A 576,716-nucleotide genomic window follows, 5' to 3' on the forward strand; every position below is an offset into this window, starting at 1 on the left:
AAAGGTTTTTGAACACTGACTCAAAGTGACAAATATTAAATCATGCTACAAAGCTGCTGTTTCACCATGCTGTTTACTACAAAGTGCCACAGAAAATATGCAAATAAGATGCTTGCATATCATGATGTTATAAAAAATATGTACAGCTTTCCTAATTTAAAATAAAATTTCTTTTAAAGTTATTTGCAGTCAGCCTACAATAAAAAAATATATTCTTTCTATATGAATACCTCTCATAACATAAAGTAATCTACGTTAAAAAAAAATTAAAATATTTGAAACAGATAAACTGAAGTTCTAAAATACTTTAATACTCTGCTAAAAATTACAGTATGAAACAATTATACAAATTTATAATATGGAATTTTAAATTCGCTGTTAATCTTGTGAAAACTATTTTTTTTTAAATAAGCATCCACAGTATGCTCATTATTATTCACAATGAAGTTCATATTCTTTAGACTAGCTGCTCACTGTTGTTGAACCATGAAGGGAGAATAAGAAGAATCATCCAACTAAAAAACATATAAATTAATTCAGTAAGTTTCTAACATTATAAGAAACATAAAATACAACTTAAGTAAGGCACTTAATTTATTTCCCCCCACAGAAATCAGTGAATCATTCATAGTTCCAAAATATAATTTTCATTTGTGAAACTGAAAAACACTAAATGGTAGTAAGTGGCAACAGATAATTTAAAGGCTTGAATATCTTAAGTGAGAAAAGCCAGAAGTGATGAACATGAGTAGATTTCATGTCTACTAATGTTACAGTAGAAGCAAAAACTTGTACAAATCATGATGCCATGTGCAAATGGCAACCCTGACTTTCGAAATACTATAAAAGTTGGTGAAGAGTCACAAGTTTATGGACAGGATCATTAGCTTCTTGACGTGAAGGCTATGATTACTCTCAAATGACCCGAGAATGAGTCATCTTTTCTACTCATTGTTTCGACTTAACCATTTTTATAATTAATTAAGAGGTGTAAGTACTTTCTTGTTATATGTTAATTTTATCAATATATTACGTTACAAATAAATGCCTAATCATTGCTCTGTGCCAATTTGTAAAACCAGTTATGTTAGAAAACTCTATGTTATTGCTTGCCAGTTTCCAAAAGATGACACAAAAGAGAACTTGTAATGTGAAATAAATTGAATCTATGAAATCTGCCTATATACAACATTTTAGAGAGTGAAACAAAAACTTCTAAGCAGAAATGAGTTCACAGATAGTAAGTAAAATTCCCAATTAAATGCTGCTTGATAAGTTAATATGTAAAACAAATTTAGCAACTTAGTAAGATATTCAAAGTAATATAAATATATCAATAAATGAAGAGTAAGTTTTAATACACATAGAGAGCTGATGTTGTTATACTGGTCAAAACTTCTATGCATACTGTCATGAAACTACTGAACATATTTGCGAATATTTGCTTAAACAATCGTACAGAAGTTTACGGAATAAGTTTTCTATTTCATGTCATTGCATAAAGGATTAGGTATTTTTATTCTACTAAATAAAATTGCAGTCTTATTATTTTTCTTACAGTATCACTCATTCCAAACACTGCACAAGTTGTGTCTGTAAAAAATTACTACTATTATTAGGTAAGTATTATCTATTATTTAGCATTATTTATAATTATTAGATCATTATTATGAATATTAATGTTTGCATTGAAGTTTCTTATAACAGTAATACCCGAAAGTAATGAATGTGCTGGTTAGGACTGACAAAAAGTGTGTAAACTATAATCTAACTTTACACAGATATATATATGAATTTTAGTTATATAGGACTAAATACTAAAAACACTTTAATTTAGAAGAAAAATAGTACAAAATATTTTCACACTTATCAATACAAAACAGTATTAAAATAAATGTGTTACATATTTTGATGCTTAGAGCTTCATAACATTTAACAAGTTTCTCTGTTACCTCAATGCTATCAAGTAATGTTTATCAAGTTCAAGATGGCATATGATACCACCATCAAATTTTTGCCCAATATTTAGAAAAAATTTAACTTTGCAAAAGTATTAAATTAAAATTTATTAAGCTCACACAAAACTTGTATTTAAATGCTAAAGTTTCACTTAAGTACTATCGAAATTTTTATGAACTCCGCAACATATTTACATAAAAATATATCAGATTTTTTATAGAATGTGCATATTATATTTTGGGAAAAAAAAAAAAAAAAAAAAGAAGAAGAAGAAATACTTACAACTCTTTATTTCCTTTTACGTTTTTTACTTAATCTTTCTCCAGAAATATACATGTGCAGATCCTTTCTAAAAATATAAATAAAAACACTAAGTGGTAGATAAATAACTCTTACTCCATATATGAATTCAGAAAATAAATTTAAAAAATAATTTATTTTATATTATATAATTTAAACTTACTTGCATATATGTTTCACTTCTACTTTCATTCCTCTTTAAATTTGATGGCTGAAATAGAAAGGTGAGAGGTGATGTCTTAGCTGGAATCAAGAAAGAGCAGGAATGTAATGCATTCAAAAAGAAAGTTTTGAGAAGCAAAAAAAGTTACGATTCCCAAAATGGTTTTGTTTTCTTTCATGTTGATTGGCTAAAGCATTTATATCAGAATTTGCATCAGCAGTGATATGTAAAATCTTATGACATGGATTACTTTAGTGTGATGCAGTTTAAGAAAGTTTATAGGTTTATTATAAGCAGTTACTATTTTTAGGACAAAAAGGGGAAATAATTAAATTAATAATATAGGACTATTGCAATTAAATCTACTATTTTGTTATCTCACACAAATGGCACAAAGTCCCAGATCCGAAATCGTCAGGATTTAGTCGATTCTGGATTTGGAATTTTTAAAGATAGTTCATAAATTTAACACTAGTACGATGACATATAGAAATTTCAAAATTAAAAACATTTATTTATGAGATAAAGCAGATCTTTCGAGTATTTAAAAAAAAACTCAATATTTATTAGTTTGCTTTTCTTCGAGTTCTGTAATTGCCATGTTGAGAATTCCCACTAAATTGTCACTTGGAATTTTTTCACCCTCAACAACCTCTCTGTCACTTTCTTCACAAATGATAGGAATACTTTCTGGATTTAGAACCATACTACAGATTTTGCCGTCTGTTAGTTGATTGATGATTGGGACATAATTATCACAATATAAACCTTCTGCTTATAATCATCTTTATATATTACCATGCCTCCCCAATTCTTGAAAAATTCCCTTAATTGGAAAATTTCACTTTTTGTTTGCAATATCTGAACACCTTCAAATTCTTGGCTATCATCAGAAAGTTTAGCTAGAGTTCACTACACACTATTGAAGACGTATCATGAGATTGACGACTAAAGACATGTTGTTCCACTAAATTTTGTCTTGTATCTATCACCTGATGAATTAACAGCTCTAGGCAATGGCCCTGGACTAATCTGAATAATAAATCAGTTATTCTGAATTCAAAAAGTACTAAATGTAATTTTTGGCCTATACGTGTCAGTATTTACAAAATCTATTTTTTGCATGTGGAAAGAAATATCTGTTGAATTTCCCCCTGTCAATACACTCAATACTTTGAAGCAGAGTTAGCTAAATGTCTGTAATCATTGCCAAGCATGTCAACATATATAAATGGTTCCAATACTCTGTATTCAATGACTAACATTAAAAAAAAAAAATGCTTAGACATCCTGAGTCATTTTTTAAGCTGCAGTGTGTTGAAAGTCATGGAGGGATGAAAGCAAAAATGATTCACCAGGTTGGCATCAGTCATTAAGTGAAATTAAGAGTTAGGATTCTTCATATTTTGTTACGAAAAAGTATTAAATGTGCAAGCATACAGCATTAAAAAAGAAGTGTTGGTAATATTAACACTGGATGTCTGGATTTGAAACTTTGTACTGCATATACATGTGTATATACAAGGTGAATCTGGACAAGGGAGCAAAATTTTGCACTGTGACAGAATGCAGCTATGCAAGCAATGTCTGGGCAGAACGCAAATGGCGAGCTGCTAGGTGGCATTGTAATTGGTATGAAAAGAGTCGGTCCCCACACCCAACGGCATTTTCTACCATAGATTGCCAAAATGATGGCTGGTTATACAAACCATGAAATTTCCAGGACAAGGGATTGGTCGAGGTGGTCCCATAGCTTGGCCACCAAGATCACCGGATCTCTCGTGTTTGGATGTTTTCCTGTGGGACCACATGAAAAGCCTAATCTGTGAATGCTCTGTTGAAAACGAATTTGGATCTAATCATCGAATTTGCAGTTGTTGCCAGCGATACTTGGAAAATGCCTGGTGTCTTCACAAATGTGCGTCAGTTTCATATTATACCTACATTGCAACTCGCGAAAAGACTTTTGAGCAATTTTTTTGAACATGTGCATTAACTACATTCCTGCTAATAAAATGTTTTCTGAAGTACTTCCTCTCATTCTTGTTGTTGATTCTTTAAATGTTTCAATGAAAAATACCTTTTAACTTCTCACCGTTTGCATTCCGACCATACATCCTATGACAAATATTGCTCATATAGCTGCATTCTATCACCCCATAAAGTTTCACTCCCTTGTTCAGATTCATCTTGTATACATACCTATGTATGTATGTAGTTTACTTTATTATCTGTAATTAAACTTTAATTTCATAGAAAATTCGACTAACCCAAATTAACGGTGTATTTTACACATAATTTTAAGAGATTTTCAAATGAAACAGTATGCATTGTTAAGATTTATTTTTTATACATTTTCTTCAGTAAAATAAAAACAATAAATATTCACAAATTCAGATAAAGAATTATATTTTACAGAAATTATTTCTACACAAGTAAATACAAATTTAAATAAAGGACAGACTTACTTGTATTGGTGAAAACCTGAACTTCAGGTGTCAGATTTAATTTTATTTTCTCGGTTTGGGAGAACTGCAAGCCCATGAACCAGGCAGATGAGTAACTGCTTCTGAAATAATATTTTTTAAAATTGTAAATGCCAGACAAAATAAAATATTTGAAATATATGACAATCTAGCTGACAAAATGAGAAATATATAACAACATCTACATTTCCTCTCTTTTTATTTTTAGTTGAAAGAAGCAACTCAGAAGCATTTAAAAATTTTTTTTAATTTATAAGCTAAACAGAACTGCCACATTCATAATGAATTCTATAAAGTACCTTAACTGAAATTCATCTCGCTTAAAATCTAATTGGCTTAAACTCAACTTACCAGTTTGATATCATAATTCTTGCTTGAGTAAAAGATGAAATACCTTCACATTTATTAATTATTGTTAATTGATCGGAGTGTTGGCTTGTTCCCTTTGAAAAGTCAACCAATTTCCGATCAATGACGATAATTACTTGGTTTGTTGATTAATTTTCATTTTTAAAAGTTTCCAATTATAATGTTTTCATGATTCCTATTTGATGTACCTTCTAAAAAATTTTTCACGATTCATTTTTAAATGCTTCCACGTTACTTCCTTCAACTACAATTCTAACTTTCTCAAAGGAGATAATTTACTCAAGAATCCACTACTAAATAAATTATATATATAAAAGTACATATACATATATATACTTTTTGGGAACATTTATATGGGGGTAATAGTGTGTCTAATCGTCGAAGAAATACAGTAAGCTAAAGTATATCTCTAACGAAAATTTATTTTTAAAACTATCATGCTTTTTATATATATAAATCCTGTTTAGAATTAAAAACTTTTGTACCACTACATGCACACATAAGAAGAAACTTAGAGTAAAAGTAATAAAATAAAAATAGTACAGTTCACAGAAATGTAATGTTTTTAAAACCACAGAATGAATGATTTCTCAAAAATTATTTTTAAGTCATAAAACATTTTTATTAATATCCAAATACACATATCATATATTAACCTAAAAAGCTGCTTATATTAGTTAGGATACTGTCACATGCATTCAAATTTAACCTTTAGTTAACCAGAGGAAACAATTTTAGGCTTAACTGAATGCAACATTGCTTTTCAGCAGCCAGTGGCACTATGTCCAGATGGGCTTTACCTGTACTATTAAATAATGAAGAATTTGTATGTATGTACAGTCCTTGCATGGTGGAAAACCTGTGACACCTTTAGAGTCACCAAATTTTGAACATACAGTCTTCACCTAGACATGTGAACTTCGAAGTTCGAATTTTGGATTTGCATTTTATTTATTTCATATTTTGTGAACATACATGGAACTTCAGATTAAAAAACCTAGCAATATAAAAGTCACTCTGGGAAGCTTTAAGATTTTTAGGTTTCACATTTTATCAGAAAACTTGCGTTGCCATTACCCACATTAAAATATTTTTATCTTCCATTACCCTATCGGTAAGCTATATTTCTTTTCAAATTTTTCTGTTACTAATAAAGTAAGCAAATTAAATGCAGATGTAGTTCAGTTAAATTACATTAAATTAGTTGAATTCATTAAAATTATTATACATATATAATTAAAATTATAGGGGAATAGTCCTATTAAAATTCTTATATTTAACTATTTGAAGCCTAAATAAATTACAAATTCGTAATTTTTAAGTAATATTAATTTTTTTTAATTTAAAAAGTTTAAATTTTTTTTTATGAATAGTAAAATTCAAATTGGCATGGAAAAATTTCTTTACTAGCAATGGCCAATCGTAGTGGATATGCATAAATTGTAACAAAATTTGTTAATGATAATTAAAGCCATATAAAGAAAATTATTTAAAATTGAACAAAAGATAATGAAATAACACCGACTCTTTAGGGAGAATTTATATATGTATTCTATTAACTATTCAGGTAGCTGGATGCATCAGCAGCTAATGTATCTAAATAACTGAATATTAACTAACTATACTCTAAAAAGCGGATATAGATGTAATATTATTTTTAACAAATATATTACATGACATTATGAAATATTTTTGAGGTGTTAAAGAAATAAAAAAATAATAGCCACACACACACATATATATATATGCTGCTATTGAAACAGTTCAATTGGGAAAATTTTATAATAAAAATGAAAGATTTTAATTTATTAAATTTTGTTTAAAATACTAACAATATAAAAAGAATTCTCCTCAACACAAAATAATAATAAAAAACCCTATCATAAGAATTGACATTTATAGTAAATTAGAAACTAAATATCATCTATGTAACATATGCAACACCTGTTGTTAAAAAAGTTTTAAAGAATTGAGAATTCCAAGAGAGAACAGAAACATGCAACTGTAAAACTTAAAAATTAGGCAAAACAGCACCTTATGAACCTTATGTTTGGCGTAGATTTTAATCAAAACCATATTGACTGAATCAGCAAAGTTTTGATTAAAATTTATCATAAACATAATTCTGCTATTACGGCTAGTTTTCAAGTTATAATTGTGTCACACTTTATATGTCATATGCTGGTTTAAAATTTGATCTGTAACTGAAAGTACAACGACCATAAAACTTAAGTAAAAATTATGAAACACTCAGCACTTTGATGATTTTTCCCCTTCCTTTAGGATAACATAAGAGAAAACTTTTTATTTTTGAAACATTTTAACTTTTGAAAAACATAAATATAAGTACATTTAAGTGCTAAGTATTACGGGGAAATATTTACTCCTAAATTCTACTCATTAAATTCCTTTAATCAGCCTTTTAAATATTCCATGATAAATGCTATGTTATACATAAGAAAAACTGTACTTACGGTTCCGCTTTGAAATTCGTAAATGTTTCTGGATTCACATGAACAAAATTTACGTATGGTTGTCTCTCTACCTGAGATATCAAAATTCTTATCTTTGACTCTACTAATCCACTCCTGAAGGAAAGAAAAATGTAATCAATAATTGTTCATGCTATCTTTACATTAAGAAGATACAAATATAAGAGTAGCATTACATGTTAAGCTAAATTAACAATTCAACATACATTAAAATACATGAACATAGACGAAAATTTTACTTACCATATCAAATAGTCTTCTTTGGTGCAGGCAGAGGCTGTTACCATTATAAAATGCCTGTAACACAAAACCATGATATTTCAAAGAAATATATACTTTTGACAAATGATTTTATTTTTCTGAATAATTAATGTATCAATAAAACTAACAACCAGACTTTTCTAAATCATTATATGGTTTTCCCCATGTGTAACGTGTATACGAGCCAGTTTCCCTTACAAAGTCCTCCACGAAGGCATCCCTCCCCTTAGGCAGATAGCCCTCGAGGCTTTGCCATAATCACACACACTCCTTAATCATTATAACATATTTTATCTTTAGCTTCTCATCAAAAATTTACACAATGGTTAAATATAATAAAGTATTTAACAGAAAGAAATGTTTTCCTATTTACAATGATAACATATCTAGCCTTGATAATCCTAAAGTGAAAAGTTTTGGTATGTTTTCATTGTCCGAACACCCATGACAATTTGTCAAGTCAATGGTGATTTTACAGACTGGTGAAAAATACTTGTTTGATTAATTTTAAGGTTTATGAGTGCCATTCATAAAAAAAAACAATAAAAGAAGTATTTTAAAAGAAATTTATGATAAAAATATATTTCCTTGTTACACTGATAATTACATTCTTATTGCTTGTGAATACTGTTTAGCCATATAATGATTACATACAAAGAATGTAAATCCAAATGATTCAAATACATGTATGGTATGCACACGACTAGGTTAACATTTGTTGCATGTATAGTCAAAAATATGCCAAAAACAAGGTAAAGTACCAATTTTTTCCCCCCAAAATATATTCATTTGTCATATAGTTAATTTTTTTTTAATATTAACTGTCCTTCTGAAGTTCTAATAAATATATGTATTTAATCGATTACATAAAATATACGAATGATTTTAATGCATCTAACTTCTTTGCCGTGTGATTTTTTGAAAATTATTACAAATTACTGAAATATAGTAACAGTGAAAACCATATAAATTTCAACAGAATAAGAAGAATATCATCTGGCTGTCTTGTAGCTTCAAAACACATAAATCTAACTCTTTGTGGTCGGATTAAATTTGGAGATGGGTATCGTATTGGTCGGAATTAATTTCCGTCGATAGAAGAGAGATACATAACATGCAAGTTTACGATGCATAAGCAAGATTTAGCAATTCTTTTGTGAACTTTAGATATATCTTTATTCAATACACAAATCTAGTGATATTTTTTTGTATAAAAATTAAGTTTTATAATTCTCCTTCGTGTGATATTTTTCAAAACACTCTCCAACATGCAGGCCAGGTTTTCGAGTGCATGTATCACAAAAATAATTGGTTGGGTGCCTTCCACCTTTAATCTTTCTGTTTGAACATACATTACAATCTTTACTTTTTACATTTTCACAATTCTGCAATATATGCAGTTTTCCATCAAGTCTTTCTTCGTTATCGGAGGTCGATGGTCTTCCCGGTTTTGAATCTGCTCCGTCGCGAAAATCACCTGGTAGTTGTGCCACCAATTTTCGGATAAACATAAAACGTGGCATAGGTGTCCTGTTCCCTCTTCTAGCTGAATTTTGGGGAATTATTTTGGAATATTTTAAGAAGACAGAATGTCTAATTTCTGTTAAATACAATATATAAAATATTCTTTGGAATTCTACAAGGTATTGTCAAACGTTGTCGATTTCATTACGTTCAAAAGACAACCAACTTGCCACTGAGTCTTGCATGGCGAGCGCTGGGTCATAACTTTTGTTTAGATTAGATTACGTTAAGTCCAATCGATGGAGCACCGTATTGGTTCATGAATAGGTTCTTTAGGCACTGAGGTTCGTATAGGAAAAGTGTAAACTGATACACGAATACATGCAGTATACGATTCGTATAGTTCCTTGCTGTCGTGGCTGAGAGCAGACATACGACCGGAACGGTAAAAAAGGATTTGGTGGCTGAGAGTGGACATACGATCGCAAAGGGTTAAATATTTTCCTTTCTACTCTATTATATGTAGTTTTGAGCTACTTACTTAGGTTGTTTATTTATTATCCAAGACATTCTGGGTCTACCCTCTAGGCAAACTGAAGAATCAGCCTATACCTTATCTTAGAATCCTCCCCTACCTTTAAAAAAAATTGACACTGAAATAAATTACACTTACTTATAATCTGAAAAGAAATCTCTAGATTTAAATAACTCATCCCATTTACAATTTCCAGATATTATATTCTTGGCAACAGATGAACCTAGAATAAAATAAATTCAAATAATACTGATTCATAGTTTAAAAGTAAAATTTAACCCTACTGAATTATACGAAATGAAATATGACAAAGAAACATATACTAAAATACAACAAAAAAATTTAATATTAAATAAACAATAGAATTATTTCGCCAAAGTTAAAATAATATATTAAAACTAATTGTAAAAAAAAGTAAACATTTTTTAAAGGCCACAAAAATTTATTCTAATATGCATACCATGCTTGAAACTATTCTCCAAGATAGTTCGCGTTGAAAATGTTACATTGAAAGCGGAGTTCTGATGAGGATATGCTGGAGTAATAATAGGCATCAGATGATATCTGTCACCCACATTTATCTGAAAAGAATGGCAAAATATAATCAAATTTTGAATTACAGATTTGATATTTTGCATTAAAGAATAAGGATTTCAATTGAGTTAAAAATTTTTGGTTTCATATTTTTGAATGAAGAGAAACATTAAATCATGATATAAAAACTGAAAAACTGAGATACATTGCCAAGCATTTCAATCATAAAATATTTATGCAGTCAGATTTAAAAAAAATCTTGCCTACAAGAAATAGCCAAATTTAAGTGAAAATTGATATAAGAAAAAAAATTAATGAATTTCAATAAAATTACTTATATGGCATCGTTTTCAATCTCCAGGAAAAGTTACTCGTTACTCATATCGAGTTTAGTAAAGGTGCTGCACTTAGCATATAATCACTGATGGTATTTACTGGTTATATCTGTTCATATTTTTTTGGCAATAATTTTTTGTGATGAAATTCCCAGTAATTTTTTGGTAATCCTTATCAGAGAGATTTTTCTTCTGATATTTCATTGCATCAGTTTTCCTCATTACTTTTTTTTTTTTTTTTCCAGTTCAGCAGCTAAGCATTTAATAATAATAAGTACAGCTGTCAAAATTTGCCATGGATGGAATTTTAAGCAGTAGCTACCTTTCCAGAATTTGGTAGAGCTATCTGAAATTTCAATGGAAATATTTTGCTCGCCCTCAACAAAATTGTCAAGAAAATGTGGGCTGGAATAGTCAATATGTATTTGTCTGATGTTTTATTGTGTTAAAATATAAAATTACATGATATTTCAACATACTTTTTTTCCCTTTCTAAAAAAAACCTAATGGTAATAAAATTTTCTGCTACACAGAAAGAATGTATTTCAACAGTGCTATTACTATTAATTATTCCAGGGTAGCAGCAATAAATTAAGTCTATATATACAAAAGTGCAAAACTTAAGACCGATAAAATTCAAATAATTTTTCCAAGGAATCAGGGGAATTTTCTTACCTGCAAAAATACACAATTATATATACATATAAAAAAGGGGAATTAATGTAAGACTTTAAAATATACTTAATTAATACCTGAAAGTGTCAATATAAATAGTTCAACAATATTTACATGAATTATTATTATTATCATCATCATCATCATTTTGATCTTTTAATATCCAAATAAAATTCCAACCAATTTTTGCACAACTTCTAACAAAAGTATGCTTCAAAGTTCGAATTCCGAATCACCAATCAAAAAGTAAATTAATAAAATAATATCATAAACAAAACTATCCTTCCACAGCATGAAATCTAGGAATGGTGAATATAGTACTTAACAAGAGGAAGCAAGTATGCTGTAAATGCAGTTTTTCTCCAGACTAAGAGATTCCAGCATTAATTTTCAAACACCTGCTGGCCAGAAAGACACACACATACCATTTATTAATACAGTCAAAAGTCATTAATTCGGACACCCATAATCCGGAATAATCTATAATCCGGACCTCAAAGCTACAAACTTTTTGCACATGCGTCGCGTTGACACATGCGCATAGGAGTTTAAGCATGCGTGTAACACCTTTACAGTTGCGAATATGCGTGTGCGCATGCGCATAATATGTTTACGCAAGCGTGTTTAATATATAACGGATAGTATAAGCTAAGCTAAAATTATCTAATTCAGTTAATGTTGCAGATTGCGTTGTTCCTTAATCTTCGAATTGGATCCGGCTTATTATTTTTTGCAGACTGTTAGAGCAATTTTATAAAAGTAAGCTTGAACTTTCGATTATGTCAAATAGAATTTCCGATATATATTTAGCGAAAGCATGTTTCGAAGTCCATTAAACAGAAAGTGGAATTGCTGCAAAAATGGATAAAGGCATATCCTTTGATTATCTAATCATTCCGAAATATGTTTATCAATTTCACGCTGCTCTGCGGGGGGAGGGAAACGACGCAGCGCACAATGAATTGGAAGTTGATCCATACTTGCCAACCTATGACACTCAAAAATCAGGAGATTTTTTTAAGAAATCAGGAGATTTTTCACAATGTTAAAAAGACTTTTTAAATGATAAAAATATAGTTTTTAATAATGAATGAACTTTAAGTAGTAACTAATTCTTAAATGCAAGCAACACAAAATACCTTACACATAAAAAAATTTTTACTACACGCATCGTTTAAGGGAAAAAAAAAAAAAAAAAAAAAAAAAGACTCTTTAATCAGTTTTCGTACAAATGTTATAAACAGTGGCAGATTTTGCTTTCTTTAAGAAAGAAACTTTATCATTGTGTTCACAATTGCCACGTAGGCCTGCTTTCGCTGATAAAAGTTTTTCTAATGTGCCATCTCTAATATTAGATCTAAATTTAGTCCTCATTTTCGCAACAACACTGAGAATCCTCTCATACTCTGCATTACTATAGGGAACTGTCAAGATGACCAACACAATTCTAGACAGTTCACTATATTTTAAAATTCCATCAGCATCTTTCAGTTTTGCAATTAAACTCCACTGGGTGTCAATCGTAGCTGATTTTATAACTTCATCCAAGTTTTCTAATTGTAAACTGCTGTTATGCAGCTGTTGGAACTGTTTTAATTTTTCCTTCCTTTTAGAACTCCTTTCAAGATAATAATAAATATCAACAATGTGTTCATCCACATTTATTGGTAAAGAAGTTGCCCCTTTTTCAGCTGCTAAATTTAAGAGGTGACAGGTGCACCTCATAATCTGAATTTTCCTTTCTTAAGATGCCTCCAACACCAGCCTTCCAAGCCTACCAATACTGGTGCATTATCGGCACCAAGTGCTAAGCAATTATCCAGAGTGCCTGCAGTTTTCTTTTAAAGTTTTAATAATTAGCTGTGCTATATTAAAGCCTGTCAAATGTCCTTATAAAGTGGGAACATAAAGTAAACTGCACTTAATTTCTGAAGACTCTGGATCAAAAAAAGAAACAACAATTGGATACAGTTTTGAATCGGTATTATTGCTTCCATCAGTAGAGAGGCAGACCGGAGCTGTTTTAATGCAATCAATAACTGAAGATTTATTTTTCAAACCCATTTCTTTAACAATTGCATCTGTTTTGATTCTTGCACCTTGAGTATTTCTTGGCGATTTCACTATCGGGAAACATTTTTCTAAATAAAGCTGCAGCGTGATCCGATGCATTCAGTAGCAGGTTGTGCTCCAGTAAAAAGGCAGAGAACAGACATTCTGCATTAATAACTTTTTGGTCCTTTGTTTCCGAAGAAAAATTTAATTTTTCGTTTTTTTCAAAACAACTCATGTTATCCTTGTGTTTTTGTGTACGCACATGTTTGAGAACATCCGCCCTTCCAACATACGAAATCGAAAAATCGCAAAGACAGGCGGTACACATCGCAAATTTATTACATTTCCTTGAGGAAATAATGGAAGGAAAGTCAACTGTGTACGATTTTTGAAACGTACACGAGTATTTCACCTTTCTCGCAGACGTAACAAAAGATGATAATTTCTAAAACTATTTCCCTAAGCCACGCGTACTCACACAACTCAGGACAAAATGAACGAAATAACTAAAAAGAACGTCCAAATAACAACTTGCTTTGTCCTCATTGGCTAATATATGCCAGCTGACACGCAGTGGAGCTCGAAGCCTATTGGAGAACTGGAGAATGACGTTTCTGGATACATATAATGCTCTCACTCACAAAGCAGAAGCTATCTGATTCGCAAGGTTTTGTTTTAGATATAATGTAGAGAAAATTCAATTGCTTTCAGACGTCCAAAAGCACTTTTTTTATTCATATAACAAAGTATTAAGCCAAGTTGCATAAAAATCGTGAGAAATATTAAGAATAAGAAAAAGTCGGGAGAAATATGTTGTAAATCGGGTTGGCGGGAGAGCGGTCGAAAATCGGGAGTCTCCCGCCTAAATCGGGAGAGTTGGCAACTCTGTTGATCTGTTAGCACTATCCTTATCTTCAGAGCAGATGTTTTTATTTTATTTGGCTTATAATTCCTTACTAAATGTAGTATTTCATCTAGATGTACTCCATCTTTGATATGATTTAAATCAAGTTCCTCGTCATTATAATTCGCTTCCGATAGTGAAGAAAGTGAAACAGAGGTTATTGAAAATGAAAAAATTTCGATTGACAAATTAGTCGGTATTCTCGACACAGCAATTATAGGACTTGAACAGCGGAACTTTGTTACTAAACAAGAAATTATGTCTGTTTAATAGAATTAAAGAGAAAGTATTATCACATGAAACGAAGCAACTTAAGCAACTTACATTAAAAGAAATGTTTAATAAAGTAAACAAATAAATATTAAGCTTTTTCTTTTTGTAAATTTTGATACCCTTTAGATCATAATTGTTCTTTATTTCATAAATTACGGTTTCATATTTTTAATTTTGTAATTTCTGCATGCCATCTTACCAGATTTAAACTGATGATCTATAATCCGGAAAAATCGATAATCCGGAATCGGCGAAGTTTCGACGCGTCCAGATTAACGACTTTTGACTGTATATTAATTCATATTATATTGATACTGGAATGCATATCACATCTGCTCCTTGAGTGGTTGTGTGTGTGTGGGGGGGCAGGCTTAGCAATATATAATTCGCCTCTTGGTGGAATCTAAAAACGAGGGTCTAAATTCTGTTGCCTGGTAGCTCCCTAAATTCAAAATGGGTACTTTTCCGTTTTGCCGGATTTTTTTACAACTGATGCCAAACGGAATATCCTTGCTGGTAACCTTTTACACCTTATTTTCAAAACAAGTTGCAGCCATTTCTTATCAGATTGATTGTTTCTTTCAACACTGGCATAAAATTACATAGAATTTTTACCAGATAGTTTAGTTTTATGCCCTAAAGCAAATCTAATGAGAATGCACTAGTGAAATAAAGCATTGCGGTTTTACATAATTTCTGAGTAAGCTATTCGTATGAATTGAAATAATTCTTGCATTTAAACTTGTATTCCAAATTAAGATTTAACTTGAAATTAATGTAGATAATTACTGAGAGAATTAGATTTTTGTAGCGTAGTTTACGTGAGATGAGATCCCTTGGGGTCACGTGAATCAGGATGTTGTACCATGAAAGCATAGTAAATTCTTACATTAATGACTTTTTATAAATTTATTGTCTTTACTTATTGGCTTTTTATCAAATTTAAACGATATTAAAATTTTCATGCCCTCAAAATAAAAATTCTTAGAACCAACATTTGTTCACATTTTATATGTGTATGATCTGTGTTGTCGCCAATAAAGTCTGCTTCGCGAGATTTGCGCTGGCAAAATGGAAAAGTACCTCAAAATGTTTTACTGTCCCTAAATTCTACTACCCATTGCCTCTCCTAAATTCTAAAAATTTTGTATTTTTAACTTGTTGTTTCTTCTCTAAATTAAAAAATTTTTGCCTGTGCACTAAGTAGTAATAGTTTTAGTATCGACATTTCTTACATTTATTCTGGGAGGAAGGTTAATGTTGCCATGACTACATGCCATTTCACTTAATTTAAAATGATGATCTGAAATCTGGAAATTTCAAAAATCTCAATTTGGTGATTCCAGATCTCAGATTTTGTTTAGTATTGTAATTTTATTCATGGCATTCACCATTAAACCTACTTCTGGCCTAAAATGCTTTTATGTGTATTTGTGTAAACACATGTTTAGGAATTTCAACCCTTTTTACAATGTGAAATAAAAAAATCATGACAACAAAATGCACATACTGCAAATTGTTGATCTTCGCTCAACAAAACAATGCAATGAAAGTCATCTGCAATGATTTTCAAAAAGTAGAATTTCAATTCACAATAAAAAGCTTGCAAAATTTAAAACATTTAAAATTTAGTGATAAATCACAAATAATTTTTACATCAAATTTAGTGATGAAATAATGCAAAGAACAATGCTCTCTAACTTTGCACTCACTAACTAATACACATTGCGTGGCAAGCAGCAGCACCTAATGCTCATAACAAAACTGGAATATGATATCATGCTTAATGCTAGCAAGAAATTGTAGTTCACTGATAAAACACACTTACTTTTCATGGATTCTACAGGACGGAAAAAGTGATTTCAAATGATAGAAATATCATTTCTGGGTGCGAATAATTTAATAATAAACCATCTCCATACAGACATGACAAATTTGGCCAGCAAGACAACATGTGGATGAGCATTATCATGCAGCAGAATAACTTTATCATGTCTGAAGTAATAGTGGGCACATATTTGAGTGCTCGGCTGACTCTCATCAGCTGTGTCTGGTAGATAGCACCAGTAATCATTTTCTTTGGTTTAAGCAATTCATAATACATGACACTAAGTTGATACCACCATGTACACAACATGACATTTTTCCCATGAACATTCAGCTTGACTGTCAATGTTGATTCATGGCCAGGTGGTCCCCATGATTTCTTCTTTGGGGTACCATAGTGGATTCATTTTTCATCACTAGTGACTATACGGTGTAAAAAACACCTTTCATTTAATCTGGCAAACAGCAATTCACATGTAAAAAATTAGCATTCAATGTTCTCATCTTCAGTTCATACGGAACCCAATTTCCTTGCTTTTGAATCATTCCCAATTATTTTAAATGATGTGACATTGCTTGCTGAGTCACTCCGAATGTAAGTGCAAGTTCTTCTTGCATTTGGCATGAATTTTCTTCCAATAATGCTTCTAATTCCGGGTTTTCATACATTTTCATCCTTCTACTCTGCTCTTTGTTTTTGACATCAAATTCACCATTCTTAAACATTTGAAACCTCTCACGACAACTTCTGTCACTTAAAGCAGCCTCATCATATGCTTCTATAAGCAATCAATGCGCCTCAGCTATTAATTTCTTCAATTAGAGAAATAAATCAAAGGTTCCTGTGAATGATGCTCAGGCTCAAACATCAAAATTTTGGCACAAATATATATATATATATATCAAGCTGATATAAAATCGCTAATATTTCAGGGTTATATTATATGATGTTTTAAATCCGACAATTTTAACAAAAACTTATTGGTGGTGCCATTCTTTCTCAAATGGTGAAGACTTATTTGTACTCCCAACAAAATCAAAATTAAAAATACTTACTCTAGGATCCCACACATTGAAACCAAGTTTGTTTATGTCTGGCTGCTTCAGGAGTACAGGACATGGCCATTTCCTGTAAAATAAATTCACATGGGTTAACATAAAAGAAATTAGTAACTTATCAAATATTTTAATAGCTCAAAGTTCTCAAGAATTTCACAGATATATAGCTTAATGCATCATATTTTACAAAACATTATACACGATGGCGATCAATATTCTGTCACTAATTTCGAAGAAAGCAGTTTTAAACCAGACAGCAAGCCTAACATCTCTTCAGCTCAATATATGCAAATCCATTTAATTTCAAAAATTCCATGTGTTGGAAATAACACTGATGAAATTACGTCAACAGACTAATTTTTAATCTTTGTTATGCCTGTGTTTCATTTAAATGTCTTGTGATTTCCCATTTTGCCCCCAATAGCCAACATTCATTGATTTATAGGTTTGTTATGGATAGGATAACACAGTCAACTGTTTAGTTTAATCAGGGTTCATAGCCACATTTTAGTTAAAAAAAATAAGCACCTATAAGCACTTTTCAAGCACATTTTAAGAAAAAAAAAAAAAATAAGCACCTGTCTAATTACATTATAAACAACTGCATAGCCTTAAAAATTAGACTCGTAATTTAAAATATACGAAATGCAGTATTTATTAAGAGAGAATAAGCATTACCTCAACCATGGAAAATAATTAGTTTTTAAACAACAGTTCAATTTACAGAACTAGTTTACAATGAGAGGGAAAAAAAAAAAAACTAAACTATATTACAAGATTTAATGATGAAATTTCAGTTCAAAATAGAGGAAATAAATAATAATAAGGCATATTTATTCTATTCACTTGGAACTTAATAATAAATACAATTTATTTTTCCACTCATATTGAAATTTAACTAATTTAAATCTAAATTCTAAACATTTTCTAAATGTTCATCGTACATCAGTAATTTCCCTTAACACATATTGCAAGCAAAGCAGTTTAAGTAAAAAAGAGGAACATTTCTGAAATCAGAAGACAGAAATTTGCTTCACATGGTCATCCTTTAACAGTAAAAGCTTAACTACCCGCATACGTGAAAATTGGCAAATATTTGGACAGTCGAGCGTAACTTGAGAAAGAGGAGCGAACGGGGGGATAGACTGTAGCCGTTCTTTAGATTTTCCCGCTAAATAAATGCTTTTGACATTTCGATACGTGCATCATATAAAAACAAGCCAATGGAACAGAAAAATATTCTGCTTTGCAAGCACAGTAAAACTCTTTTAAGTGTTCATAAACAAATCTCGGACCGAACATCAAAATTAATTATCTCTGCAAAATATCGCAAACGTTATTGTGCAGTACGTGCGCCGTAATTTATTTCCTGCATGATATTATGCAATCGGATTCAACAGCTGCCGGTATTGGGAGAATAAAGGAAAAGAAAGAGACTTACTAATCTGGGGTGTTTTTCATTCTAATTTTCAACAGACTGCGTTAAATTTCCAGAATAGAATCATTCTTCGCTTGGGTTGGTAGACCACAGAACTTTTAGTCCTATTCAATCTAGATTGTGCTTGTTTTGCAGCAAACTGTAACAGTTTCAATATTCGAGATTTTGCGGAGAAAGGGAAGAACCTCCCAACCTTCGTACTGTATAATGTATTGGCCAAAAAAAAAAAAATGAAATTATTTTGACTATTCGATTACTTTCCCTTTATTTAAGCCATTCCGAATATTATTATTTAGACAGCTAATCTGTGTTAAAACACAACCATTTTTGGAAGTTTACTATACTTCAGCAGTTACTGCAACTATGTTATTATAAACAGTCATACATATGCTCAAAATATAAGCATAACGATCATAATAAACACAGATATGAACTGACCAAGCGGAACAAGAATGCAAATTATTAAGATCTTGATAGAAATTCAAATGTATGTAGTATTTGGATGGGAGGAAAAGAATGCTAAATGTACTGGAATTTTCTACTGCTTTCGCAATTCTTTGACCAACAAAACGACGGACACCTGTCTGTACTCTCTGTGCACACCAAAAATCATGTTTATGCAGAGAAAGGGGGAAAAGCTATTTCCGGGAATACTATTCACCATCTGACATTTCATATTAGGAAGAAAAGTTGTTTATTAGCTTTGGTATGGGGAAAAATTGAACGTTCATAAAAAAAAAAAAAAAAAAAAAAAAAAAAAAACTAAAAACTAAAAGCAAAAAATAAGCACTAAAAACAAAAAATAAGGGCTTTAAAGAAAAAGTAAGCACCTATAAGGGCCTTTATATTTTATTTTCAAATATAAGGACTTATAAGGACCGCAACAAACCCTGTTAATGCCTTCTGACGCATCTGTAATCCAGCAAAAAAAAAAAAAAAAAAAAAAAAAAAAAAACTTAAATTGTAAGTATTTGATTATACTCTTTTACAAAATTTTGTGAGAGAATAAGTAATGTGCAGATCCTTGTAATTTGTTTACCAATCATAAAAACTGGTAGATTTTTTAAGAAAGTGGGAGAAATTTTTCAGTGACAAAAATAACTCTTAAGTATAATACATCAATAAAATTGTACTCAAATATACTGAAACAAACATTTAAGAAAAAACCATCTACATGTTTAAGAACATAGGCGATTCCAGTAAAAAATTTAAAAGATTCATATTCAAAGACAAAAGATTCATATTAGAAAGGCATTTGATTTCTTTGATGCACTAACAGAAGAAATGTTATTTTGCAATAATTTAAGTTAACTTGATTTTTTCTGCAAGCATATCTAAGACAGAAGCTCGCGAATTCATAAACGGTTTATTGAAGTACACGAAATTCACATCATTGACAGGAGAGAAATACAACAGACTGCCTCAGTCTTGCTTTGTATTCTTTGGTAACATTCATCAGATGAATCGTGGTTACTGGAGAATAGGATCGCCCCATTTTGGGACATCTTTGCTCACCTACAAATAATATGGCATAACTTTTCATCGATAAAACTATCTTAATTTCTATTCAAAGGTAGTCAGTCTAGTGAAAGATTTAAGTCACTTTGGAGTCAAAAATTATTATATTATACGAATGTTATGCCAAGCTAATAAGAATCATTACAAATTTTAGGAATAAAAGAAGGATCAAAGAAACAACCTGTAAATCAGTTTGGCGAGAGGTCAAACAAAAATCAGAAGTTTCATGCCTAACAGTTCATAGAGTTGGCAGCTCTGTATAAGAATGTGTCACAATACTATGCTTAACACATGGTATCCACTTGAGTTTAAATAGACATAAGCACTTTAAATTCCATTTTCTATCACTATACTTCCAGCTACCATACTCGATTTGATTTCTAGCTAATTGTAATCAAAAACCGGGGCTTGTTGAATAAAACAAAAATGTAAGCAGAGACATTAGTATTTTTTAATTTAGTCAATACATCTGCTGCTATGTACTTTTTCCATTCAGTTTTTCTTCAATTTAATATATTATTACTTCTTTTAATGAACATAAAAAAAATGTTAATCACATATTTTTTGGACAAAATTTTGTTCCCCTTTAGACTTGAAGAGTGTTGTACCAAATACTAATACTTTCTCCACACACATAACAACAGAAGTTTCAAAACAACACTTTAAAATATTGTTCGAAATGTGCATTACTAATCCCAGTGAAGTTGAATGTCATCAACAGAATATATGTATCCTAAAAAACATATTCGTCAGTTGATTAATCTAGAGCTTAACGGACAATTAAAGTAATCTTAGACTTATAAGAACCTAGGAAACAGATATAATAAGGCACAATTTTTCCAATACAAATGAAAAAAATCAAAGTTCTTTTACAGAAGCTTCACATCAAAAGATTATTTCTCATGCCCCAAAGTTCAATGAATGGTTAGGTTAGGTTATTTAATTATGGCAAAGCCTCGAGAGCTATCTAAAGGGAAGATCTCGAGAGCCTTCCTAATGGGATGCCTAAGGGGAAGGACTTTCGAAGGCAAACTGGCTCATATACATGTTACACATGAGGAAAAACACAAAAACACCCATGCAGCCATCCCGTTCACATGATTGAAACCTCGGACCGAAATAACACTCAGACCTAACTGAACACTGGTACAGCAACTTTACCGCTCGGCTGCTGGTGAGCGTAAGTTCAATGAATGCTCTTTAAAAGAATAACAGACAAGGTAATGGGAGTTTCTCTCACCATCAGACGTTTGTGGAGAGAAAGCTTCTTCATTTCAAAGTCTTTTGTTTTCAGGGATAAATTTTTTTTTTTTTTGTCAGAAATTTATAAATATTAAATTTTATTATTTACTATATCAATTAACCAATTAAATATACCACAGGAGATATTCGGCATCACTTTCTTAAATGAATAAGGAAATTCTACAACAAAGTCAAGAAGAATTATGCTTTAATAATGTTACTATTTGAGAATCTCATGAACTTGAGAAATAAAATGATTATTTAACACATTAAGTACCATTTGGATCCAAATCTGCACAATATATGCTAGCGTAAGAGTCCACTTTTATTAGTTTGGGTACTATGATAAGCTTTTAAATTTGTTTGCATTCTAAAAAAAACAAATTCTACATAAAATTGTAAATAAAATTTTTGTGAACAAAATTAAATTTTTATACACATAGACTGTATGCATGCTATAGAATGTAAATTAATTATCATCTAAAAACAAAGTATAATTATAATATTATCGTTTATTAATATATTACTGGATGTTAGGGAATATTAACAACAAAGCTCTTTTTTTATGTGGAGGTACTCGGTGTTTTAAACATATCTTTATTCTATTATATCACAAAAGAAATACACTCAAGTATAAATTAAATGAATACAGTGAAATAGATAGCTTACCACATGGAATACACGAAAAAGAACTTGTAAACTAAAGTAGCAGCAGTGGCATTTGGGTACAACTGGCATATTCTGGCAACCAATATTGCCCAAGATACTCCTCCTAAATAACCCAAAACATTAGAATATAATCCATTCTCTGGAAAAGAAAAATAATTTTTATTATTTATGCAATCTGAAATCAGCAAAATTGTAAACACGTATGTATATTTATCAAAACATTACTTACTTTTCGCCCAAAATTTTATGCAAACTAGTGTTAGTTTAAAACTTTCCGGGTTGGGCCTTAGACGATAAATCTCATCAGTTACACGATAACCTATATTAAAAAAATATGTAAGTCAAAGAGAAAAAAGAATTTCTGTACATATTTTTTAAAAAGCACTGTTCACACACCCCCACATAAAGATAAAACATGTAAAATTTAAAAGATAGCTTACTTTGTCATCGTGGTAGGCATCTTGATACCAGTTTGGCATACAGAAGAAAATTTTCCTGGAATATAGAGGATATATAAAGGGTTTCTTGACTGATGCCCATCAGTAACTGAGTAATTAGACCACTGAATGAGTTGAACCGTGACGAACTTCTTATGTCCAGTGGTCTTATTTACTCAGCCAATGTTGGGCCAATCAATTCCTACACAACCCTCTTTATGCAGAATGCGTGAGTAAAACTGGCATCAGTTCACACAGGAAAACTGCAGAATAATGATCCTGCCTGATCTGTATTTTTTGTTCCAGATTCTAAGCCATCTGTCAGACTAGAGAAAATGTAGACCTCAAACAAACTACATGATTATAACTGGCTCAATAGAAGAGAAGGAATTCAATAATATGCTCTCGTTGCACCATGATCATTAATAACATAAAAAGTTGAATTTTCGTTCAAAAGGATAATTCAGTGAATTAGGAAGCAGTTAATGGAATTGGGTTTGATTTGGGGGCCTAGCAGCAAGAGAGACACAAGATTCCACCAAATATAAGGTAAGCAGTATATGTCTCACTTCAGAGAGAATGAAGTCTAACAATGAACCAAAACATTCTGGCTATCAGAATTCAAACTCTAGATTTATGAAGTTTATAAATGATCATGCAAGACCCTATACCAGCAAGCTGATTGGAAGATTTAGAAACGCCTCAAGGATAACTTTTTTGACCATGTTACCCCCTATATGTGGTCTACATCTACACCTGACTGCAAAGCACAGATAAATGACTATTATGTATAAGATGCATTTAAAAGGATCACTAGTTACATAAATTAATGCAAAAATGTGAGCTGAGGAAGAAAATATGCAGAGCATTACTAGATTTGTCATTTGAGGTTATAAAATGCACTTGTTCGCATTTCCAAGGTTATTTGAAGCCTGTCACTCATGCTGTAGGTGGTTACAATGAATAATATATTCAACTATGGAGTACTAACTTAATTATTTCTGGAATTTTCGAAATATTTACAATTAAAAATTTTGAAAATGTTTTCCCTTTATGTGTTTTCAGGCCAGTTTTGCTCTGGACCACAGATATAATTAAAAAATAAATACATAAAATTAAAAAAAATAATAAATATAAACTCTAAAAAAACAAAATCTGAAAGCTTTCAGATTTTACATTATGCCCAAAGGATTTTTGTTTTAACGTTTTCTGTGTTAATTTTACTTATTAAATGCCATATTCTTCGCACTTAAACTATAAAATTCAATTCAACAGCAATATAAAATCACAAAATAATTTTTAAATGAGCATATCTTTAGAATTTCCAATACACAGTTTTGCTTACTGGAGATAAAAATGTTCCCCCTCCCCCATACAGTGTTGCTATTGCTCACATTGAAATCGTTGAGTTTCTTAATCAAAAACTCATAAATGCTTTACAAAATATGAAATAGATAAAAAATCAAATTCCAAATTTGAACTTTCGGATGCAAATATTCGGAGGAGGATTACGTTATTCAAAATTTCATGGCTCTAGGTACTGTTGTTTTATTACAATGTGAGAAACATACATACATTTATGCAAATTTTTCATTATTTAATTTATTTAAATAATTTACACAGAGCGATAATATTTGGTGGCAACAGTTTAATAAGTGAATCCACGCAAAATGCCGAAACGAAATTAATTGTAATTCTAAACTAACGCTCCTTTGGGCTAATAAATAAATAAATAAAAACAGTTTACAACATCATAAAAACAACTAAAATGCAATCACATAAACACAATATTAACAACAGTATTATAATTAGGTTACTTACCATTTAAACTCCTCACACATTTAAGGTCTAGATGTTTCAAAATATTTACATTGCTAAGATCCTGGTCTTCTGCTACACTTTCCACAGCCAAACGTGCAAACACCATGTCAAGCTAAATAAAGTATGATTTAAATAAATCAAAACCCCATTCTATCCACAAATTATAATCATATCTGATTATTCATGCTAGAAAATGCATATAATGAAAAGCAAATCTTTACTCAAGAATTAAATTTAAAATATATAGATAAAAATTTCAATGTCAAATGAATTTATGTAACAGATTTCATTATACTGAAACCTGGGATTCAAATTCCTTTTGAAATGAAAACAACTTAAACAGAATAATGGTTCAGAAATATGAGAGAAGCAAATTTTGGATGGGATTACATAGTTTATTAACCTTTTACATGCCAAACTATGATGCAAAAGTAAAATAAATGTTTTGTTATGAAAAATCAATTTAAAACTCAAATATAAGAATTATGAAAAAAGGAAAAAAAAATTTTAATTTATAACATGTTCCATAAACGGAACATTGGCGGAAAACAGTTTTTTTACATAATTTTTGTAAAACATGATTACTGACATTCTAATTCGAAGCTTAATTTTTGTCTGCACTTTTTCAGCATTAGCGAGTGAATTTGTCAACGTTATTCGGAAGTAATATAGATTCAGCAGAAACATAGGGAGCCTACACCTTTATAACCACAAAGCAACTCCACCAAAATTTCTTAGGAGAAGATGTGAAGCTTCCATAGAAAAAAGCTTTTGTAATAAATTAAAACAAAAATTACATAGTTGATAAGCAAGAATTTATAAAAGAATTTTACATTAATTGTTAGCAGTTTATACTGAAACAAGGAAAAGAGTTGTAAAAATAAATAACAAATAATCTTGTCCGTTACTTTGGCAATCGAAATTTCCTCTTTGCCATTTTGTAGCTTCTTTTGGAGATCTGAGAGGGCATCTTCCAGTCTGAAAATCCTGAATTGTGCCAGTTGCATTAAAGTTCTTTTCAGATAAATCTGTGAACAGTTTATAGGATGGAAAAAAGTTATCAAAAAAAGTTTCGTGCTTACTTGGGTTTTCAACACTTGATAAAAGTTCCCACACAACTCTAGATCCCAGACAGAAGTTTTCTGTTACTGAACTCTTCCCGCTATAGATTTTCATTGCGTATGGATAGCCATTATTGGAGCACAACATCCATATTTTATAACCAAACTGAATTGGTTTACCGTTTACCTCGGATGAACATTTTAGCCGAATGATGACCATAAAAGGGGACCATCGATTCATCTATACTCAATTTAGAATGGAAGATGCCGAACTGTTGAAAGTTTTTTCCCAGTTCTTCATAAAAAGGAGAAACTTTTCCTGTTTTATCTCCTAATGCCAACTTGGTATTATCTATAATATGAAAATATTTTTTTCAGTTTTCGAAATCTATTTCTTTGCATTACAGGAGAAACTACTGGGACAGATAAATCTTCTTGAGTGCTCCAGTATAAATCTTCGCTGGGTACTCGATGATACCCGCTAAACAACAGTAATCCAAAAAAACTCTCCAATATCGTTTTCATCTACAACTAAAACTTCTCCTTTCTGCATTGCGTAAAGACCTGTCATATTGCTAAATGCTGCAAATATTCTCTAGTTAGGAACTTGTGAAAAATCTCAACTGGAGATAAAGTAACTAGTTCAGGAAACACTTCGCAAATATTTTCAATGCTGCCAGTTTTTAGAATTTTGTTAAAATTTAAATTTTTCCTCCACCGATTTTCAATGTTTTTCTCTTTCACATTTAGTTTTCGCTTCAAATTCTTCCCTCCCTTTGAAGATGAAGGTTCTTGAGGATCGAATGAAATTTCTCGAGATATTTCACCATCATCTATTTTATTAGAAATTTCGATTTTTCCACATACATCCACTGGCAGAACAGGCTCAAAAGTATTTTCATTTACATCTTCCTCATCTGTCAAACATCCAGTTTCTTCTGGAGGCAGTTGACAATTATCAATACATTATTCATCATCTGATAATGTACAAAAATATTCCAATGGTTCTTCAGTAGTCTGAAATGGTTTTGAATAAGCCATCTTATCAGCGTAGCGTATCTACACAAACTGAAAAAAAATGCAAACAATGGGAAAATAATGAAATCCATACTCCAAAATATATGCCTTTTCACTGAGTCATAAGCAACCTCTAGCATCTAGCCTATCAAGAAACGCCACGTGCTTTTCTCTAACAGCTGTGAGTAACTCACTTCAAACCCTTATGGGACTGTGTGAAAGGAGAGGAGGGAGATATACAAAAGACGAAAACAGAGTAACACTCATAAACATCCGTTTTCTACACTTATTGGAACTTTTCACATTTGGAAAATCTTTCTCCGCGCCTCTATTCACGACAATCAAAGTAATTCCATCATGTTAAAAAATATACCTTTACACGTCAATGTTCCCTTTCTGGAACATCCACATTTCTTACCTCATTGTAAAAAATAATAATCATCTGTCTATGATAACTTACTGTCTATGCATAAAATGATCCTTTTTAAATATCCTCATTGAGTTTTAGAAACATTTGTTGAATTTTTAATTTCATACGAATTTCTGAATTTTGCTCTTAGAAAAGAAGGAAAAAAGGTGAAATAATGAATATTTTTATCAAGATAATTTTTCTTTTAGAAGAATTATATTTCTTCTAAAACATCAATCTATATTTTCTCTCCATGTAATAATTTATACAAAGCAATATTAATAAAATTGTGTTTTTTATGAAATTTTAAATTCGATGTTCCATTTATGGAACATTGGCGTGTAAAAGGTTAAAACATCTTAGCACATGCTTTAAATAACACTTTGTGGAGCATACTACTACCATTATTATTCGTAGTAGTAGTTGTATATTTATTATCCTACGTTCAGGAATGCATAAAAGAAAACTAATAAAGAAAAGAGTAACCATTACAAGATTTCTTAGAAATATGATTACATTTAAAAATTTATATATAAAAAATATTATGAATTCTTTGGGTCTAATAAGCACCACTCTGTGTTTATATTATCCTGATGTAATCTAGATGGCCATATGGAATACATACAAAAAGCAAAACACGAGATAATACCCATTTGAAAATAAAAAATGAACAAAGAAGTCAGATAAAAAATTTGTTCTCCCTTTCTTCTTTTCAAATACATTATTGGTTAGAGTACACCTTAACGTACCCGTTATATTACGGCGAAGTTTGTTGTTTCATTTATGGTAGCCCGAGTAGTTGAATGTTATGGAAAAAATATTGTGACATAATCGGGTGCATGATTCTGGGAAATTTTGAATCATGGGATGTTTTGTAAGCGTTTTTGTGGTGGGTGTTGGTTTTATTGTTTAGATGGTAGAATGGCTGAATGTAGTAAGATTAATTTCAAGTTTCTGTACGATTTGGAACGAAAGGGAAAAAGAGCGTTAATTGACTGGTGTGTAAATGAAGGTTTACTTAGCCATTATAAGTGTCCTGTATGTAGGAAGGATATGCATCTAGTCCAACGAATGTAAAAACCGTTTAGATGGATTTGAATAGCTTTGTAGGGAGAAAGGTTCAGATGGTCACTATGTGAAGCATTCGATCAGAAAGTGTACCTGGTTTGAAAAAAGTCATTTGAGTATGATTTTTACGTGGCTCTGGGTGTATGAAGCGAACTCGAAAACCATCAAGACGGAATAGAACATAAACAATAATAAGCCGGTAATGAGTGGATATTTCAGTCAGAAAAGAAAAATGAAAGGTGAAAAGATTGGGGGTGTGAGACTTGTTGTTGAAATAGATGAAAGTAAATTTGGGAAGCGGAAGTATAATAGAGGTAAACAAGTGGTGGGAAAGTAGGTGTTTGGTGGAATAGAATGAGGGACCGGAAGGTGTTTTTTTGAAGTGGTTGAGGATAGAAACTTTATTGGATGTAATCAAACGAAATATTTTGCCAGGCACAACTAATATCTGACTGTTTGGAAGTCCTATAATTGTCTTTCTGATCACGAGTTTGTTTACCTTTCTGTAAATCATGCACTCACGTTTAAAGATCTAGAAATGGGAACTCGTATAAATAATATTGAAGGCATGTGGAGTGTAGTGAAGAGAGATTTTCGGAAAAAGTGTCATCGACAGTCGGGTACTAAGCAGGATATTTTTTACTCTTATTTTTGTGAATTTATGTGGTGATGCTGATATATGGATTCGAGTTCAGATAATTTTAGGATGTTTTTGGATGCTGTTAAGGAATTTTGTGTGCCACAAACTAAAGACGAAGGAACTTCTAAATAGGATAAGTGAATATTTGCTTTTTGTAGTGCTTAAATGTATAACATGTTTTTCCTTTTTTATGTATACATTTTATTGTTTGGTTTAAAATATTTATTGAGATTATATATTTTTTGTTTACTTGTATTGTAGAATTGGGTGCTCCTTTGACTTTTTAAGTGAAAATATATCGATGTGTACATGGACAAAGCGAAGGGAGTGCACAATGCAAGTTTGTGCAATTCTGGGATTTTTTTTAAGTGAAAATAGGTAGACGGGTACATGGATAAAATCAAGGGATCTGTACATGGATACCCAGTTTCTGCAATTGTTTGTCTTGTTATTTTGGCTTTGTGTACTAGCGATTTTAGGCGCAAAAATCGCCGCTTCGCAAGCCAAAATAACGAGTCAAAGAATTGCACAAACTTGATATCCATGTACCGCCAAAAATCGCCAAGGGGTACCCTAAACTTTACTTTTACCACATTATTTGACCTCCTTTTTCAACGCAGACACTTACAAGAAAGGGAAGCTAAGCCAGATAATATAAAGAATACACTTAAACCATATTAAAAATTCAGCTCATGCACAAGTATTAGCAAAATAAAGAAAAGATCCATTTTAGTTGAAATGATAAGGGATTAAAAAAAAGTCATAAAAAGCATTTAAAAATATACCTCAATTCCATTAAAATTCAGTTTAATGACAGGAACAAATGCATCTTCTATAGTCTACAAAAACAGATAAAATATATTAGAAATCAGTCATAAACCATTAAAATACTACACAATACCGTTCTTTAATTTACATTACATTTCAGGGAGAAAAAAACATGCCTATAATGTTTCAATCACGTTTTAAACACATTTATTCTTGGCTTTAATTATAACAAATTTAATTATAACTTTATATGAAAAACTAATAACTGAACCCTCCTTTCATTTACATGATCTAAAACAGTACTAATCATTGTTTAACAATTTAGCCAATCACTGCAAATGGCGTTCATAATATTAAACAGGTTTTAAGTACAATTACTTGGGTCTTAATTTAGCACAAATAACTTTTCATGTGCAGTTTTCAGCAACATGTGCTAAGAAGCTTTCATGTATAAAATCCGAAAAAATTATTTAAAGCTTCACAACTTGACATCATAAAATATTCAATAAAATGCATGAATTAATTTCAATTACATACACAATAGACATCATAAGTTCCCACATAATGCTTTTATAGCATCATCCCTTCTATACCTACTAATTCTATATTCACATGATTGCCATAAGCACATTCACCAATGCTAATGACCTTAGCAGACCTAATAGCATGAAATATAAAAAGAAACCTATTCCAAGAAATATGTTATTCCCAGAATTAGTTTGAACAGCATGTTTCTACCTTAGGAGAAAATATTTGGGTTCAGCAATATTTTTTGAATAAGTATCCATAATATTTCATGACAATGAGGAAAAAAATTGCATGGAAACTCTTGTTTTATTTATATCAACCAATCAGAAGATTCTGCTTCTGTACTGTATACTTCTCTGCCTTCTTCTTTTATATTCATATTTTTGGAAACAATGAATTTTGCCCGAAACCAGCCTTCTTGCAGATAGTAGACAGAGGTGCTTGCTCTTAGTTAGGCACAAACACTTTATCTGCTCACTTCTGTCGATCCAACAGAAAGCATAAACAATGAAACCATTTGTTACTTCTATTTATACACAGCAGATTGGAATAATTAAATAAGCAAAGTCTGTCCACATGATTAGATAAACTGCCTAAAGAGTAATAAACCAAATTTTATAATCGAATTGAAAAAAAAAAATACACTCTTCTAAGTATAAACAGCTAAACTGTCATCATGTTCTGCAGGAACAAATGTTCCATAGCCGCAGAAAGATTAGTTATCTTCTTTATATATCTAAAGATTATTTTTATCTATACTATATGCATTCGAAGGTTATCTTCCTATATGAAGTTAAGTTTTCATGGAGGGCTTTTTAAGGTAATGTACCTTTATTCATGTTACACAAATTATCAGTCTGCAAAATCTGCACAGCAGAGATAAACATATCAAGGTTTCAGAATCTCAAAGTATGTATAGCAGTTTATGTCCTCATTTTCAGTTTAAAATACATTTTTCCCCCCACCAGAGTAAATTAATAAATTCTGTTCTTATTAAAAACCAATGCAAGTCTATAATGAATTATTAGTCTAGAGTTACTACTATTCATTGTATTTCTGATATAATGTGTAAAATATAAAAAATTATAATACATTAAACGATCATTTTATTATGTACTTCACACTTACAACTCTCAGAAAAATAAAAATTTAGAGCGGGAATAAAATCTGGAAATTTATATAAATTTGAACTAATTATTAACAAACAAATAAGTATAATAAATATTTTTTGACTTACCCGTAGGCCTTTTACTTCACACTGTTCTTTCAATAAATCAACAAAAGATGTAAAAAAATCTGCTCGATCAATTTGGCTTGGTGCAACACAAAGTGTGTCCATGTCAGCACCTATAATAAGAAAAATATTTATTTCCATATTTAAAGAGTTCTCAGTTCCAAAATTCTACATCTTAGTTGTATACATTTTCAGAAAAATAAGTTACAAGTCTTCATCCAAAAGTCAAGTGGTAAAGTTAGTGGCACACATTCGAGAAGTCCAGGTTCTAGTGCCGGCGAGGGCATTGCTCATTTTTCAAGTCCCCCATATCAAAATAACCTAATGTCTCTACAGGACCACACAGTCACACTTGCAAAAGTGTCTAGAGAAGTGGAATTCCATCTCGACGAATGCTGTGTGCATACCTGGGTTGCCACATAAATATTTTTTGATGACACTGTGGCTTACCATGTAATGTACTTTTGGAGACATTATGTTTCCCTCATATTTTTTTCGTGGTTTTTTGTGTGGCTGTGGATAATCAGAAAGCACCACGACTTTTTACCACAAACTACTATATTTTTGAAATATAATTATATACAAAAATAATAACATTAGTACCTTTTGTGAGTAGGTGTGCAACATCTGTAAACTATTCTTGTACCTACAAATTATTTACCTAAAACCACCCACCAAAATGTATGGCAGGCATATGATGGAAAAGTACCAAAAGCAAAATTTTGAGATGTCCACACTGCTAGTTTTAAACAGGCAAAGTCAGCAGATGCTATATAGTAACTCCCCCTATGAGGATTGTGTGGGCAAGGGATAACTCAAAGGAATGACCTAGCTCTGTTCGCTTACACGTCAAAATAAATTATTATGCTACCAGCGTATCATGGACTCTAACAGACTACTAAAAATATTCTAAAGTATTGATTTATTAACTTGAGTAAAACATCACTCATGAAAATAATATGTCATTCTTCTTTAATAAGCCTAACTTAACTACAAAAATATATTTTCCTAATTCTATAAATTGTTTTTTTGCCACTTCTAAGAATACAATAATTATTAGTAGCCAAACAAACATTAAATAAAAAATTAAAGGAAAGAAAGTAAAGTTAAATTGAAGCACATAATAAAATAAAAACTATGTTCACTTGAAATTCAACGAGCTCTTCCAGGGTTCGTAGCCACATTTCAGTTAAAAAAATAAGCACTTTACAAGCACATTTTAAGAAAAAAAAAAAAAAGAGGGGCTGTCTAATTACCTAAATTAAGACTTGTAACTTAAAATATGTGAAATTCAGCATTTATTAAGAGAGATTACTCAAACATGGAAAACAATTACCTTTTTTTTTTTTTTTTTTTTTTTTTTTTTTAAATTTCAAATAAAAGTTCTACTTACAGAACTAGTTTACAATGAGAGGGGAAAAAACTATGCAGAACTAAATTATATTACAAGATTTAATGATGAAATTTTAGGTTCAAAATAGAAAAAATAAATAATAATAAGCCCTATTTATTATATTCGCTTGGCACCTAAAAATAAATATAATTAATTTTTTCACTCATATTATTATTTAAATAATTTAACTTAAATCAAAATTCCGAACATTTTCTAAATTTTCATTGTGTAACAGTTTTCCCTTAACAGATACTGCAAGTAATTCAAGTAAAAATAAGTAAAAAAAGAAACTTTTCTGAAATCAGAAGATGGGAAATTGCTTCATACAGTCATCCTTTAACAATACAAGCTTAACTAACTGGCATACTCCGAAATTGCCAAATATCGGAAAATTCCAGATAGTCGAGCACAACTGGTAAAAGTGGAAGGGGTAGCCATCCTTTATATTTTTCAGCTAAATAAAGCTTTTGACATTTCGATATGTACAACATATAAAAATAGCCCAATGGAACTGAAAAATAATGTGCTTTAGCAAGTACAGTAAAACTCTTTTTATCTCTGCGAAATACTGCAAATGTTATTGCGCAATACCTGCGCCTTCATTCTTCGACATGTGATATTATGCAATTGGAATCAACAGCTGCCGGTATTTTGAGAATAAATAAAGGAAAATGCTCTTTTGCTTCATCCGGTTTTCACCGTCATGCGCCCATTTGCCATATTTCTTATTGAGCAGGACACGTCACGCACCGCACGATATCCCTGTCTTACTCATATTGATTAATTAAGAGATTTACCAACCTGGGGTGTTTTTCATTTTAATTTTGAACAAATTGCGTTAAATTTCTAGAATAGAATCATTCTTCGCTTAGGTTGGTAGACTGCAGAATGTTTAGTCCTATTTAATCCAAACTGGAAAGTGACCAAAAAAAAAAGTTCGTTGCTCACTTTGCTGCGAACTGTAACGGTTTCAATAGTCGAGATTTTGCAGAGAAAGGGGAGAGCCCCCAACTTCCATACTATATAATGCATTGAAAAAAAAATTTTTTTTTGACTATTTGATTACTTTCACTTTATTTATGCCCTTCCGAATATTATTCCTTAGAAAACTAATCTGTGTTAAAACACATTTACCCATTTTTAAAGTTTAATCTATACTTCAGTCACTGCAAATATATTATAAATATTCATACATATGCTTATAATATAAGCATACCGATCATAATAAACACGAACTGACCACGCAGAACGAGAATGTAAATTATTAAAATCTTGATAGAAATTCAAACGTGTGTAGTATTGTATGGAAGCAAAAGAATACAGAATGTACCGGAAATTGAAATTTTCTATCGCTTTTGAAATTCTTTGACCAATAGAACGACGTGCACCTGTCTGCACTCGCGTGCACCAAAGGTTATGTTAATGCACAGAAAGGGACGAAAAGCTATTTCTGGGAGTATAATTCACCATCTGACATTCCATATAAGGAAGAAAAGTTGTTTATTTAATTTCGGCTTTGGTGCGGGGATAAAAAATGTGCCTTTGTAGAAAAAAAAAGGTCACTAAAAGCAAAACATAAGCACTAAAAACAAAAAAATAAGTGCTTTAGAGAAAACATAAGCACCTATAAGGGCTTTTATATTTTATTTTCAAATATAAAGACTTACAAGTACTTGTAAGGACCGCTACAAACCCTGTGCAGGCATGAAAGATACTAAATAATCTCAAATATATGATTAAATCTATTTATCAAAATATGATATGATACAATGTATTTGTATTAAAATATTTATTTTCATACATATCCAAGAAAAAGCAGATAATGCATTGAAAATAAATAATAATAAATTTTAAAATAATGATAAATTTACTATATAGAGCTCTATAAAGATATATATTTTGTTTGAATTCAAAATTGAATGTGGATTGCTTAATAATAGCCATTAGAAAAACAATCCTGAAATTCCTAATGAGTTTATACTTTTCCTTTGATAAGCGCAGGGAATAAAGCTCCACAGCAGTTAACCCACACAAAAAAATATTTGCATATTATAGTTCACAAAACACTCATAATGACCACATTTACTACTTTTAAATATAATCAATATATAAATAAAAATTACAGCATAAAAGAACTCTATAAGCAACAACATACATTTTCCTGCCTGTTCTCTTTTCAAAATGAGCAAAATGTTAATTCATATACAGTACAAAGTCCGAACTCGTCGGGACTTTGAGGATTCCGGATTTGGGATTTTTTCAGATAATAGATCATCAGTTTAAATCTAGTAAGATGATATGTAGAAATTATAAAATTAAAAATATGAAATCGTGATTTATGAAATAATGAAGTATTTATGATCTAAAGGGTATCGAAATTTACAAAAAAAAAAAAAATAAATAAATAAAAAAAAAGCTTAATATTTATATGTTTACCTTGATTAAACATTTATTTCAATGCAAGTTGTTTAAATTGCTTTGTTTTTTGTGATTATACTTTCTCTTTGATTCTGTAGCAAGACATAATCTCTTGTTTAGTTACATTGTTAAAGTTCTGTGACTGCTGTTTCGAGAATTCCGACTAACTTGTCAATCAAAATTTTCTCATTTACAGTAACTTCTCTGTCACTTTCTTCGCTATTGGTAGTGGTATTTTCTGGATCTAGAATCATACTACAGATTTCACCATTCATTAATTGATTGATGATTGAGAAGCATTGTTATCACAATGAAAAACTTCTTTTATATCATCTTCATTTATTACCATTTCTCCACATTTCTTTACAAAATCTTTTAATTCGAAAATTTCAATTTTGTTTGGTGATATCCGAAAACCTTTAAAATTAGCGTTTATCATCATCAAATTTAGCTATCCCTCACTATACATATTTGGCTGTGCATCATGAGCTTGGGAATTAATGACAAGTTGTTCTGTTACATTTTATCTTGCTTCTATCGCACACAGAGACAATTAAGCCTGAATTGTATTTGTTATTTATTACACTTACTTATGTCTATTTCTTGCACATGCTTATCAGAGTTCTGAATAAATAAATTCTCACACATACTTAAACCTTATTGAGGGCAAGCCCTAGATATCTGATGCAGTTTCTATGGGTCCTAAATTTTGCGACTTGGTGCGACCATACGACCCCTGGCGCTGGTTCTGGCTTTATGTGAATAACAAATCAGTTATTTTTAATTCAAATAGCCCTAAATGTAATCTTTGGGTCTATGAGTATCATCAACAAAATCTATTCTCAGCATATGGAAGGAAATTTTTCCCTGTCAACATTTTTACCACATTTAACTTAAATCTGTAATCAGCGCCAAGCGTAATGTCAACATAAAAGGTTACCATATTCCTTTATTATTCAATTACTAACATGAAAAAATTGTTTAGGCATCGCTACTTGAGTCATTACTCAAGTTATCATGTTTTGATAAACATGCGGTGATGAAAGGAAAGTATAATAAATAATGATTCGCCAGGTTGGCATCAGATCAACGATTTATCTATGCGGAATGTTTCAGTTTGAGATATGTGGCAAGGAAATACGCAGCAACACAGCCAAATTACCGATAGTACAAATTTATGCTAAAACGATTGTTTCTTCAATAAGAAGGTATTTTGTTTCCTGTCGAAGAGAAATTAAAAATCGGGACTTTCTAGATGTTTTATCATGTGCAGAGGGTAGGAATCAAATACAAATGCGCAAATCCCACGAGAAAAACGTAGTTAGTGGTTTTGAGGTCTGGATTTTAGATCATTCCGGATAATAGATGTCCAGATTTTCAACTTTGTACTGTATATCATATGATACCTGTATTAAAATAGTAATTATGGTACACTTTAAGCTTTTATATTTTCAGCTTGAAGAATGAAAATTTAAAAACATACCTTTGGTATGAACACCTAACCTGTACGAACCAAATGTGTATAGCTTCCCATTGGCTGTTTCAGCTACATCTGTAGGTATATTCTGAAAATAAATTAACATCACTTTATTTACAATATTCTCTTCTAGAAATAATAAAAGAAATATTTTTAATTGCTTCACCTACCTTTTGTAAACATGTGGCTTGAATCCATTGTCTCACTAAGTTGTTCAACTTACTTAAAACTTCCAATCTATAAAAAATTTCAAAATAACAAAACTTATTTCTAGATAAAATTATGTAAACTAAGGAAAATTTAATTATGGTCTTGATATCAAGCACAAAAATTTGAATAAACTGCATTATACATTACATTACCTGCAAGCAAATTCTTCATGTGATTCAAAAAGATCATACTCTTTCAGTACTTCCTCTAATTCTTTTGTTTTTTGGATGTCTTTTGCAGTAGGCATGTCTATATTAATAGGGGAGCTGACACCCAGGACTTTAGTCAAAGCCATAGTTATTTCTTGAAGAAATGCACTATAACAAAATTAAGAAAACATACTTAACTAAGTTTTTGTATTACCAAAAGAATTCTTTTGACATAACAACACAAATGGTTCCGTGATAAAAGTTCATAGAAGAAACTTCACACAACAAATATGCACACTTATGAAAATGCATATGAACATGAAAAAATAACCAACTATTTTATGCTAATTTGTTGAACAAAACATATGGCAAAATTTGAAACAGAAAAAAAATCATATTTGATAACTTCACATAATAATAATTGCATTTGGCTTTTAATAATATGATAATTTCTAAGAAGATGAAAAAACTTATTCCCTCTTTTTAGTACATTTGACAATGATAATCAGTTTGTTTCTTTTTGTGGGGGGGCAATTAATGTCAATTAATACTCTTTTTGTGAGATAATTCCCCTTTTCTTATGGGATCGATACTGGAAACCATCTGATATATTGAACCAAACTTCTGATCCCTTTAAATTTGGTACAGTGGAATTGCATTGTACAGCAAAAAGCTAATTCAAAAAACGAATAAAAGTAACTACCCACTGAACAAATAATGCATATTTCAGTATAAAGTTCGAGATCCAGTCTTCTTGGAACTTTGGCAATTCCAGATTTAAATCATCAGTTTAAATCTAGTACGATGACACGTAGATATTATAAAATTGAAAATATGAAAAAGTTTATTATGAAATAATGAATCATTTATAATTGTAATGGAATCAAAATTATTGAATAATTTATTTTAAATAAAACAAAAAACTCAATATTTATTTGTTTCCTTTATCAGGTACTTATTTCAATGTATGTTGTTTAAGATGCTTCTTATCTTTAACTTTATATGTACACATAATTTTTTGTTCAGGTATAAAGTTCCATTGTTCGGGTTCTGTTTCTATTGCTTCTGTAATAATTCTGTATTTCTGTAATGATGAGGAAAAGGGAGAGCAAGAAATGCAGAAAATACAAAGAAAATACAAAGAAGAGTGGAAAGAAGAGAGAAATTTTTGATGAAAAATTGCAGACTTTCATATGATGTGACAAGAAATGTTCATCTATATCCATACAGTGTGTTATGAAACTTTATTTGATGCTCAGCGAATTTTTAAAACTATGATAATCCATGAGTTTAAAATGCTGCTTAAAGTTTGTTTTTCTGACATAAAAATCAAGGGTATGTGCTTTAATTTTAAATAATTTATATTTTTATTGATTTTACATATTTAATACGGAAAAATAGATCACAAATATGACCAACAGACTTCACAATTAGTATTGTTAAATATTGTACAGCATATAAAATAATGAAATACATGTTATAAAAACTTAAATTTCATTAGATTTTAATCCATCTTCAAAGTATGAATATTGGATAAATAAATATATTCAAACATTGCATAAGGCTTACAAACAACTGTATTGGCAAATCATAACTCTGTTTATGTACAGTCTGGGCTGGTACAGAATTTAGAAGCCCTAGTCCTTGTTTTATTATGCATAATCAGTTGCTCAGCTATTATTATGCAGTTAAACTTGATTATGCATAATCGATTAATCATTATGTATACATAGTATCATTATGTACACATAAAACTCAATGTTTATCTTAGTGCTGATAAAAATGAAGTCTGATAAATGATGTTGATAGTTATCAAGTTTCATATTTGACGGTTACATAGATTACTACAGATAATATATACCAGTGTAAAAAAAATTAATTTAGACAGAAGTTTTTCTACCTCAAAGCAAAATACACAGCATTTAACTCAATTACACGACTAAATAATTCTAGAAGTACTCTGCCCCTTTTCTCCACTGCCCCTTTCTGTTCGTATTATTTAAATAAACCAATTTTCTGAAACTTTGTTTATGGAACCAGCAAACTGAAAATGCCCTCTAAATAACAGCTCTTGTAACTGAAAGATCGATTTAAAATGTTACTGCATTATTATGGCACTTTTTAAAAAATTTTACTGATATTTCTATTTATATTTCATGTGCATCAAAGCTGGGTAAAATAAATAGAGGAAAAAATTGTGTTTCCAACATAAAATATACATTTAAAAAAAACTTTTACAAAACACTAGTCACTTTTCTTCTTTTATGAGGAAAATAATTCCTTTCTAACTGACAAAAAAATTAAAACTAACAGTTAAAAAATTCAACGACTTTTGTAGAATTAATTATATATTTGGCAATTAATGTCAAAAGAGGATGATACAACTACATTACAAGATACGGATCAGGGCTATTTATGGTAATCAAATTTTTACATTCCACTAGATGGCACTGTGATTGCATGTGCCCCATAAATCAGAGACGTTTATAGCAATCTCAGTTTCTGTTTAAAGGTCTAAATTAACATCTTTCACATGAAATTTTTCTCCTTTATTTTAAGAAATATATTCATTTAATTTTATGGTTCCTTTAAATGTCCTACAGAAGTGTTTTATTTTTAAATATTTTTTGCTTGCATATATTATAAAAATTCTATACTTTTTAATGTTCATCTTCAGATTGATTCATGCTAGTTTAATAATTCTGATAATGATAATTTTCCTTTCATAAAGAAAAGTAAATTCAACTTTCAAAATAGCAACATCTATAAATTAACAAAGAAATAAAAATTGCAGAAGCTGGTAATTAGATTTTTATGACCTTTTTCAAGTTAGCCATTTCATAAAAATTATATTAAATATTTCTAATTTAAAATTTTAATTTCAGCTTAAATAAATTTATTGGCAAAATGGTGCACCTATTATTAAAAATTCCATGAATATATCCCTAACACTTTTTTGAAGTAATAAACATTAAATTTCTCCTGTTAAGAAATATTTGATATATAAATTCTTCATCAAGTTCCAGGATCTTATATTAATATTTGCTCTGGTACCTGCACTATATAATACTCTACATTCTGTCCCTTATCAAATAACATAGCAAATGACTTCACATAAAGCAATAGACTCACACCTTCATTTAAAGCTACTTACATTAATTTTTTTTTATTAGCTAAGCTGCTATTTTCCCCTTACTTTAATTTTGCATGCTTCTATTAGTTAATTATGACATATATTTATCTGCTCTTGAATGTCAGCATGTCAATTTTTCCCAACCATGGGGTGTATCAAAATAAAGTATTTAGAAATGCATTTAAGTAAGATGTTTCGCAAGAGATTCATAAGTGTTTTCACAAAAATATAAATGATAAGAGTATTAGAAGTTTATAACTTTAAAATTTGTACCTACAAATGTTTGATATGTGCATATTTTATTGCACAATACCTATCCCCATACTGCCTGACAGAATGCTTTAGTTGATCTACTTTTGTAATAACTACAAAACAGTGGACAACTATGACACAAATAATTTGTACTTCAGTTAACATTTTATGGGGATCAACAGATGTGTGTATATATATCATAATGTATTTTCATTGTTACACTACCAATATAATTATACTAAGAAATGTAAAGAAACCACACGCAAGAACATCCATGCAAATGATGTGCACACTTAAAAATGTTTTTTCAGTTATTCTGTAAGTTTTGACTAAAAAGCTGCTTGTTCGTTCAAAATGGTGAGATTTCTTTAGGATTATGTCTTTTATGATAACCACTTTGCATTTTATTCATGTTTTAATGACTTTCTTGAAGTTTTAAATCTTGTTTTCTAGGATTTATCCTCTTAAAGCTCTGTTTAATACTCTCATACACTTCTAATTTTTCTGCTAGCTCATGTGGAGTTTTAAATTTCATCCATTGGTCCAGAAAATGATCCTTTACTTCCATGGGAACTCTATATTTAATTTGCTCGGTAACTATTACATCTTTCAGATTCTCAAATGTCTTAATTTCTAAATCCCCAATCCACTCTAAAAAATAACTATAATGTTCATGAGCATAATTTCTCCAAGAGTCTTTTGATGTGGATAAAAGCATTGTTTCAGCTTTTCACTGTTAAGTTTACATCTTCTTAAGATTAGATTTTTCACATATTTGTACTTAGTCGCATCTTCAGATGGTTCTCTGACTAACATATTGGAGATTTCAGTGGGTAAAACACTCAAAAGATAAGCCATCCAATCTTTCTTAAGAACCTAAGCCATTTCAGCTTTTCTCTTAAAATTTATCAAATATAGTCGCATTTTATCCCTTTTTTCGTCGAACTTTGGAGTAATTTGTGACAACTGGATTTTGTTGCTTAATTCTACTATATTCGCTGTTGATTCTCTAGCTTGTATTACCTGATTTTCAATTTCAAGCTGCTTTATTTCTAATTCATATGCCCTTGCTTCTCGAGCCAGATTTCTTCTCTCGCTTCCTGAGCCAGCTCTCGCTTCTTCAGCCAGACATTCAGCAATTATTCGGTTTAGAATTAATTTAACTTCTTCCTCACGGTAAAACTGACGTTCAGTGATTATTTTTTAATTTCTGGAACATTACTAGTTAGCGGCACTTCCTCACCTAATTCTTCAGCTACTTCTATAAAATCTTGTTTTTTACCCTTGGCAAGAAATGACATGTTTATAAATAAAAAACACTCTTCAACAGCGTTTCAAAATTAATCTTAAAAAGCTTTTAGTCAATATTAAAAAATTCAAATCAACTTGCTCAATATAGCCTTTTTTTTAATTAGAAATTCAAGTATGAGACATTTTTTTTTTTTTTTTCCTTTCTAAAACACTTAATGCAATAAAATGTATGTGCTTTCCAATAAACAAAAATCTGCAACGCTTGCTCTTAATAAATTATACTAGAGTAAATACAAAAGAATTCAAGCCTCTAGCCAAGAGCTCAAATTTAGGAATAAGAATATTATAATATTAGCGTAATAAATTTGACATTCTAATACAAGAGTTCAAATTTTAGAATTGAAATATTCTAATATTAACGTACTAAATTTGCGACAAGAGCTCAAATTTCAAACGAACATTAAATATTTTGATGCTTTAATCCAAAAGTTTAAAATCAGAATATTGTTCTTTAACTTAAATTCAATAATAGGATGAAACATTTTCTTAAAAAATGGCACCACATTCATAAAAATTTATACTCGCAAGTACTGTATTTCTTTTGTTTTTAAATGCTTTTCTCGTCTGCACGGATATTCCTGGAGGTGGTTTCTTTACATTTCTTAGTGGAATCATGTTGGTAGTGTAACAAAGCAAATACATTACAATATGTATGTATGTGTGTGTATACTCGCAAGTACTGTATTTTTTTTGTTTTTAAATGCACTGGTTTCACCTTTCTATCCCAGAGACTACCACCAGATATTTATTGTTTTATATGTCTGTAATAAAGTTTTAAAGAAATCTCACCATTTTTGAATGAACAACCAACTTTTTAGTCAAAACTTACAGAATAACTGAAAAAACATTTTCAATTGTGCGCATCGTCTGCACGGATATTTTTGGAGGTGGTTTCTTTACATTTCTTAGTGTTTCTTAGTGGAATCATGTTGGTAGTGTAGCAAAGTAAATACATTACAATATGTATGTACGTATGTGTGTGTGTATACATACACACATGCATAACATATACATTTCTGAATCCAGTCCCGATGCTTAAAAATTAATAATGCTGTATGCTTGTGCGAATGTAAAAATGAAGCTTCCACAGTATATCTAGATGTCATTACATGAATTAATGAATTTATCCGTATCACAACCTGTACTGTACCTTCTAAATTCCTGTACAGTACAAAGTCCGAAATCCGGACTCGTCGGGACTTCGGAGATTCCGGATATTGAATCATCAGTTTAAATCTAGTAAGATGGCATGTAGAAATTATAAAATTAAAAATATGAAATCGTGATTTGTGATCTAAAGTGTATAAAATTTACAAAAAAAAAAAAAAAAAAAAGCTTAATATTTATTTACCTTATTAAACATTTCTTTCAATGCAAGTTGTTTAAATTGCTTCGTTTTTTGTGCTATTCTTCAATTCTCTTCAATTTTAGACAAACATAATCTCTTGTTCAGTTACATTGTTGAAGTGCTGTAACTGCTATGTGTAGAGAATTCTGACTACTTGTCAATCAAAATTTTTTCGTTTTAAGTAACTTCGCTGTCACTTTCTTCACTATCGGTAGAGGTATTTTCTGGATATAGAATAATACTACAGATTTCGCCATTCGTTAATTGACTGATGATTGGAAGCATTTTCATCACAATGAAGAACTTCTTTTATAGTATCTTCATTTATTACAGTCAAGAATCGGGACTCTCCTGATGTTTTATTATGCACGAAGGGGGGAATCAATTGCGCATGCGTAAAGTCTATGAGGAAAACGTTGTTGGCGGTTTTGACAAAGAATAGGTCCGGATTTTAGTTCATTCTGAATATTGGGCGTCCGGATTTCGGACTTTGTACTGTACACCTCTTATATTTCATTTTGAAAAAAAATTAGGCCATTGATTACTTCATTTCTAAACAACTGAAATGCTATTTCCATTCATATCTTTTCAAAGTTATTGGGAAAAAGATGCTTTTTATTAATGTGTGACACTGCTTTTAAAGTTACACCATCAAAATCTTTCTTCCATGCATAAATTGTTTTCTAGCCGCACTTCTCCAAATGGTGTACAAAACCCATGTTTCAAAAAGGCATTTCGTACGCATTTTATTAAATGTGGAAAGCTAGATATAAAATTTGATTTACGTGTTTCACCACATGGATGATTTATCTGATATTCAACTGTATCAGTTTTATTCAATTTATTACATATGCCAACAGAGGTAGGAAGTAAGATGGAGTGGCTGTAACCCGTTTCACTCCATACACTGCTTTGAAGCACTGGCAATCTCTTCGTGGTGATGAATACACTGGATGATTTATCATTAAGATCAATGGGTTTTGACACGATCGAATGTAAATATTTTGTAATTGCATCATAAATATACATATTGTGTATATTTTCTTTTTCTACAATATTTTAGAGTCCTAAATATATGAAAGAAATACATCTTTAAACATCAATTCATTCTGAACGGAATCAAATGCTATACTTTTCACAGAACAATTTAATTTGAATGAAATATTTTCACAAGTCTCGTTAATTACATTAGAAAAATTTTTGTAAGGTAATTTGATTTCATTCGGTTAAGGCTTAGAAAAATTAAGATCAAAGTTTATTGTATTATTAATATTAAAATTATGCATTATTTCTTTTCTCTTTATTGAGCTCCTTCCGAAAATACTTTCTCAAATATGACATTATTTTTTAGCTTCTGAGGCCTCTTCTAAATGGAAAAAATGTAAGTTAATTTATAGTCAATGCTCTAGACAATATGATACAATACTCTCTATACAATTTGGTCCATTTCAAATTAGAGCACTTTTTATTTTAATAGTGGAATATGTTAAATAGTACTTAACTTTCTCTGAATATTTCTGGAAGGGAGTAAAAAAAAAAAATTTTTAAAACATTATTTAAAATTTGCAATCGACCTCATTTTTGCCCAGTTTTACTTTTGGTCTATGCAGGAGCATTGCTATGTGACTTCTTGTCTGCTTATAATCTTCTATTACTTGAAATCCCAGTGTTTTTTAGAAATGAGAGTCAGGCTCGATGCCCAGTAGGTGGTTTCTTCGTTGATAGCAAAATTATCTGTGTATTTATTGCAGCAACGTTCAACATGGAATAAAAAATAGCCGTAGGCCCACAACTTGTTTTTTAAAGCCGTTGAATACGTTGCAGCCATTTCATCCACGATATCCACAAATTTTATTTTTAGCAGAAATTCTAACATATCCATGGGATTTTATTTTACTTCATCTTGTTATATTGTTTATTCCCAGAAAATAATCGCTTTCATTTGAATCAGAAATATCACCCTCAATCCATACGAGAAATATCCATACATTTATGCAGATTTTTTATTATTTCATTTCTTTAAATATAATGCAAGACATTTGGTGGCAACAGTTTGAAAAGTGAAACAGACATTTATGGTGATTCAACATGAAATCGCAAAACGAAAACAATAGTCCTTCAGTAACAAAGCCTCTTTGGACTAAAAATCCATTGAAATTGTTCAATGGTTAATTCTCAATACAGAAAAGCAAGGATTTTTGTGGAAGAGGGATTTCAGTTAATTTCACTCTTCCTCCTCCAGCCGAACTGGCATTGAAGTTGACAGAATTCCTTTCCTATTTTGTTTATTTTCTTTAAATTTCATTGATTTTTCTAAATTGGCGTATTGCTTGTTTGAAGAATTTTAGTTTTAACATTTATTAAATTCTTTCATGCATTTATAGGATTATTTGAAATTGATTACTTATGAATTTCACATTTTGGTCTTTGTGAAAAAGTGGTTTCAAATTTCTTAGTTTATGTGTTTACTAGTAATGTTTCAGCAGCTTAATGCGCGAAATATATATACACACAAAAACTTTAAAAATCTAAAATCTTAATTTGGTCAAAATAACAAAACAAAATCTAGAATCCATAGTTGATTGAATTTACAAGAAATGTACGTTTTATTATATACTTTATTAAGTTTGAAAATTCAGATATTTAAAATAAATATTTTATTAATTAAATATTTTATTAGGCGGAAACATGTGTTATAAGTTAGAAGCATATTACCCGTGTTTCTGTACCGTATATTTTTTTTAAAGTTTCAACGCCTAGGCTCATTAAATAGGTCTAGGATAGAACATTAAAAATTAAAGGGAACAGCTTGAGTATAGGACCCCATTCGCGATTTTTTGGCTTACCAGAAATGTCGCCAAGCCACGGAAAAGCCGTTAAAATTGAAAACACAAGTTAGAGAAAGCCCGTTTTAACCAGAAAAAAATTTTAGAATATATGTTTAAACAGCAAATTTGAAGGTACATAAGTAAGTACGGGCATATTTTAAGTAGTAATATTGAAAATATAAGCCTTGTAAAAGCAGTAAAATTGAAAATAGATGTTAGAATGCACATTTTCACAAGAAAAATTTTAAATACAAATTTAGAATGTATATTTAAACAGTGAAACTGAAAATTAATAAATAATTGGACGTATATTTTTAGCAGTCATACTGAAAATACAAATTACAGGCTGTAAAATTGAAAATACGAGCTCAGAATACATGTTTAAATTAAAAATATGAAAATAAGAGTTAATGCATGTTTAAATTAAAAGTAAAGAAAAGTTTGAAAATGCACAAGTACATGGAGGGATATTTTAAGCAGCAATATTAAAAATGCAAGTTTTAAGTTATGAAATTGAAAACAGGAGTCCAGAATACATGTTTAAATTAAAAATAAAAGAAATGCTGGAAATTTAGTAAAGTTTACAAAATTATGATAAATTTACAAGGAAATCCTATACTCTGCCCAATTTATGTCCCTTACAATTTCTAGAAATTTGTCGAATACATCAATATTTTGCTCCTTTGAAGAAAATGACACTTTCCAGTTTAAAACACGCGGGAATGCGACAGGGTTGCCGATGTCGAGTATTCTAGATTTTACTGGGTTACCAGAAAAACAACCGTCCAAAAAGTGCGACAAGCCAAAAATCGCCAATGGGGTCCTATACTCAAGCTGTACCAAATAAAGTAAGCATGTCATTATTCAAATTTTCGTTCATTACTGACAGATAGACAAAGTAGACAGATGTCTTTTGTTGCACCCGCTAAGTCTTTCTGCACCGATGGACGAAAAATCAAGCATAGGTGCGAAGGAAAGGTATATAGAAACGGGGGCAATTTCATATTTCAGAGGAGAGTAAAAAGGAACTTCGTATATTTTATACGAGTTCGAAAGGCCAGGAAGAAAAGATGGGACAAAATAAAGTAAAAAATAAATGGCCCAAAAGTAATGAAGAGGGAAAAAAATTATATTTATAATTAAAAATGGGGGGGCTATAGAAAGAAAAGGAAAGGAAGTAAGAGAATTTTGTTAAAAAAAAAACACGATTGTGTCCATGAGTGTAGTCAAAGGAAGTTGTTGTCATTGACGTTAAATAGAGTCTTCCAGGTGTGTGTAATGAGTGTGTTTTGTAAAGCTGAATAGATGTAAAGATGGGGGAAAATTAATAATAAAATATAAATATTGGGGGTCCAGTCACATAACAGTATAAGTCTAGTTTAGAAGTTAACTTTTGCTATAACACGGAAACTAAAATTTAAAAATTTTTAAATTAAACTTTTATTTTTTAACATGGGAAACAATACGTTAGCCTCTACCTTGAGACACAGTAACAGAAGACACATAAGATCAAGATACATATAATATCATGCAAAATTATACATTAACTTAAGTAACATCATCTATTGAAGTTTCCAACATATTCATATACTCAGAACACACCATCAGATAAAATCATAAATTTAAAACAAGGCGAGAACACATAAGCAAAAATATATAAGTAAATAAATTACAGAGTTTTTTAAATATTAATTAATTTTTTTTAAAAATAAGCATTTTGAAATCGTTAAAATATTTAAACAATTACAGTTACAGTTTGAAAGTATAAATTGCAACGGGACTCTGAGGAAGCTAGCTATTTGAGAGATTAAATGAAGGATAACTGGATAATAGATCTTAAATAGAGTATAACCATGTGCCTTGGCACCATTTGCCAAGCTGGCAAAGATGATAAATGTCCTAACAGCGCAAAACGAAGCTGCAAAATAATAATAATAATAATAATAATAAAAAGGCTTAAAATATTTTTAAGACCTAAACTTATGAGAGTTAAAGAAATGAAAAGGAAATATTATGCTTTAAGGAAAATTCATTTCTGAAGTTTAATGCAGTAAACTACCCTCACCCTCCCAAATAAATAAGTAAATAACAACCTGGGTCGGAAGATCGCGGTTATCCAAATATAAAATTCAAGGAAGAAAATAAACGCACTTACCACGGGAATAAATGCCTGAAAAATGTTTAGATCAATCGTCGTTCACACAAAAACTGCAGACGGTTCCAAACTTCACCGAACCCTGCTATATAGAGTTCTGATAATGTATCCGAAAAACAGCTAAATTTATATTCCGTTGCAGATTGAGGAATGAATAAAGGTGGCCCCGAGGCCTTTGTGATTTCACAAAGGTAAGCAACTTCCTTGCTTACAAGACTATCAACAAAGAGGCCTTTTAGAGAATATAATTTTGTTTACACTTAAATGTTGAATGCACTTAGATCCAAAGAATTTAAATTAGAACGTCCCCATTTCTTCACGTTATTTGCTTAGAAATGGAAGGGGTGTTTAGCACCCGAGGGTTGGGACTCAAGGTCAAACCTCCATTGAAACTGAGTGATTGTTAAGAAATATTGCAGATTCTGAATCATTTTTGGTGATAAGGAGTTACTTGAGAATTAAATGAAAGAGAGCTTAAGTTGCGCCTTAGACCAGCTCCGGTACTTCTTAGTTTTGGGGATAAATCATAATTTAAGTCGGAATGTACCTGAGCCTTAAAAAAAAGGCTCCGGCACTTCTTTTGTGTAACTGAACAACAATTTCAGTAGAAATTTTGAACTCGAAAATTTTATTTTTAGTAATAAAATTATATTAAAGATCGTTAATTAAATTTTAATTTATCTCTTTGTATTTCATTAAATTTTAATTACTTTAATAATTAATAGTAGCCCAAAGGAGCGTTATCCCCGAAAAGCTATTTCTCACAAAATGGTATTTTGCGTATTATATTATTGCCTATATTATATTTAAAGAAATTAAATAACAAAGAATTTGCATGAATGTATGCATGTTTTTTGCATTGTGAGAAAACGACGTTATTGTGCATTTTATAAAACTTTTTCAAATGAATTTTTAATTAACAAACTCAATGATTTGAAAGCGAGCAATGGCAACACTGTACGGGAAGAAACATTTTTATCTCCAGCGGCGAGACCGTCTATGGGAAATTCTAAAGATATGCTGTTTTTAAATATTTTTAGCCTAAAGGAACATGAATCCAAATGCTCTCGAAACGTGTATAGGTATGTCAATAAAGAAAAAAACCCCTTTGGCGTAATATAAAATCCTTTAAAAAATTTTTTTAATATTTTTTTTTAAATTTCAAATTGAAATTTAAAAAAAATTATTATGCTATTTTAGTCATTTTATTTACCTATTTATTTATTCTTGTTCCTCTTTCCTGACGATCTTCCTTAAGGCTCCGGCACTTTTAATTTTAGAAATTAAGCTCTCTCTCTCTATATATATATAGATAGATAGATAGATAGAAAGAAATGTAATGGGTTCTTTCTTGGCCTTTATTTTCACAATCATTTGTCATAGTCGTCAAATTAAAAAGGAGGGGGGGAAAGAACTTTCGACAAATAACGAAATCTAACTTTTAATGCGATCTCCCGTTTCTTGTATTTATATTTGGATACTTATATTTGCAAGTACTTATATTTTATATACTTATATATGGAAAAATTTTATACGCTTTATGAAAAAATAAAATGATAAGAAGCGTGTCTAACAAACGACAAAAATTGACCAGAATATTTAGTTTCGAAATTTGCGTCTTTTTATAGCATTTTCAACTTGTCTCGAGGGATCGATTAATGAATTTACAATAATTCAAGGAAATAAGTTTAAATAAAGTGCGGCAAAAAAATGTGTATGGTTTAGTAGGCCGTACAAGGAAGTAATATGGTGCCCACATTTTTTTTTTTTTTTTTTTTTTATTAATTCTGTGACTGAATACTGCTGAAACACAAATTCGAAAAGAAAATTAATCGATACTAAATTTCTTTTGAGTACCCCCAACTTTCCCCCTTTATATTTTGCCAAATTTCCGTAACAAAGCGGATTTTATCGCTTAGATGAAACAACTGAAAAACAATTCAACTGCAATTTAATATCATCTTATATAGGCTAAATTTGAGGGCTGCTTATCTCGTAGCCGCTCCAATGGCTGTTACCAGACCATCCTATTCAATAAAATTAGAAAATCCTGTACGAAAGGCATCATTTAAACAAATAGCACTCGTGCGCTTTCCATATTCAACTAACCAATCTAACCAACTTGTTCAGAAGTGCTAATGCTATAAAAAATGGTAAAGCACAAACAAAGAACGTCTATGTTCTTTAACATATTCTTTGGCACAAATATGTCACTTAAAAAGAAAAAAAATCATTAACAAAAGTCATTACAAAGTAAAGAGGAAAAAAAAAAAAAAAAAACTGAATGGTTTCAGATATTAACGGTTGCCCAAAAGGGTTTGCTAAGGTTATTTATGTTTTCTCTGAGCTGGAAGCCTACCAGTCTGCTGTTGAATTCATTCCTGTTTTGTCATTTAGATTTATTATTAAGCATAATTTTCTTCGCACTTATGCCTAATGCAATTCAACAACAAAATTATAAGAATTTTAAAAGCAGCAAAGCGACATGTTCAGTTTTCTTGGTAACATGCCTTGCAAAACCTTTGCCTTTTTTTTTGTCTTTTTATTATTAACGTTTTGTGCGTTAGCTTTATTTATTATATATCGCGTTCTTCGCACTTAAGCTACAGTAAATTCAATTCAGCGGGAAAATTAAAAAATATTTAAAAACGGCATATCTTTAGAATTTCCGACAGACAGTCTCGCACGCTGGAGATAGAAATATTTTATTCCATGCACTGTTGCCACTGTTCAATTTCGAATCGTCGAGTTTGTTAAGCAAAAAAATCATTAATTTTACAAAATATGAAATAGATTATAAAGTAAATACAAAATTTAAAATTCGGGTTTCCAGGTTCAGGTGGAGGAGTACGTTATTCAGAATTGGATGGCTGTAGGCACCGTCGTTTTTTCACAGTGCGCGAAACATGCATACATTTATGCAGATTCTTCATTATTTAATTTCTTTAAAAAGAATGCAGGGCAGTAATGTTTGCTAGCAATGGTTTGAAAAAGCGATATCCCGTGTAAACCTCAAAACGCAAAACCCCGTTTTGGGAGCAGAAGTCCGTTTGGGCTAACGCCTCCTTTATGCTAATAAATCACCTAAAGATAAAGAAATAAACGATCAGACAAATGAGATGACATATGAAGTGACAAATGAGATCATATGAGATGTCACTTGAAATGGAGAGGCCAGTCCTGGTAAAGATTAATGTACTAAGAATGTACGAAGTTTTAAACAGGATATATGAAGCAGATGATGCAGCTTTGAGCTTAAAATTAATATATATATATTTAAAAAATATGTATATAAAGTATATAATCTAAAAATATATATAAAAACACATAGAAATATAAATAGAAAGTATATAAAAGTTGAAACTATCTTTGAACACTCAGATATGCATTTTGAGTTCATAAAACATAACGAAGTGTGATAATTACTTGGTGTAAATGCATGATTTTAAAAGTCTTGCTGAAGTCTGTTGCTTAAGGCAATATCAGTTTTTTCAAGCACAACTTTGGCAATTTTAAACTGAGTCAAGTAAATTTTCGGTTTCGGAGCGGTTCTTGTAAACATCAGAGTGAATGATTCATCTTTCTGACTGCCCACCAGCGGCTGAGCGGTAAAGTCGCTGAACACTGGTAGTTCGGTCCGAGGTTCGAATCCCGCGAACGGGCTGGCTGCATGGGCGTTTTCGTGGTTTTCCCCATGTGTAACGTGTATACGAGCCAGTTTCCCTTAAAAAGTCCTCCACGAAGGCATCCCTCCCCTTAGGCAGATAGCCCTCGAGGCTTTGCCATAATCACACACACATCTTTGTGACTATTAGGTTTTGAATTGTTCTCCCAAGCAGTAACCTGGATGTTGTTGTTATTATTATTTATGTGTTGCGCCCTAAGATACTACACGGAAGGGAGTGACGTCTTCGTGGAGGACTTTCTAGAAGAAACTGGCTCTATTAACACGTTACGCATGGGGAAAACCACGAAAACGCCCATGCTGCCAACCCGTCCGCGGGATTCGAATATCCTGGATGTTGGTTGGCCAAATGCTGTTTGTTTAAAATGTCAGAAAATTTTCCTTACTAAGAGGTCTTTTAGTTTTGAACTGTTTAATCTTTTTGAAAAAAGTGATCTATGAATGTACTCACACAGGAATACAAGAAATATACTACTAATAATTACACTAGAAACATATGACAGTTAAAGAAATTTGATGTTAATATTGTTCGTATAGATCAGGGCTTCTTAAACTTTTTTTCAATTGCGACTTCTTTTTATAACTGAGACTTTTTCGCGACTCCAGGACCCATAATATTTACGAAAATTTTGTGAGACCCCCTATCAACATTGCGCAAATCCGACATATGCGTAAGTGAAACTGTTAATTTTGTCACTTGTACAGGAATATACTATTGCAGTTTAAGGTCATTAACTTTAATTTCTAATTTTAAGACATAGAACGATGTGAAAATTTTAAATAAGTAGCAGACGAAATGACAACGTCGAGTGGAAAGCAAGTAAAATGAACGTTTATATTATAAAAAGAATGCGTCAAAACAGTTTCGTTTTTTTTTTTTTTCCTTCTTTGTCTGTATTGTCTTACTTTATCTATTTTCAGATACGCCGTGTAAAAATAATTGGTAATTGTAAAATTATTATAATGAATTACAGAAAGATCAAAACTGCTAAAATTTTTGGCGACCCCCTGCTGCTGGTCGCGACCCACAGTTTAATTAATTCTGGTATAGATAAACAGTTAAAAATTTTAAAAAATAAACTAATTTGGCGATATAGCCCTCTTTGGCGAACTTGCAAAATGCAGGTTCCGAAAATTTGGAAAGTCGCCAAATTGATATATTCATGCAACGGAAATGTAAAAATAATGAAAGAAGAGCTAACGAACACAAGTAAAGATATTTTGGCCGTCAATGGACACAAATTTAAAATAGAAGGTTTTAACAGAACTGCTGGAAATTTAATCTTTGAAAAATGAAGTCAGAATACAAGAAATTCTATAAAAAATTTTTCTGTGGACCAGGGCTTAATTTCTAAGATTAGAAGTGCCGCAGCCCTATGGAAGACCGTCAGCAGAGAGGAACAAGAGTGAATAAATAAATAAAATGACTATTAAACTCTAATAATTTTTAAATTAAATAGTTAATTATTATCAAATTAATTAATAGCTATTTAATTAATGTTTATAAATAGTTATTTAATCAATAATTATTTATTGAAATAATTAAAGATTGAAGTGATTAACTAATTAAAATTAAATAAAATGTAAAGAGATAAATTGAAATTTAATACGCGATTTAATATAATTTTATTGTTAAAATAAAATTTTCGAAATAAAATTTCTACTGGAATTGTTATTCAACTACATAAAAGAAGTGCCGCAGTCTTTTTATTCAGGGCTCCGGTGCGTTCCGACTAGAATTATGATTTATTACAAAAACTAAGAAGCACCGGAGCCGAGATACGGTGGGTTCTGGCCCAATTTAAGTTCTGATCGTAGGGGGAGGGGGAGTTTTTTTATCATCACAAAAATTAAAGATACTTAAAGTACAGCTGATGAAAATTCCAAGCCGAAACAGAATGAGGGTATGAGTGTGTGGAAAGAAAAAATGAGGGGAATCTTGGTGAGAGAGAACGTTCTCTTTGACCGCAGCTCTCTGTTGATATAATTATAGCCATCTTTATTTATTATTTTTCATAAGATTCTAGCATTATACAACAGTTGGTAATAGTAGCAGGTCATGTGGTTCTTTTCTTCGTAACTATCCCGTAGAGACGCCACATTCCTTATCAGTAGTCTGTTCTTATCAGCAACTCACACCCTTCGGATGCCCCCCCCTTTTCGTGCTTAGGAATTTCTTGAGAGGGAAAAATGGGAATCTCTTGACCACCGATGAGTATAGATTGTGATTTTTGTAACTAAGATACCCGACTTTTTTTTTCACGTCTCATACTTAGAATTATGAGCAAATAAAAATACAGTGTGACGGAATTTGTTAAACTTGTATTATAATAAATTAAAACGGTTAAATTAATAAATTAATTTTATATTTAAATAATATTTAAGAAAAATAAACTGTATAATTTATTTTTTGCTGAAATGCTCTCACACTGTGTATGGATTTACGATTTTGTCAATTGCTGTTTTTCTGAAATATACATGAATTTTTTGGGAACAGTAATATTTAATGTTACTTTAGTTAAAATATTATGTACATCTCTGTGATGATATATGTCTTTTCTAGTTAGGTCTCAAGATAAGGGCATACACTTTACCACGTAGGAATTCATTCATTCATTTATTTTTTTTTTTTTTAAACTTAGCTAAAGTTTGCTTCTTAAAGACACTAATTTTTGCAGATGAACGCCTTAACTACACTCATGGACACAATCGTATTTTAGGATATTTTCTACTTCTTTTCCTTTTCTTTCTATAGGCCCTTTTTTTTCCTCCTCTATTATTTTTGGGCCATTTATTTTAAATTTTATTTTTGTCCCATCTTTTCTTTCTGGCCTTTTGAACTCGTAAAAAATGTACGAAGTTCCTTTTTACTCTCCTCAAATACGAAATTGCCCCCCTTTCTATATACCTTTCCTTCGCACCAATGCTTGATTTTTCGCCCATCGGTGCAGAAAGACTTAGCTGGTGCAAAGCAAGATATCTGTTTACTTTGTCTGTCTGTCTGTCGAGCAGATGGCTGTCAGGGGTAAATGAGTCCTCAATCGGACTCCTAAATGTAAAGTTGCTGGTTACGCTCCCCCCCCCAAATTAGTGGATACTGTGGGATGACGATGTATAGGACGTGCTTGAGCAGTTTATCTCAGTATTTCACTCTTATTGTACTCGTTGTCACTTAACGCACATTTAAGAACACAAATTTTCCTTCCTGCGAGGATAACTAACTGTAAGCATCGGTAACAATACACTAGATACGATGGCATGGCGAGAAATTTAGACATTCCTAAACAAACTCCCCCAAATTTATTGCATTGCGGAAAGGTTTCCGCATGTGAGTGAGCGGACTTTATTTGAACGTCTCACGTTCTCCTGAGCTCGTTTTTCTAGGGAAATAAGAATATTGCATAGTGTGCTTATTGTTAAACTAAAACGTTAGGAATTCTAAATTTTGTTCCCTTTAAATTGTGGTTCAGTTTTATAAGAAGAAGTACCGGAGCTCATCTTATTTAGGGCTGCGGTGCGCTCTGGCTAAAGTTGTAATTTATCTTAAAATTCTAGAAGCACTGCTGTGGACAGATGTGTCATATTTTTGTCATTTTAGTGCAATACAAATACTACTGCTTTACGTAATAATAAGTATGTAGTGGATTACTTACTGAAGGTATAAAGCGAACAGAATGCAAAAAATGTGAACAAATAATTATCCGATTTACGCAATTATAATCAACGAATGGAATCAAATTCCAAAAGTTTAAAAATTTCTAGGTCATCAGTGGTCGAGTGCTTTTCCTGATGACTAATGATAAATTTTAGGGATAAAATATGATAACATTTTCCCTTCGAATTTGAAGGGACTACTTCACATTTAAATCTGCCACCTGATTCCTTTTTAGAGCCTATCTCATCAGCTGATGAGACGATAATTTCTTCTATTACTTCCTCAACCGTAATCTCCACTGAACTTTCATATTCTTTCGAAATCTCAGGTCAGATTTTTCAGTTAAATATCCTCTTCGCTAAAAGCTGTTAATTTCAAAAGTCTAATGTATAATCTTGAAACAATATCCAGATTACACTCTAGCCCACCAGGGGCCGAGCGGTAAAGTCGCCGAACACTGGAAGTTCGGTCCGAGGTTCGAATCCAGCAAACGGGCTCGCTGCATGGGCGTTTTCATCGTTTTTCCTATCTGTAATGTGTATTCGAGCCAGTCCCTTAGCAAATCCTCCACGAAGGCATTCATGGATGAGTTTCAGTGCATTTTGTGACGAAAACTTTTTCTTTTTAGCTCGAAAGGGCTACTTTTCTTGAACAGAGAAGGACAAAACCTCTGTTTTCTGGGATCGAATCAGAGCCGTTCTCTCTCTGAAATGGTTACAGCCGAAAACATCGCGGACGAAAACGTCGTGGAGAAAACAACGCAAGGCGAAAACGTCGTGCTACAAAACATCATGAGAGAAAACATCACAAAGAGAAAACAGCGCAATTCTAAAATATCGTGGTACAAAACATCGTCGTCGGAAATATCGCGGTAAAAAATAAAGTATCTACAAATCATCGCATGACGATAACATCGGAGACATGCTTTTTTTCAGGCTTTCATAACTGTAAATGGATATTCCCATAATGATTTGTGAGCGCAAGATGGAAGGAAGGATAACTTTTACTTTCATATTTTTTATTAACTAATAAATTTTTGCGGAGAAAAAAGAAGGAAACTTAAGCATAGAAAATAAAACGCAACTTATAGCACTTAATAGAATTTTAAACCGACATAGTTAACTAACAAAGGCCATTAATATATCATTTTTTATAAAGGTTTTACTGGTAATTTTTCACGAAAAGTATAATCTATAAGTTGCGTTTAATTTTCTATGCTTAAGTTTCCTTCTTACTTTTTCAGCAAAAATTTATTAGTTAATAAAAAAATGTGAAAGTAAAAATTATCCTTCTTTACATCTTGCGCTCACAAAACATTATGGGAATATCCATTTACAGTTATTAAAACCTGAAAAAAGCATGTCTGCAATGATTTGTAGATATTTTATTTTTTACCACGATATTTTCGACGACGATGTTTTTAAACTGCGAAGTTTTTTAACCGCTTTATTTTCGACGACGATGTTTTGTACCACGTTGTTTTAAAACTGCAATGTTTTTTCCCACAATGTTTTGTGTAGCACGACGTTTTCGCCTTGCGTTGTTTTGCCCACGACGTTTTCGTCTGCAATGTTTTTACCGCTACGTTATCGACGGACACCACAAAACTATATATTCCTAACACTATTCCAACTAGAGCTCTCCGTGAACTGTAAAAGAGTTACATTTTCTAGAATCGGAATTAAATTCGCAAAGTAAAGTAAATTGGTCCATTGAATCCGTTCCGGAGCGGATCAATCAATCCTAGCCTTGAACCTCAATTTTTCATCGAATCACTTTCGATGTCCGTATTACTTTTCAAATAAAAAGATGTTACAACATCGGTTAACCAAAAGAGAAAAAGCTTTTATCACATGAAAAACGACTGAAAAAGTTATGTGTAAGAACAAACAAAATTTAAATAACGAAGCATATTGGTCTAGAAACTAAATGTCTTATAAAATAAAAAATTCGAGCAAATCATTAAAATGCCCGGTGTTCACTGTAAACAAAATGATAAACATTGATTTAAACCTTAAGAAAGCGAAAAAGTGCAATGTGCATCATCTTCTTCCAAAGCATATCGCTCAACGCAGGACACGCTGCAGAATTCTATATGAGAAACACTTATCCAAAGAAAAATGGAAAACATTTGTCACAATAGATGAAGCATGAGTGTATTTAAATGATTGTAACAAAAAAAAAAAAAAAAAAAAAAAAAAAAAAAAAAAAAAAGAGCCATTTATTATCATAAAAGGGGAGAAAAAAATTTAAGTACATGGTTCAAAGAATCGAAAGAAAGTTTTTCTAAGGGATTCATGATTGTTGCTGGTTTTTCTTATAATGGCAATACCATTGCGATATATTTTAACAGATTTGGTGCAACTTCTTTAGGTTTTGTCTTTCCAGATAACTGATCCATGGTTGAATTTACCTATATAAATAGGCAATAAATTAAATCTAAAATTACACGTTAAGTGTAAATGAAATACAAGAAACTGGAAATGGTAGTAACAAACAAAAGCACCTGAAAAGAATTAAATGCTGCTAGGTAAAGAAAAATTAAATCTGGAAAGAATAAATAGAAATATTTACCAACAGGAGTGTCAATTATTATAAGTAATACAATCTAGGTTACTACTCGAAAACAGGTAGAAGGTAGGAAAATGCAAAAACTTAACTTAAAAAATTAAGCAAAAGAAACCTCATATAAGAAAAATACTCTATTTGGCTCGCGTATTTTCCCAACTAGGTATTTTAGCGCTAGGTTCTGAAAGTTTTAAAAATATTCGCATAATTTTCTCCTTCCTTTATTGTAATTGCTAAACTATATTTCTTTGGTTATTTTTTCACTCTATTCAAGTTCGTATCTGCATTTTTGTAACAGCATTTTACCCATTTTATTTTCCCTTACATTTATTATTTGAAACTTTTTTTTTTTTTTCCTGTAGATTCTTGTTAAGCTAACCGGACGTCGCAATTGTTCTCACACTTAGGAAACTTTCCAAACATGCGATTTCACCTTACAACTGTTATTTTATGCTCCAACTCATTGTAGCCTTATCTACTGCTCATGTGTTGGAGCTTTCGAAATCCTGGCCCCCCTTTTTCTTTGCTCCTTCGATGTCCCTCCTGGGAAATGCCATCAAGATTCATGATTGTGAGGTGTCCCTCAGGCTTCTTTATATGGTAAATGAGCCGGATTCATGGCGCTCTGTGCAACGTGTTCGACTCAATTACTATCGCATATTGTTATTTTAATATCACTATGTACAGAGGCTGATCGCACATTTTTTAGACGATTTTGGTAAGCGGTAATAAAAAATTGTTTGCTGCGAAGGAAGTAATTGCAATTGCACTATGTTTTTAAAAGTCAAAATTATCGTCTGTGGGTTGAAAGTTTTGTTTTTATTCAAAATGGCGAATTTAACAAAACAGTGGTTCGAAGGCTACATTGACGCTCTTTCCGAAGAGAAATATGCATACTCCGTTATCCAAAAATGATGTGAGAGTCATTGTTTTGTGATATCTAAAGCGTCGATAGGTAATATCATCAACAAGCAAGGAAAAAAGCGTCAAATTGGAGCCTCAAGTGGGACAAAAATTCCAAACAAATACCCAAGGAAAAAACGGACATCTTCGACTATTGCATAGGTACGTTGTTTAATGTTAAAAGAAAATCCCCCTAGTCAAAGGACAGTTTCAAAATCATTAAAATGCCCGGTGTCCACTGTAAACAAAATTATAAACATTGATTTAAACCTTAAGAAAGCGAAAAAACGCAATGTGCATCGTCTTCTTCCAAAGCATATTGCTCAACGCGCTGCAGAATTCTATATGAGAAACACGGTTTCCAGACAAAAGCCCACCGGACGAAAGTGCACGAGACAAAAGCCCACAAAAAAAAGCTTACTATGATAATTGCCCACGCAACAAATACCCACAGCGATGAAAGCGCACATTGATGAAAGCCCACACTGATAAAAGCCCACATAGATATAAACCCACGCTGATAAAAGCGCACATAATCAAAAGAGACTTATTACTAAACCGTGTATTTATTATTTTAATTATAATAAATGGAGTATTCAGATTTGAATTTTAATGTCTCAAACATGTCTGTTTGTATATTTTATCACTACTTTGTTTAATTTATTAAGTTGAAAGCAAACTTTCTACTCTCTGATTAAGTGATTAGCTATAACGTTTCGATGATAAATCTGAAATTGCATTGTATTATTTATTTACTTATTTAACTTTGGTATGTGCATTTGAAAATGAAAAATATCATTGTGGAGTTTCTCACATGCTATTTAAGGTAATATGGCTGAGGTTAAATATAATTAATGTTTCATTATTAAAACTATTAACTTTTTAATTAAAAACACTTTATTTTATTAAAAACACTTGATTTTAACTTTAATTTAATTTTATTTCTTTTTAGTTTTTCCTTTAGTTCCTTGTTAGTTTAAGAATATTAAAACAGTTAAGCACAATGAAAACTTGGCTAAGAGATATTTTATTCCGTACTTTAGACTGAGCTTATTATCAAAGTTTAAACATATTTCTCACATAACGCTGTTCTGAATGTAACAATTATAACTTGGTGATTTTCTAGACATTTTTTCTTTTAAATTTCTTAATAAATTAAAACTGTCAGCTGACACCCTGTCAGAAAATGAATTTCAAATGTAACCTTTTAATCTTTCAACTACAGCAATTTAGAATAGTGTTTTTAATTTTCATTTTATTTATTTATTTATTTGGAGGGGAGGATGGAACAACTGTTAGAAGTCAACATATCTACAAATTTAAGTACACCTCCAACTATAGTAATAAATACGTAGCATTTTATTAGAGATTGTGAAGATTATAAAGAACTATGCATATAATAACATCTAATAAAATTTTGTAACTACATAAATATATATTTATAGAGTCATCAGATTCAAAGTTCATCGTTTTTAGATTCTAAGTATACATATTATATAAATTCATCATTCATTAATAGTATTCTGTATAGTAATAGAAAATTAGTATTAATGTTTCAAATTGTAATTTTCTATTAATTTGTCTGGCATTTGCTGTATATTTGTTCAAGACGTATGGATATCAGTTATATAACATGAAAAATACACAGAAAGCAGCTAATCTTATATAACAGCTAATTGTGAAAGAAAAATTACAGTGCTCTTCTTTACGGTTATAGTGCTTTTAAATCTCCCTATTGTAAATAGCCGTTTTCTAATTGACATTAGATTAAATTAATTCCATTATCCATTAGAAAATAATTATAGTGAATTATATCTATTGACGACATTTCTAAGAGGTCGCCTTTTGAAAGAGACCTGTATTTTTGGTGAACATAAACAAGCATTGCCAGCGAATATCACATTTCTAAGACCACCATATCTACAACCAAAATCCTTTAAAACCGTGAACGGTTGCGTTTATAGATAAAACCATTCACGGTGTTAAAGGATTACTCACTATATTTTTAATAAAACATGTACATCTTCGTTATACACTTGCTACATTTTGATTTTCTGTCAAAGCTGAGGAACAGCGGTTCTATTTCTTTAGAAGTATGTGAAATTAAAAAAAATGGACACTATATGACAAAAATGGAATTAGATTCAAAAACACACCTCTTGAACATGTCTGAAATTCATTATTCCACTCGGAATAAATTTATCTAAAGAAAATGTTCAATAAATATTAGAACTTAAAGGCTAAGTCAGGTCAAAGTAGTAAAGGTCATTTCTTCTGAATATATCTTTTCTTAATCATAAAGTGACTTTTCGAATAGTAAATGAAACGGGAAAGACAGAATAACTGCGAACGGCAGTTGACAAACGAGACTATTTCGGCATAAAAAGAGGACGGACGAAATGGTACTAAGCCAAGGTAAGGCATGCCTTCGTGAAGGACGTCTTAAAGGAAACTCGCTCGTATACATGTTACACAAGGGAGGGAAACTACGAAAGTGCCCATGATGTCAGCCTTTCCATCGGAATTTGAACTACGGACCGAGCTACCAGTGTTCAGCGTTTTTACCGCTTGGCCGCTGGTGAGCTTTGCGCCTACATGAGAAGCTTAAGAATTGGATGACTGACGCTTTCTTAATGTACAGCTTTTATTCCATTTTTTATTAATTTTTATTCATATAACTAATTATTTATTTTTTCCGATATTTGAACTTTTTCTCAGATTTATTTTCAAAGGAATAATGTCTAGAAAGTTTTGCGAATCGAAAATGAATGATTAAGTCTTAAATGAGATACGTTCTACCAATCAAAAAAATGCTTTCCCGTTTAGAATGTAATATATATAAGTTGTTATGCATACTGCTTATCTCAACTATGCTTATCTCAACAAATGCTCAAAATTTTTTCCTCTTTTGAAATCAATAGAAATTTTTTTAAGAAAATAACCGCAGTAAAACGTAGAATTTTAGTTACGTTTATGCTTGAATGTTAGCTTCAAGAATGGAGCTAACAAACAAGTTATAAGGTCTAATCGTTCACGGGAGCATGCAAATTGTCAATGACCTTCTGTAATATTGCTAGTGACTTCTCACTAGTCAACAGAGTCCGCCGAGCGGTAAAGTCGTGGAACACTGGTAGTTCAGTTCGAGTTTCGAATCGCGCGGACGGGTTGGCTGCATGGGCGTTTTCGTAGTTTTCCCCATGTGTAATTTGTATACTAGCCAGTTTCTCTTAGAAAGTCTTCCCCGAAGACAACGGTTAGCACACCCAGTGCGTATTCGAGAGGTTCAAGTTAGAGTCCCGGCGAGCGCATTGCTCATTTTTCATGTCTCCAGCATGACGCCTGAACTAAAAAAAGGTGGTGGATGATGATTCTTCTCCACCAAGATTTGACGACTAAGTCCCCTAATACCCAGTCGCCTTTAAAAGTCTTCTTTGTTCTTGAGTTCAGAAACCTTCCTTATTAAAATTATTCGAATAGTTTAACTTGTATATGGTTTCATATTTTTCATTTTAACTTTCATATGGTTGAAAACGCAACCATATGAAAGTTAAAATGAAAAATATTATACATAAATTTTAATGTATGTAATAATTTAAATTTTTTAGAAATAGTTCAGCAGTTTTAAACAATGGCTTTGCTTCGATATAACAGACATGTTGAATTAGTTCATTAAAAAATTTTTAGAGACACAATCGAATCAGGAACTAGCATATTTTTCCACTCTGCAGTTTTACTGCAAAAACAGTGAATTATCCCTTTAGAAATGGTTAAGAAATAGTTAATTCCTTTCGTTTTCCAGTTATTGAAATTTTTAAAATAATTGAAATTCTAACTAAATCCTTAGATAAAAAGTTATTCAAGAACTAGACTAAAGAAATGCAAGAAAGAGGTTAACTTAGTTACAAGCAGAATTTCAGATATTGTCATTTTCTAGTAACTAACAAAAATACATTTAAAATCCTCTTTAATTTATTCCTGATCAACCTTTAATTTCTCTCCTACCACCCCCTCCCTTCTGAGGCCATTCTTTGGCACTCCAGGTTCGATAGGGGATAAAGCAATGAAGCAAGGCTCTCTTCTCTTTAACTGCTTTTTCACACAGCTGGGGGCAAAAGAAAAGGAATGCAATGGTTTCCCGCCTGAATAGCCAGCGGCCAGTTATAAAACTGCATAACAAAAGCCCACAAGACGAATGCCCACTTAAAAACAGCACACATTTTCAGGAAATCCAAAACAGCTATGTCTTCCTGAAAAATTTTACAAGTAATAATTATTATGATTAAAAATGAAATTTCAAGTGGGAATGAAATTAATTTATGTAAAATTCAAGTTGTCAAAATTTAACTAGATTATTTGAAACCGTGCTTTTAATTCACCATTAAAACAGTGTTTGTGTTAGCGCACACAAATGCTTTCTTAATCATAATATAATATGGTACTTTTATTTTTTTTTTTTTTTTTTCCCCGTTGAAATGAAAGTTCGGCTTTAATTCTTAATATTAAATTCATATCATGCAAAATTTTCTGCAGCGTTAAATTATTCTCTGTATATGATGAAAATTTACATACATTTTATACTCCTTATAATTTTGTAGAATTAAAAGAAGCAGTGTTGCCAGTATTCCCTTTCACCTCCCTTTGTCGGACTTAAACGAGGGCACTTCCATTTGTCACGTAAATACGAGGGCTATCCAGAAAGTAGATTACGTTTTGGAATAAAAAAATAAACAAAGTATAGGAAACAAATTTTATTATATACAGATGAAAGCCACACTCAAATACTACTTTTCTACATAGTCACCATACAAATTAAGGCATTTATCGTAGCGATGTACGAGCTTGGAAATTCCTTCGTCGAAAAATTCGGCCGCCTGCGCCTTCAACCACTTCGTTACCTCTTCTTGCAGCTGTGCGTCGTCATCAAAACGCTGCATAGCCAGCCACTTCTTCATTGCTGGGAATAGGTGGAAGTCGCTCGGTGCCAGGTCGGGACTGTACGGCGGATGAGGAAACAACTCCCACTTAAAAGATTCAAGAACTTTACGAGTGACATTTGCCGTGGGGGGCCGGGCGTTGTCGTGAATCAACAAGATCTTAGAGCTCAACATTCCTCTGCGCTTGTTTTGAATTGCTCTTCTGAGTTTTTGGAGAGTTTGGCAATACCTTTGAGAGTTTATTGTAGTGCCTCTTTCCAGGAAGTCCACCAAGACAAACAAGCGCAGACCTTTTCTGTCCCAAAAAACAGTCGCCATCATCTTCCTTGCCGACATTGTTTGCATGCATTTCTTGGGTTTTTGGGGAGAACTTGTGTGCCCCCACTGCATTGATTGCAATTTCGTTTCACAGTTCACATGTTTCACCCATGTTTCGTCACCAGTAACGATGCGATCGAGTAAAGAGTCACCATCCTTATGGTAAGCGTCCAAAAAGTTCAACGCTGCAGCCATTCGCTGATTTTTGTGTCCTCTGTCAAGATTTTTGGAATCCATCTTGCACAAAACTTGTGGTAACCAAGCTTTTCGCTGATGATTTCGTGCAACAAACTTCGCGAAATTTGTGGAAAACTCAAAGAAAGTTCCGTTATTGTGAAATTTCGATTTTCACGGACTTTAGCATCGACTTTTTCGAGAAGTTCGGCGGTCACTATGCTGGGTCTCCCACTTTGATCTTCGTTGTGAACATTGGTTCGGCCATTTTGAAATCTTATGACCCACTGACGCACTCCACCTTCAGTGATAATGTTGTCCCCATACACTTCACGAAGCTGCCGATAGATTTCTATCGGTTTACAGTTTTTTGCAGTCAGAAACCTTATTACTGAGCGCACCTCGCAGCTCGCGGGATTTTCAATTAACGCAGACATTTCAAACCGTCACAGTATCTGAACGGAGCACAGCACGAACCTCTCACTAGCACGGCTAGATGCAGACTGAGCTGCGCAACACTCTGACCCCAAGATGGCCGCGCTAGCCCCGCCCCTAGCGGACACAGACGAAAATGTAATCTACTTCCTGGATGGCCCTCGTATAAAAGAAAAGTTACACATACATGTATAGGTTTTTAATTATATTATTTTGATTGACTCTCTATTCTATACATATAGGATTTTAATTCAGTCGGAGCCCAAAATTAAATGTGTTCCGCTACTTAAATTTATTGTTCAATTATTTGTTATTGATTTAATTTACTTTTTATTTTATCTTTATTCATGAATCTGCTTTGTGCAGCTGAGGAAAAAAGGAAAAAAAATATTAATTTGAATGTAGCATATATATCGGTGTGAGTTTTTGTCACTGTGGGCTTTTATCAGCGTGCGCTTATATCTATGTGGGCTTTTATCAGTGTGAGCTTTTATCTGTATGGGCTTTTATCAATGTGCGCTTTCATCCAGTGGGCTTTTGTCTGGTCACAGAGAAATACTTATCCAAAGAAAAATGGAAAACATTTGTCACAATAGATGAAGCATGGGTGTATTTAAATGAATATAACAAAAAAAAAAAGAGCCATTTATTATCATAAAAGGGGAGAAAAAAATTTAAGTACATGGTTCAAAGAACCGAAAGAAAGTTTTTCTAAGGGATTCATGATTGTTGCTGGTTTTTCTTATAATGGCAAGTTAAAAATAAAGAGAGTGCAAAACAAATGTCAAGATTAACTCCAAATACTATCAGGAACATATTTTATCGCCAATTTTTCTGAATAAAATACCATCGCTTTACCCACAGTACAGTGCCATCAATGTGTGAGACTCCATCAGGACAAAGATAGCAGTTACACATCAAAATCCACTGTAAATTTCCTAAAAGAAATGGAACAAAAAACTGGTATCAAGGCCATTATATCAAGGCCATACCCTTAGCTGAGATCCCTACTAAATATCCCAATGTGTCCCCTTAGTTTTGTGAATACAATATACATCGTCTAAAAAATGTGTGAACAGCCTCTGTATTCTTACTGTAATGTAGGTTTACAAAATAATAACGTTCTGATAGTAGCCAATAGTTTATGCATGACTACTTTTCATTTACTATAATCGTGCTCTAACCATATCCTTCGGAAATTAAATTTCTGGCACAATTTTCCTTTTCGAACGATAAAACTTGTTAAAATTTTGTTCGGAGCTTCCCTGACTTCTTTTCCTCAGAATGTGGTAACATCAATCTATGTTGTATTAAAAATGATGAGAATATTGATGAAAAAAAAATCAAATATCTGCTTAAAATAAGAAAAATGTTAATATATGTTTAAAAGCGAATTTTAGAAACAACTTGAAGCAAATTCAGATTAAAAAGAAATAAAGTAACACATGGTGCACGTCCTCAAGAGTAACTATCTAATAATTGTACGTATGCGTGTATTGCACCGTTTCCTACAAAATCAATCACATACATTTGTATATCTATAGTTGCTTATATGCGTACAAAGTTATTTCAGATATCAATCGGTTGTTGTCAGTGGATTGAGATTCTGACTTCTTTTAACAAAACTGTTCATAATAATGAGCCCCAAATGGACTTTTGTCCCTAATGGGATGTCTCGAAATGGATTTTGCGTTGACTCACAATAATTTACTTTTCAAATTGTTGTCACCAAATATTATCGCTTTAGAGAAATCAATAATGGAGAATCTGCACGAAGGTATGAATGTATTGTGGCTTGAACTTATACAGAAATTTACCTAACAAAGTCCAAACTATTGTTAATTACAAACTTCCAACAACCGTTCATGAACTCAGAACGTTCTGAGGTCTTATTAATTTTTATCGACGATATTTAAAAGAATGCATCAAAAAAAAAAAAAAAAAAACCAATCTCTCCTACACGACTACCTTCAAGGAGTACGAAAAATTCAGTGGAAACAGCAGCAATTTCAGAGATGCAAAGATGATTTAGTCAATACAACACTCTTATCATTTCCGAATCATGAACTACCTCTGTCATTATATACAGACTCGGCGAATTGGAGCGGTTCTTCAACAGTTTAAAGATAACGGATGGAAACCTATTGCATTTTATTCCAAAAAATTAAACGAAGCGCAAAAGCATTACAGTACTTACAATAGAGAGTTACTAGGTATTTCCCTCTCCATCGACCACTTAAAATTTTTACTGGAAGAAAGAACATTTAAAATATTCACAGACCATAAACCCATAATCTTTGCATTTAAACAGAGGCCAAAAAAAGCATCACCTCGTCAACATAGACATTTACAATACATATCTCAATTTTCAACTGATATACAACACATAGAAGGTCGAGACAACATCGTTGCAGATACTTTATCTAGAATTGAAGAAATTTCTTTGACCGAATATGATAAAATTGTAGATGAACAAAATATGAATAAAGAATTGCAAAATTTGAAGACATCAGCAATTTCCCTGAACTTCAAGCAATATCCGCTACCTTCTGGGAAGTCTTTGTGGTGTGAAACTTCAACGAATCATATCAGACCATATATCCCACATATCCAAGAAAATATTTCATCAAATGCATAACGCAGACCATCCTGGCATTCAGTCATCTGTCTCTCTTTTCGTCTAATTTGTAAGAGTAAAACTCTTCTCGTCTAATTTGAAGAACGTGAAAATTGTGCAATGCCCTCCTTGGGATTCGAACTCAAAATACGTCGAGTCGAACCCAAAATGCGTCCAATTACACCAGGAAGGCATGTGCAGTGGAGGGAGAAAATACCTTATAACGCACATATGCATATTTTTAAATACATTCTTTTTGTGTTTGTAATATTTAAAATTGAATGTATTTTCGAAGTCCTTTTTTTGAAAATGTGCCTTTTCTGAAATAAGAAATGACATAAAATTTTTTTTAAAAAAGATCAAAATCTGAAAGGCTTCAGATTTAAAATTACGTCCAAAGGGGCGTTTTTTTAATATTTTGTCTGTTACCTGAATTTATTAAATATCACGATCTTCGCACTTAAACCATACAATTCAGTTCAAGAGCAATATCGTGAAATAGTATTAAATTCAGCATACCTTTAGAATTTCCTATGCACTGTCTCACGCGCTGGAGACAAAAATATGTTTTCTGTACAATGTTGCCATTGCTCGCTTTGAAATCCTTGAGTTTGTTAATAAAAAAAATCGTTAAAGATTTACAAAATATCAAATCGATAATAAAACAAATTCCAAATTTGAAATTTTGGCTTCCACATGCCCATATTTGTAGCAGGATTACGTAATTCAAAATTAGATTCTTTGTACCTTTGTTTTATCACAATGCAAGAAATATCCATACATTTATGCAGATTTTTCATTATTTAATTTCTTCAAATGTAATGCAGGGCTCTAACATTTGGTGGCAACAGTTTAAAAAGCGAAACAGACATTTATAGTAAACCAATGCAAAATCGGAAAACGAAAAAAATAATCCTCCAGGGAGAAAGCCCCTTTGGACTAATAATTATTTACGGAATACTGCCAGCTGTAGTTATAGCACTTTAAAGATAAAAATAGCCATAACGCTATGTTTCAAGCACCTATTAAATATATACTTTGGAGCCTTCAGTTTTCATGAGAAACAGTATATTTCTAACGGTACATTTTGAACTAGATATCTGTGTTTAGAAAAGAAAATGCAGTCAAATAATTTATAAATTGCCAAAAGACTACCAAAAATTTTAGTTCAGTTAGGAGGGTTATAGATGATTCATCGTAAATCAATTTAGAAAACTGATATACAGGGTAATAAATATTAAAGTGTGTTTTTTAATTGTTTGTTAGAAATTATTTAGCACTTTTACTATACTTTTTTTGTACCCACTTAAAAAATATTACTTTAGCATATTATTTAATTTGGTCACAAAAATATGTTAACTAATTCTTGAATCTAAGTGGAAACAGGTATGGAAAAATAGAAAGAAATCAGCATTTTTGTTTTACTTATTCTTGAAGCGATTTTGCTTTGTTTCACTTATTTCTCAAGTCTGTTTCCATTTGGAAAGTTGCAGGATATTTATTTTTGGAATTTAATATGTCTGTTATTGATGAAGAAACTTAACTATTTAAAAGCAACAGATGCAGTCCTTAAGACAGTGCTCTTTTTTTTTTTTTTTCCGATAATAAAACAAATTCCAAATAAGATACAGACAGACAGGTGCAAACAGAAGCTATATAACGTTTCCATGTTAGTTTAAATGCATATTCATCTAATATCCAATAAAATGTCTCACTGTTTCACCTGGCCTCTACTATATCGATAATCTCTAGTAATAAAATGTATTAAACTTTAAAAGAGACTTTTGGACGACGTTAACCCTTTCAGATTTTTACCATTATTATAAGGGGGCGCAGCAATTATGTAGTATTTTTTTGTTGTATCCACATAAGAAATATTGCTTTTACCATATTATTTAATTTGGTCTCAAAATTTAGCAGCGAGCTCTTGAATTTAAGTGAGAACAATTTAAGTCATATATAATTTAAATTTTACATTAATAAATTTATTTATTAATGTAAGTCCTAAATAAGAAGGCTCCGGCACTTCTTTTATGTAACTGAACAGTTATTTCAGCAAAAATTTGATCTCGAAAATCTTATTTTTTAGCAATAAAATTATATTAAAAATCGCATATTCAATTTTAATCATCTAATGAGTTTAATTTTAAATTATTTTTAATACATAATAATAAATTAATTATGAATTAATTAAATAAAAATTAATCGATATTAATTAATTAAATAATTATTAATTTGACACTCATTAACTATATAATTTAAAAATTACTAATGATTTTTAATAGTAATTTTATTTATTTATTTAACTCTTGTTCCTCATTCCTGACGGTATTCTGCTAGGGCTCCGGCACTTCTACTTTTAGAAATTAAGCCATGCTTATATAGGAAGAGAAGACTATATTGGTTTCTCACATACTACTGGGGAAAAAAAAAGCACACTGACCCTGAGCGAGTTCAATATACACAGGTGAGAGGAGTAGAAAGGAAAGTTCCGGAATGGTTTCCAATGGAAATAATTAGATCGTGGAATGGCTTTCAGTGGGTACTAGGGAAAAAAGGGATATACTCGCTGATTTATTCCCGAACCGTGGAAGGAATGCTTATTTAAAATTTGCTTAAAGTCATAACGTTTTGGCGAAATTACATAATTTTGTTTATGAGCGTCATGGCTGACCGTCGTTGGCTGTGACGTCAACAAACATTAGCTTCGGCTAGAGCTACTCGTCAGCGATTTTGAAGCTAAGCCAACGTAGTTTCTTGCATTGCTTGGAAATAAGTGAAAATATTTAGTTTTGAATTGTGGTTAAAAATTGGGTATAAAATTCATTTTAATTAGTTTAACACTATTTGATTTTAATTAAACGGTAAACTCCTAACTAAACAGTACGGCCATGCGGCTGCAAACGAAAGATGACATCCATGGCAAACTGAAAAATCAAGGTTAACCCAAAAAATCAATCTATATTTTAAACTTTCGAGTAAGTTCGTTTAGTTACGTAAAATAGATTAGCATTAAAAGAATCTAAATAACAGAACAAAAAAATAACATAGCAAATGAAAAAATAAGTTATAAATGGGTATTAAAGAAGAATGTTTATAAGCGAATTTTAACAATAACTTTAAGAGCTTTTTGAAATTTCCCTTTTTCCCTCCTGCGGTCACTTTTCTACCCTAAAGAAACTAATTTTTTTTCTTTCAATATCAGAGCCGGAATAATTCACAAACCGCTGCCTGTTAGTGAGTGGGTGTTATTAAAAGAATTTTTTTAAAATCAATTAATGGAACATATTTAAACGCAACCGCTGCAAAGATTATTTTTTAATGTAATACAAAGAAGCATACATCATAATATGAAATAATAATTAACTTACCAGGATAAACTTCCTTTTTCTATATTAACACTCTCACGTCCGAGCATGAAGATGGTCGCACTAGTACGAAAGTCTTGACAATACATATTCTTTGTTCAAAGAATGTTTTGACCATTTCCATTACGGTCTGCTCTCATTGGATGAAACGTCTGCTTGGGGGTCATATGTGGAATGACGAGTTTTCGCCTTGTAGTAGCAGGGCTAAAGAAAGAGAAGGGCTGGGTAATCCCTTTGAGAAGAACGATGCCGACACGAACCCCTCTTGGGAAGCATACCGGATAATATGTGACGTCACTGGGTTCGTCCCGTCGTCACTTCACTGGATCTGATTATGAGGATGATATGAGAAATAGGGTGCTAGGATTACCGACAAAAAATATACTAACTGCTTGTATTCCTGACTTGGTTATTTATCAAAATACACCAAGGCAGCAAAGGCAACAAAAAAGACAAAATTTACAAAGTGCATTTGAAAGAATTCAGAATTTATTTAAGTCCTAAAAAGGCATGTCTGGAACTTCAAAACGATAACAATTATAGCTATGAGGAGCTCACTGAAAATAATATTACTCAGCAATGCTGTAAGAGGTTTGCAGATATATGCGACGACAAACGCTGAGAGTTTACGGAAGTTAGCGGGTCTCATGCGACCGATGGCAACACTAAGAGGTTACTGTAATTTGCACCAAAATTGAAAAATGATGCCAAATGTAATTTTTGGAAGTAAGCAATACTGGTTTTCGCCATTTTGCTTGCACGTACTACTGTGGTAGCGAGGTACGTTGTATTAGCGCTGATATTTTGTGGGGTTTTCATCCGCAGAGAACCCGTTGGCGCTTCGGGAAAGAACCCGTTGGCGCCGTTGCATTTTTACTCGACAAGCTCGCGGTTCATCGACTATGAGCCGAGCCGTAAACGTGATTTTTAGTGCATGTAAATTCAAGTTAGCAGACAAAACAATATATTAAGCATAAAGTAGTAAATATTCACAGATAGAAGCATGTAGATGTAAAACTAACCGGTTAAACGTGATATACGAAAATAAATTTGTATTAAATTCAAGTTAACACAGAAAACAATATATAAGCATTTATAACGGAAATAAAAAATATAAATTAGTATTAATGTACTGAAATTACTCGCTTAAACGTGATAAATGAAAACAATTTGTCTTAAATTCCAGTTGGTGAAAATGTGCTTTAGGCCCTGCTTGGCGATTTTCAGCAGCGCCGATTTTTTGAAAATTGCCAGTAAAATATCAGAATACGTTGCATAAACAAAGTTGCGAAGGCGGAGCTATGTGACGTTCATAAATGTGTGGGACTAAGATTGTGACGTCACAATGTATTCTCTACAGATGTAGAAATAAGTATACTAAATTTTTTGTATTTCAAACTACTATAATACGGTAAGTGAATTGTAACAATTATTAAACCTGTAAACAACGTCGCAGTCTCTCATACAGGGTGAATATTTTTAAGCTTTAGTATTTATACAAATAAAAACAGATTTTTTTAAATTTTAATTTCATATTGCGAAACATTTTAACTTATCATCTTTACAAAATTACCTTATTGCTACGTAACGACATCATCTCTTACATACTAGTAAGTAAACAATCTTCATTACTTTCTAAAAATTTTTAAGCTTTACATTAATAAAATAGAAAAATATTTATGATTGAATATCAACATCATACACAGCTTTCATTTCCCTGTTTCTTAAGTTCCTAAACCACGTTTTATACCCTCGTATTAGAATTCTACACATTAATACATTTAAAAAATCTAATTTCTCACAGTGAAAGAAAATAAGAAAAATAAGCAATTTAAGAAAAAAAAAAAAAAAAAAAATTTCACTTACCCTTTTCAGGAAAATAAAAAGTCTTTTTGAGGTTTTTTTTTTTTTTTTTTAATTTTTTATTTATGTCGGGGGAAAACCTCCCTAAACCCCGTCTTTAAGAAAATCTACTCAGTTTTATCGGCCGTTTCCAGCGAATAAATCTTTATGATTGCCGCTAAAAAGGCACGGTAATGTTCATCACTTAGTGAGTGATTGTGCCATTTTCGCCACATGTATTCCGCTAAATATGAATCAAATTCGCCATCTACGTGGTTTGTATTTCGACGTAAATGACGTTTGATTCCAGACCAGGTACCTTCTATGGAATTAGTGTTCGCACCCGACTCGGGATCACGGAAGTACAGACTGTGGTTGACAGTCAAATGGCTATAACCTAAATTTTTTAGTCCACCATATGCCTTCCAGCAGTCTGAAACCACAGTTGATCCCGGCAACACCCATTCAACTATCACTCTCTCCAAACTCTCCTTTGATCTATTCTCAACCTCTCTAAAAAAACATCTGTTCGTTCCTCTCTCTATACCACCAATTACCCAATGACCGTCCACAGGCTTTCCTCTTCCATACTTCATTTTCCCGAATTTGCTCTCACCCACTCCAACTATTACTCCTTCAGCACCAATTGGAACACTATCATTTATCACAGTCGTCATACACACTTCTCTGCAAAACATAAACCAATCAACAACAGCATGTTCATGCACTTTCACTTCTTGAATCACAGATTCATTTCCCATTTTCAAAAACCAACACCTTGTAATTCTCAAAATATCACATATACTGAAATGGCTATGACTAAACCATGAACCTTTCCTTATACTCCTACAAACATCATGCGCATTCACTTTTCCTTGCTTTCTACATCGCCATTCAAATCCATCTATACTTCCCTTTCTCTCACAAAAACGCATATTTTCACCACATTTCGAACAAACAAAAAAAGTAGCAATCAAACCAACTTTCATACACCATTCAATGATGGCACGTTTCCCTTGCACTTCCAATAAAGTAATAAATTTACATGTACAATCACTCACCTCTCTCAGCATCACAGATAAATCCATAGCGACTGTTATTTAACGAAATATATGCAGAAAAATGTTTAAAACACACAGATAAAACCACTCGATTGATAACTACCAAATAACATTCAAACGGCAACTGAATTAACTACCCAAATTACGAAGTAAAAATTCCAAGAGAAATCGTCTGCTTGGAAATTCTTTTTAACTGCAAGTATATATTTTTGAAAACATAAATTATCGTCTGCTACTTGACAATTTGTCTTCGGACATTTGTGCTCTATGCGACGAAATTTATTCGTATCTAGTTATTAAAAAATGCTGTGAAAGCCATGGCTTTTCGATATCTAAAGCTACGATAAGTAATATTGTCAACGATAGGAAATTAAAAAAAGACAACAAATATAATGAAATTAAAAAAACAAAATAAAATCTGAAATTTTAAGTTTAAAACACAAAATACCATTAGTTTCGCTTAAACACTACGTGTAATTCACAACAAATGCGAGAGGTTTAAACCTCGTAGAAATTTACAACATTTTCATTCAAACATGGAAGTTTAGTTCTCGCAAAATGCATGATTCATGCGAAGGATTCGTGTGTTAAAATTTATTTGCGTGCATACATATTTTCTTAAAGAGATGTCAGTCACTATGCATACCAGAAACAGTGTATAGAAAAGCCTGCTATACAATTTGAAGTCAATTAAATAAGATTAAAAAATTCAGATAATTACACAAACTTGGCATTGCGCACTGCCTTGGCTTTGTCCATGTGCAAGTCGATCTATTTTTACTTAGAAAACATTAGAGAATTGCACAAACTCGGCATTGCGCAATACATTGGCTTTTCCCATATACACATCGATCTATTTTCACTTAAAAAAACATCCCAGAATTGCACAAACTCGGCATCGCGCACAACGTCGGCATTGCGCACCACATTGGCTTTGGCCATGCGCACATCGATCTATTTTCACTTAAAAAAACATCCCAGAATTGCACAAACTCGCACATCGCGCACCACATTGGCTTTGCCCATGTGCACATCGATCTATTTTCACTTAAAAAAACATCCCAGAATTGCACAAACTCGGCATCGCGCACCACATTGGCTTTGCCCATGTGCACATCGATCTATTTTCACTTCAAAAAAACATCCCAGAATTGCACATACTCGGCATCGCGCACAACGTCGGCATTGCGCACTGCATTGGCTTTGCCCATGTACATATCGATCTATTTTCATTAAAAAAAACATCAGAGAATAGCACAACGTCAGCTTTTCCAATCTTCTAGGATTGAGCCAAAAAGAAATACAAAATATTAAAAATAAGCAACTTTAAAACGAACCATACAAGAAAAATTTTTTCACTTACCCTTTTCAAGAAAAATGTAAAGTCTTTTAGAGGGGTTTTATATATGAATTTATCTCAGCGGGAAACCCTTTTGGATCCCTCCTCATCTTTAAATAAATTTACTAATGTTTTATAGGCCGTTTCCGTAATATATGCAGAAAAAAAGGCTAAAACCCACAGGGGGGAAAACACTCGATTAAAAAAAAACCATGCATAAGAATATTCAAACCGCAACAGAATTAACAAGTAAAAATAAAAATAAATAAATAAATAAATTTTAAAAAATGAAAGCTTTTAGATTTTACATTACGCCCAAAGGGGCGTTTTTTTTAACGTTTTGTGTGTTACCTTTCTTTATCAAATATAATGTTCTTTACACTTAAACCATAAAATTCAGTTCAACAGCAATATCGCAACATAATTTTAAAATGAGCATATCTTTAGAATTTCCGATACACAGTTTTGCACTCTGCGCATAAAAATGTTTTTTTTCTTGCACTGTGTTGCCGTTGCTCGCTTTGAAATCTTTGAGTTTGCTAATCAAAAATTCGTTCAAGTTTTACAAAATATCAATCAGATAATAAAAAAAATTTCAAGTTTGGGCTTCCAGATACCCATATTAGCTTGGAAACGTATGTTATTCAAAATTTGATGGGTCTAGGTACCGTTGTTTTATCACAATGCGAGAAACATTTATGCAGATTTTTCAATATTTAATTTTCTTTGAATATAACTCAGGGCGATAGCATTTAGTGGCAACAGAATAACAACACAGCTTCAAAACATCGGGTTAGCCATGTTGGCGCGTTTATTGCCCATTGAAAAACAATCGCCAAGCAGTGGACTAAACAGCATTTTAACCTTCCAGTTAATACAAAAAACAATATATTCCTTACACCAGCAGTGGTTTGCTAATTTTGATGACCATGGTTATGCATCAAACTATTCTGTCATCTTAGATAATCAATCATATTTTTTATTTCAATTTAATCATCTATTTATGTCACACCTGCCATCCTCTGAAAGGTTATTGTTAGAAAAGCATTAACAATATATTATCTTGTTAAAATTTTACGCCATAAAAATTGATTTATTCTCATAATTTTAGATGACAATAACCAATAATAAAAATAAAAGCATTACTTAAAATGCACACGTATATTTTTGAGACCTACGAAAACAAATTATTTTAGGGGTTTCCCAGTTTAATGTCATAAATTATAGTTAATCCGATGCTAGTCTTTCATTAATTTTTGCTTGTTTTCACCTTTTTCAAAACTTAATTATTTTGTTTTTTATATGTTGAAGAATCTTCCATTTTTGCAGTCAAGTTCTGGCAAAGATTTTCAGTCAGTAGATGGATAATTAATCAAAATAGATACAATATTAATTTCCTGTCACACTAAAAGATGTTTAAAAATTGCTATAGCCTATTCAACTTGAGGACCAATTTAATGAAAAATCTGTTACTAAAACAGGTGAAACAATTTCTGATAGAACACCTGTGTTCAAGGGCACTTCCAAATTCCACTCTATGCAGTGACCTTGGTCCTGTTTGCTCACCACAAGAAATCTATGTTCCCCTCTAGTAGTAACAAAGGACTTCCAATGGGAACTGAACTGTGTAACTTCCCACAACTGGTGAGAAGAATCAGAGCCAACAATAAGGACTATTATAGTTACTGTTGGCCTTGGGTGAGGCCTATTCTCTAGAGGAATTCTTAGAACAATATGATGGATACAACAGTGGGGGAGAGGGAATGTAAGCAAGGTTGTTTGAAAGAAAGGTGTGTAAATGTAAATCTGTTCACAATTTAGAAGTTATCAGCAGGGTTTCTGGAGGCCTCTCCCTGCTTTATATGTCACTTAAATTTTCTGAAATTAAGAATTTTCCAGTTAGTTGATAGTCCAGCTTTTACTGTATTTTAACATTTAAATGTCATGGATATATAATACTGCTGTATTTAATAATTATTTAAGTAAATTATATTCATAAGTGTGTCACTGGCTGCTATCCACATAGGTATTTGTTGCAGGGGCAATTATCACAATGGGATTTGTCCAGTGGGCTTTTATCCGGGAACCTATTTTAACTTGTTCTGGGATTTTCAAATATATTTTAGGAAATGACTGAAAAGAATTAAGCACGATTTCCTGCTTTTTATATGAAAACCAGATTTCTATTTTTCGGTAACTTATTGGGAATTTCTTCTTGTATGACTGGTTTCATAAAGGCTGATTACATACAAAATATACAGATGATTAATGAAGCTTTTAATTTGGTTTCATAAAGGCTGATTACATACAAAATATACAGATGATTGATGAATTAGATATTAATGAAGTTCTTAATGTAACAGGATATTTAATCTTGATTGTGCTGTTATTAAGGATCTAAATTTTGTGTAACATTAAAAGTGAAATTATAAATTTAAGTTTTATTGTCTTTGTGTAACATTTTTTTTATGCTTTAAAACACTTTTTTTGTTGAAATTTTTTTTTTTTTTAGTTGCATGGTAGTTGAATGATCTTTTATATGGATGGATGCCATGCCAGTATAAGAAGAGATTTATTAAGTCCCAATGGCAATTGTTTTTGTGATTGACTGTGCAATATATTTGTAAAGCTTTCAGAAAATAATTGCTTTTAGGACATATAAAAATATGTTCCCCATATAGAATTTAAAGAACATCTGATAAAGTTACATTTGAATTCTTGTTAATTTTTATAAAAAAGCAGATTGTATATTTCACAGAAGATGGATGATATGTTTCACTTGTTTTTATTCCAGATTTCTGTTATTTTCAAATATTGCAACTAAATATTCCTCAGATTTAAGAAATGTGGCCAGCAAATCTCTAACGATTTTGAGACGTGGAATTTACAGAATAGTAACGAGCTTTAAGTGAACTATCAGCATCTAGTTGATCATTTATAAATGAAATCTAATTAATTTGTTAACTTTATGGCTCAGTCTTAATTATAAACACTAGTCATTTTTTAGTATTCATTCCTCCCATCAAATATAAAAAAAAAAAATAATGATACATGAAGTCATCCTGTGGTCATATACGGCTTCGGATTCACAAATCAATGACTTAATCATATATTTTTTTAAATCTTTAGAATTCTCAATATAGTGTTAACTATGTTAGTCCATTTCTTTGTATAGTTGCTAAATTGTATCCTTAAAAATAACACATAACAGTAACATTTGGTGGCAGCATTCTTTTATTGGAAAAGTGAAATAAATATGAAATTATGGACTAAGGCTAATACATTTAATTGCTTCATAATGAATTTATTCTCATAGCATTTAGCACAATTCCAAAATACATTTAATGCTTATAAATATAATATGTTGTTCTCAATCACGTACCTATTTTAAATCCAAATTTCAGAAGTTTCTCTTGTCTTTTTACAAAAGCCTGTTCCAAGTGTTAAAAGTATCACTTCCAGTGTATTAATATTAAGAAAAATCTAGTTGTTCCCATTGATCCCAAAACTGGAAAGTAAGAAGATGCAGATTTGATATAGTATGGAGAAAAACTGTAAAATTAAAAAAGATATGAATGGGTGCATTAAATACAAAGTAATGCTTTTTGCTTATTTTTTTTATACTAAGTTCCACTACAGCTTGCAAAAGAATTTTCTTCTATTAAAAGAAAAAAAGATAAGACCGGATTTTTACCATATTTAGGCATGAAACTCTTGAAGCAGTTCTAATTGAAAAGTTAAATATACAGGGAAAAGAAACTTTATTAAAAAAATTCCATAATTCAGAGCTTAAACTTACTAAACATGCTACCTATAAATATTTATATTCATTATTTGTAAAGAAATTATAAGTAATTTTATGATCATTATATGTACTATTCTTCTGTATCTAAAATTAAATTTTTTTTTAATTTTATTTTCCTGTAGAAATCAGAATTCAGAAACCTAAATATATATGATTTATGGATTCTAATTTTCTCTATGATTATTTGTGATTTAAAATATTTGCATTAATAATGTTTTAGTAAATTTTGATATTTCTGCTTTAATAAAAGGAAAATTTCTAATAAAATTCTAATAAAAAAAGATTTTTACATATTCAATTTTATATATAAAGAGATTTTAAGCTAATCTAATTAAATGGATTACAATTAATGATTTAATTAAAAATTAATAAATAGGTAATAAAAATATGCTTTATATGCACATTTTCAAATTTGTAAAAATGTCATTCACACATTGACTGCTAACAAGTTAACGTTAAAAAAGAACGTTAAAAAATGCTCATATAGGCGTAATATAAAATCTGAAAGCTTTCAGACTTTTTAAAATTTTCTTTAAAATTTATTTCTTAAAGCTTAACATCAGATGTTGTATTATTATTAGATTATTGATATTATAAAGTATTCCTCCCGCCTTCTTAATGAGAATTCGTGGTGTCTGCACACTCAGCGCCTAATAGACAGGTCCATGGTTCGATCCCTGGTGAAGGCGTTGCTAATTTTTCATCTCTCTGGCTTTTCCGATTAATCTAATGTCTCTACAGTGGTGCCCGAATTAAAAGGGTGCTGGATGATGATTCTCCTCACCCAGGATTTGGCGATCGGGTCCCCTAAAAACCTCAGTCGCCCTTTAAAAGGGAGAGTATATAAGGTATTTCTCCCGGCTTCTTGGTGTAGTGGTCTGCACGCTCAGCACATAATTGAGAGGTCCATGGTTCGATTATCGGCAAAGGCATTGCATATTTTTCATCTTTGCGGCATCGAAATATACATAATGTCTCTACAGTATTATTATTTATATCATTTTATAGACAGTTTCAGTTTATTCTTTTTAATTTTTACTTTTCATATATCCACTATACAGAAAATTTGCTTCTGATAAACTGAGATTTTGTACCTTTCATGGCATTTAAATCTATCAAACCTGTGCAACTATGTGTAGATACTTATCGTCTGATAAATGTAAATATTATCACACAGAATTAGAAAATTTTCAAAATTCCTGCTAACTTGCGGTTGAGAAGGGAAGTATTTAAGTCATATATAATTTAAATTTTACATTAATAAATTTATTTCGTATTATACAGTTATATTCAAAACATCAGAGATGTTAAATAATAAAAATTGTTTCTACTTATTTATTAATTAATCCTTAAATTACAAAAGAAATATCTTAAAATTATTATGACATGACTTTTAACAAAATTAAGCAAACATTATTCTGAAACATACAAAATTTAAAGTAGCAGAAAAGCAAAACAAAAAATCATACTGCGTGTCACATTAAGATACAGGACAAATAGTTTGATACTTAACACCGTAAATCTTTAATAGAAATCTCCAGGTGTTTAAAACAAAACCGTTTAGGAAGAAAGATCGGAAGATATGGGAACCTATTCAAATAAAGGCATGGTAAGGGGCACCCTCACTGGAGAAGACACTGGACGGAAATTTATGATGTAGGCGGGCCCCGTTGCTTGGTACAACAGCTGCATTGAAATGCGGAATGATCCCTTCACTATTATTTCTGAAGCACTTTTAATTGGCTGAACAGTAGTAGAGTAAACTACTTTCGCTGACAACCTCTTCTGTTCATTTTACTTGCACTTACTTCAGCACATTTCTCTCGAGATATATAACGTATGTGAAGCGGATTTTTAGAAATTCTTGTTATTGAAAATTATAAAATAATGTCCAAACGTAAAATAAATGGTTATTTTAAATGTAGTCGAAAGGCCAGAGTAGGTAATATTATTAATGCGAATTTAGATATTGCAAATGATGATTATGATATGAAGATGACTAGTGATGCAGAAGGTGATAAAGATTATAGTTCTTCCACGTTTCCAAAATCAGAACTAAGTCTAGGAGAAAGCAGTTTTGCTGAAATGTTGCCAAGCTGCTGGTCAATTCAACAAGGTATAGAATTTTCGCAAAAAAAGACTTTTTAATTTTCTAGGATAAAAAATTAGGATGTCGATGGTGTCAATTAGTGTCACACTTGGGTTCTATGAGATCCCAAGGTTTGAACTCTCCAGTCGATAACATTATTATTAGACCAAATGGCGATTCGAAATTTAAACAGCAGAAATCACTAAGGAAAAAAAAATGTGAACATAAAGCATCTAAGACCCATAAATTAACATAAAAAGTAAAAAATAACAAAGAAATAGATGAAATCGGCACAGTTGTCTCAGCTATGAGAAAAGATGAACAGATAATCACAGAACGTATTTTTAGAACAGCGTATCATTTGGCAAAACAAAACAAACCTTTCTATGAATTTCATAAGGAAATTGATGTACAGATATTGAATGGATTAAATATGAGAAGGATTTTGCATTCAAACGTGTCAGCTATGAATATAGTTATTCATATTTCCGAAAAATGCAAAAGTCCTTAGCTTAGAAAATTGTAGAAGAGGATCAGAAATTTTCTTTAATTTTAGATGAATCTACAACGCTTAGCAAGGGTGCCTGTCTCATCATATACATATGCACGCAACTTTTTAGTATGGAAAATCCAGTTAACATATTTTTAAGTTTAAAGTGTTTAGATAACTCTACAGCAAATGGTATTTTGAACTGTTTGTTAAGTGAATTAAATCGATATAAAATAGACGACAATATTCTTTGAAAAAATTTGGTGGCTGTTACTTGCAATGGAGCATCCGTAATGCTGGGGGAAAAATCTGGTCTATGCAAGTTATTACTCGACAAATTTCCAGATATTATTATATGGCATTGTTTCAACCATAGACTCGAACTTAGTGTTGGAGATGCTGCTAATATTGTTAGCGGAATAAGCTATTTAAAAATATTTTTGGATAAGTTAAGGAATATTTATCATAATTCACCAAAAAATAAAAGAGAACCAAATGAATATGTTGCGCATACAGAGCAAATGCTCCTTAAAATTGGCCGCATTCTAGATACTCGCTGGGTAGCTTCGAGTTTTCGCTTTGTGAAAGCAGTGTGGCATGATTATTTAGCATATGAACATTTTTCTAGTTCTTCAAAAGACGTAAAATGATATTCAAAAGAAAGATCTAAATTTTCAGGCTTAGCAAAAATTTTAGAAACAGATACATTTGTTTTAAATCTTGGACTTATGTATGATGTTCTTCAAGAATTAACGGAGTTGCAAAATCCGATAATTCATGCATTATCTTTGGAGTTGCAAAACAGGAGCACAACTATTATTCACGCTCATCGTCTGATCTGTCTACAAATACAATTATTTGAATCAAGATCTTCGAAACCTGGAAAGTACGCGTCCGAAGCAGTACAGTCCGTTGAAAATAGGAAGTTCAAAGGTGTAAGCCTTAGCAAAAGCGGGAAATCTATTCCCAAAATTCAGTATTGTCAACTATACAGTTGTCTTGCTGGTTCAATGAAAAGTAGAATACAGTCTGTTCGTACTCGAAACATCGACACTGAATATGAAGAAATTATAAAAGACATAAAAGTACTCAACTCGAAATTTTGGCCTCATTCATCCCCTGACATAACATATGAAGAAGAAATGGGAAATTTGTGCAAAAGGTTTCACCTAAATTGACGAGAAACTTTAAGGGAATTCAGAGTTTTTATAGACACTAACGAAAAGGAAATAAATTCTGCATTGCAAAAAATTTTATCATCAATAAACTGTATACCTGTTTCCAGTGCAGAGTGTGAGAGAGGATTTTCGACAATGAACTTAATATGCAATCCGCAACGCGCATTTCTTCATGTCAAAACTCTTTCTAATTTAATGTTTATTAGACTCGTCGGCCCTTCACTAGAAAACTTTCAGCCAACAACTTATGTACGTTCCTGGCTAGCAACATGTCATAATAGCACAGTGGACAGTCAGTTAAAAGAAAGAAAAGAAGAAATAGAACATCGGGATTTGACTGCCTTATGTAAAATATTTCAATGACCTTCTTCATAAAAGATTAGTACGTAAGTGATTGATTATCAGTACTAGAAAAATTTAACCTAAACAATTTGAAACTTATTAATGACTCAGTTAAAAAAAACATCAGACTAATTTATTTAAAAATCAGAATTCTGTCTGCATTAAAAATTTGTTTTTAATAATATTATCCATTGTTAGCTGATATAAAATAGCTCTAGGTTTAATCCTAGTATCCGGTGCACACGGGATTTGGCTACTTTTGGCGACTTTATGATGAGCAGTAAAAACGGGACATTGTGATGAGTAGTTAACGGGTTATTCAAAGAAAATATATAGTTAAACATAGTATATACTATGTATATAGTATATACACACATAGTATATAGTGTAGCATATATATATAGTAGACGTTCTTTGGATCATTTTTGGTGTTGGCGATAATTTTCAAAGTCGCGCCAAGGCTGCACTGTATACTAGGATTTTACCATAGCTCTGCTTCCATATTATGTTTATATTTCATATTTCTAGCACTTATTATTAACAGCTCAGGAAAAAATTGCTTAATTTGTAATGTGTGTGGAAAAAATACACTACATTAATATAAATATTCACATAACGTATATAAATGTTTATTACCTTTTGTATTTCTGTGATCTAATTAGTATTATTTCTCTAAAATATAAAGCTAAAAATGTCATTTATGTTAATTTATTTCAATAGTTACGCATAGTTATATCATTTAACCTTCCTTTGATTTATGTGCTAGAAAGAGATCAGTTTAACCAATTTTCCCATATCGCGAAATGTAAGAATTGTTTTGATAAAGATATGTATAAAATCAAAACTCGAGTTGCTTTTCTGGAAGAAGTGTTTCTGTATGACACATTTTCTAACAAATGATGCAAGTGTTAAAATTTCAAATTATTTTTTACTTTAGAAATAAGTACCATTGAAAAGTAAATTTATTGATGAAATTGAACTTCAGTAATTTACAACTTATTAACAATTCAGTTTATCAAAGTTGAAATTAGCAGGAAACGCCAAAATTTTATATTTTTTAAAATTTGCGATATATGCATCTTTATGCGTGTTCTCATTATTAAATTATGCGAAAAATCAGCCTCGAACAATTTCTTTTCCGATAAATGAAAAATTTGCTTAGGACATATTTATGTTAAATATATTAGTTTAAATGTCATCAAAACAGAGCTGAAATTGCATCGGCGCCTAACTCCGGTGACTTCTTAGTTTCTGAGACGCATTCTAATTCTAGCCGGAGCGCACCGGAGTCCTAAATAAGAAGGCTCCGGCACTTCTTTTATGTAACTGAAAAATTATTTCAGCAAAAATTTGATCTCGAAAATCTTATTTTTAGCAATAAAATTATATTAAAAATCACATATTCAATTTTAATCATCTAATGAGTTTAATTTTAAATTATTTTTAATACATAATAATAAATTAATTAATTATTAATATCAATTAAATATTTATTAATTTGATACTCATCAACTATATAATTTAAAAATTACTAATGATTTTTAACAGTAATTTTATTTATTTATTTAATTCTTGTTCCTCATTCCTGACGCACTTCTACCTCTAGAAATAAAGCTCTGCTTATAGGAAGAAAAGACTATATTGGTTTCTCATATACTACTGGGAAAAAGAAAGCACGCTGACTCAACATCTATTAGACCGTCAATCTCAGAATGCCTGCTATTGTTAGCTGGGCGAGTTCAATATACGCAGGTGAGAGGAATAGAAAGGAAAGTTCCGGAATGGTTTCCAATGGAAATAATTAGATCATGAAATAGCTTTCAGTGGGTACTAGGGAAAAAATTGATATACTCGCTGATTTATTTCCGAACCGTGGAAGAAGTTTCACTGCTTACTTTTATGCTCCATGTTTTATTGAACATTTTGTTTAAGGACAGATTAATTTTTATTAATTTATGAAACAACAAAAAAAAAAATTTCGTAGAGAAATACGTGTTTGCAATGTAAAATTGTATGCTTATTTAAAATTTGCTTAAAGGCATAACGTTTTGGCGAAATTACATAATTTTGTTTATGAGCGTCTATTAGATCATTTTGGCTGACTGCCGTTGCTTGTGACGTCACCAAACGTTAGCTTCGGCTAGAACTACCGTCACCACCGGAAAAACAAGGCCTCGACACTGCGATCGTGACATCATTAGTAGCGGGTAAAGGAACAAATGGGCTAGCAGCTTCTAGGCAATGCGAATTTTCTTCAAAAATTAGAAGTTCTATTGTTTATTCCCCAAAATAAAAAATAATGTAAGTAAATAAAATACGTAAAAAGCCAATAAATTCCTTTTGGTTTTACTGTAAGAACAACAATATGTATATTATTTTCACCTTGAATGCTAAGAACATCTACTTTTAACTTTGTATTAGCGTCGTAATGAAGTTCGTTTGCTGTATATTTAAAATATGTGGTTATATCTAAATCTAAACATGCATGACATAATCATGCATGACAAGAAAAAACTGCAAGCAACAGATCATCTAAAGGAAGTGTTACATTATGGTGATGATGACATGGAAAGCTCAGATATTTAATCAGCTATATTTTGACTGACTAAAATTTACCCATTTTTCTTATATGAAATATTATACAGAATAACAAAAATATATTTTATCGATTTAATTATAAAATTTTTCTTAAATATTAAAACATATTCAAAATGATGCTATAATCAAAATTAGAAGCTGTATAAAATTTAATAAATGTAAGTTTTGATATATATTTACACTTACTTAATATTTTATTGACATTGCTATATAGAATAACTAAAGCAACAAGTTTTTAAGCAGTAACATGTGAAATTTACGTAAAAATAAGTTAGCAATATAATAGAAAGTGATGCATTGTGAATAATGTTTGTGTATAGTATTTCATACTTTTGAAAGCAATTAAACAAAAACTGATTTTAGCAAAAGTAGTGGTATATTATAATTCATGAGGATATCCTAAATTATTTTCTAGCATATAAGTGTAAATTACATTGACATTAACAATATTTGAAAAATGATAGGAGGTGGTGTATCTTGTATTATGTTTATTTACATAGCATACCATATAAAATTAATTATATTGAATTCAGAAAGAACTTATAAATAGAATAATAATGTGAAAGCATTTATAAGTTATTGTCTAACATATGAAATGTAAGTAAAGTTAGGTTAGCAGTATATGAAATTTAATGGTAAGTGACATTCATGCACTATATTTGTCTACAGAATGTGACACAACATATAAAATGAATTCCGTTGAAACCAATTGTGTAAAAACAACAGAACCTAGGAAAAGCTAGTGAATATGTAATGATATATTACAATATAAAAGCATTTATAAGTCAGTTTTCAAGTAATGCAACTAGGAGAAATTCTTTATATTCAGTTTCCATGCATTTATGATCTTCGAAAATTTTGGGTATTTAAAACGTTCCTTGCATTTTAATTTTTATCAAATTGTTTCCACATTAAATTTATAAGATTCTAATACTGTTCATAAGAGATTTGTCAATGCATTTTATCACTGATAAACATTTACGGGAATTATTAGGCTTTTCATAAAATAATTTAAAATGGTGAGTAAAATTTTCTGCATTGCTCATGTGTACAGAACATAACATATAAACTGATTTTACTGAAAGCAGTAAAATTCATTGTTTTGAAACCAGCTGAACAGAAATTGAACTGAGAAAAAGCTAATAAATGTATTAATTATATATTTCAATGTAAAAATATTTTAAAGCTATTTTTTATGCATTTGAGATTTTTGAAAGTCCTAGGTATTTAAAATGTCTTCGCATTTTAATTTTTATCAGATTGTTTTCACACTAAATTTATATGATTATGATACTATTTAAGAAGTTTTTTCTGATGAATTACTATCAATTTACTTTTAAATTTTAAGTTGCTTCTGAATTATTTGCAGTATTTGTTGGAATACATGGCCTTGATAAGCAAATTAATAGCATAGAAAATATATATTCAAAACATTGCAGGTTTTCAGCATAATAATTAGTAACTAGACATAAGTATAATATAAATAATGCAGTTTTGAACTTTGAATATTAGACTCAAGATTAGTTCATAAGTAAGTCAAGCAAAAAAATTACAAAATTACTTTCAAAATTATTGTTTCAGAATAATATATAAAATACCTTTAATTTATAATCTGCATAGCTTGATATTAAAAAAAAATACACTAAATTTTCTTTAAAAATATTTTATTTAATGCACTGCAGCTTTCCAGAGCAATGAATAATAATTACACTTTATATATATGAAATACAGTTTCCCACAATCATTATTCCTCATACTTTATATGCAAAAAATAATGGCATAAAAATCTTTCATTTATAAAATGTATAATCTGCATAGCTTGATACTTAAATATTTTAAAAGCAATGCATATAATTTCCTTTAATCATTAATGATACAAAATGATATAAATTTTCAGCAAATTGAACAGGAATTTTCTTATGGGATGAAATTTGTGGATTCAGTAATAATACCACTCCTATTTCTCACCAAACAATAATCATACCATACCTTAGAATGTTTTGATGAGGTGAAATTCTGCCGGTATATAGTATGTAACCATTTTCTGCACAACAAATCCGATTTGGGGGGGAAAAAAACTGTATTTTTTCAGTATTTGGATAATATCTTCTGCAGTTAGGAACACAACGAGTATAAACCATTCTTAACAGTTTATTAGCAAATGAAATATTAAAAAATCTTTTATGCAATATACAAATCTCCCGCTAAAACTACAAGCCTGCTTGCACGTTACCATCGAAACAAGCCGTGACGGTTTGTTATGACTAGCGGCTCAAAACAGGGATGGCTGTGAGCGGCTCCTTACGGAAGGCCTGTTATGCGCATGCTCACGGACATGGTGAAATGTATTTATTTTCAAATGATCATTGGGCTACTACATTTGGCTATTATGCGCCACTTGGCGTTGTTTCTATCAATTATCGGAAAATTCGAATATGAGAGTGGTTCCTTTTTCACTTTATATATAAATAATATTTTTCACACATATGATAACTGTTTTAAATGCTGAAAATGAAAGATCTGCTATTTAGACAGAGTTCATTACGAACAATGAAAACTGAACAGTTAAATATTAAAATTCTTTCCGTGAAAACAATCACGTTCAGCTTCCGAGCCATCACTTGGCAGAAGAGACATTTTTCGAATATTTTGATAGTGCTTCTGAGAACAAAATAAGAGAAATTCCTGTCATAAAAATAAATATTTTGGATGCTAGTTTCCCTAAGAAAGGTCCTCCATGGAAGCATCCCTTCCCTTAGGCAGATAGTCCATATGAAGTTAACCTAACCTGAAAATAATAATTTTATTATGGATTGATTTGAAGACATCCTTAACAACAACAACAAAAAAAAAAAAAAAAAAAAAAACCTACAAATTTCAGAATTTTTTCTCTAATAACCATAATCATATTTATTTAGTTTTGGAATAATTATTTGAGTATTTTCCATTCATATATAACTTTAATGCTCATGTAGATTACAAAAAAATATTTTCCTAAATTTTAAAATGTTCTATGGGAATCAAAGCTATTACATTTAAAGAGGTTTGCTAGTTTAATTGAGAATGATGAAATGTGTGCTAGCTACCTAACAGAAGGAATATCTTCACTGAAAACTAAGGGATTAGGATTATTTGGATTATGTAAAAGTATTTTACAGATATCTGCCTTAAGGAGAAATGCCTCACGACCAACAATAGAAACTTCCACAGAAGCTCTAGGGTTATATCAGAATCTCCTTCTAAACAAACCTTCCAACTTCATGATTGAAATTCATCGTTGCATAATATAGTAAAATTAACTTTCTTGCATCAGATTTCAACCGCTTTACATACCTATTATGCAGTCATTTTATTTCTATCGTTATATTATTTATGCCCCATTTTAGAGAATTTTAAAAATGCAAATTAAAAAAAAAATAATAATGAAATAATGGCAATACATGTTTACTGACTTTCGTAAATGTTTCTCTTATGTAGTGTGATTAATTGAGTATGACGTACTTCTTCATTTATGCTTTCATCACCTATAAATTTAGATTTTAGAAGTATTAAATGTTTAAACATTATTTGTAATAAAATGTTCTTAAACGAGTTTTGTAGTTCTTAAACAAGTTTTGTGATTTCATAAAGTAAGAAAATTGCACAAATCAAAAATAAATTTTTATTTTACTAAAAAATCATATAGTATATCATATAGTAATCATCTATAAAAATTTCATATAGTATTTTAACACTTGAAAAATAAGGAAATGTAAGAACTCAATAACAAGTTTTAAAGTACATAATAAATTACAAAAAGGGAAAAAAGAAAATTATCTTGCAGTTTCGGATACAAAAATTTTATCATAAAATGTTTTTACTTGATTTTCAGCTACACTGCATACTAATAATACAGTCAAAAGTCGTTAATCCGGACTCTTCGGGACTTCGGCGATTCGGGATTATCGATTTTTCCGGATTATAGATCATCAGTTTAAATCTGGTAAGATGACATGCAGAAATTACAAAATTAAAAATATGAAACCGTAATTTATGAAATAAAGAACAATTATGATCTATAGGGTATCAAAATTTACAAAAAAAAAAAGCTTAATATTTATTTGTTTACTTTATTAAACATTTCTTTCAATGTAAGTTGTTTAAGTTGCTTCCTTTCATGTGATAATACTTTCTCATTAATTCTATTAAACAGACATAATTTCTTGTTTAGTTACAAAGTTCCGCTGTTCAAGTCCTATAATTGCTTTAAATCATATCAAAGACGGAGTACATCGACATGAAATACTACATTTAGTAAAGAATCATAAGCCAAATAAAATAAAAACATCTGCCGTGAAGATAAGGATAGTGCTGACAGATCAACTTCCAATTCATTACGCTTCACGGCGTCCCCCCCCCGCCGCAGAGCAGCGTGAAATTGATAAACAGATTTCGGATTTCGAAACATACTTTCGCTTTGTAAATCCTTTACATATTAGTAAATATATATCGGAAATTCTATTTGACGTAATCAAAAGTTCAAGCTTACTTTTATAAAATTGTTCTAACAATCTGCAAAAAATAATAAGCCGGATCCAATTCGAAGATTAAGGAACAACGCAATCTGCAACATTAACTGAATTAGACAATTTTAGCTTACCTTTTACCGTCCGTTATACATTAAACGCGCATGCGCACACATATATTTGCAGCCGTAAAGGTCTTACGCGCACGGGTAAACGCCTCTGCGCGTGCGTCAAAGCGACGCATGCGCAGAAAGTTTGTAGCTTTGAGGTCCGGATTATAGATCATTCCGGATTATGGGTGTCCGAATTAACGACTTTTGACTGTAGTAACTTTTTTAACAGGAGGCAGTGCAGCTGCAGCAGACAGGGGAAAATAAAAAATCCAATGCAGTAGCAAGTAATAAATTTCTTCAGTTTCATTTTCAAATAAACTGACTTAAATCAAACATCTGAATATTAGACACATAATTTGAAAAGATTCTCTTTTTTTTTTTTTTTTTTTTTTTTTTGGGCATATAACCTAACTTGATTTTTAATGCTGAGAACAAGCATAAAAGATCTAAATTATATATCCTAACTTGTTATACGATTACACTTAGATAAAGCAAACTTTGTAATACTAAAGACATAGTTTTTAAGGTTTGAAATAATTTGCAAAGCAAAAACTTCAAACATCCAACTTCTAACACAAATGCGAAACACTTTATATTAGCTCTACATACAATAGTAATAAATAATTACCTAGGTTTGAAATATTTTTTCATGAATATAAATAAACAGGTATTTAATGTTCTGATGTCACTTTCAGGAACAACATGCATGAATAGATTCACATAAACTCTACATTAAATAATAGCTACATTATTTGAAAGAGTATTAATGCTATTAGTCAATATCCAAAACACTTTCTTCAAAATTAGAAAAACTCCATATATTAGAATCAAACTTGTGATTAAATTCACATCAATTATGCATTTGGACATGGCAGATACAATCTGAAAAGGGCCTAATTGATTTAAGTGAATAACCGCAGCCTTGTGTCAAATGATATAAAAACCCTTTACATTCAAATTTTGTCAGAATCATACAACATTTTTTATAATAATTCTATTTACATCAGAGTTCCATTATTACCTACATTTGAAATTACCAACATATTTATAAATAAGGAGGATAACAGTTTTCTGATTTTATTCTCAGAAACATAATGTGCATGAATAGATTCATATACGCCAAATCTTGAACACACTAATTTAAAGAACCTTAATGCCATTAACTAATTTCCAAAAAATTTTCTTCAATACAGCAAAAAATCATGAAACACTCAGATCAAAGCAGAATCAAATTTGTGATTGAATTCACATAAATCATGCATTTGAACATGGCACATACAATTTGACAAGAAACGACATTGTTTTGACTGCTATAAAGGCCCTTATATCCAGATTTTACTCGAATCATGAAACATTTTTCAAAAGTTATTATTACTTGTATTAGAAATATACCTTCATGAATATAAATAAGCAAGCAATCATTTTTTTTTTTTTTACTTCACTCTAAGAAACATCATGTAAATAAATAAATTTTTATTAACAAACATTTTAAAATATAAATATACTACTTTGAGGGATTTTTAATTCTATAAAGTTATAACAAAAACACTCTTTTTCAGTAGCGAAAAGCATTTTAAACACCACGATTTTACAATAATTATATATATGATTAAGTTGACATTAACTAATTATTTTAAATTAGACATAAACTTTTGAAAAAGGCCTTATGACTTAAGTAAATAATTGCAGTATGTATTTTTATAGATAAAAAGGACTTAAATAACTAGATTTTCATTTAAAAATACGGTACAATTCCGTTATAGGGACCGCAAAAAATTACCAAAACTATTGTTGATGCCAAAATAATTATGGTAACCTTAACTCAAGAAAAGCATAATAATAAAAAATAACTATCTAAGAGTATTATTTTAATTTAGATGAAAGTTTACTTTCATATAATACACTTTATTATTATAATTTAATATAAACAAACGGCTAATTGTAACTGTAAGAAAGCATTATTGTAACTATCTAAGATTATTAATTTAAGTTGATGGAAGGTTAACTTCATATATTACACTTTTTGTTAATTTAATTTATTAAAAAAAAAGGTTAAAAATAAGTGAAATTAAACGGGAGGCATAAAATTTTTAAGATCCTGCAACATCGCAGAAAAAAATTTAAGTTTTTTTTTTTTTGTGTGTGCAAATGTCTATACATAAACTCGGACAAATAAGAATTGAAATATGCCCCGATGGTGTTTATTATGCCATTTAGCACTGCCCCACAGTCGTTGTATCGTTTGCGTATGGTCCCCGTTTCGGGATCCACAAAATTCTAGTTGTGGTTGACAGTAAAATGTTCAATGCCGACATATCGCAGTTCATCCAACTTATATGATTTCTAGCAGTCAGTATAAACAATGCTTCCTTCTGTGACATTTTCCTTTATGATGTTCGAACATCAGTGGCCGAGCGATAAAGTCGCTGAACACTGGTAGTTCAGTCTGAGGTTTGAATCCCGCAAACGGGCTGGCTGTATGGACAATTTAATGGTTTTCTCTATGTGTAACGTGTATACAAGCCAGTTTCCCTTAGAAAGTCCTCCACATAGGCCTCTCTTCCCTTAGGGAGATAGCCCTCGAGGCTTTGCTCTAATCACATAAACCAAACCAAACCTTTATGATGTTCCATAAGGTTTTCACCGATCGATCTGGAATAGTGACTAAAACATTCTTTTGATTCTCTGCACAATCCACCGAAAACCCATTGTGGCAGAAGAAGACGTCCAATGTTATTCTTGCTTCTACTGAAAAGGCTTTTGTCTGCTTCATAATTTTTTCCACATCCACCGAATTTCAACTTAGGCTGAGAAATTAAAGCTATGGCACACACCTCACGCATATCTTCCAGTCTACAGTTGTATTGTGGTTCATCTTCAGTTGGAGTTCACAAAATTCAATAGATGTCATCTCTTGATACCAAAAATAGGTGAGCCTGCCTATCAGTTATAAGGAAGAGGATTTTTGTTCCTTTGATCCAATATCTGACTTCTTAATCCTTTCTTCAGAATACAGGTTCATTCCTGCATCTCCATTTCGCTATTGAGTTACCGCTAAAGCATAATTTCATCTCGTGGTTTTTCGATCATAATATTCTATAATGAATGATGTCTTTTCTTTGGAAAAATTATATTGCAGACATTTTGTCATTGGGCAATTCCCAAATTGTTAGATCCATATCATTATCAAAAAAGAATTAAAAAAAAAATAAACCAGTATTCCAATGGCGACTTACAAATATTCCCCCCCCCAATGGCGGGCCTTCGGCTTGGCCACAACTAAGGCCAGGTGGTGGTCACTTTATTATGGAGGCACCTAATAAACCAATAGGGGTGTGCGGAAAAATCTATGAAGGAACCAGCAGTTATAACCATGCCTTCTCCGGAATTCGAGCCTAGGCCTTGTAGTATCGCAGTCAGCTTCCCTAATCAATATATCGTGTGGGCTATGACTTACAAATATAGAATTATTTAAATTTACGTGGTGTGAAATCGCCGCTTTCGTTAGATTTTGCGCATATATTTTTGCTGCAATTTGCTACGGCCCCTATAATGGAATTATACCACAAAATAGTATTTTTATTTGAATCGTGATGTTTTATACGATAAATAACACCAAGATTGAAAAATTCTTAAGCATACAAGTCTTGCACAATGAAAATATTTAAATTACCTTTGCAAACCTATCTTAACATACTATGTCACTTTATGTTTCTCTTTATATAAGTAATGTACAATTTTCATTATTTATAATATAATAAATTATGTTGATTTAGGGCCACATTAACCCTGCAAGAAGTATAAATGTATACTTAAAACAAACAGTTTAAGAAATTGTGATTTTAAACATAGCATTAAGAAAATATCATCCAAATATAAAAAAAGTTGCTTTTTACTGATTCTTGAATTTTTCAGTTTCGTTTCCTCATTTCTTTCAAGTGAATTTGAAGGAATGTTTTGTACATAATTGTTCAAACATATATTTAAAAATCCTGACGACACTCAAGTTTATTATCTTGTACAGCAAATTACATTCACAGCATCTTTTATTAATACGTACATACTATATTACAAAAATAACTGAGATGAGCCTCAGTTATTTTTGTAAGCTGATGGTGTAGATGAAATGCTTTTCGTACTTTTCAGATATAATAGTCTGGAAAAGTAAATATGTAACTGATATCAATGCCACCATATTTTCTGCTGGGTCTTTGAAACCTCCCAAATTTTACAGTATCAATATATACATAATTTGTTTCCACTAATGTTCCATTTTTTCCGCCAAGATGCAGAAATCTATGCAAGCACTTTAGTTAGTTTCAATATTACTTGCACAATAAACAGCAATTGTATGTGAAAACTTCTGCAACAGTGTCTGAAACTGCAACCAATTTCACCGACCATTGGAAATAATTTCATTGATTAATACTTTTATGAACTTCTTTTACATCTGAAACTTCTGTAATAAACTGTTTTAGAGAGATGTATCGATAGGAATTAGAATGAAGCTGAAGAATAGCCTTAAATTAAATTTTTTTTCTTTTATATTCCAGGATTTGCTGTACTGAAATATAGTAACTGCCTTCAGACATCTGATGAAAATCTGTACTCAAATTTGTGAGTTTGAAATTTACACGTTAAAATTAATTTTGACCTAATTACTAAAAGTTCTTAATTCTATCGATGATAGCATATATAGTGTGAAAAAGAGCAAAAAATATTTCCTTGCGTAAACATTTGAAATGACTTTTTTTATTATCGTTGTTATTAATCTCACTGATAACACCTACGCTAATTCAAATAAAACGCGAAACGCTGGCGAGAAATTACAATAGGTTTACCATCATTTGTTGGCGATAAAAAGAAACGGCGCATGCGCAGTTCGTTCAAAAGATTTTCTCATAGGGAGCCGTTCACAGCCATCCCTGTTTTGGGCCGCTAGTTTTGTTATGCCTACTAGTTCCCGCTTTAGTGACGTTACTCGCAGCAGAAGGGAGGCCTTGTTGTTCCGTGGTGACGGAACTACTCGTCAGCCGTTTTAAAGCTAAGCCAACGTAGTTTCTTGCATTGCTTGCAAATAAGTGAAAATATTTAGTTTTGAATTGTGGTTAAAAATTGGGTATAAAATTCATTTTAATTAGTTTATCACTATTTGATTTTAATTAAACGGTAAACTACTAACTAAACAGTACGGCCATGTGGCTGCAAACAAAAGATGACATCCATGGCAAACTGAAAAATCAAAGTTAACCCAAAAACGCAATCTATATTTTAAACTTTCGAGTAAGTTCATTTAGTTACGTAAAATAAACTAGCATTAAAAGAATCTAAATAACAGAAGAAAAATAAATTATAAATGGGTATTAAAGAATACTGTTTATAACCTCTGTCTGTTAGTTGGTTTTATTAAAAGAATTTTTTTTTAAATCAATTAATGGAACATATTTAAACGCAACCGCTGCAAAGATTATATTTTAATGTAATACAAAGAAGCATACATCATAATATGAAACAATAATTAACTTACCAGGGTAAACTTCCTTTCTTCTATGATATTAACTTGTTACAAGTCCGAGCATGAAGATGGTCGCACTAATACGAAAGTCTAGACAATACATATTCTTTGTTCAAAGAATGTTTTGACCATTTCCACTATGGTCTGCTCTCATTGGATGAAACGTCTGCTTGGGGGTCATATGTGGAATGACGAGTTATCCCTTTGGGAAGAAGGAAGCCGACACGAACCCCTCTTGGGGAGCATACCGGGTAATATGTGACGTCACTGGGTTCACCAAGGTGGTTTTTTTTTTTTTTTTTTTTTTTTTTTTTTAACTTAAAAGTTATAATTGATGATACTTTTAAAGGGATTTTGTATTTAGAAAGTTCTTGTAGTGAGAAATCACTGAAAAAATGGTATCGTGTGCCGTTGCTACCTGTAGCAATACGAATCATAATACGAAAGAAACTAGCGTGGTATTTCATAGATTTCCGTACAAAAATATTCAGTTAACGAAAGAATAATTGCATAGGTTTCGAAGAGTGGATATTGCTAACACAAAGAGTGCTCGAATATGCAGCAATCTGATTATGAAGATGATATGAAAAATAGGTTGCTAGGATTACCGACAAAAAATATACTAACTGCTTGTATTCCTGATTTGGTTATTTATCAGAATACACCAAAGCAGCAAAGGCAACAAAAAAGAAAAAAAATTACAAAGTGCATTTGAAAGAATTCAGAATTTATTTAAGTCCTAAAAAGGCATGTCTGGAACTTCAAAACGATAACAATAATAGTTATGAGGAGCTCACTGAAAATAACATTACTCAGCAATGCTGTAACTGTTCCAACCTCCATAAAAATGGGAATGATTTAATCACAAAACTATCAGCTCTTGAGAATAAGGTTTCTGTTTTACAGACTGAGAGAAAGCAGCATTTAAAAACTATCTCCCAGCAAAGAAAAAGATTTAAAAGGAATAGAAAACTAGTATTAGAAAAAGTTCAGAAACTGAGGAAAGACATTAAGAAAGGGAATCAAAAAAATGAAAAACGAAGAAAAATGAAAACGTATATTCAAAACATATTTACGGAAACTCAAATAAATGCATTAATAAAAAAAATTAAAAAAAAAGCGAATTAAATGGTCTCCAGATGACATTTGAAAAAGCATAGTAATCAGATCATTATCCGTAAAGTCATACGACTTCTGAAAAGAAAAAATGTGTATTCCGCTTCCAAGTCCAAGTACACTGAAAAGATGGTGCTCAGGATGCAGTTGCATTCCTGGCATTTTAAATGATGTACTGTTATTGATTAAAAAAAAAAAAAACTTGCCAAAATGCAACTGACGAAGAAAGATTATGCGTATAAGGTTTCGATGAAATTCACATAGATACAAGACTCTATTATGATTCAAAATTCGATCAGATATTTGGTCCTTTTAAAAAGACTCAATTTGTATTGGTTCGAGGACTCATTTCGCAATGGAAACAGCCCATTTATTTTGATTTTGATCGTCAAATGAAGGGAAATCTTCTTTCTTCCATTTTTTTGTACTTGAATCATCTGGGCTTCGAGTCAAAGCAATTGTATCTGATATGGAATGTAGTCAGACCCTGTTGTAGGAGTGGTAATTAACGCCAAACATTAAAATTGTGGGCTTTCAGTAAAGCGACGGGAAACAGCGTTTATTTCATTCCACAATTTTTTATTTTATGAATGAAAACTAAGGGGAATTGTGTGGAATATATTTTAAATAACCAACTGATCTTATTAATAGTTTATTTGTATTTGAATTTTAAAAGTACGATAATTGTTTTGCAAGAAATTGTTTCTTTTCTGTTAGGGGGCCCACCAGCCGGCGAGCGTAAAGACGCTGAACACTGGTATGTCGGTCTGAGGTTCGAATCCCCGCGAACGGGCTGTCTGCATGGGCGTTTTCGTAGTTTTCCCACATGTGTAACGTGTATACGAGCCAGTTTCCCTTAGAAAGTCCTCCACGAAGGCATCCCTCCCTTTAGGTAGATAGCCCTCGTGTGCTTTGCCATAATTGAATAATACTTTTCCCAATCCCATTTCTGTTAGGAAGAGTCTGTTGTGTAAATTTCAATAGCGCATTAATTATACAAATAACGGAATGTTAAATAATAAACCAAATGAAAACATTCAGTAAACATTTGAGAGCGTCGGATACCTATTCTTTTTATCTAAATTATAAGTAAAATTATATTTTATTCCATTATGCGCTATTTCCATTTATAATATGTAATAGTTTGTAAATGGCAACATTTAATAATTAGTAGTTTGTAATTGGCAACACTTTGGATACAGATATGAAAAGTAATTTTTTTAACAAGTATTTGTAGATTGCGATGTGTTTATTTTAAATCGCACGGAAATGACTGTTTTGCATAAACTGCATTGATATTTTACAAAGATTGTCGACCTAATTCGCATAAGATAAGATCCTGTCAAATATATAAGAAGTAATTTGGCTAAAATTTGATTTCGTCAATGTCATTCCTGTTTATGCGGAACATGAACTGCATCATGAGGAGCATAGCAAATTGTATAAAATAATGTACACATATATGCAGGGGAAAAAATGGGAAACTGTATAATGTATAACGTATGCTACTAGTCATTTCAGGAAAAGAATGTTTCATATGCTTATCCAGACACAGGTTTGTCTAGTGTGTGACATGCCATTAAGATATGTTAACTTCATCGAGCATATTTTGCATTACACAGGAAAAAAAACTCATCTCTTTGAAGAATGCAATAAATAATTTGGAAAAGCAGCCAGGTTAAAAAAAAAACATAAATTAATGAAGCGTATGTTTATTCACATAAAAGAGAAACCTCGTATGTGTGAGGTATTTAACAATTCGTATATATTGAGAAGTGCTATAATGAAACATATGTCTATTCATACAAGAGAGAAACCACATTTATGTAAGGTATGTAATAATCCTTTATGTTGAGAACTAACTGTGTTTAGAAACATTTGCTTATTCATGCAGAAGAAAAACTACATGTGTGCAAGGTATGTAATAACTCTTTTAGATCACAAGACAGTTTATACATGCATATGCTTATTTATATATTGGGAGGGGGTGTGAACTCATGTGTAAAGAAGGCGACAAGTCAATGCTTATTCACACAGGAGAGAAATCTCATGCATGTGAGGTATATAACAAGTCATTTTGAGAAAAAGGTGTTTTAAACCAGCATATGCATATTCACACATTAGAGAAACCTCGTGTGTGTGAGGTATGTAACAAGTCATTTCCAGAAAAACATACTTTAAACAAACATATGCATATTCATGCAGAAAGGAAACCTCATATCTGTGAGGTATGTAACAAGTCATTTAGATTCACAAGTGCTTTAAACAAACATTTGTTTATTCACAGAGAAGAAAGACCTCATGTGTGTAACGTATGTAACAAGTCATTTAGATTAAATGGTCATTTATTCAGGCATATGCTTATTCATACCGGAGAGAAACCTTATATGTGTGATATATGTAACAAATCATTTAGAGAAAAAAGTGCTTTAAATAAACATGCCCTAATTCACACAGGAGAGAAACCATATTTGTGTGAGGTATGTAATAAGTCATTTAGAGAAAAAAGTGATTTAAGCAAACATATGCGTATTCATACAGGAGAAAAACCTCATGCGTGTGACATATGTAATAAACCATTTAGACAAAAAAGTTCTTTAAACAGACGTATGCTTATTCACAATGGAGAGAAACCTCATGTGTGTGAGGTATGTAACAAATCATTTAGATCTAAGTGTCATTTATTTAGACATATGCTTATTCACACAGGAGAGAAACCTTTTGCATGTGACATATGTAACAGGTCTTTTTTTAGACAAAGGTGATTTAAACAAACATATGCGTATCCATACAGGAGAGAAAGCTTATGTGTGTGAAATATGTAACAAGCCATTTGGACGAAAAAATACTTTAAACAGACATATGCTTATTCACAATGGAGAGAAACCTCATGTGTGTGAGGTATGTAACAAATCATTGAGATCTAAGTGTCATTTATTCAGGCATATGCTTATTCACACAGGAGAGAAACCTTTTGCATGTGATGTATGTAACAGGTCCTTTAGAGACAAAGGGGATTTAAAAAATTCACACAGGAGAGGAACCTCATGTGTGCGAGGTATGTAACAAGCCATTTAGACGAAAAAGTACTTTAAACAGACATATGGTTATTCACAATGGAGAGAAACCTAGTTTGTGAGGTATGTAACAAGTCATTTAGATTTTAGTGTCATTTATTCAGGCATATGATTATTCATACAGGAGAGAAACCTTATGTGTGTGAGGTATGTTAAGAAGCCATTCTGATGAAAAAAATACTTTAAACAGACGTATGTTTATTCACTGGATTTAAGTGTCATTTATACAGGCTTTTGCTTTTTCATACTGTGGAGAAACTTCTTGTATACGAAGTATGTTGCAAGTCATGTGGACATAAATTTAATTTAAACAAGCATATGCTGGAACTACTCTGATATGCGCCCTCAAGTCGCTAAAATTATCGCTAAACATTTTAGGCGAGAAACTCCAAGCTGCGACATTACTATCTAATTTTTTTGTTTACATTTCGAACTTTAAGCCTAAAATGTCTCCAAAAACGCAGTTTTCGAACATGCAAAAACCACGTTTTGAACGCACAATTTAAGCTACAAATCCGAAACAAAAAATTTAGATAGCAAAAACGTAAAGTTTTAACGTAAACCAAAAATATTTGACAAGAATCCATGTATACAACGATATGTTTTAACTTAAAAAAACATCTACGAATGGAACAATCTAGACAAAGAACATAATAACAGTGGTATAAATAGCAAGATTTTTCTTTTAATAAAATCAGAATTTATTTTGGTACTCATTTGTTATTGCAGGGGTGGCCAATCTTTTTGGGAAGCGTACCACTATCTGAAAGAAAAAGAAAAAAAAGTTTTGTGTGCTTTTTCCAACATACTGAAAAAATATAAAAAGAGGAAAACAAATGTTATTTATAATGTGATTATGGGATTTTTATCCAAATGCACATTTTTTTTTATGTAAGTCCGAGTCGTGGACATTTAAAGGTGAAAATATATTTACGGGTGCCCTTTGGCAATAATTGGCGGTACAATGGACATTGAGTTTGTGCCATTCTTTGACTTGATATTTTGTTTTTTTTTTCCGCCAAAAATCAAAATACTGCTACTCAAATCCAAAATAAGTCAAAGAATGGCACAAACTCGGTATCCATGTACACACTGACCAATTTTCACTTAAAAACATCAGAGAATTGCACAAACTAGGCATTGTGCACTCCCTTGACTTTGCCTATGTACACATCGATGTATATTCAGTCAAAAAGTCAAAGGAGCAGCCAACAGAAAATATATAATCTCATTAAACTACATTTTAAATTAAACTGTGAAATAACATAAAAAAGGAAATTCATCTTAGCATTATACAAAAGAAATATCCACTTACCTTATTTACAAATTTATGTCTTCAGTGAAAAGAATTCCTTAACAGCATTCAAAAACGTCCTAAAATTATCTGAAATAGAGTCTGTATACTGGCGTTTGCACATAAATTCACAAAAATATCCTCCGTAGTGACGGTATCATCTGACATTCGACCATACGCATTTCCTTCCTACAAACAGGACACTTAATAATGGTTACAAAGTAAACCTTCATTTACATACCAGTCAGTTAATGCTTTTTTCTCTTTTGTTCCAAATCGTACAGAAACTTGAAATTAATCTTACCACATTCAGCCATTTTATCCTGTAAACCAAAATATAACACCGTGCTTCCAATCCAAAATCTGACAGCCACTTTCCAAATCTTTTCCTGTCATTCAAATTGACCGCAACCACACAACTAATTACCTCATAATAGGGTTTCCATAACACTCATCTACTCAGGTTACCATAAATGAAATAACAACTTGGTGATAATCCAAGTGGCACCCTTAAATCTACTCTAACCCGTTTAAAAAATAATGTAATGAATAAAACAAATGTACAATCTAGGGTTTTATTGTTAATAAACATTTTTAAAGGCTGAGTCAGTTAGGTTATGTACAAACAAACATGTATACTTTGAAGCATTTAATTTTAACTAACTATTAAATAGTGAGTACCTAATTAATATGGTTTTTGAATATACAGTCAAAAGTAGTTAATCCGGACTCGTCGGGACTTCGGCGATTCCGGATTATCGATTTTTCCGGATTATAGATCATCAGTTTAAATCTCGTAAGATGGCATGCAGAAATTACAAAATTAAAAATATGAAACCGTAATTTATGAAATAAAGAACAATTATGATCTAAAGGGTATCAAAATTTACAAAAAGAAAAAGCTTAATATTTATTTGTTTACTTTATTAAACATTTCCTTCAATGTAAGTTGCTTCGTTTCATGTGATACTTTCTCTTTAATTCTATTAATCAGACATAATTTCTTGTTTAGTTACAAAGTTCCGCTGTTCAAGTCCTATAATTGCTGTGTTGAGAATGCCGACTAATTTGTCAATCGAAATGTTTTCGTTCTCAATAACCTCTGGGTCACTTTCTTCACTATCGGAAGCGAATTATAATGACGAGAACTTGATTTAAATCATATCAAAGACGGAGTATATCGAGATGAAATACTACACTTAGTACGGAATTATAAACCAAATAAAATAAAAACATCTGCCCTGAAGATAAGGATAGTGCTGACAGATCAACTTCCAATCCGCGGCGTGAAATTGATAAACAGATTTCGGATTTCAAAACATACTTTCGCTTTGTAGATACAAATTACATATTAGTAAATATATATCGGAAATTCTATTTGACATAATCTTTCTAATCTATCATAATCTAATAATGACGTTTCTGCCCCCCCTCCGCCGCAAAGCAGCGGGAAATTGATAAACAGATTTCGGATTTCAAAACATACTTTCGCGGAGGTAGTAAATATATATCGGAAATTCTACTTGACATAATCGAAAGTTCAAGCTTACTTTTATAAAATTGCTCTAACAGTCTGCAAAAAATAATAAGCCGGATCCAATTCAAAGATTAAGGAACAACGCAACCAGCAACATTAACTGAATTAGATAACTTTAGCTTAGCGTATAACTCCGTTACACATTAAACGCGCATGCGCACAAACATATTCGCAGCCGTAAGGGTCTTACGCGCTCTCGCAAACGCCTATGCGCATGCGTGAACGCGACGCATGCGCAGAAAGTTTGTATCTTTGAGGTCCGGATTATAGATCATTCCGGATTATGGGTGTCCGATTTAACGACTTTTGACTGTATAGTTTTACCAAGTGTTCTATATTAAGATTAATTTTTGAAGATTCTAACAAAATTAAGTGTTTTATGTGCACTTGAGTTAATCTTGAACGATATTTTTATTTTATTCTGTCCATAAACGAAAACATTTTATCATAAAAATATGTTGATCCAAACCTACAACAATATCTGACAGCCAAATCTTGTAAATTTGGAAAATTGCTTGTTTGTACAAAATTCAAAATAATTTGGATCATTTGCAGTTTAAATATGTTCCTTGTATTTGCTTTTCAGTCTAGTATGCTTCTGTAGGTCAATACTTTTGATTTGGATTTCAGTTGGGTAACAGTTAATGTCTTGCAGAGAAACTGAATTATTATATTTATTCTAATATGTTTATGTGAGCTTGTGTCGATAGAGTTGATACAAGCGCTATTATATTTTCAAATCTTTTAATTGAGTAAGTCTTCAGTGCCACTGTTAAATCTCCGCCGTGACACAGATTGGCCATCGGAACCAAATTTTCAGACTTGTGTGTATGCATGTGTATAGGGATCTATGTGTTCATGTGTACAATGTATATACGTACGTATGTGTGTGTATACACACACTACATACACATATACGTACACCTGGGCATACATACATGCATTTTTTAATTTGGTTCGGATAACAGAAGATTACCTTTAATTCTAATGGATGTTTTCTATTTAGAATTTTGAAATATTTTCGCTTGGTGTGTTCACATCTTTTTATTATAGATTTGTTAGAAATATGATCTCTTAACCTCATTGCCTATCGCATATTATGTATGATACACTTCAGCCTTCCTCCGAGGGCTCATCCTATTATATTGATATAGGAGCAAAGTGTGACTGGCAGCATATCATATATATTCGATATGCTGAACAGAATCTTTCATTTGATGGTTTATTAGGGCATAAATGATGCCAGAATGACACGAAACTTCATTGAACGGAATGTCTCTAGTGTTAACATTCATCTTATTATTTGCTCTGTATTTCTATACATGTACAATGGTTACATTGGGTGTTCAAAATTTAGGAATGTTTCTTGCAGTGTGACTCAAAATTTTATAAGTAAATATGACAGTAAGCTATAATATGCCCACATATTTAAATTCTTTTTTTTTCTTTTCGTTATTGTATGTAATTAACTTTAATGTCTGCATATAATCATTGTTTCAAATGATGCGCTGTAACTTATTGTTAAGTTTTATGGTTACTTTCTAATTATCCACTAAGCAAAGAATTTGGCAGACAATGCACTGTGTTCCTAAAATGGCAACCCACAACATTGGCAAAATGTATTTACTTAGACATTCATGTGTATGTTCATGCGCATCAGACAAGTAGTGTTTTCAGCCTTGAAAACACATGAATATTTAATAATTACTAATAAATTTCTTATAATGGAGTAGTAGTGCAAATGAAATGAGTAAATTAATGCAAACATTTGAAAAATTATGAAACTTATATGAACAAGCTCCAGCCATAATTTATAATAGATGTAAAATGAACGTTTAAGTTAAATTAATTTCTGTACAATAGAAAACTAATTATCTGTGTTTTGATGACCGGAGTTCCGTGTCATCTCAGCCTAATAATATTGAAAACAAGGACAGAAGGAGCAGATGACGTAGAATTGGTGGCTATCTTAACCTTTTAACTGTCATGCCCGAGATACAGCACTGGTGTTCGAAAATGTCACGCCCGAGTATTTCTCGGGGTAATTTTTTTTTGAGTGCATCGTATTGTCATACCCGAATATATATCGGGAGATGTTTATTTCGGCTACATTTGGTTTTTCCAATAAAAAAATTTGACAATTTGTGTACTCAAATCATCAAAATAACTTGACAGTTAAAGGGTTTTAATTCGTAACAGGGGAGTTCAAATATTGGGACGTAACCGGGGACGTGCGGTCAGAGAGACCGCATCACGTTATGATTTAAATAAGGAGTTTTATTCCAAATATTAAAATTTTATTTTACCCATACATTCTATAAATACTTGTCTTCAAACAGAAAATATATATATATATATATATATATATTTTCCAAAGAAATCGATCAACACAAGGAACTTCTTTTCTGCAACATGAACTTTTTTTTACGAAAAAACACTTGCAAATGTAAATTATGCAAAACAAACCAGAATAACTATTATCTTTATAAATAATAATTATTTTCCATTGACCCGGGAGAAGTGGCGCGGGGCACAGAGTCACCCCATGCGTCGAAAATCAACTATCCTGACCGGAAATATTTCATGTTAATGAATCATCCTTCTAGTATCCTCCTGTCTGACACTCCCCTTGGAATGTGTATTGTTATTTTTGCTTGTTTTTCTTTTCTGCGAGAGAAGCAATCGTTTCTTGGAACCCATGAGGGAATGGGGTGACTCAGTCACCCCACGCGACCGTTACCGTGGCCTTCGAGAACCCATGCTTACAGCTCAGTGACGTAGAGCATGAACCTTATAAAAGATAGACTAATTAATTTTGTGTGTTTACTTGCCTGTATGATTGCTGCATTTTGTATAGCTTCAGAAAGGGACTGTTAACTTTTTAATGACTGGAGATGTAGGAAAATTAGATAAGATCATTGAATCGTACATCCTAAAAAAGTTATACATGTAAAATCTGAATCAAAAAGTTCTGAATTAGACTCTGTAGTGTGCCAGTAAATGGTATAACTGAATTGCACTTGTACCTATGATGATTTTCAGTTTTAATAAGATAGTGTGGCAAAAGATTTTTTCCATCTCTTGGTGCAATACCATGCCAGATATTATAGTTGCATTTTGGTAATTGCATGTGTGTGTGTCAGTACAGGAAGTTATGCACGTAGTTCATTAGAGGACAATTCACAACATCCTTAGTGTAGTGTATAAGTCAGTGATGATATGCCTAATGTTATCATTTGTCTCTCAACTGCGGAGTCCTAAGCAGAAAAAGCGTTCCATTGCAGGGTGCCAGAATATTTTGTGGCGTATATTCTCTTTTTTTAACTAATTATATATATATATATATTTTACAAATGGCGGGCACTTGCCTATAATGGCATTGGCCATTACTAATGCCAGAAGCATTTTATGATCTAAAAATTCAAAAAGAGAAAATGACTTGATTTGAAATGATTTGTAATGTTCTTACTGTAACAGCAGTCTTCGGAAATTAAATTATTTAGATTAATTATTAGATTTTATTATTTTTAAATTATTAAATTTTTTAGATCATAAAATCTAGAAGAGAAAATGTGCAAATAATTTAATTTCCGAAGACTGCTGTTACAGTAAGAACATTACAAATGAAAAGTAATCATGAATAAACTTCAGCTAACTTTCACTGTGTTATTTCTTTAGTATAAATCTCATTTCCACTAAGAGATAATATTAGCATTACAATAGCTAATAAAATATCTTCATTTCTACTTGCCTGTAATCTTTAACCTCTATTTTTATTGTTGTCTCTGCTAATATTTAATCTTAAATAACTGGAGAAGGTGAATATGTAGCTAACTGTATGAACCCATAGAATGTGTTGTGAAATGAACTGAAGTAATACCAGCGCGAGGCACTGCTGTTCGTGACGTCAGCCTGCGTGCTGAGCGTTTTCGAATGGATTGCTTGTAGACAGTACGAAAGCTGATCTCGGAAGAGTGATACTGTTTTGATGAAAATAAAGAATGGCTTATTAAGAATTTTTTGTCTTTATTCATAATGCACCCAGCCTCGGGTAGAGGCAGCCTGCAACCGAACGAACTGTTTTGAATATATTTGATTTATATATTTTCTGCGTGCTTCGCAACAGAGTGGTACCCTCGGCGGGACCGGGTGCTATGGATTAGAATTTTCCGATTGAACTTTTGATTTTGAGCTTCTATTTTGAATATACTTTGAAGATGGATTTGATCGGTTTAAAGGCTCAAAGAAGAGGACTTAGAATTGCGTTTTCTCAAACCTCAAGGAAAACCGAAAGTGAATTAACTAAAGAAGTAAGAGATTTAAAACTACTTTCGATTTTGAAGTGTCAACTTTCTGATAAGTTCCAGAGCCTCCTCTCTTCCAAGTAACTCCAAATCTAGGAAATTTAAATTGCCCAAAATTGAGCTAAAAAAATTCAGTGGTGAAGCTAAAGATTACCTGACTTTTTAGAGTCAGTTCCAGAAAATCCACGACGACAAAAGTATCGCCGATGAAAATAAAATGCAGTATCTATTGCAGGCCATGGAACCCAAATCGAAAGCAGAACGCCTAGTCCCTAGCTTTCCGGCAACGGCAGCTAATTATCCTAAAGCTATCGAACAACTAAGAGAGCGCTTTGACGCGAAGATTTACTTGTGCAAATCTATGTGAGAGACTTGTTAAGCCTAGTGATGAAGAACGCTGTAACCGGACGAGCAAAAACTGATCTACCCTTCCTGTATGATGAACTAGAAGGAAAATTGCGAGCGTTGGAAAGTTTGGGGAGAACCCAGAAAAATATGGGGATTTTTTGACCCCCTTAGTGGAAAGTTGCTTACCAGAAGAAGTACTGATGGCATGGGAAAGAAGCAGAAATCACGACTCAATTGAAACTAAAGGCACTCGATCCTTGCAACATTTAATGAATTTCTTAAAACAGGAAGTTAAGGGGGAAGAGATGGTTCAACTCGCAGGAACTGGTTTCGCTTCCCAACAGAACCATCGGAAGAAAGACTTTAACCACGAACAGGTAAAGCAAAATGAACCCGTAACAGCGTCAGCTCTAGTAAGTCTTGGGAATTCAGGTAAATGTTTTTGTGAAAAGAAACATTTTAGTGAAAAATGTTACTCAAAAAAAAAAAAAAAAAAAAAAAAAAAAAGACTTTAGCTGAAAAACAACAATTGTTGTTGAAAAAAGGTGCTTGTGTTTCTTGTCTGAAAAGAGCGAGTCTCATTAGTAAATTTTGTCCTTTGAAAGGTAAGTTAAGTTGTTCTATTTGCAAAAGTTGTAATCATTTTGATGTAATGTGTAATCAAAAGCTAAAAAATAACGATCAGATACGTGTTTCAAAAGAGAGTTCTCTTTCTAACTGTGGCAGAAGCGAAACTGTATTTTTGCAAACGCTGTGTGTTCCAGTTCGGTGTCAAGGTCGCGAGAAAATTATTCGCTGCATAATTGATAGCGGAAGCCAAAGCAGCTACGTTAGTGAAAGTATCATGAGTCAGCTTAAAGCATCTCCTCTTAGGGAGGAGACAGTTATACATGCACTGTTTGGGGGGGGACGAAACGAAACCTAAACAACATGAAGTGTTTTCGGTCGAGGTCAGCAATTTAAAAGGAACGTTCGCATGTAGTTTTGAAGCACCTTCTGAAAAAAGGATTTGCGGTTTTATTCCTAAGGTTAAGGATAAAGAGATTTTGAATGAATTAAAAGAAAAAGAAATCGAATTTTCTGATCCATTGCGAAAGGAAATTGAAATTAACCTTTTAATCGGAGCAGATGTTATAGGAAAATTATTGACGGGAAATTCTATTGAATTACAGTCTGGGGTAACGACTGTCGAAACGAAACTTGGGTGGACGGTATTTGGAAAACGAAATTCGGGTGAAAAGGATAATATTTTGAAAACATTTTCAATGCATGTCAGGAGAATTCCTCTGAATGAGTTATGGGAACTTGAAAACATAGGAATATGCGCTCCAATCGAAACTGTTAAAATGAATGAAAGTTTTAATTTATCTGAATTTGAGAATAAAATGAAAATTCTTCCAGGTGGAAGATATGAAGTAGAACTTCCGTGGAAATGTGATACGACACATTTAACCGATAATAAAGAATTATCCTGGAAAAGGTATCAAAAGATGATCTCTAAACTCAGATGTAGTAAATTTTTCGATGATTATCAAAATGTGTTCAAGGAATGGGAAAGGTTGAATATTATTGAACACTTACCAGAAAACGAACTGAATAATGAATGTCATTATTTGCCGCATAGGCCTGTAATCAAATTAGGAAGTGAAACCACGAAAATTCGTCCTGTTTTTGACGCTTCTGCATCTGAGAAAGGGAATCTCTCTTTGAACGAATGTTTGTGTAAAGGAATAAATCTTATTGAATTAATACCTGATATTCTAGATCGTTTTAGAATGTATCCGATTGGTATTAGTGCCGATATTGAAAAAGCTTTTTTAATGTTATCTGTGGCATCTAAAGATAGAGATTTTCTCAGATTTTTTTCCCATGCAATGAAGGGCAATTAATTTATAGGCTTTGCAGAGTTGTGTTTGGAGTTTATTCCAGCCCCTACTTGTTGAACGCATCTATAATGCATCTATTAGAAAACTGTCCACGTCAATATAGTGAAATTGCTCAAAAATTAAAATCGTCATTTTATGTGGATAATTGTTTATCTAGTGTTTTTAGTATTGATGAACAGTTTATGTTTATTGAACATTCCAAATTAATCATGTCAAATGGATGTTTTAACTTGCGCGTTTTGAAAGCAATGTGGCAGGTACAAATGTTGACAAACATTCAGGAGATACTTCCGATTTGGGGGTAATTTGGAATTTGGATAATGATACGCTGAGGTGCTGCACAGATACAGATACATTGACCTGTGATACGAAAATCACAAAGAGGACAATGTGAAAATTGTGCAAACAATTTTTGATCTTACTGGTTTATTAAGGCCAACTACATTGCTTCCGAAACTGTTGTTGCAAAAATTGTGGAAAGTGAAAATTGCATGGGATGATGAATTGTCTCCAAATGATGTAAATATATTTTTGAACTGGTTTAAAGAACTTAATGTTTTGAAAGATGTTACTTTGCCTCGATACTTGTTTATCAATGACACGTCTGAACTACATGTATTTGTGGATGCTTGCAAGGGGGCGTATGCAGCGTACGTCTTTGTTCGATCAGTATTTAATTCTGAAGTAAAAATAAATCTCGTACGGGCGAAGTCCAGAGTATCGCCTTTGAAATCTTTAAGCATTCCTCGCTTAGAATTAATGGCCTGTTGTATAGGTTCTAGACTTGCAAATTCTATTATCAAGGCTCTCAGTTTTCCCGATTTAAAAGTTACCTACTGGTCTGATTCCACCACTGCCCTTTGGTGGATAACAGAGCAAGGCAATTGGTCCCTTTTCGTCGAAAATAGGGTTAAAGAGATTCGAGAGTTGACGCGAGGTCATTCATGGAGACATGTCCTAGAGAAACTAAATATTGCCGACTTGTTATCGCGCGGATAAGGCTCCTTGTGGTTGCGAGAATGCTCTGAAAACTGGCCCACTGGTGAGATTATTTGTTTGCATGAAGAAGTAGAATTTGAGAGGAAAACGATAAAAATAATGAATATTGATCTATCAAAAGACGCACCCCCTTGGCATCGAATCGATGTATCCAATTATGACAAAATGATTAGAATATTTGCATGGATATTTAGATTTGTAAATAATTGTAAAGGTGGTTTTGAAAAGAATAGAAACATTGAACTTTCACAGTATGAAATTGAAAATTCTGAGAAAATTTTAATTCGTTTGGTTCATAATTATTATCTGACTGATAAGAAATCTTATAATTTTATCGAAACGCTGATTGATGATGATGGTATTCTGAGAGTTAAAACGAGAATAATAAATAGAGATGACCATGAATCCTTTCTGTATCCAATACTGTTACCAGAAAAATGTGATTTCACTAAGTTATTAATCCGAAATGTACATAATAAGAACTGTCGTGCTGGTCTTCAGATGATGCAATGTATATTACGAGAAAGATTTTGGATAGTCAAAGCTAGAAAGGCCATTAAAATGTCCTCTTTAACTGTATCGTTTGTAAAAGATTTAAAACTAAACTATGTCAAGCGAACCGACACCTCTGCCACCAGACCGAGTTACGGATTGTGCGCTATCTGAAATCATAGGGATTGATTTGGCTGGACCCATTTTTAAAAAATGGAGGAAAGGTGTGGATCGCGCTGTTCACGTGCGCTGTGTATCGTGCCATTCACCTTGAACTTGTTAATTCTCTTTCTACTCATGCGTTTCTCCTGGCGCTTCAACGATTTGTTGCTAGGCGGGACGCACTAGAATAATCTATAGTGATAACGGGACAAATTTTCGGGGTGCATCTAATGATTTATCAAAACTAAATTGGACTAAAATGTTAAAGGAAACGGGAACTGAAAAGATACTCTGGAAATTTATTTCACATACTGCAGCTTGGTGGGGCGGCTGGTGGGAGAGGTTGGTTCGTACAGTAGAAGAATTGCTGAAATGTACTTTAGGCAAATCAGTGTTATCATATGAAGAACTTTACACTATTCTTTGTGATTGTGAAACTATAATTAATTGTAGACCCTTAACGTATGTTTCTGAAGATCCGCAAGAATTAGTACCTCTGACACCCGCGATGTTTCTTATCGAGAACAGAAATTCCATTGTTGAAGATCTTGATGAATTAAATTCGTCAAGTCTTAATAAGAGATTAAAGTATAGAACTAAATTGTTAAATGATATGAGACAACGATTTAGAAAAGAATACCTTGGTCAACTAGTTCAAAAGCATAATGAAAAACGATCTCGGGAACCTGTAGTAGGAGAAATAGTACTGATGGGGGATGATAACAGAAAACGTTTATTTTGTCCCTTAGCCCGAATTACAGAATTGATCCCTGGATTCGTACGGTTAAATTTAAGACCCGGCACAGAACAGTTATACGACCAATACAACGCATCTTTCCTCTGGAGATACAGGCCAATGACAGAAACATAATTTCTGATAAGAAACTGGGTGCAGAGGAATCTAATTCTAGTGCTGGGTGTACGTTAAAAAGGGGAATTGTACCTGATAAAATGGTGATGCAACAATATTTCTCCTCTGGACGACTTGTAAAAGCTCCAAAAATACTTCATCTTTTAAATAATGTTTGTTATGAGTTTGAGACTCAACCTGAGTCTCAAGGGGGGAGGATGTTGTGAAATGAAGTGAAGTAATACCGGCGCGAGCCGCTGCTTTTGAACTGGATGCGTTGAACTGCGGTGCTTAACCACCAGGGTGCCTGGGCGCCATAGCCCTACCCCTCATCGAATAACATGATAAAAGTTTCGAATTATGAGAAATATAACTGAATGTGCTAAATAATTAAATGAGTAAGAGTTTAAATTCATAATTGCTAATAGTTAAATACAGATTTTTTACCTTAAGTACCTAATTACTATCCATACATGATTAACTACTTTTTTTTTAAAAAAAACAACTATTTCACAGAAGAATACATACACACACAAGAGAAACAAAATACGAAGTGCGACGCCTTAGTGCCACTAGTAAAAATAAAATGTAATCAGGATGAAAAGAGAACAATGTACAATAAAGAATCTAAGCAACCATTTGCATAACACATTTACAAAATTACATATTACTAACATTTAGGATCGTCCTTGGGCGTTTACTGACATTGGGGTCCCTAATATCATAACGATAGTTAACAACCACAGGATTGTCCAGAAGTTCTTGTTTATCATAAAATGCCCTAGATAGGCGGCAATAAAAATCACAAAGATCCTCTATTCTTAACTCTTTACGAATTTGGCTATTCCGAATGTACCAGGGGGCATTACATATCATACGCAATACCCCGTTTTGGGCAGCTAGCAACTGCCTTCTCAAACTTTTGCACGAGTATGCCCAGACGAGGCATGCATAACTAAGAATTGGACGCAACATGGTTTTGTAAATGAGCAACTTATTATCAATAGATAGAACACTGTTTCGAGCAATTAAGGGGAAGAGTGAAGCTCTCGAAACTTCCTGAGAATATGTGTAACGTGTGGGTTCCATGTAAGAGATTTACTGAGGATCACCCCAAGATAAGGGACCTGCTTGACCCAGGGAATGCCCACACCATACATTTGCTAGTAAACAGTATATGTGTCTTGTCGACATTCACTTTGATTTTCCATTTGGTCAGCCAAGTCTCTAGCGAGTGGATGTGGTGTTGTAGCTGTTGTATTGCTGAACTAACAAATGCACTTTGCGTAAGGATCGCTGTCTCGTCTGCATACATGGCTAGTGGAGTAGTGGGGATGTCGTTCAGGCGCTGCTGTTCGTGACGTCAGCCTGCGTGCTGAGTGTTTTCGAATGGATTGCTTACAGGCAGTACGAAAGCTGATCTCGGAAGAGTGATACTGTTTTGATCAAAATAAAGAATGGCTTATTAAGAATTTTTTGTCTTTATTCATAATGCATCCAGCCTCGGGTAGAGGCAGCCCGCAACCGAACGAACTGTTTTGAATATATTTGATATATATATTTTCTGTGTTCTTCGCAACAGAATGAATATCAGTTTGTGTTTGTGTCATTGTGATTGGTCAGGTCTTATGCTAAGCTGGCATACAGTTCAAAAGATATGAGGAAAAGGTTCGGTGTGACCTTTGCAGATATTTATGGGATTTTGTATTTGTAAGTAAAATAGAAATCATCAGTACATGGACAAATCTATTTTAAACTATAGGCGAGCTCGTTCTGTGAATGAATTGAGAATGTGGAAAATTATGATGGTTGTGACATAGTTTTGCTTATTTTATTGCATTGCATTTGAAGTTATTTTATTTCATTTTATACTGGGTCTGCTATTTTATCTCCAAGATGATATGCTTGAAAAATTTGTTTTTACATGGGTTAAACAATCTTCACATTTTAACAAAGTAAAAATGTGCATCTGAAGATTGTATAGTTGATTAATGCCATGCATTTTGTTAATTTCAACAAAAAGAGCGGATCTAATTATGCCGTTGTTTTGGAACAATAGGATATAAATTTGGTGAAGTTGCCAGCTGGAGTGTCCTCAGGAGCAGGATTTTGAATTTTCTTTTCTGTTTCAAGGGCGAACTTGCTAGCAAATTCCAATCTGTGTATTATGTAATTTTAATTCATTAGCTGTTATGGTGCCCATTTAGGTATATGCATTAAACGGCCTAGTAACACCATCTATTTTGGAGAAAACTAGGACATTCACCTCTTCTGCTGGATGTGTTTTCTAGATAGGAACCTAAAGTGATCACCTGTATGCTCTATGTTGAGCATGTGTTCATTTTCCCAGTCCACTCAGACAAGCGAAATCTGAGTTTTGAAGATATATTAGACATAGTGGATCGAGACTAATTTTGGTTATGGTGATTTTTTATATTATTGGTGAGTGTTGATACCATTTGGAGATTTCAACTGAGTAGAATGTCAACAAATATTTTATAATTGCATTGCACAAGAAATGGCTTGACAAAAGCATCTTTCTAAGAAAGAACTTAGAGATATCATTGGATTCCCAGAGCCTCTGGAATTCTTCCTTTGAAGATAGGAATGATTCTATAAATATTGTAAAACTGATGACGAAGAACCAGTAGATGTTCCTGGACATACTGAAAATTCATAGTGTGACACGAAGAGATGAACCTGCTGTGGTGGACTTAACTGTGCCATTGATAAGTACAACTAGAGAGGATGAAGACCCAGAACAGGTTAAAAAGAAAAATTTGGCTTTGATTTTGAAGCGGGAGGAGACAAAACGACCCAAGTGCTTGAAAGTGTACCCAAATTCGGATGTTGTAGAGACAAAGAGGAATTATCTTGCTCGTGATTTCCAAGGGAAAAACTTTGAAACTGTGTTTTGAAAAGCTGTTTAATGACAATTGTTTCACGTATTGGCCATTAGACTATGACATATGCTGCTCAGAAGAACATCCATTACTTTCAGCTTTCAAATGACTACATCAAGAAATTTGTTGAAATTCTTTTTACTGGCTATCATTCTCTTCCTCAAGAAATTTATATTTGTGAGATGATGACATGGATATCCAGTGCACGAGTCGAAACATGTATCAAGCAATTTCTCCATCTCAGTGACAACTCGGAGCTCTTAAAGATTACAGGAGTAAAACTTAAGTTTTCAAAATTCATCCAGTGATTGATAAACTAAATGAAGATTTTCTGAAATTTGGCATGTTCTCTAAAAATTTGAGCATTGATGAACAAATGGTTCAATATTATGGGCATCACTATCTCAAGCAGTTTATACATAACTGTATTTTGACTGTATATATGCTGTATTTTGACAAACTGGGAGATGAGAAAAAAGCGCATGGAATATTTGGCTGCAGATTTGATTTGCAGCTAGTGAAATGATGCAGTAGAGCTGGAAAGCAAGATATTCACATTCCCCAACCTAAATTGATCACAGAGTATAACAAGTATATGGGAGGAGTGGACAAGATGGATTGGCATGTCCAAACTGGGTACTATTACCCAGAGTGGACAAGATGGATTGGCATGTCCAAACTGGGTACTAGTAGTAGTGAACTGCCACATGCTGTTACGTTTCATAAACGAAAACCCTGCTGTATTACAGAAGGATGGTTGCCAGGACGTATCATGCTCTGTCTCACCACTATCTGATCCAAAAAAGGCTGGAAGGAAATTTTTCTCTAAATCATCAACAAATCATGTTCCTATTAACACTAAAACATGTGAAAAACACAACATTGAATGCACAGAAATAGGCAAACGGAGGAAATGTGAAGTATGTAAAAAAAAATGCCAAGAAAATAGACCTGCATGATAAATAGCATCAAGAGTAGATGGTGTGCGTAATAATCCCTATTTAGGGATTGTACTAAAATTGAAAATTTCTGAAAAAATGTTGTTGCTATACTTGATAATAGGTGTTTTTATTACTATAGTACAAAGTCCGTAATCCGGACTCATCGGGACTTTGGCGATTCCGGATTATAGATCATCAATTTAAATCTGGTAAGATGGCATGCAGAAATTATACAATTAAAAATATGAACTGTAATGAAATATGAACCGTATGAAATAAAGAGCAATTATGATCTAAAGGGTATCAAAATTTATTAAAAAAAAAGCTTAATATTTGTTTACTTTAGGAAACATTTCTTTCAATGTAAGTTGTTTAAGTTGCTTCGTTTTTTGTGCTAATACTTTCTCTTTAATTCTATAAACAGACAATTTTTTTTGTTCAGTTACAAAGTTCCAGTGTTCAAGTCCTGTAATTGATGTGTCGAGAATACCGACTAACTTGTCAATCGAAATTTTTTCGTTTTCCATAACGTTCTCCGTTACTTTCTTCAAGCGCGCATGCGTGTGTTTGTGGCTTTGAGGTCCGGATTACGGACTTTGTACTGTATTTGGATTACACCAGGAGTTTCCCAGTTTTTGGACATATCTCTCGTTCTCTCAATAGCTCGCTGCATATCCTGGTTTCTTAATTTTTGGCCTTTACTAGTGAAAGTGGTTTTCATAAACAAAACTAAATTGTGCAAATATCAGCAAAAGGCTTAACAGGAGTGGCTTAACACTCCTATTAAACACATGGGACAATGAAATATTATGCCATGGCAATGCATGTTAGAAATGAGATTAGAAAAATTTTCTAAGCCTACTGGTTAGTTGCACGCTTTGTAGATGCAAATCGCTTTCAAACCTAGTATAAGTCGGTGAGTGGATGTTGCAAAAGGTACAGCATGCTGTGAATATTTAGAATCAGGTACCTTGCAAGCGGCTGTTGCTCACATAGGCACATAAAGATGAATATCTCCACTGGGCCAGAAATCACCAAGCTTAAACAGTAGATAGTGTGTAAAGTTGTTCAATAAATCATAATTTTGTTCGTTTACAAATGATGCGTGACACTGAGTAAACCGATGGCCCAATTTCAGCATTTCATCCTAAATATATGCAAAGTATAATTCAGTCCAATAGTGGATCTATGATGTTGTGGAGGTAGGTGTTTTTCATAGTATAATGAGGGCCCACATGTCAAAGTGAGTGTTTGAATGGATCAGCATGTTTACAACAATAACTTCAAGCAACATCTTCAAGAAGAATATCGATTTAAGGATTACTACAGTAGAACACACAGGACTGCAAGTCTAAGTGAGTGGTCTGATAACACTCATAAAAAACTTCCACACATGTACTTTCCCATTAAATCTCCTGATCTTAAGCATATTGAAAATTTGTGGAACTTTTTGGAATAGTGGATTAAATGCCATATTTAATCCGCTATTCCATCATAATTTCTTCTTTTTTTATGAATTTTTAGTTTTAGCAAACTTTGGGCTCATCCTGTATTAAAATTCATTATGGCACGAACATAATTTAAATCGCAACACTTAAATTACAATAAACAGAATATCTTGATGCATAATGCAAATCAAAATAAAGTGCTTTTTCAAGTAATTATGTTCATTAATGCTTGTCATTCATGTTATTCTTCATTATATCATAACTACAGTCAAAAGTCGTTAAACCGGACTCGTCGGGACTTCGGCGATTCCGGATTATCGATTTTTCCGGATTGGTAAGATGGCATGCAGAAATTACAAAATTAAAAATATGAAACCGTAATTTATGAAATAAAGAACAATTATGATCTAAAGGGTATCAAAATTTACAAAAAGAAAAAAGCTTAATATTTATTTGTTTACTTTATTAAACATTTCCTTCAATGTAAGTTGCTTCGTTTCATGTGATAATACTTTCTCTTTAATTCTATTAAACAGACATAATTTCTTGTTTAGTTACAAAGTTCCGCTGTTCAAGTCCTATAATTGCTGTGTTGAGAATACCGACTAATTTGTCAATCGAAATGTTTTCGTTTTCAATAACCTCTGGGTCACTTTCTTCACTATCGGAAGCGAATTATAATGACGAGGAACTTGATTTAAATCATATCAAAGACGGAGTATATCGAGATGAAATACTACACTTAGTACGGAATTATAAACCAAATAAAATAAAAACATCTGCTCTGAAGAAAAGGATAGTGCTGACAGATCAACTTCCAATCCGCAGCGTGAAATTGATAAACAGATTTCGGATTTCAAAACATACTTTCGCTTTGTAGATACAAATTACATATTAGTAAATATATATCGAAAATTCTATTTGACATAATCTTTCTAATCTATCATAATCTAATAATGACGTTTCTGCCCCCCCCCCCTCTGGCGCGGAGCAGCGTGAAATTGATAAACAGATTTCGGATTTCAAAACATACTTTCGCTTTGTAGTAAATATATATCGGAAATTCTATTTGACATAATCGAAAGTTCAAGCTTACTTTTATAAAATTGCTCTAACAGTCTGCAAAAAATAATAAGCCGGATCCAATTCGAAGATTAAGGAACAACGCAATCTGCAACATTAACTGAATTAGATAACTTTAGCTTAGCGTATAACTCCGTTACACATTAAACGCGCATGCGCACAAACATATTCGCAGCTGTAAGGGTCTTATGCGCTCTCGTAAACGCCTGTGCGCATGCGTGAACGCGACGCATGCGCAGAAAGTTTGCAGCTTTGAGGTCCGGATTATAGATCATTCCGGATTACGGGTGTCCGAATTAACGACTTTTGACTGTAGTTATCTAGATTATACTTAAATCCTGCCAATTTATTCATACTAGAAAAACTGAAAACAATATTCATTGCATAATACTTTTCAACTAAATAATTTTGCATAATGTATAAATCTCTAGTAAGTTCAGTAATTGCAGCACATTCTAAACACTGAATTGCATTTTTGAGGATTTAATTCAAAGGCTTGAATGTGTATGTTAATTAACTTAATTCAGAAAGTTATGCCTCCAAAAGAAAACAAAGTATGCACACTAAACCATTTTAAGTATTAATTTAATATTCACTTTTGACTTGAATGTATAAATACTTAAATAAACAGAAATATTTTCAGTAACATAAACAAACATATTTCAAAACAAGCTATTGTACTACATTCCTAATCTATTTGAATATTGGCCAATACAACCTGATATGCTACCTGTACCACAAAAAATTCTGCTTTCCTACGAGCACTGTAACAATCCTAGATACTGTTCCAGACTCTTCTCAAAATATGTGATTTTTATCTGATCATGTTCCTTAGTGACAAGCAGCCACCTGTGGTTCAGTGATGAAGTCCAGTGAATACTTGGTAGTTCGATCTGGATTCGAATACTGGCTGCATGAGCATTTTCCCATGTGTAACATGGATATGACCAATTTTACTTGGAAATTTTCTCCATAAATGCATTCCTCCTCTTTAGCAGATGCTCTTCATGTCTTTTCCTTTAATCAAATATGTCAAACAGTTCTTTATAGATATGTCAGTTGGGTTCTATATTCTATCCTTATCTCTTATAACATTATTCAAGTTTTCAATAAACAAGGAAAAGTTTTCAATGTGCTAATACATTTACGTCTTTTGTACAAAAGTAGCTAATCATATTTTTATCTTTCGTATTACCATAAGAAAAATAAAAAGTCAAAATAACTTCGTGAATGTTTTCTCGGTGGAAGACAGCACATGTATAAAGAAAACAGAAGCATAGTTTCACATAATCAAAAAGATCCTTATTTCTATTTTATATCTATATTTCTTGGTTAAGAAAGTGGAAACAGCTTCTTTTTGACCTTTTTCAATATAGGACAAAGAGTGTCAAACAATTTTCTACAGAAAGAATGCTACATGCATGGAAAAACTGCAATGTCAAATTTGTATGATTCTCTGTTAATTACTTAAGTGAAAACAGATATGGGAAACAAGTGTGTGCAATGCCAAGTTTCTGAAACCCTCTGATTTTTTTTTCATTAAAACAAATTACAGTGTATATGAGGAAAGGAGCAGGGGGGAGGGGAAAAAAGTTAAGTATTTCCTTATGGATACTTTTAAAAAAAATTTGCTGAATGGTTGGGTTTTTATGTAATTCTCAGTTTAATATAGCTCTTCTCTCTTTCGTCCTAGGTTGACGAAAAATTTATCTCCAATGCTAAGCTACTTTTTTGGAAAGGTTGGTTTTATAATCAGAAAATTCTGAAAATTGCTTAACACACATTATCCTGTAGTGGAAAAGATTCCATGCATTCCCCCCCCCCTTCTTTAAAAATTAACCTATTGAATAGCCAGTGAAAAGACTTTATAAACTGGTAGTTCCACATGTATTTAAACCCTCATTGTGTAGCAGCTATGAAAAAGGCCGAAGCAGCAAGAAATCACTAATTCAGAAGCATTTCAGTACATATGGAGATTTCTAATTCTACTGAATGTGATGAAGTTTAAAATTTATTAAACAGAAAAAATTTTCATGTTTTAATTTTGTATAAATATATGTACATAACTCCATCAAATGTATCTCTTTTCAGAGATATAAGTAGAGTTGCTATTGCCTTGTGCACATTTGTATTTAGTACAGATAAGTATTAAATTTATGAAAATATTAGGATTGATTAAATACAAAATGATGAATAAATAAATTATATTATTGTGAATAATTCTATGCTATAAATTATAGTGCATAAATAGATGCTAATGTACACTGCAGGAGGAGGGAGAGTTTTATATCTTCCGTTCTGTTGGGCTGATTGATGAAATTCAAATTGCATTCTCCATGTCTCAAAAGCGCGACTTACAGTATATATTATATTTATATATAGCTTTGTTCTAATATAGGTATTTTGACACAAAATTGTACTTCCGAGATAACATAAATTTGTTTTTTCCATATTTCGATTCTAAGACTAAAATTATGCCTAGATATTAAATTTCGTAATTTTTGACGAGAAATTTAGAACTTTATCTTGACAAATTTTTTTCAGTCTTCGCCAAGAATAATTCACCCAGTGAACTTCTTAATTTATAGTAACCTATTCTCCTTTCCTTTTTGTCCACGAAATGGAAAAAGTCATCGTTCATACTTTCAAATAATTTTAACAAAGTGCGTAAACCATGTTTTCGTAATTATCGCTTATAAAAAATACGCCAAATTTCAAAATGTGCCCAAATGTAAATTCACGTGCATCTTGGAAAATTTTGAATAAAAAACTATTTTTTTTTTTGCAGGTACGCTTAGAAATACATCTACTTAAATATGGCAAAACTTTTATAGGTTATAATTCAAAATGTTTTCAAAAAATTTATAAAAATTTTTAGAAATACAAATTTTAAAAATAAATCATAAAATATGGACGAATTTTATTTAGAATACACCTAAATTTTGAAATATAAAAGGAAGAATCAAATAAGTTTAATAAAAAAGAGATATTAGTAAATATATATCAAATTCAATTAACATTGAAGAGCTAATTTTTTAAAAACTACTTGTGCGATGTTTACAGAACTTGACAGTTTGACATAATTTAAGTCATAGAATTGGAATATGGAAAAAAAATCTGCATGTCATTTCAGAAAAAGTCCCATTTTGTGTCAAAATACCTGTATTAGAACATTGCAATACATATCCTAAGTTGCATCTTCGAGACATGATACATGCAATTTGAATTTCGACAATTGGACCAGTAGAACAGGAGATACAGATCTTTTCCTTTTTTTTTTTTTTGTGTGTGTGTGTGTGCAGTGTACTTCTTTCATTTGCTCTGTTATTTCAGTAAGTTACCCATTCAATATGCATTACTAACTTTTATCTGTATATATGATTTTGATTTAGGAATGCACCTTAACTGTCCTCACACTTGCAGTGAAAATCTTACCAAAACATATGTTACTATAGATGTGAGGGGAGTAAGAAGAGAGAGGGAGTTACTGAGTAAGGATTTAAAAAAAAAAAAAAAAAAAAAAAAAAAAAAAAAAAAAGAAATTTTGCTTTGAGATGGATATTTTAAAAATGATATATTAATATATTAACACGATGATATTATTAAAATAGTTATATTAACAAAACAGTGTACAATCATAATGTATATTCAAAAAATTAATTTTATCTGGCAGATAAAAGGTTAATCTTTGGATTATGGTAACTTGGCAATTTTTTGGTGAAAATTTGGCGACGAACCCTGCAACAACACAAAAATATGCTGACATCCCACATTCATCAATATGTCAGTTGATACAATGCCACTGGCAACAGCCCCATTCTCTAGCTGCCATGAGAAGAAAAATCACATTTAAGGTGCACCTACTTTCTTTTATACAGCATTATATTCTCCACTGCTGGACTTTGTAACCCAGTAGGGAAATTTTTTTATTATTTTAATTTTATTTATCGATTTACTTATTGGACTGGTGGTCTAGATATTAGATCATTCTGGATATTGGCCATCCATATTTCAGACTCTATACTTCATTTGTACATATCTCTGTCCCATGCACTTGTATTCAGATATGTACTTAAAATTCTGTATATTAACACATTTATATGCTATATGGTTATTTCATAATATTTCAGTTTTTTGCTATAGCATGTACATCACTATTAATTTAGAATTTAACTAGTAACAGAAATTCATTACATGATCACAATTATCTGCAATTTGCGATTAAATTTATCTTGTTATTCCAAGTATGAAAACATGTTAATATCAGTACTTTGTGCTACCATTTTATGTACATGCACTTACTCTGCTAGATGTAGCCCAATACAAAGAGTTGCTTAATACTGGTGTCTGTATTTCTTAAGTACTAATAAAAATAATGAAATGGGTTCATACAAATATAAATGACCTGCAGTTAACAATGAATCTTTTATATTTGTGCAATTCATTTTGCTTTGCATATAACATTAAATAATTAAATGTTGCTGTAAACATTTGTACCTCATTCAGATATATAGAAGTATTGTGGTCATTTCATTCAGTTTTTTGGTGTGTTCTACTACACATTTTTGTACAAATAATTCGGTTGATCTTTACAATATGGTAACTGGTAGTTTGGCGACATTTTGGAGGCGATAAAGGTTACTACCTGGCACTTTGGTAATAATGTGAGCAGTACTCAGTTCCGATTACGCATTATTTTGTGTGAGGGAAATGAGAGATCATGGGATATGTCATGTGATATTAATGGACGAATTACGGTTCTTTAATCGGAAAAGGGGGGAAATCGGGAAAAAATCTGGAAACTTTGTATTTGGCTTTATTCTGTGTTGTGTGAAACAGTGTTCGTGAATTTTTGGATCCCATGGCCATAACTAAAGTGAATTCGAAATGGGTATTTATGTATGTATTAATTTAATGTATGTGCTCATTTATATTTTAAGTAGTGTTTTTGAATTTAATTATATTTTAATTAAATGATAGTTATTTTGTGAATTTTATGTTTGTAGGAATTTGGTATACGTTTTAGTTGAAGTAAACGTGCATGGAAATAATATAAATATCTGACATATATGTTCTTTTTACCGGGTTTAAAGATTGAGAAAATTGTCATGTATTTTCGTGAAATTTTTCGAATTTATGAGAAAAAAGCAGTGTACATGGATATAGTGAAGAGTGTGCGCAATGCCATTTTTGTGCAATTCTGGGATTTTTTTTAAGTAAAAATAAGTCGGCGTGTACATGGTTTAGTGATATTTTAATTAAATGATAGTTATTTTGTGAATTTTATGTTAGTAGGAATTTGGTATACGTTTAAGTTGAAGTAAACGTGCATGGAAATAATTTAAATATTTGATACTAAGTATTTGTAATGCTTGCGGTATGAATTCGTTGGTGACGTGTATAATGTAATAGATGATTTAGAGGTAAAAGTTTTTGGATATTTTATTTATTTTATATGTGGAAATGTTCATATTTGGAAAGGGTAAATACTTTTTCGCGATCAGGTAATTTCATATATGTTCCTTTTACCAGGTTTAAAGATTGAGAAAATTGTCATGTATTTTCGTGAAATTTTTCTAATTTATGAGAAAAAAGCAGTGTACATGGATATAGTGAAGAGTGTGCGCAATGCCATTTTTGTGCAATTCTGGGATGTTTTTTTAAGTAAAAATAAGTTGGCGTGTACATGGTTTATGTGTATGTGTTATTTTGAAAAACGCATAAGGAGTATGGTATTGTGCACTTTTTCCCAATTTTGCAGTGAATATTTGTCATGATTAAGCAGTTTTGTTAGATAAAATTTCTAGCATAAGTGTAATTCGGCTAGTAGATTGTTGGAAGAAGTGTTCAGTAGATAAAAAGAAAAGAAACATGTCTTTACTTCGTGAAGACAAAATGGCGGCGGGAAAAAAAAATAGAGGGTTGCTGTAGGAGAGTTGGTCGCCAAAAAAACGCCAAGTTACCATAATGTAAAGATCAACCAATAATTCTACATATATATGGTTGCATACTCACTTAAATGTAGTATTATGAGTAGTAACATAATCACTGCCATAAATTCATTTACGGTAGTGTTTGAAGAATTTATCATAGCAGTACTAGAAATGTTGAAAATTAGAGAAAGACTGTTTATTCTGATCAAGAGCTTATTTTTTAGGATTGTTATTTAGTCTAGATCGGGTTTTGTTGACAATCCGCCATTTTTTCCCAATCTTCAAAGCCGGGTATACATTGGCGACCGAAATTTGTCGCCAAATCAAAAAATCGCCAAAAGGACCAATACTAAAGCTGTTCCATTTTGAGTATTAAATGCATGATTAATTCTGCAGAAATTCTTCATCCATACACATAGTATTCAGAGTAGATGGGAAAGAAAATTCTTTCACTACTTACAAAAAATGAGACATGAATAGTTATATTAAATTTTGCTGTTATGTCTTATTGAGTAAAGAGCATTAATGACGTATTTTATATTCATGCAATTGATTTTTATATCCAAACATTATATGTTAATTTATACACATAATGTTGCATAGAATGGTTAAATTGAAGCTCTCTTTTTGATTTAATTCCGAAGAAGATTACAAAATGTGTATTATGTGCGAGTCATAACTTCATATTTAAGCACCGTGTTATTTAATTTTTAATTGCTTTTTAAGACCTTAAGTGACACCACCAGCAAAATTCTCCCTACAATTACTTTTTACATGGACAGTGGCAATATTTATTTTTAACATTAGTAAGCTTTTCAAATAAGTTCAAAAACCATTTTAAACATGGAATATGAAACACTCGCATAAGAAGGGGGGGGGGAATAGATTTCTTTGAAAATTCTTATCTTTTGAAATATTGGTCTTTTAAGACTACATAATTTATAGAGAAAAGTTCTTGGTTATAATAAAAAAATTAAAATATTTAAAAATTACATAAAACAACAAATATTATGTCTCTCTCTTAGTCTTCTTAGTGACTGCCATAAAATAATACATCAGAATAATCTGGCACAGTTCATATTTCTATGACAGTCATGGTTTTGCTAATATCTACTGGACATAACTGCAGAATAGATTCATTAAAACTACCAAAACGGAGATAAATGCCAAACTTCATTAGTTTTTTTTTTCCCTCAAGATTATTGCCATGAAAATCATTTTGTTAGGCTTTATTTACCACTGAAAGCAACATCTATTTGCACTGTATCATTTCGAGAAAAATCTATGTCATATGACTCTTACATAATTTTGGTGATGTAAATTGAACTAAAACTCAAGCAGCAAATAATAATTTTACAGTAATATTAACTATCCAATCAAAATGCTTTGAGAACCAAAATTAACTCACTTAACACTTCATCCTGAACATTACACATTTTCTTTCTACACTTTGCCTTAGCCGGACTGCAGTCTGTTTGCTTCTTCTTTTTTGCTGCAAATCTATCAAAAATGTAAGCCCTTTGGAACAGGCACATTTAATGTGCTGACTACATATTTGATAGATTTGCAGCAAAAAAGAAGAAGCAGATTCCAGATTAGATTTGAGGTTTGTCCTCAATATGAATTAGCACATGATTGCTTAATTTACGCTTTTGAGTAAATGATTTCTTACATACTTCACAAACATGAGGTTTTTCTCCTGTGTGAATGAGCATATGCTCAATTAAACGACTCTTTTGACTAAACGACTTCTTACATATTTCACACACATGGGGTTTTTCTCCTGTGTGAATGAGCTTATGCTGGTTTAAAGCAGACTTTTGACTAAATGACTTTGTACACACTTGACACACATGGGGTTTTTCTCCCGTGTGAATCAGCATGTGCTGGTTTAAAACAGATTTGTGAGTAAATGATTTCTTACATATTTCACACATATGATGTTTCTCTCCTGTGTGAATAAGCATATGCTCATTTAAATTACGCTTTCGTCGAAATGACTTTTTACATACTTCACACATATAAAGTTTCTCTCCTGTGTGAATAAGCATATGTTCATTTAAATTATTCCTTCGACTAAATGACTTCTTACATACTTCACACACATGAGGTTTCTCTCTTGTATGAATAAGCATATGCTGAATTAAATGAGCCTTTTGACCAAATGCCTTTTTACATACTTCACACACATGAGGGTTCCCTGCTGTGTGAATGAGCATATGCTGGCTTAGTTTACAATTTTGATTAAATGACTTCTTACACACCTCACATATATGACGTTTTTCTGCATGAATAAGCATATGATTTTTCAAATTTCTTTTTTCAAAAAATGACTTCTTACATACTTCACATACATGAGGTTTCTCCCCAGTGTGAATAAGCATATGCTTTTTTAAACAACTTGTTTGACTAAATGACTTTTTACATACTTCACACACATTAGGTTTTCCTCCTATATGAACGAGCATATGCTGGTTTAAAATAGACTTTTGACTAAATGACTTCGTACATACTTCACACACATGAGGTTTGTCCTCAGTATGAAGAAACTGATGCTTACTTAATTTACGCTTTTGACTAAATGATTTCTTACATACTTCACACACATATGGTTTTTCTCCTGTATGAATGAGCATATGCTCATTTAAATGACCCTTTTGACTAAATGACTTTTCACATACTTCACAAACATGCGGTTTTTCTCCAGTGTGAATGAGCATATGCTGGTTTAAAGCAGACTTTTGACTAAATGACTTTGTACACACTTGACACACATGAGGTTTTTCTCCTGTGTGAATGAGCATATGCTGGTTTAAAACAGACTTGTAACTAAATGATTTCTTACATATTTCACAAACATGATGTTTCCCTCCTGTGTGAATAAGCGTATGTGTATATAAACTGGCCTTTCGACTAAATGATTTCTCACATATTTTGCAATCGTAAGATTTGTTCCCAACGTGAATAAGCAGATGCCGTTTTAAACTACTCTTCTCAGTGAATGATTTCGTGCATACTTCACATACATGAGGTTTCTTTCCTGTGTAAACGAACACATGCTTGTTGAAATTATCCTTGTGCATGAATAACTGATTACATTCCTCATGCACATGAGCTTTCTCTTCTGTACAGGTATCCATTAGGTTTTCTAAAGCATTACTTTTTCCAAATCATTGGTTACATACCCCTAAACAGAAAGTTTCCGCACTACGGAGATAAGTACAAGTTTCGATTTCACATAACTTGCTACATACTTAGTAATTATATTTATGCTTGACATGGATGGAAAATGGGTTCGTGAACTAACATTTTACCCAAATGAGTTCTTGAATATTTCATCGCAGTTTTCAGTGTCTTGCGTAAATACACATGTAATTATTATGATAAAAGTATTTATACATATTGTGCACGAGACTTATCTAATGGCCTAGTTAGGCATGGTCTGATTTCCAGGAACACTTTAGTTAAAAATATATATATATATATATTTTATAGAAATATAATTTATTGCTCAAGAATATATACATACTTAATTATGATATCTGCGACATTTTAATTACTTGAAGTTTTGCTTCTTTAACATTTATTGGCCAACACTCAAGGTTTCTAAAATATGCTAAAAAGTATTTTACTGGTCTTTGTGGACAATTAGCAGTTTGAAAAAAGTTACTCATTTAAACCGGAAATAGTAACTTAGAAGGCAAGTGGGCAATCGTACGCTCACTTACAGAGTTCCATAGTCTTGCTAACAGCACACATTGCTGATTTACCATTCAAAAACTCAAAATGCTACTGTTGCCACTCCTTCCTGCATTTCCTGTTTAATATTTGATACTGTTTGTAGCGTCGCTTCAGTTCCGTCAAGTTTCTAATTAAGTTTAGTTAAAGCGGAATGGCAATACTTCTTTTTCTCACCACGAAAAACAAAGTTCGGTATTCTATCATGCGATTTAACATGGATGTAAAATGTAAATAATGAGTAAGTATCTATAACGTCGTAAGGAATAAAATATTGATTCTATTGGAGTCAGGGAAGCGTTATTTTCCTACATTTGCATACGAGACACTTCACTGTTTTTATTATTCTGGCATGCAGAGGGGAATTCTCAGATTCCTGAGAGAATCTCGAACTGGGCCTGAGGTCTGAGGAAGTCCGAAAATAGTATTCTCCAGATCAGGTATAAGCTCAGTTTAATATTTGTTTTGCTAAGGCCAACTCATACTGTCAGACAGGACGAAATTTCGCTTCCTAGTTTCCAATGGTTTTCGCGAAATCCATCACTAGGTGGTGCTCGAAACCGCTGTACTTTGTCTATATATTCAACATTTGCAACGTAGCTCATTAATAATATAAAGTGTATTTTATTAATAAGTATCATTGTTTGCTAATAATTATACAGGATGGTATATTGTTGCCTGCCGTACTGCAAAGTACTCTTCCTTTTAACAATTTTTTACGGTTTATTTAAATAATTATTCGCAACATATAACTGATGGAAATGCTATGTATAATACATAGCACTTCCATTAGTTACATGTAATACAGATTTAATACAAATATATAAAGTTGGCGCAACCAAGGCTGTTCTCCGAACAATAGCCCATAATTCAATATTTCTTAAAACAAAAACCATCATCACGTAAAATTTTAAAGCTTTAAAATTCTTTTGAAATATTTTCCCCTCTTAGCTTTTGTATATAAACAAGCTTCTTAATGTGTATGTTTGTTCAGCTTAATACTTCTCATCTTACAGTTATTGTAGTGCGCTATCATTTATTAACTCCAAATTTGTTTGATAGCCAATTTATATTTAGACCTATTTTTTAATTTATTTCATTTCATGCAACTTACTGCTCCCTGTTTATACTGCACTCTCACAATCCTCATGGAGTAAATGAATCTGTCAGTAACAACTTCTAAATCACTGTATATACTTAGCTCATGTGAAGTAAATCTAAAAGATTTAAATGTATTCAAAGAATAGAAATATTTGTGTAAATTTGTATTCTGATTTGCACCGTAAACTTCTGTGGTGTCCCATATAGCACAGTTGCTATAACGTTGCAGTGACATCTCAATGTTACATTTTCTTCACATTACATTTGTGACCACGGTACAACGTTGCAGAAATGCCACATTGTGATATGGATGTGAATGTCGTACGGATGTCACATACACGTCACAGCAGCCGTTCAATGTGACCACAAGAAATTTCTCAGTCTTCTCCACCCTGATTATTCTTGACCTTGCTGACGTAATTGACCTTGCTGGGAGGTATTTTTGCGCTCTGATCTTGCTCTCCCGACTCATTCTTAAATCTTTCAATAAACCTTTCTATGAATAAATTATTTTTTTACGCTAACAGATTGCGATTTTAGTTATTTCTTTTTTTTATTAAAAATACTGATAGTTTAGAGCGTGTTTTTACTTTGTGTGATACTAAGAAATAGTGAAAGTATATTTTTTGACGAATGCATACACATTCTACTATATCGAGTATTGTCAAGAATGGCTGCTCAAAGAGTTAGTATAGCGTTTTTTCATCTCGAGGATTAAGTGACCATTTTTTAACCCATCAACGAGCCCGCCTCTCGGAACGAAATGCTTTGAAAACGGCCGCGTTGTCAGACAACAAACCCCTCCAAAAAAATCGCTTTCGTTTTCTGAAATCTCTCTAAGATGGCCCAGCCTAAGGCAGTATGTTTGCTTCCCCTTAGTGTGATGGATAAGCCATAAAATTGCCTCCCCGGTATTGAATGGCTTGCGTTTCGTTTCGTCTCCCTCCTCTTTCTTTGTACTAGTAGCCTGTAGACTTGTTTCTTTTAACATGTGACGGCCGAATTTTCCGAAATCTTTTTAGAATTTTAGCTTCCAAGCTTGTAAATTTTCAATTATTCGACGTGTTTTATTGGGCAGTATTTTAAGAAAGATCATTATTTATTTTGTTACACAATTTTTTACTATTTACTAATCTATTTTATTTAGTTTTAGCAGGCTAATTTATTTTTGGAAATTAAATTTTAATTCATTCTTTTACCGACTGTTTTCATCATATTATAAATCCATATATATTTACGATGAGAGTACAATATTTATCAGGAATTTTTGGAAAATTTGGCATACGTATTTATATTTTAGCGTTGAAATTTTTCCACAAGTTGTTCGTTAACAGTCGAGCTCATCCTCGTAAACGCTTGATCTTTTCAGCATGGAAATGGCAAGCAATAATCTTCCTAATATTTTTGGGATTTTATAGCAATTTCTAGAATTTTGGCGGTTTTCTACAAATATTTTGGGTACGTTTAGCTATTATACAGTTGCTACTAATGTGGAATTTAAAGCCAAAAATGTACTCCTTCGTTGATTTGAGAGATCGCATTTCGAATTTAAACTAAAGTTTAAATGAATTTGATACAATCTTAGCACAGACTAGAAGAATTATTTCTCTGTGTTGGATGGATTTTTCTCACTTTTCTGCATTTGATAGATTAAATGCATAAAGTAGACACGCACAAATAGAATTTAAATAAATTTCTATTTTCATTTAAAATTTGTCATTATTAGCACCTCCCGCAGTTTTATGCAATCATAGGATTTTCCGAATTCTATTAGGTCGTTAACATAATTTCAAGGCCGAATAGAAAAGTGATAATATGGAAAGACTATGTCTTCAGTACCAATAGCCAAGTATTTGTAATTAAATAAAAATAAATATTGAATACCAGCCGCTTTTTTATTTATTTTTAGTCATATAACAGAAGATAAACAAGAATACTATTACATTTAAGAATTATTTAGTAAATTATTTTGCTAATGTTATATGAATGATGAAACGCGGTATAAATGTTCAAATGATTGAATTCAAAGTTAAAAATCAAACAAACCCCAAAATTCCTTTTTCCCAAAACTTCGTAAAATGTTTTGATTAAATATGATTTGAATAAGTTTTCCAATTCTGTTTTGAGTGATATAAATGAGGATATAAATATTATTAAATTAGGATATAAATATTAGGATATAAATTATTATTAGTAATAATTTTTGTATTATAACTTAGCAGAATATCGTTTACCGTTAAAAATTATATCTAAAAGAATTAAATTTTGTAAAAGAATAAAAAATATAATTAACTGTTCCATTTTGTCCTCTATGCATCTATTTATATAAAAAGGGAATCTGGCTAGGGAATTTACGACTTGTATATGAACTAAAAATTGGTATCTTGACAAAACATGTCAGAGCATAAAAAGCGTATATTCTGTGATATTAGTGTATTAATCATACTTCTGTATCCGTAAATGCAGCTTATAATTGCAAGCATAAGTATCATAATGGATTTTATTAAAACGACGAAAACTGAATGCATTATCAAAGTACGGCTCTTTATCCCGTTAAGTATTGCTTGGGTCTTAACCAACACGAGTTTTATTTTTGAAATATTATTCCAAATAAAACAGGAAGCGTTAAACTATATGCATTTTAAACAGTTTTACTTTTTTATATGCATACAAATGTTAAGTAGCTTTAAATTGTACTTCACTTCTGAAACTTCTGCGGTATTATTTTTAGAATAGATCAAGGACTTTAAAGAACAAGTACATTTTAGTAATATGCAACGTTAATGATATAGTTCAAATGTTATTGAAAAACTGTACGATTTGTAACTGGCACTGGAAGAAGCAAAATTTATCTACAACTTTCCCTTTCTTCCCAAATTCGTCTGATTAGCAAGGATTGAATAGATAATTGTAAACGTCTTTGCTAAAAGTAATAATAATCGGGAAGAATCCTTTCTACCCCTGCCTCCTGGGAAAAGAAAACGACTTGGAAGGGAACCTGACCTCCGCAGGCTAACTGACACTAAGGTCTCCAAAGACTATTTCTAGTCAATAGAGTTTTTTCATTGTAGAAATACTCATTATCTAGAGCTATCTTTTTTTCTAGCCATTGTAAGCTACAGATATAGTGGGAAAAAATTCTCATTTTACATAATTTTCGGATAATTACATTTTACGTTAAATAATTTTAGATTTTGATTAACGCAATCGATGAATATGGCAGAATAATAGTTTCTTGTAAACATTGTAAATTTCAACGTTTTTTTAAGTAAAGATTTCAAGTAAACCAAACCAAAGATTATTAAATTAGTCTTATAATGTTTACTGTTTGGTTTTCAGTGTTCTGAATTTGCATTTTAAAAACATAATTTAAATAATCTTTCTTTACGCTAGTCCCTTTTAAAATGTTTACCTATGTAAACACTTACTAATGTTTAATGTAGCAACTTTGTATGTACTTAACGAAAGACTTAGAGGAATTTATAAAGAAAACTAGTTCACATGGAAAAAATCACGAAATCTTCCTTACAGCCAACGTATTGACCAGAAACCAAAACCAGGTCAAAATACTTATGATCATCTCTTTTATCCACATAGCCATCGGTAAAATTTTCAAACTTATACTTGTTCTTATTGCAGTTATAAACAGAAATGTGAACACTCAGATACTGCGCTTGTTAAAGTTAGTACAGTCTGCGGCTGATTCTATATCTGCCGAGGTGTTTTCGAAAAAAACTTGAAAGATAATAAATTATGTTACCTGCTGAGTCATCGAAATATTATATAATTGTTTATTGAAACTGAAAATTTTATAATTTTCTATAAAACTGCAATGGAATTATTGCATTGAGTAATCTTCAGTGTGATGTAATTAGTGTCCTAAATATAAAAGTATGTAAAAATTAAAATTGGAAATTGCAGCAAATCAGTCCCTAGAAATATGCTATGCCGGTATTAATCTAGTAGCAATCAATTATTCATGAACATTATAGTATGCATGCCATATAACAATTTGTGAGCAGTACAGGAAACAATTTCGATATGCGTGCCTTTTCTTTTAACATAGTTTTTCTCTCGTTACTTTTAAGATAAACATATAAATTGAAATAGTTTTTCTTCCTCCAGCTTTCACTTATTTACTTCTTAAAATATCTCCACTAAAATCAGAGTGATATTATCAACGATTTTTCTTTATTATATAAATATAAAATTTATCCTTTATTATATAAATAATTGAAATGCTTAAATTTGACATTCTAATAAATATTTTATAGTAACTCTCTGAAAAATTTAACTTCTTTTAAGATGTATGAAAATGAATTAAATCGTGTATTTTTTCCAGTCTTAATGATAATAAAATTTTAGAATCATCAGTTATATATCCGTATTGATTATGAGAAATTATCTCATTCTTCTTTGAGCTGGAAATTGCTCAATGGAGCTTCTTCCAGCTAGAATTTGAACTCGGGGTGTAAGTGATAATAGATCGGACTGTAGGATAACGGATGTTTTGTGGTTTTTTTTTTTTTTTTTTTTTTCTCCTCGTAAAAACGCTATGTCTCTTCAATGGCACCCCAACGAAAACATGTCAGACGATAATTCGTTAACACATGAATTATTCCGACAGTGCCTCGTGCTTCTTCTCTCTCGCCCTTTAAATGAAACAAATAATAAAGGAATTATGTCATTCTCACTATCTTGTTATAAATGGAAGTCCTTCCAGCTAGAATTTAGAAGACCTCCTTATTAGAAGCACAATGAGGGCACTGCTGAATTTTCGCATTTCTTGCTTCGAAAAAAATCCAATGTCTTTGCATGGTATCTTTCTGCTTGTGCAGCATTCGAAATTATTCCGCTTTCGCAAATTTTTCAAATTTACTTTTTCTTGTATCGTTTTTCCATTTGTCGTATATTGATAGGTGAAACAATGCAGATTTCTGTCTATTTTTTTAAGTTTTCGTGTCGGCAGAAAAATATACTGTCGCATTTAAAATTGGTTTTAATGCTGAAAATGATTTGATTGTTTGGTTCTATTTTTCCTTTTTCTACCTTTAAAGATTTATTTTTCTTCCATATACTTCCATTTTAATCTAATAGTCTCCCAAAAACTAAAGCGATAAAAAAGTTCTTTGATTCCAAGATAAAAGAAACTTTCATTATGCTTTGAATTTCTTCAGCAATCTTTCACTAGTAGGATTTATTTTCTTCTTTCACCTACTGATACTATGTGATTCTATATCTGTATATGTAAGTGTGTAAGTGTGTCTAATGGTTTAATTGATATATATATGTCATCAATGATATATATATATATAATCAATGATATATATATGCATTCATATTTTAGCATATGTATATATTAGAATGCATATATATATATATATATATCATTTTATAATTTCATTACACAAAAATTTTATACCTTAGGGAGTATATCTTTTATAGTAGATTTTGGGAATGCTTGAATTTTGAATGAAAAGGAAAGTCAAGATTTCTACTACTTTACCCCGTTCAGTGCTTTCTCTTTTACTAAGGAATTAACATCATAGGAGCGCTGTTTTTGCCCAAATGTTCGGCTTTTGTGGGAACGGTTAGGGGAAACCGGAAAAGCAAGAAATAATTTTTCATTCATGAATTGACATCTTCAAGAAGCATTGATTCTCAGTGAGTAACAGACAAACATCTGGAAAGATGTATTTAAGCATAAAATGGTTTTCGAATCCAAATAACATTCATTTAGAGAAATTTTTGTGGATGCAATATATAATATTGAGATAAAAGTATAAAAGTAAGTAAAAGAGGGCGATGTAGAGTGCTTTCACTGTTCGACTATTCGATACACTATTCGACTATGTTAGAGAAAGGCCTCAAACATAGTACTGTCGGCTCTGTGTTTAGATTTGCTAAATTTACTAAAGCACACGATATCTATCTACCAAGATAGAGATATTCTACTTCCGACGAGCTTTCTAAGAAACACTTACAAGCATTTAGTTTACATGTTGAGAAAAATCATAAAAATTCCATGCAGTTGATCTATTTCGTCGCTGAAAATAGAAGCCAATAAGAATCGATAGTGTTCTCTTGCTTCAGGCACCTAGATTTTTCACTTTGAATTTGGAACTAGAAATATAATTACAAATGTCTCTACTAGGGGAGATAAAAATTCATTATTTTTTCACACATGTAAACTCTGGTTAAATTACTCTACTAGGGGAGATAAAAATTCATTATTTTTTCACACATGTAAACTCTGGTTAAATACGTTTTCTCGTTTATAAATTACAGAAGATTTTTCAATAATTCCTGATATTTTAAAGGAAACTTTTGATGTATTTGTTTCCTGTAACAGGTCTAAATAATCATTCATTAAAGCCACACTAATTTTAACGATCTGAAAATTAACAAATGAGTTGAACTCTTTCATAATTATAATAAAAAACTTAATTTGGGTTTAAGATTACCTCAGAAGTGATTTTTTTTTATTTCTTAATTTAGATGCCTTACAATCCAACAGTTATTTCCCCTATTCAACTACGGCCATATTAGTGGCCGGTAAATACTGGTAGTTCGATTTACACCCTGACGAACGAATACGATGGCTGAATGGTATTTTTCCATGTTTTTCCCTATATATAACATGAATATGAGACTTTTCTCGTTAAAAAGTCCTCTACGAAGGCATCTCTTTCTTTAAAAGCAGATAGTCCTCGTGTGTTTTGCTGTATTCAAGTAATCCTTACCTTCAAATTACGGCACCTGTCACACTAAATCAAGATTAAAGGTTTCTAAACAAGATTTTTAATCGGCCTGAGCTAAAACCGCTGAGTACTGGTAATCCTACATAAGTTCAAATCCTGGTGAACAGGCTTGTTCGGTGAAAGTTTCCTACGTTCAATGTGAAGGAAATCTAGTTTTCCTTAGAAAGTCCTCCCTGATAGTTTCCGTCCTCTTGCGCAGATGCCAATTCCATTAAATTTTCTGTATTAAACACAATTGTAATTCTTTCTTTTTAAAGAAATCTCAGGGGAAATAATTGTAAACATCAGATTCAGTGCGATTATGAATTATTATTTTAAAGTAGTTAACATTTTGAGTGGGAAAAGCATTTTTAATACGCTCATAAACAACCCCTCCTCTAAACTGGCATCAAACTGTGTCGATTTCTAAAACAATCTATATAAATACGTTTCCAAAAAATTCTGCTAAAATATTAAAAGTTGTATTTGTAGAGCATTTATTAGTTAGATTTGTGATTACCTACTTACTCAACGTTTGGTTTTCGTAACCTATAAGGTATTTTCTCCCGCCTTCTTAGCATACCTTCGTGGTGTAATGGTCAGCACGCACGGCGTGTATTCGAGAGGTTGGTGGTTCGAGTGCCGGCGAAGGCATTGCTCCTATTTCACATGTCCTGCTTCGAAATAACCTAATGTTTCTATAGTGGCACCCAAACCAAAAAAGGTGGTGGATGATGATTCTCCGCCGCAAGGATTTGGCGATTCGATCCCCTAATCCCCAGTCGCCCTTTAAAAGGGGGAGTATATACGGTATTTTCTCCCGCCCCTTTAGCATGCCTTCGTGGTCTCAGTACGCTCGGCGCGCATTCGAGAAGTCCGTGGTTCGCGTCCCGGGTAAGACATTGCTCATTTTTCATGTCTCTTGCTGTTAAAAAAATGTAATGTCTCTAAAAACCTTCCATTCATCAGAATAGTAATAAAGTCATGAAGCATAGGAGGTAGGGGGGAAAAAGGAATTTTAAAGAAAAGATTATTTTTACAAAATGACTCAAAATTTCTTGAGACAGTATAAGTAGTTATATAACTCAAATAATTAAATATTTGACCTCTTAATTTTACCAGTATTTCTGTATAGAAATAAAACATTATTAAATATCTTTAATGAGTATCATAGATAGTGGAGCACATCGAGTGAGCTTCACAATATTTTCAAAAGCAGCTACTTTGGCAAATGAACAGAACTGTCGGGAATCGCTTATGAATGTCACTTACACGTTTCATAATGCCAAGAATGTTATAAAAATAACGGTTATGCTATATCAACAACTTACCGATCTTTCCAAAGTGCTTAAAAATAGAGCTGTTCCAAAAATTGTATTCAGTTCATTCATGGTGTTTAATCAAAAGCTCGTCGTCGATTTTTGAACTGCTTATCGATAAGCTATTGAATTCAGATTTTGTACAATTACGTTTACGGATGATAATAATTCGATTTAGAGTTTTTAAAATTTAATGTCGAAGAAATTTTTTGCGCATATTTCCATTTATGAATAAACTAAAAATCTTAAATTTTTAAGTTTGCATCATTTTACAGAGCGTAAAATAGCTTTTGAAATAAAATTTGCATGAAATTTGTAACCTAATTTCTGATTTGGGGGCGAATTTTGTTTTAAATTTATATATTTTTTCGATTATTTGAGGTAAAAGGATACTTGGAAGTAAAAGACTGAACCAAAAGTAATAATAATAATAATAATAATTTATCGCATAGATTAATGGTAATAAGAGATGATTACTTAATAGCTTCTTTGCTAAATTCCTGTACAGTTTTATAAGAAGAATCATAGGCTCTTAAATTACGAAATCAAATAATTGAATCGCATTGTCAGATGTATAATATTTATAAATTTATCAAGACAGCCTCACGTTTTTATTATTCGTGATATAAATTTGTAGAAGAATTTTTTAAAGAGAATTATTTAATCTCGTATTCCCATTAAATTACACGATACATTATTTTTAAAACAAAGAGCGTTAGCCGAGAAGGTCTATTAACTTCATTTTTTCATTTTCCGTTGAAAACTATGTCAGTTCACTTTTCAAACTGTTGCTACCACATATTACAGCCCTGTATTATATTTAAAGAAATTAAATAATGGTTTTGGTTTATTAGATTACGGCAAAGCACTCGAGGCTATCTGCCTTAAAATTAAATAATGAATAATCTGCATAAATATATGTATGTTTCTCGCATTGTGATAAAACAACGGTACCTAGACCCATCCAATTTTGAATAACGTACATTTCCACCCGAATATGGGCATCTCGAAGCCGAGATTTGGAATTTGTTTTATTATATGTTTCATATTTCGTAAAACTTCAATGAATTTTTAATTAAGAAACTCAACGATTTTAGAGCGAGCAAAGGCAACACTGTATGAAAATAAAAATATAAAAAATTATCTTCAACGGCGAGACTGTGTATCGGAAATTCTAAAGATATGCTCATTTAAAATTTATTTTGCGGTATTGCTGTTTAACTGAAGTTTTATGGTTTAAGTGCGAAGAACATGATATTTAAAAATAAAGGTAACCCACAAACCGTTAAAAAAACGCCCTTTGTGCTTAATGTAAAATCTGAAAGATTTGAATTTTCAGATTTTTATGTTTGCATTTATTACTTTTATTTTTCTCGTTTTAATTCATTAATGCTCTTATAGGTAAACGTTCATTTTGTAAAAAATTCTATTTTTTATTCAGTAACTGCTCTAAAACGGAAATTCTTAAATCCCTTTATATATGCATCCACTTTGTAACTGGTAATAAATTTGTTTCTTTAGAGTCAGTGTAAGGCCTTTATCCCAAAACATCAAGAAGATTTCTCCCCACGCTAATGAGCCATTACCCATTGTCCTCAGGATTGCATGGACCCTTGTCGCCTTAGGCATTGGGGGTTGGAAGACATACAAAAATACGGGCTAGTCCTTTTTAGCGTGTTTTTTCGATAATACAAAAACACGGGACTGTCCGTTTTCGAGGGTACATTTAAACTAACAATAATCCGTAACGAACCGTTAAGAGACCTGCATAAAAGAACGAGAAAATCCGGGCCAAACCGTTAATGGGTTAAGCTCTGTTCTTTCTGCTAGCTGAACATATCGTCACAGCTAAATTTTCAGAAGCACTGTTTATTGTATATTGATGTGAATGATAACAGCAATAATTAATATATAAAAGCGTAAGTTATGACCAAAAATAAATAATGAATTGACAATCGATTAACTTTCATTTATTATCAAGAATGCGGAAACAAAAACATCATCAAAAGTTTACTCTCATTTTTGTCTCAATGCTTCGAAGTTTTAACTTAGGAGTCATTGTTTGGTAGGTATAATTCACTTTTTTTGCTTTTAATATTACGAGGTAATATGAAGACGGAATTTACTTTATGCATTTTATTGCAGTACTTTCATCGTGCTCTGCTATTTTTAGTCCAAAGAGGCTTTGTCCCTGAAGGACTATTATCTTCGTTTTGTGATTTTGCATTGAATCACTATCAACGATTCAATTCACCTATAGGTGGCGCTTTCATAGATTAGTGTGGCGGATAGAAACCGGTATTTTGATTTGTGATCTGACTTCCTACATCCAAAAACGGAGTTGCTTAGCTTTTCCGAAATGTTTGATTTTGTTCAAGGAGGCATAAATTCTCGCTGTATTACAAATTTTGGCTTCCTATTTAAGGATAAGTTCTATAGCGTCCTGATCGCATGAAATCGAAGGACATTTCATTGTTGAAAAAAGAGAAATATATATATATATATTTAATTTCTTGTTCATGTAAAGAAGGAACTGCTGGCTATTGTAAGCATTGTGTCGCTGTTTTATTGTATTGCGACAGGTAGCTGATTTTAACGTTCACTGATTGTAGACAAATGATTTCATATGTGTTTAACTTGGGATTTCCAGAAAATCTGTGCAGTAAAAAGTGTCTTTTTTTCCCCATAAAAATGATATTGAATCATTATATACTAAAAATATATTGATCTATTATATGCGTCTATTGTATTTATATCTATTATATACATAATAGCGCTAATTATCAGATGCAATTGAGAATATCAACAAAAAAAAGCACTTAAAATGAAAAAAGACACTTGTAATAGAAATATTAGTATTCTATATGTATTATAGAAAATACATGCAATGAATAATACCATGACCAAACATAAAAAAAAAAAAAAAAAAAAAAAAAAAAAAAAAAAAAAAAAAAAAAAGAGCAGATTAAGTATTACCTACCCCTCAGTACTTGAGAAAGCAATCCTGGCATATAACATGTAATTAACTTTTGATTACATGATATTACAAGCATTTTCTTGAGATTTGTCCTGCGAGTGGTTAAAACGACTGAATACTGGTAGTTCAAGCTTGGCTCAAATCCTGGTGAACAAGCTGGCTGTGCAGGGATTTTTTTTTTTTTTGCCTGTGTTTTGAGAATACGAACTAGATTTCCCTATAAAGTTCTTCATAAAGGCATTCTTCTTCAGACTGATAACTAATGTGCTTAGCCATATTCAAATGCCCTTAAGGTAACCTTAGTTTTCCTTTAGATTCTATATTCACATGTTATATATTTTTATGCTAACTATCTTCAACCACTGTAAACAGTTCTAAATACTTTAGGAGGAAATGACTCACACATAGAAATTTCAACATTACCAGAATATGAAATTCAAAGTTCATCATTAACATTAAAATATTTAACTTTTACTTTTATATGTGTCATGCTATAAATTTTCATTTAAATTATTGCTAACATGAACTGAAACAGAATTGAAATTTCTGAAGGTAAAATATGCATGTGTTTTGCCCAGGCACTACACTACTAATAAACTCGGGAACAATGGACTGTATTATATCACACTTTTATTCTCATTAAATTACATCGTTCATGGCCCCTCGAAGCCACAAATTCTCTCCTTAGCTCACAAACTCCAAGAGCTCAAAAGCGCATGCCTAGATGCTAGTAATGAAATGCGCGCGCAGGCGCAACATACCGCCCGCCTTGACATGATGTAATCATTCAAAACTACAATAAAAATTACACAGTGTGACAGTATAAAATACAGGTATACAATTGTACACATCAAACTACTATAATATGAAAATACAATAATTAATTACAGACATACTTTTTGTTTAATTTGGCATAGGTAAAACACAAACTTTATTAATTGATCTCTTAAAAATACCTCTTTTCGTTTTCACTGAAACTACTCTAACCTTATTGTGTTTACCTAAGTATATCTGTACGATTCTGCCAAGAGGCCAGTTACATACAGGAATATTATCAGTCTTTAAAATTACCTCAGTTCCAACCTTGACATTGTCTTTTTCAAAGAACCATTTAGTTCTTCCTTGCATTGCACTCAAATAGTTATTTCTCCAATACTTCCAAATTGTTTGCACTATTTTAGTCAATTTTTGCCAGCTCTTTAATCTATTATCATTAACGTTTAAAATATTAGGTTCTGCAATAGCCGTGATAGGTCTGTCTGCCTATCAGGAAGTGGCCTGGTGTCAAGATATCAAAATCCTCTGGTTCGGATGATAAAGGATGCAAGGGCCTAGAATTCAAAATGCCTTCAATTTGAGCAATTACTGTAAGAAACTCCTCATAGGTTAGTTTCAAATTGCCTACTACGCGTTTCAAATGAAACTTAACATATTTGACACCCGCCTCCCAAAGACCTCCATGATTGGGAGCTCTAGGGGGAATGAAAGACCAATCAATACTCTCACTCGATAAATAATTACCTAATTCGTCATCTGGTTTGCTGACTAGCCTATTCAATTTCTTTAATTCTGCGTTACTACCAACAAAATTGGTTGCGTTATCTGAAAATATATGTGCACACTTGCCTCTCCTGCTGAAAAAACGCTTTAAGGTTGCAATAAATGCTTGACTAGACAGGTCTGTTACCAACTCAAGATGGCAAGCTTTGGTAACAAAACAAACGAAAATGCACACATACACCTTGTTAAGGCGACCTTTTCTCTGATGTGGGTATTTTATAAAATAAGGACCAAAAAAATCAACTCCAAGTAATTGAATGGAAAATTCGGGCTGACTCTTTCCTGAGGGAGTTGACCCATAAGTTGTTGACAGGGCGCTGGTTTTGCTTTGAAACATACTACACGCTCATGTACTTAGCGTATCAGAGCGCTGGAATCGCGGATAAATGTCCGTTTCACTTTTCAAACTGTTGCCACCACATGTTAGAGTCCTGCATTATATTTGAAGAAATTAAATAATGAAAAATCTGCATAAATGTATGTATATTTCTCGCATTGTTTTAAAACAACGGTACATAGAGCCATCGAATTTTGAATGACGTAATCTTCCTACGAATATAAGCATGTGGAAGACCAAATTTGGAATTTGTTTTATTATCGATTTCTTATTTTGTAAATCTTTAACGAATTTTTGATTAACAAACTCAAGGATTTCAAAGCGAGCAATGGGAACACTGTACAAAAAAAAAAAAAAAAAAAAAAAAAAAAAAAAAAAAAAAAACTTTTTATCTCCATTGCGTGGAGGTGTGTATCGGAAATTCTAAAGTTATGCTCATTTTAAAATTATTTTGCGACATTGCTATTGAACTGAATTTTTAAGTGCAAAGAAAATGATATGTAATAAATAAAGGTAACACACAAAACGTTAAAAAAAAATCCCCTTTGAACGTAATTTAAAATCTGAAACTTTTCAGATTTTTTTTTCAAAATTAATTTCATAAAATAATTACTTACGTCAATGCGTGGTACTTTGTGTCACATTACAAATGATGCCAGACTTCCATAACCTAAGTTCTAATTACATATAATGAGTTTTTTAATAACTATAATTTTACAAATGACATATTACTTTACAAGGCTCAACTTTTCTACATGTTTCCTTTATGTAAATTTCTGAGATTATTTTTAAAATTTAGTATATTAGGTCTTTCTTCCCGTAAATTTTGTCCCCCTTTTACATATTATATATTTAAGCTGCGTTGTTAAAGTAACCCAATTTTCTTATCAAGGGAAAAATACTTCTTAATTAAGATAAGGTTATTTGAATATAGCAAAACGCAAAAGGGCTGCCTACCTAAGGAAAGAGATGTCTTTGTGAAGGACTTTTAAAAGAGAACTAGCTCGTGTTCACTTTACATATTAAGAAAAACATAAAGACCAACTATGAAAAAGTATTTCTTACTTAAGAGATTAAGAGAATGTAATTATCGTATTAATTTTTTAAACAGATACATAAATTATTTAAACGGTAACAATATAAAAATAAGGAAATTACATTTCATCGTTAGTTATATATGAAAGAAGTTAAAATAGAACTTGTGACAAAAAAAAAAAAAAAAAAAAAAAAAAAAAAAAAAGAGTAAATTAGTATTAATTTGACTTCAAAATAATACAAACTTCGCCTCCTTCATCCTTCATTTTATAAAGAAACTGAATTTCAAACTGTAGTTTAAGAGAATTTGACCTGTTGCAGAAAATTTTAAAATTTAATGAAAATTACTATAAATCGAAATATATATTTAAGCCTCAACGATAAACTTTATTCGAAAGAATAATTTCATTTTAAATTAATCTATTTCGCTTCTGCGAACAAGATACTTTATTTTGTTATTAGAAATTTAAAAATTACATCTAAACCTCTAATTAGTTTAATTTAATTATCTATCTTAATCACATCTAGTTTTGCTTTAATGCATCGCTTACAGAAATAGGAAATGAAAAGAAATTAATTTCTGCAGTTGTATTTAAAAGCTTAGAAAAATTAAGAAAGGAATTTTTCACAAAGGAATTTAAAATTCTGACTCTGATAACTTGGAAATTTGCATATTATAAAACACTGATTGATTAAAGTAAAGCCTTTGCCACCACCGAGGAGAAGAAAAACTGATTTTAAGGTAAAATATAACTTATATAACTAAATACAACACGGACTTCTTTTTATTGGGACTAATATCAGTTCTTTGCTTAAAAGTTTGCAGTTTGCTTAAAAGAAACAATTTTTTTTCGGAAATTTGTTTACAGCAGAAAGCCAATTCCTGCAGAGTTAATCGAAGGATCTTAAAACTTTGGACCAATAATAATGAATTACAACATTTTATAAACATTAAGGTCAAGGTGTTGTAATTTTATTTACATTATGACAATGAAAGGCTCCAATACAGTTGCCGATGAAAGAATTACGAATGTGGGACTTGTTTCGTTTTCCATTAAGGGGAATAAATTGTTTATCAGAAAAATTTGCATAACTCTTAGAGCACGATAAATTTAATGAAGTTCGTTCGCGACCTTGAATTTCCCATTTTAAGAAATTTCATGAGATTTTCGATATTAAACCTTTCTTCGTCTGCTTTCTGACGAGCAAAATTAAGCGTTATATCCCCCAGGAAAACATCTTATGATAAAGTAAACTTTCATATGATTCAGCTGTTTCCTAATGAATTTAGCAACCTAACTTGTATGTTTACAGGTATCATATAATTCTCTCAAAGCATGAATATCATTCGAACTTCGGACAGGTTGCAAATTTAACAGTTTACGCATCCAAAATTAAAGAGGAGATCTTTTCAACCAATTATTTCCGCTTTGTCATAATTCTTTGAATATTATGAAAATTCTTTGACAGTTTATAAAGCTGCACCATCAAATAAATTAGCAAATAACTGAACTAACCCACTTCATAAATCGGATAATTTTTCATTTTCATTTGTTGCAATATCAAACGTATTATCAAATGTTTGCCCCACTTCAGCATTTCAAAAAATTTATCAACCATAATTTTTGGCAACTTAAGGGGACTGATACACGTTAAACCCCTCATGATCTTCGAATGTGTGACTGTTGCAAGAATTGGGATATTTTAGTTATTTTAAAAGCAATTACTTCCAACATTTCACAGCTGACTACATAATATAGCTGCTTTCTGAAATAGTAACCAGAAAGTTTGTGTTGCCACAAATATTTTTGTAATTTAATCCTCTTTGTGACAAAATATTTCGCCGTGTTTCCACCTTGCGCGCATGATATTTTAAAAATGGCTAATGGTACATACTTGAAATTGGATGGAATTCTTTATATGGGCACTATTTTCTAACTGAACCAAAAATCTGTTGAATATTTTAATATTGAAAAATTTTATGGACGAAAACATTACAAATTTTTTTAATAAAATACATTTTATAAACTCAACTCAAAATAAAATAAAAATTTAACATGAAATTTTTAGAATTTTAGGTTCACAGTAGTTTCTAAATGTTATAAAAGCTATATATTAAATATGGAATTAAATTATGAAACAGAATGTTTTAAACCGTGCGCGCAAGTTGGAAACATGACGAAAAATGTTGTCACAAAGCGGACTAAATTATAAAAATATTTGTGGCAACACAAACTTTCTGATTACTATTTCAGAAAGCAGCTATATTATGTACACAGCTGTAAAAAGTTGGTAGTAATTGCTTTTAAAATAAATAAGTTATCCCAATTCTTGCAACAGTCACCTATTCAAACATCTTATGGGTTTTAAGCTGTATGAGTCCCATTAACGTTGTAATCAGTGCTTCTATAATAGAACTAGAAATAATAAATGAGAAGAACTATTAGACACTAGAGAATTGTTAACATTTCTATTTTTTTAAAATAATTTTGTGCTTTTGTAATTCCATTTTGCAATCTTATCTTCATATTCCAGGCCACTTTCCATTTCAGTTTCAGTGTCGTTTATCAGTTAAATCTCTAATTTTGTCATCTAACGTTTTTCAAAGAAACTGCTTTAGAAATTTCCAATTGTATCTTCAAAATTATAAATAGCAATTAGAGATTCAATGGCGCCTGTTAGTTTAGTGAAGCCTGAACGAATAACTTTCCGCTCTTTCATAAGTTTTGGAAATTCTGCTTCAGCCATTTCTGTTACGGTTAAACTTCAGTTTCCAGCAAATTTAAATTGAACAAAATACTTCATACTTTTTCTGAGGAATCACTTATACATGACTGCGGTATTCGAAACGTGAGTCTTAATCCATTACAATATATCGCTCTTCTCTTACACCACGTTGAGATGGGCTCAGGATGTATTTAATATAGGGCAGAAGAGGTAATGATTCAATATTTTACATTCAGGTTAAGAGTGCCTCTTTCTATCAAGGAAGAAATTTTATTTTGGCTGTAATTAAAGAACTCTGCAAATTCTTCCGCATAGACAAAACCAAAACTACACATTTTCACGCTTAATATGAGGGCATGGTAGAGAGGCTTAATCAAACCATTCTTAACAACCTCTCGCTGATGGTTTCCAGAAACCAACAGGAATCAGAAGTTACTTCTGTTCTTACTGTCTTACCACAGTGCTTTCAACGAGACTACCGGCTATTTCCCATTTCAGATACTCTTCAATTTTGACTTTCGTCTGCCTTGTGATCTGTTGTTTGGTCGTTCTCTGTACGCGCCTTCACCGCCTCAGGAGTATATTCAAGGTATCTCCAGGCACGGTTTGAAGTGATGCACAATTTTGTTCGAGACCGAGTTCACTTGAGATTTGTAAACTATTTTCAAGCTTTTTGAAGCTTAAAGCTAAGTTTTTGAGGTTATGGATATGCTTAAAAGTGTTCCAGCTTTAACTGGAATATAAATTAAAAAATATACATAAAAACTATAAATTTTTTTAAATTGTGTGTAATTACGATTTTTTAAAAACTTCTAAACTTTCTATTTTAATTTAAAAAAAAGTTTTGAAACTTTGATGGTAAAATCTTGAGCTGTTCATTTTTCTGATTGCAAATATTTGACAAGCATTTTTTTTAGAAATAAGTCTAGTTTAGTTCCCTTTAAAACAGTAAAAAAAAGTCTTCAAAAGACAGAAGTTTATTGTATTGAAAACAAGAAAACAATTAAAGAAACTTAATAATAAATAAGCACTAATGAGATACATTCCGATGACCTCAGAGATCACGTGACTTATATGCAGCTGTGTCCTCCGAGACCACGTGACTTATGCATAGTAATTGTAAACAAATAAGGTTATTCTTTCGCTTCTTCTCTTGCGGAATGTACCTGATTAAATAGCATTATAAGTTTACAGTATGAATTTAATTAAATAGTAGATAATAAAGTATGAAATTGTTAATTAAATAAAATTATTAAAAATTTTATAATATTTTTTGTAACTACACGAGTTTTGGTTAAAAAGTTAATTTCATTTTGAAGTAAAATAAAATTCAGCAGCAATCATTTGAGAAGCGAGTCGACATCACTAAGCCTCATATATACTACTACATATATTTGTAATCTGAAACGGTATTTCAAATTGAAATTTGTTTTAATGTAATAATATAGTGTTTGAAAACTGTTATTCGTGGCAATCGCCTAGAAAGTTCTCCATGAAGACATCCTTCCCCTTAGGGAGATAACCGTCGAGTGCTTTGTTATAATTAAATAAACAAAAACAATTTGTAGTAATCGTGCGAAAATAGTTGAAATGTAATATGATAGCAGCACGATAATACGGAAATTATATTTGATATATGGAGTATAATAAGATTTTTTAATTGCTCTTCACCGAAATAAACATAATTCTATAATATGTTTAAGTGAAATAATAACATTCGGATTATAGGGATTTAAGTTATGGTTATTTGATTTGGAGAAAAAGATGGAAGAAAGTGTTGCGTAACGATGTAAAAGTTCCTTTTGATTAAACTTTTAGCTGTAAATAAAATATTAATTTATAAGGCACTCAATTAGTGTCTGAAAATTAATACGACTATAAATTATTGGTTAACAATGTTTATAAAATGAATAAATTTTATCAAATAAATATCTGCGAAAAATTTAAAATTTATACTAGGAAAACAGAAAGAGAGGCGAGTGAAAAAATTCAAAATACGTTAAAAGATTTTTTAAAATTAAGCTACCAAACTTTTACTAGCCTCTTTCTCTTATAGCTTCCCCGAAACTTTACCAAGAATGTAAAATGTTTCGATGCTCTATTTAATCTATTCTTACTCATGTTTCACTTGAAAATTAGCTCAAATTTCAGCATTTGAGGGGGAAAAAAGTTTTCTTTGCATATTTATGTTTTGAAAGAGACAAAAGTGTGTCAGCTGACCTCTCGAATTCGTGCTGTCACCGCTAGAATATTTGACTGTTATAATAATTTGTAGAAATGGCTATTTCTCATCAGATGTACTGCGAGGTTTTTCTTTCAAAAAGTTTATTTTTCTATTCCATAAAAGGTTTCGTTAAACAGCTGCTTAACTATTGAAAGAAAAAATAAACAGAAATTCAGTATCCGGAATTCAAGTTAATGGGCTGCTTTTTGAGCCGAATTAAATACAGCTTGTTGTTAATTTACTTAAATATTTTTAATTAACTTGTCGACTTAAATATCGCAGAAAGATAAAAGAACAGGGATTGTATTTTTAAAGAGAGTATTAAATTAATTTAGATAAATTTGTGCAATAAATGTTAGTGTTGGCCTAAAACATGGGTGGCCAACATTTTTGGAAAGCTTGCTGCTATCTAAAAAAAAAAAAAAAAAAAAAAAAAAAAAAATATATATATATATATATATATATATATATATATATATGCTTGCCCCTTCCATCTTTTCCCACATACTAAAAAATATAAAAATCTAATGTGGACACCACAACGGACACCACTTCTATGGTCTATTAAATCATATACATTTTTTGCTGCACTTCATTTGAACTTAATTCCTCGAATTTCATTAGAGATATATTTCACTTTATTCAGTCTTCATTCGCGGCAAAGCAAAAAATATATAAAAACTCAGAACACCTTAATTAAAAATTGTAAAATATAGAGAAACTTAAAACACCAAATACAATTAAAAACAGTCATTTTTTTTTGCAATTAAAATTAAAGTTTATGAGCAAAAACAAGCTATTCAGCCAACGAGAAGAAAGGCAATTTTTTTGAAGCACATAATTTTAGCATAACTTTTGCCACCACTGTGCAAAAAGACACGGAATTGGGTGCACCAAATAATTTAATTCCCTATGCTGCCAAGAGTTTCAAATGTAAACGAAAAGCCGCCACGTTAGCCTACCCCCACTTACACTTTGAAATTATTGACAATTCTACAACTATTGCATGCAGATTAAATAAAGGCACAAAAACTTTAACAGGAACATAAGAACAACATAATTCAATCACTTTTAAATGTACAATTTACCCAAACATAAGAAGAATAAAAACAGAGCTCAATGAGCTAGGCAAGATGCTGTGTGCATATATATACGCGTTTGATGCGGCTGATTGCATCCAAAAAAAGGAAGTGTTCGACTAGATGTTATAGCAGTCCCATATACAAAATTTCAACTTTCTAAGGCTGACCATTTTTGAGTTATGCCAATACGTACATACGAACGTACAGATGTTATGAAAAAAAAAAAAAAAAAAAAAATCCCATCTGAACCCATTTTAAATCCATTTTACAGTCCATTTTCGAAAAAGAATCCTTAATTCTGTCTGTACATACAGATGTCAAGCAAAAAAATCTCTCAAAGGGATTCGAGAATGGTCAAAATAAATATTTTCGATGAAAGATGATACTCGAAATTTTTCGCTGTTGCAATACTTCTTTAACTTCGTACAAGGAAGTAAAAAGAGGAAAATTTGCTATTTATAGGCTAATTAGGGGAATTTTACGCAAATAGCACATTTACTTTTAAATCTGTAATTCAAAAATTAGTATAATAAAAAAGCAAAAGTAAAAATAAATAAATAAATAAATAAAAATCTGAAAGGTTTCAAGTTTTAAGGTTTCAGATTTTAAATTACGTTCAAAGGGGCGTTTTTTCAACGTTTTGTATGTTACCTTTATTTATTAAACAGCATGTTATATTATTATCATAATAATAATATCATATTAAATATCAATAGCAGTGTCGCAAAATAATTTTAAAATGAGCAGAACTTTAGAATTTCCGATACATAGTTCCGCGCGCTGGAGATAAAAAGGTTGTTTTTCCTTGTAGGGTATTGCCATCGCTCGCTTTGAAATCCTTGAGTTTGTTAATCAAAAGTTCGTTAAAGTTTTACAAAATATGAAATTGATAATAAAACAAATTCCAAATTTCAAATTTGGTCTTTACATGCCCATATTCGTAGGAGGATTACTTCATTCAAAATTCGATGGCTCTATGTACCGTTGTTTTATCACAGTGCAAAAAATATACATACATTTAGCAGATTTTTCATTATTCAATTTCTTCAAATATAATGCAAGACTTGGTGGCAACAGTTTGAAAAGTGAAATGGACATTTATAGTGATTCAACGCAAAATCGCAAAACGAAAACAATAGTCCTTCAGGGACAAAGCCCCTTTTGACTAAAAACTTAGGTTTTAATTGTTAATAAACAATTTTAAAATTTTAGTTATTTAGGCAATGTATAAAATAAAAATGAGTAACTTGAAACATTTAATTCTAAATAATAATTAAACGGTCAGTACTTAATTAATGTAGTTCTTGAATTTGGACTTTTATTTACTACCGTATTTTACTACCGTATTTGACGAGTACCGTATTTGACGGCATATAAGACGCATATTATTTTTAGAAGGCACAAGGAAAAAATGTTTCAATAGTCCACGCGAAAGCGTGGTACCACAATAATTTAAAATGTGGTTTCTTTTAGTTCTCACGTTTCGTAAAAGCCAAATAAACAATCATTGAATGCAATTATCGCGCAGATTTTTATTAAGGAAAATTAACAAACGGCAAGCTATTTTGAACATGATATGTAAATTTCAATTATGAATAAATGAATGAACGGAAAGCAAACAAACGTAATACAAAATAAAGCAGAAACAACAAAAAACACAGATTCAAAGAAAACGTTGCCTATCATGAAATTAGACACTTTCAAAACCATAAAAATCCTTTTCACTATCATCATCATCGAAAACGAGAATATCGTCATCATTACTTTTTCCGTCATCGCTAGTATCACCTTCTTCGAATAATGCGTCGTCTTCTGTTCCGTCAAGAGTATTACTGATTCTGCACTTCTTAAAGGACTTAACCCCTTGGGTACATTTGACGTCTGAGACACGTCATTCACTTTTTTCCCCCCTAGGAGCGGATGACGTGTCTAAGACGTCAAACCTAATATTAAACTCTTGGGTACATTTGATGTCTGAGAGACGTCATTCACTTGTTTTCCCTAGGAGCGGATGATTCACTTACTTAGCACGAAACATTCAAATACTGATTTGATAAACACAGGCAAAAGAAGAAAAAATGAAGGTGGCGATAGCGAAAATATTATAAAACCGGCATCTGTGCTTGAGTATAATAAAGGTATGGGATGTGTTGATAAACAAGACCAATTGCTAGCGTGCTTCTCAGTTATGAGAAAATTTGTAAAGGGTTATAAGAAAATGTTTTTTTATCTAATAGATATGGCCTTTTATAATGCTCATGTTTTATATTCTAAAATCAACTGCACAACCAAGGCAGGCATTACTTTCTTTCGTTTAGCTATTGCCGAAGAATTGCTGGAGCAATTGTCATTGCCAAATTATAAATGTCGTGAACGCCCGTCAAGTAGCGATGCACCATTTCGTTTGGCAGCGAAAAATTGGGCACACTTTCATGAGAACATTCCGTCAACTAAGTCCAAGCAACACACTGGAAAAAGGTGCCGTGTTTGTTATATGCATAATATTAGGAAAGAGACTACGTGGCAGTGCAAATAATGCAAAGTAGCACTGTATTTGCTTACTTGCTTTGAAAAATATCACACTCTGCATAATGTACTGCTTTTACATTCTACTCCAAGCAACCAAAAATTATATCCGTTCCACATGCAAAGATTTTCTCAAATATATCCGTACCCAAGGGGTTAACAATTACTTCAGCCTTTACGTCCTCCCAAGATCTTTTTACCCACTCGCACACTTGTGAAATAGAAAGCCGCTTCATTCTACCTGAGGGCGTGATGTAACTCTCCTATCCACTTGTTCCATCGTTCTCGCACTTTTTCCTTAAATGGCTTATTCACCGATGCATCTAAAGGCTGCAATTGGATAGTCACTCCACCAGGAATGATAGCTATCTGGGTTTTTAATGCTCTCGCTTTATTCTTTATGGTTTCAGTTCTATGGGCGCTAAACTGATCCAAAACCAAAAGAGAGGGTTTTCTTAAGAGTCCACCAGGTTACAGTCGCCTATACGTTCTGTAACCACAGTTTCATTCCAGCTTCGTCCATCCAGCCTTTCGGATGAACTTGAACAATTACATTCGTTGGAAGTTTTTCTTTCGGATGAGTTTTTTTTTTTTGAATATTAAAATGGCGGTAGTTTTGTGCCATCAGCCCAACATATTAGAACTATCGTATATCGGATTTTTTCATGACCTGTGGTTTTTATGGTTATTGATTTAGACCCTTTACTACTCACAGTCTTGTTGGATGGTACATCAAATGTGAGTGGAATTTCATCCATATTTCATATTTGACCGAGCTCAAAAGAAGTTTTCTTGCGTGCATTTATAACAAATCTATGAAATGCTAGTATTTTTTCTTCATAATCTGCTGGCATTTTCTGTGCAATAGTTGTTTTTGTGCGCATGGATAAGCCTTGCCTTTTCATGAACCTGTAGCACCAGCCCTCAGACGCTGAAAAGTTCTGATTCCCATGTTTTTCTGCAAATCCTTTGGCCTCATTGATTATCATTTTAGTTGAAACACTTATCCCAGATTTCCTCTTATCTATCACCCACATTTTTACGGCATTTTCAAGTTCAGGTCGAGATGGAGCTGGGCATCGAAGGTTATGATTTGTTTTTTAGCAATTTTCAGTTGATCTTCCTGCAGTCGCCAAGTACGTATCATTTTTTCGGTAGGTGGTGGGCCGAAATGCTTTGCTGCTTCTCTGTTTCCATGCAGTTTGGCATAGTTTAACACTCCTAGTTTATACTGAATTTTATAGCTTAATCTCTTGTTTCCTGTAGTCATATTTTCCAGGTTATTTTTTTAAAACAAATAGTTTTAAGCAACGATACCGACACGTTTATACAGAGTATCACCGACACTGACACGTGTGTCGGCTGAGTCAAAGAAAGTCTATGTAAAGAAGGAAAGGCTCCATAGACGTAATGTGACCGTCGAACCTGTTCGAACTTCGACATCAGCTTCGAGCTTTGGTGCTTTTTGACGACAGATATTTCACGCATGCGCAAAATAATTATGGCAGACGTAGAAAAAGTTATGTGTGTCTAGACCTTTATACGGGCTAAAAATAGCATTCTGTATTGAAAGTTAACCTGTGTCCTTCACGTATAAGACGCAGGTAACATTTTGAGACCAAATTTAGGAAAAAAAGGTGCGTCTTATATGCCGTCAAATACGGTAACTCATCTACACTCCTAAAAAAATTAAAGGATGTTGTAATTTGGGTGTGAAGTAAACCATATAACCGACAACTTTTTCAACAAATAAATAAATAAACAAATAGATAAATAAAAGAGGTTAAAAAGGAAATTATAACTTTTTCAAAGTTGGGAACATGCAAATTTTGTTTATGACTTCGAAAACTAAGAGTTTTAAGTAAGCAATGAAAAGCGACCTCCAAAATTCCTTCTGTAGGAGGAGATTAAAAACAACCGACATGCATTAAATATTTTGTAACAGTGGACACGATCAGAGCTTAAAATTCGCCGGAGCCTGGATCCGGTACTTCTTAGTTTTTGAGATGAATCATAGATGAACCATAGATGAATACTTCTTAGTTTTTGAGATGAATCTCTAGACGGAGCGCACAGGAGCCCTAAATAAGAAGGCTCCGGCACTTCTGTGTAACTGAACAGCAATAGTAGAAATATAAACTCGAAACTTTTATTTTTAGCAATAAAACGATATGAAAAATCGCTTATTAAGTTTAAATTTATCTCTGTACATTTAATTTAATTTTAATAATTTAATTACTTTAATTATTTAATTATTTTAATGAATAATAATTAATTATCAGTTGAATAATAATTAGTAATTAAATAACAATATGAATATTAATTATTAATATTAATAACGATTATTTAATCTGGTAATCATTAACTATTTAGTTTTTAGATTATTATTAATTCCTAATGGCCATTTTATTTATTTATTTACTCTTGTTCCTCCTTCCTGAGGGTCTTGCATAGGGCTCCGGCACTTCTAATTTTAGAAACTAAGCCCGGAACACGATGTCTCAGCAACAGGATTTAGCTGAACCGGCAGCCTAGAAGGCCGTCGGTCCTTTAAAGGTGGGTCAAACGCAATTTGTTGTAACGGAAGCGGTAGGAGTTTCGTAAAGTGCCCTTTCCAGATTATGGAATCGGTTTTTGGAACTGAAAATGTTCGCCGAAGATGGAGACGAGGTTTTACGCCTGCTATAACACTTATAACTCATGTTCTGCTATAACTCATGTTCTTTGACGCGAAATTTTAAGGCTCTCTTAGTTTGGCCAATGTAAATTAAACCACACTGGCAAGGAATCCTATAAATACCCCAGGAATTCATATCCGGAATGGGGTCCTTGAGTATAGAAGTTGGAATTTTATTGATGGGAGAATAAACAACCCGAAAGTTAAATTTCTGCAAAATATGTGCAACTTTATAGCTAATTGATGGAAAGAAGGGAATGACAACAGAATTTTTATAATCTCCTAAAATAAGAGTGTGGCTTTTAGTGTGTTCAGATGAGAATTTTTTAACTGCTTGATTAATAATGTTGGGTGAAAAGCCCCTGTCAATAGCTATTGCTTTTAAATAATTTCGTTCTTCATCAAGGGCTAGTTTGGAGGAGCAAACTTGAAGAGCACGGAAAACATAGGAATAAAATGAAGCTAACTTTTGTTTAGTCGGATGACATGATTTAAAGTGGGGTGGAAGGCAAACCGATGAAGGTTTACGGTAAACTGTAGTACTGAAGTTGGATGTGTTACGTGTGACCAGAATGTCGAGAAACGGAAGAGAATTGCAAGTCTCAAGTTCAAAAGTGAACTGAATTGTTGTATCATAAATTATAATACGACGTTTAGCTTAAGAGAGCTTCTCCTGACGCATGCGCCGTTCGCGTTTATCCGCGCGGTGATGAATGATGACGTAACTGTTTATTACGTATGTATGTATATGTATACCATTCTTACTTCTTCGCCTTTTTCTATGCTGTATGCAACTATGTTTAAGATAATCTCTGTCATTAAAAATGTTCATTGATATTACAATCTATTTAGGCTTATTTATTTCTTCAATGGTTATGGGCCCAGGAACGTGTCAACTGTGCTTAATTAGCAAAATACCTATTTTAAAATGAACATTTTGAAGTTTTCGAGCATTGAACTCTTAAGCCTAATTCAGTGCAAGAACTGTTACGTCTAATCAACGGTAAGAACTGATCAGCGTTCAGTTAAGCCTATTTTTATAGCGCTCAATCTTGGTTTTTGGCTGTGAGAGACTGTATTACATTATGTCGCATTTGACTACTATAGAAAAGCTCGGAAAAGATAATTTTGACAGTTGGAAATTACAAATAGAAGCAGTATTGATTAAAAACGACCATTGGGATTATGTAACCGGTAAAGTGCTAAAACCTGCTGAAGGAACCGAAGACGAAAAGAAATGGCTCCAAGCTGATCAAAAAGCTCGCGCAGATATAATTCTTGCAATTAATCCTAGTGAACTGTGTCATATAAAGCATTGTGTGACATCAAATGCTGTGTGGAATAAACTCAAAGCCGTATATGAATCGAAAGGACCTGCGAAGAAGGCTACATTATTAAAACAGCTTTTATTTAGAAAAATGGTGGAAAGCGAAACGATGTCTGAACATTTGAATAATTTCTTCGAAATAGTTGATAAGCTTAAACAAATGGAAATTGACATAGCTGATGATTTATTATCGATTCTTCTGCTCTACAGCATTCCAGAAAATTTTGAAAATTTTAGATGCGCCATCGAATCAAGAGATCAGTTACCTAGTCCCGAATCTTTGAAAATCAAAATGTTAGAAGAATGGGAAGCAAGAAAAGGGAAAACGTCTCAAGATTCACAGAATGCATACTATACTGATTATAAAAGAAGAAATCAAGAACAGAAGAAAAATGAAAAATGGAAGGTAAATTCAAACAAAAAATTTCCAGCTGAAAGAAATTTTCGAAATTTGAAGTGTAATTACTGCTCGAAAATTGGGCACAAGGCATCTGAATGCAGAAAGAAAATAGCTGATAGAAAATATGCGCAATCAAATAAGGGAAATCAAGGTTCTATGATGGCTTCTAATTATGAAGAGCAGATTAGTTTAGCAGTAAACAATGCTTATCAGAAGACCTCCTCATGGTGCTTAGATAGTGGCTGTACATCTCACATGTGCAATGACAGAAGGTTATTTTCAGAATTTCACCCTCGAACGAATTCAACCATAAAGTTAGCAGTTGACAAAACATCAAAAATTACAGGAATTGGAACTGTCCTTATCACAGTACCTAACGGAAATAAGACAATTAAACTTACGCTCAAAAATGTGTTATGTGTTCCGGAATTAAAATGTAATTTGCTGTCAACATCTAAAGTTACTGCAAATAATCGTTCAGTGATTTTTACAGAACGACATGCTAGAATAATAGAACCAAATGGATCTATACTAGTGCAGGCTATTCGTCATGATGATCTTTATTATATACATCCAAGCACTGAAACAGCTGCAATAGCACAGGTAAGTGATTTTGTAAAGTGGCATCTTAAATTAGGTCATTTAAATGAGTCTGATTTGAAAAGACTTAAGTCTGATAACATGGTTAGAAATTTAAATTTTAATAACACTGAATCTCTAAAAGACTGCAAAGTCTGTATCAGAGGTAAACAAACTGTGCAACCTTTTCAAAAAGAATCAAAATTTCAAAGCAATGAATTACTGAACTTGATTCACTCAGATTTGTGTGGACCTATGAGAGTCCCATCCCATGCTGGTTCGCGTTATTTTGTTACTTTCATAGACGACAAATCGCGTTATGTCGAAGTCAGTTTTCTTAAAACTAAAGATGAAGTCAAAAATGCATTCATTAAATACAAAGCTGCGGTCGAAAATCGTCTAGGAAAGAAAATAAAAATCCTTCAGACTGATAACGGTCTTGAATATCGCGGAGAAGAATTTAATAAATATATTCAAGAATGCGGGATTAAACGAGAATTCTCTACACCAATGACTCCTCAACAGAATTAGAGAGCTGAACGCATGAACCGCACTTTAACTGAAATGGCCAGATGTTTGTTACTACAAAGTAATCTTTCCGAATCCTTTTGGGCTGAAGCGTTGAACTGTGCTGTTTATATTCGTAATCGTTGCCCGAATCGAAGCCTGGGAGTAAACAAAACACCTTATGAATTATTTTTTGGCATCAAGCCAACTGTATCTCACTTCAAAGTATTCGGACAAAAATGTTTTGTACTTAATAAAAGGTCTAAAGGGAAATTCGATCCTCGTTCAGAAGAACATATATTTGTAGGATACTCAAATGAATCGAAAGCATACAGGCTGTGGAATAAAAATTCCAGAAAAATCGTTATAAGCCGAGATGTTAGATTCATTGATGAATTTGAAAACTGTACTAATTATGATAAAGATTTAGAAGTTTTATTTCTCGAAAATATTCCTGATAAAAAGAGGGAAGAACCTCTGAATGTAAAGCAAATATCGGCTGATGAAATAACAGAAGACCCCTCAAATATGGCAGAAGCATCTGCTGAACCATCTGATAATGAAGATTCTGATTCCGAAGCACTACCTGAAATGCAGATTAAAAGGGGGGCAGGTCGTCCAAAAAAAAAGTCAAGACTGGGAAGCCAGGAAGACCAAAAAAGGGGTACCACAATATAAACATAGAAAAGGAAGAAGCACAAATTGCTGAAGAAGATACAAATCCGACATTAGAAGAAGCATTAAATGGAAGTTATGCTGAAGGATGGCATAAGGCTATGCAAAGTGAGTATGAAGCACTTGTTAAAAATGGTGCATGGAAATTGGTAAAGCGACCACAGAACGAAAAGGTAATAGGATGTCGCTGGGTTCTTAGAACGAAATATAATGCAGATGGAACAGTTCAAAAGAGAAAAGCTCGATTGGTTGCCAGAGGATTTGCACAGGAACCTGGAATTGATTTTAATGAAACCTTTGCTCCAGTAGCCAGAGCAAGCTCTATAAGAACTGTGATTGCATACAGTGCTGAACAAGACCTTATGTTATATCAACTAGATTTTGTTATGGTTTATGTTAACGGAGATTTAAAAGAAGAAATTTTCATGGAACAAGCTAAAGGTTCTGAAGACCAAAATAATCCTGATTATGTTTATGCTTTGCAAAAGTCTCTTTATGGTTTGAAACAAAGTGGAAGACAGTGGTATGAAAAATTAGACAAAAAACTCAAAAACTTTGGATTACAACCATTACAATCAGATAAGTGTGTATACAGGATGAAAACATCTCAAGGTGAGTTAATTCTAATTTTATATGTTGATGACTTAATAATAGCAACAAATAGCTGTGATTTATATGCTGAACTTAAAGGTTATCTTTCTAAAGAATTTCATGTTAAAGATTTAGGCAAACTTCATTATTGTCTTGGAATAGAATTTAATCAAGATGTAAATAATAATTCTATTAGTTTATCTCAGCAGAAATATGTTGATAATATTCTACGAAGGTTTAATATGCAAGATGCAAAACCAGTAGCAACTCCTTTAGATCCTAGTGTAAAATTAAGTAAAGAAATGTGTCCTTCTGAAACCGAAAAGGAAGAAGTGAACAATGTACCTTATCGCCGTCTAATTGGTTCGCTTATGTATCTTTCTGTGTTTACTAGGCCGGATATTACATATACCGTCAGTCACCTGAGCCAATTTAATAACAATCCTGGAAAATTACACTGGTTGGCTGCAAAGCGCGTTCTTCGATACTTAAAAGGAACTAAAAATTATTGTTTAAAATTTCGAAAGACTGGAAAAGCACTTATTGGATATACCGATGCCGACTGGGCGTCTGATGTTAATACTAGAAAATCGTATACAGGTTACCTATTCAAGCTAGCTGGAAATCCGATAACATGGGAATCACGAAAGCAACAAACTGTTGCATTATCAAGTACTGAAGCAGAGTACATCAGTCTTTCAGAAAGTGCCAAAGAAGCAGTTTATTTACGTCGTTTTCTTAAAGAATTAAATTTTACTGCTGATTATCCAACCATTATATATTGTGATAATCAAGGTGCACAGAAGCTTATGAAAAATGCTGTTTATCACTCACGCACTAAACACATAGATATTAGACATAATTTCATTCGTAAAATTTATGAAAGAAATGAAATAGACGTTAAATATGTGCCAACAGAGAAAATGCCTGCTGATGTACTGACAAAAACATTGACTGCTTCGAAACATTCTAAGTGCTGTAAATTAATTGGAATAACTGTAAATGATTAATGTTCATTTTTTTTTTCAGCCGCCAAACGTCGAAAGGGGGATTGTTGTATCATAAATTATAATACGACGTTTAGCTTAAGAGAGCTTCTCCTGACGCATGCGCCGTTCGCGTTTATCCGCGCGGTGATGAATGATGACGTAACTGTTTATTACGTATGTATGTATATGTATACCATTCTTACTTCTTCGCCTTTTTCTCTGCTGTATGCAACTATGTTTAAGATAATCTCTGTCATTAAAAATGTTCATTGATATTACAATCTATTTAGGCTTATTTATTTCTTCATGAATAGCAGGATCAATAGAATTCATTGTTGAAAGAACTTTATTTAAATCATCTTTATTACCTTCAAACAGGGTAAAAGTATCGTCTACGTAGCGGAACCATGCCGGGAAGTTTAAAGTTTCAAACAATTTTGATTCATAATAATGCATGTAGATATCAGCCAGGATGGGACTGAGGGGGCTTCCCATGGCTAATCCCTCAGTTTGTTTGTAATATTTATTTTGGAAAACAAAATGTGTTTGTTTCAAACAGAGTTGAGTGAGAGAAATTAGCTCCTCAATTTCGATGCAAGAGAAATGAAATTCGCGAAGTCTGGTTTCTAGACATCTTAATGCACCCTCCACTGGGACATTGGTGAATAATGATTTTACATCAAAAGAAACCATGAGTAAATTACTAGGAGAAATGTTTTTAACCTTTTTTACAAACTCTATTGAATTTTTTATGGTGTAAATGTTATTGTCTAATAGAGTGGAAAATCTAGAAACTAAATATTTAGCTAAAGGATACGAGGCAGTACCTAAATAATCCGATCCCTGAAGATCCTTCACCTTCGGACTTATCCAAAATAAAAACTGCGATCAAATCTTCGCAAATCATTTCAAGCAACTTAAAACATTCGCTTATCCCATCTGTTGCGAATTGTGCCAGATTATATGCTCTTCCCAAAATTCATAAAAGTGGTATTCCTTTCCGCCCTATTGTATCAAATTTAGGTACTGCCTCGTATCCATTAGCTAAATATTTAGTTTCTAGATTTTCAACTCTATTAGACAATAACATTTACACCATAAAATATTCAATAGAGTTTGTAAAAAAGGTTAAAAACATTTCTTCTAGTAATTTACTCATGGTTTCTTTTGATGTAAAATCATTATTCACCAATGTCCCAGTGGAGGGTGCATTAAGATGTCTAGAAACCAGACTTCGCGAATTTCATTTCTCTTGCATCGAAATTGAGGAGCTAATTTCTCTCACTCAACTCTGTTTGAAACAAACACATTTTGTTTTCCAAAATAAATATTACAAACAAACTGAGGGATTAGCCATGGGAAGCCCCCTCAGTCCTATCCTGGCTGATATCTACATGCATTATTATGAATCAAAATTGTTTGAAACTTTAAACTTCCCGGCATGGTTCCGCTACGTAGACGATACTTTTACTCTGTTTGAAGGTAATAAAGATGATTTAAATAAAGTTCTTTCAACAATGAATTCTATTGATCCTGCTATTCAGTTCACTTTTGAACTTGAGACTTGCAATTCTCTTCCGTTTCTCGACATTCTGGTCACACGTAACACATCCAACTTCAGTACTACGGTTTACCGTAAATCTTCATCGGTTTGTCTTCCACCACACTTTAAATCATGTCATCCGACTAAACAAAAGTTAGCTTCATTTTATTCCTATGTTTTCCGTGCTCTTCAAGTTTGCTCCTCCAAACTAGACCTTGATGAAGAACTAAATTATTTAAAAGCAATAGCTATTGACAGGGGCTTTCCACCCAACATTATTAATCAAGCAGTTAAAAAATTCTCATCTGAACACACTAAAAGGCACACTCTTGTTTTAGGAGATTATAAAAATTCTGTTGTCATTCCCTTCTTTCCATCAATTAACTATACAGTTGCACATATTTTGCAGAAATTTAACTTTCGGGTTGTTTATTCTCCCATCAATAAAATTCCAACTTCTATACTCAAGGACCCCATTCCGGATATGAATTCCTGGGGTATTTATAGGATTCCTTGCCAGTGTGGTTTAATTTACATTGGCCAAACTAAGAGAGCCTTAAAATTTCGCGTCAAAGAACATGAGGCATATGTTAGAAAAAAGGAAACACAGAAGTCTTCTGTTGCTCAACATTGTTGGTCCGAAAATCACACTTTCAATTTTTCTGCTGCCAAAATTATTCAAAAAACATCTTCCATTGGAGAACTGGATTTTCTAGAGGCATTTCACATTCATAAAAATCTTTCTGTTCTAGTTAACGATCCTAATTCCAATCCAAATTTGCCTTCGGCTTTTAGAGAAATTATGTTTTAGTTCTGGTTTCGCCAACAGATGGCGCCACTTGCTTATTCTTGTCCAGGCTTTCTTATCTTATCTAATCATTATTTCCTATCTTGTTCATTTGCGGTTTTGCAGCTTGAGATGATGGTTCGGTAAAACCATCGAAACTAGTCCTGTGAAAATTTTGTAGGTATAACGCTGATTTTTGTTGTTTGACTTCTGAATTAGTATCCTTTAATTGTTTTGAGCAGAGTATATTAGGATTAGTTCTTAAACATACTAACAAAATTAGGTGTTTTAGGTGCATAAACGGCATTTTAATTTTATTATGTTGATAACGTTAGTTGAAAACATTTGTTCACAAACGTATGTTGATCAAACCTACAACAAAATTTGATAGCCTAATCGCCTACAATATGTCCAATGGCGCAGGGGTTGGCGCTTCGCACAGCAGTACCACAGATCCTGGGTTCGATACCCGGGTTGGGCAAGGTTGACTCAGCCTTTCATCCCTTAAGTGGGTCCGTAAAATGCGTACCAGAGTTCATCTGGGGACTGAGATCCTGCAACAAGCTGACCACTTGTTCAAGGTATATGCTCATGAACCCCGGGGATCACGATCAAGAAAGCATATAGCACTGTAGGCCATGGCTAAAGGGCTGTAGCGCCAATGAATTTAGTTTTTTAATTGCCTGCAACAATATCTTCAAAAATCGAGACAAAAAAGCAATTTGGAAAAACTGCTTGTTGATGCAAACTTTCAGAATTGAATACAATTTCGATCACTTGTAGGATTTTTGAAAAGATCAATATTTTTTTATCATCTTGAAGTCATCAAACCTAGCATTGAATGAATCCTGTAAAATGAATATTAAAATTTTAGATCTGTCATAGTTCGGAGCATTATTGACTTTGGTAGCTAGTTCCTGCATTAATGTAAAATGTGTTAATCTTTTTTTTTTTTTTTTTTCAAAATCGAAATCAAAAAGCAAAAGTTTATTCACAAAAGAAGATTGATCAACTAGGGCATAAAAAATATAATCTCTTCCCTGTAATATTTCATTTGTTTAAATATCCCATAATATCGGTGAGTAAAGCTAAATCTAATACCCAGTCTTCATTCTTGAGTAGAAAGCACGCATTGGGAATTACATAGTTAAAACACTCTCCCTCAAATTCCAATATCTCGCGAGTGCATTTCCTTTGGTGGGCTAGCAGGCATTACAGTGAAGGAGTAACTCTCCATCCTTTTCCGTTTCCTCCAGGAAAAGCTCACGAAATCATAGTCGATTCAGAGCTCGAGCTCGTATTTGGTTGATACAAGCGCGCTACAGAGTCAACAACAGAAGACAGGTTTAAGTCCTTGACACCAACAATGATATACAATGATGAATAATACAATGATGAATAATACAATGATATTTAAAAACTTTTCTTCCCAAATAATTTTTAAGCAATGTAACAAAACTTTTATCCTGCCAATCAGGCCAAACGTTCCATTTGTGCAAACACTATCTAATTTTTTCCAGTCTACTTTGTTAACTTCAGTTACGTTTTTAAGTTCTTTAAAAATGTCCTCAGGTGTAGTTAAAACTAGCTGCCGCAAATCAAGTTCTTCCATTATATTAAAATTATCGATCATGTAACCCACAAATATGCTTAACTGCGCGTTGTCTGTAATGTCACAGCTTTCGTCCAAAGTTAGCGAAAAGTATTTGCAATATTGTAGTCCAGAGATTGTTTGCGAGCCAGCAATCATGTGCCATGTCATCTGTACGACGCATGACGGTATTTCTAGCCGAAGTTATTTTATCAACCATATTTTTCACGTTTTTATCGTCGACATTTGAGCAAATATTAAAAGGCTATTTTTTATTATCTCCTCTCCGTCTGAATAGGGTTTTCTTTTGCGGGCTAACAACAACAGAGAAAGCTCATAAGAAACCTTTCCATTTCGTTCTTTCCCTTCGGGAACTCGAAGTGTTGGCTGGCTAAAGTTTTTTTTAATTGATAAATCACGAAGTGCGATCCGACGGGATATTTGTTTTGGAATCACTATGCGGTTGTTTGAAATACCTGTCGAAGTTAAATTTTTTGGCTCTCCTACACAAATTCCACATACCAAACAGAGTTGGAAGTATTTTGATGCGTGAATGAACATTGTTCTTCCCAGATAGTTTTCAAATCACGAATTGCAATATCCTCTTCATAGTTTGGACGTGGAAGGTTTGCTCATGGACATAATGAAAATAAAAATTTTAAAACATCGACGTTTGACGCCAAAATCTAAAAACAGTTAAAATGATTACTCTTTTGCTTAGCAGTTTAAAATCAATTGAGCCACACAGCTAATGTCGCACTCGTTAGAACCAACAGCCACAGCAATTACAACGGCGCCATAGCAAGCCAACTCAAACTATTGGGATCGTCTGATGACCACGCTGTCTTACTGTTGTATTGGTTGCAAGTTGTATTGTGTCATCGTTGGTATTGGCATCAAGCTGTGCCGCTTTTGGGACCTGTTGCGTTCAGCGGAAGAGTATGGTTTTTATGGATTTTGACAAAGTTCCTGAAGTTGAAATTATTATTTTTTCAAATTATTTTTAAATTTTCAGCAAGTCTTCACATTACCACTGCTAAAACTGCGCTGTGCTACTGGTTGGCCATCCATGGCCTAGAACAGTGCTCTCAAACTGAAGGCCCGTTTGCCGCATGCGTTCCTCAAAGCAAATTAATGAGGCCCATAGAAACATTTCAATTAGGAATTTGTTGCGAGTATTCCAAGACTTTAATTATTTCAAACCCGAGTTTATGTTATTCATTCATTCACTTTACATGTCGTCCACGTTAAATGCGATGTTTCACTCTGTCGCCATTTGGCCAAACGTAAGGTATTTATTTTTCAAATGAATCTTTCTGTTAATGATTAACAAACTAAGCTAAGAAGCAACAGATACAATTCTTAAGAATATTATTTTTAAATTTTCAAACTGATTGATGTAAATAAAAATGCTTAAGTCATGAATGAATCTAATTGAAATATTAAATACTGTTCGTACTCTTCTGTTATCGTGAGAGGATTCAGAAGTGTATATATGTACGGATGTATGTGCCCATGTATACATGCATATATGAACGTACACTGCTAAAAAAAGGGGGGGGGGCGGTTCCTGTCCTACTGGGCAGATTGACGAAATTCAACTTCAGTTTTTCATGTCTCGAAAGCGCGACTTAGGATATGTATTAGATTTATATATATCATTGTTCTAATATAGATATCTTGACACAAAATCAGGTCTTTTTCTGAAATCACATGATAATTTTTTTCCATATTTCGATTCTACGACTCAAATTATGCCAAACTGCCAAGTTTTGTAAAAAATCGCACGAGTAGTTTTTAAAAAATTAGCTCTCAAAATTTTAATTCCTCAGTGTTAATTCAATTTGATTGTATATTTATTCATATCACTTTTTTATTAAACTTATTTGATTCTTTCTTTCATTTTTTGAAATTTAGGTTCATTTCAAATAAAATTCGTCCATTTTTATGATTTATTTTTAAATTTGTATTTTAAAATAATTTTTATAAATTTTTCGGAAACAATTTGAATTATAACCTATAAAATGTTTGCCATCAGCTTAAAATAGATGTATTTCTAAGCATACCTGCAAAAAATTAGATTTTTTTAAATTCACAATTTCCTAAAATGTACGTGAATTTACATATTGGCGAATTTTGAAATTTGGCGTATTTATTATAAGCGATAATAACGAAAATGTGGTATATGCACTTTGTTAAAATTATTTGAAAGTATGAATGATGATTTTTTTCCCGCTCGTGGAAAGTGAAAAAAAGGAAAGGAAAATAGGTTGCTATAAATTAAAAAATTCGCCAAATGAGATATTCTTGGCTCAAACTGAAAAAAAATGAGCCAAGATAAATTTTTAAATTTCTCCATAAATGTCGCATTAAAAATTACAAAATTTAATATCTAGGCATAATTTGAGTTGTAGGATCAAAATTTGGAAACAAATTGGTATGTTATTTCAGAAAAAGTCCGATTTTGTGTCGAAATGCCTATGTGAGAGCAATGCTGTATATAAATCTAATATGTATCCTATGTCGCGCTTTCGAGATGAGGAAAACGAATTTTGAATTTTGTCAATCGGCCTACTCAAACGGGAGGTATAGAACTGTTCCATTTCTTTTTTTTTTTACACACAAATACATACCGCAGTGTAGGTATGTATTTGTGTGTATATGTACGCACACAAAGGCAGGTATTTACGTGTGTAATTGTACACATACATACACACATGCATACATACATACATTTTGAAATCCGGTGTCGATAATATATATTTTTTCAGTTTTCAGATATACAGTAGAAATATAACGTTTCCATATAAGTCTAAATATATCTTCGTCTATCATCGTATAATATGTTTGACTGTTCTATCTGGGTATGTATATCGATAAACTATATTAAAGTTTATACCATTTCATAAACATTTCCGTTCATAAATAATATTCAACGTTAAAATAGCCCATTTGGGCGACAGATTTTTGATTTTCATTTGTTCATTTCTTTAAATTAATGAGTATGTAAGAGTATGCTGTCAGAAAAATATCTTGTCTTTTTTTTTTTTTTTTTAGGAACAGGCAATTTTTGTACTTTTTCAAAGGAAAGAAATTTTCCTATTTAAATGCGGATATAAAAAGATAAATTTTCGCTTGAAATCCAAGGATATTAATTTTGTTTTTTAAAGTTCTATCTTGTTGCAAAACAGCGCAAATTTTTTTATTTGTTTACACACTATATAGTGTCTGATAAAAGATTTATTCAACTTTAATTAAGCCTTTCTGCAATTAACCCCCTTTCTGCCTATCTTACAAATGAACTTTTTTCGGCTGGAAATAGTTTCGTTTCAGTCTTTCAAGGCAAAGAAAAAACATTCAGATTTACACAGAAAATGTATAAAAGAATAAAATTTAGAAAAGCTGGTTCATGACTAAATTTTTGCTATTATGTTGAGACATTAATGATTTGGGTCAAGATTTTTCTTACCTTTTTTAATGGAGATGTCTTTTGATCGGATGAAAGTTTTCGCGACTTCTTCATTCTACGAGTCTCGTATATCCGAGACCCCTATTTAAATAAATGCGTAATCTTTAAAAAAATCAAGTACATTTGAACTAAGAATTATTGCTTCCTTTTAAAAGAAAAGTAATTCTTTTAAATTAATTTTCATATATATATATATATATATATATATATGATGTACAAGCTTTTGTCCGGAATAAATAGATTGGTGAAGAATCATAAATGTAGTCGTAGCTTAAATTATCAGACGATAAGTTTAAAAAACAGGATCCATTTATTATTATTCAGGAGAAATATCAATTACAAAAATCTGATCTCCGGAGTAAATAAAAAAGAATTACTAATAACTTTTTGTATGAAGTTTACTGCATCGTTAAATTTAAGAAAAGACCCCGATATTCTTTTGCGAGTCCTTTTATAGTCTCTGGAAAGGAGGAGCTTCAAAGAAATGACGTCAGCCAATCCAGTTCGCTTTAAATATTTCCAGAACATTCTATAATTGTACGTGTAGAAAAGGCGGAAAAAATAACTTGACTACGGGGCTGTGGATTTAATCCCACGTACTTTCGTAAGAGTACACGTAAGAGAACGTCGCCATTAAAAATGAAAAGAACATACAGTTAGAATTTTAAGTGTATTCTTGATTATGGAATTTTATTATTACAAATATATATACATATATATATATAGCTGCTTGCTCGTAATGTATTGAATGCACTCAGAACAGATGATAACTTGATAAAATTTATTTTCCCAAAAGTATCTCTTAACAATCTGGTCTTACATAGTTTTCCTGTGGCCGCCGAGAGTTTTCCAGTGTCTTCCATTACTCGAAATTACTAAAAGGCACATGCGGTTGAAGTTACATATAAGGGCCGGAACGGTTACATTGCACTTACATGTAGGAAACAATTACTGTTATTAAATAGTAGTACGAATTACAGTTATACAGGAAATGGATCAACATTTCGCCAAGTTTGGCCACACTTGGCGAATTTTTTCTAGCTTGGCGCTATTTAGTCAATTTGGCGAGACAGCCATTAACCTCAGTGTTCAAATGGACCTGCCCCTATAATCTTATTTTTCCGGTTGTGCGTTGCTTTTTTTTAGGCATTTCATGTTACATTATATAAAAAATATGCATATGTTTCTAAATATCGGCATATGGTTTCACTAACATTATTTACATACAGTTTTTTCACTAAAATTATTTACATACAAATATATATATATATATATATTTGTAATAATAAAATTCCATAGTCATATATATATATATTAAAGTTAAGGAATTTCAAATTAAGATAATAAATTTATAGATTCATAAGGTTGTTAACTTCAATATATATATATATGCAGAGGTGCAGTTAAGTCTCGAGACTCATTCTTTGCCCGTATCACTTTTGTATCCGAATAACTTTTCAAATTGTTACCATCAAATGTTACTGTCATTTATTATTTAAGAAAAAAATTAAGTAATGAAGAATGTCTATGTGTGTATGCATATTTCTAGCACTATGGAAAAAACGATGACACGTAGAAACTTACGTTTAGTTTGCAGTTGGCCCAATCCCTATGGTCACTGCACTAGTATGGTTGGTTGACAGCAAAGCTCTGGAGGGCCATCTATCTAAGAGTAAGGATGTCTTCGTGGAAGCACTTTCTGAAAGATACTGGCTCGTGTACACGTTACACACAGAGAAAACCACGAAAACGCCCATTAGCCAGCCCGTTCGCCGGGATTCGAACCCTCGAACGACCAGTGTTCAGCGACTTTACCGCTTTGTCGCTGGTGGTCTCAGCTGTAGCACTAATAACTTCCCGATTTTTGTTTCATGAGATTTTTGTTGTTATTTACAATAGCGAAATGCTGAACTCAAGAAAAAGACATAAACTTGGCAACTCCAACAAAAGGAAAATAATACTAACTTTTTTCGAGTTAAAATTATGTACCTATTCACTTAGTGCATAAAAAAAAATAAACAGTCTAAGCGATAACATTATTAGCAAAATATTTTCAGCGCAGGAAACTAATTCCATTAAAAAGCAGTCAAGTTCGTGTGTCTCTTGGGATCTAATTTCTGCTGATTTTAACGGACTTTGTATCAGCAGCTTTTGGAACAACGCTGGCGTTGAAAAGGTTCCGTCTACTTCCCTCTTTTCCTTCGGGACAGTGTCTGGGGTTGGTAGAGAATGCGGATACTGTTTCCTAGCCTTCCATCTTCCTGGAGGATCTTCCTTGAAAACTTGACTTCTCGGACTTCAGCCTCTGCAGGTATTTAAGGTCTGGACGCTGAAATTTCTTCATAGACGGCTACTTGGCCTTCATTTCTTTCGGTCGTGTGTTCTGCACCCTCCTCTTCGCTGTAGTATCTACTCTGCCCTTATTATTTGATGAGTAAATCTAGAGCATTTTGCTCTTTTGGCAACACTTGACTGCGATCGTTTCCTTAGCATATTGGCAACAGGCATGGCGGCAGTGTGTTATGATCTGCCCTCTACCCGGGCTAATATATCTTTGATGGGACTGTTAGATGTCTACTCGGACTCTTCCTTCATTAAAGAAATATCTCCACTTTCATAAAACTTTTTTTATCTGATTAATATTTGTTTTAAATACGACACTGTTTGTCTCTTTTAAGTAAATTACAGCAGCTCCTATCTGTTCAATAACATTCCAGCCTTCAAAATTTAGACTGAGTTTTCTAACCTCTGATTATGATCCGGAAGGTAAAGACTGATTAATTTTCAATGCTTTTTTTTCCCCAACATGAAATTCTGATGCATTTTTTTTGTTACAATACAGCATTTGCTTCGGTGTCCGCCGATAACATCGCGGCAAAAATATCGCGGACGAAAACGTCGCGGAGAAAACAACGCAAGGCGAAAACGTCGTGCTACAAAACATCGTGGGTGAAAACATCGCAGTTCTAAAACATCGTGGTACAAAACATCGTCGTCGAAAATAAAGCGGTTCAAAAACTTCGCAGATTAAGAACACCATCGTCGAAAATATTGTGGTAAAAAATAAAGTACCCAGAAATCATCGCATGACGATAACATCGCAGACATGCTTTTTTCAGGCTTTAATAATTGTAAATGAATATTCCCATAATGATTTGTGAGCTCAAGATGGAAAGAAGGATAATTTTAACTTTCAAATTTTTTTATTAACTAATAAATTTTTGCTGAAAAAGTAAGAAGGAAACTTATGCATAGAAAATTAAATGCGTTTTATAGATTATACTTTTCATGAAAAATTAACAGTAAAAAAATTATAAAAATGATTTATTAATGGCCTTTGTTAGTTAACTATGTCGGTTTAAAATTCTATTAAGTGCCATAAATTGCATTAATTTTCTATGCTTAAGTTTCTTTCTTATTTTCTCAGCAAAAATTTATTAGTTAATAAAAAAGTAAAAATTATCCTTCTTTCCATCTTGCGCTCACAAATCATTATGGGAATATCCATTTACAGTTATTAAAGCCTGAAAAAGCATGTCTGCGATGTTATCGTCATGCGATGATTTGTCGATACTTTATTTTTTACCACGATATTTTCGACGACGATGTTTTTAAACTGCGAAGTTTTTGAAGCGCTTTATTTTCGACGACGATGTTTTGTACCACGATGTTTTATAGCACGACGTTTTCACTTTGCGTTGTTTTCTCAGCGACGTTTTAGTCCGTGATGTTTTAGCCTGTAACCTTTGCTTGGAGCGGAGCTTATCTGAATTACGTATTTACTGGTCTCTTAATTCCTAAATACCTTTCATCTTAATTTATAAAGTCTTGGGTTTTATGGTAGCATCAAACATAAGAAAATTCTAAAGACCTTATCAGTCTGTATAACTTGTAAAGCATCACATAGACTGCGAAATGGTGTTAAGGACCCTTTCATTTAACTGAGATAAAACTTAACAGAAGGTCCTACTTGTGCTTACTGAAGCCAGCATCTATGCCTTACAATCTAAAGTAACAAGAAATTGACTTAACTCAGTAAATGCAGTTTAGCTTAACGGCTACACAATTAGAAAATGTGCAAGTTTGCTTTGACTTAACATCTCCGTGACAGGCCTAATGATGAGAATGACGCAACGCTGCAGATTACAGATTAAGAGAATTAAATTAGCAACGTGGCTTCAACAAGCGGAACATACTCTGATTTAAAACCTTCTTTAAATACGACCTCCTTTAATTGTCTGAATACTCGCGAGCTCTAGTGGTACATTTTATACTGGACCAAATAATTAGTCCAAAGGGATTTGGGTCCCGAAGGACTATTTCTTTCGTTTTGGCATTTTGCGTCGGACTCCTATAAATGTCGGTTCCCTTTTCAAACTGTTCCCACAAAATGTCCAGAAAATGTTTTCAAACTGCATTATATTTGAAGAAATTAAATAATGAAAAATCTGCATGAATGTATGCATATTTCTCGCATTGTGATAAAACAACTGTATCTAGAGCTATCCAGTTTCTAATGAATTAATCCTACTGCGAATATGGCCATCTGAAATCCCAAATTTGAAATTTGGAATTTGTTTTATTATCGATTTCATATTTTATAAAACTTTAACGAATTTTTGAGTAACAAATTCAACGATTTAAAAGCGAGCAATGGCAACACTTCTACGGGAGCAATGGCTGGAGACAACCTTTTTATCTCCAGCGCATCGAATTGTGTATCGGAAATTCTAAAGATATGCTCATTTTAAAATTATTTTGCGACGATGCTATTGAACTAAATTTTATGGTTTAAGTGCAAAGAACATGATATTTAATAAATAAAGGTAAAACACAAAACGTTAAAAAAACGCCCCTTCGGACGTAATTTGAAATGTGAAACATTTCAGATTTTTTGTTTGTTTGTTTATATTTTTGTTGACGCATTCTAGGGTATTGGACTGTGGTTGATATAGGATCAACTTAAAACATTTGATTTCAAAAACCTGTCAAAACGTTTACTAACGGAATACCAACCAATATTCAAAATTACTCTTGGTGGGGCTCTATATTTTCAAATTTAACTTGAAATTAGAAATAAACAGATACTCAAACTGCTTTAGTAGTGGCTTAGGTTAAAGAATTGTTTCCATTTTCTTTGAAAAGTGATCTACGATTCTATATATATATATATGTGTATATGAATGATATATATATATATATATATATGTGTGTGTGTGTGTGTGTGTGTAATGATACCACACAATTTGAATACTCGACACATCTATCTTTTAGAATGATGAATTTGCAGATACTATTTTACAGAAATTCAGTTGAGGAACAAATGTTCCCTTGAGGTTAGTTAGTAGTGGCTTAGGGTAGAGAATTGTTTCCACTCTCTTCGAAAAGTGATCTACGATTCTAATATATATATACAGTGGGTGATCGGTTAACGAACAGTTCGGACTGCGAACAAATTGGACAACGAACACTTTCACGAAAGATTTTTGTGTTCCGACGACGAACACATATTCGGATAACGAACTAAAGCGAATTCTAGCGAACACTTCTCGGCTCTCGGAGCATAATGTGCATGGTTGACAAACTCAGCGGACCAAAAATCGTTTTTTATCTCTTGAAATTATGTTGCTTGCCTATTAAATTTCAAAGTTGTATAGTGCAAACAAAATTGCGAAAGCTGTGTGCATCTTTGTTTAAGGAGGTGGAGGTGATCTGAGAGACACCCCTGAAATTATGGATGAAATTTTGAGAACTTCTAGAGATCTAGAATTAGAGATGAATGAGGATGCCATAGAAGAGCTCATAATGGAACATAAAGATGAACTGACGACAGAAGAACTCCAACAAATCTTGAATGAAGAACACCATGAAACGCAGCTAATTATATCTTCCTCTGAGCAAGAGGAAGACGAAAAAAGACCACTACCGACATTTGCCATTAAAGATCTTTTAAAGAAGTGGGAGGATATCAGAGCAATGGTCTTAGAATGACACGCAACCCAAGTTGATGTCAATAGGGTTGTAGATCTTTACAACGACAATTAATCACTTGCGGAAAATCCTGCGAAAGAGAGAAAAGCAATCCACATTGGACATGTTCTTTGACGCCCTGTAAACAAAAAATGAAAAGGACTGATTAATATGCAAGACTATATATGTATTATTTTTTAGTAAACTTACAAAGAAATTATACATCCTTTTTTTTTTATTTAATTTTTAGGGTCTCCAGAACGAATTAATCGATTTCTTAAAAAAATTATGTTAAATCGACGATCGATTAACGAACATTTCGGATAGCGAACATAGTATTGTAACAGATTATGTTCGTTAACCGATCACTCACTGTATATATGTAATGTTAGCACACCATTTGAATACTCGACACATCTAACTTTTAGAATGATGAATTTGTAGATTACTGTTTTACAGAAATCCAGTTAAGGAATAAATGTTCCCTTGAGGTTAGTAGCACGTAATCTAATCCTGTCGGGCTGAAAAATGTAATAAAAGCACAATTTTGGAAGCACTGATGTAGGAACACTAAGACGTAGAAGCGTAGAAATATTGATGGCGTAGATACTTGATGCTTAGATCGTCCATCCATTTTGAAGAAGAAGCAGTCGAGCCGGATTAAATTCCATATTTGTTTAAATTCATATTGGCTACCACAATTCACTTGGCACTCCAATTGTGCCTATATCCAGAACATTACAATTTTGATACTGTACCGATAGAAGCGATAGTAACAGCACATACGTAGATGATTTCAGCAAAGCGTCTCATAAGGATGAAAGCATAAGCGAAAAGAGAAAGAGTGTCGCAGCACTTCAGAGCAAGAAGGGAGGGGGTGAAAGTTTTGGTTTACAATTATTTTGATTGGGCAAGAGATATCACGTTAAGGGTTACGTAAGATCGCTGATTAATTTGAATGATGCAGTTTAGACTTTAGTGGTATTTTTAAGACAAAGAGATAAAAGTCCCCAAATTGAATAAATAACAAAAGAGGTTATAGCCAATTAAATTTAGAAGTTCCCTTTAATATTTTATATCTTACACACACACACACACACACACATATATATTGAAGAGGATGAATACAGATTGCGTAGAATACTGAAAATGCCGATCCACAATGAATCAGAAATTAGGCAGTCGAGGTAGATTTAATTCAATTTTTGTTTAAATTCACATTTATAGCCACAGTTCACTTGGCACTCTAATCGTGCCGATTTTCAGAACATTTATATTTTTGAATACAATTGCGACAGGAACAGAACACAGCGAAATGACGTCCAAGCAGCAACAGAGTAACAAGCGAAGTAAGTATTTATCCAATATGGCAGCTCACCAAAGAAGAAGGTTTTGGTTTTTTAAAGGTTTCAGTTCTCAGAGTTTAGGTTCTGAAATAAATACGTTATCAGCGTTACGCAAGTATTGCATCATAGATTAATCTAGAAATGACGCAGTCCAGAAACGTTATTATTAATTTTAGAATAAAGAGGAAATAACACCAGATTAAAAATGATAAATTAAGAGGCTATTATTAAATTAAATCATATTACATATTTTTTATCTTACATATTTACTGTCTTACCCGACTCCTTGACAAGATAAATATATGTGATGTACCAGCTTTAGTCGTAACTTAAATTATCAGACGTTAAGTTAAAAAAAAAAAAAAAAAAAAAAAAAAAAAAAACAGGATCCATTTATTATTATTCAGGAGAAATAGCAGTTACAAAATCAGATATCCGGAGTAAATAAAAAGAATTACTAATAACTTTTTGTATGAAGTTTACTGCATCGTGACATTTAAGAAAAAGCCCCCGATATTCTTTTGCGAGTCCTTTTATAGCCTCTGGAAAGGCGGAGCTTCCAAGAAATGACGTCAGCCAATCCAGTTCGCTTTAAATATTTCCAGAACATTCTAAAACTGTGCGTGTAGAAAAGGCTGGAAAAACACCTTGACTACGGGGCTGTGGATTTAATTCCACGTACTTTCAAATAAGAGAACGTCGCCATTAAAAATGAAAAAAACATACAGTTAGAATTTTAAGTGTATTCTTGACTATGGAATTTTATTATTACATATACATATATATATATACGTTTGATGTGGCCGATTGAAACTAAAACGGGAGGTGCACAACTATATGTTATAGCAGTTCCATATACAAAATTTCTACGGCTACTCGGTTTTGAGTTATGCGAGATATATACGTACGTACCGAAAGAATCTCTTCTGTATCCATTTTGAGCCCATTTTACAATCTGTTTTGAGAAAAGAGTCCTTTATTCTGTCGGTACGTACGGAGTCAGGCAAAAACATCACTTAAATGGATTCGAGAGCCGTCAAAATGGATATTTTCGTTGAAATATGATACCCCAAAAGTTTTGCGATTACAATACTTCTTTACTTCCTTCCTTACTTAATCTAGTTTTTACTTCCTTTAGGAAGTTTTTACTTCCTTTAGTTACTTTAGTAAAAACTAGATTGATCTCTGAGCATCTACAAATCGTGATGAAGATTGTTTCAATTAAATTTTCTCAAAATTTCCTCAAAATCGAACTGACCATGCGATGTTATAAGTGAAAGCTGTATGAAGAGAGAGAGAGAGAGAAGTTTATGATTATTTACATACAAATATAAGGAAATTTTCTGCATATAGGAAAGAAACATTTAGTTAGTAAATAAATGAGAATAGGTTATTTCCAATTATTATTTATTCCCAAGCTTTGTTTCACTCGCTAAGCTTTCGTAATTTGTTTATTAGTTGAAATAAAATATTTAACGGTTAATTCAATAGTTTAGAAAAATTTGAAACAAATTTCAGCCCCGAAAATTTAATATTTAGCTGTCAATACGATTGAATTACCATGCGTAACCAACAGAAATTTTTTTCCAGGTACCAACCTTGAGATTCTAAGACAGAAAATGACTATTAATTGGAATCTTTTCTTTTGTGTTGCTATCAGTATTGCACATGTATGTTTTCATAAATGTTTAGCAAATAAAATTTTAAATTTAGTTAAGAATGTTTTAATTAAAAAACTTTTCATTTTGTTAAACAAATTTCTGCCCGTCAGTTGCTTTTAAACCATGCATCATTTGGATCACATGGAATTTGAGTTTGAGTCTAGTGTTTCAGAGTACCTACCTGCTTTTAAAAACTTTTAAAAAAGGTATCAGAAATAGTTTAACAGTCAAAGAATTTTTGTTAAAGATTTTTACGCTTTGCTTGTACTGTACCAGACTGCTATTGTGCTCATTTCTACTAACTTTACTTTTCAGAACTATTTCCTCCGTACTAACGTCATATATGATTCAACAGCGAAATTACAAAAGTTTTAAAAGCAGCATATGTTTAAAACTCCCGATTCAGTGTTAAGTGTTGGCATACATTTTCCTATTTTTTTTCAGTTTTTACTCAGTTCATCATATCAACGTTCAGTTTTCGTACTAAGATAGCTTACAAAATATTTTTTGTGTCTTTTTACTTCCTCGTACGAAGTAATGGAAGTATCGTAATCACGAAAAATTCCGGTTACCATTTGACCATTTTGATCGCTATCAAATGCAATTTAACGATGATTTTGTGTGACATCTGTACATAAGGGCAGAATAAAGGACTCTTTTTTTTTCCCAAACAAATTATAAAACTGATTTAAAATGGAATCAGAAGAAAATTTTTCGACGTACAGACGAATTTTTCTTATTCTTATATATGTTGGTAAATTGAGCATTTATTGCTTTAAAATAAAATAATTGAGTTATATTGTTCTTATCTTCCGGTTAAGGTTTTTATGCCTTTAGTTAATCTGCATGCAATAGTTGTAAAATTATCAACAATTTAAAAGTTGGTTAAGTGCGGCTAAGCCTGATTTTTGTTCACCATAGCAGACATATTTGTTTACATTTTAAACTTAGCAGAATAGTGAATCCAGTTTCTGCACCTTCAGTGTCTTTTTGCCGAGTGAGACCAAAATTAAACTTTCATTTTCGTGCACCGAAAAATCTGCGTAGTTGCCTGCGGGCCGAATTGCTTCTTTTTGCGTAGAAATTCTAATTTTAGTTGTAAAAATGGTTTTTTCTTGATTAACTGTATTTGGTGTTTTGTTTTTTTTTCCTATATTTTTCAATTTTTAACGAAAATATTTTGAGGTTTTATGCATTTTTGCCTTTCCGCGAACTGAGAACAGAATTGATTAAATGAGAAATATATCTCTAATGAAATTCGAGGAAATAAGTTTAGATATAATGCAGCAAAAGGTGCATATAATTTAATATTCCGTACAAGGAAGTCCTGTCGTGTACACATCAGATTTATTAGACATTAAGTTCTTCGCACTTACTTGACATAAACTTCAATTCAACAGCAAAATCACAAAATATTTAAAAACAGCACATATTTAGAATTTTCGATAGACAGTCTCGCGGGCTGGAGGTAAAAACGTTTTATTCCGTACTGCGATGCACCTGCTCACTTCGAAATCGTTGAGTCTGTGAATCAAAAGTTCCTTAAAGTTTTAGAAAACATGTAATATAAAATTCGAAATTCAAAATCCAGGTTTCGAGGTGCACATCTTCGGGTGGTGGACAACAATGTGATTCAAAATTTAATGGCTTTAGGTTAATAATAAGCTTTTTTGTATATTTTTTATAACGCAAAGGAATTACATACATGCAGATTCTTTGCTGTTTAATTTCTTTAAAGATAATGCAGAGCAAAAGTATTTGGTGGCAACAAATTAAAAAGTGATTTGCCGTTTGTAGTGGACGACGCAAAATTCCGTTTAGATAAAATATTTAACCATTTATTCGATGCTGCGTATTAAAACCAAAAAATTATTGCTTTTAATTACTATTAATTAAATAACAAAGATAAACACGTATGCGTTATTGAAGTTTTTACATACAGATTTGGCATAGCTCTCTGATTTTTCTGTTTTACAGGAAAGAATTCGGCATTAACCCTTTTGTAAACATTTGTATTTTTCAGCGTTCTCATTTCGAAGCTTATGAAATCTTTTTATTTGCAAAACGTTTATCAGAAGGATTTTTTTTTGTGTCGAAATAAATATAAACTATATGAAATAAACAATTAGAATTTAATTTCTTATTGATTACAGATGGCTAAGGCTACCCCGATATTGCTTGGAGTATTTGAAGTAATTTTTCTTTACATTTCGTGTACCCCATTTTGGAATTAAATAAACATATCTAAATGAAGCTTCCGGAGTGTGAAAACGGTCACTGCGGAACATAAAATAAGATACATACCACTCAAATTACATGTTCTCACCGACCTCACTTCATAAATTTCGATTAAAAAATAGCTAAATTATAGGTCACTGATATCTTAAATTACCACTCACTCTTAATCGATTCTTTTCGGCTGGAGAACATTTCCATTAAAAGTTCCCTGAGGCTAAAGAATAAACAAATGAACGATATTTTCTCTAGAATCCTAGTTTCATCTTTTTTCGTCTCGTGCCTTTTTCCCACTCGTTACTTTGCTCGCAACCGTGACGGCTGAGGTGATGGTCATTGGTTCTCATAGTTTTTTGATGAGTGACGTCACGCCCAATAAAAAATTCTGATATGAGACAACTATAAAAAGCTGGAAAAGAGTTATAAATTTGAAGTAGAGAGGGAAACCGGTTGCTTTGATAGCATGTAAGTGGATTTTATTGATTTATCTTTATTAAATCGACTGTTTTGTGTAATAATTAGAAAAATGGTTTACTTAGCGCATTGCGATCAGGATATTTGAAACAGGCGAGATTCAATTAATCGAAAATTATTCATTTCATTCGTTGGATTACTAAAAAACTTGGCTATTTCGAAGGAACTAAAAGCTGAAATCTCAATTTAGGAAAGGTTATGTTAAACAATGGCTAATGTATTGCGCATAATTAACATAAGTACTTTAAATAATTATCTCTTTACAAACAATAGTACAATTGCATTATGAAGAAATTGTATTGTAACATACTTAGAGGGAAAAATAAGTATTTTACCAATTAGTTTTTTATTCTAATCTTTCTAAGGAAAAATAAAATTATGTTTATAGACTTTCTCTTCTGCAGTTCGTTTTCAATTATACTAAATTTAACTAATAAATACATAGTTTGTTAGATGTAATTTACGTAACGCAGTTAAAAAAATACAGCTTAAGTGCTTTTGCAATTTTAAAAATTTATAAACTGCGTATTATGGAAAAGGAAAAGAAAACAATGTTGGTAGGAAATTGTTATATTTTTCTTCTATACAAAATGCATGCACATATTTGTTTCGAGTTTCAGTTATTACCTTTCTTTTTCTTGTATTGCAAGGCAGTTTGCATTATTATGTTATACTAACTGATTTTGTATTTAAAAGTTTGAACTACGTTTCTCATTTATTATCTCATTCATTTAAAAAAAATTCTGTCTTATATCGATTTTCAAGTTTAGGTTTCTTGAATCTGTTACTTTTATTAAAGAAAACTTACTTTAAATGTATATGTTTTTTTATGATTTCGATCCGGATTGAGAACTTCTTAATTTAAAATCTCAAAAAATGTAATAATGTCGTCAAGCAATCACCAAAAAATGTAATAATATTCTCATTGCAGTCTCCCATTTTCATATTAAAATTTTTATTTCCTTGCGAGTCTTTAAAGAAATTAATTTTTAGTTAATTAATTATTTATGGTTTTGACTGATGCAGAAGCTTTCATGAATATACAGTTGGGAATATTTTCCAAAGGGACGAATAAGTTCATCTTCGCATGTAAGATGCACACATAAAATTTTCAACGTTAGACTAACTCATATTTAATAAGCTTCTTTCCCTGATTTCATGTATGTAACGCAATAAAATTTCCATTTCATTTCATTAACTTATTATACGATGCAATGCGAAAATTAACCGAATTTTCTGCTACTTAAACTGTCATCCGTTTGACCCCAGACTCCACAAAAGCTTTAATAAAGAAACAATACTCATCAAAGATTTTAAATAAAGACGTTTTTGTTTACAGCATATAATTCTACTAGAGAAGTTGAGAGAATCCTTCATTTTAGTATTTAAATTTAAAGAATGGTCTTTTTATAAAACAATAAATTGAAATTAAGTATTAATGACATTTACAAATTGTATTACCCACACCTCGTTTGAACTTATGTAAAGCTAACGTGCTTCTATTTAAATAAACACTTAGCAAGCGGACGATAACTCTTATACTCCTTTTTCTTTCAAAATTGACTTTTATAAGTTTTTGAGCATATTAAGTTTTTTTTTAATTATTTAGATCTTAGTTAAATTATTCATTAACGTTAAATATTCAGACAGAAACTAAAATTTATATATAAAAAAAAAAAAAAAAAAAAAAAAGTAAAATCTGACAGGTTTCAGATTTTAACGGTCACCCAAAAGGGCTTGTTAATGTTTTTCACGCTCTCTCTGAACTCGTAGCTTACCACTCTGCTCTTATTAACTAAGCGTAATTTTCTTCGCAGTTACGCCGTATACAATTCAACAGCAAGGTTACAAAAATTTTAAAAGCAGTCTAGCAGTATACGCTTAGAATTCCCGATGCAGCGTTAAGCCATTGGCATACATGTTCCTTTTTTTTTCTTTTTTTTTTTAAAAATCTTTTCTCAGTTCATCGTATCAATATTCAGTTTTCTTACTAAGATGGTTTTACAAAATTTTTTTGTCTTTTTTATTATTAATGTTTTAAATGTTTACTTTATTTATTAAATATCACGTTCAAGGCGGTTATCAAATCGTGCTTGCATGTCCCTATGTTCGGATGTATGACTACGTTATTCAAAATTGGATGGCTCTACGCACGGGCGTTTTTACAATGCTAGAAGCCTGCATCCATTCATACACATTCTTAATTATTTAATTTCTTTAAATATAATACAGAGCGATAATTGTGGTGGCAACAAGCTGAAAAGCGATAAGCTGTTTATAGTGATTCAACGGAAAATGCCGTTTCGAGATTAATATCCCAATCAGAACTAATGTCCCGTTTAAGCTAATAAATGAGAATATATTTTCTCCAGTTCACTCACGCTATTTCAGTATTTTCCTAATTATGAACTATGGTATTTATTTGGAAACACTTTTTGGTAATAATTTAAAGGCTCCTACAGAAACGACATAAATAGTCAGTATAATCTGAAGCAAAATAATTTTAAAAAAATCTGATGTGTACACTACATGACTTCCTTGTACGGAATATTAAATTATACGCATTGTTTTCTTGAGTTTCATTTAAATTGATTGGATTGAATTAAATCTACTTCGTTGACAGCGCATAAACCACAATAGAATAAATGCACTCTTTAAAATTCACTATATTTGTTTACTATAACGACACTCTGAATGCACAAAATTTATATCATTTGAAGAATTATCGTTGCCACATGTTCTATTCAAATACTATAATAAAGCTAAAACGATGTATGAAAGAAATTAAGCAAACAAAACAGAAAAGAAACAGTTTTTCACAGACGATTTAGTATTTCTCATTCAATTAATTCAGTTCTCCCTTCGCGACAAGGCAAAAATACATAAAAACTCAAAATATCTGCATTAAAAATTACGAAGTAAATCTTAAACACTTACTTCCTCGAAAAAATTCCAGAAAGCATTAAGCATGATTTAATTCGCAATAATAAATGAAGGCGTTATTTATGTGTTGCGAAGCTTAGTCTCTCTAGATTGGCAACAAATCTGCAATTCTGCTGTTTCAAATGTAAACGAATATGTCCGCCATGTTATTTAAAACTTAACCGCACTTTTAAATTGTTGATAATTGTACAAATATTGCTTCCAGAATTACGAAAGGATATAAAACCTTAACCGGAAGATAAAAACAGCATAATTCAATCATTTTTAAAGCAAAAAATGTACAATTTTCAAACATATAAGAGCAAAGAAACTGAGATCACTGAGCCGGGTAACAGAGTGTATATATATATAAATATATTTATATACGTTTGGTGCTGCCGATTGCAACCGAAATACGAGGTGCACATCTACATGTTACAGCAGTCCTATATACAAAATTTCAACGTTCTGAGGCTACTCGTTTTTGAGTTATGCGAGATACGTACGTACGTAAGTACGTACTTACACACGCACGTATATACGTTCGTACAGACGCCACGAAAAATTCTCTTCAGAATTAATTTTAAAGCAGTTTTATAATTTTTTTTGAGGAAAAGAGTCTTTTATTCTGTCTTTACGTACAGATATCACGCAAAAACATCGTTAAATTGCATTCGATAGAGGTCAAAATGGATATTTTCGTTGAAATATGTTGCCTGAAACTTTTCGCGATTACAGTACTTCCTTTTTACTTCGTACAAGGAAGTAAAAAGATTAAATTTGTAACTTAATGAAGTTTGAATAGGACTAACTTCGTTCTGAATGAAAATATATTAACTATTTTATAATAATGCATTAATGTGATTTTGCGTAGCCTCAAGTTTTATTGGGAAAAGAAAGAAGATATTTTTAGTATTAAAAATATTTTTAGTACTTACAGTTTTATGCACTTAACGCTTATTTATTGTCTTATACTTTAAAGCATCTGATGATTTTTATGGAATTTAAAATACCTTTCAAATCTCGATCTACAAAACGTTTCCCATTCAATGCTATTCCATTTCCAGAACGCAAAAATAGTTTCAGAATTTGAAGTAAATTTTAAATTTCGGCTCAAGAATTTCAAATTCATTTATCTTAAAATCGTTAAAAACGTTTTTCCTCTCTCTTTGATACCGTTTTGAAAATTTTGAAAAATATGTATGTGTCTTACATAAAATTTAATATTTTATAAGTATTAAATAATACATAAATGCAATTAAATACTTAAATAAGGAACATAAAATAATTTATATTCCACAAACTGCGCAGTAACTGTGCAAAAACTCATTTAAAGAGCATTTTTTAAATATCCCTTGAAATATTCATAAGTAGTGTTATGATGATAAGGTTTCACTAAGCCGAAGATGAGACATAAGTTAGTGTTATTGACATAAGAACTGTCTGAGAGCATTAAGGGAAGGGCGCACTGTAGTAATTTTTAATAATTTAATTTGAAATGAAGAGAACATTTTTAATAGGAGGTCATATTTCAGAAATGCGGGATTTCTGGGTGTACAGTGAGGCAAATACAGTAGTAATAAAAATAAATATTAAATAAAACTATATATGTAATAATAAAAAATGAAAATAAGTATATAGTTATATAAAAAAAGAATTAATTTATGTGGGTTGTAAAAGTTGTTATATGTTCTAACAATTTGCTTTGTTATTGCGAAAATATTTACGAAAAAATATTGCTATAGCACAGAGTTTCTTAAACTGTAGGTCGCGACCCCCATGGGGATCGCGGGACCTGCACCAGGGGGTCGCCAAAAATTTTAACAGTTTTGATATTTCTTTAACTTATTATAATAATTTTACAATTACCCAATATTTTTACACAATGTATCTCAAAATAGATAAAGATAAGAAAATACAGACAAAGAAAAAACAAAAACATTTCGACACATTCTTTTTATAATATAAGCATTCATTTTACTTGCTTTGCACATGACACTGTTCATTTCGTCTGTTACTTATTTAAAATTTTCACATTGTTCTATGTCTTAAAATTAGACATTACAATTAATGATCTAAAACTGCAATAGTATATTACAGTACAAGTGAAAAAATTTCGGATTTGCTCAACGCTTATGGGGCCCAAAAAAATTTTCGTAAATATTAGGGGTCCTGGGGTCTCAGTGATAAAAAGGGGTCGCGACTGAAAAAAGTTTAAGAATCCTTGCTATAGCACATTGCTCATAAATGATCCAAGGAAGAAAACTGAAAATTGTTGTTGGGCAACTGAAACAAATTAACTGGAATACAATAATTAGCTGAAATAAAATTATTTTCCCAGGAAAAACCATTGCAAAAGTAACGTTACCTGTATATTTTCCTGATATTTCAATTCGAAGACAAGAATGCAAGCTCTTCTAAAAACTCGAAATATAAATTCCTGTAATAGGTTTACGTACGAAGTGACATTACAACTATAGCATGTTGTGGTACAATTAATATACAGGTATAGCATGTTGTGTTGTAATATAAGGTATAGCATGTATGTTTACGTACGAAGAGACATTACAGGTATAGCATGTTGTGGTACAATTAATATACAGGTATAGCATGTTGTGTAGTAATATAAGGTATAGCATGTAGGTTTACGTACGAAGAGACAAGTATAGCATGTAGGTTTACGTACGAAGAGACATTATAGGTATAGCATGTAGGTTTACGCACGAAGAGACATTACAGGTATAGCATGTTGTGGTACAATTAATATACAGGTATAACATGTTGTGTTGTAATATAAGGTATAGCATGTAGGTTTACGTACGAAGAGACATTACAGATATAGCATGTTATGGTACAATTAATATACAGGTATAGCATGTTGTGTTGTAATATAAGGTATAGCATGTAGGTTTACGTACGAAGAGGCATTACAGGTATAGCATGTAGGTTTACGTACGAAGAAACATTATAGGTATAGCATGTAGGTTTACGTACGAAGAGACATTACAGATATAGCATGTTGTGGTACAATTAATATACAGGTATAGCATGTTGTGTTGTAATATAAGGTATAGCATTTAGGTTTACGTACGAAGAGACATTACAGGTATAACCTGTTGTGGTACAATTAATATACAGGTATAGCATCTTGTGTTGTAATATAAGTTATAACATGCAGCTTTACGTACGTTACAGACATAGCATGTTGCGGTTAGGCAGATTATAGGAGGACAATTGGGAACAGAAAAATGGTTCACTGAGAATTTCCATTTCTCTTCCATTACTTTTAAGACTCCATCAAACATGATAGTTTTACACTTGAAAAAGAAAGCTATTTTCAAGGTACTAGTGGATAGGTATAATGAAACGGAATACGTTGGAAAGGTATACGATACCTGTACCAGTCTTCATTTTTTCAAAGAATGCAGTGGTACATTTTAAAGTATGACTTGTTACTTTGTTTTAATGAAATTTCAACCTCTGAAAAAATGGAGTTTACTTCCGTAGATATCGGAAGTAAAACTTTCTTTCTTAGAGTTGATTTTAGCATTTTTGTCTACTCTTCTTATTTTTAAACTCCCTTTCTTAGAAAATCACACCACACCCGTGCACCTCATATACCAGTTCTCCCTTCGTTTTTGTAAATAAATACTTTTTTTCTGTTACAGTCATTTAGATAAGCAAATGCTTTCTCCCAATGTATTTCAATTTATCTTCTACTGAAAAGTTTTCGTGCAAGTTCTATATATTATTCCGCAAAGAACCATATGCCTCAGCAAAAGCTGGTGACCATTATACGTTTTAGCATTTTTAGGTTGCAAAACTTAATTATTTCAACTTTATTATTTCATTTATTGTTGCTGCAGATGTATTCAAAGACTTTGCAACTGATACCTGCATCAGCGTATTTTCTCTCGTTATGAACGATTTGACTTAACCATTAGAAACAATAAGTACCTTATTCGGGGAATTACTTTGGAGTCTGTTTTCCATGTGGAAGTATTGACTGACGAGTTCCCCCTTTCCCAGTAATAATGTTGCTTATGTTTCACTTGGAAGTTTTAATACTATGCATTCACAACCTTTTGAAGTACGGAATAAAATTATTTTTCTTTGGAAAGTGGAAAAACTCATCCTCCAATCTGCAATTGGTTTACATGCGATATTCTGAAACGAAAATAACTTTGAAAGTAGCAGACGATATCTGTCATTTCAAATAATAACCTCTTGTCAAAAATTTTATTCTAAAACATTTGCTTTCTTTAAAAATTCTTTTATCGAAACTATTCTAAAAATGTGTAAACACTCTCTATAGATGTCGCCAAAAATTCCGTTTTTCTGAAAAGTTGTACCATTCGTATAATTATTAAAATGCCTAAGATAAAATAGCAATTTTTGCTAAAATTTATTCATTATAATTACCAGTACTTATCCTCCGAATATCTAAAAATTAGAATTTAGATACTTGAACGACGGGCAGTTTAAAATTTCTGCGGAAGAATCTTAATGCCCGCGAGGGCGTTGTCAATCTTTAGAACACGTAAGGATCTTAATTTATTCAGACTCTAGATTCAAAACGTAGCATTGCAGACACTGAAAATTGGAGAAATTAAATTTATGGATAACCAATTGCGTACGTTGGTTTGAAATACAAGTCCGGAAATAAAAACGCTGTATAAAAAAATTTCCGTAATTAGTTATATTACTTTTCGAGTGTATAAACCTACTAAAGTTTTGAGAGTTCATTTCCAAAATCCTATTAAATACTTAAATAAAAGTTTTTTAAACTGCTTTGAAGTGTGTTTTTGGCTTTAAAAGAGCAAAACAGATCAGAATTTACTTGAAAACAGTTTCTTCATTGAAGAATTGTAAATTTATTCATATATAAAATTAAAATCAGTGTGCCTATCAAAGATACTGTGTCTCTCAAGAGCGATTGGCCACTTTTAATTTCCGAAAATAATGTCAAACTTTTAAATGCTTTAAGCTGAAAAAAGAAATAACAGGCAGTTTTCTTTGAAGTATTTATTGTAAAATAAGTATTCCCTTGCAAGTGCAGAAGCCCCCTCTCAAATGCCTCACAATTTACTAAAGAATATTAAAAATCATACAAATTATTTAAAAGTAAAACAAATACACATGATTTTATATCTCAGAAAAGCGAAATTGAATGTTTTAAAATTATTACATTATTACCATTTGCAAGTTTGCAATTTCTTAGTGTGATGGCATATTGATACGAACTTTTGCTTTACAAGATTATAGCCTAAATTTTAGAAATTCGCTTTGTGTACAATGAATTTTCATGACATCTTGCACTCGCATAGGTGAACCTTTTTAGGCAAATCTTAAGAAAGCCTGCAATTTTTCGCCAGCTTCCTTTCATGGAACTTTCTGGCTTTGCATATATTCACCCTTTCCCTCCTCCTCCTCATCTTTCTCCTTTCTCAGTTCATGCCCGATTATTTAGTCGTCATCTTAAGCGTGTGCGTTGGAAACATAATTATGTACATCTCCCCAAACCTGAATCTCCTCTTCACCAACATTCTCCGGACATGCAAGTAAATTCAAGATGGCGGACATGTTTTAAAACCAAAAGAGTCTTCGTCACTCGACTCGTCATCTGAGAACAGGATGATAGGCCACAACTTACGCCAACAGTGATATTAGGTGAATTTTTTTACATCTTTCCAAGTAAAAGACAAACTAAATTCGGCGTTCTTCAAAGAGAATTGTTTCTAAAAATGATACACACTAGATTCCAATTTCGTATAAAAACATTAGACGCATAAAACGGATCGGTAGTTCATCTCTGTTTACGAGAAAATTACTCTGTCTATTGTCTATTGTATTGTTGGCTTGCTACACTCGTGGCAGACGTAAACGCTTTCCACATTTAATCACATCACTCGTGGTAACGTAAACGCTTTCCATATTTAATTCTTCAGATTGTTAGCCAATTATATGTTTTTAATCTAAAAGCCTAAATTTAGGATTTAAACTTAGACGTTCAGAAAAGCTGTCGTTTGTTACCGTCGATTAATTAGTATCGGCTATGAGATATTTTACTGTAATATATTGGGCTTAAAATGGGTTATATTCTGCTTTCTGTGGGAAAACCATTTCATCTGACACTTAAAGTACCTATTAATATCTTCGCCACATTGTTTATTTTTCTATCTAATCTTTTTAGTATATGATTTAAAAACATTTAAATTAATTATATAGTTTTTGGTGTCCTTCACCAACTAAAAAATCTGATGTGGCCACCACATGACTCTCTCGTATGAGGTATTAAACTATACACAATTTTTCCTGCACGTTATAAGGTATTTCTCCCGCGGTCTTAGCATGCCTTAGTGGTGTAGTGGTCTGCATGCTGCGCGCGTGTTCCAGAAGTCTGTGGTTCGATTCCCGGCAAAGGCATTGCTCATTTTTCATTTTGCCTGCTTTCAAAAATACCTAATGTCTCTATAACTTCATTTTAATTTATTTCCTCGAACTATTCTAACTTAAAATGGTTCCTTTCAAAGTCATGTGGCCTCAGAGGTTTAATTTTGTTATCTACCTTATTAAGCGCCTCATATGGTCCCACATAAGCAGTTTCAAAATCCACATACGTACTGGAGACAGATAGTGTTACTGGCATTTGCTCATTATTAGTAGTTCTAGTAGTTGTAATGATTCGTCTTCATCGATACTTGACCGACGCGTACTCTGTCCACCAATACTGCAACTCTGACACGCCGGTAAATTTGTTGAGTCAGCTTCTAGTTTAATATTTAATTGTGCAGTCTTTGGCAACTGTTCACTGTGAAGTTTAAATTGAGTATTTTCTTGCTTTCTATCACCCCGAGGTTATTGTATCACAAGATAGTGTCCTTATATTCCAAATTCGGTTTGAATGAATAGGCTGTTTATAACCTTATTATGACCTATCGTTACGTCATTAAGACTGATGTTTATCTCAGATATACAGATAACTCGCTTTATGTCTGTTAGGGTTATAGGATTAAAATGACATTACTACATCAAGTATGAAACTATGCCGCCCATTCAGGATAGTGGTTAGTGACGCTAACTGCCGTAAGGGCGCGGGTTTCAATCCCAAAGAAGGCATGAATGTTTGTACATGTACAGCGTCTGGGGCAGTTTTGCACTCCTTGCCCCGATGAATTTTGTGGGCTTGCTTTGATGCTGCTGTGAGATAACTAAGAGCACCAACAACAGTATGAAATCAAACTTAAGATTACTGTTTTAAAGAACTACATCGTAACTTGTTTTCCGCCATTTTTACTGATGGAAAGATTCAATTTCTGAAGTTCGTTTTAGTTCTTTGTACGGCTTAAAACTGATCATGCGAATCAGAGATAGTGAATTAGCTTCTCTCATGAAATATTATATTCTAATATTTAGAATTCGTATTTCCTATAAATTTGATATTTTGACGTAGAATCTTTCACTCACTGCTCGGCCAGTAGCGGATTATTAGTATTTAAAATCTGTAGATTTTGTTTTCAAACAGACGATTGATTTTGTCACGCTTCAGAGGTTATTTTTCACTTGATCTTATGTCTTCTTTTGTTGTTATACTTTGAATAATATATTACTGTGTCTAAATGTTTTTAAATTAACTATTTCAAAAACTTTTCTAATATATTTCGCTTTTCGAATTGTAAGGAGTCAATGAGCAAATTTTTAAAATCATACAGTTCATCGAATAAGCCATGAAAAGAAAATATTGATGTAACAAAATTCTTAGTTGAAGAATTCAATCAAATGATATTTAGACATTTCGTATTACTTTGGCATAAAATAACGGTATAAAGTTTCACGAAATATTTACTGCAGGTAATTTTACTTTACAGTTTCTTAGGGTTCAGGCCCACGTGTTCCCGAGTGGTTAAGACCGTTGCATACAAGGCTGCATATTTAGTTTTTGCGATTTTTCCCAGATGTAAAGCGAATAACAGACAGTTTCTGTTATAAAGTCCTCCAAAAAAGACATCCCTTCCCTAGGAAATAATCTTCGTGTACTTTGCCATATTAAAATAAACTAGTCTAACTAGCAGGGCCCAGAAATTTAAATATAAGTTATTAATTTTCGAGCTTTATATTTTATTTTTAAAAAACGTAATTAATATGAAAAAAATGACTAAGTGAATGTATGCGTTTTAAGAAACACCTTTTATAATCTCAGTTTAGTGTATTTAAAATGCTTTTGACATTATTTTCAGAACTCAGAAGCCTCTGATAATTTTTTTTGGACCCTGTAAATAATAGTTATTTTTCTGAGTTATTATATCGGGTTGGCTGCATAGATGTGCTTTCTCAGGACATTATATAACATTTTCGTTTAAAGGGGACCAATTCATTCAAGAAAAGTTTTTACAAGTTCATATTATTACTGCATTGTAAGGAAACAATCAAATGCTGTTCAGTGTATTAACGGGTAACATTATCTATCTATCTATATATAAAGAAGAAAGCCTGTGTGTTTGTTTGTTCGCTAATAATTCAGTCACTACTGTAGCTATCGTCACCAAACTTCCTACGATTCTTTTCTAGGTCCTGGAAAAGTTCAACGTTCATTTTTTTCCAAAAAGAAGTAGCTAAAATCAGAGATATTAGTTAAAAGCTCGGTAAAACGATAATTTTGGTCCTCATTTTTTCGACTGGCGACAGTCTTGCAAGCTGGAGATGAAAATCTGATTTATTTTTAAAAGTTGTTGCCACTGCTCGTTTTCAAATTCTAGAGTTTGTTAATAAAAAGTTTCTGAGTTTTACGATGAAATAAAAATAGCATTGCCAAACATTAAATGTATTATTCCCGGTTCCAAAAAATTCGTGGGAAGCCATTTCGACTATTTCCAACTTCCTACTACTTTAATAAGCCGATATATCAATTAAAAACTCTGAAAACGGTTATTTTCGCACTCATTTTTCCGAGTGGCAACAGTTTTGCGCGTTGGAGATAAAAACGTTTTATTTTGAAAAGGGCTGCTACTGCTCGCTTTTAAATCGTAGAGTTTGTTAATCAGAAGTTTGTAAGTTTTACAAAATCTATACATATAAAAGAAGAATCTCTGTTTGTGTATTTGTTTGTTCGCGTTATTGATTCTTGATCAACTTATGATATTAAAAATTGCGTGCCTGATATAATGAAAAGAGAATTAGCTTATTTTTCTATCGAAATTTTTTATGTACGTTCTATATCGCATCAGATTGAAAAAGGTATGACTATGAATCGTATTTTTTGCATCGTTATTAGAGAAGCATTACAGCGGTATCGTTCTCTCTGTTGTTTGATGCATTACTCTCAATCTAATTTAACTGGCATCGGCTACTTCTGATAGTGTTATAAATAACTACATGGTATTCACGGCTTACAGAAACTAATTTTTTTGTCCCTAGCTGAAGCCTTATTTTTTTACTTCACTGGAGGTAGTCATTTTCGTGGGTTTTAAACAACTACTTTTCGCATTATATTATAATTGCTAACATAATTTTATTTAATATATTTTTATGTATGCTATATAAAATTATATTGATAATATTTTATGAATATAATTTTATATAGCATAATTGCTAATATAATTTTATTTTTTAATGAAGAATATAAATTTTTCTCAGATACATGTATAGAAACCGCAAGACCGTATTAAAAGTTAGATTCCACTATTTGTCGAGAATTAGTATTTTAAAAAATTTAAATTAACAAAGGAGGAATATTTTGTCCTTTAAATTACTTCCGTTATTGGAAGTATATGTCTATGACCAACGATTGCAAAAATAAAGGCCGAGTAAGGACTTTTAACCTCTTCGTCGTCCGTAACGCGTCTAGCGAGTTCAAGTGAAACTTCCGCAGGGCGGCCGTAACGCGCTGTAATGTAACGCGCTACATTACAATGCGTAACGCGTTCTACATTACAACGCGTAACGCGCTGTAATGTAGAAGGCGTTCTTCTACATTTTAAAACTTTTAAACGTTTAAAACGCTTTCTAAATGTTTACTTGTTTGAGTTTTTATTTTTGTTTGTTCTAATACTTCCTAGCGGGCAGCAGTAATCAGGCATTCTATTTCTAATTGAATTTGCCCTGGGTTTTATGAATATTCACGCTATTTTACATAAGATACAAGACAGTGAGAGATGGCTTCAACGTCTACTCAGCAGAAAAAGAGAAAAAATGAGGTTGTGAATTGAAAGCTAAGCAGGATATACGTTTTATGAGTACAGTCCATAATAACTCGATGTTTGACGTTAAAACACGAAAAAGAACTGTAAAAAAACCAATAATTGTAAAAGATTGCAACAACAAAATGGGAGAAGTGGACCGCCTGGAACAGATGTTACCAAATTATACTGCTGTTAGAAATAAACAAAGATATTTTTTTCCATTATGCTTTATTTCCTTATAATTTTAATTAATATTCATTGACATTCATCAATACGAAAGTTATGATGTACAGAGAAAACAACATTACACGCTGCGAAAAACAGATGGCCGTTGGGGAGAAAATATCGCGGACAGGAGAGGACGGCGAAAGGGTTAAGACATACAGGATGTTTCAGCATAGCGGTTACAAACTTTCAGGATAGATAAAGTACATCTAGACGATGAAAAATCACATAGCAAATACATGTTCGGAAATGCTTTCCTGGCGCGGTAGTGATAACACAGAACACAAGAAAAGAAAGACACGAATAGAATAAAAAAACATTTTTATTATGCTTCGTACAGCAGAAACAAAGAAATAAGTACAAAAACAAACAACGATTGTCTCACATCAATGGCGTATGGAAGATCTGATGTTCTGGAAAATACCGGGCGTGTCTTGGACTTCCCCAGCAGCTATCACGATGCTTGCAAGATCGCTAGATTTCACTTACATTGACTGCTTCGTTGGGATTACGTTAAGACACTGTTGTAGGAAACCCTCCGTTAACAGTGCTGAGGAACTTGTTGCACGCATCGTGCCAACTGCTGGGGAAGTCTTGGACAAGCCCGGTATGTTCCAGAACATCAGATCTACGCGCCGGAGATGTGAGGTCTGTATCACGGTCCGGGGTCGTTACTTCGAACACCTTCTATGATGACATTGTTGTCTGTTTTTGTTATCATTTCTTGGTTTCTGCTGTACTGAGCATGCTTTCTTATCTTATATGAAATAACTGTTCACATCATCATCTGACACATTTAATTCAATATTTTACAAATGAACACTAGAGTAGTGTATATTATATAGAACAGCGTATTTTAAATTAATTATGTAATCACATCAAATTTTTGTTACATTAAAAATCAAAGTGCACAGCAAATCCTTGACGTGGATATAGTGTTTTGAGAAAACAGACTTTTATCTTTTATTGAAGCAGCTTTGATTATGTATAAAAGATGATACTTCTGTTTTCGAGTCTGTGTCATGCAACAAGCTAAGTAAACTTTATAATTTTACAACTACTAACTGCAATGTATGGTTTGCTCTTCCTGACTAAAAATCTCCAAAATCTCTGACGTCACTGACTCAGAGCCTTATCTTACAGAATTGCGTCTTCGTTTTCCCCACTTCTATTAAGAAACCAAGTTATTGAACTCAAGCACTACAAAGAGCGTAACCTTGTTTGTCTACTGATCTCGATAACTACTTTCTGGAACAGCAAAGTTAGTAGGTGTAACTGTAACTTATCAAATATACCAATGTTCGTATAATCCGCATCCGGTCAGCAGAATAACAGTTGTAATGTAAGAAAATCCAGAAACAATGATTAATTCCTTGTTGCTTTTAAGTTTTCAGTGCATTCTGAAATAGAGAGAGAGAGAGAGAGAGAGAGAGAGAGAAAAGGCGAAATTACAACTGAATAACTGAGGCATAGTTATGAGTGGATGACTTTTAATAAAAGGCATAACTATGTCAGCATTATATTTTCTCTCTTATGTCGAATCTAAGTCAAAGGCGTGCAGCTAAGCTAAAAAATAATCATAAATTCCTTGTTTGCCATATAATCCTTGGTTGAAAGAGAGCAGAACTTGTCTAGCCTCATGGATCTAATAATATCTCATCAAAACGGTTGCGTCTTTTCCCTATTTCCCACTGAAAGACTGAAAAGAAACAACTTTATCGAATTATACCTGTGAGTTCTTCAAGTAAATTAACTAGTCACTATGGGTGTAGTAAATCTGTGTCATACAGCCTCACTTTAGAGCAGTTCCTTAAAATCAGCGAGCTATAAAAAGATCAACAACCTAGCTAAACCTTAATAGTGTGACTATCTGACAAGATACCTATTCAGCTTCCAGAAGATTTATTTTATCCCTCTGCGCAAATGAAATCATCACGATAGAAATTTTATGAAGTTCAATAAGAGAACTCGGTATTTGTAGGAGAGTTAATTATTATTATACCCTGCGGACTCTGATTTCAAAGTTTCGGTCTCATATGAACTTTGTAGTGGCATCTTTACTTTGCTTGTGGTATCTATCTATATGTAATATTTGTCATTCTAAGTTCTCTTTTCATTTTTGGTTCTTGCAATGTGCCCATTAGTAAGTGCAGTTTATTTCTGAGTAGAATATAACATAAAGTTTTACATGCTTCTGAAACTTAAAGTGATTACACGGACTGGTGTCCCAGCTGAAAACCTGATTATTAGGCAAGGGGCGGTAGTCTAGGGAAAAAAAAAAAAAAAAAAAAAAAAAAAAAAAAGCTTAGCGGCACTTAAACAACTTTAAAATTGTTGATAATTCTAAAAATATTGCATACAGATTTACTAAAGGCATAAAAACCTTAACCGGAAGATAAAAACAACATAATTCAATCATTTTTAAAGCAAAAAATGTACAATTTACAAACATATAAGAGTAAAGAAACTGAGATCACCGAGCCGGGTAACAGAGTGGATATATACATGAATATATTTATGTACGTTTGACGCGGCCGATTGGAACCAAAATACGAGGTGCACATCTACATGTTATAGTAGTCCTATATACAAAATTTCAACGTTCTGAGGCTACTCGTTTTTGAGTTATGCGAGATACGTACGTACATACGTTCGTACAGACGCCACGAAAAATTCTCTTCAGAAATCATTTTAAAGCAGTTTTATAATTTTTTTTGGAGGAAAAGAGTCTTTTATTCTGTCCTTACGTACAGATATCACACAAAAACATCGTTAAATTGCATTCGATAGCGGTCAAAATGGATATTTTCGTTGAAATATGCTGCCTGAAACTTTTCGCGATTACAATACTTCCTTTTTACTTCGTACAAGGAAGTAAAAATAACGGAAGCCATGCAATTATGTGAATTATTTTAAAATGAAGATGAGGGTAAAATAAACGGTAGTAGATATACTGCAAATCAAACTTCCTCCTTCCATTAGGAAACGTACCATTTTTAACTTACCATTACTATGCGTAAATGTAATCGTAACAATTTCAAACTGTAACACAGATTTTGCTCAGAAATAATAGTGTGCTTAGAGTTTTTAAGATTGTATTAGCTAAAGATTATACTGTCAGCGATTGCAGGAATATAGTAACTGAATAAATAATAATTATAATAATTACAATGAAATTCATAGACAAAGAGATTTTAGAAGCACATATTCACAGTACTTGTGAAATACAATATTGTATGCATTACAAATTGAAATTTTGTAGCCATCTTATATTCCTCTAGCTGTTTAACGTAATGCGCTACATTATATCAAGTATTCAAAAGTATAGTTCGTTTTTGAATAGATAACTTTTATCCAGTATGTATTTTAAATATTGTGTCTAATTAAAATTTAGCTTTATATTAAATATTTCATTTTAAGACTATGCTAAATTTGAATATAACTTATTAGCTGATTTCTAGTCATATGAGCTCAGTAACTGAGATCTTCCCCCTACCCTCCCGCCCCCAAAAATCTTATGTTGACTTCTTTGTACGGCCTATTAAATTATATGAATTTTTTGCTGCCTTTCATTGAAACTTATTTCATCTTAGATATATTTCTCCTTCAATCGATTCAGTTCTCATTTCGCAGAAAAAAATATAAAGCACTGACTACAATAAAAAAGAATTAAAAAATAATTATTGGAATTAAAGTAACAATGCCCACGTAAAAACAAGCAATTTGGCCAATCGACTGAAAGACAAAACTTTCAGCGCACCACAATTTAAAGTTAACTTTTGGTCCCACTGGGCAAAGCGTCACTGAAGTTGGTGCACCAACTGACTTAATTCACTATTCAACTAAGAGCTTCAAATGTTAACTAATACGCGCCACATTAGGCTTAGCTCTATTTTTAAATTGTAAGACTATTGCATAGAGATTAGCCAAAAGCGTAAAAGCGTAAATATATATGTGATGTATCAGATTTAGTCGTAGCTTAAATAATCAGACGATAAGTTTAAAAAAAAGGATCCATTTATTATTATTCAGGAGAAATAGCAGTTACAAAAATCAGATATCCGAAGTAAATAAAAAGAATTACTAATAACTTTTTGTATGAAGTTTACTGCATCGTGACATTTAAGAAAAAGCCCCGATATTCCTTTTGCGAGTCTTTTTATAGCCTCTGGAAAGGCGGAGCTTCCAAGAAATGACGTCAGCCTCGTCAGCCAATCCAGTTCGCTTTAAATAGTATCTCGAGAACATTCTATAACTGTACGTGTAGAAAAGGCGGGAAAAACAACTTGACTACGGGCTGTGGATTTAATTCCACGTACTTTCAAATAAGAGAACGTCGCCATTAAAAATGAAAAGAACATACAGTTAGAAATTTAAGTGTATTCTTGACTATGGAATTTTATTATTACATATATATGTAATAATTCCGGGAGCACAGAAAAGGAATCAGCTTGCAGTCGTCGTGGCTGACAGTGAAGGCTTATAGTTGAACATAACAAAACATGAACTTGGGGAATTTCCAGTCTTTATTTCCACGCATATAAAATCATCTCAGTAGATATTTATCCAATCATAATGAAATTCGAGACATTTCTATGACTCAAGCATAATGAAATGCTATGTTCATTGATTCTTAAAATTAAGACGCAGACAGTTTAGACGGGGAAGCAAAGCGAGGAGTTATTAGCAAGGTAGAAGCTAGTAGAAGTGGCGTAATTAACTGCCAGGGAGATTTATACCAAGTTTGATGTACAAGTACAGCTAATATATGATTGAGTGAATCTATGATCTATTAGTGAGTAGCGTTACATAACGTAGAAAAATCTCGAATTTGGGAGAACAGATGACTTTAGGGGGAGAGCACTAAATTTAGGATGTTAATTTTGAGATCGCCAATTATTTTTGAATCGTATTTTGTTATATATTACATATTATTTCCTTTCCTGCCATCCTGCTCTCCCGACCTTTCTTTTAAAACATTAAAGATTTGGTGCTCTCCCCCTAAATGCATCTGTTCTTCCAAAATGGAGATTTTTGTACTTTATGTAACTCTACTAACTAACCAATCATAGATTAGCTGTACCTGTACATCAAACTTGGTATAAATCCCACTGCCAGCTAATTACGTCACATTTTCTGAAGAAGACTGCGGTCCGATGACACAACATGAATGATTTGTTTATAAATGCGGCACAAACTTGCATTAAAAGTTTCGGTGAAATAGGATTTTTCCCAGGATTCGCAGTGAACACATAATAACAAAGCCGTGTAGATTTCTTCATAACCAGAACTGGCCTAATAAAAATTTCCGGATATGAATGACGAACTTGCGCATATTGTTTTACAGAAATCCAACTGAGGAATATATATTCTATTAAGGTTAAGAGCACGTAATTCAATTCTGTACGACTAAAAATATAATAAGTGCACAATTTTGGAAGCACTGTTGTAAGAACACTGAGATGTAGATATATAGAAGTACTGATGGCATAGACACTTGATACTTAAAACGTAGAATTTGTAAAGACTAAGAACTTGGCAGTCGAGGCGGTTTTAATTCCATTTTTTACTCGTATTTAGATTCACATGCGAAATTATGTCCAAGCAATGCACTGAAAGAAGTTGAAGAGAAAAGTGGCGCATCAGTTCAGAGAAAGAAGGGAGGGAGTCAAATGTTTCAGTTTTAAGTTTTGGTTTATAATTTAGGGATTGGTCAGGATGCATTTGCACTAAGCGTTACGTAAGATCGCATGATGAATTTGAATGACGCAGTTTAGACTTGTAGCTCTATTTTTAAGATAGAGAGATGAAATCCCCAAATTAACTAAAAAATAAAAGAGGTTATAGCCAATTAAAATTAGAAGTTTGCTTTCATACTTTTTATCTTACATATATATGTATATATAGTATATGTGTAAGGTATAGTTAAAAAAGAAATGATATATTTAATAGATTATTCTAGCTAAAATTGTGTAGCTTCAAGTTTCAATTATAATTAAAAACTAAGCTTCAAGTTTATAATTAAAAATTTTTTAAAACATGAGATATAAACCAAACTTTTGTTATTAAAACGAGAAAAATGTAAGAGATGGCATAAACAATTAAATTAAAGACTAATAAAAATAGAAAGAATAGTAATAAACTATAAATCACCCTCTTTTCAATGTTCAAACATATCTTTTCAAGGGGTTAGTATTTAAAGCATTAAACTGTTAAGATTAATGAGAGCCGAAGAGCATGTTTTGTTCTTCTCGGTATCAGTGTTTTATCAATTAAATGTTTATTTTTTATTTCCTTCTAGTACTACTAGTACTTCTAGTATATACATGAAATGTAATTTCTCATACATTATTTGTTTTGTGCAGCCGGGGCAACAGGAATGAGACAAATTTTGGAATCTAAAGTGGTAGGTTTATTTTAGCATCCATCTCACAAGCGTTCTCCTCGTACCTTGAGCAGAAGCCCTACTTATACATATGTGTGCGTCACGAGGCTCATCCAATCAGCGATATTAATTGAAATCACGAGGTGACGCTATCTTCTCATCAGGAGTGTTCTTAAGTACTTTATGTAATATGACAGATTTATGAGTTTGGCGATTTGGCGGGCGCCAACAGGTTAATATATTTTATACTAAAGAAAGGATTTCGCCAAAATTTAGGAACAGGGATGCAATTTAGGTAGAGAATCGCCAACACATTATTAAGCAATATTAATAGAATTTAATTTAATCAATTGATTTTAAAATATCATTACATACATATACACGTATATATATATATATATATATATATATATATATATATATATATATATATATATATATATATATATATAAACGTTAATATACTATACATCTATACATTTATATGTTTGGTGCAACAGACTGAAATAAAAGGGTGTGGGATTTAGTCTTTCCTACCATACAATATAACTAGACCTGCTTAAAAAGTCTTTGTTGCAAATTATTGCAAAGACTCGTAGACGAGTATAGCAGGGGAAGGGTGTAAAAAGTCTCTTTTATTGAACACAATAGTTTACCGACAGCAGGGACTTACGTGCTTTCACAGTCACTGATCACTTGAGAGGAGGAGCTAAACAGATAACGTCACAGCTAAACTCAAAAGTAATTAATAGTGCAAGACTACACAAATTGATTTAAGCAAGCTGACTCAGAAACTTACACCGGTAGGATAAAAATTTGTGCGGCGTGAATGCGAAACCGAGATTCAAAGTTGGCAGCTGGTAGAATTAACCATGTGCGCTCACAATAGAGAAAATACGCTCTAAATAAATTTTTCGATACTTCAGTTTAAATACACTGTTGTACACCCTAACGGATTTATATACTGGTGAGGAAACGCGAGGGGAATAAGAAAAGGCAGAAAGGCTAAAAAATTGAAATTAAGCAGGCTTCATGTAAAAGGACATAGAACCTTGGTATATATACATGTACCCACTCTGTTACTCCGCTCCGTGAGCTGAGTTTATATATATAATTAAAAAGTAATTCTTCGAGCTATAGCCTACGAGTAAAGTGATACTTCGTTCCTTTGCAAAAAAGTATAAACACATAGTAAAGATCCAATTGTAATACAAAATGTATAACATAGAATGTAGGAAAAATTAAGAAAGAAAAAGCTAAAGATGAATGCTTAACTTGATCGGAATTTAAAAGTTAATATGTATGTAAAATAAAGTGTAAGCTATCTCATTACATATTAGATAAAATATAACAAACAAACCAAAAAAAAAAAAAAAAAAAAAAAAAAATCTGAAATGTTTCAGATTTTAAATTACATCCAAAGGGGCAGGGGCGTTTTTTAACATTTTGTGTGTTACCTTTCTTTATTAAATATCAAACTCCTCGCACTTAAACCATAAGATCCAGTGCAACAGCAATATCGCAAAATAGTTTTAAAACGAGCATATCTTTAGAATTTCCGATACAGAGACTCACGCGCTGGAGATAAAAATGTTTTTTCTGCACAACGTTGCCATTGCTCGCTTTGAAATCCTTGAGTTTGTTAATCAAAAATTCGTCAAAGTTTTTAAAAAATAGGAAATCGATCATAAAACAAATTTCAAATTTCAAATTTGGTCTTCCACATGCTCATATTCGTTGGAGGATTACGTTATTCAAAATTCGATGACTCTATGTACCGTTATTTTATGACAATGTGAGAAATATACATACATTTACGCAGATTTTCATTATTTAATTTCTTCAAATATAATGCAGGACTCTAACTAACATTTTATGGCAACAGTTTGAAAAGTGAACCGACATTTATCCGTCCGACGCAAAATGCCAAAACGAAACTAATAGTTCTTCGGGATTCAAATCCCTTTGGACTAAATATCATATTAAAAATAATAAGAACTACAAGCAGTGGTAAATGGAATAATTAGACTGATTCGAACATCATCATGGACTTTTCAAGAGAAATGCGTATTGATAATCGAACTCTGCTAAATTCCAGAACACGTTTCGTCGAAAAGGTATTGAGACTGTTAGCTAGCAAATTTTTATTATTAAAAAGTCCCAATATTAATTTTAAACCAGGTCTCCATTTCCCGACGCGTCCGTTGTTAACTAGTGTAAGAGAGCTATTTAATTAATGCAGTAAAAGTAAATAAGCCTGGTAACGCAAATTTACAACAATAAAATAAATAGCGAACTTTTCACACTAGAAGGTTCACCCATAAAGTTCATGAATATTTTGACTAATAACAATTTCGCTGTTTATTTTATCGCTGTAAATTTGCCTTACCAGGCGTCTTATTTACTTTTACTGCATTAATTAAATAGCTCTCTTACACTAGTTAACAACGGACGCGTCGGGAAATGGAGACCTGGTTTAAAATTAATATTGGGACTTTTTAATAATAAAAATTTGCTAGCTAACAGTCTCAATACCTTTTCGACGAAACGTGTTCTGGAATTTAGCAGAGTTCGATTACCAATATGCATTTCCCTTGAAAAGTCCATGATGATGTTCGAATCAGGCTAATTATTCCATTTACCGATGCTTGTAGTTCTTATTATTTTTAATATGATATTTTTATCTAATATGTAATGAGATAGCTTACACTTTATTTTACATACATATTAACTTTTAAATTCCAATCAAGATAAGCATTCATCTTTAGCTTTTCCTTTCTTAATTTTTCCCACATTCTATGTTTTTACATTTTGTGTTACAATTGGATCTTAACTATGTGATTATACTTTTTTGCAAAGGAACGAAGTATCACTTTACTCGTAGGCGATAGCTTGAAGAATGTATTTATATATGTAAGATATAACAAAATATGATAGCTGTTTCAAAAAAATAATTTTCGACCTCAAATTTAACATTCTAAATTTGGTAATCTGCCCCTAACTTCATCTCTTCTCACAGGTTCCAGATTTTTCTACCTTACGTAATGTTTTAATGCAGATGCTTCTTGTCCAATCAAATTGATTGTAAGCCAAAACTCTGAACTGAAACTTTTCCGACTCCCACCCTTCTTCTTCTGACACGCTATGATACTTTCCCCTTTTCCGCATAAGCTGCCCTGCCGGCTGCTTTTTATGTATGCTGCTGCCGCTTATTTGCTTAAAACGACGTCGTACTTCAAAATGCAACTTACTGTATTCAAATATAATTAGGAAACATCTTGTCTGAAAAAAGATGATTTGATATGCGTAAAAGAATAAAGATTGTGATTTTTCAAGATACGTTGTGCTAAATTGCGTCATCATGCTTTCCACTCTGCCACCTTCAACCCACTACGGTATTCTCGGTCATCTAAGCTGTTAAAGTCCCAGTGTTTTCACTTATGCATTATAAAATCATTATATATATATCTATAATATTTATATATGTTTGGTGTGATCGATTGCAGCCAAAAGGCGAGGCGCACGACTACATGTTATAGCAGTCCTATATCCAAAATTTCAACTTTTTGAGGCTACTCTTTTTTTTAGTCATGCGAGATACATACATATATACATATGTACGTACAGACAGGACGAAAAAAATATGTTCTGAATTCATTTTAAATCCTTTTTGCAGTCTCTTTTGGAGGAAAAAACATTACTTTATTCGGTCGTTACGCACAGACGTGACACAAAAACATTGTTAAATTGCTTTCATTGTCAGTCAAAATGGATATTCTCGTTGGAATATGATACATGAAAATTTTCGCGATTACAGTACTTTCACTGCTTCGTACAGGGAAGTAAAAAGAACGCATGCAAAATTAAAAGCATTAATAATATATAAACTTGGAAATGAAAAGTAAAATACAGGGACAAGAGTGAAAAATTCTAAATCTAAAGGATTCGACAAAATGCAATATTTATAAGGAAACTGTAAATGTATGAATTTTGAAATACAAGGGGTGATCAAATGAAAAGGTACGAAACGACGTAAAAACGTAACGGTTAAATATTTGCATATTCCGTCATGGGAGAACGTAGCGAGACATCTCGGCATGCGATTGGAGTCTCTGACTGGGATCCGAGCATGCGCGGGCACCCGCTTGCGCAGGAGAGAGCAGAGGCTCTTATCAAAAGCGGCGTCCAAATAATGCGGCAGTCCATATGAGAAGAACGGGATGGCGTTCGCGTTGCAAAATTCGACGACTGAGGAGCAGCGAGGTGTTATCCGATTTCTGACAGCGGAAGGTGAGAAACCGGCAGCTATTCATCGCCGGATGGTAACAGTTTACGGTGAGAAATGTGTCTCTGACAAGTCTGTCAGAAAACGGAGTGCCCGTTTTCGTGCAGGTGGTGAGAGTGTGGGTGATGACCCGAGACAAGGCTAGGTAAACACTGTCATCACGAGCGATCTCATCGACAAGGTGGACGACCCAGTGAGAAGTGGTCGGGATGTCACATTGAGAATGTTGGCGAAGAAGATGGATGTCAGCTATGGAACCGCGTGGATAATTGTTCACGACGTGTTGTGATATCGGAAGGTGTATGCCGCTTGGGTTTCGAAGCAGCTCACCGACCAGCAAAAGGAACTGCTCACTTCAACATCTGTTTCGGTATCAGGAAGACCCCGCTTTCATGGAGCGGATCGTCACAGGTGATGAAACCTGGTGCCATCACTACGAGCCAGAGACAAAGCGGGACAGCATACAGTGGAAGCATGCATCGTCACCTCCCCCTAAAAAGTTTAAAGCTGTGCCGTCAGCAGGCAAGGAATTGCTCACCGTCTTTTTCGACGTTCATGGTCCGCTACTTGTGGAAATCCTCGAGCACAGGAAAACCATTAACTCCGATGAATACTGTGAGACACTCCGACGCCTACGCAGGTCCATCAAGAACAAAAGCCCGGTGCTGCTCACGGAGGGTGTGGTTCTGTTCCATGATAACGCTCGTCCACACGTCTCCAGATTCACACACACGGAACTGACCAAGTTCAAGTGGGAGACGCTGGATCATCCGCTCTACAGTCCGGACATGTCGCCCTGCGATTTCCATGTGTTTGGTCCACTGAAGAAACACCTGAAAGGGTAGCGCTTCAACTCGGACGACGTACTCAAGGGCGCTGTGAAGAACTGGGTCTCGTCAAGGCCACAGGAATTCTGGGAACAAGGAATCCTCCGGCTTGTTCATCAGTTGGATCGTTGTGCTCAGGCCTATGGTGTATATTTTGAGTAAAGTCTACATTTGTACCCACCGTGCCGTTTCGTACCTTTTCATTTTGATCACCCCTTGTACATACCAGCGTCACAATAAAAGAACTCACGAATTTACATTATTTTAAGAGTCGAAGGGTTACATTTGTGTATATTATAGGTTACATTTGTGTATATTACACGTAGAGAGCAATCTATCTCTTTCTCTCTCTGTATTACATATCCTACACATATATACGCAAAATAAAGGATACGTAAGATACAATTCTAACGTTAATGTACATAACATATTCCCCTTTCTTTTCCCAAAACAGTAAAATACTTTATTTCTCAACTGATTCATTTCAAAATGAATCTTTGTCACGTGAGTTCTTATAAAATCCCAATGACGCATACGCTTATGTAATGACAAATGTAAAATTGAAGTTTTCCTTCCAATAGTAATGACAAGCAAAATTTTTATGAAACAAATAGAAATAAACCGGAAACATAATTTGTTATTCTTAATCTAGTATCAATAATGAGGGCTTCGCATTCTTCTCACGCTTCTTTATGTCGCTGAAATGTAGTAAACTGCCTGTTGATTTGCCAGTACCGTCAGTGTGTGAAAATTTTACTCTATGAATGATGCCTAATATAAAGATGCTTGCAAGATGGCTCTAACTATAGCTAGCTGCCATACCGACGTACCGATATTCGATTCCCAAAGAAGACATGGATATTTGTAAGTGCACACTGTACATATGGCACGGAGGTACTTATAACCGGCTATCCCAAATTCCTTTCGAGTGGTTGGTGGTGTGGGAAGAGGAAAGTGGGAGATCCTAGCATGGATGTTGCTCGTATCCAGCGATGCTCTTCACCAAAACAGGGACGGAGTTGCACAATTTGTGGTGTGAGACTGTACCTGTGCTATTAATCGTGAAACTCTGGTGCCGCGCCCTCTTCTACCAGTACGTGTTAACTGTATCTAATTGATAGCTTCAGCAGTGACCGAGCTAAAGCCGCCTAATTCTGGTAGTTCGACTACGGTTTGAACCCAGGATAACGTGCTGGTTGCATGAATATTTCTAGTAGTTTTCCCTATCTGTGACGTGATTACGACCCAGTTTCCTCAGAAATTTCTCCACAAAGTGTCTCTTCCGTTACACATATAACTTTCGCATGCCTCGTCGTGTTAAAATAAAATCTAAATTATCTAATTAAAAACACTTTGTCCAGTAATAGCATCCCTACTATTATTATCTACGATTACTCAAAGCGTATAATGCAAACTCAATTATTATTTATGCAAATGCAAAATTTTCATTATATATGTTATTTCTATAATTCATAGTTCTATTTGGGAGAGCTTTCGATTGCTATTTTCGATTCAAATCACTACTTCAATTAAATCCTAATGACTTTTATTTTCTCACATCTTTTATTTTACAATATATACATAATTCTAGATTAATTTAAAATCAAAAGATGGGGATTATCCCCCCTTCGTATCACATTTTATCAACAGAAACCGAGTGAGCGACCGCTCCCTTCCCAGTTCGTTTTTCGACTCCCCGTTGCCATTGGCAGAAGCGAAACTTTCGCTCATTACGCGTTCGAGTTGTAACAATATACATACATACAACAGAAAGTTTAGAAATTTCAAATTAAATTAATAAATTATTAAAGTGGCTGCTGCGAATTTAATTAGGTAATCAAGAGATAAAATTAAATCTCAAATTAAGTAAACAAGAAAACAAGAGATAGTGATCAACCGTCTAATAATTAAACTAATAAAGCTCCAGCTAATAAATAAAACATTTGTCTCATTTCCTTACGGAAAGTGATAATCAGATCTGTTCATTACCATAGACCGATTTCACTGAAACATTGTCTTTATATCCGCTGTTTCCACTATCTGGTAAAGTTTCAAAATTAAGTCATCGAACCCACTTTCTTTGACATTCTAAATAAAATTATACCGATTTCGAATGATAATTTACTTTACTTCAGAAGATAAATAGGTACTTTAATGAAAGACAGACGAAATGTTTTTACTGTCTATTTCTATCTTCTATTTGTCTATTTCAAATCAGAGCAAAGAATCTGATAAGCAAGCTGCCATCTTCTTTTTCATTTGTTTCCATTTAGCATAAAAAAGAATTAATGTCAAGTGGAAATAATCTGTTTAACTTGTGAGATATTCTATGCATAAATTCAATGTAATTTTACTTTGAGAATCACTGTTGTTTATTCTCTTTAAAATTAAAAAAAAAAAAAAAAAAAAAAAAAAAAAAACCTCTTTTCCACATTTTATTAAATGCCCAAAGAATGTACGTAAATATATGTAAATGGTATGTCAGCGTAATAGATATGTTGCAGGCAATGTATGAAAGCGTCATGCTATAGAATACCTAGGCATTTTATAGAAAGTCAAAAACTGTCTGGCAATTAATGAAACGAACAACGTGTCACACATTTCCTAGCCATTCCACAGAATGCCAAACGACAAACCGGCAAATCATGAAATACTTCTCCGATTCGTTCCGAATAAATAACGTAATGCATTTAAATATTAAATATAATGCATTTACGTATTATTTTATGCATATATATTAAATGTATGGATTATGTTTAAATGCATGCATTTATGTATGCCTATAAATGTAATGCATTTAAACATAATCCATACATTTAATACATTCATTCCGTATTTTTATTCATTTCTTGCAGTTTCATATATTGTTTTCTTTATTAAGAAAGCATGCATTTTATTTTGTACAACTTTTTCGTATTTTAAATAAAAGTTTTTTAATGGCATTCTTTCATTCCTATTTCAAAATAACGTTTCAATCTTTGAGGAATGCTAGTCTTTTAAATAATAGCCTTATCCTGGCCTAGGTATTACATGCAATTCCTAGGTAAAGTATATTGTGCATTTTTAGGTAAGTATAAAGTGAATTTTTTATCTTTTTATATACTTTATCTTTTTTTACCTAAAATTGCCAGCAATTCTAAAATGTATAGGTATTCTAGAACTCCGGCGTTTCATACATTGCTGGTCGCAAACTGATAAAAGCAGAAATTTGAAGAGGGCTTTTTCAATTTTTAAGTCTAGAAAAAAAAAACAAGTTTTAATCACCTCTTTTTTATTTATTTTCCACTTTTCAGACTGCTTTATCTCCCTGCTTTACGTTTTCTTTTTTTCTTTCTTTTAGTTCAAAGGGGCAATTTGCGTAGAGGGACTATTAATTTCATTTTGGCATTTTGCTTCGATTCACTATAAGCGTTGTTTCACTTTTCAAATTGTAGCCACCAAATTTTATCGCCCTGTATTATATTTAAAGAAGTTAAATAATGAAGAATCTGCATAAATGTGTGTATGTTTCTCGCATTGTGATAAAACAACGGTACCTAGAGCTATCCAATTTTGAATTACGTAATCATCCTGCGAATATGGGCATCTGAAAGCCCAAGTTTGAAATTTCGAATTTGGTTTATTACTGATTTCATATTTTGTAAAATTTTAACGAATTTTTGATTAACAAACTCAAGTATTTGAAAGCGAGCCATGGCAACGTTGTACAGAAAAAACATTTTTATCCCCAGCGCGCCAGACTGTGTATCGGAAATTCTAAAGATATGTTGAATTTAAAATGAGATACATTCCGCAAGAGAAGATAAGGAAGAATGACCTTGCTTGTTTGCATTAGCTGTACATAAGTCACGTGATTTCTGAGGTCATCTGCATTGCTTGTTTACAAAAGGTATACATAAGCCACGTGATCAATGAGGTCATCGGAATGTATCTCATTATTTTGCGATATTGCTATTAAAATGAATTTTATGGTTTAAGTGCGAAGAACATGATATTTAATAAATAAAGATAACACACGAAACGTTAAAAAAAAAAAAAATCGCCCCTTTGGGCGTAATGCAAAACTGAAAGCTTTCAGATTTTCATTCTCCCCCTTTTTTTGCTTTCGCTTTGTGCCTTTTTTAGTTCCTTGTACGAAGTAAAAAGGAAGTATTGTAATCGCGAAAAGTTTCAGGCAGCATATTTCAACGAAAATATCCATTTTGACCGCTATCGAATGCAATTTAACGATGTTTTTGCGTGATATCTGTACGTAAGGAGAGACTAAAATACTCTTTTCATTCAAAAAAATTATAAAACTGCTTTAAAATTAATTATGAAGAGAATTTTTCCTGTACGAATGTATGTATACGTATCTCGCATAACTCAAAAACGAGTAGCCTCAGAACATTGAAATTTTGTATATAGGACTGCTATAACTTGTAGATGTGCACCTCGTATTTTGGCTGCAATCGGCAGCACCAAACGTATATAAATATATTTATATATATATCCACTCTATTACCCGGCTCAGTGATCTCAGTTTCTTTACTCTTATATGTTTGTAAATTGTACATTTTTTGCTTTAAAAATGATTGAATTATGTAGTTTTTATCTTCCGGTTAAGGATTTCATGCCTTTAGTAAATCTGTGTGCAATATTTTTAGAATTATCAGCAATTTTAAAGTTGTTTAATTGCCGCTAAGCCTGTTTTTAATGGCGGCCATTGATGTTTACAATTGAAACAGGAGACTAGTGGATTTGTTGCCAATCTAGAGAAACTTAGCTTCGCAACAACAAAGATAACGCCTTCATTTATTATTGAGAATTAAATCATGCTCAATTCTTTCTGGAATTTTTTCGAGGAAATAAGCGTTTGAGATTTACTTCGTAATTTTTAATATAGATATTTTGAGTTTTTATGTATTTTTGCCTTCTCGCGAAGTGAGAACTCAATTAATTGAATAAGAAATACTCAATCGTCTGAGAAAAACTGTTTCTTTTTTGTTTTGTTTGCTTAATTTCTTTTATACATCATTCTAGCTTTATTATAGTATTTGAATAGAACATGTGACAACGATTAGATAATTCTATTCTTTAAATGATATAAATTTTGTGCATTATGAGTTATAATATGAACGAAATATAATACTGTTAAATGAATCTAGCGCCAGAGTGTCGCTATGGTAAACAAATACTAGAGTGAATTTTAAAGAATGCATTTATTCTATTGTGGTTTATGCGCTGTCGGCGAAGTAGGTTTAATTCAATCTTATAAGTTTAAATAAAATGCAAGAAAAAATGCGTATAATTTAATATTCCGTACAAGGAAGTCATGTGGTGTACACATCAGATTTTTTTCTTTTTGTGCACATTATGTGTGTGCACTCATTTTAATTCAGTAGTTGTTAAAAGCAAATTTTCAATTTGTCTTGCGACATTTCCTTGTTAACTCTTCGTTGAGAAGGAAAGCAGCTTTTTGTTCCTTTCGGGATGAAATAGAAACCATATTTTCCGTTAGTACAAAAAAAAGTGGAAAAGGATGTTCTACGAGAAGGCCATTTCAGCTTATATGAAACGAAATTTGTCAGAGTAGACTGTTATACCCTAATTTTTTATTCTGTATACTTATATTCAAAACTAACTTTGATACTTACCATTTTGTATTAATTTGTTTGGATTTTGGCGATTTCTGGCGATTTCTTGCTACATTTGGCAACAAAAATTAATCAGCAAAGCCTCCGCCAGCTTGGCGATAACTCGCCAATTTGGCGAGACAGCCGTTTAATCCATCTTAACAAACTTGTCCTTGTATTCTTGCTTTTCCTACAAACCTTCGCTTCTTTAGAACTTCATGTTATATCATACACATAAAAACAATTTCATATATAATTTAACTAAAATTATTTACATGTATACAAAATTCATAACAATATCTTATTTCTTTTATTTCCTTACTGTTTACAGGAAGTTTATTTTCGAACACGTTTTATAGAGGGATCGAAATTTTCATTACAGCTTTTGCTCTTATTTATTTTAAAATACGGTAAACATTTTATTTTAAGTGATTTTTCAAGCAATAACAAATTTTCCCTGATTTTATTGGAAAAAAATATGCAGCTTCCCTGTAAAAAATACTCAAAAATGTTAAAATATACCTCTCTATTTTAACGACTGATAAGTTTGAGTTCTTGTACTTCCTTGGTAGTTAATTTTAATCGTAAATTTTCCAAGTATTTTTAAAAAATATCATCGAGCTACTTTGATGCATGTCTGTGCATGTTTAATTTATCAAGGTAAACTATTCTAGGGTTATCTGAATAAGAAGAGGAATGTTTTCAAGGAAGACTTTCTTAGGAATATCAACTTGCATTCACGTTCCACATTAGGAGAGTCACAAAAATGCACATACAGTTAGGTTACCAGCGAGAATTCGAATCACGTTAGTGTGAGAACAGAATTCTCACACTATGGCATCATCGATTCTTGAATCGTTATCGCGCGCTACCACGTGCGTCGCAGTGTATAAAAACTGGAAGGACTGGTAGAGTATTACTCATCCAATTCACGACCAAATCCTAATTTCTGCACACAACTTCTTTGAAGATATGAAAAATTTTCCCTATGAAGCTATTAAATCGCTTACAGACTATGACCCTACTATTGAGAACGTAGTGAAAAGACCTCGAACGATCCACCACAATTCTAAGTGGTGGTAGTGTATATAATGTATAAAAAAAAAAAAAAAAAAAAAAAAAAAAAAAATTACTATTCCTTTGCAGTTACTATTCAAGAAAGATGAACTTTGCAAAATTAGGACTTTATTTTTCATCGATGAATTCTTCGTTTTACTACTTATTTAACCAAGATGTTTACTTTTTATTTTTAATATTTCGTATCGTGTGTTTTAAAATTAAAGTTCGTGGTAACACCAAGTGCTTACTCTCAGTCATTAGCCCTAGTGAGCTACATGACCTCATTTTCACCTTTTACAGTTTCCTATTCATTTAATGATTATATCGCAAGTTTAGAAGATTTTCAAGTGTTTCAAAAGACATAAGACTCTTAAATTCACAAATAGATGTTGCTTTTACTATGTTCGAACTTTATTTATTGCCAAAAACTACAAAAACTTCATTTTTCGAACTCTGACTCCTCGACCAATCTAAATGCCGACTCACGCAGAAGCTTAGAATTTCATTTCGCTTCTTGCCACCATTTACGTATATAATCACCCATGCTATGCCATGATATGCAACTTAGCAAAACTTATTTTATGAGTTCTCTCATTTATTGATCTCGCCTTCGGGCGCGGTGTATTTTAAATACACCTCTTAATTTTTTAACTTTATGGCCTATGGTAAAATGATAATATACTGGTAAGAGCTCCTAGTAGCTAAAGCCAGCAGTAAAGATATGATCCAAGAGTATTACTCTTTTTGGGAGCATAAAATGTAGACCCTACTGAAGACAAGATAGTGAATTTATTAGGTATTTCTCCCGCATTCTTCTCACGCCTTCGTAGTGTAGTAGTCTGCACGCTGGGTGCGTATTGCAGAGGCCCACGGTTCGATTCCCGGCGAATGCGTTGCATATTTTTCATCTCTCCTGCTTCCGAAATAAACCAAATAAATCTACAGTGGCGCCCGAACTAAAAAGGGTGTTGGATGGTGATTCTCCTCACCAAGGATTTGGGGATTGGGCCCCCTATAAACCCCAGTCTCCCTTTAAAATGGGGATATTTCTCCAGCCTTCTTAGCATTAGTATCTCTCATATTCCGAAATTCGTAGGATTTGAAAAAGAAATTGATTTCGTATGAATCTAAAAAAGATCGAGGTTCGAAAACTCAAATCTTCGCGCTTTTTTTTTTTTTTTTTATTTATTTGAGTCTTTTGAATCCTAATTATAAATACAGTTGAAGTAGTTTTGTTGGAATCTAATCAAAATATTCATTCATAAAGGCGGATGAAATTGTTAGTGCTACTTCAATCATCAGTATAACGTTGTACGAAATAGCTTTCGTGTTTAGTGCATCTACGAACTTTAAAATGTAAAAAAAAATTGTTATTCTCCATTTTTTGGAGAGAACTTAACATTCTATTGTTAGTACGTATCTTTCAATTTATGAAAAAATATTTTACTCCCATTATTTCTTTTATATGGAATATTTCACTCAGTGGTTTAGATCAGTCTGCTGATACCACGAACAGATAATTACTGCGAGCGGATAAAGTTACTAAATATACAGAGCTACTTGCAAATAACTACGGCGAACTCTTCAATTCTGCTGCTTAAATACTATATTCGAACTCATTGGTAATGTGCATTAGCATTCTGACAGGAAATTGAACTCAGAACGGAAAGGAAAGTTTCTTAAAATAAAAATAACTGATTAGTAGAAAATAAGGTCTATCTACTAATAAGGCTACTAATTTTGTACTAATAAAAAGAAAATAAGGCCCTTGTCTAAATAGGCAAGAAAACAAGGTTAGAATAAGTTATCTGAACGTGGCAAAGCTACGATGGCTATCTGCTTATATGAAGGAATGCCTCTGTGGAGGACGTTCTGAGGGAAACTGGCATGCGGGGTTTGAACCAGAGTCAAACAGGCCGTGTTCATTGGTCCTACTCACTCGGCCACTGATCGGCTCAACACTAATATAAAACGTTCCCTTCACCATTTTAATGTATTTCTTCTTTCTTTGGGGAAAAAAATTGCTTTTAAAATAAAATGATTTACACCGGCTTTAAAATTTACTGAGCTTCTTTTTTTATGGAAGCTGGGTTTTTATAAGTTATTAATCACTAGAGACGGCAAACAGATGTTTCATTTTGTAACATATGTGAATTGGGATATTCCCCAAAAAAGTGAAATATATTGATTACGCTATAGTCATAAACACTAGTCATATTAGATTCATACTTTTTTATTAATTTAAAAAGTGAGCAAAACTTTTTAAAACAAAATTAAAAGTAAATGATTTAAAAGTGAGCAAAACGCAATATTATTGAACTGGTGTCAAAAATTAAGTTGCAGCTGTCTGAACTGTATATATAGCTGAGAAATTTAAAATTTTACGTGATTTTTTTGAATAAAATATACTTTCTAAACTAATCCCAGCAGTTACAATAAGAATATTTTAAAAGAAGGCACAACTATTTAGTACTTATTACTAAACCATTTACATCTATGAAAATACTGATACAGTGAAGATAACAATTCTTCTTTTGTCATAATAGCTGATCTTGTTGTTTTCACAGGAATGGGATTTATGTAAAAACTGTAGCATTTCAAATCGCTGCTATTTATTAACGGCATTCATCTAAAGGTAATATAAACAGAAAGTTTAATTTAAGCGTTTAAGCTTTATTTTAAAGTTTAATTTAAGCGTTTAAGCTTTATTTTAAAGTTTAATTTAAGCGTTTAAGCTTTATTTTAAAGTTTAATTTAAGCGTTTAAGCTTTATTTTAAAGTTTAATTTAAGCGTTTAAGCTTTATTTTAAAGTTTAATTTAAGCGTTAAGTTTGTACAGTAATTAAGCTATTTTGATGCTGGGGACGGGAAAATGAGAAATGCTCTCGCCAGGACTCGAACCTGGACCTCTGGAATACGTGCCGAGTGTGATAGCCGTTACACTACGAAGGTATGCTTAAAAGAGGAAGAAAATTTAATTACATTTTTGAAACTTGCTTAAAATAGTCTACAGAAAAGAGAAACTATTTTTACTTTAATAAAATTCGCATAAAATTTTCAGTTACTATCAATCAATGATTATTTTCTTATTGCCTATTTTGTGCATTTTAGATTTTAAATTTTAGCTCGGCAAACGTGTATAACTTTTTGTGATGACTGAACGTTTTTCTTTACTAGACTTTTTGTTGCCACATTTTGCTGAAACAAAGAAGACTTTCTCAATGCATTTACACAGAGGTTAAATTTTTTATTTCTTTATAACACATCAAAACCAAAGCACTATGGCGAAATCTGATATTAAAATAAAAATTATAAATAGAACACAGACAAGATAATCCTCCCCCCCCAAAAAAAAATCCGAAAGGTTTCAGATTTTAACGCCGCCAAAAGGGTTTGTTAAGGTTTTTTACCCTCTCGCTGAGCGCAGTCTACCATTCTGCTGTTACATTTACTTCTACTATGCCACCTCTTGTTAGCCCAAAGGGACTTTGTCCCTGAAGGACTACTGTTTTCTATTTGCGATTTTGCGTTGAAAACTTTAAAAAGCTGTATCACTTTTCAAATCGTTGCCACCAAATACTATTGCCCTGTATTATATTTAAAGAAATTAAATAATGAAGAATCTGCATAAATGTATGTATGTTTCTCGCATTGTGATAATACAACGGTACATAGAGCCATCGAATTTTAAATGACGTGATCCTACTGCGAATATGGCCATTTGAAAGCCCAAATTTGAAATTTGGAATTTGTTTTATGATCGATTTCATATTTTGTAAAACTTTAACGAATTTCTGATTAACAAACTCAACGATTTAAAAGTGAGCAAAATTCCTCCAAAGATATACTCATTTTAAAATTATTTTGCGACATTGCTGTTGAACTGAATTTTATAGTTTAAGTGGAAAGAACAAATAGTTAACAAATAAAGGTAAAACATTAAAAAAAAACGCCTCTTTGGAATGTTTCAAATTTAATAAAATTTAGGTACACGAAAATGTGTAAATGTTAACTAGAAAACAAGTGCATACATCATAAAACCCGGAAGATCAGTGGACATGTCAATGGTATTTTACGCAAATTATGCCTAAAGACACTTTTCTGAGCTTGCGGACATTGATGCCTGCTATCAGTGATATTTTAATTAACAATATGTTTCGTAGTCTTATCCGTGCGCTGTATGGCGGCCATGATAGGTCGTGACGTTACGTAACTAACATTTCCTTGGCGTCACTTTTGTCACGTCAGGCTTACTCCATCTCTTCTGACTTCCTTGAAATAGTCAAAGGTAACTCAAATCGGTACATAAGAAGAAAGAAAGGTTGTTGAATTTGAGAAATGATCAAATTTCTGCACGACAATTCGTAAGTTCGACAATTCATAGTTCACTATAATCGGCATATCACTTTTTAAATTGTTGCCACCAAATATTATGACCCTCTATTAATTTTAAGGAAATTAAATAATAAAGAATCTGCATGTACAGTGTCTCAAAAAAGTGATGGGACACTTGTGCTTTACAAAAGGAAACTGCAATAAAATTAATTTAAAAAACGTAAAATTTTTTGTGGGTGTGTTTCATATTTAAATTTAGTAACAATTATTACACGATATACATTTTGTCAAAATATTAAAATATTAATTTAATAAAAATACAATTGTTTAGAACGGAGCAGAGAATGGCTCACTTAAGTGATGGGACACTTACTTTTCCATCAAATATTTATCCAAAAATTTTACTTTTTAAAAGGTTTTAATATTTTGTTGGATTTCCTTTTACTTTTAAAACATGATTTAATCTCTTGGGATGGATTCGACTAATTTTTTTGTGATTTCTGGAGTGATTTTACCCCATTCTTCTTGAAGCACCGATTTTAATTGTTGTTTTGAAGAAATGGTGTGTTTGCGAACTCTTGATTCCAATTCTTGCCAAATATTCTCTATGGGATTTAATTGTGGAGATTGTGGGGGTGTTTTTATTATTTCAGGACAGTTATACAGCAGCCAGAGTCTAACGTTCAAAGCACTGTGCTTGGGGTCATTGTTCTGGTAGAATTTAAAATCGTTATGAAGGTTCAATTTTCGTGCTGAAGATTTCAAATTTTGATTTAAAATGTCAATATACTTGTACTGATCCATTATACTGTCAATAAAAAGGAGATTACCAACTCCAGCCGACGACATACACCCCCATACCATAATTTCTCCTCCACCATGTTTTACTGTTGGCACCAAGTTCTGTTTGCGAAATTCTTCCCTGGGTTTTCTCCACACCAAGATTCTACCGTCTGAACCAAATATATTAAATTTACTCTCATCAGCAAATACAACTTCATTCCAGTAATCAGAATTCTTATTTATGTTGAATTTTGCGAAAGCCAGTCTGAGTTTTCTATTCTTTTCACTTACGAAGAATTTTTTCCTGGCTGCTCTACCGTGATATCCAGTAGATCGAATTACTCTTGTAATAGTCTCAGAATTAACAATTACTCCATATAATGCTTGTAAATCAGCAGCAACTTTAGGAGCACTCATTCTTGGATTTTTTTTAAATATTTCGAACGATAATTCGCTTTATTCCATTGGATAGCTTTGATGGTCGGCCAGGTCTTCTTTTATCCTGAATCATATGATTCTTTTTATATCGTTTAATGATATTGAAAACTGTTTCAGTAGTTTCTCTAATAGATTTTCCGCGTTCAATATGCAAATTAATAACTAATTTTTGAATTCCAGGCAAAGTTTCTTTTTGTTTAGCATTCATGGCTGCACAGAGCTAAAAAACACAAAAATTCCAAAACAAACCGGAGAGAAATACTGCAGACGATTTTATAAATTATTGGCAATTGCTTTTGAGTAAAAATAAATACCTCAAAAGATATTTTTATTGCTTACTTCAGACGATTTTTGTTGCATAGTACGTAGTGTCCCATCACTTAAGTGAGCCATTTTCTGCTCCGTTCTAAACAATTGTATTTTTATGAAATTAATATTTTAATATTTTGAGAAAATGTATGTTATGTAATAATTGTTACTAAATTTAAGTATGAAACACATCCACAAAAAATTTTACATGTTTTTTAAATTTATTTTATTGCAGTTTCCTTTTGTAAAGCACAAGTGTCCCATCACTTTTTTGAGACACTGTATGTGTGTATGTTCCTCGCACTGTGAAAAAACGACAGTATCTAGAGCCATCCAGTTTTCAACAAATTAGTCCACCACCCGAACATGGGCATCTGGAAGCCTGAATTTTTAATTTCGAATATGTTTTATTACATATTCCATACTTTGTAAAATTTAATGAATTTCTGATTAATAATCTCAACGAATTTAAAGCGAGCAGTGGCAACACTGTTCAAAATAAAACACTTTTATCGCCAGCCCGCCGAGACTATTGCCATTCGGGAAAATGTAAGATATTTATCCTTTAATTTTATTTCACAAACTCGGCTCTATAAAAGCAATGTGTTGCTACGACCGGAAATAAAACACTCTTATCTTCCTAGCGTGTTGCTTTTCAGTAAAGCATAAAATATTCTTCTGTTTATTCTGAAAGATAACTGAGTAATAAACTAAGCGATTTAACAGCAATAAACACAATTATTAAGAATATTTTTTCTACTTTTTAATGGAATTTATTTAAATAAACATGTATTAAAATCATGTGATGTCTAATTAGAAGTTTTGAGTATTTTTATGAGATTACACTAGCTGGACCCATTAAAATCATTCTATACTTTTCTTTTAACAATAACAATTTTAGCCGCCTGACTTCACGAGTGGATGGTTTTTAAAGAAATAATCTAGCGAATATAAAAATATGAATGGTAACCTCTAACACTCTAACGGGAATTCTAAAGATATGCGGTTTTTAAATATTTTGAGATTTTGGCTGTTGAATTGAATTTTATTTGGCGTATGTGTGAAGACCGTGTTATTTAATAAATAAAGATAACATACAAAAATTAATAATAAAAACACAAAACAAAACTTCCTGTTAGTCATCTTACTAAAAAACTAAGCATTGTTGTAATGAACTGAAAAAGGAGTGAAAAATTATATAAAATTTTATGCCCATACTTATCACTGCATCGGGAATTCTAATAATATGCTGCTTTTAAAACTTTTGTGGTCTTACTGGTGAACTGTATACAGCGTAAGTGAGAAGATAATGATGCTTAATGATAAAGCTAAAATCCTGTAGCTATCCAAAGCAAGAGCAGACAGACTACGTGTTCAGAGAGATCCTAAAAAACCTTAACAGACACTTTTGGGCGAGCTTTAAAATATGAAATCTAACAGATTTTTTTATTCATTTTTCTAATATTTCATGCTGCATTTTTTCATGGAAAAATTTTGCGAAAAAGAGATCAGCTAAATAATAAGTCTTGGAAGTTAATTACGTATGTTTAAATTCTCTTATTTTCTATACAAAACAGCGTTCAGTTTTTGAAGGTTCAAGTTTTCTTCTTGATATTACAGTAAAAAATTACTAATTAATTAGAAAATCGGAAACAGTATAGGTTAAAAAATCTTATTAGTTCAAAGAACCAGTTTGCCCAGAAGGACTATTAATTTCGTTTTGGCATTATGCGTCGATTCACGATAAGCCTTGTTTCACTTTTCAGATTGTTGCCACCGAATATTATCGCCCTGGATTATATTTAGGGAAATTAAATAATGAAGAATATGCATGAATGTACGTATGGTTCTCGCACTGTGATAAAACAACGGTACCTAGAGCTATCAAAATTTGAATAACATAATCTTCCATAGAACATGGGCATGTGGAAGCCCTAATTTGAATTTGAAATTTGTTTTAATATCGATTTCAGGTTCTGTAACACTGCAACGAATTTTTGATTAAAAAACTAAACGATTTCAAAGCGAGCATTGGCAAAGCTCTTCAGAAAAAAAAAAATATCTCCAGCGCGCGAGACTTTGTATAGGAAATTCTAAAGATATGCTCATTTTATGATTATTTTGCGATATTGCTGTTGAACTGAATTTTATGGTTTGAGTACGTAGTACATGATATTTAATAAATAAAGGTAACCACACAAAACGTTTTTAAAACGCCCCTTTGGACGTAATTTAATATCTGAAACCTTTCAGATTTTTTTTTTTTTATATTGCGTTTCTTATATATCTTATCTCTTATTTATTTACTATCTCTTATTTATTATTATTACTTGTTAGTCTAAAGGGGCTTTGTCCCCGAAGGCCTATTGTTTTCGTTTTGCGATTTTGCGTTGGTTCATTATAAATGTCCGTTTTACTTTTCAAACTGTTGCCACCAAATGTTAGATCCCTGTATTATATTTCAAGAAATTAAAAAATGAAGAATCTGCATAAATGTATGTATATTTCTCGCATTGTGATAAAACAACGGTACCTAGAGCCATCAAAATTTGAATAACGTAATCTTCCATAGAATATGGGCATGCGCTCTAATTTGAATTTGGAATTTGTTTTATTATCGATTTCATATTCATATTTAAGGGGGAATGGCAACGTTGTACAGAAAAAACATTTTTATCTCCAGCACGCGAGACTCTGTATCGGAAATTCTAAAGGATATGCTGAATTTAAAACTATTTAGCGATATTGCTTTTCAACTGAATTTTATAGTTTAAGTGCAAAGAACGTGATATTTAATAAATAAAGATAACAGACTGTTAAAAAAACGCCCCCTTGGACGTAATTTAAAATCTGAAACCTTTCAGATTATTATTATTATTATTATTATTTATTATTATCTTTTATTCATTATTGTTATTTATTTATTATTATCTCTTATTTTCTATTAATACTTATTATTATTAAATTAAATTGTTTGAAACATTTAAGTTTGCATGTTTTTAATGTTATTTTCATATTATCAAGTTTACGAAATTTTGTAGGTACTTAATTTTTTACTATGAGGTTTTAAAACTTCGATGGTTTTTTATCAGGATGTTTTAGATGTTTTATAGCGAGATGTACGATGTGCTGGAATTACGAAATCTTTCTTCTTCTCCTTTTTTTTTTTTTTTTTTTTTTTGCCAAAATATTTTGTGCGGCGTTGTCTTCTTGCTTTTACATCCGTGATGTTTTTTGCGAAAACCAAACCTGTAAAATATTTGCAGAAGAAAAAGGATAAATGTATAAAATTCATTAAAGGAAGAAAAAAAAAAAAAAAAAAAAAAAAAAAAAAAAAAAAAAACATTTTTCACTCTTCAGTAAAAGTTCAGTAAATTATCCCAGTTGTTTTTTTATGAGTTAAAGCAGTAAGAAGGAAAACTAGTCGCGATGCTTAAATTTTCTATCAAAGTCTCTTTAATTTACCGCCCAGACGGTGTTGTGAAAAAAGACCTTAACGGGGCATCCTTCTTTTCCATGTAGTGCTAAGTCATATATACTTTATATATATATGTATGTATACATATAAAGTATATGTATATGTATAAAGTTATATGTATATGTATACTTTACATATATACTTTATATGTATATGTATAGAGTCTCGGAGACTCTGACTGCCCTATCGAAGACCTTAGGTTCGAATCTCGGAGACGGCATGGATGTAACTTGTCTGTCCCCTCATAAGAGGCAACCGTGGACCACCTATTAGGTGTTTCCATAATAAAGTGACCACCGCTTCCGGCCGTAGTAATGGCTAACGCCTCAAACGGCCAGTACTCCCCGTTAGAAATATATATATATATATATAAAGTATATATGACTTAGCACTACATGGAAAAGAAGGATGCCCCGTTAAGGTCTTTTTTTAAGGTAAACTGGCTCGTACCCACGTTACACATGGAGAAAAACACGAAAACACCCACGCAGCCCGTCCGTTCGCTGAGACTCGAACCCCGAACCGAACTACCACTGTTCAGAGACCTTTACCGCTCAGCCGCTCGTGGGCCTGGTTATAGATGTCGACATTGCTAATTCATACGCATTCCATCGACGTAGAATACGTTATCTGAATATGGAAAAGCCACGAGGGCTATCTGCCTAAGAGGAAGGAGGTCTTCGTGGAGGACCTTCTGAGGGAAACACGCTACACACGAGGAAAAACATGAAAACCAAATTTGCAGCCAGTCCGTTCCTCTGGGATCGAATCCAAAGCAGGTAGAACTGCTGGTATTCAATGGTTTTTAACCATTAGGCCATTGGAGTACTCTTACTCTACTGAAACGAAATGGTGTTCCCCCAGGGGTACAGTGCAGTAAGCATTATCCTCGTCTAACAGTTTACGACTACGAATCATTTCCAGTGAAACAGAGGCTATTTTAGAAACATCTTGGAAATTTCTGTGTGTGAACCCATGAGTAAGAAAAAACTTATTTTTGCAAGTAACAATGATTTTTGTTCCAATATAATGCGCATTGTATGCCACAAATTGTATAAAATGATTGCATTGACATCATTGTCTGAAATTAATGAAACAACATTAAAATAACTTCCTTTATTTAAACATTAGTTGGGTTTGTTAAAGCATTACAATGCCTTTCGAGTAGGGCGAACCAGCGGTCGAGTGGTAAAGTCACTGAACGCTGGTAGTTCAGTCCGAGGTTCAAATCCCCCACTAACGGGCTGGCTGCATGAGCGCTTTCGGGGTTTTTCCCGCGTGAACGTGTATACGAGTCAGTTTACACTTAGAAAGTCCTCCACGAAGGCATCCTTCCGCTTAGGCAGATAGCCCTCGAGGCTTAACCGTAATCGCATAAACCAAGCCTTCCGAGTAGTGAAGGCATTTCATCATGTGGGACTGTTGAACATCATCAGTATTGAAAATACAACTGCACTGAAAGGTGTTCTTTCCAAATAGGTAAATGGAAAACCCCATGGCGGCAACCCTAAAAAGAATGCCACAAAACAAAAACATTTTTGAGTAGTTTATAAAATGCTGTAATGAATCTCGTTGAATAAAAAGTGTTATGTTTTGAAAAGAAAAAAAAATATAAGTCATGTAAAGCCATTTGTTTCCAAATTTGATAGAAACAATCTTTAATTTTCCAGTCAAATATTCAAATTATTGTACATTTTCTTGTTCTTATTTTTAACATTTGATAAATTTTTTTTATTTTTAACATTTGATAAATGTTCTTATTTTTAACATTTGATAAATTTTTTTTATTTTTAACATTTGATAAATGTTCTTATTTTTAACATTTGATAAATAATCTTTTGCTTACCTTTCTTGATGATTTTACCAAGACGCTTGGAATTCTTTGCCATTTTGATTTTCACACAGAAACTCTATTTTACAACTATTTACAGCAAAAAATTTTTACATTAGAACGTTCATCATTTTACTTTTGTTGCCACTACATCTATATCAAAATCCGCAATGCAGTAAGAAAAAAATAACAAGCTAAAAATAAAAAAGCTGCGCCCTCTCGGGGCCAGCTATATAAACTGTAACATCCTTCTCCTAGATGAACTCTTGGTTCATCAAAGGATTGGATGTTGAAGTTATCTTAAACACTAAATTTTTTTAATGTTCTACAAGTTTAAATGTTCATAGACGCAGTGTTCGCAATTTAAATTCACTGCATTCAGTTCAAAGAGTTCAAGTCATTTCTAACGGGTACAATAACTGCACGACGAAGATGATTTCCATTAGTTAAACGGACGACGAAGATGATTTCCATTAGTTAAACGGATAGTGCAAGCCCTTATCTTTCCATCTCGTCCTGGATGACACCTCCTATATAATTCCCATCTTCCATGGTTGTTTTTTTTCATGTACTAGAACTACAGATCCCTTCAAAAGATCTGTACGGCATTACCTCTCTGAATTTGCTTTACGTTCTTATTTCAAGTAAGTATTCCCCTTTTCCATCCAATAATCGTCTAATAATATTACCCGGTATTTATATCGCTTTGTTAAATTTTATTTAGTTGAATCGGGCTCAAGAAATTTGCCAGATGGTAAAGATGTTAATCTTCGTCCAACTAGAAAATGAGCTGATGTCAGCGGTTCTCGTTCTCCGACTTCACTATAAACATAAGTCAGCAGACGTGAATTCAATATTGCCTCAATTTCAGATAAAACTGTTTTTAGCTCTTCAAGTTTAAGTGAAGCCTTCATGAGTATTTTCTTTAAGTATGACTTATTAGATCTAACAAGCATTTCCCAGAAACCGTCCCACCAGGCCGCCTTTTCCACATTGAATTTCCCCTCAATACTTTTATTACCAAACTAATTTTGAACTTATGTGTCCTTGATGGTATTCCATAGTTTTTGTAAATCCGTGTCTCATCGTCTGGAGGTTTTTGCATTGTCTAAATATATCATTCAACATACTCCTCTTCTTGAAATAAATCTTCTAAAGGACTGAAGAAAATATTTTGCTGTTTGACTAGACACAAGTTCCAGATGCATTGCTCTTGTTACAGCGCATCTATACAGAGCAATATAAGCCTTCCCAGTTTCATCCTTTGTACTCATAAGACCAGCAAAATCAAATCTTACAACTTCGAAGGGATTTGCGTCTGTTATTCTTTCGGTTGGCAAAAGAGCGATATCCTGACTTAGTGGCTTAACTTTAAATCTGTAGCAAATCACACACTTGTTAATATTACTGTTTACGCGCTGTCGATCCTTTAGTATCCAAAATGTTTCTCTAACTGGAGTTAAGTTTCAGCTACACCGGCGAATCCTTGCCTTTAGTGACTATCTTTAATGATATGATCTGTTAAATGAGACTTCTTAGATAATATTGCTGGATATGTTTGATTATAGCTTAAACCAGTATTTTGAAGCTTTCCACCTACTCTGAGTATTCCATTTGAGTCTGCAAATGGATTTAATGTGAATATTTTCGAACTATCTACGCTTTGTTTCATCTTTAATTTCCTTATTTCTTCTCTAAAATTTTCTTTCTGGGTTTTCTTGATCCAGGAATTCTCTGCTTCAGTCATCTCTTCAGCCTTGACAGGTCCAATTCTTCTTAGTTTTGAGTTTTTCACATTATTGATAAATCTGAAAACATAAGATGTTATTCTGCATACTTTCTTTATGTCACTGAAGTTCTCGATAGGAAGCATTTTCAAAATACAGTTTGCTGTTAAGATTTCTTGTTTCTTTCCTTTCCGTTTCTCAGAATTTATTTTATCATCTTCATTAAAATTTCTCGAAGATCTGGGCCAAACGTTGTTACCTTTAACAAGTCAAGGTAGGCCATACCACCACAGTTCATTTTTTGAAAGGGTTTATACCTTCTGTCCTCTCGTCAATACGTCCGAAGGATTCTCATAGCTCACAATAATTCCACCAATCTGGATCAGTTTTCTCTTGGAATTCTAGGCACCTATTTCGTATACAAATTGTTTCCATTTCGTCGGATCAGCCTTGACCCAATGTAATCAACAATTTCTGAATCTGCCCACATATAAATCTTCATTTCTATGTTTTTCAACGAATGTATGTGATGAGTCGAGCTCCTATAACTGCTCCTAAAAGCTCCAGTTGAGGTAATGTAACCTTTTTTATGGAAGCAACTCTTGCTTTGGACATAACAAATGATATTTTTGTTAGCTTATTTTCATTGCATCTCACGGCACGATATCCGTTTTGGCTACTATCTGTAAAACAGTGCAACTGAATATTCAACAAATTAATTTTTGGCAGACTGTTGAAATAATCTCTTGGAATTTCAACATTTATTAGTTTAGGAATTTAATTATACGAGGTTTTAAATCGTTTTTGAAATTCTTGATCATGTGGTGCATCCCATTGGTATCATCTTTGCCAACATTCTTGCATCATCATTTTAGCTGCAACAACAAAGGGAGATATGAAGCTGATAGGATCGTATAGTTAGCCCGCAACTTGAAGAATCTTCCGTTTTGTTATTTTTTCAACCGGGTCTTTGAGTAATTCATATCTGATTCGAAATTTCAGTCTATCTGCATCATAATTCCAAATATATCCTAACAAAGTGCTATTCATTCCGTCTCCATTAAGCTTCGTATTTTCAGCTGCATTCCAAATCGCGTGTAATTGGGCGTTATTGCTCCTCCATTTTCTTCATCATCTGCAATCTTGAATCAAATCATCTACGTAAAAAGTTTCTTCAGAAAGCTGACAGATCTTCGAATATTGTGCTTTCAGCTTTCTTGCGTGATGCTTTATAGTTGCTGCTAGTAAAGGGGGCTACAGGTTACTCCGAATATTACATGCGTCATTCTTAAAATCATCTGTTGCTCCTTTTCTTTTTCAGTCCAAAGAAATCTTACTGCATTTATGTTCTCAGGCTTCAACAGAATTTGTAGAAAAGCAGCTTCGATATCTACGGCAAATGCTACTTTGTGTTGACGGAAATTAATCAGCAAATCTAATAATTCAGGGTTTAAATTTGGTCCTGAATGTAAGCAATCATTTAAAGATAGACTATCAGACTATCATGAGTATGTGAGGAAGCATCAACTACGACCCTTAAACTTCGTAGAATCAAGATCTCTTATTACAGAATGGTGTGGCAAAAAATAAATATTTTCTTCAGAATTCTTCGGAGCCTTTTTACCTATTCCTTTATTTAGATAATCTTCAATTACCCTTGAGTACTTTTCATAAATTTCAGGATTTTTCTTAAATCTTCTAAGTAAACTGTTCCATCCGTTAGATGGGTCGTTATAATTACGACCCATTTTGTTTACATTGTCCTTTCAAGGTAATGAGACTTCATAATGATTGGTTTTATATTCAATTCTTTCTTCAAATCTCCGCATATTTTCAGTGTCATTTTCATTTGTTTTACAGTCAAGTATTCCAATTGCATCTAAATTCCATAGCCTTTTTAGAGCTGCACTAGTTTCCAAATCATGTACCTGAAAAATATTCTCAACAACATTCATTACCGTAATTCCGGAATGAAGTGTAGAAACATTACTTAATGCTTCAGTTCCACTTATAGTGTAACCAAATAAGGTTTCAGAGGCAACAAGACTCTTTGATAATCTTTTAACCCTTCTAGTGATTATTTTCCAATAAAAATCATTACTAATTAATACTGATATTTGAGAGTTATGGACACCCATATTTGTAGCATCAACAAGTCTTATCGAATTTTCCTTATAATAATTAAGTATTTCCTTTCCTGGCATACCAATAACAGCTTGGTTAATTTCTTGAGTTTCAAGAGCTTCAATTATTATTTTCCCAGGTCCGTATATATCTTTAAGAATAACCTTTTTTAGCCTTTTAACTATAGGCTCAGTAGAGCCGAAGATGTAAATCTGAAGTTCTTCTTCCCCCACAACATTTAATTTCAATTGTTTTGATACTTCTGTGAGGATGAAAGATTTATGAGAGGCAGAATCGAAAATGAGTCTGACATATTTTCTTCTATTCTGACCTAAAGCTACTGCATTTCAGTTTGTAAATAAATCTTATTTTTGTAATCTCTTTCCGAAATCGACGCCACTACTTTGTCTGTTTTAAGCTCACCTTTATTTTCCTGTTTATTTTCAAATTTATTATCATGTAAAATAGTATTATGCCTTAATGAACATAAATCGCAGAGTATATCCGAGCTACAACGGGCTGACGTATGAGCCTTGCGAAAATATAAATAGCATCTGCCAGACATTTTTAATTTCTTTCTTTTCTCCTCAATTGGAATTGCGCAGTTTGAAGTAGAATGTTTCGAAGATTCATTTTCTGTCTTTCCACAAAATATACAATCAACTGTTGATGTATTCGTATTCAATGACGCAACTACTGGGACAAAATGCTTGTTTTTGAAGGCAGTATAATATTTTTCACTTTTAAAAAGGTCTCGCGATTGATGTTTATGTTGTTCGGTTCCTATGCTAAACTCAGAATAATTTGGCGATGTTTGGAAAAATGGACACTCTCTGCTTTCAACTTCTTTCTTCAGAAATTCCAAAACGTTAGTCACTGTGGTTTCTGTGTCAGGGGTTTACGATCGATTGAACTCTAAAATTAATTCACTAGGAAGTATTCTCATTAATAGTGAGCACAAAAAATAGCTGTAAGAACTCGAAGGAACGTTAAGGGAATCAAAGCTTCTAATTTCAATTTCTAAACTATCATATAAGTTACGTAATGTTTTAATATCATCCATTTTTTTACTGGCTTTAAATTCAGCAGACGATTCATATGTGCGTTTATTAAAATTTCTTTTCTACCAAACCTTTCTTTCAGAATATTTATTGCCTTAGTTTAATTTTCGGCAGCTAACGGTAATCCCTTTATTAACATTAAAGCTGTGTTCGTTAGTAAAGATTTGAGGTAATTAAATTTGTCTACATCCTTTAAAGCAGAGTTATTATGTATAGCAGATTCGTATTGAGCCCAAAAACTTTGAAATTCCCAAATTTCAGCTTTAAATTTATTTATGGTTAGTTTTGGAAGTTTAGCGCCATTTGTATTTGTATTTGTGTTCTCTACCGTATCTATAGTAGAAGAATTAGATGGCATCTCATTTAATCTAATACATTTTCTATTTATAAATATTCTATTGATCTTCGATTTGCACAAGGTAATTTTAAATGAATTAATTTCAAAGTCATACTCTTTTTCGTCTGTTATGACACATTCAATTTCAGTGTTCAATATTAATATATTGTTTTCATTTTCATTTAAGATGGATAAGTCATCTTCTAATAAATCAAATTTCATATTTATCCGATTCTACTTAACTTTCCATTTTAGCTAACAGTCTTATTACTGAAGCTCTTAGCATTCCTTGCTTCTTTTTTAGTGCTTATCCATCTTAATAATCAATATTCAATCACTAATCGAACAATAATAGCATAGGAAATTTAATACCTTACATTTCGCAACGTTTTAGAATTACGGAATAGGAATATTTCTTTTCGGAAATTCTAAAAACATTTCAATTTATCTCACAGCTTGTTTACATGCGACATTTTGAAAGAAGAATAAATTAAAAGTAGGGGACAGTATTTCTCATTTCAAATAATAAGCTGTTTCCATAAGTTTTTATTCCAAACATTTGCTTTTAAAATAATTGTTCATCAAATTTGTACTTTCGTGACCCACTGCACTTTTCCGATGCCGATCCGTGAATAAGACGAGAGTGTGGTTTTCTCCCACAAATTCACCAACAATTTAAACCCCGTGCTTATAAGCCTAAATGGGGGGAGAGGGAATTGCTGCAGCATTCAAACATGTCGTCACGCGGGCGAAAATGTTGCCAAACAAGTAAAACGGGAGATTATTTTCTAATCAAAAAGCTATGAAGTACAGTTTGTCCAAAGAATTAGTAATAGGGAAGGTAATATTATTTGGTAATAGGGAAACTAATATTATTTGATAATAGGGAAGTGACTAAACATAATTAAAATGTGACTTTTGTATCTAATTATCCCTAGAAATTTCTTTCCTAAGGATGCAGTTATTCTTGACATTTTTTATTACGACAGTAACACATAATAAACTCCACTTGCATTGATATTATTATTCGCGAATAAATTGAGTTTCATTTTATTAAAGCACTTACCGTTTTATTGTGTAGTTTGTAGAGAAATTGAGAAAAGACAAGAGCCTGGTCGAGGCTCGAAGCCACGAGGTAGTAATCATAACTCTTGGTTATAACCTCTCGGCTGAGATACTTGAGACGGAATTCTTAACTTTCTGCTTTGGCGAAACTTATTAGGATCTGTGCTGCTTTGATACCTAAAAGGAATTTCTCTGCTGCATTTTTTGCTTTTCTAATATTTTGCAGTGCAGTAATAGTGCTTATTCAAAATTTTTGGATCTTCATATTCTGAAACCAATCAAAAACTTCGTGAAGTTAGCGAAGGGCAATTTCTTTATATTTTATCTTATCTGCGTGGCTAATATTTCGTGAATTTAGTTTCAGAGGTTTTGGTTTATTTATATTTTAATGCAGGAAAGTCTTCTAGGTTAAGAATAAGAATTTCTATAGTACCGGCGTTTTCTTTTTTGAATTTAGGACAAATTTCTTCTGATATTTTTTCCAACCTCGGTAGCTGCTAACATGTTCGTCTCCGCAGAAGCAGCATGCTGTTTTATTTTCCGGATATTTTTTTACTTATTACGTGCTCCGCCTTAGGCACTACATGGAAAGGGAGGGATGCCCTGTGGAGGTCTTTTTAATGGAAACTGGCTCGTATTCACGTTACACACGGGGAAAATAATGAAAACGCCCATTTAGCCGCCAGCCCTTTCGTCGGGTCTCGAAGCCTTCACCGAACTACCAGTGTTCAGCGACTTTTACCGCTCGGCCGCTGGTGGGCTTCGGAATTTTTGAGGCAAAGAACACTTCTGTACCTTTTTCTGTACTCACAGGATTTTTCTGAATTAAAGCAAAAGCGTTGAGTATCTCCATACTCTTGGCCGCGGTAGCACTGAGTCGGAGGTTTCTTGGGGTGTATTTTTATATCAGAACATTTACATTGAACGTATTATTTAAATAAAAAATAGCATTTCCTTCTGGGTTTCTTTTAAGTTCTAGAAAGTGTGCGGGAAGTTTCCCGTAGTTATTTTTGCTGGGTTTTCTTAACTAGCGAAATTTTGCAGTAGGGAATTTTCTTCTATTTGAATCTTCGTAAACGGCATCTTCTGGTATGGGATTTGGGAGTTTTTTTAATAACAGTTCTGTCATTTCTTTCTGAATTTAGTTGATAGGCTTGGAAAGAGTTCTTCTGTCTTATAATTTGTCAATCATTTAACGGTAATCGTTAACATTCTTCACGTGAACAAAAATAATTTTTTTTTCATATCGGTTTTGAGAGGGGTCTAGCAATTTTTGGTAAATATAGCATTGATAGCTAACCAGTTCACATTTTCTTATGCGAACGCGATTGGAGGGGTTTTATAAACTTCTTTTACAGAGTTTCCTAAATTTCCTTCGCCATCACGGGGAGCATATCTGCTGTGTTCACATCTCCTCTTTTGCGAGATTTCTTTTACAATATTTTCAACACTTTTACATTTGCCTGATTTCCTGGAAGTTGTCCATTTGTTTAGAAGATGTTCATTATATTTATTTGGTATATCCTTCTGAGTCGCAGCTGCTGGTTCTTTAAGGGCTTAGGTATGGTTAGAGAACTGTTTACTGAGCATTTCTATAATATTGTTCCTAGCGGGTACATTCAGAGATTTAATTTTTTCGGCCTCAACCGCAGCAGTTTCAAATGATCGTTTGTATTTCATATAATTGAATTCCTAATTAGTGAGTTCCGGCTTTGTTTAAAGCAATTCACTTTTTACTTCCTTGTACGAAGTAAAGAAAGTGTTGTAATCGCGAAAAATTTCGGAAATCACATTTCAACGAACGTATCCATTTTCACCGATCTCGAATCCATTTGAACAATGTTTTTGAGTGACATCTGTATGCACAAACAGAATAATGGACTCGTTTTCCACAAAACGGAACTTAAAATGGATTTTAAATGGATTCAAAAGAGATTTTTTTCGCGACGTCTGTACGTGCGTTTGTATGTATGTATCTGGCATAACTCAAAAACGAGTAGCCTTAGAACGTCGAAATTTTGTATATGGTACTGCTATAATATGTAGTTGTATACATCGCTTTTTGGGTTTCAATCGGCGGCACCAAACGTATATATTTATATATATAATTATATACCCAATCTCTTAATCGGCTCGTTGAGCTCAGTTATTTTTTATTCTTATATGTTGGTAAATCAGGCATTTTTTATTTTAAAAAAGTGACTGAATTATGTTGTTCTTATAGTCTTGTTGAAGTGGTTTATGTCTTTTGTTAATTTGCATGCAATAGTTGTAGAATTGCCTAGAATTTTAAAATTAGTTTGAGTGGTACTAAGCCTAGCGAGGCCACCATTTGCTTACATTTGAAACTCCATGTACAACGGTGAATTAAGTCAGTTTGTGCACCAACTTTAGTGTCTTTTCTTGAGTGGAAGCAAAAGTAAACTTCCAGTTTTGTGTGTGTGTTGGGGGGGGGAAATCGCTTTTCTTGCCCGCTGGCCAAATTGCTTGTTTTTGTTTACAAATTTTAATTGTAAAAATTGTTTTTTTAAACTGTTTTTAACTGCATTTGGTGTTTTATGATTTTCTGCATTTTACAACTTTTAATGAAAAGGGGTTGAATTTTTATGTATTTTTGCCTTACCGCGAAGTGAGAACTGAATAATTTGCATAAGAAATACATTTCTGATGAAATTTGAAGAAATAAGCTTCAGTGAAATGCAGCAAAAATGTGTATAATTTAATATTCCGTACAAAGAAGTTAGGTGGTGTCGGTATCAGATACTTTTTTTAGAGTGGTTTCTTTAGAGTTCACTTGTGGGAACAGTTGACACGTCGGGAAACGTTTCCAACTTTTCAGGTGAACTGAAAGCTCTTTACAGCGGTTTCCAAACCTCGAGGGCCTCACTTAAGTTCCAATTTAACGGGAGAGATTAAGCGGAGTATTTTTGAACCAGTGTCATCATTCATGACACTATATTAATCATATAGCCATCTGCTGATGTATTCCATGGAAGAGTGCCCTTATTTGGTGGTTTTCTGGTCATAACGAGAAGGAGCAAAATGCAATACTTACAAACTGTCAAGTTGCGATCTTCCCGTATTCTCTGTTCCCCGAGAAATTTCCAGTACCTTCGATTTATCAAAATTTTTCCAAGGCATGCACCGTTACACAGCACAGCATCGGAAGAGTTACTTTACACAGGGACTGGTTAAAAATGTCGTCAAATGATTGGTAAGCTTGGCGACTTTTAGGGATTTTCCTCTATATTCGGAGAGATAGCATTTTACCTCAAGTTGATTTATCACTGGAACCCTATTTTTCTGCCGATGATTCGTATTCTGAAGCCCTTGACAAGAGGTACTACAATTAACATTTATTTTCACCAATATTATTTACATGTAACAAAATTCGTAAGAATATACGTATGTATTTCCGAACAAAATGCAAACATTCGTAAATGAAAGTGACTGAAATTCGTAACTTCTTACTGCAAATATTCTTAACGTTTGATAAGTGTAAAAAAGGTTTAATCAAATTTATATTTTCGAATTTTTTAATAAGCTTTACATGACAGTGTAAATTGATTAGCTCAATCTGTAAATTTTCTGAAGACTTGCTCACTTTTATATCCTTGTACGAAGTAAAAAGGAAGTATTGTAATTGCGAAAAGTTTCAGGCAGCATATTTCAACGAAAATATCCATTTTGACCGCTATCGAATGCAATTTAACGATGTTTTTCCGTGATATCTGTACGTAAAAACAGAATAAAATACTCTTTTCCTCCAAAAAAATTATAAAACTGCTTTAAAATGAATTCTGAAACGAATTTTTCGTGGCGTCTGTACGAACGTATGTACGTATGTACGTACGTACGTATTTCGCATAACTTAAAAACGAGTAACCTCAGAAAGTTGAAATTTTGTATATAGGACTGCTATAACATGTAGATGTGCACCTCGTATTTTGGTTGCAATCGGCCGCACCAAACAGGTATAAATATATTTATATATATACATATCCACTCTGCTAACCGGCTGAGTGATCTCAGTTTCTTTACTTTTATATGTTTATAAATTGTACATTTTTTTGCTTTAAAAATGATTGAATTATGTTGTTCTTATCTTCCGGTTAATGTTTTTATGCCTTTAGTAAATCTGTATGCAATATTTTTAGAATTATCAACAATTTTAAAGTTGTTTAAGTGCCGCTAAGCCTAATAATGTTTTTGATGGCGGCCATTGCTTGTTTACATTTGAAACAGCAGGATAGTGCATTCGTTGCCAATCTAGAGAAACTAAGCTAAAGAAAGATAACGCCTTCATTTATTATTGAGAATTAAATCATGTTTAATCCTTTCTGGAATTTTTTCGAGTAAATAAGTGTTTAAGATTTACTTCGTAATTTTTAATACAGATATTTTGAGTTTTCATGTATTTTTGCCTTGTCGCGAAGTGAGAACTGAATTAATTGAATGAGAAATACTCAATCGTCTGAGAAAAACTGTTTCTTTTTTGCTTTGTTTGCTTAATTTCTTTTATACATCGTTCTAGCTTTATTATTTAAATAGAATTTAAATAGTAGCTTTATTATTTAAATAACTTTATTATTTAAATAGTCTTTAAATAGTATTTGAATAGAACATGTGGCAAAGATTAGATAATTCTTCAAATGATATAAATTTTGTGCATTCTGAGTTATATAATATGAACGAAACATATTACTGTTAACTGAACCTAGCTAGAGTGTCGGTATGGTAAACAAATATAGTGAATTTTAAAGAGTGCATTTATTCTATTGTGGTTTATGCGCTGTCGACGAAGTAGATATAATTTAATCCAATAAGTTTAAATTAAATGCAAGAAAAATGCGTATAATTTAATATTCCGTACAAGGAAGTCATGTGGTGTACACATCAGATTTTTTTTATTGCTATGCAAATAATGCAAAATTGGAATCAGAATCATTGTCTCAGAAAAATTGGACTCAGAATTAATGTCATAATAATACTAATTATCCTAAGGGACTCGCGAGTTACATAAACTTGCTTAGGAGACCACCAATTTGACACCGCTGTACTAAGATTGTTCTCGAATCATTATTAAACTCTTTTTTCATCTACATAATTTTCTCATATTCTTCTAAAAACTTCTGTAGTTCAGTTCACCAATCTAACACCTAAATTATGACATTTTCCCTTCTAGATCTTGGAAGAAGACTCCTTTGCAATGAAGATCAGAGATGCCTTTCTAGTCACGTTTCTTCTGACAGGTAAGACGAAATAAATATAGATTATAAAAGTCTGAAGTAGAATGGAAGTGTGTTGATTTTGATTGAAACATTTTTACAAAGTTCATTATGATTAAGTTAATTGAGTAAGGCCAATTAATTCGAGGGCTATCTGCCTATGGAAAGGGATGCCTTCGTGGAGGATTTTTTTAAAGTAAATTTGTTCGTATCTATGTTACAATGGGGAAAGCTATGAAAATCACCCATGCATCTAACCTCTTCGCTGGAATTCTATCCCAGGTCGAACTACCGGTGTCCAGCGATGTTCTCGTTCGGCCGCTGGCGGGAGCATATATTTTTTCTCACTTAATATCTACATGTCTTTCTATCAGATTTATTATAGATGATGAAAGATTGAACTTCATACATTTAAAAATTGTTTTAAAATAGCTGCGTATTGTTTGTAAATACATTTATAATATTTAAAATATCAAATACATTTTCATCTCATTCTGAGGGTTTTATCAAATTTGCGTAACTTACGAGCACTTCAAACGAAGAAATTATTTTTATCGTATTGTTACAAAATATCAAGGCGCGGTAAGGTAGCATCCCCGCAACACAAGTTTAGGGTTGCCATGAAATGGCAAGAGACGGCAGGGTAGAGAAGGCAGGGTACTCTAGACATTTGGCGACAAAATTGGCGGTATGCCATGGATGGATGGAGAAGCTTTTGGAACGAATTTTTACCGGTTTAGTCTAGAATGCTCTCGAACACAAACCAAAAACTATATAAACCGTGCTGGTACGCAGAAGTGTCTAGAGTGCGAGATAGTTTCGAGTTAGTTAGTCCGTGCGGAGTCGATGGAGTCGACAGCGAGTGCCGAGTGGGTCGTCGGGTGTATCGAAGAGTCTCTTAGTGTATCGCGGTTAGTGCATCGTCGAGAGAGTGTGTTAAGCTCCGGGAACGGCTGAACCAAGGAGTCGGGAGCTGTGCTCTGTGTGTCGTCCAGTGCATCGCGAGTTGTAGCGTGGAGAGTCTCGAGAGTACGTGGAGTTCCGAGAACGACCGAGCAGAGTCGGGAGCTGTACTCTGGTGCTTTGCAGTGAAGCTGTCTTCACCTTTATTGCCTGACAATGTGAAGGTTGTGTTGCTGATTGTGTCAGCGTGTTTATAGTAGTTCTTCGACGACTGTAACGTGATTTTGGAGCTGTCCTGATTAGTACTGGCTAAATAAAGTGTGTTTCGATATTTCATTAAGTGCTGTCGCTGTTATTCACTCCAAATCCACACGTACCCCGTACGAACTTGAAGGAAGAAAAAAACGTAATAACTGGAGTCAGAACAAAACGCAACAACTGGTGTCAGAAGTGGGATTTGCGAGTGAATGCCAGTGACCCGCCTGCAGAAGGAAAGCCATGCCGAAGCCGGTTGTGCTGAGATAAAAGCCGGATATGATGAGATAAATGCTGGATATGAAGAGATGACAGCTGATATGAAAGCTGGGCGAGAAGAGATGAAAGCCAGCCGAGAAAAGGTGCGAAAGCAGCTCCAAGAACTGAAAGTGGAGCTTGCAGAAGAAACTGGAGCCATAAAGAGAAGATGTGGAAATGACAGAAGTGGCACCTGAAGAATCAGAGGATAAAGAAATGAAGGAAATAGCTGTTGAAGTATCCAGAAAGCTAATGAAATAAAAATAATTAAAATGCTCGCAATGAATTTAGATATACGTATATTTTAATGAGATGTTATCTAGCCGACTGGAAATGAAGCAGAAGTTTACTAAAATTGCTTAACTCATTCATAACAAATATTCATTCTGTTCTTTTGTTGTAAACAATTGGTAACGAAACAAATGCGTCGAACTGTGACCGTTATTTCTGTGACCTGGGTTAAAATATTGCTTTGCGGCTGAGGTAAAAGCAATGCAGATGCAAATGAAAAGGTAATACAACTTAAGTATCGATTATCCGGATGCTGATGAGCTGGTTTTAAAATTATCCGTACGTGTCTCAAAGCTATGAGCGAGAGTGTGCAAAAAAACCAATAGGCACATGTCCTATTATGGAGAAAGATTCTTCCTAATATAGAAATCGAAGATTTATGTAATTATGAAGAAGTTGATGTAATAACTGAAATTTTATGCTAAAAAAACTCAAAATATAAAATTCTTCGAAAATGTCGAACAGGAAAACATCGAGGAATGATTCGATGGCGAGTCGACTGGAGTGGGCTTTCAAGATTCGAGTGATGCGGATATCGTTTTTAATGTCATAAGAACAGAAAAGGCAGAGAGTGATACTGAAAATACAAGAGAAAAATAGTATACTGACAAATACAATAGTTTCGATATAGCAATAACTTCTGGTCGCGAGAAGAGGTTTCGAATACAATAATAAAGTAGTACTTCGAAAAATATGTAGTGAAATTCGACAAATATTTAAACGTCCTCAAAAACATAGTAAAGTTACTGATCTTTTAAGAAATAAACACATAGAGTAGGCATGAAAATTTATAGTTTGGATTACCCGTGTTTTAGAGTTATCCGTGACCTGCTCTCCCTGCATTAGACCAGTAACAGAAAGTACATTGTGCAATTCTTTCTATGGAAAATGAACATTGAGGCTTTTAGTGATATCGCTGTCTAATTGCAAAATGAAATAAAAAACAGAGAAAGAAAGAGAAAAAGAAAAGAAGAGCAAAATGAGAGATCTATCTATCTGTTATGAGTTTTGTTTTCGTAAGAATACCAATAATAAGAACTGAAATTAAGGTATCTGCCTACGTTAAAAAAAACGATTTTGGCGAAAAAATTAGATTTTTTTTATTGCCCAATTTGAAAGGTCAGTTTTGTAGGATTCCAAAAATGGTTCATTTTTTATGTTTACGATAATTAGAAGAGAAGATATAGCCAATTAACTGCACCGGAAGTGAAAGCAGAAAGACCGGAAGTGCCATTTAAAGGGCTAAACTTAAAGGTAAACAATGGTGTTATCCGTGTTTTTTTTTAACCTGTTTGTATGTAAATTGTGCTAAGACATTTCATTTTAATTCTGGGTACTTTGTTTTGTTTCTGGCAATAATTATTTGCCTTAATTTTTAGAATTGGGACTGGCAACACTGCGATTTTTCTTTACATTTGTTCCATGCTTGTTCTTCGTTTGCTACACGCATATTCACGCTTTATTTTTGTTTAATTTTTATAGTTATCTCTTTGCTTCTTTTATTTATTTTCTTTTGAACATTTGTCGAATTGTTTTAAGTATTCTAAGATGCCAAAAACGAGATCTAAGAGAAGTAAAAAGCGATCTTTTTACGGTAACCGTTATACAACTGGTACTCGAACTGTTTGTGATAATGATGTAACAACTGCAAGCTCATCGAAATTAAAAACTTTGGAATTTACAGATGTTATGACTGCAAAGAATGATCAAGACTTAAAAGGAAATAGAATATTTGATATTATAAAATTAGCTTCTATCTTTTCTATTCTCTGCTGTCCAGTGTGTTTCAAAACTGGCTTGGAATTAGTAGAAGATTCAAAATTTGGACTTTGCTCAAACTTTAGCTTGAAATGCAAATGTGGATTTATAAAAGCATTTTCTTCAACTCCCAAAAATGGAAATAAGAATATTTTAAATTCTTTCTTGGTGCTTGTATTAAGACTTATTGGAAAAGGTTACACATCTGGTAAAAAGTTGTTGTTTACCTTGAATTTGCCATTCATATCAAAAACAGCATTTAGGCAGCATGAAAGCAAATTGTTAGAAGCTGTAAAATATGTATCTAATCAGAACATGAAAGAAGCTGCCAAAGAAATTAGAAATTTAAAGAAAAGTACAGCTTGTGGTGTTTCTGTAGATGGTACTTGGCAGCGTCGTGGTCATACATCACTGAATGGTTGTGTATCTGTCATTTCTATTGACACTGGTAAAATTTTAGACTTGGAAGTAATGTCTCGGTATTGCAGAATTTGTAATGGCAATTATAAAAAATGTGATCATGTATGCTCGAATCATAAGGGTTCAGCTGGAAATATGGAAGTCGTCGGAGCATATCGAATATTTGAAAGATCGACAAAAAGTCGAGAACTGCAGTATATTGAGTACTTTGGAGATGGAGATTCCAAAGCATATATGGAAGTAAAAGACATTTATGGAAAAGACTCGGTTAAGAAACTAGAGTGTATCGGTCATGTCCAAAAAAGAGTTGGTACCCGTTTGCGAAATTTGAAAAAAACCAAAAAAGGGTTAGGTGGAAAAGGCAAATTAACGGATAAATTTATTGATAAATTACAGAATTATTACGGAATTGCTATCCGAAGCAACGTAGGAAATTTACAAAGTATGCAGTCGGCAGTTATTGCTGCATTTTTCCATTGTTGTTCTAGCAAGAAAAAAGAAATGCATGGACAGTGCCCAGTAGGAGCAGACAGTTGGTGCAGGTATCAAAGAGCACTACATAACGGATTGAAAATTTCAGAAAAAAATCCAGGTCTACCTGAATCTGTTTTGAACATTATCAAGCCTACATATATGAGTCTATGTGATAAAGGCTTACTCTCAAAATGTTTGCATGGAATGACTCAAAATTGCAACGAAAGCTTTAACAATGTGTTATGGACAATCTTGCCGAAAGAAACTTTTTGTAGGTATAAAGACTATGTTGCTGGGTGCATATATAGCAGTTTTAATTTTTAATTCTGGGTATCCTGGATTACTTCCTGTGTTTGAACATTTAGGTTTATCAATCGAACAAGAAATGATTAAAAATTACTTTGGAATTGATAATGAAAGAATAAAGAACTCGAAGCGTCATTCGTCACTCATTTCGAAAATAGCCAGAAAAAAATTAAAATCAAATAGGAAATCAAAATTACTTAAGTAAGAAGATATGGAGGGAGTGATGTACAAATGTGGAGAATTTTAAGTGTGTAAATGCAACAGAACAGTTTTTCTGTTAATGTGAAATCCTTAAATGCGTTTTCTGGAAAACTAATTTTTGTAGTGTTTTTACATGCAAGAAATGTAATTACTCAAAATGTTCTATAGATATCTCTATGAAATTTCACTATAGTGTTTTCTATATTGTTTACTAGGTTTCAAGCTAAAATCTAAGTTCTATTTATTTATTTGATTGTTTTATATGCATTTCTATATAAAACGATAAGAAATATTTTACAAAAAACTGTTTTTTTTTCATGTAATTACACATATTTTAGTAAATTTTAAAAATATCATAAACATTTTAGTTCATAACACAGATGAGTGTTGTAGTAGTATATAGTTCAAGTAAAATTGAAATATATGCAGTGGGAAAAAATATACGACATTTAACGTAAGTGTTAAATTCTCCTAAAAATTTGCATACAATTGCATATATTTAAAAAATTTATGAAAATATTCCTAAAAATTTACCTATTTTCATGATTTGATATCATATTTTTACTAAATGAATATATATTTAATCAGAATTCTATGTTTTTAAAAAAAAGTGCTCCGAACGTAGGCAGATACCTTAAAAAGATTGCAAGGTAGAACAACAAACAGAAATTAGGAAAAATTTGTAACGCTACCTTCTTAGATACCATTTAATGAAGATTTCGAGGCGGCCAGCGGCCGAGCGGTAAAGTTGCTGAACAATGGTAGTTTCACCTATGCGAACGGGCTGGCTGAGGGTTTTCGCGTTTTTCCCTGTTTGTAACGTGAATGCGAGTAAGTTTTCCTTAGAAAGTCTTCCACGAATGTATCCCTCCCTTAGGCAGATAGTTTTGTGTGCTTTGCCATGATAAAAGCAAACAAACAAACCAAATTAAAGATTTCAGTTTTTTTTTTAAACTCGCTGCATAAGTTTTATTCTAATTGGTTAGATTTTAATGGGCGCTTTAGTCGGTGCGAAGAAAATTAATTTTATAACCCAACGCTAAATGGCAACAGTCAACAAAAATTGAAACATCTAACATCTGAACCGTTAGTTACAGAGATTCGACAGATTTTTGCATGGACATAACTTTTCCTCTTATCCAAGAGTAATTGCTTTATGTTACCTTTATTACTTTTGGCATGTAATTCTTCCATGTAGTGTTTTTCTTATAATTATAATTCTTTCTTATCTGCGTGGTTAAATGTAAAGTTTACATGGCCCTCTGGTTATAAACTGGCAGCCCAACAGTGGGCCCGAAGCCTCAAAAATTTAAAACTTATTATCAAAAGCGGAGCGCAATTTTTTTCTTCGAGCTCTTCCTGCGTTAAAAGAAGAAAATTACCACCCTGGTGATGTGGAAAATTTCGATTTTTGACAATCTGGAAATTAACAGCCACCCTAGGAGTGAAGGATTAATCCAATGTCCTTGCATTTATTGGAAAGCAATCATGCAGTAAGTAGGAACTGTATTTTATATAAAGTTAAATTGATTATGATAGTTTAACATATAGTAAAAGCATGTTTAAATTTCTAAATAAAAAGAAATAATATTTGAGAATAAAAAAGAAATGTATCAACAGAAGGAAATGACTGAAAATATGTCATTAAAAGTCAAAGCTACTGGAACGGATGAACCAAAGAATAAATGTGGAAAATCTTCAGATCCTAAATTCAATATTATTAGTCTCAGTTATCATTGGTTAGAGAAGAAACCTAAAAATCTATTTGAAAAACCCGCGAAGAAATGAAGCAACTCATCAGAGGCTTGGAAGAAGAAAAATAAGACCTTGATGATGAAGTGGAGGAAACGGTTTAAAAACTGAAAGGCTCTAGTTCTACAACAGATGATTGTTCTAGTGAACTTTTTAATATTCTCATAAGAAACAAAATTCAAACTTAGAAAAGGAAAATAAGTGGCTCAAAAATGTGTTGCATTATGTGCAGTCGTCTAGCAAAAGTAATGAAGATAAACAAAATAGTAATTCCACAGGTGCTGTCAAAGTTGCCTTCGAACTATTCTGACATTTTAAAAATTTTTACTTTAAAAGTTCCTTTTATAGTAGGGTGGATCTGATATTGTGATTTGGCTTTTAAAATTCGAGAGTCGCTTCAAACCAGGGGGAGATCCAAACCCATATAATGAACTTTTAAGAACTGATTCTATGTTAAATGAAACATCTCGATTCAGTGATGTTTCAGGGAATCATCCCGATTCCATGTTAAATGAATCATCTCGATTCAGTGAAGTTTTAGGGAATCATCCTGATTCCATGTTAAATGAATCATCTCGATTCAGTGAAGTTTGAGTGGAATAACCCTGATTCCATGTTAAATGAATCATCCCGATTCATTGATGTTTTGGAGAATCATCCTGATTCTGTGCAGTTAAATCAATCATTTCAAACTTGTCATCAAAAGATTCATGGTTTACTCTTCATAGAGATGAATGTGAAATATCTTGCGGACTCTTCGTCGAGACGTCATCAGAGCCCGAGGGGGAGTTTATAACCCAACGCTAAATGGCAACAGTCAACAAAAATTGAAACATCTAACATCTGAACCGTTAGTTACAGAGATTCGACAGATTTTTGCATGGACATAACTTTTCCTCTTATCCAAGAGTAATTGCTTTATGTTACCTTTATTACTTTTGGCATGTAATTCTTCCATGTAGTGTTTTTTCTTATAATTATAATTCTTTCTTATCTGCGTGGTTAAATGTAAAGTTTACATGGCCCTGTAATACTTCTTTGGCGAAATGAAGCAACTCCAATGATGGAACACAGAAATAACTTTTATTTAACACTCAAAAAAATGGCGACATACAAACAAGAAGATAAAACATATTCTAACATTTAAAAATAATTTACATTCTTCGTGCGAGAGTCACACGTGGCAGTCGAGTCTGGTTTCAAATATTGCCATTCACAAATACCTTAATGTTCATCTATTTAAATTATTTAAACTACAAGATTTTAATACTATTTAAAGCTGTTACAGCCCTCTGATTATAATTTATGTTAAAAATCTTATTTATTCTGCGGACAAGTAAGTTATCTTACAAAATAAATATTTTTCTTCCCTTTTCCTCACCAAAATATCATAAGATAATTAATAAAATTAATATGTTAAGATAATTAATATAAAATTAATGTCATAGAAGCTCTCTGATAAAGGGTGAGACACGATATAATCAAAGGACGACACCTTACTACTTACTACTTAGTGGGAAGAATTGCATGGGAACAACCTTCACGCTGTTTGGTTTTTAAATCATTAGCACTTTTGTTTCTCACTAGTAAACTGAGAGAACTAAACTTTTAACCAATGAACCGAAAAAGTTTAATCCTGAAAGGGAGATTCTTCAAATATTGTGACACTTTTTTTTAGTCCAAAAGGGACATTAGTTCCGAATGGGATGTTAGACTCGAAACGACATTTTGCATCGATATTCTTAAATTATATGCCTTTTCAAATTGTTTTCATCAAATATTATCGCGCTGTGTTATATTTAAAATAATTAAATAATAAAGAATCTGCATGAATGAATATAGGTTTCCAGCATCGTGAAAAAACAACAGTACTTAAAGCCATAAAATTTTGAATAACGTAATCTTCCACTCGAATTTGGATACCTGGAAGCCCGAATCTTGGATTTCGAATTTGTTTCATCCTCTATTTCGTATTTTTAAAACTCTAACGAATATTTTATTAAGAAACTTAAGATTTCAAAGCGAGCAGTGGAAATACACTGTACGGTACAAAATACAGGGTGTTTATAAAGTCCCGGACCCTTTTTGATGTTTAATAACTCGTAAAATAATAAAGATAGATTAAAATTAATAACATAAATGGTTAGATAGACTCAAAAAGTTTCATGACTCTTGTCAATGAACTTCCACGTGTGCCCCCTTCGTCGTACGGAGAATATCAAGTCGATATTCAATTTCACGCCAGGTACCGGCAAGCATGCCGGCATCCACAGAGGCTATTGCGGTTGTAATTCTGGCTTTTAGGTCATCCATGTTCGACACTCTCCTCCTGTAAACGTTGTCCTTTACAAATCCCCAAAGGAACTTACTTTAAAAGATACATAACGTTGCAATAATTGCCAAAAACAAAAGAGAGAAAATGCAATTAATAAGCAGACGATATTTAGAAAAGTACAGATATTTAGACTGGAAAATGAAATTATCTGAAATGAGCCACACGCGCAGACGATATTTACAAAAGTAAAGATATTCAAACATGAAAAATAAAATATATAAGTTATTCCATCAATAAATACCATAAGTTTGTTTATATGTTCATTACTTTATGAGTTATTGAACATCAAAATGGGCCCGGGACTTCATAAACACGTTGTATTTTTATATCCAGCGCGCAAGACTTCTATTGAAAATTCTAAAAATATGCAGTTTTTAAATATTTTTTTAAATATATTTAGATTATAAAAGCTAAAAGCTTTTTTTCCTTAAAGGCCTTTTGAAAATTTCTGACAAGTTGTGATCTGTATGCTGCACTAATGTTTACAAGATTTTAACATTAAATGGCTTTAACATTAAATGGCTTTATTAATTAACATTAAATGGCTTTATTAGTAACCGAAACTGTCAAGAATCCATTTTTACACTCAAGAAGATATGTGCATGTGTGTGAAAGTGTATTAACGAGAATATTTGAGACAATGGTTTCCAAATTTTCATCAATGGCATTAAGATTAAGAATAAAATTTCTATTACAATAATTTGCAAATGAGTTTCTAATCTTGCTCCTTTACGAAAACAGAAATAGGAACTTCTTTTAACTTTTTATGACTCTTATCTATTGAGGCCAAATCGCGATTGTTCTGATTTGTGGTTTGACCCCGATATTGAAGCGTTTGGGCACTTGGACAGTTCAAATAATCGCTTTTCTGCTGTATACGAATGAAATCATAAATATGTAGTGTTAAAATCTTGTAAATATTAAACAATTTAAAAATTTTGATCTGAAAATTTTAGATTACACCCTAGCACTTAAATAGAAGTTTAAATTCTTAAAAAATAAAAAAAAATCTGATGTGTACACCATATGACTTCCTTGTACGGAATTTTAAATTATACGCATTTTTTCTTGCATTTCATTTAAACTTATTGGATTGAATTAACGCCGACAGCGCATAAACCACAATAGAATAAATGCATTCTTTAAAATTCTCTCTATTTGTTTATATTAGCGACACTGTGGCGCTAGGTTCACTTAACAGTATTATATTTCATTCATATTATAACTCAGAATGCACAAAATTTGTATCATTTAAAGAATTACCTAATCGTTGCCACATGTTCTATTCAAATACTATAATAAAGCTAGAACGATGCATAAAAGAAATTAAGCAAACAAAACAAAAACGAAACTTTTCACAGACGATTGAGTATTTCTTATTAAATTAATTCCGTTCTCACTTCGCGAAAAGGCAAAAATACATAAATACTCAAAATATCTGTATTAAAAATTACGAAGTAAATCTTAAACACTTATTTCCTCGAAAAAATTCCAGAAAGGATTAAACATGATTTAATTCTCAATAATAAATGAAGGCGTTATGTTTGTTGTTGCGAAGCTTAGTTTCTCTAGATTGGCAACAAATCCATTATTCTGCTGTTTCAAATGTAAACAAGCAATGGCCGCCATCAAAAGCATTATTAGGCTTAGCGGCACTTGAACAACTTTAAAATTGTTGATAATTCTAAAAATATTGCATACAGATTTACTAAAGGCATAAAAACATTAACCGAAAGATAAGAACCACATAATTCAATCATTTTTAAAGCAAAAAATGTACAATTTACAAACATATAAGAGTAAAGAAACTGAGATCACTCAGCCGGGTAGCAGAGTGGATATATATATATAAATATATTTATATATGTTTGGTGCGGCCAATTGCAACCAAAATACGAGGTGCACATCTACACGTTATAGCAGTCCTATATACAAAATTTCAACGTTCTGAGACTACTCGTTTTTGAGTTATGCGAGATATGTACGTACGTACATATGTTCGTACAGACGTCACGAAAAATTCTCTTCATATTTCATTAATTTTTGGAGGAAAAGAGTCTTTTATTCTGTTTTCACGTACAGATATCACGCAAAAACATCGTTAAATTGCATTCGATAGCGGTCAAAATGGATATTTTCGTTGAAATATGCTGCCTGAAGCTTTTCGCGATTACAATACTTCCTTTTTACTTCGTACAAAGAAGTAAAAAATATTTAAAATATTAAAATTCGTAATGTTCAAAAGAAATTGAAGCGTGATCATGATATATAGATCTCAGTTTAGCGCTTGAAATTATTTTAAGTTACCGGATTATGAGAGGCCTAGAATTTACTGAAATTAGACGTATAGAAATTATAGATATGATGTAGTAATTAGAATTATAGAAATTATAGAAAATGTTATATTTATGTGAGCTGTTAAAAGTAGCAAAGAGAAATTGTAGAAAGGGAAATGTGGTATTATTTTTCATCATAATTATCTCCAGACGATTATTTAACAAAGACTTACACGCTTATTTCGTAAAGAAAAGATTTAGTTTGTAAAGCTTTTATTTTACTGGTTCGCTTGTCTTCGAGAATGAAAAAATGTTACTTATACAAATTCTAAATTTTACTTTTCCTACTGTTTCAATGATTTTATTCTTTTATTGCTGCATAATTATAATAAACTGTATTTCGTGTTTTTCATAATTTTTCTCAACTGAATAAATTTTTTGGGATAAAAATAAATATTTTAGTGTAAGAGCATTGAGGAAATGTTTTCAGTATACAATAAAAAAGGTAATTTAAAATTTTGCCATGCTTTTATCTAGATCGCAACTTCTTTTGTTTCACAAATAACCATAATGAAAATATTAATCAGTTTTTCTTTATTAAAAGACTCGAAAGAAAACTTTGGAGGCTTTTATTACTTTCATTTCATTGACTTCACATCCGGTTCAAATGAACACTATTTCTATTTGAAGAATACATTTTTTTAAGGTCTCGCGCGGAAGGATCCATTCAAATACATTCTCAGCCAAGTCTTCAATTATTAACTCTTTCCCTTTTTTTTACTTCCTTGTACGAAATAAAGGAAGAATTGTAATCGCGAAAAATTTAGAGTATCATATTTCAACGAAAAAAAATCCATTTTCACCTCTCTCGAATGGATTTGAATTAGGCTTTTGCTAGATATCTGTATGTGCAGCAGAATATAGGACTCTTTTTTCCAAAACGGATTTAAAAGGATTTTAAAATAGATTCAAAAGAGATTTTTTCTTGACATCTGTACATTTGCATGTATGTTGCATAACTCTTTCTGTCTCTCTCTCTGTATACATATATACCGACTCTGTTACCCAGCTCGATGAGATCAGTTTTTTTATTCTTATATAATCTGATTGATTTAAGTAAAAAATGTATTTAATTCATGATACATCCAATTGAAAACGTTCAATATTTTTATAGAATTAGATTACGTACATTTTTATGGTTTTTAAACATACAGAAAATATATAGCATTTCCATGCTAGTTTTAAATGCATATTTAATCTAATATACTATAAAATGTTTACCTTGGCTATCTTTATCAATAATCTTCTACTGACAAACGATATTAAAGTTTAAAAGAGTCCTTTTAGACGATCGTTAAAATTTGGAACCTTTCAGATTTTTTTGAGTACTATTTTTATCACCCTTTTTTAATTACATAATTTACTTATTGTAGCCTGAGAGAAACAATTCACTTTTACTTTTTGATGTAAAATTAATATCGAGGAGTTCATTCTGGCTAAATAATGCTTTAGTTTGAGCTACTGTTCCACTTGAATAAGTATTGAATGCTATTAATATTTATAACGCTTTTTGCATTTAATTTTGTGATAATGTTTCTAATTTAGTGCTTTTATTTTTAGAAAATGCACTGAATATAGGATTTATGACATCTATTAAGTCATCAATCACACCTCATTTAGAAAGTTAACATTCCTGCTTTCGACTTTATGCATGAGCTATTCATTAGAAAAACAATAAACGAAACGGTAAAATGAATATGTAAAATTTAAGTTTTTTACGTTAGTTAGATTGGCAACAACTTTCGTGAGAATAATAATCTCGAGATGACACTGGCAAGTAGTCAACGCCGAAAAAAAATTTCAACTTTCCCTTCATCATCAGAATGTTATACATTTTATATATATTGTCAATTTAGGTCTAATTCTCTAAAAATTAATTATCTTCGTACAATAAAATGCCATTCGCTAAAGACAACACGGATATATATTTGTTTTACTTGATTGATCATGAGAAGAATTTCTTATAGTAAGAAGTAGAATTCTCATTTCAGCCAGTTACGGTCACTAAGTAGAACATTGAAAAGAAAGAAAGAATACACTTCTTTTAAAAATCGGACTTCGTATCTTCTAACACGATGAACCAGAGGGAAAGAATAAATACTTTTATTTTATCGTAGATCTTGAAAAAAAAAAAAAAAGTGATCTAATGTCGAACGTTTTATGAAAGTGTTTTTTTTTTCTCCCGCTTAATAACATTTAGTGTTTATTTAGTTAGACAATAAGGTAACAGGAAGTTTGAAATCTAAAAGAAAAAAAATCGTCTGCAATAATCATCGCTAGGAACATTCCGATACGGGAAAAAGTTTTCCTTTTCGATCGAGAAAGCAGAATTTTTCTATTTGTTCCATGTTCCATTAGCGTTTCGAATTATTACGTGTATCCTCAATTTCATTTTACCTAATTATTTATCGCTTATGAGTTCTTTTTTTAGTATTTAATTTGCCTTTCTTATCAACTGTGTCCTTGAAGTTTAGGCCATTGAATATTTCAAATGGATTGAAATCGAAGATTTTATTGCGGTAAAAAACCATGGGATGAAAATTTTAAGTCAAATGTTTCCGACATGAGAAGGACTTATATAGGATATATTTATCAGCTCCAAATTCAAATTGCATGCGGGACGAATCCACAAACTTAAAAAAAGGGAAAGATTTTAACGAGCGTCCAAAGTTTTTTTATGCCCTCGCTGAGTTCACAGTCTACCAGTCTCTGTTAAACTCACTCCTGCTAACTCATTACTTTTTGAGTTTTTATCTTTATAGTTCTCTAAGGAATAGAGATAATGATTTGATTCCTTCTTTTCATTTAATGAGCAGAGTTTTTAATAGAACGTGGTTCTTAAGTGGTGCGGTTAGTTATCATTATCATTATAAGGGTACAGCCCCGAGCCTCCTAGCCGGAATAAGCCGGCCGTATGATCAAAAATGGGACCAGAGAAAAAAAATATATATATATTAAAAAGAAACACATAAAGTCCAAAATCCGAGTCTCAGTGCCAAATTCCAATTGTATCTTTGTTCGAATTTATAATCTTCATTACTATCTCTGCATTATTGTCTCTGTTAGAGGTGATATAGGAAGCTTTTGAGCAATACTTAAAAGTATTCTGCTGAGGTAAATCGTCTTTCCGCATGCGAAGTTCGAGAACATCATTATGCGAACTAAGAGGTCGTCGACATCCATTTTATCTCTAGGCCTGTGGATGGTACAGAAAATGATTCGTGAGCACCTGCTTAGAACAGGTGCTCAAAGGAGGTATTCAGGAAGCTATAAGGAAGCTATAAAGTAATATATGACTTACTGTAAACAGCACTTCGATTTTTTAACCCAGACCTTCAATAATCAGTGAAGCATGAAGAAAACTTTCGACAAACAAATCGGCATTAAATTTATTTTGCATTTTGTCACCGGGAAAGAAAACTTTAGTGTAAGACATAGCTTACTTATGTATCTCAATCAGAAATTTAATTTGAGTAACTCACACAAATTAACAAGTTTCGTATTCGTAATACTTCAGACGTTAAGGCTTTAATGAAATTTCGCTTTAAAGGGAACTGAACAGCTTGTTTACGACGAAATAACTAAACAATTACGATAACTAAATTGGAAACACAAATATAAACATTAATGAGGATTAATAAAATTACAAATAGATATACGAAACTTTATTTAAATACATAAACTAAATTTCTATCCTTAGATGCGAAGTAAAAATGCTGATACATTGTGTAATAACATTTCTTTTAAATGTTTTTTTTTCTTTCAGGTGTAGTTCTCATCACAGCTGACGATGGTGAGTTAATTTATGATACAAGATATTTATATTTTCAGTAACAAAGTGAACACTTTTTTATTTAAGGGAATTTTCAAATTAAATATTGTGAATTTTTGCAGATAAAGATCATGATGATGATGGTCAGCCTAACTATTGCCCAGAAGACAACGGCATGTTCCCAAATCCCAACAACTGTGCCAGTTACTATAACTGTGTAGATGGCACTGCCATCGCTATGAACTGCGCGCCAGGTCTTCTCTTTGATCCTAAGAAAAAAATGTGCAATTTTCCAAACCAAGTCAAGTGCTCTAGTAAGACTTTTTTTTATTAAATAAATAATCATTATTTTGATTGATAATTATTAACAGGAATTTATAAATTTGTGCTTTATTACTTGAGCTTTGTAAGATGCGAAGTACATGCATTTCAAATTTAAAATTATTAAGTTATTATCATTATCCTATTTTTTCATTTCCTTATACGAAGTAGAGGAAGTGTTGTAATCGGGACAAATTTCGGGTTTCAGATTTCAACTGAAATATCTATTTTTAACGCTCTCGAATCCGTTTTGCTATTTTGTTTTTAGCTTGACATTAGGTATTTTTTGGAAGCAGGCAAGAGAAATTGAAAAATTAGCAACCCCTTCGCCGGGAATCGAACCGCGGACCTCTGGAAACGCGCCCAGCGTGCAAACCACCATACCACGAAGGCATGCCAAGAAGGTGGGAAAAATAAAGCTCTTTACCTGTCTCTTCTAGCTTCAGCTTGTAATTTCTTACCAAAATGAGCTTTTAGAATCGCTTTAAATGAGTAGTAGCGAGTATTTAAGTCAAAGTTGACTAACTTCGACAGAGAGAATTAGATTTCTTGAATAGGCGCATATGTCTTTTGGCTACGTCTCTCTAAGCTGTTACTACGCTCAGACGCATTTAGTGTCCTTGATAGCTTCGCTATGTAATTTAATATTGTTACGTTATTTCCAATTCTTCTGTTCTGACACCAGTTGTTACGTTATTTTCTTCCTTCCCATTCGTACGGGGTTCGTAGATTTGGAGTGAATAACGACGACACTTGATGAAGTATCGAAACACACTTTATTAGTCAGTATTGTCAGGACAGCTCCAAAACACGTTTTACAGTGGTCTGTGAACTACTATAAACACGCTGGAACAATCAGCGACACAGCCTTCACACTCAGGCAATAACGGTGGAGACATGCTTCCTGCAAAGCACCCGAGTCTGCTTGGTCGTTCTCGGAACTCCACGTACTCTCGAGACTCTCCACGCTACAACTCGCGATGGCGATGCACTCGACGTCACACTGCTCCCGACTCTTCGGCTCAGCCGTTCCCGGAGCTTAACACACTCTCTCGACGATGCACTAACCGCGATACACTAAGAGACTCTTCGATACACTCGACGACCGACTCGGCACTCGCTGCCGACTCCATCGACTCCGCACGGACTAACTAACTCGAAACTATCTCGCACTCTAGACACTTCTGCATACCAGCACGGTTTATATAGTTTTTGGTTTGTGTTCGAGAGCATTCTGGGCTAAACCGGTAAGAATTCGTTCCAGAAGGTTCTCCATCCATCCATGGCATACCGCCAATTTTGTCGCCAAATGTTGCAACCCTGCCTTCCCTTGCCATTTTATGGCAACCCTAAACTTGCTTTGCGGGGATGCTACCTTACCGCGCCTTGACATTTCGTAACAATACGATAAAATAAATTCTTCGTTTGAAATGCTCGTAAGTTATGCAAATTTGATAAAACCCTCAGAATGAGATGAAAATGTATTTGATATTTTAAATATTATAAATGTATTTACAAACAATACGCAGCTATTTTAAAACAATTTTTAAATGTATGAAGTTCAATCTTTCATCATCTATAATAAATCTGATAGAAAGACATGTAGATATTAAGTGATAAAAAATCTATGCTCCCGCCGGCGGCCGAACGAAAACATCGCTGAACACCGGTAGTTCGACCTGGGATAGAATTCCAACGAAAAGGTTAGATGCATGGGTGATTTCCATAGCTTTCCCCATTGTAAGATAGATACGAACAACCAAGGGATACGATGCCAAGGGATATTGTCAGGACAGCTCCAAAACACGTTTTACAGTTGTCGATTAACTACTATAAAGAAGCTGAAACAATCAGCGACAGGTTATCAGGCTATCACGGTGGAGAGAGCTTCACCACAAAGCACCAGAGTACAGCTTTCGACTCTGCTCGATCGTTCTCGGAACTCCACGTACTCTCGAGACTCTCCACGCTACAATTCGCGATGCACTCGACGACACACAGAGCACAGCTCCTGACTCTCGGTTCAGTCGTTTCCGGAGCTCAACACGCTCTCTCGACGATGCACTAACCGCGATGCTCTACGAGATTCTTTCGGTACACTCGACCACCCACTCGGCACTCGCTTGGCCGGCTGTCAACGCAATCGCTTCCGCAGGACGAGACACACTCACACGATGAGAGACGCACACTTTCTGACTGCAGACCAGCACTGTTTATATAGCTTTCGGCCTGTGTTCGGGAACATTCTGGACTAAACCGGTAAGAATTCGTTCCAGAAGGTTCTCCAACCGTCCATGGTATATCGCCGATTTTGCCACCAAATGGGCGATTTCTCGCCAAATGTGGCAACCCTGACTTCTCTTGCCATTTTATGGCAACCCTAAAACTGCTTTAAAGCCGTCTTACCGCGCCTTTACATTTTGCAACAATATTATGGGCTAACTAGTTTAGAAATTGTGTTAGCTTCGGCTAAATATCTTTAGTTGGTCACTAGTTAGGTTATTATTTTTTGCATTTTTGAGTTCAAGCCCAAGTGGAGGCTTTGTTGTACGTCCTGAGAAAAGGACCATCTGTCAATCTTTATTTTGAGCAATAAAGGGTAATTAACCCTTCTTGAGTTTTACGCCTCTGTTTCTGGACTTAAGCCATTAGTCGCTTAGTAGTTCACTAGGTTCTTCCAAACTTAGTTAATAGATAAAAGGGAGGATCCCTACAATCTGAACGTAAGTATGTATACGCACGTATGTCGCAAAACTCAAAAACGATTAGCTGCAGAACGTTGAAATTTTGTAGTTCGGACTGCTTTAACATTGGCTTCTGCAGCTCCTTTTTTGTTGCTCAATTGGCAGTATCAAAAGTATCTCTTTCTGTCTATATATATTGTACATACACACCACACCATCATTATCAGGCTTAAAAGTCAGAATTATCAGTCATTATCAGGCTTAACCTGGCCTTTAATTTTGCAATCGTTGAATTGTAGACATATATTACCAACTACAGAAGTATTTTAAACATGATTGAACGCATATTTTTCGTGTTCTTGCATATATATAACCTAATAGTTTTACATGTTTACGGACTCTGCTTATCAAAGTGAAAATTAACATTACTAACTGATTCTCGGACTAGAATACCGTGGTGAAAGAACCAAAAATTCAAAGCATATCTACGAAGCCCCCCCCTCCCGAAAAAAAAGATAAAAAGAAAGTTTCTATTTCAATAGTCAGTACAGTATCTGCTGCAGGTGTTCTTCAGTTCAGTTATACCTCGAAAATGCACTTTTTATGACTTGAGGTCTTTTTTGATGTTTAATAACTCATAAAATAATGAAGATATAAACAAACTTATGGCATTTATTGATGGAATAACTTATATATTTTCCTTTTCGGGTTTAATATCTTTACTTTTGTAAATATCGTCTGCGCGTGTGGTTAATATCAGATAATTTCATTTTCCAGTCTAAATATCTGTACTTTTCTAAATATCGTCTGCTTATTAATTGCACTTTTCTCTCTCTTTTGTTTTTGGCAACTATTGCAATAATGTGCGCATATGAGGATCTGAACACCCCCCATGAATACCGTGAGGCACAAAGGGATTCCCCAAGGCTTAATGTGTGGTGTGGACTAATGCACGATCGAGTCATTGAGCCTTTCTTTTTTTATATAGAAAAGACGGTCTCATCAGTCGTATACTTAGACATGTTGGAAAACTTCGTATTTCCACAACTAGAAGAGCTTCAGCCACATGTCTGTTTGCATCAAGATGGTGCACCACCTCATTGGGGTACCATCGTTCGTAGTTCTTTGAATGACCGTTTTACAGGAAGATGGTTTGGGCGAAGAGGTCCAATTCCTTGGCCATCCAGATCACCTGATATAACGCCGCTGGACGTTTTCCTTTGGGGGTTTGTAAAGGACAACGTTTACAGGAGAAGAGTGTGGAACATGGATGACCTAAATGCCAGAATTACAACCGCAATAGCCTCTGTGGATGCCGACATGCTTGCCGGTACCTGGCGTGAAATTGAATATCGACTTGATATTCTCCGTGCGACGAAGGGGGCACACGTGGAAGTTCATTGATGAGGGTCATAAAACATTTTGAGTCTGTCTAACCATTTATGGTATTGATTTTAATCTATCTTTATTATTTTATGAGTTATTAAACATCAAAATGGGTCCGGGACTTTATAAACTCTCTGTATTTTGTTTACGTTATGTGCTTCAGTCTGCTCATATACTGAAATCGTATGGGGGACAGTGTCTGATATGTTCCTTTTCTCTCACTAGCTTCAAATCAATAATCTCTGTGCATTTTAATGACAGAATTTTTTGAATCCTGTTATCAGATAGGCTAGAATAAATATGTAAGTCAGCCCGTATTTCCTGCGTAATAAAAGTGAAGGCATGAAATGTCACGACTTATCATGACCGCTGCCATAAGCGGACTTCTGGTTGGCTTTCGTTGACATTCTAATCGATGTTGTTTACGTATTAGCTGTTGATCTTTGAACGTTTATAAGTCTCCCATTGAAATTTTAATACTTACCATAAAAGATTTTCTACTTAGTATGTAGAGAAATGGCAAAGATTGCAAATAAATGTTTCAAATTTAATAAAATCTAGGTACCTTCATTCATGTGTAAATGGTAACTTTATATTTTCATGTATACATGTTAAAACCTGGAAAATTAGTATAAGTTTTAATGCTATTTTATGCCAAATTATACCTAAAGACATTTTTCTGAGCTTGCGGATGTTGATATTTGTTCCCAATTTCAGTGTAATTTTATTTACCAATATTCTTTGTAGTCTTATCCACACGCTGTAAGGCGCCCACAATAAGTCGTGACGTCATGATTCTGACATTTCCTTGGCCTTCACTTTTGTGACGTCGGACTTACTCCATCTATTTTTATCTTCTTGGCTGTCTTGCTTCTTAAGTATTTATTTATTAAAATTTTTTTATGGCTGTCATTAACCATTTTTAGGCTTTCGCCTCTACTAAGGCTAGAATTGGTTGTCATTTTATTATGGCACCTAATAGATGGCCACCGTTACCTCCTTATGAGGGAAAAGACAGTTTACATCGATGCCTTCTCCGGGATTTGAACCCAGGCCCTTTGGTATCGCAGTATGCTTCCCTAACCGCTATAGCGTCTGAGCGGCATATATTTTAATATAAGTGCGCTCGGTTTACATAAATACAGTAATTTTTATGTACTTTTTAGATAATTTTTAATACAGTTTGTGAATGGCAACAATATTTAATTTCAGCTTTATTGCTGTTTTAAACAGAATATTCTTTAAGTTTACGTAATAAAATGTCGGATTCTCTCGACTTGCATGGAAGATTATATTATGCTGTAAATAAAAACATCTATATTTGAAAATCTTTGATGCGTAATGTTTCTTTATCAAAGCTTTTGTGGAGACTGGGGTTCAAAAGTAGATAACTTAGTAGGAGAAATTTCTCGGAATTTTCGAATTGTATCTTACAAACGGCATTTGATACATACAAATTTGCGTATTTTAAAAAAGCAGATAAGAGGAAAATAACATTCACGGCATGGAAGTCATTCAGATTTCATTTAGAAAGCAGAGATAGATTTCTTCTTTTAAAGGAAGGTAATTTTTGCATTTACAATTTTTTCCAGACGCGTTGTAAAATTGATGAAACAAAACTTAAATAAATATTTCTGCTGTCTAGTTTCTATACACATATTGTTTAGTTTCTATACACATATTTTTTCTATACACATATTGTTTAGTTTCTATACACATATTTTTTCTATACACATATTGTTTAGTTTCTATACACATACTGTTTAGTTTCTATACACATATTTTTCTATACACATATTGTTTAGTTCCTATACACATATTTTTCTATACACATATTGTTTAGTTTCTATACACATATTACTCATATTGTTTAGTTTCTATACACATATTTTTTCTATACACATATTGTTTAGTATCTATACACATATGTTGTTTGTTATAACGTTTTTTATGCATCATACTGTTGAACTTCCTTATAACCTAATTTCATTTACTTTTAATTAATTAAATTTTCATGCATGTATTTAATATTGCTCCTTATTCTTGGGTGTTTTCTCAACTTACAGACATGTGTCGAGCTCCTAACGGTCTCTTTCCAAGTCAGCACCGTTGCGATGAATTTGTCCTTTGTACCAACAACAAACCCGAAGTTAAAAAGTGTAAGAAAGGATTGTATTTCGATGCGAATCTCCAAGTCTGCAACTACAAGGATCAAGTGCTTTGCAACTTACGTAAGAAATGTTTTCTTAAATTTTTTTAAATTTAATTTTGATGATTTTTCTCATGCAAAGCAAACGTACTCTTAAGAAATTTGTATATATGAAAACAATTTTAGGAAAGCTGCATGTGAAATTGTAGTATCAGAAAGTAACATAAAAATTTTGAAGAGGTCGAAGCTCTGCCGGAAAAGTAAGATTACAGGCTAAGTCTATTTAACGTTGAGGTAAATGGCTATATTGCTAAATAGGCGAGAATTCGCCAAAGGTTGCCAACTTGGCGACCATTTGGCACCATTTTGCCCGGTTCCTGTATAATTGTAATTGGTTCTGTAGCTGAATAATTGTAATTGATCCCTATATTATATAACTGCAATTCACTCCTTATATATAACTTTAACTCAGAACTCGTAATAGCTTCGCAAAATTTATTTTCTGAAAACAAACACTTTACGGTTCTGAAACTTTCCACAATAGTAATCGTACAGCTGTTCTCAAAATAACAGAGCACGATCAATAGTTACCATTTCAAACTACTAAGAGTTAAACACAACGCAATGCAAAACGCAACTAAAGAGTGCGAAGATATCTCAGTACTCAAAACTTAACTCTGAACTAAACAACTGAGGACTAATGCTCTCTCCGGAATTATATAGTTCTCCCCAGGCCACCAAGAAACTTGCGGTTTCTTCAAATTCTGGAAAGCATATATGGTTAAAGTTGAATATAAGTTCAGGATACAGTTACACAGAGGGATCAATTACAGTTATTTAGTTACAGTATGAGTTGCAGTTATACGGGGTCGGACCAAAATGTCGCCAAATGCTCGCCCAGTTTGGCGACTTTTGGCGATTTCACGCCTAATCTGGCGACAAGAATTAATTGGCAAAACCACCGCTAGCTTCGCGATATCTCGCCAGGTTAGCAAGATAGCCATTTACCTCAGTGTTAAATTATACATTGCGTGATTGCGAAGAAAATGATGCTTCAAAATAAAGCTAAAAAGACAAAGAAAGCAGTGCGAGTGGTTGCAATAGCAGACTGGTAGACTGCAACCTCAGCTAGAGCATAAAAAACCAAAACAAATCCTTCTGGGCGACCATGAAAATCTGAAACATTTCAGATCTTTTTACACATAAAATTGTATTTTTAAACTGATATGGAATCCACAGTACACTGTTAGTGTGTTTTCGCTCCAAAGGTTGTAAGGATCTTAAGTTTTACTAACGTTTATTTTATTTTAAATCTTTACTATCACTTCTTATTTTCTACTTCCGGCCAGAATTAAAAGCTTTAACTTATTTATGCAGATTTGTCTCGCGAACGCCAAGTACTTAAGTTGTAGCTTTTTGCCAAGCAAGAGAGAGGAAGGAGCTATTAGAAGCAGGCCGCTTGCCATAGTAGTTTTACTCGGTTGCTGGTTGCCTTCAAGGCCAGAGATTTAATCCTCTTGATAATTTTAAGCGTATCGTAGTGTTAGCAGTTCTCTGTACTACATACGGCCTTTTGCTAATATACGGCCAATCTTGGAGTAGGCACTTGTTTGATTAATCCAAAGTTAAGTTTAGTTAGAATTTAGTTAATATTTTTATATTCTTACGTTCAGACCACAAGTGGTTGGTCTCTGTATTCCGAAGTCCGGAAATCATTGTAAAGAGAGAAAAATAAAGGATTTCGTATACCCTTCCTGTGTGTATTGTCTACTTCCTACATTTATTGAACATAGCTTTAGTAAGCTCCCTGTTCCGAGTCAGGACATTTAATGTTCCCAAAGCAAGTAAGGAGGAACACAGAACCTGATAAGGTTATGATTCCAAAAAATAAGAAACGGATAAAATGCCATTTTAATTGTTTATTCGAACATCTCTCAAAATGTATAAAATTGTACGCCTGGCTGTATAGCAGAATGTGATAGTTGATTTTCCAGAAATCCCTGTAGAGTACAATTCTATAAATGAAATCTTATTTACTATTTCTCAGTACAATATCCTTCATCAAATATTTTAATTGAAAGCTTTTAAAACAAGCTCTCAAGTATCCTTAAATACTTAAATAAATGTTAAATGCCATTGACGGTGAGTATGCTATGGCTTTTTTACTTTGTGTATGGTAACTCAAAAGATGTTCAGAAAATCGTTTCTTAATTTATGTAAAACTAGCTGCTATGCGGCCATCCTATGTCTGGATTTTAAATGTACCGGAAATATGCCTAAGGGGAACACCAAACATTAAACTCAAAACCTGTACCTTTACTCTGCAGACCAACTTTATAAAAAAATCAATAAAAATGTATCACATATTAAAAAAAACTACAATGAAATAAGCAGCATCTCCTTCATACAAATATTAATTATCCTAATAAATAAATTAATCAACTTCCCGTTGCAAAATCTTAAGAATTCAATTGGTACAAAGGGATTTAAGATCTTTGTTTCCTAAAAGAGTCATGCAAAACTTTTTATGTAATTAAAATTATAATAGGGGGACCGGAAAGTGATGTCGTTTCTGCGCGTGCTAAGGGCAGAAGTGGAAGCAAATCCATGTCAAACACTCTTAACCAACCTTGGTCGACCACCCAAGAACATTTAAGGGGGCTGATACACCTTAAACCCCTTATGATCTTCGAATATGTGACTGTTGCAAGAATTGGGATGACTTATTTATTTTAAATGCCATTACTTCCAACCTTTTACAGCTGACTACATAATATAGCTGCTTTGGAAACTAGTAACAAGAAAGTTTCTCTTGCCACAAATAGTTTTGTAATTTAATCCTCTTTGTGACAAAATATTTCGCCATGTTTCCACCTTGCGCGCATGATATTTTAAAAATGGCTAATGGTACCTGCTTGAAATTCGATGGAATTCTTTATATGGGCACTATTTTCTAACTGAACCAAAAATCTGATGAATAATTTAATATTGAAAAATTTTATGGACGAAAACCTTACAATTTTTTTAATAAAATACATTTTATAAACTCAACTCAAAATAAAATAAAAATTTAACAAGAAATTTTTAGAATTTTAGGTTCACAGTAGTCTCCAAATGTTATAAAAGTTATATATTAAATATGGAATTAAATTATGCAATAGAAGTTTTTAAACTGTGCGCGCAAGGTTGAAACAGGACGCAAAATGTTGTCACAAAGCGGATTAAATTATAAAAATATTTGTGGCAACACAAACTTTCTGATTACTATTTCAGAAAGCAGCTATATTATGTAGTCAGGAGTGAAAGGTTGGAAGTAATTGCTTTTAAAATAAATAAGTTATCCCAATTCTTGCAACAGTCACCTATTCGAAGATCTTATGGGTTTTAAGGTGTACGAGTCCCCTTAAAGCAGAATGGAAAAATAAGCAAAGCAGGTGTTTGAGTACCCCATAATCTGTCCGAAAAGAACAAAGCCAACCTATCCATCACATGAAACATATTGCTGCAACAGCACCATACAGAACCGTTTTTTGATCGTTTGATTAGTGGAGACAAAGAAATAAGTCCTATATGATGATCCAAAACTCAAAAGGCAGTTTTAATAGGGGTTACAAAGGGTTTACATCCCGAGAAGGTGCTTCTGGGTGTTTGATGGAGTATTCGCAGAATTGTTCATTTTGAATTGCTGAAACCTGAACAAACTGTTAATGCAGACCTCTATTGTGAACAACTGGATGGAGTGAACCAATCTTGAATCGAAAAATATCAATTGTCAACGGAAAAGGCGTCATTCTGCAGCACGACAATGCAAGACCGCACTGTGCAAGACGAACACTGGAAAAAATGAATGAATTGGGGTGGGAGGTACTGCCATACTCACACACCATACTCGACCGATATCGCAACATTGGATTTCCATTTATTAGGATCCCTACACCATTTTCTTAGTGGCAAATTTGAAAATTTGGATGATGTCCAAAATGTCCTCTCGAGATATTTTACTCAAAAACCAATTCATTTTTATCGGTCCGGGGATTGAAAATCTGCACATTAGATGGCAAAAGGTTGTAGATAACGAGGATGATTATATTATTGATTAAAAATAAAAACTTCTTAAAAATGTATTCGTTTGAATTCAATGTAAGAAAGCGACATTACTTTCCGGTCTCCCTATTATATAATTAAAACATAATATAAAAAATTATAATGAAATGAGCTATAAATCTCATATTTTCAAGAGAAAACAGTCAGCAGTCCAGTATCCAAAGCAATGAGTGAAAAACTGTTGCTAAAAACCACATTTCTAAAAGAATGAAAATTTCATCAGAAAGCAATAACCAACAAAAATTGTGATTTGTGGATGACGTAATTCAAAATATACAAACCTCTCTGCCATTAGCTAATAAAGAGAGAGAGATAGGAAAGGGAAATTCTTTCTGTTATGCCTCGCGAGACACATGCGCGTCAGAATAAGAAGATTAGGATGTTCGTGTAGAATTAATAATATTTTATTTCATATTTTCAACAGTCAACAGTCCAGTATACAAAGCATTGAATAAAAAACTGTTGCCAAAACCACATTTCTAAAAGAATGAAACTATTCAGAATGATGCAATTTCATCAAAAATGATAAAATAAAAAAAATCTGATTCAAATTTTGAAAAAATCACTTCGAGTTGCAGTGGCTCTTGTCTAGATGTACCTAACCTATGTACCAAATTTCCTAGGCCTGGGTCTATTAGCTTACGCGCAGCACGAACGAAAGACACACACAGAGACTCTTTCTTTTATTATATGTAGAGATAATATGTCTAACAAAGTGTCTGATTTTAATGTAGAATATATTACTTAATTCAATATTCTTAATTTTTCAATTCTGTTTATCTTTCAGCTGGAGGCGGCAAGAAAGGAAACAAGACTGAAGGTAATAATAAAAAAGATGATGATAACAAAAAACAAAAAGATTCTGACACAAAAGGTCGAGTGCAAGTGGGACAATACGTATCTGGGGAGAACCTCTTCACCATTCATGGCGAACTGAAAAAGGGACATAGAGAGCTAGCAGCCGCTAGCGTGAGATCTGTCTGTCCCAAAGCTCGGGGTCTATTCGCCCATGCAGAGTCATGCAATATGTTCTACCAGTGTTACGACGGTGAGGTCTTGATGAAAAAATGTCCGGCTGGGTTGCTGTTCGATGAGTATCGTCATATGTGCGCTTATGGGAGGGAGGTAGATTGTGGTGATAGGATGGTCTCCCGGCATCCAAATTATCCTTAGTTTTTTCCTAAATCATTTCTTTAATTAGTAACTAATTTAAGGACAGGTCTGGAGCAAAGACGGCGAATGTATGACACGTAACACGTATACCAGAGTCGGAAAGTCGTATGAATTTTGTTAGTAGAACGATTCTAAGGTGAAAAGTAAATATATGTCTTGGAAGGAACAATTTTTTTTTTTTTTTACTCATGCCATTTGATTTCATTTAAACAGATGAATGTGGTCTTAATTTTAGAAGTAGAAGTAATTATTCCGCATTTTTATGCGAATATTTTATCTGCGAAATAAAACATAGGTTTTTGACTCCTTTAATGTTATTGACATTTGCGAAATTTCGATTTTACAGATTTTCTTGTCTTTATGAGTTTGCACGCTGGGGTTAAACGAAAAAAACAGTAAAGTTATGCCTATGTGTGTTTAGTGTATCTGAAGCATATGCCATTTTTGTGAGAACGGTTATCCTGGGCTCTTTTTTTATTATGAAATACCCGTAGAGCTTATTAATTAATTAATTAATTAATTTTTATTTTATCTTAATTTTTATCTTTTTATCTTTCTTTATTTTATTTCAGACATAAAACTAGTTGTTTCTCACTTATTATATAAATTTACGTATTATAAATGAGTTTTTAAAAATAAAGCATGGTTAAAATAATTCATGGAATTAAAAAATGGATGCTTAATTACGATTTTCTGGCTTGACTCCTATTGCGTGTAAATGCCTCGTAAGTTTCGTGAGGGGTTATAATAATAATGTATCGCTTTACAATTTTCCCATGCAAACCTGAAAGATTCGCCGTCTGTGCTCTAGCGATTACCCTTAAGTAGAATTTAGCTTCAAGAAATCAAGGTTCTTTTTATTTGCATTGCAATCAAGCAGTGGCGCCAAATAAGAATAAGCTATAATTTTTCTTCTTGCAAAGTATTTTGGGGAAAGATTTCAGCACTAGATTTTCATGTCTAACGGAGTCTTCGTATATATTTTATGAAGTGTATTTTGTATATATGCATAATTCATTGAAATGTTTGGAAATGAATTTATGATCGCGATGAAATGTGATAATACTTTTTGCGATATATCATGCAAACATGCGAATTAAAGCACAAAACATATGCATACAGCTATGATGAATCAAACGTACACTTAAGAACAGCAACGTAATTATGATGAAACATACATAAAATAAAATAAAAATATAGATTAGAACCTTTATAAACTATTTCATAGATTTACGTTTCTATATGAAAAAAAAAAAAAAAAAATAGCAGTACACTAGTTAATTATGAATGAAATTCGTAAAATTCTGAAATGCCAATTTCTAGCTGTAAGAATTGAGTAATTGTTACCTATTTTCTTGTAATAATAGTCAGACTTATATAATGTGTAAATGCGAGTTACTTTTGTAAACATTTACAGGTTATTCTCGATAACAATATAACACAATTTTATTTCATATCAGCCTGAAAAATATTGCACATTAATTAAAGATATTTACTTAAATATACTAATTAGATAATATTAATATGAATTATATTGGGAGGAAAATAAATTTTGCGAAGTGGGAGAAATGACAACCGTTTTTTTACCGAAAGAAATAAACAGAGCAAAGCCAGGGCGAACGTTGTGCCATCTATTTCAAAAATTAGTAGTGAAACTTGAAACTTATTAGAATTAAATCAAGAAGATAAGTTTTTGTAAAGTTAAAAACTTCAAGGAAATCAAACAATTTTTGTAAAAATTTCTTACAAAAAGTTTTTACAAAACCAAAGTTCTAAACTATGATCGAGTGTCCAACAATGATTAACAATGGAAAATCTTTTTGTTTCTTCTATTCGAAGGTAAGATTCGTGTTCCTTGACGCAAAAATTTATATCTTCAAATTAAGTGTCAGTCGTCAAATGAAGTGTCATATGGTCAATCATAAATAAAATCAGGTGCTCTACTATAATTAACTATCGAAAATCTGTTAATCTTCCCTATTCGAACGTAAGATTCGTGTTCCTTGACGCAAAAATTTAACGTTCTTTTTAGTTTGGCCGATGCATGATAAATGATACTGACAAAATATGCTATAAAGTTCCAAGAATTAAAATCTAGATATGGGATTAGTAAGATCAAGATATGAATAGTAAGATCAAGAATAGAACAGAAAATTTTACTGTTAGGTAAGAAAATGATCTAAAAGCACTATAGAGTTAGTAACTCATAGTTACGTTCTAATTATTTTAAATGAGTGAAACTACCTGTCATACAATTTTATTAGGAAACAATATCAAACTATCTTTTTAAACTACAGTTATTATTTCAAATAACTGCATTCTTCAGTAGGAAAAAGTATTAAATTAATTATAAAATAATTACTTATTTCTATTCCAAAAATGCACTTAGAGAGTGTAATTTAAATCACCCAATATTGATTAACAATAGGCATTATTTTGGCTAATTTTCAGTACAAAGATGTTTCCGTTCATACTTCCGGGGTTTGATTTACAAACCGGAAGCAGCACGTAAACAATATATTCAAGATTTAAAACTTTTTTTTCCGAGTTTGAAATCTGATGGGAACGAGAGATCATTTTTATTTTCAGGCGCATTTATTTTAGGCGTAAACAAAAATTTTCTGCTTCATCAGTGCCATCTGTAGAAGTCCTCTTCTTACACAGATTAAAATGGCGATATATTTATATTTATAAGCAGACTAAAATAGTAGTGATGTACAGGATTAAAATATACATGCGTCCGATTTCAATTTTCGGGCAATTTTTTTTCCTTTTTATTTTTGGAGATTCTTTTTTATTTTAATCAAAATTTTGAGAACTTTAATATTCATTCCTTCCTTGCAGCATTTCATTGTTATATTAAATGTAAAATATTTCCAATAATAAGAAACCTAATTTAAAATCCCATAAAAAATGTTACTCGTAGAGTATTAACTACCGAACAGGAAAATTATTAAATATCTTAAATACAACATAGTAAAAAAAATATTTTAGGACAGTAAAATTCTGACTATAATTATTTAACTTGCTATATAATGAACAACACATTGTTTTAATTAAAAATCATTTGAGAAAACAATAACTTTACTCACATGAAATTTAAAAATGCAATTTAGCAATACCTGGAATCTGTTCTATTAGCGTGCATACCTAGTTTGACCTAAATTCGCAAACAGCAAAATTAAAATCTTCATACTGAACAGATAGAATATTGAAAAGTTGAAGAAAAGATACAAGAATAAATTTGAATCATTTATTTAAATACTTGGAACTGTTTAAAGTTTTCTACTCCAAACTATGTTTAACACCTTTCGATTGATTCATTACACAACTTAAGACAATAAAAGTTATGCAAAAAAAATTTTAAGTCTCAAATTTAAAATATAAAATAATGTAACAGATTCATTTTTAACTGATAAATGAATTCGTATTGCTGGTTTGAAAATTTAATAGCACCTAATGTTATTTGTGCAATCAGTTTCAAACTTTAAAATCTTTTTAGTGTAGTGTATAATTTAGTGTATTAGGAATAAAATACTACTATGTATTGCACAAATTTTGTACGCTAAAAATAACAAGGGGGAATTTAAAAGGTGCAGTTTGTGTTTTAAAATAACAGCTTTGGAATGTATGTGATTTTCTCCGTTATATATCCTCCTAAATATGTTTTGAAAATTATTGTAAAACTTATCCAGAGAAGTTTTATTGAGAAATTAGTTTATATTTTATGCTTGAACTAACCTAATGCTTTTAGATATAATAAGAAGTTTGCCTTCGATGTAATTATCAGTGAAGATAATGTGTTATTATAAAATACTAGCTTTTAAAAGTCTGAAATAATTTTTATCTTAAGTCATGTGGGAAAACAGTTCTGTTCAGATATTAAATCTCAGATTTTTGTGTGAGAGCTATTTTTTATTTATTTTGATGAAATTATTAATGATGATAATATTCTTGATTAGGTTAAATATTACAATTAATAGTATTAACTTAAACGAAGCTATTAATCAGATTTGAAACTGCCTATTTAAGAAGAATTTGTAATTAAAAATGGAAAGAAGTGATTCTATTATTTTGTAATACAAAGATTTATGATGTATATCATGTAGTATAGAAAAGTACTTTTATAAATATTGTGCTTTAATGATTATGTTCCAGCAATTAAAATGTTTCTTTTAAAACTATCTTGGTATATTTGTAATATAATTTTGTACCTTAAAGCTCAATAAAGAGGATTTTAAGATATGTGTGTTCTTTTATTTGAAATCGGACGCAACGTATATTTTTTACAGACACTTAGAAAGCTCGTAAATTCGATGAAATTCCGAATGCCTACGTTAAATAAAAATGATCAGCCCTTTTTATATAACATTTATGTAATTTAATGAAATATAGCTTAGATTCAGAGCGAATAGAGCGAATAGTAATTTCAGACTTATATTTGGTAATGGGTTAAAAATTTCAAGTAATAATATATTAAAAATTCAGTTAATACTTAAGTAAAAATAGTACTATACAGTTTTTTACCATTCGAATTTATAACTCTATAACGTTTCTTTTTCTTTAGAAACATAAAATGTACAAAAAAGTCTTAAATACTGAGAAAGTGAAATATCACTGTGTCTTGTAAAGCTACGTTCAGACGGCGATGTTAAGGCTGTGTTCAGACGGCGGCGTAAAGGGCATAGAGGCGTAGTCATAAGGGCATAAAATACGGGAATTCCTTTCACACATGCGAGAACGGGGTGTAAGCCGTAGCCAATGAGAGAAGCTAAATTTGCGCATGCGTGGATGTGTCTACAACTTTCCCGCGCTATTCTCCTGCTCGACTGATTTCCCGCGCTCACTCTGCTTGTTTTGTGACAGCGAAATCTTCTGTAGAACGCCGCTTCGTTTTAGCTTCGCTCTAATTGGTCGACGCTTATCCCAAACTCGGCGGAGAAGTTGAAAACTTTGAACCCTATGCCACAAGCCCTAAACCAGATTTTCTGACGTTGCACAGACTGGTTGCCTTGGCAACGGAGCTCGGCTTTAATTACTTACGCCCTTTATTCCCCCGTCTGAACGAAGCTGTCATAGAGGCATAGTCACAAGGAATAAAATGCGGGAGTTCCGTTCACACCTGCGACACATGGTCTAAGTAGCACCCACTTAGAGAAGTTAAAATTTGCGAATGCGTTTGGGATTGCGTCTACAGCTGTCCCACTCTATTTTCCCATTCAGGTTTCGTGAGCTCGCTTTGATTGGTCGGCGCTTATCCTAAGATGGCATGAAGTTGAAAACTTCGATTTTTATGCGAACAGCCCTAAAGCAGATTTTGTAACGTAGCGCAGACTGTTTGCCTGGAAACGAAGCTCGGCTTAAACCACTTATGCCCTTTATATTGTCGTCTGAACGCAGCCGTAGAGGTACCACACCATAGAGACATGAAGGTACCACAGAGACTGCGAAAGGTGTAAAGCACCTCTTTATTGAACTTAAATAAAAACTGACAGAAGGCACCCATTTATACTTACAAAATATATAGCCAGCAGTTATGGCTTAATCAAAAATATTAAATTTGGCTTAACTAAATAAGTAAGTTAGCCTGAGGACCACAAAATTTAAGCAACGCGCAAGTTGGCTCTGACTTAAGGGGGGTGTGACAAGCCTAATGACGAAAATAACTCAACGCTGCAGAATATTACTCTCAGGAGAATAGAAATTAGTAAAGTGGTGTTCAGCAGGCAGAACAGGCTTTGATTATACCCTCTAAAAACTTCATTTAAATACTTTCCTTCTCTTTTTACCTCATTGGAGTATCACGCATGCTGGAAATTTAGATTTTGGTAGGAAAATGGAAATGAGGAGGATAGGAAACTTTATTAATATAACTAGTTAAAAACTAAACGAGACCGTACAACAATTTTATTTCAAAGTACACGATGTAAACGACGTAAAAACATTCTTTTCTGTGGGACAGGAATACGAAATAGTTTCTCTTAGAAAGTTTTTTAAAAAGGCATCTTTCTTTAAAAGAGATAGCCATTTGCCAAACCAAATTAACCGACCAACAAAGTTAGGCAAATTTCAATATTCTTTAGACAAGATTTTAATGTTAGAGAAAATTTAAATTTAAGCATTTATTTTAAAGAAAGACTTAGCACCTTAAAAAAAATCGTTCTGTATCTAAAATAACACTCCATTAAGAAGCAATTAAACTTTTATTTAAATTTCCTTGAAAAAAGAAAACAAATTACTTTATACAACTTTCTTAGCAGCAGTTAAATTTATTTTGAAAAATAGAAATATACAGAACAACAAAGAAAAAGGAAGCTTTTCCTTTTAGAAAATGTTTTATACAGCTACAACTGATTTCCTTTACCTAAGAATCTATATCTTATTCCCGAACAAAATAAGAATAACATTTGAGGACTCAGTTTTAATGCTTTGTGTTCAACAGGGAAAAAAAACAGGGCCGAGATTAGGTTATCTTTTTTAATGTATGAAATGAACAGAATTCAAATTGCAATATGATATTAGGATTCTGCATATGGTGCGTGCGCAACATTTGCCTTCTGTAAGAGATTGAGTAACTAGTTAACAGTAATCACATAAAAACATATAATTGTGCAAAAAGTTTAGTAAAGAGTAATAACAAAATTAGCAAAGCAACAACCTTGTGGTTGGCGTAGAGTTTAGTCAATAACTGAATCGATTTCGAGAGCTAACAGATGCAGATCCCTCTTTATCAGGAGCAAAGAAATCTGCAATATGATATATTGCAATATGATATTAGGATTCTGCATATGGTGCGTGCGCAACATTTGCCTTCTGTAAGAGATTGAGTAACTAGTTAACAGTAATCACATAAAAACATATAATTGTGCAAAAAGTTTAGTAAAGAGTAATAACAAAATTAGCAAAGCAACAACCTTGTGGTTGGCGTAGAGTTTAGTCAATAACTGAATCGATTTCGAGAGCTAACAGATGCAGATCCCTCTTTATCAGGAGCAAAGAAATCTGCAATATGATATATTGCAATATGATATTAGGATTCTGCATATGGTGCGTGCGCAACATTTGCCTTCTGTAAGAGATTGAGTAACTAGTTAACAGTAATCACATAAAAACATATAATTGTGCAAAAAGTTTAGTAAAGAGTAATAACAAAATTAGCAAAGCAACAACCTTGTGGTTGGCGTAGAGTTTAGTCAATAACTGAATCGATTTCGAGAGCTAACAGATGCAGATCCCTCTTTATCAGGAGCAAAGAAATCTGCAATATGATATATTGCAATATGATATTAGGATTCTGCATATGGTGCGTGCGCAACATTTGCCTTCTGTAAGAGATTGAGTAACTAGTTAACAGTAATCACATAAAAACATATAATTGTGCAAAAAGTTTAGTAAAGAGTAATAACAAAATTAGCAAAGCAACAACCTTGTGGTTGGCGTAGAGTTTAGTCAATAACTGAATCGATTTCGAGAGCTAACAGATGCAGATCCCTCTTTATCAGGAGCAAAGAAATCTGCAATATGATATATTGCAATATGATATTAGGATTCTGCATATGGTGCGTGCGCAACATTTGCCTTCTGTAAGAGATTGAGTAACTAGTTAACAGTAATCACATAAAAACATATAATTGTGCAAAAAGTTTAGTAAAGAGTAATAACAAAATTAGCAAAGCAACAACCTTGTGGTTGGCGTAGAGTTTAGTCAATAACTGAATCGATTTCGAGAGCTAACAGATGCAGATCCCTCTTTATCAGGAGCAAAGAAATCTGCAATATGATATATTGCAATATGATATTAGGATTCTGCATATGGTGCGTGCGCAACATTTGCCTTCTGTAAGAGATTGAGTAACTAGTTAACAGTAATCACATAAAAACATATAATTGTGCAAAAAGTTTAGTAAAGAGTAATAACAAAATTAGCAAAGCAACAACCTTGTGGTTGGCGTAGAGTTTAGTCAATAACTGAATCGATTTCGAGAGCTAACAGATGCAGATCCCTCTTTATCAGGAGCAAAGAAATCTGCAATATGATATATTGCAATATGATATTAGGATTCTGCATATGGTGCGTGCGCAACATTTGCCTTCTGTAAGAGATTGAGTAACTAGTTAACAGTAATCACATAAAAACATATAATTGTGCAAAAAGTTTAGTAAAGAGTAATAACAAAATTAGCAAAGCAACAACCTTGTGGTTGGCGTAGAGTTTAGTCAATAACTGAATCGATTTCGAGAGCTAACAGATGCAGATCCCTCTTTATCAGGAGCAAAGAAATCTGCAATATGATATATTGCAATATGATATTAGGATTCTGCATATGGTGCGTGCGCAACATTTGCCTTCTGTAAGAGATTGAGTAACTAGTTAACAGTAATCACATAAAAACATATAATTGTGCAAAAAGTTTAGTAAAGAGTAATAACAAAATTAGCAAAGCAACAACCTTGTGGTTGGCGTAGAGTTTAGTCAATAACTGAATCGATTTCGAGAGCTAACAGATGCAGATCCCTCTTTATCAGGAGCAAAGAAATCTGCAATATGATATATTGCAATATGATATTAGGATTCTGCATATGGTGCGTGCGCAACATTTGCCTTCTGTAAGAGATTGAGTAACTAGTTAACAGTAATCACATAAAAACATATAATTGTGCAAAAAGTTTAGTAAAGAGTAATAACAAAATTAGCAAAGCAACAACCTTGTGGTTGGCGTAGAGTTTAGTCAATAACTGAATCGATTTCGAGAGCTAACAGATGCAGATCCCTCTTTATCAGGAGCAAAGAAATCTGCAATATGATATATTGCAATATGATATTAGGATTCTGCATATGGTGCGTGCGCAACATTTGCCTTCTGTAAGAGATTGAGTAACTAGTTAACAGTAATCACATAAAAACATATAATTGTGCAAAAAGTTTAGTAAAGAGTAATAACAAAATTAGCAAAGCAACAACCTTGTGGTTGGCGTAGAGTTTAGTCAATAACTGAATCGATTTCGAGAGCTAACAGATGCAGATCCCTCTTTATCAGGAGCAAAGAAATCTGCGAGAGTGTAAAGCAACAGGAGCAATGGTCATATTTATAGCCTACGGCAGTAAAGCTAACAAGAAGGTAGAGCCATCTGCAGACAAAAATAGTAACGAAATTGAAAAATAAGTTAATAGAACATTAAAAGCTTTAGGAAGGACTGAATTGGATTTCAAATCATGACGTAGACAAGACAAATCCTTGTGAATGTGAAAAGCTTTAAGAATATTTAATTTGCCAATTGAGGTAGCCTTTTCAATAACATTTGCAGACCCAAAGTCAAAATTATGATTAATTTCTAAGATTAGCCGTCGAAAACTTGTTAATGTTAAAACTTGTTTTTGGACATAAGATTCATATTTCTTGATACGGAACTTAAATTTTACTTTAGTTCGTCCGATATATCTCAAATTACACTGACACGATATACAACTTTAACTCCAGAATTAAAGTCGGAAATGGAAACTTTAAGAATCGTACCATGAATTTTATTAATAGGCGGGAAAATGACTTGGAAATTGAATTTCTGGAGAATTTTATAACTGTCAGAAGGATGAAATGAAATTTTTAGGGTCATTAGTATTTTTGCCGACAAATGGCGCTACCTTCTTGTTCGATTTACTGCTGTAGGGTATAAATACGGCCGTTGCTCTATTTCCTACTGGAAAGTTTCTCGAGGTTATGTATGTGTGGTATTCTTACTCGGGATATAGCAGGCGCCGGAAATAACATGATATCTTTCATTCTAAAGCTGGCAAATAGAAAGTATCACACTATCAAAGCTGCTTTCTAGTCTTGCAGATTTTTTTTTGCTCCTGATGAAGAGGGATCTGTAGCTGTTCGCCTTCGAAATCGATTGAGTTATTGACTACATTCTACACCAAACACCAAGTTGATGTTCTGTTAACTTTACGTTTCGCTTTGGCGTATTTCTTTCTACACCAAACACCAAGTTGATGTTCTGTTAACTTTACGTTTCCCTTTGGCGTATTTCTTTTCGGTTTTGATGAGATAAGTATTTATAATATACTCAAAAAACTAAGTAAGAAATTCGTATATCATATATCACTTGTCATTATAAATTGATTCGAACGGGCACTCAAACTGTCTGTTTTCTTAACAGCATTGAATGCAGTAAATGGTATGTATTCTCAAGAGTTACACACATAAAATTTGCAAACGTTATATACATTCTAGACATACATGTAGCTGTACCTCGGTATGCATCATTAATCCTTTTCAAATCCTTGGACATATACAAAACGAACTTTTTTTTTTTTTTTTGGCAATAAGAAAGAAAGGGAAAATACTCTCCATCTTGGAAGTAAAGGCAAAATACTGTCTTTCTTAGAAGTAAAGAGAAAATGCTCTCTTTCTTGGAAGTAAAGGGAAAATACTCTAAAAAGTAAAGGGAAAATACTGTAAAAAGTAAAGCGAAAATATTCTCTTTCTTGGAAGTAAAGAAAAATACTCTGAAACGTAAAGGAAAAATACTCTCTTTTCTTAGAAAAAATCGTATCGTTATTATTACAACACTGCTTAATATTAAAATAAAAATCTAGTGGATGAAATTTATACTGTACCCCTTGCACGCAAAAAGAAAGGGGGGAAAGTTCCATATCTTCCGTTCTGCTTCACCGAATGAGCAAATTTACTTTGCGTTTTCTTGCCTCGAAATTGCGACTTAGGATATGCATCAGATTTAAATACAGCACTGATCTAACATAGGTATTCTGAAACAAAATCGGAATTTTCCTGAAATAACGTATTCTTTTTTTTTTTCTATATTTCGATTCTACGACTCAAATTATGAAAAGTTTTTTAGAAAGTGTGAAGTTTTTTAAAAATCGCGCGAGTAGTTTTTAAACAATGAACTCTCAAAATTTTAGCTCGTCAAAGTTAGTTGAATTGGATATATATTTATTAACATCTCTTTTTTGATTAAACTTACTAGATTCCTTCTTTCTCAGTTCGAAATTTAGGTTCAATCAAAAAAAATTTGCAGGTATTTTATGATTTATTTTTTTAATTTGTATTTCTTATTAATTTTTATAAATTTTACGAAAACATTTTAAAATTTTAATCTATAAAATTCTTACCATCACCTTAAAGAAGATGTATTTCTAAGAATATCAGCAAAAAATTAGAGCTTTTTATTCAAAATTTCCAAAGATGTACGTGAATTTCTGGATTGGCGCGTTTTGAAATTTGGCATATTTTTTATAAGCGATAAAACGCGAAATGTGCTTTACGCACTTTCTTTGCTAAAATTATTTGAAAGAAAGAACGAAGCTCCTTTTTTTACGTTAGAGCACAATGAAAAAAAGGGAAAGGAAAATAGGTTACTATAAATTAAATAGAACTTCACCAAGCAAATTATTCTTAGCGCAAACTGAAAAAAAAAAAAAAAAAAAAAACGCGTGATCATAAATTTTTGAGACGTTGGTTAGCAAATTTTACAAAATTTAATATTTAGACATAATTGAGTCGTAGAATTGAAATATCGAACAAAATCGATACATCATCCAGAAAAAGTCTAAGTTTGTGTCAAAATACCTATTTTAGAACAGCGTTTTATATACATCTAATACATATCCTAAGTCGCACTTTCGAAACATGGAAAACGCAAGTTAGATTTCTTCAAAAGGCCCAATAAAAATGTATTGTTGTTTCCACTTCCTTTGTTTATTTTTAAAAGTTTGTTTTGCCATTTTTTTCCAACTTTTTACCTTTTTGATTTTTATAATTTTATAATCAAAACAATTGCAATATCATTGCTTTATATTATTTTGCTCAATTTCTTTTGCCTGTTTAGTTATAATTATCAATTTACATTATATATATATATATATATGTGTGTGTGTGTGTGTAATTTATCAAAAATTAATTAGTACACAGTCCGCGAAAGAGTAATATGTTTCTGAAAAGGACTAATGTAACTAGTAAAACGATTTAACTAACAAAATAAAGATTACAAATAAACAAAATAAATAAATCAATTTAAAAAAATTAAAATTAAGAATTAAAAACAATTAAAAAATCTTTCCAAAATATTTTATGACAAACTGCAATTTAATTATTCATAATAATTTAATGTTTGAGATAGGGTCATCAGAGAGTAATTGTCTCAAAATCTAAACTCGAATAATTAAGGAATTCTGAAGTTGCGTTTCGTCCTTCTTCACTATCTGAGAGCTAATTAAATAAAAATCCATAAAGAAATATTAAATGAATATACACAAAAGATTTTTTTTTACCCCATTCTCAAAAAATCAAAAATATAACCCAACGCAATTAAAATAAAAAATTTGAATTAAGAAAAACAACTAAAGAAACCGCAAATTTAGGTATTAAAGTTTGAAAATGAAAACAAAAACTGTAGGTTCACAAAATAATCACACCAAATTTAACAAAGAAATATACAATAGACCAAAAATAATTACTAAAAGACATAATTAAACTATCTTCATTCTTTGAAAATTGAAATGGTGGCCAAGTCGGCAAACAGCGTGTTTACGAATGCTAAAAATGCTATTCTTAGCAAAATGAAAATAATAATAATTCTAATTATTACTAAGGAAGCAAGGAATTTCTTATCTACCATTAACGCCTAAAAATCATAGTGTTAATAAGAGACTAAAACAACGTGTAGTTTTACATTAAAGATAGAAGTTGCTGAATTAAATCGAAAAAAATTGTAATTGTCCATGTACAATAAATGCACAAAGTTCTGAAAATTAAAACGGAAACTCAAGAAATACTTTTATAGAAAATGCTGTTATTTATATATATATGTTTGTATGTATGATATAATAAAAGCACAAGGAAAAAGGGAACATTGTTGATGCGAAATACCCAGATAAGATAGATCCGTATTGAAGAAGAAGCATTCCGCATTCCGATTGCGCAATATGCTAATATATTGATTTGCTAATAACTAATGAACTTGGAAGTCGAGGCAGTTTTAATTCCATTTGTATTTGCAATTGATATTTGGCAACAGCTTCAGTATAGCCCACCTTCAAAGTTTGGCGATTTTTTTTGGCGCCAAAGCGCGTGAAATATGTTTTTTTTGAAAAATGGTTACCATCGAGATTTTTGACGAGTCTCCGTGTTTCAAAAGTGGCGGCTATCTTGATTTCACCAGAAATCGTGGAGAATAGAAATAAATTGACGAATATTGTAAACGATTTTATTTAAAAGAAAAAAAATATTAAGGAATGATTAATAAAAATGATTAAGGTTAAATGATGTAATTTTAAAAACAATGCCGGAAAATCTCACTTTTGCTTGGCTTTCTCAAATGTAAGAAAGCTTTGCATGGTATCTTACATTTTTCACAAAAAACTTTATCCTTCAATAATACACAATCCATCAAAAATCCTCTAAAAAGTTCATACTCTTTTGTTAATTCATACATAAAATATCTGTTTGGAATTCTCAAACTTTTACGCTTGTTTGAAAACTCCCACTTTAAATTTTCTTTTAAAATCTCCTGATACTTAATTACAACATCACTAACAGCAGGTTTAGAGCAATCCGTAACTAAATGCAAAATTCTTATTTCGAAAACAGTATTCTCTACAATATCTGAGCGTTAAAGAATCCCCGAAAATAGTATTACGAATTTTGTGTTTAGGAAGTTAATTTTAGTAGAATTCTAATTAAAAATGTTGTATTTCCCCATGCAATGCAGCGCGAGACAAATTTTAAGACAAAGCTATGCTGGAAAAGTAAGAATACAGGGGCACGTGCATTTAACTTTGAGTAAATGGATATCTCGGTAATGAGTATTGAAATTGAATAAATGTAATTGACCACTATGTTAGCTGTAACCGTAATTCCATCATCTTTAGAAATCACAAATTTACGGTTGTTTACATTGCGTTTGTTGAATAGTATGGGTTACCACATGCTCGTAAACCAGTGTGGGTTGCCACATCATATCATTTATCGCCATTCTTGGTGATATTTTATTATCTTCCCCTGTATGCCTTAACCACAGTCATGAAGGACATCGAAAGCTGATGAGAACATCGCGACTGTACTTAACGATAAAAAGTTTTCTCTTACGTTCAGAAATTTATATTTTGAATATAACAGAATTTTTCTCTTTTTCTCTCTCTTTCTCTCTATATGTTACTAATAGTTAAAATATTTTTTTCTAGTAAATACAAGCTACAGTATTTTAAAAATAATGCGTATTAAGTATTGAATTCGATGTAGTGTTTGGTACAATGCAGTATGAGTAAAAATAGAAATAAATTATTGTTAAATTCTGAGAAGTCTTTGAAAATTAAAATTATTTTCCAGCTTATATTCCTACCAGGCAATGTCCTAAGCCTTCTGGAATATTCGAAAACAAATCTAACTGCAGTACCTTTTACTTGTGTACTAATGGTGTTCATCACAAGCAAGAGTGTCCAGGAGGTTTACACTACGATAGGAAGCGTACCAAATGCAATTTTCCCAAAATTGCTAAATGCCAAGGTAAGTAAGTACTCGTATCTATTTTAATTCAAACTTTTATAATTTTTACAAACGATTACTACAACGTTATATTTTAGGAAACTGAAAAAGCGAATTCGAAAACCAATCACCATCACTTTTTATATGAATTTTTATCCATAATATTGTTCTTTACAAATAAATAAGCTGCTTTTTATGGAACTAAGTCGCAACTGTGATTTTTAAGCCAAACATATGTGAGTTATGAACTCTCCACTTCGAGACATACAGTGTCTCACAAAAGTGATGGGACACTTGAGCTTTGCAAAAGGAAACTGTAATAAAATAAATTAAATAAAACATGTAAAAATTTTTTGTAGGTGTGTTTCATACTTAAATTTAGTAACAATTATTACATAACGTACATTTTCTCAAAATATTAAAATATTAATTTAATAAAAATACAATTGTTTAGAACGGAGCAAAAAATGGCTCACATAAGTGATGGAACACCATTAGATACTACTAAGTACTACACTAAAAATATTTATTTGGGTTTTTATTTTTACTCAAAAGCAATTGGCAATAATTTATAAAATTGTCTTCAGTATTTCTCTACAGTTTGTTTTGGAATTTTTGTGATTTTTAGCTCTGTGCAGCCATGAATGCTAAACGAAAAGAAACTTTGCCTGAAATTCGAAAATTAGTTATTACTTTGCATATTGAACTTGGAAAATCTATTCGAGAAACTGCTGAAACAGTTAACTTAAGTCATTCAACAGTTTTCTCTATCATTAAACAATATAAAAAGAATCATATGATTCAGGATAAAAAAAGACCTGGCCGACCATCAAAAATATCCAATGAAATAAAGCGAATTATCTTTCGAAATATTAAAAAAAATCCAAGAATGAGTGCTCCTAAAGTTGCTGCTGATTTACAAGCATTATATGGAGTAATTGTTAATCCTGGGACTATTAGAAGAGTAATTCGATCTGTTGGATATCACGGTAGAGCAGCCAGGAAAAAATTCTTCGTAAGTGAAAAGAATAGAAAACTCACTGGCTTTCGCAAAATCCAACATAAATAAGAATTCTGATTACTGGAATGAAGTTATATTTGCTGATGAGAGCAAATTTAATATATTTGGTTCTGACGGTAGAATCTTGGTGTGGAGAAAACCCAGGGAAGAATTTCGCAAACAGAACTTGGTGCCAACAGTAAAACATGGTGGAGGAGGAGTTATGGTATGGGGGTGTATGTCGTCCGCTGGAGTTGGTAATCTTGTTTTTATTGACAGTATAATGGATCAGTAGAAGTATATTGACATTTTAAATCAAAATTTGAAATCTTCAGCACGAAAATTGAACCTTCATAACGATTTTAAATTCTACCAGAACAATGACCCCAAGCACAGTGCTTTGAACGTTAGACTCTGGCTGCTGTATAACTGTCCTGAAATAATAAAAACACCCCCACAATCTCCACAATTAAATCCCATAGAGAATATTTGGCAAGAATTGGAATCAAGAGTTCGCAAACACACCATTTCTTCAAAATAACAATTAAAATCGGTGCTTCAAGAAGAATGGGGTAAAATCACTCCAGAAATCACAAAAAAATTAGTCGAATCCATCCCAAGAGATTAAATCATGTTTTAAAAGTAAAAGGAAATCCAACAAAATATTAAAACCTTTTAAAAAGTAAAATTTTTGGATAAATATTTGATGGAAAAGTAAGTGTCCCATCACTTATGTGAGCCATTTTTTGCTCCGTTCTATACAATTGTATTTTTATTAAATTAATATTTTAATATTTTGAGAAAATGTATATTATGTAATATTTGTTACTAAATTTAAGTATGAAACACACCCACAAAAAATTTTTCCATGTTTTTTTAATTAATTTTACTAAAGTTTCCTTTTGTAAAGCACAAGTGTCCCATAACTTTTGTGAGACACTGTAGAATTCATTTTCAAATTTCTAAGCTCATTAATAATCAGGCAATTACAAATAGTATTTACACATTTTTAGAACGCTTTTAGTAAAGAATTAAACAAAAACAAATGTCTTGGAATACAATTTTCTGGCAAAAACTTGTTTTTAAAATTGGAATATCGTCTGCTATTTTTAAATTTATTATTATTCTTTTAAAATGTCGTATACAAACAAGCTGTGGATTGAAGGATGTGTTTTTGCGCTTTCCGATTAGAAATATTTCTATTTCATAATCCAGAAACGTTTTTAAATGCGTGGTATTAAGTTTCTAAATGCCAAATAAGCAACATTACCAATAACAAAGGATAAAACCGTCAACCATTACTTTTACACGGAAAGAAGATTCCAAACAAATGCATGAAATATGTAATGTTTCTAAACTTAAATCATTGGTAACAAAAGAAAATCCGCTGACGCATAAGTCAGTTGCAGAGTCTTTAACTAAATACAAAATTCGTAACAGTATCTTTATATACTTATTGGAAGTCTGGTTCTTTTCGTAGATTTATTAATATTCATCTACGGAAAAAACAACGGTTCAAACGTTAATGTACTCCCCCCCCCAAAAAAAGCGATTATTTTTATTGCAAAAATTCGTAACTGAGAATATTTATCTTTTGACATTTATTGATAAAAGTTAATCAAATTTGTATCTTCAAATCTTTGAATAAAATTTATATCATAGCGTAAATTAATTATTGCGGAGGTTTACTAATTTTCGTTTTTAGTAATGAAAATAATGTAAAAAATTGAACTCCAAATGATTAAAATCGTAGGAATTTTCTTCAAATCTTGTCATAATATTGCTAATTAAATTGCGGGGAATGCATTCGCATGTCGCATAAAATTGCTTCGGGGTCACATACGGCCACTAGTTTAAGACCACGGCTTTAAGCAAATAGTCTTTGATTTCTGTGCTTAACTAAGACATTATGTATTTATTTTTCATGTAGTTTGCGTTTACATAATTAATTTTTAGAACATAAGTGTCTGTCTATGTTGTTAGGTTTTCAAAGTACCGGAATAGGAATGGACAATATAGTATATATAAATGAATGTTTGTTTGATTGTCTCTTATACAAATCTACAGTTTAATTCTGATCTTTATGAAATGTTCCATACTCGACCTTCTAAAAAATTCTTTGCAATAAATAAGAGGAAGGTCACTTCTTGCATAAGATTTCTGAATAATCAGCTAATGGGGTCTGCACTCTTTATATACACATATTTTACGCTAATTTAAAGAACTTTCGGTTAAAGAGTTCACGATTTATAAGCTCTGCAAAGCGTAAGATATACATATATATGTTTCAAATTTAGTCAGAAAACTCGGCGATATAAAAAAGTTGCATTGCCACTTAGGAAAACGAAATTATGTTATTTTTTCTTGAATGTAATAAATAACACGGCTATTTAACAGCAATATGTTGCCACTGTTCAGATTAAAATATTTTAAAGTGTGTTATTGTTCAGAAAAGCGTAAAATATCTAATTTCTTAAGCATTAACATGTGTGCTATTATACCACAGGCATTTTCTTTGCTTTTTGTAAGTGAATTTGTAATAGTCTTTACAGAGCATTATTTTCGCTGTGAAATCAATTATGGCCACCATTAAGAAAATCAACTTCTCAATCTACACCTTAAGCACGAACGAAAACAGCATCCCGAGCTTCAGAAACAAACGAGCAATGAGAGGCAAGACTGAGAAACGTTCCAGTACGCACTGCCCGATTCAGACGAACACTGCATGCTTTTTTAAATCTTGGTATATTCCATTACGATGCTAATTATGATTACAGTCTTCATCCAAGTGTAGTCGTTCGTTGGAAAGATTGATAAATTATGCATGTATTGCAGAGCCCTCGAATTTAAGACTGAAGCACGAGGAATGTGCTGCGGAGGGGGGGTGGAAAAGTGAAATAGCCAGAATTAAATTCACCACCCAAACCATTATCACCTTGGTATCAGGTGACACGAAACAATCGGAACATGCAAAATACACACAAAGCAACAATTTTTATAACAGAATTAAAACACAAACACTTTCTTTCCATTAAGTAGAATTGCAGCGCATTCCGTGTAACAGCTAAAACTTAGTTTTAAAATATTAGCTTGTGGAAATTTCCAGCAATGGAAGAAACTGTGGTAAAATTTCTGCAAGCATACAGAACTTTGCTAAAGTTTCCAAATGGAGCAATTAGGAAATGCGTTTCCTCGATAGGCGTTGTTGCCGAGGATTGCACGAAGCCGAGTCTCCGCAATTTTCTGATAATTTTTAAGCAAAAACAGATCGCTGTGTACTTCGGGAGAATAGCGCAAAAAATTACAAAATAATTTGAAGAAGAATGTAAGTGTTTTTTTAAATATATTACGTAATTCTTATTTAATAATTCAAATTTATATTTTAAATTGCTAAAGTAAGTTTCCTTTTCATACATTAATAATGTTTACCCACTTAGATAACTATCAATAGTTTGGAAATCTTTCTAAAAAAGGCGACAAAACCATTGCACCCGATTAGTAACTTTTACTTTTTCATTATTAAAATATCACCAAACTGGACCAAGGTGGCCAGCGTTAATATATAACTACCCAATAAAGTATAAATGATTTTTGTATCAATGTATTATACACTGCATCTTACAGATTGTGAACTTATATAATTTTCCTCTATATATTTTTTCTTTTTTATGTAGGAAAGAAAAAAAAGAAGCCACCAGTGACGCCAACATCTCAAGGTACGTCTGACCATTGTTCGTATAATTGTCTGTACCTGCTGTTTAGACCTCTAAGATCTTCAGGTAGAATTTAGAATAACTTTTAGATCAGGTTATGCTCCAGATATAATAAATTTCATTACTGATTTTCGAATCTCAATATAATTTTCCTCAAAACAGTATTTGAATGATCGATTCTAGATTTAGAAATATAGATTCTACCTACTTATTAAAATCCATATGATTCCTTATAAATTTCTTATTTCACGGATATTTGTGTAATTCTCTTGAAGGAACGATGACAGCAAACTGAATAAAGTATTATAGGGCTAGGTTTTGAGTGATTTATATATGTTACCGTGAAAGACCGAAATTGGAGAATGTCGACTTTCACCAGAGAATATCAACATTCACCAAATACGTCGGTGAAAGACCGAATATTTCACTACATTCTTGTATATTCGGACCCTCACCGGCGTATGTCGACAATCACAGATATGCTCTGGTGAAAGTCGAAAAGAGAGGTCATAAAGTGCCATAATAGTTTAAGTTGTTGCAATAAATAAGATTTGAATCACATAATTAAGTAAGTTTTTAACTTCTATTATTTTCCTTTCTCATTTTGAATGTATTGTGTGTTTTAGGTTCTCATGTTCTTAAGTTTTTATTTCAAGTCTCAAGTGCGTTTATTCGCGACTGAATCACGGAGAAGAAAATATAATATTGTTATATGTTCAGCATTCACCATTAGTACATGGTGAATGTCGACATTGACCGGTGTAAGTCAGAAATAAGAGTATTTGGAAAATATTTCGGACATACACCAAGAGACTATGTGAATGTTGACATTCACCGGTGAAAGTCGACATTCTCCAGATTTCGGTGTTTCACCGTAACATATACACGAACAGGGATTTTTATTATTTTATTCTTAACTTTTTTGTTTGATAACGGTGCTAACAATGCGATTCAGGGTGAATTTCCTCAATATGTGCAAATCATTCTGAAGCTAAGTCAAAAAGTAAAGAAGTGAAGTTAATACGCCACCCAGACGGTGTAGTGGTTAGGGGCAGTGCAGGATATACGTATGAGCTACCCAAGCTATAGCTTAGGGCCCTCGCTTTTTTGGGGGTCCCCCAAAACCTTCTAACGATCCGAAAATCATGTTTGGCACTGACATATAACACCTGGACTTATAAAGGACCCCCATATCTCAAATAGCTTAGGCCCTTATCAAGTCTAAATCCGGGCGTGGTTAGAGAAGCCTGACTGTGATACCAAAAGGTCTGTGTTCGAATCCTTGAGAAGGCATGGATGTAAAATTGTCTGTCCCTTCATAGGAGGTAACGGTGGCCGCTTATTGGTGCATCCACAATAAGATGGCCATCACTTCTGATTTCAGTAGTTGCCAATGCCGTTATAGGCAAGTGCCCGCCATTAGGGGGGGAAGCTAAAACTGGCTCATTCATAAATTAAACTAAACTCAGTGGCGCAACAGCCTTAGTGGGCCACGGCCTGCAGTATCCTTTTTCCGCTTTCCTGACCTTTAGACCCCGGAGCGCATCAGCATATGCCCTGGACAAGTAGTCGGCTTGTTTTGTCTCCAAACAAACTTGGTACTCATTTTATCGACACACTGAAGTGGCGAAAGACCGAGTCAACCTTTCCCAGCCCGAGGATCGAACCCCGGACCTGTGGTGAAGCTGCGCGACGCGCTAACCACTTCGCCACTGGGCGGTCCATTCATAAATTATGTTAAGTAAATTATGGAGATACAACTAAGTGTGGTTTCTAACTAGGTATGGTTTCATGGTTTCTAAGTAGAGAAATGACTTCTTGAAAAGCCTCTGAAAATTTCTCTTTATACTACCCATGAGTAAAATCACTCATTCACTCCATATACTGGTGAAATGTACTGGTCAAGGCAAGACAGAATTCAGAAAAAGACAAATGGCAACAGCAAGGAAAAGTTTAAAAGAGCAGGTCTTTTAGAAAAACAGTAACTGATAAAATATATAAGGATAAAGAAAGAACGTTTTAAAAGATGAGGAGGACAGGCATTGAGCAGGCTCAGTTTCAGCGATAAGACAAGAATTATATGGATTCTTATAGTCTTTCTTTAGGCTTTTAACACGACTGGTAATTCTTTCTCTTATGATGTGAATAATAAAATGTGAATGCATTTCAGCAATAAAGATTCCTATTATAAATATCAGTACATACGCCTTCAGTGTAAAGTTAGTTTTAAACGAGAAGCATAAAATATTTAAGAATCTAACAACGCTTAGATTTATGGCCTTTTGGGTTGCATCCTTGCTATTAACTTAAATTAACAAGGTTGTTTGGAATGAGAAATTAACTGCTGTGCAGTGAAGAAGTCTTGATATTTATATTACAACTAAACTTAGCCAGACTACAGAACAAGCGTGCTCCCTTCTGACTGAAAATACAGAGGGTGTTGACATATTTTTAGAACCATTTCAAAAAAGAATTAAAAAAAGCAAATGCTTGCATTAAAAATTTCTGGGGAAGAATTGTCAATCCTTACTTCCACATGGAATGAAGATTCCGTACAAATACCCGAAAAAGATACGTGCTGTTTCCGATGTTTTTAAAATGGTTGGTAACAAGAGAAAGTCTACCGAGGCAGAAATCAATTTCTGAGTCTTTAAATGCATCTATAGAAACAGTAAATAAAATAATAAACCAAGATTGATTACTTAAAAAAAAAATTCAAAATACTCGCCTTTGAAGAGGTACGTGGCTGAACGAAGAACGGTATAAACGCGAGATGAAAGCTAGTTAGAGGAGATAAATAGAAATACATTGCGCCCCTTAATAAAGCATGGGTTTATCTAAATGATGCAACAGAAATGGTGTACTTATTACCAAAAACGAAGGGAAAATTATGTACAAACCCGAATCCTTCAAAGAAAAGAAAGTTTCAGTAAGAAGTTTATGACTGTCGCGGAATTCTCCTACAATGAGAAATTAAAAATGCGGAGAGTGGGAAAAAATTTTAAAATAAATCCAAGGTTCTATCAAGAGAAAGTTTTACGTCCGATATTTAAAGAAGAAATTCCATTTCATTATCCCAACGATTTTCAAAGAATGCAATTTCAACAAAACAAAGCAATAAGTCATACTTCGAAAAGTATCACTGCTTATCTTCACAAAATGAAGACTGATATAGATACTGCATACACACCTTTTCAACGTATTCCTACGAACTAGGCTGATGTTTCATCTATGGACTACTATGCTTGTGGCCTCTTGAAAAGAGCTCTTTCTAAGCGCAAACCTACCACGACTGATGAGTTCTTGAACGTAGTAGAAGCGAAATGGAAATCAATACCCGTGGGAATTTTATGTAAGGCTCTTCTATATTATGAAAATCATGACGCAGATTTATAGTCCAGAAAAAATGGCAAGCATGTAGAACATTTAAAAAATACTGTTTGTATTTTAAAGATTAATTAAACAGACCTAAATCTTTCCAAAAATGTGTGAACGCCCTCTCTAGTTCTCTGATTTGTGTTTACGCAGAATCATTTCATATCTAAAACAAAAAAGACTTTATCTTTTTGCTGAATTTACAATTGAGCCTGTTACGAGATCTCGTTTTCAAAACCCCTTCAGTGTTCTGCTTTTTAGCTTGATGTGGTAAATTTAGCGAATTTACTTGTAGAGTTGCGCGCCTCCAACCTGCACGCAACCAAGAGGTGACTGTTGAAACTGGAAAATAGACAGAGTCTTGCTAAGTCCCTTTTTATTCAACTTAAAACATTACAATTGCGTGCTCTTGACGCTCACAAACTACGCCGACCCGGCGGTAAAATAAAAATAAGAACCTGAAAAGAAATAATATCAAGACTCTAACTACGAGGCTCTCTAAAAGTAACTAACCTCACCGCGTTTTACAATACCGCTGCTAATTCAGCAAACTTTGAATATCACGTTGAACGTTAACAATTCTCCGAGGCAAGCACACAGGCCGAAACGCGGGGTTCTTCAATTTCTGGCTAACTACCTCCGCGCTCGTGAAGTACGAACAGCACACCTCGAACTCGTTTCCATTCTATTTAACTCAGAATACTTCCGCTGATAATTTGAATCCTTGCGCGTTCTACTAAAATTTACATACTCTGGCATTGGCAGTTCCAGGGGGAAGTAAGGCTTGACAGGAAAGATAGTTTAAACTTAAAATAAATGTTAGTTAAAATAAATATAAACCCTACATACTCAAAAAGAAAACACAAATGGCATTTTTTATTCAAATCGTAAATTGTTTCTTCAGGCCTAGTCCGTTATGAAAAGGTTTGATTCGTAAACAGAAACGTAATTCTACTTATACTTTCAACCATAGGATACTTATTATTTGTATTTATTCTCGAGCTGCAATACTTCTGCATTATATGTTAAAGAAGTTTTCGTAAAGAATTTATAAACTGGATTTTTCATCTAAAAACGTGAAATTCAAGGCAGGTAGTAAGAAATTCCTTTCTCAGTCAATTCATTTCTTTCTTTTATTTTCAAATTTATTTCATAATAATTGGTTATGAATTCTTTATGACTTCTTTAGATTATGGAAAGCACTCAATGGGTATGAGCCTACGGGAATGGATGCATTCGTAAAGACCTCAAGGGATATCTCACAACAAAATAAAATACGAATCAAAAATTAATAAAATTATAGTAATTCTGTAGACTCATTAGGTTATTGTGAAACACGGCACATGAAAAATGAGCAATACCCTTGCCGGGACTCGAAATTGTACTTACCGAATACGTGCCGAGTGTGCTAACAGTTACACCACGAAGGCATGCAGAAAGAAGGGAAAAAATAACTTATATACCCCCCTTTTAAAGGACGACTGGTGATTAGGGGACCCAGTCATCAAATCCTGGTGGTGCAGAATCATCATCCACCACCACTTTAGTTCTGGGGGCCACTGTAGAGAAATTATGTTATTTAGAAGAAGGATGGGTGAAAATGTGCAATGCTCTCGCCGGAGCTCCAGTCGGGATCTCTCGAATACGTTCTAATACTCGAATACGCCCGAGTGTGCTAAAGTTACAAGAGGAAGACATACAGAAAGGAGGGGGAAAATATCTTATAAGCATAAATACTAATTATGAATATATAAATTTACAGTATTGTTGTAAAACAGCCAATTCTTAACGTAGATATTAATTTTTCTATTATGTTAGTAGTCTGTAGTAATAAAAAGTTAGATTATAAAAACTCACAACGAAAGAATTACGTTAAGGTACTTACATAGAAGCAAAACCACCTTAGCGCAATTTGGCGATTTTTACTGAAGAGAAAGGTGATTCGGTGAATTTTCAGATTGCATTTTACAGTGGATATGGTTACCTAAAGAACCGCATGGTTGCCAGAGTTTGGCGATTTCTACTAATGGTGCATGCGATAGTACGTAAGTATCTATATTAATTTTTTTTTACCTAACACCTTTTCGTTATTTTCAGCTGTTCGTAAACCAAGAAAGAGCAAATTCTGTCCCAAGCTGGATGGCATATTTCCCAATGAAAAAAACTGCAGTACTTTCTACTTTTGCGTAGATGGCACAGCGTACCAGCAAGAATGCCCACAAGGTTTAGTGTTTGACTCCAAGAATGTCAAATGTGACTTTCCCAAAGTTGTAGGTTGTAAACGTGAGTAGCATTTCTTTCAATTTTTTTTTTCATGGAAAACTTTCACGGTTACGATATAATACATTTAATTACAGCTAGTAGAACAATTAACTGCAACAGCCATTTATTAGAGGCACGTTTTTAAGAACAAAACCTAATCCACAAAATAACCGGATTATCTTCGAATGCCTGGAACATCATGCCTTTTAATTAGAACATGCGGCAGAACAAGAAGTAGCAGTACTCTAGATCAGGGGTGGCCAACAAGTCGATCGCGAGGCTTTTGGTTGATCGTCGATCGCACGGCAATGACTAGAGTGGCATTCCGTGCACAGTGGACTTTGAAGCGACTATAAAAGACAAAATCTTTTAGCAATAATTTAATGCATTCTGGGAATTTGCCGAGGTCATAAATTTCTAAAATGAGCAATCGCCTTCGCAGGGAATCGAACCACGATCCTTTGGAATACTGGCCCAGCGTGCAGAACCACTACACCAGGAAGGCACGCTAGGAAGGCGGGAGAAATACTTTATGCACTCTCCCTTTTAAAGGGCCACTGCGGTTTTTAGGGCATCCCAGTCGCCAAATCCTGGGTGGGGAGAATCATCATCCACCATCCTTTTAGTTCGGGCGCCACTGTAGAGACATTAGGTTAATTGGAAAAGCCGGAGAGATGAAAAATGAGCAACCGCTTTCTCCGGGAATCTAACTACGGACTTCTGGAATACCGGCCCAGCGTGCAGAACCACTACACCACGAAGCCACGTTAGGAAGGCGGGAAAAATACCTTATAACATTTTGACTTATGTTTTACACTTATCACCGGACGTAATACGTGAACGCAACTATCAGGTCTCGACTCATCGAACAGCACAGTTAGCTTGAATATTTGATAGTGTCATACGGTAGCCTCCTTTCTTTTGCATTAACAGTGGTTATTATTAATTAATATTATTTATCCTCAGTGACCACTTATTAGAGGTTCTTCTGTTTAAAATGCAAGTACCTTTTCCTTGTTTTAAATTAAATTGCTTTTCTTACATATCTATTTACTTACAACAATAATGCTATTTAAATCAAGATTTCATTATTTAAACCGTAATAAATACATTGTAAATTTAACAGACTTCTTGTAATTTGATTATATCCTTATTAGGTTTTAATACACTTGTATTGCTGTGTCCGATCGTAGTATGCAGTATTGTTATCATTTCTCTCAATGTAACGGAGATAATAGCCGCAGTTCATGAGTTTTGAATTTTCTAGAAAAATATTTAAATCAATATTTATTCTTTAAATTGTTATATTTCTTTGCATTCTAGTATACCCATGATGAACATGGTAGTAAACAGGAGAAATCGGAAACTTATCAATTCAATGAAGAATGGGAACACGATTAGTTTTTTACAATATTGAATGATAAATGTGTAGAGACATTGGGATATTTTTGAAAGTAGAAGATGTTAAAAATGAGAAATGCCCTCGCTGGGATTCGAACCACAGAGCTCTCGAATACGCGTCGAGCGTGCTGACCACTACACCACGAAGGCTTGCTAAGAAGTCGGAAGAAATACCTTATAAATGTTGTTTAATATGCCTTATGTCAGTAGCCATTGCTAAAAAGGGTAATCTGGAGAGACATTTCTTAGACATTCTGAATTGAGAAAACATAAAGTTATGGATCTTAAAACTCAATTACCAAATCAACAAAGCGTTTTTAAAAAGCCAAGATTGAAGTCACAGGCATTAGATACTGCATCATTCAAAGTAAGCTACCTTTTAGCAAAAGCTTTTGAAGTGATTTTGTAAAGGGAATTTTTTTTAAAATGTCAGATTCAATTTTTAAATGATTTTAAGAACAAGAGTGAAATTGTTGCTGCAATTCAAGATCTACAATTGTCTCGGAACACAATGATGCGACGAATTGAAAGGATGAGTGAAAATGCAAAAGAGCAGCTATACAATGATATTAATACATGTTCTTGTTTTCCCTTTATTGTGACAAATCGACAGATATAAGTGATACGGCACAATTACTTGTTTTAGTTCGTATGGCTTTTAAGGATTTTACATCTAAAGAATTGTTGGGTATGATTTCTTTGAAGGAAAGGATTAGAGGTGCAGACATTTTCAAAGCCTTTAAAAAACTTGCTCAATGATTTGAAAGTGCCACTTTTTAAATGTCTCAATAACAATGGCGCAGCTGCAATGATAGGTAGCATAAATGGATTTATAGCCCTATGTCAAAAAGAAGATGAATTCCCTGACTTTTTAAGCTATCACTGCTTAATTCACCAGCAAGTGTAACCTAGCAAGAGACTAAACAGAATAGAGGTTACGGGCATAGAATTTAAAATTGTTTTTTCAAATCGAGGAAGTTCCCTCAAACGGCGTCTCTTCCAACTGCAGCTCGATGAAGGCCAATTTGAATTATTACTACATACCGATGTCAGATGGCTAATCAAAGGAAAATTTTTGCAGCGATTTCGTGATTTATTGCCTGAAATTATGGATTTCCTTCACGAACAAAATGGAAGCTGTGAAAATTTAAATGATGAAATTTGGCTTAGTGACTTAACATTTCTTACTGATTTTACTTTACAGTACTTTATTTTACTTTACTTTACAGTTTATTTTACTTTACAGTATTTACAGTCATTTAAATTTAGAATTATAAGGTAAAAATAAAACCGTAATTGGTATCATCAGCGGCATAGATGCATATAAAACAAAATTTGTTTTGCTAATAGAAGATCTGCAACAAAATAATATAAATCGTTTTCCTAATATGGCGCAGAACCTACAAAAACATAAACATATTAATTATAAGATCGACAAATATGTCGCGGAAATCCAAAATGTAATTATAGATTTTGAGATAAGATTACAGGACTTTGAAAAAATTACAGCAATTGTGGAATTCATATCTTCTTCTTTTCAAAAAAAGATTTAAGTGTGAAACACATTAGCTAAAATATTTCAGACATATTTCATATGGATCAAAAGGCATTAGAAAATGCAATTATAATTTTACAAACTGAACCTTACAAGCCCGAAAATTTAAAGATTTTTGGAAATATGTCATAAACAGGATGTACTGCATTTTGTAATCACAGTGCGTTTTTCTAGGCAATGTCATTTCTGATTACAAATGTCTAAGTTATTAAAGGAAATAATTCAAAGAAATAATTATATGAGTGAAATGTCTAGTGTCAATGTAATGGTTAGTGCTTAGATTAAAACTGAAATCAAATAACACTATTTATGAAAATTTTTCCTGAATGTTTTGCGTTTTGTAAACGTTTTGTTGATCATTTTTCCATTGCTAGACTTATTTCCTGAGATAGCTTCTAATATTTTCATGAACGTGCTTAGACATTGCTAACATATTTGCTCGTATTTTAATAGCACCTCCTGGAACTCTCTCTATTCTTACCTGTCCTGAAGATTCCGGCCTCTTTCGACATCCGACTAGTTGTGGAACTTTCTATTTATGTAGACAAGGTCGGAGTTACCGTTACGACTGTCCAGTTGGACTTATATTTGATTACAATCAGAAGAGGTGCGAATATCCCAGGAATGTTAAATGCCCTGGTAAGTGCAAAATATGTATAATATTCATTATCCGATTCTTTATAATATACTATGAACAGTAGATTATTATTATAAAATTCTGATGTGTACACCACATGACTTTCTCCTACGGAATATTAAATTATACGCATTTTTTCTTGCATTTCGTTTAAACTTATTGGATTGAATTAAATCTACTTCGTCGACAGCGCATAAACCACAATAGAATAAATGCATCTTTAAAAGTCACTCTAGCATTTGTTTACCATAGCGACACTCTGGCGCTAGATTCACTTAGCAGTATTATATTTCGTTCATATTATAACTCAGAATGCACAAAATGTATATCATTTAAAGAATTATCTAATCGTTCCCACATGTTCAATTCAAATACTTTAATAAATCTAGAGCGATGTATAAAAGAAATTAAGCAAACGAAACAAAAAAGAAACAATTTTTCACAGACGATTGAGTATTTCTCATTCAATTAATTCAGTTCTCACTTCGCGACAAGGCAAAAATGCATAAAAACTCAAAATATCTATATTAAAAATTACGAAGTAAATTTTAAACACTTATTTCCTCGATAACATTCCAGAAAGGGTTAAGCATGATTTAATTCGCAATAATAAATGAAGGCGTTATCTTTGTTGTTGAGAAGCTACGTTTCTCTAGATTGGCAACAAATTCACTACTCTGCTGTTTCAAATGTAAACAAGCAACGGCCGCCATCAAAAAAAAAAAAAAAAAAAAAAAAATATTAGGCTTAGCGGCATTTAAACAACTTTAAAATTGTTGATAATTCTAAAAATATTGCATACAGATTTACTAAAGGCATAAAAACCTTAACAGGAAGATAAGAACAACATAATTCAATCATTTTTAAAGCAAAAAATGTACAATTTACAAACATATAAGAGTAAAGAAACTGAGATCACTGAGCCGGGTAACAGAGTGGATATATATCTAAATATATTTATATACGTTTGGTGCAGCCGATTGCAACCAAAATACGAGGTGCACATCTACATGTTATAGCAGTCCCCTATATACAAAATTTCAACGTTCTGAAGCTACTCTTTTTTGAGCTATGCGAGATACGTACGTACATACGTTCGTACAGACGCCAGGAAAAATTCTCTTCAGAATTCAATTTAAAGCAGTTTTATAATTTTTTTGGAGGAAAAGAGTCTTTTATTCTGTCCTTAAGTGCAAATATCACGCAAAAACATCGTTAAATTGCATTCGAAAGCGTTCAAAATGGATATTTTCGTTGAAATATGCTGCCTGAAACTTTTCGTGATTACAATGCTCCTTTTTATTTCGTAAAAGGAAGTAAAAATGTAAGAATTCTCAGCTACATATCGTAGAAAGATTACCATCGAAAAAAAAAAAATAAAAGTGCTTAAAAAAAATCTGAAATGTCTTCAGATTTTAACGGTCGCCCAAAAGAGTTTGTTAAGGGTTTTATGGTCTCGCTGAGCTCGCAGTCTAGCATAGTACTGTTACAGTCACTCCTACTAATACACTTCTTTTTTTTTTGTCTTTTTAGCTTAATTATTTAGCATCTTTTTCTTCCAACTTATGCCATATACAGTTCAACAGCAAAAATTACAACAATTTTACCAGCAGTAATTATTTCGAATTCCCGATGAAACGTGTGTGCATACTTTTCCTCTTTTTTTTTTTCTTTTTTCAGTTTTATTCTCAGTTTATGACATCAATGGACACTTTTCTTAGTAAATATGGCTTTACAAACCATTTTTGTGATTTTTATTATTAACGTTTTGTGTGTTTACTTTATTTATTAAATATCACGTTCTTGGCGCTTACATTACATAAAATTAGACTCAACAGCAAAATCATAAAATATTTAAAACAGCTTATCTTTAGTGTTTCCGATGAACAGTGTGGCGCGCTGGAGATAAAAATGATTTATTTTCCTTACAGTGTTGCCACTGCTCGTTTTGGAATTGTTGAGTTTGTTAATAAAAATTCGTTAAAATGTTACAAAATATAAAATTGATAATTACACAGTCGAACATTAATCCACGATTTGAAATTTAAAATTCGGCCTTCTAGGCATCTATGTTCGGGTGTAGTACAGTCAAAAGTCGTTAATTCGGACACCCATAATCCGGAATGATCTATAATCCGAACTTCAAAGCTGCAAACATTCTGCGCATGCGTCGCGTTGACTCATGCGCGTAAGACCTTTACGGCTGCGAATATGTTTGTGCGCGTGCTCAAAGTACGTTTACCAGTGCGCGTTTAATGTATAACGGAGGGTATAAGCTAAGCTAAAATTATCTAATTATCTATTTCAGTTAATGTTGCAGATTGCGTTGTTCCTTAATCTTCGAATTGGATCCGGCTTATTATTTTTTGCAGACTGTTAGAGCAATGTTATAAAAGTAAGCTTGAACTTTCGATTATGTCAAATAGAATTTCTGATATATATTTACTTATATGTAAAGGATCTGCAAAGCGAAAGTATGTTTCGAAGTCCATTAAACAAAAAGTGGAATTGCTGCAAAAAATGGATAAAGTCATATTCTTTGTTTATCTAAACTTTAACGTTTATTTATCTAAACTTTGTTTATCTTTAACGCGCAATGAATTGGAAGTTGATCTGTCAGCACTATCCTTATCTTCAGGGCAGATGTTTTTATTTTATTTGGCATATAATTCCTTACTAAATGTAGTATTTCATCTCGATGTACTCCGTCTTTGATATGATTTAAATCAAATTCCTCGTCATTATAATTCGCTTCCGATAGCGAAGAAAGTTACAGAGGTTATTGAAAACGAAAAAATTTCGATTGACAAATTAGTCGGTAGACACAGTAATTATAGGACTTGAACAGCGGAACTTTGTAACTGAACAAGAAATTATGTCTGTTTATAGAATTAAAGAGAATGTATTATCACATAAAAAACGAAGCAACTTAAACAACTTACATTGAAAGAAATGTTTAATAAAGTAAACAAATAAATATTTAGCTTTTTTTTTTTTTTGTAAATTTTGATACCCTTTAGATCATAATTGTTCTTTATTTCCTAAATTACGGTTTCATATTTTTAATTTTATAATTTCTGCATGCCATCTTACCAGATTTAAACTGATGATCTATAATCCGGAAAAATCGATAATCCGGAATCGCCGAAGTCCCGACGAGTTCGGATTAACGACTTTTGACTGCACTACATTATTCAAAATTTGAGGGCTCTATATACCGTTGGTTTTCCACAATGCGAGAAACGTGCATGCAGATTCTTCATTGTTTAATTTCTTTAAATATAATACAGGGCGATCATATTTGATGGCAACAATTTTAAAAGTGCCGTTTACAGATTCAACGAAAAATGCCGTTTCGAGGCCAATATCCTATTTGGGACTAACGTACACTGCCGGAAAAAAAAAGGGCAGTTCTATATCTCCCGTTCTACTGGGTCGATTGACGAAATTCAAATTTCGTTTTTCGCTTCTCGAAAGCGCAACTTAGAATATATATCAGATTTATATATAGCGTTGTTCCAATATAGATATTTTGACACAAAATCGGGCTTTTTCTGAAATGATGACATGCCAGTTATTTTCCATATTTCGATTCTACTACTCAAATTATGCCAAACTGCCACGTTTTGTAAAAGTCGCACGAGTAGTTTTTAAAAAAATTAGCTCGCAAAATTTTAGCTCCTCAGTTTTAATTAAATTTGATTTCTATTTATTAATACCTCCCTTTTTTTATTAAAGTTATGTAATTTCTTCTTCCAGAATATGAGATTTAGGCTTAATCCAAATATAATTCGCCCATTTTTTTATGATTTATTTTTAAAATTTGTATTTTTAAATATTTTTTTATAAATTTTTCGAAAACAAATTTGTTTTATAACTTATAAAATTTTTAACATCATCTTAAAGTAGATGTATTTCTAGACACACCTGCAAAAAAATTAGAGTTTTTAGGTCAAGGTAGTAATGCAAAGGAAGAATGGAGGGAGGCAAACGTTTCGGTTTGAAGTTTGGATTTACAATTTAGTGATTGGTAGAGGCATCTGCATTAAGCGTTACGTTAGATTGCATGATTAATTTGAATGACGCAATTTAGACTTACAGCGCTATTTTTAGGACAGAGAGATGAAGTTCCCAAATGAAATAAAAAACAAAAGAGGTTATAGTGAGTTACATTTAGAAGTTCGCTTTTGTATGTTTTATCTTACATACATGAATTTACATATTGGCGCGTTTTGAAATTTGGCATATTTGTTAGAAACAACTATAACGCCAAATGTGGTTTGCGCACTTTATTAAAATTATTTGAAGGTATGAACGATGACTTCCGCTCGTTTGCAATGAAAAAAAGCAAAGTAAAATAGGTTGCCATAAATTAAGAAGTTCGCCAAGTAAAATATTCTTGGCGAAAACTGAAAAAATACGCCAAAATGAATTTCTGAATTTCTCCTTAAATGTAGTACAAAATTTTGCAAAATTTAGTATTTAGGCATAATTTGAGTCGTAGAATCGAAATATGGGAAAGAATTGGCATGACATTTCAGAAAAAGTCCAATTTTGTGTAAAAATACCTATATTAGAAGAACGCTATACATAAATCTAATACATATCCTAAGTCGCGCTTTCAAGGCATGAAAAACGCAATTTGAATTTCGTCAATTGCAGCAGTAGAACGGGAGATATAGAACTGTCAGATTTTTTTTTTTTTTTTTTTTTCCTTTAAGTCCAAAGGGGCTTTGTCCCTGAAGGGCTATTGTTTTCGTTTTCCGATTTTGCGTTGGTTCACTATAAATGTCCGTTTCACTTTTCAAACTGTTGCCAGTAACTGTTAGAGTCCTGGATTATATTTGAAGAAATTAAATAATGAAAAATCTGCATTAAATGTATGTATACTTCTCGCATTGTGATAAAATAACGGTACATAGAGCCATCCAATTTTGAATGATGTAATCCTCCTACGAATATGGGCATGTGGAAACCCAAATTTGAAATATGGAATTTGTTTTATTATCGATTTCACATTTTGTAAAACTTTAACGAATTTTTGAATAGCAAACTCAAGAATTTCAAAGCGAGCAATGGCAACGTTGTAATGAAAAAACATTTTTATCTCCAGTGAGTGAGTCTCTGTATCGGAAATTCTAAAGATATTAACTTTAGAATTTTAAAAACTATTTTGCGATATTGCTGTTGAACTGAATTTTATAGTTTAAGTGCGAAGAACGTGACTTTTAATAAATGAATGTAGCGCATAAAATGTTAAAAAAACGCCCCTTTGGACGCAATTTAAAATCTGAAAACTTTAAGATTTTTTTTTTTTTTCGCCACAGTGTACCTTTTGTGCTAAAAAGAAGTGCTTCCACGTGTAATCCAAGAGCAGCTTGACGAGCAGCGATTTTAGCGAAAGCATAAGAACTATAACACGTTTGTTGCCATATACAAGAATAGTGCTACTACCCAAAGTGTGTTTGCTTGCCAGCTATTTTCGCCAACTATACTCGTTATTGATCACGTTGCCTAAATCACTGATACGGATATTGTCGTGGCAAATGCATGCACTGTTTAGGTGTGTGGCATACAGGAAGGGAAAGAAAAACTGCCATAATGACTGCATTAAAAAATATGAAAATTTTCAAATTTTGTAATTAAATAAACAATAAAATTTACTCACATCGTAGCTTGCACTATAAGATTAAAGGAATAATGTTTCTTCAATATTTTTTTTTTTAATATTTGAATCAAAATGGATGTGTTAAAAGTGGTTTATCATATTCCTTACTTTGATTTTTCTCTTTTCTTGCAGAACATTACTTAGACAGAAGGAAGCATTCTCATTATTACATGAAGGTGCGGCAGATCAATATCATGGATTATGTGACATGACGATTAGCGTCTTCGAGATTAGATTTGCACTTTCTCTTTTGATTTGCTACGGGATTCAAATGTGTCTTCTTTGTTTTTGTAAAATAATATTAAGAATTTTACCAAATTATTCAATACTAAAAGTTATTTTGATTATGTTATCTTTTATTCTGTTTACAAATTAAATCAAAGATTGTTCATGAGTAAGAATATATTTATGACTACTGAGAAGTTAGGAAGTAAATCCATTTTGATTATTATAACATTAAACAAGCAGCAAAAATTTCAAACAAACAAAGAAAAAAGTATTACTCCTGTTTACTAATCAATTACGTGATTGATTTTAAGCAATTCCTTATATTTGAGTAACCTACATGGGGAAATCCAGACACTTGATTTATACACTTGTGATTATCGGTTGGTTAAACACACAAGGGGTTACCTACCAAAAGGGAAAGATGCCTTCACGATTTTCTAAAAGGGAAACCGGCTTCTATTCACGCTACACATCGAGAAGCCTACTGAAACCAACCATGCAGCCAGTTCATTCGCCTGAGTTTGAGCTTATTTCAAATTCCCAGAATTCATCGGTCTTAACCACTTGGTCACTGACACATGTGATTCCTGTGCTACCATCAAAGGAGAGTAGACAAGTAACAAATGTCGGAAGACGGGAACAGCTTATGTTTAACGGAGGTAAACAGGTATTTGTCCCGCATTCTCCAATTATGTACGGTCATCAATTTCCTCGAGTCGCAAAAGGCTGTCTTGGGAGTTAACTGCAAACTATGGCGAAATTACACCGGCCTTACAAAGGCTTAGTACATCTGAGTCATTTAAATGACCAAAGTTATAATACAAAACTATGATACCGTTGCTTGCTTTTTGGTTCGTAATCGATTGAATGCACACAGAACCGATAATAGCTTGATAAAATTTATTTTACCGAAAGGAACACTTTTAATTTCTGGAACTTTCCACAAAAATACAGCTCTTCTTAGTATCATAGAGCACGATCAGAAGTTCCATTTCAAACTACTAAGAATGTTAAACACAATGCAATGCAAAGCGCATCTAAAGAGCGAAGCTCACATGGAGGTAATCTAAATACTCCGAAATCGACTCTGAACTAAAGAAAGGGAGAACTAAAGCTGTCTTCGGTCTTGTATAGTTTTCGCCCGGCTGCCAAGAATTCTTTCGTAACTTCTACTTCTCTAAATTACTGGAAGGCATATGAGAGCGGGATGTGGTTACAGTTACAAATCTACATTTATTGATTCACAATACCAATTACAGTTATACATGGATAGGACCCTAATGTAGCCTAATGGTAACCAAGTTTGACGACTTTTGGTGATTTCTCGCCAAATTTGGCGACAAAAAATAGTCGCCAAAACTGTGGCTATCTTGGCTATATCTCGCCATTTAGTGAGATGGCCATTTAGACTTGCAACTTGAAATTGCGCAATTTCTACTCAGATGGATAGGTTGAACTCAGATACATAGATTTTCGTTATATGAGCTATATTGTATAGATTTGCACTAAATAAGAACGTCAAACTAAATAACATTTACGATGCAAAAATAAATATTTTTGAACGCATGAGGCAGTAAGCTTGTTACAAAAAAAAAAAAAAAAAATATTTACAGACCCTCTTGAAAATCTTGCCCTAAAACGTTGGCGTTTAGGATAGAAATGGCACGAAAGCTTTGCCATAGCTGAAACATTGAATTACGATGCCCGTGAAAGTGTATGCGGAAGCTGCACAATGCACATGCTGTGTAATACGTACAATTATATATCATATAAATATTTTATATAAAATACACTAAAAAGACATTAAACTAGGTTAAATACACAATGCATATACAGTATTAAATTATGATGCGAGTAAACATTTTTATGCATTTTACACAATACACATGCTACGCAGTATACACAATTATGTTTCACATAAATAGTTATGTAAAATACGATAAAATGGTGCTCGATTTGTTGCAACAACGATTTTGGAAACATATCCGAAAGACGAGCAAAACTTAGCTCACGGGTCTATTCATCGAGTAACGGCACGTCTTTTGTTCATCCTTTTATCCTTTTGCAACTTTCATCTCCACATAGGAATGTGAAAGAATAAAGTGGTGGTCTGAGTAAATTTTCGGGCATGATACTTTGGTTCATTTAATTAGGGTAAAATATTCGAGAGCTGTATGCTTAAGGGTAGGGATACCTTCATGGAGGGCTCTCTAAGGGAAACTTGCTCGTATGCAGATTACACATGGGAACTAAACATGATAGAATACCATAACTAAGAATCAAGACTTTTCCATTAGTTTTTCTCCTTTTAAGAGGATAATGTATGACTGTGGAACATTGGACTTATTGATTTCGATTTTACATTTTCAAACACAATATAATTTTGGAGGTCTTTAATATAAATATATTCGTGAGGGTGCAGTGTGCGCAGAAATAAGTGAGAAATTCAGTTTAAATTCCTGAGAAACGTATATTTAATTTTCACTGCCTATTCGAAGCTTTGATGAAGCAGTACATAATGTACGAATTTCGCCAACTGTGTTAACTTTATTGCGTGTCTACAAACAATTCTTACCCAATGATATTGCGTTGGTATATATTATTATCGAAGTGCACGCGCTCTTTTAAGGGTTCAGATCAGAATGGTTCGCTCATTGAAAAGAATAGCTCCTTTTCGATGACTTGCCTCTTATTAACAATAACTTTGAGGAAAAAGATCTTGAATAGGGAATGAATCAAGAGGAGTTTGCGAAGATGGGAAAAAGAGCGGAAATAATCTAACGAAAGGGGAAATCGGAAACAGTTAGAGGTTGGAACTAAGAGTGAAAACAGTGGAATGAGCACTGGAATCAGAAGAATAGATTCTATCAAACGCTGACTCACTAAGCTGATTTCTTTTAACTGTAATTTTGATATTCTTTTGAACCCACATTCTACATAGAAATAAAATTTACAATTCTAGAATGAAAAAATTAAAGAGTTGGAAAATCGTAAAATTAAACTCCCTTTTAACATGCGAAGATAAGCATTCGTTTCTCCCTTGAAATGGTAATCGAACCTTCTTGATAGGCTTCCAACAACAACTCTCTGTGAGTGGCCTTCTAACAAGAGCTCGGGGTGGGTGAACTCTAAAAGAGCTACTACTTTTTTTTTTGGCGAATCTGCCGTTTGCTAGCTCAAAGAACCGTTGCTTTAAAACAGTTTATTAACAAATAGCACACACTCATATACATACGTTAAAAGTCAGAAATATTTCTGGTAAATAATTAATAAAGAATGTTAGTGTTTACAAAAGTGTTAGTGTCACGTTACAAAATATCCTGGCGCGTCTTCAAAAAGAGGTCTGCGCTAACAATAAAAGAGTTACCATTCCGTTTTTAAGAATAAGTGTTCATTAGCAGCAAGTTGCAGGATAGCTACCAGCTGCATGCTTTGATAATTTTCTTCATCATCACCTTAGTGCACACCTCCAGGCATGCCACCAGACAGCATCACCTCGGGCATGTCAAAATTTCAAGAGGGACAAAGTCATTTATAGCGCTAGCCGCAAGGGAATGAGGAGAAACCGCCATTTTCATACTTAGCTGCACTATTGATATCTAATAATGCATTTAAAAAGTGCGTAAATGCCTACAGTCTTACCTAATACTGTAGTCTTTTTAAAACGTAGAATGAATATAAAGAAATCCGGGTAGTAGATAGATATGTATTGTTTCTTTCCAGACACATGATATCTTTTTTTCTGCAACCAGCTTTTGAATGTCTGCCCTCTCCAGTTGCAGGATCATGTAATATATATAAGTCGCAATATCATGTAACGTATGTATAATCTACAGTAGTTGTGCGAAAACATGGAATTCCACATCACAAGCTCGAAGAAATACGACTAATTGAGCTGCACTATTGGTATCTATAACATGTAACGGAATGAGCAATAAATATGACGCTTTTATTTGCAGTTCATAACTGAAATCGGTTGCCGCCTTAATTTTGGGTAGAGAGTGATGCTCAACCCTTTGGCTAGCACATTTTGGCCTATCGCGCGCAGTCCTGGATCTTGGGGGGGGGGAGGAAACAAGGCGGGGTCTGTGCCCCGGGCGGCAAGTTCAAGAGTGGCGCTGAATTGTATTTGGAATGTTGTCAAATTTTGATGCAACATTAATAGTTTTAAAGCCAGGATTAAAACCTCTTTTAAGAATATTTATAATTAATTACTCGAAAATTTTTAATGGAGCAAACAGTTTTAAAAATAAGCTAAGTACACCCAAACACGACTCTAAAGATAAGATCAGGGAAAGGACAATAGAGGGTGACTGAAAAAGTTAAAGGATCCTGTCCCTCTGCCAACACAACATGTAATTTTATTACAAAGGTACTCCGTAAACGGCTTGGTCTTTGGTCCCTGTAAGTGACGCTTAGAGCAAAGAATCTATATATCTTTCCCTTCAACTTCCCTCTCTTCTCCTCTCTCCTGGCTGAAATATTTAAATGAAAAACAGAACGATAAGTATAGAGGTGCCTTGTTTTTATACCAACGCCTCTTGCGAAATAAATGGAGAAGCATTGTAAATTGTAACTCTTTCCTAACACCCAATACAAATTAACCTTGGACCAATGAAATAATTCAAATTAATGTACGTCGAGAATATACAACAGAAATGAAGTAAGGCATTTTCATTTTTTGCAGCCAGTCAACAACATAGGTTTTAAAAATGGATTTATTATTTTTATAGTTTTTAAAGTTTTTTTAGTTTTTTTTAATTCGGAGGGTTTTTTGTTGTCTCATTTTCTTTCCATATGTCTGCTTGTAGAATTCCTCACTATATTTAGCGAGGCGCAACCATTTAGTTAGCGCGCGCGTCTTCGACGCGGCCTTAATACTGTTGAATGTAATTACGTCATTTTTAGCTTTTCATATTAAGGCAAGTTATACTGTATATTATTTAGGGTGCAAGAAATCATGAGAGTGTCTAGGAAAAAACTCTCAGGGGCAGAATATAGAACCAGAGCAAAGGATAGGACCTAACAGAGGAAACAAATTGCAGCTAAAATGAAAAATGGCTTCAAGGAAAAGATGAACCGTCAAATCCTACCGCAACTTCCGATGGTGCCGAGATTCTAAACGATATTGATATTTCTCGCAATTTGCATGACCAAGATGAAGAATCTTCATCTATCATCCTCAAACAGACTTCATTTCAACAAATGAGAGAACAACTTTCTTCGTAGACCCCAAACTAACATCTAGAGGACGTGGAATTAGGATATAAAGTACTTTCTCATTTAGGTGAGTGTGGGCAGCAGAAAAAAGACTTAAAATCTTTTGATTTCTCGGACCCAGGTAACAGAAAAAATGAACGATTAGCAACAATCTTTCTTAGCAGTCAAGCTGTATTATTAGCCGAAAAATATCCAGAAAGCGTAGACCTTAGGTACACTGAACGTGATGGAAGACATTTGACATCTTCATTATGGAACAGAACATTAGCTTAAAAGATCTTGGCTTTTATATTTTAAAACTAAAAATGCAATTTTTGTACACCCTGTGTGATTTAACAGAAGCATGCCACTGCCGTTACATCAGCATTGTGCACTACAGGATTCACTAATTGGAAAAAAGCTTCAGAATGGTTAACAGATCACGAAATATCTGAAATCCACAGAGAGTGCATGATTAAGTGGAAAATTCCACTGCAAAAAATGAAATCATGTAAAGGCATCGATCATGACACTAAGAGACTAATTCACACAGAGAAAGAAAAATGGAGAAAGATCCTACAGATGAGTATGGATGCTGTATTGTATCCTTCAACAAACTGTCTTTCTTTCCGTGGGTCTGATGAAACCCCTGGCAGTCTGCTCACAAAGTGTCCTCGGCCTAGTCAAGGCAATTTTTTTAATTTAATGATTCTGCTAGCCAAACATAACTCTTAAATACCAGTTAGAATAAGGGACAAGTAAAGATAATTCAAAATGAAATTACTGATGAAATCGCGAAAACAATTCGCAATAGCATTTTAAATGATATTAAAGAAGCCAAATATTATACAATAATGTTCGATTGCATTACAGATGTGTCGTATACAGAACAAATGAGCCAAGTGATTCAATACGTAAAAAATATGTGTTGATGTGTATGAAATAAAGGAGAGCTTCATTGATTTCATAGAAATTGGTGGAAAGACAGGAGAATGTATTTCTCAACGGATTGTGGAAAAACTGACACTTGATGGTTTGGATATTGACAATGTCAATCAATATGAGGATAACGGATCTAATATGGCCGGTACTTACGTGCCGTATTAGGTCCTGGAGTAATTCTGGAGTACAATCTAGGATTACAGAAATGAATAAGCTGGCCGAATACGTGCGATGTTTGGCTCACTCTTTGAATCTTGTCTGTGTGCATTCTGCCTCGTCTTGCCCCGAAGCAATTAACTTCTTTGGAATTATCCAGAAGATATTTAGCTTTTCTGTCCGATTCACTATTTGATGGGATATTACAAAAAGATGTACAAAAAACAACTCAAAAGGAAGCAGCCAGACGAGATGGTCGACAATATATGTGACTATGAAAGGCCTTCTAACAAATTTACCAGAAGTAGTAAGATCCTTGAAAGAAATTAACTATCTTTCAAAGTACTATATTACTATTTCAAAATTAATTATTATCTATCAAAGTACGAAGCAGGTACGAACGAGTAGGACATCTGCTACTTGTTATAAAAAATGTTGAATTTATTATCAGCCTGACAATGTGGGCTAATATTCTTCGGAAAATCAATCAAATAAATACTGAAATTCAAATAGAAGATATTATTTTTGCGCGTTCCGTCGTATTAATGGAAGATCTGACCAAAACGTTTCAAAAAATGAGAGAAATTCCTACGGATATTGGATAGAAGAATTTAAAGCAGCAGCCGAAAAAAATTGAGGTTGAATCTATTCTGACAAATAAACGAATTCTATAACGCTAGAAGGAATTTGATGAATTGTGCGAGGACGAATCACGAACATTTCATCGTGTTCAGTTACTTTCTAATGCAATGAAAATTGTATTTGATCGAATCTTATCAGAAATTAAAACGAGGGTAAACAGGGCTATTACACTAAACTCAAATTTTCATTTCTCAATGGTCGTGAAATACTGAATATGTCAATTGAAGAACTGCAAAAGAATGGAGCAGATCTTACACGAAAATATGAGCGAGATCTCTAAACACATTTGAATTCTGTCAGGAACTTGCCGTTTTTAAAGAACAAGTTCCCAATGTTATTCGTCGACATAAAAAAGGCTAGAGCTTTTTACCTCTTGCAACAGATCTACACCTATGATTTTTCAGGATGCCTTTCACAATATTTGTATTGCCCTGCGTAGTTATTCTATGCTTCCAACTACATCTGCAAGCTGTGAGCGAAGTTTTAGCAAATGAAAACTTTTTAAAAACTATCTGAGATCATCGATGAGCCAGGAACGTTTATCAAGTCTCGCAACAGAAAATCAAACAGCACATCAAGTTAATTATGATGATGCCATAGATTTATTTTCAGAACAAAAGGCTCGCAGAGTAAAATTTTAATTCCGTAATATTTTAAGAGCGTTAGGTAAGAACTTAAAATTATTATTGAAATAAGAATTATGAAAAGAAGTACAAATACTAACCTTTTCCTTTCAGAAGTAGCCCGTATTGTTGTTATGTATAGCTAATGAAAGTTAGTTATGTAAATAATCAGCTCATCTATTGTCCTAACTTATGTAATCTATTGTTTGTATCTAAAGATTATTTTTTTTACGAGTGCATAATCAAGGGTATCGAAAGACGTATATAATTTTAAAGGTACCATAAGGCATTTTTCATTCTTTAAGCATAACATTTTTTCTAAAATCTTCTTTAAACATAACATTTTGCATAAGCATAACTATACAAATTGCTATTATCCATCACACAACGAATGTTTCTTTTATGCGGAAGTGTCCCGTTTTTCGATATTTATGGAAGTGTCGTGAGTCGAAATACAATCAATGCGCTGTCAAGGGGGTTCTAAATGTAAACAAAAAAACACTCCATCTGGAGACCGAAGCCCTCGAAGCAGTGCTTCACTCGCAGTCCGGGGTTGGCCCCTCCTTTCTTTCTTACCTCCATGGTCTGGCTAGTTATTGTTGCAAATATTTCAAAATTGCGTATTTCAGAGAAAATGATTATTACAGTACAAAAACAGTCTTTAGCGTTGAATATGTAAATATTTATTATGTTATCGAACTTTGTGAGGACGATAATAGAGTTCTTGAGTAGGCTACATGAATTGCGTTATTGTGAAATGAATATTTAATGTGCTAGGTTAATGTTATTGTTAGTATCGAGAAGTTGGTACAAAATTCATTGTATTATTGCTTATATTTGTTTAAATGAAATTTGTTATTATTTAGTAATAATAAATTAAAATTACTAAATAATAAATTGTTATTATTTAGTAATTTTAAACGTTTTGATTCCCATTTTTGGGATTTAGTAATGTCTGATTCCCATTAATGTTGTGCTGAACTATTTTAGTATTTAGTTCTGAATCATTTTTAGCACTATTTATTAGTATGAGTAGGTATTGTTGCAAATATTGAAAACAAAATGTAAATTTGATTATTTCAGTACCCCGGAGAAGTAACTGCATTAAGAGGGTTCGCACGGGTTTTTAATTATGTAACTTTTGGTATGTATGTTCGGCCACCAGCGGCTGAGATGTAAATTCTGAACACTGGTAGTTCTGTCCAGGGTTAGAATCAAGCGAATTAGCTGGCTGCATGGGTGTTTCCGCTGATGTGCAACTTGCATATGAGCCAATTACTCTTAGAAAGACCTCAGTGAAGACATCTCCCCGCTTAGGCAGATAGCTTTCTTATGCTTTGCCATAAGTAAAGAAACTAAACCATTTGTTATGTATATTTCTTTTAGAACAAAAATGGCATATAAAGAATTTCTTACTATAAAATGGATTTTACATTTTATCTCAAAAACTACCTATTTCTATGTTTATTTAAAAAATTAAATTTGTTACAGAAACTTAAAGGAAGATGGGTAAGGGTGGCAGTTTTAATTTTTTGCCCCGTCTAGGAAAAATGCTAAATCCGGCGCTGAACGCGAGCACATTTCCAAAACGTCAACATTTTTGTTAAACATATTGTCTTATGTGATACATCTGAAATATTAATTTCGGCAAATGGGTTTGAGATGAATAATAATATTGGTTGAACGTTATGGAAATTAGAGAAGCGGAGTTCAAAATAATTTTTCAGTGCATTTAGGTTTTCCGAGTATTTCTCTGTTTCAATTGCCTTGTGGTTATTAATGTGGCTTTATAAATTCTGAAAATGGGTGAAATTATTTTCTTTCATCTGATTTATCCACAAATTTAACTTTATCTGAAAAGCAGTTACAGTCCCAGTCAATTGAAAAAATGGTTTTTTTCTTTTCCCTGAAGATCTTCGTTCAGTTTGTTCAGCTTAGTTGTTATATCCGTGAGAAAATGCAGATCGGATAACAATTATTATCGTCCAACTCTTTATAACTTTTATTTTCGGATTCCCAAAACTGCTTTATTGGCGAAAGAACTTCTACAAATCGTTAAAATTTTTTCCCCCTGCTGGGCCATCTAACATCGGAATGAAGCAATAAGATTCCATGTTCGCTATCAAGTCCATCAGTCAGCAATCAATTATTTTATAACCTCTTGCAAGATATCTTATCAGGTTCAATTGTTTCTTCTTACCTTTCTTCGGAAACATACAATGACCTGACTAGAACAGAGAGCTTACTAAAGCTATGTTCACTAATTGTAGTAAGTGGACAGGATACAGACGAAGGGTATACAAAACCCTTTATTTTTTTCTTTATATACAATGACTTCCGTACTTCGGAATACAATGACCCTCCACTCGGGGTCTAACTTAAAAGATATCAAAATAAAACTAAACTCTAATTTAACTTTAGAATAAGATTGGCCTTATAATAACAGAAAGCGTATGTAGCACAGAGACTGTGAACACTACAATACGTTTAATTTATCAAGAGGATTAAAACCTCTGGCCTGGAAGGCAAAGTAGCAACTGCGTAACTTCTAAGGTAAGCGGCCTGCTTCGAACTCACGGCTTCCTCTCTTCTGCTTGGCAAAAAGGCCACACTTAAATACTTGGCGTTCGCCAGACAACTTTGCATAAACCCCTTCACGCTTATAATTCTGGCCGGAAGTAGAAAATAAGAAGTGATAGTAAAGATTTAAAATAAAATAAACGTTAGTAAAACTTAAGATCCTTACAATCTCTTATGACTATAAATGCTTACCCTGTTTAAACAATTTAGAAATATAAATGAATGGTTATTTTTAAAATATTTTTGTTCCTAGTACCTAATCGGACTGGCGAGCACATACAAAACGATCGGCGAGCACAAGGTTGGGCACCGCTGGTGTAGAGGTTAATGCTGTGGATGGTATCGCTGGACTCTAGTTCGAATGCAGACAAAAGAAGGTATGGATGTTTTTTACAAACATCCATACCTTCTTTTGTATAGTGTTGTGCGGCATGACAGCAAGCAAAATACCAGTCCAGTGTATAAATAAAGTGTATAGAGTCTGTGTGGCATGAGAGCAAGCAAAATACCAGTCGAGCCGAAAGCTTTATCGTGTAGCTTTTAGTGTTAAGGAAAGAGGGGAAGAAGGTCCTAAGGGTATTTGCCATGAAAATTAGGGCAGAGCTTAGAGCTTTTGCCACACTTTAACGACTTATGGTGAATTTCTGGTTTCCCGCAAGGACTTATACCTATATTAGTTCAGTTACTCTTTCAACGACCGTGTTGCAGGACAGTGAAATGCTCCGAAATACTTTTACACATCCATAGTTAATTTTTTCAGCACAAACAGTATTTTATAAAATCGCCGTCAGTGAAAGATTTGAATGTTTGGCTGTCATCTCTGATGATGGACCACAGCTTCTGCCTGTTCACTTAATTTAATAAACATACTCTGTTGCTGCTTCAATTCTGCTAGCAGATAAGGTTGCTGTAAGGTGCATATCAATAAAATGAAGGTTCTGGTAGGCCAAGATTCACAGATGCGAAATAAGACCTGTTGATGCTGCAAGAAGTCAAACTGCTACAACATCATGATTGCTAATAATATAATGTGATGCAGCTTCTTCCGTCCCACCTGTGGTGCGTTTTATCATTTCAGACCCCTTTGGCTACGTCAGGGTGTAGAGTCATTAGGTTAATTGGAAGCAGAAAAGATTAAAAATGTGCAACCGCCTTCGCCGGGAATCGAACCACGGACCTCTGTAATACCGGCCCAGCGTGATACCGTTACACCACGAAGGCACGCTAGGGAAGTGGGAGAAATACCTTATAAGGGTTACGCGCATTCCTCTTTTAAGACATTTATTTGCCTTCACCACTCAAACATCGACAACATCATTTAGACTGGAGCTTTTATTGAGCATTTTGGTTGGCCTCTGACAGGAACTGCATTGCCTTCAGTGATGAATCATGTTTCACAATTGAAGCGGGTGATCATAACATTCACATATATAGGAAGTAAAGTTAACGCAGCGACGATTTCCTTTCCCAGAGTAATTACTGCAAATTTTCTGAGAAAGATAACTGCTCGATACATTTCGGATTTAAAGCAATGTGATGTATGGTACAGATTCGCTGATCAAGGACAAATGTGTTAACAACATACTATAAAGAATAAACTTCTTTAAATATTTTATTAACGAAAGACCGGGATTAAAACAAATGACTTAAATCTATTATTATTAATTAAATCTTACTTAAAAATAATAAATAAAGTCATATTTTAGCAGTGAAATAATTGCTAACATGTGATTTGCATTGATTTCAGAAATATAATTTTTTTAAATATATAAAATGCATAACTACTTATAGAACATAAAATGCAACTTACTGTATAGATTAGTTTCATTTTTAAATATTTTGCTATAATATTTATAAAAAAAATATTTTAAGTATTAATTATTTTTCAAAATTTTAAACAATAATTTAGCACGTAGTTTTAATACTAATTAAATTTAATAATTCAAGTATATATATATATATTAAATTTATATTTCATTAGATGAATCTACCTTAGGTTAATATATTTAGATGAAATAAAGTAATGAAACATCGCAAAATAAATCTTATGCGGACTTCAGATTCTTGAAAGGGCAGCTTTAGTCTCGTTTCATTCTAAAAGTAACGCTCATGAACTATGAAAATGATGCTAAAACGACCATGTCTAAAAACGGTCATATGACGTTTTAGTGACGTCGAGAAATAACCAAGATGCAACGGCAAATATTTTGCTTCTTTGCAACGTTGTAAAAACGTCGTAAAAGTTACCACGGCCACTTTGCAACCTCTCGGACCAGTTTGCAACGTCTTTGCAACGTCGTGTGCTACTTGGAAAGATGGGGATACAGTTTTCCTGTTTCAAAAACCTGATATTTAGATGGCGGTGTGCACTTGTAAGCTCTCTCCCCAAAGCGTTGGTAAAAATGACAATTATTTGTGTCACTATTATTTTTGGAACGATTTCTTTAGTTAGGTGTGTAGTTTTGTCTTTGGAGGCTGGAACCTCTATGTCTACACATTCCTGCTATTTACAGTGATGAGTTTGATATCTGTTTGTATAAATCTTGAGCGATATTGTTATCCGATGTTGAAAACAAAATGCCAGCAACCTGAGGTGGATTAGTTACCCTATCTTGTCAGCCATTACCGATAGTTTGGAAAAATCATCTCTGCTTACAGACAAAATGATTCGCATATCAAGCAGTAGTCATTGCATTCACAAAGTTTTCAAAAATTCAAACAGCAAATGCGCCATCGCCAATCTGTCCGATTCGCAGGGAAGTTGGGTTGGTTTTTATCAACTCAGTTTCAATTCAGTCAGAAGTTTCTCTTTTTTTGTGATTCAGAATTGCAAAAATTTCAATAAGGCTCTTTTTAATGGCCAGATATTTGCCGTCGTTTGGTGGTTTGAGGAGAATATCAGCAACTTGTGACAATATCCCTGCTTCGATCGAACTGGTTACATAATCATGTTTAGTTTGATCAACATTAATTCCAGCATTACAGAATTGTGATTTGTTCTGAAGAGACTCTATTTGGGAGTCGTGTTTCCAAAAAGGACGAAGTTTTAGATTTAACCTGGCAACTGTTGACTTCTCGGATGCTGTTTCAGCATTCTCATTTGTCGACATTAAATCGCAATCAATCAATTACGAAAGCGGTCACCAAGTGGAGATTCGTTGATCAGGACAAATGTATTAACAGTATGCTATAAAGAACAAACTTCTTTAAATAAATTTATTAACGACAGAGCAGGAATAAAGCAGATGATAACAAGCTTTTTGGAAACTAACTCTAATATTTTATTTTTATTCGAAACTTTTACTCTTGCGATTTGAGCAAAAGGAAAGTCATAACACGAAGAGTTTGATAGATGGCTCTTCAATACTGCAAATGATGTCGCCACACATAGTTTAAAAAGAGCCTGAAGTGTTGCAAAGCTGGCAGTTACACTGGCATTATGGTCCTTATTTAGTTATGACCTGAATCATATAGATTCTGGGATTGCCGAACTTGACAGTGACATCTGTAAGACAGACTAGTTGAATTTAGAACGAATGTAAGGCGTATTTTTACACAATTATGAGATTTATGCATTTTAAGAACCCGTATACAGATAACTTCCTCTAATTTTACATGGAAGATTTGTTTGAATTTGTATCTTTTATTAAAATAATTAAGAAGAACTTAATCGTTAAAGGAAGATCTAAGGAAATCAGTGTAAGCATAGCTAGATTTGAATATTATTTCACCCAAATACGAGATGCATTCCATGTTTTCTGCTGCTATGAGAGATTAGTGTTGCGTTGTATCCACATTATTTGATTTCTCAAGATATTCAGATTTATTTAAAAAAATGCATAGTCATACTATCAGGCTCATTCGTATCAGGGTTTTCAGTATTTTTAAGAAAGTGAAAGACATTAAACTAATCATGAAGCTTTTCAGACTACATAAAACCTGATTAGCTCTCTGTTTATCAGATTGTTGCTTATTTTCCATTGACGAACGAAGAAAAGAGACCCAGGTTTTTCATAAGAACTGGCTGAACTGGCCTCTCTTTGATATTCAAAACATTCAATCATTTATTATTGAAAAAGATACATTTAAGATACTTTAGGGTATCAGAAATCCTCTTTGATATTTAAAACATTCTACTAAGAACATATAGAGAATTAGAGTTTCAGAAAGCAGCGCCTCTTTTTACTCTGCATCTGGTGAAGACCATGGGTAAAACAAAATGAGTAGTATGGAGAAAATAAGACGAAAGTTTAAGTCAAGTGGCCGCCATCAGTCGACGAATAAGGTGAGTTTCTGGTGGAAAAAGTCCAAGTCAGTGAACTGAAGAGTCTAGTATGAGTAAAAAAATGTTAAGGATGGAGAATGTCAGATGGATATTTGTGCTTTTCTCTGGGAAATCGAGAACATCTAAACATTCAATCATTTTTTACCAAGCAATATACATTTAAGATATAGTTTGTCATTAAAATGTTTTAATTACGAAAAATTATATGTTTTCCTTTCTTACACTATTTGAGAATATTTACAACGAGAGATATTATGTTTTGAAAATGCATTTTGTTTTAAACGGAATAAAATGATATTACTTAACTGCACTCAGAGTAATATTAAAGTGAATAGGACTTTTTCACAAGTTTCCAGTAGTTACATTAAAAAGAGATTTTAAGGAGATTTCATTTCGCACTTTTATTTTCAATCAAAAATTATTTGAAATACTCGAAGGAATTTTCCCAAGATAAACTTCATAAAATCTTATAAACAATTTTAATGCCGAATATCGTTAAAAAAAAGAGAAAAATCACGAAGAAGAATATAATAAAGTAAAGCATTTAAAAGTTGCCACTGTGAAAGCGCTGTAAGTGTAACAGTATTAAACACATAAGCCGCACCCCCTTTGATTGCAAAAAGGATGCTTCAATCCCGAGAAAGTACGTATTTGTACTTCGATTGTAGTTTATTTCTCCTACCATCCCACCACCTTCTTCCTTCTTGACAAGCCTGACAGACGTCAGGCGTTCTACGCCATTTTCGACCACGTCTGTCTTAGGTTCCGGTTGTCATTTTTATCGCTTTGTCAGAATTGAAAAAGAAGATTTTATATAATGGTTGTGTGTGCCGCTGCAAAATGTTCCAACTCATCACGAATGAAACAAATGCGTTTCTTCAAATTTCCCAGCGAAGAAACTCGAAGGAAAAAGTGGATGGACAGTTCTGGTTTAGCGGCGGAACCTGGACCTTATGCTAAATTGTGTGAGGTAAGAAGAAACATGATTTAATTATCTTCATATAATTTTTTTTTTTATTTACGACAATGGTGATTTTATGGTGAATGTGTGAATGAACTGCGTTATCAGTTTCTGGAGCCGACGCTAAGGGGGACCTTTAAACTGCCATGTTTGCTCAGAGGCCGATGAAGTAGCCTCACTATAGATCATGTTTTAAAAATTATGGTTGGTTGCGCAGCTCCAAACTGTAGTAATTCATCTAGGAAAAATGTAAGATTATTCCGCTTTCCTCGAGATAAATCACGAAGGGAAAAGTGGATTGTTAATTGTAAATTGGATATTACTAAAACAGCACCTTATACAAGACTTTGTGAAGTAATTAACAGTTTCTTCATCGATTTATGCTATCAGATATTTTGCATATTTATCATAGAACCGTGTTTAGCAGTGCGTTTTGAAATTCGAATCATTATATGTTGTAATTGTATTAACTATTTTTGCAGTATTTATAACAGTGTGCATTAGAATATTTGAAATAGTTTGATTTCTTTTTTCCCGTATGTATCATCTTTAAACGGCAATTTTAATTTATTTAAATTCTTATGTTTTTACAGCAAGCTTATGTAGTGGTATTTTTAGAATGCTAACAAAAAGAATGCATTTTTAAGAAGTAAAGATGTGTAGTATTTTACATTCATCAGGCTCAAGGTTTCCTTCAAGTTGGGATTTATATTTTATGTGTAACGTGAATTTTATTAATTTCCTTTTATTGTAAATGTGAAATATTAATAGATTTTGATGATTCAAATCGCACAACTTTTCTTATTTTTCATTATTGGTTATTGTGTGCTGAATTTTGGTGATGAAAGCACGGCATCTAATCCAAGTTTGGTTCAGCTTGTCATAAATATTTTTCAAATGCAAGAAGTTGAGTTGTTTTCCATGTTTAAACAGTTTTTAAATTATGGTAATTTTATGAGCCATAATTTCCAAAACCTTTGGTATAATTTTTTAGTAAGCTTTATTAAACAATCTTTAGGAAAACATGTTCATGCATTATCCCCCCCCCAAAAAAAATGTAATTCATTTTTTTTGTTACTAGCTAGGGTTAACAAATCCCCCTATTGTAATCCCAAATTATCAGCTGACAGCAAGAATTCTGATTTCTTTATTCCTGGGTTTACCCTTAAATATACATAACTAGTACTCTAGTGCATTTAAAATGGTAAGGATAATATTGTAGTAAATTATGAATAATAAGGAAGAACAGGTTACAAATACTATCATAGAAAGAAGTAATGAATCAAAAGTAACACTAATGACTTTGAACTACAAGACACTTCTTTAAAAATTGATGGTTTTTATGTACGGTGTAGGTTAGAATAGTATTTTCCATTGCAGGCAAATCTGGGCCACTTGCTCAAAGGGCCTTACAGGCATAAAAGCTTCATGCTAATTTGCTTATATTTAATTTCTGTGAGTTATCGAATGTCCCTAGCATACTGGTTTGCCCTGGAGGCCATAATTTTATGAAGACTGCAGTGGCCGTTTCTTCAAACTTCCTGCGGGTGTTGTTTCAAGTTATTACGGTTTTGTGAGCCATATTAATTTTTTCGGTAATAGTTTACAATTGGGTGCCCCTTGTTTTTTGGCGATTTTTTTTTGACGCCAAGATTGGCGCCAGGAAGACACAATTTCAAGATGGCCGCTACACAGAACCAAAATAAAAAGTCAAAGAATTGCATAAACTCTGTGTCCATGTACACACCAATCTGTTTTCACTTAAAAAAACATCCCAGAATTGCACAAACTAGACATTGCGCACTGTTTAACTTTGTCCATGTACACATCAATCTATTTTTATTTAAAAAAAATCAGGAAGCTAAAGCAAAGTTACACACTATCATGGTAACCAGAAATAAGATCAAAATGTTACAAAAAATTGTCGCTAATCGAAGGGGCACCCAATTCTACACTAGAGCCATTTTTTCTTTTCCTATTCAGCAGATGTTAAGTATTTCGACTAGCTGTAAATGAATCGGAGTGCAGTCGCAAATGTGATCCTACAGACGTCAAAATAATTCTCTTTTTAATGCAAGGGAAAATATAGCAATAAATGTTAATTTATCTCCTTGTTCATAAAAACGAAAAGGAACTTATCAAGGATCAATTAGGGTCAATGAAAGCATATGTGAGCTTTGTTATAAGTGTGTTGTGACATCACATTTATTCATAATTGGTTCTAAACTGTGCTGCTTAGCTGCAGCTTCACGATCGATGGGATAATACATAAATACCGATATAACACATGAAAAGAGGCTTGAAAAGTTTTCTGAATCTATTATTTGAGAGATTCGGCCTTTCATGAAAGGAAAATTTATTTAATATGATTATGGAGCTGATGAGCCACATACCTTTGTCTTGAAAGAATCTGAACTGCAGAAAAGAACAGCTTTAAAGTATATCATTTTTAGAATTGAAACAAAAAAGCACACACACTAAAAAAAAAAAAAAAAAAAATGTAGTGTGGGGTTCAACAATTAAAATACAAGGTCATATTTGTTAAGGACTGAAGTCAACAAAAAATAAGTACTTTTATTCTAATGGAAAATAAAGTTTTCCATATAACATTTCCAAGTGCTTACTTACTGTATTATAGTTTGAAATGTAAGATCGCCAGTTAAATGAAATTCTTTGAAATATAACTCGAAAAGAAAAATTAAAATGAAGTAAGATTAAAACTTGCTCATTTTAGCTGTGTAATTAGTTAAGCTTTTTATTATTTTTATTATATTAGTGATAATCTATGTGAAAAAATATAACTTCCTTTTTAGATCCTATACCAGGGATGGGCAAACTACGGCCCGCAGGCCAACTCCAGCCCACTGGAAGATTCTATCCGACCCGCGGATAGAATTTTAATTTTCTGGTCTGAGGCATATTAAGAGAAATATATATTTATATATTATATATCATCTCCTTTTCTACTTTGGCTAAACATTATTTTTTTTTTTAAAGGACTGGTAATCCTTTTACATTCTTTATTTTTGTTCTACAAAACATAAATCAACGGAAATAGCAAGCACAGACAGCTTTCAATTGGTAAAGTGTTAAAATCGGAAGTTTTTTTATTAGTTACAGCCGTAGATTGGCGTCAACAAGCGTTATCTCTTTCTCGGGGAGCAGATACTTGGGAATCCAATGTAGGTGAATTAGACCTCACGTGCGGCAGACTGCACATTTTAAGCTGCAGCCAGCTGCGTTTTATTTTGAAGCAAGTATTCTAATATTATTGATTGCATATGGAAAAATTGCGGACATATAGCATCATTGTGAATAGTAGTGAAATTATTAAAAGTATAGCATAGCTAGTGCTTGTTTGGGTTATACATAAAATATTTCAATCCTAAAATGGCTGCTAAAAAATGTAAAGTTGGTTTAGAGTACCATGCCTTTAATGATGAATAGACCTGGAAATATTTTTTTACAGTTGTAAAAGATTAACCAGTGTGTCGCATCTGCAATGAAGCTGTAACAGTCTTCAAAGACTATAACATTTCCCGTCATTTTACATCTAAGCATAAGAATTCCAATTATGAAGCAGTGTCCGAATATGAAAGAAAACAAAATGCAGAAAGTCTTTGTAAAAAATTATCAGGCCAACAAAATGTTTTAAAGAAGATCCAAGAAGCAGCTACACATGCAAGTTACATTGTAGCATACAATATTGCTAAAAATAATAAAGCACTCAGTGATGAGGAGTTCATTAAACAATGCATGCTCCAAGTTTGTGATGTTCTATGTCTAGACAAGAAAAATAATTTTGAGACTGTGAGCTTATCTCGGAAAACGGTAACTTCTAGAATCGAAGACGTCGATAAAAATTTGACATCTCAGTTAAAGATTAGCCAGTTTAAATTTTGCTCCCTATGGCTATGAATGAAAGCATTGGTGTAAATGATACTGCTCAATTAGTATTATTTATAAGAGTTATTGATGAGAACTTTGAAATTAGTGAGGAACTCGCATGCATGCATTCTTTAAAGGGAACTACAACGGGATGTGATATTTTTCGTGAATTTCAGGAAGGGCTTTTAAGTTTGAAACTATCCCGGGAACAATGTTGTTTTTCTACATTGTGTTATACCTCATGATGCTCTGTGTAAATCTGCATTGAATATGAAGGCCGAGCTTGATGCAGTTGTACAGCTTGTAGATACTATTCGATCTCGTAGGATTACTCAAATGTAATTTTGAGATTTTCTCCAGTCCATGCAATCTAAGTACACTGATGTACTGTATTACACGGAAGTAAGTGCAGGATGTGTTTCCGACTGAGTTTGGCAGCTGGAAGACAACATCATGTCGTTCTTCCATGAGAAAAACTGATTTGCGGAGTGCAAAATGTTATAAGATACAGAATGGATTTCAGACTTGAAATTTCATTTTCATAGATCTTCTTTGTCATATGAACAACTTGACTGTCAAGATGCAAGTGGAAAATCAATTTATCAACGATAATCTGGTTTCATCTGAAAGCTTTTAAACTAAAACTTAATCTGTTAGCTGGGCAGCTAGCTAAGAACAAGATCTCTTATTTCCCGAGGTTAAATTCAATATCCTCAGTAAATGAAGAGAAGCTTAAGAATTATAGATGGGGCTTGAAAAAACTGCATTTCGAGTTTAAACGCAGATTTCAAGATTTCAGTGCCATTCAAACAGAATTGGATATTTTTACCATGCCTTTCAACATAAATTGTAAAGCAGTGAGGTCAGATTTGCAGCTTGAATTAATTGAGTTGCAATCTGACAATCATGTCAAGCAGTTGCTTCTAAATATGCCATAGTTAGAGTTTTACAAATCGTTATCGAAAGCAAGTTTTCCAAATTTAATATCTCACGCCCAGAAAATCACTGCTATGTATACTTCATCTTATATATGTGAACAAGTGTTTTCTACTATGAACCTTAGAAAGAATTATTTCAGAAGTAGACTGACAGATGAGCATTTAGCCTCGTTTCTTAGAATCAGTACATCTCACTTCGAGCCTCGATATAAGGAACTTTTAAAATTGAAATCACAATTTCATTCATCTCATTAACATATTTAAATTTCAATACTTGTATATTAAAATTTTAGAAAAATTTATCTTGGCCTGCCAAACTTTTTTTTTCTATTTTCGGCCCGTGATCGGAAAAGTTTACCCATCTCTGTCTTATATATTTGAATAGCCTGCTTCAGGTTTGCCCACTATAGGTACATAAAAAGTTTAATTTGTTCATTTTTGGAACGTAAAAAATTAAGTTCTTTTAAATATATATTATAAATTTGAGCTTTCTTTTTTTTTTTTTTTTTTTTTTTTTTGTTGACATGACTGTTTTTACATTCATACAAAGCATCTTTAAAGTTTCAATGATAAATAATTGAATGCTCTTAAGTGGCCTGCTACTGGTATTTTTACTCTATTGTTGTAATTGTGTATCAGTCCGTTTGCCATAAATGCTTTCATAAAACTTTTAACAAAAGTTATTTTCATAAAATTCAGGGATTTTCTTTCTTATTTTAATAATACAAATAGAATTATATTAGAGTATCCTGTTTATCTTCAGGATTTATTTGTGAAGAAAAAGATCATTATATATTATTATATATATAGTATTTAAATACTTTTGTTTAGTTAGAACTGAATTCTTCCTTTGCCCCAAAGCATCTTTTAAAGATAGCTCTGTAGTTTTTTTTTTTTTTTTAAACCAGTAACTAAAAACTCGATACAAATATCATTTCAAAATGATAAAAAAAAATATCATTTCAAATTTCTCTTCTGTTATTGGGACCGAATTAAGAAATATATGTATCTGTGCATGTGTTATGGATGTACGTATATGTGTATACACATGTATGTGCACATACAAGCATGCATACATACATTTCTGAATCCATTCTCAGTAACAGAAGAGTACTCCAAATGATGAGAACTTATCCCTGTAATAAATACTTTGAATCAATAATTTTCTGCTACTGTGATTTATATGTTGTCTCTTCTTTAATAAATATTGATATATTTTTTGATTGGAAGAAAGCAATAAACAGTTTTTCCTGCTTTCTTTTTAAATAATTTTTTTGAATATTAATTTTATTACAGATACATTTTGAAGAAAGTCAGTTTGAACTTCATAGACAAGATGGTTGGAGAAAGTTGAAGCCAAATGCTATTCCAACTATATTTCCAGAGCCTGTAGAATCTCCAAAGAAAAAAGAAAAACCAGCGGCATCTCGCAGACGTAAAAGATCACCATCTGTTGATTCTTTGCCATCTCCAAAGAAGAGGCGAAAGCATAGTCTAGCAAATCAAGAAAATGCTTCCTCCACAAAGAAAAAATCTCATGCACGTAAAAGAAATACAAGATCTTCTGATTCTCTTGTAGTGCAGAAAAGAAAACATTCTTCTACTGGTGGTTCCCATTCACAAAAAGAAAATGTTTCTCCTAGAAGACGTAAAAGTAAACATCCTCGGAAAGTCAAAGCAGAACCGGTAAATATACTTCTAAAAATAATATTTGAGGTGTATTTTAAACATGGAACTTATAAAAAAAATCATGTTTAAAATGTACATTATAAAATTAAAATATGAATTATAAAATTATTAAGCATTGCTAAATTGTTAATTATAAAATTATTGTTTAAAATATAAATTATAAAATTTACTCTACATTTTAAACATGATAAAACCAGATAGTTAAAAAAACTTATATTTCCCTTTTTCTTTTCACCTTTTTTTAAAAACATACTTATTTACAAAAAGTAAGATTATTCTCTAAATAAATGTTGTCATTTTGATTTTGCAGAATAGAGAATATTCTGATTATTTTATGAAACATATAAAAGTTATTTTTTGATGATAGCTATGAGGTTGAGAAATATTTAAAAATTTTTTGTGCGTGTATTGTTTGGTCATATTAACCAGCAGACTTCAAGTCTGTATTTGTAGACGAATTTAAAGGACTTAAAAAAGTATAAAATTGGGATTTTTGCATTATTTAAACTTCTGATTAGTTTTACTTCCTTGTACGAAGTAAAGTATTGTAATCGCAAAAAGGAACAAATTATTACCGTAATTCGTAATAATTCGGGAACCTCGGGAACAGTGGCGGCTCGTAGCTAAAATTAGTGGGGGTGCTGTTCCAAAAAAATTTAACCTTTGTCTTAAAATTGTCTAAAAGGAAATAAACACGTACGAGTTTAAAAAGAAAATTTATTTTGAAACTTCATGAAATCTTACAAGAACAAAATTAAACATTTCTTAATTACTTTAACCTAAATTGTTACAGTTCAATCTTTGCCTATTTATTTAAAGATGAAATCCATTCTTCTTGTTTTAATTTGCGTGAAAAGATCAATAATTTTCTCCTTGATCTCTAGATGACAACTGAGGAGATTTTTCTTTATTGAAATCAATGCAAGCGCATTTAGTTTTTCCGAATTCCTAGTGCTTCTTAGAAAAGTTTTCATTCTTTTGAATGTGGAAAAGCATGGCTCTGCCTCTGATGTAGTCATGGGAACTCTCGAGAATTTTTACCTGTTTCGTAATTTCACTAAGAACATCATCTAGATTATTTTCAAAGATAAATTTCAGTAGCTCAATTAATTTGCAGTATTCATGGTTATCAAACCTACGATAGAATACTTTTAGTTCAGTTTCAAGCTTTTCTTTGTCAGTCATTAAATATGCTTCACTTGTCAGAATTATTTCTTCTGTAGAATGTTCATTCCTAAAACTAGCGAAGCATTTCTTGTTTAACAATTTAGCAACTGCTAAGTGTTTAGTGGAAGAATATTTGTGCATTATATCAATACATAGTATAAAATCACATATTTCCTTAGCTTCTGCCATCAGTGTCTTTGAAAAATTCTTACAGTACTTTGAGTTTCTTAATTCTAAAATAGCAGTTTTGAAATTTGTTATATATTCATGAACTTTAAATAACACACTAATTTTTCTGGATTGCATTTAGTCGTATATTATTTCAACATGAGGCATCTGATAAAAAAACTCTAACCAAAACTTGAAATTATCATCATATAGGTTTTTTTTTTAAAAAAAAAAAAAAATTCCTGTTGCTTTTGCAATAGTTTGATCTGCATTTGATGTTGATTGAATTTCAGTAAGGCAATTTTTTAAAGGTTGCATATTTTCATGAACTCTGTTTATGGTCCGTATGATGAAGTTCCACCTTGTGGAGGAATACCACACGCGCGGAGTAAAAAGAAATCACGTTTCCAACAACATGCCAGAATTCCGGCACTGCAAGAGCGACAGTGCTCTTCTCGCTATCCGGCTCGCGTGCTGTTTTCTGTGCGCAGAACAGCCAAACACCACGTCGTTGGAACTGTGAAGTGCGCAGTTCCGAAGAAAGAATTTCGTAATTTTTCACAAAGTAGGGGATGGCAACTGACATTAAGCTTAAGGATTATGTATTATAAAAGTATAAAGAAAGAATTAAAGACAAAAGGGCACACTATATTAAATATTAAAAATAATAATAAGTGGAAATAGGGGGTGCTGCAGTTCCACAGTCCTTATTACGAGCCGCCACTGCTCGGGAACGTATTTACCTTGTACGAAGTAAAGTATTGTAATCGCAAAAAGGAAGTACAGTCAAAAGTCGTTAATTCGGACACCCATAATCCGGAATGATCTATAATCCAGGAGTGGAAATATTCCACCGGACTTTATGTCTTATAAGAGTTTTTTATTTCTGTTACATTGCCCGAGATCCAATGATGTTAGAAATCTTATAAAAAGGGGGAAAAATGATAAACTTGCTCCTATAAGATCTGTGTTTGATTTACTTGTATAGAAGTTATACATGTTTTGGTGAGTACGTCACCCAGTAAGCCTGCAAAGTACGGTATTAAAATGTTTGCTGTAGTGGATTCACGGACCTTTTATACTTAGAGTTTAGATATCTATGCAGGAACAAATGCTAGATATAAAATACAGACTGCATCTGTTTTTATTATTGAAAATTCCTCGATGCTTCTAATAGTATTGTCTGTTTTAGACATCCTTCAAGGATGGGGCAGAAATTCAGAATTCTTGAAGATGTGTTCAGACATTTGTTTGAATGTAAACTGTTGTCTATCTACTCTACAGGATTTTAGGTTGATTTGTAAATAGGTATTTAAATGATTCAGTAATGAATATCCAGATGGTGTTTGACATTTAAAATGTTATTAACAGTGATACATGCTTTTGTGTCTGTCATGAAGGCCTATATTTAAATGGCACTTATTAACTAAATTTGTATCATTACTTATATTAGTCTGGATTTTCATAAACTTACATTTATCAAGATGACATTTACATCAAATAAAGTAAAAAAGCCAAGTATCTAATATATATCAAGTGACAAAAAAATCTCATGACCGGATTAAACCAATCATGCTGCCAAGGGTTAAAATATATGTGAATGTTTGAAACAAATGTCCTTTTTTTAAATGCAGCATCATACAGAATTATTATCAATCATTTAAGTAACCTTATTACTAAGCTGTTTGAACATTTCCTTTTATTTATTTTATTTTGCTGCAAAAGTACCTGTAGTAAACTAAATCTGAGAAGAATTGAGCTTTTGAATTTCATTTGAAGTGTTTTTCCTGTTTGGATAAGAATTAGATATGCTATCTTTAAATTTTTATTGAATCTTTGCATTTTTTCATTATATCTTATGTTTTATAGTTTTGTAAATTTATTATAAAGGAAAAAGGAGAGAAGGAACATTTTATATATAAATATAAAATGTTTGGATTTTTATATAAATAATATATTAGAATTCCCAGTATAATATTTGGTTAGAATAGACTGAAGGGTACCCCTTGTATTATCGCAAAGTTGTTGTTTCATTTATTGGTAAGTTGTTTCGTTTATCGTCAAGTTGTTGTTTTGTTTATCGCTAAGTTGTTGTTTCATTTATAGTAACCTGGGTAGTTGAATGTTTCGTAAATATACTTTTTACCTCCTTTGACTTTTTAAGTGAAAGTACATCGATGTGTACATGGACAAAGTCAAGGGAGTGTGCAATGACAAGTTTTTGCAATTCTGTGATGTGTTTTTAAGTGAAAGTAGGTCAGTGTGTACAAGGATATTGAGTTTGTGCAATTCTTTGATTTGTTCTTTTGTATTCGTGTAGCGGTGATTTTTGGTGTTAAAATCTGCACTACACAAACCCAAAATAACAGGTCAAAGGATAGCACAAACTTGGTATTCATGTACCACCAATTTTCACCAATGGGTACCTGCAAATATACTTTTACCTAATACAGTACAAAGTCTGTAATCCGGGCTTCAAAGCCACAACCTTTTTTTTTAGTATGCTATATGCATGTACGAATTCACTTTTAATGCTACGCATGTGCGTTTAATGTTTACGCATGCGCTCTTAGAACAAAAAACGAAGCAACTTAAACAACTTTACATTGAAAGAAATGTTTAATAAAGTAAACAAATAAATATTAAGCTTTTTTTTTTTTTTTTTTTTTTTGTAAATTTTGATACCCTTTAGATCATAATTGCTCTTTATTTCATAAATTATGGTTTCATATTTTTAATTCTATAATTTTTGCATGCCATCTTACCAGATTTAAATTGATGATCTAAAATCTGGAAAAACCTTAATCCGGAATCACCGAAGTCCTGACGAGTCCAGATTACGGACTTTGTACTGTATTTAATTTTGAAAAATACTAATACTTTATTTAAAAGAATTTAAACATTTATTAATCAATAAGTTACATATGGAACATTAGTTACCTTGATAATTAATGTGTCACATGCCGTTTATTTTAGGAATCATCCTCATCTTCAACTGAGGAAGAAGAAGACTCTGAAGATGACGAAAGAGACCAACAGATAGCTCTTCTGAAACGTGAAAATGAATCAATGCGCCAGGAAATTCAGGAATTTGAAAAGCACAACAAAGCAATGAGTAAAGTTATTCTTGAGCTTGAAAAACACAATAAGGCAATGAGTTTTAAGTTACAAGAATTAGACAAGGACAATAAAATTATGAGCAAAAAATTACATGATTTAGAAAGACAGAATGAGGATCTGAAATCTAAGTTAAATTGTTGTTTTTCTGAAGAACAGCTGGCTAGAATGGATAAAATGAAACAGCTGGGTAAAATTGAAAGGTATATACCAGCAATAAAATAATATTTGAAAGATTTTATCTGGAAATCACAGTTGTAAAATATTTCCTGTAATGTCATTTTATGTCCTGTACATTTTGTGACAATTATATGAGTTCATGGGCCACATTTAGTTATCAGAATAGCATAAAAGCCATTTCCAAAAAAAGTTTGATATTTAATTGAGGCAAATAAAAGTGATGAAATTGATTGCAAATAAAATTCGTAAATGTAGATATTTCATTTTTCGTAGCCCAAGTGTAATGTGTTTTAAGCTTTTCGTGGAACATAAAATCTAGTGTTTATGGTTATACTTGTCTTCTGCAGTTGAAATAAGTTGCTTAAAGCCTGTAAGCAATTCTCATGAACATGAGAATATTTGTTATTATTTAATACACATGTTAATATACTGTTTATTAATACATTTCATATTATTTAATGCAATTTTAAATGAATAATTGCATAGTAATTATTTAATATTCCGTTATGTTGATCTTTTAATAATTTTCAGAATAATGAATTGAATAGGAAAATGAGACAGCAACAAAGTTGTGATTGTTTTTAATGACTGTTTTTTTGTAATAACAAAATGCCTTTTTTTTTAAAAAAAAAAAAAGCTGTATCAGTGACAAAGGTTGGGGAATTTCCTTTCATAATAACAGCTTTTAAATAACTGAGCTCCTAAGCAACAGAAAAATGTTTGTGAAGAATAATGACGAAGGATAACATCTAAGTGTAGAAGGAAGAGGTTAATAGAATTCATAAGGTATTTATTTATTAAATCGTTACTTATTCAATCATGTCATCAGTGAAATGAAGCCCAATTTTTTTTAACCTTTTAATTAGGTTAGATTCCTCAAATATGGCAAAGCATACCAGGGCTATCTGCCTAAAGGGAAGGATGCTTTTGTGGAGGAGTTTTCTAAAGGAAACTGACTTAACCAACCATGCAGCCAACTGGTTCATCTGGTTTTAAATTTGAGTCAAACTACCATTATTCAGCAGTCTTAATCACTTGGCTGCTATTGGGGCCTTTTAATCTGTTGATCTTTGTGTATATAAATATCTTCAAGTACGGAATAAGAGATTTTGCTTTTAAGTGGTTCTTCACTTTTATAAACTTCCAATAGAACTATGGTAATGCCTGTATGTTCAGCTTTTAAGTTATTTTGTATCTTATTTATGAAACTTGTTATTCTGTTTCAGATCTTTTTTGAGAATTTTTGACATTCTGTACAGCAGAAAATGAGAACTTTATGAATTTGTTGTGAATTAATTTTGGTTTTTTATATATTGCGTATATTGCGTAAACTTTATTGTACTGAAATTATTATAGAGACTGGTGAATTGAACTTCTTGATGGCTTTTGCTTTCATCAAATTATACCAAATATGTATAAGGATTCAAATTTAATCATCTTCTCTACAAAGCATTTAAAATTCTTGTGAAATAATAACATAGTTATTACACAATAATAACAGTTTAAATAGTTTCGTTGTTGTTTATGTAATAATTGTCTTTTTTAATATTTTGTTTCATCAAAGTGATATATTTTGATTATCAAGTAGGATGTATTTTCTTCTTGAAGTATAGAAACCTGTGTATGATTCATTGAAAACGTATATAATTTTGCATAATTTTAGAGTAGAGGTGAATACTTTTGATGCATTCTGTAAATGAAAGTGATTTACATTACATGTGGGGCAAAACTTCAGAAACATTTATGTAGCGTTAATTCTAATGGCAAGATTTTTTTCCAGATAAGGAAACATTAGTAATACTTTAGTATGATGATTTGTTTAATTAATTATGGCAAAATATATGAGGGCTAAATGTATAAGGCCTTTGCCAAAACTGTCCAAAGGAAACCGTCTTTATTTATTTTTAATTTAAAAGCTTAGGTATCTTCAATTTCATAATAAAGGAAAGGTAATAATGCTTTGTTATAGTTGAAAAGTAAAGAGTTTATTATTAAAAAAATTAAATATTCAATTATTTTAATTTAAGATTGGAGATTTGTTTGTTCACATGTGATTATCTCTAGGAAATGCTAATGATAATTGTTATATTTTATCAGCAATTTCTTGAAAATAAATTATTAAGTTATTAAGCTGTTAAATGATTTTTATTTCTTTGAATTTAATATGCATACTAACATTTTGTAACTGAAATTTCTGCTAATAAAAGTTCTAGGTTTTTATTATATAAAAAATGTGTTTATTATATAAAATTTATTATATAAAAAATAATTGTTTATTATATAAAAAAGTATAGAAACCTTTAGTGTTTAGTTTTAATATTTAGGTGATATCCGGTTGTAAATTCACAAAAACTTTAATTAAGTATGTTTGCTATTAATTAAATATTAAGTATATCTGTTATTATGTTGTAAACTGGGATATTTGAAATGCAGTTAGTAATTGTTTGCAGGGATCTACACTAACTTTCTAGAGAATAAGAGTAAATTTGCCAAAATAATTAGCCTCTGTACTGGCAAGGGTCTCTGGTAGTATTCGTATGCTAATATGGCACTGATTGTTTGAACCCTGCATTATAATGACTGATGTAAATTGTGCATGAGAGCTTATCTGTGTATTTGGTATAAAATTTAGTTAATTCTTCCTTTCATCTGAATAATAATAATATGCTCTGACAGTTTATAATGTGCATTTCAGAATGAATTCTTTTGCAGGAAAATAACAGCTTGAATGCTTTTTGCTCAAGAAGTTTTCTATTTAACTGCAATTAATTATAGTGATTACTCTTATTTCAAAAATTTTTTTTTGTGTGGGGTTGTTTAAAAAACTGTAGGTACTTTTTTTTTTTTTTTTTTTTTTTTTTTTACAGTTGCATTTAAATATTTCTGTGCGATATTTGTTATGTCATTCACTTTTAAAATGTTTTTAATGTTCATTAATTTTAGTTATTTGTCAGCTCTAAAAAAATCAACCTGCTGTATAATAACAGTGCATAAAATGTAAACAAAATTTAAAGGGGTTAAGTCTAAAATAAACTTCATATTTTTGTTTTATCCCAATGAAGGCTGTGAAATGATTTTTTGGCTTTACAGCTCTTTGCAGTTTATAAAATTTTCGGTTTCTGTAAAAAAATATAAATTATCCAAGTTTAAACTTAATTATACAGATTAAATTATAAAGTTTCTGTGATTAAAGATTAATTATTCAGTTTTCAATCTATGAATAATAATTAAAGTTTGGTTTTATGAAGGAAAACCTTTTGAATGGATAAATGATATAGATATTGACCATCATGATATAGGTTGCTATTTAATTTTTTAGGAACATTTTTTACTCTTTAGTTTTATCTTTTTAGGCTTTATTGAAATAAGAGCAATCTTGATTTTCAGCAGGTATGAGAATTCTTGAGATTAACTATCAAAACTATTCTGTTTTTAATTTTTTTTTTACATATAGAAGCATTAGTGGTTTTGCTTTTTTCTTTTAAATTATTGCCTAGTATTTTCGCCAACGCTTTTTTTTAATGGAAGTCTAGGATGCTAAATTTCAAGACAAGTAATCAAAAATTCTTTTAAAAAGTACAGTCTAAACTCTTACAATTGACATTAATTAGTATTCAGTCAGTGACTGTTTCTATTAAACTACTTAGTTTTATTGGCTATTTATTCTTTAGAAAACTAATATACACACTAGTTTTACCTCTGAAAAAACTATACATATGCACTTAGGTGTATTATGCAATGAGTGTTTGCATAACACAGTCGGAGAACAATATTGACTGTGCAGATATATTTTTTAGTATAAATGTATTAAAGTAGGAATTCTGTGTGAATGTTAGTAATTTTCTTTGGTAAATATAAATCTATATTTCTGTGTGGTTGACTGTGCAAATATATTTTTAGTATAAATGTATTAATGGAGAAATTGGTTTGCATTTTACATTTTTAATTTTATTTAGAAAATTTAAATTTGTATTTCTGTACATACCTCTTCTCAAATTTTATCATTTCTGATAATTTTAAACTCTAAGTAATCTTAATGTAATTATTTTTGAAGTTCAATTTCAAAGATTACATTTATAGTTTTTTAAGTTGTTTATATCGTTTTTGTAGTCTACCGTTTATATTGTCTTTATAGCTGCATTTTTAAACATATATTTTTGATCTTTTTTTTTTTTTTTTTTTTTTTTTTGTTTGTTTTTCTTTTATCATCATTTTCTGTTAATGAATGAAAATATTAAAGTGCTAGTTTCGAAAAGATGTAATTTAACAAACTGAATTTTTCTAAAATCACATTTCAGTTTCATAGCTTGGAATTTTTAATTTTGCTATTGTATGTATAGATTTTATCTTCTGCCATTAATTTTTTTGCACTTTGAGTCTCTTTTCAGGATACACAAATATTAATTTTAAGAATTTTTATCATGCAACTTTTTGTGCTTATGTGAAATGACTTCTGTTTTCCTCCAGATACTTTCATTTTTTTTTTTGTAATATGATATAATTTTTTATACCAAGGGATTAAAAATAGCTTTATTGTATCTTCTGTCTACAATAAAGTCCGATAATTAACTGTGCTAGGTCTGCATGCTTTCCCAGCAAAGTGTTATGTACTTCTTTAGGTTATGGAGAGTTAAAAACATCATTCTTTGGCTGAATTTTAAAGCATTTGCATTGATATTTGAATTGTATTATACTGGTTTATTTAAAATGATTGACTCAATTTCAGATGGCCTTTTTATATATATATATATAAATAATAAATTTAAACAAATTAAATTTAAATTTTAACAAACACATATAAAAGTAAAAAAGCAAATTTAAAGCCAAAAAAATTTTTAAAAATGTGTAAACATATAAAAGATTTAATTATCGAACTAATCTACAATATCATTTAAATTCAGAAGCATAAGCAAATCAAGTGCAAAACCAATCCATGAAAATAAATTCACTAATATAGCAAATTAAAATTAATTAATCCAAACAATTTTTTAAAAAATGCATAAGTGAATGACTATTGAGCAGGCAGGAGACAGACTTTTCAAGGGGAAGTTGCCTCCAAACCTAACTCTCCAATCATTCAATTCGTGTTTCGTCATTCGTGCAGGCAAGGGTAAAAGTCAAAACCAAAAGTAAAAAGTGAAGAATGTCCAAAAAGAAATACCAATAAAGTGGTACCCTTAGAAATTAGCATTTAAGAATTAAAGTTCTATAAGGAAAATACTATCCAAGTTTATTTGCATGTGTTCTAGGTCAGTGTCTCAAACTGGTCTCCCAAAGCAATTTTATGTGGTCTGTGAATACGTTTCACTTATGTATTTGTTGTAAAAACGGTCTTACAAAGATTTCAAGGTTTTAATTATTTGAAATCTCATTTTACATTATTTTTATTACTATTAAAATGAAATGAAAATTGCAGTAGAAAAATATATAAATGTCACCAATTAATTTACAATGTGATATAAATCTTATTCAAAGATTTGAAGATAGAGATTTTATTAACTTTTATTCATACTTGTCAAAAAGGTTATGAAGTTATGAATTTTTAAAGTCCCTCTAAGATTAATCACTTTGTTTGGGAATGCATTTATAAGTGAACAGTTTTTATGACAGTTGAAAATTAATAAGAAAGAAACCACATATACTAATGAGCATCTACAATTTGTGATGAAAATAATTTCTATCCAAGGCTACAAATTTTATCAAAATCAAAACATCACTAACTATCAAGTTGTAATGAGAAATAAAAGAAGTGTTTATAATTTATGCACATACATACTTATTTTTGTTTATGTATTGAAGAAAAACTTAATAAATAGAAGAAGACTTATTGATGATAAATTTTTTGTCAAGTTTTCATAATTTATTTGTTTTTCATGTAAATTAAATAAGTTTTTTTTTTTAATTAGAGTTCAAGACCACTGTTATAGGAGATCTTTATTTGCATAAGCAAACACAAAGATAACAATCAAGTTTTTGTCATACAATCAGCTCCTGATTATGTGGGAGCATTTGTCATACAATCAGCTAGCTCCCTGATTGCGTGGGAGCAGATCAACTAGGTTCCATATTAACTGGACCATGTCTGAAAAAGTGTTTTGCTTATTGTGGACTGATGGAAAAATTACTATCACATATTATTAGCATAATGCAAAACAGTCTAAGCAAAATACAAAACAAAGAAAACTCCTCTGTGTCCTAAGAGCTGTGATAGCAGATGTTCTAATAGAATTTGGAAGTTTTTTTTTTCCTACAGCAATACATAATTTAATTGTATACAGTCTGGAATATATAAACATTATTAATTGATCTGTTAACCTTTTGATGGTCATTTCATAATGCTGCAGTTGGCACAAATGAACACAGTTCACATTAGAAATTTAGGACCAACAGATACCTTGTGTATTTGGGAAGAAAGACTTGTTCTCACAGCTGCAAAAAGGATAAATGTAAGTTGTTTTATCTCAAAAAGAAATTAAATATACATTTGTTAATTATCTGTTTCACATTGACTTCTGTTGAAATGCAAGAGTAATGTAAACAAAGAGCAAAATTCTCATATTCAAAAAAAATAATTTTCATATAAAATTATTCAGTAGATTAATCATCTGACCCTAGGATCCACAAATAGAGTATTCACCATTTAATCAGAAAGTACGAGGGATATATATATTGAATATATTATTTCTTTTGAATTTGATTCAATTTCCAATCTGTGATTTCACTTGTAATTTCATTTGAATCAAATTCTCAGTTTCTATGAATTTTGTAGAGGGTTAAACTGCTTGAAAATATAGGTAAATTGTTAGTACATTAGAAGCTCGAGTATCCAGAAAGCTCAGGAAATGCTGAATTCGGGATATAAGAAAATTGCGGATAGTTAAGCATATAGAAAATGGAATTCATGCTATCAAAGCCGAATTAGTAGGAATAATCTGTTCTAAATTCATAAAAACAATCACCCTGTTGGAGTGATTATTATCAATCTGAATATCAAAAACCTACATTTATAACTAAGATTTTGGAAGAGAGAGAGGAGAATGCTTTTCAGTTGTATAAAAGCTGGTGAATTTCGTAGGCCTGATCCGATTGTAAAATCTCCCCCTCCCCTCGAACATGAAAGTTCATGGAGATCTCTTTAGTCATTTCGGCAGAAGTTAAAACAAGCATATTATTCTTAATTCAGTTAGATAATAAAGAGATACAAATTATGAATATAGCATACAAAAAACTTAAATTCACTTAAATAATTTTTCACTTTGCATCACTATTATTTATTAAATGAATTGATGATTTATTAAATGAGTTGTTTATCATGGCCTTTTTTTGGTGCTCAGATCTTATAACTTTGAAAATACTCCCCTTAATGCAATCCCAAAAATTAACATTTCTTTGTTTCAAAATTTGAGAGAAAAAATAGAACTTGTGTCTTTCTTTGAAAATAATTAAACCAGCTTATCAAGAATTAATCGAATCTACATTAAATCAAAATTGTATAATTGTGTTGTGACGTCATGCCTATTCATTACTGGCACTAATTCGCACTGCTTGGCGACAATGTATGCATGTTATAGTTCAACCACGTGAAATGCAACCTTGGCATTCTACCTAAACACTTATGATCATCCAGAATGGGTGTTATTTATGCGCCGCAGGGTGAGAAGGTCGCAAGAATATTTGCATTTTTCTGGAAAGATGGAATTTACTACTAAAGAAGGAAAAGTCCTCATCTTATCAGGTAATCCTGTTGCCTTTCACGCCTTTATTTCATATTCGCAGAAATAAATTCAAAGATTGCTATTGATTTACAATGCTGGTAACCAAAGGTGTTGAATATTCCCCCCCCCATAACATAGAATTTTATTGGAACAACACATTTCATTGCTTGCTTTTAAAAATAAGATTCTTATAAATAATGGAATTATATTTTTTTTAGCAGAAATACTTTTCCTATGGCTAAAGGAAAAAAAAAAAAAAAGTCAACACTTATCTACTGTATTTGAGTGGGGGTCTTCTCTGATTATAGTTTATTTAAGGTGACATTTGCCAATGTTTTATGCAACAACTTTTTCCATTCTTCCCCCCCCCCCCAAATAAATTTGTTTTTTTATTCCCCTTCAGTTATGTGTAATATTGCATATAGGTTTTACCCTCAAAATTAAAAAGAAATATAATTTATTATAATTATTATAATTAAATAACTATAATAGTCATTAATTATCATATAATTATAACCAATTATTAAGAAATTTTCTTTTTTCTTTCTATATTATGTTTGTATATTCAAAAATAAAAAAAGTAATTATTAATTTTAATATTATCATATTTATTATCATAATAATCAACTGTAATAATTATTATATTAAAATTCATTATAATGAAAATTTTACAATAAAATGTAATAATTATATAATTGTAATTATGTACATTTTATCATAAAATTATGTTTCTCTAGCAAAATTAAGCTTTGAAAACACTTATATTTTTGCCAGTATATAAATATATAAATTCACAAAACTGAATACAGTGTAATCAAACACTTAATTATAAATTATGATCAGCATATTATCTTAGATTACTTCTTCAGCATCCTCCAGGGAGGATGAGTCTGAGGTCCGTATGGGTCTGAAGGTCTCCCACCCCTTTTCTCTTACCACCAACCTGTTGAGAGGAGTTTCGGCTCGCATATTTAGAGTGCCACCATGTTGGACAGACAATATACGTATACAAACATCCATGCCTTCTCCAGCATTTGAACCCAGTCCTTTCAGTACACCAATCAGTTACTCACCACTAGCCCTGTGGAGCCTTTTAAAAAACTTGACATGTACACAAGAATTGGTGACATGGGAGGCTATTTTGAAAGTTGTAAATTATTTGAAGATAATTTAGTGCAGTTGGAGTTACTGTGTGATGAAAATATATATTCCTTCAAAATTTTACTAGCATTTCGAAACTGTAAAATTTTACTTTAGATCTGACACATACAATTTACATTTAGATCTGATTAGACATAAACTGTTTGCAGCAGTGCTGTTATACTCCTCTGAAATTGGGTCATCACTTTGATTTGCCTTTGATTGACTTATTTGTATATAAGCTTATGCGATTCTGATGTTACTTTGATTATATTTTCTGTTACTCAGTGGGGAAAGTAGTTGTATAGCACTCTTTGAAATGAATTCTTTTTTAAAGATTGTATATGATATGAGAAAGATTTCATGTAGTTATTTGCATAGATATCTATCACTTCATGTTGATAATACAAAGATGCTTTGTCTTGGTAATGCAAAAATGGTGCAATGGTGCAAGTGTCAGTAGCGTTTTGTTATGTGTGTTTGCTTTTTTGTTATGCATTTGTATAGATATTTTTAATCTTATTTAATTCATGTAATGCTTTTATTGAAAACATACAAGTTTAGTTTTCTTGAGTAGATGCTGTAGTTTAATGTTGTATAAAAATAATCTTTGAAAGTATGCATGAGCAAATAAGTATGCTGTGTAAAAATATTAAGATTTGCTTCACTTTAGGAAGTTAACTGTTTATTTTTAATGATGTATGTATTGTGTACATGAAATGTAGTTTTTAATTTTGAACCTATATATTTAGTTCTAAAATAAACGGTGAAAAATGTGCTACTGCTTTTGAATTTATTTTTTGGATGAAATGTGTATCCTTCAAAAACAAAACATCTTTTCTAACATGGTAACTATAATTTCTAGAAAAATCAGCTAAATTATATTTATCATAGCATTGTAGGAATATTGCTCAAAATGTTCCTGTTGCGAGGATTTTAAAATAGATCAAGGCAAATTACTGTTTTATTTTTATTTTATTGAGAATACTCTAATACAATTTTGAAAGTCATAGGATACATATGATAACACATCGTTCAATAAGTCTCGGGACTAACTCAGAAAACAACATCCATTTCACAAAATTCACGTTTATTCATCAACATAATCGTCATGAAGAGCTATGCAATCATTCCAATGCTTTTCTAACTTTTCGATACCATGCTTGTGAAATGATTTGTCCTTGTCCGAAAAATAAGTTTCAGTGGCAGCGATGACTTCCTCATTCGAGCCAAATCTTTTTCCCTGGAGCATCTTTTTACAGCAACCATTTATTTCACCATTGACTACAGCAAACAGCCAGTAGTCGTTAGGGGCTAGATCTGGGGAGTATGGTGGGTGGGGAAGCAGAGTGAAGCCCAACTTGTTCAATGTAACAAGTGTTTGCATTGACTCTGTGGCACGGGGCATTGTCTTGATGGAAGATGATTTTTTCTTCTTAATGTGTGGTCTTTTTTTTTTTTTTTTTGCGATTTCATCCTTCAGACGCAATAATAGGCGCTACTGTAATAGGCACTATTGATAGATTTTCCCTTTTAAAGGTAGTCGGTTAAATTATACCTCGCGCATCCTAAAACACTGATGCCATGACTTTGCCGGCTGACTATTGCGTTTTTGGATGCTTCGGACGGCTTTCACCGGATGCACGCCACTCAGCTGACTGCCGCTTCGACTCTGGAGTGAAATAATGGATTCATGTTTCATCCATTGTCACGTACCGATGCAAGAAATCCTGTTTATTTCTAGTAAACGGTGAAAAACAGCTCTGTGAATCGTCGACTTGTTGTTGCTTTTGTTCAATTGTGAGAACACGTGGCCCCCTTTGGGAAAATACATTTTTCATGCCCAACTTCTCATGTAAAATCGTACACGCACTTCCAGTTGATAAGTTTACCATCTCGGCAATCTCACGAGCTTTCACTTTATGGTCATTCGTCACGATTTTAAACACTTGTTTCACATTTTCCGGAGTGACTGCTTCATTGGGGCTACCTGAGAGTGTGGCATCATTTGTATCCGGGCGACTGCGCTTGAAATCAGCATACCAATGGCAAATGGTTGTTTTCGATGAAGCAGAGCCTGGATAACCTTTTTCAAGGCATTGCTGAGCTTGGACGGTATTTTTGCCCATTAAATAGCAATGTTTGATCAACACTCGACATTCGTTTTTCTCTATTTTGTCCACAAATGCACAAGTAGTACAACTTTCACCACAATAGCTTCGCTATTTCTGGTCCGAATGCCATGAAAATCAGACACAAGTCATTCGAAGAACGAAGTCAAGTTGATATTACTACACCATCTGTCGGTTAGTCCTGGGACTTATTGAACGATGTGTTAGTAGTTATTAATACATAATGTCGATTAAATTAAAGTAGTGTATTCTGTGGTTTGAGTGTGGTCTGAATATATAATCCAGGCCGTAGTTAATAAATGATTAAAATTTGATTTTTATCAAATATGCAATATAATGAATATAATACTATTGTAATCACCCCCCCCCCAAATAAAGGTGGGTCTTAATTGTTTTCTTAAAAAAAAAAAAAAAAAAGAATTAGGACAAATTTTCACAAAATGTTTTCCTCCATTAATAACGATGAACATTTATCCATTGAGAAAACTTGGTACTCTTCTGTTGTATGGAAAGGATTTAGAAATGTATGTATGTCATGATTTTGAATGTGGAGTCGAACACTGGAACTCTTAATAGCTTTCAATATCCGTCATGGCTGTGGTTAATGCATACAGATGAAGATATAATGATTTGGATTTCGATAAATCACGAATCTTTAGTCTCGCACGTAACCAATTAATTTGGCAGACACTTATTCAATCATAAATAAATATGATAAATTTATATGCACACTGGCTTTTCAAAAGGAAATGATGTAGTTGGTTAAGAAGCAATGGAGATGTATTGGCAGTGGGAAAGCTAGTAAAGAAATGACTTAGTTTTTGTTGCCAAGAGTATTTATACCAAGTCTGAGGTATAAGTAGAGCTAATCTGTGATTGGTTAATTTAAGGCTGGTATGTAACATAGAAGATTGTCGAATTTGGGAGAACAGATGAATTTAGGTGGAGATCACCAAATCTAAAACTGTTAATTTTGATGTCGCCAATCATTTTTAAAGCAGCTATTGTATTATGTATGTATATAGGCACACACATGCGTATGTACACTGCCGAAAAAAAAGGGGGCACAGTTTTATATCCCTCGTTCTACTGGGCCGATTGACAAAATACAACTTGCGTTTTTCATGTCTCGAAAGCACGACTTGGGATATATATTAGATTTACATATAGCATCATTCTAGCATATGTGTTTCGACACAAAAATCGGACTTTTTCTGAAATGACATGCCAATTTTTTTCCATATTTCAATTCTACGACTCAAATTATGCTTAAATATTAAATTTTGTAAACTTTGGTGCGAAATTTACAGAGAAATAATTCACTTGGCGAACTTCTTAATTTATAGCAATCTATTCCGCCTCCCTTTTTTTTTCATTGTAGACGAGTGGGAAAAAAGTCATCGTTCGTGGCTTCAAATAATTTTAACAACGTGCGTAAACCACATTTAGTGTTATTATCGCTCAAAAAATAAATGCGAAATTTCAAAACCCTCCAATATATAAATATGTATATCTTAGAAAATTTTGAATGCGCCTACAAACATATCTACTTTAAGCTGATGTTAAAAATTTTATAGGTTATATAAAAAATATATATACAAAAGGTTTTTTGAAAAAATTATAAAAAATATTTTAAAATACAAATTAAAAAAATAAATCAAAAAATATGCGAATTTTATTTGGAGTGAATCTAAATTCCGAAATATTTGATTCTTCCTTTCAAAAATTTAATAAAAAAAAGAGATATTAATAAATATCAAATTCAATTAACATTGAGGAACTAAATTTTTGAGAGCTAGTTTTTTAAAAAGTACTCGTGTGATTTAAAAAAAAATTTGGCAGTTTGGCATAATTTGAGTTGTAAAATCAAAATATGGAAAAAATTGGCATGTCATTTCAGAAAAAGACCAATATTGTGACGAAATACCTATAATAGTTAAACTATGCTATATATAAATCTAATACATATCCTAAGTCGCGCTTTCGAGACATGAAAAACGCAATTTGAATTTTATTAATCGGCCACGGTAGATACAGAAATGTCCAATTTTTTTTTTTAATTTTTTGCGCAGTGTACGTACATATATATACATTGTATAAACACATCCATCCATGCATATATGTATACATACACACATTTCTGAATCTGATCCTAATAATAGAAAAGTACCCCAAAATCTATATTTATATATTCAAGAATTTGCATTTATTCCTATGCAGAAATTTATTCAAGTATAGTCATGTCATCTTTTCTTGGAACTTCGTTTCCGGTAGAACCATTGGCGCTAGCCTTTCATGGCTAGGAATAGAACAGTAAAGTTGCTAAACACTGGTAGTTCTGTCTGGAGTTCAAATCCTGGTGAACGGGCTGGCTGCATGGTTGTTTTCGTGATTTTCCCTATGTGTAACTTGTATATGATCCAGTTTCCCTCAGAAAGCTCTCCACGAAGTCATCCCTTCCCTTAGGCAGATAACCCTCGTGTGCTCGTTTGCTATAATCATTTAAACCAAAAAGAAGAGCGCACGTCTTATTTGCTCTAAATGTGTCTTATTCGCAAGTTCATATTGCATTGGCAGCAGTGATTTTATCCCATAAATTCTTCATAACCTATAGCAGGCTTGGCTTCACTAAGCACCCACGCTGATTTCTTTCCATTCTGCATTCGAGCCAGCTATAAGGAACTTCTAAGATCCGCAAGTTTTGTTCGCTATATCCATCTAATTAGAAGGGGGAAAAAATGCCATTTCTCAAAAAATACAGAAATTTATTTAAGAGAGCAAATTAATTTTATGCTATAATTAATTGCAGTTATTGTTACATTAAATTAATAAATTTGTTTTTAATTTTTTTAGCTTTCCCATTATGATAATAATTTTACGATAGATTACTTATTTGAGAGTTATCGATTAGATTTCTTCCACCAATTATAAATCTCCATCTAAAACATATGTTTATAAATAGCATCTGTTCTGATAGTAGCAGATTGCGACTTCTTTAAATGGTGAACCATTTCATCAATGTTCTTCCAAGTTCTAATTGAGCTTTTTTAAACTTTTTTCTTGCATTCACATACATTTATTTTTTTCCCATGAGAAGAAATTACCGAGTTTAAATTTCTTTCGTATGATGTCGATTATAGATTTAGATAAACTATAAGCGGCAGATATCGATTTAGCTACATTCATTCTGTATTTTTTGAATAAAGCAAAGAACTCTGTACATCTACTGTTCGATGCTGGGATGACTTTTTGATACCGAAAATTTCCCAAGGAGAGTTTATCGCAAGAGAGCTAGGTTCCAAAGTAAGGATACAATAGCACTTTTGAAAAGTATCCTAAGTCTTGAAAAAAGTATGAAGTATATATACCCGCTTACTCCATTTAGACATTTTCCATTTCTCATTTCTTTAATTCTTATTTTGTATATTTATAGGATATTTTGAATTTTATTGGTATTGAATTCACTTGTTTTAGGTCTTTTTGTGTGTGTGGGGGGGGGGAGGTGTTTTCAGTTATTTGTGCTAAAAGAGAAACCATCTAAGATGGCTAAGTGACCAAATTTCTTATTTAAAACTGGCTCCAAAGCAGAGGAAGATGACAAAAAGGGGGTTAATAAAAGTCGTAATTCTTCACCCAATCGAGCTATATAAACGTCTTAAGAAATGGAAACAAGCCTTTTTTTTTTTTTAATAACAGAACAGAATGGCCAGTAATTCTTTAAAATAAAGAATGTAATACTGATCATAATGGCCAAATTCAAAGAGAACAGAGAAATTTAATTACATAAATACATTAAATTACTTATAAAAGTCATTCACTAGTTACCTCCTTTTCAGGTTTAGGTAAAAAATATCATGTCACTATAAACAAGTAATTTAAAAAATAAACTGAAATAAAAAAAAAATTAAATAAAGGCCGAGTAATGCAAGGGGCGGTGCTTTTTTTAAATGCACCGCCCCTTGCAAAAAAGCCCCTCCCCTTGCATTACTCAGCCTTTATTTCCGCAATCGTTGATCGTAAACATATTTTTCAAATTACAGAAGTGTTTTAAATAACGAAAATATTCATGTTTTGGCAATTTCAAATTTAAAAAAAAATTAATTTTCTAAAAATGGCGAAATCTGAATTTTAATGCCGTCTTCTGGTTCATGTACTTACATTTGGGAAATTTTTATACTTGTAATGAAAATATAAAAACTATAAGAAGTTTGACTTCCCTAAGAAAAAATATTGATAAGAATATTTATTGTCAAAATTTGTAATTTTTTATGTCATTTTCAACTTGTCTCGAGGAAACGTTTAAGTTAGAATAATTCGAGGAAATAAGTTTAAATGAAGTCTAGCAAAAAAGTGTTCGCCGAAAAAAAATCCCTTTTGAATCTATTTTAATTCTATTTTACAATTCCTTTTCGAAAAAAAGAAAAGGGTCTTCTACGTGCATAAGTCATTCAGAAAAAAAGTCCAAATGATGGGCAAATAAAATCACAAATCAAAAGTACAATTCTAGGACAACATTATTTTTTTTCCATTTAAATTTCTTTTATTTAAAAAAAAAAATATGAAATCTTTTGATTATTTTGAACTATTTTCTATATTAAATAGAATCATATTTGCCGCTGTAATAAAAGAAACTAACATAGCGATTTTTCAAAAAAATAAATATATATATAAAACAGAATCACATTTATCATTTTAATTTTACTAGAATTAAAATTTCGTAAGTCACTGAATTATGAATTTGAAAAGCTGAGGATAATAAATGCTCTACGCAATTGTATTTATTCAAAGCAAAAATACACTACTGCGTCGGCCGGGAGTCGAACCCGGGTCAACTGCTTGGAAGGCAGCTATGCTAACCGTTATACCACCGACGCTTCGGTAAGTAATTGCATCTTTTTCCTTTTGAAGATTACTGACGGCTCATAACAGTTCATCCACAACCGGAGTCTGAGGACGAAAACAAACTTACAGGTTTAAGCGGGTTTTCATCCGCAGAGAAAACCCGTTGGAGCTTCGGGAAAGAACCCGTTGCATTTTTACTCGCCAAGCTCGCGGTTCAGCGACGATTAGCCGAGCCATAAACGTTATATTTTGTAAACGTGATTTTTAGTGCATGTAAATTCAAGTTAGCAGACAAAACAATAAGCATATTGTAGTAAACATTCACAGATAATAAGCATGTAGATGTAAAACTAACCGGTTAAACGTGATGTACGAAAATAAATTTGTATTAAATTCAAGTTAGCAGAGAAAAGATTATAAGACAATATATAAGCATTTATAACGGAAATAAAAATTCATTTAAAAAATATAAATTAGTATTAATATACTGAAATTAACCGGTTAAATGTGATAAACGAAAAAAATTTGTCTTAAATTCCATTTAACACAGAAAACAATATATTCCTTACACCAGCAGTGGTTTGCTAATTTTGATGACTATGGTGGTGCATCAAACTATTCTGTCATCTTAGATAATCAGTAATATTTTTTATTTCAATTTAATCATCTATTTATGTCACACCTGCCATCCTCTGAAAGGTTATTGTTAGAAAAGCATTAACAATAGTGTTACGAATTTGGTATTTAAAAAGCTAATGTTGGTTCAATTATAAATTAAATGGTTTTATTTCTCGCGCAGTGCAGCGCGTGACGAATATTAAAAGAAAGCTAAGCCGGAAAATTGAAAATACAAGAGCGCGTGCATTAAATAAATAAATAACTCTTTTTCATTTCGAGAAAGTACTGGAAAATTCTAGCGCGTGATTTTAAAATCTTATAAAAGGAGGAAAACATCTCAGTTTGTAGTAGTTGCTTAGTTTGTTGTTTAGAAAACTGTTCTTGTCGATTGTAGCGAATTCGCGGATTAGCGTTCTTTAGCTGTTTTGAATTACGTTCTATTGGACATTTGAGTAGTTAAAAGATAACTACTGTGAGATATGGTAATAATGCATGATAATTTGAGAAAATTTAAGCATTTTTGTTGTGATAATAATAAATTTTTGTTCATTTTTCATCGGACTTGTGCATTCATTTCATAACGAACCCGTACGCACGCGACAATTTTTGGTGTCAGAAGTGGGATTTGAATGGCATTTACAAGAGCGATGGAACAGCAGTTAAGACAGCTGATATCAGCCTTTGCTGCATTTAAAGAAGAAATGAAAGATGAGATGAAATCCAGTCAGGAAAAGATGGAAGCTGGTCAGAAAAAGTTGGAAGCTGGTCAATTAACGTTTAAAGACGAAATAAAAGTTGTTAAGGAATCTGTTAAAGAAGAAATAAAATCCGTACAAGTAAAGATTGAAGAAAGTCAATACGAAATGAAAGGAGAAATTGCCTGCATAATAGAAACCAAATTCGATGCTATGGAAGGCAGAATAGATGTGGTTGAAAATAAAGTTGGGCATATTGAAGAAAAAGTTTCTTCCGTAAAAGTTCAAATTGAATAATGAGTTTCTTCGGTGAAAGGAGAAATAGAAGAAAGAGTTTCTTCTGTAAAAGAACGTATAGAAGAGCGAGTTTCTGCCGTCGAGCAACAAAGTGATGATAGGGTTTCAGCCGTTGCGAAAGAAGTCGATACTTTAAAGAAATTCGTAGCGACGGCAGGGAGCGGGAGTGATGATTTTAAATTCTTACCGTTGCCTGTTCGTCCACCTCTGAAGCTATCCACATATGATGGGAAGACATCCTGGCAAGTGTATAAGACCCAATTTTCTATAGTTGCGGATGCGAATGGATGGGATTCCCAAGCTAAGGCCAGTCATCTCGCCGCTTCTCTGCGAGCAGACGCAGCGGATATACTGCAGACGCTTCCCGAAAACCAAAGACTTGACTTCGAAGCTCTATCCGGCGCATTGGAGCTGCGCTTTGACGAGAAATGTTTAAAAGACTACAGCAGGCTTCAATTAAAATCCCGTCAACAGAAGCCCACCGAATCACTCCAGGAACTTGCCACGGATGTTGAAAGGCTGTCCCACCTCGCCTTTACGGAGTGCCCGAGAGAAACGAGGGAAATTCTGTCGCTGCAATATTTTATCGATGGCGTCCGGGACCCTGTTAAAATTGTTAAAATTTTACACCATAAAAACTGATTTATTCTCATAATTTTAGATGACAATAACCAATAATAAAAACAAAAGCATTACTTAATTATTTAAAATGCACATGCATATTTTTGAGAGGCCTACGGAAACAAATTATTTTAGAGGTTGGAAACCTCATAGTTCTTAGAGCCGTGTTACAAATTAGCATTCATCCCTCCCGCCGTATTTTCTTCCTTTCATCCCGAACCGAGAACCGGCAACTATCTAGGAAAATATTTCTATCTATTCGTTGTTAAAAGATTCAGGAAAAAAAAAATAATAAATAAGAGAAGAATAATATAAATCTGCAAATGCGAACAACGACAGTGATAATTCAACAAAATGAACGCAAGAGGAATGGTTGCAAACTTCGAACAAACGAATAGGACAAATCTGCTGGGTTACCAGGTTTGAACTATTATCTCCAAAGTTGGCAATGTTTACATTTACCGGGTTCTCTGCGGAAGTGCTTCCTCTAAAGCCATGGAATATTTTAAAATTCTTGATGGGATTGAAACTGATCAGAGTAATTTTAATTAATACAGTTTTTATATGACTATTAAGCGGGGAGATCTGATTCATTGAACCTTAGTGGTTGTTTTTCTGCATAATGTTCTGAAAATACTGAACAACTTTCGATGAGATATGCTAAATTTTACTTAAAAACCGCTATTTTGGTAACATTAAACGATGAGGAAAAAACAGCGCTGAAAACAACAGTGGCTTTGACCGCGTCTGGCATGAGGGGCTCGTCTTCAAGCTTATCAACTTGCGACTTCCTAGAGAACTCATTCTTCTGATCTTCTCCTTTTTGCAGAACCGCACTTTCTTCGTCGTTCAATGAAATGAAAAATCCAATTAAGACCTATAAGATCCAGCGTTCCACAAGGAAGTATTCTCGGTTCTGTGCTATATCTTTTCTACATATCAGATTTTCCTCACCCTGGTTTGGACAATTACTCTCTGTTAGCATGTTATGTCGACGATACGGCGATTGCAATTAAATCCATCCAAGTTAATAATGCAATAGACAAAATGAAAAATTACCTCTATGCCGTAGAAGACTGGTGCACAAATTGGCACTTAAAAATCAATGCTAGCAAGTCACAACTTTTAATTCTTAGCAAAACTAAGCAAACAATTGCTTTTAAAGACCTCTACCATTTTCAGGAAACTCTTCCTCTGGTTACAAAGGCCATATATTTAGGAATTATTTGGACCAAAGGCTCACATGGTCTAACTACATTAATAGTGTCAACAGCAAAGCCATGGGCATAAAATGCAGATTTCTCCCAGTCATTGGAAAATATTCAAATCTTAGCTTGCGTACCACAAAACATATATATATATATATACCACTTGCATTCGACAGATACTTTGTTATGCTGCTCCTGCTTGGAACACGGTCACTCAAATTCAACTGCATCAATTACAAGTAGTGCAAAACAAATTTTTTACGCATTATTACTGATTCGCACTATCTTATCCGCAATAAACTTTTACACAGAGACTTAAAACTTGAGACGATTCCAGATTACATCAGAAGATCTAATGAAAAATTCTTCGACAAAATTGTGCAATGTGACTTTATTAATTACTCCCAAGTCTTTAATTATGAAATTCTCTTCCAAGATAGAAGCGTCAGACCACTTGCAGCTCACACCTTCATGGGAGGAGACGACAACCTTTTCACTTAGCTCCTCAATTGGTAGCTGTTTATACTTCCAATGCATCTGATTTTGATAGAAGTTCTTCTGTAGCTTGAATATTATTCTTAGAGATAGATAGAACTAATGCTGTGAGATTTTTCGCATTGTGATGATATAGTAGTGTTGTAAATACACTCATGTCCATAAATTAAGGATAATGCAAAGTCGGGCAAAGGAAGAGTTAGAAGCAAAACAAATTTGATTTATTTGTAAAGCTTATTTATTAAACTAAAGGTAAAGAGCAAAAAAAGATGCTATATGTTTGATATTATTAAAAAAATTAGCGATTTTTTTCTCCCTGGAGCAAATTACAAAAAAATCCTATTTACAAAAAACAAATATTACATGGTTGCTATGATTGTTAATACATTGTATGTCTCCCAGACGATGCAATACAGTCCTTACAACGCCTAGGCATGCTGAGTATCAAATTATCGATCTGATCTTGGGGGATATTACACCACTTAAAAAGCAATGCTCTCCGAAGGTCCGGTAGACATGTAGGAGGAGGTTGACGGGCTGCAACTCGTCGGCCAAGCATGTCCCACACGTGCTGTACTGGATTCAAGTCCGGTGAGAATGCTGGCCAGTCCATACAGGTGATATTCTCCGATTGAAGGCATTCGCTTACGATGTTTCCACGGTGAGGACGAGCGTTGTCATCCATAAACACAAATTGTGCGTCCATGGCGCCCCGAAACAAACGTACATGTTGTTCCAGAATGACGTCCCGATAGATATGGCTTGTCATGGTTCCAATTTGAACATGCAGGTCAGTTCTGGAACCCATAATAAATTCCACCCCAAACGAGCACTCCTGCACCACCGTAACGGTGTCGTTCAATGATGTTTTCTTCGTGGTAACGTGTACCTGGAGCTCTCCATATGAAAATCCGGCGAGAATCAGACTGCAAGCTAAACCTGGACTCGTCGGAAAACATCACACAAGCCCACAGTTGCGGTGTCCACAATGCATGCTCTCTACTCCAGGCTAACCGCAGGCGACAGGGAGTTGCAGTACGTGGAACGCATCTGACAGGTCTACGAGCATATAAACCAATCTGCCCTAGGCGTCTGTACACGGTCTGCCTTGAATTTGTCGTACCAGTGGCTGAAGAGAGCTGACGAGACAGGTTTGAGGCTGTGCTCCGCCTGTTCTTTTGGCAGTAACTGCCAAATACCGGTCCTCATTCGGCGTTGAAACTCTGGGGCGACCTGTGCTATAACGTCTACTCACATTATCATCATCTTGGAATCGTTGCCAAAGCCTGGAGATGACACTCTGGGCAATTTCAAGTTCGTCTGATACTTCCAGTTGGGTACGCCCACATTCCAGACGGCCGATAATTCTATCACGTAAAAAATCATCCAAGGCGTCCTTTGTGTCATAACTATTCGGTTATTGCACTGAAATGCTTATAAAGCACCTGCGAACAATTTTACTCCTTTGCCTGTATTCCTTATATATCACTCTCTTACACTCTCGTCATTGTGACGTACCATCGGTGTCATTTGGTTACTTCCTGAAATTTGCATATGATTCTTGAAGATGTGTGTAGTGATTTTACAGGTGATATATTTATTTTAGAGTTGGATTTCCGCGTGACTCCGAATTATCCTTAATTTATGGACATGAGTGTAGATTGCTTATTTTGAGTTGCTGTAGTGTATTGCGTTGAATAGTTGTATTAATATTGTGTTGCATAGTTGTATTGTATTGTGTTGTATTTAACACTATTGATTGAGGTTGTTTAGTTGTATTTGAATTTGTCATTGGAACTATTGCTGTAGTGTATCTTCTCATATTGTTGTCATTGATTTGCATTGTCTTGGGTCCTCCTTGAAAGCTATGATCGCTCGTCACGTTTTGCGAACTTGTCCGATTGGATTGTCTTGCTCCTTTTGCCTTGCTCCTCTTCTTCCCCTTTTCTCCGTTTTCTCATCTGAGATTTTCTCCACGTCCGGATTTTCTTTATGTCAAGTGCCCTTGGGCTTTAATTCTGGAACCGGCAACATTGCTCTTCGCAACAGCTCGATAAATTATAGTCTAAATCTAAGTCTAAAAACAGTGGGATTTAACTACGAAGTGGGATTACACATTAGTTCTCGGAACTGATTATAATTAATGTCTAAAATGTAAAGCTTAGTTTTTTTAAATGTTCGATCTTCTAGTCTTTTTCTGGACTTTAAGTCTGCATCGTGATTTTCATGATAGATGGGTAAGTCCCAAAATTTCCAGGGGTATTCATTTCCATTTCTCTTCCATTACTTTCCAGAGTCCATGAAGCGTGGTGGGTTTGCTCTCAGAAAGAGTTCTTTTCAAAAGACCCAAGGCACAATAGTATAGAGGTGAAACGTCAGTGAATTTCGCAGGAAAACTTTGAAAAGCTATATATGCAATGTCTGCATGAGTCTTCATTTTTACTTCCGTGTACGAAGTAATAATTCTAAGAACAGAACAATTTTTAATCACTTTTTATACCAAATAATAGAAAAAAAAAAGTAATGCCACTAAAAATATAAAAATACTAATTTTCAGAACATTTTCTCTCACTGAAAGATATCAAAATATTATATATTTTGTAAAAGTGTATGGTAACCATTTACAACCCTAAAAATATATAAAATTAAAGATATATATAAAAAATTAAAAATCCTCCGCTAAATTTAAGATTCTTGTCTAATTCATACATATCTTGTACATCTATCAAGTCTTTATGGTTGAATATATAATTTCTTTTATTAATATTTTTGATTCCTTAATCAGAAAATTCTCCGTGACTTTTTGCAAGAAAATACTCTTATCTACTTCTATTTTCACAAGACATGAATTTCCATATTTAGTTCGAACTTCTCACAATAAGAACAAACTATATTTCCCAGGAATTAAACCTTTCATTTTTAAAGTTTTAGGATAATATCAGAGATTATTGAATTCTTCCATTTATTGCTAAACACTTTTTTAAAGGCTATGGCCTTTCGGCTAAAGGCTTTTTATTCGGACCAGAATTCAAAACGAATATCATTCATTACCTATACATTCAGAATTATCTAAATATTTAATATTCTCTAATTTTAAATAAATTTAAATTCTGTAAATATTTAATTTTAAATTTAGTACTCTCTATTTTTAAATAAATTTAAATTGCCTAAATTTATTTTTTCGTTTGCTAAACTCCTGTTAGAGGGCAGCACATGTTAAAATGTTTTCGTTATTTACTTTTGTATTCTAACCAAGAGTATAAGTTGGCCTTGATTCTAACCTTTCAGTTTTCGCGTTTTTATGGAATATAATTAATGTATTACTAAATATTATTATTTTATTAATAAAATATATTATTATTATTATTTATAAAATATAGGTTAATTATTGCAATGATAGGTTCATTTTTTTAATTACTTTGAATGGATCCGAGATACTGTAGTGGTTAATATAATAATATAATGAGCTCAAAGAACAAAAGTCATTGGGCCTAGCCTCGTCTGAATGGAAGTGACGTTCATTCGGATTGAAGAAAATAAAGGACTCATTAAAGATATAAAATGAGCCCAAAAGATTAAGTTAAAAGATGTAAAGTAGCCCCAAAAGATCAAAATAAAAGATGTAAGGTAATACTCAGCGGTACACGTCACTGCCCTAAATATGTCTGTAATTATAAAACCCACTGCTCATAGGGCCATTTTTCTGATTTTTTCAGAATTTTTATTATAAAAAATAAATGAAAATCCAACATAAATTCTTTTGAGTACCCTTTCCTTTCATGAACATATCCAGATATTTTCGCTGTATACTAACTGATATTCAGTAATCTTGGTATTCAGCTATAGCATTACCTAACCACGGACTTGGTATTCATGGTATTCAGCTATAGCATTACCTAACCACGGACTTGGTATTCATGGTATTCAGCTATAGCATTACCTAACCACGGACTTGGTATTCATGGTATTCAGCTATAGCATTACCTAACTATGGACTCTCGAATACGCATCGAGCGTGCTGATCTTTACCCCACGAAGGCATGCATGCTAAGAAAGCGGGAGAAATACCTTATAATTCTATCAATTTTACACTCCTGAACTCCTTATACTAGAAATTTTCCTGAAACATTTGCTTTAATATCTTCGTTTTCTTCCTTTTCAATTAATGCAAACATTGTTTAAAAATTCTCTGACACTACTTTTTCAGGTTTTCAGACGATGAGGAATTACATTATTCATACAAATCATGGCATGCACTCTTTTTCTAAAGCTAGCATTTTCAATCATGCACTCTCTTTCTAAAGCTAGCATTTCTTGCATGTTCAATTTAACATTTTGAACTCCATTTTCTTTTTCAGACAGGGTTTTATCTTTGGTTCTCCTTTGAAATTTTGCAGCTTCTACTTCATTCTTTGCTTCTGATAGTTGCTTCTGTAACATTTCTACAGTCTGTTCTGATACAGAAAGTTTTCTTTCCAAAGATCTAGCATCCAAATCCATTTGTAAAATAGCTTTTTCCTGTATTAGTTGGACACTTTCTTTGTCTATAATTGGTAAACGTCTGAGTCTCAAAGAAATAGGTTGGTCATCTTTTAAAAATTTACGCATTTCAATATTAGTAGTCGATTTTCTTTTGTCTTGTGTTCCCTTAAGTTTTTCAGACATACCAGGATCCAGTTCTTTAGCTGGAAGTTTCTCTTGCTGTTTACTCTTTCTTACTGTTGATATTTCTATTTCACCAGTATTATATTCAATTAAATGGTTTTCTTTGGATTTACATGCTTTATTAATATTCGAATAATTATCTAACTCATCTTCTTGATGTACATTTATATACATTAAATTCGATAAATTTTCATCTTTTGCTACTTTCATAGATATGCCATTCTTGTTTATAATAATTTCCATATGCGAAAGCAATTCATTGACGATAACGGCACTTTCTTTCATTGTTCCCTGAGGCACAACATAAATATTTGATTTAATTTCACAATCATCGATTCGTATAGAACCTTTAAAATAACCAATAGGTTTTACTTTATTATTACCAAAGCCTACTAGAATCAAATCGGAAGGATTAATATTAGGTGATCCAACTATTTTATAAATAATTTCGGATACTATATTTATATCACTTCCTGTATCAATCAGAGCTTTTACTTCTATATTATCTATTGATACAATTTTATGCATATCATTTAACTGCTTCTTTACAAATATATGATTCACTATAGCAAGATCTTTTATATCCGTTTTATTGCTTGTACATTCTGCGGCTACGTGTCCAAATAAATTACAACGAAAGCATTTTTTTCTCTTGCTCTTATTTTTGCATAAATTCTCCGCGTGACCAAGTTTCCCGCAGTTATAGCAACGAATATTTGTTTTTATTTTACTTTCAAAATGGTTGCTTCTGGTTTTAGAATTAGGCTTAACGAATTTGTTTTTATCATTTTCTAATTTAATTTTTTCATATATCTTAAGTTTTTCCTGAAATTCTGCCAACGTTTTACAACCATAAAGAATAGCTTTATTAAATGTAGAATCGTTTATACCATTAATAACATATTCAATTAAAGCGGCGTTTTCAATATTACCTTTGGAACATAGATTTTTAATTACCAAAAATATTCATATAGAGATTCTTTTTCCTGCATTTTACGTTTTGATAATAATTCGTGTAATTGAGTTACACTGAACACCATATTCATTTACTAATAAAGCCTTAAATATCATTAAAAATTTATATACGCATTTGGAAACTGTGAAAATGGAAATTGAACTGATGACTTACTAATATTTTGTTTTAGCTCATGATCTTCATCAACAGCAGCATAAGAAGAGTCGTTGAAAATTCGAGCAGCTGATGCATCGATTTCACTATTAACAGAAGTATTCCTTCTTTTATCCAATATTGTTTCATATTCCCCTATTTGTTGTTTATAATTTGATCCCGATTCTGACACCAATTTTGTGGGTTCTTTAGTTTCGAAATCAGAATTCATATTCAAACAAAACACATTTAATAAAATATTAATACATCTATAATATAGTTCATCTATTAATACAACATCTACATCATCTTACAGCTATAAAACAACATCTTACATCTCCTCTCATAAAACAAAGTGGCGAGAGTTCTATCAATTTCAATCGTGCAGTCAACAGCTAAAATTTAGACAGCGCGCGAGGAAAAATATTAAGCTATGGATTTAAAATCCCACATATATTAAACTCGTAATAAATTTCATTTTCTGAACTAACATAAGCCATTGGTTTCGTTTTAATCTGCTTAAATATTTTTATATATTCCTTTGAAGCCTCAGTTTCGCTCTCAGAAGATTCAAAAGACGAGACGAGATACAATTTGAATCTGTACATACTCAAAGCCTTTGAAAACATTTGTATTAATTTATTATAATAATCTGAATAAGTTATGTATTTGAAAAGAACTAAATGTTCATTATGTTAGCCGGGGTATTCTATAAGAGAAGCGAGTGCAGTTTTAGGTGATTTACCATTATTTCTTTCAGTGATATATTTCGTACAATATAAATCACATTTAAACAAGATGTTGTATAAAAGCATCATTACACGCAATATAAATCTTTTTATTGGATAATTTAAAAAAATATTAAATGCAATCAGGAATAAATATTTTTTCGACTTTCTTTTATGCAATTATATTCAGCAAAATGATCAAAATATTTTATATATTTATGTTTAGGATCATTGCAATAACAAACCCAAAGAGTTCCAGGACCTATAGTTTCTTCTAAATTAATAATTCCATTTTCAAATATTTTAGTCTTTTTATGTAATAATTCTGACATAAAAACATCCTTAATCCTTTTGCATTTTTTTTTTTTTTTTTTTTTTTTTTTTGTATTTTCTTTAACCATTTGCCCTGCAATTCCTATTGGTTGACATACTCCCTTTTCAATTTTTAAGACGTTTTGGCTTAGTTTTCGATGATCCAGATCTTTTCATCTGTTTTTGTACCTTTGGAACAACTAAACCAGATAAAGCACTTATTACTAAAGGCAGAACTGCAAATTTAGATGCAGTTTTTAAAAAGGGTATGGCAGCAGCTAAAAATGGTAAAAACACTCTATTTTTCTTGTATATATTTCAATTGTATTTTACTTATTGTAATTATTTTCCGTTTATTATTTGGAGTTTTAGATTTGTCAGTCTGTAACATTACTTCTTCTTTTTTAAGGCGATAGCCTTTCAGCTCATACGCGGATTTTGATTTACTAATCTGTCCATCACTCAAAAACTTTCTTTTTTATATAATTACTTACTTCTTAAGGATAAAAATTCTTCTTATGACTTAGGGACAAAAACAGCAGAGCTGTCGCTCCTTAACCTCAGGGCGGGTTTCAGGAGAGAAATTAATTCCAATATTATTTTACATCTGCCTTAGTCACAGTTGCATTTTCCAATAACATATTTAACAATAAACCTATTTGATTAAATAATTTCTTAGAAGCGAAAGCTTTACTCTTAGAAGCTCTTTACATATTGTTGCGAAATGTCCAGGCGCGGTGAGATAGCTTTCCCGCAAAGCAGGTTTAGGGTTGCCAATAAATGGCAGGGGAAGGCAGGGTTGCCACATTTGGTGAGAAATTGCCCATTTGGCGACATGGACAAAATTGGCGATATGCCATGGACGAATGGAGAACCTTCTCGAACAAATTCTTACCAGTTTAGTCCAGAATGTTCTCGAACACAAGTCAAAAGCTATATAAACCCTACTGGTACGCGGAGAGTTAGTTAGAGTGCCTCATCTAGCTAGTTGATAGTCATTGAGCGAATGTCTCGAAGTCTAGCGCCGAGTTGGTAGTCTAGTGCATCGAAAGAGTCTCTTAGTGTATCGTCGAGAGAGTGTGTTGAGCTCTGGGAACGACTGAACCGAAGAATCGGGAGCTGTGCTCTGTGTGTCGTCGAGTGCGTCGCGAGTTGTAGCGTGGAGAGTACGTGGAGTTCCGAGAATGACCAAGCAGAGTCGGAAGCTGTACTCTGGTGCTTTGCAGTGAAGCTGTCTCCACCATTATAGCCTGATAACCTGAAGGCTGTGTCGCTGATTGTTCCAGCGAGTGTATAGTAGATCTTCGACGATGATAAAACGTGTTTTTGGAGCTGTTCTGATTAATATTGGCTAAATTAAAGTGTGTTTCGATACTTATCAAGTGTCGTCGTTATTCACTCCAAATCTACGAGCCCCGTACGAACGTGAAGGAAGAAAATAACGTAACAATATTTTATCTGTTAAATCTGATAAAACATTTAAGTCATCTAGGCCTTTATCCATCTCTCTTTCCCCCCCCTGTTCATCCTCTTTCCATTGGAACATATTATTGTTTTATTATTATTTTATTGTTATATATTAAAATTTTATTGAAAAATACCAGTTATATAAATCATTGAGTCTACATAATATTTTTTCAACGAAATAGTTACTTTTTGTTCATCTATGATAACACTATTACTGAATAAAACAAATTTATCTCTTATGTTTGCTGGGAGACAAAAAAGTTTCATGTAATTTAACGAAAGTCACGTTACCTAGCGAATAGCGATGCGTCTAAAATAGAAAATAAGTATACTTTTACAGTGCGCGAAGGACGGCTTTATGAAAAATCTGATGTGTACACCACATTACCTCCTTGTACGGAATATTAAATTATACGCATTTTTTCCTGAATTTAATTTAAACTTATTTTCTCGAATTTCATTAGATATATTTCTCATTCAATTGATTCACTTCTACTTCTCACTTCGCGGCAAAGCAAAAATACATAAAAACTCAAAATATTTTTATTAAAAATTGAAATGTAAACAACTATGGCTGCTATGGTAATAAAAAAAAAAGCTTGGCCCCAATTAAACATCTTTTAAATTGTTGATAATTCTACAGATATTGCATGGAGATTAACTAAAAGCATAAAAACCTTAACCGAAAGATAAAAACAACACAATTCAATCATTTTTAAAGGAAAAATGCTCAATTTACCAACATACAAGAATAAAAAAACTGAGCTCACTGAGCTCAGTAACAGAGCTATATATGTGATATTTTAGCAGCCATGGACATGAATGACGAAGCTTGGCATCAAAGTCCGGGCATTTCTGTGGCTGAGTGTTAAGGCAGCAGAATGATGACGCAGAAGGATTTTGCTTTTAATTGCACATCTTTATTCAATTCCAATGGCAGATAATTCTTTTAGATGAAATTTTCCTAATTACATAATGTTACTTTTTTTATTCTTCTGACACCAGTTGTTGCGTTTTTTTCTTCCTGTCACTTGTTGTAACGTTATTTTCTTCCTTCACATTCGTACGGGGTTCGTAGATTTGGAGTGAATAACGACGACACTTGATGAAGTATCGAAACAGACTTAATTTACCAGTATTGTCAGGACAGCTCCAAAACACGTTTTGTAGTTGTCGATTAACTACTATAAACAAGCTGGAACAATCAGCGACAGGTTATCAGGCTTTCACGGCGGAAAGAGCTTCACCACAAAGCATCAGAGTACAGCTTTCGACTCTGCTCGGTCGTTCTTGGAACTCCGGGTACTCTGGACACTCTCCACGCTACAACTCGCGATGCACTCGACGACACAGAGAGCACGGCTCCCGACTCTTCGATTCAGTCGTTCCCGGAGCTCAACACACTCTCTCGACGATGCACTAACCGCGATACACTAAGAGACTCTTTCGGTGCACTCGACGACCACTCGGCACTAGTTGCCTGGCTGTCAACTCGATCGACTCCGCACAGACTGACTAACTCGAGACCAACTATCTCGCACTCTAGATTCTCTGCGTACCAGCAGCGTTTATATAGTTTTTGGCTTGTGTTCGAGAGCATTCTGGGCTAAACCAGTAAGAATTCGTTCCAGAAGGTTCTCCATCCGTCCATGGTATATCGCCAATTTTGTCGCCAAATGTGGCAACTCTTGCCATTTTATGGCAACCTTAAACTTGCTTTGCGGGGAAGCTACCTTACCGCTTCTTGACTTTTAACACTACCCCATCCCAAGGACTGCACGTTATGGCAGTACAATCCTTGGTCAGAAGCATAATTCGATACAAGCAAAAGGTAAACAAACAAATAACATAACTAAAGAAACAAATATTTACACTATGTACAAGTTATATACGCAAATTAAACACATAAGAATTTCAAATAATACAAATTAAAGTTCTGAATGAATTTCAGTCTCGGCTGAACTGCCGACCAGCAGTTCACCGACCAGCAGACACTGACTGCGAACCAGCAGGGTTCATATAGCTTTTGGCTTGTGTTCGAGGATATTCTGGGCTAAACCGGTAAGAATTCGTTCCAGAAGGTTCTCCATCCGTACATGGTATATCGCCAATTTTGTCACCAAATGGACGATTTTTCGACAAATGTGGCAACCCTGCCTTCCGGTGCCATTTTATGGCAACCCTAAAACTGCTTCTTACTGCGCCTTTACATTTCGTAACAATATCAAATAGTGTTTCAAACTAAATACGATGAAATCTAGGCTTTTGACGTCATAACTATTCTAACAAAGGGAAGGAAGATGAGAAGCGCTGCACAGATCTTAGCAGCAGAGGGAGATAGGAGCTTCTGACGCAAAACGGCGCGAATTCTCTATTTACAGAAGCGGTTACGTAAGTAAGCTCGAATGTTCTGGAAAGTACTGGTCTAGGGGAAAAATCCTAAATTGCAGAAAGTTAATTAAAGGTTGCTGGTTCGCATAGAGCAAAGCCGTTCTATTTTTTATAATATTTTGCATCTTTATATATATATGTGCTTGGTGCGGCCGATTGCAACGAAAAACGAAAGTGCACAACTACATGTTATAGCAGTCCTATATGCAAAATTTCGAAGTTCTGAGGTTATTCATTTTTGAGTTATGCAAGATACATACGTACGTACAGACGCCACGAAGAAATCTCTTTTTGAATTTATTTTACATCAGTTTTATAATTTTTTTGGGGGGAAAAGAGTCCTTTATTCTGTCCTTACGTACAGATGTCACGCAAAAATATTATTAAATTGCATTCGATAGCAGTCAAAATGGATATTTTCGTTGAAAAATGATACCCGGAATTTTTCCTGATTACGATACTTCCTTTACTTCGTACAAGAAGTAAAAATATATTACATCTATTCCACCCACAATGCCTATAATTTAAAATTTAATTTCTGCCTACATCCAGTCATCGACAAATGGCGCAAACAGGTCTTGAGAGAGAAATTCTGAAAGTATTTCATTTCTTTTTTGACTTATTTTTGTATTGAAGCAGTTGCGCGTACGTAACCTTTATCGTCTCTCGCAGCTGAGTAGAAGAGGAAGATGTATCCTATCCACACCTGTTAAGAGCTTGAACCAATTGAGGGCTCTTCGAAGGGGTTGACTGACAGAACACATGTGGTTTCAAGCGCACCAGAATGGGCCGCCGGGCGACCTTCATATCGCAAATCCACAGAGATGCTTCCGGCGATTTGGTTTCTTTTCGTGTTCCACCAGACGGTGGCCGAATTGCAGGTAATATAAAACAATTATAATTAATTATTTATTTTTTGGTACATTAAACAATTAATGCAATAATTAATTAAAAATGAAGGGAAATGTTCTCACGTAAATTCTTCCGGATGTCATTTTTGATGGCATATTTATAAGAAAAATATAAATTGTTATTATTATTATTTAAATGAACATACATTGTTTAACGAATTATCATTATACGAAATATGCGTTTTTACGAACTGTCGCCTTGCTTTTAACAAATCTATATTTTAATGGCATTCTTGTTTACGAACAATTTTTGCAGTCCGTATGTGTTAGTTAAATTGAATTATCGAACAGGCGAAAGTGAGTAATCACTAGTATAAAGTGGTTGCTTCAAAGAACCACATACACCATGCAAGTTTGTTTACATACGCGCAAGACATTAGTTCTCAAACCTCTATTTTAATTATATAATTGTAAATATTCCTTGTGAGGAACTGTGAATATTATTTTAATTATATAATTGTAAATATTCTTATGAGTTAGCTGGTAATAAGGGCACGTAGAGTCGTTCATAACTCGGAACTTGTGCATACGAGATAGGATTTCAATCCCAGTAATAGTGATAAGGGGTTACTTTTCTTTTTTAATTTGCTGTAGCAGTTATTGTACATTGCTGTATGATTTACATTACTATTAGTCTAAAGGAGCAATTTGCTCCTGAAGGACTATTATTTTCGTTGTGGTATTTTGCGTTGAAAACTTTAAAAGGCTGTATCACTTTCCAAATTGTTGCCACGAAATATTATCGCATATATATTTAAAGAAATTGAATAATGAAGAAGCTGCATAAATGTACGTACAACAACGATAAAACAACGGTACCTAGATCTATCCAATTTTAAATGACGTAATCCTACTGCGAATATGGGCATCTGTAAGCCCAAATTGGAAATTTGGAATTTGTTTTATTAGCGATTTTATATTTTGTAAAACTTTAACGAATTTTTGATTAACAAACTCAAGGATTTCAAAGCGAACAATGGCAACGTTGTACAGAAAAAACATTTTTATCTACAGCGCGTGAAACTATGTATCGGAAATTCTAAAGATATGCTCAATTTAAAATTATTTTGCGATACTGCTTTTGAACTGATTTTATGGTTTAAATGTGAAGAACATGATATTTAATAAATAATGGTAACACGCAATTTGTTAAAAAAAAACGCCCCTTTGGACGTAATTTAAAATCTGAAATCTTTCAGATTTTTTTTTCATTTATATATTTTACATTTTATATAATTAATGGTACGCCACTGCTGGCCAAAACTAAGTCTTCTTGATATTAAAATGTTTGGTTTTGTTCTAAAATTTACATGTGCAATACGGTGTTTATTTTGAATATTTTCCCTTGCTCTAATCGAATAATATCAAACCTCAGTGATTTTGAATTTGATTTCAGTGAGCTATATGTTTGTTCACAACGCTGATTTTTACTCTGCATTCCACTCACATATGAAGCATAAGAATTCAATGCAATCATCCTTGGTCAAAACCCATTCACAATACTTAAAATATTTCCACAAATCATTCATACATAACCATTGTATTTTACATCTATAATATCAAATTATCAAAATATTTATGGAAGCATACAAAACAAGCACATTTATTTCTACAATGTAAAAGAACTGTTTAAAGGCTCAGTTTATAAGTTTGCAAGAGAAGCTTTTAAATTTCTTATGTGTACCGACAGAGCAAAATCCCTGTTTTACATCAAGAGCGCTATCTAAACAGCTTAAAATCAACCTACTTTATAACCATCTGTCTTTTTAAAAGTTCTAAGAAAAACTTCTGGACTAGTCACTAAGTTCTGGATAGCCTGAAAAGAATTGAACAATGGATGAAACTTTGCAGTTCTCAATTCTGTAGATTAGAAAAAGAATAATTTCTAAAACAGATAATAATCAGTTGTGATAAATGGACACTTCACTTACCCATCCTGGTTCCCCAGGAGCGATCTTTTGCATTTTGATCACCCGCAAGTATGGTAGGGAAATTCGTCGACATTATGATGTCTAAGTCCTGTAAGTTGATATCCTGCGGGGGGTTGTACGCTGCTACTATAAGGTAATTCTCATTGGTCGTACTGCTAGCAAGAATTGCAGCGTATTCTAATCTCGTCGTCGTCGGGAGCTTGAAAGTGTTGAATTTAATGTGATTCTTGATCACAACTGCAGTACCTCCACGGGTAGTCCTGAGCTATCGCTTCTAATAACGCTATATTTTTTTTAACGGAATTTTGATCTTATCACAAGGCTTGATATGAGTCTCACTTATCAACATAATGTCAATATAATGAGCCGATAAAAAGTCCATTAATTCAAGTTTCTTGTAGTAAACACCATTTGCATTGAAAAGGGATATCCTTAAGTAAAAATGCGTCGCATCGATCAGATTTGTCACGTGAGCATGGTTATTACTCCAACGAACTGAGAGGTTTTCCTCCTTTTATAAGATTTTCAAATCGCGCGCTAGAATTTTCTAGTACGTTCCCGAAATCAAAAAGAGATATTTACTCATTAAATGTTAAATGCACGTGCTCTTGTATTTTTAATTTTTCCGGCTTAGCTTTCTTTTAATATTCGTCACGCGCTACACTGCGCGGGAAATAAAACCATTTAATTTATAATTGAATCAACATTAGCTTTTTAAATACCAAGTCCGTAACAGTATTATACCAATCAGAGATAATTATAACAGTTAGGCATATTTTATAATTTGTTGATGTAATTCATGTCCAATTTAATTTAACATCTGATATTTTAAATATTTTGATTAATGTACGATTAAAGTATTTATGCAATGAAAATTGTTATACACTAAATACTAAAATGAAAAATATACCAGAAACTAAATAAAAAAAAATATACTAAATAGGAAAATGAAAAATACGAAAAAAAAAAAAAAAAAAAAAAAAAAAAAAAAAAAAAAGGTGGAAGGTATTTACGCACGGAATCATTTATTCTCTTCAAAGACTGAATATATCTGTTGCACTGAATTATGTAACAATCATAAAAATCCCAAGTGCCTAATGTTAACAATTCTTTTGTTAAATATTTGAAACAAAAAGTTACCTCCGTTGTAATGTTAAAGGGCAACCAATAAAATTAGATTTATTGCAGATAAATGTCTTATATGCATTTTCTCTTTTAGCTATGATGAATTGCTTTGACAGCTGGCACAGGAATTACCTATGCACCATTGTTGCATTTCTTCTATCCTGTCATTTTAGAAAGTATTTTGAGCCGCGACTGAATCCCCCTCCCCCGCGCTCATTTTATGTTTGATCATTGTACGCACTTCTAGGCAACCATTTGTCAGTCTCGAAGGAATCCAATCTCGAGTTTAGCGTTTAAAAATTATATTTTTAGCTTTCAAGAAGATTTTGATGTTCTGTCATTTATATTTATCAGAACATTAACTGCTGTAGTACATATTATTTCAGGAAATTTCAGTTAACAAATGCATATAATAATCTTTCTATGAAATAAAAAACTTGACGTGTACACCAAATGACTTCCTTGTACGGAATATTGAATAATACGCATTTTTTCTTGCATTTCATTTAAACGTATTGGATTGAATTAAATCTACTTCGCCGACAGCGCATAAACCACAGTAGAATAAATGTATTCTTTTAAATTCATTCTATTTGTTTACCATAGTGACATTCTGGTGCTAGGTTCACTTAATATTATATTTCGTTCATATTATAACTCAGAATGCACAAAATTTACATCATTTAAAGAATTAACTAATCGTTGCCACATGTTCTATTCAAACAATATAATAAAGCTAGAACGATGTATAAAAGAAATTAAGCAAACAAAACAAAAAAGAAACAGTTTTTCACAGACGATTCAGTATTTCTCATTCAATTAATTTAGTTCTCACTTCGCGACAAGACAAAAATACAGAAAAACTCAAAATATCTGTATTAAAAATTACGAAGTAAATCTGAAACTCTTATTTCCTTAAAAAATTCCAGAAAGGATTAAGCATGATTTAATTCGCAATAATAAATGAAGGCGTTATCTTTGTCGTTGCGAAGCTAAGTTTCTCTAGATTGGCAACAAATCCACTATCCTGCTGTTTCAAATGTAAACAAGCAATGGCCGCCATCAAGAAAATTATTAGGCTTAGCGGCACTTAAACAACTTTAAAATTGTTGATAATTCTAAAAATATTGCATACGGATTTACTAAAGGCATAAAAACATTGACCGGAAGATAAAAACAACATAATTCAATTATTTTTAAAGCAAAAAATGTAGAATTTACAAACTTATAAAAGTAAAGAAACTGAGATCACTGAGCCGGGTAACAGAGTGGATATATATATATATATATATATTTATATACATTTGGTGCGGCCGATTGCACGCAAAATACGAGGTTCACATCTACATGTTATAGCAGTCCTATATACAAAATTTCAACATTCTGAGGCTACTCGTTTTTGAATTATGCGAGATACGTATGTACGTACATACGTTCGTACAGACGCCACGAAACATTCTCTGCAGAATTCATTTTAAAGCAGTTTTATAATTTTTTTGAAGGAAAAGAGTCTTTTATTCTGTTCTTACGTACAGATATCACGCAAAAACATCGTTAAATTGCATTCGATAGCGGTCAAAATGTATATTTTCGTTGAAATATGCTGCTTGAAACTTTTCGCGATTACAATACTTCCTTTTTACTTCGTACAAGGAAGTAAAAAGGATTTGGTTAAACAACAGAAATTTAAAACTTATTGCATAATTTAATTAATCACTCTTTAACCACTCCTTAAAATCTGAAAACTGATAAAATGAATTACTTGTCATTTTATACCACAGCTAAAACATTATTGTCAGTTTTCAGAGATTTAACATTCGGATACAGCTCTTTATGGATCTTTCAGTTGTTTTTCAGGTATCTTTTACGTTCATTATTTATTAACGTCAGTAAATGTCTATAATCTGAGTTTTTAAATTTATTTAAACGTCACAGTACATTGCATTATCGTCTCATTCATTCACTAAGCATTTATAAGGATTAGATTAGTGGTCTTCAGCTTTGTGAAATCACGGAATCCTTAGAACTATATTTTCACGGGGAACCCCATCCCACGATTAGAACACTATATCTTAAAATATTTGAAGTAGATCAATAGGTTCTAGGTACTTTATATAAAGACAAAGAAAAGTATTGTACTTTTATTAGAAAATTTTTAACATAAAGTTAATGCAGTTTACTCATTAATAGCATTAACTTATACTCCACATGTCATCTGATCTTGTCTTACATTTAATGACAGAGGAATGTTTGAATTCTTTTATACAAACTTTCGAATCTCGCTCTGTTGATGTTATTTGCAGTCGCACTTCACATTCTGCTTTCAACTTGCTTCTATGCGTTGTCTTTGTTTCCACATGCGTTGAGAAAGATTTTTCTCCTAAACGCATTGTTCCGAATAGCAAAAAATGCTTTGTGGAAAATTTCTAGGTATCCTGCATGAATCTACCATCAAAAATTTAGGAGCTACTCTTTCTTTGATATATCTGTAAGGATTTCTCTTTCCGTCACTGGCAAGCCTTCTGATTTATCGTAGTATTCGAATGAATTTTTTTATCAAATTATACTTAGTTTTTCCCATGGGAATATTCTTTTATATTTTTCTTCAATTAAAAAAGTGCTCCATTATGCAATTTTTAACACTGTCCTCTAAATTCAATTCATTTTCCAATAGAAAACTTGTTTAGATTTGCAAAGCATAGCCCGTCATTTTCTTTGACATTTAATAACTATGCACTGTCCAGGCGGTTTAACCTCTATCTGGATACAGGAGTAGCAGGAAACTACACAGAAGAAGGGTTCAAACCCTTTATTTACTCTTTAAAATTTACAATGCGTCAACTTGACGCTAACAAACTTCGCTCCACTTGGGCGGTAACTGAAGAGCAGATAATTTGAAAATCAAAAGTTGAAATGTTTAACAAGGGCTAAACTACACTGAAGTGACAAAAGTCATGGGATAGCAATATGCAAATATGCAGATGGCAATAGTATCGCGTAAAAAATGTATAAATGCGAAGTGCTTTGGCAGGGCTTTCATTTGTGTTCAAGTTATTTATGTGAAGAGGCTTTGACGTGATTATGGCCACACGACGAGAATTAACAGACTTTGAACGCGGAATGGTAGTTGGAGCTAGACGCATGGGTCATTTCATTTCGGATATCGTTAGGGAATTCAACATTCCGAGATACACAGTGTCAAGAGTGTGCCGAGAGTATCTAATTTCAAGCATAACATCCCACCATGGACAGCGCAGTGGCCGACCACCTGCACTTAACGACCGAGACCAGCGACGTCTGCGTAGAGTTGTCAATGTTCACAGACGAACAACACTGCTTCAAATAACCGCAGAAATCAATGTGGGACGTACGAGGGACGTGTCCGATAGGACAGTGCGGCGAAATTTGTCTTCCTTCGGCTATGCCAGCAGAAGACCGACTCGAGTGCCTTTACTGACAGCACGACATCGCCTGCAACGACTCTCGTGAGCTCGTGAGCATATCGGTTGGTCGCTAAACGAATGGAAAACCGTGGCTTGGTCAGATGAGTCACGATTTCAGTTGGTAGGAGCTAATGGTAGGGTTCGAGTGTTGCGCAGACTCCACGAAGCTATGAACCAAGTTGTCAACAAGGCACTGTTCAAGCTGGTGGTGGTTCCATAATGGTCTGGGCTGTTTTTACATGGCATGGACTCGGTCCTCTGGTGCAACTGAACCGATCATTGACTGGAAATGGATACCTTCAGCTACTTGGAGATCACTTACAGCCATTCATGGACTTCACGTACTCAAACAACGATGGGATTTTTATGGATGACAATGCGCCATGTCACCGGGCCACAATTGTTCGCGATTGGTTAGAAGAACATTCTGTACAATTCCAGCGAATGATCTGGCCACCTAGATCGCCCGACATGAATCCCATCGAACATTTATGGGACATCATCGAGAGGTCAGTTCGTGCTCAAAACCCTACACCGTCAACACTTTCACAATTATGGACGTCTATAGAGGCAGCATGGCTCAATATTCCTGCAGGGGACTTCTAGCGACTTGTTGAGTCCATGCCACGTCGAGTTGCCTGCACTTCGCCGTGCAAAAGGAGGGCCGACAAAATATTAGGAGGTATCCCATGACTTTTGTCACTTCAGTGTAATCTACAGGGCTCAGCGAGATATCGACCTTCGACCCTCTCTATAACTAGTGGCAGCAGATAAAAGCCTTTAAGCCACCTGAACCAGCAATCCAGTAATTGTACCTACGGCAGAGACGACTGCTCAAGCCCAACTCTCTCGCTTTCCTTCTAAATTTAAACTTTCTTCCTCAAAGTAGAATTTGCATTCACGTGACGTGCGCTACCAAAACTTAACTATTCTGGCACTGACAATTAGGGAAATGAAGGCTTATAGGAAAGTCTGAACTAAAATTTAAATTTTAGTAAAAATAAATATAAATCCCTACAGTTGCCGATGCCAGAATTTAGCAGACTTGGATAAAGGTCCTTGAAGACCTATTACAAACTGTTAAATTCTATAAAAACACCTCTGAGCCCCGCTTACATACAAGAACTGTAGTTTTAAATACAAATAAATCTTTTCATCTACATTTTTACATTGTGGAATCCATAGTTCTTGTTCATTACGGTACTGAAACCTGTCCTAGAAGGAATAACTATGAATACATGTTTCTAAACATACAATAAAGAACACTTTACGTTTACAAGCATTGGACTTTTTCCCGAGTTTCTAACTCTTTTGTAATTTTCTTGAGTTTACCGAACATTGCGTTTTTTTAAGGGACACAAGTATTCGTCCACCTTCATGCTTAATTTTAGCTTAGTCTTCTTCTGGCTCTTGAAACATGCAAGCTTTCGCTCAGAAACGTATGATTTAACTTGACTAAAATTTCACGATTTTCTTTCATTAGCTTTTCACACTACATAATTATTCTAATTCCTTTAGAATTTAATATGCATTTGCAGTTACTTTACCTTAGCACAATAGGTATTTTCACATTTTACAATCACATACTTTTAGCATACTAGAGAATAAAATGAGAGGAAAAATATTACTTGACTTCTTTCTTCTCGCCAAAAGGGCGAACCTAAAACAAATTTTCATTCATAAGTACAAATACGAAGTTGCTTATATACGGCCAGAACTTTTGGCGTGTCTAAAATAAATAGTCTTTCGACAAACAAAACGTAAACTATTCTTTGCAATAACAATTAAAGGAATGAAGGCTTATAGGAAAGTCTGAACTAAAATTTAAATTATTAGTAAAAATAAATATAAATCCCTACAACTACATTAAGTTTTAAAGCAAATCTATGACTAAATGTATCCTCATATAATTTAGTTTAAGTTAATTAGTTAACTAATGTGAGTGCGTTGCAATTTTCTTTTTGACTTTTTATTTTGACTCACGGAAACTTATGTGAAACACAGTTGGAATATCACAGGCCTAAATGAAACTGCTAATTTAAACATCCCAGTGTCATAGCAAATTGCCAGTCCTGTGACCTGTTGCCATTCCAAGCGGTAATTTAAAATTTATCTTCCAAATTATAACAGTAAATGACAAAATAGCAAAATGAGAGATTTAAAACAATATACGCCTTTTGAAATAAAAGTTTTGCATAATTAATATAATAAATCGCAATAAAAGGCGCTTTGTTGCAATATATTATATTTTCTTTGTTCAAAATTTCATTTTTATTATTTATTTATGTTCTATATACCACTCCTTTGATAACCATTTAATTTTTAATTTAGAATTAATTGAACAAGAAAGAAAATAAATGTATACCAATAAAAGTTTGATAAATGAACGCAATATTTAGTAAAAAATGCGAAGCGATTTGAAGAGCTTCGATTAAAATCGAATTTTCTTGATTTATAAAGTAATTAAACTGATTTTGTATCTTAAGTAGCCGTTCTAAAATGTTTTTGAGAGGAGAACAACATTCATAAACTGAAATGGTTTGCAGATCGCCTTATTCTTATCCCGTTCTAAAGCAATTTTTTAGCATATGTTACTACCAGCATACGTATATTTTTCAAATACAAGTAATTAAATTAATTTTTATCGATGTTAAGAAATTAAGTAAATAGATGTAAATCCGGGTTCATTTTTAATAATTTATGGCTATTATAGCTTGAATAAACTTTAACATGTTGACTAAAAATATTAATAAATGTTTGCACTCATATTAAGCGACAGGTGAGACTATGACATCCCATTTCAGGCTGTCTAAAGATGCAACAAATATCGCGCCATTTCAGGGTTCCCCCGTTGTGCAGGTATCCTGGATGAGTTCATCAAAAAATTAATAAATGTTTGCACTCATATTAAGCGACGGGTGAGACTATGATATCCCATTTCAGGCTTTCCCTTTTCAGGCTTTCTAAAGATGCAACAAATATTGCGCCATTTCAGGTTTCCCCCCTTTGTGCAGGTATCCTGGATGAGTTCATCAAAAATCGCACCATTTCAGCCATTAGTTTTTAACTTTTCATTACAGCTGGTGGGAATATTAAACTACACAAAGAACACTTAACACTGACGATCTAAAGCATTATGATCATCACACATTATTCAATGAACTCGCCTGGATGATGTGAAAGGCTCGTGATTAAGTGGGAATTGTATTTAACGGCTACGGGCGAAGGTAAGAATTCATTCTTGGACTTGCTTGCGAATGATGAGAAAGGCTGCTGATCTAAGCGAATTTGATAGACAGCAAATTGTAATGGCCCGAAGACTCAGAATGAGTATCTGCGAAACTGGTAGGTTGTTCGCGATTTTTCCTTGTTAGTATTTATGCAAAGTGAATAAATGACGGTAAAACCATCAGTAGACGACAAAGTGTTCGACGTTCGATCATCATCAAAGGAAAAGGATGTCTGAGAGTGTCCTGCTTGGTACAGCAAATTTACAGTGCCTACAGTGCACCCGGGAACATCGAAACTAGACCATAGATAAGTGAAAGAGAGTTGCCTAGTTGGATGAATTACTATTTCTCATTACGTCGATGGTCGTGCCAGGGTTCGTCGCCTTCCAGGCGAACAGTTGCTCTCCCTGTACAGCAGGTCATACACAGGTTGCTGGTGGTGGTCTGGGGAACATTCTTATGGGCAACGTCGAGACATTTGTGTGGAAGAGCAGACAATGAAAGCTTAGGACTATCTAAGCATGACTGCGGATCAGTTGCACTCTTTATGGCGTCTGTCATCCCAACTGAGAATGGAATCTTTCAGCAGGACAACGCCCCATCTCACAAGGCTCGAACTGTGTTGGAGTGATTCAAGGAGCATATGGATGAATGCCAATTAATGTACTGGTCAACCTACCTAGCCGGATCGTAACTCGATAGAGCACATTTGGGATGTCATGGAGTGGCATCTCAAAGCTTATACACCACCATGTCGGAATATCTCGACATTACGAGGCCCCTGCTTTGACTTTGGTACAACCTGTCTCCAGTCATCTACCAAGAACTTGGGGCGGCATCATGTCAAGGCGAGTGGCAGCTGTTTTCCAGATCAAATGTCAAGCAACGCGTTATTGAGTAGATAGTCATAATGTTCTGGCTCGTCAGTGTATTTCAATCGGTAAGAAAGCTACATTTTTCTTTGAATACCATACAATGATTCTATTATGCACATAATGGTAAAAGATCTATTCCTCTATGTACTGTTTAGCCTTTGTTTCTATAATGAAAGAACCACGTTTAAAATCTATGAAAAAATAAATCTATTTTGTTAAAAACTCTGACAATAGTACCACTGAAAATTTTCATGATTCTTTAGCAAATGGTATTTTTGAGACAGATTTAATGCTAGCCAAATCCTCAGACGTATTCAGTTTTCAGGATTTAGAATTGTGTTTCAAAAAACAGTAATCATACTCGAATTATATATATATCGTATATCATACTCGAAATTTAAAAACAGCTTTTTTCTGTGTTAAATATAAACACCAATATCACTAATGTTTATTTAAGCAGTGTCTAAAGTTTAAAGGGCTATTGCGACATCACTTTATACATACAGCACAGTTACCTGACCTCAAAATCGCTTTCGGATTTTGCTTTGCCTTTGACAGAAAAGGCTGAAATGGGAATCGTTTTTACCCATCCCATCCGGAGAGGCTGAATTGGTACGACATTTTAAAAAGGCCTCATCTGGGAAATTTTGAAATGGGACAAAACCGAGGAGCCTTCCCATTCTTGCACAGCTGTTCTGAACCTGGATGTATGCTGGAAGCTTAAATCTGAAACAGGTACGTAAGTAAGTCGATTTGGATTCCTCTTCCCTCCCTTTTATCTTGAATTAGTAATGGAACTCTTTCTTTCACAGATATGTAGAGGCAAATAGAATTATAATTTTTAAATCTTCAATGTACAGTTTACTATATTTTGTTTTCACCAGTAAAGCTAGAAACTGGTGAGGGCAGAAATTAATCGTACCTTCTGCTTGGAATTTGGTTTTAAGTCCGATGTCATCAGAAAGTTCTACTAACTATTCTCTTTCACTGAATGGTAGTTTGTTATTTTCATAATAGCAATGGAAAGGATTAAGAACTTACAAAAATTGTAGTATTTAAAACTTGAAAAATAAGTTTCAAATCCTCACCTTAGAGTTTCGAGATGCGAACTCTAAGGACTGTGTCTGAATTTGGCGAATTACATCTGAATTACGTTACATTATGGAAAGAATTATGCCACTACCTAATTCTTTTCCAATAAGCTTATAATTGTTTACTAAAAGATTCTAAAGTTGCAAACAATGAAAACTTTCTTTGTTTTACACAACTAATCGACAAACAAAATTTCCTCTCAAACCCCTTTAATTTCTTAAGGGTATTGAGAAGAGTCCAAGAATTATCTTATATTCATATGTCTAATTTATTTACTTTTGAGAAGACATTTAAAGATGTGCCATATACTTAGCCATATGCCGGCCAGGAAGAAACAATGTAAAATCTTATTAACTTTGCATACAAACAATAGGGCATTTTTGCAAATCTAAGAGGTCCATAAGGGCATTATTTGGGTACGCAATTTTAGAAGCGCAGCCTTAGAACAACAAAAGTGCTCTAAGGTTCAAAAAGCAAAAACCTTTTTTAATATTAATTTAAAAAATTTTAATTAATGTTATTTTTAGCAAAAACTAAACATAAGGTCAAAGATTTGTTTATTTAATTAACAAACGTATGAAAGATTTTCATTGATAGTATGGCTGCGTTATTAAAAATAAATCTGGATTACGTCTAAATTACAAAACACAAATACTACAGTTTGCTAGGTTAGAAAAGTGCACCAACGCGGAATTTAGTGCTATTTGTGTCTGTCACTGGTTCACGAAAGGAAGAAGGCTTTTTATGTTTATCTTTCCTGACAAAAACTGCTTTTCTCTATCCGTTCAACAAGCCTCTTGGATAATTCGAAGAACCTTTGTAATGCACGTTTCCTTCACTTTTTTTCAGTAATTGATAGGAATAACAATATTTGTCTTTCCTGAAATTAACTGTTCTCTCTATCCGTTCAACAGGTGATTGGGATATTTCGAACAGCCTTTGTACAAGATAGTACAATTTTCTTCTCTTTCTTTCAGTTACTGAAAGGATTAACTTCAATGAAATCCCAAAGATTTGACAAAAATAGAGGGCCGTGCAGGCAACTTGACTATGTTGGTAAGCATCGTAAATCTCTGCGCGTATCCTCACATTTAAGGCACTTATACCAGTCATACAATATTACCTTATACATTCACAATATTTTCATAAAATGCTACCGACCGTCTAAAGTAAAACGATTTCCACTCTTGCACTAAATGAAAATAATACTCGTTTAAAAATTAAATAATATTGAAAGCTCGGATCAAATATTAATAAATGCTTGATTTGGGAAATTGAGGTTTTCTAGAAAGAATAAAAATGCTTAAACGTAGACTAACTTAAGTTTCCATTTGAACTAATTATTAAATGCTGTTTATTAAAGCCATATAAACAGAAAAAAATAAGTAATTCTTTTTTTTTTTTTTTTTTGTTTTTTGCAGATAAATTCGTTGGAAGATTCAGATCCAAGTGAGTAATAATTTTTATTGAACCCGACGAAAGCTCATTTCGAGTACTGTACTGGTGTGTGAGAAATTTATTACGATTACTGAATAAATATCATTATGTTGTAGCATACATGTTTCATCTTTTTTCCATTACTCTGCAAAAACAAAAAACTATTATATATGAGAAGAATCTCTGCTAACTCCATACCTATGTATAAATCTGCATTTTATAGAATGTTCCCGATACAGCGTGCTTAGGGACCTTACGGGAAGGGATGGTATCTCCAAACAGTGGAAGACGTGAGATAAATATCTTCTTACCCCTGTTTGACTTCAGTTACCATCGTCTTCCGTCACCTGTCTTTTTCCATCCTTCTTCTCTGTTCTCTAGTGTCGAAGAACTTTTGTAATCCACCGCGAAGTTTCGATTTTTATCCCCTTTTTGGTGTGTCGCTTTATTATGTTATGAATTGTATGCCCTATAACCCTTTGATGTAATTCTGTTGCCTTGTGTACCAGATCGCACTCTCACAAAAGACAATGTCTGACATGCTCTTCTTAGATTTACTGTTTCCACTCTGTCTTATCACTTAGAACTAAAGCACATAGTCTATATCAGTGCCTTATACCGAGCAAAGCGCTGGAAAATCCCGTAATTCCCTGCTACCACTTCATATAGCAAGAATCAAGTTTTATAAACGGTTTTACAATAAAATCGTGAAAGCTGTTCCACGTGTCTAATACTCTTGTTTGAAAAATTTAAGGACGAGATAGTTTTCGAATATAATGTGTAAAGTATTCCACATCAACTCAAATCATACTATAAGATCCCTACGATGGGAAAATATGGGACAAGTGAATACAACCCTCCAGACAAGGAATAAAAATGATAAAAAGACAAGGAATAAAAAGGATAAAAGGAAAAAAAAGGCACTTTAGTAGTTCAGAGAACAACTGGAAAGAAGACAGAAACGTCCATAGGACAGGTGCCTTGCAAGAAAACTATATTCTTTAGAAGGGGATATGATCACGCCTGACTGCGATGCAGAATTGCATGGCTGGTTCAATGCTAAGAAGAATGTTGTCAAAGAACTGTTGAGGCATCAATCCTCATTTCTCCTGTAGCGCCAATTCCAGATAAGGATGCGTTGCTGCCAGGTGTCTCCCGAGAAGGTCCCACACGTATTATATGTAGTCCAGGGAGCTTGCAGACCAATGCATGCGTTGAATATCTTCACTATCCAAGAGTTGTGCGACAGCTATTTTATGATGAGTTGTATCGTTGCCATCCGTGATGAAGCAGTCCAGATCCACAACACCTCTAAGAAGACGCACGCAAAGCAAGACAGCCTCGATGCAATAGCTGACACCAATGGCTGAACCTTCTTCGGAGAAGTGGGACTACGACTACTGTGCATGATACCGCCCCGAACGAGAACTCCGACACTTCCAAATTGGTTACTTTCAATGATGTTGGAGGGGTGACCGCATGTTGTCTTCTGTGTCTAGATGTGTATAAGGCCATGTTTGTGCAGTCTCCTGAAGACGGTAAAACGTCATATCGGATGTTCAGTAATTTGTTGCCTATGCCTTGTGGTATCTTCCGCTATCTGTTGCCTGTCTCTTCTTACCAGTAGGATAATATATGGATCGTTCACAGCCGTTATTGCTCGTGAGCGACCACGGCTGAATGCTCGAACAGCTGTTCCTACCATTTGAAATGCTGTGAGCGATCCCGTACTCTTCCCAGACACTTGTCACATTTAGATCTTCTTCCAACTTCCTAGTGACATGACCTCAAGTAAAATCATCCAGATAATGTTTCCTGGATTGCCTATTGGCTATATCACGCGGTAGTCGCAACTCGAAGTCGTTGAAATCATTTTACTCCAAGGAATGACTTTCACTGGACTGCTTAACGTGTGCCACCTATACGTGTCATACCTTTTCCACACTCTTAGGTTATGTGTCATTATATGTATATATCCTACTGTAACGAGTCCCATTTACCTCCTGATTGATTTTCCGATCCATTCAGCTGCTTGTTTGCTTTTACGCTAATTTTTCCTTTTCTTCTTTAATTTTTGAACACAAGTGAATAATAGTTTGATAAAGATCGAAAAGCATTCTTTCTTTAACATCAGCATCGGTGAAAGGAAGCACATCATTGCCTTTTAAGGAAACATTCCACATGCCTGTCTTGTGTAACAGCAAATTGTTCTTCTTAAGCACATTCATTCGTAACTTTTAAATGTTTTAATCGTTAAATAACTTCATAGAAAAGGAAGAATGAACGCTAACAGCGTTTGTAAATTATATAAAACGTCCTGGATGCTGAGAACTAGAGCTAGAATCAGAAACTAAAATTGACAAACCTTGATAGATGGAAGGCTTCAAAGAACCTTAAATTACCAGCTGAAACTTTTGAATGATTAAACGAAATGAAGATTTAAAGAAATAGAAACGGTGATTAGAATTGGAATAGCTTTTAATTTTCATTTTCGATTTATGATTTATATTTGTTAATTCTAAATTTTAAATCTTTATTAATTCGAGCAAACTGTTTATGAGCCAAATTTAGTATTTTGAGGGAAATATTAATTGCAAGGAAAACAAAAGAATCCGAATAAGCTAGTTTTTAATCCAGCAGAATTACAAGATGTGTGGCGGAAGAAGAGAAAAGGACAATGTTTCCCAACATTTTATAGTGTTTAAAAATGAATTTTTATATGTTTCGAAATGTCAAGCAAAGGATTTGGATTTATTGAATTTCGGTAAAGCACACGAGAGCTACCTGTGTGAAAGAAGAGGTGCTTTTGTAGAGGACTTTCTGACAAAAACTAGTTCATATTCTCGTTGCACAGGAAAAAAACCACACAAACATCCATGCAGCTAGCCCATTAGCCAGGATGTGAAATTGGGTGCAATTAACGAACAATTCAAGTTCAAATATATAACAATTCAAGTTCAAAAAGGGATGAATGACGGGGATCAATTTAATATATATCTTATTTTCTCGCACATTTCCTCAGCCTTTTAGTGTAAGGTGAAAAAAGTTTGCGATGGTATGCAAACTGTAGCAGATTGCAAAGATAGCAATTCCAGCAATAACAAAGTATTTGCCGTCTGGGGAATAGCAGTGGAAAAGAACAACAAATTGTGAGATTCAAGATACAGAAAGCAAAAATGAAGATATTTTATTTAATACTGCTAATGTTAATATTACTAAGTATTCTTATTGAAATTTTGGGTTTCTAAAAATAAACAATATTCTGGTAGTTACCGTTAGTTATTCACGAATACTTTTCATTTGTTATGTTCTTACTCTAGCCGCGTGCTACGGAATAAAATTGCTAACATAAATCTCCCGCCCTCCCGCCAATTTCTCCTTTCATTGAAATTAACAAAACAAAGCAAAATACGCTAGTAAATAGGTAAATAATAAGATTTGATAAGTTATCCTTCCTACCACCCGAAATAACCAAACGTAACATCAACACAAGACAGGCTTAAATGGAAAAGTTAATTTGCTAAATGTTTAAGATTTTCATTATGTTTGAAATTTGGTAAACTTCTAAAATTTGCATAGATTAAAAAAAAAAGAAATCATAGGCATTTCTGTTACAATTATAATTAGCCTCTAAATGTTTATACGCTCATCATTTCATTGAGTTCATTAGTTTTGAGGGCGATATGACAAGGCCCTTCTTCTTCAGGAGCAGAAAAAAGCCGACGCTCTCACGTATACTCTTGCAAAAAGTAAATTTAAATCTTTTGAAGCGAGATGTGAAACTGAGAGTACATGAAGAACTGCTACAATATTGATAATAATGTCATATAGTCACGAATGCACAGATATAGATGCTGTGAAAATTTAATTTTTCTGATTTTGTTTTCATAGCATGATACAACAGGTCCATCTACAAATGAAAAATTTGAATTAAAATGTACCATCTTTTTCAATCCCAAAATTGAATCTTTGGGTAGAATACGCCTTCAAGTATAAGCCGAATTCTGATAGATCAGTTCATTAACTTGTAAATGATTTTTAAAAAGTTTCTAAATTTATAGGACGCATTGTATATTTAACTGTTCTGAATCTGGACGATCGTTGAGATCTAGAACGCTATTTTTGCTGTATAAATGCTATTTTCTCAATCTTTAGATCAGATATCTTATATGGTATCGTGTTTACTTGATCACAATTTGTTTACGTTCCTATGTTAGAATAGCGCCGAAATGGATGATGTAGTTTCGATTTTAAATATCTTTAATAAATTCAAGCACTCTCGTCCTATTCAAACCAAACTGAATACATTTAATAATGAAACATTCATACGTAAACATTTAGTAATAATTCAGCAATACAGATAAGCTTTAGAATAAGAATTACAACCGTTACAGGTCAGCTACGCTTTTAGCGACCGAATTCTACGAAAGACAAATCTCAAAAGCGTGTTGCCAAAGCAGGGCAACGAAAAGGTGGAAATTAATTCGATAGGCGTGGAAGTAAACACAATTATTTGCAGTTTCTGCGAGAATTCCATTTATTATTAGGGAATTATTTGAAATTTGTAAAGAATTCTTTACATGAAAAAAAAATTAATACATACAAAACCAACATATAAAGTGCATGGAGATTTTGTGGATGAACACATTGACAAAAATCATTTTTATTTGATAGATCGAACGATGTCTAAATGGCTGTATCCAGTTATAGCTTTGTAAATATGCTGAATATTCACGGATATCATACTATACATGCCCTTTGTAATATGAGCACTTTTTAGCAATTTTTAGAGTTTCGCCACAACTAAAGACTGAAGTGGTGGTCATTTTATTATGGAGGCACCTAATATCATGTTCTGTACCATTACCTCCTATAAGGAGAGAGACAATTTACATCCATGTCTTCTCCGGTATTTGAATTCGGGCCCTTCGCTATCGCAGTCGGCTTCCCTAACCACCGTACGTCTGGGCAGCCGCAGTATGAACATTTTTCTTAACAGTCGAACGCTTTATTGTTAGCTATTAGCCTTGCACCACTACAAGGGCCGCAAGTGGTGGCCATTTCATCATGGAATAAGCTACAGTAGCCACCTATTACGGTAGCGTAATAGGTGGCTACCATAGCTTCCTATGAAGGGGACGGACAGTTACAATTATGCCTTCTCCGGGTCGCTAACCACTATACCGACTGGAAGGCGCAATATGAACATAAAATGTAAGTATATAAATATTTACGTTTTTAATTCTGCATTTTCTTCGATGACTCGATAACATTTTGTATCAAAAACTTGCTGTTGCCATATGCTGCCTGCATATTTTTTTTTTTTTTTTTTTCTTTTTAACAGGACCTCGTTGCGAATGTGGCGCCAACAGAAGTTCCATTAAGGCGAGAGTAGTTGGTGGACATAATGCTGTTAAAGGAACATTTCCTTATGCAGTATGTAATACTTTCCTTATTCTTACGTTTTGAGTTATTGTGGAGTAGAGTAGACTTTAAGGTACCCCTTGTATTATGGTGAAGTTGTTGTTTTATTTATCGCAAAGTTGTTGTTTCATTTATGGTAGCCTGAGTAGTTGAATGTTATGGAAGCCCTATTGTGACGTAATCGGGTGCATGATTCTGAGAAATTTCGAATCATGGGATGTTTTGTAAGCGTTTTTGGGGTGTGTGTTGGTTTGATTCTTTAGACGGTAGAATGGCCGAATGTAGAAAGATTAATTTGAAGTTTCTGTACTATTTGGAGCGAAAGGGGAAAAGAACTTTAATTGACTGGTGTGTAAATGAAGGTTTCATTAGTAGCCATTATAAGTGTCCTGTATGTAGGAAGGATATGCGTCTAGTCGAACGTAAAAACCGTTTAGATGGATTTCAATGGGTTTGTAGGAAGAAAGGTTCAGATGGTCAGTATGTGAAGCGTTCGATCACAAAGAGTACTTGGTTTAAAAAAAGTCATTTGAGTATGATTGATGTTTTGATTTTTACGTGGCTCGAACTCGAAAATCATGGTAAGTGAATATTTACTTTTAGTAGTGCTTAAATGTATAACATGTTTTTCCTTTTTTATGTTATTTTATTGTTTGGTTTAAAATGTATTTTATTGAGATTATGTATTTTTTGTTTGCCTATATTGTAGAATTTGGTACTGCTTTAACTTTTTAAGTGAAAATATATCGATGTTTACATGGACAAAGTAAAGGGAATGCGCAATGCAAGTTTGTGCAATTCGGGAATTTTTTTTTAAGTGAAAATAGGTCGACGTGTACATGGATAAAGTCAAAGGAGTGCGCAATGCCATTTTTGTGCAGTTCGGGGATTTTTTTTTAAGTGAAAATAAATCGATGTGTACATGGATACCGAATTTGTGCAATTGTTTGTTTCGTTATTTTGGCTTTGTGTAGCGGCGACTTTTGGCGCAAAAATCGCCGCTTCGCAAGCCAAAATAACGAATCAAAGAATTGCACAAAATCGGTATCCATGTACCGCCAAAAATCGCCAAGTGTTACCAAGGGGTACCCTAAACTATACTTTTACCTTATTGTGCTTTGGATTAAAGAAGAAGAAATATTTTACTTTTGTTTGTTTACGCTCACTTAGTCATCCCAAGCCCACGGTATTCCTCAGGGTCAGGAGCGCATGATTATGCCTGCCGTTGGCAACAGCCTTGAGCACCTAACAGGTGACAGTGCGATTTCGCTCTGTTCCGCCCCCCCCCAATTTTCATTGAGAGCACTCCGGGCAGACAGGCCCGATAATCCCTCACACCTCTTCCCTTCCACCAAACCACACGAGAGGACTTTCGGCTCGCAGCATATTTAGAGTGCCGCCATGCCGCACCGACACTATACATTTACAAACATCCATGCCTTCTCCAGGATTTGAACCCGGGCACTTCGGCACGCCAGTCAGCCACGCTAACCACTATTCCGGTCGGACGGCATTTTACTTGTACTTCCTTTAATGCAAATAAAAAATTATCAAGGGGATTGATATCCATAACGGACATCGAACTTACGAGATTCAATATCCGTATAAATCTAAGAATTGAATGCAGCACATTTTATTTACTTTAAAACCTGATATGGTGTTTCTTCTGGCAGAACAGAGGTGTATGTTGAAAAGGATTTTGGGAAATGCCAATTTTGTTTTGTAAATATTTGTACTTTTTTGCAACTAATGTTTTACATAAATTTATCAAAAAAAAAAAAAAAAAAAAAAAAAGAAAAGAAAAAAAGAAAAAAAATCTGAAAGCTTTCAGATTTTACATTGCGCTCAGAGGGGAGTTTTTGTAACGTTTTGTGAGTTACCCTTATTCATTAAATATCATGTTCTGTACAGTTAGGGCTTTGATAGGATTTTAATATTATTATTACTTTTTTCTACACTTTATGATGCTACATAATTTAACATTTTCTGATCAGTTTCTGAATACTTTTAGGCTTCAGGTTATAAGGATTTATTTCGTTTTACTAACCAGTTATTTTATGTTAATTATCTTTATCATCTTTCTCGCTTTCCGGTTTCCTGCCAAGACAAATTTTAAGATCGTGCGTAATCAAAATGAGGTAAAAGGAGAGATAGTAGTTAAAGGAACGTTTTAGACTGTAAAATGAGAGCGTATTTCGCTTCCTGAAGGCCTCATTGCTAGTTGAATCTTATGATAGCAGTTTATCTGTGACAATATGTTATTCTCGCCATTACGCTTGTAACGTCGATATTAGATCTGAACCAACTTGCGCGTATTCTGTCTATGTAGCTTTTGGACTAACTTACAATTCACTTAGTCATTTCATTGTTTTTGACTTACGCCATAAATGCTAGCTGGTTAAAGTCTCTAGTAGTTTATGTTACCAAACAGAGTGAGACACTATAAGGTCCACAAGCAACTCCCATTTATAAATTTGACCTTGCTAGTAAATTTTTATATTTTCGCAAAGCCTAATACACTTTTTCCACGCTGTTGTAATTTAGAAGACACAGTGACAATTAACTTTGTCTTCCAAAGTCTCTAGTAGTTTATGTTACCAAACAGGGTGAGACACTATAAACTCCACGAGCAACTCCCATTTATGAATTTGACCTTGCTAGTAAATTTTTATATTTTCCCAAAGCCTAATACACCTTTTCCACGTCTCTGTTGTAATTTACAAGACATAACGACAATTCACTTTAAGTCTTCCAAAGCCTCTAGTAGTTTATGTTACCAAACAAAGTGTGAGACACTATAAGCTCCACGAGCAACTCTCATTTATGAATTTGACCTTGCTAGGAAATTTTTATATTTTCCCAAGACCTAATCAGATTTATTTCAGCTTCGAATTATATTACTGTGAGATTGGCAGCATTCATTTCGGTATATTGTAACATTTGCAGTTTAAATTATGCAGCAACCTCGCTTTACCATTGCTTCAAAATAGTTAGAAACTGCATTAACTTACTTTAACAGACAATGATATGTTCACAATCATGAACACCTTATTTCAATACTACCCGAAATTCTCTGTCATGAAACGAGAAGACGATACAAGATAATTAAAGTGCTATTATAAACTGACGTATTGTGCTGTTGTAACTGATGTCCGGAGAAAGAACATTATTAGGGTAACATTTGCCTCTTGCAAAATGCTTTCCGATTTTTGGGGAAGAGATATTATTCCTACGAAGTGTAAAGACTTCTCACACTTCGCTGCTTTTACGAATATAGCCTAAAGACAAGTTGAAAATTTATCGTTCTTGCTGTTCTACGAAATGCGAAATTTACTCTTGTTCGTTTGTAAGGATTTATTTATTTTTCTAAGCAGTTATTTTATAATTAAGATACAATAACACGCAGAACAAATATTAATTTAGAAGTCAAAGAACAAAAATCAGCGTTTTATTGTCAAATTTTCACAGGACTAGTTTCGATGGTTTTACCGAACCATCATCCTCAGCTGCAAAAGCGCAAATGAACGAGGTAAGATATAATGATTAGATAAGATAAGAAAGCCTGAACAGGAGATAAGCTACCGGCGCCATCTGTTGATGAAACCAGAACTAAAAACTAATTTCTTTAAAGGCTGAAGGCAAAGATGGATTGGAATTAGGGTCGTTAATTAAAACAGAAGGATTTTTTTGAATGTGAAATGCTTCTAGAAAATCCAGTTCACCAATGGAAGATGTTTTTTGAATAATTTTGGCAGCAGAAAAATTGAAAGTGTGATTTTCGGACCAACAATGTTGGGCCAACAGAAGACTTCTGTGTTTCCTTTTTTCTAACATATGCCTCATGTTCCTTAACGCGAAATTTCAAGCCTCTCTTAGTTTGGCCAATGTAAATTAAGCCACATTGGCAAGGAATCCTGTAAATACCCCAGGAATTCATGTCCGGAATGGGTCTCTTTGAGTATGGAACTTTGGAATTTTATTGATGGGAGAATCAGTTATTTTATGTTCATTACATTTATTGCGAATCTTCTTTTCAGTTTTTCTGCCAGAATGCAGATTTTTAATTCGCGCGTATTCAAAGGAGATAGAAAGAGATAGTATTTAAATGAAGGTTTTAGGCTGTTTAATCAGAGCGTGTTCTGCCTGATGAAAGCCACGTTACTAATTGAAATTCTTGACTGCAATCTGTCACGTTATTCTTGCCATTAGGCTTCTCACGCCTGTATTAGGTTTGAGCCATCTTGCACAATAGTCATTCTGTATAGCATTTGGCTACTTACGACTTAATTCCTTAATTTTAAGTTACCCCATAGATGTTGGCTGGTTTTGTAAGCACAAGAAGGACCTTTTGTTAAATTACTGACTCGCATAACTCAAAAACGAGTAGTCTCAAAACATTGAAATTTTGTACATAGGACTGCTATAACATGTAGATGTGCCTCTCGTACTTTTGTTGAAATCGGCCGCAATAAACGCATATAAATATATTTATATATATATCCCCTCTGTTATCCGGCTCAGTGATCTCTTTCTTTACTCTTATATGTTTGTAAATTGTGAATTTTTTGCTTTAAAAAATGATTGAATCATATTGTTCTTATCTTCCGGTTAATGTTTTTATGCTTTTAGGAATTCTGCAAGCAATATTTATAGAATTAACAATTTAAAAGCTGTTTAAGTGCGGTTAAGCCTAATATTTAAATAAAATGGCCGAAATGTTTGTTTACATTTGAAACAGCAGAATAGTTGATTTGTTGCCAATCTAGAGAGACTAAGCTTCACAACAATAAAGATGACGCCTTCATTTATTATTGCGAATTAAATCATGCTTAATACTTTCTGGAATTTTTTCGGGGAAATAAGAGTTTAAGATTTACTTCGCATTTTTAATATAGATATTTTGAGTTTTTATGTATTTTTTGCCTTGTCGCGAAGTGAGAACAGAATTAATTAAATGAGAAATACTGAATCGTCTGTGAAAAACTGTTCCTTTTTTGTTTTGTTTGCTTAGTTTCTTTTATACATCGTTCTAGATTTATTATAGTATTTGAACAGAACATGTGACAAAGATTAGATAATTCTGCAAGTGATATAAATTTTGTGCATTCTGAGTTATAATATGAACGAAATATAACGCTGTTATGTGAACCTAGCACTAGAGTGTCGCTACGGTAAACAAATATAGTGAATTTTTTCTATAGTGCATTTATTCTATTGTGGTTTATGCGCTATCGACGTAGTAGATTTAATTAAATCCAATAAATTTAAATGAAATGCAAAAATAAACGCGTGTACTTTAATATTTTGTGCAAAGGAGTCATGTGGTGTACACATCAGACTTTCCCCCTCTGTCTTCGTACTAAACATAGCCATATGTCGCTGAGCTTCAGCTCGAGTCTCAAGTTAGTTTATGATAGCAAAGAAGGTGAGACTCTACACGTTTACTATCTAATGTATTAGATCGGAAAAAGCTTTCGCTTAGACGCTTAGTTTGTGCTCGAAGCTCTGTTTCCCTTGTATGGTTTATAATAAGTTTTGAACAGTTAATTTTGAGTTAAATACACTGTAGAGACATTAGGTATATTTTTGAAGCAGGGAAGATGAGAAAGTAGCAACGCCTTCGCCGGGAATCGAACCGCGGACCTTTAGAATACCAGCCCAGTTTGCAGAACCACTACACCACGAAGGACGCTAGCAAAGTGGGAGAAATTTAATTTCAGCTTTCAGTTCCCTTCCAGAACGTGTTTTCAGAATCGCGGTTCAATGCAAATGAAGGAGGAGAAAGTATTTAACTTCGAACTTCGTTAGAGAGTCAGAGATTCTGGCCAGCGCGCGTTCTCCTTTTTGGCTACTCTCTGTAAAGCTATTTCTATGCTCGATCATATTATCAAACCCTTGATAGCTTCGCCGTTTAGTTAGCGTTAAGGGGCCAACTCTTGTAGAATTTTGATACTAAGCTTCGACTATATCATTTTAGTTACGTTTTATTTCTTAGCGTTAAGAGTTCAAGCCCAAGTGGAGGCTGTGTTGTAAACTCCAAGAAGGAGTCAACTGTTAAATTTATTTTGAATAATAAAGACTAATTAACCCTTCGTGCGTTTACGTTTTTATCTTTCTCAACTAAGCGATTATTCGCTTACCAGTTTTTAAGGTTTCACACATTAAGCTGTAAACTCTAGGTTGGAACATTACACCCTTTCTAATTCCAAGGTAACAGCGCTTTCTACGACTTTGAGGTTTGACTTAAGAGCACTAATTTGCTTATATAAAACATCCAGGAATTCCAGAAATTGGACATTATGTGAAAAAACATTTACACCAGTTAATCAAAAATATTTACATTATATCCTAAAACAGTTAGGAGGGTATATGCGAATAAATATGGTAATGTTATGTATATTTTTCTTACAGATTGGTTTACTGGATGCTGAAGTAGAGGCCGAGCAATCCAGAATAATGCGTTCTCAGCCTTTTTGCGGAGCTACTCTTGTATCTGATCGGCATGTATTGACTGCTGCACATTGCGTCAAAGAGTAAGTCGTTAGCTTTATATCTGTTATTTACGGTTTTAAATTTTTGTTCATTAAAGTAAAAAATATCCGGATACTTTTCTTTAAAAAAATGAAATTAATATATATTAATTTCAAAGAGGTTGTTGGATTTAGAAGAGATACTGAAACTTTTCGTACACGTAATATGAAATACCCATTACATCTATATATTTACTTGTTCTTGTTGTTGTGACTAATCTCACTTCTATGACCTAATCCTCAGAACAAACTGACGAAATTTATTGTGGCAAGGACTGCAACATTACTTATGTTGTTGGCAACAGCCTTAGCACCATATATGCCATATAGGTTTATAGCACCATATAGGTCACAACACGATTTCGCCCGGCTCTACCCCAATTTTGAGAGAGTATATATATTGAGACCCGAGGGGGGTCTAGGACTTTTCGCCGTCGCTACTTCATCGTGGCCGTTTCGCTGTCGGAACGTTTCGCCGTCGAGACGTTTTTTCTTTACGTGACATATTTTCTTTAGACATATTTTCAATACATATATATATTCAATACAATATTTTCAATATATATATCAAGACATATTTTCTTTACGTGATTGTATTATATCTTGCCGTATTATGCTCATATTAAATTTATTTAGTTTAATAATTCTGTTTACCTTTCGTATGCAGCGAACCCCATCGGCGGCTCTGGATAATGACGGACGTGGTGCTGTACTTATTAACCATTAAGGTAAAGGGACAGTGCCCACGTCCTCCGTCACTTATCACTTACCTTTCGTGTACTTAATAAAAATTTCTTGATAAAAGTTAATAAAAGTTTCTTGTTTCTGATATATATATTTGTTTACAAGTATGAGATAGAAAGAAATTAGACATAGTTAGTTGGAAAATTATGTCAGTATCAGAGAAAATATGGGCTAAACCTCTGATATAACAGAAGTTATATTACCGATTTCAAAATTACGCGGGTGCAATATTTACACGATTCGAATGTCTCGAAATTTTTATCGGCTAGGTCAGAGAAATCACTCATACAAGCAGGAAATTCACATTTTTATGAAATCTGAATGGGAAACGGAATTACTTTGGAATCTTGTCCACACTTTACTCTCTTAAAATTAATATGTCATGTGTAACGATGTATTTGTATAAAATTTTACACAAAAACATCTTATACATTGTTATATATAAATGTTTATTAAATTAAATTATTAAACTAAACAGAATTATTAAACTAAATCAACTTAATATAATACGGAAAGATATAATAAAGTTGTGCAAAGAAAAAATATGTCTTGACGGCGAAACGTTCCGACGGTGAAACGTTGTGAATAGTTCTATTCCCCTCTGGAGGATGGGTACGAGGGCCTCCCACCCCTTTTCCTCTACCACCAATCCCCACGCGAAAGGACTTTCCGCTCGTCATACATTTAGAGTGACCTCCATGCCACAAAGATACTATATATATTTACAAACATCCATGCCTTCTTCGGGATTTGAACCCGGGCCCTTCGGTACAGTAGTCAGAGTCACTAACCACCATCCCGTTTGGGCGGTACATACGTTTTCCCCATGTGTAACGTGTATACGAGCCAGTTTCCATTAGAAAGTCCTCCACGAAGACATCCCTCCCTTTAGGCAGATAGCCCTCGTGTGCTTTGCCATAATTGAATGATCCAAGATCCAAATTGGGCGGCACATATAATTTCTGATAGACATTGTTTTGTTTATAGTTGCAGACAGAATTAAGCAAAGTAAAATAGCCACACAGTACGCAAAGGCAACGCTTAGTAAAATACTGCTTTTAGTAACAGTCTGATGTAACAGCACTTTTGGAGGTGATGTCTAAGACATCTTTCTTAACAAACATATTCTTAAGACCTTAACTGCAGCGTAACCCATCGGCGGATCGTGATAGGTTTGGATTTTTGGGTCTCTTGATCCACCAGTGTGTCACAAAAACGTTTGTGTTTGTAGCCTCATGCATCACTGGTGGGTAACCTTTTCTGCAGTTTTATCTAATTTTAGAATCTTAATTTCTTCTACCTGCAAATCACTCTGATCAAACTGGACCCAAATTTACAAACGCATAAAATTTCAGAAATGTATTTCCTTTATTTCTCTTAGAAATGTACAAATTTCTAAAATTTTGGAAATAATAGTCATTTTGTTTTCTATCAAAATTTTGTTCAAAATATATGAATATGTGCTGCAATGTTCTAGAAAGCATGGAGTATTGTTCTAAAGTAAATAAAAGTGATATAAAATACCATACTGCGTCCTGTACATAACAACCTGCTATTATTTTTTTCAAACTTATGGATTAAAAATATACTTAGGTTTGAGATTTGGAATGATTTGAAATAAATATTTTACATATATTTCTAGAGGAATGTTACATAAGTGCACTGATGAGAACCGAATTACACATGAAGATGATAGCTTATTTAATTATTTTAATAATTTCAGGCTACTAAAGTTTGGATAATTTTTACATTAGTAACTACAAATTAAATGAATGTTGGTACTCAGAATTAATCAACCTGCCGATTCTTACATAGCACAGATTTTATTTACACAGATTTTATAAACACAGATTTTATTTACGCACATCGAAAGATATTGATGAAATCCTGAGCTGGTCACAGAGACGACAAAAACAGACCATAAAGGCATTTGTCCTTCGGCAGATGAAATCTTCACCTCTTTAGCTTGCTGCCGAAGCTTCAACTCTGTCACAATTTTGAGCGGTCGAGCGATAAAATCCCTGAAAACTGGTAGTTTCGACCTGGGTTAAATTCCAGGCGAATGGGATGATTGCATGGGCGTTTTCGTGGTTTTCCCCATGTATAACGTGTATACGAGCCAGTTTCCCGTAGAAAGTCCTCCACGAAGGCATCCCTTCCCTTAGGCAGGCAGAGAGCCTTAATGTGCTTTGCCATTACCAACTAAACCAAAACTGTCACAAAGTAAAACACACTGCTGCTCTGCTAGCCGCAAGCTCAGTAACTCGAAACAGCCTGGTTGCCATTCTAGGTTTACGGAAAGTTGTCTAAAACTTGCTCGCGCTTAAGAGGAGCTAGAATGGGGATGTTTGCTGGTAGGGTAATCGGAAATAAATTTCATAAAGTACCAGTCTTGAGTGAAAAATTGATAGACGATTGCCATGTATAATTTTCAGACTGTGAGATTTTAAGCTATAGTGTGGTATACGCAGTGAACTAAAATTTTATTTTTTGTCTTTTTTGAGAACTTAGAAGAACCACAACGATAGGTTTCTAGGACTCATGCGGTCCATGGACCACAGATTGGAAAACCTTGCTTTAAAGGATTGCACAAACCTAAATTTTCGGTTGCAACTCATACGAGGTTTTCGATTTATGAAAGATATTTCGAATCAAATATTTGCAATTTTCGATGTGCCAAGAATTGTGTGGCTAAGATCATTAGTGCCTCAATTGTGCAGCATGTACGATTCGTTTGTCGAGATTATGCTTTTGTAACTACTTTGGAGGATAATTTTGAAAGGAAAAATAAATTGCTTTATAAGGTGGTTTCTTTACAGTGAATACAAAGTGCGACTACTTCGCTACTAGTTGCTTATTACTTGGTTCAGCTGCTTCATTGTTTGTGTAAAGTTCGCAATTACTGTAGCAACTTCATTTTATACCATAAAAAGGAGACAGCCGTTCTCCAAGCTTAACGAGAAAGAATTCATTCTTTTGAAGTCATTTTAATCACATATTTGCAAAATGTTGCGATGAGAAAATATCGCGATGACTTTATCAATGAGTGTCGTGATGCCTTCGTAAAAGCTCTTTATGGTCTTATACTGCACTGGAATTCATTAATACAGACTCCATTATTGTACAGTAATCTTCTAAATTAATATACAGTAATCTTCTAAATTAATATACAGTAATCTTCTAAATTAATGTACAGTAATCTTCTAAATTAATGTACAGTAATCTTCTAAAACACTATTAAGCAAAGTAGACGTCCATTTTAGAATAAATAAATAAAGAAGACTTGAAGACTTGACGATATATAAAATGGTACTAAACGTTTTCTGATAAAAACAAACATTTGTCGATTCATAAGCATTTACTGTATCTATTTCTTTAGGCTATTTCTGTATAGTAATAAAAATAACATCCTTAGAAGTTTGCAATGGATGATAATTTAAAAGTCTCGGTAATGCATTGGAAGTAAATACTAGCCTTCGACAATTATGAGAAATATATCTTGAGACATTGTGGTGATTTAAAGTAGCCAGTTTCTGTCTAATTTATCCCTTCTAGACGATCTGCGGAACATATTGCTGTAGACATAGGTGATTATAATCTGCAGGAGGTCAGACAAGACAACTTCCACACAGTTCGCAATATCACCAAATATCCAGATTATATACCTGGTAAATTTCACAGTGACATTGCTGTCATCGAATTCGAAGAACCCGTTGACTGGTCTTCCGGAGTTCGAGCTGCCTGGCTGCCGTCCTCATCTCTGGAATTGGAACCCGGGACCACTGTAGCTGTCTATGGTTGGGGACGTCTGACCTACGGTAAGTACCGGATCGGAAATCAGAAAAATGAAAAGTTATTTAATGCTTTGAGTAATTAATATCGAGAATGCAATTCTAATCATAATAATGTTTGTGAAAGAATGAGAAAGTAACTATCATAGTTTGTTGCCCGCCTCAAGAAATTCACAGCCCACTTAGGCATAATAAGTCATCTTTGAATATTATACTTAAAAGGTTATCACACATGGCTACAGTCCCTGCTAGACCAGACTTTTCTGAGAAACGAGATTCTGGTAGCACTGGTTTAAACTGGTGGATTCCTAGAAAAAACAGCCCTGAAGCAAAGTCCCGCCTAGCTACGGAAGCAATATTGCGGCTACGCGAGATTTTTTCAAACCTCACTGAAAATGTCTCGGCTGGACCTCAATCCCGGGTAGAGACAACCAATCAGACGAAAGTTCTGCTTCTGAAGCCTTACGTGATTCCAATCTGAGCGATAATCGATTAGTGTTTGGCGTTCAAGTCTTTGTAGTAAGTGAAAAAGGTAACCTAGCTACGTGGGTTTCCTGGAATTGTGCTGGTTCTGAGAATTGTCCCTTTCGACGTCAAGTCCAGCGTAGCTGAAACATAATGTGATTGTCAAAATCGTAAAAAACAACCTTATATTTAGCGTAGGTATCCCGGGTAATTAATATCGAGAATGCAATTCTAGTCATAATAATGTTTGTGAAAGGATGAGAAAGTAACTATCATAGTTTGTTGCCCGCCTCAAGAAATTCACAGCCCACTTAGGCATAATAAGTCATCTTTGAATATTATACTTAAAAGGTTATCACACATGGCTACAGTCCCTGCTAGAATCATACCTACGCTAAATATAAGGTTGTTTTTTACGATTTTGATTGTCACATTAGTGTGTTTCTCTTCTAGTCTATAATGTGATTGTTTTGGCTTATGTTTCGGCTTGCTATCAGATACGATATTTGTTGCCGAAACATAACGTTAGAAGGAACAATTATGGGAAGTGAGCTTCCACGAAATCCGGTTACCATCTTCACTTGGTAAACAGGCTAAAAGCCAAACAGTTATCGCTCAGATTGGCGAAAGTGACGTTTCCTTTCATGTGACGATTGCGTTTCAGTGTCGTATTTTGTGTCTCTCATACTCTTTTCGTTTTTAGTTACGGAAAATTATAGAAAGGTAGTGGCTATTAAGTAAATCACTTCTATCCAGACTATGGCGATTCTAAAAGCTAAAGAGGAAAAAAAAACGTGTAAAGAGAAGTCCTATTCTTTGTAATGATCTGTTGTATATATTTGATCTTATTATTGTAAATATTTTTGTATCCATATATTTATTTAATAACTTTTATGTACATGCTATAATGCCATTTACTGATATTTGTTTTGTGACGAGTCAAACATTTTTATTTTATCCCCAAAATGTTAAATATTTCATAAAGGCTACTTGCTCAATTTCTTTGTTTAAATTCCCAAGTATAGTTACAAATAAATGCAAAGGTTGTGTGTAAGTGGCTGAATTTTAATGACTAGCCTAATGCATAAAATGCACTTCAATTATTTTTCAACTGTGCATTGCATATCCATGATAACGTGCAAGGAACTGATGACTACATTTGCTGACAATTACATAATCGTTATATGAATTAGAAATAACTCCAAATAAACTTTTTGACAATGCTCATTTTTGCAATCATACATATACTATATAAAATAATATAGCATTTCAATAAATTTTATTCACTTTTTATCAGACTTGTGCAGTCAATTTATTACGAACCCGTACACACGCAACAATATTTTTTAGCTGTATTAAGCTGTAAATTTTGTCTTATTATTTTATTTATTTTTGCTATAGATTTATTTAAGGCGAATGATTTCTGCATCTGCGATTTTTCTTGTTGCAAACGATTTAACTTTAGGAACATTGGAAAGAGCATGAACCATTTTGAGGTATTGATTTGAAATCTTCTTTCTACGTAGAAGTAATAACTGACGGTTTTTTCCTTTCCGATTATTAATGATGCTTATTTCGCACTTCGAAGTTTTAGTATTATTCCTTTCACAACGTTTTTGAATCATGGAATGGAATATTTCTCCTTGTAACAAGCGCAAAAACATATTCTTCAATCCAGAATCATTTCAGTATGTGCGATATTTTGAAAGAAGGATAATTTTGTTGCCAGAAATTTTATTACATAATATTTGTTTTTTATAATTCTTTACCAAAATCTTTGTCTAACTACGAATAATAGCTCACGAATATGAAATAAAGACAAGATATGAAATAAAACTGAACACCAGCTGAAGTTATTAATATTTCTGAACCACGTATAGTTCGAAGAGCTGTGTTTGAAATCGGAGAAGATTAGCTACTACTATATTCAACAGTTTTTTTTACTTTTTTGGACGAAAGATTGTTTACATAATTCTTTGCATAACGTAACTACCTTTCCTTCTGGCTTAGGAGGTCGTCATCCTGATATTCTACAAACTGTTGATCTGCCTGTCGTCAACAGCACGGAATGCCAGACGGAATTTGTGACTGTCATCGAGCCAAGTATGCTTTGTGCAGGAGGTGAAAGTGGTAAAGATGCCTGTGTTGTAAGTTACCTTTCGAATTCAAAAGGATAATTTATATTTATGCAGTATGTAACAGTTAGTAAAGATCATGCTTTCAGTTATGGCACTGTCTATAAGGTATTTTTTCCCTCCTTCAGCATGCCTCCGTGATGTAACGGATAGCACACTGGGCACGCATTTCGAGAGATTCAGGTTCGAATCTTGGCGAGGGCATTGCTCATTTCTTCAGTTTCATGACACTGAAAAATTTTAAGTTACTCTACAATTTTAAGTTACTACTACTACGCGAACTAAAAGGTGATGGAGGATGATTCTTCACCACCATGATTTGACGATTGTGTTTCCTCATCCCCAGTTACCCTTTAAAAGGAGGAGTATATAATGTATTTTCTCCCTCCTCCCAACATACCTTCGTAGTGTAACGGATAGCAAACTCGGCGCGTATTCGAGAGCTCCAGGGTTCGAGTTCCGGCGAGGACACTGCACATATTTTTCGTCTCCAGCATCAAAATAATCTAATGCCTCTACAAGTCTTTTTAAACAGCTTTTTTTTCACAGTTTTGCTCTTACGTTGCAGGCGTGTGTTTTATGATAAAAGCAAATGCTATGAGCATTGCATGCAAAATTGCGACATTAAATCTCTGTCCTGGAGAAAATTTTCTTATTTATATACTGATGTGAGTGCATTTCAGTTTTGGACACACTACTCCCTTCTGATTTCCTCGCCAGTATGTAAATTAGCTAGGGTGAATTAGAGAGTATTTAAACCGAAGTTAGTCAGAGCGTGGTTTTGCTACTGACAGCGCACGTCGCTAATTCTACAAGCTATTGAACTGTGAATCTCGGCCTCGCATTCTTGCGGACAAAATCAGTAGCACGCCGGTGTAGGTTTCTGACTCAACCTGCTAGGTTAAGTCAAATTGTGTGGTCTTGCACTTCTATTTACCTTCAACCTAGTTTGGTACATTACCTTTTAAGTTCCTTATTACAAGTGGTTGGTGACTGTCTAAGCACGTAAGTCTGTGCCGTCTGTAAACTATTGTGTTCAATAAAAGGGTATTTTACACCCTTCCCCTGTTGCATTCATCTTCTAGGCCTTGCGCGACTTCTAAGTAGAGCTAGTTACAGTGTATGTTAGCAAAGAAGACCAGATCCTACATACTTACATAAAGTAATTCAGTTTGGACAAATAAAACATGTCATTTTTATCTTTTTTAATGGCGTACTTGTTGCAGAAACATTTCGGTAAAAAACCGGATGGTAAAATGGTTGAAACGGCTCCCAGTTAGTTTTATCTCGTAAATGTTACGCTTTTTGGTGCATCTTTGGTTGAGTTTTCCAGTTTCATTGTGCAAAAATATTAAATTCTAATAACATGTAACATTCTTCTAGTAACTTCTCCTAGGCTTCGAGTACTTCTACTACTTCTTCCACTGGGAATTTATACAGTTGCACTTCTCGTTTTCTTCGGCATTGCACAGGTGCAAAAGGAAATACAAATTTCCTAACAAAAAGAATTAAAGAAAGAATTAAATTATTGTTTTGAGTAAACATGTGATTTTCAGATAATTTCTTTCTTCTTTTCATGGATATTTTATATGCAATATTTATGTGATATTTCGGCATCAAAGTTCAGGCATGGTTTTTGCAGAGTGGTAAGCCTAATCCAAATGAAGAGGCAAGTTGATTTAGTTTTTAATTGTACATCTTTATTCCATAGCTTTTATTCAGTTATCACTGTAGATCATTTATTCGTTACTTAATAAGAGTATTTAAACTTTAATGCGTCATAACTTACTCTAACAAAGAGAGCAAGCGCAGTAACGTAGACCCTTAAGGCACAGAGAGAGGAAAGCTTCTGACGCAAAATGGCGCGCATTCGTTATTTATAGAAGCGGTTACGTAATAGGCTAGCAAAGTCTAGAAGGTACTGGTCTAGGAGGAAGATCCTGAATTGCAGAAAGTAAATTAAAGGTTGCGTGTTCGCGAAAAGCAAAACCATCGTAATTTTTTTTTTATATTTTACATATATATATATATATATATATATGTAATAATAAAATTCCATAGTCAAAAATACACTTTAAATTCTAACTGTATGTTCTTTTCTTTTTTAATGGCGACGGTCTCTTATTTGAAAGTACGTGGAATTAAATCCACAGCCCCGTAGTCAAGTTGTTTTTTCCGCCTTTTCTACACGTACATTTATAGAATTTTCTGGAGATATTTAAAGCGAACTGGAATGGCTGACGTCATTTCTTGGAAGCTCCGCCTTTCCAGAGGCTATAAAAGGACTCGCAAAGGAATATCGGGGTCTTTTCTTTAATGTAACGATGCAGTAAACTTCATACAAAAAGCTATTAGTAGTTCTTTTTTATTTACTTCGGAGATATGATTTTTTGTAACTGCTATTTCTCCTGAATAATAATAAATGGATCCCGTTTTTTAAACGTATCATCTGATAACTAGACTAGAAGAGAAACACGCTAATGTGACAATTAAAATCGTAAAAACAACTTTGTATTTAGCGTAGGTATAATGAAACAATCGATTTCGAGGGCAGCTAAAGGTCCCTCCTCATCATGAGAAAGAAGAAAATAAAGGAGAAGGAGTCTCAGAAACACGTGGTCCTTATCAACACTGCACGTGGTTATAACTGGACTTTTAATCAGAGTTGCACTGGCCGCCTACTTTTACTGAGCCAGCCTACCTGATCAAGCAATAAAGGACAAGAAAAATTAGCGAAGTTAAAATAGGGAGCGAGGGGCAAATGCACCTTTACGCTCAAAATCTGAACTTCAAATAATGGAAAGCAACCACTGAACGGATTTTTATACCCTCTGGTAGTACCAAACGCGAGGAGGTAACGCCATCTATCGGCAAAAATAACTGAATTAAGATAGTAGAATTTTAAAGGCATTAGGAAGGACTGGATTGGACTTCAAATCATTAACTAAATTGCCGTGTAGGCGGCCAGTGCAACTCTGATTAAAAATCCAGTTATAACCATGTGCAGTGCTGATAAGGACCACGTGTTTCTGAGACTCCTTCTCCTTTATTTTCTTCTTTCTAGGTATTTCTTTCTTCTGATGGAGGGACCTTTAGCTGCCCTCGAAATCGATTGAGTGTTTCATTATTACCTACGCTAAATAGAAGGTTGTTTTTACGATTTTGATTATCGTCTGATACTTTTGAGCTACGACTACATCTATGATTCTTCACCTATCTATTTATTCCGGACAAAAGCTGGTACATCACACACATATATATATTTGCATAATATGCAAAAAATAAAGTGTGGTTAATCGGAAACTATATGAAAAAGGATTGAAAAAGTTTAAGCAGCACTTTCAAGAAAATAAATAGGAAATGCACAGTATAGAAATGCACAGCACAGTATAGGACACTTGTATTGTTCATACAGAAGTTAATGGAACTTTAATTGATCCAGGTCGAGTTCTTTCACTCGAACGCTACTGTTCTGCAGCTAAATTTCAAGACATTATCCAATGTTTTAAACAAAAATGCCGTGAGTAGATGCTTTTGAAAAAGTAATTCTGAATTAGTAATTAGAAAAATCATACGACATGGAATAGTGACTCACAAGCAATGGTTGGTAATCATTTCGACCCACAGGCTTGGTTAAAGATGTTGCAGCATAAGAATTAAGAAATAATATCGTCATAGCGTTGAAAAAGCATTACGCGAAACCATCTTAAATTGAACTTTTTAGTATTTTCTAAGTATTTAGTTCTTAGTATTTTATTAGTAGGCCAGATAAGGTTGTTCAACCATGCATGGAAGAAATATTAGATATTCTTTGAAACAAAAAATAATTTATGCTTGCCAGTATTAACTTTTGGAATCATGTTCACTGAGGTGTAATTGCAAAGGAAAAATAAATTAAAAAAATCCGAAAGCTTTAAGATTTTATATAACGCTCGAAGGGACTTTTTTTAACGTTTTGTGTGTTACCTTTATTTATTAAATATAATGTTCTTCGCACATAAACCATATAAAATTCAATTCAACAGCAAAATTACAAAACATTTAAAAAGAGAATAGCTTTAGAATTTCTGATAAACAGTTTCGCTCACTGGAGATAAAATATTTTTTTTTCATACAGTGTTGCCATTGCTCGCTTTGAAATTGTCGAGTTTGTTAATCAAAAATTAGTTAAATTTTACAAAATATGTTATAGATAATAAAAAAAATTCGGAATTCAAAATTCAACCTTCCAGGTGCCCATGTTCGGGTGGAGAATTACGCTATTCAAAACTAGATGGCTCTAGTAGTCGTCGTTTTTTCACAATGCGAGTAAAATACATACATTCATGCAGATTAACCATTATTTAGTTACTTTAACTATAATACAGGGCTCTAATATTTGGTGGCAACAATTTAAAATTGATTTACCGGTTATAGTGAAACGGCACAGAATGCCGTTTTGACGGCATTATTTCAAAACTATTAATCTCAAAACGGAATTAGTGATTTCCTTGGAAATCTTAACAATTAAAAGAAAAATAATCAAAACTGCCATGTTTTTGTTTTCAATGCTCTTCCTACTCAAGAAACATGATTTCGTAAGTTTTTCCTACGGTACATATGAGTGTATAAAACTGAGAATCCACTACGTCAATGAACTAGAAATTCATTACAAAATGTCTCTGATATCTGATTTCTTTTTTATGTAAGAATGTTGAGATGCTGACTTAGCGAAATAGAAATCAAAGAATTATTGAAATCTGCTTACAGAATAATGTATTAACTGTAAAATGATCCTAAGAAGATTTTTTGAAGAAAATGATTCCTTTTTGATTAAAAAAAGAGTTAATATTATTTGTAAAATGAATACATAATTCTTTCTTTTAATTTCTTTTTCTTTTCTCATAGGGAGATTCTGGTAGTGGGCTTGTCGTGCGTTTGGACAACGAGTATGTGTTGTGTGGCCTCGTTTCTTTTGGACGTCGCTGTGCATTACCCCATGTTCCAGGAGTATATACCCGGGTATCCAGCTTCATAGATTGGATTTATAATCAGACACTTTCATCCGACTGCAAACCATGCATTTATACCGAGGGAGAAGAAAGTTATAGAGAAGTCTTAAAAATATAGCAAGAATAAAATATGTAAATATATTACAGTAATGTGTGTAAATTAAAAATATTGGCTTTTCATCTACGATTAAAAATTTTTCCCGATGACTGAACTCATTGCCCTGTTTCTTCAAAACAAGTATCTGAATATTCACAAATTTATAAAGTTTACATGAAATACTATTTTTTTTAAATCGGATTTAAAAGTAAATTTGGGATATATGGGGTAGTAAATTTGGAAATGAATTTATTGTTAATCTAAGAATTTGCTGGTAAAGACCATGTATCATTTTCTTTGTTAATAAATATCATTTATGCTTACAAATCGTGCCGCTGGGTTAGCTGTATCGTCCATTGTTTGAGGATGGATTAAGATTTTTAAAATTGGCTCTGAATAGTGCACAGAAAATTAAATTCTGTGTGAAGCAAATATTGTGTCTTCGAAAATGCTTTATCCAATAATAAAATTATGTTGAATTACGACACGTCTGTCTGCCAGTCCATCATTTCTATCTACACGGTTCTATAAGTCTATGCACGCAGTTGGCAATTAGTAAATTATCTACACCACCGAATCATTAATATATATGCAAGGTGATTCTAAAATGCTTTTACAAATTAAGAGGGGTGATAGTACTCATCCAGATGAGCAACAATTACCATAGAACATAGGGTCGCATTCCACTCTGAGAGGCAGAAAGGAGGAATATTCGAATTCCAACCTGATCTTGCAACAGTTTTGGGACAGCGAATGAAAGAGACCAAAATCTGCGCAATCAGTTTAGTGAAAAACTCAAAAAGAGTTCACAAAACGGATGAAACCGAAAAACTTGGCGTTCGAGTGTTAATTCGAGCTCAGACTTTGATGGCTAACACTCAAACGCACATCTTTGGTTCGCAAGGTCTCAACCTCGCAAACGATTGCAATAAGTTAATTATCTAATTAAGGGCTGAATATTATCAGCTAACTCCAACTTATGCTACATGCCGTGATTAAAATGAAAAGTTCATGCTGTGGTCCGGCTGTTAGGACTTCGTGTCCCATAGAAGGGCGCTTCGAGTAGAATGAGCGCAGCCCAGTAAGTCCAGCAGCAGGACAGGATAGAATATGGTGAAGGGGAAAAGAACTGCTACCTTGGTAGTATCAAACCTACCTTGAGTTGGGAGTTAGTTGATAATATTCAGCCCTTGATTAGATAATTAATCTGTTGCAATCGTTTGCGAGGTTGACATCTTGCGAACCAAAGAAGCCATCAATGTCTGAGCTCGAATAACATTCGAATGCCAAGTTTTCGGTCTTATCCGTTTTGTGCACTCTCTGTGAGTTTTTCACAAAACTGATTGCGCAGATTTTGGTCTCTTTCATTCGCTGTCCCAACACTGTTGCAAGTTCAGGTTGGAATTTGAATAGTCCTCTTTTCTGCCCCTCAGAGTGGAATACAACTCTATGTTTTATGGTAACTATTGCTCATCTGGATGAGTACTATCACCCATCTTAATCTGTAAAAACAATTTAGAATCACCCTGTATATGAAAAGTAATTAAAAGGAAAAAAAAACATAGGAACAAATAGCCTGTAACTTTCGCTAAATCTGCATAATAAGCAAATATTGTTGTTACATTTGGCTTCATTGGAAGGATCAATCCAAACATACAAAACAGCTTAAGTATCACACAAGAACAATAACATACAATAAAAAAGCACAGACATTTTAAGTAAGAACCAGAACCGAAACATGGGAAAAAAAGTAAAAAGTTAAAAATTTAAACAACAAGGAAAGGAACATAAGTGCAGTCTTAATAAGGATTTCATGAAAGTTCTGGCATCCTAGTATAGTATACCTCTCTCACGACGTTTCTGAGGCTCTTTATCTAGTTCTGTGCATATAAGAAGATGCTTTGCATTTATGATGCCCGAATTACAAACTTGGCATATACTAGATGGAAGGATGCCAAGTTTATTAAGATGATGTGCCATGCAGTCGTGGCCTGTTTGCAGTCTGAAGTTTGCCATAGCCTCTTTACTAGGTTTTTGACAAAACGTTTTCCAAGTGTCTTGAATGTTGGTGTCCGCCGGAAACATTGCCGACGAAAGTCGTGGTACAAAATATCGTCGTAGAAACTAGAGCGGTTCAAAAACTTTATAGTTTAAAAACATTGTTGTCGAAAATATCGTGGTAAAAATTAAAGCGCTTACAAATCCTTACATGACTAGGAGGGAGATCCATCATCGTCGGATAATAATCGTCATAAAATAGACGAGTAAAATTTTAAAGTGAATAAGCTTGTAGTGTTTTACTTGAACTGGTAATGCTAAACTATCCAAACTCTAACCTACTTAAAGCGAAATTGTCCCTATGTCTGAAAAAACTGAGCAAACTTGAAAAGGTTTAAACACACTTTTGTATTTAAACAGAACTTAATGCTAACAGAATCAACCACAACTTCTTGTTGTAGTCGTGTCCACATTACATGGAAGAATGGTTGCCAGAGCCATATTCAAGGAGAGGTTGGACTTCTATTTTACACACCAATTTTGAGGGAGTGCACTCCGGGGGGGGATGTCTCCACTCCTCTCGCCTTCCACCAAACCCTGCAATAGGACTTTCGGCTTGCCATATATTTAGAGTATCTCCCCGTGCTGCAAAGACATTTACAAACAGCCATGTCTTCTCCGAGATTCGAATCCGGTCCCTTTGGTATCGTAGTAAACTGTCCTAACCATGTACCGTCCGGGCCGCAATCACAAATTGTAGCGATACAAATAAAGTAATAGTTAATTTCAAATTTAAAACTCAGACTTGTAGTCAAAGACTACAGAATTTAATTAACTCGCTTAGAATGGATGTTGCTGTCCTCTCCATTCAGCCGGCAACAATTGACCGCTGTGGTGGATGAACTGAGGTGGATGAACTGTGGTGGATGAACTGAGGACTACATCGTTTTATCTCCTTATGTTTCGCCACAGGTATACAGGTATAACGACGCCACAGGTATACGAACGGCACAAAGGCGATGTCCTAGAGACGATAATTTATAAAAAATAATGGAAATGTAGAGAAGCTTTGTGAATAGAAAATTGTGGCTTAATTTTGAAAGTATTTGTTGCCTATAAGACCGAAAATATTCGGAAGAGGAGGAGGTGGTGATAGATTGGGTGAATTATTTCATCCAGACGTCGACGTTGCCGAGTCATCGTTGGAATAAGATAATTCATTAAACCAGGCAATGGAACTTGACAATGACAGCTGTGGCGTAAGTGCTAACGAAACCAGTGACTAAAATGAATAGTTTGATCCAAAAGACAATCAGCTATATATCGTGTCTTTTACGAACGTCTATGGTGCCAACAAAAATAAATAAAAAATAAATAATTTTTGATAAATATAATAAATAATTTTTATAAGTTTTCATAAATTTCATTGAAAGTACAACATTTATTTTTTTAACTTTGAAACTGTCGGTGCCTAGTGTCTTATGCCTGCAAAACGGAAATTTCCCTGTCGGTCACAGCGGCCGGTGCCTGCCAAACGAAAGTTTCACTTTCGGTTCCGAGGGGGCGACTCCGTCCTCGACATACTAAATCTGAGCTGGCTGAAAACCTCTATCCGGTGTAACAAGTTTAAACGTTATAAGGTATTTTCTACGTCCTCTTGTATGCTGCCATGGTGTAACTGAAAGCCCAATCGATACATATTCGAGAGGTCCAGGGTTCGAGTACCGGTGAAAGCATGCACATTTTTCACGCCTCCTGCTTAAAAAAATAAATAAATAAACGAGTGGACGGTATAAAAGAAACACAAAAAATCTGAAAAGTTTCAGATTTTAAATTACGTCCAAAGGGGCGTTTTTTTTTTAACTATTACTTTATTTTTTAACGTTTTGTGTGTTACCATTATTTATTAAATATCATGTACTTTTCACTTAAATCATAAAATAAATAAAATTCAGTTCAATAGCAATGTCGCAAAATAATTTAAAAATGAGCATATCTATAGAATTTCCGATGTACAGTTAGGCGAGCTGGAGATAAAAAGGTTTTTTTCCTCCCCCCCCCGAAGAGTGTTGCCATTGCTCGCTTTCAAATCGTTGAGTTTGTTACTCAAAAATTCGTTAAAGTTTTACAAAATATGAAATCGAAAATTAAACAAATTCCAAATTTCAAATTTGGTCTTCCACATGCCCATATTCGTAGGAGGATCACGTCATACAAAATCCGATGGCTCTATGTACCGTTGTTTTATCACAATGCGAGAAATAGACATACATTTATGCAGATTTTTCATTATTTAATTTCTTCAAATATAATCCTGGACTCTAATATTTGGTGGCAACAGTTTGAAAAGTGAAACGGACATTTATAGTGATTCAACGCAAAATTGGATAATGGAAACAATAGTTCTTCGGAGACAAACCCCCTTCGGACTGATAAAAAAAAGGGGGGGGAGAGACCAACATGACTCTACAAGTAGCTCCCGAACTAAAAGGTGGTTTACCATAATTCGCACCACCAGGGTCTGACGACTGGGTCCCCTCATCCCCGATCGAATTTAAAAGAGTGAGTTAATAAGGCATCAATTAAATTTCGATGATACAATTATTTACTTAAAAATGTAGATTTAGAACTTAAATTAACGTAATATTTGTGACATCTCTGCTGAGGACAGTTATTCCTTCCTTAATCATCAAAACTAGCAAAATTCCTTTTTGTTAGAAATGTGGAAAATTTTGTTAACGAATACCTTCATTCTCAAAATGGAAATCTTTGCAATTAACTAATAGTTATATCTATCACATTTTTTAACTACATTAGACCTAAGCGAGGTATCAGTATTTTCTACAAAAACAATATTTAAATTATTTTGCTTATGCTGGGGAGTTTTGCGTGATTTAAAACACATTATGTCATCCGTGAACCTGTATCCCGGTCCCCTTCTTCTATCACGCGAAACCACTGCAAGAATTTCTCTAGTGGAAAAACAAAACAGTAATTGACAAAATCAACAACGAAAACGTGAGCAAATATTGAAACATGAAGCGGAAACATTCACTCAGATGACTTGAATCTTTAAGCAAGAATGCAAATGTACAAACATTTGGATACAGACGAAAAGTAAAGCACTTTAAATAATCAATCATTTCTAAACAGATGGTTTAAGCACTTAGGTTATTAATATTTATCAGTTCCAAGGAGTTCGTAGCCATGACAACACATGGTTAATGAAAGTTAAGTTCCAAAAAGCATAATGAGAGCTTCGAAAATTCTTAAGTTTCAAACAACAGTAGGATACAGCTTAAAAGAATGCTGAGTTTTTTTTTTATTTTGCTAATGTTTCTGATAATATATTGTTTGTCACGTCTTCAAATAATTACCAATGGCTGAGATGCGAAATCGTCTGAGATATCCCGAGCATTATTACCAAAAGAGGTAAGAAAATATTTTAAAGCAGTTTTCCTGGAAAACAATATTTTACTGATTTTTGAATATGAATTTATTTGTTATTCATTTTGCTATACATAATAATAACCTAAATTTCAGTCATTTATAAACGCAATATTTCTAGATAATGTTTAACTGAACAATTAAATAAAAGTTATATGTCAAACTTTATATCAATGAAAAGAATCTCATATTTATTATTTGCAAATGTTTGAGACGGTAACAGAAGTTTCTATTTCATTTCTGGCAATGACTATTTCATAATGTTTTGGTAGTTAAAAGAAGGCTTTGTTAAATTGTTTGCTGTCAAGGATAGAATAAAGGACTCTTTAGGATTTAAGATTTAAGATTAAGATTACATAAAAAACTGTGAAATATACGGATTTCAAAATATGTACATCAGTTTAATTTAATTTACAGATTTTATGGAACAAGTTGTAGAGACATTAGGATTTTTGGAAGCAAGTAAGATGAAAAATTAGCAACCGCCTTCGCCGGGAATCGAATCACGAACCTCTGAAATACCGGTAATTTGGTAATAAAGGTAATATTTAAAAGGAGTTTAAATGAAACATCAAGTCTTAATAATAAGTTTTAATGAAAGAAAAGTAAAGTTATGGCAAAGATTCTTGATTAAAGCAGCTAGCTCTTCATGTATTAATGTATATTCTGTTATTCAAGATAAACCGCGGCTTTTTACTCCCTTACCACCCATGGCCCTCTTAGCGCCAACAAAGGGGCACAGAGCGTATTCCTGCAAGTACACACTACGTGTAGAGACACCTATGAGACATAGCACACTACGATGCTGAGACACCTATGAGACATAGCACACTACGATGCTGAGACAACATATGAATTTTACTACATTAATTAGGATGTAGAGACATTGGGTTATTTTTGGAAGCAAGAGAGATGAAAAATTAGCAACCGCCTTCGCCGGGAATCGAACCGCGGACCTCTGGAATACCGGCCCAGCGTGCAGAACCACTACACCACGAAGGCACGCTAGGAAGACGGGAGAAATACCTTATATACTCCCCCTTTTAAAGGGCGACTGGGGTTTTTAGGGGACCCAATCGCCAAATCCTGGGTGAGGAGAATCATTATCCAACACTCTTTTAGTTCAGGCGCCACTATAGAGACATTAGTATTTTTGGAAGCAGGCAGGATGAAAAATTAGCAACCGCCTTCGCCGGGAATCGAACCACGGACCTCTGAAATAACGGCCCAGAGTGCAGAACCACTACACCACGAAGGCACGATAGGAAGGCGGGAGAAATACCTTATAAAGTTATTGGTTCTAGGACTTTCTGCCATCATTCTTTCAGGGCAATTCGCAAGCAGTTGATTTGCCGAGGGCAATTTTACCGTCAAGCAGAAATGAAATACCTAATAAAGGTTGCTTATAACATATATGAATAATTATAAAATATATGCTTTCTTGTTTACAAAAATGGCCACCTAGTCCTTATAACGGTTAGTGACACTAACTGCAGTAACTGCAGTACTGCTGGGATTCGAGTCTCGGACAAGGCATGGAAAGTGTTCGGATAGGCATAGATTGGTTCATAGTGTCCGTGCGGCGGGGAGCACTCAAAACACATCGCAAGCCGAAAGTCTTCTCGACAGGTTGGTGGTAGGGAAAGAAAGGTGGGAGACCCTCGGACCGTTCCCCGGGTGTTCTTTCTCAAAATTGGAACGGAAGCTTAACTGTTAACTAAGTTCAGTAATACCTCAATTACCTATAGTACTAGAAAGGTGCTTGCCCAGCTTCTACCTGTACCTGTTTACAAATATGGGACATAAAAAATTACATATAGTTAGTTAGAAACTTATACCAGTATCAAATACAACAAATTAGTCACATTTCATAATTATAGGCTAAACCTCTGAGATATTCTGTTATATTATCGTTTCTAAAATTATGTGGATGCCATGTTTACACAATTTGTGAAAATTTCTTGAAATTTTAATCAGCTAGTTTAGAGAAATTACTCAAACAAGCAGGAAATTCATATTTTTTTTAAATCTCAGTTCAAAATAGAATTACTCTAGCAGAAAATTAACAAATATATAGATAATAATTATTAATAATAAATAAATAATAAGTAATAATAATAAATAATTAATAATTAGTAATGATAAATTAATAAATATAGAGATAGATATACTAATAAGCTAACTTTCATCTTATGTGTAACGATACATTTGTATAAAATTGTAAACGAAAACGTTTCATATATTATTTCATATATTATTATCAGTTCTAGGTAATATTTTAGTAATCCTGGATGTGTTCATATTTTGTCAGACATTAAAGAATTTTTGATTAACAAACTCAATGACATAATTGGGCATAATGTCAAATCTGAAAGCTTTCAGATTTTTTTATTTTATTTCTTTATTTATTTTAATATTTTTATTTAAAATATTGTAAAGTGAAAAGAGGTTATAATTTTTTTAAAAATATTTTTTATATCTTCCTAATAGTGTTGTAATGACTAACGATTCTTCTGTTGTTTAAGTTGGGTTTGCTAACTCTCTCGCATAACATTTTCTACCATTGGTCGGTTGCTCATTATTCCGAAATCTTGTGCTTAAGGGAAGAAAGAGCTTCTACAAAGTTATGAACATAAAGTTGATTGAAGTATAATAATATCACAAGCAGTTTTAGATGTTTGAGACGATGATTTGATTATATAATTTGAAATAAATCTGCATGTTCATCTTTAATTATTGACTAGTCGCTTGCCTTGGAAGATAACAGACAGCAAGCAGCCTGTTGAGATTACCAGCATAGGTACAGCCAGATGTCTCCTTTAGTTCATAAGCTTCAGTGTTAACAGACCGTTAGATATCAGCGCGTTCTTGAAGGCATTCGTGATAGTTCATGATTTCAGAGCACATTTACCCAAAATGGACGAGGAAATCAACAGTTCAGGGAGGCTCGCGTTTTGAATGCCTTGAATTTTTAGAGAATTTTTAGAATTCTTAGCATTTTTAGAAGTCTTAGAATCAGAAGTTTTAAAATTTTTAGAACCTTGTGCTAAAATGCTAAAAGAAATATACGCGAGTAAATACGAATGTGATTATTGAATTCGATACATTTATGGATTACAAATCAATCTCTATGTTCAAATGTTTGGTCATAAAAGTGGTAAATCTTTGCTGATGTACGTAAAGCCAAGCCATTTTTATACTAGGCTATTTTAAAGAAATTTTAATTCACTTTTAAATTTAAATTTACAAGAGATATAAGTTGAAGTAACTAATGCTTGTAATGATACTGATTCTTGTACTGTGTTAATGCCAATGCTTAAGCATTATGTTTTGTACTTGGCACAGGGATTGCAGAGATACGAGAAGGCAAAAGAACTACGAGAAAGAACTTTATCATATACCATTTAGAAGCTGAGAATGCTCTGGTGCTGAAAAATCTTGAAAACAAAGCATTAAGCACTTTGCTAATATAGAATTATAGACGCAGAGGGAAATTTCAAATTGAAATAAAACACGCAGGACATAAAATTTCATATTAGATAATTCAAAAATAATTTAAGGTTTGCTTAGATGAATTATGTTTTATTCGCAACCTAGGCCAAATTAAGGTTGCTTGTTTTTCTAATTTGAATGTAGCAAGTTTGCACAAAATAAATTCATTTGAATAACAATAATTTATTGAATATATAATTTATTGAAAGAATTATGGAAAAATGAAATTACTTGTTGGAATCAGTTTTACACTGGGACAAATAATGAAATCTCACTGAGTATGCTTTCTTTCATAGGTACTATAATGATGATTTGGAGAAGGTGAAGAAAAAGAAAACGAACATCAGCAGATTTCGAAATTATCTTAGAAGTCTTTGCCAACAGTCACTTATAACAGGTAAAAATTTCAGAACTTAGTTAAAAGTGTTATTCTTGCAGCATACAGATTAAGACTTTCTTTAACTGCAAGGATAAAAAAATCGTAAACATGCGACTAAAGAATGAAACATTAATTTCAAGTTTTACATAAATATTTAAAATACAGGATAATTCTTAGATGTCATTATTTTTTTCATGAAAACGACCCGTTTTAAGAAATGCTTGATTTAATGCAAATACGAGAGTTAGGCAATATATTAAGAGAAAAAGGATTTTATGTACAGTACATCCTCGTTAATCCTCTGAGCGGTTTTCAGTGCAAATTTCCCAAAACTACTATGAGAACAAGTTATTATTTTTATTTTAATGTAAAAGCTCTCATGGTATTACATACCTGGATTTGTTTCATTTTGATATCTTGTTTTAATTTCTTTGACATATATTAATATGCACGTATATATGCGTTCTTACAGATATCACAAAAATATTCTAGGCCGTATATATACGGCGTTGCCGCTTAGAGGATTTTAATATGAATATGAATGTGAATATGAGAATGTGAATATGAATGTCCCAAGGGAGTTAAAAATTTCGTGTTAACTGGGGATTCAAATTTTATTTTTTGTAAAAATTAACCATTTACAATACCTAGGTACACTTTGCACAAACAAAAACAGGCCAGTTCTATATCTGCCGTTCTATTGGTCGAAATTTCACTTGCGTTTTCCATGTCTCAAAAGCTCAACTTACGATATATATTAGATTTATATATAGCATTTTTCTAACATAAGTATTTTGAAACAAAATCGGACTTTTTCTAAAATAACATACCAATTGTTTTCCATATTTCGATTCTAGGACTCAAATTATGCCAGTTTTGTAAAAATCACACGAGTAGTTTTTAAAAAATTAGCTCTCAAAATTTTAGTTATCCAATCCATGTTAATTGAATTTGATATATGTTTATTAACATAATTTTTTATTAAATTTATTTGATTCTTTCTTTCGCATTTCGAAATTTAGGTTCATTACAAATAAAATTCGCCCATTTTTTATGATTTATCTTTAAAATTTGAATTTTTAAATAATTTTTATAAATTTTTCGGAAAAAAGTTTGAATTATAATCTATAAAAGTTTTACAATCATCTTAAAGTAGATATATTTCTAAGCATACATACAGAAACTTAGAGATTTTAATTCAAAGTTTCCTAAGATATACGTGAATTTACCTTTTGGCGCGTTTTGAAGTTTGTCATATTCATTATAAGCAATAATAACGCCAAATGTGGTATACGCACTCTGTTAAAATTATTTGAAAGAAGAAACAATTCACGTTTTTTCTCCTTTGGTTCACAATGAAAGAAGGGAAAGGAAAAGAGGTTACTATAAATTAAGAAGTTCTCTACGTGAATTATTCTTGGAGCAAAACTTGAAAAAAAAAAAAAAAAAAAAAAAAAAAAAATAGTAGCTCTTTAAAAAGCATTACATATTTTTTTGTAGGTACTTCATTAAGCTGGTATATAAAAAATATAATATAAAAATTAAATTTAAAAAAAAAAAAAAAAAAAAAAAAAAAAAAAAAAAAAAAATTCTGAAATGTTTCAGATTTTAAATTACGTCCAAAGGGGCGTTTATTAACATTTTGTGTGTTACCTTTCTTTATTAAATATCATGTTCCTCGCACTTAAACCATAAGATCCAGTGCAACAGCAATATCGCAAAATAGTTTTAAAACGAGCATATCTTTAGAATTTCCGATACAGAGACTCACGCGCTGGAGATAAAAATGTTTTTTTCTGCACAACGTTGCCATTGCTCGCTTTGAAATCCTTGAGTTTGTTAATCAAAAATTCGTCAAAGTTTTAAAAAATAGGAAATCGATCATAAAACAAATTTCAAATTTCAAATTTGGTCTTCCACATGCTCATATTCGTTGGAGGATTACGTTATTCAAAATTCGATGACTCTATGTACCGTTATTTTATGACAATGTGAGAAATATACATACATTTACGCAGATTTTCATTATTTAATTTCTTCAAATATAATGCAGGACTCTAACATTTTATGGCAACAGTTTGAAAAGTGAACCGACATTTATGAGTCCGACGCAAAATGCCAAAACGAAACTAATAGTCCTTCGGGATTCAAATCCCTTTGGACTAAAAAAAGCCCCAAAATAAATTTTTTAGTTTCTCCATAAATTTCTCACCAAAAATTATAAAATTTTATGTCTAGACATAATTTGAGTAGAACTGAAATATGGAAAAACACTGGTATGTTATTTCAGAAGAAGTACTGTAGCATCTCTAATTGACAACTGGCAGGCAATATTAAGAAATTAGTTTTTTTTTTAAAGCCCAAAAGGGCCTTAGCCCGAATGGATGGATTTTACGTCGAAACGGGATTTTACGTCTTCCAACATAAACGGTGAATCACTTTTTCAAATTGTTGCCACCAAATATTCACACACTGCATTATTTAAAAAAAAATAAATAATTGGGAATTTGCATGCATGCATGCATATATGTTCCTCGCACTGTAAAAAATCGACGGTACCTAGAGCCATTAAATTTTGAATAATGTAAAAATTTGGTAAAATTTAATGAATTTTTGATTAACAAACTCAACGATTTCAAAGCGATCAGCAGCAAACCTGCACGAAAAAAACACATTTTTTGTCTCCAATTCACGAGACTACAAGAAACTCTAGATATATTGTTTTTAACTGTTTTGTCATTTGCTCTTCAATTGAATGTCATGAGTGCAAAAACCATGATATTTAATATATCAAGTTAACACAAGAAACTTTAATAATAAAAACACAAAAAAGTAGTTTAGAAAGCCATCTTTCTAAAAAAACTGAACACTGATATGATGAACTGAGAAAAGACTGAAAAGAACAGAGATGTTATGGCAACCTTTAGCTTGCATGAGGTATTCTAAACATATTAAGCTACACTTCTTTTAAAATTTTGTAATTTTGCTGTTGAACTGCATATGGCGTAAGTGCAATGAAAATGAAACTAAATGGGTTAGCGGTAAGAAGTCGAATAGCACACTGGTAGATTGCGAACTCATCGAGAGCGTAAAAAACTTCAACAAATCCTCTTGTGCGCTCCTTAAAATCTGAACCCTTTCAGATTATTTTTTTATATTGAATTTTAAATTTCTAAACAGATGAAAGTTGTCTCTCCAAAAAAGAAAAATTTGGAAAGACATATTTTATCTGACACTGAATGCGAGTTAAAAAAAAGTGGTAGTTGATACTTTATAAGGTATTTCTCCCACCTTATTAGCATGCCTTCGTAGTGTAGTGGTCAGCACGCTCGGCGCGTATTCGAGAAGTCCGTGATTCGAGTCCCGGAGAAGACGTTGCTCATTTTTCACCTCCCTTGCTTCCAAAATATGCCTAATGTCTCTACAACTTCAGCTTCTGCTTTTGCAGTAAATTTCTCAACTATTCGCACAGACGTAAAACTAAACCAATACTGATAAGAAATACTAAGAATTCTATAAAAGTTGTTTCGTCATAATTTTCTACTTAATTCTTTCTATTCAACATTGTTAAATAAGTAGCTTAACAATAGTCTCATATTGGGTAGGAGGGATTAAAGGGACTGCATATACAGTCTGAAACATTTCCGTTTGAATATTTATCAGATATTAAATTAATTTACATTCCTTGATACTTTTATTTATACATTTGCAATCAGCTGCAATAAAAATCACATTAACGTAAGTGCATAACTGATTATAAATCTTTTTTCTGTGCGAGGAAGTCTTATATGTATGGCACAAAACATCTTGCTTATTTCTTACTCCTTTACAGTGGTGGCCAAAATTGTGGACACTATGGAAATTTTTATGTTTTTGAACTTTGTATGTTTATAGGAAATGTTACGTTTCGCAAAATGCAAACTTGTATATATCATTTTAAGGGAATTTATTAGTGAATTCAATACAAAACACAAAATTCAATTATTTGCAATACAAAAAAAAAGTTATATGTACTAAATTAAGTTATATGTTAAATGTAAATATAAATAAAAAACACAGTTATGAAGTTGTTTGTAATGTCTAGCTTTCCTGGCCAATCACTGTTCTTGTTCTGAGAACCAATCAAATGTTAGTAACTGCCAGTAGACGCTGACATCATGTTTTCACTTGAAACAATTCATTATTTTGCTTTGTTCTGTAGAAGGAGGACCTGTTTCTTATACAGTGCAATTACAAGTAGGAATTTTTGTAAAAAGTTTTAATATTTAGTCAAGAAGCAATGACATCATATAAAAGAGTAGATTGGACACCTAGAAAGAGATGTAATATTATTGTGTTACGAGAAAGTGGTCTTTCCTATGCTGAAATTGCAAGACAGGTAGGTGGTTCAGTGACTACATCTGGAGTCCGAAAGTTTTGTTTACGATATCAGGAGACAAATTCAATACAAAACAAAGAAGAAAAAGGCCGAAAAAGGTGCACCACATCTATTGATGACAGAAGAATAAAAAGACTGTGTCTCCAAGATAGAAAAATGTCATCAGCGGCCATCAGAAGTGATCTGAATGATGCTGGTGTTTCTGTCAGTTTAAGAACAATCAGGAGAAGATTAACAGATGTTGGACTGAGAGGTAGAATTCCACGAAAAAAGCCTTATCTTAATTTTCGGCAACGAAAAAAAAAAAAAAAAAAAAAAAAAAAGACTACAGTGGGCAAAGGAACACATTAATTGGACAGATGATCAGTGGTCACAAGTTATATGGAGTGATGAAACTAAGATATCGTTATTCGGTAGTGATGGGCGAAAATATGTAAGACGTAGAATAGGAGAAGAGCTACATCCTGACTGCATTAAAGCAACTGTGAAGAACCCAGCTAGTGTTATGATTTGGTCATGTATGTCAGCAGATGGTATTGGTCGCCTTCATGTCATCGATGGGACACTGAATGCCAGAAAATACATTGACACTATTCTAGAACCAAAACTTCTACCTTCCATCAGAGATCTTTTCCAAACAATGCTTCGTTTATTTTTCAGCAGGATTCTGCTCCTTGCCACACGGCCAAAATATCGAAAGAGTGGTTTCGTACAAAGAGCATTAAATTATTGTCATGGCCAGGAAACAGTCCTGACCTCAATCCTATCGAAAATTTGTGGCACCGTTTGAAAACTCTTGTCGGAATGAGGCGTCCATCAAATAAAAGGTAACTAATTGAGGCTATAATTGTTTCCTGGCATCATGTAATAACGAAAGAAGAGCTTAAAACTCTTGTCAGCTCAATGAAACGTCGATGTGAAGCTGTAGTCAAAAATAAAGGGTACCCTACCAAGTACTGATAACTCACTGCAATCATCACTATCTAATGTATATCGATAACTATTATCGTTTAACTTTTTTGTATTGCAAATAATTGAATTTTGTGTTTTGTATCGAATTCAGTAATAAATTCTCTTTAAAAAATATATATACAAGTTTGCATTTTGTGAAACGTAACGTTTTCTATAAGCATACAAAATTCAAAAACATAAAAATTTCCAAAAGTGTCCACAATTTTGGCCACCACTGTATATTCGTCAGCATTTGAGTGATATAACAATAGGCAGATATTTAGTGAAAAATGCTTTCAATGAAAAATTGTTCCCTGTAGGTTTCCCAGTCATTGCTTCAACTCGAAGCGTAACCCGCAAATTAGTCAAGACAATTGTTTTCATCATCTGTACTGCGGGATTCCTGTATCAAACATCTGATTTTCTTCGTATGTATATGGCATACCCAACAATGGTAGATGTGCAGTTAGAGAATCCAGATACAGTAGAGTTACCAGCAGTTACGATTTGCAACAAGAACATGTAAGTATCATGATATTCTTTAAACTGTTACTTCTCTTTTGGAATAGTTTAAAGTAAGATAAATATAAGCCCTGAAAGCAAAAATGTTTAAGAGATGTAGTTGAAAGTTGCTGACTAATTTAGGTTTTGACAGCAGACTGAATTTTATTTTTCACTCGTGAAAGCAAACCCTCTGAAATTTTCTAATTCAATGAAAAACGAATTTCTTATTCTTTAAACTGTTACTTATCTTTTAGAATAGTTTAAAGTAAGATAAATATACGCCCTGAAAGCAAAAATGTTTAAGAGAAGTAGTTGAAAGTTGCTGACTAATTTAGTTTTTGACAGCAGACTGAATTTTATTTTTTACTCGTGAAAGCAAACCCTCTGAAATTTTCTAATTCAACGAAAAACGAATTTCTTATTCTTTAAACTGTTACTTATCTTTTAGAATAGTTTAAAGTAAGATAAATATACGCCCTGAAAGCAAAAATGTTTAAGAGAAGTAGTTGAAAGTTGCTGACTAATTTAGTTTTTGACAGCAGACTGAATTTTATTTTTTACTCGTGAAAGCAAACCCTCTGAAATTTTTTCATTCTTCGAAAAAGAATTTCTTATTCTTTAAACTGTTACTTATCTTTTGGAATAGTTTAAAGTAAGATAAATATACGCCCTGAAAGCAAAAATGTTTAAGAGATGTAGTTGAAAGTTGCTGACTAATTTAGTTTTTGACAGCAGATTGAATTTTATTTTTTACTCGTGAAAGCAAACCCTCTGAAATTTTTTCATTCAACGAAAAAGAATTTCTTATTCTTTAAACTGTTACTTATCTTTTGGAATAGTTTAAAGTAAGATAAATATACGCCCTGAAAGCAAAAATGTTTAAGAGAAGTAGTTGAAAGTTGCTGACTAATTTAGTTTTTGACAACAGAATTTTATTTTTCATTCGTGAAAGCAAACCCTAACCTTTCATTCTACGAAAAAAGAATTTTTTTTGCGCAAGAAAGAATAAAACTTTAAAGTCTACCTTTTATATAATGTACCGGATATAAATTTTGCGATTTTTAAATACTATGTCTTTCATCTAAGTTTTCCGGTAAAGTTGAATTGCAGTAAAACTCTTAAGTTATACTTAAGAGTTAATAATAATAATTATGGAATACAAAATTATGGAATATAAATTATGGAAATAATTATGGAAACATTCCAACTGCAAAGTATTGCATTTGCAAGTAGTAACACATTGCAAAGTATGTTTCATTGCAAAAGTTACAAAGCTATAAAATCTTTACATCTTTATAATACTGATATTTTTAAATGTCTTAGAAGAAAAACTAAGTAGTAGATGACAGAAGTTTATTACTTTTTGTTCTTCATTGCCTTTTATTTTTATTTTTATGTTCTGACTGAAAAAAAAAAAAACCTTGATTTTTTAAGGAACAGTCGCATTCCATCTTGCCCTGTGCTGTGGTATCACGTGTGAAGTATTATGAACTGTTGCGCTACATCATGGCATCTTGCGCTGTGTCGTGGACTTGCACTGTGCTGTGTCACTTTCGCAGTGTTGTGGCATCTTGTGCTGTGCACCGGAAGGACTTCTTACGGAGTTTCGAAAATTCAGAATAGAATAACTGTAGCAAATGCATCAACAGGTGCATATTAGTACATAAATAACCTCTCCAAGATGTGCAGACACTTGATATATTCATCTAGTGTATTACAGATTGTGGTTCATTCGTTTTGCGACGCGCAGGCAGGCAGTTATTTTAAGCTAATTGTGCAACGAACAAATTTTCTGACTTTTTGACGATTTTCTTTGATATTTCGTACATAATCTTCGATCCACCATCGAGTCACATTTAGCGAATTCTTCAATGCAGCAATCCTCCTGTTTACAGTGAATGCTACGCTTGCTTTAGCTTATCACCTAGCGTTATGATTGCCGCCTAAAATGAAATCGTCAGTTGCGTGATGAAGCCAATGATAAACGCAAATTGGAGAAAACTTCTGTGTATTCTTATGCGCCTTTTTGTTATATTTGTTATAGCTACCGTGCCTGTGCCATGACGGGCCACCTGGATAACTTTATGCTTTACGTTTTTGATGCTTTCTAATTATGCAGAGGCACGTGCGTCACTCTTCTACATAGTCCATAAATATGACTGCTTGCATGATGTTTGCAGACTTTTCCAAATAGCCATAAACAATTTTAAAAGCTTGCTTAACACAGAAATTCAAAATGGCGTCTTATAACAAAACGAGTAAAAATTGTCCAACCATTTTATGAAGTTCTACTTGGTCTGATATTAGAACCTAGTCCTATAACCTTACTACACAAGTAGCGAGTCATCGTTATGTCTAATATGTCTTGAAGGATGTATCTCCTAAAGGAAATTCTCCATGTGAGAAGAAACTTGTCGGAGAAAGAAAAAAGGAGCACTTTACTTTCCGAGAGAGGAAATGAAAATCCTTGCGATAGCGTTAGCGAAACGATAGATACTGTGCTGCGAAGAAAGGGGGTTCCAAGAAGGCGTCAGCTCGTGGTTGGGCTACATCACGTGTGGTGTGCACGTTGCTTCATCGTTCATGGAGAGGGGAAAGTTAATTTTCCTGTGTTTCAAACATCTCCAATTCTCTCTAAGAGTCAAAATTCCTCAGCTTAAATACACTACAAGCTGATTTGCATTCTGATGAAGCATACAGAAAGAAGTTGAAGTAATGATCAAAATCATATGAATTCTGCATTATGTAAATAATTTCAGTGAAATTATGTATAATTTGTAGTACCACTTGTGTAACGTAACATGAAAGGCCTCAAGAGTGTGAAGCTTTCGCCGAGAAAAATAAGGTTACAGAGGCAAATCCGTTTAACAAGAGCTAATTGCTATCTCATCAATTTGGCGAGATAGCGCCAAATTAACGATGGTTTTGGCGAGTAATTTTTATCACCAAATTTACTGAATCACCAAACGTTGCTATATTCGACGACCATTAGACGATATTTTGGTCTGATCCCTATATAAGTGTAACTGGTCCGACGGGTATCTTGTAACTTTTTCCGACCCTATGTAACTGTAATTGTGTATGCCTTCCAGCACTTTCGAGAAATCCAAGGTACTGGAAGTTTCTCGGCGGACAGGGTAAAACTCTACAACACAAAGAGAACAACAGTCTTCAGTTCAACTTAGAGTACTCAGAGATGACAGTGCGAGTTTTCCAATTGTTTTGTGTTTGACATTCTTAATGGTTTAAAGTGGTAACTTCTGGTTATGCTCTGTCATAATCAGAAGAGTTGTACGAGTACTTTTGTGAAAAGATCCAGAACTGCAAAGTATGTATATCTTTTTGGAAAATAAATTTTATCACTTTATCATAGGTTCTGTGTGCATTCACGCACATAACACAATGGTTACTTTATCATAAGAACTTTAAAAAATAAACAAAAACGAGTAGAGCAACAAAACAGTTTAGGGAAGATTTCTGAAGATTACTCGCAAAAGTAATGAATGCAGTCCTTTAAATGATATACCACTGAAAACGATTTCTCAAAATAAATGATCTTTAGTGAAGATTTTAAGAATGACGAAAGATTTTCAAGAATACGAATTCTTAACGAAGCATATATCATGCTCAGAATCACTGGAATTTCAGCAATTCAAAAATTAAGCTTCAGAGTCTCCTTGTTTTCCGACAACCCACACAATACGATATAAAACATGGATTTAGATATTATCGTATACTGTATGCATCATCATACACGTACTAGTCAACTCAAATATCCGATCTTGGTCAAAAGCCTAAGAATTTGAAACCTTTGTAGACGAGGATAACACGAGATACGCATCAGCGTAGAAATATATATATATATATATATATCCAATTTTTTCCAATGGCAGATTGTGAACAATTACAAATGTAACCCAGTCCATTAATCTATAAAAGGACGGATGTAGTGTTCTCTTTATTATGGAGGCACCTAATAGGTGGGCCACCATCGCCTTTCCTATGAACGGACGGAGAGTTACAACCATGCCTTATCCGGGATTCGAACCCAGGGCCTTCGGCATCGCAGTCAGCTTCCCTGACCACTATACCGACTGCGCGGCGTGTAGAAATATATTAGTGATCGAATATTTTGCTGCATACTTCTAAAATGGCGTCTGGAATAGAAACTGTCAAAGCAGTATGAAACAGAAATTTAAAGCTCTTGGCTATGATTATTGATCTATATGAATATTGCGTGCTTTACTGTAAAATAATGATTTTTATGAATCTTAAATCTTTGTCATTTTTGACGCATTCATCTGATTTTGACAGTCCTTATACCAGTGGTCTCAAACTCAAATTACATGCGGGCAGATGGCACGATCTAAAAAGAAAAAGGCCAGACAAAGAAGAGCGAGACCTTTTTTTAACAAAATAAATTTTTTTATCAAAAAATAAAAAACATTTTAAATAAATTTTCAATTTCACTTACTAAATATTGTTATGAAATGTCCAGCTGCGGTAAGACAGCTTCCCAGCAAAGCGTTGTCGGGGTTGCCAGAAAGTGGCAGAGAAAAGCAGGGTTGCCAGATTTGAAGCAAAATCGCCCATTTGGCGACAAAGTTCGCGATATGCCATTGACGCGGCGAGAACGTTCTAGAATGCATTACTGGGGATTTCCCTCGGGAATGTTCTCAAAGGTAGGTTAAAACTATACATACCCTGCCTGTAGTATTAGTGTGTTGAGTCCAGTATTAGTGTCTTGAGTTCAAAAGTTAGCTCGAGAGCGATCTAAAGTCTTGAATACTGGTAGTGCGATACGGAGTTCGAATACCGGCGAACGAGCTGGCTGCATGGGCGTTTTCGTGATTTTCCCAATGTGCAACGTATTCTGTCTGTCTATGAGAAGAATAGCTCCCACCACACTGTCTGGCGGGTGGCGGTTGCTATAGCAACAGGTCTAGTAAATTACAAATAGGAGCGAACCAAAGGTTGCTAATTCGTCTTTAAATGCGCCAAGATGGCAAACTGAAAAGTAAATCTTCAAGACCCTCCTACGGAAAATGGGTCAAGACTCGTTTCTATGGCAAAGGACAGCTGAAGACTAATTGGCGAGAGCTTTTCTTATGTTATACAGACTGTGTGCGAGCCAGGTTTTCTTAGCAAGTCCACCGCGAAAGCAGCCGTCCCTTTAGTCAGATACCCCTCGAATGCTTTGCCATAATCGAATAAACCAAACCAAACACCCCGGAAACGCAGTTGTTCTTGGTGCAAAAGTTCGTAACTGAGCTTATTTATTTTTTAAAAAGTACGAATTAAAAGTTAAAAAGTCTGTATCTTCAAATATTTTAATAACCTTTATATCACATTATAAATTAATTAGTTCCATTTAGAGATTTTGTTATTCATGTTCATTTTCAGTGGTAACGAAAATAATATAAGATATGACTTCAGATAACAAAATATTTAAATATTTGCAGCAAATACATAATTAAAATATATTTACGGGCAGCATAAAATAGCTTTGAGGGCCGCCGGTTTGAGACACTGCCTTAAAATAGTTTACATTATCAACATTTTAAATTGAAAACATGTCTTATAAACATTGTGCACGATGAATATTATACTTACCGAAAATATTAATTTTGTAATAGTTAATACTTCAGCTATTTTATAAACTATGAAAATTTTCCTTTTCCAGACTTCGTCGCAAGGCGTTTTGCCGAGTTTTACCAGATGAATGTGAATGGGGTTTCAAGAATCGGACAGAATTTTGTTCAATTTTTCCGAAGTTTTGCATATCCTACGAGAGTGATGAAGATATAGTATTTGCGGTCAGTAAATAATTTTATAAAAAAACAAATATTAGAAATACGTCTGATTGTAACTGCAATGAGTTAAAAATAGCTCTTTAAATATGTAGGCCATTTATCATCTAATTTATCACTTCAATAATAATTCAGAAACATTCATTAAATGAATTCAATTTGACCAATTCGTTAATCATTATGCCTTATTTGTTTTCTACTTCTTGCTCCTTTTAAACAAATTTTCAGTTGCAATTAATGTAACATGAATACGGGCCAGTCTTCTTTAGAAAATCCTCTACGAAGACACCTCTTCCATTAGCCTAACGTGTTTTTGATATTCGGACAATCAACCAAATCCGTTGGGATAATTATAATTGGACATTTTCCCCATCTCCCTCTTAAAAATAACCTAAAACTCTGGCATTCGAACTGAAAGGTGGTGGACGATAATTCGTTAGCACAAGGATTTGACTCCCTAATCAATAGTCTTAGTGTGAAAAATATGTAATATGACCCTCTGTGAAAAATATGTAATATTTTGTGTTCAAAACGCGCCAAGAGATGACACCGATGCTTGTTTGTCGCGTCTTCTCGTGGCCACTTCTGTTGAGTTTTTTGATTGAGTTCTGAGATGCCGCCAAGGGATGTGAATTAAGCGGCTTTTCTGAGTAAATAATACATTTTTGTGATACAGTCCACTTTGATGTTTTTGTGTACAGTGATTTATTTTAATTATGAGTTTTACTGAGCTATTGACGGGACCACATGTAGGGTTCTTACCTATCCTGGAATTCCGGGATTCTCCCGGAATTGAAGCCTGAAAATTAAAATCTCCCGGCTTCCGGAAGGAATTTAAATATATTCCTAGAATATCAAGTTTCTCGAAAATAACGACGAAATGGTTGAGAACATCAAAAATCACACGACTGCGCGCAGCACCCAAAGAACGTCTATGTCAATACATATTCTTTATAGCAGCGAACTACATTGAGTGGTGAGTAAGCACCTTACGGAATGAGTAGTGGTTTCATAACGGCGTGTCGCGAGCACGCGCCCTCATCTCCCCTCACCCTCTCATTTTCAATCCATTCTTTCATTTATTGTTATTTTTAAACATTTAGACACCAAATCTTTACCTCTTTGCCGAACCCTCTTTTTGATGATAATACTAATCTTTGATAGTGTGGGGATAAAGGCTCCAAGCCTAAGTGCCTCGTAAATGAACCCTTCCTTGGTCCAATTAGCTAGCTATCCACAAACAAGTGCATATTTTGGAATTATTTAAATGTTTTCATAATAATATCTAGTGAAAAAAATATTCTGATTCTGCAAGTAAACAAGTGCCACAAACGGAGACAAAATATTCGACGTCGTTTCAAGACAAGTGGTTAACTCAATTTGATGAATGAAGAGAGACAACTTTAACGGAGAACGTAAAGTTCGTCGGAAAACAGTACGAGAATGTTAGAGCTTTAACTGTACATTCCCAAAGCAAGAAACACCAGACGTTAATATTGAATAGGGATTCATCGCAATCGGTTTTCGAACTTTTTCATGAAGAAATCTTCAGAAGAACAGGACAATATATCAGCAATTGAAATTACTTCAGTCTATCATAGGATTAAGCACCATCATAGTTTTAATAACCATTATTGCACAAACAAATTGTTATAGCGCTCTATTTCCAGATTCTTCTTTGGCAAAAAAAAAAAAAAAAATTCTTGTGGTAGAGCAAAATGTACAGGTATTTGCGAGAGTGTGCTTCCTCCTGCAGCTCAAAAAATACGAAAAAAAAAAAACTTTTTTCTTCTCCCGGATTTTGACAGCCGAGGTGGTAACGCTATTCACATGCCTAAGTTCTCATCTTTCGTCCTTGATCGAGGCGCAGAAGGTAGGCAATCCAACTGTTCATTCAACTGTTCATGCATTGGCTGTTTGTTCAGACACTGGTATTCTGCCGTGCTAGAGGAATAATAGGGGTGTTCGAGATCAAATTTTATACGACCAGTTGTCAGGACTTGTGTTTCTCTTGATTTGCTTTGGAAACATGAATGATCCTGAATAGGAACAGGGAGCTTACTCAAGCTATGTTCCAGAAGGTGTGAAGTAGACAACATGAGCAGGAAGGGTATACGAAATCTCTTATTTTCAATACTGTACAGGCACTTCCGAACTTCGGAATACAGAGACCAACCACTTGTGGTCTGAACGTAAGAACTACTAAGTAAAACTCTAACTAAAAGCTAACTTTGAATTAGTATACAAATGCTTAGCTCTAAGACTGGCCTTTATTTAAAAGGGGGTACATATGTAGTACGTCGAGCTGCTGAAACTACGATACGTTTGCAAATATCAAGAGGGCTAAACCTCTGGCCTTAAAGGCAACCAGCAACCGAGTGAAAACTCGTAAAACTACAGTGGCAAGCGGATTGCTTCCTAAAACTCCTTCTCTCTCTCTCGCTTGGCAAAAAGCCTCAACTTAAGTACTTGGGCGTTAGCAAGACAATTTGCATAAACAAGTTAAAGCATTTAATTCTAGCCGGAAGTAGAAAATAAGAAATGATAGTACAGTTTTAAAATAAAATAAATGTTAGTAAAACTTAGGATCCTTACACAGTTAGTACGATTTATAACTATAAAGCCACTGGTGGAAGTTATGGAATCCCGCCAATGGAATTTGTTCTTGTTCTATATTGAGTTATAATACTTTATTTTACTAATTAACCTCATTATTTAGGAATTTAAGAAGATTCTTGCATTTTTAGAGACCAATTACGTGGCGCATTATTAACTTCGTACCAGACTTGAAATTATTGAAAAACGTGGGGCAGCGTCAGAATGATCTTATAAAATACTGTAAAGTTAAGTTAAACGGAACTCAAGCTTGCAAGTAAGTTAATCCTTTTACATGTGTATACATCATTCTATTTAAACTAAAACAATTAATTTTTCAGTTTTATTACGCATGCTCTGTATATTATAAAAGTTTAATTACGATTTTGTTAATGCTGGCTTAGATTAACTTGAATTTAATTGTTTTGAAATCAAGGAATTTGTTTGGATTTGCTTAAGATATTTTGATCGTTTTTAGTTAACTATTTTTATGTGCTGTTTCAGAGAGGCTTTCCGTCTCTAACTATAAGGCCAAAATAAGAGCTCCCCAACGGGGTTGGACCCACTGAGGTCGGAGAAATTTTATAGGATCAAGGGAGAAATTTTATAGGGTCATTTATGGTCAAGGGGAGAAATTTTATAGGGTCATTTATGGTCAAGGGGAGAAATTTTATAGGGTCATTTATGGTCAAGGTTCAAGCTAAGAACGAGTCCGCGTGACTCAGTCGCTCTGGGGAAAGCCCCTGGGAACACTGCATTACGTGCCACATGAGAAACTACAGTGGATGGACAAAAATATGGAAACACCTTGTGAAATGCATGTTTGAAAAGAAAGATTGATTTTAATAAAATATGTAGGTGGCGCTGGCGTTTTTGACCACTGACGCCACCTATACAACTTCGTAAATGTGCTAAACTGTTCAGTTGTTGTCGGAGTACTGTTATGTGAGGTTGTCATTGCATTATGTCAGAGTTAACTGACTTCGAATGTGGTCAAATTGTTGGAGCACGTATGGTAGGTGCTTTACTTCCGTAAGCAAGGTAGCCGAGGTGTTTAGTGTTTCAAGAGGTACTGTATCGAAGATTTATTCCGCATATTTGAAAAGCGGAAAAACATCATCTGCTAAATCACAGCGCGGATGAAAGTGTGTCCTGAGTGATCGTGACAGACGATCATTAAGGGCAATTGTGACGAAAAATAAGACCACAAATGCAAAAGTTACTGCTGAAATGAATGTTGTGTTACCGAACAATGTGAGTACCAAAACAATTAGAAGGGAGCTTCATAAACAGGGAATTGCTGGCCGTGCTGCAATTGAGAAGCCACTCATCAGTGATGCTAATGCCCATAACAGGAAAAGGTGGTGTTTAAGTCATAAAGCCTGGACTATAGAGCAGTGGAAGCGAGTAATATGCTCTGATGAGTCTTCTTTCACATTGTTTCCCACTTCTGGCCGAGTTTACGTCTGGAAAACGCCATCTCAAGCCTATAATACAGACTGCTTGTTGCCAAGAGTGAAACATGGCGGGGGTTCTGTTATGGTTTGGGCAGCCATATCGTGGTTCTCTGCTAGCCCCATGATAACTGTGTCAGGGCACATGACTTCCAAGACTTATGTGAACATTTTGGCCGATCAAGTTCATCCCATGGTACAAACTTTGTTCCCCGATGGTGAGGGTGTCTTCCAAGACGACAAAGCCCCTGTTCACACAGCTCACATTGTCCAGGACTGGTTTTCTGAGCACGAGGATGAGTTGTTCCACCTTCCCTGGCCACCACAGTCACCAGACCTGAATATTATCGAACCTTTGTGGTCTACATTGGAACGGAAGTGCGTTCTTGTTATCGACGGCCAACATCGTTATCTGAACTTGCCACCGTTTTGCAGGAAGAATGGTATAATATCCCCTTGGCAAACATACAGGAACTGTATTTATCCATTCCTAGAAGACTGCAAGCTGTTTTGGATGCCAACGGGTTTCCTACACCATATTAAGCAAAGAAACATGTTTTTTTAAAGGTGTTTCCATATTTTTGTCCAACCCCTGTATGTTGTTCTTCTCTCGATCGAACCCGAACTTTGAAGCCAATATGAAACGAAAATTTCACATAATCTACAAGATATTAATTTTTTTATATATCAAAAGATATTTTTAATTAAGCTGTTATGTTAAAATTCGAAAGTTGAGAGAAGAGTTGAGAAAGATAAGAATTTAATCACATATTCGTCTTACCAAATGGCATATAAAATATCATCTTAACATTTAATTCCTTCCATGTTACCGAATTTACTTTTATACCTTTAGGAATTACGTCTTTGTTCAACCAACCGACAGTTTGGGGAAACCAAACAACTGTTACGCCTTTGAATCTTTCTGGGGTCAACCAGAGGCTGAAAGTTATAAGGCACCCATTACGGCTGGTAAGTATTTGTAAAAGATAATTACACTTTTCAGATATTATATTCCACTTCAAACTTAATATCTTGAACTTTGCAATCATAAAATACTTCTGTCAGAAAGTCTAAAACTCATAATTATATACAGATCTTACAGTAGGAACTCTCAGCTACTATGCAGCGGCACTTTAGTTTGCCGCCAAATTTTAGAAATGCATCCAAAAAACATTATTTTGTATGTACACATTGCACAAAAAATGGGTCGGTTCTGTATCTCTCGTTCTATGTGCCGATCGGCGAAATTAAGCTTGCATTTTTAATGTCACAAAAGCGCTACTTAGAGTATATATTAGATTTATATATATTATTGTTCTAACATAGGTATTCGGAAACAAAATAGAACTTTTTCTGAAATGCCGTTAACTACGTTTTTCCCATATTTCGATTCTATGATTCAAATAATGCAAAGTGCCAAGTTTTATAAAAAGTGCACGAGCAATGTTTAAAAAATTAGCTCTCAAAAATTTATTCTCAATGTTATTGAATTTGCTATACGCTTATTAATATCTCTTTTTTATTACACTTACTTGATTCCTTCTTTCACAATTCAAAATTTAGGTTCAGTTCAGCTAAAATTCCCAGCTATTTTCTGATTTGTTTTCAAAATTTATATTTAGTATTTTTTTTATAAATTTTTCGAAGAACTTTCTTAATTAAACTGTAAAAACTTTACCATTACCTTAATACAGATTTATTTTTAGGCATACCTGTAAAAATTACAATTTTTAATTCAAACTTTCCTCAAATATGCGTGAATTTATACACTGGGGCCTTTTTGAAATTTCGCATATCTATATATATATAAGCGGCTTAAGTGTTTGTCGCCGTTAGTTTATTGGTTGCTTGCATAACTGTAAATTGTTTTATTTCCCGTGCAGTGCAGCGCGTGACGAATATTATGAGAAAGCTTAGCTGGAAAAATTAAAAATACAAGAGCACGTGCATTTAACATCTCTATATAATAGGATTCGGAAATATTCACCGGCAACGATGAAAAACAAATAAAATGAAATAAATAAATATCTTTATTGTATGCGGCTTAAGTGTCTGTTTGTCGTCGATAGTTTATTGGTTGCTTGCGTAACTGTACTAGCCAATGGGGTGAAGCTGCCGTGGCACAGGGTTGCCGTTTCAATTGAGACGTAGACAATTTCCTGTAAAACTTGCCTTTATAATTATATATAGGTACTTACAGAATAATTTCTTTTGTATGCATTCGTAAAATTTGGCTGCACCCTTCAAAAATACCGTGGCTCCCAAAAGTGCCACGTCTCAGTGGTTCAGAATCATTGAATAAATAAACATATAAAAATTTATAAATTATGATGATATTTGGAAATGATCAATACAGTGATAATTTGAGAGAAGTGACAATTCAAATAGGATAACCTAATCGAATTACGTCTTTAAGTAATTTGGGAATTTTTAGTTAATAAGAATTAAATATAAGTCCTTTTATTTATAGAATTAAAAATATCATCATGTGTAAGAATAGTAATTAGAAAACAATAATATTCTTTCATTAATAATAATGAAGCATGCCCAAGAATGATTTTTCCAGATTACAAGATTATAGTTATTTGTCGTAAGTACTCTGAATAGTTATTTAATATTTAAAGTAATTATTCGCAATTTAGAATAATATAAAAACAAATCATCTCTTATAGACCTAATAATTTCAAATTCACTAAAATTACAATACCGCTCATTCTGATTAATTCGTTTCAGATGTAAGGCCAACCAGCAGCTGAGCGGTAAAGTCGCTCAACTCTGACAATTCAGTCCGATGTTCGAATCCCGTGAACGGGTCGGCTGATGGGCGTTTTCGTGACTTTCCCCATGCGTAGCGTGTATAAGAGCGAGTTTCTTTTAGAAAATCGTACACGAAGGTACTTTAGGCAGTAGCTCTCGAGGCTTGGCCATAAACCCAAAACCAACCGGTCAGATGTAATTCGTGGAGCGTCACACAAAGAAACCATAAACTACACTGCCGGCCATTAAAATTGCAAATCCACGAAGGAATGACCTAACGAGCATCAAAATCACATGAAAGGAAGAAGAGGTTGGGATATGCAAATGATTAGTGTTTCAGCACATTTAGACGACGCAGGAGGCAGAAACGACATCTGAAGCACTACATAAAGAAAACTTGTGTAGTGGATTTCTCATTCGGAAAGCGCTTTGCAAAGTCGGATATTACTCAAAATATCGTGTTATGCCTCAAATAAGAAAACGAAATGATTACCAGCAAGTGTTGGAATCCGATAGAGGCAGGATCTTTGTCTATCGAGAGTGTGGATTATCATTCCGTGATACAGCCCGGTCGACAGGCAATCTCAGTCATGCGAATATGGAATAAATGGGTTGCTGAAAGTCACACTGAACGGCTCAAGGCCCTCCCATGACTAACGCCCGAGAGGACAGACATATTGTGAGGTCAGCCCTGTAAAACTGTACAACCACATCACGGACCATAAGTCAATAAATGGGCATGTTCTCAGCACGCCCAGTATCCGCTGGTATGGTGCGTCGACGTTTGCAGCAACGCGGACTGTTAGCACGGCGATCATTGCGTCGCCTTCCCTTGATAATGCAGCATAGAGAGAGACGACGGCTCTGGTGCGCCGAACGACAAAGCTGGATACAGGAGTGGCACAATGACGCCTTTTCAGACGAGTCCGGGTTCTACGTGCAGTATTCTGATGGCCGTATACGTATCTGCAGGTTGCGAGGAGATCGCTCGTCGCCTGCTTGCATTCGATATCTGCATAGGCACCCTGCATCTGGTGCGATGGTTTGAGCTGCCCACTGGGTACACGACACGGACATCTCTAGTTCGGATCTACGGTAATTTGAACGCAGATCAATATATTTCTGACATCTTATATCCAGCGGCTGTACCCTATCTTCGAGGCCTGCCAAACGCCACCTTCCAAAAAGATAATGCAAGACCACATATTTGCACTTCGTGTTCTGTAATTCCTCGATACACAGCGTATTCAATTACTGCCCTGGTCTGCACCGCCTCCAGCTAATACGGTTGATGGAGTGTGGCATAGATTTGAAGCAACAGGTTGCCCGTTTCTGTCATCTCAGCTCAATTCGACTCCATGCCTAAGCAGGCACGTGCCATTTGATTTGCCGGGGGTGCCAGCTGTTTCTATTAATTTCGCACTCCTGTAAGCCTCCAAACAGTTTACAAATTTAATCATTTTGTCTTCATGCCATACTGTTTTACGTACAATAAATATCTTTTTTGCATGCTTTTTTGCATTCATGGTGTTGCAATTTTAATGGCCAGTATTGTAAAATGCAGCGTGATCATAAAAGAATTTCCCCGCTATATGAACCCCTACCGGCCCAATCCCCTCAACCAATCGAAAGGAAATTACAGATATTTTTGTTTGAAGGTATGCCCTCGAGATTGCGATAATTTAGAACAACACAGCTCTCACTGATACGATTACATTCAAAACATTTCGAAACTTTGAAAAGTAACACCAACTTTTGCGAAAATTGATCAGCCTAATGAAAAACCATAAATGGCTTTGGAGCGATACACATATGATGAAAATTGCCGGCGTAAAACATTTGAAAAGAAAAGTATTGCAACGGATCGAGGACAACACAAGAAAGAGAAAGAAAAGAACATTTATTGGAACCGCAAACCAACTGCATCCTCCGCAGCCATGAAACTTCTGTTCTTCCCGAAAAATCAGAGGACCTCTAATAATCAGGTCTTTCACCTCCCGCTAAACTTTTGTTATTTTACCTGATAAGGAAAGACCATTTTTTCATGAAATTTCATACAAGAAATAACTAAAAACATGCTTATGTTATTTTGTTCAGATTAATGTTCGAAATGCGTATTTAATATTCTAATGGTGCTTTTATTTATTTCATTCTGGTGACAGCCGGTTTTAATTAAAGGTTTTACTTTACAGTATTTTTATTTATTTATGTATTTATTTTGTAGGAGAAATGAAATGAACTGAATTGAATTGAAAACTAGTAATTGTCGTAAAGCAGTATTTTTGCGTGTCCCGGTATCCACCAGTCTTTATTGTGTTTCACCAGAAAATTGATTGCCTTATAGTTTTTAAGCCTTTTGAGTTTCATGTAATGATTTTAAATGAAAAACCTTATCCCCTTTTAGGTGGGCCTACTGATTAATTCAAATTTATATAAGAAGTAAAAAGGTACATTTTTTTTTGCAGATTTTTTCGGTGCTAAATTTTAGTCCTGCTGCCTGATTTATATGAAACCAGTTATGTAACTCCAAATTTATAGTATACTCACTTAAAGGGGCTCATACACCTTAAACCCCTTATTATCTTCTAATATGTGATAGTTGCAAGAATTGGGATATTTTATTTATTTTAAAAGCAATTACTTCCAACTTTTTACAGCTGACTACATAACATAGTTGCTTTGGGATCTAGTAACCAGAAAGTTTGTGTTGCCACAAATAGTTTTGCAATTTAATCCGCTTTGTGTCGAAATTTTTCGTCATGTTTCCACCTTACGCGCATGATTTTAAAAATGGGTAATGGTACATACTTCAAATTTGTTGGAATTCTTTATATGGGCACTATTTTCTAACTGAACCAAAAATCTGATGAATATATTAATGTTAAAACATTTCATGCGTGAAAACATTACAAATTTTTTTAATAAAATACATTTTATAAACTCAACTCCAAATAAAATAAAAATTTAATATGAAAATATGGTTCACAGTAGTTTGAAAATATTATAAAAGCTATATATTAAATATGGAATTAAATTAGTCAACAAAATGTTTTAAACTGTGCGCGCAAGTTGGAAACATAACGAAAAATTTTGTCACAAAGCGGATTAAATTAAAAAAATATTTGTGGCAACACAAACTTTCTGATTACTATTTCAGAAAGCAGCTATATTGTATAGTCAGCTTTGAAAAGTTGGAAGTAATTGCTTTTAAAATAAATAAGTTATCCCAATTCTTGCAACAATTACATATTCGAAGATTTTATGGGTTTAAGGTATATGAGTCCCCTTAATAAATGTTTGAGGTTTGAATTTACTTACTTAGCTTATTCATTTAATAGTTAGATTTACACTGGACACTCCAAAAGTGGGTTCTTTTCTTAAACAATGTTTCCAATGTTCACTTTATTTGTATGTTAATACATTTTTACTTTGTTATTAGCACATAACAGAGACCTTGATAACAGATACATTGTAGGTAGCTAAAATCGTCTGAGAAAGGCCGTGAAATTATGGTTTTTATAATGTCAGGTGGAGGCATTATTGAACAAGTTATTGGCTACTGCAATGTCAGCGCATACCATCTCATACCGCATAACAACTCGAAGACTCCAACTCATACATTTCCCCTCTCTGTGTGGTCCCCGGCATGTCTGTAGTGAAAATGTGTATTTTAATTTAAATTCTTATTTATTTTGCAGGTTATTCAGTATGGGTAGATTTACATCCTGAAGACTATTTAACATACGATGACTTCGTACAGGCATATGTGTATGCACATGATGCCTTTGCTATTGGAAACCCTATGAAGGAAGGCTTGACGCTGGAAGGAGGGAAGATATACAATCTTTATGTAACTCAGGTAGATTCTTGTTATATAAAAGTATTTCTTTTCTGTGAATTGTTGAATTCAAAGTCATGTAACGGGATCGGTATTGGTCCCGTGTGGATAGCTGAAATTTTAAAGGAGATTAATGATGATCTAGTCAATTAGGGGGAAGGAAACAGTCAAATATGCACCAGTAGTTGGTCGGCGAAGTCAAGATCTCATTGACTACAAAAAGTTGGTTAATAAATTAACAATAAATTGTTTATACTGTAATGATTCTAACTACTTTGTCTATGCTTAACGTAGTAGAAACTTTGTTAAATTGTCTAGCGATTTATCGCTGAGTCCATGTGTGTAAATGAAAAGTCCAGAGAAGGATTAAACTCACCCTTGATTATCTCAAACTAAAGAGGGCCCTTTTCTCGGGCTTACAGAAAAGCCTCCACTTGGACTTCAACTCAAGATAAGAAAAGAAGAGATTAATCTAATGCTAAGCTAAATTGAACTTAGCTGAACCTATGTATAATTAACTAACGTAGTTGGCCCTTAACTAAATTAACCGGATATATCAACAGCTACGTACAGTACGGCCGAGTGTAGTTAGCTTAAACAACGAAGTAGCCTGAAAGCAAACATGCTCCACTAAGGATTCCTAAACTCTTTTCCTAAAGTACGCGAAATCTTCCTTTAAATACTTTTTTTTATCTCATTTACATTCAGCGCAGTATTAAAAACTCATTCTGATATAGGGAACAGTACGTGGGAAAAGAATGGACAGTAAAGCATGTTTGAAATTAAAATAACTCTTAGAAAATTAAAATATTAATTGCAATATATTTAAGTTTATTGATTTATACAGAAAGGAAAAATATATAAAATAAATATAATGGAAAAATACATTAAAATTACAATATATTTTTTAAATAAATAATATTTTTAAAAAAGTTCATAAATTTTTTACAAATAAATTAAAAATAAGAAAGTAAAACTAAAGAACACAGGAAAACACATTCAGGGAAATACGAAAAACTTAAATTTAAACCAGAAAACAGGAAAGTGGGTGAACAATTTTGAACGAGGTTATTTAAGAATTAAATTAAGCAGTTTTATTAAATAAACTGCATTAAATATTGAAAATAATTGCATCATTACAGAAGTTTTGTGCAGTTAGAATCTGTGGTTTCTTTCTGGAGAGTTATTTATTTTTGCAAAACTAAAAATAATTCAAAAGCTTACAAAAAAAAAAAAAAAAAACTAATAAAAGTTTTTTTCCTAACCTTTATTCATATTCTTAATCGAAATGTTTCTTTCAGGATATTTCTCTCCAGTTATATATATCACAATTATGTTATATACACCACATTATAAAGAAAAATGCATGGGAATAGATAAAGAACATCTTTCTTTTAAAAATCGTCGATGCAAGAAGTGGGTTAGGAATCCCTAATTTCATTATTTGTCGAGGGATATTCCTTTTAATTTGCACAACAATTTGTATTTAAAATAATGCATGGACTATTCTTAAAATTTCAAATTATTTATAGAATGCTTTTTCCCTCTTAGAATTGCTTTTCTAATGACATCCTGCTTCCTGTATAAAACACGATTTCATGATAATAACTTAATTTTCTTCTACAGTACAACTTCTGTTGATTCCACCATTGAGTTCAAAAATAGATTTTTTTATGTTTTTTAATTTTAATTTTTTTATTTTATGTGTATGTGTGAGAACATAGATTCTACCTTCTGTACTATTTTTGATTAATACGGGAATGGCGCATATTGCGATATCCTTGCATTCTCTGACTAGATAAAAGTAGTGGTAATCTTTTTGTGTGGTTATTTATTTTGCAGTTAAGTCTTACTCATGTCTTCAGCGCTCTAAGTATTATTGCTGCTGCTCTGAATTTTCGCTACTGATCAAGCATTAAAGAAATTTCTAGTCAGCTGAACATTTACAGTAATTGCCGCACGCCTGGCCAGACGCCTGAAATAGTCGTAGCAATTAAAAAAAGAAAAACTATATAAAAAAAATCTGATGTGGACATCACGACTTCCTTGTACGGCACGTTTTTAAAAGTAAAAAGTAAATTATGCACATTTTTGCTGCGTTGCATTTAGACTCATTTCCCCGAATTTCATTAGAATTGAATCAATTCAGTTCTCACTTGGCGGCATGGAAAAAATATATAGAAAGCTCAAAACATGTTCATTAAAAACTATAAAATCCAGAAAAACCTAAAACACAAATAGAGTTAAAAATCGTTAAAAATTATTTTATGCAATTAAAATTAGAGTCTAAATTAATTAAAATTAGGTACAAAGACAGATTATTCGGCGCACAAAACTTTTGGCTCCACTCGGCAAAAACACCCTGAAGATGGTGCAGAAACTGACTTAATTCGCTATGCTGCTAAGTTTCAGATGTAAACAAATGGCGGCTTTGTTAGGCTTAGTGGAATTTAAACAAATTTTAAATTGTTGATAATTCTGCAACTATTGCATGCAAATTAACTAAAGGCATAAAAACATTAACCGGAACATAAGAACAATATAACTCGATCACCGTAAGCAAAAAAAATGCACAATTTAACAACATATAAGAATAAAAAATCTTAGCACATCGAGCCGCGTAACACAGTGGATATACAGGGTGTTTATAAAGTCCCGGACCCATTTTGATGTTTAATAACTCATAAAATAATAAAGATAGATTAAAATTAATAACATAAATGGTTAGATAGACTCAAAAAGTTTCGTGACCTTAATGAGTCGTGATTCGTGATTAATGAGTCGTGAATTTTCGTGACCGCTAATGAACTTCCACGTGTACCGCCTTCGTCGCACGGAGAATATCAAGTCGATATTCAATTTCACGCCGGTTACCGGCAAGCATGTCGGCATCCACAGAGGCTATTGCGGTTGTAATTCTGGCTTTTAGGTCATCGATGTTCGACACTCTCCTCCTGCAAACGTTGTCCTTTAGAAATCCTTAAAGGAAAAAGTCCAGCGGTGTTATATCAGGTGATCTGGGTGGCCAAGGAATTGGACCTCTTCGCCCAATCCATCTTCCTGTAAAATGGTGATTCAAAGAACTACGAACGATAGTACCCCAATGAGGTGGTGCACCATCTTGTTGCAAAAAGACATGTGGCTGAAGCTCTTCTAGTTGTGGAAATACGAAGTTTTCCAACATGTCTAAGTATACGACTGATGAGACCGTCTTTGCTGTAAAAAAAAGAAAGGCCCAATGACTCGGTCGTGCGTTAGTCTACACCACACATTAACCTTTGGGGAATCCCTTTGTGCCTCACGGTATTCATGGGGGTTTTCAGATCCTCATATGCGCACATTATGGAGAATAACAATGCCAGAAAGATGCCAAAAACAAAAGAGAGAAAAATTCAATTAATAAGCAGACGATATTTAGAAAAGCACAGATATTTAGACTGAAAAATGAAATTATCTGAAATTAACCACACGCGCAAACGATGTTTACAAAAGTAAAGTATCCAAACCTGAAAAGGAAAATATATAAGTTATTCCATCAATAAATGCCATAGGTGTGTTTATATCTTCGTTATTTTATGAGTTATTAAACATCAAAATGGGTCCGGGACTTTATAAACACCCTGTATATATACAAGAAGTATATACATAAACTTGTATATACATAGAAGTAAGAGGAACATTTAAAGGCTTATGCTAAAAAATTCATTTGACTCTATAGTTCCTTAGCAAAAAAGTAAAATCATGCAACATCTAGAAACAATAATAAAGTAGTAAAAACTAAATGTTAAAATTACAAGTCGAGACATATTTAAATTAAAAAGGGGTTAGAAAAAATTAATAAATTTTAGCGCACTAAGAATTATAAAAGAACTGTTGTAAAAACCATTAATGTCTCTCTAAATCATGTTGTCTTGCTACTTTTATATCTATACATATATATTTATATACTTTAGGTGAGGCCGATTGCAACCGAAATGGGGAGGTGCATATCTACATGTTATAGCAGTTCCATATACAAAATTTCAACGTTCTAAGGTTACTCATTTTTGAGTTATGCTAGATACATACGTAGCACGTAACGCGAACGTACAGATATCACGAAAAATAATCTCTCCTGAATTCATTTTAAATCCATTTCACAATCCATTTTGGGAAAAAGAGTTCTTTCTGTCCTTACGTTCAGATGTAACGCAAAATAATCGTTCAAATGGAATTAAAAGCGGTCAAAATGGGTATTTTCTTTGAAATACAGATTTTCAATACTTTTCGCTATTACAATACTTCGTGCAAGGAATTAAAAACTTATCATATCTAAAAACTTGGAATGATTATTTGATTACAGATTCATTGTTTTCATTAATTTGTAAAAAATATTTTATACAAAATTGTTGTTACATGTCTATGAGTATTTAATTAGGAATCTTTTTTTCCCCAAAATTTATTGTTTGTAGCGTTATTAATACTATTTATGTACCTACTACTTACCTTTAAAAAAATTCGTCATTGTAGTGAAAGCATGTCTTAATTTTAGCTTATGATCAATGCTGCCATCTATGAACTACAATGAACATTTTAAAATATGCTTGCAAAAAGATTTGCTCAGAAATTATCATCTCAGATATTTCTGCCATTCAGTGGCATTCATTCAAGAGATATACAAAGAAATATAATATTTCCAACTTATCCTAGCAAAAAAAAAAAAAAAAAAAAAAAAAAAACTGAAATGTTTCAGATTTTAAATTACGTCCAAAGGGGCATTTTTTAACATTTTGTGTGTTACCTTTCTTTATTAAATATCATGTTCCTCGCACTTAAACCATAAGATCCAGTGCAACAGCAATATCGAAAAATAGTTTTAAAACGAGCATATCTTTAGAATTTCCGATACAGAGACTCACGCGCTGGAGATAAAAATGTTTTTTCTGCACAACGTTGCCATTGCTCGCTTTGAAATCCTTGAGTTTGTTACTCAAAAATTCGTCAAAGTTTTAAAAAATAGGAAATCGATCATAAAACAAATTTCAAATTTCAAATTTGGTCTTCCACATGCTCATATTCGTTGGAGGATTACGTTATTCAAAATTCGATGACTCTATGTACCGTTGTTTTATCACAATACGAGAAATATACATACATTTATGCAGATTTTTCATTATTTAATTTCTTCAAATATAATGCAGGACTCTAACATTTTGTGGCAACAGTTTGAAAAGTGAACCGACATTTATGAGTCCGACGCAAAATGCCAAAACGAAACTAATAGTCCTTCGGGATTCAAATAAATCCCTTTGGACTAAAAAAAAAAGGCATTTTTAAAGCCTTTGAAAATGAAAACCTAAAGAGGAACTTCAAGAAGAATCTTAAGGAAAAGAAAGTGCTTTTATTATCTCAAATAAAGGAAATTTAAAAATTATTGAAATTCACTTTTCCTTTGGCAAACAATTTTTATTCCTTAAAGCTGTTTTTCGCCTTTTAAAGTTAATGCCTTTTTTATGATAAACTAAGAAATATGCTCAATATAATTTTCCAAAATAATAAAAAAAATTATGAAAATTTGGTTTTATTAATCTATCATTTTTAAAGATAGCACCTATACATTAAATTTCTTACAACATACGCATTTTAATATCATTCTTACTTACTTCTGCTTAAAAGAAATGTCGCAAATCTAAATTTTAAATATTATTAATAATTCTTGATAATATTTAGTAGTTACTTAATTTTAAACTAATAAATATTTTAGTTTCGTACACTCAGTTTTGATAATTTCGCTTTATGTATTCTGTGTTCATTGCTAGCAAAGTTTTGATATTCTCAATTTATATGTAACACTTGGTTCAATTTAAAATTAAAATTTAAATATCTATACCTGGAAATACTATGAATTGAATACATCTGTCATTGCGAAAATTTAGGCATTGTTTTACGATATCTTACACATGTAATACATGAGTAACAATTATGTGTATAGATATGTATACATCTTTTCAGAGCTCCCTGCTGCCTTAACTGATCATAAAAAGTTTGAAATTTTGTGTATGACATAATACGGGAGGGGAAAGATATGCTGCCAGAAAAAAATCATTAGATTTTCAGATTTAATATTACACCCAAAGGGGCGTTTGTTTAACGTTTTGTGTACCTTTCTTTATTAAATATCATGTTCTTCGCACTTAAACCATAAAATTCAATAGCAATATCACAAAATAATTTTAAGAAAGCACATCCTTAGAAATTTCCGATAAACCTCGAGCGAAAGAGAAAAAAATGTGTTTTTTTTTTTTTTTTTCGTACAGTATTGCCATTGCTCGCTTTGAAATCGTTGAGTTTGTTAATCAAAATTCATTAAAGTTTTACAAAATATGAAATAAATAATAAAACAAATTTCAAATTTGGGCTTCCAGTTGCTCATATTCGAGTTAAGGGCCACGTTATTCAGAATTTGATGGCTCTACGTACCTTTGGTTTTTCACAGTGCGAGAAACATACATGCATTCATGCAGATTCTCCATTATTTAGTTTCTCTAATTACAATGCAGGGTGCTAATATTTGGTGGCAACATTTTAAAAAGTGAAAGGCCGTTTATATTGAACCAATGCAAAATGCGAAAACGATATTAATAGCCTTTTTGGGGAAATTGCCCCTTCGGATTAAAAAAACAAAAAATTCCATGTTTCTACACCAGCGATACAAGTGCGAAACACCAGTAGTACACAAGCAAATTTTTTCAACGTAGATATTTCGGATTATCGGTAGATATTTCATTGTAGAGACACTTGAATTATCGGTAGATATTTCATTGTAGAGACACTTGATATCGGTAGATATTTCATTGTAGAGACACTTGATATCGGTAGATATTTCATTGTAGAGACACTTGAATTATCGGTAGATATTGTAGAGACACTTGAATTATCGGTAGATATTTCATTGTAGAGACACTTGATATCGGTAGATATTTCATTGTAGAGACACTTGATATTTCGGAGTAGAAAAGTGTGTATTGCACTCGAGATTCCATAGCAGGATGTGCTTGTGGTAAGCAAGGAAAATTACTTACCGCAAGCAACCACGGACTCAGGTTATACTCTATCTTCAGTGTGGTCGCTACTTGCAATGAGCTTTTTGTAAGATCACAGTTGTTAGTTTATAAGGCATTTCTGCCACTTCCCTAGCGTGCCTTCGTGGTGTAACGGTAGCAGGTTGAGCCGGTATTCTAGAGGTTCGTGGTTCGATTCTCGGCGAAGGCGGTTGCATATTTTTCATCTTTTCTGCTTTCAATTAACCTAACGACTGTACAAGTGGCGCACGAACAAAAAGGGTTGTGGATGATGATTCTCCGCACCCAGAATTTGGCGACTAGGTCTCCTAAAACCCTAGTCGCCCTTTAGAAAGGGGAGTATATAAGGTATTTCTCCCACTTCCCTAGTGTGCCTTCCTGGTGTAACGGTAGCACGCTGGGCCGGTATTCCAGAAATCCGAGGTTCGATTCCCGGCGAAGGCGGTTGCATATTTTTTATCTTTTCTGCTTCCAATCAACCTAATGACTCTACAAGTTTAATTCTTTTATGAAAACGGCCGATTTCGCACCAATTATTTTACGAACATTTTCCGAAGAATAAATGAACTATGAAGAAATGGAATCAATGGCTGTTTTGTTCTAGAAAAAGAAGAAAACCTGAAATTGAAGAGGAGGAGAAAAGAGCTTCAAATTTTAGGCCAGCATTTAATGTTTACCTTTTAGTACAAACATTGGATACGCCACGTCCAATTGTCCAATACCAACTGACACTGCGCAATACCATCTTATACTATCCATACTAACTATTACTTGCCCAGCAGTTGCTTTCACGCAATTTTGTACCTGAGATTTCAGTTCTCGCTATGCGATCGATTCGGAGTAGACTTAGGACACCCTTCGGACAGACAAAGCGTATTATCATTTACCCGATACAGTGAGCATTCTCAGCTCCCGAATTTGGGGCTCACAGAATGGTTTTTAAATGCTCCGTTTGCGCTCCCCAAAAGTGAGGCTGTGGTGTGGATTTATTGCATCATTTATTCTGGAGCCACACTTTCTCGAGAAGTACCCCCCGACAGGTTCATTGACAAGTTCAGTCACCGGGCAATTATATCCAACTCGGTCAGGGAACGAAATTATTCCGCTCTGAGAAAGCATGATTGCTACACATGCACAGGTTGGTGACTTTCCCCAACCTTCAGAGCCATGCGATTTTTGACTTCAGATTAATGTGTTTTAAATGACGAAAATAATCATGTTTGGGTAACGTCAAATTTAAAAAAAAAAGATAATTTTGGACAAATAACAAAATCTAACTTGTCATCTCCCTGGTTTCATACTTATATTTTGGGAGGTTTTATACTTGTTATGAAAGAATACAAATGCAAGAAATTTGACTCGCTTACGACAAAAATTGGCTGGGATATTTGATTTCAAAATTCGCAATTTCTGATTTCATTTTGTCTCGAGGGAGCAGTTAATTGAATTGGAATAATTAGACGAAATAAGTTTAAATGAAGCTCAGCCAAAAATGTGTCTCATTTAATAGGCCCTGCAGGGGATAGGTGACGGTGAGGGGAGACTCCTGGTGGCTACCAAGATTAGCAATAATTGTCTTCACCCTCTTACGAGGAAACAGGCCGTACAATGAAGTCATGTGATGTCCACGAGACTTCCTTGCACGGTCTATTTCCTGATAGGAGAGTGAAGACAATTCTTAAAACATCTGTGCCAAATGGAAATATGGGAACGTGACAGATAACCATGTAAATAATTCTGCAGACATGAAACATACACAAATTTAAGCATTTTCTCAAAAGATTGTAAGGTAGATTTTAATTTTATAACAGTTACTTTAATTTAGATAACCTTTCCTATCAATTCTTGTTTCCCAATTACAACTCCCTACCAGAATGAGGTTTTAGAATCGCTTTGAATGCAAATGCGTTGGAAGTAGTAGTTAAGGTTCAACTTACTTCGTAAGAGAGAGCTAGGAATCCCATGTCGCGCTTTTGCCTTCGGCTAAGTCTCTCGAGAAGTGGTTACACTCGGTCGTGTATTATGTGCCTTTGATATTCGCCGACTAGTTTAAGTTAAGGGCCAACTGCGTTAGATTTGTGTTAGCTTCGACAAGTCTCTTTTAGTTAGTTCTAAGTTAGCTCTTTTTTACTTCCTTGTACGAAGTAAAAAGGAAGTATTTTAATCGCGAAAAGTTTCAGGCAGCATATTTCAACGAAAATATCCATTTTGACCGCTATCGAACGCAATTTAACGATGTTTTTGCGTGATATCTGTACGTAAGGACAGAATAAAAGACTCGTTTCCTCCAAAAAAAATTATAAAACTGCTTTAAAATTAATTCTGAAGAGAATTTTTCGTGGTACGTACATACATACGTACGTACGTATCTCGCATAACTCAAAAACGAGTAGCCTCAGAACGTTGAAATTTTGTATACAGGACTGCTATAACATGTAGATGTGCACCACTCTCTCTATATATATCCACTCTGTTACCCGGCTCAGTGATCTCAGTTTCTTTACTCCTATATATTTGTAAATTGTACATTTTTTGTTTTAAAATGATTGAATTATGTTGTTTTTATCTTCCGGTTAAGGGTTTTATGCCTTTAGTAAATCTGTATGCAATATTTTTAGAATTATCAACAATTTTAAAGTGCCGCTAAGCCTTTTTTTATGGTGGCCATTGATTGTTTACATTTGAAACAGTAGACTAGTGGATTTGTTGCCAATCTAGAGAAAGTTAGCTTTGCAACAACAAAGATAACGCGTTCATTTATTATTGTCAATTAAATCATGCTTAATCCTTTCTGGAATTTTTTCGATGAAATAAGTGTTTAAGATTTACTTCGGAAATTTTAATATAGATATTTTGAGTTTTTATGTATTTTTGCCTTCTCGCGAAGTGAGAACTGAATTAATTGAATGAAAAATACTCAATCGTCTGTGAAAAACTGTTCCTTTTTTGTTTTGTTTTCTTAATTTCTTTTATACATCGTTCTAGCTTTATTATAGTTGTAGGGTTTATATTTATTTTAACTAACATTTATTTTAAGTTTAAACTATCTTTCCTGTCAAGCCTTACTTTCCCCTGGAACTGCCAATGCCAGAATATGTAAATTTGAGTAGAACGCGCAAGCATTCAAATTATCAGCGGAAGTAGTATGATTTAAATAGAAGGAAACAAGTTCGGTGAGAGAGAGTTATTCTTACTTCGCGAGCGCGGAGGTAGAAATCGAGAATTAAAGAACCCCGCGTTGCGGCCTATGTGCTTGGCGGGAAGTAGTGGCAATTGTTCCAGTGAGCTTCAAGTCTGCTGAATTAGCTGCGGTATTTGTAAAACGCGGTGAGTTAGTTATTTTAGAGAGCCTCGTAGTTAGAATCTTGTCTTTATTTTCTTTTCAGGTTATTATTTTATTTTGACTGCCTAGTTGGCAAAGTTTGTAAGCGTCAAGAGGACGCAATTGTAAATTAGTACGTTGAATAAAAAGGGACTTAAACCCTTTATAAGACTCTGTGGTTTATACAAGCTTTCACAGTCACCTCTTGGTTGCGTGCTAGTTAGGGGCGCGCAACGGTATATTGGCGCCCGAACACCTATCGAACTGAAATGGCCGAAAACTGGATGGAAGCCGCTGGACAACACCAAGAAATGACAACGCAGTTAGAAGAATTTGGATACCTGGTCCAGACTTTGAGAGCATCAATCAAGCCAAACGTCTATTTCGACGGAAAAAATTCGGTGTCCGTATTTTTAGAAGGTATAGAAAATCACTTTCAGCTCTATCCTGTGCCTGAAAGACAGAAAGTTGCTATTGCCACATCAGCACTAAGAGGACAGGCCGCGCTATGGTGGAAAAATATAGGAAAATTTCTACTAGGTGAATTTGGAAGCCCGACGTATACATTTGAAAATTTCAAAAAATCGTTAGTAAAGGCCTTCCCCATAGCGAAAGATCGCGCACGGCTGGAAGCCGAGCTATATAGTTTCTATCAACGGGATACAGCACAATTGACGGACTTTATTTTACGAAAAATCAAGCTAACGGATATGCTGTATGGCAAGAAACCCGATGCGGAGATTATTGAAATAATATTACCAAGATTGTTACCCGCTGTCCAAGACTACTTTGAAATTAGAAACCCAACCACATTGCAGGAACTTTTCGAATTGGCGGTGAAGTTTCAAAATCGCAGAATCGCGGAAAGAGCGAGAGGGGAAACATATTCTCAAAGTACCAGAAGGAAGGAGGAAACAAGAAATGGAAATCGCTCATATGGGGGAAAGAACTATCAAGCTAACGCATCGAAACTTGAAGGGCAAGGCCCAAAAAGAAAATTTGAAAATAAGCATCCGCGTACCCAGAAGACAGAGATTGAAAGGAAAGCTTTAAACGACTAGAGAGGCCTGTGAAAGGGAGGGTCCAGACCCCGGAAGTTTTAGAAAAACCCTCAAATAGATATCTAAATACAGTCATCGTAAAAAACTCACAGCTACCAATTATACAAGTCCTGGTTGGCGATGTAGCAGTAGAAGCCCTCATCGATACAGGAGCAGAAGGAAATTTCATGAGTGAAAAGTTCTTCAAAAAGAATTTTTATAGGATACGACTCTTTAAAACCAGAAATACGGAAATTATAGCGGCGCAAGGAAAAACATGTCACTGCATCGGGAAAGTATCATTAAACATACAGGTAAAAGAGGAAAATCTCAAAGTATTAATTTTTGTGGTGAAACACCTCCAACACCCTCTTATTTTAGGTATGGACTTTTTAAGGGCCGCGAGGACCAAATTAAATTTTCAAGATAGTTCCGTGGTGCTGGAGATGGACCAGAGGGTGGTGGAACCTGCGGAGACACCTGAATTGGACCTTAGCCATTTGAATGACCAGGAAAGTAAAGCAATACAGCAAGTGGTGAGTAATTTTTCTCATTTGTTTTCAGAAAAACCGGGAAACTGTCAGATCGTGACTCACAAGATTCAATTAAATGCCGAAAAACCTTGTAGGACTAAACCTTACCGCTATGACAAACAAAAAGACGTAATCAAAGAACATATTCAGGAGATGTTAAAGAATAAAATAATAACGCCCATAAATAGTGAATACGCGAGTCCAGTCGTACTATGTAGGAAAAAGAACGAGTTTCCTCCTTCGGATAAAAGGGCTTGGAGGTTTGCTATCGATTATAGAAAACTAAATAGCATAACTAAATTCCCAGTTTACCCTTTGCCGGTTATAGACGAGATCATTAGACAGATCAAATCGACGAGATATATGTCTACTTTGGACTTAACGTCTGGCTACTATCAAATAGCTATGAGACCCGAAGATATACATAAAACCGCGTTTATAACAAAATCGGGCACTTATGCATTTTTACGCATGCCTTTTGGGTTGTGTGGGGCCCCATCAACATTCCAGAGAGCTATGGACATTGTTCTAAAGCCTGTCCTAGGAAAATCAACTTTAATTTATCTAGATGATATAATTATAACGAGTAGTACGTTGGAACAACACGTTAATGACCTCGAACAAGTTTTTAAATTATTAAAAGAGGCCGGTCTTACAATTAACGCCTCAAAATGCAAGTTCGCAACTAAAGAACTTAAATATCTCGGTTATAAAATTTCGCAAAAGGGTATAGAAACGCAAGATTCAAAAATAAAAGCTATTAAGAATTTCCCACCGCCCAACACCGCCAAGAAACTTTCGTCTTTCCTTGGACTATGTTCTTACTATCGATCTTTCATAAAAGATTTCGCTAATATTGTTGAACCACTCTTAGTAATCAAAAGAAAAAAGAGTAAATTTACGTGGACAGCTGAAGCTAACACAGCTTTTGAAAGATTAAAAGAAGCGCTTATTAATGCCCCTGTTTTAAAATTCCCTGAGGGGGACGAAAACCTGGAAATTGCGGCAGATGCATCAGACTATGCGGTGGGCGCGGTTCTTATGCAAAATAACCATCCGCTGGCATTTTTTAGTAAAACATTGAATCAAACACAAAGGAATTATACAGCTACAGAAAGAGAAACATTAGCCGTATTAATGGCTGTACACAAATTTCGAGTTTATTTCAGCAAATCGCCAGTAACTGTCTTTTCGGATCATGCGGCTGTTGGTAGACTTTACTCGGGAAAAAACCTAACGCCCAGGTTAATAAGATGGGCTTTAAAACTCCAAGAATATAATATCACAATAAAATATAAACCGGGTAAGGAAAACAATGTAGCTGACGCACTTTTTCGTATAAAACTGGACGATGAAGGTAATGAACTTAAATGCGCTGTGTTGACTTCAAAAATTTTAGATTCTAGAGATACGGTTATTACTGAACTGAAAGCTGATCCTGAATTTGGAAATATCTATGCTTATTTGAAAGACCCCGAAAGCTTTGAGCACACAGATATCGATGCGATAAGAAATAGAGCAAAAAACTATCAAATAATAGATAATTTATTATTCTATACGAAAACAACGAACGAAAATCTTGAGTATAAGCCAGTCATCCCAGCCTCGCTTCGATTAAGCATTTTGAAGGAGTTGCACGAAAAAAAAAACAGCGGGCCACCTCGGGGTCAGAAAGACTTTAAAAAGGGTACGCGAGGCGGTATATTTCCCGCAATTATACAAAATAGTAACGGCGTATGTCAGGTCCTGCAATCAATGTCAGTTAATAAATGATATTAATTACAGCCCGGCCGGGTACTTAAATAGCATTCGCGCTACATTTCCGAATGAAATTTTAGGCATAGATCTCCTTGGTCCCTTCCCCCAGAGCGAGTTAAATAAAAATCGTTTTCTTTTAGTAATAGTAGATCATTTTTCAAAATGGATAGAAATTGTTCCACTTAAACGCGCGTCAGCCAAAACAGTCGCAGATGCATTCTTACACAGATACATTTTAAAATACGGTGCACCGATAAAAGTCATTAGCGATAACGGAAAACAATTCATTAGTCAAATATTTGAAAACATATGCAATGGACTTGATATACGCCATATCAAAATGGTTCCGTATAGACCACAGGCTAACATAGCAGAAAGAGTTAATAAAAACATTGTAAAAATAATTCGCAGTTACGTTAGCACACATCACAAGCGCTGGGATGGCTACATAAATGAATTAGCTTATGCTTTAAGAACGGCACATCATGATACTACGGGAAAAACTCCAGCAGAATTATTTTTAGGCAGAAAGTTAATTACGCCTTTAGATAAATTATTCTTTGTGCAACAAAGAGAGCAGGAATTTAGACAAAAGGACGTGCAAAAACTAATTGATCAGGCGCTTAAAACTTCGGATACGGCAAGAAATAGACAAAAGTTATATTACGATAGAAAACGCCTTGAAGCAGATTTTAAAGTTGGGGATAAAGTATTGAAACGGAAATTTTCTTTATCAAGTGCCCCAGACAATTTTATGGCAAAGCTAGCTCCAAAGTTTGAAGGCCCCTATGTAATTCAGGAAATCAAAGGAGTAGTCTTATATCTTAAAAACGAGAGAGGGGAAATCTGTAAAGCAAGTCCCGACCAGGTGAAAAAATACTATAATCCAAATGATTTTGAAATCCTTAAAAGTTTCTTGCAGGACTCAAGTCTAAACGAAATAGAAGGGCCAGAGACTGCAACAACTATTCCACCACCCAAGAAACGGAGAACTGAAGAGAGACCTAGCACTTCTACAACCCGGACGTCGGTATCAAAAAGAAAAAAGGATTTTCAAACTCCAGCGTTTAAGAAAAACAAAAATACAGATGAACCGGGTAAAGAAACCGTGGTAAAGACGAAAACACCACCTATAAAAGATGGCAGGAGAAATTACACATCAAGGAGAACGCGCACACGGCCACAGAGTCAGGTGCCAGCAAGGCCGCCGTTCCGAAAACTGAAACGCCAACAGGAGGCACAGAAGTACGACGAACAGAAGAAATTCAAGAAGGACTCCAGACCGGAGGACGTCAACACCAGCCGTCCCAGGCAGAAACGCAAAGGCCAACAACCGGACGATTACTCGGTCAAGAGGCCAGCATGTAGAGGACGCAAAAGAAAGATCAACGGGGACGACACGCGGAGATCAACAAGGAGAAGATTGACATCCATGACACCTCTAACTTGGGATCAATTTTGTCAAAAACGGATGACGGAGTTTCAAGCATCGAAAACTCAAAGATAAGTTAAAACCTTCTATAATTTTTTTTTCTCTTTTGTTCCGAGGTGTTATGCATAAGTACGAAGTTCTATGTTTTGACGAAAGTCAATATGTCTCGGTTGAGACTTAGTTTTGTTTTACTTTATTTAGCTAAGGCAAAAGTATTATTTTCTTTAAGTGTAAAAGCTAAAAACAAGCATTTTCTGTTGGTCGAAAGACTAATTCTGTTATGTTAAAGCCAAAATTTGGCCGGAGATAAAAATAACTTCGTATTCTTGTACTAATAAGAATTTTAGTTCCAGTGCCGCCAGCTTGGCGAAGAATGAGTAAAGTAAAAATTTATTTTCTCTTATTCATTTTATGGTAAATTGTAAAAAGCATATGTATTAAACTTTTGTAAATGTATGTAAATACTTGCATGTTATGTAAAAGTAGAATTTAGTCTAGAAGCATAAAATTGTAGATGCTAAAAGTGAATGCTTAAAAGCAATGAAGTCAAAATTTAAGTATTAAACTGTAAAGTCATGCTTTAGAGCGAAAGCCTGCATGTTTAAAGATGAATGAGGGGGAAGTTAGAATGAATGTGTTTTGTAGGGTTCTCCACCTACATTTGAATTTTTAAGAATATTAAAGTAGCTCATTGAGTTGTAGAATGTCGAGTAAGGTGTGTCTATTTGGTTGTTGAATTCTAACAAATCATGGTGGTTAGGGGAAGTGTTGTAAGACTAAAACACGAATATTCCCGTTTGACACCACACATGGTGGAGAGCCAGGGTAAAGTTAAATTAATGCTTGAAAAATTGAATGAATGTGAAGTAAGCAATAACTAAGAAAAACGAAACGTTAAAAACAAAAATTTATTGTGTCAAGAAAGTGTAAATTATAATGTATGTAGAAAGATACTGATACTTATTCCTTCCAGATGCTGGAAGGAAAGACCAAGATTGATTGATGAAGTCCAGGAAAAGTTGCTGTAAGAAGAAAGCTGTGTAACGACTAACAGAATTTTAATTGTTACATAAGATTTTTTCTGTGTAAACGAGGCTTTCGCCAGTTAGTTCAGAATTAGATAAACTTACAACAGGTCGTTTGTAGGACCTGCTTCCAAGTTTTCCAAATTCTGGCAGCGGCAAATGTAGGGTTTATATTTATTTTAACTAACATTTATTTTAAGTTTAAACTATCTTTCCTGTCAAGCCTTACTTTTCCCTGGAACTGCCAATGCCAGAATATGTAAATTTGAGTAGAACGCGCAAGCATTCAAATTATCAGCGGAAGTAGTATGATTTAAATAGAAGGAAACAAGTTCGGTGAGAGAGAGTTATTCTTACTTCGCGAGCGCGGAGGTAGAAATCGAGAATTAAAGAACCCCGCGTTGCGGCCTATGTGCTTGGCGGGAAGTAGTGGCAATTGTTCCAGTGAGCTTCAAGTCTGCTGAATTAGCTGCGGTATTTGTAAAACGCGGTGAGTTAGTTATTTTAGAGAGCCTCGTAGTTAGAATCTTGTCTTTATTTTCTTTTCAGGTTATTATTTTATTTTGACTGCCTAGTTGGCAAAGTTTGTAAGCGTCAAGAGGACGCAATTGTAAATTAGTACGTTGAATAAAAAGGGACTTAAACCCTTTATAAGACTCTGTGGTTTATACAAGCTTTCACAGTCACCTCTTGGTTGCGTGCTAGTTAGGGGCGCGCAACGGTATATAGTATTTGAATAGAACATGTGGCAACGATTAGATAATTCTATTCTTTAAATGATATAAATTTTGTGCATTATGAGTTATAATATGAACGAAATATAATAAATACTGTTAAGTGAATCTAGCGCCAGAGTGTCGCTATGGTAAACAAATACTAGAGTGAATTTTAAAGAATGCATTTATTCTATTGTGGTTTATGCGCTGTCGGCGAAGTAGATTTAATTCAATTCAATAAGTTTAAACGAAATGCAAGAAAAAATGCGTATAATTAATATTCCGTACAAGGAAGTCATTTGGTGTACACATCAGATTTTCTTATTTTGTAGTTCAACCACGACTGGAGGCTTTGTTGTAAGCCCGAAGAAAGGGGCTGACTGTTCATCTTATTTTGAGTGAAATAAGGGGTAGTTAACCCTTCTCGAACCTACGTCTTAGTTATTTGAACTCAGCGATAAACCGTTAATAAGTTCACCAGGTTCCTGAACATTTACTTTAGTAGAATAAGAGTTAGGAAGAGTTTAAAATTAAATTGAAAGTTTGAGAGTTGCTGAACTTTCAATTCGCGACCATGGGTCTGTGTATCTATTTCAGGCTTCCATTTCAAAAAACATTTTAAGATTTTTAAATACTTCATGTTGTAACATACTATTTCTTCCAATTTTTCAGATTGTTCGTATTCGATTGCCGCCTCCTTATGAAACGAACTGCACTGATTATAGAAGTCTGTGGAGGAGAAATGGAGGCTATGGCCCATTAACTAAGAAAGTGAGAGAAAATATAAATTCTGGCTGTGTTGAATACATTTATGTTTTATTTTATTTATTTTAGAATTTAAGTAAAATTCTTCATACTAACAATTTAAGTGTCGATAAAGGTTTTACTGAATGATAAAAAATGATAAGAGCAAACACTGAATCTGTTTTACATATTTTTTATTAAATCCAAGATTGTAGCTTCTCTTCCTTCCACGGGTTTATTAGATTGTCTAAAATGATCAAGTTTATATGATTACTAGCTTTGAATAGCTTTTGGTAACAAATATGTTCTTTCTGGTAGATAATGCATAAAAGCAGAAAGCTCCATTTGCCTTCATATAAAAATCAACTTTAGTATAATATACTTGTTCAGATAGAAATAGTTCCGAGAAAGAAGAAAGTGAAGAAATTGCATTGAGATTTCTGCAGAGATCCAGCATAGCAACCAGACCGTTCCTAGATTTAAATTGCATGACTGTTATCGGGGATGCTCAGGAGAGGAATTCCTGCGTTAAACGTAAGTCTCATGTACTGACCGACCAGCACTACTGCACCGTTTCTAGAGTTAAATTGCATGATTACACTATCTACTAACAAGTATATAGACACCTATGCTAGAAAGGAAAAACAAAATTTATTCATATTTAGTAGTTGGTAGAGCTACCACGAGAAGCAATTACAGACTCAACTGTGCTTGGCATGCTTTCCACCAAGTTCTTGTATGACGCCTATTGGTAATTTTCTCCACTCGACTTGGAGAAGACTTATAAGCTCCTTCACCGATGTTCTATGGTTGCTGCATCACTTAATTCCACTATCCTATTTGTCCCAGTGGTTCGCGGTAGGATTCAGGTCTGACTTCTGAGCCGGTCAGTCCATTCGCTTGGCCCCCATTGAGATCATATCCATGGTGAACCTCGCAACGTTACAGCTGGTGTTGTCGTCCTGAAACAACATGAGACTAACCCGTAAAATTTCCACAACAAGAAATTACACATTGTCATTGCCATCCAAAATAGTGCAGTAGGTGTCAGAGTTGAGCTTATCAAGTGGACATAATGCATGCTGGCAGTAGGGGTTCTCCAGCCAGACGTTCTACGGTAAACGATTAACCTTGATTCTTCATTCCAGAAAACCCGTTTCCGCTGATCTATGGTCCATTGCCAACGTGCTTTACACCACATTAACCGGAAGGAGCGTTTGGACTTTGTGATCAAAAGCTTAGAGGTGGCAGCACGGCCGTGAAAAACCAATCAAATGGACTTTCTTGCGGATGATATTCATCGGAACAACGCTCCTGGATACCTGTTGAAACTCCGAAAGTATGTGGGTCATCTGGGTGAGGTTCCTCCGAATTTCTGTGAACAATACTTGTCGGTCTCTGTCTTCCAGGTCAATGGGTCTGCCAACTCAGGCACATTCCAACAACCATCGCTCAACTTCTACTTCTGAATAACATAGTCCATTACCGATTTTGTGTAATTTATCTCCTTTTGTGTAATTCATTTGATAAATATGCCACTTAAGGATTGGTCTTTTCTATGGTACCCTCCGATTTGACTTTTCTTGAAATCAGGTAACTCTGCACTTCGCGGCATCTTGTATGCGACTAATGCCAATGTTGTTTCCTACACGATATTTCACGGCGGAAGGCGTGACGTATATCAGGACCGCAGATATCGGCATTTGCAGGGATATCCAAAAACTTATTGGTAGACGGTGTATTCCTTACGATGGTCAGCCGGAATGAAGTTCGGTTGAGTTAACCCTTTGGTATCAATCAGTCGTAAATATCAGATATCTATCAGTCGTAAATTTATCACTGAAATAAACTGGTACGTAACTGGAATGCGAACTGAGCTCGTTGATAACCATCAAAAGTTTAGATGTGAGTCTCTAGTACTGGCACACCTGGACTATTCCTTGTTTTAGACTACATGACTGTTACCAAGGATGTTCAGCCGAGACGAAGTGATGATAATTATGTGATGACGAAGATTAATGACATAATTAGAAGATAAATGAATACGACTACGGCTAATATGTTCTAATTAATTGAGAATCAGATAGAGCTGAAATAAAAATGATCATACCATAATGAATAAATAATTTTCTTAATATGAATATCATCTATTCGCACTTTTTTGTATTTTTCCAGATTAGTGGAAGTTTGAACGAAGAATCTACGTATCCTTAAAATATTCCCTATTTAGGCTTTTAAGATCCGCAATCCATATTCCATCCGTAAAAGAAAACACTTGTTCGTTGCTTTTGTTAATGTTCAATACTACTTTTTTCCGCGTTCTTAAGAAAGACTATGCGAAACAAGTGTGACACTGTCTATGAAAACGAGAACTCAATAAGCAAATCTTAGGACACCATATAGCGTTCTCTTACTTGTTGTACGTGCGTGACCGTTAAACCAAAGAATATACATAAGTGGGCACTTCGATTTAATTCAGAATTCTTTGAGAGCTGTCAGACCTATTTAAGGCTGATGATGAAAATTTTGTAATTTTCGCTATTCACAGTAGCAGGAAGTAATGAGTGTTACGAGTTTGGGTTATAAAGTTGATAATTCATTTTTTTGGAAAAGGAAACTTTTCTATCCCCCCCTTTTCCAGTCTAAAAGAGTTGTTAGTTTCGAAATATGATTTTGCGTTGTCTTAGTTGAATGCGTTGTTTCACCTTTCATTTGAGCCCGCTGATATTCGAAAAAAGTAAGTCTGTTATCAATTAATAGACTAAACTTTAAAAAAAAATAATGGATACAGTTCTTAAAAGTATTATTATTATTATTATTTGCTTCATCAAGTGATTGATTTAAATGAAAATGTATTTAGTTCATGATGTATCTATTTAAACAAATTTATTAAATTAAATTTAAATTAATATTTTTATAAAATCTCAGTACATATTTTTTAATTTTCAAATATAAAGATACAACATTTCTATGTTAGTCTAAACTCATCTAATATCCTATAAAATGTTTCGCTATTCCATGTGGGTCATTTCTACCAATAATGTTTCTACCAATAAACTATATTAAACTTTAAAAGAGCCTTTAAGAGCGATCAAAATCCTTCCCCCGATTTGTTTTTAGTATAAAAGTTGTTTAAATTCTGTCCTTTGAATTTAAGTTTTGCTTTCCACAGATCAACCTACAATATTATTTTAAGTTACCGAATCATTTTTTTGTAACCATGCTCATCGTAAGTGAAAGTTAAAGGTAAAATATATTTTGTTATTCCATTTCATTAGAAATAAAAAAAAAAAATAAAAAATAAAAAATAAAAAAAATAAAAATATAAAAATGTTTTTATATTTTAGTGTCCCTTGGAGTTCACTACAGCGGAGTTAACTGTATATTTGGTTCTTAACATGAACAGTTGTATTGCATTAGCAACAGCTTTGAGAATACTTATTATGATATAGATCTAAAGTTATACTGCTGAAAATAAATCTTCATTCTAAGTATGTCTGTAATTTTTCAGGCATGCTCGGAAATTTGCAGAATAAAGCAAATGATGGACACGGTTGGTTGCGTTGCTACATCAATATCGTATCCACATAACCATTCCTCTTGTAGTATAAGTTAGTATTAATATGTTATCACTTATCATAATTAATAAAAATATTTTTAATAAAATAAATTAAGCTATAGAATTGTGAATTGCTGTCAGATTTCAGTTTAGAGTTACAAATATTCTCAGTTATGCGTTTTTAGTTGTAGCTTACAATAACGTAGTTTTTAAGATAAATTTTTTGTGTTTTTTATTTTTGGTATGTTTAGATTACTATGCACCTGAGAAGATGATTGAGAAATGCTCTAGAGAATGCAATGAAGCTTGCGAGTAAGTCTCTTAATTAATAACGGGGCTCTTAAATTTATGCAAAATTGAGTTTCTATTAATAAGGAGTCGTAGTGGATAGCTATCGTACTTTTCGGGGAAGGTGGTGTTACTGTTGTTCCGTGCGTAGGGTTTTGTAATGGATTGAACGCACACAGAACCGATGATAGCTTGACAAAAATTATTTTCCGCAAAGAAACACTAGACAGTTCTGGAACTTCCCAAAAAGCTATTCCTTCTCAGTATCACAGAGCACAAACAGTAGTTACCAGTTACCCATTCGAACTACTCAGAACGTTAAACACAACGCACTGCAAAAGAAACGAAAAAGAAACACTTGGCAGTTCTGGAACTTTCCACAAAACTACTCGTACAGCTCTTCTCAATATCACAAAGCACAATCAGTAGTTACCAGTTACCCTACAAGTTCTTTCCGAAAGTCACGTGCTCAGTTAATACATACAGCGGAGCACAAACTCAATTCTACACTCGCCATGGTCCCTTCCCACATTATCTTAAGAGATTCGGCAAACGAGCGTCAGAATTGTGTGAATGTGGTGCGGTAGGTGATGCAGATCACTTCCTCTTCAGCTGCCCACAAACCGATAAACAGCATTTAAAATTGCCAAGCAGTGAATACTGGCCGCAATGGGCGGAGAATACCTGCGGCAACAAGCAGACGAAAACTAAAATAGAGGAGGTAATCAGGCCATGCTCAGCAAGATACTAAGAAATTCTCCCCCTCCCTTGAGAATTGTATCTTCGCAGCATAATTTTAATAGCAATTCAAAATACTACAACAACTGAAAATCAACACTAGAAAAATAGCTCACCTCGTAGAATAGTAACAGGTCTGTAAGAGCAAAACTATCGTAATGTAAGCATATTACTATCCAGTTTGTATGTACTTGATAAAAATAATATTGTAAAGCAGTTTAAATGACATTGAAAATCCAGTCAATGTGTAAACGAATTACGAGTTTAATTTGATTATCTCAGTAAAAGTATTGTAAATATGAATTCATATAATATTTAAATGTACACATAGCTGTCATGATTTTATATATCTATCATATGTAACTTGTACAGGACATTGATTGTTATCAACATATCTATGCTTATACACAGGCCTTGTATGCCCATGTAATATTTATATGTATATTTTTACACGGAGGAAATTTTCCCTTCTGCCAGGATGACTATTAACACTGTAAGACTTTTACAACAAAGTCAGGTCAGTGGTTATCTCAGGCGGCGCTCAGTTACTAGTTACCAATTCAAACTACTGGGAAAGTTAAACACAACGTAGTGCAAAGTACATCTAAAAGGCGAAGCTGTCACGGATGAAAATTCCGCAGTCGCTCTGAACTCACAACTACTGAGAAATTGATGCTCTCTCTTCGGTATTATACAGTTTTCTCCGGCTGCCGAGAAATCTTTAGTTTCATCTACTTCACGAAATTACTGAAAGGCATATGAAGGGCGTATACCGTTACAATGGTGACGACAAAAATTGGTCGCTAAAACCATCGCCAACTTGGTACCTCCTATCACATGGAAATAAGTTCGATTGAACTGAACGCATATTACTTGGAAACTAGTTAATGATGACAGGGTATGATTTACAAATAATCTTGAGCACACGCATCATTTCAAGCAATCGAGGAAAGCAAAAGCTGTAATAGTGTTGTATGAAACAATGTTAAATTGCAACTAGTGAAGTAGCTCATACAGTTGGCCACATCATCTAAACATATGGACAGCTGATAAACAAACAAATAAATTGAAAATATGCATATCAGTCGGACCAGATTTACACTTCACAAAGGCCAGAAATTATTTGAGATATGAGGCCTGTCATAAGTGATACAGAAAAGTTTTCTCTAATGGAATTTGGGATAATTTTTTTTTGGAGGGCCCTAAAAAAAGTAGGGACCCTAATGTATGCAGTTTATACGTAAATACGACATTGCAGATCAATACAGAGATATTCAACTTTGTATGGGTAAACAGTGTTGAGCGCAGAGAGGAAAATGTGCCACTGTGCCCCTATTGCAGCGGAAATCATACGTTGTGGATGTGTCTGGAATAGGCTACATGTGGCTTGACATGGCTGAATAGGTAGTGGCATCATACGTAATGACTGAGCCAATTTTCTTTTGTGCAGATTTGTTACTTCTAGTGGTAGCGTCGGAGAGGAGGGAAAGGAGGAGTAATGGAGGGGAGTGTTAGAGGTAAGGAGGCTAGTGTTAGAGAGGAATTGTGCCACTATGCTTCTATTGCAGCGGAAATTTGAAGTTTGGAAGTGTCTGGAATAGGCTGCATGTGGCTTGATATGAAAGGAGGAGTAATGGAGGGGAGTGTTAGAGGTAAGGAGGCTAGTGTTAGAGAGGAATTGTGCCACTATGCTTCTATTGCAGCTGAAATTTGACGTTTGGAAGTGTCTGGAATAGGCTGCATATGGCTTGATATGAAAGGAGGAGTAATGGAGGGGAGTGTTAGAGGTAAGGAGGCTAGTGTTAGAGAGGAATTGTGCCACTATGCTTCTATTGCAGCTGAAATTTGACGTTTGGAAGTGTCTGGAATAGGCTGCATATGGCTTGATATGAAAGGAGGAGTAATGGAGGGGAGTGTTAGAGGTAAGGAGGCTAGTGTTAGAGAGGAATTGTGCCACTATGCTTCTATTGCAGCGGAAATTTGACGTTTGGAAGTGTCTGGAATAGGCTGCATATGGCTTGATATGAAAGGAGGAGTAATGGAGGGGAGTGTTAGAGGTAAGGAGGCTAGTGTTAGAGAGGAATTGTGCCACTATGCTTCTATTGCAGCTGAAATTTGACGTTTGGAAGTGTCTGGAATAGGCTGCATATGGCTTGATATGAAAGGAGGAGTAATGGAGGGGAGTGTTAGAGGTAAGGAGGCTAGTGTTAGAGAGGAATTGTGCCACTGTGCTTCTATTGCAGCGGAAATTCGACGTTTGGAAGTGTCTGGAATAGGCTGCATATGGCTTGATATGAAAGGAGGAGTAATGGAGGGGAGTGTTAGAGGTAAGGAGGCTAGTGTTAGAGAGGAATTGCTGGACTCCTTTGCTGGACATTTTGCAAATCCCCTTGCTTTCGCATTTTATTTTTACAATTTCATGCTTAGGTTATTTTTCCATTTTATTTATAAAGACTTTTTTTAATTTCAGAGAAAGGTCTTATAATTTAAGAGTAGAAGTGAAAGGAGATATACCCAAGGTAACTATCAACTATTTCGAATTTTAAACATATGAAGACATAAATACTATTTACAGTAAAACTTAAGACTTAAACAGTATAACTTAAACAGTAAACCAAAGACGAACAAAATTTACTGTGTAACGGAAAGCCAACCTTTTCTAAAACTGAGTACCTTATAGATAAGATAAAAATACCGAAAAATATAATAACATGAATAAGTAATTAATTACGCCTAGAGTAATATACAAAAAAGCACCTCAAAGTGGTTTCCAAATGTTTAAAGATATAATACTTATTAAACATTGTTGAAATTAATGGAATGTGTGATTGACCAGAAAACTCATCGACAATAAAAAAGAGAACTTTATGAAAAACAAGAAACTAGTGATATATCTCTTAAGATGAAGAATTGAGCTATTTACTGCAAATCATCTTCCTTGCAGTATCACGACTTGCAAAAAGTTTTTTTAAACATAATGCTTTTTGCCTTTGAATCATGCAAGCAAAAAATGGTTTTTTATTTTGTTATATTCTTAAATATCTATTAAAAATTCTGTTGGGGACTCAACATGACTTGTATGGCCATTAAATTATACATATCTTTCCCCCTTCACTTCATTTAAGCTTATTTCCTGGAATTATTCTAATTTAATTATCCGATCTCTCAGGAGAAGTTGAAAACGACATAAAAAATTCCATATTTTGAATTTAAATACCACGATCAAATTTTGTCATCCGAGAGTCAGACTTCTGGTATTTTAGTTTCTTCATAAAGAGTATCAAACTTTGCCAACTCTAAGTATAGGAATGGGAGACCACATTGAAATTCAGATTTCGTTATTTGTCCAAAATTAATGTTTCGTTTTGTATTTGATATTGCCAAAACAGGAATAATTTCGTTTTTTAATACACTTCTGTAATTGGCAGTATATGACCACGACCAACCGTTGCGAAAATAAAAGGACTTTGAATTGAGGTAAGGGTGAGTGGGTAATATACAGGGTGTTTATAAGTGAATGGTGCATTTTTTTTAAAGTCAATATAATATATCGATGTATTAGTTTATATGGGTAAAACTTACAGCATAAGCAGCGTGTCCAAGTTTTTGGTGTATTAAATCACAATCCTTCGATATGTGCACCCTTGGTTACACGACACACATCTACACGGTAATCAAATTCTTCCCATACACGTGTAGCATGTCCCCCGCTACGGTCTGCAATACATGCTTTATCCGGTCACAAACTTTATCAAGGGACACGGGCATTGGCGGTACATAAACTAGGTCCTTAAAAAACTCCCAAAGAAGGCTATGGAAGAATTTTTTTGTTTGTTGTTGCAGTATGTCCAATCCAGCGTTGGTGAAAAACACGATTAAAAAGCTCTCTTACATCCCTGTGAAAATGGAGCGGAGCACTGTCCAGTTGCAAAATGTAATCATCATAATTGCATTCCGCTTGGGTAGCAACCAGGTTTCCAACATGTATAGAAATGAGTCGCCGATCACAGTTTCTTGTTCGACGAAAAATGGGCAATGCACGTTCTCTCAGAAAACTGCACACAAAATGTGCACTGAAACCACATAGTACCTGGCCACTTCAAAACGGATCACAAAGAGAGCCTTTTCCTGCTGCGGCATCATCTTGGAAACTGACGCTGCGGCTGCTCGGTAAGCATGAAAAGCAAGCAGCAGTGGCACGAGAAACTTGAACAGTTGTCAATGCTTATGGTATAGGTTTTATCTCGGGTAAGATAATACACCGATTTATTATTATTTTTTAAAACCGGACCATTCATTTATAAACGCCCTATATGGATATGGATATGGAGAAATGTGGTGGACATCCATTGTTTAACCATTGGCAATGTGGGTATTGTCCAGCCACACTAGATACCCAGATAATTTAGACCCCACAGGACTTACAGGGGATCCTGCCAGGCGTTGCTTGCAATGCTTTGTATTTTACCATACCGCGGGCTGTGCCTTTCTTTTCCCCTTAAATATACATTGGTGTTTTTACAGTTGGTGCCTTTCGAACGTACATGCTATGGAGGGCAGCTCCAGGTCTGCTTGCATACTATGTTTTAAGTAATAGCTTTGTTATATTATTCTAGTTTGTGCTGCATAGCTCAGTGCCTCTTGTGGACAGGAAGTTCAAGCACCCACTCTTACCGCCCACTTATCTGCTATAAATAACTAAATATGCGTTTGGTACTACCGATCGCAATAAAAAAGGGAAGGGCACAATTAAGATGTTATAGCAGTCCCATGTAAAAAGTTTCAACGTTCTACGGCTAATCGTTTTCCAGTTATGTGAGATACTTGCGCAAATACATACGTGCAGATGTCACGAAAAGAATCCCCTTTGAGACAATTTTGAATCCATTGTACAACTGGTTTTGGAATAAAGAGCTCTTTATTCTGTGCGTACACGACATAACGCAAAAAAAAAAAAAAAAAAAAAAAAAAAAAAAAATGCCAAAATACATTCGGGAATGGTCAAAATGGAATATTTCCTTATAACTATGATACACGACATTTTTAATCCAAGAATTCCTCCCAATTCTATGTTAGGACATGGAATTCGGAGGAGGTCAAATGTTTTATGTTAAGAATAGAACGGGCGGAATAGCAATTACCTTTAATTAAGTTATCCCTTCCTGTAGATAGTTTATAAATAAATTCTAAGTTGTTTATAAACCTTCTGGCTCAATGTTAGTTACAAACACTACACGTTTTCATTATTCTATTCTCCTATACAATGGACAATGATAAATGTATACGCTCATGTACACATCAGTTCTCATGCTTTCATTTGAAAATATTGCATCGATCGAAATATCGCATAGGCTATCTGTTAAAGTATCCGGACCTCCCTTTAAAAAAGTGGAGCTGGAAGGTAACTTTATTTGATGAGTAACCGAAAGCTATAAAAGTGTTGTTAGTGGTTTTTCAGATTATATTTATGCGCTTGCGAGACAATGACTAAGTCAAAGGAGCTTAGTGACTTTGGTCGTGACTGTACAGTGGGATGCCACTTTTCTGGGAAATCCGTTCATGAAATTTCGGACATTCTGCAGAAGCCAAAATCCACTGTGAATGATATAATTGTGAAGTAGAAACGTCTAGGCAATGAAACTGTAGAAAAACGAAGTGGCAGGCAGAAAACGTTAGTGAATGCAGCCGTGGAACTCTGAAAAGGGTAGTGAAACAAAATCGGAAGCCCTCGTTGGTTGAAATCAATTAGGAGTTCCAAAGCTCATCAGGCGTTGGTGCTAGCAGAAATGACTGCTCACCGAGCGTTAAAAAACCTGGGATTCGATAAGCGGAACAACACTCCCCAGAATGCAAAACGTCGATTGTAATGGTGCAGAGGTCACCGTTGTTGAACTGTGGATAAGTGGTAAAATTTTCGTTTGAATGATGAATCTCACTTTACAATCTGGCAGTCCAATGGACACGTCTAGGTTTGGTGGATGCTCGGTTTGTTAAAGGTGCCGGTAAAGTTTGGTGGTGGGCATCATGGTGTGAGGTATTTTTTAAAAGTTTGGCCTGGTTCCTTTAGTTCCTGTGTTTGGCAACGTGAACTCTGAGATATACGTGGTTGTGGACAATGCTGCTTTTCCAACTCTATGGCAATATTTAGGAGAAAGACCATTTTTCTTTTTGCAGAATAAATGCTCTATTCTCACATCGAGAACTTGTTCAGCCATAGTTTGAAGAAATGAATGTTCAAAAACTGGATTGGCCTTCTCAGAGCCCCGATATAAAACCCACAGAACACCTTTGGGACAAATTGGAATGCAGATTACGTACCAAGCCAAATCGAGCATCCTAACTGTTAGCACTCACTTTAGTTGTAATGGACGCTTGGAAGTCCCTTCCTGTGACCACCTATCAAAAACTGGGGAAATTTTTCCTAGATGTGTGACAGCTGTCATCAGTGCAAAACAAATACCAACATCATATTAATATATGCCTCAGGACTCTAATATTCCGTACCTCTAGGTGTTTGGATATTTTTGGTCAGATAGTGTATAGTAATCGTTTGGTCATATAGTGTATAGTAATCCGTTTGGTCATATAGTGTATAATAATCATTTGGTCATATAGTGCTTCGGATTAAAAAATCAATGACTTAACAACCAGAAATTTTTTAAAAGCAGCATATCTTTAGAGCTTCCGATAGATCGTTAGGCGTTGCCATTTCTTTTTAAATCTTTCCTGAGTTTATAATATCCTTGTTCAAATTTTCTTAACAAGATAACCAACTCCATTTGTTACTTTAGCGCTTTATTTTTTAATATTACTTTCTTTGTATATACGCTACATAAAACTGAACAACAAAATTTTTAAAAGCAATATATCTTTGGAATTTCTAATAGTGTTTAATTCTTGATATAATTTTTTTTATATTCGTCATATTATTTATATCTGGTACATTATTTCTTTGAAATTAATACATCGTGATACTATTTGGTGACAACATCCTTTTTTTTAAAGTGATTCAACACAAATCGGAAACGAACACAAATTTCAGAACTGAGATTATACATTTAACTGTTCCATAACTAGAGTTCGTGTTAACAATGAGCTTATTTTAAATACCTAATATGAAAAGTTTTGGTATTTATCATAATAGATTTTTTAAGGAAGTTTGTTTACAGCTTCAAATAAATTATGGCTACCGGTTTATCAATTTTAACCAAAATCTAATATGTTGTTCAAGTTTTGAATACTAAAATGGAAACGCTTTTGATTATATTTTAATATAGTTTTTGATTAAAAACTTCTACATACCAGCTTTAAAATGATTCTTTTATTTAGTAATCTAAAATATTTTTCTGTTGATATAATTGGTAATTGTTGATATAATTGGTAATTGTGTGATTTTGTAATCTCTGTCTTTTACAACTTCAGTCACGGGACACTATGGCGCTTGTTTAGAGGCTGATTCTCATCGCATTTCGCTAAATTTAGGTATAATAAAAATGAAAAAGTTTTGAAATATTATAAAAATTACCTATGTTAAACGGGAGCAAACGATATCAGCGAAACGAAGTATCAAATTACCACGAATTTGATTTCGAAAGTGCAGTTGAAAGTAACGCAACGAAAAGGAATTTGCTTTTTTTATAATATTCCGAAATTTGTTTTTATTTTGAGATTTAAAGAAATTTTTATCTTACTTTCACCCAGTTAATTATTCATCACATTATAATGAAGTTTATGGAAAAACTTCTACGATAAGAAAAACACGTTCTAAATTTGAAAAAATGAAAAGTATTTCTGATACATTTTTTTCTTTATTTTGCAGTGTGATTTGAGTGAATTTGCAGGATGCAAGTAAGTTTCATATTAATATCTTTTATTTATTTCTTCAAATGCCTCGTTTATATTTTGTCAGACAAATAATAATCCCATTTACACAATATTTTAAAAAGTTTCGTAGTATTTTGTTTTTCTTGCCCATTTTACAGATAATGCAAAAAGTTTTGATTATGGATATGCTAATAGGGCATGCTATACGCAGACTATTTAAAAATACCTAAAGCTAAGTTTATGCTAAGAAAATGTGAGATTTGTGGAACACAAATTTTCATTCAGATTATTTTTTGCTCCTGAAGAAGAAGGAATCAATGTTTGATCGTCCTCAAAATCTATAGAGCTAAAAATGTACTCCAAAATAAAATTGCTTTTTTTTTACCTAATTTTGAGTTTTAGACTGGCTAGCTTCTCTTCCAGTTTGAGTTTCGTTTCCAATTTGGAATTTTTATTGTTTAGCCTTCTATGCAAAATTGCTTTTAACAATGTGCAACTGATATCTCGTTGACAGAAATTGTGCATTTCTTCGTAGAAAGTCATTGAAATATTCTTAAATTCCCTTTCAAAGGTCTGAAATGTTTCAAGAAGGATTGTAGAGCATGTTAGATACTCGTAGAGGAAGACTTTAATAAAGAATAGCCAAACTTCCAGTTACTAGCTGGCCAGTCTTCCAGTTGCTAACTGGCTAGTCTGTCATTCGCTAGCTGGCGAATATTCCAATTGCTAGCTGGAGGATATTCCAGTTGCTGAATGGGCGATCTCCCACTTGCAAGCTGGACTGTTTTTCATTTGCTAGCTAGCCAATATTCCAGTTACTAGTTGGCCAGTCTTCCAGTTGCTAGCTGGCTAGTCTGTCATTTGCTAGCTGGCGAATATTTCAATTGCCAGCTGGAGAATATTCCAGTTGCTGACTGGGCGATCTTCCACTTGCAAGCTGGACTGTTTTTTATTTGCTAGCTAGCCAATATTCCAGTTACTAGCTGGTTAATCTTTCAGGTATTTGGTAGCAGGCCAATCTGCCAGCTACTAGCTGGCCGTGGTACGCGCTGGGAGGATTAGCAATTATTTATATAGTGCCCTTGATGATGAAATAAATTTTAATTTAGAGAAAAGTAAATAAGCTGTACGGGTTAAAACTGTTGAATAAGGTGTGAATGATTAAAACCAGTTACATTATTTTTTGTATTAAACCATCTGATAATGGATGCACTGTGCGAAACAGCTTTGTCGTTTTCTGTTATTTATTCTTCCGATCTCACATAACAAGAAATCGCATAAGTTGAAACAGAATTTTCTTTCAACTGCTGTCTGTAAGTTGAACAAATTTTTGAGAAAGTTAATTAGTAGCTAATCATAACGAGCAATTGCATTACGTATTTTATTCATCCTGTTTACTACCAGAGTTAAAAATGGTATATGTAGAACAATCACTAGATCTCTCGCTGGCGACTTTTTAAGAGCAAAAATTAATTTAAAAATAAGGAGTTGAGTACGTAATTTCTGGTATCACCTGGCATCTTCCTTTTAGACTAAAAAATTTCAATTCCGAAACTTTTTTCCGCAATGGTGAACATTTCCTATTGAAGCATTTGTCCGGAATAGCCGAATCCGTTAGTCATTTAGCTGCCTCATCACCAAGGGCTTTATCCAGGATGCATCACAAAAAGTAACTGAACTCTATCTTCGCGTAACGTTCCCGAAGATAGAGAAAAGGACATAGTACATAAAACCTCGTCTTTCATGAAAAGTTGAGCCCAGACGCTTGGTTTCAGTACAGAAGTCAGAATGTGAGAAACATGCATACAGTGAAACAGATGCTTCATTACTTAATTTCTTTAAAAATAATACAGGGTAATAATATTTTATGGCAACAGTTTGAAAAATGATACACAGTTTATAGCAATTCAATGCGAAATGCCGTTTGAGACTAATGCCCCATTCGGGAGTAGCGTCCCTTTTGGGCTAAAAATAAATAAACACGATATTAAGCGTATAAAATAAATGAAAACTGAATTTAGTGTTACTGTAGCTGTAAGAAGGAGAAGGCACGGTATCAGGGTAACATGATGAAAAAGATGTAGTTGTTTAGATGCGAAAATACCATTCACAAAAATAAATAAAGGCCTTTATGAGTTAGCTTTTTATTACCTTTCATAAAAATATCAGATAAATATCTTTAAGAGACATCTTCTTTTATCTTTTTTTTTTGCTCTCTTCCCTCCAGGCCGAATTCATTATCCTGTTAAGTCACGTGCTGCCAGACTTTGCTAATGAGAGCTAAGCAATAAAAAATATTAAAATTATGTTTTCAGAAGTCCCTTACTGTTAATTGCATAAGCATAAATTATTTAAAAATACATAAAAGCAAGAACCAGAAAATACCACCAAGACAATCACATTTTGAATGTTGGTAACTCGAAACATCTTTCGTTATCCGAGGTATTTTTTGTTCAGATAACCTGTTCGTGAGCCGAATTGTTCGTAAAATGAGGCTTTCGTGATCCGAGATTCCACTGTGTAGCTATCTGATTAAATAGGCAAGCCAGTTTGACGTTTGTCGAAGGAAACTATCTCTCATTAAAATCGATTACGAAGGACTACGAAACATCGCTACCATTTTGTTAGCAACCGACAACTAATGCCGATTAGTAAAATTAATTTCATATAGTATCTTTTCTTTATATATATAAGTGTGTGTCGCCGATAGTTTATTGTTGCCACTCGGAAAAATGAGCGCGGAAATTAACGTTTTCGCAGTTTTTAATTAATATCTCGGCTTATTAAAGTCGTACGAAGATGAGAACGGTATCGATGGATTCGAAGAATTTTTTGGAATCCGAGGATACGGGTCTTGAATTCCAATTCGGCGCCGTTCCGTAGATATTCGAAAAAAAAAAAAAAAAAAAGAAAGAATTTGGCACGAGGCCAAATCCCTCTAATAGGAAAAACCGAAGAAAGAAAGTGGAGAATGTAGGAAAAATGTAGGAAAAAATTAATTTTTAATTAAAATCTCGGCTAATTAAAGTCCCAAGAAGACACGAATGGTCAAAATGACGTGCCACGGACCTGCGGAATCCAACGGTGTGCTTCGCTAAGCCTAGGAGCCAGCCGTTTCGGAGAAGATGATGTTACTTCACCCCATATATATATATATATATATATATATATGGCTTAAGTGTCTGTTTATCGATGATAGTTTATTGGTTACTTGCGTAACTGTACTACTGTACTAGCCAATGGGGTGAAGTTGCCACGGCACAGGGTTGCCGTTTCAATTGACACGTAGACAATTTCCTGTAAAACTTGCCTTTGCTATGACCATCCATAAGTATCAGGGCCAAATGTTTAAGCGTTTTGGCATTTTTTTTATCTGAGCCTACATTTGGACACGGTCAAATTTATGTTGCCTGTTCAAGAGTTCTTAAAAGAACGCACGTAAAATTAAAAATAATGGATGGTACTCTGCAAGGCGAGCTTAAAAATGATGGAAAGATCTGCACAAGAAATGTTGTGTACAAAGAGATCTTTGACATGTGAATTAACATTTCCTTATTTAAATCACCTTTATTGATGGAGCTAGCGGTGGGCTCTTAAGAAATGTACCGCTAGTAGTTTCCTTCGCTGCACTCTACTTTAAGCAATTAAGCAAGTAGAAGGGGGAAACCCCGTGGGGCAGTGAGCAAAGGGGCGTTCTCGCCGCCTGCCCTGGGTAATTCAGTTTCAATTAGCAGACACCTTTGCACAAAGCATTTTAATTACAATTTATAATATCTAGAACAACGGTCATTTCGTATGACCGCCGGGCTTTCTAGTATTTTATAACAGTATTAATTAGTTGTTTACGAAAGAATTTAGCTCCTTATACATTATTCATTTTTTCATACAATTATAGCAAATGTAATTTCATGACTACAACAATTTTGTACCCGCACAAACCATTCTTTGTTTTAAAATATCTTCAACTATTCCATTGAAACAAACTTAAAAGAAAACTTGTTTTCCAGGTCTAAGGCTATTGTCTTAAATTTCATATTCAATCGAATGGAAGTCACGAAGTTTGAACATGAGCCAAAATATGAGGTATGTTTATAAATGTTGTCCTGACGTTACTTTCAAGTTAGTAAAACTCTAACAAACTGGTTACTCGGCATAGAACAATTCACATTATACTCTTAGCTTCTTTCAGTACATTGTGCTTTCTAATAATATTTGCTTAGGACGAACCTATGGTTGATTAAAAGTTCTCTTGAAACTAAAAGTTTCTATCCTAATACAGTCACATCTCTGTATACGTCTGTTCTGAAATGCGTCCAGTCTGGCATATGCGAAGACTTTTGTTTCGTATCAGTTCTTTGGAATACGACTCGAGTTCGATGAGTCACGACTGAGCGAATTAACTTTGTTTACCTCTTAGGCTGCTATCACACGTCGGTTTGTTTCGAAAGAACAACTGTTTGGAACAATTTTTCTGCTTTGTCACAACAGCCAATCACCATAGCTCGCTTTGGGGTTAACACAGGGAAAACTGGTTCTCCATTACGAACAAGCTAACAGCATTCGGCGCTGATTGCTGATTGGTTGAAAACGAACAACTTGCAACTTTTTTCGAAAGGAAGGAAAAAGTTGCACGTCTTTCTTTCAATAGTAAAACCAGGCAGAAAAATTGTCCGAAACAGTTGTTCGTGTGAAACAGACGCCGGGTGATATGGGCCTTAGAGACACTGCAACAAATGCTTATAAATCTCTTTTGCTACTATTCAGTAAACAACCTACCTTAATTCTGAATCTTCAGTGATTTTATGCTTATCGCGTAAATATTTTGCAAATTCACTTTTAGTAAGCTAACGAGTCGAACAACGAAGAAAATTATTAGGATCACCATGGAGGTAAAAAAAGAGGTTACCGTAATTTCCGGAAGAAAGGCCGCATCAGCGTAAACGCCGCACTCGAGAAAAATGGCAGGAAAAAATTTAAAATTACACAGAAACGCCGCAATAGATTAAATTGCGCGTGACATCGTCGTGGGCCGTATAGATGCAAAAACTCAACCTAAGTCCTGATATATGACATACCAGTTAAGAAAAATGCATGAAATGAAACCATAACTCAAAAATAAATTAAAGGTAAGAAATGTATAGCTTCTGTGCCGTTTAGAGACATTTTCAAAAATTTTCCGCTCCCTAATTAAAAACTATCCAACAAGTGCTTGTACCCAAACTGATGGGATCTGTATTTGGCTCCAAGAAAAATCCATTCATGCTGAAGGCGAAATACGTCAGAGTTCGTTATTGCGAGGCAGGTGGAGTCGTGTCCGCCTTTGAAAAAAATTGCAGAAAAGGCAGGGGTGGGGAGAGGATGGGTCTTGGAAGATTCATGGAATGGCAGAGGAGAGAGACTATTCAAACTGATGAGAATGTTGATTTGGAAGGGGGAAGAATATTATTGTTCTGAGATCTCGTTTAGGGTAAATAAGGCATGTAGGTCCGTTCAAGGGAAAGAATGTAAACAAAATAACGTTCGCAAAAAGCAACTGAGTGGTCTTTTGTGTGGGAACAGCACCAGTCTATGCACAAGGCCATCCAAACTATGTACAATGACCATCATAGGAAATATTTTATTTTTAGTGCACCTAAACGCCGCATGGGTAGAAACGCCGCACCCGCTGAAAATTTAAGTTTTAAACACGTAAACGCCGCGGCGTTTCTTCCGGAAATTACGGTAATTAAAAGCATGCCTATCCGGGAACTTAGCTCTTGCATACGGTATGTCCAGTACGATGGTGTCCAGGATTGTGGAAAACAAAGATGTTATTAAATAGGCTCGTGCTGCGAAAGGGGTGAAATCGATTATCAAGCAATAGATAAGAGACGCTAGAGTATGCTTTTGATCTGGATAGCAGAAGAACGTTAATGTACAATACCGTGTGCTGTGCTTCAATTATGTACAGTATATGTTTCACAGCCGTTCAACCGGTATGGCGGTTAGCGTCGCTGACTGCCGTGCTGAAAGACCCGTGTTCGAATCCCGGAGAAGGCATGGGTGTTTGTAAACGTATAGTGTCCGTGCGGCATGGAGGGCATTCTAAATATGCAACGAACCAAAGTCCTCTCGAGAGGTTTGTGATAGGGGAAGAGGGGTGGAAGAACCTCCGACCCTCCCCCCTCCGGTGTGCTCTTCATCAAATTGGGAGCGAAACTGAGCTAAACCGTACTGTCACCAATAAGGTGCTCAAGGCTGTTGCCAACGGCAGGCGTAAACTTACGCTCCTTGCCACGAGGATTTTCGAGGGCTTGGCTATAGGTCAGACAAGTGAGTATTAGCAACAACAACGACAATGTATTTCACTTACTAGATTTGAATTTTAATATTAAACAGCATTGTAATAACAGCAATAGATCATTTTTTTAAAAAATGGATTAATTATTTTTTCTTCCTTTTGCTACTGTGCGGCAGGGAATGCTATGGCCAAAGCTATGGCCGAATGCCATAGCTTTGGACATGAATGATAATAATTCTAGAGCTTTTTTTGCTAAATCGGAGTTCTTAAAATACTGATAAAGAACCCTTATCTCTTGGCCACGAAAACGTTCGTGGACCTGATCAGATAAGTTAGATAAATCACAACAGCGAATTATTATTCAAAATAGAATCGTAAACTTTGAACTAACGTATTTGCAGATGACTTTAAAATTATCAATGTGCTTAGATGCAAAGTAGATGTGAAAAATTTCAGAACGGTTTTAATGTTAAGTTTGTGTCTTTAAGGGGACTCCTACACCTTAAACCTCTCATGATCTTCAAATATGTGACTGTTGCAAGAATTGAGATATTTTATTTATTTTAAAAGCAATTACTTCCAACTTTTTACAGCTGACTACATAACATAGCTGCTTTGGAAACTAGTAACCAGAAAGTTTGCGTTGCCACAAATATTTTTGTAATTTAATCCTCTTTGTGACAAAACATTTCGCCATGTTTCCACCTTGCGCGTATGATATTTTAAAAATGGCTAATGGTACATACTTGAAATTGGATGGAACTCTTTATATGGGCACTATTCTCTAACTGAACCAACAATCTGATGAATATTTTAATATTGAAAAATTTTATGGACGAAAACATTACAAATTTTGTTAATAAAATACATTTTATAAACTCAACTCTAAATAAAATAAAAATTGAACATGAAATTTTTAGAATTTTAGGTTCACGGTAGTTTCCAAATGTTATGAAAGCTATATATTAAATATGGAATTAAATTATGAAACATAATGTTTTAAACTGTGCGCGCAAGTTGGAAACATGACGAAAAATGTTGTCACAGAGCGGATTCAATTATAAAAATATTTGTGGCAACACAAACTTTCTGATTACTATTTCAGAAAGCAGCTATATTATGTGGTCAGCTGTAAAAAGTTGGTAGTAATTGCTTTTAAAATAAGTAAGTTATCCCAATTCTTGCAACAGTCACATATTCGAACATCTTATGGGTTTTAAGGTGTATGAGACCCCTTAATGCTTTCGGAACAGAGTAGGGGTTTATTTTACATTTCTAATAGCTTATAAGGTATTTCTCTCGCCTTCTTAGAATGCCTTCGTAGTCAGCACGCTCGACGCGCATTCGAGAGGTCCGTGGTTCGATTCCCGGCAAAAGCATTGCCCATTTTTCATCTCTCTTGCTTCGAAATATCCTAATGTCTCTACAAGCTATTTTTACTTTTGCTATCCTTTATATCCTTGTTTCCCACCTACGATTTCCTACTAGAATAAGTTTCCAGTATCGCGTTTTATGTAAATGAGGTAAAACCAGTAAGTAAATGAAGTTTCAGTTACTTCGGTAGAAGAGTTTAGAAGTTCTTAGTAGAGCGTATGTGACTGGTAAACACATACGTAACGCATTCGTCACGCACTAGCGAAAACGGGGCTTTATGAATTTAGGACGTCGAACTCACCATGCCAGTTGACCTTGATCTAGAAGAGTAAACAAAATTTCAGACAAACTGCAGATATTGAAATGAAGTATTCCGGTCAATTTTCGTCGCACGGACGTCAAACTACTTAAACTTTTATTTTTACTTCCTTGTACGAAGTAAAAAGGAAGTATTGTAATCGCGAAAAGTTTCAGGCAGCATATTTCAACGAAAATATCCATTTTGACCGCTATCGAATGCAATTTAACGATGTTTTTGCGTGATAATTGTACGTAAGGACAGAATAAAAGACAAGTTTCCTCCAAAAAAATTATAAAATTGCTTTAAAATTAATTCTGAAGAGAATTTTTCGTGGCGTCTGTAAGAACGTATGTACGTAAGTACGTACGTATCTCGCATAACTCAAAAACGAGTAGCCTCAGAACATTGAAATTTTGTATATAGGGCTGCTATAACATGTAGATGTGCACCTCGTATTTTGGTTGCAATCGGCTGCCCCAAACGTATATAAATATATTTATATATATATCCACTCTATTACCGGCTCAGTGATCTCAGTTTCTTTACACTTCTATGTTTGTAAATTGTACATTTTTTGCCTTAAAAATGTTTGAATTATGTTGTTTTTATCTTCCGGTTAAGGTTTTTATGCCTTTAGTAAATCTGTATGCAATATTTTTAGAATTATCAACAATTTTAAAGTTGTTTAAGTGCCGCTAAGCCTTTTTTTATGGCGGCCATTGATTGTTTACATTTGAAACAGTAGACTAGTGGATTTGTTGCCAATCTAGAGAAACTTAGCTTCGCAACAACAAAGATAACGCCTTCATTTATTATTGCCAATTAAATCATGCTTAATCCTTTCTGAATTTTTTTCGAGGAAATAAGTGTTTAAGATTTACTTCGTAATTTTTAATATGGATATTTTGAGTTTTTATATATTTTTACCTTCTCGCGAAGTGAGAAAGGTTGAAGAAAAAATTGAATTAATTGAATGAGAAATACTCAATTGTCTGTGAAAAACTGTTTCTTTTTTTGTTTTGTTTGCTTAATTTCTTTTATACATCGTTCTAGCTTTATTATAGTATTTGAATAGAACATGTGGCAACGATCAGATAATTCTATTCTTTAAATGATATAAATTTTGTGCATTTTGAGTTATAATATGAACGAAATATAATACTTTTAAGTGAATCTAGCGCCAGAGTGTCGCTATGATAAACAAATACTAGAGTGAATTTTAAATAATTCATTTATTCTATTATTGTTTATGCGTTGTCGGCGAAGTAGATTTAATTCAGTCCAATCATTTTAAATGAAATGCAAGAAAAAATGCGTATAATTTAATATTCCATACAAGGAAGTCATGTGGTGTACACATCAGATTTTTTCATAAAACCTACAAAGCTTTTTCAACATAAATTTCGGAACCGGGACACCATATTAAAAGTTATATTTCGTTATTTGTCCAAAATTAATTTAAAAAAATTATGTTGCCAAAATATGAATATTCCTTTCATTTTAAACATTTCTGTAACTGGAAATATATGGCTACAACCAACGACTGCGCATCCATTTAAAATCAATTGTACAGTACATTTTGGAAAGAAGATCGTATATTCTATTCATACGTACAGATATCACTCAAAAAATAATAAAAATGGATTTTGAAATTCTGAAACAGTTAAATTTCTGTTGAAATATGATACCGAAATGTTTCGCGATTATAATACTTACTTTAATTTGCTCAAGGAAGTAAAAATTGAAGTATCATTTTCTAGTTGAATTCAAGTTAAAAAAAAAACAAAACTGCAATATCAAGAAGTTAAAATGCAAAAATGTATATTCCCAATAAATCATAGTTTTTGACTCGGGTGTTTTCCATAAATTATTGTTTTGTGATAAAATTTATAATAAAAATATTTATAACAGCATGGAATTTATAATAACAGTAATATTTGTTTTCTGTTTCAGAGCGTAGAAATGTTCAGCTACATCGGTGGTTACATGGGAATGTGGCTGGGAATTTCTCTTGTGGCACTGTTCGATTTCATCGAAACCATCGGTTACTTGCTCTATTATCCTTTCAAGGATTATACAAACAAGAGAAAGAAGATTAGACAAGCTGATTTCATACAGCGGAATCTTTATTTTGATAGATACGACAAATATGATATTTAATAGCAACATACTCAAAGCCATGGATCTTTATTTTAAAAGTCGAATTCTTTAAGAACATTTTACCTACAGTTATATACAAATGCTGCAAAGATCAGACAAGTTGGATATAAGATACTAATTCTTCAATCAAAAATTGCCGACTCGAATTTAAATCATGCTTTCAAATCCAAAATTAAGAAATTAAAGGGAAAATATAATTTCATGTTTAATATATTGTTGCGTTTTTCTTCTGACACCAGTTGTTACGTTATTTTCTGCCTTCACGTTCGTACGGGGTTCGTAGATTTGGAATGAATAACGACGACACTTGATGAAGTATCGAAACACACTTTATTTACCAATATTAATACAGCTCCAAAGTCACCATTTACAGTCGTCGAAGATCTACTATAAACACGCTGACACAATCAGGGACACAGCTTTCAGGTTATCAAGCTATCACGGTAGAGACAACTTCACTGCAAAGCACCAGAGTACAGCTTCCGCCTCTGCTTGCTCATTCTCGAAACTCCACGTACTCTCGAGACTCTCCACGCTACAACTCGCGATGCACTCGACGACACACAGAGCACGGCTCCCGACTCTTCGGTTCAGTCTTTCCCGGAGCTCAACACGCTCTCTCGACGATGCACTAACAGACTCCTTCGGAGAACACGACGACCCACTCGGCACTCGCTGCCCGGCTGTCAACTCGATCGACTCCGCAGGGATTGACTCGCTAGACGAGACACACTCACGCTCGATGAGAGACACACTTCCTCTTGATGAAGCACACCTCCTGACTGCAGACCAGCACGGTTTATATAGCTTTCGGCTTGTGTTCGGGAACATTCTGGACTAAACCGGTAAGAATTCGTTCCAGAAGGTTCTCCAACCGTCCATGGTATATCGCCGATTTTGTCGCCAAATGGGCGATTTCTCGGCAAATGTGGCAACCCTGCCTTCCCTTGCCATTTCATGGCAACCCCAAAACTGCTTTGCGGGGAAGCTGTCTTACCGTGCCTTTACATTTCGTAACAGTATTATTATGATTATGATTATATGACTTCAAAACAAAGAGAATCCAACTCTATACTAACGCTCCGCGTACCAGCAGGGTTTATATAGCTTTTGACTGGTATTCGAGAACATTCTGGGCTAAACCGGTAAGAAGTCGTTCCAGAAGGTTCTCCATCCGTCCATGGCATATCGCCAATTTTGTCGCCAAACGGGCGATTTCTTGCCAAATGTGGCAACCCAACCTACTCTTGCCATTTTATGGCAACCCTAAAACTGCTTTGTGGGGAAGCCATCTCACCGCGCCTTGGCATTTCTTAACAATATAATAATACTTTATGATTTCAATACTATTCTTGTTTTCTTGTAAAAATTAAATCTTGTTCAGAATCAATTTGTGTTGAAGGTAAGTGGAGTCAGCTCAGATTTTGGTTGAATGCAAAATTAATAAACAAAAATGGAACCAAACATAAAAATCTTGCCTTTTGAATATAAGCTGAATCCAGAAACGAATATACAATGATCAATTTTATTTCATAGGAATGAAAGAAAAAAGAACAAGCACTAATGAAATTTACAGCTACTTATATCAACAGAGTGACCTTATAGACTTAAGAGGCTACATAAAAGGCATTTGTTTACTTCCAGAGTGTCAGATGCTCTAAGTCTGTGGTGTCCATTTTATTCCATAGCAATAGAGAGAAAGAAGAAACAAGCATTAATGAAATTTACAGCTACTTCGCTCAGAGAGCGATTTTACAGACTTAAGAGGCAGTCTTTTACTTCGAGAGTATCTGATGGTTAAAGTCTGTGTTTTTATCGTAGATGGAAGAAAACAGAGTTCCTCGCTTATTTGTTTAAACGAGCATTTCTACAACCTTCCATTTGCCGCCCAGACGGGGTCTAGCACTTTTCGCAGTCGCCATTTCACTGTGGCCGTTTTCGCAGTCGGGACTTCTCGCCATCGGAATGTTTCGCCTTCGGGACGTTTCGCAGTCAAGACATTTTTCTTTACATGACTGTATTTATCTTACCGTATTATACTCGTACTAAATTTATTTAGTTTAATAATTATGTTTAGCTTTTATGTACTTAACAAAGGTTGCTTTTAATATATATAGTTATTTACAAGTATGAGATATATAGAGATTACACACATAGTTAGTTGGAAAATTATGTCAGTATCAAAGAAAACTAGGGCTAAACTTCTGATATAGAAGTTATAGTATCGATTTTAAAATTATGCGGTTACAATAATTACGTGGTTCGTCAAAATTTCTCGAAATTTTAATCGGCTAGTTGAGAGAAATCACTCATACAAGCAGGAAATCCACATTTTTATGAAAACGGGATGGAAAACGGAATTACTTTGGAATCTTGTCAACACCTTACTTTCTTAAAATTAATATGCCATGTGCAACGGGTTATTTGTATAACACTGTACACAAAAACATTTTATGTATTATCTCTACATATAATAAAATAAAGAGTTTGTCTGTGTGTGTGTGTCTTTCGTTCGCGCTGCGCGTAAGCTAATACACCCTGGGCTACAAAATTTGGTACATAGCTACATCTAGACAAGAGCCAGTGCACCTCGAAGCGTTTTTTTCGAAATTCGAACTCGAATTTTTTTTATTTTATTGTTTTTGACGAAATCGCGTCATTTTGAGACATAATGGGCTATAGGAAAGCGAGATTTTACTCTACACCATTTTCATATCGTAATGAAAAGTAGGCACTTAGCTACTTTACGAACTTAAAATAAATTTCGTGTTTCAATAAATCGATTCAATACGAATTTATTTAACAAAGGGAGCTTAACACCTTTTCAACGGGATTTTTTCTAAAAAAGTTTATTTTTAAAAATGTACAGTTTATTTTTCTTTGATTTTTAGACACCTTAGACTTTCATCCTTGCGACTGCTTTTACAAAAAGAATTTTGGAAAAATGATAATATTTTGTATTTTTAAAAGATTTTTTAAATGAAGCTTCCGAGTACACATCTCACATCTTTAAAAATGTGATTTTGGCAACAATTTTCCTGTCTTATTGTTGTTGATAGATTTTTGATGAAATCGCATCATTTTGAATAGTTTCATTCTTTTAGAAATATGGGTTTGGCAACAATTTTTCATCGTATTTCTTATGTCACTATTTTTAAGAGGTTGGCATATTTCATTGTCATTTATATATATATATATAATGCATTTTTATTGATTTTTTTTATAAAGTTTTGCAGAGTAAAAGTATATATATATAACAAATTTTTATTGATTTTTTATAAAGTTCTGCAGAGTAAAATTCTGCTCGCAATTTTGTGTTTTTTTGAGTTGCTTTTATGTTATTTTTTGCTTATTTCACTGTTTGTAAGATAATTGAAAAGTTTCGCATGATTTTTTTTTCTTCGACGGAAAGGTTGGTTAATTTATTTATTAAGATAATTAATATTTGTATTAAGGGATATTGCTTATTTCATTGTAATTTTGTTATACGTAATAACTTTTTATGAAGTTGTTCTGCAGAGAAAAATTCTACGCAGTTTTTAAATTTAACGTTTGGTGTTTCCTTCAGCCATTTTTCCGGTACATTTAAAAGTCAGACGAAGGCGGCAGAGAAGCTGCTAGTTTTATATAAAATCTTTATTATATTAAATTACTAAACTAAATAGAGTTATTAGTTTAAATCAACTTAATATAATACAGCAATATATAATACAGTCGTGTAAAGAAAAATATGTCTTAACCGCGAAACGTCCCGACGGCTAAACGTCTCGGCGGTGAAACGGCGGCGGCAAAATGGCCACGAGTCCCATTTTACCCAGAAGGGAAAGTGGTTAGTGACACTAATTGCCGTATCGAAGGACCCGTGTTCGAATCCCGGTGAATGTATGAATGTAATTTGTCCGTCCTCTCATAAGTGGCCCACCTATTAGGTGTCTTCCTAACAAAGTAATCACAGCTTACAATCTTAGTAGTAGCCAATGTCTATAAAAGGCTACAGACCACCAATGAAAATAAATAAATAAATAAGCTTTCGTATTTATAAACGCCCAAAAGGGGCGTTTTTTCATTTACATACACATTAACGTTTCGACAGTATTTGGGCTAAAGTTATCTAAAAACAGCGTATCCTTAGATTTTCCGATAGACGGTCTCACGAGCTGGAAATTAAAATATTTTATTCCATACAGTGATGCCACTGTTCGTTTAAAATAGTTGAATTTTTTAGTCAAATATCAGTTAAAGGTTTACAAAATATGAAATAAATAATAAAACAAATTAGAACGTTTACGTGCCCATGTTCTGGTCGAGGGATTACGTTATTCAAAATTTGCTGGCTCTGGGTACTGTCGTTTTTTTCACAATGCGAGAAATATAGTACATACATTCGTACAGATTCTTCCTTATTTAATTTCTTTAAATGTAATACAGGGCTATAATATACAAAGTGAGGAACTCTACATGTTAATGAGATGGATAAATATATATAACAAACATGATATCAGATATAATGATATTCGGATTTAACGAATAATTAATGTTAGCTCTTTTAAGTTCTTTATAGAAGAGTTCGATTGTGTATGTCTTATTTTTGGAATATACATCCTTAAAATAATTCATTTTCGAAGATTATATGAAAATACATAGGTAACTAAGAATTCTCTGAATAAATTTAAAAAAAAAACCTGAACTTAAGATCTTAATCTTAACATTCCTCAAATCAAATGATAATCTTTCTACTCATTCTTAAATTCAACAAAAAGGAACGAGTTCTGATTTACATCGAAGTACCTTTAACTCGAAAAACTATCAACTGCCATTTAGGACACTGTCATATATCAAGACACCATCTTTCGCATCGCATTACACATGCATGACTACCTCTCCAACTGCCAACCGAATAACAGATCCAATTTCAAGCAACATCAAAATGCCCATCATAGAGAATCACCGTACATTAACTCTGAATTGAGAAAGGGCATTCTGTAGGGAAAAAAAATCCCTCTCGGAATAATGTCAGTCAGCGGATATTAACAGTGTTCCAAGGAGTATGGAAATGGTCACAGTCTGACAGATGTTCTTAAAACTAACCCGTGTCTTTATTATAGAACGGATGTTACAGTGATTTTATTGTTCTTTTAGAACTTTTACAAATCAGTTCAATTTCCTTTTGATTTAGCATTTTTCCATTATCATATTTCTTCCCGTATTCTTTCTTTCCTTTAGCTAAGCACTAATTTTTGAAAATTTAAAAAAAAAAAAAAAAATACTCATAATTTTTAATTTCCTATATTTTTTATAGTTTTTCCCCTTCTGAAGGCTAGTTTATTGGTACTTTATATTCTCCTAATTACTTTCATTTTTATTGAGTGTATTTTTTTTAAATTTTTATTATTATATATATATTTTTTTGCAATTCATCCATTTTATTTTGCTTTGCATTTATTATTTGAAACATTTTTGTACAGATTCTTCGTTAAACTACCCGGATATGTCAGGTTCTTTGCAAATATGTGATTTCACCTTACTTCTATTATTTATATTTCGGGTCACTGTAGCCTTTTCTACTACTGATGTGGTCTACCTTACGAAATCTAGATATTTTTTCCCGTCCATTCTCCTTCGTTCCTCAGCTGTCCTTTTTGCTGAATGTGGGCAAGGTTCATTCATCTGAACTTTCTTTAATGTTCTAGAAGATAACTGAGTCGGACATCAGATAGCCGTCAGATATCAACTCAACATCCATCAGATATTGTAATGTTAATATTACTGTGTATTCTTATTGGAATATAGTTTTCTTTTAAAGATATAATATTATGATAGTTACCAGAAGTTTATCCATGATCACTTTCATTTTATGTTCTTACTGTCCTCCGAAATTAAATGACTCATATAATTTTCGCTTCTTAGTTAAAAAAAGGGGTTAAAAAAATTAGTTAAAAAAAGGGGAAAATACGTGAGGAAATACGGTACTTAGAAACGTATTTTTTAATAATAATAATTATAATAATAATATAATATAAAATAATATATAATGATATAATCTTAGCTACAGTGCATATATGTACGTAGCTAAGTTTACAGGCGATTTGTACATAGACAAAACGAATTTATTACCACCAAATACTATCGCCCTGTATTACTTTTGAAGAAATTAAATAATAAAGAATCCGTAGGAATGCAAGTATATTTCTTGTACTGTGAAAAATAGCGGTAACTAGAGCCATCCAGTTTTGAATAACGCAGTCCTCCAACCGAACATATGCACCTGGAGACCGAATTTTGATTTTTCGAATTTCATATTTCATACTTTGTAAAACTTTAATGAATTTTTAACAAAGTCAGCGATTTGAAACCGAGCAGTGGCAACGCTGTGTGGATTAAAACATTGTTCTTATCTCCAGCAAGGCTGTCTATTGGAAATTAATATTTAAATATTTTGTGAATTTGTTATTCAGCTGGAGAATTTTGTGAATTTGTTATTCAACATGATACTTAATTAATAAATTTAACGCACAAAGCGTTAATAATAACGAAAGACAAAAATATTTGTTTTGCAAGCCATCTTAATAATAAAACTATACATTGATATGACAAATGGAGAAATGATTTAAAAAATAGAAAAATGTATGCGAACACTGCATCGGGAATTCTAAACACATGGTGGTGTTAAAAATTTTGTAATCTTGTTGTTAAATTTTGTATATGACATAAGTGCAAAGAAAATGATGCTTAGTTATAACTAGAAAACACGGCGGTCATACGAAAAACCGCTGTTCTAGATGTTATAAATTGTAATTAAAATGATTTGTGCAAAGGTGTCTGCTAATTCAAACTGAATTACCAGGGTAGGCGCCAAGGACGCCCCTTTGCTTACTGCCCCACGGGGTTTCCCCCTTCTACTTGCTTAATTCCTTAAAGTACAGGGAAATGAAGGAAACCACTGGCGGTACATTTCTTAAGAGCCCACCGCTAGCTCAATCAATAAAGGTGATTTAAATAATAAAATGTTAACTCATATGTCAAAGATCTCTTTGTCCACAACATTTCCTGTGTAGATCTTTCCATCATTTTTATGCTCGCCTTGCAGAGGACCATCCATTATTTTTAATTTTACGTCCGTTCTTTCACGAACTCTTGAACAGGCAACATAAAGTTGACCGTGTCCAAATGCAAGCTCAGGTAAAAAGATGCCAACACGCTTAAGCGTTTGGCCCTGCGACTTATTGCTGGTCATAGCGAAGGCAAGTTTTACAGGAAATTGTCTACGTGTCAATTGAAACGGCAACCCTGACCATTGGGTAGTACAGTTACGCAAGCAACCCATAAACTATGGGCGACAAACAGACACTTAAGCCTCATATAATTAAGATATTTATTTATTTCATTTTATTTGTTTTTTCATCGTTGCCGGTTTTCGCCGATTGCATATTTCCGAATTGTATTATATAATAGTGTTAAATTTATTTATTAAATGTTAAATGCATGTGCTTTTGTATTTTTAATTTTTTTCGGCTTAGCGTTCACATAATATTCGTCATGCGCTGCACTGCACGGGGAATAAAGCAATTTACAGTTACGCAAGAAACCAATAAACTATCGGCGACAAACACTTAAGCCTCATATATATAAGAAGCTAAAAAGGCAAAAAGAAATGTGTTAGCAGGAATGAATACAGTAGCAGATTGGTAGACTGCAAGCTGAAAGATAAAACGCAGGAAAACCTTAACAAATCATTTTGGACGTCGGCTAAAATCTGAATCCCTTCAGATTTTTTGCGGGGGTTTTATTTATTATTTAATTGAACTATATGTGATCTACATTGTGTATTTGCAGATCAATTGTGACAGAGGAAGTAGTAGCCTTTTCTCATCGTCATTTTTTTCACGGCATCTCTCTAGGCGCACAATACTTTCTATCCCATGATCCACTTTTCTCGCTCTCTTTCACCAGTCTTTTTGTACTGTTGCACTCCTAATACTTACATGCATATAAATTTTGGTGAACTTAGAAGTTAACTTGACAGCTGTTTATCTGACTAACAAGATTCTAAATTCAAGACTAAAGGATCATCTAAACTAAAGGACTAAACTAAAGGATCATCATAACTGAAGCAGTCTTCATCCAAACAAAGCTATCTTACTAATTAACTTAACCTTACTGGAAAAGTACTGCATATAGAACAGCCACAAGTATATACGAGTGTAATAACTGAAATATGGTTTGAACTCAGCTAAACGGGCTGACTGCATGGGCGCGTGCGGTTTTTCCAATGTGTAACGTGTATATCAGGCAGTTTCCCTTAGAAAGTCCTCCACGAAAGTATCCCTCCTTTAGGCAAATATCCCTAGTGTGCCTTGCCACAATAAACTAAACCAAATCAAATCAAACCTTTGGTTTATGGTGACAAACACTTTGTGAATAAACATAGTATTTACACTATGTGACCTGTTTACACTATGTGAATAAAAATTAAAATCTTGGAACATTGATATCCGAATTGTATTAGAACAAAGTGGTAGTACAGAAGTGGGGAAGATATAAGAATGTTTTAAATTTAAAAGCATCAAAGTTTTAATCCGATTCTTCAGCTGGATGAGAACTGTAACTTGCCACCTGGATATAGTATTTTTAGTTTCTCAAGTAATTAATATATTAATTACTTGAGATTAATATATTAATTACTTAACATTTAATATTAATTACCTGAAGTATTTTACACTACTTCTAAATAATTATGAAAGGTAAATAAAACAAAGACGATTTTTTTGTTCAATGGTACCTTTCTGCTTAACATCCCTTCATTCGCCATCCATATTTTCTATGCTTAAAAGACCCGTTCTTTTTACTTGACAAATAGCGATGTTATTAAAAGAGAAACCTACGACTAACTTCGAATCTTTTGTCCTTCACACGAGCCTGGGGTGAGTCTTAAATTTAATTAATAATGATGCAACTTAAGGCTGCGAGTATATTTTTTGTTTACTTTTTCTCAAAGACATTTTTCCCTTTAAAGAATATTCGTGAATAATTTTGCACTTACGGTGTTTGAAGAGCGAGAATTATTCGTATTTGTACTTTTCGTTCTGTTGAGGATGTCGTTTGCCGTTAGTTGTTTAAATTTTTAATATACTTGTTCTAAAACCTAAGCCTTCAAAAAAAAAAAAAAAAAAAAAAAAAAAAAACAAGCATTCTGACAAACGAGAACGATTTTGAACTCTGCGTAATTAAATGTTAAAAGCAGTTCTAGAATCGTGAAGAACTAATTTTAAGAAGTAATTTTTTTAAATATATTTCATTGTATTTCAAAGTAATACTTTTAGATTGCTGAATAGCTTTATAATTTTGGCAACATTTCTAAGAAATCTACTATCCCAGATATTGGTTTATAGTAAAAGAATAGGAGAAATTTTTGAAAGATTAATTTGGAATGAATTGAAAATAAAAGCAGTGATTTTAGTTGATAGCAAATAAAAAAATAAAAAAAAAAAAAAAAAAAAAAAAAAAAAAAAAAAAAAAAAAAAGGCATAGCTATTTATGACTTTGCAAAGAAATGCGTTTGATATGATTATATCTCTCTCCAAAAGTATGGCGATTAGGAACACGAAACGATAATCAAAAGAACTGAATTTTTATTAGAACTAGTTTCATTAGGTATATAGAGTATAAATTAGGATATTTAAGTATAGAATAGAATACCGATAGGAAAGATTTTTTTAGGAATATAATATGCATATAATAAAAAGATTAATATAGTAGCTACAGAATCATAAAGAATAGAAGATACATCATAAAAAGTTAGAGAATAAAATATAAATCACATAAAGTTGATAAACTAAACTTTAGTGATAAATCTTAAAGAATAGAAAAGAGAAAAGAATAATAATAGTCAATTTAAATCCGATTTATCCTACAGTACTCTTGGCCCACCAGGTAGCCGAGCGGTAAAGTCGCTGAGCACTGGTAGTTCAGTCTGAGTTTCGAATCCCGCGAACGGGCTGGCTGCATGGGCGTTTTTGTGGTTTTTCCCATGTGTAACGTGTATACGAGCCAGTTTCCCTTAGAAAGTCCTCCACGAAGGCATCCCTCCACTTAGGCTACATAGCCCTAGTGTGCTTTGCCATAATCTCAATAAACCAAACCAACTCAAACCTACAGTACTTTTTAAATTCCTCTGACCGCAAAGGTCGTATGAAGGTTGTCGGAATTAAAATATTGAACATAGTGGAACATGAAAAATAAAAAGGGCTCAACAAGGAAACATTTGGCAAAGAAAGGGAATGTGTATGATAGCCGGGTATCGGCATAATATGAAAGCCGACATTATATAGAACACCTAGGCTTTTATACAATGGCAAAAACTGGCTGTCAGTGTAGAAAACAATCAACATTTCATACAAATCCTGTCAACCTCTATAGTCTCTAGGATAGAGGTTTAGTGACTCTGATTACAGTACCAAGGGGCCCATGTTCGAAGGCTGGAAAAGACATGAATGCTTATCAATGTATAATGTCTGTGCGGCAGGGGGCACTCTAACTATGCGACGAGGCAAAATGTCTTCAACTAGAGGGTATCACAACTGTTATTAACGTGACATTTCCTTTATAATTTCTTCCGATCCATTCGGTCTTTGGCGATGTGATGGTATAATTCATCTGCTTTTGCTTTACTATTTGCTTTATTGGTCTAGTAATGCTACGCTGACCTCTTGAATGGATTTTATGCATATCCTTTAAATAGTTTGTGTTTCATTCCGAGGTTTGCCTTTGTTGCTTAGTTTCTGAGCAGGGTTGTGTAAAGCAACAGGGTTATTTCAACATTAAAATAAAGAAAATATATCTTTCTCATGGCAGCTTTGAGAAATTTGGGTTTTCCAAGCGAAACCTCGAAACCTCGTACCGGTCAGAGAGTGCAAGATAGCTTGTAGGAAACTCGCATGAGGTCCGAGGTCTTTGTTAAATGTGTGGTGTAGTGGCCGAAACCGCTATGCAAAACCTGGGTTGTGACATCAGGTTCAAAACAAAACACAGCATAAAAATTTTATTGAACGCAAAAAAAATGGCTACATACAATTCTGCAGAGAAAAACCTATCTCTTTCAAAAAAATCAAATTCTATACATTTTACGTGCGAGAGCAATTCGTGGCTCTCGAGCTTGCGTTTTTAACATTGCCAACGATTTAATTATTTTAATAAAGACTATTTTAATAACTATTGAAAACGTATTTGTAAGTTAAAAAAAATAATAATTTTCAGCTTATTCTCACGAGACATCCTTGTCCATATAAATCTTCAGTCTGTTCTTCTTTTATGTAACCTTATCACAGCTCCTCCCCTCATAAAGAAATTTTTCTTGACTATGGAAGGAAAAATTCTAAATACATTTCACTGCTTTCAAAACACAAGTGGTAACCATTTAAGTGATAATAGAAAAGCCAGTTAGTTACATTACCCTGCACTTATTTTTAGATAACATAAATGCAAAAATACAACAAAAAGATTTAAATTTTGAATCTACACAAAGAACCTTTTCAGTTTACAAAATGCTAATACTTAAACATTTTACTCTAACCATTTTGAAAATGAAACATATGATGCAAACAAATTTGAATCTACAAAAATATAATTCCAAAATACTACAAAAATCATTTTTCAAACAACAGTTTACAGAACAAAAAGGATTGGCTCCTCCATATACTTCATATGCTAAAGTTACTGCTGTCCGTAGATCTGATCTCGAATAATCAATCACTGAAATAGGACACGCTTCAACATTTACAATTTCTGGTGCCATGAATGCTATATTTCCAGCTTTCTCAGAATCATATGAATTGTAAACCAAATAGAGGCCTTCATGACAACACCCAAAGACAGTTATTGCAAGTCTAGGAGAGGAGGGTGCATACTAGAAATCTAATAAAATATTGTCAGTCTTCAAATCCCGATGAGTAATATCATTTTGAAGCAAGTTTACTAGAGCTTCCAAAAGCTGAGTAAACAGTAGCAATGCTGTGTGACCAGAAACATCCATTCTTTTCAAATATTCTTTTAAATTGCAACTGCATCTCTCCATAACAGGAAATAGAGTGATATGTTTACCACATCCATCACTCAGAAGACGGACAGGAAGGTCTTGTGAATAGTTAGTGAAGGCACCAGGAAACAGAGGTGTTTGATCAGCAAAAGCAAAATACATTTCAAATATATTTGGATGAGGTCCAAATTTTCTTTTTCTGACTTTATGTTTTGTCAGTTCACCCAAAGAAAACTCGTCAATGGCTGGTAATCTCTCCTTATACATTGCACGCCATATAGCATATGCATTTAATTCAGCATTATAATTGAACATCATTTTTGCAGCAAGGTTATTTGGAAGCAATTTCTCAGAAGAAAACGTCTTGATAGAAGTGGGTTTTTCGAATATCGAATTCTGCAGATCTTGTGTTCCTTCAGTATGCGATATAATAAATTTTGCTTGGTGTTGAACATTATCATGAGCTTCTGTTGCTTGTGCTTCCGAGAATTCTGCTGGCGAAACATCCGCAAGGATAGCCTTTTCCTCTAAACTGATGTCTGGAATTTTAATGTTCTCTTCCATATTACTGGTTAAATTCCTTTTTTCCGAATGCTCATTATTGACGGCCCTTTCAATTTCTATCTCTTTCTTTTCTTCCGATCTGAAATCTAAGTCTTTTGCACTCGCTCTCTCTAAACTCCTGCGCGCATGCGCCTGACTACGAGTCTCCACAGCATTCAAAAGAACAGGTCGTTCCCTAATTTCCTCAATCAACTGTGCAGTTTTATTCCCTAACAAATAGTACTCTTTATCTAACTCTAGAGTAACCGCTGTCTTTGTGGTGACCACACCAAAATCACTTTCAATGGTGACTTTCGCCAAAGGTAAACATTTACATTCTGTGTCCAAAGGCTGTTTCACCCATACAGTTTCCCATAATAAGTCATTAATATTAATCCAAGTACTATTACACAGATCTATACCAGCTCCAGTATCTCTCAGATATTCTCTCTCTATCCCATTAATTACTGCTTTCTTGAAATACGGCTCAAAACATTTTCCTAAACTTTCCGTTCCTAGATTATTCACCAGATTAGCCTTATTCTTTGCCAGCGAAGGACAGTTAGGTCGGATATGACCGTCCTTTCCACATTGGTAACACCTTATTTTCCGCTGTTTCTCGAAACCTGCTTCATTGAAAACTTGCTTTTTTTTAGGAGCCTCCACTTTTCTGTGCTCCTCTGATTTAATTCTTTGATGACCACTACTTTTCTGATTATAACTACAGTTAGAATGTACATACCGCTCTCTATCTTTCTCAAATGGTTTCTTTAACCCCGCTCTCTGTTCTAACTTCCTCGTATCTCTTCGCAAAGCCTCATACTTGTCACATTTCTCTGCTAAAATGGAAGCTGTTTTAAATTCTTCCCAATTGTCTAAGTAGTGCTCTGTTATTTCTAGAGGGACTCGCCGCTTAATTTGCTCAGTGAGCATAAGTTCCTTAAGACTTTTAAAATCTTGAACTTCTACTGAATCCAACCAACTCTCTAAATACACTCTCAATTCATACACTAAATCCACCCACAACATTCCGTTTTTTGTAGAATGTTCTTCAAATTTTGTTTTTAGTGCCCAAGAACTAAGCTTGAATCTCTGCATGAGTAATTTCTTAACATGCTGATAATCATTCCCTTTATCCGCTGGTTCTTTCACTATTAACTGGGCTACATCGTAAGGTAATAAAGGAATTAATTGCGAGACCCAATCAATCTCATTAACGTTCTCTTTTTGAGCTTGTTTTTCAAATAGCATAAAGAATAATGAAATATCTATATTACTCGGTTCAAAACGCGGTACTAGATCTTTCAAATTAACCTTTTTTTCTCTAGATTGTTCAACTTTCGAAACCGTGGAAGCCAGTCTATTAGTCTGAACCACATTCATCAGTTTTAACCTTTACAATTCAAAAACTCGCTCCCGTTCCCGTTCCCGTTCCGCTCTCTCTTGTTCCCGTTCCCCTTCTGCTCTCTCTTGTTCACGTTCCCGCTCTGCTCTCTCTTGCTCGGCTTTTTCTTCTGCTTTTCTCTGCTCAGCCGCAGCCCAAATTCTTTTGCAGCTTCTTCTTCATAGTCCTCGGCATTTAGAATAGCCTGCCTAATTTCTCTTACTCTATTTGCCTGAGACACATTTGTTTCAAATTCCTCCGCTAACTCCAATAGCAGAGCTTTAGTAAATTTCCTCATAAACTCACCCATTAAGGATAATTAAAGAAAAATAACCTACCCAGAAAAACAATAACACAAAAACAACAGCAGGTCTATCTGTCCAAAATTGAATAATTCCCTAACAATTCTGAACACAAATTGCCTTACCAAACTTAATGATAATACCTATGCCTACAAACAAAACGTATATAAAAAAATGCTAATTAAGAGGCAACCTTTTCCTTCTCTATATCCAAAATAAGCCTAGTCTCGAATAACTGGCATAACCTCCCAAAATCACAAAAATGGTACTCACCAATTTTGAAGACGCCTTCGATTGACTCTCCTGGCACTACTTGGATATTCTTTCGGGAAATTTCACTATTTTGCGGCACTAGATCACGCTTCCTCCGGCGTTCCCTTCTGACACACTGTCACTTTTCACTAAAGAGGCTTCACCACGCGAACTGTCCTTGCACGCAAAGTTAGATCGTTTTTGAAGAGAAGAAAGTCTTGACTGTTTACATAAAACTCAAGTTCACAGGCGAAAAAGTCCGTTCCTAAATTTACTCTCAGGAACAATCCCACCGCTGCCACCAACTTTTAATATATACTGCTGTGGTGTAGTGGCCGAAACCGCTATGCAAAACCTGGGTTGTGACATCAGGTTCAAAGCAAAACACAGCATAAAAATTTTATTGAACGCAAAAAAATGGCTACATACAATTCTGCAGAGAAAAACCTATCTCTTTCAAAAAAATCAAATTCTATACATTTTACGTGCGAGAGCAATTCGTGGCTCTCGAGCTTGCGTTTTTAACATTGCCAACGATTTAATTATTTTAATAAAGACTATTTTAATAACTATTGAAAACGTATTTGTAAGTTAAAAAAAATAATAATTTTCAGCTTATTCTCATGAGACATCCTTGTCCATATAAATCTTCAGTCTCTTCTTCTTTTATGTAACCTTATCACAAATGTATCTCTAACTTAAGTTCCTTTTCCTTTTTATTTGCTTGGAGGAATAAATAATTATATGCAAAAAAGAGCTAAAAGTGTAAAAATGAATTTGCAGGATAAACAGTCGTAGGAAGAACAAATTTCACAAACAATTGTCGGAAAAATTACTGAAATATCTCTCTACTGGAGTACCTGTCTTAACAAAATAGAATTTTGCTGCAAAACAGTTATAAAATAAAAATAAAAAAATAAAATGGTGAGGAGCTTAACGATGAAGAATAAAGAAGAGTTTTAATGTTTGCCATTTCACAGACATGGAGCATGGAAGAAGTAAAATACCCATGGTCAGAAGGATAAAAATATAAAGAAATTAACGTGTACAAACAAGTTCACATTACAATTTTGAATAAATAAATAAATATGTTTAAAAGGGGCCAGATTTTAACGGTCGCCCGAAAGAGGTCTTTTAAAGTTTAGTTTATCACTGAGGATTATTAATAGAGATGGACCAGATGGAATAGCGAAACATTTTAAATGATATTGAATCAAGTAAATTTAGACTAACATAGTGAACCAAATATATAACGCAGTTCTGCAAAAATATTAAATCTTTTTAATTAGATATATCATGAAATAACCGTATAGAATAGAATACGTTTAAGCACGAATAGAATACGTATAGAATAGAATATGTATAGAATACGTATAGAATAGAATGCGTTTAAGCACTCAGGCGGAAAAGTAAAAGAAAATAAGGTACTTTTCCGTTTTGCCGGCGCAGGCGATAACTTCGCCAATAATGGTACAACTTATGCCAAATGGAATATCCTTCCTGGTAACCTTTTACACCTCATTTTCAAAACAAGTCGCAACCATTTCTTATCAGCCAAATTTCTTTCAATACTTGCATTCAATTACATAGAACTTTTACCAGATAGCTCAATTTTATGCCCTAAGGTAACTCGCGGTAATTAAGTTAATTAAGATGTCGTCACACCGCTCACTCGAAGGCGAAAATATAGAAAAGGCAAAGTCTAGGGTTAAATTAATCAATTCTAATGACAATGCACGAGCGAAATAAAACACTGCGGTTTTACATAAGCTATTCGTACGATTTGAAGTAAATCTTGTATTTAAACTTGTATTCCAAATTAAGATTTAACTTGAAATTAATGTAGATAATTACTGAGAGAATTAGGTTTTTGTAGCATAGTTTACGTGAGATGAGATCACTTGGGGTCACGTGATACGAACCGGCGAATTAGGATGTTGAACTATGAAAGCATAGTAAATTCTTAAAGTAATGTTATTTTACAAATTTATTGGCTTTTTACAAAATTTTAAACGATGTTAAAATGTTTATGCCTTCAAAATTAAAAATTCTTAGAACTAACATTTGTTAAAATTTTTTATGTGTATACTGTATGTTGTCTCCAATAAAGTCTGCTTGGCGAGATTTGCGCCGGCGAAACGGAAAAGTACCGAAAAATAATAATCTTAAGATCTGCATTTAATTACTTTTAAAAACTCAGCTTCTTAATCATTAAAAGGGAGATTATTATGAAACATATATATCTTGCATTTTGCTGAATGGCAGTAGATTCGAATTAAAAGTAAAACGACGCATATACAGCGGACGACATTTAAAGAGAATCAGCGTAGAATCATGTTTTGAGACTAATAATCTTTATCGGCTAAGACTAGTAAAAATAATAATAGCAGTAATAGTAGCAATACTTGTAGTAGAAGTAGGAGCAATAATAATATTAACAAGAACAAGACGGAATGACATTGAATTTAATTTAATATATTGATACTGGTCCTGCTTAGAAAGGAAAAGACCAAACGCATGGCTGTGTAGTAGCTCAGTTATCGCATGAGTAATAATTATTTTTAATTTCAAGTATTTTATATTTTTGCATGTGTTTAACTATTTCATAAAATTAACTTTAACGTTTAGTTAATATTTTTATTTATTTTATGCTGAATGGCAACAAGTAATTATTCATATTTATATTTGTATTTCCTTTACGCGGAATGGCAACGAGTAGTGATTCATGATTACTTGGTTTTCAAATGTTGTTGTTCTAATAGCAGCTCATTTTGATACTGAAAAATAAAAGCAATAAACTTAGTTATGTGTTTGTAATTTTGGCTGTTCCTAATTATAATTTAGTTTGAATATCAGTAGCCAAGACTACAGGTGAACACTGATTCCTCATGCACACATTTAATTAATAAAAATCTAATGATTATTTCGTAAATGAAATGTGTAAGTTGGAAAATAGAGAATAATCAAGATTTTGTAGAAATTAATTTACTTTACTTTGTAAATGTTCTTTTTTTTTGCAGTTACATAACATTAAATACAAACTTCTTTATTTCTTTATATGAAGAGGTAATAATGAAATCCCGAATAACATATATTGAAAAGTTGTTAAAGTATATTCTTAGTAATATAACTCGGATAAATAGAATATTCCTGGCATTAAAAATACATTTGAGATATTTAATTTATTAAGTAAACTACATCATTGCTTAATTAATTTTTTAACTTTATTAATTAATTTATTTCAATGTGTCCTTTTAATTTTTGCTGTGAAATAAACGTAAACGAAATCAAAGAAAAATCTGTACTTTCAAATACGGTGTTATAAGTTAATAAAGAATTACGAAAAATTTATTCTAAATTCTGCATTAATAACACAGAAATCACTTCGAATGTTCATTTCCGCTCGTGGGGCTAGATTAAGATTTTCTTCACTTATAGATAAGTTAACGGAGCACTATTATCATTATCGTTTTCAGAAATGAAGGATTTCACCTTTCCTTGCACCATCGATTAAATTCATTTCAATTTCCTACCGGTTAATTACAAAGATGGACTAATGACAAATACATAATTATGACTCGGCAAATGAAGATTTTTATTTTATTAGAGAAATCCGTCACTTCATGGTTCAAACTTCATTAATCACGAGTTTTATCTCCGTCTCAGACAACAGATGGCGCTGAGTACGAAAATTCTCAGGAAAAGCTTTTATCTCGTCATTCTTGACAGTTTGAAAATTAAATTAACACTGATATATTAAAGACAACAAAATTGTTATTATTTTCCAAAAAATAATCACTTATGTACATTATAAGCTGTTGATCCGCTATATGATTTATATATATATATATATTATTAAGCTCAATTTGAACGAAAATTCTGCGCCGCTTAGATGATAGTTCATCTACGCATAATAATAGTTCTAAATTGCAATTTTGGTTTTATAAGTTTCTTTCGTTAATTACAATAATGGTGAAACGCTTGGAAAAACTATTCGTTATGTTTATTTAAAATAACAAGAAATAGATGCTTAACAGTTACCTCTTAAAGATTTTATTGAAATAAGTATATAAACCGTGCTTACTCGGGTAATTTTCGCTTTAAAATTTTAACAGTGTTTTCTGAAAATTTTGTAAATACATTCACACTTCCGTATGCCTCATTAATCCTTTCCAGATCTTTGGAAATAACTTTTCCAGTAAAAAATAAAGGGAAATAATAGATCCATTCTCGTAAAAATATTCTATTGTAATTATTAGAACACGCTTTAATACTTAAAAGTAAATGCAGTTCTTGAAATGTGTACTGTACATAACCGATACGTTCCACATAATACTCCAAATACACGTTTTTCTGCTATCCAGATCAAAAACAATTTTTTTAACGTGTTCTAACACCTCTGATCTTTCTTTGCTAATCTATTTCTTCTCCTTCACATGTTTTTCCTTCCATTATCCGATGCAATGGCACCTATATTTTTCTCGTACAAGCCATATTTGTTTCCACCTGGATGGTAATCCTAACAATTTTCTTCGTTGCTTGCGTCTTCTCATTAACTTTCCTAAAACTAATTGCTAATGAATTTACAAAGCATTTACCGAGAAAAAAAAAACAGATTCAGAGTTATAGCATGGAATATTTACTGAAAAGCAGCAACAGGTATATTCACGCTCACGGCAGTCGCAAATGGCATTTTATGTAAGAGGGCATTATCTCAAAAAATGGTAAGCTAGAGTTTTGAGCCCAGTAGGGACTCATCGAACATTGATCCATAGTGCAAACAAATGTTCTATAAGAGTCATTATATTTTTTTGAAGCAGGATACGTGAAAAATGGGCATTGCCTTCGCCAGACTTCGGATCTTGGACCTCTCTAATACGCGTCCAGTATGCTTCCAATTACACCACAAGGGCATACGGAGGAGGGAGAAAATACCTTATAACTTCCCCCTTATAAAGGCTAAACGGGGATTAGGAGACCCAGTCGCCAAATCCCAATGATGACGAAATATCCCCCATCACCTTTTAGTTTGGGCGCTTACTTGTAGAGTCATTAGATTTTTTTGAAGCAGAAGATGTGAAAAGTGTGCAGTACCCTAGCCGGGACTCGAATCCTGGACCTCTCGAATACGCTTCGTGTATGTTTCCTGTTATACCACGAAGGCTTTCAGAAAGAAGGGAGAAATTACCTTATATACCAGACATAAGCTTTCTCATCCAAACAGGACGTATATGAAGTTGGTACGCATTTCAAAGTGGACGTATACCGAAGCATCATCTAATGAATTTTCCTAAATTTTAAAATGGTTTCATCCATGTATTAATTGTTTTCAGCTTACTACTTAATTTGTCCATGGATTTCAGGTGCATGGGGTTTGATCGCTGAAGTAAAAATATCATAAAGAACTCTATGAAAACGGGGATATCTAATGCTCATGGCGTTCAGAAGATCGTTGCACATTGGAAAAGAGATTAAACGGGGATGATGACGATGATAATGGTGACGATGGCGTTGATCTGCAAGCTGTAAAAGACGAAACAGACAACAGCGCCAACAACATTGAATGCTTTGAAGCCCAAAGAGTAGCAGTAAGAAGCAGTTAGTTAATGTTTTATTTGGAAAGATATATTTGATGGCTTAATTAGCGTCAAATAGCAACACTTCCAAAATGCAGCAATTTACTCTGCCGCATAAACGAAAAATAAAGATTTAAAAATCTTCCTTAGAATGGCAACATAAGCTAAGCCGTATAGATGATAAACAAACCGACAAGCCGGTACCATAAACCAAATCAAAGTAATATAACAATTGCCACATATGGAGAAGCTGAATCATATAATATGTTAATAATGGGTCTGAATAACAACATAATGCAAGAGTTCCGGTATCTTATTAGAATTCTGTGATATCATTTCCAAAATTATAAATTGTAAAAAATAATTTGAATTCTGCTAAAGCAGAGAATTTCTCCGATACTAGAATTATGTGAATATTGCGTGGCTTGAAAATTAAATTTGCAATCTGTTTTATATTTATTATTATTGAAACAAGACAAACTTATTTAACATAAACATAGGCCAAAATGGAAGCTTAAAGAATGAATCGAATTTGGAAAGCTACTTACCATTATTTTTGAGTGGCACGGTCTATGAAACTCTTTCTGATTTGATTGCTTCTTCCATTAGTCATAGAAGTAGAGAAGCCACATCTTGCAAAGAGAGAAAAACAGAAATACTTTTTATGTGATTAATAGCAATATTTTAATAATCCTGGATGGACCTGTTGCCTAAAGGCGATTTTCTTATAAGAATTGGCTGTTTAGAAAACTCGCATAGCAGTGAACTTGTTAATGTAAAAAATTCCCATGTTCCTTAATGGTGGGTTGGCTGGCAGGAGGCTTTTGGTCCATTGTAAATGAAAAAAGTCATCACAAATAAATAATGGACTCTTAATGATTTAAAAATCTGCTGGGAAATAATACTTTTCGGCATATTAATTTAAAATCTATATAAAATTCTTATCTACTCAGATCTCAAAGGAAGCGAAAACAACTCGAAACAGAATAAGAACCTACGTGTATACAGAAAAGAATTTGATTTGACTAAAAAGAAAATAAATTTCCTAAATTAACGGGTTTGCATAAGTGTTTCTCCGCCGAACATTTCTGCATTATACCCAGATGCCCTTTTCAAGGGAAAAAAAACAACAACAAGCAAAACAAAACAAAAATAAAAATCTTCTAAAGTACTTGGAATTAATTCGGACATTTACTTCAAAACACGATTCAAATTTGTACTTAAACATACCTAACTTAATCACCTAATTCAATTATTTGCGAAATAATTATTGCGGTATGGAGAAAAACCTTTCCAAAGAACAGCTTTCTGTTGTTCTTAAATTAAATTTCTGCGACACAAAAGCTCATAAAGTGTTTAAACATTTCTCTGTAATGTTTATTTCGTTTTGTGTATCCTTGGTGGAAAAAACATGTGTTACGATAATGAATTCATTTTGTACTTCTGCTGATCCAGAACACTTAATGTGTAAACAATACGTAGAAAATAATTGAAATCTTAGCGAAGAAATGTAAAAAGAAATTTTCTTGTGTTTTTCTCTCAAACGAGTGGCAATACTCCGTGGAGAAGAATTCTGCTGACTGCGTTTAACATTCTCTCACTTTATTGGATGAAAAGGATTCTTTCAGAGCAATTAACACTACCTACTCTTTAATTTAGTTTGCTAGAATAATAAATATTTTTTGCCTATCTTCCTTAGTCTTCTTTCTAAAAAATATTTCCCTGTGGATGAATTGAACATTTTCGTTTCTGCACTTGGTAAAATAGATTTAAATTCTTTATTAACTTTTTTGAAGTGCAGTAATGTATGACAAGTACCTCGTGTATTTATAACTATTTAAATTGCATTAGAGACCGATATTGTGTTATGATAAAGCTTTATTTTCAAAACATTATTACATTACAAATTTCAAAAAGTATTTTCGTTTATAAATGCTGACAATAAAATTTCAATTTTAAAATGATCATAATCTCAACAACATCGAGCGAGCAATGATATTAACGTAGATGAATTCATTTTCTGGAAATCTAAACAAGGGAACTGAAATAAACTGTTATAACAAATACAAACGCACACACACACCAAAAAAAAAAAAAAAAAAAAATCTGTAAAGTTTCAGATTTTTAATTACGTCCAAAGGGGCGTTTTTGAATAATGTACGTCTCCACCCGAATATTGGCATCTGGAAGCCCAAATTTGGAATTTGTTTTATTATATATTTCATATTTTGTAATATATAATAAAACTAATAAATATATAATAAAACATTTATAAGTTTTTGACTAAGAAACTCAGTGATTTCAAAGGGAGAATGTTTATTATTTTTTATTGTTTTTATTTCTTATGTACTCCCTTTTTTAAAAAATTCTGAAAGTTTTTAGATTTTAAATTACGTCCAAAGGGGCGTTTTTTTGAACGTTTTGAGTGTTACCTTTATTTATTAAATATCACGTTTTTTGCACTTAAACCATAAAATTCAGTTCAATAGCAATGTCGCAAAATAATTTTAAAATGAGCCTATCTTTAGAATTTCCGATACACAGTTCCGCGCGCTGTAGATAGAAAGGTACCCCCCCCCCCCGTAGAGTGTTGCCGTTGCTCGCTTTGAAATATTTTGAGTTTATTAATCAAAAATTCTTGTTTCTAAACTAAATTGGAATGAGTATGAATAATTGCAATTTAACTTTCGAGATACTTGCTATTTAAACAACTATTTCAGTTGTTTCACATGAGGTAAAATTTAAGATAGGCTAGCAACTTTTGTATATGCTCACCTGCGGTAAAATGCAAAGACTTTCGTACTTTCGAATATAAAATGAAACTGAATTTTAGTGAGGAGAAATTAAATTTCCACTTACCTTTTTTTTTCGGTACTCCATTCATTTATTCACGAACTTCTGTCTCCTCTCCTCTTCCGTTGGAGCTTTCCTTTTCTTGGAATCATTTAAGACTCTTGGACTCCCTTGTACTGTTCCTAATTACTTTGTGTTTGCTGAACGTAGTGGAACAGGATTGAACTATGTAGCGACTTATCGCTGAGTTCAAGTGTCAAAACGAAAAAATCCAGGGAAGGATTAAAATACTTTTTTATTCACTCAAAGAAATAATAACAGACGGCTCCGTCTCGGGCTTACAGGAAAGCCTCCACGTGGGGTTTAATCTCAAAAGATGGCAAACACGCAACACTGAGGATTCCTAAGCTCCTCTGCGGGGTGAAATGAAACTTCCTTTATCTACTCTTCCATCTCATTTGCATGCAACGCGATATTAAATCTCATTCTGTTAGGGACTTGTAAGTGGGAAACAAGGGTTCAAAGGAAAGGGTTTCAAAATTAAAAATAACTGTTAGAATATTAAAATATACCTTACACCCTCGTTTCTAAGAATACTCCGTGTCCACTAGTCGCTTTTTACTATTGAATTCCCCGAAGGGCCTTTCTGTAACACTTCAAGCAAACCGGAACGCTAGGATTTCTGAGGTCTGATCTGCGTCGCTGTAGGGTTTTGAGCTGCAGGTTACGTAAAGCCCACGGTGGTGATTCCTTGCTGTACTAGAGCACTGGCGGTGAGACATTTCCTCGGACTCTTAGCGTACGCTGAACGGTTACAGCCGAAAACATCGCGGCAAAAACGTTGTGGACGAAAACATCGCGGAGAAAACAACGCAAAGAGTAAAGATTGCAGTCCTAAATCATCGTGGTACAAAACATCGTCGTCGAAAATAAAGCGGTTCAAAAACTTCGCAGTTTAAAAACATCGTCGTCGAAAATATCGTGGTCAAAACAAATCATCGCATGACGATAACATGGCAGACATGCTTTTTTCAGGCTTTTTCAGGAACAGAAGTTCGTGAACTGTAAATGGATATTCCCATAATTATTTGTGAGCGCAAGATGGGAAGAAGGATAATTTTTACTTTCATATTTTTTATTAACTAATAAATTTTTGCTGAGAAAATAAGAAGGAAACTTAAGCATAGAAAATTAATGCAACTTATAGCACTCAATAGAATTTTAAACCGACATAGTTAACTAACAAAGGTCCTTGATAAATCATTTTTCATAAAGCTTTTACTGGTAATTTTTCATGAAAAGTATAATCTATAAGTTGCATTCAATTTTCTATGCTTAAGTTTCCTTCTTACTTTTTCAGCAAAAATTTATGTCAATAAAAAAATGTGAAAGTAAAAATTATCCTTTTTTACATCTTGCGTTCACAAATCCTTATGGGAATATCCATTTGCAATTATTAAAACCTGAAAAAAGCACGTCTATGATGTTATCGTTATGCGATGATTTGCTTTTACCACGATATTTTCGACGACGATGTTTTTAAACTGCGAAGTTTTTGAACCGCTTTATTTTCGACGACGGTGTTTTGTAGCACGACATTTTCGTCTTGCATTGTTTTCTCCGCGATGTTTTCATCCGCGATGTTTTTGCCGCGATGTTATCGTCGGACACCACGCTGAACATCCTTTGGTGGTCCGCATGCCCTACTGGATTCCTTTCTATTTGGCTGCTTTCTTGGCTTCTTGTTACTTCTTGATTCTGCTTGCTTTCTTATTTTCTTTGGTTGTTCTTAAGTTGTGTTGCTTCTTTTTCCTCCGGAACGTGTACTTTCAAAGTTAATTGTTCTCTGCCGCTGACTCCGCTTTTTTTTTTTTGCCCTTTCTGTAAAGTATCTTTTGATATTTGCATCTTATTTCTGTTGTAGTATAGCTTAATCTAATCTACGTTAGTCAATGTCTGTTTCCCATTTCTATCTTTTAAATAAAGTTTTGTTTCTCGAATTCTTCCAATTAGGTAGGAGCCTTGAAATTGTGGGCAAAGTTTAGGCACCTGAGGATGAGGATGGTGACTGAGGATTGTACCTGAGGATGAGGATGGTGGTTCGGTAAAACCATCGAAACTAGTCCTGTGAAAATTTTGAAAATATAACGCTGATTTTTGTTGGTTGACTTCTGAATTTAGGTACCCTGTTTAAAACAACAAAATTAGTGTTTGTTGACACTAATATCTAAAGATTATTTCCATACTTAGTGACTTTTTTGCAAAACACATGTAAATCCTCAATAAATCATACAACAATTATAATTTTGAATATGGGTTGGAGGATACCAAACTTTTGTACGCCGCGGTAACCTGTATGTGGAAATTATTACTACGGCATCTTACTTGAGAAACTGTTATGAAACATTTTTAAGAAGATCCTACTAGCCAACATATCTAAATGTAACATCAAATTTGAAGGAGTATATATTTGCTTCCTTGCAGGAAGTAAAGGAAGTATGGTAATCACGAGAAATTTCGAGTATCATTCAACGGAAATATAAAATTTTGACCTTTCCCAAATCCATTTGAATTATTCTTTTGCGTGATGCATGTACGTACGGACAGAATAAAGGAATCTCTTCTTTAAAACGGATTATAAAACGAGTCTTTTCATGAAGTTTGTCGGTACCTCGCATAACTGAAAAACGTTCAGTCGCAGAGCGTTGAAATTTTGTACATGGGAAGTCTTGCACCTCCGATTTTCATGGCAATCTTGTAATCAGCGGTGTCCGCCGATAACATCGCGGCAAAAGCATCGCGGACGAAAACATCGCGGAGAAAACAACGCAAGGCGAAAACGTAGTGCTACAAAACATCGTGGGAGAAAACATCGCAAAGAGAAAACATCGCAGTTCTAAAACATCGTGGTACAAAACATCGTCGTCGAAAATAAAGTGGTTCAAAAACTTCGCTATTTAAAACATCGTCGTAGAAAATATCGTGATAAAAAAATAAAGTATCTACAAATCATCGCATGACGATAGCATCGCAGACATGCTTTTTTCAGGCTTTTGCAATTTTAAATGGATATTTCCATAATGATTTGTGTTTCACATTTTTTAATTAACTAATAAATTTTTGCTGAGAAAATAAGAAGGAAACTTAAGCATAGCAAATTATTGCAACTTATTGCACTTAATAGAATTTTAAACTAACATAGTTAATTAACAAAGGCCATTAAATCATTTTTATAAAGTTTTTAGTGGTAATTTTTCATGAAAAGTATAATCTGTAAGTTGCATTTAATTTTCTATTCTTAAGTTTCTTTCTGATATTTTCAGCAAAAATTTATTAATTAATAAAAACATTTGAAAGTAAAAATTATCCTTTTTTACATCTTGCGCTCACAAATCATTATGGGAATATCCATTTACAATTATTATAGCCTGCAAAAAAGCATGTCTGCGATGTTATCGTCAAGCGATGATTTGTAGATACTTTATTTTTTACCACGCTATTTTCGACGACGATGTTTTGTACCACGATGTTTTAGAACTACGATGTTTTCTCTTTGCGATGTTTTCTCCCACGATGTTTTGTAGCACGACGTTTTCGCCTTACGTTGTTTTCTCCGCGACGTTTTCGGCCGCGTTGTTTTTGCCGCGATGATTTCGGCTGTAACCCAATCAGCAGTACCAAAAATGTATATATATATTTGTACCTATATATATATATCAAGTACTGAATGAACTTAAATTCATTGAAATCGAAAAAATTTCTAATACTTGTGCAATAACTGCAAAGTAATATAATAATAATTTATTTAATAAATAAATATTGATTATATTATCTCCTAATATAAATTTAGTAAAATGTATCTAAAGTAACCCAGAAGCATGAAATTTAAGTCCGTATCTAGAATGTATTTTAGCAATCGTTGTTCGTAAGAAAATTTTATGCTCGGTATGAAAAGATAAAATTGTAAGAAGTTAGATACGACAAAAATTGACTGGTATAATTAATTTCAAATTTTGTAAATTTTGGTGTAGTTTTCAACTTGCCTTGTAGGATCGATTAATTAAGCTAGAATAACTGGATGAGATAACTTTAAATGAAGTGCAGCAAAAAAAAAGGTGTACAATTTAATAGGCAAAAATGCTGTGCAGCAAAAATTGTGTATAAATTAACAATTCTTCCTAATTTTAGAAAATTTGGCAGAGGCAGATTTTGCGATAGCACAGCTACTTGAGTTCAGAAACGACTAGAGGTGCCAAAAATGTCTAAATTTTCCTTGGATAGGAAGCTTTTTAAATAAATTTCTTAAAAGCTCCAAAATGCCGTTATATATAGTTTTGAGTTCTTAATACCTTTTTCTGTACAAAATGTGAATTAGAAACGAATGCTGTTTGATGAGAATATCGAAATTTCGAAAAAGGCAAAGAAATTGTATGAATCTAGATACATTATTTACCTAATAAAACAGTGCCTGCCATTCTAGAATAGAAATTTAATTTTGTAAATCATTACAAAGTTTAGAAGTTTCGTTAATATATCAGTACAGAAATGCAGAAGCTTGACAATTATGGAAACAGACGATTAAGAACTTATGTGTCTGTGTGTATAGAAAATATGTGTCTGCCTTGAACTGAATGTTCACTTATAAATTAAAAACTCCAAATAAAGGATAGAAATGCAATAAAAGTTTGAAAAATTAAATGCTTCGAAATTTAAAAATAACAAAGGATAATTATTAGATCCTTGGAGTTTTAACCCAAATGCAAATTATTACCATAAAAAGTCAGTTCTGTAGTGTACATAAGATAAAAAAAAGTTAAAGAAAGATAAAGTATGAGATGACATTTCCAAAATACAACGGCTATTTAAGAAAAACCGAGATACCAAAATAGGAATGAGAAAAAGCAAGAAACCATTGAAGAACTAAAAAGATCTACAATTCTAAAGAATTATATAAAACTGAAAGAATAAGTCTGAACACAAATACACGTTAGAGGAACGCAAACACGTAACACATCAAAGTATTTATTAGAAAAAAAAAATATTATTAGAAAAGCAGTTCTAGAAAAAAAAGACCTTGTTTAAAATAACTTTTTTTTTTCTTGACAATATAATCCATTTCCTTCGTTTTTCTTAAAGAATGTGGGGGCATGTACCCATGACATGCTATTCAGCATTAAACCAATAAACATTTTTTACTGAAATATATTCAGTTCTTACGTTAATTTCCACAATTAAACATTCTTTTATTTTCATTATAGTCACTTCAAATTGGCCTGCATTTCATTTTTGACTTCTCTTTTATTTAGGATGTCGCTTCAGAATTTATTTTGTGTTCAGTATGCATTTCAGTTAATTTTCTGACCTTATGTCTTACTCTCAGAAAATAAAAAGGTGAATTTAAAATCCTCATCTTTATGTCAATAATTTATAATTATTGATAGAAACGAAACATTTCAGTAACATTTCACTAATAAAATTCTGAATTTCTTAATGAAATATGAAAACAAAACAAGAGACAATCAGCAGTAGTAATCCGATGACAGAAGGGGAAATTAATCTTGCACAACCATTTGTAAAGACAGCCAAATTTAAATAATTTTATTACAAAACTTGCACATATATGTAAGCCTTAACATTAAATATATAGTCTGTCACAAATTTGTGAGAATGAGTTTAAAACTTTACATTGAATATACAGTTTGTGACCTTCAACACAGCCATGTAGTGATCGAATACAGCAATTCCAGCATTGCTGCCATTCTTTTAAGAAGTAAAAGAAATCTTTACCTGACATGCTGTTTAAGTACCTCATCTTAGATGTCTGCACATTAAAAATATGTCTCTATTTGTCTTTTGAGCGGTATTCTGAACTTGAACTATAAGAGAAATCATAAGGAGAAATGTGGATTATTATTGGTAGATTGGGAAATGTAGTGATACGTTTTGAGCCAAACATTCCATTACAGATACTGACGTATGAACTTAAGTCCTCATCTCAGGGAAGGAATCATGTATTTGCAGTGTCACAAAGGCCATTTGCAAATCCTTTTTTTAAACGTTCGATTGCCTGTAACTATTTGAACCTGTAGGACCACTCTCTCTCACTATACTCGTCTCCTGATGTCGAAATAAATTCCAAGTGCTGCTTGTTCTCTACCCTCTCGATTCCATTTAAAAGCCTGTGGAAGACAAAAAGGGCATCATCATAAAGCTTCATGAAGAACTGTTAAGTTTAAAAACGAAATGTTTGGAGCTTCACACGAAGCTTTATCACGCAACGCTACTTGAGACTTTTTCGCCTGTGACAAAATCTACTATCCACTTTGGTAATGCTAATTACGACAAAGCCATATTTTGATAATTTAAGTACATACAATCATTACATTGGTGATAATAAAGTTAATAGGACATACGTCCTCTTTTTGCAGAAATGATATGTACAGGGTTATTCTAAATTGTTTTCACAAATTAAGAGGAATGATAGTACTCATCCATATGAGCAATAATTACCATAGAACATAGAGTCACATTCCCCTCTGAGAGATAGATAAGAGGAATACTAGAATTCCAACCTGAACTAAGAATTTCGGGAGAGCGAATGAAAGAGACCAAAATTTGCGCAATCAGTTTAGTAGAAAACGTCACAGAGAGTGCAAAAGACGGATGAAACCAAACACTTGGCGTTCGAGTGTTAATTCGAACTCAGATTGTGATGGCAAACACTCAAATGCACATCTTTGGTTCGCAAGGTCTCCTCCTCGCAAACGATTGCAGCAAGTTATTATCTATTCAAGGGCTGAATATTATCAATTAACTCCAACTCAAAGTAGGTTTGTTACTCTCAAGGTATCCTCCGCCATCTTTTATCCTGTCTTTCGGGACTTAGTGTACTGCGATCATTCTACTCGAAGCGCCCTTCTATGGGAGACGAAGTTCTAACAGCCGGAACACAGCATGAACTTTTCATTTTAATCTCGGCATACAGCAAAAATTGGAGTGATAATATTCAACCCTTGATTAGATAATTGTTGCAATCGTTTGCGAGGCTGAGATCTTGGAACCAAAGATGTGCATGCCATCAAAGTCTGAGCTCGAATTAACACTCGAACGCCGAGTTTTTGGTTTTATTCGTTTTGCGCGCTCTCTGTGAGTTTTATACTAAACTGATTGCGCAACGTTTGGTCTTGTTCCTTCACTGTCTCAACATTGTCGTAAGTTCAGATTGGAATTGTAGTATTCCTCTTTTCTGCCTCTCAGAGTGGAATGCGACCCTATGTTCTATGGTAATTATTGCTCATCTGGATGAGTACAATCACCTCTCTTAATTTGTAAAAACAGTTTAGAATCATCCTGTACAATGCGCTCAGGAATTGACTCTACCAGTCTTATGCATACACTGGCGTGCAAAAATTAAGGACGAAGTCGAAAAATTAGCATATCAGCTGAACGAAGAGGCAGAGCGGACAGAAAGACCAATCAGGAGATTAAGTAAGGTGATGTACGGTAGCACATGCGCAGATATGGAGGTAGACGTAATGGGGGAGTGTCTGAGTAGTATAAAGCCTGTTGTCGGTGTAAGATCAGTATTTCTGGAAAAGAGATTGCACGCCGTATAGCAGTTAAAATCACACCGAGTTGCTGCCTAAGCGAGAAATGGCGAATAATCAATCTGTTAGACGACATCTGGATGCTTTTACCCGAGGTCGAATCGTTGGGAAGTTGGAGGAAGGCCGCAGTGTGACAAGTGTGGCTGCAGAGTTCGGAATTGCTCACAGCATCGTTTCACGACTTTGGAGACAATTTCAAACTACAGGAACAGCTATCCGGGGGTTTAGTAGTGGTCGTCCACGAGGAACTACACCCGCAGATGACCGGTATATTGCCTTACAGGCCAGAAGAAACAGGCGGCAGATAGCGGGAGAAATCGCTAGACACACGACACAGGCGACTGGACGACCGATATCGCGTTTTACCTTGGCCAGAAGACTGCACGATGGTGGTCTGTTTGCACGACGCCCTGTACGGTGTATACCTCTAACGCCTGCCCATCGGAGAAGGCGTTCTCTGTGGTGCCGGGAGAGAGCGGGGAAGCCGCAATCATCCCTCGAACATCATTGAAAGGGACAGGTATGGAGGTGGCGGTGTTCTCGTTTGGGGAGGCATCATGCTTGGTAGTCGTACAGACCTTCACATCTTCGACGCAGGTTCAATCAACGGGACCCGTTATTGTAACGAGATTCTTCTTCCATATGTGCGTCTTTTTCGAGGCGCTATGGGTCCGCTATTCCTTTTCATGGACGACAATGCACCATGCCATCGCACAGTAGCTGCCGAACAGCTCTTAGAGAGTGAGGATATTGAACGTATGGATTGGCCGGCACGATCTCCGGATCTCAATCCCATCGAGCATGTATGGGATTTTCTAGGCAGACGCTTGGCAGCTCGTACCTTACCACCAGTAACGATTCCTGAGCTTCGATTGGCGCTGCAAGACGAATGGGCAGCATTGCCTCAACAACTCATTGACACCCTCATTCTCAGCATGGGCAGACGCTGTGAAACCTGCCTAGCAGTCAGGGGAGATCATATCCCCTATTAAAGACCGGATGTTTCTTGCTGGACACCCATCACAGGGATGTTTCGGCCTTCAGTCGCATTGCGCTCCATGCTACTTTTTCAATAAAGCTTCTTTTTATCCCTCTGAATTCTCTTTTAGTAAGTGTTGCTTACGTTACTCATGTCCTTACGTATTGGGGATCTTACGGTATTAAATTTGTTGATTTGGAAAGCTTTTGTACAAAGTTATATTGAAAAAACCGTCTCGTCCTTAATTTTTGCACACCAGTGTATATTCTCTACTTCCTGTTTATGAACTCGTGCTTTTAAGGTGTTCTTAATCTTGGTTCTTCTGTCGTACAATACATTTTGCTAAGATGTTCCTTAAAAATGTTATAAGGTATTTTCTGTCTCCTTCCAGCATGAATTCGAGTTGTAACGGTAACGCACTCGACTCGTATTCGAGAGATCTAGTTTTGAATCCCAGCGAGAGAGTTGCTCATTTTTCATGTTTCCTGCTTCAAAATTACCTAATGACTCTATAATGTGCCACAAGTTTTCTATCGGTTTTAAGTCTAGTAAAATTACAGGCCAATCTAGCTGGATGATTTTATTTTCCAACGTGAATCTGTAGGGTTTCCCTTATTTTACATAACAAATTATTTTAAGTTTTGTACCTTTCCTGAATCTCTCATTTTCCCCCTCGCATTTCCTCGCCAAGATGCAAACTTAAAATTAATTAAAGTGAGTGTAAAATACGAATCTTGTATTTTATTCACAAAGTGATTTCGTTAGCCAGGGCACGTTGCTAGTTTGTCCTTGCTGTTACGCTAAGTTTCTGATAACGTCTTTTAGGCCATTTAATAAGTTCATCACCAGGTAGATTGTTGAGTCAGCCTTAAATTAAATTGTTAGTCCAGCATTACTCTTTGAAATTATTGTGCAACTATTCTTAAGATCCACCGCAAGTCGTCGGTGTTATTGTAAGCACGAAGTATGTCCATTTATGTTAAGAGTTTTTACGAAAAATAAAGGGATATTTTACCCCTCTTCTGTGCTTGTATTATTTTACGCCTGTGAGAGAAGTCACAACGTTTCCTCTTAAGATCATTTTAACTGTATGTTAGCGAAGAGAGTAAGTCTAGGAATATGGGTATTCCTCGTTTCGCCTTAGGGCACTAAGAGTCCCTTTCCCCCTCGGAAGAAAGCACAGGAGTTCAACTCCTGCTCTCGAACCATGGCGGAGAGGAGCGCATCGCTTTTGCAAAACTGATCGTTGACTATGGTTTGCTACCTGCCAGTCGCTCGGGCTGCTCGTCGCAGAGAGATATTAACCAGCGAACCCTGGGCGCTAGTCCCGGGCTACTAGAGCTAACTGATCTAGGATGTACCATACCCTCGGGCCGGCCAGTAAATGACTTTTCAGGGGCCTCCAGAGCCACTAGGTTCATGATTTGTATACCCCTGTGCCCAAGGCGTGGCTCTCGCCGAGTTCTCTAGTCGACCCCCGGGGGGGGAGATAAGAAGGTAAGATCTTACAACCTTCTAACAGATTTCGAATTGTACTATGGTGCCAAGTCATGTTGAAATGTTCCTGGAAATGTTTTCAAGAATGGCACAATACTATGTGTTAAAATTTCTGAGTACTTCAATGAATTCATCATTTCGCCAATAGGATACAGACTTCCAGTTCCCACCGCAGAGAAAAAAACCACAAAATATCTGCTTTCGGGGATATTTTACCGTTTTTTGGATATGTTATGGTCTTATTTGTACACCTTTTCTTCGTCTAACAACATCAGATGTGTAACCACGAGCAAATAAAATGGGTATCACTGAAAATGACATCCAATCATTTTTGCTCCAAGATTCCTATTTTTGTTTCCACAATGATCTTTTCTACTTCATTTGGCAACTCAAAGATGTTTTATAAATGGTCTTCTTGCTTCCACCAGCATTGAGAAATCTACGATGCAAATTTGAAGGATGAATATTAACACCAATAGATGACAGATCTCTTAAGGTCTTTGCTATTTTTTGTTGGATTAATAATGCTATTTCAGAGCAGAAATAGGTCATATTTTGAAGTTTGTTTCCTTCTCCTTTCCCAGTTGATCTTCCTTTCTGAAGAAAATGATCCAGTTTCATTCTGTTACCTCAGAATTCAAGAAACGGTCGATTTTTCAACACCATTTGCTATTACTGTCACAGATGTGTGACTGTAAAGTGCGATAATTTTTGCTATCTTTCTAGGCTATCCATTTTTTGTACACTAAACTAAACGAGTGCAAAGTGTATTTACCAATTATACAAAAGTAACTTTCTGTTCTCACAGAAGCAAACTTACAAATGATCCTCATAGTCCTAATTTATTCATTCAACCATAGTCGACAGCAGGCATCCAGATTACATTAAGCCAGACAAAACTGGTTTGAGAAACCTGGTGGTTACCAGCCAGCAACCAATTTAAAATTCTTTGATAAATATTGCTTTGTCCCAACTATCCTGCACACTATGTATATAGGTTGATACAGAAGCTTGGACTCAATTCTGAGGAAGGTCGAATTTCACAGAAAACATTTTCCACCTTCCGGGACCCAATTTTCTCTTTCCGACTCTTCTTCGCCTGCGCAAGAAATATTCGCATTATTCTGGACCAAAATGTAAATCGATTCATTGGAAAGGTTTTGAATACTGACAAAGAAATAAATTAAGTGGGAAAATTTTGAATATTTAAAAGAAAGCTTTTCTTCTTCTTTTCTGAAACGAACAAATCTGCAGTCTTTATGTCAAAGACATTAATTGTAGAATTACGAAATTTAAAAAAATTCACTCTCAGTTTTCTCCTTATTTTGGGAAAATGTTCTCGAATTCTGAATGTGCTAGTTACAGAACCCCCTTCTTTAAAAAACAAACTTTTTTGCCGTCTTTCTATCAGTTTTAATATATAAACACAAAAGAAATTTTTTAAGTCTAACTACGAGTACAATTTACGATGTTGAAAGAGAAAATAGCATTCTGTTAAGTTTAAATATTTTAAACTGATGGTCCCAAAATATTTTTATTATTATATTAAATACTTTTCTGGTACCAAAAAATTTAGTACTAGTTTATTAGTCGCAAAATTAAATGTTTGAAAAACATATTAAAGAATTAAGTGAAAACAAGACTACTTAGCATTTTCATATCTTTAAAAAAAAAAAAAAAAAACAATAGTTTCCATCTAATATAAAAACAAATTCTATTTTATCGAAGTTAACGGATGAGAGGAACAGAAATAGAATTTGGCAAATATTTTAGCAGTACCAGACATAAGATCTCTTATTTCCATGTACCCTCGCGCATAACAAATTCTCAAAAGTGTTGCCATTTGCAAGGATAATATGTAATAAGGTATTTAATTTATTTTTCAAGGTTGATTAGTCCGCTATAAACTAAAAAACTGAGAGATTTAAAAACGATATTTAGCCACTGTGCAAAATAAACGAGCTTTATTTTATCTTTCGTGTATATTAGTATGTATCGATTCTTAGTATGTTGTCATTCAACAAGGCAAGAGTTCTTTATTTTATAAGTGTAATCAGCATTTTTTGATCGACAAACTGAGCGATTCAAAAGCAATGAACTCGTGTCTTCATAAATTTAAATATTTGTTTTACTTCTTAGTAATGTGCTAAATTGATATAAAATGATTAAATTAACATTTAATCTGTAATGTATTAAAATGATAAATTTTATGATATTTGTAGTTTTGTTGTAACTAATATAAAATCTTATGCTGCGTAAATGATAAAGTTCCACCAACGTTTTGAAACTTTTGACGTGGTTTGAATTTTTTAAACTTTAAACTTTTTTGAAATTTTTATCGATAATTTTTTTTAAGATATACATCGTTGATAGGTACAGTGTATTCTCGATTATCCGGGTGCGGATTACCCGAGCGTGGCGATGCCAACACTCTATCCGCAAGAATATACAGGAAATATCTTATGTGGACACCACATGACTACCTAGTACATTAAAATTTAATCTAGTAAATTAACATTTTTGTTGCACTTCATTCAAACTCATTTCCTCGAATTCATTAGAGATATAATTCTCATTCAATCAATTCAGTTCTCATTTCGCGGCAAATTAAAAATACATAAAAACTCAAAACATTTTCACTAAATATCGTAAACTACAGAAAAGCATAAAACACCAAATAAAAAAACAATTCTTACAATTAAAATTAGTTTCTTCTCAAAAACAAGCAATGCGGACAGCGTGCAAGAAGACATAGCATTTCTGTAGCACCAAATTGAAAATTTACTTTTGGTGCCACTCGGCAAAAACACGGAAGTTGGTGCACACTGTTCTACTAAGAGTTTCAAAGGTAAACAAATGGCGGTATAATTAGGCTTAGCACCACTTAAACTTTTAAATTTGTTGATAGTTCTACAACTATTGCATGCAGATTAAATAAATAATTATCACACTAGTTTAGTTTAGATCTTATGTTAGTTTAGTTCTAAAGGTATAAAAACCTTAACCAAAACATAAGAATAGTATAATTCAATCACTTTTAAAGCAAAAAATGCACAATTTACCAATACATAAGAATAAAAAACTGAGCTACAGTTTTTCACTTTGAATTTATGTTAATTTTTGTCTTCTTTGTTTTGTTTATGAAAACATTTAAGACTTAAATGCATGAGAAGAATTGAAATATATAAATATGCATTGAAATTCTAAAAGTGAATATCAAAACATCGTTCTCAACTTTTAAAATATCTGAATCGGCATTAAATACTTGAATTATATAACCAAAATAAAAAAAAATATTTATAAGCGTTGTTAGATTCTTAAATATTTTATTCTTCTTCTTTAAAACTAACATTACACTGTAGGTTTCTGCTTTGGTATTATTTTAGAAATCTTTATTGCTTAAATGCAATCACACCATAAAAGAAGGAATAAGCAGTCAGGCAAAAGACAGATTATTTACAGAAGTCCTGCCCTATCCTTTACACTATGTTTCAGTATCTGTCTATTTTAACATCGTTAAAACGTGGTGTATCCTTAGATATTTTGTCAGTTACTGTTTTTCTAAAAAACATTTTCTTTTTAAATTTTTACTCCAAAGGGGCACTTTGTCCAGAAGGGCTATTAATTTCGTTTTGGCATTTTGCGTCACGATAAGCGTTGTTTCAATTTTCAAATTGTTGCCACCAAATATTATCGCCCTGTATTATATTTAAAGAAATTAAGTAATAAAAAATTTGCGTAAAGTTTCTCGAACTGTGATAAAACAACGGTACCTAGAGTCATCAAATTTTGAATAACGTAATCTTTCACCGAATTTGGACATTTAGTAGCCCTAATCTTGAATTTATTTTATTATCAATTTCATATTTTGTAACACTTTAACGAATTTTTGACTAACAAATTACACGATTTCAAAGCGAGCAATGGCAACACTGTACGAAAAAAAAAAAAAAAAAAAAAAAAACATTTTTATCTCCCGCACGCGAGACTCTGTATCGGAAATTCTAAAGATATGCTCATTTTAAAATTATTTTGCGATATTGCTGTTGAACTGAATTTATGGTTTAAGTGCGAACAATATGATATTTAATAAATAAATGTAACACACAAAACGTTAAAAAAACCATTTGGACGTAATTTAAAATCTGAAACCTTTCAGATTTCAATTATTAGTCCAAAGGGACTTGAGTCCCGAAGGACTATTACTTTCGTTTTGGCATTTTGCGTCGGACGGATAAATGTCGGTTCACTTTTCAAACTGTTGCCATAAAATGTTAGAGTCCTGCATTATATTTGAAGAAATTAAATAATGAAAATCTGCGTAAATGTATGTATATTTCTCACATTGTCATAAAATAACGGTACATAGAGTCATCGAATTTTGAATAACGTAATCCTCCAACGAATATGAGCATGTGGAAGACCAAATTTGAAATTTGAAATTTGTTTTATGATCGATTTCCTATTTTTTAAAACTTTGACGAATTTTTGATTAACAAACTCAAGGATTTCAAAGCGAACAATGGCAACGTTGTGCAGAAAAAACATTTTTATCTCCAGCGCGTGAGTCTCTGTATCGGAAATTCTAAAGATATGCTCGTTTTAAAACTATTTTGCGATATTGCTGTTGCACTGGATCTTATGGTTTAAGTGCGAGGAACATGATATTTAATAAAGAAAGGTAACACACAAAATGTTAAAAAACGTCCCTTTGGACGTAATTTAAAATCTGAAACATTTCAGATTTTTTTTTTTTTTTTTTTTTTATTATTATTATTGTTGTCATTTACCATTTTCTTAACTCTGACTTGCCATGACCACGCGTTGAAAAGCCGTTGGGTCACAAATAGCATTTATTATCAAAGCATTTTTTATTCTAAAAATTTTATACTCTTTCATTTTCAAAAAGAAGTATAGCTTTCACGAGAAACTTGTATGGACTTCATTATGAAAATAATGGCTTTTTTATTTACTGATATAGCTTCGTCAATAAGCCACTATTTGTTTATCAGGATGCAATCTTTTAATCTATTTCTTAAACTCATAAAAGCTTTGAGGTAAGCTACTGATCCAGACAAGGTGGCGTCTCTAAATGTTTGCACTATAAACTAGCCCAAGCTGATTAAAAATAATTAATTTTCACAAATGAGAGAAACAATCGTTAAAAGTACATCTAACTTCTCCAGCGTTTTATGTGAACGAAATAACAGAGCAATGCTTTTAGGCCTTGATTACTTCGGGCTCTCTCCTCTCTGTGTGTATGGCTTCTCAGTTTCATTCCATTGTGGGAAAGAATAGTATTTAAATTACTCTCAAGCATCTTCCATCTAAAGCCTATTTTGATGTGAGAAGATGGAGGGTTTTCTGTCACTGACATACGTATGAAGGAATTTCATGCACAAATTTAAAGATTTTGGAACAAAAGAAATAACGCTTTAATGTCGAAATTAAATTATAGCAGTGTTTCTCAGACTTTCCCCGAGTGGGCACCACTTTTGTAAATTAGAATATTTCGCGCATAATCGTATTCCTATTCCTTCAAAAAGCAATTTTTTTAGTCCAAAGGAACTTTGTCTCTGAAGGACTATTGTTTTCGTTTTTCGATATTGCGTTGGTTCACTATAAATGTCCGTTTCAGTTTTCAAACTGTTGCCACCAAATGTTAGAGTCCTGCATTATATTTGAAGAAATTAAATAATGAAAAATCTGCATAAATGTATGTATATTTCTCGCATTGCGATAAAACAACGGTAAGTAGAGCCATCGAATTTTGAATGACGTAATCCTCCTACGAATATGGGTATGTGGAAGACCAAATTGGAAATTTGGAATTTGTTTTATGATCGATTTCATATTTTGTAAAACTTTAAAGAATTTTTGATTAGCAAACTCAAGGATTTCAAAGCGAGCAATGGCAACGTTGTACAGAAAAAGCATTTTTATCTCCACCGCGCGAGACTCTGTATGGGAAATTCTAAATGCTCAATTTATTTTGCGATATTGCTGTTGAACTGAATTTTATGGCTTAAGTGCGAAGAACGTGATAATAATTTAATTAATAACAATGAGATACATTCCGCAAGAGAAGAAGAGGAAGAATGACCTTTCTTGTTTGCATTAGCTGTACATAAGTCACGTGATCTCTGAGGTCATCTGCACTGTGTGATTACAAAAGGTATGCATAAGTCACGTGATCTATGAGGTCAGCGGAATCTATCTCATTTAATGAATAAAGGTAATAAACGTTGAAAAAAAGCCCCTTTGGACGTAATTTAAAATCTGAAACTTTTCCGATTTTCTTTTTTTTAGTAACTTATATTTTTAAAATACAATTAATTAAAATTCTTTTACAATTAATTAAATTTCGATATTAAAAAATTAAGTTAATAGAATAAAATTCGTATTCCTGTTTAATAATTCAAGATTTTAGAAAATCTTTATCTTATCAACTAAAAATTAAATATATCTTAGCGTTCACATTAATAAAATTGATCGCACCGCCGTTCATGTTGCTTGGATCTATAGATATAAGTTTTGTAGAGACATTAGATATATCGAAGCAGGAGAGATGAAAAATGAGCAACGCCTTCGTCGGGACTCGAACCAAGGACATCTCAAATACGCGTCGAGGGTGCTGACCACTACACCACGAAGGCATGCTAAGAAGGATCTAAGATCCTCACATACATCGAACTGATTTCAGTAGTGTATTTCTGGATGAGCTGGTAATGTAATGAACATACTTTATCACACAGATACGTAGAAGGAAACTGAATTACAATATTTAAGGCCCATTTCCCTATATTCCGTTTTCTTTCGTCATGAGCTCGGATGCGCATGCGCAGCGAAAAAATGGCAAGAAGCGCTACAATCATAATGCTTTAGATTCCTCTTTTGTTGCTTAGCGTGGGAAGTCTCTAGGTAGGATAAGCTGCAATCAGTTCCATAAAATGTCTCTTCTAGCAGGAAACGTGAAGGTCAATTACCATGTGTTGTAACGTTCCATTATGTTAATTGACCAGTTATTAACGATTTAGACGTTTACTGTCACTTCTTCTTTCCATTTCCACGCCAAAATACAAATTAGCTCGCGTGTGTTTAAACTGAGATTTTAAATTGTATAACAGATCGTTTTCAGCCTCTCGAAGCCACCTTGCTAAAGTGCTGATACCTCAGATGAGATTTTCAGTATTCTGCTTTGCATTATAACTGCCAATATTTGAATATCTATGCCGGTTAGTTAGTGAGCCAACTTCGCTTTAAACTGAATTGTGTAGCTTTCCGCTGCTAGCCATTTGAGTTTAAATTTAAATTTGGTTTGTTATTTAAGTTATCTCGCGATAAGTGCTGGCTGAGCTTTAAGCACCAAGTGCGTCTTCTGTTCCTTTTAGTTTTAAGTAAAAGGGTCTTTTACACCCTTCTCAGGTTTCAGTTGCTATTTTAGACTTCGCGAAAATTCGCTGGCAGTCTATCTAACAATGTTTTTCAGTTTATCATAGCCAACATCATTTGCCAAACTTAATAGCCTTAGTTCCCAACAATGAGATTTTTCAGCTACAGTGTTGAAAGATATTGAAAAACGTAAAACACCAAATACAGTTAAAACACTTTAAAAAATTCACGATTAAAATTAGAGTTTCTACGCAAAAACAAGGAATTCGGCCACCCAGCAAGAGAGCAGATTTTTCGGTGCACAAAACTAAAAGTTTCCTTTCGGTCCCATTCGGCAAAATGACACTGAAGGTGCAGAAAGACTTAATTCACTATTCTGCTAAGTTTCAAATGTAAACAAATATGGCTACTATGGTAAAAAAAATTAGGCTTAGCCGCACTTCAACAATTTTTAAATTGTCGATAATTCTGAAACTACCGCATGCAGATTAACTAAAGACATAAAAACTTTAAGCTCAAGATAAGAAGAACATAATTCAATCACTTTTAAAGCAAAACTTGCACAATTTACCAAATCAAAAGAATAAAAAAAACTGAGCTCACTGAGCCGAGTAACAGAGTGGGTATATACCAGGTGGCCATAATTAAACTGACAGTGCTCACAGTGTTCTGTAGCGCGATCTATTTGCGAGAATGACGCCACATTTTGTAGGAAGATTAAACAAGACGGGAGACGAAGGATTCCGCGAAAAAAAGTTAGTTCCAAAAGTAACCGCTAGGGGAATATTTGGCGTTGTGTAATAGAAAATAGAGTGTTAACAAATGCAAATTAATAAGGAATAAAATTACCTTTTATTATGGATATGCCTTATGGAATATGGATATGCCTTACAGTACGGTATGGAAAATCTTACGAAAGATTATCAACTTCTATCCGTACAAGATCAGCCGTGTACAGGAGTTACTGTACCCCGACCATGATAAGCGATTGACTTTTGCTCTGACCTTTCTTGCCAGAATGGAGGTGGATGATGCTTGGCCGTGATGGATGATCTTATGGGGAGACGAGGCCCACTTTTACCTGAATGGAACTGTGAATACCCAGAACTGCCGAACTTGGGATGACAAATCACCACATGCAGTCACAGCAATTCCCTTACATTCGGCAAAGGTAACTGTTTGGTGTGGGTTCACAGCGGAATTTATCGTAGGTCTATTCTTCTATGAGAATATTACCCCGACAGGACCGGAAACCTGTTCTGTTACCAGAGAGAAATATCGCCACATGTTGAACAGCTTTGTTATTCCGGCACTTCAGCAAAGACAATGCCCGGGGGAAATCATTTTCATGCAAGATGGAGCCCCTCCACACGCTGCTGTACGGGTGCAACAGATGCTACGACAGAAATTCACAACAGAAAGAGTTATTAGTTGCTACTTTCCAATTTCATGGCCACCTCGGTCGCCTGATCTTACCCCATGCGACTTCTGGCTATGGGGTTACCTTAAGTCCAATGTCTATCAAGGAGTGATCCAGAACCTGGCTACGTTGAAGGATAACATATCACGGACTGTACGGGAGATTCCTGCAGACATGTTACTTTTTGCTGTTGTGCATACTGTGCACAGAATGCAATATGTGATCCACAACAACGGCAGCCACATTGAACCTCATTTGAATGCAAAATAAAAGGTAATTTCCGTATTGATTTGCATTTGTCAACAGTCTGTTTTCTATTACACAGAGCCAAATAGTCCCCTAACGGTGACTTTTGGAACTAATTTCTTTTTGCGGAATCCTACGTCCCCCGTCTTGTTTAATCTTCCTACAAAATGGGGCGTCATTCTCGCAAATAGATCGCGCTACGGAACACTGTGAGCACTGTCAGTTTAATTACGGTCACCCGTTATATATAATAAATATTCTATTCGTATAATTTTTTATTTTTTATTTCTTCGCAGTTTCTTAATTAAATTTTAATTTTATATTTGCTTTATACGAATAGAATATTTGCTAAATTCAAATTTCATTCCTTGCAGCAATGGCGCAAGAGAATTATTTAAATTTATTTTAACTTTACTATTTGCTTATAAATATATATATTGGTGCGGCCAATTGCAACCAAAAAGGGAGGTGCACAACTACATATTATAGCAGTCCTATATACAAAACTTCAACGTTCTGAGGCTACTCGTTTTTCAGTTATGCGAGATACATACATTACGTACAGACACCATTAACAGATCTCTTCTGAATGTATTTTAAATCAATTTTATAATTCCCCGTTTGGGGAAAAACCGTCCTTTATTCTGTTCTTGCAGATGTCACGCAAAAACATCGTTAAATTGCATTCGATAAGGTCAGAATGGATATTTTCGTTGTAATATTATATCCGGAATTTTTTGTGATTACAATACAATACTTTCTTTACTTCGCACAAGGAAGTAAAGAGCTACGATTTTTTTTTGTGTAATCAATTTATATACATAGTTTCCTTGCAAGAATTTTAAGTTTTAGTAACGTTATCAGGACTGCTATTTCTTCTTATTGCCTCTGCGAGTATACTGGAGTCCTGAGTAAGAAAAGGGAGTTTACTAAACTATGTTCCTGCAAATGTAGAAAATACGACACAAATAGGAAGGGATTAATTACCCTTTATTCTTCACACAGTTTATAGACGTTCCCGTGCTTCGGGATACAAAGACCGGTAACTTATGGTCTGAAACGTAAAAATAAGATCTAAAACTTGTAGGGTTTATATTTATTTTAACTAACATTTATTTTAAGTTTAAACTATCTTTCCTGTCAAGCCTTACTTTCCCCTGGAACTGCCAATGCCAGAGTATGTAAATTTTAGTAGGACGCGCAAGGATTCAAATTATCAGGGGAAGTATTCTGAGTTAAATAGAAAGGAAACGAGTTCGAGGTGTGCTGTTCTTACTTCACGAACGCGGATGTAGTTAGCCAGAAATTGAAGAACCCCGCGTTTCGGCCTGTGTGATTGCCTCGGAGAATTGTTAATCGTTCAACGTGATATTCAAAGTTTGCTGAATTAGCAGCGGTATTGTAAAACGCGGTGAGGTTAGTTACGTTTAGAGAGCCTCGTAGTTAGAGTCTTGTTATTATTTCTTTTCAGGTTCTTATTTTTATTTTACCGCCGGGTCGGCGTAGTTTGTGAGCGTCAAGAGCACGCAATTGTAATTTCTTAAGTTGAATAAAAAGGGACTTAAACCCTTAGCAAGACTCTGTCTATTTTCCAGTTTCAACAGTCACCTCTTGGTTGCGTGCAGGTTGGAGGCGCGCAACTCTACAAACTAATTACATTAAATAAGAGCTAAACTCAAATACTTTACAAAGATTAGTAACGCGAAGATTGGCCTTTTAATCTTTACGTATTTTGTACGCAGAATGCGGGAAAACTACAATCCGTCTTCAGTATCAAGATTAGGTTATTCAATTACGGCAAAGCCTCGAGGGCTATCTGCCTAAGGGGAGGGATGCCTTCGTGGAGGACTTTCTAAGGGAAACTGGCTCGTATGCACGTTACACATGGGGAAAAACACGAAAACACCCATACAGCCAGCCCGTTCGCGGGATTCGAACCTGGGACCGAACTACCAGTGTTCAGCGACTTTAACGCTCGGCCGCTGGTGGGCCTTCAGTATCAAGGGGACTAAATTCTGGCTTTAAAGTGGCACACACAATAGAGCTTCGAAAAGAGTGCTGAAACGAGCATTTCTGTCAATGAACTGACCGACGAGATACGGAGAAAAACGAATACAGACTCTCAGTCGTCCTAGATTATCGGTGAGCCCGGTCTGGGAACACCTCCTTTCGCCGTTTGATTTTAAGCAAGATTTCAAGGTAAAAATTTAAAAGTAATATAGAATAAGAAGGTTAGCATACATCCAAAGATAACATAGAAATTTCCTTTCAAACAATTCCTTTTATACCCGAAAAAAATCTGGAAGATTTCTTTGAAAAATGAGGGTCTTAAAAAACTAAACATGGCTAAAATATATGGACCGTTGTTGTTGTTGAGCTGCCATCTACTATAAATAAAGAAGGTTCAGAGTAACCTATCGTAACCTATAAATCCTTTTTCATTGAATTTTTCTGTTCGTACAGAAGAAAATTTTTAGGTGTGTCCAGACCGGACACACTGTGCCGCAAAGGGTTAAGGCCAGAATTTAGTTCTTTTTGATACCTCGAAGATGTAGTTTCGCGCGTTCTGCTCACTATATATGTAGAGTTTAAAATGTCAATCTTCGCGTTACTCGGCTTTGTAAAGTATCTGAGTTTAGTTCTTATTTAATTAATTTCTTCTTATTTTTTAAGTTTCAGACCCTAAGTGCTGGTCATTGTATCCCGAAGTGCGAGATCGGCTGTACGCTGCGAGAAATAAAGGCGTAATTTAGCGCTCCCCATTTTTGCTGTGTCTTCTACACTACACACGAACATAAGTCTTAAGTAAACTCCCTGTTCCTACTCAGGATTCCAGTGATGTTTCGAAAGGCGATTAGAAGAAGTCCTGCCAACCTATGTTATATCAATTTATATCCATATTTACCATGATTTGTTTTGGATACAGAAATTCGACAGTGGGTTTTCAGTGAAAAAGCATAACCTAGAATCTTCACAACAAGTTTTTACAAGCAGTAACATTCATATCTGTGTGGCTGCCTGTGTGTGACAACTTTTTCGAATTTTTCGCCAACAAATAGAATAAAACTGGACACTGAAAGTTGTACATTAACTGAAAGCCATAGCAGTTTTAATGGAAAGCTATGTTAAAATATAATCCCAAGCTTTATAATTTTAGTAATTAAGACTTTTGTATTAGTAGGACCAACATATGAGATTTGGACTAAAACTCACAAAGCGGAAGTGATAATTTACTTGAAGCTCTGTAAGAGTTTCGTGAAAAAATATTATGAGATGATCCAAAATTTCTCACATTTGGTTTTAGAAACACATATGTAAGAACAACACATTAAACGTATTCTTGGGAAATACAAATATATCCAGAACAAACTCATTACGATGACGAACTCTCGTTATGAAGCAATTAAATATATTACTCTCAATCCTGAATTTTGAATCCGCTTCCCTTCAATGTGGAATTACTTTTCAAATAAAAGGATTCTTTCCCCAAATACTATCGCTACGTGTTATTTTAAAAAGTAATGCAGGGAGAATAAATAATATATCTATTATAAAATATTTTGTGGCACACTTAACAGGCTTTCGGGAATTCTTAAGATATGCAGATTTTAAAGATTTTGTTATTTTGTTGTTGAATAGCATACGGCGTAAGCACAAAAGAAAGTGTCATTTACTAAATAAAAATAAATGAGAAATGAAAATGTTGTCATCTCATTAAGAAAGCTCAATATTGATATCATGAATTGAAAGAAGAATGCACAGCAATACTTAACATTATATACAAAATTCTAAAGTTATGCTGCTACTAAAAATTTTCTGATTTATAATTATAAATTTACAATTTGTGAATCTAAAACACTGTATGACCAGAGAATATACTACTGTCGATGCGTTACTTTCAATGAGCATAAGTATTATATATATATATATATATATATATATATATATATTATAGATAGATATATAGATATATTAGATATATATATAGATATAACATACAGTAAGACCCCGCTTAACGCTGTTTCGTTTAGCGCTGTTTTGGTTTAGCGCTCTTTTATTTCAACCCGGGGATTCCACGAAATCGCTCGCAGCATACGGGGATTCCCCGAAATATTATGCAGCGATAGGTTTCAAATACATATCCGAAAGAGTGTACTTGTATTTCTTGTTAGGTGCGGTATTGTACAGACATATTTTGAAGGAATAAATGTGGAAGATGTCTAAGAAATAATTCAAGAAGCAGCGGCTAGTCTTGCTAATGATGAGCTCAAGGAATTAACTGAACAAGAAGAAAACAAAAATGTTGACAGCAGTGATTCAGAAGAAGAGCAAAAAGAACTTTCGATGGCGTTTGTAAAAAGGAGTTTGTCTACCATAACTGAAATAATGGATCAATTCATTGAAAATGATCCGAATTTTGACAGGAGCTCAAAAGTAAGGCGTGGTGTTAGAGATGCTCTATCCGTTTATGAAGAACTTTTAAGAGAACAACGCAAATGAAAAAGGCAAACAACATTAGATGCTTTTGCCACAAAAAGGCAGAACACTGAAAACGCGGAAGGCTAACTAAATATGACTGACTGAGAATTTTATCTTTTTTTTTTTTTTTTTTTTTTTTTTAAGAATATTCGTTTTGTTATTTATATTTTGTTTTTATTTTTGCAAGAAATAATAGTGTGGTATTAATTTGGGCTTTAAGAAATAAATGTTTGGTTTTATTTTTATTAAAAAACATACTTTTTAAATTTAATACCTAACAAATTTCCTAGCCATCTTTCCCTAACCCCAATATTTACATGTAAAGATAGCCTCGTTTAGCGCTGTTTCGCATTACGCTCTAATTTGATGGAACGTATCCCCCGCGTTAAGCGGGGTCTTACTGTATATATATATCTATAGATAAATATATCAAGACAGGTAGTAATTACAATTTTGAAAAACCAATTTGGTCTAGAAAACATCTTGCGCAATATGCTGCAAAATAAGTAAAATATAAATATTGTAGTAAGCTCGCCTAAAAGTTACCAGGAGCTGCTGCTCCAAAAAGTACAACACGTGGTGTAACGGTAGCACGCTGGGCCGGTATTCCAGAGGTTCGTGGTTCGATTCCCGGCGAAGGCGGTTGCATATTTTTCATTTTTCTGCTTCCAATTAACCTAATGACTCTACATATATATATATAATACATAGATATATTAGATATATTATATAGATATATTATATCTATATATATACACAGGTTTTTTTAACAAAACACAATTTGTTAACTTAATAACCATTAAATTCAGTTCAACAGCAATGCCGCAAAATAGTTTTAAAATGAGCATATCTTTAGAATTTCCGATATAGAGACTCACGCGTTGGAGATAAAAATTCTTTTTCTGTACAACGTTGCCATGGCTGGCTTTGAAATCCTTGCGTTTGTTAGTCAAAAATTCGTTAAAGTTTTACAAAATAGGAAATCGATAATAAAATAAATTCCAAATTTCAAATTTAGTCTTCCACATGCATATATTCGTAGGAGGATTACGTCATTCAAAATTCGATGGCTCTATGTACCTTTGTTTTATCACAATGGGAGAAATATACATACATTTATGCAGGTTTTTCATTATTTAATTTCTTTAAATATAACACAGAGCGATAATACTTTGTGGCAACAGTTTAAAATGTGATCCACCGTTTATAGCGAATCCACGCAAAATCGCAAAATGAAAACAATAGTCCTTCAGAGACAAATCCCTTTGGACTAAAAATCAGTTTTATCCTTATTTTTTTTTTTTTTTTGCCATAAATCATGCTCTGTCTGAAATAACTTAGACAGTAACTGAAATAGTATCTTTCTACCTTACTTTGCATGAGACACGAAACTGAAATCTCTTTCTGGTAAGTGAGCATCAATTGAAAACAACAGCAATAGAGAAGGCTGCTTCAAAATAAAGTTAACTGTTAAATGAATTAAGTAAATTTTCACAACTATTAATATTAAGTCATAAATTTTCAAACACGGAAAAAAAAATTCACGTGTAAATACACTGGCAAACAAAATGAATATTCTTATTGCGAAATTTTTTGTAATTGAAGATGTTTAACTTTTAATGAATACTAACATAAGCTAATCAGAAACGGACTTTGAAATTTTTTAATAAATTTTACATCACAGTGTAAATTAATAAGCTTCATTTCTAGATTTTCTGGAGAGTTACGTACGTTACATTTTAGTAATGAGTATAATGTAAAAATGGTTGGTTTGGTTTATTTAATTATGGCAAAGCACACTAGGGCTATCTGCCTAAAGGGAGGAATGCCTTCGTGGAGGACTTTCTAAGGGAAACTGGCTCGTATACACGTTACACACGGGGAAAACCACGAAAACGCCCATGCAGCCAGCCCGTTCGCGGGTTTCATACCAGAAAAATGTAGATATAAACATAAGGTAGCCCGTAGGGGGCACCCGGATGTAAAAATGGTCTCCACTGAAATCTTAAGAAACTAAAATCTTTTCTCTACATTCTTTTCATAAAAAAGTTTGAAAGCTTTCAGATTTTTTTATTACACCCAAAGGGGCATTTATTTAACAATTTGTGTGTAACCTTTATTTATTAAATAACACGATCTTCGCACTTAAACCATAAAATTTAATTCAACAGCAATATCACAAAATAATTTAAAAAGAGCAAATCTTTAGAATTTCCGATACACAGTCTCGCGCGCTGGAGATAAAAATATTTTTGTTCCTATAGATTGTTGCCATTGCTCGCTTTGAAATAATCTGAGTTTGTTAGTCAACAATTCGTTAAAGCTTACAAAATATGAGCTCGATAATAAAACAAAATCCAAATTTCAAATTTCGACTTCCAGATGCCCATATTCGAGTGGAAGACTACGTTAGTCAAAATTGCATGTCTCTAGGTATCGTTGTTTTATTACAGTGCGAGAAACATACATACATTCATGCAGATTCTTCATTATTTAATTTCTTTAAATATAATGCAGGGCTGTCAAATTTGGTGGCAACAATTTGAAAAGTGAAACGCCGCTTATAGAGAACCAACGCAAAATGCCAAAACGAAATTAATAGCTCTACTGGGCAAATTGCCCCTTTGGACTAATATTGCTACCTAATTTATGGAAAATGAATCAGCAGGCGTCTAAAAATACTCCGGGGTTTGCACGTGGTCCACCGGTCGCCAGTTGAAGACCACTGTTGTATATTACCATTGATTATATTAACACTGGATGACGAAAATTGAACTGAATGGTAGGTCTTCTTATTTTATTAAAAAAAATTATAGGGTAAGCAATGCATTGATCTAAAATATCAGAATTTCACACGGGTGTCTGCATATGCGGGGACATAAATCATAAAAGTCTGGTGTGGTGTACAAACTTTACATATCGTTCTTTTTATATGTTTTCTGAAAAAAAAAAAATGATTGTTGAAAATGCGATTACTGGTAAGTAAACGCATCCGGTTGCTTAGAACTCCCGATAACCGAGGAAAATGTTTGGAAAACGTTTTAAATTTTGTCTTTCTGCTTGCAAATTTTGACTACTCGAAGGAGAAAAAATCTTGTTTTACAGGATTTCAGAATTATGCTTTCGATTCCTTTTTAGGTAACGGCCACATGGAAAAGGGGAAATGGAAAATTGTATGCATAGACACGTGAAAGTATGACTTGCTCAAATATCCATTTCTGAATTTTTGAAGTTGTCAAGAGAAATGACGACGGGAAAAATTCCTAAGGATTGCAGTATTTATTATATTTGGAAAGAATGGACAAGCAGGCTGTAAGAATTCTTCTCAAAGTGGAAACTCGATTCCAAGGCAGTAAATTGCCTGAAACAACATTGCAGCAATCTATAACCGAATTAGATAAATATAATAACTGCCTTTTTATTCACTCTTTATGTATTTTCATATTGTTGACATTTCCTGTCATAGGGAAATTAATTAGATATCAAAAGTTCTTTTTCATTTTTTCTCGTAGATATTTCTTTCTTTCAAGACTATTAAAAAGTAAAATCAAATTTTTAAAGTACAGATCCAAAAGAAGCAAATAATCGGATAATTCAACAGTTGAATTGAAAATTATTGATTGACCAAATATGCATACGAATTTTGTGTTCGCAGACAGTTGTAATTTTAAGTACCACAAATATTTGCAATAGGACTTTTTGTTAAAAGCATATGTTTGGTGTTTTATATGAAAACTATAAACATACTGTTCTTTCTTTCTTCATAGCATGAAACTCTGAATAAAAAGCACAGTGTTAACTATTAATTCCTGGTACTTTTATAGTAGTTTATTACAAATGTGCTGTACTTATTAAACCTTCTCTGGAGAAATGGCTTTTAAAATAATTAGTTGGTGTATTTAATTATGGTAAAGCTCACTAGGGCTATCTGCCTAAGGGGAGAGATAGCCTTCATGGAGGACTTTCTAAGGGAAACTGGCTCGTATACACGTTACACATGGGAAAAACCACGAAAACACCCATGCAGCCAGCCCGTTGGCGGGATTCGAACCTCGGACCGAACTACCAGTGTTCAGCGACTTTACCGCTCGGCCGCTGGTGGGCCTTTAAAATAATTAACTCTTAACTCAACATTAATTGCTTTAAATTTTAAATTCACATTTTAAGTTACTTAAACCGCGGGAAAGCGCGTGGGGTGTATCAGACCCCAACGCTACATAAAAGTGGAATATTCCTAACTTGTGAAACTGAAATTCTGTGCTCCTTTCAGTAGCTAAATTTCTAGTTATGGTTGACTTTGAGAACCGCTTTTTCTTTGCCTGTGTGTTTCAGAAAAAGATTTATCGGTATTTTGTTGGAACTGGGGTATGACACACCCCAGTTCCAACAAAATACCGATAAATCTGACACACCCCACGCTCCTGTCCGTGTAAGTGTTTTTCTGACTGAATATTTAGTTCAGAAATTTATTTCTAGAGTATAAGTAACAATAAATATTTCTACTCACAAGTGATTTTAAAGTACTTGACATTAAATTCTTAAAAATTTCTAACTGCATTATGGTAAAAAGAATGAGTCCCTATGAACTGGAGATGCAACGCATGTGAGATTTATTAGAAATATTTGAAAGCGATGAAGATTGCATTTCGGAAACTGAAGATGAAACTAAGAATATTTTCTGCAATGTTTTGGTTTCGAAAAAGATAAAACATTAATTCCTGATGTTCCTAAAAAAGGAAAAATTGTTCTGATGCTTTCAACGTTATATAACGATCATACTATAGATGATACTATTGGAGAAGATAAAACGTCAGGAATTATATGTTTTAATAATATGACTAAAGGAGCAGTGGATATGGGGGATGAAATGTCAGCCAATTATTCAATTGACAGAATAACAGAGGTGGCCAATGGTAATTTTCTATCCTGCACTGAATTTTTCTGTAACAAATGCTTGAATTATTTTACATTCAACTGAGAATCCACCAACCAGAAACAGAAGTCTGTTTTAAGGACTTTGCATTACAATTAATGAAAAAAGTATTGAACAAAGATCAGAGATTAATACTTTTCCAAGAAATTTAATGCATGCAAAACAAAATCAGAAGTTTCGACGAAGAATTAAAACGAATACATGAAATTCGAGACAACTACGTATGAAAGATCTGCTAAACTTTTTGCCCTCGCGCCTAGGACAGAAAAACGTGAATGCAATGTTTAAAATGTGAAAACATTCTGTGCCAAGAAAACATGAATGTATTTCGTTCAAAGTGTGAAGAAATAAAATAAGCATGGTGTATTAGAGATGCAATGAAACTTAGAGGAATGATGTTTATTTTTTAATTATTTTCATTTATCTTAATTTTAACTCTAAGATTATTTCGGAAAATTAATTTTTTGAAACCCAATTATTATTCACTTATTTATAATACACGAGAACAAAAAAAAAAAAAAAAAAAAAAAAAAAGCAGTTTTAAAACTAAATAATACTATTTTTATTGTATTTTAAGTATTGGGGTATGTGATACCCCTCGCGTCCACTCTAGTAACTTTTCTTAGTGCGACTTCCGCCGGGTTAAAATCCCACAAGCAGCGGAGATTGGACTAACGTGAAAAATTTTTATCAACATGTTTTTCCCCCTAAAATGGAGATCTTATTCACAGACTGTTATAGAATTCATGTTACAGAAAGCAATGGAAGCTTCAAATTATTGGCACATAGGAAATCATGATTTTTTCACATAAAAATTGACAAATACTTCTAGTCCAATTAAGGGTTTTTTATGATTATTAGAGTATGATTCAAAAGTAATAAAACTGCATGTAAATATTATTGCCGTATTTTGCATTTGAAAATTTACACTTTAATTGAATGGAAATGCTTTTGCCTTACGAGATGTAACAAAATTATAAACTAAAGGATATTACCAAATAGTGAATCGCAAAAGAATATCATTGAATACTTATAATGAAATAAAATTCAACCTCGAGTTATCCCAATTTGCTACTTAAGAGACCGCTTACAACAGGGATTAAAAATAAATTTTTGATCCTCAAAAAAAACACAGAAAATCTCATGCTTTGAAATTAAATATTTCTTTATAATTTTGTCGTAAGTAAGTTCGTTTTCTTTTATATTTTAATGAATATAAAACTTATCAAATACAGATGGTGTCTACACATTTTTAGAGCGATTTCGAGGTCGTTCAATTAATGTTTAAAATGTAAAGGGCATTTTTTTCAAAGTTCGGTATAATATCCTTTTTCCTGAAGTCTAAGTCTGCATCTTCAATGATAGAAGGGCTTTCCGTAAAACTTCCAGGCATACTGATTTTCATTTCTTTCCTCAATAGTGGTGGTTGTGCATTTAGGAAGAGCACTTTTCAAGAGACCAAAGGCACAATAGTCCCTAGTTTGGGGACTTCGCAGAAATCTTTTGAAAATATTCATATACAATACCTGTATCAGTCTTCATCTTTTCAAGGTAATCAGTGGTACTTCTCGGAAAAGGACTTGTCATTTGTTGCTTTGTCTTTAGAAGTTCCACTCTTTGAAAATCAGTGGGATAAGGAAACGGAATTTCTTCTGTAAATATCGGACCTAAAACTTACTCGGTAGTACTTTGAGTTAACTAGGTTTGAGTTAACTAGGTATTTTGCAGAAATTTAACTTTCGGGTTGTTTATTCTCCCATCAATAAAATTCCGAGTTCCATACTTAAGGACCCCATTCCGGATATGAATTCCTGGGGTATTTATAGGATTCCTTGTCAGTGTGGTTTAATTTACATTGGTCAAACTAAGAGAGCCTTAAAATTTCGCGTCAAGGAGCATGAGGCATATGTTAGAAAAAAGGAAACACAGAAGTCTTCTGTTGCGCAACATTGTTGGTCCGAAAATCACACTTTCAATTTTTCTGCTGCCAAAATTATTCAAAAAACATCTTCCATTGGAGAACTGGATTTTCTAGAGGCATTTCACATTCATAAAAATCTTTCTGTTCTAGTTAACGATCCTAATTCCAATCCAAATTTGCCTTCGGCCTTTAAAGAAATTATGTTTTAGTTCTGGTTTCACCAACAGATGGCGCCACTTGCTTATTCCTGTCCAGGCTTTCTTATCTTATCTAATTATTTTTTCCTATCTTGTTCATTTGCGGTTTTGCAGCTGAGGATGGTAAATCGGTAAAACCATCGAAACTAGTCCTGTGGAAATTTTGTAAATATAACGCTGATTTTTGTTGTTTGTCTTCTGAATTAGTATTTATTCGGCGTGTTATTGTGTCTTAATTAGGTTTATACATGTTTCTCTTCGTTTTCGTTATTAAACATAGCTTTTTCTTTTCTAGCAGTCTCTCAATAAATAAATGCTTCGTTAAGGTTCACAACGTATTTCCACTTACCTCCTTGCAGAGTTCTGCAATTGTTTTACACTGAGCCCCATGCTTCGCAAAAACTCGTGAATATTATCATTTTTAGTCGTTCTTTTATTTGTAAATCTTGGTTTATGATTTTATTTATTGTTACTAAAGATATACTTAAAGTCTTTGCAACTAATTACTGTACTGGCGGATTTTCTGTCGTTAATAATGATTTAACTTTAAAAACATTAGAAACAGTTTGTATCTTTTTCGGGTATTTGTTTGAAAACTTCTTTCCATGTAAAAGTAATGTCTGACGGTCTTTACTCTTCCGATTAATAATGTTGCATATTTTTCATTTAGAAATTTCAATACCAAGTATTTCAGAACGTTTTTGAATTGTAGAATAAGAATATTTCTCTTCGAGAGCAAACGTATATCCTGCAATCTGCAGCTTGTTTACCCGCGACATTTTGAAAAATGAATAAATTCAAAAGTAGCATACGACAGTATTGCTCATTTCAGTCACTAAACTGTTGGTAGAAAACTTTGTTCCAAAACATTCGTTTATTTTTAATTCTTCATCGAAATCGCTCTAAAACTGTGTGAACGCCCTCTTATGGACGTAAGGGAACAGGGAGGACTGTAAAGAAGTTCGAATTTAGCAATTTTTTAAATATCATACTATGAACTAATGCGTTATATTTATGTATTTATACAGAGGCTGTTAACACATTTTTAGACGATGTATATTGTATTCACAAAACTAAATTACATAAAATTCTTGTGTTTTAAATGTTCTATTTGACATCCCTTATTCTGAACTATCTTTCGACATCGCAATTTCCTGGATAACAATGCCTTCTGAAGTGGAAGAAGAGGTATTCCATCCCATTCTTCCCGAACAGCTGTCCAGAGTCCTGTTAGGGTTTTGGGACAACGTTTGGATAATGCAGTTTTTAAAAGTCCGAAAGCACAAAAATCCATAGGTGACGCATCGGGAGATTTAGTAGGGATAGCAGTGAAGATTATGGCCTTGATTTCAGTTTTTCGTTCTTTTCTCCTTAGGAAATTTACAGTGGATTTTGATGTATGACTGCTAGCTTTGTCCTGATGGATTCTCACAGATGGATGGCACTGTGGGTAAAGCGATGGTATTTCATTTAGAAAAATTAGCTATAAAATATGTTCCTGATAGTATTTGGAGTTAATCTTGACATTGTTTCGTACTCTCTTTATTTTTAACTTCCCATTATAAGAAAAACCAACAACAATCATGAATCCCTTAGAAAAAATTTCTTTCGATTCTTTGAATCATGTACTTAATTTTTTTCCTCCCCTTTTATGATAATAAATGGCTCTTTTTTTTTTTGTTACAATCATTTAAATACACGCATGCTTCATCTATTGTGACAATTGTTTTCCATTTTTCTTTGGATAAGTGTTTCTCATATAGAAATTCTGTAGCGTGTCATTGCGTTGAGCAATATGCTTTGGAAGAAGAGGATGCACATTGCTTTTTTTCGCTTTCTGAAGATTTAAATCAACGTTTATCATTTTGTTTACAGTGGACACCGAGCATTTTAAGGATTTTGCAACTGTCCTTTGACGAGGGGGATTTTCTTTTAACATTAAACAACGTACCTTTGCAATAGTCGAAGATGTCCGTTTTCCCTTGGATACATGTTTGGAATTTTTGTCCCACTTGAGGCTCCAATTTGACTTTTTTTTTCCTTTCTTGTCGATGATATTACCTATCGACGCTTTAGATATCACAAAACCGTATCACATCGTATTTGGATAACGGTGTATGCATATTTCTCTTCGGAAAGAGCGTAAATGTTGCCTTCGAACCACTGCTTTGTTAAATTCGCCATTTTGAATAAAAACAAAACTTTCAAGCCACAGACGATGATTTTGACTTTTAAAAACTAGGAATTGTAGAAGCAATTTAACTGTCCTAGAGCCTTTTTCCAAGAACATTTTGAACATGTATATATATATATAGCAAATAATAGTGAAAATTGATGTTGTGTGAAATTCAAGAGACCATTTATGTCCAAGTATTGTATTATGAATACATTCAGTAAGAGGCTAAATGATAGAATAAAGTAATAATAGAATTGATAATAATAGATAAATAATAGAATTGGTCAAATGATAAGAAACATGTTAACAATGTGTTTTACTAGCATAAGATGTGCTACTTGTCTGAAAGCTCATTTTTTGCCCGTATCACTTTTGCATCCGAATTACTTTTCAAATTGTTCTCGCCAAAAGTTATCGCCAAGTATTATTTTTAAAGAAATTAAATAATGAAGAATCTGTAGGTATACACGTATATATGTTCCTCGCTTTGCGGAAAAACAACCGCATCTAGAACCGACAAATTTTGAATATGTGTAGTACTTCACCCGAACATGTGAACCTCACAGCCCGGATTTCAAATTTTTGGATTTGATTTCGATTTTCTTAATTCCAGTTTTGGATTTGGTTTCGATTTGCATAGACTTATTGAATATTTGTTTAATGAACTCAGAGATTTGAAAGCCAGCAGTGGCAACTGCTCGAAATAAAACATTTTTATCTCCGAATTGCGAGATTCTGCCATGCGGTAAAATGTATGATATATGTACTTCAGTTTTCATTTAGATTGGAATAGTGCTGTCACGAGGGTGCCTGTGCATAAAGCTCTGCCCCTGTCAAATAATTTTTTTTTTTTTTTTTTTTTTTTTTTTTACGAATCATGTAAAATTAAAAAATGCCCATCATAATAACTTAACTCCAGAAAAGTTAACAGTTTTATAGGGTTTACATTTTTAGAGTAGACATAAATAATAAAACAAGCAATGCAACTAGTAACTGCTGTCCATAGGTCATATTTACATAAACAATTGCCCTGGGGCGTTTTAAATTAAGAATGCCATACATATTATAATCGTAATTGCTAGTATATCAGATTTAATTAACGAACTCTGTTATTTGAAAGCAATACGTTGCCACTGCTTGAAATAAAATACTTTTAGCTCCCACGTACAAGCGTGTGATATTCGGTAAAATATAAGATATTTAATTTACAAATTCAATCTCCCTCCTGGTAGAATGATGCAATCCCTAGAGTGGCTTGGTTCATAGAGAGACCTCCATCGAATTATATATATATATATATATGATGTATCAGCTTTAATCGTAGCTTAAATAATCAGATGATAAGTTTAAAAAACAGGATCCATTTATTATTATTCAGAAGAAATAGAAGTTACAAAAATCAGATATCCGGAGTAAATAAAAAGGATTACTAATAACTTTTTTTATGAAGTTTACTGCATCGTGACATTTAAGAAAAAGCCCCGATATTCCTTTTGCGAATCCTTTTATAGCCTTTGGAAAGGCGGAGCTTCCAAGAAATGACGTCAGCCTCGTCAGCCAATCCAGTTCGCTTTAAATATTTCGAGAACATTCTATAACTGTACGTGTAGAAAAGGCGGGAAAAACAACTTGACTACGGGGCTGTGCATTTAATTCCACGTACTTTCAAAAAAGAGAACGTCGCCATTAAAAATGAAAAGAACATACAGTTAGAATTTTAAGTTTATTCTTAACTATGGAATTTTATTATTACATATATATATATATATATATATCCAACTGCTATATTTGAAATATATATTATTATATGTATTTCGAATATAGCAGTTGGAACTGAGCTGGAGATTTGAAAGGTGAAATTTTATCTGAAAGCTTACAGAGTGACAAACTAAGAAATTTAAAAGCAATAAAAACACTCTTAAGAACATTTTTTTCCACTTTGCATTAAAATGAGATTAATTAGAAAATCAAATATAAATTAGAAATACTGATTAAAATAAATTAGGAAAAAAATTGTAGTATAGTAAAATAAATTAGAAATATTAAATAACTTTATGAAATTGCACTTGCCGGATTCATTAAAATCATTTTCGTTTTTGCGATAACTATTTTGCGCGGCTACATTTTAAAGAAATAACATAGCGATTATAAAAAAGGATGGCAATATTTAATACTCTATCCGTAATTCTAATTACATGATGTTTTTAAATATTTTATGGTTGAATTTTATGAAGCGAAAGCGCAAAGAACGTGATATTTAATGAATACAGTTAAAGGCACAAAAAGTTAATAATAAATTCACGGAAACTGTGTAAGTTAACTTCGTAAGAAAATTGAATTGAACATTGAATTTGATATGAAGAGCTGAGAAAAGACTAAAACATATATGCCAACACTTAATACTGTATCGGTAATTATAAACGTATGCTGCTTTTAAAAATGCTAAAAAAAAAAAAAAAAAAAAAAAAAAATTCTTAATAAAATTAAAAAAAAAAAAAAAAAAAAAAAAACTGGAAGCTTTTAGATTTTATGTTACGCTCTAAGGCACGTTTTTTTTAACGTTTTGTGTGTCACTTTTATTTGTTAAATATCATGTTATTCGCACTTAAATCATAAAATTAAGTTAAACAGCACTATCTCAAAATATTTAAAAGTGCATATCTTTAGAATTTCCAATACACAGTCTCGCAGGCTGGATATAAAGAAATTTTTTTTTTAGTCCAAAGGGGCTTTGTCCCTGAAGGACTATTATTTTCGTTTTGTGATTTTGAGTAGAATCACTATAAATATCCGTTTCACTTTTTAAACTTTTGTCACCAAATGTTAGAGTCCTGTATTATATTTAATAACGAAAAATCTGCGTAAATGTATGTATATTCCTCCCATTGTGATAAAACAACGGTACATAGAGCCATCGAATTTTGAATGACGTCATCCTCCTACGAATATGGGCACGTGGAAGCCCAAATTTGAAATTTGGAATTTGTTTTATGATCGATTTCATATTTTCTAAAACTTTAACGAATTTTTGAGTAACAAACTCAACGATTTAAAAGCGAGCATTGGCAACACTCTACGGGGAAAAAGATCTTTTTATCTCCAGCGCGCGGAACTGTGTATCGGAAATTCTAAACAAAAGCTCATTTTAAAATTATTTTGCGACATTGCTGTTGAACTGAATTTTATGGTTTAAGTGAAAAGAACATGATAAATAAAGGTAACACACAAAACGTTAAAAAAAAGCCTTTTTGGACGTAATTTAAACTCTGAAAACTTTCAGAATTTTTTTTTAAAGCAAGTACATAAGAAATAAAAAGAATAAAAAATAATAAAAAAATTTTTCCTTTGAAATCGCTGAGTTTTAGTCAAAAACTTGTAAATGCTTTACAAAATATGAAATATATAAAAAAAAACAAATTCCAAATTTGGGCTTCCAGATGCCAATATTCGGTTGGAGACGTACGTTATTCAAAATTGGATGGTTCTAAGTACCGTCCTTTTATCACAATGCGAGAAACATGTATAAATTTATGCAGATCTTCATTATTTAATTTCTTTAAATATAATGCAGTGTTCTTATATTTAGTGGCAGCAATTTGAAAAGTGAAACGCCGAATAGTGAACCAACGCAAAATGCCAAAACGAAATTAATAGCCCTTTGGGATAATAAATAAAGCTGAAAAAAGAAAAAAAAACTGTTATGTTAGTAGGAGTGTGTCCAAGAGTAGACTGGCATCCTGCGAGCTCAGCGAGAGGATAAAAAACCTTAACAAAGCCTCTGGTGCGATTTAAAAACCTGAAACTTTTCACATTTTCTTTTCCTTCGGATTTTCAGATTTTTTAAAATTTTTTCCTTTTTTTCTTTCTTTATACTTTTTTTTATTTACTATGCCTAAATAGAGTATTTTTGTGGAAATTTTAAATTCTGTTGGCCATTCCTTTGACTATTTTTAGGAAGGAGTAACATTAATCCTTGCCCTTTGGTACTAAACAAGCAGTTTTTGTCCTAATTCCTGCAAGCTAGAAGAGATCCTGTGTGTGATTGTATCGTAAATCTTGTTAAATATTTTAGTTTGGCTTTATTTGTGCTGATATTATTCCATCAATTGATCTACATTAGCAAAAGGTTGTCAACTATAACAACTAGCTTAGTAGCAAGTTGGTAAGTTAGGCAAAACAAGTAAAGGTCGAGATTTTTAAAACCTGACTCTAGAGATATATTCTTTCAGTATGCATACAAAGAATAAAGTACGGAAATATAGAAGCCTATACGCTAGGCAATGAGAAGAAATATGCTAAGGATTCCTTATCCATACCCAAACATTTTAGCCTATTAAACAAATAGATATGGAACAGATGCATAAATAGCAGAAGGGTGTGCCCTCTGTAAGCAGAGTTTAGGCTCTGGGGACCCTTAATGGATGATAAATCGTTTTCAGCGAATTATTTGAAGAATAAATAACTCTGACAGAATAGTGCGAAACGAAATTTGCACTGAATTATTTTAATGAAATTACCATTTTAGCAACTAATGAATGCGATGTTTCTGGTTGCAAAATACTTGGATTATATTGGCATTTTTTAGATATTTTTAATGACATTTGAGGCAATTACCATCTTACTCTTTTACTTGTCAAGCATGAAATATTTTAGATGGCATTAAGTTGAGAAAATTTAAGAAAGTTTATTAGAAATATTGAATGGATGATCGTATAAAAGACTCAACTAGAAATTTGGAATGAATCAATATTTGTAGGTAATTGAAAATGGAGATTATCGAAAGAAACTGTAAAGTGTCTTATGTTAACTGACAACAGTTTATATTGATTCAAGTCCTTTACTACAACTTCTTCTTTATGTATTTCTCAATATAATATAAATTTACTTGAAGTGTAGTTGAGGTTTTTAACTCTTTACTTCAAAGAGCTTCTGATAGTACTTTCCGCCAGCTCTGCTTAAAAGTGACATTCCGGCTTTAGCATTTTCTCTAGTAGATGTTTTAAATATGCGCTAGTAAAATAACTGGGCCAGCTTATTCTATTGAATGTGTAGTCTTAGACTATCAATGGTTGAATTTAATTCGCTGTTATTACTACATCACGAGTGGTGGTTTCGTCTGTAGCAGAAGTTGTGATTTTGCTTTCATCTTCCGGTTAAATTAAAAAGGCTATTAACAAGATATAAAGTTATTAAAAAGGTTATTCACAAGATACACAATATCTTGTGAATTCTTTAAGACGTAGTAATAACTCGATTACTTTCTAGTAAGGCCTGTAGAATTTCAATTATAGTTCAAATTACAATAATAACCAGACCATATTTACCAGATCGAAATAAGCAAAGATGAGCAATTAGAGCCTTCGACGTTAAAATTTCTAAATATTTTCTTGTTGTATCAATGATACGTTTTTAGACAAAAATTATTAGTTCAGAAAATTCTTTAATTTTAGAAAAGCAGTCATACAAAGGAGATAAAAAAACCTTCAACAACTTCTTTCATATATTCAATAAACTGAAAATAATTCAACTTTGTTGATAGCAGTCATACAAAGGAGATCAAAAAATACCCTGAACAACTTCTTTCATATATTCAATAAACTGAAAATAATTCAACTTTGTTGATAGCAGTCATACAAAGGAGATCAAAAAATACCCTCAACAACTTCTTTCATATATTCAATGAACTGAAAATAATTCAACTTTAAGACTAGTCGATCATACAGATACAAAGCAGTCATACAAAGGAGATCAAAAAACACTTTCAACAACTTCTTTCATATATTCAATAAACTGAATATAATTCAACTTTGTTGATAGCAGTCATACAAAGGAGATCAAAAAACACTTTCAACAACTTCTTTCATATATTCAATAAACTGAATATAATTCAACTTTGTTGATAGCAGTCATACAAAGGAGATCAAAAAATACCCTCAACAACTTCTTTCATATATTCAATAAACTGAAAATAATTCAAATTTGTTGATAGCAGTCATACAAAGGAGATCAAAAAATACCCTCAACAACTTCTTTCATATATTCAATAAACTGAAAATAATTCAACTTTGTTGATAGCAGTCATACAAAGGAGATCAAAAAATACCCTCAACAACTTCTTTCATATATTCAATGAACTGAAAATAATTCAACTTTAAGACTAGTCGATCATACAGATACAAAGCAGTCATACAAAGGAGATCAAAAAACACTTTCAACAACTTCTTTCATATATTCAATAAACTGAAAATAATTCAACTTTGTTGATAGCAGTCATACAAAGGAGATCAAAAAATATCCTCAACAACTTCTTTCATATATTCAATAAACTGAAAATAATTCAACTTTGTTGATAGCAGTCATACAAAGGAGATAAAAAAATACTCTCAACAACTTCTTTCATATATTCAATAAACTGAAAATAATTCAACTTTGTTGATAGCAGTCATACAAAGGAGATAAAAAAATACCCTCAACAACTTCTTTCATATATTCAATGAACTGAAAATAATTCAACTTTGTTGATAGCAGTCATACAAAGGAGATCAAAAAATACCCTCAACAACTTTTTCATATATTCAATGAACTGAAAATAATTCAAATTTGTTGATAGCAGTCATACAAAGGAGATCAAAAAACACTTTCAACAACTTCTTTCATATATTCAATAAACTGAATATAATTAAACTTTGTTGAATTGCATTGCATAATGAAACATATTATTACATAACGAATAATATTTTCATTACACAATAAAAGCAAATCATATAAAACAATGGCCTTATACTGGCGGCCTTCGAATACATTCCAATTATTCATTTTTTGCCAATATTGTGTTGAAAAAATTTCAAATCTTAGTTTTTAAGTCAGAGTTTACATGAGTTTTTTACCCTTAAGAACTAGCATGAATAAAGCATCAACAAAAACGATAAATATAGCTAATTCATGTAGAGTGTGATATATAAATCTTACTCAAGAATTTAAAGATGTACGCATTCTTAGGGAGCATCATGCCAGCAGAGTCGTCGAAAGGTGCGATGACGCTTATGTGACTATCTTTTACGGTGCACCTATTGTTACCAGTTTGTGATGGAGGAAGGGACTTTCCTTTCATGGCGGCAGAAATGTTTTTTAAAAAGTAATTCATTTCTAGCATTTTCCTCTATATATATCCAGTCATTTCATCGACCTTAGTCTGATATCTACCGAACAGTTCCGCTTCTTATATCTGTCTAGCTTTCGCCACGAGGAATGCTTCTACAAGGGCGGCTTCAAACACTTCCAACTTCTAACTCTCGCTGCCAGGTTCACCAAAAAAAAAAAAAAAAAAAAAAAAAAAATTACCGTTGCATTTATACCAGCTTAGTGCTTGTTCTCAGAGTTCAGCAGTTGTTATGGTGAGTTTCTGTATTTCTGCAACCGGTCAAAGCAGAAAATGAGAACCTAATTATTCCAGGAATTATCGAACTTCTGCCATCAAAAATAGCTGCGGGTTTCATTGAAGCTGGAGTCGTATCTACGATGAACCCAAATCTTTCCATGAGACTTCCTGGTGCCGATGGAGCCGGCAGTCTTGGGGGGGGGGGGCAGGGAAGACTAAATGTTGCATTGTCTTCGACAAGATTAATTAGATTAGTAGTTAGTTCCAGCACCACTTATAGAGTCTTCTTTTAGAATTTTTCCAAGCAAGGAAATTAAAGAAACCTTCAGTTCTCTCTGTTTGGGATTCGAACCCCCGAATACGCGTCCAGGGTGCTTCCAGTTACCCCACGAAGGCACAAAGAAAGATGATCGAAAATGCCTTATACGTATTATCTTAAATCATTCGTATGTTCATTCTTAAATCATTCTGATAGTTATTTTGTTTATTGACTTGGTATCACTTTTCGTCTTGCAATTAAAAATAGCATTTTATGTAATTAATTTCATATTTATTATACTTTAATATATCCGAAACGGTGAACGCGAGACCACGACAGCTCTGTATGCGGATCAACCGATAAAATTTAACGTATCTATAATGAAGCGCATATATACGCATATACACTGTAACAATAGATGCGCACTCAAGCTGCTGAATTCGGAAGTTTACGACTAACATCTTAATCTTATTACGTATATTTCTTACTTTAACATACCCGAAACGGTAAACGCTGAACCACGACAGCCCTGTGTGAAGGTCAACCGATGAAATTTAATATATCTATAGTGAAGCGTATATATACGCATATACACGGTAACAATATGTATGTGCGCACTCATCCTGTTGAATTTCGTAGTTTAAGCATAAAATCAGGTAGGAAAGGAATGGAAATATCGTTGCACAGAATTTCATTATCAGCCAAGTTAAGAAATGATAAGGGCCTGCCTTTGCTCATCCCTGCCCTAACACATTTAGTTCTAGTGTAAAGTTTCAAGAGTTTAGGACAGTTAAATTTCTGTTCATTGTTAGAAATGTGTTACCAGTAAAATATTTATAAATCTCATGAGTATAGTTATATGCTTCAAGTTAGTTATTATTAGCATACTACACTTTCGTAAAATATTTTTTCTGTCTTTCCATTAATTCATTCGTTAGTGGTTACTAAACGTCTTATTGAAACAGAGTACATTCGCAAATAAAAATTTTTTTATATTAATTTAGAAGTCAAACAACAAAAATCAGCGTTATATTTGCAAATTTTCACAGAACTAGTTTCGATGGTTTTACCGAAACATCAACCGCGCAAATGAATGAGATAAGATATAGTGATTAAGTAAGATGAAGTAAGAATGGCTGAACAGAAGTTAAGCTAATGGCGCCATCTACTGATGAAACGAGAAATAAACATAATTTCCTTAAAGGAATTTGGAATTAGGTTCGTTAGCTAGAACAGAAAGATTGTTTTGAATGTGAAACGCCTCTAAAAAATATAATTTACCAATGGAAGATGTTTTTTGAATAGGTTTGGCTGCAGAAAAATTGAAAGTATGATTTTTGGACCAACAATGCTGGGCTACAGAGGACTTTTGTGTTTCCTCTATGTTAACATACATCATAACATCTTCTTTTATCTTAATATTTTCTCGGTTACAAAAGCAAAATTATAATGAAATAGGCATAATTTTTCTTAATTTTTATTCTTTGTCAGCTGCAGTATATGCCTAAGTTTCATTGCCTAATGTGATAAATTACTTGAAAGATCTTAAATTTCCTGATTTTTGAGTTTGAATTGTGTTTTTTTAACTTTGTAGAGCCATTAGGTTTTTTTTTTTTTTTTTTGAAGCAGGAGATAGGAAAATGTGCAATGCCTTAGCCGGGATTCGAACCTGGACCTCTGAAATACACGCTGAGCATGCTGACGTTACACCACGAAGGCATACGGAAAGGAGGGAGAAAATACCTTACATACTTCCCCTTTTAAAGGGTGGACTGGAAATTAGGGGACTCAGTCGCCTGTCGTCCATCACCTTTTTGTTCGGGCGCCATAGTGGAGCCATTAGGTTCTTAGACGCATACGTGAAAAGTGTGCAGCGCCCTCTCTAGGATTTGAACTGAACCTCTCGAATACACGCCGAGTATGCTACCATTATACCACGAAGGCTCGCGGGACGGAGGGAGAAATTAGCTTATAACTTTATCTCATTCTTTCCTCTATACATGCCAAGTATTTACTCTGTATGTGCTAATTATGACTTAAACCAGCTTAGGTATTCCTACAAGAGCGAATGCAGCTATTGTTTCCTCTAAATGACAAAAATTAAGTCTTCCTTCAATCGCATTGTCTTTTCTTTTCTTTGATGTTTCCCCGAGCTGAATGTATTTTGCGAAATATATGTTCTTCAGGTGACGGTCTACTAAATACTCATTTGATCTTATGCTTCAAATAATAAGTTCATAAAACACATATTATAATTTTATTAAGAATTTTAAATAAATATCAAACAAAGTACATTTTTAAATCAAAATATTTCTAGTTTCAGTTTGGTGTCTTCGACTGAATCTTCAATAAAAAATATCAGGAATTAATTGGTGTATAATTTTGTAAATTAAACTATTTCCAGGTATATATTGCATTAAAATAACAAGAGGGACTCTTAATTTTAAAAAGAGCACAAAAGAACATGCGGAGCAGATGAAAGCTAATATTTAATCAACTAACATAGCCATCGGGCATTTTATTTCAGTTCATTCAACAATTCTAATCCTGTGAAGAACTTTACTTCAAAATCTATTTTAAGATTATTCTTTAACAATGTATTCACGAAAGAATTATCTAGTTATAAATTGAAGGTAGTATTTGAAATAAATCAGACGGCTTTTTAATCAGAAGTCAATTAAATTATTACAAGTACCTCACGCCATTAGATATTTGCATTACACATCGATGAGCATGTGTACAGAAATTAAACGTTCACTTTTAATAGACAACAGCAATTTCATAAGCAGTTGAGAAAAAGAGGAAAAAGTAAATATCCATTCAAAAAGCTAATTTGTTTAACTTGAAGCAACAAAGGGTGATATTTCTTAGTAATTCCCAGTGAACTTGAAATTACGTCGTAACTGAATTCCAAGAAATAATGTATAAAAGCATCCAGCTATCCAATAATTTTCTCTTATTTGTCCAAAGGGGCTTTGTCCCTGAAGGAATTTTGTTTTCGTTTTGCGATTTTGCGTTGGTTCACTATAAACGTCCGTTTCACTTTTCAAACTGTTGCCACCAAATGCTAGAGTCCTGCATTATATTTGAAGAAATAAAATAATGAAAAATAACAAACTCAAGGATTTCAAAGCGAGCAATGGCAACGTTGTACAGAAGAAACATTTTTATCTCCAAAAATAAAATCATCTCCTTTCTTCTTGCTTAAAAGCAAGATTGCTACATTTTATCTCCATCACTCAAGACTCTGTATCGGAAATTTTAAAGCGGGATATGCTCAATTTAAAACTATTTTGCGATATTGCTCTTGAACTGAATTTTATGGTTTAAGTGCGAATGACGTGATATTTGATAAATAAAGGTAACAGACCAAATGTTAAGAAAACGTAATTTAAAATCTGAAACCGTTCAGAGTTTCTTTTTTTTTTTAAACTTGTTTTAAATTATTTCAAAACATTAAAGAATGAATATGTTTATTTCTGAACTTTGATATATAGTATCAGAGCGCTGAAAATAAAAACAAATTAGGTACAATTCTGTCATCGTAAAAAATCGTCAAATTATTGTTGATGCCAATGATGCCAAAAATAATTATGGTAACTCTAAAAGCAAGGCAAGAAGCATAGTGATAAATAACTATCTAAGATTATTATTTTAATTTAGATGAAATATTAATTTCATAAAATACATTTTTATTATTATAATTAAAAAAAAGACTAAACATAACTGAATGGAAGCGTAATAGTAAATAACAATCTCAAATTACATATTTTATTCTTATAATTTATCAATAAACGGCTTAACGTAACTAAAAGAAAGCATAATCTGGAAATATATAAGCGGGTAAAGTGTGTGTCGCCGTTTTTTTATTGTTGCCACTCGGAAAAATGAGTGCGGAAATTAACGTGTCCGCAAGTTTTAATTAATGTCGTACGAAGATGAGAACGGTAAGGATGGATTCGGAGAACTTTTTTGGTATCCGAGGATACGCGTCTCGAATTTCAGTTCGGCGCCATTCCGTAGATATTCGAGAAAAAGGAATTTGGCACGTAGCTAAATCCCTGAAGCCCAAGAAAGTGGATTATGTAGGGAAAACATAGGGAAAATTAATTTTTAATTAATATCTCGGCTAATTAAAGTCCCAAGAAGACATGAATGGTCAAAATGGCGTGCCACGGATCTGCGGAATCCAACAGTGTGCTTCGCTAAGCCCGAAAGCTAGCCGTTTCGGAGGAGATGATGTTACTTCACCCCATATATATATATGCGGCTTAAGTGTCTGTTTGTCGCCGATAGTTTATTGGTTGCTTGCGTAACTGTACTGGCTAATGGAGTGAAGTTGCCACGGCACAAGGTTGCCGTTTCAATTGAGCCGTAGACAATTTCCTGTAAAACTTGCCTTTGACCATCCATAAGTCTCAGGGCCAAACGCTTAAGCGTGTTGGCATTTTTTTACCTGAGCCTGCATTTGGGCACGATGAACTTTATGTTGCTTATTCAAGAGTTCTTGAAAGAACGGACGTAAAATTAAAAATAATCGATGGTCCTCTGCAAGGCGAGCTTAAAAATGATGGAAAGATCTACACAGGAAATGTTGTGGACAAAGAGATGTTTGACATGTGAATTAACATTTAATTATTTAAATCACCTTTATTGATAGAGCTAGCGGTGGCTCTTAAGAAATGTACCGCAAGTTGTTTCCTTCATTGCACTGTACTTTAAGCAATTAAGAAGAAGGGGGAAACCCCGTGGGGCAGTAAGCAAAGGGGCGTCCTCGCCGCCTGCCCTGGGTAATTCAGTTTGAATTAGCAGACACCTTTGCACAAATCATTTTAATTAGAATTTATAATGTCTAGAACAGCAGTCATTTCGTATGACCGCCGGGCTTTCTAGTTCTTCATAACAGATTTGGAAATTGCAAAAGAAGTCGATACAATGATAATAATGAGAAGAAAAGTAAGAAGAAGAAGAAATAAAGAATTGAACGTTCTCCTAAAAGGGTGTGTTAAGTATTTTGTGCTGTTGCTGATTTCGCACTTTACCGGTCTGCTGATCTATTTTCTTTTGTTTTTTTCAACTTTATTATTATTAAACATAGTTTTCTTCGCACATGCGCCACATACAGTTTTAATAACAATATTACAAAATTTTTAAAAGCTGCACAGCGGCATATGTTCATAATTTCGTATGCAGCGCTAAGTGTTGATATATTTTTTCTAATCTGTTCAGCATTTTCTCTATTTACCATATCAATATTTAGTTTTCTTAATAAAATGGCGATCTTTTTATGCGTCAACTTTATTTATTAAATATCATGTTCTTCACACTTAGGTCACCTAAAACTCAATTCAACAGTAAAATCGCAAAATATTTAAAAACAGCATATCTTTAGAAATCCAGATAAAGCGTTAGAAATTGCCATACGTATTTTAATATTTGCTATATTATTTCTTTAAAACTAACCACTCGCACGGCCAGCCACCTGAAATAATTATCATAAGAAGCATATAATGATTTTAATGAGCTTAACCAGTGTCATTTCATAATATTATTGAATATTTCTAATTAGACATCTCACGATGGGTTTATTGAAGTAAATCGCATTACAAGTAGAAAAAAAAAACATTTTTAAGGACTGCGTTCATTGATTTTAAACCGATTATTACTCAATAAACTTCTAGATTTAATTTGAAAGTCTCAGGTTTACTGAATGGTAACATGCTAGCGCGCGGAAGATAAAGATATTGTTACGTTTTTCTTTGTTACGTACGTGTTCGTGGATTTGGAGTGATTAGCAACAACACTTGATAAAGAATGAAAACACAGTTTATTAGCTAGTATTACACACAGCTCCAAAATCACGTTTACAGTTGTCTAAGAACAAACTATAAACACGCTTAAACAATCAGAGACACAGCCTCCAGACTATCAGGCTATAACGGTGAAGATAGCTTCACGGCAAAGCACCAAAGTACAGCTCCCGACTCTGCTCGGTCGTTCTCCGAATGTTACGCACTCTCGAGACTCTCCAAGCTACAACTCGTGATGCACTCGAGTACAGCTCATGACTCGTTTCGGTCGTTCTCGAAGCTCAACACCCTCTAAGATGAAACACGACGATGCACTAACTCACAATACATTAAGAGACTCTCTCGATGAACTCGACGAGCAACTCGGCACTAGACTACGAGACACTCGCTCACTGACTATGAGCTGACACGACTAGGCACTGACTCTCCGCGTGCCAGCAGGGTTTATATAGTTTTGGCTTGCGTAAGAGAACATTCTGGGCAATCGTTCCAGATGGTTCTCCATCTCTCTATGGCATATCGCCAACCGTCGCTAAATGGGCGATTTCTCCCCAAATATGGCAACCCTGCCTTCCCTTGCCATTTCCTACAACCCTAAACCTGCTTTGCGGGAAGCTATCCTACCGCGGATGGACATTTCGCAACAATATTTTATTTCCGGCTGCGTCAACAGATTTCTTTCATAGAGTCGAGTTTGTTTATTAAAATTGAGAGATAAATGTATTACATTTTTCCGAAAGGCAAGAGTCTCGCAAGTTGGAGGTAAATATATCTTGTTTCGAACAATTTTGCCACTGTTTGCTGTCAAATAGTTGAGTTTGTTAATCAAAATAAATGTGTTAAACTTAAAAAATGGGAAGTAAATTATCAGGGTCAATGTTCCTTCTTACCTTCTTCGGGAACATACAAGGACCTGACCCGGAACAGAGAGCTTACTAAAGCTATGTTCACTAATTGTGGTAAGTAGACAGGATACACATGAAGGGTATACAAAACCCTTTATTTTTCTCTATATACAATAACTTCCGTACTTCGGAATACACTGACCCGCTACTTGGGGTCTAACGTAAAAGTATAAAAATAAAACTAAACTCTAACTTTAGAATAATAAACGTGGAAGATTGGCCTTATATTAACAGGAAGGCGTATGTAGTACAGATAACTGAGAACACTACAATACGTTTAAAAGTTATCAAGAGGATTAAAACCTCTGGCCTGGAAGGCAAACAGCAACTGCGTAACTTCTAAGGTAAGCGGCCTGCTTTGACTTAACTGCTTCCTCTCTCTCGCTTGGCAAAAAGCCACAACTTAAATACTTGGCGTTCGCCAGACAACTTTGCATAAAAACCTTAACGCTTATAATTCTGGCCGGAAGTAGAAAATAAGAAGTGATAGTAAAGATTTAAAATAAAAATAAACGTTAGTAAAATTTAAGATCCTTACATACTTCCCGCCAGAGTTAATTAGTTTGAAACTGAGGTCTAAAACGACCTTGTTGAAAACTTTTAGCTCTAGAATCTAACGCGAGGCCAATCTTTTACAAACATACTTCGCTAGAAACTAGAAATGTAAAAGAAAGAAATTTTTTTTTTTTTTTTTTTTAATAGCAGCTCCCAGGGTATACAACAATTTTTTTCATCTGTACTGCATCTAAACAGGAGCTTTTATTCAATTCTGGTTCCTTCCAGAGATCTGGAAGGAAAACTAGTTTAATGAAATGTTACACAATGAAATGGCAAGTAACATATACAATTATACTTCTCTTAACATTCTTATTTCATTCATGAGTATTTTAATTATCTCTCGCCGTGCTCTCTGAGATGTGTTGTAAAAGAACACCATACACGAATGTGTTTCTGTCTACGTGTTCCACACTTCCTCCTACAATCAAAACACTAACGTGTTAAAATTCAACATAACAAGACCCCTTAACATACCCTAATTTCAACTCTAAACCCTGAGGTACTATTCTGAAAGTGTCTAACTCTAAAGTAAAGCGTCAGAGAGCCTAACTACATCATTCAACCTTTAACACATATTCGCCATGCTTTAGTCTTTTTACAGTCACACGAATAACAAATTTTTAACATTACTTTCACTTTTACCATATCACGGTATTTCTTAAGATTTAAAATAACAGAACATATCAACATGCCGTTAATTTTACAGATTTGAAAACATACATTAGTAGTACATTGTTAACTTCTATTCTTTTCAAAGCAAGTGCCAATTCTTTCTACATTGAAATACTACATTTCAAAAAGTCTTTCAGACTAAAACTTCTCTCTTGCTAGAATGTTTTAAATAAAATTTATACAATAACTTTTTTTTCAATATTTAAGTCTTTACACAACGCTATTATACATCAACTTTAGTTTTACGCGCGAGTAATTTAAAAACATAATACGAAAATCGGTAACAACTCATTTCTCGCCCTTTTGGCGATAAAGGTAGACCTCGCATGAGGTAAAACTTCTTGAAATCTGCCACTTGCAGTAAGAATGAAAGATTAACTTAAGTTTGCAAAGTAACATAAAATTTTACTTATCTTTGTGATATTCGGACATCCTTTTCTGGGCCCAGTCTTTAAAGGTATTGCAGATAGTTGTGTGATTTATCCTCCTTCTTGTACGGGCTCGCCCTTCAGTGCTTTCCTCTGGAAGCTTCCGTTTTTCACCAGTTCGGTCACCCTTGAATACCTTCTTTTTCTCCTCTGCTTGTGGTCTTGGCCGTTTGATGGCAGCTGGTCTTGGCGGAACCGGGAAACTTCTGTCGTGTTCCTGCTTGGACCTCGTTGTTGGCCGTTCAAATTTTCCTTGTAACTTTTCCTCCGCCGCTGATGGCCCTTCCGCAGTTCGGCTACATTTACTGCGGAGAGTCCTGTCGGATGAGTCGATCTTCCGTTTTAGAGCCGGGTTATAGTTGCCGTCATTTCTCCTGGTTCTCTTCACATACGTCGTCCTTCTCTCTTCTTCATTCTGGGGGTGTTCGTGAAGTCTCTTTTCTGGACGGTGGAACGGCTTCCTTTTCTTGCTACCTTCAATTTTTCCGCGGGGCAATTTTCTTTTCACTTGCTCCTGCCTCTTATTGGCTTGCCCTTGTACTTGTCGTTTTTCCACCTCTGGAGCTTGTGCCTGCGGTGTCTGACGTGCCGGATCCTGCAAAAGATCTGAAAATATTTGCATTTTATTACGATCGAAGTAGGGCTTGATTTGATCAATGTTTGCGGAACAGGTTTCACCATTTCTGGCTTTTAACACTACTACAGCGTGAGTTATTTTTTCTATAACATATGTTCCTTCAAATCGTGGAAAAAATTTGGCAGTTTTATCTTCTGGTGCTGAAGAAAGTGAATGCTTAATTTTTAAAACTTCATCCCCTACTTTATAAGTTACTCCCCGTCGTTTCAAATCATAATAGAGCTTCTGTTTTCTTTGTGCTACTTCCGTATTCTTTTTTGCTTCTTTTATTAGTTTTTCTATATCACCCATTTTAAATTCTGGGGCTCTTTGTTGCACATAAAATAATTTATCTAACGGTGTTATAATCTTTCTGCCTAGAAATAACTCAGCAGGAGTTTTGCCCGTTGTATCATGTTTTGCGGTCCTAAGGGCGAAAGCAAATTCATTGACATAGTTATCCCAGCTTTTATGAAAATTTTTAACATAACTACGGATAATTTTCACTATATTTCTATTGACCCGTTCCGCTATATTTGATTGCGGCCGATACGGGACCATTTTTAAATGACGTATGCCCAGTTTTTGGCACATGTCTTCAAATATATTACTTACAAATTGAGGACCATTATCCGATATAACTTTTAGGGGCGCCCCGTATTTTAAAATATATTTATTTAAAATAGAATCAGTAACTAATTTCGCGGAGGCTCGTTTTAAGGGAACAATTTCGGTCCATTTACTAAAATGATCAACCATAACAAGGAGATAGCGACTTTTATTTAACTGACTTTTTGGGAAAGGGCCCAATAAATCGATGCCAATTATTTCATTTGGAAATTCGGATTTAATACTATTTAGAAACCCGGCCGGGCGGAAATTAATATAATTAACTGCTTGACATGTTGGGCAGGACTGGACATACGCCCTTGTTAACTTTTGCAGTTCAGGAAAGTAGACTGCCTCGCGTACGCGTTGGATAGTTTTTCGAATACCAGCATGAGAAGCTAAAGGGCTGTCATGGAGCTCCTGCAGGATATTTAATCTAAGACTAGCTGGGATAACAGATCGAAATTCGTTGTTGGAATTCGTAGTTTTTGTATAAAATAATAGACCATCTATTAGTTCGTAATGGGCCGCCCTATTTCTTATCGCCACAATATCTTGGTGGCTAAAATTTTCAGGATCCTTCAAATACTCATAAATGCTTCCAAACTCAGGATCCTTACCCAGTTCGGTTATTACAGTTTCTCGGGAATTTATTGTACATGCTGTAAGCATTGCCACCTTTACGGTATTTCCTTGTTCGTCTATTTTAATTCTTGATAGGGCATCTGCTACGATATTTTCCTTTCCAGGGGTATGCTTGATTACCAGATTATATTCTTGCAGCTTGAGTGGCCATCTTATTAACCTGGGGGATAAATTTTTCCCTGAGTACAATCTAGTTACCGCCGCATGATCAGAGTATACTGTTATCGGCGCCTTCCCAAAATAGACTCGGAACTTTTGCACTGCTAAGAGAACTGCAAGTGCCTCTCTCTCGGTGGCGGAATAGTTTCTTTGTGTTTGATTTAAAGTTCGGCTAAAAAATGCCACGGGCTGCTGATTTTGCGAAAGTACCGCTCCTACCGCATAATCCGAAGCATCCGCTGAAATTTCTAAATTCTCATCCTTTTCAGGAAATTTCAACACAGGGGCTTGCGTTAATGCTTGTTTTAATTTTTCGAAAGCACTATTGGCTTCGGCCGTCCACGAGAATCTTGCCTTTTTGCTTTTTAATTTTAACAATGGCTCAGCGATAGCCGCAAAATCTTTTATAAAGGACCTATAATATGAAAAATGTCCTAGAAAAGAAGAGAGCTTCTTTGCCGTATTTGGAGTCGGATACTATTGTACAGCGATTATTTTTGATTCATCTGTCTCGATCCCTTTTTGAGATATTTTGTAACCTAAATATTTTAATTCAGGGGCTGCAAATTTGCACTTTTCGACATTAACTTTTAGACCGGCCTCATTTAATAAAGAAAACACCTGTCTTAAATCCTGTACATGTTGGTTGAGATTATCACTAGTAATAATGATATCGTCTAAATAGATAAATGAGGACTGTCCAAGAACAGGTCTTAACACAATGTCCATGCATCGCTGAAATGTTGCCGGGGCCCCTGAAAGGCCAAACGGCATACGCAAAAATGCATAAGTGCCAGACTTGGTTATAAAAGCAGTCTTAGGCACGTCCTCAGGCCTCATCCCTATTTGAAAATAACCAGTCGTTAAGTCTAAAGTCGTCATAAATTTGGTTGATTTTATGTTCCTTAGAATTTCTTCTATAATCGGTAACGGATATACCGGATATTTAGTTATGGAGTTTAATTTACGGTAATCACTAGCGAATCTCCATCTTTTTGGATGCGTCAAAGGATAGTCATTATTTTTCTTACATAAAACCACCGGGCTAGCATAACTACTTGAGATGGACGTTATGATCTTTTTACGTAGCATATCGGTAATATGCCATTCTATAATTTTTTCCTTATTCTTATCATACCGGTATGGTTTTTGACGAACTGGCATTGCATCTCCGGTGTCAATACTATGGTTAGTAACCTGAGTAAATCCTGGAATATCACTAAATAACGAAGGAAATTCACTTACCACTTGTCGGATTCTTCCTTGCTCGTCATTAGGGAGGTGGTCAATCTTTAACATCGGCGGTTCAGCGTTTTCTGTACGAACTGGTTTCATTGTCAGCTTAAGGGACGCTTCATTAAAATCCAGCATAGCTTGTGCTTCTGAAAGAAAATCTATTCCTAAAATTAAATGTGCTTGCAGATTCTTTACTATAAAAAACATCATCACCTTTACTTGTTCGTCCTTGATACGGATATACAAAGGTACTTTACCTACGCACTTACATTTTTCTCCTTGCGCCGCTAACACTGTCGTATTATCCGCATTATATATGCGGTATTTGCGAAAATACTTCCTAAAAAACTCTTCTGCCACACAGGAACACTGCGCGCCGGTATCCAGGAGTGCGGTGGCTGGGATATTATTCACCAAGACTTCAATCTTCGGAAGAGTCAAATTTTTCACTATTACTGTATTTAACTTGTAGGAAGAGGGGTTTTCGTGGCCTTCGGATTTCCGCACCCTCTCGTCAGCAGAAATCCGTTTTAGTTTAAATTATTTTTCCTTTCCGTGCTTTCCTTCTTTTTCCACTGGCCTTGAGACTTTTTTCCTGGGTTGCTATTGAACTGTCGACGTTCGCCGGCTGTTTTTGAATGCTCGGGTTTCCTTGCCCACTGATTCGCTTTTTCTCCGTAGCCATGTGCTTGAGTTTGCTGTAGTCTTGGCGTACCAAATTGGTTTCGCTGTTGATATTGGCGTCTTCTTTCGACGTCCGCCGTTCTTCTACTTTCAAACTGGATTGCTAGCTCAAATAACTTTTCCAGTGTAGTCGGATTTCTTAATTCAATAAAGTCTTGCACTTGGGGCAGTAACCTCGGCAAAATCACTTGAATTATTTCAGGATCCGGACGGTTTCCATACAAGAGCTTGAAAACGTGAATTTTTCTTAAAATAAAGCTCGAGAGGTTTTCGATTCTTTGTTGATATATACTGAAAAGTTCCGTTTCTAATTTCGCACGATCCCTTACAACAGGGAAGGTTTTTAGTAGGGCAGTCTTGAAATTTTCGTAAGTATAGGTGGGACTTCCTGCTTGACCCAAGAGACTTCTGCGTATACATTTGAACCAGTTAAGCGCTTGGCCCTCAAAGCGCTGGTAGCTAAGGTAACAACTTTTTGAAACTCGTGCACGGGGTAGAGCATGAAGTGGTCATCCAATTTTCCCAAAAAACTGGTTACCGGTGAGTTTCCATTAAACGTTGCTTCTGGTTTCATCGAAGCGCGCATGGTCTGGACGATGTAACCAAATCCTTCCAGGGCGGCAGCTGGCATTTCTGGATTCTGAGCCGTTTCTGCAGGCAGCACAGGTTCTTCTTGAAACTCGGCCATGGTTATTCTTCTTCGTTGGGCGCCACTATCAGGTTCAATGTTCCTTCTTACCTTCTTCGGGAACATACAAGGACCTGACTAGGAACAGAGAGCTTACTAAAGCTATGTTCACTAATTGTGGTAAGTAGACAGGATACACATGAAGGGTATACAAAACCCTTTATTTTTCTCTATATACAATAACTTCCGTACTTCGGAATACACTGACCCGCTACTTGGGGTCTAACGTAAAAGTATAAAAATAAAACTAAACTCTAATTTAACTTTAGAATAATAAACGTGGAAGATTGGCCTTATATTAACAGGAAGGCGTATGTAGTACAGATAACTGAGAACACTACAATACGTTTAAAAGTTATCAAGAGGATTAAAACCTCTGGCCTGGAAGGCAAACAGCAACTGCGTAACTTCTAAGGTAAGCGGCCTGCTTTGACTCAACTGCTTCCTCTTTCTCGCTTGGCAAAAAGCCACAACTTAAATACTTGGCGTTCGCCAGACAACTTTGCATAAAAACCTTAACGCTTATAATTCTGGCCGGAAGTAGAAAATAAGAAGTGATAGTAAAGATTTAAAATAAAAATAAACGTTAGTAAAACTTAAGATCCTTACAAAATAACAAAACAAATTTCGAAATTCAAAATTCGGGCTTCCAGGTGCACAGGTTCGGGTAGAGGACAACGTTATTCAAAATGTGATGGCTTTAGGTGTGGTCGTTTTGCCCAGTGCGAGGAATATACATATATACGTACATGCAAATGCATTATTTAATTTCTTTAGAAAAAACGCAGGGTGGTTATATTTAGTGGCAACAATGAAAAGTGGTAAGCCATTTACAGGGAAATAACCCAAAATCCGATTTTGACGCTAATAACCCCTTTTGGGTTAAAAATAATAATAAAACAAAAAATGCATTTTGAAATTTTAGATTACAGTTTAATACAACGGTTCTAATTTCTGCCTTGTTTGGAAAATGAGTTTCTAATCACATCTGGAAGTTTGGAGTTATTTTCTATGTTAAACGTTTCACGTGGTCTCTATCTACCGCATAAAAAGAATAATTATGTTGCAAACAACGTATTTTATAGCTACTTCTGAAATTTCAGAATATTTTTTATGCGTTTCCTTTTATGTGGTCCGTATCTCTGCACAAAAAAGTTTCAGTATCATTTGAAAGATATATGTTTTTTTAATAAATATTTTTATGCGTTTCCTTTTATATGGTCCGTATCTCCGCACAAAACAAGTTTCAGTATCATTTGAAAGATATATGATTTTTTAATATTTCTACGAAAGGTTACTAATGACCTCATATAAAGTTTTCACAGGACACATATGGGAATTGTGTTTTTGCAATTCTCAGATGTTTCACAAAAATTATTTAACTATATTTTACATACAGATGCGCTACTTGTAGCAAGCATTACAATAAAATACTCAAGCAAAGAATATTATCGCCATTTATTTTGCGTATATATCTTCAATTAATTTTAGTGACAATATTCATGTTTAGTTTAACAGTTTGATTCATTAAAATGGCCTTTATTCCGTTTCCGAGTTTCCACAGATAAATCAAGAAATAAACCTGAAACACTTTATGATTTATATTCATTTCCTCAGAAATGTTTTGGTGTTGCAAATATTATGAAAAGATGACAGGCGAATGAAACAAAATCTGCATTTAGAATGACAATCTAACTTAACATTCTGTTCCGTTTTACTATAGCCTTCTCCAGAATATTTAATTAAACCGATGGATTAAAACAAAGTCTTCAAGTTTCTTCCTGAAATTCTGAATCGAGCATTCAATTGCCTATCATTTTCCAGGCGCATGGCAAATTCATTAAAACAAAACATTCTGATAAAGTTTTAATTGAAACGCTTTCAGCAAATGAATCCATCATCTTTTACATTACTTATGAAAACGTCTCAGTTAATGAATTACTTTTGTTTGACCGTTATCAAAATATTTTGAATATTAGTGCTTTACGCATAAGTTTGATTTTGAAATATTAGGAACTAATGCCTACCTAGACTGCAATTTCGTCTTTTAATTTTTAATCACTGTGTTTCATTTATAAAACGTATCTGACGTGGACATCATATTGACTTCCTCATAAGGCCTAAAATTAGAAACATTTTTTACTGCACTTCATTTACACTAATTTCCTTGAATTTTATTGACGATATATTTCTCACTCAATCAATTCAGGTCTCATTTCGTGGCAAGTCAAAAATGTATAAAAAATCAAAACATCTTCATTTTAAAAATTGTAGAGTACAGAAAAGCTTAAAACACTAAATACAGTTAAAAACACTAAAAAAAAAATAAAATAAAAAAAAATAAAAAAAATAAAAATAAATAAAAAATAAAAAATAAAAAAAAACGAAAACAACAATTTCTGCAATTAAAGTTTCTACGACGAAACAAGAAATTTGGCCAGTGGCCAGGATGACCTGATTTTACGTTCACAAAATTGAAAGTTAACTTTTGGCTTCACTGATTAAAAAGGCACTTAGCACCCACTGACTTAATTCACTATTCTACTAAGTTTTTGAAACCTAAACAAATGGCTGTTAGGCCTAGCGCCTCTAAAACGTTTAAATGTTGATAATTCTATAACTATTACTTGCAGATTAACTAAATTCATAAACCGGAACAGGTGACAGGTGACAGCAGGGCCGGACACCCGGACGGCTTACAATGACTACTCGGGTGCTGTCCGGACCCTGCAACTATCTGTAGCTGAAACTTTAAATAGACAAAAATATAGTAGTTTACAAATAGACCTGATCGTGTAATCGCACAATGCGTCAATGTACATAATGCAACACACTAAGATACTGTAAACTCAAAGATAGACACAATACACCAATACACATAATTGTGACACACTAATATGCTATACACCAGTATTCTATACACTAATATACTATACACCAGTATACTATACTATAATTCACTAATATACTATACACTAAAAGATAGACACAATACACCAGTGCGCATAAATGCGACACACTAGTATACATTGACACTAATACATAAGTACCATATACACAAAAATACACATAGGTAAGATAATACAATTATTCTATTATACTACTGTAACATACACGTGGATAAAATGCACTGAGATAGGTAGAAACTTACGCTAAGTTACAATATATAAAAAAGTTAAGTATTGATACACATAGATATTGCGTAAATTCTATATATTTTAAAATACACTTTTGTGTAAATATTAATAATACACAGTACTACTACAGGTGTTACTCTTTATGTTCTTAGATCTTGAAACATGACAACATAATGCTAGAATATATTTATAGACACAATAAACCAATGACACGATGCGTCAATATACATAAATGTTTCACACTAATATATTATACACTAAAAGATATATACAATACACCAATGCGCATAGATGCGACACAATTATATACTATACACGTATATACTAAACACTAATACACGATACACTAAAATATAGGCACAATACACCAATGCACATTAATGCGACACACTAATATACTTTACACTGATATACATTGACACTGATACGTAAGTACCATGTACACAAAAATACCCTTGAATTAGATTATACAACTATTCAATTATACTACTGTAACATACACGTGGATACAATACACTGATAATACGTGAATACAGTACACGTAAATAAACTGGAACAGGAGAACCGGAACACATAAACCGGAACAGGAGAACAATCTAATTCAATCATTTTTAAAGCAAAAAATGCACGATTCACCAATATATAAGAATAAAAAAAACTGAGCTTACTGAGCCGAGTAACATACTTTTTTACATAACTACTTTTTGTATATAGTGGTATATATATATATATATAAAGTGAGTATATATACATATTTATATATACATATATATATACTTTTGGTATATAGTGGTATATATATATATATATATATATATATATATATATGTGTGTGTATAGAGTGGGTATATATATATATATATATACTTTTGGTGCGGCCGATTTGAACCAAAAAGGGAGGTGCACAACTACATGCTATAGCAGTCCTACATACTACAAAATTTCAACGTTCTGAGGCTATCGTTCGTTTGAGTTATGCGAGATACGAAACATCTCTTCTGAATCCATTTTAAATTCATTTCATAATCTGTTTTTGGAAAAAGAGTCCTTTATTCTGTCCTTACGTACAGATGCCATGCAAAAACATCGTTAGTTTGCATTCGATAGCGATCAAAATGGATATTTTCGTTAAAATATGATAACCGAAATTTTTGGTGATTACAATACTTTTTTCGCTTTGTAAGGTATATCCTAATTTTATAACATTTAAGTTTATACCACTTTCCTATCTCTTCTAGCTTCAGCTTACAGTTCCTTACCATAATGAGTTTTTTTTTATCTCGTTAAATGCAAATGAGGAGGAGAAAGCATTTAAGTCAAAGATACACTGACTTCCAGAGAGAGAGAATTATTATTCCTGAGTAGCATTACTAATATTATTAATTAAATATTAAAATATTATTAATAAGGAATAAAATTAGACTCAACCGTAAGCAAATGAAAAATGAAAAGATACTGAAAATTGAGTAATTTGTTCCAGGTAAAAGCTAATTTATCCTCATTCTAAATAATTAAAATAATTATTGTATTACCTTCTGTTGTAAGAACTGATATTCTCTAAGCACTGTTTGTCAAACGTATCCTTTCAACAGCTTTTGTTAGCAATTTTCTTTCTTCTGTTTCTTTAATTATCGTCAGTGCTACTACTAGTTATCGTTTGATTCACACTAGTTATTTAGAAGTTTAGAATAGTATTCCTATCAGTTTTTTAATTGTTTAAGTAGTCATTCTTTACTCATCTTTTAAAATACTTTCAAAATTGCCCTGAAGAAAATGGAGTTCCATTTACGTTATTGATAATTATGGTGAAAGTCCAATGCTGAAAGTTACGATAGAATAAACCTGCACAATGATTCCAGAATAACTTTTCATTAAGCTAGGCATTGAAAATGCTTGGCTTAGTAAAAATTGTGCTCTAAAAACGGAACAAATTAAGCATGCAGTGTGCTGTATTCGTTAAAATTAAACAGTGTAAGATTTGAAAGTTAAATCAAGCTTACCAAGAAATGGAATTTTAATGTTCTGAATCAGCTAATATTTTTTTTCATATTGTTGCTTTTGTTCAGAAATCGTTTGAGAGTGAAGAATAAATACAAGGTATTCTTCAGACGAGTTTCAAATCATTTCGAAGCATCTATTCATTCTTTGATTGAGAATTTAATGTTTGACTTTCTTTGCTTTGCATTTAAACTTAGATTTAATAGAATATTTAAAATCCTATTCCATTGTTCTTACATTTACATTTTAGCTCCATTCCAGTATTTTCAAATAAAGTTCAAATCAACAGCATTTCATGTTTGATGAAAATCATTCGAATTATACAATATTTTTACCATATTTTAATAAAAACGTAGAAGAAATTTTAGCAAAGTCATTAAAGACGATGAATAATTTATTATGAGTGATTTCTGCTAGCTTTTCATATTCAAATTTCAAATAAAATGACCTTTTTCGAGAACTGTTAGCATAAAACTATACTTTTGTAGCATGTATTCTTATAACTTCTTATCATTATGTTTCTGTTTGCCTCTGAGTTTAAATTATAAATGAAAACTCATGTTTAAAGACAAAAATAACATCTTTGTACCAGTAAATTGCTACGTTTGCTTGTGCATATTGCAGTTGAATGTATTTTTACACAATGAAATTCGTTTTGACTAGATATTTGCAGAATTTGTTATTCTTTATGCTGTTCTGAGCATCTGAAATGCAATGTTATTTTCTAAATATTCTTCCCCCTTAATTTTTCTGTGCTGCCATTTGCTGAATATTAACCTCTTTTTTCATTTTGAGTATAATTCTATTCTTTTTAAACTGGCATCAGTTTTTATTTGTATACTGTTTATTTCATCTAGAATGCTTTCATTTTGCGTGAAGTATTTTAGTTGACAATGATTAAGGGCACCCCTATACCGACAATGTTAAATTGGACATTTTCGATGCATCTTTTCTCAAAATCTGTAGATACACGCTTGAAATTTTTTGTGTAATTAAAGTATATCCATCTGATTATACCGAAATGAGCTTTTAAAACATTTTGAATTTTAGAAAAATTTACAGAATATTTTGTTAGGCATAGTAAAATTTAGCACTTTTCTCACACACCCACACAGAAAAAATTTTAAACTTTTTTTTATAAGTTTATCACAAAAAGCTCATTCCAGGATGTATTAGGAAACCTAATAAATAAGCCATAAAACATTTAGATACCTGTGATGAGTAGTTCCTGATAAAAGATCCATCGAGTATAAAAAAATCCCGTTTGGAGAAAAACGCGTTTTGATGTAAAAATCCTCATTGATCAAAACAGTGGATGACAAATTTAAACTAGATTTGTTACAGTTATAATTTTCATAGAGATTAATGAATGGTATTTTTAGAAAGATAAAAGTGTAGAGAATTTGAAAATGCAAAAATCCGAAATCACAATTTTTTGAAAATTTTTGGCAGTTGCAACACCCCTTAAATTTGCAAAATTCACTTGAGTTTTGCGTATGTAATAAACAGTAAACTGATGTAAATTTTGCTTCCTTATATCTATTATGAGTAAAGTTTAAGTTAATATAAATGCCTGAATTATAAATTTTTTTTTCAATTTTGCATTACGTAATTCAAAACAAAAGGTCTAATTTGTGTTTTAAAATGTATGACTTATAATAGCAAAGGAAATTAATTTTAATATAGTTTATATAACCATTAAAATTTAATAGTTGTATACAATATATTAATTAGAGTCTGGCTTGCTTGGAGAGCGTAAACTATATCCAAACTCTTAACCCTTTGACTACGAATTTAAAAAGAAAAATTAACCCGTTTTCTATCCAAGTGAACAAAATATGTTACAAATGAGGTAAATTTAGCATTTGGGAATTTTTTGGCGAAAGGTTTTCAAGCCTAAGGCTGGGACACATATCTCTCAGCCGTAGTTAATGGTGGGATACATATGTCCCACACGTAGTGATCGACTTATTAGAAGCACAACTATTATTCTAGAAAGCTTTATTATATGAAATAGATTTTACATCGTATGGTACAGAGTAAAGCATTCTTCCCATAACCAAATATTACACATTGGGCAACTCATGCTTGTTTTTTTCTTTGCGTTCATTTATGTACAACGAGCACAGCGGCGTCTTGATTTTCAAACTATTGGGAGATGATCCCCAACATTTAGGAGATTCTATGTACGTTTTACCCCAGCCGTATAGAGGAAGACATATGCTCCATTAGTAATCAAAGGGTTAACAGATATACAGTGAACTATCGCTGTGTCTGAAGTAACTACGGAGACTTGAAAACAATTTTAAAAAAAATTAATAAAACAAAACTTAAAGTGCACTCTTGTCCTTAACAAAATAAACCACCAATTGTGTCGATGACACTAAAGAAACATTTAAATTCAAATTTCAAACGTGGATGAATAGTCAAAGACTACGCTATAAAGTACTTCTCCCGCCTTCTTAGTATGCCTTCGTGGTGTAGTGGTCAGCACACTCGACGCGTATTGGAGAGATCCGTTGTTCGAGTCCCGGCGAGGACATTGCTCATTTTTAACGTCTCCTGTTTTGAAATAGCCTAATATCTCTACAGTGGCGCTAAAAAAAGGGGGTGGATGATGATTCTTCACCAGCAGGATTTGGCGATTGGTTCCCTTAATCATCAGTTACCCTTTAAGGGGTGTTGGAACCCCAAAATCTTCAAAAAATTGTGATTTCGGATTTTCGCATTTTCAAATTCTCTACACTTTTATCTTTCTAAAAATACCATTCTTTAATCTCAATGAAAATTAGAACTGTAAAAAATTTTAGTTTTAATTTGTCATCTACTGCTTGGATCAATGAGGATTTTTACATAAAAACGTGTTTTTCTCCAAACGTGATTTTTTTATACTCGATGTATCTTTTCTCAGGAACTACTGCTCACAGGTATCTAAACTTTTTATGGCTTATTTATTAGGTTACCTAATATTTACTGAAATGAGCTTTGTGTAATAAACTTAGAAAAAAAATGTTAACATTTTTTTTGTGTGAGAAAAGTGCTAAATTTTACTATGCCTAACAAAATATTCTGTAATTTACTCTAAAATTCAAAATGCTTCAAAAGCTCATTTCAGTATAATCAGGTAGGTATACTTTAATTAGAGAAAAAATTTCAAGCTTGTGTATCTACAGCAGATTTTGAGAAAAGGTACATCGAAAATGGCCAATTTAACATTGTCGGTATAGGGGTTTCTGATACCCCTTAAAAGGGGGAGTATATAATGTGTTTCTACCTCTTTCGTAGCATGTCTTCGTGGTGTAGAGTTCAGCACACTCGGCGAGTATTCGAGAGGTCCGTGGTTCGAGTCCCGGCCAGGAAATCGCTCATTTTTTCACGTCTCCTTCTTCGAAATAACCTAATATCCCTACAGCGCAATTACATTTAAATCTAACCTGACTAAGAAAATTCAAACCAGCGTATCGGTTCAAATGCCGACAGCAAATAACGCAAAGTCGAATAAAAATTCGGTTGGCATCACAGCAGCAACGAGATCCATCCAGACGTAGGCCATCTAGCAGCCCATAATACAGTTTGTATGGTCTCTCGTGCTACAGGCGATTCCGGGAGGCCCAAACATCCAAGAATAATATTTTTCGAAATGTAATTTGGCGACCACACAGCCAGAGACAGACTTAACAGTATCCTTACAGTCCCTGTCAAGCATGAACGGATCGCCGGTATAGACGACGATTCTTGAAATTGTGAAGCCAGCTAATTCCCTGCATAGTGTCCACTCTCAACATATGGAAGCAGCGAGTGACCAGCTCGCGGGGTTGAGACCCGTTTAGCCGACAAAGTAGAAGAGCTCAGCCTCTTTCGAACGTTATATTTTAGTCCAAAGGCGTTTTGTCCCTGACAAACTATTGTTTTCGTTTTGGGATTATTGTGCTCTGCCACACTGAGCAGAGCTGTTCGTGTACTTTTGATTAAAGTTCCAGAATTGTAAAGTATTTCTTTTATGAAAATATATTTTTAGTCCAAAGGGGCTTTGTCCTTGAAGGACTATTGTTTACGTTTTGCGGTTTTTGCGTTGGTTCACTATAAATGTCCGCTTCACTTGTCAAGCTGTTGCCACCAAATATTATCGCCCTCTGTTATATTTGAAGAAATTAAATAATGAAGAATCGGAATAAATGCATGTATGTTTCTAGCATTGTGATAAAACAACGGTACGGAGAGACATCTAATTCCGAATGACCTACTGCGAATATGGGCATCTGGAAGCCCAGATTTGAAATTAGGAATATATTTTATTAAGGATTTCATACTTTAAAAAATTTTAAAGCACTTTTGATTAACAAACTCAAGACGTTCAAAGCGAGCAATGGCAACGTCGTACAGAAAAAAAAAAAAAAAAAAAAAAATTATCTTCAGCACGCGAGACTTTGTATCAGAAATTCTAAAGATAAGCTCAATTTAAAGTTATTTTGCGATATTGCTCTTGAACTGAATTTTACGATTTAAGTTCATGAATATTAAGAACATGATATTTAATACATAAAGATAACACACAAAATGTTAAATAAATGCCTCTTTGGACGTAATTTAAAATCTAAAACTCTTCAGATTTTCTTCTTCTTTTTTTTTTTTTTTTTTTTTTTTTTTTTTGTTGTTCTTTTATTACGCTTATAATTTTTTTCTTGTTTAAACAAAGGGTGCAAAAATAAAACATTTTTGGCATACTTTACTTTTTATTTTTATAAAGGAAAGAAAGCGGCTGAGGTTGACTCTGAGATATGTGAATATTGTGTTGATTGCTCAACAGAAGGCATCAGTCAGAATTGGTTTAAAAAAATTTATTCTAGAGATTTTTCACTTGAAGATGATGGCCGACCATCTGAAATTGATGACGAAACATTAAAGCCATAATTGAATCGAATCGTCATGTAACTTTGCGAAAGACTGCAAGAAAGGTTAAATGTATCACATACAACAATCGAAAATCACAAAAGATATTTTGGACTCCTTAAGAAGCTCGATATTTGGGTTTCGCATGAGTTCACTTAACACAACGAATTGATATTTTCGATACGTATATAAAAAATAATGCTATCGACTCTTTTTATAAACGAATTATCACTAGTGATGAAACATCAATCGTGTACTATATAACATCAATCGAAAAAGATCATGGTTTAAGAATGATGAATCAGTGTAATTCATATCGAACATTAAATTGCATAAGAAAAAGATCATGCTGTCAGTTTGGTGGGATAACAAAGGTGTTATGTTATGCCTTTTGAGATGTTTCCAAAGAATCAGACGATCAGATATTTACAAAAGATCAGATTATTGTAGATATTTACAACAAATATCTTACGAAAAAAGTAGAAGCAATCAAAATGAAAAGGCGTTTTGAGTGGCAAAGTCCTGTGGTAGATAGTCGCACGTAAACACGCAATATATTCGAGTGGTGTTTGCAGTATTTTATTTTATTTCGCTAAGTTAGTGGTGTTGCGATTTATAAAAATTTGATAAGTGTAGTAGATTTTATACTAATAGAATTAGCAGAGTAAAAGAATACAGGATTCAGAAGCAGGCGATATTTGTAGCGTTGATGCAATTTTTAACGAGCAGTCAAGATTTATTCTAGCATCCATTCATTCACTGTTAATTCTAGATTTTATACCAATAGAATTAGCAGAGTAAAAGAATAGAGGATTCAGAAGCAGGCGATATTTGTAGCGTTGATGTAATTTTTAACGAGCAGTCAAGATTTATTCTAGCATCCATTCATTCACTGTTAATTCTAGATTTTATACTAATAGAATTAGCAGAGTGAAAGAATACAGGATTCAGAAGCAGGCGATATTTGTAGCGTTGATGTAATTGTTAACGAGCAGTCAAGATTTATTCTAGCATCCATTCATTCACTGTTAATTCTAGATTTTATACCAATAGAATTAGCAGAGTAAAAGAATACAGGATTCAGAAGCAGGCGATATTTGTAGCGTTGATGCAATTTTTAACGAGCAGTCAAGATTTATTCTAGAATCCATTCATTCACTGTCAATTCTAGATTTTATACTAATAGAATTAGCAGAGTGAAAGAATACAGGATTCAGAAGCAGGCGATATTTGTAGCGTTGATGTAATTGTTAACGAGCAGTCAAGATTTATTCTAGCATCCATTCATTCACTGTTAATTCTAGATCTTATACCAATAGAATTAGCAGAGTAAAAGAATACAGGATTCAGAAGCAGGCGATATGTGCAGCGTTGATGTAATTTTTAACGAGCAGTCAAGATTTATTCTAGCATCCATTCATTCACTGTCAATTCTAGATTTTATACTAATAGAATTAGCAGAGTGAAAGAATACAGGATTCAGATGCAGGAGATATTTGTAGCGTTGATGTAATTGTTAACGAGCAGTCAAGATTTATTCTAGCATCCATTCATTCACTGTTAATTCTAGATTTTATACTAATAGAAGTAGCAGAGTGAAAGAATACAGGATTCAGAAGCAGGCGATATTTGTAGCGTTGATGTAATTGTTAACGAGCAGTCAAGATTTATTCTAGCATCCATTCATTCACTGTTAATTCTAGATTTTATAGCAATAGAATTAGCAGAGTAAAAGAATACAGGAGTCAGAAGCAGGCGATATTTGTAGCGTTGATGCAATTTTTAACGAGCAGTCAAGATTTATTCTAGGATCCGTTCATTCACTGTTAATTTTAGATTTTATACCAATAGAATTAGCAGAGTAAAAGAATACAGGATTCAGAAGCAGACGATATTTGTAGCGTTGATGTAATTGTTAACGAGCAGTCAAGATTTACTCTAGCATGCATTCATTCACTGTTAATTTTAGATTTTATACCAATAGAATTAGCAGAGTAAAAGAATACAGGAGTCAGAAGCAGGCGATATTTGTAGCGTTGATGCAAATACACTGATTTCTCTGTAGACGTCAAACGAAATGAAACGGCATTTTGATTTTATGAAACATTTTAATCTCAATATGGTACCCGGTGACTATCCAAGTACACTCGGCAATTCATTTATAGATTTAATGTTTACTAGAAATATAACTGTAGATATCTTAAATTATGTATCTTATTTCTTATAGCATTGGCTAATTTTAAATAGGGTCATTTTAAGTTAATAAATGTAATAAATAAATAAAATAAAATAAAGTACATGTGTGCATAAAATCTTTCCCTTGTTTTATTTGTTCTATAACATCCTCACACTTCTAAGTAATCCTACGCATTAAACACAGCGGCTCTGGAAACTAAAAGAGAGAGTCTGTCATCATTTTTTCTTTTTGCGCATAGAAATAATTACTCAAAAATTCCCTTGAAATGTTTTCAGTCAGAAAATACATATATGCGATGTTATCATTGTGTAATGATTTTTTGTAGATGCTTTATTTTTTTTATCATGATATTTCCAGCCATGATGTTTTAAAACTGCGAAGTTTTTGTGCGATGTTTTCTCTTTGCTTCTTTTTTCCCCACGATGTTTTTGTGCGATGACATAATTGCAGGCCTGCGATGTGATCATCATGCAATGATTTGTAGGTGCCTTATTATTTCTTTTTTTTAAACGAGAAAGATTTTGCTGAGCTTTATTTTCTGCCACAATGTATTTTTACGTTAATCTCTCCTCGCTTTCTATTGTGATATATTTCTCTTGCGTTATTTTCTCCGCAAATTTGAAGCAAACTGGCTTCAATGAATTACCTAGTCTGTTATCTGAAAATTAACAGAGACGGTTCCCTAAAGGCACGTTTTCAAACAAGCAGTAATGCTCACTGCAATGCCACCTGAAAAGGAGGGTGGAAGTGTATTCCTATTTCTTAACTTTTCAATTTTCTTGCATTTACTCGCATTTATTCAACACAAACCAACACTAAGTATCACAAACACAGCACTAAGTATCACAAACACAGCACTAAGTATCACAAACACAACACTAAGTATCGACTTAGAGTTGTGATTTTGTGTTCGCATGTATATCATCTTATTTGTATTTGGCAAAGCATCGGACTATTGTGAACTTTAAAGACTTTATTAGTCGATTATGGACTTTGCAATATTTTCTTAAAAATTGTGTTATCAAATGTTTCAGTGTATCGTTAACCGACTCTGCTTAAATTGTGCCTCTGAGACCGGTTCTCATGACCATCACGCTCACTTTTAATGGTTCTTCAGATTTACTAGTTTTCTAAAGTATTTTCAACTTTTTACAATGTTTAAACTCAAGAAATGCTTCCCATTAGTGACTCATTCACGTATTATATTGTTATAAAAGGATTATGGACTCAAATGAATTGTTTAAAATTGAATTGCTACTTTTGTATCAAAGGATTATGGACTCAAATGAATTGTTTAAAATTGAATTACTACTTTTGTATCAAAGGATTATAGACTCAAATGAATTGTTTAAAATTGAATTACTACTTTTGTATCAAAGGATTATGGACTCAAATGAATTGTTTAAAATTTAATTACTACTTTTGTTTAAAATTGAATTAATACTCTGCCAATCAGACTGCGACCTTCATCACATGTACATTAGCTACTCTCACGTATCCATGCTCATTCTCAGTCGACGAATTTCCTCGGTATGATAAACTGCTCCAGCACCTACTCATAATTTTTACGACCTTTGACTGATGTGTTTTACTGTGAATTAATTCATCTATAAAGAATATCTTACCCGTATGTCTTGCCACCTCTTCAGTTTTGCCTGCGGGCGCGGTGCTAAGGAGGCCCTAACTGATTTTAATTAAAAGTGAGCGGCCTTCGGCCTTACTTGAATTATAGGCAAAAACACTCAAGTAGTTGAAACCTAGAAAATGAAAAGGATGATCTTGATTTTGATTCCTTTTTCTCTCCCTACCGAACAAAGCAGGAAGACCTATGAATATTACCATAAAGTTTCGCTCGATCGTCTCGAGTCATCCCCACAAATAACGAGATTTGTGACGGGCCACGGGCCTTTCCCCTCCTATTACTATGAGAGAGGAATTGCAAATACCGAAAGTTGTGTCTGTGGAGGCATTGGTAAACCAGACCATTACTTGACCCAATGCCCTCTAACCGCACAGTGGCATGTGCAGCTTCCGGAACAGGCAACTTCTCATAAGCGTTATCTGATCAAACAGCCAGCATTTCGCATCAAAATATGCAAGATAATGCAGAAACTGGAGGAATTGGGAACAGATTTGTGCAGTGTGGAGTAGTTCCCTGTCAATCTTTCTTCTCTCTCTCTCTCTCTTCTATCATTTATTTATTTATTTATTTATTATTATTATTATTATTATTATTATTTTTATTGTATATATTATGAAACATGTATGCATTACGGCCCACTGTATATATTCTGAAACATGTATGTACTATGACCAATGAAAATTATTATGGTGTTGGTGTATTTAATTATGGCAAAGCACACGAGGGCTATCTGCCTAAAGGGAGGGATGCCTTTCGTGGAGGACTTTCTAAGGGAAACTGGCTCGTATACACGTTACACATGGGGAAAACCACGAAAACGCCCATGCAGCCAGCCCGTTCGCGGGATTCGAACCTCAGACCGAACTACCAGTGTTCAGCGTCTTTACCGCTCGGCCGCTGGTGGGCCTGAAAATTATTATGAACTACTATGTATGTATTATGTAACAGGCTCAATATATTATGAAACATGTATGTACTATGGCCAATGAAAATTATTATGAACTATATGTATGTATTATGTAACAGGCTCAATATATTATGTACTATGTAAGCATGTATATGTATGAACTATGTAAGCAAGTATTATGAAAGATCTATGTATTATGAACTACTTGTATATAAGCATGTACTATGAACTATGTAACTATGTAAGCATATATTATGAACTATGTAAGCATGTATACAGGACCAATGTATGCCCTTATAGGCCCCATGAGGTGTTGCCCCGGATAGTTGCGGAACCTGGACTAGACCCGAATAGTCTTAGTAAGCCGCACGGGTGTCCAGATTCTGTTCTCAACTCAACTCAACTCAACTCCTTTTTAAGCGAACTTTCTTTGTATGATCCTGATACAACCTCGTCCTAAAGACAGCACGTCCAATTAGGACATAAATCTTCTCTTTTCATTTTCACTGCATGCTGGAAGCTGAAAATCACAAAGCTACGAATCTTTCTTTGAGATAGGCCCACCAGCGGCCGAGCGGTAAAAGTCGCTGAACACTGGTAGTTCGGTCCGAGGTTCGAATCCCGCGAACGGGCTGGCTGCATGGGCGTTTTCGTGGTTTTCCCCATGTGTAACGTGTATACGAGCCAGTTTCCCTTAGAAAGTCCTCCACGAAAGGCATCCCTCCCCTTAGGCAGATAGCCCTCGTGTGCTTTGCCATAATTAAATACACCAACTTTCTTTGAGATAACGATCCACGCTGCATTTAACCCCGACGAGTGTGTCTCGTTGCTATCTCCTGGTGACTGTTTTCAAATCGACGAGTCTGCCTCGGAGGGAACGGTGAAGTGATTATTAAGCGCTTTTAATGGACAACAATAAAACTTAACGTTCGAAGTTATGTATTAAAACGCTTAAAGTTTAAGTCAGCATCTAAATATTCGAATTTTTGATTTCGTATACTTTTCAAAATTCATGGGCTTCAACGATTCGAGGATTGGAGTGCTCCATTCTTATCAGTACATGCACGTGAATTAACATTTCTTATTACAGAAAGTTTAATTTTGATCTTTTGAAGGATTTTCTCATATCGTACTGACATGACACCAAATCATGGAATACAGCCAGAAATTTAATTTTGTTTTAATTTCTATACCTTTGAAATTCGATAATCTCATTATTAATTAAGTGGCGGTAACAAATAATCCTGATACGCTGAAAATGAAAATAACATATGCAGTTAAACAATGCGCTCAGGTTGGTCGAAAATTCGTACTATCCATAAATTAAATTTTTTTTTTAAAGAAATGAAACCACAAATTTATGTAATTATATGCCAGAGTTGTTCAGCATTTTAGTTTCTCTGGGTTAACCTTGAAGAAAATGAGATGTTTTGGGCCATGCAAATCAGGACAGCTCGTGGCCTCGAAAACATGTAAATCACACAACTGCGTAGGTTTCACAAAACTTTTAGGAGTTGCTGAAGTTTGACCGTTGAAAGAAATTTTTGAATTCACCTGTAAGAGAGAAATATGACAGTTTGACGGCGTTAATTGAAATTTCGTCGGTGAACTACATATAACGAAGCCCATAATCAGTAAACTTTCAATCAATAATTCACTTGATTCATGTGATAAGCCGCCATTACTTAACACTAACGATGGCTGTTGAGGCAGAAAATGTGTAAAAACATAGCCAAGTGATTTAAACTTTAAATTTTGATTTTTTTAATATAATGACAGCAACATAGAATCATTTCTTTCTTATAACATCAACATGGATAAGTAAAAATACAAACAATAAATCAGAATGAAGATAATCACGTCGCGCACAAGTCAAGAGAAGATCTGGAAACGCCACTCCACTCAAAACGATCGTGACAGTAAAATATACCACCGGAGTTATTGTATACTTATTATATATATATATATATATATACGAACTTATATACTTCAATGATGAATGATGAAAGTAGGGTTTTCGACAAGGTGCTTATACTGGATACCAATATGCTTAACCTGGCTTTCGGTCGAGGTAGAAAATGCACTAAGATTTCCAAGACAGAGATTTTTAAGAGATTTTGGCTTACAAGTATATCTCATATTACCAGATATTGCATTTTCTCAGAGCATTTTTTAAATTGTATCATTTATTCAAAAATTTATTACATTTATTTAAAAGAGAGACTACTAGGGAATTCTGAGAACATATTTGCTTTAAAATTATGTTTTTTTCAGAAAAAAAGTTTCATCATATTTTTGATGATATGTATCTTCGCATTTGTTTATGAAAATAAAAGAATAGCTTGTACTTAGCAAGTTCTGTGTATAGAAAATCAACTAAATTATATTCAGCTTTACTACAAGTCAATCTTTCCATTTGTTGGAAAATTCTTTAAATGCTTTTCAATTCTATCCGTAATGTGACTTTGAAATTATTTTGCAGCACATGAGATATTTTTGGAAGCAGGCAAGATAAAAAATTAGCAACGCCTTCTCCGGGAATCGAACCTCGAACCTCTCAATTACGCGCTGAGCGTGCAGACCACCACACCACGAAGGCTCGGTAAGAAGGCGGGAGAAATAACTTATAAAGTAAAAGATATTTTTTTTTTTTTAAAGAAAGAAGATAAAAGGTTTTTAAACTTTTAAAGATAAAGTAAAGAACAAAACCATATAAATACAGGTAAAAGTAAAGAACTTTGAAAGATAAATATAAAGAACAAAAATACATACAAATGTCCTTCATCATTACTTCTTACCTTTCGTAAGCATTTTTACTTCCTTGTACGAAGTAAAAAAGAAGCATTGTAATCGCGAAAAGTTTCAGTCAGCATATTTCAACGAAAATATCCATTTTGACCGCTATCGAATGCAATTTAACGATGTTTTTGCGTGATATCTGTACGTAAGGACAGAATAAAAGACTCTTTTCCTTCAAAAAAATATAAAACTGCTTTAAAATTAATTCTGAAGAGAATTTTTCGTGGAGTCTGTACGTACGTATCTCGCATAACTCAAAAACGAGTAGCCTCAGAACGTTGAAATTTTGTATATAGGACTGCTATAACATGTAGATGTGCACCTCGTATTTTGGTTGCAATCGGCCGCACCAAACGTATATAAATATATTTATATATATATCCACTCTGTTACCCGGCTCAGTGAACTCAGTTTCTTTACTCTTATATGTTTGTAAATTGTACATTTTTTGCTTAAAAATGATTGAATTATGTTGTTTTTATCTTCCGGTTAAGGTTTTTATGCCTTTAATAAATTTGTATGCAATATTTTTAGAATTATCAACAGTTTTAAAGTTCTCTAAGTGCCGCTAAGCCTTTTTTGATAGCGGCCATTGATGTTTACATTTGAAACAGGAGACTAGTGGATTTGTTGCCAATCTAGAGAAACTTAGCTTCGCAACAATAGAGATAACGCATTCATTTATTATTGCCAATTAAATCATGCTTAATTCTTTCTGGAATTTTTTCGAGGAAATAAGTGTTAAAGATTTACTTCGGAATTTTTAATATAATATATTTTGAGTTTTTATGTATTTGTGCCTTCTCGGGAAGTGAGAACTGAATTAATTCAATGAGAAATACTCAATCGTCTGTGAAAAACTGTTTCTTTTTTGTTTTGTTTGCTTAATTTCTTTTATACATCATTCTAGCTTTATTATAGTATTTGAATAAAACATGTGGCAACGATTAGATAATTCTATTCTTTAAATGATATAAATTTTGCGCATTATGAGTTATAATATGAACGAAATATATAAGTTAACTGTTATATAATTATTGGATTATATAACAGTTAACTTAGTTTCCGTTATGTAATTATTATATAAGTTAACTGTTATATAATTATTAATACTGTTAAGTGAATTTAGCGTCAGAGTGTCGCTGTGTTAAACAAATGCTAGAGTGAATTTTAAAGAATGCATTTATTCTATTGTGGTTTATGCGCTGTCGGCGAAGTAGATTTAATTCAATCCAATAAGTTTAAATGAAATGCAAGAAAAAATGTGTATAATTTAATATTCCGTACAAGGAAGCCATGTGGTGTACACATCAGATTTTTTAATTAAAATTTAATAAAAAGGGCTGCTGATTAAAAGATAAAATTATATCTACTTTTTTGAGGCAAAAAAAAAAACTTCTTTTCTTTCGTTGATATTTGTTTCAGACGCATATCATGGATTATGACAAATCACACTTCTTCTCAACAAGTAATGTGAGGCAGCACGTGATAATCACATCATTTCTTGAGCTCTGACAGTAAGCAGTGGTTATGATTAATGCTAGAAGAAAGCAGAATTCACATAATGGTATCAGCATGTTTGTCGAATGCGTGATAAAGTTCAGAATGACATAAAATCCGCCTACTGTGACACGGTATCTGAAAATAATAATCTTGAAGAGAACGATTATGTGTTTCTCATGTGCATTTGAATATATGATTTTAGATTTTTATCGTTATAAACATATCAGTGTCTGAATACCACAGCGAAACCAGAAAGAAAATTATTACTTGTAGATGTCACTTAGAGAAGTCAAATTATATAAAAATAAATTGAAAATAATAAGGTGTTTAATTTCGTTGAAGTATAATGTGCTTTGAAGTTAGAAAAAAAGAAAAAAAAATTCTTCAAAACACTGAAAAAGATTAATTTTTGGTACGTTGTCCAGTGCTGTATTTTAAATTTGGAAAACTTTTGAATCAACATTTCGGATACTTAATGTAAGTATGCGTGTGTATTTATTTGTATATGTATATATACACACCTACATACACTGAAGTGACAAAAGTCATGGGATACCTCCTAATATTTTGTCGGACCTCCTTTTGCCCGGTGAAGTGCAGCAACTCGACGTGGAATGGACTCAACAAGTCGTTGGAAGTCCCCTGCAGGAATATTGAGCCATGCTGCCTCTACAGACGTCCATAATTGTAAAAGTGTTGGCGGTGCAGGGTTTCGGGCACGAACTGACCTCTCGATGATGTCCCATAAATGTTCGATGGGATTCATGTCGGGCGATCTAGGTGGCCAGATCATTCGCTGGAATTGTCCAGAATGTTCTTCTAACCAATCGCGAACAATTGTAGCCCGGTGGCATGGCGCATTGTCATTCATAAAAATCCCATCGTTGTTTGAGTACGTGAAGTCCATGAATGACTGTAAGTGATCTCCAAGTAGCTGAAGGTATCCATTTCCAGTCAATGATCGGTTTAGTGGCACCAGAGGACCGAGTCCATGCCATGTAAAAACAGCCCAGACCATTATGGAACCACCACCAGCTTGAACAGTGCCTTGTTGACAACTTGGCTCCATGGCTTCGTGGGTCTGCGCCACACTCGAACCCTACCATCAGCTCTTACCAAATGAAATCGTGACTCATCTGACCAAGCCACGGTTTTCCATTCGTTTAGGGACCAACCGATATGCTCACGAGCCCACGAGAGTCGCTGCAGGCGATGTCGTGCTGTCAGTAAAGGCACTCGAGTCGGTCTTCTTCTGGCATAGCCCAGGGAAGACAAATTTCGCCGCACTGTCCTATCGGACACGTCCCTCGTACGTCCCACATTGATTTCTGCGGTTATTTGACGCAGCTTTGCTTGTCTGTGAACATTGACAACTCTACGCAGACGTCGCTGGTCTCGGTCGTTAAGAGCAGGTGGTCGGCCACTGCGCTGTCCATGGTGGGATGTTATGCCTGAAATTGGATACTCTCGGCACACTCTTGACACTGTGGATCTCGGAATGTTGAATTCCCTAACGATATCCGAAATGGAATGCCCCATGCGTCTGGCTCCAACTACCATTCCGCGTTCAAAGTCTGTTAATTCTCGTCGTGCGGCCATTATCACGTCAAAGCCTCTTCACATGAATATCTTGAACACAAATGAAAGCCCTGCCAAAACACTTTGCATTTATACATTTTCTACGCGATACTACTGCCATCTGTATATTTGCATATTGCTATCCCATGACTTTTGTCACTTCAGTGTATGTAGGTGTGCATATATGCGTTGCATACATGAACACATATATCCATACATACATGCATCCATACATACATTTCTGAATCCAGTCCCGGTTAACAAAAGAATACTGCCGTATACTCTAGGACTGGCATTAATTACATTATAAAACCATCTCAAATTTAATATTTGCTCAAATAATACAAGTTTTTATTTAGTTCAGCTTTACTTACCCGTTAAGAAATAAATGACAGTATTCAATCATGATTTTTTTTAATTCGAAGCTTCAAATCTTATTTGAAGTTTAAAAAACAACATTTTAATTTTGAATTCTACTCTAGCTAAGAAAACACACGCTTTCAATTTTAGTGCATTTCATTACAAAAAAATTGTTTTACACAATCTATTAATAATTTTTAAATAATTAGCCCAAAAGAGGTATAAGTCTCAAAGTGCGATTTTGCATGGTCTACTGCAAAGATTCTATTTCACTTTTCATTCGAGTCCGTTGCCATTCTGAAAAACGTAAGTTATTATTCTTTCATATTTAATCTGTCTGCTAGTAATTAACAAACTAAAATATTTTAAAGCAATAGCTGAAGTTCTTAAGAATACTATTTTTTTTAAAATTTTTTAGTCTGATTGATTTAAATAAAAATGCATTTAATTCTTGATATATCGAATTAAAAACATCAAACATTTACGTTATATATTTTTCTTCAATGTTATTCCATTTGCATATTCATCTTATATACTATGCAATGTTTCGCTGCTCCACTTGGGCCATTTCAATCTACAACCCCTTTTGATAAATCATACTATTGCGTGCCTAGAGGTTCGTAATGTATTGAATATACATAGAACCAATGATACCGTGACAGTATTTACCAAAAAAAAAAAAAAAAAAAAAAACTCTCCTCCAAAAAAACTTTACATTTTTGGAATTTTCCTCAGAAGTATTCGCACAGCTCTTCTCAGTATAGCAGAGCACAATCAGCAGCTATCACTTCAGACTGCTAAGAAGGTTAAACACAACGCAATGCAAAACACACAGAAAGAGCGAAGCTCATACGGAGATCAAACTCTGAACTAAAGACTAAGAACTAATGCTTTCTCCGGCTTTATATAGTTTCACCGGCCGCCGAGACATCTCCAGTACCACATTTCTTGAAATTACTGGATGACGTATACGGTTAAGGTTACAAGTAAGAGCCGGATACGGTTACAGTTACATATAGAGACCACTTACATTTATTCAATTACAGTACCAGTTACAGTTATACAGGAACCGGACGAAAATGTCGTCAGTATTGACTACTTTCGGCAATTCTCATGAAATTTGGCGACAAAATCAGTCGCCAAAAACCATCGCCAGCGCGGCTATATCATGCCAATTTTGTGAGATAGCCATTTTCCACAATGTTAAAAAGACCTGCACCTGTAACCTTATTTTTCTGGCAGAGCTTTCTTTTTCAAGCATTTTGGTTTACATTGCACAAAATATATTGCAGTTTCACTAAAGTTATTTACATGTATGCAAAATGGGTAACAATATTAACCTTTAAGCTTTTAACTGTCACGTTATTTTGATGATGTGAGTGCATAAATTGTTAATTTTGTTTTATTCCAAAAATGAAATGTTTGCCTCGCAATCAATCAAAAAATCAAAAAAATGCCGCTCACTTTGAACTTTAACCTCTATTCTTTGAAACCTTCGGTAAAGTGCTAACATCTGTTGAAGTGAAGCCGAAATAAAGTTTTCACGATATGTATTCGGGCATAACATAAACACCAAAAGTGGATCATCCATTCCCTGGCAGCTTCTTTGAGCTGCCTTACATGATAATAGCTCTCCACACTCAGAGACTGAACGGAGGGGCTCCACAACCCCGATCAGCCCACGGGGACTTCTCATGTTCATAGTCACCATCCAAACGTCGAGGACTGACCGGGGAGCCAGCCCCCCGTACAGACCTTAATATCTACCCCACATCCAAGGTCACAGACACGACAGTACCAGTAAGGTCCCTGCCAAGCCTGCACCGATTACCGTATAAACGACGGTTCTAGTCCCTGTGAAGACTGATTATTTACCCAAGGAACCGAAGCTGTCAGGACACAAGTCCAGCCAGTGGTCTGGAAGAACCCCGGGTCTCCTCCCAAAAATGGTCGGCTGCGGAAATTCCTACCAGTCGATCCCAAGGGATGGGTTGTCCAGCATCATTAGCCTATGCCAGCTAAAGCCGAAATCCCAGCCGACATAGTTACCAGAGGCGCCACGAGGAGGCTGATGCTGAACTGAGGCAGACGACAGCAGGTTTCCCCATCTCCATTCTCTCAACCCCTGCCCTTCAGTCGAACACCAAGTCTCCTGTCTTTTCTTCCCGCACACGGTCAGTTCCAGCAGGTTTCTTGCATTCAACCTCCAGGTCAGGTGCCGGGGTCCCCTCCTTAGATCAAATACCAGGTCTCCTCTCCCAAGCAGTCGGTTCTGGACATTTGTCCTCGGGTTACCAACGCCAACCGCCATTTGGGTATAACACTAGAAATGCACTCAAAAAAAATTACCCCAAGTAATATTCGAGCGTGACATTTTGGAATACCAGTGCTGTGCTCAAGATTATTTCAGGCATGACAGTTAAAAGGTTAAAAGAGCCCTTTTGGGCGAACGTTAAAATCTAAATCTCTCATATTTCAATTTTCACTTCTTTTCTGCGAGTAAATGTACAATTCTTACACTATATCATAGTAAAAATTGTTAGTCATCCCTCAGTTTTTTTTTCAGGGTTAATATTGAATCTGAAAAAGCGGCACATTGGGTTAATGATTTGGCGATTTTAGCTACAAAATTTGGTATCATGACTGTATTAGGAAAAAATCTCGAATTTGCCAGTTTACTGCAATATTTAGCAGTTTAGAGTTGTATTGTCTCGTATTCTTAGCGAGCACGAACTAACTTGACGTTAACAGACTGTGTAAGGAATTATCCTTAAGTACGATAAAAGTCCCAAGAAATGTTGCAAAGAACCCTATGTTTACTCAATTCACAGATGGCGCAGACTCGTTCTTACAAAAGCCAACACTTTTGGCTTAACTCTAAAGGTAACAAGTAACTTAAAATGGAATAGAATTATGTTAGTCTAACGGCTTTTCCCAGGTTACTTAACATGCAGGCAGGCTCTGAGTAGTAAAAGTCGGCGTAAATAAGTCTAATGGCTAGAAGCGCTCGACGCCACAGAAATCTAATCGCTAGTAAGTCAAAGATAATAGCGACGCTTTCGAGTAGACAGAACGCACTCTTAAATTCATCTTTCAAAACCTTCCCTTAAATACTAACTTCTTTCTTCCTCATACACGCGCGCTAACTCATTTACATTTTGGCAGAAAGCGTAGGTTGAAAGGGAGAGTAATAGGAAAGGTTACTTAAAAATAAAACTAACTTTAACTTAAATAAGTCCCCACAAAGATTCAGTAAACGTTCACAGACAATTTAGTTTATTATTTACTACAGATGATGCTGATTTTTCGCTGACTTGCACTAAATTAAATTCAAAAGATGTCTGCTAGAACATCATATATTGGATTTTTGTGATATTCACATCACAATACAGAAATTTGATTTCTAATGTGACCATTATGGGTATATTTTTTTATCATTTCTTAGACTAAATTCATAACGGCTACCTGAATTCCCTCCTTGTTGTGTTTTTCTGACATTTAATACATTAATGAAATTAAAGAAAATTTAGCTCTTTTTTTTTGTTTGTTTTGTTTTGTTTTGTTTCAGATTTTTCATTTAGGAGATGCAGAAAATATCTTGGATAAAAATATTCCTTTTCTCAGTAAATTATACTATGAACTAAATAAAAATAAAATTACACTTAATATAAGAAAGACTGTTATTCCAAAAGCAATTAAATTTGAATCTAAATATGCATGTATGTAAGAAAAATAAAGAATATGTAAAAGATTAAATTAACAACGTAAATTTCCCTTCTCAGTTGTAAAAATAGTAACCCCTCTCTGCACTGCGTCGTTTCGAGACTATTCTATGCCATATTATTCTTACGTATTTACGATGACGTAAATGGAACTAAAACTCAACCAGCCAATAGTAATTTTACAGCAATATTAACTGTCCAATCAAAATGCTCTGAAAACCAAAACTAACTCAGTCTGATTTAAGATTTCATCTTGAACACTACGCACTTGCTTTCCACGCTTTTGGCCTGGCTAGATTGCCGTCTGTCTGCTGCTGATTTAATGCTACAAAGTTATCAAAAATGTAAGCCTCTTGGAACAGTCACATTTAATGTGTCGACTTGTGTGTACCCGCAACAAGTTGCTGAAAATAAAACTGAAGATTTGATCTGCCTTCGCCGCCAATTTCCTAGTCATTATGGATCAACACTTCTGTGAAGCAGAGCCATACTTTGATGATGTAAAACTTTTTTTTCCTAAACATTTAAGAGATGGCTGTACACTTCGTTTTCACTAACGTTAGCACTTTTGGACTTGGAGGTTCACGATATCCTTTATGAATTTCCGTTACACATGGAAGTTTGAAGAGAAGGTTCCTTATTACAGACATTTCCGCTGGAATTCCAACGCACAGGAAATGTGTCCTCACAGGACTCAATTGTAATACATTCAGGAGCAGGAATTTGGATGGCGTAGAAGTGTTGATCCATAATGGCTAGGAAATTGGAGGCGAAGGCAGATTAAATCTTCAGTTTTATTTTCAGTAACTTGTTGCGGCTACACACAAGTCGCCACATTAAATGTGACTGTTCCAAAAGGCTTACATTTTTGATAACTTTGTAGCAAGAAAGCAGCAACAGACAGACGACAGTCTAGCCAGACACAAAGCATAGAAAGCAAGTGCGTAATTTTCAGGATGAAATCTCAAGTCAGACTGAGTTAGTTTTGGTTTTCAAAGCATTTTGATTGGATAGTTAATAGTAAAATTATTATTGGCTGGTTGAGTTTTAGTTCCATTTACATCATCGTAATTACGTAAGAATCATATGACATAGAATAGTCTCGAAATGAGACAGTGCAGAAAGGGGTTATTATTTTTACAATTAAGAAAGGAAATTTACATTGCTAATTTAATCTTTTACATATTCTTCATTTTTCTTACATGTATATAATTATTAAATCAAATTAAATCTTAAGTTGTAAATGTATTGTTCTACAGAATCTCAGCCAAAAATGAAAATAAGTTTTCGTCTGCATTTTTACATCTTTCCCGTTAGTAAACAAAGCATGAGGCTTAATTAAAATTTCTTATAGATATTTATATGACTAAGGATTAAGTGATTAAGTATAGACTGATTATACACCTATAATTCGTTGTTATGACAACGAGAAAGGCGCTGCGTATCCATCACTCAGCGCGGTTGTCAGTTAATGTTCGTCAAATGATGACGTTCAATAGTTTCTAACAATGCGGTCACATAATTGTCCTTCAGATTCACTGTTATTATTATGGAATCGTATTATGGAATTTAATTACAGGCTTCGTCAAGGGCCTTCAAACAGAGCTTTAATTGTTAAGTTATGTTACCTTGCTGTAACAACTACGTAGTTCATTAATAACTTTAAAATATAAAATGTGCTTAAAAATTAACCATGCTATTGCTAAAATATTCACTAAACGCACGTATATAATCTCCACTTGTCGAAAAAATGTTTAATGGAATTGGTTTTAGTACAAAAGAGGCGTTAGTCCAGAAGGGAATATTAGCTTCGAAAAGGCATTTTCCTTTAAAACCCTATAAACGGCGTCTCATTTTTCAAATTGTTGCCACCAAATATGATCGCTCTGTATTACATTTTAAGAAACTAAATAATGAAGAATCTGCATTAATGTATATGTTTCTCGCATTGTGTAAAAAACTCCGATACCTAGAGACATCAAATTTTAAATAACGCAGTTCTCTATTCGAACATGTCAACTGGAAGCCAGAATTTTGAATTCGTTTTATTATACATTTAATATTTTTAAAACTTATATTTAAACGGATTAATAAATTCGACGATTTCTAAGCGAGCAGTGGCAACACTGTAGGGAAAACAACATTTTCATCCACAGCGCGCGAGACTGTCTATGGGAAATTCTAAAGATATCTTGATTTTGAATATTTTGCCATTTTGCTGTTGAATCGAATTTTATATGGTGTAAGCGTCGAGAACTTGATATTTAATAAATAAAGTAAGCACACGAAATGTTAATAATGAAAAGATTAAAAAAAAGTTTTGTAAAGAATTAATCTTAAAGAATTTTAGTAAGAAAATCGAATGTTAATATGATGAACTGGTAAAGATCGAGGGAAAAAATGCAGAAAATTGTATGCTATCACTTAACGGTGCACCTGGAATTCTAAACATGTACTAATATGTTGCTTTAAATATTTTTGTAATTTTGCTGTTGAATTGTACATGGTGTAAGTGCGAAGAAAATGATGCTTAATAAAAAAGCTAAAAAAAAAAACACAAAAAAATTTGGGTTAGTAGGAATGAGTGCAACAGCAGACTGATATACTGCGAATTCAGCGAGAGTGTTAAAAACCTTAATGAATCTTTTGGGCGACCGGTAAAATCTGAAACCTTTCAGACTTTTTTATATTTTGAATTAAATGATTTAAAGTAATTTGATTTAACAGAGAAATATACTTTTTTATATCATGAGAGAAAATTGAAAGTTCCATATTTCATTAATTGCTTCAAAAATAGAAATTGCTTCTGTGAAGAGAATAATGCATCGATCCGAATATTTTATATTTGGACACAAATATGGTTTTCATTTGGCTGTGTTTATCTCCTCAAATATGGAAATGTTTCGCTGCTAATAGGACATTAAAAATTCCAAACCTAAATACAGAAGTTTCATGGAATTACGTGAAAAGTTCAAAGAATCTAGCAAAGTATTTCTGCAGCAAAACGTAAATGTCAGACTTTGCAATGGCATGGCTGTCAGTGATTGTATCCGAATAATATTTTGCATTTATGCAGGGATTTACAAAATGAACAGGACACTTTTTAATAGGTGCTTCTCCAATATCGTTTCCCGAGAAAGCTCCAGCGAAATCGCCTTGCTTAAAGTCAAGATGGGATTTTGATTGAACAACTTCGTAATCAGTTTTGGTATCTGAGTCAACTACAACTACAGGAAAACTGGACTTTGCGTTAAAAGAATATTCAAGTGAAGGACTTTATGTATCTCAAGGAAGATTATCTTCCTTATGATACCTCAAGGCCTGAATGGAATTTTGGAAGAATCACTAGAGGGTGTTTTTTTTTTTTTTTTTTTTTTTTTTTGAAAAGGATGGAATTATTTGAAGTGTTGAAGAAAAACTTCTACCCCGCTTTATCGGAAACCAGTATCCAAATGCTATCCTCTTCCAAAGTAGTCATCTTCAACTTGAGATTTCAGCCGAGGGAATATATTAAGTTTCAGAATACTTTTATACCTTAATTCATCGTGTTTCTATAGATGACACTGTTCTCATGCCGGATATTTATTATTGTAAATGTAGTATTGTTATTTTGTTTTTGTGGCAACGTATATGAAAGATGCCAAACAATAGAAGAATTCGATTTCCTGAAAATACCGTTATGTAAAACTTTCTACTAGTACATATAAAAGTCTAAACTTTTTTTAGACCAAAGGGACAATTTACCCAAAAGGACTATGAATTTCGTTTTGGCATTTTGGGTCGATCGACGATAAGCATTGTTTCACTTTTCAGATTGTTGCCACCTAATATTATCGTCCTGTATTATACTTAAAGAAATTAAATAATGAAGAATCTACATGCATGTATGTTTATTTCTCGCATTGTGATAAAACAACGGTATCTAGAGCCATCAAAATTTGAATAACGTAATCTTCCATAGAATATGGGCATGTGGAAGCCCTAATTTGAATTTGAAATCTGTTTTATTATCGATTTCATATTTTGTAACACTTCAACGAATTTTTTACTTTTCCAACTCAACGATTTCAAAACGAGCTATAACAACACTGTACGGAAGAAAAATCGAGAAGCTGTATCAGAAATTCTAAAGATATGCTCATTTAAAAATTATTTTGCGGTATTGCTGTTGAACTGAATTTTATGGTTTAAGTGCAAAGAACATGATATTTAATAAATAAATGTAGCACACAAAATGTTAAAAAATGTCCCTATGGACATAATTTAAAATTTGAAACCTTTCAGACTTTTTTCAATTTATTATTATTATTATTATTGAACTTACCATTAATTATCACCCACCATATATTCATTTCGTTGTTGCATTTCCACTATTAGGAGAAATTGTATATGCTAAGCAAAAAATTTTAATTTCTTTTTTTACAAGAAATAAATATTAGTACTTCTACGTAGTTCAAATTTTGAAATCACATCACCCATCTTCACGTCGAAAATGTTGCTTTACCGCTATCTATATACAGAGTCTCCTCTTCCTGGAAGCGTGCTCTAAGTCGAGATTCTGAAGAACTAAGCGAATAATTGCTATTTCTTATTAATCAGACACAGAATGTGAGAAGGGTGTAAGTCTCTTTTATTAAAAACTCAAATAATTTAGGAAGGCACTTCTTGCGCTTACAAAAACCAGCCAGCATTTATGGCGTATCTCAAAATATAGAATTTAAAATTAAACTAAACTAAGTCGTAAGTAGCCAAAGGTTACGCAGAAATGATTAACGAGCTAATTGGCTGAAATCTATATCGGTGTGACAACCCCCATCGACAAGAATAAAGTAACGCCGAAGAGAGATAGCTGACATAGACTTGCAACTAGTACCGTGTGATTCCGCAGGTGGAACACGCTCTGTTTAAATTCTCTAAAACCTCTCTTTTAATACCATCTCTTTCTACCTCATTTAAAAACCCGCGATCTAAAATTAGCATTCTGGCAGAAAAATGGAAAGTAAAAATGACAGTAAAGATACTTAACATAAAATAAATGGGGAGAGAAAATAAATAAATGCAAGAATAATGTATCGCCAAAGGTAGAATGCGATCGTAGACTTGACCGTAGACCGTAGGCTTCACCAGGCGGAACTAGCGTTGTCACCTCTTGGCTGTCAAAATCCGGGAGAGGGAAAAAAAAATTCCGGGAGAAGAAAAAAAGTTTTTTTTTTTTTTTTTTTTTTTTTTCAGTCGCAACTGAAAAAAACCTCCGCCTCCTTAATCTCATTTAAAAGTATTTTTTGAACTGCAGGAGCAAGCACACTCTCGTAAAGACTTGTACATTTTGTTCTACCACAAGAAATCTTTTTTGCTAAAGAAGAATCTGGAAATAGGGTACTGTACAATTTGTTTGCGCAATCCTGGCTATTAAAACTATGATGGTGCTTTTTCATCCTATGATAGCCTGAAGTCATTTCGATTGCTGATATAACTGTCCTGTTCTTAAACCGTTTGCGAAGAATCTCTATTCAATATTAACAATTGGCGTTCCTTGCTTTGGGAATGTACAGTTAAAGCTCTAATATCATCGTACTTAATATTAACCGTTTTCTGACGTATTTTATATTCTCCGTTAAAGTTGTCTCTCTTCATAAGCCAGTCTAATCGAATAGTTTATCTTTTTTTTTTTTTTTTTTTTTTTTTTTGTACTTGTTCACCTGTAGAATCAGAATCTTTTTTTTTTTTTTTTTTTCCGCTAGACATTATTATGAAAGCGTTTAAATAATTTCAAAATACGCACTTTTTTGTGGATAGCTGCAGACTAAATGAAAGGATGGGCTGAAAATGAGAGGGTGAGAGGAAATGAGGGCGCATGCGCACGACACCGCCGGCATGAAACTGCTACTCATCCCGTAAGGCGCTTACTCACCGCTCACCGTAGATCTCTGCTGCAAAGAACATGTATTCACATGACGTTCTTTGGCTGCTGTGGGCGATCGTGTGATTTTCGATGCTGTCAACAATTTCGTCCGTGCGCATTGTGTTGTTATTTTCGAGAAACTTGATATTCCGGGAGAATAGTATTTATTTTAAATTCCTCCGGGAGATTTTAATTTTCAGGGCTCAATTCCGGGAGAATCCCGGAATTCCGGGAAAGGTGGGAACCCTAGGCAGAACACGCTTTGTCTAAACAGTCTAAACCTTTTGTACCTCATTTGAATACTCACGAACTAAAATTAGCATTCTGGCAGAAAAATGGAAAGTAGGAATGACAGTAAAGGTACGTAACATAAAATATATGTTTAGATAAACTAAATAAATGTTTTTTATGTATAACATAATAAAGTAATGCCGAAGATAGACTGCTATAGTAGACTTTCAAATAGTACCGTGAGCTTCAGCAGGCAGAACACGCTCTGTCTAAACTCTAAACTATTTAAAATTAGTTAAAATTAGCATCCTGGCAGAAAAATGGAAAATAAAAATGACAGTAATGATACTTAACATAAAATAAGTGGTTAGATAAGAGGAATAAATACCGTACAATTCTTATTAAAACCGTCATATGGTACCGTATTCGTTTATTTTTTAGAAGAGTATAGAACCTTTAAAACAGAGTTTAAGTGAGCTCGTTCTCAGTTTTCCCGAATATTTTGAGAACGGTTAAGAAGTCGGTCAAAGTGGATGATGATTTTCCAAAAGCTGATTTCCAAAAAAATGACAGAACCTATAATAAAGTAAAACCGATAGAATCAGTTCTTACCAAAATCCATAGATGGCGCCGTGTTAGGCATCTCTTTATAATAGTGTAGAACGTTTAAATTAGAATTTAAAAGCACTTTGTATCGCTTTTATGTGAAGATTTCGAAAAAGAAACAGGATTTCGAAAAAAAACTACTTCATCTTTCCTAAACAAACCCTCCTCATTCTGCGTAAAGCGTAGGCATTGCTGCGTACTTCAGCTAGTAATAATTAACTATATACGCAGAAATTGTGAAATTATTATTCTCGTCTTCCCAGAAGACAAAGCATTAATGAAGCAAAATTAAACTGCGTCACACGGTAAATATGGAACAGGGGCCATATAACCAGAAATAATTAAGGTTTACTCTGATAAACTTTATTTTTTATATGAATCTAAGTAATCATACATATAACATAAGAATATATAATTTACATTTTTAAAATCAGGGTCTTTGTGAAATCTTTAACAATAATTTAGTGGTATTTGCAGCTTTAAGTTTCATGACACTATTCTCGATAACAGAACATTGCATTTGTAAGGCCTCGTGTTATTTTAGAATTTGTGATACAAAGCTAGGACATCTGCTACCCCTTAATCTCTAATTCCTTCCATTATGAACAACCATTTACAGAGGAAATTCTTAGTTTTCTAATTTTCAGTATCTCTGTTTTCATGTTTTGCACACATTTCTTCCGCTATATTGCTAATAGAGCAAGGTTGCCATTTTCAAAAATGTCACAGAAATCTGAAATAACTTCTCGGTATTCTGGGAATTTAGTCATTTACTTTTACTCTGTTAGCTAGGTTGAAGATTTGCCCAAAGCTAGAATCTTATTAAAAATACCCTTGTATATTTCTGGTCATATCTTATTAAACACTAGCGGGCAAACACACCAGATGATCAGGCTGCAGGTAAAGCAATACGTGTAGTTCTACTTACCCATGAAAAGCAGATGCATGAAAACAATTCCAGTATGAAAGAAATTACTTCATTCTTTCCAAGCAACAACCAATTCGTAAATAATATTTTTACTGCCGTTCCAAGAAACGAAAACTTCTGACATTTCAGGTTAATACGTATGACGTCAGGATTTAAATTTAATGTAACATAACAACATTTTCTCAATACTAACAAAAGCATTGATACGGCAATCATATATCTTGTCAATTATACTAATCTGAAACGAAAACATTGCCAACAGCAACTATTTATTTAAAATGTTGATATTAACGAACCATTTTCGGCAAACACTGACGTCACATGCAATCGGGTGCTTTCTTCAACGTCAGAATCTGACCTTATATAATAATAATATGTTTAGTATTTGGAAGTGTTATTTTATTTCATATTTTGTAAAATTCATATTTTGTAAATTCATATTTTGTAAAAAAATAAATTAAAAAAAATTATATTTTGTAAATTTTTGATTAAAAAATTCTACAATTTGAAAGCGAGCAGTGGCAACACTTTTCGAAATAAAGCAGATTTTTATCTCCAGCGTGCGAAACTGTTGCCACTCAAAAAAAATGAGGACGAAAATTAGCATTTCCAGAGTTTTTAATTAATATCTCCGTTAAATAAAGTCGTACGAGGATGAGAATGGTCGAAGTGGCTTCCCATGAATTTTTGCTATATGTGGATACCTCTCTCGAAATTCAACTCCCCGCCTTTCCGGAGGAGATAATGCCACAAACAGACAGACATTGAACATATTATTAAACACACAGACAGACGCACACAGATTCTAATAGCGTAGATTCTTTTGTCGCAGTAGTTTTCTTACTTTATTGCAGCTGAGTTTGACATTACATCCCGAGTACAAAATATTACAATTCTTCTGAAATTTCTTAACAGATTATTGTTTTTTACATCCATATTATGACTGCAGTGGTCCAGAGCGCATCAAAGAAATTTTTCAAAATTGATACGGCTTCGTGGTTCGTTGGTTGAATTAATGATTTGCTACTGGATGCTAAAAGCACGGTGTTTCATTGTAGCATTCAAATCGATCAGCTTTAAAATAACTTCATTGTTTCTATATTTCCACTCTCCAATTGGTTCCACTCTCCTCACAGTGAGGTGTTTCACGATCACAGAAAACGAAGTTCACTTAAGAGGTTATCACACATGGCTACAGTCCCTGCTAGACGGGACTTTTCTGAGAAACGAGATTCTGGTAGCACTGGTTTAAACGGGAGGATTCCTAGGAAAAAGAGCCCCGTCTGAAGGGAAGTCCCGCCTAGCTACGGAAGCGATGTTGCGGGATTTTTTCAAACCTCACCGAAAATGTCTCGGGTCCCGGGTAGAGACAACCAATCAGACGAAAGTTCTGCTTCTGAAGGACCACGTGATTCCGATTTGAGCGATAATCGATTACTATTTGGCGTTCGAGTCTTTGTAGTAAGTGAGAATGGTAACCTAGCTACGTGTGTTTCCTGGAATTGTGCGGGTTCTGAGAATCGTCCCTTTCGACGTCAAGTCCTGCGTAGCCGAAACATAATGTGATTGGGACCTTAGAAATACGGGAAATAGGAATGCACTCTCGTCAGCCTTCCAACAGGCATTGCAGTGGGAACTACTGCTCATTTGGAAACTGGGATTTAGGAGATCTTTTTATTAATTTTCAGATAAGAGACTAGGAAAAAGAAAAGAAGAGTTTATCTTCTGGGAAGATGATGGGATGGTATTAGACATCCTTGAGGGGGGCAAGTAGACGGTTCAGGTTAATCTGCTGGCGCGAAATTTCTATATACGTTTTGACTACTGGTGAAAGGGGAGATAAATATTTCTAAGGCCAGTTTCAAAGGCAAAAAATCTAATCTTTGGAGAAGAAAGAAAGCAAGCAAATTTTTTAGTTTTGTAGAACGTTGAAGGTGTTAATTTAGCACCTTGGCTGTAACCTCAATGTAATGCATGTCATAGATTTTAACTTACATAATAGCGCTTTTAGAGTCTGCAGAAAATTTGACTGACTTGCAATCATCCTGAATTAAAAATGTGCTTCAAAGATGTTTTACCTTATTTCCATAGCATTTAGAGTATTATTAGCTATTTGATTAAGCTTCTAAATTAAATTTTTAAATGATTAAAACATCGTGGGTTCCTCAAGTTTTTGATTAGGTCGTTTGTATATAAAGTTAAAAAGTTTCGCGTTAACGTGAATGATATGAACCGCCTAACTATTTCTTCGCTTCATCCATTAAATGCCATCAAATGTAATACCAAAATTACCTAACGAATCAAGAAACTGTATCTTTTGGCAAAATGAGCAAACACAGATCCAAATGGTTCACTACATTCTGGTGTAATCGATGACTATCGATTGGCCTTAAAAGAATTTATATCGATGATTGTAACTGTACCTTTTATTTGTTTTTATATATTTCTTTTAGATATTGAGAAAATATATTTTCGTGTTTCGATATATTAAGCTGGGGGCTAGAGGCCATTCGAAACAGCGGTAGAATAGAAACGCTGAGCAGTGATTTTAAAAATTTTTTATCAGAATTTTTGCTGAACGTAATTTTTATGACGGGCCTGATTAAGTCAGCACCGTCAATGCCCTGCCAAAATGGGTAATGAGAGATTGCTTGCACGTACTCCATCTTAGCTAAATTAATGTGGATTGGTTTAAGTAAGTTAATTTATCTTTTTACTAAGTGACTTTACCTATTTATTTTATATATGTATTAAGTTTTAAAATGCAACTTTAATTGTTTAATCGCAGTATCTTTTTAATAAATTAACAAAAATAATAATTTTTAATAATCAACGAAACCATAGTATGGAGAATTTAATTGTGATTCATGTAGTTAGAATTTCTTCTTTAAATGTTAACATGCAAATTACTTTTTCCTATATAGTTTTCTCTCCCAAAATATAAAAATTAATTTTTCTCTCTCAAAGATTAGATCTCTTCCTAAGGCTTCACCTCGGAAGCAATCTAGCAAAGGGCGACGCAAAAGAAAATCTGCTGTCCTAATTCATACGCCAAAAAAAAATCTAACCAAGAAGAAAACGAAGAAATAAAATGGGTAAAGATGAGCATTTTGAAATCGGGTACAGATTCTGAAAGAGAAAAATAGTTTTGATTAACTGGCGAAGATGCTTGAAACAACTCTGATGAAGAAAAATGGATGCAATGCTCAATTTGCAAAATGCAGGCGCATGTTAAGTGTGTGAGAGGAAACGTAACTGAAACGCTCATCTTGAATTACTGTTATATTGATTGACTGAATAATTTTATCTTTGTTTTACTAAAAACCACTAGATAACATTCAGTGTCACCATATCAATTATTAATAATCACCAAATGTTGTTCAAAATTGTAACAGACGCAAAGTTTTGGTAAATATTTTTGCGCTAATACCAATAAAAGTGCCAATGTTTGTTTTGTGAATAAGAAGAAGGAATTTGCATGCTGTAAAAAACAGCACTTGTAATCAAGTAAAAAACAGCAGTTGCAATAAAGTAAAAAACAGCAATTGTAATTAAGTAAAAAACAGCAATTGTAATCAAGTAAAAAACAGCAGTTGAAATCAAGTAAAAAACAGCAATTGTAATCAAGTAAAAAACAGCACTTGTAATCAAGTAAAAAACAGCACTTGTAATCAAGTAAAAAACAGCAGTTGCAATAAAGTAAAAAAACAATTGTAATCAAGTAAAAACAGCAATTGTAATCAAGTAAAAACAGCAATTGTAATCAAGTAAAAAACAGCAATTGTAATCAAGTAAAAAAAGCACTTGTAATCAAGTAAAAAACAGCACTTGTAATCAAGTAAAAAACAGCGGTTGCAATAAAGTAAAAAACAACAATTGTAATCAAGTAAAAACAGCAATTGTAATCAAATAGAAAACACTAATTGTAATCAAGTAAAAAATAACAGTTGTAATCAAGTAAAAAACAGCAGTTGTAATCAAGTAAAAAAAAGCAATTGCAATCAAGTAAAGAAACAGCAAGTAAAAAACAGCAATTGTAATCAAGCAGCACTTTTAATCAAGTAAAAAACAGCAATTTTAATCAAGTAGAAAACAGCAATTGTAATCAAGTAATTATAAAATGCATTTAAGTATAAACAGTTTTCCAAAAGCTGTTACGACTAGCCCCTACATGCAGAAATGACTGCGTGGCCTTTTATGACCCACCAACTTGTTTGGTTAGGTAGGCAGGGCTGCGCCCCCTTTTGGTATCTTATATATATTCCCTCTTCTAAAGGGCATCTGGGAATTAGGGGACCCAATCGTCAGATGAAGAATCGTCATCCACCACCTTTTAGTGCGGGCTTCATTGTAGAGACATTGTGTTATTTGAAAGCAAGAGACCTGAAAAATGAAAACTGCTCTCGCCAGGACTCGAACCTGGACATGTGAATACACGCCGAGTGTGCTAACCATTATACCACGAAGCCATGCAGAAAGAGAGAGAAAATACCATATAATTTAAAGACCATAATCTTAAAAAAATCACTTTAATGATAATGAAGTTATCCGAAGGTCCGTAGTGTAAGCACTGCAGGGAATCTCGGATGTTTTGAAACACGCTGGGCATCCGTTGGACGTTCGCGGTAGTCATATGAAGATGTGCCATTTCAAACCGCCCAGTGCATTTCGAACTTCGGAGATTCCATGCCATATGCCACGTTACGAAATGTCAGAGACCTTCATCATCAGGAAAATCAAAATTTATTTTATGATCTTCAAATGCCAATTTGAGATCACAGCTGCCAACAGTTTCCATGTTTTACAGCCCCTAATGTTTTCTCCGTCTCGTTGCGATTGCATTTCTGAGTCTGCATTAGTATGGAATTCCGAGTTGTCTAGGTGTACCCTACCTCTACTAGAGGTTTGTTCCTGTAGTTTTGGATCACCCTGTATAACTAATGTAACTGAATCAACCTGCGGGGTTGTAAAAGATATTTTATATATTTGATCCAATATCATTAATTTTCTTTTTAAAGAAATTATCATTACAGCAGTTAAAAGATATAAGATTTGAAACCAAATTTTACATTGTTTCATTTCACTCAAATTTGCTTATAGAATTTTAAGTAATTTTTTACACCTTGCTGTTTATTTTGAATTAATGAAGTAACTCAGATTCTTAATTGTATATTCCTTATAGTGTTGTCAATTTTTTTTTGTTTATCATATTTCATTCGCTTTTATTTATTGCTTCTTTTTATTAGACAAAGTATTTTCCTAATCACACCTTTTTAAAGCTTATACTTGAACATTTAACCGCTTTTCGAATCGGATAAAAACACAAAAGAAGACAATTTATGATAAAAATTACGAATCTTCGCTTTTACGAATTCCGAATCCCTTCATTATAAAAAAAAGTGACAGCACGACTGCCATGTTTTTGGCTCATTATACCAAAGTTTTCCAAAAACTTTTAATAATTGCATATTTCAGGGTCGTTTTCGCAATCTCGCAGCTCGTGCATTAATGGCAGGTGAAATAAAAATCAATTCTGAGCTTTCTGAAGAAATCATTTTTTTTTTTTTTTTGTTCTTTGCCTTCATTTTACATTTAATTATGCGAAAAAAAATATCTGTTGCTTCATAGAACTCATTTGCAATTTTGAAATGTGGAAGTGAGAATAATCCATCTAAAAAGATAACATGAAAATAAAAAAAATATGGCAATGGATTGCATTTGGGGAAATGCCAACTTGCACGCGTAATTTCACTAATGTTAAATGCGTGAGAAAGAATTCGTAACTTTTGCTGCATAACATCAAGAACAAGAGTATAAAAATATGAAATGTCAATTTTATGTATCATACAAAATAAAAATGGTCTTATTTGCATATTTGTTCTTAAGTATGTTTGTAATGAAACAATTTGTTAAATATAAATTTATTAAATTCGCAACAGAGAAATTCTTCAATAATTTGCAGTGCATAATTTGTCAGTTGAAAAAACATTTGTGCAGAACTTTGAACTCGGAATTTTGAATTTCGATTTTTTTTTATCTATTTTGTATTTCGTGCAAATATAATGGATTTTTGATTGGACTCCCTAATTTTAAATTTTTGTGTTGAAAAACGGGAGATGTTTGTGTTTCAAATTTAATCGGAAAACTAATGAATTGTGAATTAATAAACTCAACGATTTGAAAGCGAGCGATTGCAACACTGTACGGGAAAAAACATTTTTATCTGCAGCCTGAGAGACTGTATATGGGAAATTCTAAGGACATTCTCTTTTTAAATATTTTGCGATTTTGCTATTCAACTGAATTTTATGTGTCGTAAGTGCGAAGAACATGATATTTAATTAGTAAATTTAAGACACAAAACGTTAATAATAATAAAAAGAAAAAAAAATTCAAGCTATCTTACGAAGAAAACTGTACATTGATATGATAAACTTAGAAAAAAACTGGGAAAAACATGTATGCAAACGCTTACTGCTGTATCGGGAATTCTAAACTCATACTGCTACTTTGTTTTTAAAATTTTTAGAGTTTTGTTGTTGAATTGTATAAGGCGTAAGTTGAAGGAAAATGATAAGCTAAAAATACAAAAAACATTTGATTAGTTTGAGGTGAGTGTAAGGCAGACTGGTAGACTATGAGCTAAGCGAGAGCGTAAAAAACTTTAGCAAACCCTTTTGGGCGATTCTTAAAATCTGAAACCTTCTTTTTTTACCTTACTCTTTATAGTTCAAACATACTGAGAGCCAAATACTAAATTTTTAGATTGTCATTTATTTTAAATAATGTTAATGTGTTTAATCAATAATTTTTAGTTTAAATTAAATAGTTTGATTTAATTTAAACTAAAAATAAACTAATTCTGAGAACTTTCTATGATTTTAGGGAACACTTTCAAAATGCCCTACAACTTGAGAAAAAGTAATGACGGCCTATTTTGTTTTTCTTATTTATTAAATTTTTCTTCGACGATTAAATAAAAATACATATGTTTGTATATAAATAATATCATACGTATATTTGTATTAAAAATATATAAATAAAAATATATTGTGGGGTTCCACTCTTTTATCTAACAGATAAATTTGTAGGAACTTGTGAACAGATAAGCGAATAATTCCTTGAGTTCAGGAACAACGATGTAAAACTCAAGAAGGGTTAATTACACTTTATTACTAAAAATAAAAATTTAACAGTTGGCTCCTTTCTCAGAGCGTACAGCAAAGACTCTGCTTAGGCTTGAACTCAAAA

General features: G+C 33.3%; 7 protein-coding genes, 1 long non-coding RNA gene and 3 other non-coding genes across 21 annotated transcripts; 5 read left to right on the forward strand and 6 right to left on the reverse strand.

The window, feature by feature from the left end:
- Positions 1-290: 290 nt before the first annotated feature.
- On the reverse strand, positions 291-91,818 carry LOC118193788 (poly(A) polymerase alpha-like). Of its 7 annotated transcripts, none has more exons than XM_085812080.1 (19): positions 87,606-87,739; positions 78,497-78,622; positions 37,192-37,356; positions 37,000-37,066; positions 36,836-36,917; positions 31,545-31,654; positions 29,797-29,850; positions 24,817-24,928; positions 22,788-22,877; positions 22,559-22,697; positions 17,689-17,761; positions 10,490-10,610; positions 10,168-10,252; positions 8,013-8,066; positions 7,752-7,865; positions 4,891-4,991; positions 2,423-2,470; positions 2,242-2,308; positions 291-515 (listed from the first exon to the last, which is right to left on the reverse strand). In XM_085812080.1, exons 3-17 carry the CDS (start codon positions 37,332-37,334, stop codon positions 2,448-2,450), a joined length of 1,368 nt encoding a protein of 455 aa, XP_085668206.1. In that variant the 5' UTR covers positions 37,335-37,356; positions 78,497-78,622; positions 87,606-87,739; the 3' UTR covers positions 291-515; positions 2,242-2,308; positions 2,423-2,447. The 7 variants fall into 7 exon arrangements, with proteins under 7 accessions (XP_085668206.1, XP_085668205.1, XP_085668208.1 ...); XM_085812079.1 differs by lacking the exons at positions 78,497-78,622; positions 87,606-87,739 and adding exons at positions 70,876-71,076; positions 75,466-75,605; XM_085812082.1 differs by lacking the exons at positions 78,497-78,622; positions 87,606-87,739 and adding an exon at positions 90,145-91,818.
- A 26,939-nt stretch (positions 91,819-118,757) lies between these two features.
- On the reverse strand, positions 118,758-128,078 carry LOC118197012 (uncharacterized). Its single transcript, XM_085812083.1, has one exon. It carries the CDS (start codon positions 127,260-127,262, stop codon positions 125,718-125,720), a length of 1,545 nt encoding a protein of 514 aa, XP_085668209.1. The 5' UTR covers positions 127,263-128,078; the 3' UTR covers positions 118,758-125,717.
- A 50,124-nt stretch (positions 128,079-178,202) lies between these two features.
- Positions 178,203-263,635, forward strand: LOC118197013 (protein obstructor-E-like). The gene is made up of 6 exons (XM_035368480.2): positions 178,203-178,300; positions 232,479-232,545; positions 247,577-247,603; positions 247,705-247,896; positions 254,040-254,204; positions 259,014-263,635. The coding sequence occupies exons 2-6, from the start codon at positions 232,503-232,505 to the stop codon at positions 259,397-259,399; spliced, it is 813 nt and encodes a 270-aa protein (XP_035224371.1). The 5' UTR covers positions 178,203-178,300; positions 232,479-232,502; the 3' UTR covers positions 259,400-263,635.
- Positions 263,636-268,416: 4,781 nt separating this feature from the next.
- On the forward strand, positions 268,417-293,797 carry LOC118197015 (peritrophin-1-like). The gene is made up of 6 exons (XM_035368483.2): positions 268,417-268,543; positions 273,748-273,924; positions 278,578-278,619; positions 284,089-284,274; positions 287,663-287,848; positions 293,647-293,797. Exons 1-6 carry the CDS (start codon positions 268,417-268,419, stop codon positions 293,724-293,726), a joined length of 798 nt encoding a protein of 265 aa, XP_035224374.1. The 3' UTR covers positions 293,727-293,797.
- Positions 285,732-285,804, reverse strand: TRNAT-CGU (transfer RNA threonine (anticodon CGU)). The gene has a single exon. It is a non-coding gene; the product is annotated as a tRNA-Thr (tRNA).
- Positions 293,798-308,848: 15,051 nt separating the features above from the next.
- On the forward strand, positions 308,849-329,910 carry LOC118197014 (uncharacterized). Of its 2 annotated transcripts, none has more exons than XM_035368481.2 (3): positions 308,849-309,139; positions 315,253-315,642; positions 319,957-329,910. In XM_035368481.2, exons 1-3 carry the CDS (start codon positions 308,987-308,989, stop codon positions 320,320-320,322), a joined length of 909 nt encoding a protein of 302 aa, XP_035224372.1. In that variant the 5' UTR covers positions 308,849-308,986; the 3' UTR covers positions 320,323-329,910. The 2 variants fall into 2 exon arrangements, with proteins under 2 accessions (XP_035224372.1, XP_035224373.1); XM_035368482.2 differs by lacking the exon at positions 308,849-309,139 and adding an exon at positions 309,284-309,484.
- Positions 315,258-353,938, reverse strand: LOC146998958 (uncharacterized). The gene is made up of 4 exons (XR_015039846.1): positions 353,554-353,938; positions 353,370-353,438; positions 319,921-320,028; positions 315,258-315,654 (listed from the first exon to the last, which is right to left on the reverse strand). It is a non-coding gene; the product is annotated as an uncharacterized LOC146998958 (long non-coding RNA).
- On the reverse strand, positions 336,067-336,138 carry TRNAG-UCC (transfer RNA glycine (anticodon UCC)). The gene has a single exon. It is a non-coding gene; the product is annotated as a tRNA-Gly (tRNA).
- On the forward strand, positions 351,458-389,047 carry LOC118201208 (serine protease 1-like). Of its 4 annotated transcripts, none has more exons than XM_085812085.1 (7): positions 351,464-351,592; positions 364,740-364,767; positions 370,100-370,191; positions 376,591-376,712; positions 381,009-381,271; positions 383,720-383,856; positions 388,732-389,047. In XM_085812085.1, the coding sequence occupies exons 1-7, from the start codon at positions 351,536-351,538 to the stop codon at positions 388,951-388,953; spliced, it is 921 nt and encodes a 306-aa protein (XP_085668211.1). In that variant the 5' UTR covers positions 351,464-351,535; the 3' UTR covers positions 388,954-389,047. The 4 variants fall into 4 exon arrangements, with proteins under 4 accessions (XP_085668210.1, XP_085668212.1, XP_085668211.1 ...); XM_035373264.2 differs by lacking the exon at positions 351,464-351,592 and adding an exon at positions 364,290-364,374; XM_085812084.1 differs by lacking the exon at positions 364,740-364,767 and having other exon boundaries at positions 351,458-351,592.
- A 5,162-nt stretch (positions 389,048-394,209) lies between these two features.
- On the forward strand, positions 394,210-463,174 carry LOC118201209 (acid-sensing ion channel 2-like). Its single transcript, XM_035373265.2, has 14 exons — positions 394,210-394,362; positions 398,166-398,266; positions 403,898-404,099; positions 409,765-409,897; positions 412,639-412,763; positions 414,794-414,909; positions 420,396-420,556; positions 438,095-438,193; positions 441,678-441,777; positions 441,977-442,037; positions 445,222-445,270; positions 450,571-450,599; positions 454,583-454,658; positions 460,484-463,174. The coding sequence occupies exons 1-14, from the start codon at positions 394,310-394,312 to the stop codon at positions 460,688-460,690; spliced, it is 1,512 nt and encodes a 503-aa protein (XP_035229156.1). The 5' UTR covers positions 394,210-394,309; the 3' UTR covers positions 460,691-463,174.
- Positions 395,562-395,635, reverse strand: TRNAN-GUU (transfer RNA asparagine (anticodon GUU)). Its single transcript has one exon. It is a non-coding gene; the product is annotated as a tRNA-Asn (tRNA).
- Positions 463,175-576,716: the final 113,542 nt, after the last annotated feature.

Source organism: Stegodyphus dumicola, chromosome 2 (assembly GCF_044657685.1).
Source record: "Stegodyphus dumicola isolate Sdum_Otavi_A_Nest chromosome 2, ASM4465768v1".
Taxonomy (NCBI): Eukaryota; Metazoa; Arthropoda; class Arachnida; order Araneae; family Eresidae; genus Stegodyphus; species Stegodyphus dumicola.

What these genes read in the sequence shown, in the direction of transcription:
- LOC118193788 (XM_085812076.1), bottom strand. Translation starts at nt 87,757, where the DNA reads ATGGTTTATACTCGTTGTGTTCCTAACTGCAGAAGATATTATCCAAAT. An exon ending in GATTTCTTTTCAGATTATAA is followed by an intron (nt 8,067 to 10,167) that starts GTAAGTGTAATT and finishes TTTGTGTTACAG; the next exon opens with GCATTTTATAATGGTAACAG. An exon ending in AAAGAAGACTATTTGATATG is followed by an intron (nt 7,866 to 8,012) that starts GTAAGTAAAATT and finishes TCTTTCCTTCAG; the next exon opens with GAGTGGATTAGTAGAGTCAA.
- LOC118197012 (XM_085812083.1), bottom strand. Translation starts at nt 127,262, where the DNA reads ATGGATACCTGTACAGAAGAGAAAGCTCATGTGCATGAGGAATGTAAT.
- LOC118197013 (XM_035368480.2), top strand. Translation starts at nt 232,503, where the DNA reads ATGAAGATCAGAGATGCCTTTCTAGTCACGTTTCTTCTGACAG. An exon ending in TCTCATCACAGCTGACGATG is followed by an intron (nt 247,604 to 247,704) that starts GTGAGTTAATTT and finishes GAATTTTTGCAG; the next exon opens with ATAAAGATCATGATGATGAT. An exon ending in AAACCAAGTCAAGTGCTCTA is followed by an intron (nt 247,897 to 254,039) that starts GTAAGACTTTTT and finishes CTCAACTTACAG; the next exon opens with ACATGTGTCGAGCTCCTAAC.
- LOC118197015 (XM_035368483.2), top strand. Translation starts at nt 268,417, where the DNA reads ATGCAGATCCCTCTTTATCAGGAGCAAAGAAATCTGCGAGAGTGTAAA. An exon ending in GCCATCTGCAGACAAAAATA is followed by an intron (nt 268,544 to 273,747) that starts GTAACGAAATTG and finishes ATTATTTTCCAG; the next exon opens with CTTATATTCCTACCAGGCAA. An exon ending in AGTGACGCCAACATCTCAAG is followed by an intron (nt 278,620 to 284,088) that starts GTACGTCTGACC and finishes CGTTATTTTCAG; the next exon opens with CTGTTCGTAAACCAAGAAAG.
- LOC118197014 (XM_035368481.2), top strand. Translation starts at nt 308,987, where the DNA reads ATGGTTGTGTGTGCCGCTGCAAAATGTTCCAACTCATCACGAATGAAA. An exon ending in CTTATGCTAAATTGTGTGAG is followed by an intron (nt 309,140 to 315,252) that starts GTAAGAAGAAAC and finishes ATTTTATTACAG; the next exon opens with ATACATTTTGAAGAAAGTCA. An exon ending in GGAAAGTCAAAGCAGAACCG is followed by an intron (nt 315,643 to 319,956) that starts GTAAATATACTT and finishes CGTTTATTTTAG; the next exon opens with GAATCATCCTCATCTTCAAC.
- LOC118201208 (XM_085812084.1), top strand. Translation starts at nt 351,496, where the DNA reads ATGGGCCGCCGGGCGACCTTCATATCGCAAATCCACAGAGATGCTTCC. An exon ending in GCTGCACATTGCGTCAAAGA is followed by an intron (nt 376,713 to 381,008) that starts GTAAGTCGTTAG and finishes TATCCCTTCTAG; the next exon opens with ACGATCTGCGGAACATATTG. An exon ending in GTGGTAAAGATGCCTGTGTT is followed by an intron (nt 383,857 to 388,731) that starts GTAAGTTACCTT and finishes CTTTTCTCATAG; the next exon opens with GGAGATTCTGGTAGTGGGCT.
- LOC118201209 (XM_035373265.2), top strand. Translation starts at nt 394,310, where the DNA reads ATGGCTGAGATGCGAAATCGTCTGAGATATCCCGAGCATTATTACCAA. An exon ending in ACGATTTGCAACAAGAACAT is followed by an intron (nt 404,100 to 409,764) that starts GTAAGTATCATG and finishes TTCCTTTTCCAG; the next exon opens with ACTTCGTCGCAAGGCGTTTT. An exon ending in GAATGCAATGAAGCTTGCGA is followed by an intron (nt 442,038 to 445,221) that starts GTAAGTCTCTTA and finishes TTTTAATTTCAG; the next exon opens with AGAAAGGTCTTATAATTTAA.